Source organism: Trichosurus vulpecula, chromosome 5 (genome assembly GCF_011100635.1).
Source record: "Trichosurus vulpecula isolate mTriVul1 chromosome 5, mTriVul1.pri, whole genome shotgun sequence".
NCBI classification, from domain to species: Eukaryota; Metazoa; Chordata; class Mammalia; order Diprotodontia; family Phalangeridae; genus Trichosurus; species Trichosurus vulpecula.
The window spans coordinates 21,725,311-22,286,735 of NC_050577.1; the positions used below are offsets into that span (position 1 = coordinate 21,725,311).

Consider the following 561,425-nt stretch of genomic DNA (forward strand, 5'->3'; position numbering starts at 1 on the left):
GAGTCAGCCAGCAGACTCCTGTACATTATGCAGCAAGATCTAGGTTTTAAAAAAAAGTTTTTAGATCATTTTCCAGCTGTCTACTGTTTGGGGTTTAGTGGATTCTGTCTTGATTTGACTCTTTTGTGAAACAAACTACGCCACTCAACGGTATGAGATGACAAGGGGGTAAAAAGGTTAATTGAGAGAAGCAAAGCATCAGGTGTTGAGGAGAGGCTAATCCTACCTTGTCAGACCGCACCTGGACATCCTTTTCGGTGTTTGCTTCGGAGTGTCAAATTTTAAGAAGGGCGTGGGTTAGTTTCCTTACCCAATAAATGAAGGGAAGGGATTCAGTCACTTCTAAGGCCCCTTCCAGCTTCCTATGATCCCAAAAAGCTAGAGAGCATTTACGGAAGAACCGCTGAGATGGCAAAGGGCTTTGAGGATGAGCTGAAGGAATTCAGGATGTTTGGTCTGGAGAAGAGGAAATTCAAGAGGGAATATGATAGTTAATCTTGAATTATTCCATCATGCTGTCGTTGTTCAGGTATTTCAGTCATGTCTGATTCTTTGTGAATCCGTTTGGTTTTCTTGACAAAGATACTGGCATGATTTGCCATTTCCTTCTCCAGCTCATTTTACAGATGAAGAAACTGAGGCAAACAGAGTTAAGTGACTTGCCGAGGGTCACAGATAGCTAAGTATCTGAGGCCAGATTTCATCTCATAAAGATGGGTCTTCCTGACTTCAGGCCTGGCATTCTATCCACTGCATCTCCTAGCTGCCCCCTGTATGAATCTGTACGATTCCATAATACAGAAGAGGAATTGGACTTATTCTTTGAGCCCCAAAGGATAGAATTAGAGGCAGAAACCTTCCTAATGATCAGAGCTGTCCAAAGGCAGCTGCTTCAGGAGAGGGTGGACTGCCCTCACGGGAGATTTCCAAGCAAAGGCTGGATGGCTCCTTGGCAGAGATGTTGGGGGGGTCATTCTTGGTCAGGTATGGGTTGGATTAGATGGCCTTTGAGGTCCCTTCCAACTGGGATTCTGGGATTACGCGAAGGTTAGATCCCAGGCCTGAGAGTCTTCCAGCTGGAAAAGCCAGTGCAAGTTCATGAGTCTGAATGCATTTTGTGTATTGAATTTTTCATCAACTTACTAATGCATTCAGATTGGAAAGGAATAATGATTGGGTGCCACAAGGTGACTGAAGTTCTCCTTAATCACTTCCAGGGCTATTTTTGCTCTTTGTCCCTGAAGCAAGCCCACCAGGAGAGGGTTGATGAAGGGCGGGCCTAGGGGGCTGGGGCCGCTTCCCCAGGCCAGCCTTTTTCTTCCCACTGTTATCTGGGACAGTCATTTCGAGCCTGCAGTAGGGCCCTCCCCCTTTGGACAGAAGCTGAGAAAATGATGCTCAGTGATTTGCAAAATCCATTGACAACAGGCTTAAGATGAGCTGCGACATGAATTTACGGACCTGGCTTGGTAGTCCTCCATCTATTTAAAGCCATCATCGACCCTGGCATTTGCTACTTCTGCCTGTTCCTGACTCGAATTTGTAGCAGAGTCTTGGAACGGCCTTGCTTTGGGCCGGCTTGGCGTCTAACAGGAAAAGGATGGGAGAAGACACGGAGCTCACAAGAGGCGTATGAGTCATGGGGCGTCCTGGGGGAGAAGGCTCCAAGCCCCTTTGCCCTGAAGTATGTAGACCTGGGTGGAGCTAGGGGGCTCCGGTGGGAGTGGAAATTTCCCGATGTTCCTATTCTACCTGTCCCCTCACAGGAAAAGGAAGAACCCTCCCCTCCTACATTTCTTCTCATGACCATGGGATATAGAGTGGCCCTAATAACCCTCATAGGGTTTCTCCTTTGGGAACACCCACTACTAACGGGCATTTACAGGGCACTTCAAGGTTTACAAAGCACTTCACAAATATAATCTCATTTGATTCTCACAACCACCTTGGGAGGTAGGTGCTGTTATTATGCCCCTTTTACGGATGGGGAAACTGAGGCAGGCAGCGGTTAAATGACATGGCCAAAATCACACAGTTGCTTAGGGGTCTGAAACAGGATTTGAACTCAGGTCTCACTGAGTCCAAGTAAAGAACTCTATCCTCTGCATACATATATATATGCACATATATAATATATAATAATAACTAGTATTTACTAGTAATGACTAGTATTTACATGGAGATTTAAGGTTTGCTGAGTGTGTTACACACGTCGTCTCATTTGATTTCCACGATTCTAAGAGGTAGGTGTTATTAGCCATTTCACACAGAAAGGAACCGAAGCAAAGCGACATTAAGTGACTTGCCCAGGGTCACACGACTAGTAAGCATCTAAGGTGTGATTTGAACTCAGGTCTTCCTGACCTTAAATCCAGTGTTCTAACCACAGATATACGGATTCTGTGAGGACTAACCCTGATAGACTTTGCTCTTCTCAGCAGCACAAGGTGCAAAGACAACTCCAAGGTTCTCACGATGGAGAATGCTATCTACATCCAGAGAAAGAACTATGAAGTATGAATGCAGATTGAGGCACACTTTACGCTTGCCTTTTTCCCCCTTTTTTTCTCTCTTTTGTTTTTGTTTTTGGGGTTTTTTTGGTTCTGTTCCTTCTTTCTCCTGATTCACTCCATTGGTCACAATTCTTCTCTACAACTTGACTAGTGTGTAAATTAATTCATCGCAAAGTTATACGTGGAAGATATATGGTCTTGAGGGGCAGAGGGGAGAGGGGGGGAGAAAATCTGGAACTCGAAACTCTGTAGAACTGAGTGTTATAAACTAAAACTAAAAAATTTTTTTTAAAAAATCCAGTGTTATATCTACAATGCCCCTTATCTGCAATGTGATTTGATTTAAATAACAGACACAGACCCTTTACATTTACCAAGGGAGCTCGGAGACCTTCAGGAGCTTGTTTTACGTGAAGCTTTTGATAGAAGAGGGTGCGGTCTGGAGCTGCATGATGACTGTCTTCGTGGTCTTGGGCAAGTCACTTCTCGCTGGTCTTCAATTCCTCATCTATAAAAGGAAGCAGCCGCTAGTTAAGCTAAAGCCCCTTCCAGCTCTAAATTCTATGGACTCCTCCCTTCCAGTCTTCCTCCTCCCCCCAGTCCATCATCCCTGCAGCTGCCAAACTGGTGTTCCTAAAGCCTGGCTCTAAGCACATCACCTCTCTTCTCAAGAAAAAGTTTCAGTGGCTCCCTATGGCTTCTCAGATGAAATCCCAGCTTCTCTGTCGGACATTGAAATTCTTTCACAGTCTGGTTCCGGCTTATCTTTCTAGACTTATTAGACATTCTCTTTCACATGATCTGTGCAAACAGACCTGGCTCACAACTTTTCATCTCCTGTGTCCGTGTTTTTGCACATTCCATCAGGAATGCATTCCCTCCTCTCCTGCCTCTTAAAACCCAGCTTCCTTCAAAGTTGCTGTATTACTTCAGACATATTTTATATTTATTTAGATGTGTACATACCATTCCTGCCTGTAATATCAATTAAGTTGGGCCTTTTTTTACTGTTTTAGAATGATAAATTAAGTGTCTTTGATTGAGCCTTACTAGGTGCAAAGCCCCAGGCCCAAACCCCTATCTGCTAGGTGCTTAGGCTACCTGGATGTGAAGCCCTCAGGGTCCTAAGGGGAGTTGCTAAGACCAGAGCCAATAATAGGAGCCTAAGTTCTGGTCGCTCAGATGACATTTGATGTTGGCTAAAGACTGTATAAAAAGAGAGAACAGAGCTATTTGCAGGGGCTGGGGGGGCGGGGGTGGAGCGTCTCACTCTAAGAGGAGTGTTGATGTGCAGACTCTGGGCAGCTGTAGTTAAGAACCCTCCAGCTTGTGAAAACCCAGATGTTGGTTTCTTGGTACCTATGAATTGTATTTGGTCTGTTTATAATGTATCTCTGTAATTTGTTTGTATTTGCTCTGAACTTCAGGGGGCTGGCTTTTTCCCCTGAACTAAGTGAATGATATATGTATATGTTGGATTAAAGTAGGATTGTTAACCCCCTAACACTACTTTCCTTAGTAAAGTAAAAGAACCTGTGCTGGCAGCGTTCTTGTTGTTGGGCTTGTGTTGGTCTTTCACCTCCACAGCAGCTGCTAGCCGAATTGTTGCAATACTGCCCATCACTCCAAAAACATATAAGCCCTTTGAGGGCAGGGAATGTTTCATTTCTTATCTTTCATGCCTAGAACCAAGCATTGTGCCTGGCACACAGTAAGCATTGAATCGATGTTTGTTAAATGAACTAATAAATGGATGGATAGATGGATGGATGGATGGATGGATAGATAAGTGGATGGACAGATGAGTGAATCACACTTGGGGACATCTTTGTTGAGGGGATTTGTTTTCTGTGGGGTTATTTCTCCACTAGCAAAGATCACATCACAATTAGCCCTTGATTAACCACATTAATGGAAGGCAGAATTATGGAAGTAGGTAGAGGCTAGGCACCATTGTGGGGTAAATCTCAAACAGCAGATAGAAGCAAATATCATTCATATTGAGCTTTGGAGTGTATTATATTATGTAATTTGACATCTAGTAATCTTTCTTAGTTACATTTACTTAAATTTAATTTCAATCTAGTTTGAAATCTCTGAGCACAAACCACTGGGCTTTGGGGGTGGGGGGAGAGGAGTCCCCAAACATTCTACACGATCAGAACTCAGAATGGGGTCAGAGATTATCCACAAGTAATGTGTGCGAATGATGCACAAGTGTCTAAGGAGTTTACTGTATTGTCATAAATTCTGACAAATATGATGCTTTCTTCACAGGCAGAGTGAACTGTTTGCCAGAAAGTTTGGGAACATACTTTGGAGCAACAAATGATCTAACTGTTGGGCATAAAACTCCCATTCAAGTTTTCATAGGGGATACTGATAAAAGAAACTCCTGGATGAGAAAACTCCCTCTGCAAATGCAGACTGGCACCCCCTCTGCAGCTTGGAGACCTGGGGACAATGAGAGGTTAAATGGCTACCCAAGGTCACTAGTCACAGGCAAGACTCAGTTCAGGTCTTCTTGGCTCTCTAACCATCATGCCACACTGCTTCTCAATTTTGAGCTTAAATTTTTTAAAATAATATTTTATTTTTAGAGCACTGGGCCTGGAGTCAGGAGGACCTGAGTTCAAATCTTGCCTCAGATACTTGACACACTTACTAGCTGTGTGACCTTGGGCAAGTCACTTAACCCCAATTGCCCTGCCTCCCCCCCTCCAAAATGATAATAATAATAATAATAATAATAATAATATTTTATTTTTTCCAAATCACAAGTAAAGACAATTTGTGACATTCATTTTTTAAAAATTTGAGTTCCAAATTTTCTCTCCCCACCCCCCCTTCCCTAAGACAGTAAGCAATTTGATATGGGTTATGTATGTCCAATCATGTAGAACATGTTTCCATATTTGTCACGTTGTGAAAGAAGAAATAGGCCAAAAGAAAAGAACCACAAAAAAATTAAAGAAATCTGCATTTAGGCTCCATCAATTCTTTCTGTGGAGGTGGATAGCATTTTCTATTATGAATCCTTTGGACTTGTCTTGAGTCACTGTATTGCTGAGAAGAGCTAAGCTGATCACTGCACAATGCTACTGATGCTGTGAACAGTCTTCTTTGAGCTTAAATTCTGACACTTTAAGGATCTAGGGAAGCTGTATACCTCCACTGATGTGTAGGGTCTCTGAGAGCTGTTATAGCCAAAAAATTCCTCACCCTGTGGCCAGCCTTAGAATTAATCTTTCTAAGCCTCAGGGAGGTAGGCCCTTCGACAATAGATGCACCTTTCCTTTCCAGTTTGGTGGGAGCTTCCAGTGAAAGCCAGGTCCCTTGGCACAAAACCCATCCATACCCTCCCAAACACACACCATGATGGACCATCAGAGAAGAATTTTCATGAAAAGCTTCCTGAATGATAAGGAGTCAAGCATTAACTGGGTAAATCTGCCATATTGGCCCTAGGGTGATGACGGAGCAGAAGTCCCCCAAAACATCCTGGAACTAAAACCCAGGAGGTCCATCTGTATCAGAACTCAGAACAGGCAAAAAGTCAGGAAGGCTGCAGGGAGAGATGAGGTCTAAGTAATAGGCCACTAGGTGGTGCCATAGTGCGCAAAGCACCAGGGCTGGAGTCAGGAAGGTCTGAGCTCAAATCCAGCCTCAAATACTTACTGTGTGACCCTGGGCAAGTCGCTTCACCTCTGTTTGTCTCAGTTTCCTCATCTGTAAAATGGGGGTAATAGTACACCTACCTTTCAGGGTTGTTGTGAGGACCAAATGAGATGATAATTGTGCTGTGCTCCATAAAGGCAAGTTATTGGCTGTTTTGATAAGAAATATGTAGTTTTGGCAAAGAGAGAGTCAGGGAAGGCCCAGAATGGGTCAGGAGTCCAGGTAGCCACCAAATGCACAAACAAAAGAAACCTCTTAAGAATGACTTAGATAATTAAATGGTTACAATTCACTGAGAAGAGGGTTGAGAAAATGGTCAGAAATTTAAAACCAGAAGGGACTAGAGAAACCATTTAACCCAAATGTGTCATTTTTCAGAGGAGGGAACTGAAGCCCAGGGAGGTTACTTTTCCAAGGTCACATAAGTAGTAAGTGGCAGACTTAGGATTCAAACACGGGTCCTCGGAATCCAAAATAGGCATTCTTCCATTACAGCATACTGTCTCATAGAGGGATTTCATGCTATTATGATCATGATTCTTGATAAATGTATATTTATAAATATACAAATTCTTGTATTATTTATAGAGATGCACAAGAGTCTGTGATCCGGTCAATGGGAAACTTCCAGTGTGAGGATTCCCCTTAACCAAAATAAGTCCTAAAAAAGTTGCTAGAAGTGACAAAGTGGGATTTATACCAGGAATGCTGGGATGGTTTAATGTAAGGAAAACTAGACATAATTGATTATATCAATAACAAAATTAATAAAAATCAGAAATTTAAAACCAGAAGGGACTAGATGCAGAAAAAGCTTTTGATAAATACAACTCTCATTCCTATTAAAAATACTTGAAAGTGTAGGGATAAATGGACTTTTTCCTTAAAATGATAAGAAGGAACTATTAAAAATCATCAGCAAGCACTATCTGTAATGGGGATAAACTGGAAGTCTTCCCAGTAAGATCAAGAGTCAAACAAGGATGCTAATTATCACAAATTTTATTCAATACTGTATTAGAAATGCTAACAATTGCAATAAGAGAAGAAAAAGAAATGGAAAGAATGGGCAATGAGGTAATAAAAGTATCCCTTTTTGCAGACAATATGATGATATACTTGGAAAATCCTAAAGATTCAACTAAAAAGCTAGCTGAAACAATAATTTTAGCAAAGTAGCATGGTGTGAAATAAACCCACATCAGTTATCAGCATTTATATATATTACCAACAAAGTCCAGCAGCAAGAGATAGTAAGAGATACCCCATTTAAAATAATTATAGACAGTATAAAATACTGGGAATATATCTATCAAAACAAACCCAGGAACTACATGAACATAATTATAAAACTTTTTATACAAATAAAGTCAGACTTAAATAATTGAATAAATATTAATTGTCTTGGTTGGGCAGAGCCAATATAATAAAAGTAATAATTCTACCAAAACTAATCTACCTATTCAATACCATCCCAATTAAATTACCAAAAATTTATTTTATTGAACTAGAAAAAAATAATAACAAAATTCATTTGGAAGAACAAAAGACCAAGAACATAAAAGGAATTAATGGAAAAAAATGTAAAGAAAGGAGGTCTAGCAGTACCAGGTCTTAAACTGTATTAAAAGGCTGTAATTATCAAAATTATTTGGCTATAAATAGAAAAATGAATCAGTGGAATGACATACTGTATGCAGTAGTAAGTTATTATAGTAACCTTGTAGTTGACAAATGTAAAGATTTAAGTTTTGGGGGTAAGAATATATTGCTAGCTAAACATTGCTGGGAAAACTGAAAAGCAATTTGGTAGAAACTAGGTATAGGCCAATATCTTACATCATTTATCAAGATAAGGTCAAAGTGGCTACTTGACCTATATATGTAAAGGCAGATAGATATCATAAGTAAATTAGAAGAACATGGAACACATTACCTATCAGGTTCATGGATGGGAGAATTTTTGAATAAATAAGAGAGAAAGCATTGTAAAATGGATAATTTTTGAATGTATTAAATTAAAAAGGGTTCGTGCAAATAAAATCAATGTAGATAAGATCAGAAGGAAAGCAGAAAATTGAGGAAAAGGTTTTATAGACAGTTTTTCAGATAAAGGTCTCTATCTCAAATATATAGAGAACATTGTCAAATTTGTAAGAACATGAGTCATTCCCCTGTTGAGAAATAGTCAAAGGCTATGAAGTTTTTGGATAAAGAAATCAAAGTTATATATAGTCATATAAAAATGCTCTAAATCATTGGTTAGAGAAATGCAAATTAAAACAACTTTGAGATATCAGCTCATACCTATCAGATTAGCTAAAATGATAGAAGGGAAAAATGACAAATGCTGGGGGGAGGTGAAAAAATCAGGACACTAATTCACTGTTGGTGAACTGATCCAACCATTTTGGAGAGCAGTCTGGAATTATGCCCAAAGAGTTATAAAACTGTGTATACCCTTTGGCCCAGCAATACCACCATTAGGTCTGTTTCTGAATGTGATCAGAGGAAAAAGAAAACGACATAAGTTCTAAAATATTTATAGCAGCTCTCTTTGTGGTTCGAAAGAACTGAAAATTGAGGGGACGCCTGTCAATTGAGGAATGGCTGAACAAGTTGTAGTATATTGGAATGATGGAATATTACTGTGCTATAAGAAATGAGGACCTCAGTGGTTTCAGAAAAACATGGAAAAACTTGCATGAAATAATGAAGAGTGAAATGAGCAGAACCAAGAAAACATCTTATAAAGTAACAACAATATGGTTCATAGAGTAACTGAATAACTAAGCTATTCTGAGCATTATAAATATTCAAATAAACTACGAAGGAAGATAGAGGAAGACGTTATCCACCTCCAGAGGAAGAAGTATGCATAGCATGGTTTTACGTGTGTGTGTGTATGTGTGTGTGTGTGTATGAAATGATGGCCTTCTCTAGAGCAGAGTGACGAAGGAAGGAGGAAAAGAGACATTTTGGAACTTAAAATATAACAAAAATATTAAATTAAGAAAAAAGAAAAAAGAGAGTTGCTAGAGAAACAGAATTAAGTGGTTGCTGAGGGTCACACAGCCAGTAAGGGTCATTTGCTGGCTCCCAGCCCAGCATACTATCCACTCACTATGCTGTCTCTGTTTACAAAGAGTTAGAAAGATATTTTCTAACTTTTGGAAAAACTGTCACTTGTGGTTTTTCTATCATCGTCACAAACGTCTTAGACCCCCAACTGTAGCTAGAGCCTCCAGGGAAGATTTAAAAGTCCAATAATCAGGCATCTACCCAACTAGGTCAAGCCATCCCTTCAGCAACCAGGCCAACCCCTGGTTCCTCCAGTTCCAAGAAAGTCAGGATGAGGACAGATCATTTCCCAGAGAACACACTGTTCTGACGCTCTTCAAGTAATGGGGAAAATGCCCTGAAGCCGGAGAGCTTCTAAGCTTGTTCTGACCTGGAGGGGACACAAAGCTCTTAGGTAGGGGACATAAAATCCACCTCCTGCATTGGAAATGCAGCCCCAGCCTGGGAGCCTGACCTTCTGTAGTCAGCACGGAGCCTGCTGTTCAGGACAAATGAAATGCTTATAGTCTAGGATATCTCATCCTTATTCCAGCTCGCACTGTTCTCTTGTAAATTTCCAGGCACTGGAACCCTGTCAGCCCTGGTGCTAAAGAAAACAAGCCTTTCCCCAAAAAGGGCAAAATATGATGTGGCAACATCATGTGGCCGTGTGATGTGTGCAGGTTGTATTCATCCGCAGTTCCCTAGCCTTGCTTCCATCTTACATTTATGTCTCAAAAATCCAGGTTGGTTAGTGAATTTTCTGCGCATCCACCCAGTCTTTACAGATAACTGCCCTTTCTTCTCTTCTATGGAATTGTTTTTCATTGTATTTTCAGAATTTCATTATAAAGCTATGAGTTGGAGTCTATGGCCACCAAAGTCTTGTTTGATATTTTGTGATTATATGATCCTTACCGGGTGGAAATAAGGAAGAGAAAGAGGCAGGACAGGAGGAAGGGAGAAAGTGAGGGAGGAAAGAAGGAAGGAAGGGAGGGAGGGAGGAAGGCAGAGAAAGAGAGAAAGAAGGAAGGGTGGAAGGAAGGAAGGAAGAAAAGAAGGTAGGAAGGAAGGAAGGAAGGAAGGAAAAAAGGAAGGAAGGAAGGAAAGAAGGAAGGAAGGAAGGAAGGAAGGAAGGAAGGAAGGAAGGAAGGAAGGAAGGAAGGAAGGGAGAGAGAGGGAAGGGGAGGGAGAGAAAAGAGGGGAAGGGAGGAAGAGAGAGAGAGAGAGAGAGAGAGAGAGAGAGAGAGAGAGAGAGAGAGATGATTTATGATTTGGGAGGCTTATTGTTAAAGCAGAAAGAGGTCATTTGGGAAAGAAAGTAGCTGCCTTAAAATGTAGATGTGCGGTAGATCCTAGGTACTTTATTTTATTTTAAAATGTAGATGTTTATGGAAAGAAAACATCAGCAGCAGGATGTGTATGTGCCAGTAGTACTAAAGGGAGTGTGTGTGTGTGTGGTGTGTGCGTGATGTTGCAGTAAAAAGAACAAAAGCAGGAAAGGGGGTGGTGCAATGATAACCTTGCGCCCCCCGCCCCCCCCCCCAGAGGAGGCTGAGGGAGGGAGCAGAGACAGCAGCATGGCGGACCCAAGGTGGGGAGTCTGATGTGCAGGAGCGCACTCAGAAGCGAGGAGCTCTAACCGGGAATCAATGGCAGGCGGGTCCTAGAACCCCCCCCCCCCCCCCGACGCTGCCAGGCTCTGAGACTGATCTGGAAGATGCTGGAGCCTGGAGCCCCCCAACACACCCGGAGCTGGGGGCATTGCAGAATGCTTGGCTGAATACCCTCCATTTTGTGTGGGAGAATAATATAGATGTCAGGTGCGCATTTGGCATCTGTGCACGTGACATTTCTGCAGCACAAGGTACCGAGCCTGATGACGTGAACTGTTTATTTCCCTGGACAAAAGCTTTAGTGCAAACCCATCCTTCAGCTTGGAATTGTGCCTTTAGCAATGTGGGACACCCCCTGGTGGCCGCGATGTGCTACTGCATAACCCCAGAGTCAAGAAATCTGTGACAGAGCGGATGGATGGATCAATCGTGCTCATGTTTCTAGTGGGTCCGCCTTTCTCTCTGCTTCATCAGTCATTTTGATGAACTTTCCGTGGTAAGTGTGTGAGAGCCTTCTCGACATGGAGTCCAAAAAATACGGTTAGTGAGCCGGACTAACCCAGGCTTTAAGGGCTTTGTAACCCTAAAAATGCTCTAGAAATGGCATCTCGGTCTCTGTCTCTCCCGCCTCCTCTTCTCTCGCTCTCTGTTTTTGTCTCTCTTACTCTCTCTTTCACTCTGTTTCATTGTCTCTCATCTCTTTGTCTCTCTCTGGTCTCTGTCTCTCTGTCTGTTTCTCTGCCTCTCCTTCCCTCCCCACCCTTCTCTTTCTCACAGCAGGAGACAGGACTAGATCAGCTCTTAGGTGGCCCGTGGCTGACTCGGAGCCCGGGCAGCCCACACCCGGACCACAGCATGAAACAGCCAGTCTATTGGCCAGGCAGACCAAGGCCAGAACCTTGCAGGAAAGTGAGACAAAACCCATCAATTCCTGTGGAGGCCGGGGCCTGGGCTTAGCCGCGTCATCTAAAACCAAGCAGAACTGGTCCACGTTATCCAAGAGCATGGGAGGGAGCAGCCTATGACCTAAGCACAAAGTCCCGGCATAGGTGGAGATATAAGTGAATAGAAGAAAATGCTGAACACAGTGGAGATAGACCATGGACTAAGAGGCTCAAGAGTTAAACCCAGAAGAAGAAAACAACAAACCTGAGTAAAGCCTCAGTGAACAAATGTCTTTGCTCCAAGCACTACCAGAGTACTTGGAAGAATCGAAGAGATATATATAAAATACGATGTCAAATGAAATGAGAGCTGGTGAGGAATGAATAGGAAGGAGAGTTAATAACTTAGAGCAGAAAGTGGTCCGCTTTACCTAAGAATTGTATTCCCTGAAAATTAGAATGGGCCACAAAGAGTGCGATGACTCCATGAGACAACAAGAAACTTTCAGACAAAATCAAAAGATTAAAACACACAGAGAGAGAGAGAGAGAGAGAGAGAGAGAGAGAGAGAGAGAGAGAGAGAGAGAGAGAGAGAAGAAAATGTAAGATTTATACTAACAAAAACAACTGACCTGGAAAACAGACCATAGAGAGAGGTGATCTAAGAATCTTTGGACTACCTGAAAATTGTAATTAATAAAAACATGGATGCTTTATTTCAAGAAATTCCAAAGAAAAACTTCCCAGATCCACCAGAACCATAGGGGAAAATGAAAATAGAAAGAATTTACAGGCTACCTCCTGAAAGAAATTCTGAAATGAAAATTCCCAAGAGTATCATAGCCAGATTCCAGAGAGTCTAGGTCAAATAAAAAAATACTGCAAGCAGCTAGAAAGAGTTCATGTATCAAGGAACCATAGTAAAAATCACAAAAGACTTGGCAGCTACAATCATAAAGAAAAGGAGATCTTGAAATATGATATTCTAAAAAGCAGAAGATAAAGGTTTACATTCAAAGATAACTTCTCCTACAAAACTAATTATTAATCTTACAGAAGAGAAAAATGGACCTTTAATAGAAAAGAGGATTTTCAGCCTTTCCTAATGGAAAGACTAGAACTGAGTAGAAGCTTTGCAATATAAACAAAGGAGTCAAATAGTAAATACATTTGAGCATTTGTAAAGGGTTATACAATGGTAAAGTGCTTACATTCTAAAAGAGGGAAAAGAAATAGGTGTCCCTTCACAACTTTAAGGTCTTCAAGAGTCATTGAGAGATTTAAATAAAACAGAAGGCCTGGAAGGGGGTGGGGAGGGCACTCTGTTTTCATGGTTTTAAGAGGAAAAAGAAAAGGGAATATATTATAGAAAAGAAAGGAGACAGCTTACTATTTCACATTATAGAGGTGAATGAGATGAAGAATATGCAAACATGGAGGAAGGGGTGGGGCAACAGGCATCAAACAGACCTCACTTTCATCTGAATCAGACAGAGGAAGTTTGAATGCACAGAGTTTAGTAGAGAAATACTTTAAATAGGAAAATAGACAGAGTGGGGTTGGTGGAAAGCTAAGAGGGGGCATGGGATTGGGACAAGATTATTATAAACAAAATAACTCCAACATAGGGAGGTGGGGTATGAAAGCAGTACTAAAAGGGAAAAAAAAAAAGAAAGAGTGAAAACCCTTGATGCAGGCAGGACAAGGGGAAGGGAAGAGGGGAAGTAGAGCAGAAACAGACCAATTCAATTATAGATCAGCCCACTCCTCTTTCACCACCATCTTTGTAAAGAGGGGAATGGGGCGGGGGATGGGGGGTGGGAGGGAAGAGTACCAGAAGATGGGAGGAGGAAAACAACATAATAAATCATCATAACCATTAACATGAGTAGGATGAATTCACAGAAGAGAATAACAAACTAGCTTAGTAAATAGAATCCAATTATGTTGTTTATAAGAAATACAATTAAAACAAAGTCTCAGAGTTAAAATGAGGGGCTAAAGCAAAATCAATTATGCTTCAGGTGAACTCAGAAAAGCACAGTCATCAATCTTGATCTCTAACAAGAGGATGTTAAAGATAGACATAACTAAAAGATAAACAGGTAATCATATTATGACTAAAGATACTATAGATAAGAACTTAATATCAATACTTAATATATGTGCATTGAATGGTATAGCAAGTAAAAGAAAAGTTATACAAATTTCAGGAAAGAAGAGATGGTAAAACTATAATTATTGGGACATCAATGTACTCCTTTCAGACCTAATCTAGCAAAAAGATATATATGAAAAGAATATAAGGAAGTTAAGAGAATTGTAGAAGAGTCGTATATGATCAATCTCTGGCAATTGCTGAACAGGAACAGAAAGGAATATGTATATTTTCCAACTCTACATGGCACTTCTCCAAAAAACTGACCATGTATTAAGATATAAAAACCTCAAACAAATGCAGAAGAGGACAGATCCCCGTGGTACTATACTCCACTGTAGAGCTCTTTCCAAGTTTATATCACATGATTATTGTCCACTCTTTAGGTTTGGCAATTCGACCTGTTTTGAATCTAATGATATTATCATCTGGCTTACATGGAAAAGACACAAACAAGAAGAACACAAGAGATTTTATCTAATTATTTTCTGAGCCATAAGTGAAGTATGTCAATAGAATTTGTTGACTTGATTTAGCAATGGATTCAAATTAGTCTGGCATGGTTTGCTGCTGATGAAGCCACGCTGGATTTTAGCAGTTATTGTTCCATCTTCTAGATGTTCATAAAGAGTCCTTTCAATAATTATTTATAATTATGATATATAATTTCCCAGGAATAATTTAATGTATATATATATATCTATATCTATATGATATTGTAGTTTGCAGGCTCTCCTCTCTTCTGTTTTTGAAATAGGGACATTTGCCTTTCTCTAAGCCTGTGGTCCTTCTCCCATTCTCCATATCTTTCAAAATTCACTGACAGTGTTTGAAGTCATCCCCCACCCCCACGAGTGAGACCTATAATTTATTCAGACTATAGAGCACATATCTATTGATTTAGGTATTCCCAGATCCCTCGCAGTATCAATAAATATTTATTAAGCCCCTACACGTGCCTGGCACTTTATGTACTAAGTGCTAGAGATACAAAAAGAAGCAAAAGACAGTCCCTGCCCTCAAGGAGCTCACAATCAAACAGAGGAGATAATGCTTTCTCCAAGTTGGGAACCAATATTTAAAAGCACTTCCTAAGATTCCATTCCCTTAATAAGCCCCCTTGAACCAACCCCTGTTCTAATTATTAACTCCCTCCATTGACCCTTCGGCATTTTTTACAATTGCTTGTACTGTGGCAGGAAGACCCCTGAAGAGGGCATCAGAAGATTTAGGCCCATGTCCAGGCTCAGCTACTTGGTAGCCACATGACATTGGGCAGGTTACCATCTTTACCTCATTCAAAAAAATCAAGATAATATTATTGACTCTGTCTCTACCTCACAGGGATGATGTCCTGCAAGCATCTCCAACTCAACCAGTCCCAAATGAACTCAATATCTCCCCCTCCTCACCAAACCCCTTTCTCTTTCCATCTCCCCTGTTACCTCGAGGGCACCACCAGTCACCCAGACTCAGAACCTTGGTGTCATCCTCAGTTCCTCACATTCACTCCTCATGTCCAATCTGTTGTCAAGTCACATCATTTCTACTTAGACATCCTCTCCTGTATGTGCCCCCTTCTCTCTTCTGACACTGCTACCACCCCAGTGCAAGCTGTCATGGCCTTACATCTGGATTATTTTGATAAACAAGCCTACTTACATATTGGGAAGTATATCGGGCCCTAGAGACACAAAGAAATAAAAACAGTCCCCGTCCTCAGGGAGATTCTATTCTACTGGGGGAGACAACCTGTACATAATAAATACAACATAATCTCCAGGGGGTGAGGGGCGTCACCAAGTAGCTGGGAGGAGTCAAGATGGGCTTCATGTCAGAGGTGGCTCTTGAGATGAGCTTTGAATGAAACCAGGTGTTCTACAGAGAAGAAATAAGGAAGCGTGGCATTCTAGACATGGGGAACAGCTTGGGGAAAGGTGTGGTGTTGGGAGTGAAATGTCAGGTGTGGATAATAGTAAGAAGACCAGTCTGGCTGGACCATAGATTTCATAAAGGGGAAAATGGGATAGGGCTGGGAAGGTAGGTTGAAGCCAGGTGGTGAGGGGCCCTAAATACCCCACCCCCAACTTGCCTCTGGTGACTAAGCTATTTCACCTTAATGCTCTGGGGTCCCTCTAGACCATTGCTGCCCGGTTTGATGATCTGTGTCTGTGGGGGGTATTTCTATGCGGGATTCTTAAACTGATGAAATCACAGATCTAGACTATAACTGATCTGCCCTAATGCGCTCTCTCTCATTACCTGGAAAGCCTCTCTCTTCACTCCCTTCTCTCACACCTCAACCTGGATGAAAGGGGTCCTGTCCCAGACACCTGCCTCTCAGTAAATGCTGTTGACCAATTGGAGCTTTCACCTCTGCTTAGTCCAAACAAAGCCTCCAGGGAGCAGATTCCTAGCCAGAGCTGGAGGGGAAGGGGTGGGAGGGAATAAAGTTCCTTCTCCCCTCCCCCACATCTCCCATGGATTTCTGGAACTGGAACAAAACCAGTGCCTTACAAGGAAGGTGGGAGATCTCCTGGCTTTCCTAAGCCCAGATAGTTCTACTTTCTTTCCGACAGAGGGCAGTATTTAGTCTCCTATCACAGCCAGAAGGATTTCTGAGCTTGCCTCATGTTCAAATAAAAATTTTTTTAATTTTCTTTTTAAAATTGCAATGAGGATTTTAATCACTGTGAAAGGCCTGAAAGGCTGTGTCAGCGTTTCCATGGTAAGCTCCGTTTCTCAGAGGTTTATTATAACTCAGCTACAAAAATATGCCTTATGCTAAGACTTGGCACGCGCCATATGAGATACTGGTCATTTGTTGTCATTATTATTTTAATTTTTATTACTAAAGATCCTACTTTCAAACCAAGTCAGAAGAGTAATGTGGTAAAAATGGCACGTTGTGGGAAGGTTACCTGTCTGGCTGCCAACCCCTTTTGGCTGAGCTGAGCCAGACTGCCCGGGCACAGAATGGAACTGATGCCCTAGTTGGTCAGTTACCACCTCGAGCCGCAGGGCACTCTGGGAAGGCCCCAGAGGACAGTCGTCGGCTTCATTGTTAGAGCCAAGCTTTAGCCCTCCCAGTTTGGGTGCTGCTGAACAGCTCCCCTTCCATGGGCAGGGCAGTCCTGTCCAGGCTACGCAGGCACCAGAGAATGAGAGGCGCGTTCATTCAACAAGCATTGATGAGTAACTTACTATATGCCAGTCCCTACCCTCAAGAAGGTTGGGGGGAGGGGATATAGGGCCATCAGTGGACTGTGGACTGCAGGTCAGGCAGTCCCCAGCTCTGACAGGGAGAGGAAGCCTAGGTCTCACCTGGGTGTTAGCTACTACCTACACCCTAAGGGAAGAAGGAAAGTCCATTTGCTCTCCCCTAGTTCTGGCTTTGGAGGCAGCTAAGTGGCTTAATGAATAGAGTGCCCGGGTCTGGAGTCAGGAAGACCTAAGTTCAAATCTGTCCTCAGAGGCTTACTAGGCTGTGTGACCCTGAGCAAGTCACTCAACCCTATTTGCCTCAGTTTCCTCATTTGTAAAATGAGCTAGAGAAGGAAATGGCAAACCACTCCAGTGTCTCTGCCCAGAAGACCCCATAGGCAGTATTGGCATGCCACAGTCCACCGGGTCACAAAAAATCAGACATGACTGCCCAACAACAGCTTTTGGCTCTGCTTATCAGCAGACGACTAGGGAAAAGCAGTTTGGGCAAATAGGTAAATAAATGAACTGACCTAGATGGCTACCCCCAATCAAACCAAAACCAAGGCCCATCTACAGAAATGATCATGTTTCAGGTTTTTTGGAGGCTTTAAAAAAAGAGACAAGAAAAGAAAAACAACTTTCAGCAGATTCTCCATAGAGTACTTTGAAAACTCAAACATGCTATATAATTTACCTTCCTCCTCTTCAGCATCAACATTATATCCACCCGGTGATGACATCACTTTATTTCCTTTAATCTTTATAACATATATAATATGTAAAACATATGCATGTGATGTATTTATATATATGTTATAAAGATCAAAGAGAATAAAGTGATATAATCAATATATATCGTTTATGTGTGTGGCATGTTTTATATATGATACATGTTATAAAGATTGAGGAAATAAAGTGATAGAATCAATATCATATACATCGTGTGTGTGTGTGTGTGTGTGTGTGTGTGTGTGTGTGTGTGTTCTTGGTGTCACAAGTCTGGAAGGTTCAGTAGTGAGTGGGAGGGGGAGGACGTGTTGCTGAGAGTTTGTGACTTTCCCAGAGTTGGGGCTAGTGTGTGTTACCACAGGACTTGAACACAGTTCTTTTTTTTAAAGTCTAGACAATCAACCAAACAGTCAGCCACGCCAAGGCTTACTGTAGGCTGTGCCAGTTTCTGAAAATTTAACAATGAGTTCTCCCAAGCCGGTTTGGGCTGACTCCACCACACCACGGCAGGATTATCCCATTTTACAGACCAACAAGGTTAAGAGAATTTCAATGTCTTGGCTCACAGGGAGAGACAGCCAGCAGGTGGGGAAGGAGGGCTGCCAGCCCAGATCTTTCTTCTCTCAAGCTCAGAGTTGTCTCCATTAGAGCAGGCTGCCTCTCCCTAACCACCACCTTTCCTGCCAAAAACTTTCACTTTACTCTCTACCTCAGGGGACTCTTGTGAAGGGTAAATGAGATAATGCATGTAAAGTGTTTTGCAAACCCTGAGACACTACATAAATACAAATTATTATTTCTCCTGGTAAAAAACAGAGAGAGTTTTCACCTGATCTATCTCCACCCTCGCAGAATATTAATTGAAAATATCAAGGATTCTGCACCCAAGAGTAGAGGGCTGCCGGTGTTCCTGCCCATGACAGGGTGAGCCACATGCGCTCCGGTTACAAAGATGGAACCATGAAAGATGACCAGACATTTCAGACTGAAGGGCTTCTTCTGACCCTGTGAATTTCACTAAAATTGACTTTGCTCTTTGATCCCTGCACCTAGAGCAGCATCTTGGGTATATCTGGGGGGCAAATTGGTACAATCGTTTCAAACATGTATGTAACTCCTAGTCAAGAAATTCCATCTACTGGGACAGCTAGGTAGTGTAGTAGCTAGAGCACCGGCTCTGGAGTCAGGAGGACCTGAGTTCAAATCCAGCCTCAGGTGCTTACCACCTGTGTAATCCTAGGTAAGTCACTTAACTCCATTGCCTCAAAAAAAAAAGGAGAAAGAAAGAAAGAAAAAGGAAGGAAGGAAGGAAAGAATGAGAGAGAGAGAGAGAAAGAAAGACAAAGAAAAAAAGAAAGAGAAAGAAAGAAAAAGAAAGAAAGGAAGGAAGGAAGAAATTCCCTCTCCCCATATGGCTCAGCACTCACTCCATGACTTGCCAGGGTCACATGGATAATGTGTGTTAGAAGGAGGTCTTGAACCCAGATCTTTCTGACCCCAAAGCCTATCTCCATTGCCAATCTGCTTCTCACACTGCAACAATAAGTGTGGAGGTGAATTGAATTGGGTGGGGGGCAGGATGTGGGATTCTGTTCATCCATAGGAGGGGTGAGGTTCTGGGGGGACCCTTTTGGCTTTGGACCCTCACAGACCTTTAAGACTAGGAGGACCCCAGGGATTGGCTCCTTTTTCTACTCTCCCCAAACCTATTGGTGGACCTGGTTGTGCTTCTGTGAATATCTACATAAAGAGTCAAGCAGGTCAAGGGCTTATTGTAGGTGATGATGCTGGTGGCCTGTTGTCATTGGGGGCAGCAGATCCAGGACAGATACCCAGGATCCCAGAACCTTGGTGGGGGGTAGGGCATAGGGATGGTCTTCTCTGAGTGAAGGATGGAGGCTCAGAGAACATGAGGAAGGCCCCAAGGACATTGGCTGGACCCTCTAATGGCATGAACTTGGAAGCCAGGGACAAATTTGTTTAGGATGGACAGGCATGGATGGGTTGCAATCTGCATTGTTGGAGGGATGATTACTGTCTTCAGATACTTGGAAGGGAAGTGGGAAGGATAAGAGGTTCATAGAGCTAGGTCTAGAAGGGACCTTAGAGGCCCATCTCTAGTCTGAGCAAGTGTTGCTTTTGTCCTTGAAGAAACAGAGGTGGTTAAGTGATTTTCCCAAGATCCCACGGGTAGTCAATGATGGGAAATTCAAGTGTAAAAGGCAGAATAGACGTGTCCTGTGCTATCCCAGATGGTAGAACAAGGTATAAATGACAAGATAGCAAATTTTGTCTCAGTATAAGAAAGTGATGAGGTAGCTGGGTGGCTCAGTGGAAAGAGCTCTGGGCTTGCAGTCAGGAAGACCTGAATTCAAATCCGACCTCAAACACTAGCTGTGTGAACCTGGGCAAGGCACTTAACCTCTGATTGCATTCATCCACCGGAGAAAGAAATGGCAAACCATTCCAGTATCTTCACCAGGAAAACCCCAAATGGGGATCACAAAGGATTAGACACAACTGAAGAACAACAAATAAGAAAGTATTTTCTAATGATCGGTGCCATAGGAAATTAAAGGAGCTCCCTCCTGAAGCATTCAAACAGAAGGTCAGTGAAGGTGTTCAAGGTGTCTTGTATATAAAAAGCACATTAAACAATTTTGTTGAATCGACTTGCAGTGGTGGAAGCAATTCCTGCTAAGAGTTGGGAGGAGGGTTGGACCGAGTGACCTCTAAGTCACCTTCCTACCCCAAGAGCCTACAAGGCTGGAGGAGCCTCTGGTAGACAAGAGCACTCAGTTTCCTCATCTCTAAACTTTGTGAGGTCCTTGAGGGCAGGGCTCTTGGTTTTGTTTATTTGTTTGATTAGCTGCTGGGTGTTTTTAGTTTTGGTCTTGACATCCCTAGTACCCAGTACCCAGTACCCAGTACCCAGTACTGAGTTGTTAATTGAATGGTGAAATAAAAATCAAGCCAGAGCGGTGCTTAGTTTCTTGCTCAAACAAAGGTCAATGGCTGCTCTCAGGTTCTACCTCTGAGGCTTGGAAGCCCAGAATCTTTAGAAAATCCCAAAGTCTTTTTTTTTCTCTTTTCCATTTACCAGTATGTACAAGGGCAGGGCAAACACATTGCTCTGGGGTGTGATGGCTTAATTGATGCCTCAAAAGTGCTTTGGAAAGCTGGAAAATTGCCTCCTGTTAAGTTAATGGCATCACACAAGCTTCACTGAGAATCTGGGGTTAGAAGAAATGGACTGCCTAAAAATGTGACTCTCCTGGGAGGGTGACTCCTGTTTGTTTTGGTCACACCCTTTCCTGGGTTGGAGCCTCGATCATCCATCCTATAACACACATCCTCAAAGCTTCTGGCAAATGTGTCTACTCTGCCAAGTTAGACAGGGAAACAGTGGGATGCAGTCAGTGCACGATCAGCCAGTCGACAAGCATTAATTAAGCATCTACAGTGTGCTAAGAGCTGGAGACACAAAACCAGATAAAAACCCATTCCCTGCCCCAAAGTGCTCACATTCTGATGGGGGGCGAGGCAGCAGGCAAATGCTCAGGTCCATACCTGATGGTCACCTCACAAGGAAAGCCCTAGGGATGTCTCGAGACTGGAGCTTCTTGAAGGAAGCCAAGAGATGGGGATGAGGAGGGACAGCATTCCAGGCAGGGGGGACAGACAGAGGAAAGGGACATAACATAGCAGGCAGATGGAATGTCCTATGTTCAAATAACAGCAGGAAGTCCATTTCCACTTGAACATCCCTAGAGAATAGTGAGGGGAGTGAATGTGAAACCAGAATGGAGAGAGTGGGATAGGAGGTGGAGGATCTTCGTGGGAATCCCTCACTCCATCTCACTAGACCTTCTTTTCCTCATCGATAAAATGAAGAAATTGCACTAGAACATCTCTAAGGTCCCTTTCTGAAAGTGACTCCAAATCCCAGGAATATCTAGAAGTTATTTTTGTCATCTTCCAGTCTCTAGTGTGGCCCCACCTGTCAGTCACCGCCAGGCATCACTCAAACACTTACTCTGAAGTCAGAGGCAAAAGGGAAAGTCCCTGCCCTTAAGAAACTTACTGTCTATTGAAAGAGACAACATGGACATCTATCACCACATAGACCTCCCCCTCCCCAGACAAAAAATAAAGGTCATTTGGGGAGGGAGGACTCTAGGTGCTGCGGGGCTGAGAAAAGACTTCTCACGGAAGGTGGCATTTGAGTTGAGTCTTGTACGGATTCTAAGAGGAATGTAAGAGAATTCTAGACACGGGGGACAGGAGCTAGAGTGTCCTGTGTAAGCTGGTGAGAAGACCAGTCAGGCTGGACCATCCAGTCTGAGAACAGGAGCCATGTATAGTAAGACTGAGAAGGTAGGTTGAGATCTGGTGGCCAAGAGCATTAAATGCCCAACAAATGCTCCTCCCATCCCCACCTCTTCATTAGCAGAGGTTTGGGTTGCCAGATGCGGTACCTTGCATACGCCATCAATTTTTTTTTCTGTGTTAAGTAATTTTGCTGACTTTTTTAAAAAAAGAATTCTCTGTTCTAAGGGATGGCTCACTGGGAGTGGGGAAAAGGAGGGTTCGAGGGGGAAGCTTAGGCAATATAGGAACAAGGTATATCAATAGTTTGGTTTTTTTAAATGCAAAAGCGAGGAGTTTACATTTCATTTCAGAAGCAATAGAGTTATTGAGCAGAAGAGAAACCTGGTCTCATCCACATTTTAGGAAAATCACTTTGACAGCTGTACTTGGGATAGATTAGAATAGGGAGAGACTTGAGACAAATCAGGAGATTAGTGTAAGCGACAAAGGCCTAAACTAGGCTGGTGGCAGTGTGAGATGCCGAGAAGGGAGAAGTGGTGCCTGCTTGGATGGGGTGGGAGAGGGGAGAACGAGCTCAACTTTAGATCTGAGTGTGAGATAAAATGTCCAATAAGCAACTGGTGATGTGGGAATGAAGTTCAGGAGAGAAACTTGGGTTGGATGGAGAGATCTGAGAGCCATCTCCATGGAGACGACAATTAAACCCATAGGGACTGATGATGGAGTCAGGAGAGCGCTCTAGGCAGAGCCTTGGGGGGGCACCCACAGTTGGGGGAGCCGTATATGGATGATGAATCAACCCTGGAAATTCAGGAGCAGTCAGATCAGCAAGAGGGGAACCAAGAGAAAGCAGTCGCCAAAAACCTAGAGAATAGACGATGTCTAGGTAGAGAAGCTGATCGAGAGGGTCAAAAGCTGCAGAGAAGTGAGCGAGCGTGCCATCAGATTTGGCAAGAAGAGATCACTGGTTACTGTGGAGAGAACAGTCTGTCAATAAACATTTATGAAGCACCTACTATGTGCTGAGCACTGGGTAAAAGACAGTCCCTGCTCTCAATGAAATGTAATGGTATAGAAAACTATGTGTAAAGAAGCTATGGAGAGGGTAAATGGGAAGTAATCACCAGAGGGAAGGCACTAGCTTTGGGGCACAATTGGGAAAGCCTTCTTAAGAGAACAGGGGATTTTAGCTGCGACTTGAAGGAAGCCAGGAGACCAGTTTGAATTGAGTGAAGAGGCCATTTTGGATCACAGGGCATCTCCTTTGAAAAGTCTTTAGATAAAGAGATTTCTTTCTGTCCTTGGCCCAAACAAATCATTAATCTTGTCTTTTGTCCTACATAAGGTGGAAAGTAGAAAGGGGAAAAAACCCTAAGTGGAAAGGGAGAGGAAAGAAAAGATGTTGGATTTGGAATCAGGGGACCTGGGTGTGAATTCTGCCTCTGGCACTTACTTGCAACCTCTCTTGACTTCTCTGTTCCTCAGTGTCCTCATCTGTAAGAGGAGGTGGCTGCACTAGAAAGGCCCTTCCAGCTCTAGGTCTATAATGCCATGTCTGTTTTATGACAGTGGTGATCGTATTTGGTGGGAAGGAATACAGTGGAATGGGATATTTCATAAGGTTCAGACCAGGGGAAGGTAGCAGAAAGAGGGCAGTTCAGTATCAGTTGGAAACACAAGGAGATCTGCACCCTATGAAAAGATGAAGACACTGTGTGGGTGATGAGCGTCCTCAAATCACTGAGAAGGGACTGTGAAGGCGACTGGAATCTGGAAGTCCAGATGCCTCAGGCTGTGAGAGACCTTCTTTCAGCACTATTAATCTCCCCCAAGTTGAGTTTATTGTCAGACTCTCTCAGCAGAGAGGATTTCGGTTTGGCCCACGACAATGGGGCTGGGAATAGTTTTCTGAGAGCTGTTCCTGGCTGACTCTCCCTCTTCCTTCTTGAATGTGGGCAAGTCACCAATTCATTTAACCTTCACGCAGCTCAGTTTCTGATTCCTCTTTAATCCTGCACATAACTGGGGGCGGGGCAGGGAGAGGCAGTAACCAGAGCCCTCTCCTGGGCCTTGTGAACAATGCACTAAAATCCTCAGTGACCCGCTGATGAAAGAAAGAGCCACCTAAGAATACGCTATTCTATTTTTCTACTTTTCTGTGGTTTCTTTTTTTGGCCATTTTGTTTGCAGTAGTAAGGGTAAAGGGAAAATAACAGGTTTAATGCCTGTAACTGGAAGGCAAGCCGTCTTGGGGTAAAAAGAAGTGGGGTGAGGTGGTCAGCATCTTGATGGAATGGTCCCTGTGCCCAGATGCTGGGTTATCGTCTGCCCTCTCTGACAACATCTGGCATTACAATAGCTTGTCTTCATATAGTGCTTTAAGGTTCCGGTTGATCCTCACAGCCACCCTGGAGGCAGGTGCTATTATTATCCCCGTTTCACAGATTGGAAGACTGAGGTAGACAGAAGTTACTGACTTGCCCAGAGTCACATAGCTCATAAGTGTTTAAGGCTGGATTTGAACTCTGTCCTTCCTGACTCCAAGGCCAGCTCTGTATCCCCTAAGCTACCCTTTTCCCTCAAAGTCTTCCCCTTCTCTTATCCCTTGGAGGCTGATTTCCTGTCTTTTCTCAGTAGGCAGTCAGAAGTGTGACGGCTCCTGGTTAGCCCTGGTGGATGTGACTTTTCTGAAGGGTTTGAGAATTAAAGAAATTTCCTCCTGTCTTTCTCTCTCCTCACCACTCACTCCTTTGGTCTAGCCTCTCTCTTAGAAATTATTATCTTCAAAATCCTGTGCTAGTTTTCAGTTTCTTCCCTTTGTGCTCCTGTGTGACTTCTCTGCCCTATTTTTCATAGCACTGTCCTTCAGCCGACCTGGAGGATCCAGAGTCATTTGAAGGTAGCCATTGGGGGTCCCTCGTTGGCCGGAAAGGAGAATGGTGAAGAATCCTCAATTCCAGACATTCCTAGGACAGCGATGGCCAGAGATCTGGAAGCACATTGTCAGCCCAGACTCTCTGGAGCTCCTGTGTTTGGGCTTTCCAGGCAGACATCCGGGGGTGTTTGATTATAGGAAGACTGAGAAAGAACCAATGTCCTAGTTGAAGAAGACATTAAGATGCTGGAATTTTGCCCAGAATAAGAACCAGGAGGCCAAACAACCCTGTTCCCTGAAGGAATTTCTACTTTTCAGGATGCAAACTCCAAAGGAGGAATTTGTCTTCTCTAGACTTAGGCATCAGGCTTTGTATTTGGAGAACCAGGGCAACTGGGAATGAAAGGTCCTTGACATGTTTCTAGGAAAAACACTTTGTCCTCGGCTCCTCTGAGAGAATCTTAAAGTGCTTTATAAATCCTGATGAACTCTTCCCTGAAACCCCAGGATGATGCATTTCCTCTTTTTAAAAAAAGTTAACATTTTACTCCTGTCTTTTGTTTTTACTTCGCAGTAACTTCCTAATATGGTTTACTTCCTGCTCCCTTCCCCCCACACACTTTGAACCTTCGCTTGTAACAAAGAAAGACAGTTAAGCAAAACTAGCCAACATATTGCCCATTATCTTATTATATATGCAGCATTCAGCAACCATTGTCTCCCACTTCTCAAAGGAAAGGAGGGAGGTTGCATTTCTTCCCTACAAACAGAAGGAGAGCAAACCTCCTACCACTTGTAGTATTTGCATCCCTAGAGATTGGCATGGTTCCTCACACATTTCAGCTGCTCCATAGGCATTTCTTGGTTTAAATCAAACTGGAAGCAGAAATGAGATTTTTCCATGGTCATGGAAAGTCAGTGGCCACTCAGGGCCAGCTGCATTCTGAGGACATCACTTTCAGTCACATTTCTTTCTCATCAATAAATTTCTTACTGGTTAGAATATTTCACAGCAAAACCCCCTTCCCTAAAGTCCCTCAGTACTGTAGCAGACGTGGTCAAGGAAATAGGTCCCAGAATTTAATGCTCTCTGGTGCTTGGGGTTGGGAGTGTTGCTCAATGGATGAAAATGCCCGGACTCCATTTCTGAGGAGGCTGTACATCTGGAGAGGTGGCATCCCAAGGTAAGGGCTTGGAATGGTGAAGAGATTTTGAGAGGTGTGAGGTTTCAACAGGAAGTAACAGGGCCTGAAGGAGTGAGGGACAGAGCTAGGGAGGACCCAAGTCCCAAACAACTGCATCCAAGAGGGGCCCTCCTTGCTGATTGTTAGGGCTGAGCTGAGAGGAGACAGAAAATGATTGACTCTTCCCTCCTCTGTCTGCCGCGTCAAGACAGTAGTTTTCTCAATACCCCCATGCGTTTTCTGGGGGTTGCAATGTAATAGAAGTTATTAGGGAAGCACATCTCCTCCCTACCCCCCTTTAGACCCTGGAGGGATATCAGCTAGGGTTCAGTGCTGAAGGACCATTCAGTGATCCAGCAAACCCTTGTTGGTCCCTGTGGATTTGTACTTTGGGATGACAAAGTGCCCTCTGATGGTGGGGATGGGGAGTGGCGGGACAGTGATGAACTGCATCCAGTAGGCTTGGCCACTGATCAGGAGGAGATGCCCACTTTCAAAGAGGTAAAGGTTTCTGAGATCACTGTCTTCTGTCCCTAAATATGTCAGAACTTCTCAAGCATCTTCCTTCTTGCTTCAGGATGGGGGTGGGTTGGGAAGAGAAGCATGAGGAGAGGAGATATTTCTCCCTGCTACCCCCATCACCTATGGTGGCCACTCACACATGGCAGTGACAGCATGTTCTGCTTAGGTGAACCTGAGACGGGGCCTCAGTTCTCTGGCTGCTGCTTCTGATTTATGTTTCTTTCCCTGAACATAGGTGCAGTCCTAAAAAATGGATGTTCCTACCCTTTGTGGGGTAGTTAGGTGGACCTGGAGTCAGGAAGATTCATCTTTCTGAGTTCAAATCTGGCCTTAGACACTCACCAGCCATGTGACCCTGGACAAGTCACTTAACTTGATTTGCCTCAGTTTCCTCAACTGTAAAATGAGCTAGAGAAGGAAATGGCAAACCACTCTCCCAAATGGGGTCACAAAGAGTCAGACGTGGCTGAAAAAATGACTGAACAAAAGCTTCTGTGGATACCTCATGAATTTGAAGGTCAAGAGCTTCTGCACTCAAGGTCTAGCTGCCCAGCAAGTGGGGATCTCCATAACAAATTCTTGGAAGAGAGGATGATCAGAAACAGGAGGATGAGCCAAAGCCATGCCCTGGTTTGCCAGAAGAAATGGACCTTGAGTGAGCTGCTCAGACAGAAGAGATCCAAGGGGGGAGTGACACCTGGGTCAGCTGTCCAACCAAGTGGTTCAGGTGTTGATCCTATAAGCCTCAACCTCCCTGGAGAGTAGATTAGACGATATAAGCTACAGTTTCAGATTTAAGTCACTGTCAATGAACTTTTGCGAGACTTTTCTTTGCGGTAGGGAAAATAGGCAGCCTTTGCCTGATGCCTACAGATCTATACGCTGAGGTCCCACATGATGTAGGGCTCCTAAATAAATAGTGCCTAAACATATATTTGTATTCATTCTGCATGTGACTTTTATAAGTACTTACTGTCTCTCTTGTCCGAATGTGAGTTGACCAAGATTAGAAATGGTTTAATTTTTTGTACTTTCGTCTTCAGCTCTGAGAAAAGGAAATAAATCTTACTTCTTCATTGATTAACTTTGGAGAATCCATTTCATTTCTATGGTCTACAGTTGTTTTATATGTTAAAATAAAAGAGGGTGGGGGCAATGTAGTAAGTGGTCTCTCAAGTCCATTCTGTGAGCCTCTCTGGCCCTTGCAGAAGCAGCCTCAACTGGGGGGCCATTAAGGAACAGACAGCTGTTGCTAATTGCCGGTGGATAATTAGCCGGGTCACGTTCTGATTACCTTCAGGCAGTTCTGGCTGTTTGTGGATTCAAGGTCAGAGCAGGGGCTCAGGAAGGAGATGGATGCATCATGTGGGCTCCCCTGGAAGTTTCCCTGACGTGAGCATGTCTCTGTGTATTTTCCCGGGTGTTCTGACTGGTGGGAAGACAGCCAGAAGGTCAGGGAGTTAGACGCATTTTCCTGCTTTTGTGAGGGTATTGTCCTTGGTAGCGTCCTGCTGAGAGGGGCTCAGAGGCTCAATCTGGGGGCAGGACGCTCAGATGCGACCTAGGGGGCATTTCTGCTTGTGAAAATCGTTCTGAGGCCCTTCCCCTCAACCCTATTTGAGATGCCCAGAAGGAGCAAAAACGTGGCCCTGTTTTGAATGAACATTTGGTTTATTTCAGTAATAACACCCAGTATCCATATAACACCCTAAGGTTTGCAAAGAACTTGACGAACAGCATTTCATTTGTTTCTCGTGACAACCCTGTGATCTAGATGTGGGTTATTGTCCCCATCTTACCGGTGAGAAAATTAAGTTTAAGAGACGTTGTGACTTCTCACATAATTATTAAGTGTCTGAAACAGGATTTGAACTCACTTCTTCCTGGATCCCAGTACAGTCCTCTATTCATTATTCTGTCTAAACAAGAAGACTTAGATTCGAATCCTGCCTCTGAAGCCTAATGGCTGCATGACCCTGGATGGGTCACTTAACTTTTCAGGGTCTCACTTTCCTCATCTGTAAAGTGGAGGTAATAATGCGTGTAGTCCCTTTCTCCCAGGATCACTCTTAGGCTCAAATGAGACAGTGTATGTGAACGAGTTTTCCGGTTATTATGATTTATATGGTTTGGCATGTGTTGACTCCATGACCCTGGACAAGTCTCACTGCCCTGAGCAACCCTAACGTTAAAAGTTATGGACCATTAATGGAGGAAGTATCCACACTGGGAGCTCCTGACACCTGTGAAATCACCGTTCCAAACATCGTGATCTGTCACGGGATTTCCGATCATACTACCTTTAGTACTGCAACCCCGCGTTTCCATAGTGATTACAAAGTGCTATGTCTAACACTGGCCCTTTGGTGTAAGTGGTACAGGTATAATTAAACCCATTACATAGACTGGGAAACCGAGGCTCAGAGGGGGTAGTAATTTATCCACAGTCACACAATACACCTCAGAGGTAGGGCAGCGACCCAGGTCTCTCCTGACTCTCCCTGTCTCAGTCTCTTCCTCTTCTCCCCCCTCCCCCCACTATGCCACGTTGCCTTCCTTTAAATAGAGCTGTATTTGCCACGGGCTCTGGTTAAACATCAAGGAAACCATTTATCAGAGCAGGTGACATTGAACAGGTCCATTGTGTGTGTGTGTGTGTGTGTGTGTGTGTGTGTGTGTGTGTGTGTATGTGTGTGTGAGTATACAGATAATGGCTGGGGTAGAATTTGGTCAGGCTCTGTACCCATAAACTGGCACTTGATTGCATGTGGGTGACCTGGGTCATATCTGAACAGGACAAAGGTTGGACCACACCAGGACCGAGTCAGAGCACAGCATTCCTTCTCTACCCTGGATGGTGAAGATGGATTACTGATTTTTTTTTTGTCTCAAATATGTGTCAGTGGAAAGACAAAACCCTTTAAGACTGGCAACACAGAAAAATACCATGCTCATTTGTTTTTTTGTTTTAGGGCACACACCAGCATGAGGAATCCAAATGAGATCAGAGCTCAGGAAAGCCACACACACACACACACACACACACACACACACACACCCTTGTGCTTCAGCCAGCCTGGAATGTTCACTCTTCCTCAAACACACCCTGTGTTTCCTCACTTGCACACCTGTGGATCACACTGCTCCCTTCACGTGGGGACTCTGCCTATCAGAGTCCAACCCAGCCATAGTGTCTCAGACCTCCTCCTCCTTGAAGCCGTCCTGATCCCTGTCAGCCAGCCCTACACTGTCCCTCCTCCCCATTCCCACAGCTTCCTTGGCTGATGTGTTGCACTGTTGTCTCATACTGAGCTAGTAGGACTAAAACCCACAGGTGGTTTGTTTATTTTTAAATTTTCACAAAATTACCATCTAGCCAAGTCTCTCCATATCTTATATTTAAACAGCTGATTTATTTGACCTGAGTTCAGAACTTTACATTTCCTCTATCTAGGTTGACTTCAATCCATCGATGACTACTTTTTGGGGTTCAGTCATTCAACCAGCTTTGATTCTACCTAACTGTACTGCAATCTAGCCTACTTCCCACCATTTTGTCCACAGGCTACCATTAGAAACATTGGCAAACACTCTGCTAAAATCCACCATGTGTGTGAAATTGTCCCCAATTTACCAGCTTAGTAACACTGCAAAAGGATGAGGTTATCTTGATATTGCTAGTTTTTAATAAACCTATGCTGACTCTTAATGAACTTAGTTTACCTTTTCCAGGTGTTCATGAAGTATATCTCTAACAATACATTCTAAAGATTTTTCAGGAATCAAATTCAAAGTTCATGATCATAGGAGAATCTGCCGTCTTTCCCGTTTTGAAATTAGGGGCCTTTGCCTTTCTCTAGTCCCTCGGTACATCTTGTCTTCTCCATGACTCAACATTCACCAACAATGGTTCACCAATCACATCTACGAGGTCTTCCCATTTTCTTGGATGCCTCATCTGGACTAGATGACTTGAACTCCCGCAGGGCAGCTAAATGCTTCCTTGTCATTTCCTCATTCCCTCTGAGTTTCAATTCTCTCTCCACCATTTTTGTTCTAACCTTCGCACTCTGGAGAACATTCTTCTTAGTAAATAAATGCTTCGGTGCTTTGTCAAGGCCCCATGACTCCTGTCCCAGAAGTGCCCAAGAGACCAGGGAAGGACAGAGGAATGATGTTACGGACACAGGTGTCACCGGCCTTGGGATGGAGTTATTACGGCAAGTTCTTGGCGTACTCTGAATTGAAGACCTCAATCAAGCCTGAACACCCAAGACTTTGCCTAGGGACACACAAAATGCAGGGAATGCAAACATCGGCAGGCCAAAGTCACCTGGTTAGCCAGACTAAGAGGCTTCTTCTGGCTGCCTTGCACTCTCTTCTTCCAAAAGTTACAGTGACTCCATTACACAAGATGAACCGACCTTATCGCAGCCCTGAACCCCAACATTGCTGCGCTTTTATCTACTGCCTCAGAGCAGAAGTGAGCCTGCTCCTTTGTTTGGACTTCTTGGCCATGGCTCCTGACTTCCTCTCCTACAGATAAACAGATCGGCCTATCTGATTGTATAATATATTTTAAGGATCTGTGATCTCATCCACAAGAGAAATGGGGGCGGGGAGCTGTACTTCCTTCCCTTGGGTAGGGCACTACCCCTTGACGCTTTATAGAGCCTTTCTGGCTGAATTCACCAATCTCCTAGTGGTGAAATTTCTGAGGAGGAACCATTCCAAATTTAGCTGGTCTGGTCCTTATTGATGGAAACAGAATTCATCACCAGGCCCCTATCAGACCTGCCAGAGCATGTTCTTTCCCGGTTTAGCCTTAGAGAACTACAGAATTTCTTCCCCATAAAGAGGCATCAGAGGAGGACTTCAGTGGACACTAGCCGAAGAAACAGAAGCAACCCGGTTGTTGAGGGGTTCTGCTGCCTCCAGGCTGCGTCACCTCCAAGCAGAAGTCCAGCCCTCTGTCCCCAACTTGGCAGCAGCAGTGAGGCGGAGCTAGCATTTTAATTTAGCACCTACTATGTGCCAGGCACTGTGCTAAGCATATTACAAATAGTATTTCATTTGATGATATCTTTTTTAAAGAGCCCTTTGTGCTGTCTTCAGCTTAGTCAGGCTTTTAGCTCTTCTAACACCCTTTGTCTTTATCCTCGCTATCCTTTGCTTGCTCCTACTTTTTATTTAGACTTTAGATGGGCTAGATGGCCTTTGAAATCCCTTCTGATCCTATGAGTCTATGAACTGGTCAAGGAATCATCAAAGATGTTTTTTAATCAAGCGTTTTAGTGACAAAACATATCACCCACTGTTTCTGCTTGGTGCCACACTCCACTCAGGTTTTCCTGTATTGCATTCACCTGGGAGGAGCTTATAGATCACTGAAGTAATTTGATCAAGTTGACTTCATGTCTTGGTTTCAGAGGAAGGAAGGAAGGAAGGAAAGGAAAGGAAAGGAAAGGAAGAGGGAGGAAAGAATGGAGGGAAGGAAGGAGGGAGGAAGGAAGCAAGAAAGGAAGGAAGGAAGCATTTATTAAGCACCTACTACATGCCAGGCACTGTGCTAAACAGTTTACAATTATTTTCTCATTTAATCCTCACAACAACCCTGGGAGGTAGGCGCTATTATGATCTCTACATTATAGGTGAAAAAACTGAGGCAGAGGTTAAATGACTTGGCCAAGGTCACAGCTAATTAGCATCTGCAGGCAAATTTGAACTCAGATCTTCTTGACTCCAGGCCTAGGGTTCTATCCTCTGCACGGCTGCCTCCGTGGACAGACCAGTCTCATTAATAACAACGAAGGTGAGGAGGTGGACAAGGAAGAGGAGGAAAGCCAGCATCTACAAAGCACTTTCTTTACATATCTCACTTTGTCTACACTGTGGGCAGGTGGGTACTATTACTAACTGCATTATACAGATAAGGAGACTGAGAATAAGTGAGATTAAGTCACTTGCCCAGGACCACACCTGCAGTAATTACGGTCTTCCCAATCCTGAATTCAAATCTTCCTGAATCCAACTCCAATACTCTACCAGAGGTTATCTAGATGCAAAGATTTGAATGTAAGCTCCCTTAGGCTACAGTCTGCTTTCTTTTTATCTTTAAACACCCTGAACATTATAGGTCCTTAATAACTGTTTGTGGGCTAATGACAGAACATTCACCAGTCCACCAATCTTCTTTTGTTTTGCTTTCCAGTTCTTCCTCAAACTTTCTCTAAGAGGCGCCCAGACATCAGAGCCAAGACCAAACATTTGTTTTGGCCAGGTCTAAGCATTTTGTCCTCTGTGTGACACCAGAGGCTTTGAGCTGTCACGGTAACACACACAACTTGACCTCTTATTAAATAAATACCTGTATGCCATGAAGGACAATGTTTCTGTCGGTAAAAACATCGATGCTCAAAAAATCAAACAATCAATGTTGGAGGGGCTCTTGGTAGATATTTGCACTGATACACTGTTGGTGGACCTGTGAATTTAGTTAATTGTCCCGGAAATCGGCTAGAACTATGTAAGAACCATTGATACCCTTTGAGCCAGTCTCACGACTGAATATATAACCCAAAGGGGTCAGTTTCCATGAGTTTAACTGTCATCTCTATGTAGATAAATTCCCAGATCTTTATATCTGGCCCTGTCTCTCCTCCAAGGTCCAATCCCAGATCACCAACTACCCATGGGATATTTCAAACTGGATGTCTAGAGTCATCTTAAACTCCACGTCTAAAATTGAACTCGTTCTCTTTCCTCCTAAAGCCTTCCCCTCCTAAACTTCTCTATTTCTGTCAAAGGCACAACCATCCTTCTGGCGTCTTAGGTTCAGAGTCTTATGTTATCCTGGCCCCATCACTCTCTTCTACCCCTCAGATCCCATTGGTTGACATATCTACCTGTACAACACCCCTTGATTCCAATACCTTCTCTCCGCTCACACAGCTAGGACCTTAGCTCAGACTTGTGGCAGACTCATAATTAGTCTCCCTGTCTCAAATCTTACCCCCCACAGTCCATTCTAGACATTCTCTCCAAAGTAGGGAGAAATCTATGTGACTCCTCTACTCAACCATCTACCTTGCCTTCCTATTGTCGCTAGGAAGAAATAGCAATGTTTCTGTCCAGAAACCCTGAGGGTCTTCCCTTCCCAGATTGATTTTTTTAACTAGATAAAAGAGGCCATTCTTTGCCTCATTTCTTAACTAGTCTTTAATCACTGAATGGGTGTTGCCTCAGACAAACTGAGACCTGGGAAACACCTTAGTTTAAAAAGGCCAAGGTCTCCCACTGCATCCAGGCCATCTCCAGTCATCCCGATCTATATCTTGCCACTGGATGCAGATAGCTCTGAAGGAAAGAGTGAGTCTGGTGACTTTGCACAGCCCTGCCTCACTTAAATCCAATTCACCTTTGAGTCACGGCATCACCTCCCTGATGTCATCGTCTTCTTTGAGAACGAAGGACAAACAACAAACAAGGAAAAAAGTATAAACTCTTCTCTTTGGTTCTTAAAGCCCTTCACAACCTTGTTCCAATCTCTCTTTTAGCCTCAGTAGAAACTACTCACTCTCCCACATCTGAGATCCAACCAAACCAGCATTCTCTCTGGTCTGTCTTACTTGGAACATTCCATTTCCCACCTGCATTTCCACTGCCCATCCCCCACGCCAGGAATGCATTGGCTGCCTCCCTCTGACTCCTAGAGTCCTCTTCCTTTAAGACTCAATTCATGAACCTACCATCTTCTGTGTGAAGCATCTCATGATCCCCACTGACCTCTCATGCCTTCCTTCCCAAACTAACCAATATTTAACTACTTTGTATGTATGTCTTAACCCTATATCTGTGCCATGTATATTTTCATATGTACTTGTTTCCTTTATTAGAATATATGGTCACTGAAAGCAGCATACTTTGTATTTGTAACTACAGTGCCTGGCACAAAGTAGATGCTTTATAGATACTTGCTGATTGATTGGCTAATTAAAGGGCAAAAAGAAAGGCCTGCTATATATTAAACTATTCATGATAGCACTTTTGGTTAGCAGAGAAGTGCAAATAAAGTGAGTGCCCATCAATTGGGGAATGGTTAAATGAACTGTGGTATATGAATATGATAGAATATTATCGTTCAGTATGAAATGACAAATATGCAGAGTTCAGAGAAACTTAGGAAGACTTGCATGAACTGATGCAGAATGAAATAGACAGAACCAAGAGAATAGTACTCGCAATGACTATAAAAATGCCTACACAACCTTCATGGGCAAATATATTTATGGCAGCCCTTTTCTTGGTGGCAAAATATTGGAAATTGAGGAGATGGCCATTAGTTGGGAAATGGCTGAACAAGTTGTGGTATATGAATGCAATGGAATATTGTTGTGCCATAAAGGAAGATTCCAGAAAAAGCTTGAACTTATACGAACTAATGCTAAGTGAAATGAGCAGAACCAGGAAAACATTATACACAGTATCAGCAACATTGTATGATGATCAACCATAAATGACTCGGCTCTTCTCAGCAACATAATGTTCCAAGACAAATACAAAGGATTCACAAAGGAAAATGCTATCCACATCCAGATAAAGAACCAACGGATTCTGACTGCAGATCAAAGCAGATTTTTTCACTTATTTTATTATTTTCTGTGATTTTTTTGTCTTTGATCTGCTTCTTTCACAACTGTGACTAATATAGAAATATTTTTACATGATAGCACCTGTATCAAATTGCCTGCCATTTTAGGAAGAGGGAAAGGAGGGAGGGAGGGAAAAAATGTGGAACACAAAATCTTGTAAGAATGAATGCTAAAAATTGTCTTGACAAGTAATTGGGAAAAGAAAAGAAAACACTATTTTAAAAATGCCCACACAAAGAACATTCAGAGGAAGGCAAACTCAGAGAGATTGTGATGACCCTTCTCAGTCCTAGAGAACAGACATACCTCCATTCCTTCAATAGGGCAGTAGACAGGAGACTATTGGTGTAGGATGCTGCATGTGCTGTCAGATGCAGTCACTGTATTAACTGGTTTTATTTAATTCTTTTTCTTTGTTATAATAGAGGGCTCAACTTGGAATTGGCAGATTCAATATCTAGTGATGACTGGGATATAAAAATAAAAGATATTGATAAGAAGAGAAAAAAGAAATCTTGGTTTTAAAAAATTGAGGTGTGGGGCTAGAATAGTGAAGCTGCCTGTAATCCCGGCTCTTGGTCAGGGTGAGGCTGGTGGATTTCTTGAACTCAGGAGTTCTGAATTGCATAGGTAAAGTGATTGGGTATCTTCCCCAAATTTGACATTAATATGGTGAGCTCCCAGGAGTGGGGGGACTAGCAGGCTAAGTAGGGGCGAACCGGAGCAGGTGAAAGCTTCCATGATGATCAGTAGTGGGATCCTGCCATGAACAGTCCCGGCACTCCCAGTTAGGGTGAGATGTGGACATCAGTCTTTAAAAGGTAATTTTTAAAGTGTGTGTGTGAAAGAGGGGAGAAGGGAGAAAAAGAGGAGGGGGAGAGAGGGAGATGGAGAGGGAGGGAGGAAGGGAGGGAGGGAGGGAGAGAGAGAGAGAGAGAGAGAGAGGGAGAGAGGTGTACCTTGTGGTACCCTCTAGTGTTAGACTGTAGACAGCTGATCATTTTGCCTATTTTTAGTCCTGATCTGCCTGAGAGAAATGCAGATGAAATGAGCATTCTTCACCAATCACCAGGCATAAACCATGAGTCCTCCTGGATGAATGGCTACTTACAAGAAACCATTTTTCAACAATCACTTCTACACTTTCACAACCCCCGATTTCCTCTCTGTATCAATGCAGACTGCAATCCCTCTGTGACTCAGTAGGTCTTTGAGAGTTGCTGTGGCCAGACAATTTGTCCCCCAAGGCCAGTGTGGTGATGAGTATCCCTAGCCTCAGCTGCCCAGCTGGTCACTAGGCCTGTTTCTGGGGTTGTTTTGGCTGGGCAGAGCTTGCGCCCCATTGGCACAATCTTGGAGGAGTCTGGATCACCCTCATATCTTGATCAGCCTCTGGTGATGGCTTCAGGAAACTATGTCACAAAACAAATGGCATTTGATTCTGCTTGCCAGCTTTTGAAAAGCCCGGAGTGGAAGGGAATGTGGATTGAAAATAGGCTTGTTGGGGCAGAGATTGGCAGTCCTCAGGGTGAAGAGCTCAGCTCCCATCTTTGTTCCAGTGACTAAACATCGACATGGGGTAAGAGGATGGCAGACAGAAGCACCAAGGGTCAACAGAAAGGTGATTTAGAGGAAGAGGATCTGGCTTCGAATCCTGCCCCCGTCACTTGCTACTTGTGTGACCACAGGCAACCCACCCCACCTTCCTAAGCTTCAGTCTTCTCGGCAAAGTGAAACGGAGGGGTGTCCCTCCCAGGTCTATGTCGATGATCCTTTGGGTGGCTGGTGTCTTACTCGGGCAGAAGTCTTTCCCAGCCCTCACTCTGCAGTCTGGCCAAAAACTGACCTTCTCTCTTCCTCATTAAACCCAGTCCCGCTCTGGTCTCTGTGGGAGTGCTCTTCCTCCTCACAGGCACTTCAAAGGCCCTGCCCGATTTGGGGATACAGGCACTCCTGACCCCCCCCACGTGCCGCTGTTCTCCCCAGCCTTTTATGGAATGCTTTTTATACTTGTCCTGTGTTCATTTATTCTATCTACACTTATATGTGCATATGTTGTCTTTCCCATTAGACTGTAAACTCCTTGAGAGTAGAGATGGTTTCATCCAGTGCTTGGCACATAGTAGGTGCTTAATAAATGCTTGTTGATTGATTGTCTGACCTCTTCATAATTATAATAGCCCATTGTGGAGAAGTAGTGTGAGCCAGAAAGAGAAAGGAAGAGGGTCAATCCCTACCATCTGTGTTTTTACAGAGGCCTATGGAAAAACGGGGGCTTTGGAAAAATCAGTCTAATGCCCTAAGGAGGAGTATGTATGCACACACATGCTGCTCCTGCCAGGATGCCCGCTTGCCTTGTATGTGCCAACCTTCAAAATGGGACTGAAGACAAGGAGAAAGAAGGGAAGATGCTGGCTGACTGCGAGGGGCACCAGTGGGTGCAGAGGCCTGCTCAGCCGGGGGCTCCAGAGCCTGCAGCTCTCCCGGGATTTGGCAGCCGGGCAGGGAAGCCCAGCACAATAACCCGAGGGGTGACGTTGCTTGTAGAGGGTGGCTTTGCTTCCAGGAACTCGAAACACTCTCCGAGGACAACCACCCTTGTCACGTAACTGACATTTCTACCGTACTTTAAGGCACATGGATTTAGAGCTGAAAGGAAAGGACCTCAGAGGCCATCTAGTCCAACACCTTCCTTTTACAGATGAGTTTCGGACACACAGTGACTTGCCCAAGGTCACACAGCTCCTAAGTACCAGAGTTTGAACCAAGGCTTTCCTGACTCCAAGTCTACCACTCTATCCACATTTTGGTTAAGCATTCATCAATCAATCAATCAAGCATTTATTAAGTGCCTGCTGTATACCAGGCACTAAGCAAAGACCCTGTCCTCAAGGAGTTTACATTTCACTGGAAGTAGGAGGGGAAGGATAAGTACATTCATATGTAAATAATACAAGAAATATACAAAAGGAAACCAAAGTTATGGGGGTGGGGTAGGGAGTGCCTAACCACTAGGAAATCTGAAAAGGCTCTGAGCTGAATTTGGAGGTTCTAGAGCAGGGGTGCAGAACCTGCAGCCTTGAGGCTTGTTCTAGAGATTCCCTGAAGTGGAATAGAGGAAGGAGAACATGCCAAGAGTGGGGGAAAACCTGCTCTAAGCCACATAGGCGGGAGATGGAATGGTGAGGGTCAGAATGGCTCTAGAACATCCTCTTGGGTTGGTGAGCAGACCCCTCCCCTCTCTCCTAGCTCCTCCTCATCGGTTCTAGGTTTCTCCCCCACCTGAAAAACAAACTGAACGACACTTGACTTTCCCCACCAACCTCCTCAAGGAATCCTGCCCTCTCCCCTTCCCTCCCCTCTCCTCCCCAGCGTGTTACCCAGAGCAAGAGTCATCCATCTACACTGGCTGATCCCATTGTCTTCCTGTCCACGCACACGACGCCCACCTTAGGGCCAGGAATCCTCTCCTGGAATCCTTTCTCCAGAGTTACTAGTGACCCACTTGGCACCACTCCCAAAGTCCCTCTTCATTTTATTCACCAATCGGCTATGTCCAGGAACGGCGAATGCCATCCTCCATGGAGAGCTGATAGCAACACCCACCTCACTGCATTACTGTGAGAATTAAATGAGAAAGCTTACTTAGAGTACTCAGCAGACCTGAAAGTGCTACGTAAATGCGGGTGTCTGTCCTTGTCATTACTATGCACTGGCTTGGGGGACCTCGGCTCTAATGCCAGCTCTTCTGTGTCCTGCGTGACCGTGACCTGGGGTAGATCACCTAATGGCTCCAGGCTTTGGCTCCTTTGTCCGTTTAAAATGACAAAGTGGCCGGGGTGGGGGGGGAATGCTGCCAGCCAGCCTTTATACTGAGGCAGCGGGGCTTGGGAGAGCCAGGTTCGAGTCCCACCTTTGGCTCTTGCCACCTGTGTGTCTGAGGGCGAGCCACAAACTCATCCTTGCCTCAGTGTTCTCATTTGTAAGATGACGGGGTTCGATCAGACAGCCCTTCCTAGCTCTAGAACTTGAATGATTCCCAGCATCTCATGTTCATAAATTTATACAAAAATTATGCAAATTTATACAAATGATGTATTTCTGTATTATATATTACATTATATATATCATATTAATATATAATTATTGTATAATAATATATAGTATTATATATTATTTGTATATATACTTATACAAATACACTTTATACAAAATCGGCGTAGAATAGACGCAAGGCCCCTTTGATGGGATACATTAGCGGCCGGGCGGGGTGGGTGGTAGGGAATCAGGGGCTGAGCCTTGGAGGAAGTCTAGGATTCTAAAGCTCAGAGATGAGGAGGAAGAACATTCCAGGCATGGGCCACATCCATGGCAAAGGCATAGGGAAGATAGTGCCTGGTACCTAGTAGGCACTTCATAAATGTCTATTGACTGACTGGCGAAGAGATGGGAAAGGGAGAATCATGTGCAAGGAACAGTAAGTTGACCAGTACCCCTCAGATATCAGAACACAGCCAAGCCAAACATGTAGGGAATATAAGAAGGCCCAGAGGAAGGCCTCTAGGCATGGAGCAGAGCCTTTCTGTAGGACACTGTAAAAAGACCTGGGCCAAAACCTCCTAGGAGGAGAAAGGGTAAATGGTGTGCAATCTGCCCCAGGGGAGGTCACGCTCACACTGGAGAAATCATGGAGCCCCCAAGCGAGAAATGGTAATAGTAACTGATGTTTATACGGCATCTAAAGGTTGGCCAAGTCCTTTACAGACTCATCTGAGTCTCCGAACAAGCCTGTCATTGAAAGCCCTTCCCAGCGCGGCCCCTTCCTGCTTTCCCAGTCTCATTCTCCTATATTCCTTGGCCTCCCCAGCTGCTAGTGCTGACCCCTTTGAGACTGCCTTTCATCCACTCTGTGTGCATCTCGTAAATGCCTCTTACCGCCATGCTGCCCGCCCCATTAGAATGGGGGTTCCTGGAGGGCAGGGGCTGCAGTTGCCTCTCTTTGCGGCCCTAGCACTTAGCACCCAGCCTGACACATAGTCAGGGATTAATAAGAACTTGTTGATTGCCTGACAACAAGTATTCTGGGTATTACTAGCCCTAATAATAATTGGTAATAGCTAGTGGATAGAGATCCAGGTCTGGAGTCAGGAGGACCTAAGTTCAAATCCGGCCTCAGACTCTCACTAGCTGGGTGACCCTGGGCGAGTCACTTCACCCTGCTTGCCTCAGTTTCCTCACCTGTCAAATGAGCTGGAGAAGGAAATGGCCAACCCCTCCAGGATCTCTGCCAAGAAAACCCCAAATGGGGCCACGGAGAGTCAGACATGACTGAACAGCAGCAACATATAGCACTGTTATTATGAAGAATAATCATGGTGACTAATTTACAGTTAAGAAAAACTGAAGCCTTTAGGGGCAGGTTCAGCGATTTGTCCAGCCAATGGGACACAATTAATAAATGTCAAGAGGTGGGGTTTGAACCCATGTCTCTCTCTTGGCACCATGCCCTGCACTCTTTCCATTGTCTAGAGGTGTTGCGCTGTAACTGTAGGAATGTCGGCCCTAGAATTCTGTAGACCCAAGTGCAAATTCTGCCCTTGAGGTTTAACATCTGTGGGACCTCGGCCGAGTCATTTCAACCCCCTGACCCTTAGTTTCCCCATCTGTAAAATGAGGAAATAGTAACAATAAAAGTACTAATAAAATAGTAACAGTTGGTAAAAATAGAATGCGGAGCGGGGTCTGGAGTCAGAGAATCTGGGTTCAGATTCGGCCTACTTGTGTGACCTTGGACAAGTCACTTGGCCTCTGTCTCCTCCTCCGTACCACGTCAGGGCTGCAGTAAGCGGCCTCTGATCTCCCTCGGTCTCCTGGCTCTATGACCTGACGACCTCCCGGGGGTGTCACGACCATCCGTGCAGACCAAGCTCACAGACCCAAGGAGCCTTTATAACAAGGGGCTGCTATCATGATCCCGACACCTCTGGCACCACTACTAACTCAAAGCCTGATTGCTTTTAGACTCAGCCTGATCAGTCTTTTAGGCCTTGGACCTGTGGCTTCAGACTGATTGGTAAATGGGAAAGTGGGGGCCTCGATTGGGTTAAAAGAGTCCTCCCCACAGTTACTTACAGTGAAAAAACACACCACCACCACCACCCCCCACCCCCACCGCGCCGGGCTCTCTCATCTTCTCTCCCTCCCACTTTTTTGGAGTGATTTCTGCCTGAGATGCCGCAGGCTAAGGTAGGCAGCAGGACCAAAGTCAAGACTCCCAAAGAAGAGGCTGCAGGCTTGTGTCTCGGGATGGTCCAACCACCGACTCCCTCCCACAGCGTCGGAACAGCTGTCGTTGGCATTCTCCAGAAGCTTCCTTGACTGGACGCATTCCTTTCGGCTGAGTTTATTTGGAGGAGGAAAAAAAAAACCTGGGCACGTAGACCAGGCAGACCATGACGCAGAGCCAGGTGTGAGGCCAGAGGGGCATGAGGGGCGGGGGAGATGGAATAATCCAACTACCTCACGTGGGCAGTGGAGATGTTGGGAGGCAGTGACCCATGAGGGGAGCCTCGCCACACTGAGAGATGCTCTCTCTGTTCAGAACAATCTCAGAGAGGAGTTCTCCGGTGTTTGCTATTTCCTTTCTGTTCCTACCATCAGCAGGGAGTCAAGACAACATGCATTTATTAAGCACCTACTGTGTACCAGTCATCATGCTAATGCAAAGAGGCAAAAAGAAAGGATACAAAAGAAAGGGGAAAAAACAATTTTTGTGCTCCTGGCGGAGACAATGCGCTAACAACTACGCACAAACATCACATATAATATATAAGATAAATTGAGGATAGTCTCAGAGGGAAGAGACTAATATTAAGGAGGACTGGGAAAGGCCTTTTCTTTTCTTGCAGAAGATGTGACTTTAGCTGACATGTGAAGGAAAACACCTCTTTGGCTAAAGATTGCCTCACTCAAAAAGCTCAGAGCTCATTCTCCTAAAAATTGGGAGACAGTGAAAATGTCCAGTCAAAAGACAATGGCTTTGGTTTGGTTCCCAATCCTTCCTCAGACATCTACGGCCTCTGTGACTCTGAGCTAGTCATTCATCTCCCTGGTCCTCAGTTTCCCCATCTGTAAAATGAGGACTAAATGACCTCTGGGGTCCCTTTAAACTTAAAATTTAGGATCCTAGGGTATCACCAAGGAAATGTATGATAAACAAAAAAAGCCATGCCTAAAGAGTGAGAGGTACTGCTCGATACCCAGGAAAAATTAAAAATGGGTGGGTCTTTGTGAAAGGTCTATGGCCCAGAGGCATTCTGGATGAGAAGTTTGCAAGAACACTGATGTGCCCCCTCGGAGGGGACATCCACCAAAATAAGTTCACGGATTTGTTAAAATGCACGAAGATTAGCTTGGACAACAACATGAAGCATTTATTAAGCTCCTACTATTACCAGGTGCTGAGTTCAGTGCTAGGAATGCCAAGGCAAAAACCCCAGCAATCCCTCCCTGCTTCCTGCTGGAATGGATTCATTACCTTGCAGACAGCAAGGATGTAGGGGATGAGACACAGGATGGTCAAGTATCACCAGGTGGAGGAGTTTGGGAAAGGCTAGCACTCAGCAGTCCTATGCTGCGCCCACCCTGGAATGGGAAGGCTTAATACTCAGGGCAAGAGCAGGAAGATAGGGAGCCTCCAAAGGGAGAAAGAGCCGCAAGCTCCTCTCCATGCCAGCCCCTCACTTAAGCCCTGCCTGCTTTGTTCTTTTAACTAGGACTCAGTCTGTCTACCTGACTCGCTAACCCCAAAGCACCACACAGTGGACTAGACAGAGATCTTGGGGTCAGGAGAACTGATTCTAAGCTTTGCTTCTGACACTTCCTTCATTCTACAAGCATTTCCTGAGACCTGTTATCTGCCTGATATCATCCTAGGAATTGAGAATTCAAGGGCAAAATGAAATCATCCCTGCCCTGGAGGAATTGTGAGACAAAGTTACTTCATCCCCTTTTAAAATAAGCATGATAATATTTGCTGTACCCACATGCGTCACGGGGTTATTTTGAGAAGAGTGCCTTATAGGTCTAAAGAAATATCATTGGTGGAGGGGCCACAGCTCTTCAGAAAATTCATGATTTACGCCACATATAGATTCACTGAATATCCCAGAACCTCAGTGCCTCTTCTGTGAGATGAGGGGATTGATCTAGTTACATAAGAAGGGGACCTACCCAATTGGCTTCTAGTTACACATTGGGCAGAGCTACCGGCAGAAGAGAAGACAAACTTAAGCTGGAGAAAAGCCTGGTGATTTGGGAGGGACGTATGGTTCTGACGGTGGGGACCCAAACCTTCAAAGCATGGGGGCGAAAACTATTTGAATGACAGCACCAGCATGTCTAGCAATAGCCTTGCAAAGGTGGGAAAAAAAATCTGTTTTTCTCTGACTAATCTTTAGAAAAATGTTTTTTTCCTAGACCTCCAGGGCCCTCCTGAAGGTTGGGCCCTCTTAAATCAGGCCTTTGACATTTGAAAAATCCTTTGTAAGTGAACAAATATAGTTAATGTTTTGTGGTCAGCAGCCTCCCCTGCCTGAGAATGGTCACATTCCCTGGGCTCCTGACTTGAGTAAGTCCCAGGAAGGAGCTCCAGATAAGAGAAAATCGCACAGATAGTGTATCATAATGCAAATAAAGCATTTTTCCCTGGCTGGAGGAGTGTAGGTTGGGAGGTTGTGGGTGTCAAAGCTAGAGACACTAGAGATTAAAAACCCAGCCACCATCCTGACCAAAGGGCCTTTGGGAGCTGGAGGTGGAAAGGGGATGAAAGGCATCATGCTTCCTGATGCCCTCTGGCTTCTCACAGAAAATAGCAGTGGGTCACATGTGCACATGCCTATCTGGACAGACCAGACATCCTGAGATTCTGCGAGCCCAAGGAGACAGAGGAGCAAAGGAGAAATAAGTAGGGGAAGAAAACTAGGAGCTTCTTGCCCATGTCACTTCTCAGCTACTCTGCAAAGAAGGGGAAGGGATAGTGTTGTCCAGCCCCAACTCAGGGTCAAGCAGAAAGAGCACAGGAGAAGCTCGGGTGGTCCTGTCCAATGACTGGGTCACTTCTGGTGCCTACTTTCTACATGACAGAATTCTCACGTGTTCTCAGAAAACATATAGATGCACTTCAGGGATCAGATGGATGTTTCATCTGATGTTGCCAGTTAGCACGGTTTCATGTAAAATCATTTTTTTATGTTATGTTATGGAAATGTTTGTTTTATCCTATAAATCGAAAATGAAATAAATAAAAAAGTAAGTGCACTGTATTTTTTTAAGCAAGCAAATATAGCTTTGAATAAGTCTGGCTTATATGTAAGTATAGGTCAGAAGATATCTTCATATGCATCCTCAGACAGTCCACCAATTAGAGCGATGGGCCCTCTTTAGCCTAAACTACCCAGCAGTGCACACAGGAGGGGCTTTGCATTTACCACACATTCTTCTAACCCTTTTAGGGCATGTGAAGTGACTTGTTTTGTGGTTAAAATACAAGCCTGAGAAGTAGAAGGCATGGACTTTACCTCCCACCTCTGGCCTATGACCTTCAGGTTGGAGGCAGAACCTCCTGGGGCATCCTTCATTCCTAATTGCTAGGAATCACTTTGTTCCCAGAAATGCAGCTGTTCCAGAGGGGCCAGGTCGTCTACACTGGTTCAGTCTCTGCTGCAGCACGAAAAAGGAAGGCTGCATCTGAGCTTAGTGTCAGGAGGAGAGGAAAAGGGATGAAAGGCTCAAGCAGAGGGTTAGGTCCTGACATATAACTCATTCCTCCTGCAGCAAGAATTCAAGGAAGGCCCAGCAGGGGAGGAAAGCAGCAGGCAGCATCCTTGCAAGGAGAGAAACAGAAGTGTGAAGAAAACTTTGGGCTGAACATTTGAATGCAAATTTTAACAGCAAGGAAAGGAAGGAACAAAGGAAGAGAAGGAGGGAAGAAGAAAGGAAAGGAGGGAGGAAGGGAGAGAGGGAAGGAAGGAAGGGAAGAAGTTGAAAAAAGGAGGGAGAAGAAAGAAAAGGTAGTAGGGAGATAAATGAGGAAGGAGAGGAAGATGGAAGAAAGGGAAGGGGTGGAAGAGGAAGGGGGGATAGGTGAAAAAAGAGGCTCTAAGGCGAATCAGGACAGAATGAGAGGGAAAGAAAAGGCTTGTGTATTTGTGAAGCCTTGTTTTGCAGGCTTGACTTTAGAGGAGACAGCTGGAGCATGTAATGAATTAGGGTTGGCGTGTTTATACCTACCACCAGCTCTAATGCAACAAGACAGACCTGTTTACGCTGCACACGTCTTGCTCCTTCCTCTGTGGAGTTTCCGGAGCCAGAGGCCCTTCCCCAGAGTGAATGTGGTTTCCAGCCCTGGGAGGCTGGCTGGCTAACTACAGGAGAGCTCTGGAATATAAACAGCCCCAGGTGGGCACAGACATTTGACCCACAGCTCTGGGAGCAAGTGACTCGCAAACAGTCAGCAACTGGGACTCAGAAAACCTGCTTGTGACTAGCAGGAATGACCAGCTCCCCGCCAGAGTGGAAGAGGAAAGGCTGCAAGAGCCCCAGAAGCCCAGCCCCTGAGCCCTGTGCCGCCTGTTCCTCTGTCTGGTGTCCCGGTGTCACAGGACGTTTCCATCTGAGGTCTGGGTCAGTGTGAGAGGCCTAAGGCCTGCAAACTCAAAAGTGGCTCCATTCTCCCTAAGTGCCACCAGTCACTGGGGTCAGGAGGGGGTGGGGAATCTTGCTTCCTGGACTACCTATGGGAGCTATCCAGGAGTCAGAACACCTGGATTCTAGCCCTAGTGCTGGCCTTTTTTTTTTTTTTTTTTTTTTTTTGCTATAAAACCATAGATGTCTGCTAAGGTCTTTGTAGAATAATAGAAAGATCACTGGATGGGGAATAAAGGACCCAGCTCTCAATCCTGGCCCTGCAATTTACTTCTTAACCTAGGTGACCTTGGGGAGTCAGCATGATACGGTCAGACCAGCTTCGGGCTTTCGAGGCAATACATCATTGTTTGCTGTGAGCTTCCTGAGGGCAGGGACTGCCTTTCCTTTATCTCTGGGGCTTAGCACAGTGCTTATCGAGGGCAGCACAGTCATGAGCAGCATCCTCAGAAGGAAAGAAACCAAAGCACGAAGAGAAGTTTTGGTTCTTTTAGTGGCTGAACATTCAAGTGCAAATTTTAACCAGAAAGAAGGAAGGAAGGAAGGAAGGAGGGAAGGAAATAAGCAATGATTAAGTAATAGGGGAGTTATAGAAATGGTAAGATTTTCTGGGAAAGATAAAGTTCAGTTTGGGATATGTTTATTTTTGGACATCTATGAGTCATACCGTTTAAGATGTCCGATTTGCAATCAGGGAAGTGAGACCAGAGGGCAGGGGAGACGTGCTGCAGTTGGACAAATAGATGCGAGAATCATTGACAAGATGATAACTGAAGATGAGGAAGCAGCTAAGATCACCAAGTGAATCATATACAGGCAGCAGAGAAGGGGGCCCAGAACCTGGGGAATGCCCAGGATGACTTTGACTTGATGGGCTTCAGTGAATCATGAGGCTGGAAGACAAAATGCAGAGTTAAGAAGAGACAGAGAGGAGAGGAAGTGGAGGCACCCGTTGTAGACTTTCTTCTCCGGGAATTTAGCCACAAAAGGGAGGAGAGATACGGGACAAGCATTTGGGGGGCGGATGGACAGATCAAGTGAGGGTTTTTGGAGGGTGGAGGAGATGTGGGTATGTCTGTAAGCAATAGAGAAGCAGCCAGCAGACAGGAAGAGATAAGAGGTAAGTGAGAGTTGAGACCATCCTTGTGGGGGTAATTGGCTGAAGAATATGGGATGGAACGGGACCACTTGTTCACGTAGAGGGGTTTGCCTTGGCAAAGAGAAGGGCCGTCTCTTCTTGTGAGACAGGTGGAGGAGGAGAAAGTGGCAGGGGTGTGGGTCATGTGAGATGAGGAGGAGGAGAGAAGAAAGCCAAATGGCCTCATTTTTTTAGTAAAATATGAGGCCAGGTTCTCATTTGAGAGGGTTTGGGGAGAGGGAGCCATGGGAGATTTGAGGAGGGATGAAAAGGTTTGGGAAAAGCAGCTATGGCGAGTGGGGTGGTGTCACCCACTAGAGAGTGAGAGCTCCTTGAGAGAAGAGACTGTCTTTTGCCTCTTTTTGTATCCCCAGTACTTAGTACAGTGCCTGGCACACAGTAGGTGCTTAATAAATGTTAATAAATGGTTGCTTGTTTGCTTGATAAAACTCACTGTGCAGGGATCATGCAGGTATGGTATGGTTCCCCTTCTCACCTACCCTTTTTCCTTCCTGCCTCTCTTGTCCCAGGCATGGCTGGGCCTCCAGCCAAGCTCCGGGCAGGCTCTCTGTTCTCTCCTGTGTTCCTCTCTGGCTCTGATTTCTAAGGTTTGCCTTGGATTGAGATGAGGGGAACATGGGAAACACCTGTGACTGCCCCTCCCCAGGCCTGGAGGGAAGTCATGGGGGAGGGCTGGGGAGGTCGCTGTGAGCCAGCCAGGCATTCAGTCCTGCCCTTTGGACAGGATCTCTGTTTAGCTTCTGCCCACTGACCCTGTAATGATCACTGCCCTGCCTCCCTGCAGGTCCTCCCTGTGTCCTCCCCTGCACCCCTGCTCTAGAGACAGCATCTTTTCAGAGGGTGCCTAGAAGCAGGGCTTCTTAAACTTTATATGTATCATCGACCCTTTTGAAATCTATGGTTTCCTTCTCAGAATGCTTTTAAATGCACAAAATAAAATACATAAGATTACAAAGGAAAACAATTATGTTGAAATACAGTTATCAATTTTTTTTAAGTTCACAGATCCCAGGTTAAGAACCCCTCCCCTGAAGAGATCCTTGGGGATAATCCCTTGCTTACTAGGCGGCCACATAGCATGGATGGGACCAGGGCAGTCCAGCTATCTTCCTGGGGTGAGCTGGGGGACCAACCGTTGTGGCCTGGTGCGACCCACCATAACTCAGAGCAATCGAGACAGCTCAGAAGGCATCATCTGAGTAGCTGCCCACTGTCCAAGGGAAACCTCCAAAGCTGTGTGATTGGGGAGTCAGGTTTAACCAGGAGAAACTTGCTTTTTTAAATTTCTTAACAATTCAAATGGAGCCAGTACCCCCGGATTAACAGAAGAGGAAAAAGAATACTTAAATAACACTATCTTAGAAAAAGAAATTGAACAAGGCATCAATGAGCTCCCTAAGAAAAAAGCCCCAGAACCAGATGGATTCACAAGGGAATTCTACCAAACATTTAAAGGACAATTCCAATACTACATAAAGTATTTTTAAAAAAAAAATAGATGAAAAAGGGGTTCTACCAAATTCCTTTTATGACACAAACATGGTGCTGATACCTAAACCAGGAAGAGCAAAAACAGAGAAAGAAAACTATAAACCAATTTCCCTAATGAAAATTGATGCAAAGGGTTTAAATACAATGCTAGCAAGGAGATTACAGCAATATATCACAAAGGTCATATCCTATGGCTGGGTGGAATTTATACAGGGAATGCAAGGCTAGTTCAATGTTAGGAAAACTATCAGAAACTGACCCTATCAATAACAAAACCAGCAAAAATCATATGATTAGCTCAATAGATGCAGAAAAAAACTTTTGACAAAATACTAATTCCTATTAAAACACTAGAAAGCTAAGGAATAAATGCAGCTTTCCTTAAAATGATAAGTAATATCTATCTAAAGCCATCAGCAAGTATTATCTGTAATGGGGATAAGCTAGGCAGCTTCCCAACAAGATCAGGGATGAAGCAAGGATGCTCACTGTCACCACTATTATTCAATATTGTAATAGAAATCTTAGCTTTAGCAATAAGACAAGAAAAATAAACTGAAGGAATTAGAATAGGCAATGAGGAACCAAAACTATCACCCTTTGCAGGTGGTATACCTGGAGAGCTCTAGATATTCAACTAAAATAGTAGTTGAAATAGTCAACAACTTTAGCAAAGTTTCAGGATATAAAATAAACTCACACAAATCACTGGCATTTCTATATATTACCAACAAAGTCTAGCAGCAAGTGAGAGAACGATAAATTCCACTTACAGTAACTATGAACAATATAAAATACGTGGGAATCTACCTGCCAAGAGGAACCCAGGAACTATATGAACACAATCACAAAACACTTTTGACACAAATAAAGTCAGATCTAAACAATTGGAAAAATATTCATTGCTGATGGGCAGGCTGATCCAATATAATACAAATGACAATTCTACCTAAATAAATCTACTTATTCAGTGCCATACCAATTAAACTACCAAAAAATTATTTTATAGAGCTAGAAAAAATAATAAAATTCATCTGAAAGAACAAAAGGTCAAGAATATAAAGGGAATTAATTTTTTTAAATGTGAAGGAAAGTGGCCTAGCTATACCAGATCTCAAACTATATTACAAAGCAGTAATCATCAAAACAATCTGGTACTGGTGGATTGGTGGAATAGATTAGGTACACAATACACTGTAGTAAATGACTCTAGTAATCTAGAGCCAAGCTTTTGGGACAAGAACTCACAATTTGACCAAAAATGCTGGGAAAACTGGAAAGTGGTTTGGCAGAAATTAGGTATAGACCAACTTCTTACACCATATTCCCAAATAAGGTCAAAATGGGTACATGATTTAGACATAAAGGGTGGTACCATAAGCAAATTAGGGAAACATGAGATAGTTTACCTGTCAGATCTATAGATAAGGGAAGCATTTAGGACCAAATAAGAGATCAAGAGCATCACAGGATGCAAAATTGATCATTTTGATTATATGAAATAAAAAAGGTTTTGCACAACAAAACCAATGCAGCCAAGATTAGAAGGAAAGCAGGAAACTGGGGCAGGGGGGAACTCATAGCAAGTCTCTTTGGTAAAAGTTTCATTTCTCAAATATATAGAGAACTGAGTCAAATTTATGAGAATATGAGTCATTCCGCAATTGATAAATGGTCAAAGAATATGAAAAGGCAGTTTTCAAATGAAGAAATAAAGGTAATCTATAGTCATATGAAAAAATGTTCTAAATCACTATTGATTAGAGAATGCAAATTAAAACAATTCTGAGCTGCCACCTTATATCTATCAGATTGGCTAATGTGACCGAAAAGGAAAATGGCAAATTTTGGAGGGGATGTTGGAAAAAATGGGGTGCTAATGCACTGTTGGTGGAGTTGTAAACTGATCTAACTCTTCTGGAGAGCAGTTTGGAACTATGGCCAAAGGGCTATAAAACTGCACATACCCTTTGACCCAGCAATACCACTATTAAGTCTGTATCCCAAAGAGATCTAAGAAAAAGGAAAAGGACTTCTATGTACAAAAATATTTATAGCAGTTTTATTTTGTAGTGGCAAGAATTGGAAATTGAGGAGGTACCCATCAATTACAAAATGGTTGAACAAGTTGTGGTATGTGATTGTGATGGAATACCATTGTGCTGTAAGAAATTATGAACAGCATGATTTTGGAAAGACTTATATGAACTGATGCATAGTGGAGTAATCAAAACCAGGGGAACATTGTATACAGTAACAGCAGCATTGTGTCATGATCAACTGTGAGTGATTTAGGTGTTCTCAGCAATACAATGATCCAAGACAATTCCAAAGGACTTATGATAAAAGGACTCTCCACCTGCAGAGAAAGAACTGATGGAGTCTGAATGCAGATTGAAGCACACTTTTTAAAAACTTCCTTCATTTTTCTTGGGGATTTTTTAGTCTACATTTTTCCACAACATGACTAATATGGAAATATGTTTTGCATGACTATACATGTATAATCTTTATCAAATTGCTTACCTTCTCATTGAAAGGGGAGGGGAGTGAAAGAATTTCAAACTCAAAAAAATTTTTAAATAAATGTTAAAAATAGTTTTTACATGTAATTGAAAAAATAAAATATTTAGAGACAAAAACAAAACAAAATCTATAAGCTCCTTGAAGGAATGGATTATGTGGCTTTTGTCTGTGTATCCTCAACACCAAGCACATAATAGGTGTTTAACAATTGATTGATTGAAGTGGTTAGGTGGAGTGAAGAAATGAGAAGGAAACCAGTAGCTCGACTGTAAAATTAAAGGTTCAGAAGATTTAGATAAGGGGCTATTAATCTGGGCTTCACAGACCCCCAACGTGGTCCATGACAGATTTCAGGAGGTCCGTAAACTTTAATAGGAGAAAAATATCTTTATTTTTACTAACTGCTCACTGAAATGTAGCATTTCTTCCCATTATTCAAAAACACTACTCAAATAAGAGGTCCATGGGCTTCACCAGCCTGCCACAGGGGTTGACCTCCTCCCCCCAAAAAAGATTGAGAACCCCTGATCTAGAGCCTTAGAAATCATCTAATACTTGGAATTTCCTCTGTATATATGTATTAGCAGGAGAGAAGTTGATCAGAAGATTCCTGATCAATTAATTCCCCTGATCTGTAATGAAATAACAAGACACAAGGGGTAGGTAACCAAGACAATGAGAAAAAAGATGCCCCCTGCACACTCTGAGGGGTCAAATTTGCAGAGTGTATCCTTTTCAGATTTAGAGTAGTCCATTTGTACCTGATACAAGTGGACCTTGAATAGTCCAGTTGCATAGGAAAATAGGTAAAGGCCTGAGGATTAGCAAAGAAAATAGGCCTGCTCCAGGGCCCTTTTCTCTGTCCACAAAAAGGATTGAAGGTTTAAACATGAAAAACAAGAATGTGCAGGAATTTGTGCTGTGGAATCAGTCCAGAAATGAGCCAGTTATAGAGGAAGAATCCAACTCTTTAGGGCACCATTTTCCTTGTACTTTTTTGAGGTTTGGTAGAGATGCTATGGACTCACTAGAGATTGTTGCAATGCTGTGCTCATTTATTAAGTACCTACCATGTGCAGAGTCCTGTGTTAGATGTTAAAAGATTTAATATGATCTTAGGCTAAATTAAGAAAGGTATAGTACCCAGTCCTTCAGTGCCCAGAAGATAGGTGATAATCTTACTGTTCACCTACTCGATCCATATCTGAAAATATTGGGTTTAGTTCTGGGAACTCTCAATTTAGGAGGGAGATCAACAAACTGGACATTTTGCTTTCCTACCTGGGGGCTCTGAACTATTGCGATAGTATGAATAACTTTTCATCTGCTATAAACTCCAGAAAAGCGCAGAAGGCGGCATGGAAGTGAGATGCATTATATTGTCCCTAGGCTAAAAATCAGTGAGCTTTTGTAATGGGATGTGGCTGATTATATCTCTGGCTTCCAACCTGAGAAAGAAAAGGAGGCAGGGTGGAGCAGGGAAGAAGCAGGTGAGGTTCCTCTGTGTCCCTTCCAAAAGGGAGGAGGGAACAGAAATGACAGAGTACTTTATACGGTGCCACCCACTAGTGTTACCCAAGGTCACTTTAAGGGGAAAAGAGGCAAGTGGCTGGGGGGACAAAAATGGTTGACTGTAGAAGGTGGCCCTTGAGCTCAGTTTTGAAGGAAGCCAGGCCTTTCAAGAAGAGGGGAAACATCAGGCTTGAAGAGCAAAGGGACAGAGTAATTCATAAGGTCATGTCCTAATTCCTTCAGCAAATCCTCAGATGGCAGCACCCCAAGGCCCTTCATTATCTTACCTGCTTTCCTCCAGAGTCTTAAAGGGTCTTTGAAGGGGCCTTAGAGGCATCTAGTCCAGCCCCACCCCTCCCCCATTTTATAGACAAACCGAGGCTAGGGTTAAGTGACTTGCCCAGGGTCACACAGTTAGTAAGCATCTCAGTCAAGATTTGAAGGCAAGTGTTCCTGGTTCTAAGTCTAGTGCCCAGTCATAAGAAGGCCAGTTTGGCCGAAACACAAAATACATGAAGGGGAATGATGTAAGGTAAGACTAGAAAGGTAGGTTTGTGGGCAGATGGTAATGGGATTTAAATGTCAAACTGAGGTATTTATATTGGCCTCTGGTGGAAAGAGGGAGCCCTTGGTTTTTACTGAGTGAGGGAGTTATAGGATCAGACTTCTGCTTTAGGAAAATCAGTTTGGCATCTGGAAGGTGGATGACACTGGGAAGGGGATGAAGGGAAAGGCTATTGCTGCCTGGGGGAACATGAGGATGCTCCTTCAAAGGGATAACATTTGAATTGGTCCTTAATCTTTCTGCCCATTTGCCTCTCTGTACTGCCACCCCCACCTACACCCCCATGGACCATGTCCTATGTAGGCAGAATGATCTGACTCAGCTCTTTTCATCCTGTATACATGGGGCTGGAGGGGACAGTTTTTTCTACTCCAGCTTATAGAAGACTTTCCAATATGATCTTCCTCTTGTGGTCAGGGTGCATGAGTGACTTAATTTAATTTATTGTCTAATTCTCATAGAGTAATCACATCAGATCAGGAGCTCTGCAATCACTACCAATGCAGTCCCAGGTTTGAGAGCTCACCTCAGAAGGGGGCACACACATTATCATCATCAGGGCTGGCCACCAGACCACCAGAGCTTTAAAGTCTGTCTTCAAGGCCGCCTCCAATTGCCCATTTTGCCCCCTTCCCGGCATCAAGGGTATTTCAGAGTCAGAAGGCACCTTGGAGGTCAGCTAGCCTGAGCCAAACGTGAACAAGAATCAGTTTCCTCTAAGTCATATCCAGCCAGGGGGCCCCAGCCCATGTTTCTAGACGGACAGCAAAGGAGAGACCACTGCCTCCACAGGCCACTACCTGCCCCACTTTTGGACCAGTCTAACTATCAGGAAGATTTTCTTTATATCAAGATGAAGCCTGGCTCTTCAGCTGCCCATTTCTTCCACTTCAGCCCTGCGGGGGGGAGGGGAGGGGGTGCCATGGGACAAGTGGACTGAGTCTGATCATTCTTCCACATGACCCCCTTTCAAGTGCTTGAGGGCAGCTGGAACAGTCCTCCCTACCCGATCCTCACCCTCAACAAGTCTTATCTTTCTAGGATTAAACAATCCCACTGCCTTCAACCCTCCTCAAACCCTCCACACTCCTGTCTGACATCCTCTGGGAATTCTCAGAAGAAACGCTGTCTACTAAGGCAGGTTGACACCTCCTCTAATAGTTTATAGTCTGAGAGGGTTGCTGCAGTGCTGAGAAGTCAGGTGACTTGCCTAGGATCACATCCTTGTAAGGAGGCAACACTTGAAGTCAGGTCTTCCAGACTCCAAGGCCCTTTCTACCCACTATGCCATACTGTCTCTAATAATGTATACAAACATATATATATATATATATATATATATATATATATATATATGTGTGTGTGTGTGTGTGTGTGTGTGCATATCTATGGAATATAGATTATTCCCATGTTACAGATGAGTAAAGCTGGGCTCAGAGATGGTGATTTACCCATTATCATATAGCTAGTAAGGCTCAGATAGAGATAGAAATATAGAGATGTGGATAGAAATAGATGGATAAAGATATAGGCTTAAATATAGACACAGACACAGACATAGACATAGACGTAGATATAGACAAAGACATAGATATAAAAGTAGATAGGCACAGTATAGATAGAAATATAGATAGGCATATAGATATGTAGTATAAGTATATACGCAGACATAGACAAAGACGTAGATATAGAAATAGGTACAAGTATAGATATAAATATAGACATAGATATAGGCATACATATAGGTATAAAGATATAAATATACAACACGTAATTATTATACAGATATTTTAGTGATTTTTTTAAGTCACACGATTTTCCCATGACCCACCAGCCCCCAAGAGAACCTTCCCAGTAACAAAGAAGTAGAATTAAGAAAAATAAACCGACTCCACTCACAGTTCCCGACTGTAAAGGCCCTTTCCTGCTCCTCAGCCCACTGACTCTCCGTTGAAGGGACAGAAAAATTTTCCCTATTTCTCTCTCACAATTTTTGGGAGGAAAGTGGCTTGTAAACCTTAAAGTCAGCTGCTGTGGTCGTCGTCCTATCACCCAGCTAAGCTTGGTCCCACCTACTGCCATCACTCGGTACTCACTGGACACTAGCAAAGTTGGGCCCCATCTGGCTTTGCTCAGTTTTAACTGGAGATCTCAGAGCTGGCCAAGGTTATTGGATCATCCATCCAGCCAGCACACACAGCTGTGTTACAGCCACAGAATTCTTTAATGTTGGATGTGGAAGGGACCCTAAAGATCCTCCTCCCCCATACAAACTAGTCATTTTACTGATGAGAAAATGGAGCCCTCGAGAGAGAAGTGACTTTCTTACTGAATTTTCACTCTTGTCCCCAGGTGGCTGTATGGGGATGGAATGGAATGGAATAACGGCTGTGTGGAATAACGTCTCACAGAATCGCTCCCCAGATTCTCCAGGGTCACTTTCTTCCGGGTCATTTTTCCTCCAAAGTTCATTCTGCTGAGATCCCTGGCCTTGCCCCTAGTGTTATCTTCCGAGATGCTCTTCTCCTGCCTGGTAAAACAGATACACACACACACACACACACACACACACACACACATACCCCACAAACACATACACGCACACCACATATACACCACAAACACACACACCACATACACATATACATATACCACATACACACCATACATGCATACATACAACATACACGCATGCCACACACATACAAACATAACATATATATACCACACACTCATACATACCACACAAACACACACACACAGAGTTCAGATTCCAACTGATTTTTACAACATGTCAAGAAAATCTTGGGGGACGGCTGACAGAAATTCCCGGGTTTCTTGTTGTCTGTCGTGACTCAGGCCAGCGTGGATCTTGAGGATTCAGCAGCCTCTTCCAGCCACTGGTTCCTATCCCAGTCCTTCCATTGTTCACAGGCTCATAGTTTTAGAGCTGGGAAGGGCTCTGGAAGAATCTTATCCACCCCCTCATTTTAAGAATGAGGAGAATGAGGCCCTGAGGTAAATAAATTTATTATTATTAATAACAGTCTTAGAAAGCCAGCATGACCTAGCAGCCCCAAACAAATGAACCCCTGTGACTTCTTAGACCACACTGGTGCAAGACCCCAGCCTACTTAGATACAATTCCATCACCCGTCAATCCCCTGCTTCTAACCAGGCTGCATATGTGTCCCAAGCCACAGCGGATGGGTAGAGGGTTGCTTTTTCTTTTGGTTTTGCTTTCCTTGACACAGGCTGTCATTCTCCTTCAGAGCAGTAACCAAGGAATTAGTCCCAGCTACCCCCATCATATTCTTCCCCCAGAGTCAAGCATGCCTTCCTCCTCCCACGTGTGCAGGGTGACCCTATCCTCTCCCAGGCACGTCTTTGGTCCACAAGCTGGGGACCGGTATCACCTGGCCAGACCTGGTGTTCTCCTATAACAGGTTTGTTCAGATACACGCTCACACTCCATTCCCAAGGATATGATTGAAGTGGCTTCCAAAATGGAAACTGTGGAGGGAAGGAAAACCTTCTTGTCAAGCAGCTGCTGAGTTTCATTTACCGGTTTGTTTTGTTCTCTGTTTAAAGCTGCTTAGCACAGTACCTGGTACACAGTAGGTACTTAATAAATGCTTGTTAACTGACTAGTAGGACTGATATGGATGTTAAACTAGAAATTTGGAATCTCTAGCTCTGGGGCAAGTATTGAACCTCCTGGGCCTCAGTTTCTCTAACTATGCAATGGGGAGCAGGACTAGGCGGGCTCCCTGGTGCCTCTCAGCTCTCTCTATATGATTGTGGGATCCTTCAGGGCTCAGCTCAAGTGCTGCTTCCTACAAAAGGTCTTTCCCAATTCCTCCAATTGTGGGTATCCCCTTCTCCCTCCCCCTCCCCCTCCCCCAAGTTACTTTGAGCTCCCTCCTCATTAGGTTATAACCTCTAGGTCTTCTTCCAAATGAAGCACAAACAACAACAACCTCCTGGAGGACAGGGATTTTGGCACTTAGCAAGCGCTTAACGCCTCTTTATTTTTTTAATTGATAGATGATGACTATTTTACTGAGGCAGCTCAGGGCTCAGTGGATAGAGCCCTAGGCCTGGAGTCAGGAAGACCTGAGTTCAAATCCAACCTGGGACACTTACTAGCTGTGTGACCCTGGGCAAGTCACTGAACCTCTGTTCGCCTTAGTCCACTGGAGAAGGAAATGGCAAACCACACCAGTATCTTTGCCAAGAAAACTCCACAGACAATGTGGTCCACAGGGTCACGAAGAGTCAGACATGGCTGAACAACAGGACTATTTGAAACGTAAGCCTCCTAAGCAGAGTGGGAACCTCCTTTCAGTTCTAGATTCAGCCCCACCAGGAAATCCAAAGTTCTCTGGGTCATAGGACCACAGTTCGAGAACTGGACGGAACCTCAGGGAGTCTAACATTTTACAGATAGGGAACCCGAGGTAAAGAGGCTTGCCCAGGGTTACTCAGATAAGAAGTATCAGGGTATATTTTGAACCTATGTCTTCCTGACTCCAGATCTCCGCCATGGAGGAGGTTTGCTCTGGCCAGGACAGTGAGCAGCAAGCTCTTTGGTGAGTGAATGCATGTGAGCAGAGGGGAAGGGCGGCTCTGTTTTCTTTGGAGAGTCTTCATGGAAAATATTAGCCCATGTACAAAGCAAGTATTCCAAGGATGGGATCCAGAGAAGTCCCAGCATTCCAGGAGTTGTTGATAGAGAGACTTGCTTATGAGAACTTGTTCAGTGAGTGATGCATTTATGGAGCTGTGTGTCCTTGCCCGAGTCCACAAATAGCTGTCCTGGGATGATGTCGTCAGAGATGACTTCATTTAAAAAAAAAAGCCAGAAAAAAAAGCAGTTTGGGGCCAAGATTAGCTGGAGGACTGAGGAAGAGGAGGCCAGGCTTAGAGGAAGCAGAATGATTGCTTCAATTCCATTCAACAAGCATATATTAGGCACCCGCTGTGTGTATTCAGAAGTTTCCCAGAGTAAACTCTGGGTGGGGATTCACTGAACCCAAGAGATATTGATCTTTTTGGGTCACCATGGAGGTGGCTGATGGGAATCTGGAACGCCAAGGCAAAACTTATTTCACTGCTGCCTTGGAACCTCTAGCTTGGTTTCTGGAAAATCATACTGAGCATGTACGTATATGTTCGCCGATTTTTTTCTTGTTCCAACACCCTGTGAGAAGAAGCCGAGGTGTAGTGAGTGGGTGGAGATCTGGCTTCAGCTGGAAAGATCTGGGTTCAAGATCCGCTTCTGACACACCCTAGCTGAATGCCTCTTCTTACATCACTTAACTTCTCTGTTTTTCCTGATAATTCTCTCTAAGATGACAAGCTGCCCAGTGAGAGTCAATCTTCACTGGAGGAGAGAATTTCCTCCCTGGGAGTTCCTTATATATAGATAAAATCACATATTTGGTTAAAAAAAAAGCTACTGTAAAAGTCCTACCTGGTACCTCCAACACACATATAGAATATAGATATTTAATCCTGTCTTTCTGTGTATTTCATCAGACACTGGTCAGTAATAGCTGACAGTTACATAGCACTTTCCATCCATTACCTCATTTGAGCCTCACAAGGCTGTAAGGCAGGGGCTCTAAACTGGTTTTGTGTCATAGAATCCTTTGGCAGTGACCCCTTCTCAGAATAATTGTTTTTTTTTTCAATTAGTCTGTAATTTTTAAGTTTGTAAACTATGTATTTTAATTATTCTGTGATTAATAAATTATATATTTCAATTGTCTATAGTTTTTAAATTTATAAATTATATATTTCAATTATTTTATAATTTTATAAAATCTATATATAATTTATATATATAGTCTATAAAATACATAAGATTGCAAAAGAAAGCAATTATATTGAAATACAGATACAGAAATATTTTTTCAAACAAGTTCATGGATGCCAAGTTAAGAACCTCTGCTTTGGCAAATTATTATGGTCATTTTGCACATGAGGAAGCTGAAGGAATTTGCTCATGGTCACAGGTTTGCTAAGTGTCAGAGTTGGGATTTGAACTCTGGACATCTAGATGCTAAATTCATCACTCCAGCTACTGTAGTCACTAGCTTGTCATCAACATATGTTTATTGTGTACCTGCCATGTACCCAGAGGTAGGCAAGTAGACAAAAGAGGTATAGACATGTGGTCCCTGTCCTCAAGAAGCTTATAATCCAGATTGGAAGATAGATTTATTTATTTTAGTCACCTTTGTCTGCTCCCTGTGGTGCCGCCTGAGACTCCTCTGCCCATGATAATTGAAGTGGGCTTGAAAAGCAGACAGCCCCCAGCCATCCTTGGACCACTCGGGGGCTTCTCTGCTCCAGTTCCACAAGATACCACCCAACTGTGCCGCATCTCCTGGGCTTCCTTAGCAAATCACTAAATGCGCCCAGTCTGTTCCTCTGTGTTCTCCCTCCCGAGCAGCCGAGGCTAAGATTCCACTTTCGACTTGGTGATGCTCCAACCCTTTCCTTGGTATCTTGATATTTTTTGGTATCATTGACCAAGTGTCCGCCTGTATCTTGCTGGATAGAAACAAGGAGGAAAGAAACAGAAAGGTTCAGAGTCAGAAGAGGCCTTAGGGTTCATCTGGCAAAACTTCCTCAGTTTACATGCACAGAGGGATTGAGTGAATGATATAAGGTCACACAGGTGACAGTGGCAAAGCTGAGCTTTGAACCTTGATTCTCTTGTCAAATGCAGCATACCAAACCCAGGAAGTAAGTACTGCCATTCTCCCCATTCTGGAGGTGGGGCTGCAGTTTCAGAGACACTGGGTGACTTGGCCATGGTCACACAGATAGTAATCATCAGAACCATGGCTTGAACCCTGTGTTGGCAGTGGGCGGAGGAGGGCCTTAGGGACCATCTGATCCAACTCCTTTATTCACCAGATGTTTAAATGCCCTGCTCCTATCCCTCCAAACCCCCAGCCTGAGTCTAAGCAGCCGGTGGGGCTGGGAAGGGAGGTCTGGCCCAGATTTTCATTTCCTACGAAGTAGGGGCTGTGAACTTGCTTTGGATAATGTCTAGCATGGTCCAGTGCACAAAGCGATGAAGGATAGAGATGCCCTCCCTCTCCTGGGTGGAGTAGCTCATGGGCAAGGAGAGCCCACCATGCATGACCAGTTAGTCATTCAAGGGCTGGAGCAAACAGACAGGAAATCCAGCGGAAGCTGTGTCACCTGGTTGACTGGGGAGATTAGGTTTCCTCCATGTGTCACCAAGCCAATAGCTTTGAGGTGGTGACAGGTGGCCAGGTCAGAATAGGACCAACTGTCCCCACCTAAATAGAGGCTTCGACTGGGCCCCATCACCTTCAGGGAAAACGCTCACAGTTAGAGATAATGTAGCCCAGAGCATTGGACCTGGAATTCATCTTCATGAGTTCAAATCCAGCTGCAGACACTTCCTAGTTGTGTGACCCTGGGCAAGTCACTTAACCCTGTTTGCCTCAGTTTCCTCATCTGTCAAATGAGCTGGAGAAGGAAACGGCAAACCACTGCAGGATCTCTGCCAAGAAAACCCCAAATGGGTCACAGACAGTCAGACACAACTGAAACCAATGAACAATAAAAAATTGCATAGGATCAGAAATATAGGGTAGAAGTGACTTCATTGACCTTCTACTCTGACTCCATCATTTTACAGGAGAGGAAACTGAGTCCTAGAGAGTTTTGGTGCCCATGCTGCTTCTCTGGGGGTAGACCGCCCTTCACTGACACATCTCCACCTCTTACCATTGTGTGACCTTGAACAAATGCCTTAACCTCTCCAGGCTTCTGTCTGCTCCCCTGTAAAATGAGGGAGTGAGATTAAATGACCTTCGAGGTCCCTTTCCATGATCTAATCCAATGCCCTCATTTTACAAATGGCTCTGAAGATAAATGGCAGAGTGAGGATTTGAACCCAGCTCCTTTTTCTCCAGAGCTATCACATTTTCCACTGACCTCTGAAGACACTTCTGGTTCCAAATCTATGATCCCATGATCACCCCCCCCTGCCCCCCGCCATCTCCCAATGGTCTTTGAAAATGTCATTGGCTAAAATAACTCATCCCCCTGTGGCTAACCTGGTGATGAACTTCACTGTCCCTGGCTGGGCTGGTCCACCATCGGCCCTGCACTTGAAGCCTTCTCCCACTGGTAAGACCTGTCAAAGCTGGCATTGTACTGGCCTGTCTGTTTTGAAACCAAGGTCACTTCTGTATCATGATTAGGCAACAGATGAGAGTGATATCAATAATAGCCCACATTTCTGTAGTGATTGAAGCTCTTCCAGCACCTGATCTCGTTCGATCCTGGCAGATGGATACTCCTGGTATCACCACCCCCATTCCAAAGACGAGGAAACCTAGTCTGGAGAGGGTAAGTGACTTGCCCTTGGTCTTACTGCTAGGGAGGGTCAAAAGCAGGATTCAAATCCACACCTCTCCTGAGTCAATCCCAGCACACTTCTACTTGATGAAGAGTCTATCCAGCAACGTCAAAGAGAAAAACTACAGTCAGAACCAAGAATCACATCAGATCTTTCCCGGGAGAGGGGAGGACAGTAAAAATGTCGATTGCTGCCATGACAACAGTAATCACTTTAGCCACCGTGTCCAGGGAATCACAGCAATATATCGACTTCACATCTATTTCTCCAGAACAGCCAAAGTCTCCGAGGACAAAGGTGCCAGCGAAGAAATGCCTTCACGCCCCCACTTTCCCTTTGCTGGGGAATGTGGTGGCTTCTGTCTGCCTGCAACCTACCAGCCCACACACGGGTGGCCTTCACATGCTGATTTTTAACTATTTAACTGCAGGGGCTTCTCAGGAATCTAATCAACCACCACGCAGGCAGTGTGGCTGAGTATCTAGATCCCTGGCTTCCAAACCCAGGTCTGTCCCACTAGCTGTGTGGCCCTGGGCAAATCTGTCTAATGAGGAAGGCGGACCATATGCCGTGCAAACGTCTCTTCCTGATCTAAGGCTATAATCCTACGGTCTTTAACAAGCTGATGGCATTTGGTAACAGTGCCGAGTATCTGGAGGAGTAGTTGTCTCGCCACATGGGGCAAAAGCACAAGAGATACGCCTTCGATGGTTTGCTGTGACCAGATGGGGAAACTGAGGCCCAGAGACAGGTAGCTTTCCTAGGTTCACCTAGGAAGAAGAGTCGGGTCGACTGACTCCAAATCCAATATTCTTTCGTGCCAGGCTACCAGCTAGGTATCTAACAGCCTGGGCTTGGAGAAATCCTAATTCCTTCCTCTGCTAGGAGAGAGATAATAAGCTGGAACACTTGGTTAATGGGCAGAGAAGCTTCAATGTTCTGTAGAATGAGATCCTCCATCCCCATTAGATTGTAAGTGCCTCGAGGGCAGGGACGGTCCATGTCCTGGGCCTCTGTGGTTATCCCCAGCACTTAGGACAGAGCCTGGTACACAGTAGGTGCCTAATAAATGTTTACTGATCGATTGATCCAATAGACACTCTGAGCTCCCCATAGGGTATTTTCCAAATGTTATTTCCAGAGCCACATTGGAAGAGGCACAGCGTCCAGAATGAGCACAGTGAGGGAGGGAGCAAGGCCACTTCTGGAGCGTTGTGCTCGGTGACAGAACCTTGCATTTATTTAGCGCCTTCCACACGCTGTTTAGTCTGATCGTCACCACAGACCGGGGAGGCAGGTGTTATTATTACCCCATTTTATGTGAGGAAACTGAGGCTGAGGAGAAGTTAAGTGACTTGTCCAGGGCCACACAGCTAAGCGTCTGAAGTAGGATTTGAACTCAGATCTTCCAGAGTCCAAGTCCAACACTCCACCCACTGGGCCACATAGTTACCTTGTCTTTAGCTCTGTATGCCACAGAAGCTAAGTCAGAGATAGCCCAGGAGGCCAAGCAGGAAGGTGGGAGGGCTGGAGATCAAGGCAAATGGCAAAGGAGAAGGAAATGGGAATGCTTCTGCTGCAGAAGAAGAGCTTTGCTGGGGCCATCGTGGCGTTCTTTTTTTTTTTTTTTTTTTTTTTTTGCAGGGGGAAGGCAGGGCAATTGGGCTTAAGTGACTTGCCCAAGGTCACACAGCTAGTAAGTGTGTCAAGTGTCTGAGGCTGGATTTGAACTCAGGTCCTCCTGACTCCAAGGCCAGTGCTCTATTCACTGCACCACCTAGCTGCCCCAATGGTTATCTTTAAGTGTAGGAACGGATGTTACGGGGAAAGAGAGATCCCATTTATTTTGCTTGACCCCCAAGGACAGAATGGAGAGTAAGCTTCAGAGAGACAGACTTGGGGTTGGTACAAGGGGAAAAAGCAAAACCATCCTAATTACTGGAGCTGGATCATTGGCTGCCTTGGGCAGTAGGGTTGGATGTCCTCTGAGGTCCTTCCCCTTCTGGATTCTATCAAATGAGCCATCCTTAAAGGACTGAAGCATTCTTCTGAGTGGGGCCCCCCTCACCGGAGGGGCTTCCGATAAAGGCTGAATTGAATCATAATTTCGTTGCTGGTGTGTGTGGGGGGGGGGTGCGCTAAGATGGGTTTAGATGGGACTAGGCAAGCTGGGAGGGCACTTGGAACTCTGAGATTCTGTGATCCTAGAATGCTATTGGTGATAATGAGGAGGAGGAGGGGGAGGAAGAGAAGAAGGAGGAGGAGGGGGAGGAGGAGGGGGGGGGAGGAGGAGGATAGTAACCTCTCTGGGCCTCAGTTTCATCTGCCATGAGAGGGTTGAATTAGATCCCCATTGTTGTTTGTCCTTCGCACTCAAAGAGGACCAAAAAGACATCCCGATGTCAAGGTCAATGCGCAGTCTGTCAGGCTGTGGCTGATCTGACCAGTACGAGCTTGGAAGGCTCCATCATATATGCCCATATTGTACAGTGCAAAGGATGCTGAATTTGAAATCAGGGGACTGTGTTTGAATTCTGACTCTGCCACTTAACTATCTGTGTGACTTTGGCCAAGTCACTGACCTCTCTGGGCCTCAGTTTCCTCATCTGTAAAATTGGAAGCTTGCTCTAGATCCTTCTAAATCCCTCCCAAGTCCGAGGCTGAGTTCCTTCTGAGCTAAAGCTCCATCCAACTCCTAACGTGTTGTCCTTTGATCCCAGGGATCTTAAGAACTGGTGGTGACTTGGAGATGGTGCAAAGCCCCACCGGACATCTGACTGCTTCTTCGAGTTGAAGATCCCTGGGGGCTTCATTACTGTAATTGGCTTATTTTGCATTACTGGAGTCCTTCCAGAGGGAGTGATTACACCCCGCCCCTGGGAGGCTGTTTCAGTCGAAGCCGCCGAGGAAGTCAGGCTGGTGGGGCCCTTTATCAGGTCATGGTGGAGGGTGTCCTGAAGCCACACTGGCAGGTAGTCTGATGTCCAGTTTATACCAAATCATGATGACAGTAATTTAAACTGGAAAAGAAAAAAAAATCAGTTTTTTCTTTCACAACGAAGTTCTCTCCCCAACCCCCCGCCCCAGGGGCTTCTGTCATTTTTAAGGATTCCATGAATTTAAATAACTCTTGCCCAGTGCTGAGGATGTAGATCTGTATGAGCTCTTACTGATAAGTGCAGAAGATGTGTGGCCTGGGCTTTGTGGCTGTTACTACTGTTGTCTCTAGAATTGAATCCACTGATACCAGAGCATCTCTGAGGGGCCTTGGGGGATGGGGGATGGGTGTGTGTGTGTGCAGAGCATTATTAGAAATGGATTCTGCCGCCACCATCCATGCTATTAAATCAGGTCCCCAGCTCAGAGCCAGATGGAAGCCACAAATTCCACTTTCCTGTGGGCCAAACTTGCCGAGATCTGAAAGGGGGATCAAAGTTAAGCTGCTCTTCTCCCCGAGATGCTCCTTTTTAATGAGCTGTCACTACCCACCAGGTAAAGGGGAAACAAAAGACGGGTTTATTCATGGGCAGGAACATCAAAGCCCCATAGAGCAGACAAACCTTGGGCAAATTTCAAAAGGGCTTATTATCACTGCTTCAGCCAAAATCCTGAGATGAGAATTCCAGCTCACAACACCATTTTACTTTAAAAAAAATGGGGGATAGGGACTGGTCTCCTGGATCTGGGATTTCATTCCTATAGAAAACACACAAATGAGGAAGCTACCCCATCCCATGCAGGTCAGTCCCTTCTCTGCAATTTACAGTCTTAGAGAGCTGCCTAGACCTTGGAGATATTAAGTGACTTGTCCAGGGTCACACAGCCAGGCCATGTGAGAGTTGAGACCTGCACTGCTATGTTTCCCGTTGGACATTGGCTCACAGCCACAGTGGCATGCAGCCTCTCTCAGAGAAAATGATCGAATATCCGAAAATGCAAATCCACTCCTTCCTAGCCAAATGTCTCAAAATGGAAAGGCAAGACATTAATTTTTTAAAATCACCATTTAAAAGAGAATGATAGAGAGGTAGGCCTAGGATAGGGAGAAAGTGAAGGAATGGTCAGAGAATGAGCATCTTCATGATTCTCCCCAGGAAATTGTATGCATTTGTCTCGTGACTTAGAGCCATAATACACAAGGCAAATCCCACAAAGTGTGCTAGCGGCAGGAAGTCTTCCCTTAGTCAAGGAGGGGGGTGAAAGACCACCCAGTGCAGAGAAGATGGAGACCAATTGTGCAAAGTCACTGATCAGGAGGGAGAGGAGGGGAGGCACTCCCCCAGCCCTCAATATGGAAGCCTCCAATTTTAACTCATTTATCTTGCTAGTTAGGCACTAACCTCTGTGATTTCTAAGCTGCTGGTGGCCTGCAAGCTCTGTCCAAGCCCCGGACCAAGCCCTGGCAGCCTCTTCTGAGTCACAGCTCTGCTCCTGACCCCAGAAGAGCAACAGCCAACTACTCCTAGGTTATGGTTTGCAAAATACTTCCTGAAATGTTATCTCTTTGGACCCTCCCAACAACCTGGTGCAGGAATTATGATTCCCATTTTACAGACACATAAACTGAAGTCCTGAGAAGTTGAACGGTTTGTCCAGGGCCCCACAGCTAGTGTTGGAAGTGGGAGTTGGATCTGTCCAAGCCTAATGTGGTTGAAGCTACGCGGGGCTTCCTTGTTCAGAAGAGCCTGGCCTCTACGGCTTCCCGATAATGTAGAATGGCCCTTCCTTTTGTACTCTGGATCAAACACATTGGTCCTCTCTGTGTTCCCAGGTTTGTTCTCAGCACATCAGGAAGGCTCCTGATTGTATGAGGGGATTGTGGGGGCTCCTCAAGCCAGCCCTCCAACCTAATCACTAACCATCCACCTTCCTCCCCAGCATGAAGAAATAGGCAATAGGTAATGACAGGTTTCCTAGAACCTCAAAATTTAAAAAAAGAAAAAAGGGACCCTTCTAAAAGTACCTAAAGCTGAATGCGTCCATCACGATTAGTAAGGAAAAGAAATAAATGCTCCTTACACCAATGAGCATAGATGGATCCAAGTGCAGATATGCAGTGGCTAGGGCACTTGAGCTGGAGTCGGGAATATCTGGAGTCAAATCCTGTCCAACATGCTTAGCTGTGTGACCCTGGGCAAGTCACTTAACTTTTGTCTGCCTCGGTTTGATCTGGCTGTGATGGCAGCCCCCCCTTCTCATACTGCAGCCCAGTGAACCGTTAAGGCTTCTCCCTTCCTTAGAAGCAGGGTCAGCCTGATGCTCCTTCACCAGTCTAGCTCAGGCCGTTCCAGGGAGCTGGGCCACAGCTTTCCATAGAGAAGCACAAATTTTTCCATGACAAGCTATTCCCACTGGACTTGCTTCTGGGAGGACTTTTCAACTAAATATAAATGTTATGCAAACATGTACACACACACACACACACATCACACGCACACACATACAGTACACACACAACATAGTTGTCTGTATTCTTATCTTCTTGAGGTCAGTTTTTATTATTTGTACATACTTCATATTTATCTGGGTTTCTTCTTTGCCTGCCCCCTCCCATTCCCTTCCAGGAGAACATAAACCAAGACTTGGGGGCAGTAACTGCTTAATTTTTGCCCTTGTAACCCCAATACCAAGCAGAGGGTCTGGCACATAGTAGGTGTTTAATAAATGCTTTTGATTTGATTTGCTTCCATTTTCCTCTTGAAAAGAACAATGGGTTCCTCTGTTTTCAGATCTTCCCTTCTCCTGTTCCTCTGCCCTTCCCACTGCCTTATGGGGAAATCTCATAAGCCAGGCTAGGGATTGGTGTTAGGGAACAGGGGTCCTTGAGAAAGCCAACACTGGAGTTCACCTTTACTTTGGATGCGTTTATAGAATGCTGAGCCAGAGATGATCTAGTCAACCTTTCACTTCAGAGATGTGGAAACTGAGGCCCAGAGAAATGAGTGGTGAATCCAAGGTCACACAGGTGATAGAAGGCTCAGGTTCTCTGACTCTAAACCTGCCTCTGCCTCTTGTCCAGGCTTCCTCTGGAGGCTCCCAATATCCTGTAATGACCCCCTTTCAACTGCCTCCCACCTCACCTCCCTATCAAGACAGCCAACTCAGCAAAAATCTCACTCATTTAAAAGAATGTCATAAATCGATCCTTATCCCCTCCATTTTGCCCCCGCATCCATCCTCAAGTCCCCACCCAGCTACCTCCAATCCCACTGTGGCTTGTTATCAGCCCGACGCTGTCTCTTTACATTAAATTGACAGGAGCGACGCCAGGCTGACAACAGCCAACCAGAACTATAATTTGTGCCTGCTTTTGGTGCCATTATCCACTTATTGCCTGGTAAACCAAAGGTACCATTTATCTGATTTTTATCTAGGGGAGGAAAATGACATCTCTTCCATTCCCCAGGATCAAAACAAAAGACAAAGAAGGCCTGCAGATGCTTGGTCTGGTCTTTCTCATGCTGGCCACGTTGCCGGGGCTGGTACATCTGACCCCCAGCCCAGAGAAGGCACGGAGTGCTGGGGCTCAGGCTCAAAAAGCATTCTCCCGTTCTTGCAAGCCTGAGTCCTGGTGAATCAGCATTCATTTTGGTGAGCAGCCATCACAGTCAGCATCAGAAATAGAACTGGGAGAGTGGGAAGAGAGGTGGTCCTTGAGAGGGGAAGACCTGGGCTTCAATCCTACCTCTGACACTCATTAGCTCAGTGACTCTGGACTCCGTCTTGAAAAGTGGTAATAGGGATTCACGTAACATCTATCAGATTGTATGAGGACGGGGGGGCTGTCTTTGCCTCTTCTTGTATCCCCAATGCTTAGCCCAGTGCTTGGCATATAGTAGGTGCTTAATAAATGTTTACTGATTGATTTTTTGACAGAACTAATATAACAAAAATTCACATTTAGATAGTACAAGTGAAAGGAGGGAGTGGCCAATGAGAGTCCAGTCCTGGGAACACGCACAATGGCCTCTACCTGCTGCTCACCCACTGGGGGTTTGGTGAGGCTGTTTCTGGAAGCGTGTGATGAAATGCAATGGAGGGTCCCTGCACGTGAGTCAGTCCCCTGTTATGTAAGGTTTTCAAAGCTCTCTCCTCTTGTGACATGGGGTCTAAGGAGATAGAATGTAAATGAATATATGGAGTGTTTTGTAAATATTTATGAAGGTTTCTTCAATCACTCTCTGACATATGGCAGCTATTATTATTAGTACAGAATCACAGGATTTCAGCATTAACAGAGTCCTCAGTGTCCATCTAGTCCAAGCCACACCTTAAAAGGAAAGTAACCCCCCTGTTCTTGAAGACCTCCTCCGGTGAGAGGGGACCCGATCCCCACCTGGAGCAGCTCAATCCACTTTCAGACAGATCTGATTTTAGGACATTTTTGCCAATGTCATTCCTGGTTTTACCCATTTTTCCTGCTTTTGTCCTTGATGGGATCTGTGCATTCTAGGTCAAAGAAAAGGTAAAGAGAGAAAAAAGAAGTGGAGTGGGGGGAGAAGGACAGACCTACTGGTCATTCTTTCTCCATAGTCAGACCAAAAGGGATCCATCTGGTTTAAGGTGATTGGGGGACCTCAAATTTTTTCTTGGATTCATTAGCATTCCAATCTGGGAAGTATCTTGAGAACAAAGTAGTCTCCTCTGGGGCCTCATACCTGAAACACATATACCCTAGATATATGTTTTCTCTTCATATATGCCCTCCACACATGTTCTGAAGTCATAAATGTTCCTTATGTACCTCCCTACCACCACCACTCTTACTGTTTTTATCCTCTGCATGTGTGTCCTTTCCCACTTTTGCTGTGTTAATCAGTGGGAGATAAAACCCTCCGTGTTCATGAGGCAGATCTCCTCTTGACACTTTATTTGCTGTGCTGTTTGATTAAATGTCTTCTGTTTGAACTGCTGTGTGTCCTATACCTGACTGGAAAAAAATAAACATATCAGTGGGGGCTCAAGAGCTATATTTTTGAATGTATTGACTCACAGAATGCCTTGAATGTAGGTGGGGTTTTTTGGGGAGTGGGGCTCATTGTGAAAGAGAGTAGCTCAGGGGCTTCACAAAAAGCAGCAGAAATGTTAAAGCATGTACAACAGTACCACTCTTCTTTTCTTCCCTCTTTTTCCTACATTTGTAATAACTGGCACATGCCCAGCGTGTCTGGTCTTTCCCTTAGAATATAAATTCAGAGCTATGTGTCTTTAAAAATTAAACGCCACACAGCACTGGTCCAGAGGCTCCTGGGCACCAAGCAGACATGAGGTGACAGTGATGTTAATGGGGTCCCAGCTCTAACTGAGGATGAATAGGCAGCGGGTACAAGTGTCTCTCCTCCTTGGGTATTTTGAGTCAAGGCAGCCAAAGAGACAAGGGAGGAGGGAGGGGGCTGTCAGTATGAAGTCACTGAGTGCCTGGGAGGGGCAGCTTGGGGACATGGAGAGGCAAGGGGAGTCAACAGCAGGAAGCTTGGACCCAGCTCTCTAAGCCCCTGCTTGGTTTATCCAGTTCTACCACAAATTTGTGTGTGTGTGTGTTTGTGAGGACACATTCTTAGAAACTGAGCATGCTTCTTCCTGCTACATCACAGCTGTCGTTCTCTATGTGACTCAAAAGCATTCCAGGTCTGCCTGTCTGGAGAGGTACTACCAATCTGCTTTGTCATCCTGGGGCCAAAGGGTTTCTCTCTCTCTCTCTCTCTCTCTCTCTCTCTCCCTCTCTCTCTCTCTCTCTTTCTCCTCTCTCTCTCTCTCTCTCTCTCTCTCTCTTCCGTCTTCTTTCTCTTCCCTCTTCTGTATTTCTTTCAATCTCTTTATCTCTCAATCTCTCTGTCTCCCCCTCAATTTCTCTCTCTGTCTCTTTCCCTCCCTCCTTCTCTGTGTTTGTTTGTATGTGTGTTTCTCTCTGTCTCTATTTCTTTCTGTCTCATGAATGCCTGCCTTTATACCTACATCCTAAAGAATGAGTCTGGTGACATTCCGATGAGGGAAGTAAAGGATGTTGTCTGATTTGGTGATGGGGTATGGTGAGTAAGCCTGCCTATGTGTGGTATTGGAGGAGGGTAGAAAGGAATAGAGGGAATGGGGTGAGCTAGTTTGCCGAAGGTCGCAGAAATAAACAATACCCTCGTCCATGGGACTGATAGAACCACTTCCTCTTCCCCCTTAGTCGTAATGGTCCAACCCCAGGCCAATTGTGAAACAATCTATCCAACCCAGTCATCTTTTTTTTTAACTTTTCTTTTTTGGCAGGGTTAGGGCAGGGCAATGGGGGAGAAGTGACTTGCCCTAGGTCACACAGCTAGTAAGTGTGTCAAGTGTCTGAGGCTGGATTTGAACTCCTGAGCCAGTGCTCTATTCACTGTGCCACCTAGCTGCCCCTAACCCAGTCATCTTAACCAAAACATATGACTTTGGCAGCTCAGCCCTAGGACGGTGTGAAGTCAATCCAACTGGCCATATAGACACAGCTCATGTTAGAACTGGGGCTCCAATTTCAACTCAGATTTATGAACTCTTCTCTTGGGTTCAAAGTTCTTAAAAGAGGTGATCCAGGCACTTCCCACCACAGCATGGTCTGTGCTTCAGTGCATTCCTCTTGTAGGTTTAAGTTCATGTATAACTGGGACTAGGGGTCATAGTTGCTGAGGTTAGCAGGAAAGCTGACTACTCCTCTTGGATGGCCGTACCCTCATAGGGGCAGAGACATCCTTTCCCAGTCTCTCCTTTCAGGTGCTGCCATAGGCATGCATGTCCTCTAATCAAGGCCTTCACCCCCATTGTCACAAAGGCAGGAATAATGGGACCCCAGAATATCAAACTTGTCTTGGGGTGTATTCACCCAGCAAGGGCAGCCCCACCTGCAGACTCCCCAAGGAACAAAAGGAGAAAGCTTAGATATGCTTAAACCACAAAGAAAGGGAAAGACTTCAGGCAAAACAGATTCAGAAGGGATGTTGTAAGAGCTGGCTGATTAAATAAAATACCATAAGCTGAATGACCACGCTGATTTCTGAAATCCGGGAACCTATGAAGTCCCCCTGAACAGGTGTTATCATGCAAGATGTTCCTTTGGAGGGGTCATTGGGGTGGGGAAAATGGCAAGGAGATCCTTTCATTGGTGAGCTAATGTTTAGCACGAGATGGAGGGACTGGTGCTCAATTGTTCATCCACAGAGCCCTTTGAATCTTTGCTTGAAGAAAACTTAGGAGAGGAAGGGTCTGGGGCCAACAGCCCTCCAGGGCCTGGAGACAAAGCTTCTCCTCCCCTACCCCCAGATTTAGTTCAGTTGGGCCCAGAGGAGTCTAGGAATGGTCTGGACTTATTCTGATCTTTGCTTTTAGACAGTTTGATGATATGCTTTTAATAGAAATCTCCTTTGGCTTATGTTGAACCCCAAGTTTAACACCCTAGCAATTTAGAAAAAGAATTTGCTTCTCTCTCTCTCTCTCTCTCTCTCTCTCTCTCTCTCTCTCTCTTTCTCTCTCTCTCTCTCCCCCCTCTCTCTGTCTCTCTCTCTCTTCTGTCTCTCTCTGTGTCTCTCTCTGTCTCTCTCTCTCTCTCTCTCTCTCTCTGTTCCCCAGTGACCATAGCCCCATTCTTTCATTCTCTTTGCTGTTTTAATTCCCATAAGGACACACACACATGCACATGCCCGCATTCACAAAGAACAATATCTTAGAGAAACCAGTTTTATTCAGAGAATACTTGGCCAATACAGAAAGCAAATGGATTGTTAATCAGAAACAGGGAATAGGAACAGGCTCAGTGAAAGCGCCCCCATCCCCAAGTCCCATCCTATTCCCAAATGCTTGACACATAGTAGATGCTCAATAAATATTTGCTGAGTTACATCCAGTTGAATTGGTTAATTTTAGCACCTTCCCTCTGAAATTCCCTTCTGCCTACTCTGTACATACTATACTTTGTACATACCTAGATATCCACCTGTTCTCCCTCCACTAGAATGAGAACTCCTTGGCAGCAGGGAATGGTTTTTATTTACCTATTTTTTGTATCTCCAGCCCTTAGCATAGTGCCTGGCACATGCCAAGTGTTTAATAAATACTTGATGACCTTCTGAGGTCAAAATACAGCTGACTTCTGATGAAATGTTCTTTTTTAAAAAACTCAGCTTCTATTAAGATTTGGTTCACGAAGGAGTAACCATATTAAGTGTCTTCTAAAGGAGGGATTTCCCAGCAGTCAATGTTGGCACCACAGGCACCACCACACCCCTCACTACCGCTTGCCCCCAACCTTGTGAGCCCTGTCCTTGTGAGCTTGGGGTATGGAGAAGATCAAATTAGCTCCACCCTACAAAAAGACTAGGACACCTCTTAGGATTTTAGGAGGAATACTGGAGTTCATCCAGTCCACCCTCATCACCTGCACTAGCCTGGTGATCCAGCCTCAGGAGACTTAGCTAAGTCAATCCTGTGATGGCAGGAAGAGTATACCCCATGGCTATACTAGTTGGAACTTTCTCAACTTGGTGGGACCTGCTGGAGATTATGTTCTGAAAAGCCTCATTTTAGAGACAAGTGCTTCTAACTTGGGATCCATGGAACCCTGAGAGGTCTGTGGATAGATTTCAAGGGAACCATGAACTTGGCTGGGGGTGGGAGGGGGAAATTACATTTTTTATTTCAAAATAATTGGTTTCCTTTGTACTCTGTATTTTATTTTTTGCATTTAAAAACATAATTCTGAGAAACGGTCCATAGGTTTCACCAGACTAACTGCCCAAGGGGTCTATGCTACCTAAAAGGTTAAGAATTCTTCTTTTAGAGACAGGGAAACTAATACTCTGTTTCAAGGTCACACCAGAAGCCAGTGGCAGTCAGGATTCAAACCCAGGTGTTCTGATCCCATAACCAGGGTTCCTCCTGCTCTGACCTACTGGATAATGAGGTACAGAGGAGGCAGGTGGTTCAGTGCAAAGGACTTTTCAATGTAGAGCACCTGGATTCAAATTCCAGCTCTTACTTACCTCTCTGAGCCCCAGTTCCCTATCTATAAAATGGGGGTGTTGGATTATATGATTTCTGCGGTCCCTTCCATAGATCGATGACCCTATGATTCTGAGACCTAGTTTCCTCTTCTGTAAAATTGAGGGTATTGTATTTGATGGCCTCTACGGTCCCTTCCATCTCTAAATCAGTGATCCATAAACGACTCATAATACTAACCAGGGAGAAGGACATAGTGGTTGGGAGGAGAATGGGAAGAGAGTAGACCTAATATGCCAGTAAGCCTTGAGCAGACCTTCTCAGCATTGTTCCAGACCAACAAGTCACATGGCAGTGTGCTGGGAATGTCCTACATGAACCAGGTGGATGCATGTGCCTGATCGGCTATCAAGTCTATAAACTGGGCTGATCTGTCTTCTTAAGCATGTTACGTGGCCTAGATTGAGGATGGCACACTCTGTGTCTGCCAAAAAACAGACCGTCACTTTCTCCCTGGCCTTCTGGTGACTGGCATGTGGCAAAGAGGAAAATGAATATATGATTAAGGCAAAGTGATGAGATGGTAATAATTACTTCTTTATAGAAAAGTACCAGCCACCATCTCTTCCCCCTTCCCCCTACAGAAGTCATTAGCCATGAGTGAAGGCTGAAATGCCCCAGCTCAGCTCAAACCCCTCCTTCCACAGGAAGACTGTACTAGCTCCACCCAGCTGATAGTGCCTAAGATTAGCTTCTGAGATGAGCTCTTCTCTGCTCAGTATATATGTTGTGTGTGTGTGTGTGTGTGTGTGTGTGTGTGTGTGTACATATCGCTGTATATATACCCCGGAGCCAGCTCAAAAAGTTACACTTCAGAGCCTGGCAAACCCTGCAGATCAGGGCCTGATTTTTTATTTGTTGATTGTCTAGACTTAAGAAAGTGATGAAAAAAATGTTAAAAGTGTGTTGAGCATAGTTTTTTTTTTTTATTAGAGCTAGTTGTTAAACTTTTGCTAGCATCCTGCTTTAATGCACCCGTTTGGCTAGGTGTGGTCTCTCCCCTTAGAATATAGCCTCCTTGAGGGCAGGAACCTTGAGGCCTTTCTTTGTCTCTTCACAGTCCTAAAAGGTGCCTGGCACAGTGTAAAAGTTTAATAAGTGTTTGTTGATTGACTGAAATGCAATAAAGTAGAAATACTTTTCTTCATTTATTAGCAGGTATTTTCCCTCTGCTTCTTCTATGAACCTTGGGCACAAATCACTCCAAAATGATGAGCAATATTATGTTTATAAAAGCCCAACAATTCGATTTGCTTCCAGCTTGCTGGTTTCTCTGATTTATTTAGGATTTAGTCTAGCAGGAAAAGGGGGCTCTAACAATGAGCAGCCTCACTCATCCCACTCGCTGCTCATCCCCGCTGGCCGTAGGTCATCCAAACAGCCATGGTAGGTGGGCACCAAGGACCATTCCTTCTTACATGTTGTCTGTTGTCAGGGAAACGAGAGAAGCAGGCTGACCAGAATCATTTGATTCTTAATGAAAACTGTCCATCTTTAAAGGAAAAATCCAGCAGCTTCTTCTTCTCTCTATTTTTTCTTTTCTTGCCTAAAGGTCTTAATTTTGATGATCTATGAGGTGTCAGCTGGAAGGTCTTCCATTCTGCTGCAGAGCACAACTATAAAAAGGCAGATGTATGACTTTGTCATCTATAAATACCTTAGAAAGTTGAGTGTTAAACCAACGTTAATAATGAATGTTTCCCTCCTAAGTAGGTTATAGCAGCAGCACCCTTACAAAGACAATAAATACCAGCTCCTTATCTTGGCATTTAAGGCCCCCCATGGTCGGGCTCCAACTTGCCTTTCCTGCCTTATTCACATCATTCCCTTCATACTTCTGGTCTCAATTGCACAACTGGGCTCCTAGCCTAACCTAGCCTTGGAACCTCAACATTCCACCTCTAAGCTCTGAGCATTAGGAAGGCTGGACACTATGCTGGAATCCCTTCCCTCCTCACCTCTGCCCTTCAGATTTCTTCCCTTCCCTTCTTGGCTTAGCCAAGCTGATACTTCTTCCATAAGTCTTCCTTAATTGCCTCAGTCTACCTTCAAATCTCTCTAGAGTCCATTGCTCTGAAGGTCGAAAGGACCCCGAGAGAGTTTGAGGTGATGGTGATGAGAGTGGGAGGACGGTCCTCCTCAGAGAGGGTAAAAAGACTTGTCCAGGGTCATAGGATCCTATCTCTAGACCTAAATCTCAAAGGCTTGCTGGGCCAACCCTCTCATTTTACAAATGAGGAAACTGAGACCCAGGAGGGGGGGACACTTGTTCGAGGTCACAGAGGGGATTTGAGTCCTTATCCTCTGATTTCCAAGTCCGTGACCTCTCCCCCATTCCTCCATACTGCCTCCTGTTGTCTGGGCTTCTCTTGACCCATTCCCTCTCTCTCCTTGACCTCTTTCCCCTCAAGGAGTGGATGCTTAGAGTCAGGGCTAATTTCAGGCTTAGCACAGTGCCTTGTAGATAGTACCTACTTTATCTAAGTTTGTTGAATTGAATACAATGGGGTTAAAATACAAACATTCCTACTTCAACCAAACACAATACAACTTCATAAATGCCATTCATTTTATTGGCTTAGCCACACTCAGGGGACTCCCTAAACACCTGCCCTTTGTCCTCTTCATAGAAGTCTTAGAGCCTAAAAAATCAAGGAAGTTCTCAGAGACAGTGTTCAAAAATCTCTCTGGGACCTAGCTAGCAAAAGACCCATTCCTTCAGACCGAAGGCTCCCAGGCTGCTGAGCTGATTCCTTGGTCTGGGTGCCTGTCAAGAGCCTGATAGCCCAGGCTGGGAGAAGACAAGAATTTTACCATCGTATCCCATTTCTTTACTGAGGGGCTGGAGGTCAGCTGATATTTCAGGCCAGGAAACATCACTTGACAAGGGCCCTGGCCTAAGTCTGTATCAGATCTCCAGACTAGGACCACAGGCCTATAAGGGGAAGAAACCATTAAGATCATCTAGTCCAATCCCTTTGTTTTACAGATGTGGAAACTAAGGCTCAGGAAGGTAAAGTCCTGGGCTCATCAGAGTTAGATCTGGAAGGTACCTCAAAGGCTTTCCAATTTAACACTCTCATTTTACAGGTGAGAAAACTGAGGCCCAGAGTGGTTTAGTGACCCAGGTTCTGTGACCTCAGAACCAGAACTCTTACTACTGAGGTCATACAAGTAGATAGTAGGTAGGTGGCAGATCCGGGATTCTAACTGATCGCAAGCCCAGTTTTTTTTCCCCAATCAATCAACAACATTTATTAAACTCCTACTGTGTGTGTGTAGTAGGCCAGGCACCACACTGTAGAAGTGGTTCGTGATAAGTTTTTCTCAAGGATTTTTTGGTGTGAGGTTACCTCAAGACAGACACATGTCTGTTTGTAGTATAATCTGGAATGCAATTGTCAGAGATCAATATGGACTGTGCAGTCTTTTCTCGTTCAATTTTCAAATTAAGACGCTGCTACTGCTCCTCCAATGTCTGCCTTGTCCTGATTCTTCTTTTTCTTCCTAGCCACTGATTGTCTTTGACTGGGATGTCTGCCACCTAAAAGCTGGTGGGGCAGGGCAAAGAAGGGGCTGAGAAAATTAACCCAGAGCTAAGAGAAAGAAGGGAGAATCACAAAGGTCTGTAGAGACTCTGGTGGTCTATGTGGGCCACACACCAGAGGATGCTGGACAAATCTCATTGGCCATGTGACCTGGGACTGCCTCCTCTGGGCAATTCATCCTCTTTAGCCCTGTGGTAAAGCAAAAGAAGGAGGCTATTGTTTCAATCCCTATGTAGGAAGCCGCTTGATACACTAGAAAGAGCTTTAGATTTGGAGTCCTAGAACTGGGGTTCCTTTCCTGCCCGTGTGATTTTTGAGCAATTCAATTAATCTTCACTGAGTCTCAGTTTTCTCATCTGTAAAATGAGAGGGTCAAGCTAAGTGAAGTCAAAGGTCCCATTCTAAATTTGCAGTCTTGTGATGCTCAAATGGCATCTGTCATCTCCACTACAACCAATATTCCAACATGTTGTCCCTGGCTCTGCCAATCACTCCTGGTCCACTTTTCTCTCACTGGGTTATATAATCAGAGCTTTATGAAGCTGGGTTACTTAAGATTGTAAAGCACTTAGATATCCTTAGATAGAAAGCACAGCATGAGAACAAGGTATGATTAATAATACAAGCGGTGTTTAGCGATCCCAAAATAAATATGCTGACAAAGGGCCCCACTCTGCATTTAGGGGAACATTTGGTGACTTCTCTTCCCTTTATCTAAAAGTCAAATGCTCATACCAACCATAAAACATTCATCTGTTCATCTGGACCTGGTACTTAAGCTTTTTCTAGCATCTGCTCATTACTAAGTATCTCTGTGTTATATATTCATAGTGTGGGCTGTTTCAATATGGCGGCCAATCTTCTTCCAGATTACTTGAGGTCATTCTTATCCATTGTCCCCAACTCCTAGGCACTGGAGGGTAAGCTAATTTTTTTTTTAAATCCTTATTTGAGAAAATTGGGTTGGGGGAAAGTCCACTCCACCTCCTTCCAACTCTAAGACCAACCTCCCCTGGGAATTTTATCATCTAGAGGCCATTATTTTAGCATGCTATTTTCCAAGGCCAGAGCATACCCTAGAGGGCTTCTGGAGAAAGCTGCTCTCTTTAATCCCTTGCCATGAGCAGAAATGGAAGCTGAGCTATCCTCATAAGACTCCATCCCCAGGCCAGTTCTGCCCACTTGGGAGCTTCAGGTTGCTCCAATCAGGCCATTTATCTGAAGGCGACTAAAATGACCTTTTGAGGTTCACTCATAGTTCTTTCTAGCCTCAGGATGAGCTGCCAAAAATGTTCTTTAAAATCACGTTTATAGAAGGATGACCACTAGCCCTCCTTTCCCTAATGATGCCCAGGGAATCAGACCTCCACCTTGGAAGCCCAGAAACAATATGTGAGTCTATCACCAATTGCCAGATGGGCAAACTAAGGCAGAGATAGCCCCTGTCTTTATTAGAATCGCTAAAGGGATTGGTCTTTGAGCTGGCCTAATCGATTGGGTCTTTCACTGCCACATTCATTTTTCTTTAACTTCTCAATAATGAGGCTAATTGAGATAGAAAAAAAAATCCATAGGGAGCTTTTTTTTCTCCCCATAGGGAGCTTTTGAGGTCATTAAAAAGAGGACCAATGACTACAGCGAAATATCTATCTAAAATTTTAACATGCGGATCCCTATAGAGGATTAATGCAGACGCTAAGACTCAGACTTTAGATTTTTTCCTTTCCATAGTCAGTCAAAAAACATTTATGAAACACCTATTGTGTACCAAGTACTGTACTAAGGAGACAGACCAGGCTGTTAGAATTTTCAGGTGGAGTCTAAGGATGAGAACCTAGCACCGGGATTTGGTACCGATGGCCCAAAGATCCTGGACCTTAATTTCTATCTTCTTTCCCAGAACATGGGCAATAGCAAAGGTAGCTAGCAATGATCTCTCAATTGCCAAGTCCAATGGCCTTTCCTCAATCCTCATCCTTCTTGGTCTCCCTGCTGCATTTGATGCCACTGTCCACACTCCCTTCCTGGATACTCTCACCTCTCTGGGATTTCATGACCTGGCTCACTCTTGGTTTTCTTTCTGTCTCTGACCACTCCTTCTCATTGTCCTTTAATGCATCTGGCTCCATATCTCATCACTTCTGTGGCTCTGCCCTGGGCTTCCTCCTCTCTTTCCACACCTTCTCTTGGAGGCCTCATCCACTCCTTGAGTTTAATTATCATCTCCATGTAGATGGCCCCAGTATCTTTCCAGAGCTACTGTCCTGCATCACCAACTGCATGATGGAACTTAAGCACAGTATGTCAAAAACAGGACTCATTATCTTTGCCCCCAAACCTACTACATTTCCAAATTTACCTTCCCCCAAAGGTTGGTTTATGGCCAATTTTTCTAGGAGGCATTTCCTGCTCTCCCCAATGGTTAATATGCCTATCATTCATTTCTCACCAGCTTCATTCTTTACATTTGAATTCCACCATCATGGCACTCTCAGGGAACCTCTTCACCACTAAACTCCTCATTTTGTGAGATTGCTTTCTCTTTGGTCCTCACATCTCTTCAGAACCCTCAGAACCTTCTGCCCCTCTGATTGGAAGGCTGGGGTGGGGAGCCAAGAGCTCCATTTAAAGCCTCCATTTAGGGGACCTCACAAACAAGCCAACTCTTCATTTCCCACCAGCTACACTCTGTGGACTGAACTCTACCATGCACCCATACTGGGTATTTTCTCCTCCCTCCCCTTTTTCAGCTTTCTTTCGTGGTTTGTTTTCTCTTATTAGAGTGTATGTTCCTTGAGGGCAGGGACTGTCTTTCTTTTTCTTATTTGTATCTTCATGGCTGAGCGCACTGTAGGTGCTTAATAAATGTTTATTGACTCTTGGTTGTCCCTCCACCCCACCTTAATTACTCTGTGTATTTTTTGCATTCACTTACCTGTATGTGACATATCCCATAGTAGAAAGTAAGTTCCTTGGGGCAGGGATGGTTCCCAAGCAAGACCCTTCCACCCCAATTATTCTGGGATTCTGGGATTTGGAGTCATTTATGTCTCAGTATCTTCCCCTCTCCCTTCTCTCCCTCCCTTTGCCCTAGTGCCTGGAGCACAGTAGGTCTACATAAATGCTTGTTGAAATCAGCAGAATTCAAAATTACAGAATGAGCTGTAAGGAATGAAGACTGAATCATTCAAAGATATATGAAAAGATTTATTTATAGAGATAGGATAAAGAAAGTAGAGCTAAAAGTCACACTCAGACTGTTTTCTTTTTGGTCTAGATCTGCGACTTCATTTTTGAGGGGAATTCCCAATGCAGAAATTCTCTCTTCTGAGATGACTTATAGTCATAGAGAGTTGTCTGGGGAGCATTGAAAGGTTAAGCGATTTGTCCAAGGTCATCTAGGTAGCCGGTCAGACAGGCCTGACAACCAGGCTTTCCTCACTCTGAGGTCTGCCCTCTGCCCATGTCTATCACCACTGTATACGTAATGGCCTCTCCAAACCATGCTGCCTATGCTCTAGCTCCCCTCAGACTCCTGGAACCCTGGGACCTTGGAATTCTGGGACCTTAGAATTCTGGGTCTCTGGCCTCTGACAAATGAGCTTTGATCTGATCTTACTAGAAACCAGGCATCCACGCCACTCCCAGGAACCTCCAAACCATGCTGCCTACACTCCAGCTCCCCTCAGACTCCTGGAACCCTGGGACCCTGGAACCCTGGGACCTTGGAATTCTGGGACCTTAGAATTCTGGGTCCCTGGCCTCTGACAAATGAGCTTTGATATGATCTTACTAGAAACCAGACATCCACACCACTCCCAGGAACTTCCAAACCAGGCTGCCTGTAGATCTTCTCACAAGTGTCTATCTTGCCTCCTATCATTTCCATCTCTAGTTTCCTTATGTTGAGGTTTAGAGGTGCTGGGACCCTGAAATAGTGATGCGAGGGTCCTGCCCAAATGAATTTGACCCAAGCCTTCTTTCAGCCAAAGAAAAACAAGGTTTATTAAAACATCGTCCAAGGTGGATGTGATTCTAAAAGTCCACCATATTAGCCAGACTCTTAAGGAATATAAGCCTTGGCTAAATTGTTAAGGAATCTGAGCACTTCCATGGAAACAAGATGGATCTTATCTACAGAAAGACTGTGGGAGGGATCTAGGAGTGGCCACGTAGTCTGGGGTGACTGGAAGAGAGGTCTAGTGAGGATCTTGATAGGAATGGCCAATAGGCTGGGGGGACTGTGAGGTAACAGAGAAGGGCGGGGAACACGAGGGACCTGGACCATGTGGCCAAGGGAGACGGGGGTCTAGATAGGATCCAGGAGTGAAGGTCTAGGGTGGGGCCAGGTACAGACAATGAAAGGTCAGGTGACTGGAATGAATAGATGCCAGGATGCCTCAGGCTAAGGCCAGATCAAGGGGGAAGATTCAAGGAGAATTCAAGGGAGTTTCCAGAGCCTGTACCCATCACTTATATATATTGTCATTCCCTATTAGAACATACCCTCCCTGAGGGCAGGGGCTATCGTGCGTTTGTATCCCCACTGCTTAGTGCAATGCCCAGCACGTAGGAAGTCGTTACTAAATACTTTTCATTTATTAACTAAATAACCAGAGAAGTCAGATCCAAAACAGCAGACCACCATTGGTGCTGGTTTATTAAAGGGAAAACATGCCCCTTTCCTCCTTTTAACAAATATCAAGGTACAAATGTAGGAGATCACACGGACAAATGGTCCCAATGGCTCTTTCATCCTGTTTTATTGAGCCGTTTCAGCTAATGAGCTTTGCAGGTGTTCTGCTGGTGAATCTGTGTGTTTGTCTCCTTGGCCAAAGCAAAATTAATCTGTTGTTGGGTTTGGTTTTGTTTTTCAGGAAAAGAGAAATAAGGAATGTTATGTTTTCTCCCCAGCCAGGTTGCCTGGACGTGCGGTCATCTCAGCCGCAGCCAGCCACACTGACACTTGACTCCGGCGTAGTGATATCATTTTGGTCCTCTTCAAGAACGAAAGACAACAACCAACCAGGCTTCCTGGAAGTCCTTGTGATGGGGTACAGGCTCTGAAAACCCCCTTGAACTCTCCTTGAATCTTCCCTCTTGATCCAGCATTCGCCTGAGGCTACAATCCCCTCAACTGGCCTTTCATTATCCCTAGGCCCAATTCTCTGTTACCTTGAACCTACCCCAAGCCTTCCGGTCTGCAACCTCTGGATTGCCTCCAGCTACCCGCCCCCCCCATCCTATCTAAACTCCATTCTCTTGATTCCTGGCCTCCGACCTCTAGTCACCCCAGCTTACTGGCCACTCCCATCAGGATCCTTCCCTGGACCCCACCTCAGTCACCCCAGACCATGTGGCCACTCCTAGATCCCTGCCAGTCTTTCTGTATATAAGATCCATCTTGTTTCCAGGAAGGCCTCAGATCCTATCTGGTCCACTTGCACATTCTTAGATGCCTTAGGAGTCTGGCCAATATGGCAGATCTTTAACAAATCTTGTTTTTCTTTGGCAAAAAGAAGGCTTGGTTCGAATTCATTTGGGCAGGAACCATGTGTCACTATTTCAGGGTCCCAGCACCCCTAAACCTCAACACTTGTACCTCTCACTTAAAACAAATTTGGACTGTTTCGTCTTCTGAATAAGCAAAGAGTTGCTCAAAATCCCCAATCCCTAATAGAGTTCATAGTCTTTTTTTTTTCTTTTGGGAGTTTGGAGGGGTCACAGTGACCGCAGGTGGGTTTCAGAGAAGAAAGGTGTCATAGAATTGAGAAAAGGGAGGTTGGATGGGCTTTGAGATCCTGAGTTATATCCTGACAAAGAGTCAGTTGATAGAAGAGAGATCAGAAGGAGGGGGAGAGGTGAAAGAATCTTCCTGCTGCTGACCCAGAAGCTGCTCCTGGAGCACAACCTCATCACCTCTGACCCCAGGCATGCCCAGCAATGTCCACAGGTGAGAATGGAGCCCTAAGCCTCTCAGGGAACTTGGTCCCCACCTCCATCCTTAGGACTAGAGCCTAGTCCTTAGGCCCCACTGGAGAAGCTGGGGAGCACTTTTAGATCAGCAGAGAAAGGCTTAGATTATACCTCTGCCTACGCTTTGAGGCCTCATCCACCAGTCATTTGAGAAGCATTTATTAAGCGCTGACTACATGCTGGGCTCTCTGCTAAGCTCCACAAACTCAGGTGAACCATTGATCCACATTTATTGGTAGCCAGGCCCATAGTGAGCCACACCAAAAATACAGGCCTTTGTGTCTGATGCTGAACGACTGGAGAATTACTCAGAATTTGACCTTTGGGCTTCGTGTTGTCAAGCCTGGTGGTCTGTCCAGCAGGCCGTGCATGTAGTCAGACTGGTCTTCCCTCAGTGGATTTGGGCTCAGATCTCAGATCTCCTGCTTAGAAATCTCTTTACATTTCTCAGTCTGTTTCCTGACCTATAAAATGAGAGAAGGCAGACTGAATGACTTCTAAGGTCCCTCCCAGATCTAAATCCACAATCTCGAGATCCTAGGTTTGATCAAAAAGCTCTTTGGGCACCAGGGACCTGGAATCCCCGTCCTGTTCAACCATGAGCTGGACTAGTGACCTTGGTGAGTCACTCCCCTTGTCGGGCCTTGATTCTACTCACTGCAAAAATGGACCCGATAATTCCAGTTTACTTACCTCCCAAGGCTATTGTAGTCTTCGGCTGACTAATGGCTGTAAAACACGAGGTGACTGCTAACTATCGTTATTAGTAATGCTTTTCCAGGGGTAGAGAGTTTGTCATGGCAATGGTGACGTTGCTGGCATGTCAAAGGCAAGGATGGCCTCATGGGGGATGATCTCATGGGAGACTTCCTCTTTCCAAACGCCTTTGACTGTTGAGGGATACAAAGGTGGGGGTGGGAGGAAGGGGGAGGCAGAGCTGAACAATGGGCACGTCCCCCCACTGTTGGCTAACTGCCTCAGTCAGCCCCTGGTCAAAGGAAGGAGGGAAGGGCGTGGGCAGCGTCGGGACCCGTGCAGTGCAAGAAGCTGGACTGAGAGACAAGGAGAAGGTCATCCACCAGCCCTGCAACATGTCCCGAGCTGGGAGGGGACAGGAGTGAGGATGTGGGGGGTTGGTAATCCAATCAGTAACCTTGGCTCTGTGGCCAAACCCCTTCAAAGGCTGCTGCTTCTGTGATCAGGTTGTGTGGTTATGTCGTTTAAAAGATTTAATATATATGTAACTAATATCAAGACCAGGACTGATGAGCAATAGCTCCTTCTAAACTATCCTAAACTATCCATTTTTAAGAATATCCCAGGAGAAGAGAACATACACGTGCACACACATACACACACACACACACACACACACAATGTGTGTGCATTTCTGTGTGTATATGTGTGTGTGAGAGAGAGACAGAGACAGAGATAGAGACAGGGGAAAGGGAAAGGGAAGGGGGAGAGAAAGACAGAGAGAGAGAGGGAGAAAGTGAGCTAGAGAGAAAGGGGGGGAGAGAGAGAGAGAGGAGAGGGTGAGAAAGAGAGAGCGAGAGTGAGAGAGAGAGAGAGAGAGAGAGAGAGAGAGAGAGAGAGAGAGAGAGAGAGGGAGAAAGAGAGCTAGAGAGAGAGAGACAGAGAGAGACAGGGAGAGAAAGAGAACCTCAGCCCAAGATCCAGGCCCCAATACATCTAGAATGGATAGTAAAGAGGCATTCAAAGACATTGACAAATTCCTTCCCCCTAAATTAAGGTCTGTGATTTTGATCAGTGTAAGGAACTCCCTCCCCCAAGGATAGGCTGTCTATGAGCAAATCCAAATGTCCCAGGGAATTGCCTGAGACACACGGCAAATTGAGTGACTTGCCCAGGGTCCTTCCGTGGGATAAATGTCAGAGGCAAGATTGGATCCCAGGTTTCATTGACTCCGAGCCCAGAGTTGTAGCCATAAGGCTGCTGCGTTGCCTTTTCCCACTAAAACACTGATAAAAAATAAAAACAAAGAGACACCTTCCCTTGCCGAGGTCCCAGGGAAAGGCAGTAGGTCTCCCAGCGGCTTGATAAAACACCTCAAGGTTTGAAAGTGCTTTCCGTGTGTTACCTCATTTGAACTTGATAACAATCCTCTGTGCTTGTTGCTAGGGGTATTATTAATCTCGAATGAGCAAACTGAGGTTCAGAGAAACTACATCGTTCAAGTCTCAGAAAGCACATTTAGAGAAAAGAGGCTTTAGGCCTAAGCCGGGAAAGCTTCCTGAGTAGAGAAATGTTATCTCCTTCCATCCATCCATCCCCTCCTATCACTATCCACTCATCTGTTCATCAGTCACAAACCCTTCCTGTCCTTAGCACAGTGCCTGACACATAGTAGGTGCTTCATAAATGTTTGTTGACTGACTCCTCGTATTCATTTATGATTTTGTTGCGATCTTCAGACACAACCCCCCTTCTGATCAGTCCCAGCTTTCTCAGTACCTACATCTCAGGCTGAAGGCTGTAACACATCCATATATGCACATACACGTGTGCAAGTACATACACACAACCAGCAAGTAATTTTTCAGTACCTGCCATTTGCTAGGCACCATACTAAGCAGTAGGAGGAGTGAAAACCGTTCCTTCCCTCCTGGAGGTTACTTGCTAAGGTGGGGGATAATACGGATATAGAAACATACAAGAGATGTGGTGTACATACAGAAGAGATGGAAAATAACTTTAGCGGCAAAGGCTCTAGTATCTGGAAGGACTTCTGGGGAAGGTGGCATTTGAGCTGAGTTTGGAAGGAAGTCAGGGATTTTAAGAGGAAGAGGTTATGAGAGAGGGCATTCCAGGCATGGGAGCCAGCCTGGGACAAAGGTGTGTAGAGGAGAGGTGGAATGTCAAGTTCAAATGACAGCAAGCCAGCTAATAGAGTTGGAATGTAAAGTTCCTGGAGGGAAGTAAAGTGTAGGGAGGGAGGTAGTCACCTGGAAAGGCAAGAATGGTCAGATTGTGAAATGTTTTAAATACCAAAGGACTTTATATTTGATCCTGGAGAAAATAAATTCATCCAGATATCTATTATCTACCTATCCATCCATCCATCTTTATCTGTCTATTCTCTCTCTCTCTCTCTCTCTCTCTCTCTCTCTCTCTCTCTCTCTCTCTCTCTCTCTCTCTCTCTCTCCCCCTCCCCTCCCCCTCTCCCCTCCCCTCCCCTCCTCTCCCCTCCCTTCTCCATTCTGGGCAGTCAGAGAGGACCAACAGTAAGTGGACATAGTATGCTACAGGAGAAAGCCAGAGAGAAATATCCCTGGTCAATTGGAGTAAGATTAAGGCTCAGGAAACACATTTAGAGCCAGGAAAAAAAAATCTTGGTAATGAAGAGTGATATTAATTATGAAACTATATACTGGAAAGTCCTAATTACAGTTGCTCAATTGAGTAACTTTTTTAAGGAGGGAGAATGATATTTTAAATATTTTAACATAATTCACTTAGTTTCTACAAACACAAAAACCCAGTGGCTCCTGCAGCCTGTATTTAGGAGTCTCCTCAGTACCTGTCATTTGGCTTTTCCTTTCCTTAGCTTCCAGTGCATCCTTAAGTTGTCACAGGACATGGGACCAAAATCACTGCCAGAAGAGAACGCTAGGAAAACAAATCCCTTACAGAGGTCACTGAAAAAAGCAATCCACAAGAGAGCTGCATCCCTCGGGTAGAATGCTGACCTCTTTCAGAATAGCTAATGGGTTTGACAGAGATCGTTTTTCCCGTGTGCTTCTGCACAATGTGGTGACAACAGCTGCTCTCAGAGTCAAACCAGGGTTCAATCACATACTTGACTTCCTGCAGCTGTTTCTCCTTCCGATCCTTCCTTCTTCAAGGGCATTACACCAAAAAGGATGACTGAACAACAACCACAAAAGAATGTGGGAGCTGCCGAGAGATGCTATTGTTTAAATTCCTCCCACTCCGTTAAAATCTTTCCCATTGATAGAACACGACAAAGCAACATATCTGGTCTTTCTCCCAAAGAGCCAAAGATATTTCATGGACCTCATGTTCTTGACTTTCTGAAGAGTCACATGAGACAGACGAAGGCATTCACTAGCATTATGCCCCTTTTACCAGTGAGGAAACTGAGCTCCGGCATGGAGGATTTGATTCTGTTAAATTCAAGGCAGGTCTTTCTTCACAGTCTCATTATCTCATGGGGTTAGTGCAATGTCTTTGGTTTTCATCATGACACTTGAAACTAACTAATGACCCTCTCGGCCCACATGCATAATAATAACTTAAGTTTTATTAGAGCCCAGAACTCAAAGGCCTTTGGCAATTTGGCCAAAAGAAAGGGGTACTTACAAAATTGTCTGCCTGTTCCAAACAAACCTCAAAACCCCTGGAGCTGAATATAATGGAAACAAGATACCAAGCTCATTTTTTTTTTTTTTTTGCTTATAGGTGGAGTTATCTTCTCAATATGTAATCTTAATATGAACACACATATGTTTCTTCAATCCGTCAGTACTTCAATTACTCCAAGTCTCATTGATTTATTCCTTCCTTGCATTCCCAGACCTTTGCACAGTAATAGCACATGGTAAACCTTTAATAAAGGCAACAACAGGTGGACTTGGAGTCACAAAGACCTGAGTTCAAATCCTGCCTCAGATACTTACTAGCCATGTGACCCTGGATAATCCATTTAACCTTCCTCAGCTTCAGTTTTCTCATCTATAAAAAATGGGTGATGATAACACCTACGTCCTGGGGTTGTTGTGAGGATCAAATGGGATAATGTTTTTAAAAAGTTCTCTAAGGGATAGGAATAGGGTGAGAAGGATAGTGAGGAAAAATAGGAAGGAGGAAAATATACAACAAGTGATTATAGCTTAGAATGTGAATGGGATAAATTTACCCATAAAATGGAAACATAACAGATTAAAAATTTGAATTCAACAATAAATTGCTTTCAGGAAATGCTATAAAAATGAGAGGTACAAACAAACATAAAATGAAGATTAGGAGTAGAATTTATTACATAAAAAGAAGGGGTAGTAATCATGATTTCAGACAAAATTAAAGCTAAAATAGATTTAATCAAAAGAGAAAAAATAGGGATACTACACCATGTGTCAGCCATATTATTCAATATTGTTTTAGACCATTTAAAATAACTAGACAGTATAAAATACTTGAGAGTATGCCTGCCAAAATAGACATAGGAATTATACAAATATAAACATAAAACACTTTTTATACAAATAAAGTTAGATTGAAATAACTGAAGTGATAACTAGGTAAAGCCAACATAATGAAAAAAAAATGACAATTTTACCTGACTAGTATGTTTGTGTAATTCTATCCCAATTACATTACTAAAAAAATTATCTTACTGAGTTAGAAAAAATGACAAAGTTTGTTTAGAAGAACAAAAGGTCAAGAACTTCAAAGATACCAGGGGGGAAAAGATGTAATCTTTTATGGAATGTAATAGAAGTAAATCCATTAGTATCAGACCTTAAACTATATTATAAGGTGAGAGCATTGTTGAAATGTAAAATGGATAATTTTGATTATTTTAAATTAAAATGTTCTCGTATAAATAAAATCTATGTAGCCAAGAATAAAAGGAATGCAGAGAATTGGGGGGAAATTTCATAGACAATCTCTCAGGTAGAATGGAATTCGGTTGGAATATTGCTGTGGCAGAGGAAATATTGAGCTGGTTGATTTAGAAAAACATGGAAAGACTTGGACTTATGAAGGAAGATGCCATCCACCTTCAGAGAAACAGAGGACAGGTAGAAAATAAGCATAGTATGACCTTACATGTATATGTATGAGTGTATATGTGTATGTTTATAGATATCTATCTATATAATCTATCTATCCATCCTATCTATCTATCTATCTCTCTGTCTATCCATCTATCTATCTATCTATCTATCCATCTAATCTGCCTATTTATCTCTATCATCTATCTATCCTGTCTATCCTGTCTATCTATCTATCTATCTATCTATCTATCTATCTAATCTGCCTATCTATCTATTTATCTCTATCTATTTATCTCTATCTATCTATCTATCTATCTATCTACCTATCTATCTCCATGCTTAATTGTAGCCTTGTTGGGGTAGGGGGTGGAGGAGGGAAAAAAATTAATTAAAAACTGTACAGCAGAGAACAAAGGAAAACCTACAAGGAAGCAAAGAAAAGCTGGACAACTTTGAAAATAATGTGTACTATTTATTATAAAGGTTTTCTTGAAGTGGAAATGTATTGCTTTATATTAAATCTTCTCTTATGTTCTGCCATGTACATGCCAATGTTTTTTTCTTTTCTCATTTTGTACTTAAGTTTAAAATGAATTTAAAAACAAAACAAAAAAAAAGCTCTCTAAGTGCTAGCTATTATTAAATCACCATCTCTCTGAGCCACAGTTTTCTCATCTGTGAAATAGGAATATACCCTATTTCACAGGGTAGTCATGAGGAACTCTTTGGAAGCCATGATGTGATACATAAATGTGAGTTGCTCTCTACAGCAATGACCATCTTCTCTCTGTGTGATAGAGAGGGCAAGGCTGGCCATACAAGAAATTGCAAGACACACAAACATTGCCTTTTCTCCTGCCCTCCTTCTGCTACTCTCCTGCTCCTCTAGGCCCTCCTACCACCCAGGGTGTGGCCCTCTTTCATCCTACCCATGTCTACTCTTCCTGGGAGTGCTCTGGACCTCCCTACCCCTCACTCCCTCAGAACTCCTCTGTCTTAGGTCCCACCATCACAGTGCCATGGTTTGCAAAGGGACAGCCTTCAGATTTCTTTAAATTGATTCTTGCTGATGTGTACATAGAGTTTAATGAGTGAACAGATTACTCCCTCTGCTACAAGACTAAAAATAGGAATTGACATTTACATGGTGATTTTCAGTTGACTTCTGAGGTCATACTAATAAAAATGGCATTTCCATTGTGTTTTGAAGTTTAGTTCTGAGGAAGTAAAATAATAATAATGTCAATATTATTATTGATGTTTATCTCATACTCTAAAGGTAATATGTATTTCAACCAAGATTGTCAGTATTAGTAGTGCCTTAAGTAAAAGTCATGATTTTAGTGGCAGGTCTATTCATCTTTATCCAAAGCTTTCTCTGCATCTAATAACATAATCTTATAGTCTTTTTCTCTTCTTGAAATAATTTATTATTGGTTTATTGGTGATTATTTTCCTGATATTAAACAACCCTTACATTCTATTCTTATATCTCACTTGGCCATCATAAATATTTTAGTGTACTTGGGCATATTCTGTTTATATTTTATTTAACATTCTTAACCTTGACACCTCTTAATGCAAGTGGCCTAACGATTTTCTTTCTCAGACTTACATTTGTCTGGTTTCGGGATCAAAAGTCTATTTGTTGTATAGAAGGAATTGGGTAGCCTGTGATCTTTGTGTTTAGAAATATAGAATCGAGGAATTCTTTGGTCTTTGAAGGTTGGGTAGGATTTGCCTGTGAACCATCGGGACTTGGAATCTCCTTACAGGGTGTTCTCTACAGGCCTTCAGATTTCTCCTAAAGTTGGGCCTCTTTAGAACGTCTATTTCTTGTTTCGCTAATTCTCATTTTTATTTTGCCCAGTGTTTTTGATGATCCACAAGCTTCTTCCTGGGATGATCAAGGACAATGACATCACCATCAACAGCAGCAACAACCATAATAATGGTCAGGAAGAGGAAAGGCAGAAGGAAAATCTGTTTACATTCTAGGAAGTTGTGGGGGTGGGGTGGAAGAACCAACAGCAGTCACCTGCTTGCTATGGTCAAAAGATCAGGCGCAAAGCAAGAATATCCATTGCTACCAATATTATACACTATTACTGTGCTAGAAATACTAGTTACAACAATAAGTTTAGAAAGTAAAATCAAAGGAATAAGCATAGGCAATGGGGGGGGGGGAAACTATCACTTTTTTGTGGATGATATGAAGGTTTACTTAGAAAACCCTAAAGAGTCAACTAAAAAATTAATCAAAATGACAACTTCAGTAAAGTAGCAGGATATAAAATAAACCCACACGAATCATGAGCATTTCTGCATATCACCAACAAAACCCAGCAGGAAGAAATAGAAAGAGAAATTCCACTTAAAATAACTACAGACAGCCTAAAATACTTGAGAGTCTACCTGCCAAGACACACACAAGAACTATATAAACACAATTACAAAACATTTTTTATACCAATAAAGACAGATCTAAATAATTGGAAAAATATTAATTGCTCATGGGTGGGCTGAGCCAATATAATAAAAATGACATCATTATCTAAATTAATTTATTTATTCAGGGCCATACCTGTCAAACTACCAAGGAATTACTTCATAGAGCTAGAAAAAAATAACAACGAAATTCATTTGGAGGAACAACAGGTCAAGAATATCAAGGGAATCAATTTTTTTAAAAAAAATGAAGGATACAGTCTAGCAGTATCAGATCTCAAACTATGCTACAAAACTGTAATCATGATGAATAACCTGGTACTGGATAAGAAGGTAGTTGATCAATGGAACAGACAAAGTACACAGTATACAGAAGCAAATGAACACAGTAACCTAACACTTGATGAACCCAAAGATCCCAGCTAGTAAAGTAAGAACTTACTATTTGAGAAAAACTTCTGGGAAAACAAGAAAGTAGTCTAGGAGAAATTGGACATAGACCAACATCTCACACCCTATATCAAGGTAAGCTCAGAATGGGTACATGCTTTAGACATAAAATGTGATGTAAACATGTTAGTGGAACATGGAAGAAATTACCTGTCAGATCTATGGATTGGGGAAGAGTTCATGACCAAACAAGAGACAGAGAGGTTGGTGGGAGATGGAAAGGGATAATTTTGACTACACAAAATTTAAAAGTTTTTGTGCAAACAAAACAAAAGCAGCTAAAATTAGGAAAAAAGCAGGAAACTGGTGGGGGCGGGGGAGATCTTTATAGCAAATTTTCCTAAGGTCTAGGTTCTCAAATATACAGGGAAATGAGCCGAATTTATCAGAATAAGAGCCATTCCTCAATAGATAATGATCAGGTATATGAACAGGCAGTTTTCAGATGAAGAAATCCAAAGTACCAATGTTGTTGTTATTATTCAGTCATTTCAGTTGTTTCTTCATCTTCATGACCACGTTTGATGTTTTTTTTTTTTGGCAAAGATACTGGAGTGGTTTGCCCTTTCCTTCTCCAGCTCATTTTACAGATGAGGAAACTGAAGCAAATACCATTAAGTGACTTGCCCAGGGTCACACAGTCAATAAGTATCTGAGGCTAGACTTGAACTGAGGAAGAGCAGTCTCTCTGACTTCAGGACTGGTAGTCTATCCACTGTGCCACCTAGCTACCCCAAGCTGTTAATAGTCACATGAAATAATGCTCTAAATTGCTAATAATTAGAAAAATGCAAATTAAATCAACTCTGAGTTGCCATCTCTCCCCCATGAGATTGGCAAAGATGATAAAAAATTAAAATAACAGATGCAGGAGGGGATGTGGGAAAATAGGTACACTAGTGCACTGTTGGACTTTTGGAACATTTTTTTTAAAAAGCTATAAAACCATACATACCCTTTGACCCAGGATTATTGTGACTAGGTCTGTACCTCATACAGATCAAAGAGAAAGGAAAAAGACCCATATGTACATAGACCCTTATGTATAGCAGCTCTTTTGTGGTGGGATAAAGTTGGAAATTGAGGGGATGTCCATCAATTGGGGAATAGCTGAACAAATTGTGGTATATGATTGTGATGGAATACTACCATGCCACAAGAAATGATAAAGGGCATGCTTTCAGAAAAACCTGGGAAGATTTATATGAACTGATGCAAAGTGAAGTGAGCAGAACCAGGAGAACATTATACACAGTCATAGAAATATTATAAAGATAATCAACCTTGAAAGACTAGCTACTCTGGTCAACACAATGCTCCGCAACAATTCAAAACAGATCCACAATAGAAACTGCTATCCACATCCAGACAGAGAACTGATGGACTCGGAATACAGATGGAAACATAATTTTTTTTCTCTTTCCTTTTTTCCCTTGTTTGTTCCCCCAGCACATGGTTAATGTGGAATTTTGTTTTGCATGACTTCATATGTATTTTATATTTCTTGCCTTCTCAATGGGTAGGAAAGCAGGTGCGGGGTGGGGGGGAGGGGGGAATATGGAATTGAAAATAATATAAGATTGAATGGAAAAAAATAAAACCTGCTCTTTCTTCATTCCCTTATTTCTGGCTCTCTCCAAGCTGCCTACATGTTATGATAAAATCCATAGGGCATCAAAGCTTTAAAAACAAACCCCTTATAATTTCATTGTTAAAAATGCAAAAAAAAATCCTTAAGGGTTTTATTAGGTTTGAGATGCAAAGGGGAAATGATTTTTTTATTAGGAAAATATCACTCAGAGCTGGTTGCCTGATGGACGCTGCCACTGTGTGGGTACCCTGTTTAGCTAGGGACCAGATGGCTCAGAGGATTGGTAATAGGATAAAAAGCATTTCATATCTAGGTCATGGATGGCATCTGGCCTGGGTCAATAGAGACTGAGAGTGTCTCTGCCTGATGTGGGTGTGTGTGTGTGCGCGCCTGGAAGGCAGAAAATGAGTCGGCGCTCTGATACCAGGCCTTCCATCTGAACTAGTGTGAATAGGCTTCCTTGTTGATGGTCTCTGTGGACCAAAAGACAGAAAGAGAGAACTTTCTTTTATGCTGGGGCAGGTTGATGAAGGCTGATTTCTCCCAAGAGATTCCTGAATTCCACGATCACTGCTGAGCTTTCCAAAGCGTGGTGCTTAGCCCAAGTGATTAAGTATCAGGGATTGGGAGGGATATGTCGTATCTTGTCAGAAGCCAACTGACAGGTGCCTTGTATGTAGACAAACTCCCAGGCAGGTGGTTGGTGTTTGAGGAGGGAAGAGCAAGGCACAGCCCCCCACCTGGCTAGAAGACTATAGCGAACCTGCCTTCTTCGATCGCTGCTCTATAGTCAGGCGGCTCCATCCCTACTCAGTGCTTTAGGGTAACCTGGGGTTGAGCGTAAGTTAAAAGCTAGGGAGTCAATATTACCAAAACAGAAATTATATGAAGGTCAATAACAGGAGAAAAAAGACCGGATAGGTAGGTGGGAGTCAGAAATTCCAGGCTGAGGCCTTTGTATTTTATTATAGAGGAAATACGGGGTCACTGAAGATTTTTTCAGTAGGAAACTGACATGGTCATATCTGTGTTTTCCTAATAAATATATTTTTCCCTAGGAAAATTTTTTTCCTAATTAAAAAAAAATCGTTTCCCCTCGGCATCTCAAACCTAATAAGACCCTTGAGGATTTTTTTTTGCATTCTTAAAAATGATATCACAGGGCCTAGGACATTGAGGGACTTTGCCTAAGGTCACCCAGGTAGTAAGTGGCACGGTTAGTGCTTGGATCCCAGGTTCTCTGCCTGCAGATATGAACATCATAATAATGACGATGATAAATATCAGTAGTAGCTACCATTTATATCGCACTTTACAAATACGATCTCACAACAACCTTGGGAGGGGAGGGAGGTGCTCAATATCCAATGCTGGGATTAGGCACCGAGGCTTCTTGTCGATCATAGGCTTCGGGGTCACCTGCCCCTGTTAAGAGATGCTTCTCAGCCTCTTTCCCATCCTTGGAGATTTACTCGTCGAGCTTCCTAACACATCGTCACAGCTCTTTGAAAAACACAAAGGGAGAATATAGCTGGTCCTATAAGCAACCAAGTGATAATTGGGTGAAGAAAAAAAATCCCTCTGTCGGCCTCCACTGTTGAGGATGCTGTCTCTTAACAGCCAACAGCTCAGTTTTTTTTAGGAAAGCATAATCGCTATATTTGGAATGTGATTTTCTTTCTGACCTTTCTCTGTCTCTCCTGATTCCCTTCTGAAACAGTTAGTGTGATATCAAGGAGAGACTAGGAACAGCGAGGGTGAGTAAGACACTGTCCCAGCTTGCCTATGCCAGCTCCAGAAGCAAGCCAGCAACCCAACCCTGCATTTTACAAGCCTCCTGGACGATTGCAGGACTGGAGTTATGCAACGATGGCCTCCTATTAAATTCTCCAAGGTATCATAGGATCGCCAAGCTAGGACTGGAAGGCACCTCAGAGGCCTTCTCGTCCAATCTCTTTATTTGACAGATAAAAAAGCTGAGACCTGGGAAGAGAGAAGGGACTCGCTTAAGGTCATACGGGGAGCATAGGGCAGAAATGAGATTCAAGCCCAGGACTTCTGGCTCCAGGTCCTAGGCGCTCTCTGTGACGCTATCATGAGAAGTCTGTATTAAAGAAGCCAACGTTACCTTTTCTGGCTCCACTGAGAAGGGTGCTCACCATCTCTGTAATAAGCCTTTGTGTTTCCGGAGACTCTCAATAACCACCACCGCCGCCATCCTTAGTCATGGCGTCCACGGGGCCCCATGAGCTGGGCTGGATTAATTCCACCTGTAGCCCGCCACCATGCCACCCCAGATTACTAGCTGCTTCAAAGAGCACTGCTCCTTTGTGCCCCGTGGGCCCCCAGGATGTTCTAAAGTGGCTTGATCTAATGATTGAAAATTGCCACATTCCTTGTGGTTTGAAAGGCAGTCAAGAAGAGATAATAAATGATAATGATAAAGCTGGTGTTTATGTAGCACTTTAGATCTGGCTGAGTACTTTATAGATATTATTTCATTTGATCCTCAAAACAACCCTGGGAGGGAAGGTACTATCATTAAACCCATTTTTAACAGTTAAGGAAACTGAGGCAGACAGAGGTTAAGTGACTCACCCCAGCTCACTCAGCTAGTATCTGAGGCAGGATTTGAACTCAGGCCTTCCTGACTCCAAGTCCAGCAAGCCCGCTTTAAGAACAACATTTCCAGAGCACTTTATAAATATGACCACCTTTTGCTTGGACCCTTGCGTTAGCATTAAAGGAAGCTTTATTTGTGCCTCTGAGCTGCCCCTAAAAGGGAAAACAAATGGAAAGATGTTGTGGTGGTGGGAAGACCTGCCACCTGCAGCCATCCTGAGGACTGTGGGCTTTGTTTTTGTTTTTGTTTTTGAATTCTCATCAGAACCTCATGGGACATTTTTGGAAACAAGTCTTCTCTGAAGCTCCCATTTCCGGTCTGACTTCCCCGGGGGCCCTGGTGTAATGAAGAGGAGTCTTGTTTGTGCCTTTGGAGGCTCCTGTTTCCAGCAGCATTTGAGGCTGGCTGGGGAGCCTGTCTTCGTTCTGCCTCCCTCTAGGCAGTTCCCCAAGGGACCTTCATAAGATCATCGCCTATTGAGAGCGTAGAAAAGGATGGCACAGGCCATTTTACAGATGGGTAAACTGAGGCACAGGGAGCTGAATGAGTTCATCCTAAGTTCCACATGTCTAGCACTGGAAGGGACCTCACCTGCCAGCCAGTACAGGCACCTCATTCTGCAGAGGAGGAAGCAGGCTCAGGGCAGGTCCAAGGTCACACAGATCACAAGCAGCAGAGCTGGGCATTCAACCTGGATCTTCAGACTCCAAATTTAGTTCTCTCTTTATTGTACTTCACATCTTCTCATCTTTTAAATTTTTTAAAGAACAAATTCGTTTCTCCGTCACCTACGGCTGAGCCTTTGTGACTCTCGGACCACCTGAGTGAGGCTGTTGGCTTCCTAGCCCAGTGGGGAGCTGAGTGATTGGCCTCCCCATGAAGAACCCATCCCAGGGCTGGGGGATTGAGGTGGGTGGAGCAGGGAAGCCTCCACACTGCTCCACGCTCCTCTAGCAGAAGGCTCCTCATAGGTGTGACCTCGAGCATTGTTCCATAAAGGGGGTGGACTTGGTGGCCTCTGAGTCCTCTTCCTCTCTACTCCTGTGTTCCTCCAGGCATCGCGCTAATACCCCGACCCCACATCAGAAAGAAAGCTGTGCTTGTGTGTGTGTGTGTGTGTGCGCGCGCGCGTGCCTGTGACAGGAGATCCAGCCTCCTCTTCCAGGACAGTTTAGATGAGACAGCGCCCCAGGTCCTTCCCAGCTCTAGATCTGTGTTCCTTTGGGGTAAGAATCCATTGAGAACATATGTGCAAAATGTTCCATCAACTTTAAGGCATCCTGTTGTCTCTGATAGAAAATGCTGTAACAGGGAGGCGCTGACCTTCATTCATCCAGAAAGAGTCTGCTAAGCTCCTTCTCCTTCATCAGGGTCTCAGGACACAAAGAGACAAAACAGAAACAGGTCCTAGCCTCAAGGTGTTTACGTTCTACTTTGGGGCTGGAGAAAGGCAATAAGTTCCCAGAGAAATTTATGTAAAATAAATATCAAGGTGTTTTAGGAAGGGGAAGTGCCAGAAACCAAGGGGATTAAGAGAAGTACTTGATCTGAGTTTTGAAGGGAGGTATGGAGTCCAATAGTTAGAGGTGACAAGAGAGAACATTCCAGGCCTTCGGGACAACCTGGGCAAAGATGTGGAGACAGGAGGTGGAATGGAATGTTTAGGAACATCAAGTGGAGCCAGTTTGGCTGAATCATTGAGTGTATGAGGAGGAGGGGCATGAAGAAGCTAGATCTTGGCAGGGATGGACTTTACCTGACCAAAAAGCAACTCATCTCCAACAGTTGTGATGGCCTCCAAAATTCATCACCCTATGGCCAAGCTGGCGATGAGCCCTTCAACTTATTTCCACTGGCTCTTGGGTAAACAGTCCATCACAGCTCAGAGCCTGTTACAGCTTGGTAGGAGATTCGAGGGATTGTCCCTCTGCTGGCACAACCTTCAGGAAGCCAGGGCCACCCGGAGGCCGAGTACAGCACCATGGGAAGCACCCAGGCTCTGCAGTCAGAGCAGCCAGTTCAAAACTGGAACCTTCACTGTATTGCATTTCATCCTTGGGTTGCCCTCCATGTTAGGTGCTGGCCTTCTACAGGCTGAGTAAGAGGGAAAGAAAGAAGTATACAAATTTCACGCGCAATCATCTTTTTATTTATTATATTATGTTATAGAAATACTTTATTCAATAAATTAAAAATAAAATAAATTTTAAAAAATAAAGATTAAGGCAAGAGAAAAAAATTTTTAATGGTGCTTGATTGGCCACATAGGGAGACACATGAAAAGGATGCCAATGACAAAGACCGTGGCTCTGGGAGCCATCATGCTGTGGTAGGATGGGTGTACGATGGGAGCTGCCTGCATGACCTTGGCCAAGTCCCTTTACCTCTGTAGAAATGTTTCCTCCTCTCTAAAAAGAGGCAGATGGCCTCTGAGGAGCCTTCCAGCTCTAGATCTAAGACTGGATTCTCTAGACAAATGGCTCTTCTACATCGGCAAAGAGTTTCCACTCTGGGGATTCCCTACGCAGATGAAATCATAGGAATAGAAGAAAAAAATGCCAAGAATAGAACCAGAGAAGAAAGCATGGACTGGTTGAGATCTAAACCACTGGGCAGGGACACCTACCCTTGGAGAGGTCATGGAGCCATCGAAATTTGCCAGATGCTGACGCTCAAAACAGATTAGAATCATCCTTCTGAAATGGATAGACCTGTTTTTCCTCCTGACCTCTATCAGGTAAAAAAGATGTGCAGTTTCCCATGGAGCGAACCCAACTGATCAAAAGCTGTCTCCGTACAAAGCCGAAGCAGGCCATCAATTAGGCCAGTTCTGTCAAACCACCAGTTAATCAATGAGAAAAGAACATCAGCCTGAGGGGTCATTTCCCATGCTTTACCTTCCACCTTCTTCCCTACCTTCTAGCCTCCCCTTTCCCTCACTACAGGGACTAGGTATCTGACTTTTCAGCTTTTATGCTGACATTAGATAGACCCAATCACAGGCGAAGCCAGAAACAGAACACTAGACTTAGAATCAGGAAGACCTATGTTCGAGCCTGGCTTCAGACTAACTCTGTGAGCCCTGGGCAAGTCATTTAAACAGAGCCGGGCCTCAGTTTCCCTATCTGTAAAAAGGGGATAATTGAACCTGGCCTTGGGGTCCAACTAGCCGAGAGACCCTGGATGAGTCACTTAACCTTCCTAAGTCTCAGTTTACCCACTTGTAAAAGGGGGTTAATAATAGTACCTCCCTCATGGGGTTGTCATGAGGATAAAGGAAACTAATGCAACTACTTGCCTGGCAAACCTTGAAGTGCTGTGTGCATGTGAGCTATGATTATAAAACTGTGATTTCAGTTTGTACAACACTTGGAAGGTGGCATCTGGCATCGGAGCTGCCCACTGGGTTCTTCTGCCCGTGATCATCACGGGCCTCTCAGAAGTCCAGGTCTTGTGCTCCGGAGCAACGGTAGGCTCAGTGTCACCAAGAGCCTCCCACAAGGACACCCTGAGGAGTTTCCTTCAGGCTGACTCCTCCTGGAGGAGGGCCAGCTCAGAGACCATCCAGAGAAAGATGGTAACCGCTTGACATGCACATGTTCTTCTTTCCAGGGACCAGAAATAGTTTTCCCTGGCTGTGGAATTCTGTGGCACTCACACCTGGGCCCACTGTATTTGGAGTTATTGTGTGCTAACCAATGAGACACATCCCTGTTCCAGCTCCTTCTGCTGGTGCCAAAAGACACCTCCATAAATCCTGTGGCTTTGACTGCAAGCTTGCCTCCAGGACCGCGAGTCAGGGTGTGCACGCCTCAGCTTGCATCTCCCTGGGTGCACCAATCCGTCTGTCCCAGCCAAGTCCATTATTATCATTGGGCAACAGACTATTGGCACCGCCATTTCCAGAGGTTTCTGTGTTTTGGCCATCTCTGAGAAGCTGTGTGGATTGCAGAAAGGGGACCTTAGCGGCATCCAAGACTCCACCTACAGAACATATGGATGACAAGTTCTTCTGGCTGATGGAGCTATGCCAGCCTATGTTCACTGTATCCAAGTGCCTTATTTTTAAGCTCTTTGTTCGCCTGCCCATCTTACCATGACCATCCCCAGTTCTGGGGAGCAGCATCACACCTCGCCTACCCTCCCTCCAAAAAGGAGCAAACACCTGTTTCACCTGGCCCTCCTTTAAAAAAAAATAGAGGAAATTAAAATCCATTTTGTTTGGAAGATTTTCTGGTGCCCCAAGAAATAGCTGAACACAGAGCTAGTCCTGGGCAAAATTTTGAAATGGGTGAAAGTTGTTTACAGGCTTACTGTCCTTCCTCATCCTTTCTTTGGCATTCTCTCTGCTCTTTTCTCTTTTTGTATATTTCTCTCCAAGTTCCTCTACCATGGGAGCTCCCCAAAGGACGTCTTCCCGTGCTCAGAAGTCTTTATGACCTCTCTCCTGCCTCAGTAAGGAATAATGAAAAGAATGCTCCTTTTGGAGGTGGGAGGGTCCTCGGGCAAATTTCTTCATCCTTTTGGACCATATTTTTCCCATCTGCAAAATGAAGGGGTCAGACCTGATGAGGTCTAAGGTTCATGCCAGCTCTAAGTTGGTGGTCTTATGAAGCCCTCTGTGCGCCATTTTCCCTGTTTGGAAACAGAGATGCTTACCCCAATAGGGCTGCAGTGAATATCAAATGAGATTATCATAGAAGACCAGAGATTGAGAGCTGGAAGGGGCCTCAGAGACTGGGGACCCCCCTCATTTTATAGAATAGCTGAGCCATGAAGGGCAAGTGGCTTGCCCACAGTCATTCATAGGGTCATAAATCTAGACCTGAAAGGGCCTCGGAAATGCTCCAGTCCAAGCACCACATGTTACAAATGAGGCAATTAAAGTCCATAGAATCTAAGCAACCTGTGTAAGGTCACTCAGATGATAAATATCAGAGGCAGGATTAGAACCCAGGACCTCTGACTCTAGAACTAGGGCTCTTTCCACTGTAAAGTGCTACAATACAGATGGAGTAATCTGCACCACTAAGAGCATTATGCAGAAGTGATTATCATTGTCAAATTCCTTCCAATTCATAATCTGAAAGCCCGTGTTACTGACCTCCTTTAAGCATCAGCGGACATGGAGCTGGAATATTTCCATTCAACCTCACTCTGCCTCTTGCTGGTTGTGTGACTGTGGTTAAGTCGTGTGGATTCTCTGAGGCTCAGTTTCCTCACCTGCAGTCAGGGACTAATTATACTCAAAGTACCCATTTCACCAGGTTGTTGTGAGGATCAAGTAAGACAGTGTATGCAAAGTACTTTGTAAACCCGAAAGTGCTAAATGAATATAATTCATGGGTTGTATTATGTTTGAGGCCTTAAGAGAGGACTAGAAAGACTCAGAGGCAGCTAGATGTCTCAGTGGAGCTGCTCAGGGGGCCTGGAGTTAGGAAGACCTGAGTTCAAATGTGGTCTCAGACACTTACTAGCTGTGTGACCCTGGATAAGTCACTTCACCCTGTTTGCCTCAGTTTCCTCATCTGTAAAATAGAAACACACTAGAGAAGGAAATAGCATACCATTCTAATATCTTTGCCAAGAAAACTCTACGGACAGCGCAGTCCATGGCGTCACAAAGGGTCAGACACTGTTGAACAGCAACAACAGAAAGACTCAGTGACTGAGCTGATTTCCTAATGTGGCTTCATGTTTTATTCTCTCTAGGTAAATTTTATTTACAGCGGTCTTCAGTACCCTAACCCAAAGGAGCCAGTAAAAGATAAGAATATCAGGTACCATCTTGGAACCAGACCCTCATTGGCAGGGGGTGTCTTTGAAGTCCAACCTTGTGGGGAAATGCCTACTCCACCGCCCGGTCAAGCTGGCCCTGGCTGGAGACACTCTGGTGCATCATCCAGCGAGTGCTGGGAATAACCTCCTTAGATGTTTTCATGCTGAGATATTTTCCACACAGCCTTGCTCGAGTCAAAGATGCTTCTAAAGAAAGAATCCTAAGTATGGATGGGTCCTGTCTGTACTAGTTATTATTAAACCTCAACAAGCATGTGAGACTGTTCCCAAAAGTCCCCTAAAGCTGCCATGTTTTCTTGGATGCTCTCAAGCCATTGGCGACCTTTCAGGACTTAGTTATAGGGCTGGGTTCTGGGCTTTGCTTCTAACTAGATCTGTGACCTTAAGGAAGTCACTTCTCTTGGAGCCTCACGTAAGATGAGGGCAAGGTTGGAAATTATCTCAGAAGTCCCTTCCAGCATTCATTCTTTCATCTTAATAGGAAAAAAGACTTGTCACTTATCGCAATACCTGCCATACAGTAAACACTTCATAAATACTTTTTGACTGATGGATCTGTTGGCCTCACCCACAAGAAACTTCGGTGTTGATCCTTCATGGGGAACATTTGCTGTTCTTTATCCCATTGTAGAATTGATCAATCAATCAAAAAGCATTTATTGTATGCCAGACACTGTTTCAGGATCTGGGGATACCAATGGGCAAATACAAAAGTGAAACAGACCCTGCCTTCCCGGAGCTTACACTTTACCAGGAGCAACAAGACTCTGCCTAATGGGCATAAATGCACCTAGTTACTGAGTCAGTTTGGAAAAGGATTTGGGCCCTATCCCACAGAATCTTCCCCAGAGTCCCCACCCCTCACTCCCTTAAGATAGGCTTGTTTGAACTAATTAGGACTAGTCATGCTCTGTACTGAGTTCTGTTCTCTAAACGTTGTTGTGCAATAAGATTTGGACTGGGAACTTCTTGCCAGCCAGTTAATTAGTCTTACTCATTCACAGATCTCCTCTGCTGCCTCCTGTACAAGACTCAAGCCCTCGAAGGTCATCTACACAGACTATCGTCTTTTTCCCTTCAGTTTTTTAGGCATCAGATGTCTCATACCCTCTTCTTGTCCAGGACAGTTGATAAATTATAGATTTAGAGTTGGAAAGAGCTTTAAAGGCCATCTAGTCAAGTCTACTAAATGTTCAGAGATAGAAGCTGGAATCTCTAAAGGGGAGATTCCAACCCCTGAGTCCATGCTTTGGTGCATGCATTCATCTCCGTGTCTGGAGTGCACTTTATCCTCAGAATCCCTAGCTCAGCTCAGATCCCAGCTCCTGTGGGAAACCTTTTGTGATCCCTGAGTTGTTAGAGCTTTTGCTCTCCTTAAATGATAATGTTTAAGAAGGCTTGTATAACCTGATGAAGCACTTAGCACAGCGCGTGGCACATAGCAAGCACCTAATAAATGTCAATTGATTGATGCAGAGTAGAACTCTAGGTGCAGTGGATAGAGCTCTGGGACCATAGTCAAGAAGACTCATCTCCCTGAGTTTAAATGTTGTCTCAGACACTTCCTAGCTGTGCGAACCTGGGCAAATCACTTAACCCTGTTTGTCTCAGTTTCCTCATCTGTAAAAATGAGCTGGTGAAGGAAACAGCAAACCACTCTAGGATCTTTGCCAAGAAAATTCCAAATGGGGTCACAAAGAGTCTGACACAACTGAGTAACAGATATGGGAGAATTGCCCTACAATGGTGGGAGCGAGGGGAAGAGTATAAGCAGACTGAAAACCATTTCAAAGGGAGGAAAGTAGGGAGGGTGAAAGATATCATTAATGACCCGCATCAGTGTACAGTAAGCAGGAGGGACAACCTGTTGGCTCCGTTAGCCTGTTCAAGATGTCAGAAGCACATTGTGCAGACTGTCAAAGTAATGGGAAGATACGGACAAGAGTCACACAGGATGAGCAGGCCAGGATAGGCTATGATGTGTACCATTGGAGAGAATGCCTGCAGGGACGAGCCCACTGACCCAGTGGGGTATTTGAGCACACTTGTTTACATGTTATCTCATCACCCTCCCAAGTGGCAGATCCTCCAGGGCAGGGATTGTTATTATTAATTTTTGGCTTTGGCCTGTACCCTTAGTGTCTACCATATATAAAGTGTCTTGGAGAGATTGGAAGAGGCTTGCCCACAGTCACACAGTGAGTGAGTTAAGGAACTGGGGTTTGAACCCAGGTGTTTCAACTACACATTCAGGAATCTTGCCACTACCCCAGGCTGCCCCTCCAATTCCTGGCCATACCACTTGATTTCTCATCCCTAACAAGTCTGCCCTGGCACACCAAACACACCATCTTTCTACAGAAAACATAAAAACGTTAGCTTGCTCCAGAATGGATCCATAAGGCTGCTGGGCTAAGCCTGGGGCTTTCCTTGTTCTTCGGGTCGTTGGTTTTAGGCTCTATACTTTCTGCTGCAAATGGCTGCAGTGTTGATTCCTGCTGGTCTCAAAACTGAGGACGTTTATTTTTCATTGGCTTTTCTTTTGCTGGCTTTCCTTCCTTCCTTCCCTTTTGTGATGGTTCAAACCTATGACGTGCAAGCCTAATAACACACCTCTTGAAAGGATACTTTTGTGTTCTACTTTTAGAAGAAAAATCCATTTTCTAAAAAAAAATGTATTTTAAAGGGCTCTGGAAAAGTCACAGGAACAATCTTTGTCTCCAGCATTCCCCTTCCTGCTTCCGCAGCACTTGGAGAGAGTCTATGTGTAGCCTTTCTGGCAACATTTCAGCCTTTGTCTTCCAAATAGATCCTGTGTGAGTGTTTAGATAAGGGCCAGTAAGGCCAGGGAACCTCTGGTTAAAATATTGGAGATAAGAGCAATATATTTTTATTTCCCCTCCAAAGTTTTGCACATAGAAAGTGCTTAATAATTGCTTGTTGAATGCAGTTGAAAGGACACCATAAGCCTCAGAGAGGAGTCAGTGGTGGCCTGAGGTCTATAGTATCTGAGCCAGTCAAGTCTTGTATTAGGGTCTGTTAAAGGCCCATCAAAGCTAGGTGCCATATTTAAGGAAATCTGGCAAAGTGCATTGAGCCTTCCTCGTGCCCATGTTCCCTGGGGGCATTCAACTAGTGTTTGTGGAGGACTGTGGCAATGAAATTTGGACTGGAATCTTGCAAACACAGGACAATTTTCTCCTGGCTCTGCCCCTTTGACCTCAAGGGAAGTCTTCTATTTGGCAAGTAACCCATCCACACCTCCACACCAGTGGGACTCTCATCCATAGGCTCTAGTAAATCTCCTGCAGGGGGTCCACCCAGTATTCTTAGGGCCTTCCTCTAGCCCCCTCAGTGTTGTCTCTATACCAATGGGGCATGTGGGCTGCCCATCAATGATTGCTTATGTTGGCTGCATGATTGGTCAGCCCACCTGTCTTTAGATCCTAGATCCCACTCCTTCCAGGTGATTCTGCCCCCATAATATGTTGCAAGCAGAATCAGTTGACGATTGACAATTACTAATAGTGAAATAATGGTGATGATGATGATGGCCAAGATGAGTAGCCGGGGTTTTGGAGGAGAGGGAGCTGGAGAAGCTTGGTGTGCATGAAAGAATGAGAGAAAAGAAGCAGGCTATAGCTTGTGTGTCTCACAATAAACAGCTAGTCAGGAAACATCTCTCTGGAATATTGTCAAAGAAAACAATTACTGGCTGGAAGACTCAAGTGCCAATGTCCTTTGAAAGGGAACAGCTCCTGAACAAAACTTTTCTGGTTCAGAAATGGAAAAGACTGAGTGGGAGGGAGTGACTGTGGTCAGGGAACAGGGATTAGAAATAAGATTGGTCCACAGCTGAATGGAGTGTGTGTGTGTGTGTGTGTGTGTGTGACAAAGACAGACGGCTAGAGAGATGGGGTGGTCAGGAAACACAAACAGAGAAGGGGAGAGGAGATTGCAATGAGGGAGAAAGAAAGAAGAGTGGGGAAAGAGAGAAAGGCAGAGAGATGCAGGAAGAGGAGAAGCAGAGGAGAGAAACTCAGAACAGAGAGAGAAATAGAGAGGGGGACACAGAAATAGGAACAGACAGAAAGGGGAGAAAAGAGAAGAGACAGAGAGAAACGAAAAGACAAATGGGGAGAAAAAAAGACAGAAAGAAGGAGAGAGAAGTGGGGAGAGAAAGAAGGGAGTGAGATTAAGATATACAGAGAGAAAGAGAGAGGGAGAGACAGAGAGAGAAAGACAGAACAAGAAAGAGATCCAAAGTTTTGAGGGAGAGTCGGCCAGGTCTTGAAAATGCACAGTTTAAAATTCAGACCACAATCCATCTCTACCCATTTCAATAGGATTTTGGCACTAGGAACAGGTCTTGGCCTCTCCTCTGGGACACTGAGAATACAATAGCACAGGAAGAAATACATGATCTGTTTTAGGATTCGTGAGTACTTCCTAATCAGGATTTTGCTATGGAAAGGAGTGGGGGGAAGGTCAAGCATCTAACTGGGCATTGCCATGGTTCATCCATTGCAAAATGATTGAAGCATTGTTGATACAATTAGGGTCAAGAATGAATCTGGCACCACTGAAGGCAATGCCCCTGAACATGAAGCTGGCTCCATTGGCATGGTTTCCAAAGCTATCCTTGAGGAGAACAGAAAGTCTGTCAGTAATTAAGCAGGCCAGAGAGAACAGCAATGCAAGAGACCACAACTTGGCCGGCCTCTCCAGGAGCACAGGGCATGGAATTCTGGGGGTGTAGCAACTGGAGAGAGAAGGGGCCAATTCAAGCCCAGGAATGCTGTTTTGAGTGGTGTATCCTGCTTCTATGGCTCAGAATGTTTTCCGAGCACGAGTTTGTTCATGCAATGTGTAAAAAAAAAAAATAAAAAATTTAAAAAAGGAAATAGTGCGAAGATCACAGATTTAGAGACAAAAGGGACCTTAGAGGCCATCTAATCCTCTCCCCCTCATCTTACAGATAAGGAAACTGAGCCCCGAGGAGATTAAGCATCATGCCCAAGTTCTCACAGGTAGTAACTATCAGAGGGGGGTCGTCTGATTCTGGGGCTGTTGTTCCTTCCAATGTGCCACAACACTTCCATCCTCATTTTCACAATAAGTAGGCACTGAACTGTGAGTAGTATGAAGCAAATGAGTCTTTGCCCAGGGTGGTGACATCCAGCGGGGAATGAGTTCTCTTCAGAGAGGAGCACACACCCACTGTGGTGGAACATTGTCTCCTTACTGCACTCGGTCCTCCTCTGACCACTGTCACCAACTTGTCACCACCTCACCGGCCCTGAGGCCACCACCACCACCACCACCAGCAGCCCCCGGGTCCTGTTGTTTTTGTGTATCTCTACTGGAGCCACTATAGCCTTCTCTCCTCTGCCGTCTAGGAAGTGAGGACAACGTGCTGGGAGACATCCCGCCTTGGTGCAACATCATCCACCATCTACCATATCAGAGCCCTAGCCCATCGAACCCTCCCCCGCTCGGTTGTACCTCACCCCATTGAAAGCATGCTCAGCTGCAGCTCTGACAAGGAGGAGGCAGCTCCCCAAAGGAGTGAGCGCTTACTTGAGGGCTAACCCGCTTTAGACCTGAATGTGGAGAGAGAGACGGAAACAAAATCTCACCCTTCCCATCCCAAAGCTTGATCAAAGAGACATGATTTTAAGCAGAGCCGAGTCTATTAGCCCAGATTCAGGAACTGGAAGAAACTGGGCGGCACAGAGACGTCAGATTTGAGTGAGGCCAAGTGGTCATGAAAACTAAAATACCTGTAAGATTATTTATATTTTTTTCAGTCTCTGCTGAGTCACCAACACTAAATGTACTTGCTACATTTCAAAACAAGGAGAGAGAAGGGAATAGATTTCACAAGTCAGATAAATTAGAATCACATGTTTAGAGCTGGAAGGGACCTCAGAGGTCATTTAGTCCACTCATTTTACAGATAGGGAAACTGAGGCTCAGAAGCTAAGTAATTTGGCACTTGAGTATTGACTCAAAGTCTATGGCCCTGAGGAAGTGTAGAAAATAGCAATAAGTGTTTAAGTTGGATTACAGCTGCTTTGAATCTGTGTCTGAAAGGCTATTTAGGGAGGTTGAGGTTAGATATAGATGGATTTTTTCCCCCCACTGACCCTCTAATTTCATTTATAGAGAGAACTTCCCAGAAGGAAATTCCTTCTACTGGAGCAAGTCAGCACCCGCTTTGCCACCCAGATCCTCGGAGAGTTGTCTGGGGCAGTGAGAAGTTAGGTGAAATATCCAAGGTCATGCAGGTAGCAGGTGTCAGAGGGCAAATTTAAACTCAGGTGCAATTCTCTTCCTGATTCCGAGGCTGGCCCTCTATCTAGGATCAGCAGGAAACAAGACCCGTCTGAGAGGTACCCTGGGATGAGAAATCTAAAGACCTTAGAGGTCACTTTGTCCAATTCCTTCATTTTAAAGATGTGGAAACTGAAGCCAAATCAGAGTGAATGATTTTTCCAAACACAAAAAGGTGACGAGAAGCCGAGAAAGGATTCAAACTCAGATTCTCTGAGTCCAAACCCAGCGCCCGTTACACGGGGCATCCATTCATGAGTTGGTCTGGGTACCGCAGACCAGAGCTCTGTAAACATGGAATAATTCAAGTAGAATGAATTGAGGACAGCCATTTCAGCAAATACTAATGCTATGGTGGACAGCAGCACCATTGTGTCCAATTAGGGCAAGAGATGATGTCTCTGTGATTTGTTAACTGTCACATAGAATGAAGGCTGAGTCTCTGCAGGTTAGCCTGGTTTATAAAATCATAGTTCTCTTAAAGGCCTGGAGGAGTTGGTGCCTAATAGGACAGAGAGCTAACAACAGGTGGCCTGTGTGAAAGTCAATATAAAGATTTAAAGCAGGGACAAGGCAGAAAGGGTCCATTGGAAATGAGGGATGGGAATTAAACAAGCTATTTGCAAATCCACAGGCTTTATTACATGACAAAGGAAGAGCAGCTTTTGACCTAGTTTGGGAAATTGCTAGGAAGCTCTGTGTCACAACCCAAAGGACAAGTGTTGGCTAAAATGATACAATCATCAATCTTGAATCGATTCAGAAATATTACTTTTCATCCACTGTGAACGTGAGTGCAGCAGATTTCCCCAGCATCTCTCCATGAGTGATTTTGATGTCTCCCTCTCTTCTGCTTCCCAGGGAACTGAAGCAAATGCTTCTGGGAGACACAGCAGGGTAGGAGTCCTTTGGGAATGGGCGCTAACAGCATTTAATAGGATTCAATTCCTTGTGACTGCCCCAGTCTGCCATTTCATTAAATGCCTTTTGCCCTGGAGTCATGTTTCATCTGGTCTGGTGTGGTATAACAGAAGATACATCAGTGGGGGCACAAACCAAAGAGCAATTGGTGGGTAGCCATCTCAAGATGAAACCCAATCTGAATAAACCCAGAGATTGGACTTCTGGGAACCAGGTAATACATCTATGTGTAAATATGTATGTGTATGCATGCATATACGAGAACCCAGGTAGGTAAGTCCTACCAACACTTTATGCACATTAATTCTTTTATTTATTTATTTGTTTTATTTTTAATTTACTGAATAAAACAAGCATTTCCATAACATAGTATAATAAAAAGATGGCTGCACATGAAACTGTACATCTCTTATGTACAATTTGCTATTCTTTTAAAATATATAATAAAGTTATCATGTAAAATTTATTTAAATATATAATAAAGTTGTCATGTAAATCATGTAAATGTAAAGCATTAATTCTCTTGACTCTTGAAAAAACTCAGGTAAATAAGCCCCTCTTTTACAGGTGAGGAAGCTCAGGCTGAGAGATGAAATCATTTACCTGCCACACCAGCAACGACAGCAATGGAAACAAAAATGGTGCGGAACAACAGCCAAACATTGATTTATTGAAATGACCATTCTAGGTCCCAGAGGACAGATGACGATGATGATAATTGAATTTATTTAATAATTTAAAATTTTAGAAAACACTTTCCATATTTCATGTCAACACACCTCCCTCCTCTTGGTTTTTCATAAGACAGGTGGTGGCCTATGGGTGCGTAATGAGACTCCTGCCATCAGACATGGCGTATGTGCTGGTTGTTTTCGCTGAGCTGTTTTGTCAAAAGGGAGGACTCTACATGTGCATGTGGACATGTGTGTGTCGGGGCATCAGAAAATTTTAACGCATCAATAAAATACTTCCAAAATGGCAGAGGATGCGATAGAGAAAATTTTGGACACAGATGTGATGAAGGTTTGTCGAGAAGGTGCGCAAACCACCAAGAGAATTAGTAACGATAGCAAGCCTCCCTATGTCCCTCACAGGAGCCAGCTTCTGCTAGAAGTGAGTCCCCCAGGGAGTCTGTTGCTTAGGAGGCTAAGTAATTTTCCTAGGCTCAGAAGGCTTTCGTTCTCCGAGCTGAGAAGCTGGTTTTCATTCAGGTCTTGAAAGGAAACGTCTCAACAAGCTGCCCTGGGGAAGCCCGTCTCCATCAGAGGTAACTAAGCTATCCACCTCTATCAAGGCTGCCCTGGGAAAGCTGCAAAGCTGGAGACATTGACCTCCAGGGCTGAGACTCCCAAATCATACTTCCTTCTGTGGATTCCTGGGACCGTTTTGTTTCTGTTGAGTATGTTATGAAGTTTACAGCATTGGGATAGAAAATCCACTGCTCATCATATATTAAAACATTTTAACCTAGCTGAAAGGACAGTAACAGGCCTGGGTCGTTCTGCAGTGGAGTCACTGTAGGAGAGATACAAAAAAATACTTTCCATGGGGACTGGGGTGGGAATTCCTGGAAGAGGAAGCAGGTGAGACAAGAACCCAGGACCAGGTCCATTAGGTGTGCTTTTTATAGGGAGGGAATGCTATTGCTCCTGTGGTATGCATGCACGCTGAGGGAAGTCAGGTTTTGCATATGGAGAGTTTGCCAAGAATACAAAGAATTCAGAGGAACTTGGAGGAAATTCTGTGAACCGATGAGAAGCAAAGCAAACAGAACTAGGAGAATACATTACACACAGATAACAGTATTGTAAAAGAAAACAACAATAAGAGACTTTGTAACTCTGATCTGGTGGTGGTCCATCATGAGTTCAGAGGACTGGTAACAAAACATGCTTCCCTCCTGGCAGAGATGCACAGGGGGTACCCTTAGGTGTGAAGTGAGGCACATGTTTTCTGACGTGGTCAAAGTGTTGATTTGTTTTGTTCAAATAAACTTTGTTACAAGGTTGGATTCTACTGGGGGGAGGTGGAGTTGTTGAGATGGGACAGTCATTTTAAAAAAAAGAACATCAATAAATTATTTTAGGAAGGGAGAAAGAGAAAGAAAGAGAGTGTATTTAGGGTTAGGGTTAGAAAGAGAGAGAAAGGAAAGAAAGAAAGAAAGAAAGAAAGAAAGAAAGAAAGAAAGAAAGAAAGAAAGAAAAAGAGAGAAAGAGAGAGAAAAAGAGAGAAAGAAAGAGAGAAAGGAAGGAAGGAAGAAAGAAAGAGAGAGAAAGAGAGGAAGGAAGGAAGGTAGGAAGGAAGGAAGGGAGGAAGGAAGGAAGGATGGAAGAAAGAAAGAGAGAAAGAGAGCAAGGAAGGAAGCCAAGCAGATTGTGCCTACTTGTTCACAAAAGGCAGTGTGGGAAAAGGGTTTCACAGGGCACAACATTTCCCAGCACTGGGCCCCACCTTGAGCAACTCATGAAACACGGTTGATAATGATGCCCTGGAGCTGAGGGCTGCTGGGAAGTAACTGCAGTGAACAAACCAGCCTGGCAGGCAGCATTCAACAGTCAGGGGTTCTCCAGAGCAAGGGCCCCAACACAGGGCCTGGGAGGCAGATTCCCAGGCAGCTGCAGGCCTTCCTGCATAGGCAGCTGTGGTCCCAACCCAAAGAAAGATCTTGACATGCGCCTGACTTGGAAAAGGCTTCCTGTTTCAGATCCATCATTCTAGCCTTCCTCGGGAGGTGTCCACGCAGAGAGGGATCACCATCAATGACATCATCTCAAATATAAAGGATAACATTAGGCTATATTTTTTAAAAAGTGAGTGGGGTTGGGTGGTCAAGCCCCTCCATAACTGGTTCAGGTTCAGGTTCAAATCCTCCCATTGACACCAAATGTGTACGTGTGAACTTCTGATATATCACTCAGCTTCCTTGGACTTCAGTTTCCTCATCTGTAGAATGAGGATGTTAGATGAGATGGCCTCTGAGGCCACTTCTAGTTCTAGACCTTCTGTAGGATCCGATGATGTCTTTTTTTTCATTGTCTTTTCCTGATAATAACCCTCTCCCCAATCCAGAAGAAAGAAAGAAAGAAAGAAAGAAAGAAAGAAAGAAAGAAAGAAAGAAAGAAAGAAAGAAAAAAGAAAGAAAGAGAGAGAGAGAGAAAGAAAGAGAGGAAGGAAGGAAGGGAGGAAGGGAGGAGGGGAAGAAGGGAGGAAGGGAGGGAAGGAAGGAAGGAAGAAAAGAAAAGAAATAGTTAAGCAAAATTAACCAACACATCAACTCTATTTCTTTTTTTTTATGCTTAATTTTCATTTTTAATTACAACTGTACAACAGACCATTTTATTCTTGCATCTTTTCAATGGTTTCTTCTTTATATTTGCCCTTCTCCTTTCCAACTTGTCAGGATTTGGCTTTAGTTCAAGAATCTTTTTGCGATCTTTGTCCAGTTTTAGTCTGGTGATAACTACCTTACTAGGGTGAATTCCCACATGGACGGTCGTGCCATTAGCTTTTTCTCGTTGCACGCATTCAATGTAGATGACATATTTCCTTCTGCAAACCTGGACTGCCTTGCCAATTTGTTGACCTTTGTAGTGTCCACGAACCACCTGGACCTCGTCGTCCTTCCGGATGGGCATTGAGCGGACATTGTATTTCTGCCTGAGCTCCTTGGACAGCGGGGACCACATGATCTTGCGCCGCATGTGCGAGGGCACATCGAAGTGCCTCTTGCGGTTCTTGCTTCGGTCTGAGGTCACGAACGAATTGAACTTCATTTTGGCAAGCTGGACCACCTGAAAAAGAGCACATCAACTCTATTTCAAAGCATATGTGATACTCTTCATACATAAACCACCACCCCTTTGTACAAAGGACTAAAATCTGTTTCACTATCAGTCTTATGGAAGCAAGATTTGCCATTACATTCATCTGAGTTCTCTGTCTGTTAGCGCCTTATTTTTCATTGTTGTGGGCCCGGGCAGTATTGTTTTCATGCTGCCTTCGCATTTACAGAGTAAGACTCTGTGGAGCAGAGAGGTAAATTTCCCAAGTTCATAGATTCAGAACAGAAAGGGATCTCAGAGGCTGAGTTCAACTCCTCTCATTTTAAAACTGAGAAAACTGAGACCTAGGCAAGGTCACAAAGGTGGTTGGCTGCAGAGCCTGGATTCAAATTCAGGCCCTTGAACTGGGATCCAGATCAGAACCTGCCTCTGCACCAAGGCAAATGGTGGGTGTTCAGGTAGCCTGTTGGAAATGCCCAGACTGGTCCTCTAACACAACTGTTCAGTTCCTGCTGATGCTGGGGGCCATGAAGAGGCAGAGAATTGCCATGGGAGTGACAAGACCACCCCTAGTATTTCTGGGGAGCACACCCAGCATCAGAGAACCCCATAAGTTACCCAGAAACTGATAAAAGCCCTCAAGCCAAGAAAGGGGAGGAAGAAGACCAAAGGCTCATGATGCTCTAGGTCTCAAGAGTGCTTTACCTGGGCAAATCACAAATGAGCGAGATGAACCAGCTGGTACAATAAATGAAAGCTGAAAGGAAGGTTAGGTGAATAAATAAAAAAAAAAAAACCTCCCCAAGATGATTAGACTTAGCCAAGGACTGCTTTGATAATCACCTTTTACACGAGAAGCTCGTCAGATAGAAACACTGGAGGTTTGTTACAACAGCCCAGCCCTTTGTGTGCAATGAAGTGTGGGGTGAGCTACATATTTAAAGGGGCTACGGCCCGGTACCACACTGCAAGAGGCCACAGCATACGTCCAGCTCCATGAAAAGTGCCCCAGGCCACCAGATCGGGGCATTCATACCTCTATGACATAAAGCTTGGTAATTAGACCATGAACTCCTCAAGGAGAGAGACTGGGTGGTTGGGATTTTTGTTTTTGCTTTTGCTTATAAACCTTGTATTCCTAACCCAGTGCCATCATGTAGTAGGTACTTAATGAGGTTGGTTAAATGGAATTCTGGTTTGGGCTGGAGTTGGAGCTGGGCTGGAGAACGTAGCTCCACATGGTGGCAAAGGATAATTTTATGAGGGCTGCTGATGCACGTGACTAGATCTTTGCTCACTAGGCATTTGTTAAAAGAGTTGTTTGCCCTCAAAGAAAGCAATCATCAGGCTTTGGACGATGCCTAGAAGGAAAGAGGATAGAGTACAACCCTAACAGTAATAACTACTTACGTTGATAGAATGCTTTCCTCTCAATAACCCTGTGAGGGAGATAGTAGAGAGGCATTACAGATTTTATACATGAGTAAAATGAGTCTCAGGGACGTTAAATGACTTGCCCAACATCGCACAACAAATTAAGGGTCAGAGTCAGGATTCTAAAGCGTGTTTCTGGACTGGAAGCCTGCTCTACTAATTTTCTGCTACATCTCGGGGTTTCTCATGGCAGAAGTTTTCTAATCACAGCCAATTTAAGGTATGAAGGAGCGAGTTGCACCCTCGACGTTTGTTTTGTGGGTTTTCTGTTGCCTCTGGGATTAAATGTAACCTCCTTCATTTGGCATTTAAAACCCTCCCTAATCGGAGCCCAGCCTCCCCTTACAGAATGAGTTGACGTGATGGGACTCACCTTCGGACATTCCACGTTGAAGCTAATCTGGTCTACTTAGCATTCCCGGGACAAAACATTCCAGCACAGACTGTCCCCCCACCCCTTCCCCCCTCACTTTCGCCTCTTGGCATTCCTAACCTTTGTCAAGGATCCCCTCAGCGTCACCTCCTTCAAGTGGCCTTTCAGGACTCAGACAGAGCTCTACCACAGCCCCTCGAAACGACTTTGTGGTATGGATGTATGTGAGTATAGATACAGACACGGTGTTGTTTATATGTAATTGAATGTGTACATACATTTTTAAAATCGCGTCTATATAATATACGTATATATACACACATGTACCCACCCACACATATGCATGCACATGTGTATGTCTTATATATGAGGGAAGCATGTGCAGATAAACAAATATAAAACAGGTGTGTGCCTATTGTAGTTAGAGATCTGTACAGGCTTCCCCTCCTCCTCTGGTAGAATATAAGCTTCTTGAGGGCAGGGACCGCTTCATTTTTCTAGTAGAACCTTAATAAATACTTATTGAATGGAATTCAGTCGAGTGTTTTTTCTGCTTTTAAAAAAGCACAAACCTGAGTGATCCGGATGGTGCAGTGGAGAGTCAGGAGGACTTGAGTTTGAATTTGACCTTAGGCACTTGACACTAGCTGTGTGACCCTGGGCAAGTCACTTAGCCCCATTGCCACCCCCCCCACCCCCCACACACAAAAAGTACAAACCCGGACTTGGGGCTTGGATTCCGTCTACGTGGTAATGACACTGTGCCCACAAGGTAATCCTTAACCCAAATGTCTCATTTATGAATGTGGAGATTCAATTATGAAGCTGCTTCTTACAAAAAGCAGTTACACTAAAGCTTTTTTGGGGGATGGGAATAGAGTCGTCAGCTAGGAACACCAAAAATCACCGGCAGTTATGCGCCGTTCCAAGGTTTGCAAACTGCCTCGTGTATATGAGCTCATTTCAGTCTCAATAACAAGGTGAGGGGGGGTGTTACAGACATTATTGTTCTCACTTTACAGATAGGGAGACCGAGGCACAGAAAGATTAGGTGATGCCCGAGGTCACCCAGCTGAGTATGTGTCTGAGGCTGGATTTGAATTCAGGACTTCCTGACTCCAAGTCCAGAATTCTATGCACTAACTGCCTACCCAGCCTCAATATATATAGAATATATATAACTGCTTTTTTGTTATAGGCAAATTTCAATTGAGCAAAGGCTTAGGCTTGCTGTCATTAATGATGGCGGAGCCAGGATATGCTGATGTTTCTGCATTCTGCTTACACAGCGGAACACCATGGGAAGATATGCACCGAAGCTTTCCGGTTGTGATTAGCCAAACCTTTTTAGCTGCCTGGCTTCTTAGGAGACTGAGAACAACGGATAAAAAGGAATGATGGATTCGGAATCTCTTTAGTGCAGGCGGCCCCTCTGTGTTCCCAAACCATCGGTGTTCTCACCTGGGGCAATTCCTGGCCACAAGTTCCGTGTATCCCATACCTTAGAGACTTTTCTCTAGATTTCTAACATTTTCAGACACTTCTTAGCTGTGTGTCCCTGGGTGAGTCACTTAACCTTCCTCAAACTCAGTTTCCTCATTTGTAAGAGGGGGATCATAATAGCACCTGCCTCCTAGGATTATTGTGAGGAGCAAATGAGACATGTACAATGCTTTGTAAATCTTAAAGCGCTATATAAAAGCTTTGTAGCATTATAGCTAAAGATAGCACTAGAGGGATAATAAACATTATTGCAACACACAAGTTACCTGTTCATTATCCCTCAGTTGTGCTATGTGACCACCGCTGAAAAATTCAATGTTTAGAAAGAATGCTCATTTTAGCAAAAGTGAATTATCTCTGGCCACTTAGTGAAAGTCCTCAAGCACCTTGTTTTCCAATTTTTTTATTGTGTAAGCCATCAGAAAAAAAATGAGCATGAACCGACAACATATGAATATTTACTTATTTACAAATTGTATACATGTATTACAGTACTAATAATTATGTGCATTATAAAACTTTCACAAAAACAGAAATTAAAAAGGATGAAATACACATGAAATAATATCCGATCGTAGAGTCGGCAGGGAGCCGCTAGAGATGAGTGAGTAAGGAAGTGGCATAGTCAGGTGTGGGCTTTAGAAAATGCCTCCGGCAGCTCTGTGGAGAACAGATTGGGAGGGAGAAGGCTTGTGGTGGGAGTTCAGTTAGGAAGCCATTGCATTAGTCCAAGCGAGAAGTGATAAGGGCCTGTATCAAGGTGGTGGCCGTGTGAATAGACAGAAGTGAGCAGATGCGAGAGATACTATGGAGGTAGATACAATAAGATTGGCCTTCGATTGCAAATGGTGCATGGGTCCGGGACAGTGACTATTTGAGGCTGACACGGAAGAACTCTCTTCTCTGTGATTGCAGGGAGGATTCCTCCCTAAACCTCCATTGTGGAGAGCTCCCCAGGTCAGCCCTCTCTTCATTCCCTACCAGGTTACACCTCCTTCCCCTTCCCATACCCACTCCCTTTCAGTTTATGCATTGCCTTTCCCCTTAGAATACAAGCTCCTTGAGGGCAAAGACTGTCTTTTTTGCTTGTATTTATATTCCCTTGTTAGGTGGTCCAGTGGATAGAGCTGGGCCTGGAGTCAGGAAGACTCCTCTTTCTGAGTTCAAATCTGGTCTCAGAAACGTATTAGCCATGTGACCCTGGACAAGTCACTTAACCTTGTTTGCCTCAGTTTTCTCATCTGTCAAATGAGCTAGAGAAGAAAATGGCAAACCACAACAGTATCTTTGCCAATAAAACCCCAAATGGGGTCACAAAAAGTAAGATGTAACTGAAAATTGACTAAACAACAACAGCATATTCCCAGCATATGTTAAGACATAGTGCCCAGAACAAAATAAATGGCTAATAAATGATTGTTGACTAACAAACTGCTTTATCCTAGGATTACAGGTGCAGAATTGGAAGACACCTCAGAGGCCATCCATTCCAACATTCTACTTTTACAAATGAGGAAACTAAGGTACATAGAGGTTAAGTGACTTGCCCAGGATGACCCAGCCAGTAAGTATCCGAGGTAGGATTTAAACATAGCTCTTCTTGACTCCACACCCAACATTCAAGTCACCACCTGTCTCTTATAGGAAAAAAACTGGCTGACCACTTGTCAGGTTCATTGGAGAGAAGATGTTTGTTCATGTGTTGTTGCCCACCGACAATTCTTTGAGATTCTGTGATTCGAAAAATGGAAAGCCTATCATTAATGATTTATCTAATTCTTAGGAAGAAATTCCTGAAGGAGATTGCATTTCAACATAAAATTTTCTGCTCTGTCAGTTCATGAAAAGAAAGCTATTAGTACAGGCCAGAAAAGTTTTAACATTTGTGACTCTTTCAGAGGGAAGAAGGACAGAACAGAAATCCTTGACTGACCCGTGTTCAGATAAAGCACTAAGATAACTATTTTTTTTTAAATCCAGAGATTTTGAATGAGTGGTGAGGAGCTGGAGCTGCTCCCACTTGGAGGAGCCTCACTTGTTCATTCGCCTATTTAACAAGTATTTTAGGTGCTTAACAGGTGAGGAGCACCGAGCTAGATGCTAGAGATAAAAAGATAAAAACAAGACCATCCGTGTCCTCAATAAGCTTACATTCTATTGCAAGGAAACAATGAGTATTTAGACAAGTAAATATGAAATAGATACAAAGTAATTTCTTGAGCCAGGGTAGGGTGAGGGACTCTGTACTCCCTCTCCTTCATTCTCTCACAAATAGCCTGAGGAGAGAATCCTGGCCAGCTTCTCTGCTTCTCTCCCAGCACCACATTTCCCAACAGAATTTCTACACTGTATAGACCTGGAACACCAGCACACAATGCCATGGTATCCAGAGGGGTAAAATTTTGCTCTACATTTTTTTTAAAACAATGTCATCTTCACAGGCACAAGAAAAGAACCAAGTTTGTCTTTCCTCTAGGAAGCTAGGGCAGTTATTTGTCAACCAATGCTGCTTCTGAAGACTAAGGGATGAGACACGCTACCCTCCTGTCAGAAGAGAGGTGGGATACTAGAGTTACAGGATGCTGTATATAATGCTAGATGTGCTCCCTACTTAGTTTGGCTCAATTGTTTTCCTCTGAAGTTCTGAGAGTACAGAGAGGAGGGAAGTATGTCAGGAAATAACTAATGTAAAAATACCGGGTATTAACAAAATCAGTGTGCAATGATGGAAGGAACACACAATTTGGAATCAGTGGCAAAAACTGGTTATAGACCAACATCTCTCACCACATACCAAGATAAGCTCAAAACCGGTACATAATTTAGACATAAAGGATGACATCATAAGCAAATTAATGGAGCATGGAAGAAATTATCTGTCAGACTTACAGCTAGGTGAAGAATTCATGAGCAAATAAGAGAGAGATTCACAGGAGGTGAAATGAATAATTTTTATTACATAAAATTTAAGTTTTTGCACAAAGAAAACCAATACAGCTAAAATTAAAAGAAAAGCAGAAAACTGGGGGAAAGGGGAATCTTAACAGCACATTTCTCTGATAAAGATCTGATTCCTAAGATACATAGGGAACTGAGTCAAATTTACAAGAATGAAAGCCATCACCCAATTGATAAATGGTCAAAGGATATGACTATGAAGCTTTTGGAAGAAGAAATCCAAGCTATAAATAGTTAAATGGAAAAAAAGAAAACCTTTAAATCACTAATAAAGAAATGCAATTAAAAGAACTCTAAGGGGGCGGAGCCAAGATGGCGGCAGGAAAGCAGGGACTTGCTTAAGCTCCCCCCCCCCCAAATCCCTCCAAATATCTGTAAAAATGGCTCTGAACAAATACCAGAGCTGCAGAACCCATGAAATAGCAGAGGGAAACAGATCTCCAGCCCAGGAGAGCCTGGATGGTCGCAGGGAAGAGTCTATCCCACAGTGCTGAGAGCGGAGGGCAGTGCAGCTTGTCCATGCTGGGACAGACCAGAACCGGAGTCAGCCAGCCGGAAGAGGCCTTAGGGCCATGAAACAGTGAACTGTGGCAGTTACCAGACTTCTCAACCCACAAACGCCAAAGAGTAGGTTAGGGGAAAACTGCGGGATCATGTTCAGGTTGGTCCTGCCACAGCTCTGGGGGTGGAGGAGGTCCTGCAGCAGTGGCAGTAGCAGCAGCAGGAAGCTCCTCAGGCTGCCTCCAGAGTGCCAGCATCAGTGGCTTCCCCAGTCCCTGGCTCACACAGTGAGAGGAATCTAGCAACAGATCAGAGTGGGAATGCAAGGAGCACTTTGTGGGCACAAAGACAGATTCTCTTGCTGTGCCCTGCTTGGATCTGAATTGTGGTCCTGGTTGGCGGTTCTTGGGGGAGGAGGAGTGCTGCTGTGACAGAGCCTGTGGAGACGGTGGAGTAGAAATAGCTCTGAAAACAGCAGTTCTTGGACCCTAAAGCTTGGGACAAAGTACTCTCTACTCTACAAGCAGTCATATCCTGACAAAAAGGTCAAGGGTCAAGGAGTTGGCAGGGAACATGAACAGGCAGTGAAAATGAACTCAGACTCAAATTCAAACTCTAGATTCCATTTTTGGCAACAAAGAAGATCAAATCATATAGCCAGAAGAAGTCAAAAAAGTCAAAGAGCCTACATCAAAAGCCTCCAAGAAAGATATGAATTGGGCTCAGGCCATGGAAGAGCTCAAAAAATGTTTGGAAAAGCAAGTAAGAGAAGTAGAGGAAAAACTGGGAAGAGAAATGAGAGTGGTGTGAGAAAACCATGAAAAACAAGCCAATGACTTGCTAAAGGAGACCCCAAAAAAATACTGAAGAAAATAACACCTTAAAGAATAGACTAACTCAAATGGCAAAAGAGCTCCAAAAAGCCAATGAGGAGAAGGATGCCTTGAAAGGCAGAATTAGCCAAATGGAAAAGGGGGTCCAAAAGACTGCTGAAGAAAATACCACCTTAAAAATTAGATTGGAGCAAGTGGAAGCTAGTGACTTGATGAGAAACCAAGATATTATAAAACAGAACCAAAGGAATGAAAAAATGGAAGACAATGTGAAATATCTCATTGGAAAAACCACTGACCTGGAAAATAGATCCAGGACAGATAATTTAAAAATTATTGGACTACCTGAAAGCCATGATCAAAAAAAGAGCCTACACATCATCTTTCAAAAGATTATCAAGGAAAACTGCCCTGATATTCTAGAACCAGAGGGTAAACTAGAAATTGAAGGAATCCACCAATAGCCTCTTGAAAAAGATCCCAAAAAGAAAACTCCTGGGAATATTGTCACCAAATTCCACAGTTCCCAGGTCAAGGAGAAAATACTGCAAGCAGCCAGAAAGAAACAATTTGAGTATTATGGAAACACAATCAGGATAACACAAGATCTAGCAGCTTCAAAGGGCTTATAATATGATATTCCAGAGGTCAATAGAGCTAGGATTAAAACCAAGAATCACCTACCCAGCAAAACTGAGTATAATGCTCAAAGGCAAAATATGGATTTTCAATAAAATAGAGGACTTTCAACCTTTCTCAATGAAAAGACCAGAGCTGAATAGAAAATTTGACTTTCAAATACAAGAATCAAGAGAAGCATGAAAAGGTAAACAAGAAAGAGATATCATAAGGGACTTACTAAAGTGGAACTGTTATGTTTACATTCATGTGTGTAATTCAGAAGACCTTTCTCAGTATTAGGGGAGTTGAAGGGAATATAGACAGAAGGCACAGGATGAGTTGAATATGAAGGGATGATATCTAAAAAAATGAAATAAATTTAAGGGGTGAGAGAGGAATATATTGAGAGAGGGAGAAAGGGAGAGATAGAATGGGGTAAATTATCTCACATAAAAGTGACAAGAAAACCCAGTTCTGTTGGAAGGGAAGAGGGGGCAGGTGAAGGGGAATGAGTGAATCTTACTCTTGTTGGATTCAACTTGAGTAGGGAATAACATACACACTCAATTGGGCATCTTACTCCACAGGAAAGTAAGAGGAAGGGGATAAAAAGGGGGGATGATAGAAGGGAGGGCAGATAGGGGGAGGAGATAATCAAAAGCAAACACATTTGAAAAGGGACAGGGTCAAGGGAGAGAATTGAATAAAGGGGGACAGGATAGGATGGAAGGAAATATAGTTAGCTTTTCACAACATGAGCATTGTGGAAGCATTTTGCTTAATGATACATGTGTGATCTATGTTGAATTGCTTGCCTTCCTAGGGAGGGTGGGTGGGAAGGGAAGAAGGGAGAAAATTTGGAACTCAAAGTTTTAAAACCAGATGTTTAAAAACATTTAAAAAAATTTTTTTTTGCATGCAGCTGGGAAACAAGATATATAGAGAATGGGGCATAGAAATCTATCCTGCCCTACAAGAAAGTAAGGGGAAAGGGGATGGGGTGGGGAATGGGGTGAAAGAGGGGAGGGCTGACTGGCGAACGAGGCAATCAGAATATATGCCATCTTGGAGTGGGGAGAGGGTAGAAATGGGGAGAAAATTTGCAACTCAAAATCTTGTGGAAATCAATGCTGAAAAGTAAAATATTAAATAAAATATATACAGAAAAAAGAACTCTAAAATACTACCTCACACCCATCAGATTGGCTAAAATGATGAAAAGAAAAATGACCCAGCAATACTAGGTTTATGCCCCCAAAGAGATAAAAGAAAATGGGAAAGAACACATATGGACAAAAAATATTTGTAGCAGCTCTTTTTGTGGTGGCAAAGAACTGGAACCTGAGATATCCACCAATTGGGAAATAGCTGAAGAAGGTGACAATATATGATTGTGATGGAATATATTATTGTGCTATAAGAAATGATAATGGGGATGGTTCCAGAAAAATCTGAGGCTTATATGAACCGATGTGAAGAGAAGTAAGCAGAATCAGGAGAACAATTTCTACAATAAAAGCAGCATTGCAAAAATAATCAGTATTGAAAGACCTAGTAACTGATCAATACAATGACCTACCACAATTCCAAAGGACTCAAAACATGCTATCTACCTCCAGATAAGAGAGCTGATAGATTCAAAATACAGATTGAAGCATATTTCCTTCTCTTCTCTTTTCTTTTACTTTCTTTTTCTTTTGGACATGGCCAATGTGGGAATTCATTTTTCATGACTATATATATATACGTATACATATATATGTGTATATATATATATATATATATGTATGTGTGTATGAATGTATGTAAGTATATATGTATGTATATACATATTTGTAATGGGCTTTATTTTTCTTGTCTTCTCAATGAATTAGAGAATGGAAGAGGGAAAGGAGGGAATTCAAAACTGAAAGTAAAATAAATTGAATTTAAATACACATACACAGAACCTGGAGTCAGGGGGCCTGCGGCTGAATCCTGCCTCAGATGCTCCCTAGCCATAAGGCTGTGGGCAGGCCACTTAAGCTTTCTGAGCCTCAGTTTACTCCACCGCTACTAAAATGAAGATAATAATGTCTGCATTATCTCCCTCACAGGGTCGCTGTGGGAAAAGAACTTTATAAACCTTAGTGATGTGTAGAAATGTGACTTCTCATTAGGCTGATAGGAAAAGTCAGGTGTTATGATGTGAAACATTGGGTGCTAAAGACTGGGGCTGTTATCTTTCAGTAATTATATGCATTCATATTTTAGAAAGAGGGTGCTATGTATTTTATGCCACATTTAGGATTGTTCCTTTTAAGAAATTCTGGAATTGTCTCCAAACTGTGTTTATTCATGCAGAGTGAAGAATTAAGATAGCTATCAAAATAATTCGGGCCAAACTATATCTCAAAAGAAATGATGGACTCAGCATCACCATAAACATTGCCTCATCACTATAGTTATTATTAATAATTATTATATCAAATAAATATAACAATAAATTAAAATAATGTTATTATTCACTAAAAATAATAATTATAGTGATGAGGTAATCTTCATAGTGATGAAGAGTCCATCATTTATTTTGAGAATATGTAAATGAAAGCTGAAAGCGTACCCAGATTAGAGAGAAGGGAATTATCATTTATGAAGTACCTACTACATGCCAGGCACTGTGCTAAACCCTTCCAAAAATTTATTCTCATTTGATCATGACAGCAGGGATGAATTGGAAATATGGACTATATAACTGAGGCCTTTGTCCTGGATCTTCTCTTTTCTTCCTGTGGTCTCTTACTTGATGACGTCCCAGTTCGCATTAGTTTAATTTTCATCTCTATTCAAATGATTCCCAGATTTGCATATCCTTCTCTGGTCTCTCTTCTGAGCTCTAGCCCTGCATCTCCAACAGCCTTTTGGATGTTTCAATTTGGGCACTGCACCAGCTTGGACATATGCACTCCATATATAATCATCTGGACTTCTGATCTTTCCACCCAAACCTACCTCTCTTCTGAACGTCCCTCCTTCTTCAAGTAACCCAGGTATCATTTGTGACTTCCAGCCCCATCTCATCTTTTCTGCCTCTGTGACATCACTCCCATCTGCCCCTTTCTCTGTTCCCACAGCCACACATGTAAATACACATGCACAGACATATACATACCTAATCCAGAGACTCTCGTCACTTTAATCCTGAACTATCACAATGGCTTCCTAATGGGTCTCTGGCTCTAGTCTCTCCCCATTCCAATCCATAGCCCACAAAGTGATTTCCCTAAATCATGGGTCTGACCATGTCACCCCCTACTCAGTGATCTCCAGTGGCTTCCTGTTTCCTCCAGGATCAAATATAAACTCCTCTATTTGTCCTTTAAAGCTCTTTCCAACCTTGTCTCACCCTACCTTCCCAGCCTCATTATACATAATATATAATGGAGGGGTGGGGAACCTGCAGTCTTGAGGCCACATGTTTCCTCGAGGCCAAAAGTTCCCCACCTCTGGATCAAACTAGTTTACTTCCTGTTTTTCACACGTGATGCTCCTTGTCCCACCTCCATGTGTTTGTAACAATTGTCCCCAATGTCTGAAGCATTCTTTATCTTCACCTTCTTCTTTATTTTCTCAGCTGAAATTCCTCCTTGCTCATGGGGCTCCTCCTGGTCCCCCCCACTGCTATGATCTTTCCCTCCATGATTACCTAACATCCTTTTGAATGTACTCGGTACATATCCACATATACGCATGGAGTCTCCCTCATTAGATTGTAAGCCCCTTGAGGGAAGGGGCTGTTTTGCTTCTGTCTTGGCAGCTCTGGTGCCTAGCAGAGCACACAAAACAGAGTAGGTGCTAAATAAATGCTTGTAGATTAAATTATTATCAACTTCAATATTTTTTATTAAATGGTCAATAGAATAGCTAGTATTAATCTAATGTTTTATGTTTAAGTATCTGGTGATTTTAAAATATACAAAAAAATAGATGGAGGAGGGGTGCTATCCTATTTAGTTCAATCCAGAAAGCCTAGCCTGTTCAAGGCACTGTACTGAGTGCTAGGAATATAAAGACAAGATCCTTTAAAAACTGTTTATACCCTAAAGATACTTGCACCAATGATATAATAATCATTACCAACATTTATAGAAGGCATTAAGACACAGATGTCAAACATGCAGCCAGCAAGTGTGGCCCCAACCAGATTAAAATGTTAGTGAGAAATATTCAACAAAATAAATAAAAAAGCAATACAACATAGATATTTTAATTTGTGGTTTTCTAATATGCAGCCCACATGGATCTCTTTCTATTTGAATTATGACACCATTGCTTTCAGGTTTATCAATTCACTTCACCTATCATCTCATGTGATCTTGACCCCATGAGGTGGGCAGTACAAGTATCACTTCACTTTTTTTTTAATCAACTAACATTTATTAAGCACCTTCCATGAAGCCTCTCCTAGCTTATGACTTATGCCTTAAGATTACTTGGTATAGTACACCCTCTGCTCCTCTCTGCAGCTCAGCTCCCAACTTCCTGGACAAATTCTCCCTTGAATTCTCTGCTGACTCTCTTCTCTTCTTCCAGAGACCAATGAAGCTACTTTCTACCTGGCCTGTGGCTCAGTATCTGTATCTGTGTCTCTCTTTGCTCAGTGCTCAGTGTCTCTCACGAGGTGAGAAGCTGTAAGACCCCACAGCTGATAAGGGGAGGCAAGAAAATCCCCTTCCTCCCAACCCCACTCTCCTAGACTCTCCACAAAGCTTCCCCTTGGTTTCAATGCTTTTGGACGGTAAGCTGAGATTTTTAAAGGCTATCAACAGGATGAACACCCCTCGGTGAGCTATTGCCAAACTCCCTTCCAACTGAGCTAGGGAAACTTTTCACACTTGTAAAGGGATGACACGTTTTTGCCTACTTTAACACATCAACACCTCTTAACTCTGTTATCTGCCCCTTAAGTAATCTGAGCTGGAGTGGAAACTAACACCCCCCCACATTTGTATCTAGCATGTGTATTCACACACACATATGTAAATATACACACATATACACACATGTAAATACACACGCACAGACATATACACACATAGACACACATAAACATACATACATATATACACAGAAACACACATACATATGCACATATGCACACACATCTATACAAATATGTACACACACATGTGGAAGGAGAACAAGGGTTATCCAGCCAAGGTGAAAGAAATGAAGGCTGTCTCCCAGACATCAGCCTTTTCAGAGTCTGGAAGACAGAGCCTGATACCCACCGGTCTAGCTCAGGAGACCAGCCTAGGAAAGCAACGGCTCTTTGTGTGAATTAGCCAGGCCCGTGGTAGGACGTCAGCAGGTTGGAGCAAAGAGAGAACACAGAAGTGGATGTGTTCTAGGTAGATGTGCCTCAGCATTTGAGTGTGCAACATCCAGGGTCTTCTCCATGGAGCCCACTTGGGAGCTCGGATGCCCATCAGGAAAGGCCAACATTCCAAGCCCAGGACTCTCACTATCGTACCAAAGCAGGTTTGGGGGTATTCATTTCTATTCGACAGACATTTATGAAGGGTAGGGGGGTGTTAGTGGATAGGAAACTGGTCTAAGTGATGGAGACCTGGGTTCTAGTGCCACTTCTGACACATTCTGGTTCTGTGACCTCAGACAAGTCAATTAAGCTCTGGATAGCCCCAGGAGAAACTTTAATATGACAAATGCAAAGCAGGTGATGTTTTGTGTTGGCAGAAAGATTTCCTCCCTGGGATCTCAAACTGATGAAATCACACTCTGGTAAAAAGAAAAATAAATTAAAATTTTTAAAGGGAGCTTACACATTTAATTAAGGGACACAGCATACGAACAGATAAGCCAATACAAGACGATCGACTATAGAGAAAGCATTTGTAATAATAAAATAATTAAAGCTAACAGCACCTACTATGTGCCAGGCACTGTTAAGTGCTTTAAAATATCATCTCATTTGATCCTGGGAGGTAGATGCCATCATTATCCCCATTTTACAGATGAGGAAACTGAGTCAGACAGCGGTCAAGTGGTTGATCCAGGGGTCACACAGTGCCGGAGGCTGGATTTGACCTTGGGTCTTCCGGACTCCAAGTCCACCTTCCCATAGGTGGTGGAACCTGAGGTTGAGCCTTGAAGGATCCTAAGAAATGAAGATGAAAAGAGACGGCACTTCGAGAATGGGAGCACAAGTGCTGGGGAGGGGGCGATGTAACAGCAAGCTCAGGAGAACAGTGAGAGCAGGTGAAGGGGAAGAAAGTACAAAAAGGAAGATAGTGCCGAATACATACCAGGTATTGTGTGCTGAGCAAGGGACCCGAAAACAAGTAAGTCCCTCCCCTCAAAGAGTTTACATTCTAACCACTGAAGATGAAACACAGGAAGGAGAGAGAGTAAGGGCTGGGGTCTGAGCCAGGGACTCAGAGGGCATGGAAAGGTGGACTAAAGGCACACTATGAAGGTGTGGAAAAGTTAGGGAAGATTTTGTACTTTATCCTTGGGGCAATACGAAGCCACTGAAAATTCTTGATCCAAGAAGAGACAAAGCCAGATTTGTGACTCTGTTTTATAACTGTGGTGGGGATGGGATGGGGAGGGAGAGACCAATGAGAAGCCTAGCCGGGCAGGGATGTTAGAAGAGGCCAAGTAGGTGAATGGAGGCTGGGATTCTGAAAAGGAGAACATGATGCTCCCCCTCTTGCCCTGGGATCAGGCCTGTCGGGTGGGGCTGGACCATATGCCACATGCAGGGACCAAAATTCAGTCATCTGATTTTCCCCCGAGGAGTGGGTGGGGCTGAAAAGGTCCACCCCAAAAGCTCCTGTGGGTTTGACACTTTAGGCAGCTCATTTTGGGAGCAGAGCTGAGGGCCTGCCGCCTGGGTGTGTAAAGAACATTAGAAAATTATTAATACAAAAATGCTCCAAAGGCAGGCAGAGAGCAGGGGCCGGGTCATTGGATAATTGGCACTTAAAAAAAAACCAACAGCCTCGAGAAAGGGTCCCTTTGCCATTGGCCAACTACAAACCAGACAGTTCTCTGGGCCCCCTGTCATTCAGGGCTCTCTGAGGGTGAGAGTTTTTGCCTGGGGAGAGAGAGAGAAAGGAGGCAGCTGTCAAGGGCTGTTTTCTTTGCTCTCACTAGCTGCTTCTTTTTAAATTGCTCTTGGATCCCCCAGACGTCATTCTCTCTGCCATCGCCCCTAGCCCAGCCGCCATCATCTCATGTTGATCTCCCTGGCTACAGTCACCCCTCACCAGGCACATCATCTTCAGTGGCTACTCTCCTTCCAAAATCTTTAGAGTCTTCTTACTGCCCTCAGGAGAGTTCCAACTCCTTAGCTTGGCATTTAAGGCCCGTAATCTGGCCCTAATCTACTTTTCCAAATTTATCTCCCACAAATTCCATAGACAAACTCTCCCTCTGGCCAGATTGGCGAACTCAGTGTGCCCTGAATATATCATGCACATTCTTGCTTCTGAATCTCTGGTTCTCCCCAGAGCTGTAACTAGAGCAGGTAGTCTGGGATTTGCTCCAGGGCAGTCAAGTTAGAGGGTGCTGACACTATCTTCCTGTGGGCCCTCTATTTCCCCTGCCTCTGGCAACACCAATACACTTCCCCCACCTCCACCCCCACCCCCTAACTGGCCATATTTTCTACCCATAGAAACTCAAATTTCCTAGGGTTCGCTAACTAAACTCCCCTCCCCCACGTCATGATCACCTTCTCTCCCCAGGGGAGATCAGTCCTTCAGCAGCATAGAAACTTTGCTGGGTCTACAGACTCACTCTTTCCCCACGAGACTGCATTCCAGATAATCCCCCACACCACATGCCCTCCATCAAAATATTGCTAGCAATGGCTCTGCTCATCCCATTCATACTCAAGAAATTATCTGTCTCCCTCCTCCTGTATAAGGCTTCATTCTCTTTCAAGGTCAGGCTTAAAGACTACCTCTTCCACAGTAATTTACTCTCTTACCTAGCGTACCAACTTTGTCCTGTTTCTTTGGTTTTAGCATATTGAGGCTATGTTCTATAACTGGGCTTTCATTAGCATGAATAATGAATCTCTTGAATTTGCACCACATATTTCCTTTGGGCTGGAACTAATCACCATACTTTACATAATTATAACTTTGAATAGTGCAAATCAGAATACATGTGACCACTTCAGGAGGGAATTCACTATTTGCACTAATTAGAACCTACCTGTATTTAGTTCTCCTGACCTCTTGTTTAGACTATAAGCTATCTAAGGAGGGGACCTATGCCTCATACTTCCTTGGGCAAAGGCAGAGGGTCCATGGAATCAATCAGTCACTCCATCCCACTTTAGTGTAACTATCTTGGTCAGCTGAGCACACTTCTCTAGTGTCAGTTCAACAATCAGAGGTACGAGCTAGGGGTAAAGAGGACTAATCATCCCTACTGAATCAATAGACCCATCCAATGGTATTATCCAGCTAGATGTGAGGGGTCATTGAAAACCATTGGGTGAGATGGAGTGATGCTATTGGAAGAGTATTTAGATCGGCTGAAGAAATCAGGTCGTGGGTATTGTGTAAAACCTCAGGCTAATTCAGCACCTGGATTATTTGGGTGTGGGGCAGTATAGAAGGGAGAGTTGTTCCAGCTGAAGGGAGGAGTGGAGCCTCAATCCTTCAATATCTGAACTTCCATAATACTTAATGCCTGCCAGACTTTTCCACTTTTCCATTTTTCCACTTACTTATTATACATTTTATATTTATATTATTTGTATATGTATTTGTATTATTATAACACACTTATACATTGTATTTTTAATTTTCTATTACACATTTTAACTGTATTTTGGAAATAAGATTCTGGCATCAGGACCTAGAACATGGAGACTAAAGATGCTAGATGTCATTTCCTACAGAATACCCAGACCAAGATTGGTAGAACCAGGCGGCTTCTTAATTACACCTAGAAACTGAAAGCTTGGATATTCTCACCCAGTAGGCAGCTGCTTAGACCTGGAAACCTTGCCCTGGGTGATCTGTAGGAAGCAGTAGTGGTCAGGCACCTAGGACCGAAGATGTCCACTTGGCATCCCTTTAAGAAGAGTTTAAAGTTGGTGCTGGGGTAGGATTATATGGTTCCCCCCTCCCCTTTATGTTCACATTTTTTATTTGTGTGACTCCTTCATAAAAGTCTTTTTAAAAGTTCTATTATTTATTTTTAATTTATGGAATAAAACAAGCATTTCCATAACAGTGTAATAAAAACAGATAATTGCACAAGAAACTACAAATCTGTTATGTACAACTTGCAATTCCTTTTAAATATATGATATAGTTATCATGTAAATTACTTTTTTTTCTTCCCCCCCCAAGATGGATACTGTTGGATACAAATAGGCATATATATGTATGTATATATGTAAAATTTTTCTATATATACTACTGTTTATCAATTCTCTCTCTGGATGAAAGTCTTATTACCCATCATAGTGTAGAAGTGACCTTGGCTTCTATGAGGCTATGCCATGAGGTTCTGGCAAGTTCTTCACATCAAGGGAGATGTTGAAGATGTTCTATACCCAAGCGCCAGCCTAGCGAAGTCAGATATGCTCATCATCAGGGAGACCAGAGGGTGCAGAATTTTCAGAGACAGCAGACCTTCTGCTAAGGTGAAGGGCTGTGTTCTCTGTCAGTGAAAGGAGGGCCCACCTTAATGATGCCACAGACCCTTGAGCTATTCACCAAGTTCTGTCTGCTGCTCCATAATCCTTCAGCTTCCAGAATTTTTATTAAGATTTCCAGATTCCAGCCTCATCCACTATAAATGCTGTACCCACTCTGTTCCACTTGTCACCTCTATGCCTACAGGTCCAAGTCAAATCCAGCAAACATTTATTAAGACCTCATTATTATTATTTTTAAAAGCATTTGAATCAGTAGAACAAAAATTCAGCCTTGAAGGCTCTCTTCCAACAAGGAGTTTCAATATTCCTTGATAAATGAAACCACAGAGATTGTCCTCTGTTCAATGGCCATTGAAGGAAGCATAAAACTGGAAGACATATACTCTTCCAAGGCGATATGCTACTGTCATGGAAGATATCCTGCATAAAGTCTACATTCCATTGGTACTCTAGCTTACAATTGATAATGGACAGATTGGATCAACTTTCAAGACATTATGGTGCACAATTTCCATAGGGACATTCATTATTACTCATGTGTATTTGGCCTACTTGAGGCTCATGGGACTGAAGCAGCATAGGTTATCTACTCCAACCCCCTCACCTTACAGATGAGGAAAGTGAGAGCCAGGAAAATGAAGTGATTGTCTAAGGCCAAACAGGCAGTCAGGATAGCATTCGAACCCAAGTCCTCAATCCTTTTAGGAAAAACTAAATGGCCAAGAAAGGACTACTCTCCAAATCATAGCAGGCAATGGAGTGGCTGATCCATTGGGTCAGTCTATCAGTCCATGTATCTGGGATTGGCAGGTCAAACGGACAACCAATTGGGTTCAGAATTGAATAGGAAAAAGAGAACAAGTCAGTGTTTTCAGTGGTTTGAACATGCTTCCTGACACAAAGGAACAATTTTTAACACAAACATTCTCCCAATGAGGCAGTATGGTCATGAATATTGGAATACCAGGATATCTGAAGAATTGATGCTTAAGGAGGCCCAAAGTGACATGGAAATATGGTTGGTGAGTACAAGCATTGTGTAGCGTTTTCCCAACAATGACCTACATGTAGGCAGTGACATCAGATAACATCGAGGGACTTCATGATCAAAAAGTGAGGAGAGCTGGCGATATAGAAAGAGAGAAAATAGATGGATGACCTGAGTGCTACACGGTTACCTACCAAATTTCAAAAGTCTAGAGGAATGCCATTAACACATTGGGTTGATCCATCATGACAGATTTATATGAGAACATGGCCAAGAATCACGCATGATAAATAGGCATGGATGGGTTGAGGTTCACACCACATCAATGGAGAGATTAACTACACAAATGAGTCAGAAGCTCTGGCTTCAAATCCTACCTCTGATTCTTAATACCTGTAGACCTTGAAGTCACTTGACTTGCTTGGTCCTTGGTTTCCCTACCTATAAAATGAAGAGGTTAGACTAGATTAGGCTGCTGAGGACATCCACCTCCACCCCTAGATCTACCATGATTAGCCAAGATCCATTGAAATGCTAAAAGCATTTGCAAAGTGGAACTGCCATGAAACCAAAAGATTATCCTAAGCATCTTCTCTGTAGGGAAGTTTCATTGTAGTCCTGAGTCTCTTTTGATCCCTTATCTATTATACTATGTATTTATTTCATTTAGAAACTCTTAAATAGGTTTTGCATTATTTGAGGGTTAGAGGTTTGGGTTTTTTTGGGGGGTGCACTTTTTGCAAAGAAAAATTTGTAGATTTTTTTTGACAAACTAACAACCAAAGGTGTCTGGAGAAGGTCTTCTGCTTTTCTCATGGCAACACACTAATCAACAAAACTCATTAACAATGCTCTATTAGGGAATTTTTTGCCAGCTTTAACTTGCTGTTACGTCTTTTAGTTATAGGAGAAAAGCATTGGTCATATGTCTCCCCAAAAGGAAGGCATCATGGTTATTGAATCATAGACTTAAAGCAGGATTGGACCTTCAAGGCCATTCAGTCCAATTCTCTTAATTTTACAGATAATGAAACCAAGGATCAGAGAAGTGGTTAATTGATTTGTCCAGGGTCACACTGCTAGTAAGAGTTGGAGGTGGAATTCAAATCAAGGTCTCCCTTTCTAAATCTGGTGCTCTTAACAGCTACTCTGCAATACCTCTCATCTAGGGGAAAGATCATAGAAATCTCTCACTTTAGAAATAACAAAAGTAGTACCCAGGTTTTCTGACTCTCAAGTCCATGTTTCTTTCCATTCTCTCACACTTTCTCCACTTATCCTAAGAAATGTCTTTTCCAAAAGAACTATAAATGGGGCTCAAAGTCAATGTGTCAATTGCTTTTCTGTCTTTATGGACATTAGTCCAAGTTTCATTTTTAGTTTCCATCCACTGTACATCATGTAATACTTCTTCTCTGCCTTCAATTCAATTTTATTCAACAAACATTTATTAAGAAATGTCTGAACAATCACAGTATATTAACGTAATAGATTACTATGAAAGGGACACTTTCAGAGAAACCTTGGAAGACTTTTATGAATGGATGCAGATTGAAGTCAACTGAACCAGGAACATTCTCAAGTCAAATCAGCAAGCATTATTAAGCACCTGGCATGTTCCAGACACTAAGTTATGTACTTTACACATAAGATCTCATTTGATTCTCAAAACCACGAGAGGTAGATTCAACTATTATCCCCATTTTATAGTTAAAGAAACTGAGCTAGACAGAGGTTAACTGACTTGCCCAGAGTCACACAGCTGGTAAGCATCTGAGGCTATGTGTGTTCCAGGGCTTTCTCTACTGCACAGCCTTCTCCTAAATTAATTGAGGACATATTTTGTGCTCATTCCCAAGGTATAAAAATTACTAGTTATAGCTCATATATGAAACCTTTATTGATCCCCCTAGTTCCTTGTTCTCTCTCCTTCCTCAAACATAAACATATGTAAAATGTGTATTACATACACATTGTATGTACAGATTTGCACATATTATATGCATGTATATATTCATCAGTAAGTAAGTAGGTTTCTAGCATCCATCTTGGCTACCCACTTATAGGTAGGCTACCACCCTTAAATTAAAGGTACTCAAAGGTACTGCATAGATGCTTAAGAAGTGTCTGCACTTTTAAAACAATAGCTGGTGAGCCCCTACCGGTGTTTTTACTTACCTTCATTAGTCAGTTAGTAGTTACAATCAGCTCAAAGCAAAGGCTTTTACTGATTTAATACAGTGAGAACATTAGTAACAACATTTCCTACCCCTTCTTCCCACCCGTTTCCCCTAGCCTGGACCTGGAGTGTGCTCTTCTACAAAGCGTCAGGGGAAAGAATGGGCATAAGAGAGTATACTAGTGGAAGGGCACAAATGGCAGCTAGGTGGTGCAGTGGGTGGAGTTCTGGGTTAGGAGGATCCGAGTTCAAATCAGGCCTCAGACACTTACCAGCTGTGTGACCCTGGGCAAGTCATTTAACCTGTTTGCCTCAGTTCTCTCAATCATAAAATGGGGTTTATAACAGTATTTACTGCACAGGATTGTTGTGAAGATCAAATGGGATAATATTTAGTGACCAGCACACAGTAGGGCCATATAAAATGCTTGTTTGTATTTGCCTTCTCTTTTCCCTCTCCACGTGTGGGCATCTTTTCCCTTCTGGTCATTTCCTCATATCGTTCCCCTTAGGCTCAGGGTCTCTACTGGACAAGTCACTCCGCTGGCCTCCTTGTCTTTTCACTCTCGATGGCCCAGCCTGACTCTCCTCTCTCCTCCTAGAATTTATACTTTCTGGAGATATTTCTAGCCTTGGCTACTTGGCCTACTCCCCGTGGGGACCTCCCTGTGAGTAGCTCTGCTATAAGTTGCTATGGCTAGTGAGGGGGTGGAGAAGGAAGTGGGGTGGAAGGGGAGAGAAATCCCCATCCTCTGCTTTAAGAGGCAAGCAACAGTTGGCTCTTAAGGGTCCAGTTTTCTTTTCCCATAGATGGCTCTCTTCTCTACTGACAGATGTCAGAATTGTCTCTTTCTTTTATTCACTCCTAAGAATAGAAGGTCTTCGTCTTTTCAATGTCCTGGACCCCTTTGGCCCTGTCTGGTGAAACCCTTGGACCCTTTTTCAAAATCATGTTTTTAAATGCATAAGCTAAAATACATAGTATTACAAAGTAAACCAACTATATTGAAATATGGTGATCAAAATATTAAGCAAGCAAGGTTACACACCCCAGATGAAGAGCCTCTGCTCTAGATTTTTGAAGGGCAAAGGGAGGGGAGAGGCATAGCTCTATGTCTACGATTCCTATAGGAGAAGAAAGAAAAATACTTTGCATATAATAGGGGTTTACTAAGTGCTCAATGAATCTGTTGAATTGAAATCAAGGAAACATATTACTCAGGTAGGTACTATGGAATCTCTTAGCTACAGAGGTGTAGGTACCAATTAGCCCCTAAATGTGGAATTGGGTTTGGTCAAGTAAACAAGCATTTATTGAGTACCTACTGTGCGCCAGGCACTATGCTAAGAGCTGGTTAAAGGCATATTCTCCAAACCCATTTTACAGCTCCATTTGATCAGTGTGGCTTCTTTGAAGCTTTGCTTTTGTTCTATTGAGATAAGACAGGGACTTTGAAAAAATACACCTCTCTATAGGTGAAATGAAACACGATTCTAATTGATTAAGTGTGTAAAAGGGAAACTGCGTTAAGAAAATACTGCCAGGTGCTGCCCAAGTTGATTTCCCATCCAATTTCTGAGCATACCATTTCCTTGAAGAACCCACGTTACAGCAGTAGTAGCAGCTAGCATTTAATGCTTCAAGGTTCCCAATGCACTTTACATATTATCTCATTTGAGCCTCTTTACAATCTTGGGAAGTAGGTGCCATTATCAGCCCATCTTACAGCTAAGAAAACAGAGACACACAGCAGAATGACTTATTCAGGCTTACCCAGTACTATATGACTTACGTTTTATGCCCCAGTATCTCAGGTAGGATTTGAACGCAGGTCTTTCAGATTCCAAATCTAATTGTCCTGCCTATTAGCTTATAACTCCTCAATGGACCTGGTTGCACTTTGGGTCTTGGTTGCATTTTACGATCTCCTGATTTCTTTCCAATAAACAGGCCTGCATGTTTCATCTTGTCACTTTGTTTAATGATGTATATCTAATTAAAGTTTCTTAAAGTTCCATAAAAGGAGCTGATTTTGATCCTGGAGAATGTCCTCCCCCTTTCCCCCTCCCCCTCACCTCCAGTCCCACCGGAGAAGGAGTTCTTCATTAACTAATGAATGTACTGGCTTGAATCAAACTTGAATAATAATATATGAATTTGTTACCAAGTATTTTAAAATATTACCTAGGCATAGGCCAATTACACTGCTACATTAATGGAGTGGGGCACATTCTGGCCCTTTATAAATATTAGGGTTGGGTAGTTGAGTAATGTTCTACTTTCTCTGTTGTTAGGAGAGACGGTGTGTCGAAACTTTTTTTTAGCCTAAACTATACACTTCTCCAAAGTCACCCATACACCCTTGATGCCTTTACTTTAACTTATGGAGAACTTTCATTCCACTGTAGAAACATCTGGATTTTGGAGGTTTTTTGTTCTACTTTCTTTAGGAGAGGAGAATGTTGAGCTCCCTGGCCATTGTCTTCTTCCGTTAAAGCTACCTTTCTCATTCAAGGACTACAGCCTTGCCCCAAGAAGGTCAAGGAGAGCTGGGCAGGGATTCTCTTGGGTGATTGTTAGGGTTGTGACTTCCCTCCCTCCCAGTTAACCAGAGGGCTAGTTCCTGGCTGACTCCCAGAACAAAGTTGGGGGCTCTTCCTTATTCATGCTGAGAGCTTGAGCATTTTGAATTTCTAGGATGGGAGGATTTCTTTGGTGACTTCCCATCAGCAAACTTGAATTAGCGGTGTGGCATGAATCCAGAGATGCAGCAGAGAGGGCCAGGCACAGGATCAACTCAGTCTTGACTGTGTTTAAAGAGTGCGTTGTCTCAAATGCCTTAAGGCATGCCCGAGGTTATAGTGAGTCTCTCTTTAATAGAAGGCTATATGTTGTAACCCCAGATTCAAAGGGTGTTCTCACGTCTTCATCATCCCTGCCCCACCCTAAGCTGGGGCCCACAAAGGTCCGTAGATTTATAGATGCTGATGGGATGTCTTCTGACCTTAACAAGCAGACTGGCCAATGGCTATTTGCTATATCCCTTAGTGGTGCCGGTGAGCTCATCCCTAGGACGATGTATGATGCAAGACAAGCTCCTGGGATTCTGTCTCTAGAGCTGGAAGGCCCTTGAAGGCCATCTGATCCAAACCCTCACTTGAAAGGTGAGGAAACTGAGGCCCAGAGAAACAAAGCCACACGGGGAGCATTAGCCCCCCCCCCCCCCCCCCCCCCCCCCCCCCCCGTTCCAAGGCTCAGAAGTAGGATTTTAACTCAGGACTTCAGAGTTAAGGCTCTTTTCACTGTCCTCCCGATTGATTCTAGTCTGCCTCCCCCACCCCTCTGCTCCAGGCAATGTACTCCACATGATGAGGCCCTAGATCTTTAACATTTCCTGGCTTCTGGTGCTGAACCCCAGGCTGGCCCCACAGAGCCTGCGAGTGCCTTCTTTCTGTCTTGACTCTTGCTTCCTGACCACACCACTTCCTTGCCCAATCCTATGTGCTCAGATCATAACTTTAAAAAAAGTTTTATTGTTGCTTTTTATTTCTCTCTCTCGACGTAAATACTGTTACACCCACCCCACCTCCCAAAGAAATAGTAGCCAATGACACTTGTGCAAAGTCAACACTCAGGCCCAGCCAGACTGGCCTAATGGTTCCCTCCTTGCCCGCCCCTCCCCCGCCATGCTATTTTATCTCCTGATTTTAGTGTCTCTGCATAGTCTGTCCCGGCCAGCGATGCTCTTCCTCATCTTGGCCGCTTAGAATCCGTATCTCCCTTCAAAGCTCTGCTCAGGTACCACAGCCCTATCCTGACCCTTGTGGCTACTAATCTTCTGGCACCCTCTAGTCCATACTCTCCCCCCACTGATTTTGTTTGTATCTGGTATTTACTTATCTATTTACAGGTTGTTTCCTTTCTATAGAATCTAATCTGCTTATATAGAAATAGCCAACATCCTGCACAGCACATAATAGGTGTTTTAAATTGTTTGCTCATTCTCCAATCATTGAAAACCTGTTATCAGTGATCCCTTTCCTTGGTTAGGTCAATCAGTTGACATTTACTAAGCATCAAGCACCAGGCTAAATTAGGATCCTTATCAGTCTGGACATATCTTTTATATATTCTCATTGATAATACACGATCAGCTACTGGATGGACACCCTCCCACCATATGTCTCTCCATTGCCACAGAGTAACCCACATTTTGATCCTTTGGGTCTTGGAATTGCTCCCAAGTCACAGAGCTATCAGAGAGATGGCTGTTTTAAAAAGGTGGGTCTTTGTATCAGAGAATATTTTGAGGGCCTTAAAACAGTGTTATTTCCTAAAGGCAATCCAATATCCTTCCTGCTTCTCTTCGGCTCTGGGCCCAGCTCATGGGCCCTCTGCCTTGCAGTTCTATCTAAGATAGGTGTATTGATGGAGTAAATGAAAAGACTGCCCATCCAAAGGCAAGTCTTCATCTGTCCACTTTAGACAATAAACAATCCACCCAGGAGGAGGGAAAAAAAAAAAACCACATGCCATAGCTGCTTAAATTTCTCAAGCTTATCTAGTTAGTCAAGGCTTACTTTTAACTGAGATCGTGAGTGGGTAACTAGGTGCCCTGGGCTTTGGGGGTGAGGAGAACAGGGAGACAGAGAGGGCTGTGAAGTAATCCGAGGCTCAGTTAGTTTGACCTCTTTCCCTGTGGACTTTGTAAAGCTCCTACATATAAATCTTTCCTAAGTGTCCTGCCAGCTGTGGGCACAACCTCGGTGATGGGAAGAGGAGCGTGCCAGGGACTGCCCTGAGAAGGGCTCATTCCTCCCAAGCCGTGCAACAGCCCCCAGGGACAGCGGCCAAGTCTGAACTGGGGACCCAGTGGTCCAAGATTCTGCGGCCCCAGCACCGGCGCAGAGGGTTGGAGAATCCCCGACTTGGGGTCACCTTGGTACTTTCCATCACCCCTCGACTTTTCCAAAGTAGGCATCACAGTCCTAATCTGCTTCACCTCCTGCCCTTTCAAAGTGTGGCACACAAACGTTTATAAACTGCCAGCATTTAACTATGTGTGTGTGTGTGCATGTATATATGTCTGTGTATATACATACATACAGACATATAGGTCTAGATACGTCTAAATATATGTCTACACACACACACGTTTTGGGTTTTTTGCTTAGAACAGAATCTAAGAGAAAGGTGCTGGGCTCCCGTGAGCAGCTTTGTAAACACAAGAGTTTCTGCCCAAAGTGAAATAAAGGGAGAGAAATGTTTATTTTCTTCCTCCATTGGGCTGAGTGTGAAAGGGCTGCTGCTCCTCGAGAAGGGCGGCGCTGTGGAGATGCCTTTGTTAGAGGGGGGTCCCCACGTTTGGGGGGGACCCCGGGTCTCTTCTCCAGCCATCACCCTCTACCCAGCTTTCCCCAGCTTCTTCTCCTGCTTCCTCCCGGCGGCCGCAGGTGAGCGAGGGGAAGGGGGGGGCCATGCAGCCCCCCCCCACCGCTCGGCCTCCTCCCTACCGGGCCCCTTCCCCTGGCCCCGCCCCCATCCTCTTCCTCCCCGCATCTCCCCTCCTGAACCCCGCCCTCTGGCTCCCCTCAACAGCCGGCCTTTTCCTCTTCCTCCTTTTCTCCCCCTCCGCGCCCTCTTTTTCTTTCTCCCTTCCCTTTCCCCTTCTCCTCTCTTCTCCTCCTCCCCTCCCCCGCCTATTCTCTCTGTCTCGGTCTCTTCACCTCCAGCAGCCCCTACCTCTCCGCTTTGAGAAGCCCCGCCCCCTCCCCTCCAGCAGCCCCGCCCCTCCTGTCCTCCTCCCCCCGCCCCTCCTGTCCTCCTCCCCCCTCCCCTCCTCAGCACCCAGCGCCCGGCCCCGCCTCGGCGTGGCGTCACAGTGACGCCCGCGCTCGGCGCAGGCGCAGCGGCGCCGGCCGGCCCTGCCCCCCAACCCCCGGTTCCCCCTCCCCCGCTCCCGACTCCCGCCCTCCTCCCGCCCTCCTCCCTCCTCCCCTGCCCCCTCCCTTGGGCGGCCCCTCCCGCGGCCGTCCGGCTGCCTGCTCAGTGCTATGCTCGGGGCGGGCGCGGGGCGCGCGGGCATCGGGGCGTCGGGGCCGTTGGAGGCGCTGGAGCCGCGGCCGCTGCGGGCGCCGGGACAGGTAAGGGCGGCCGGCGGGGCGGCGCGGGGCGGGCGCGGGGCTCGGGGGCCTCCTCCGGGCCGACCCCCCGGCCCGGCCCGCCCGGCCCGGCCCCGCCGCTCAAGTTGGCCCCGGCCGGGGCTGGGAGGAAGCAAGCGGGCCCGAGCCTCGAACCCCGAACCCAGAGCCCCGAGCGCGGCTCGCCCGGGGGGCCCTGCGCCGCGGCAGGGAGGGGCGGGCCGGGGCCCCCCAAACCGCGGCGACCTGCTCCCCTTGCCTTGGAGGGCCCTATACCCCCTCCCCAGGACTGGCCCCCCACTAGTAACCTGTACCCCAGCCCCAGGACTGACCCGGCCCCCAAAACCTCCCAGCGACCTGCACCCCCCTCCCCAGGACTGGCCCCCCCACTAGTAACCTGTACCCCAGCCCCAGGACTGACCCGGCCCCCAAAACCTCCCAGCGACCTGCACCCCCCTCCCCAGGACTGGCCCCCCCCACTGGTAACCTGTACCCCAGCACCAGGACTGACCCGGCCCCCCCAGCGACCTGCACCTCCCTCCCCAGGACTGACCCGACTCCCAAACCTCCCAATGACCTGCGCCCGCCTCCGCAGGACAAGCACCCTCCCCCTAGGACTGACCTTTCCCCCCAAACCTCCCAAGGACCTGCACCCCCTCCTCAGAACTGACCCGTCCCCCTAAACTTCCCTGTGACCCACACCCCCCTCCCCAGGACACGCACTCTCCTTTTTCCTAACACTGACCTGCCCCCTCCCCCCAGGACTGACCTGTCCACCCCAGCCCCTAGTGATGTGCAGCACCCCCCCCATCCTGGGGAGACCTGCGCCTCTCCTGGGACTGCCCTGCCCCCTCAAGCTTCACTGCACCCCCCCAGGACCTGCCCCCTGTCTGGGGGAAACTGTCTCCCTCCTCCCAGCACTGACCCGCACCCCCAAACTCCAGTGTCCTGCACCGTTCTCCTCCAAGACTGACCTGCTTGTCCTACACCGGCCCCCCCAGTGACCTGCGCCCCTTGCCTTGGGGTGCCCTGCCCCCCTCCGTGGAGTTTCCTTCCTGCCCCTCCTTTCCCAGCCCAAAGTGACCTACAAGTCCCCCCATCCCCCGCCAGCCCATCACTCCCTGTGATCTCTTACAAGGCCCCCGTTTCTTTGCCGGGGTCATCTGCTTGGCGGCCTCCTCACTTGCTGTCCTTGTGCCTCTGGGGCCCCCCTTTCCCACCTCCCACCAGACCAGACCAAGGGCTGAGGATGCCGAGGATGCCCAGGGATGCTGTGCCCTTGCGGGTTGGTCCCCCAACCCCTGCCGAGGTTTAGACTTGAGTGTGCTGCGGGATTGCGGTAGCCATCCCTCCTCCCCTCCATCCCTCCATCCCTCCATCCCTCCATTCCTCCATTCCTCCATTCCTTCTCCCCTCCATCCCTCCATCCCTCCATCCTTCCATCCCTCCATCCCTCCCCTCCTCCCCGGCGGTGTTTTCTGCGCGTGGCCCCCAGGGGGACGGCACTGCGCTGCGGGCCCTCTGGGGCTGTGCCTGCCAGCTGGCTGCACCCTCCTCCATGGGCCCATCCTGCTTTCCCTCCCCGAGTGAGCTGGGAAGCCCTCCAGGAGAGGCTGGTCCCTTCCCTGAGAGCAGAGTCAGCCTTAGGGGGTTTTCTCCAAATAGCCGAGGATGTTGTCCCCTGCAGAGAAACCAGCAGGGGCAGAGGAAGCAAGGGAGGGGCGTTTGGGTTCTTGGGGACCAAGAGTCCATTTCCCTTTTGGATGAGGGGCTGCAAGGCTGTTGTGGAAAGCATTCACCTGTTCCCTTGGGGGCTATATCAGAGCCCCCAGCCCCTCAGCCTCTGGCCCCTTGCCCTTGGGTGAGTGGCAGGGCCAGGCTTCAGGGAGCAGGGGCCGTCTTAGCACCATGGCTTGGGACTCACACATTTAACCAGTGGAAACAGTTTTAGCTCAATAACATTATAGGAGGAGACCATGGACTGATTTTTTTTTAAAGTCAATTTGGCAAATACTGTGAAATAAAATAAGCTATTTAAAAATCCTTAGATTCCAAGCTTTATTAGTGAAATGAAGTTTCTTTTCCCCCGAAATGTACCTTGTAAATTCCTAAAATGATTTCTGAGGAACTAGATTGTTAAGCTCTAATGTAACCAGTTGAATAATTTTTTTAAGATCATAAATCCTTGTACTTAACCTTTTGCCCAAAGGTTTCAAGGAGCACAGTTGGGTGAGTCTCCAGATTGCCCAGGCAAGAGCTGTCATTCCCATTTCACAGATGTGAAAACCAGAGAGAAATGCTATTCCCAAGGTCACACATAGGGAATAGAAACCCAGATTTCTGCCTGAGCCCAGTGATGAGCCTTCTTCATCTGGAGTTTTCAGATTTTCTTTGCCTAAAGACTTTTGGCCTTTGACTTCGAAACCCCCTTTATTTTTTTACCTACTCAGATTTCCTGTGCTCTGCTTTACTTCTCTGAAAATTCCTGTCCGCCCCTGTCTTTTACAAGTAAGTAACTCTAAACAAACCCCTTCTGAATTCTATTGCCAGAGTCATCGAGGAGAGTCTAATACAGGAACTGAAAGTTACACTGTTAGACCATTGTATTCTCTTATGCCTGTTTTTCTAGACCAAAGAAACAGGGGTCTCGATGGTTCAAATTTAATTTCATCATCTTAAGAGGCTTCCAAATGGACTTTAAAAATTGAAATGCCTTCTCATACCCGGTTTAAAAAATATTTCCCCTCAGAGAGAATTTATTGCAGGTGTTTATCATAGCTCTTCACCCAAACAAAGAAAAACTAAAAGTGAAACTAAATGATAAAAGGGGGTTATATATTGGCAGTATTATTGAATGCCCACAATTCTCTAGGCACTCGATGGTACAAGGAAGACATGATTTCTTCCATGTAAGAGCTTGTTGTAATCTTAAGAGCCCATTAAACAGCCTAAAGCTGAAAAAAGCATTCTTATTTGAATTATTTTCATGTTTTAGTATTTTAGGAATTAGAAACAGGTGAGGGCATGTAAAGCCTTTTCATCCGATTGCATTTTCTTAGTATTTTGGTTGTCATCCAGTAAGAAGCAGATTTAGCCAAGACATTATGAAAAGAAAAATATTAGGCCTCAGGTCCTTACAGATTTATATTAAGTTACAAGTACCTCCCCAGTACATGGGAAGAGCCCGGGAGGATGTGAAGTGAGGGAACCTAGATTTGAATGTCTGTTCCCATTAGTTTGCCCCATGGTCAACAAGCCTTCCCACTTGGATGAGCCTCAGTTTTTCTTATCTGTAAAATGGAGAGATACAATAACTACTCGGAGGTCTGTGTGGAAGGTGGTTTGTTCAACCTAAAGGCACTTTGAGTTACTGTAGCGGAGGGTACCTGGAAACTTCTGGGCTTTAGGGTAGCTGCTATTTTGAGCTAGTGAGACCTTGGTTCAAGTTGGGCCTCTGTGTGACTGGGCAAATCACTTGACCTCTCAGTTCTCTAGGCTCTGAGACTATAAAATGCAGTCAAAGTGCAGCCCTGCTTTAGAAGGGGAGTTTGCTCCTCTGGGAGTTCCCAGTAGCCGTGAAGTCCCAAGGGTGGCTGCTGAGTGTCTGTTTCCTGGATTGTTTGGAATGACTGATTGGGATTTATTGTCTTTCCAGTGTATGCAGTTATCAGGAGAAGAGGCACCTTTCTTTCGGGGCAGAGGGAAGTCTCTAACCTGGGAATCGGGAGGCTCTCATCTAAATAGTGGCCAGGTTTTACTTTCGAAATCACAGCCTTGGATATTGGCTGCTGCTGACGAGTTACACAACCGTGGCAGGCCTCAGTTTCCTCATCCATAGAGCAGGGTGATTGAACTGTCCATTTCCTTAATGTGTTTCTGGCCTATTTTAATTCTTCGTGATCGCATTCACTTCTTTTTTAAATCAGAATTTTGGAATTGTAGCGAATTGCTCTTGCTCAGGTGATGGGCCGGTGATTTGGACTCGGATTCCTGACAGAGTTCTCGAATGTCTTATTAAAGGAATGGTTTGGTTGGTGGGAGTTGAGAGAGGGAGGCTCAGATCGTGCCCAGCCGATGGATGGTCACCCAGAACCAATCGTCCCAGACTAACTTCAGCTCATTCTTTGATGGGATTTCTACACTGTTACAGTGGGGGATGCTCAAGGAGATTGGGATTCTAGAAAGGCCTTTGACAAAAGCACCACCATGCTCAAGTTGGTGGCAGACAAAGGAACCTGAGCTGGAAATTTGGAAATTTCTCTGTGGTCCTTTTTAATGGGACAAACAGCAACTAATTTTTCATAATTATAGGTAGGGGGACCAGAGAAAGTATAAGTCTAGCTCAAATTCAGGTTCTTAAAATTCCAGAAGATTCTATGCAATAGAAGACATAGAAGTTAAGGGTTAAAGTAGAAATAATATTGGATTGGCCTTTGGAGGGCCCATTTTTGAGTCCCAGCTGTATGGCCTCCACAGAGAGAAGTTTCCCTATCCCTGAAGTGGGAACAACGATACTTGTTCCATAACCTAACTTACAAGACCATTGTGAAGAAAATATGTTGAAATATGACTAGTTGTTGTTAAGCGATCCCATTAATTGATGAGGTGAATTGACCTGCAGTTTCATCGGTGCACACAGTAGGATTCTTCTCCATGTCTTTATGTACATCTCTCATAGAGGTTCCCCTCCCTCTCTCCCACAGCCTAATGGACTCCTCCATTCTTTAAATATTTCCATTGTCTGGTCTTTCCAGTGTTGGGTACACTTGGTTATTGGACAAAGAATGTAAATGCAGAGAGCTTCAGGAATCCTGCGACCTCCTTGATGTGAGTGTTTGGTGCAGTGGTCAGTGCTGACCTCAGCCTGTTTCTGCCTCCTTTGGCTGTGTCTCCTGAGTTACCTGCCAGGGATTCGCCTGGCATGCTGGGGGCTTGCTTTTTGGTCTCTGAAACTTCTGAGGGTACCAGTGCAGTGTGTAGACTGACCATTGTGTATCTCTGACTGGTCTTTTCCAATCACTCATTTCTGTGATGTTCTCTTTGGTACTTGTTGTGTTCAGTTTTCCATTGAGAAGATACTGCAATTTATGTCCCATGCATTTCTCTGCTGTTTTTTGGGTCACCCTTGTCTTGATTTTTCCAAAGGTCATGGGATTACAAGATCTGAAATCTCAGAGCTTCACTGGTCTTGAGAAGAGAGGTCTTGATTTCAGGGGGTAGCTTTCCTTCCAATAAGGCACAAGCCTTGTTGAAAAAGCCACAACTACAGAGATTCAGTGACCCTCTGTTAATATCAAGTGAGGTGAAAACAGGTAGCCTTATGCTTGCCAAAGGTGTTTGCCCCATCATGGAGCAGTGGTGTTTGCTCCCCTTTGTGAAGGATCAGTCAGAGGCAGCCTTGGAACAGCTCAGAGCCTCCTGAATTAGATCCATAACAATTAAGAGTTTGGCCTAACTGTCCACACAGGAAAAACCACATGGATGAAGATAGCAAAGTGAGCTCAGAGATGGTGTGTGCATGTTGAAATAAAGTTTTGTTGTCCTTAAAATTGTAAAAAACCATTCTTAATTTGTGGAAGTACAAAATCGGGCGGGGATGGGGGTGGGGGGCACACATTGGGCCCTTGGGCAGTAGTTTGTCCCACCCTGGTCTAACTGTGATCTGAATTTAGATGGAAAACTAGTTGAGTAGGTCCATCTATCCCTCTCCTGGGGGACACTGCATCTGAATGATAACCTGCACCCAGAATTGAATTGGACAAAGAGTGGTGTAGTTTGCATTTACTTCCTCTTGAAAAAACACATCTTTATTTTTTTTTAAGTGGTTTTACAGTTTAGAGAACAGGTATTTTTATAAGGTCTGAGAACTCAGTGACTTTCAGTGTCTTTACCACCCCGCATCATCATTAGACAGAAAATCATTAGATTCTCTAGAATCTAATAGAAACCATTAGAGAATCATTACCTGGAGGCCAAACTCCAGCCAGAAGTGACTGTCCCCAAACTCTTCCTCAAAGACTCAACCTCACTCTGTGATGAGTCTTTTACATACCAACCTGGGCCGATCCTCTGCCAGGACCAGGTCTATCAGTGGGCTTGGTTTCAGATCCTGCCTTGGATGAATAATTTCATCTCCCAGGTCCTCACTTCCCTCATTGGAATAGTGAGGGTGCTGGACTCTCTGCTCCCTTCACTGGCCAGATAGAGCAGTCAGTAGAGCATCAGGCCTGGAATCAGGAAGACCTGAGTTTAAACTTGGCCCCACACACTTCCTAGCTGTGTGACTTTGGGCAAGTCACTTCACTTGTTGCTTCTGTTTCCTCATCTGTAAAACGGGGGTGATAATGCACTTACCTTCCAAGGTTATTGTGAGGGTCAAATGAGATGATATTTGCAAAGTGCTTAGCACAGTGCCTGCCACATAGTAGGTGCTTAATAAATGCTTATTTCCTTCCTTTCAATTTAAAGTCTGATCCTATGAACCTACTCTTCTGCTTTTATGGGGAGAATCTAGGGAGCTCTCTGTGCTATAGGTGCTTTTGTGGAAACTTGTTAAGACATTGGAGTAAAGACTCCCTTCTCTGCATTGGCATTTGTGGGCTCCTAGGATTTAAAGTCCTTCATTTTATATTTGGGGGAATAGGCTCAGAGAGATTCAGCACCTTGCTTAGGTAGCCCAGCCTCAGGATTGGAACCGACACCATCTGACCCCAGATCTCATGTTCTTATGATAGTGACACCTTGGTGTGAGCTGTAGGGGAAAAGACTTTTTCATCACCAGAGGCAGGGGCATCAAGGGGGTCATGGAACTGGACAGAAGGGGCCCTGTGGGAAAAGCCCAGATTCACACCATCTAGCTTTCTAGTCTTTTTGTTCAACTTTTTCCAATTCCACTTATTCTGGAAGTTGCATAACAGGAAGGGTTGTGGGGAGAGATGAGGATTCCTGTTTGGGACATAATGAATTTGAGATGTCTCTGGGACGTCCAGTAGGCAGTTGGTAATGCCGAACTGAAGCCCAGATGAGAGTCTGGGGCTGGATGTAGAGATGTGTAAGACATCTGCGAAAGATAGTCATCAGATTCATGATGTTTGACTGGTGAGGGAGACAGAGACACACCGGCCCAGAGCTTGGGGAGCAGCTGGAGGGTTTGGAGCTGATGACAGGGGAAGCCAGTGTAAGAGTCATCTCCAAGAGGAGTAGGTGGCCAACAGGGTCCGGAGGTAGCAGATAGGTTGAGATGGATGAGGACAGAGAAAAGGTCACCATGTGTGGCTAACCATCAGACATTGTTGGTACCATGGGAGAGAGCAGTTTCAGTTGGAATCCAGACTGCAAAGGGCTGACAAAGGAGTGAGGGAAGAGGAAGTGGAGGTGACAGGTGTAGACAGCTTTTTCCCAGGAGTTGGGCTGAGAAGGGGAGGGAAGACAAAGGCTGTGACAGCGTAAATGGCCAAAGACTTAATAATGAGGCGTTACCAAAGCTGTGAGTGCTTAAAAACACTGATACTGGAGGCAAGGAGAAACTTCACTACTTTCCCTAAACATTCATTTTTCTTGTGTGGATAACTTCTTTGGCTTCTTATCTGATTTTTTTCCATAGGTTTGATCCCAAAGATCTGTACTTCCATGTGTGTCCAATTTATCATATTGAGTGAATGAAAAAGCATTTGAGTACTTCCGTGCAGAGGACTTTGCTAAGCTCTTCGTAGGCTGCACGTAGAAAGGCAGGATGCTGCTGCCATACTCTGCAGGAGCTCATAGTCTAATGGAGGGAGATGACAGATAGAGGAGGTTTGGTTTGGGTGAAATCCTGTATGTTTAATAGTGGGGAGATGCTGGCATCGTGGATTGAATTTTAAGGCAAGGCTTAGCAGCCCAAATTGCCGCCTCCTCTGTGGTAGGTTAAAATTCCCAAGTAGTTTCTGATTGACATGGTTTTTATTGCCATTCACTGTGATAAGGAGAGAAACTAGGATGTGGTGTAGATTCGTGACTTCGCTGATTTAGGTGAGGAAAATCCCTCTACCACTGCAAGTTAATGCCTCTGTCCCAGGTGACCTAAAAGACTCTTCCAAGAAAGAGGCCCAGGGGCATGGAGAAGGCTGGGGATCTGCCCAGGATCACCCAGCCAGTCTGGGCCAGAGAAAGCACCCGACCCTAGCTAGGTCTTCTTGGTTTAGAGGCCTGTTCTCTATTATTCATTGTATTAGAGATGAAACCAGACCCCTAGACTCAAGATTTTCAGACTGGATCCAAAATTGGCCATCTTCCTCAAGCACATCATCTTGGTTCGTTTTGTCCACACAGCCTTTGGGAAATTTCAAATACAGTTCATGTTAATACATCCTCACTTCATCCCTCAGCCTCCTCTCACTGATGTTAGCTGCTCTTACCATCATTGCTCCAAAAGGACATCTGCGCTGGCCTGGTTCCTGATGCGTATCTAGAGGCCCAGCCCAAAGAGGCGAATCTCATGAGCATGTGTGTATTCTCCTCTAAAATCCTTACCCTCGCTCATGTCCTTCAAGTTGGTCAAGGTGTCTCCCTCTGGCTTTGGAGTTGGAGCCTGTCTCCCCTTTTGTGGTGGCTGAATAGATGATCCCCACCTTTGCACCAGAGGCCCATCCAGGCATCCGGCCTTATGGTACTACCCAGAGAACATGGGCTTCTCCAGAAGGAAAACATGCTTGTGATTGTTACACCTTCTCATTAGACAAACTGTCCAAAAAACTCTGGGTAGTAGGGGAGAGCAAAGTCCAGGTTTTTTACTGTCCCCATTGTGATTTTAGGCCCTCAATAGGAGGATTGGTTATGATACCCAGGAGCTCCCCCTTCTTTCCCTAGAAGACTAGAGGCCTGAACTCTTGGACGTAGGGCTCTTAGAGAGGTAGACCTGAGGCTGTCGCTTAACAAACACCCTTTTTTCTCCAGAGGCCAAAATTCGGGAATTTAGGGGGCCCAAGAACTCTGCTCCCAGGTTGCACTGGGACTTGCATGCACAGGCTCCACCCTACCAGACTGGGAGGAGTGGAGCTGCCTTTAGCTTGCCCACTGCCATATCCATGCCAAAGCTCTGCCATTCCTGAACCTAGAATGGACTTTCCCTCTCTGTCCTGCTACTCCCATCTCTGCTTGCTTATTAACCCCCTTTCAAGACTTGTTAGGTAGTAGGTCTTCCATGAAACCTTCCTTAAAGCCTTACAGTGGGAGCTTGTCAGGCCTGGTAATAGTGGAAAGAGCAAGGGACTTGAAATTAGATGTCTGGATAGGTGTGCTGCTGCTGGTGCTACTGCTGGTGCTAGTGCTGCTGCTGTTGTTACTGTTACTGCTGCTGTTACTGTTACTGCTGCCCAGTTCCAGTTCCTAGATCCTTCCTTTTCTTCTGGACCTGGACCTTCCTTTACATTTCATGGGGCCTGCTTATTCTCTCAGTTATTTGTACAGAGGTCTTTGCTGCCTATACCCAGTCTCAGTCCCATTACACTCAGGCTTAGTGGTGTTTCCGTCTTTGTATACTGGGTGAACTTGTGAACTGAATTATCTTAATTGTTTTTAGCCCTTGCGTTTTATCATTATATTCGCTTATCCTGTGAAGTGTTTCTTTAAGAAAGAGATGGAGAAGAGAGATTATGATCTGTAAAGGCCAAGTAAATGCAGCTTTGGAAAGGGTAGAACTTGTATGGGTGAACTCCCATCCTGAGAAGTTCCATAGAGGGTCATGGTGAACCTGAGCTGTTTACTGGGCATTATCTATTCTGTAGTTATCTTGTGTATTATTAATATTTGTGCTGATAGGAGTTAATCTTGGAGTATCAGAGTTGTTTATGCACAGGAAGATTGGCTTTTTCATGATGACATTATAGTTTCAAGTAATTCTTAGAGAAATGTACACTACTGAAAAAATGAGAGGACGGATCATAATTCTGCCTTTCGAAACTCTTAATAGGACCATTTGGCTTTGGCTTCATTTCTCATTGGCAAGAGGCGTTTCTTCATTGGGGACTTTTCTTTTCCAATGAAGTCAAAGGTCTGGGCTCTGTCTGTGGCCTAAGAAATGTAGTTTTCTGTGTAAGTCCATTAAAGCAGTTTGGTACATTTTCCAGGTCTGCTCTTAATGCGAATGAGTTAGTGCTTGGACTTAATGCCTTAGTGCAGTGAAAGTTAGGCAGCCATCATCAGGAGGAGGAACAAGACGGTTTCTTCTGTTTAACTGATCACCATGGCAGGTAACTTCTTGTATGGGATTTCAGGGAGTAAAGCAGGATTAGATAAGTGTCAGAAATGACAAACTAGATTTATTTCAGCACCGTTATTGCTGTGAAGATTTAGTAGCACTGCAAAAACCACATTAGAGCCAAGGCTTAACATTTACAGAAAAAAATTCCTCAGCTTCTAAAATAGAACAACTCTGGAAATTTTAAGAGACAAGTTTTTTCCTGAAAAAGAAAAGAAAATAATACTCTCCAAATACTTTTTCTTATGTCATTTTCAGAAGATGCTCTCCTTGATTGTCTTGGGCATTGTCCTATCTGTATGTAGATCTGTTCAGGTGGGAGGAGGAGATTCCAGAAGCTCATGGTATCTGTATGGGAAAAAAGTGCCTGCTAATGGATGAGAAATGAAAAAGGCCAAACAGAATTGGGAAGAGACAAAACAAAATTGACTGATTGTGGAACTGTTGCCTGAAGGTTGAACTTTTCAGATTGTTTTGGGAAAACCTTGTAGAGCCCGAGTTCCTAGGTAGCCTCATGCCCATGTCCCCGTTGTGTTCTTGCCTAAAGGTTATACAGTTTATTAAATTAGGCCTCTGACTTTTGACAATAATATATCAGCTTTGAAAAAATAACCTGCTTCGCTTATGTGGTTTTTGACTGACATTTTATTATGAAATTGTCTAAAATTATTATAATAAAGTTTAGGCAGCATTTGAGGACAAAAGCATGATGAAGATTTGATTTTCACTTATTTTTTAGATTAAGGATAGAGACTGGACCTGTGATTTCCCTGGTACAGGGAGTCCCCCTGCAGTCTTGCAAATCTCTTTGCAAATCCAACCTTTCCCCCCACTTTGCACTAGTAACATGGACCTTGTGCCGGAGCCAGACAGGTCTGTGTATTTTCATGCCTTTCCCCTTGTCTGGGATCTTTTCCTTCTTACTTATTTCCCTTCAATATTTAACTCATTCAGTGTTACTGTGAAGACCTTAAATGTGAGTAGGGCTTGTTTTATTGAGTTTCTGTACAGAACCTTTGGTGTCCTCCCCACCCCCCACCCCCCACCCCCCAGGCCACCAGAAAAGACTGAAGGGGAAAAGGCAAAACTGAATCTTGTCAATGGGCTCTAACCCTTTGGGTGCCCTGCTGTGAGTTTGTGTCGATCTTTCTTAAGTTCTTTTGTATACTCTTCCTTCCATTGTTTTGGTCTCAGCCTTTTTAAAATCTGGACTTCTTGGAGAGTTTGTTCCCATTAGGTTTACTTTTCTTTTTAAAAAAAAAATTTAGCAGTCTCATCTCACTCTTCTCTAATATTGAATTTTCAGTCACCTTAAAGACCTAAATCTTTTATGTTTGCAATGCTAAGCCTTATTCTCTGTATAGTTGAGTGTGTCAGCAATAATTTTGTTCATGTTAGTACTCTCTGCACTGATGCAGATTATAACCCTTATTGAACTCAGTACAAGGTCTTTTGGAGTTACTATGGCCAAAAATTTCATCTCTTTGTAGCCATCTTGGTGATGAACCTCTCTGCTGGTCTGGTTCTTGGACAACAGACATACAGTCAATCACCAGGCACATGCAGGAAAACCATCCATCTTGTCCTCTGCTGGGCAGAGCCTTTCTGTACTCAGGGCCACCTCTGTACAAGATGTCATGAGTAAGAGGGCTTCAGACAGACCATATGAAATTAAGTGCATGATGAGACATGTCATCCTCCATTTCTTGTGATGTTTCATGGGTTCTTGAAAAATGTGTCAAAAGCACCAAAGCTCTGGCAGGTCCTGCCAAGCTGGAAATGCTAAAAACCCTACAAAGAATGGGCATTGAAGGATCTTTTTTTAATATGATATAGGGAAGCAAGCATATGCAATAGGGAAACATTAGAAGCTTTCCCAGTAAATACAGGTGTAAAGCAAGGATCCCTCTTTTTTCCATTGTTATTTGTCTTAGTTCTAGAAGTGTTAGCAGTAGGACAAGAGAAAGAAATTAAAGCTATAATGATAGTCAAAGAAGAGATAAAACTATCCTTTTCACTGATGACATGATGGTTTGCTTAGAAAATCCTATTGATTCAGGGAAAAAAGTATTGAGACAATAGCTTAAATAAAGTTGTAGACAATAAAACAAACAATAAAAACTAAGACAATAAACCCAGAAAAATCAACAATTTTTTTTATAGAAAAAACAAATCTAGGAGGCAATAACCAGGAAAAGTAGTCTCATAAAAATTATAAAATGCATAAATTATCTGGGAGTCAGTCTACCAAAGTACACTCAATACTTGAATAGATTAAATTATAAAACTCTCCTTAAAAAAATAAATAACACAAATAACTGGAGAGATAGTCAATGCTTATGGCACGGCTATGTCATTATAATAAAATAATGATAATGTTACTAAAGTTAACTTACAGATTTAGTGCTACACTAATCTTACTACCAAAGGGATACTTTACAGGACTAGACAACATAATAACAAGATTCATTTGGAGAAAGAAAGATCTAGAAGGCATACAAGAATGTATGCAAGTAATGAAAAAAGATAGATATGAAGAAGAAACAGCACTTCCAGACCTCCTACCATACTTTAGAGCACAGGTTCCCAAACTTATTTGGCCTACTGCCCCCTTTTAAAAAAAATTACTCAACAACCCCTGGAAAACTACTTTCTTTAACCCTTTAACAGCTTTTTAAAAAAATTTGTGTCATTTCAAAAAATATATAAAATATACTTTGTAAAAATGGTGCATCCATTTAATAATTTGTTGTAAATTTGTAAGTTTTTTTCTGCATTGAAGTTTTGATGACACATATTGCATCATGTATTATAATGTATTATAAACAAGTCATCACATGCACATATTCCAGCTGATGTATGCTGGACTTCCTGACAATGTACAACACTCTTGCCTGCCAACACTTGTTTGTTAAGACCTGTCGGTGGACTTTACCACTGATGGGTTATAACTTCCATTTTGTGTGTTTATTTGGAAAACAATGTAATCACTCTGACTTTAACTCTGTTACACAATGGATGAAATGGGTACAAATGGTTTTTCAAAATTTTCTTCTCTTCTTTTCTTATGTTTCCACTGCCCCCTTATTTTTATTCAACACTCCCCAGTTGCATGGGAGGTTACTACTGCCTCCCTGGATCATTCCAGTGCCCTAGGGGAGGGGAGGAGGAGTATTGCCCACTTTGAGAACTTATACTCTAGAGCGGGGCTGTCCAAAATACAGCCCACATGGCCTACAGTGTGATTTATGGGGCCAGCCTACAAGCATAGAAATTTACATAAGTGCTTTAGTAAACTAAGCGGAGCTACTGCAGAGCTCTCACTAAAATGGCAAATCAAAATATATTGTCTATTGTTTCAATAGAAACCTAAGGTTGGACAGCCCTGCTCTAGAGCAATAATCATCCAAGCCACTTGTATTAATTTTAAAAAGAGAAGTAGATCCGTGAAACAGACTGTAGACAAAGAAGAATCATAAGTAATTGGATTTAATAACCCAGCGTTCAGCAAAGCTGCAGACAAAAAGAACTCCCTACATGACAATTATTTCTGGGAAAATAGGAAGGCAGCTTGGCAGAGATTAGGTTCAGACCAGTATCTTAGGTATGTAAACTGAACAGTGACCAGATCATTAAAAAAAAGAAAAAAACAACCAAACAAACAGAAGAGAAGCAGTTCCTGTGTCTTTCACAGCTCTGAGTAAGGGACAAATTCTTATCCAAACAAGGGGTAGAGATGATTACAAAAGAGAAATGCCTTTGGTTCTATCAAATTGAAAAGCTTTCACATAAATAAAATGAAGGGTACCAGGATTAGACACCTATCAGAAGTGGCTAGGACCAAAAGCCATCCCAGACTAAGAGATGAATAAATAACAGCCATGTGAAAGAAGGCTCCGAATCACTAAGAAGAGAAATGCAAATCTAAACTACCTTGTGCTTTCACCTCACGCCCAGCCACAGAGTTGTCTGTGTGGAAAGGCAGGCACCCAAGGGCATTGCTGGCAAAGAAGTGAGTTGTTCCTGCCCTGCTGAATGCTGTTTGGAATTATGTGAAGAAAATCCTAAATGGATTTCTACCCTTTAACTGGATTCTACTGCTGGGTGAATCCCCAAGTGACAAAGACAGGCCCCATATTTGTATGGGGCCGTGGGTAGCAAAGAACTGGAAGTAAAGAGATGCTCCCCAATTGGAGAATGGTTAAATGTGTTGTACATGAATATAATAAGATATTAGTGTGCTTAGAAGATGAATGAAGAAGCGTTTCTTTGTGTTCCCTTTATACCAAGCAGTGTGCACACAAATAGATAAAGCCAAGCAGTCCCTGCTCTCAAGAAGCTCACCCTCTGCTTGGTGGGGAGAAAATATGTACAGTTCTTCTGTAGGGCAGAAGGAAAAGACCAGAAGTCCTAGGGATTCTGTGGTGGGGCAGATGATGCCAGTTTGGGAGCACTGCAGGGCACAGTCAAGGCAGAGGGTCAGGCCTGTTGGTCCTCCCTCTTGGGGGAAGAATGCCCCTCCCTTGGTTGGCTTGGAGGTCCCTGGGCCCAAGGGAGAACGTCACAGAATCACAGGATTAGAGATTTGGAAGGAGCATCAGCAGCCATTTGGTCCAACCTGGACACCAAAGACACCTCCACTGTAACAGGTAAGTGGTCATCGAGTCTCCGCCTGAAGGTTTCTTAGGAGGGCTGAGTCACTGAGACAACCCACGTAGACCAGTTGTCTTCTGTGTACCTTCTGCAGCTCTTGGTTCTATCTTCTGGGGCCAGGCAGAACAAAGCTGATCCCTCCCACACACACCTGAAGACAGATGCCCTCTCGCCCCAGTTCATTCACCTGATGCTTGGGCAGCACAAGTAATACCTTCTCTGTCCCAGTCGCTGCTCCCGACTCTCCAACTTGTCCGAGTCCTTCAGCCGTGGCTTAAGGACTTAGATGAACATGCCAAGGAGGGAAGGGGCCCCAGCCAGATGGTGTGCAGATGGGGAGGATGCCCCTGCCTTGGCAGACCCTAGAGGCCTGGGGTCTGGACCCAGCGTGGAACAGCAGCCATGGGCACCCTCTCGGTTGGTTTGTGGAGGCCTTCTTCTTCCTCTCTGTTAGACTTGTATTATGAGGGATGTCATAACAAAAACCAGCCCTGAACCTTTGTGTGAAAACAGTCTATCCCAGAATCTGCCTAAGGATCTGAGCCAGACTCACTTGCTCGTAGTTTGAGGAGTCTGCTTTCTTGCTTTTTGGAAACTGGATGACCTTTGGCCCGTCTCCATCTTTCAGAGCCTTTTCTGTTCTCCAGAATTCTTTACTGATCTCATCTCTGAGCTCCTTCAGTCCTTCAGAGGCAGCTGGAGGCTCAGTGGCTAAGAGCACTAGACTAGCTGTCAGGAAGACCTGAGTTTGAATCCTGTTTCACACACTTCCTAGCTGTGTGGCCCCAGGCAAGTCACTTGACCTCTGTCTGCCTCACCTCCCTCCCAGTCACTGTGTGTTTCAGAAATCAGACATGGAAGCAAAGCGCCCCAGAGATGCTGTCAGTTCTGGGTGCGGCTGTGATTCCATCCTAATGCTGTGTATCCTCTTTGCCATCTTGAGAATTGTTTTCCTTGAGAGACAAAAACGAAATAGGAGTTGAGTGATTTCACTTTTTGTGTTTGATCTTGTCACACTGAGTATTCCTTGAAAAGCTCTCCTTTTTGTCCTCGGCATTTTTTTTAAACAAGCTTTAGTTCATTTTTGGCTTTCGCGTTGCCGAGACCTTTCTTCTGGGGGTCACTCTTTGGTGTCCATCCTTGGGCCAGCTGGGCTGCCTTCATTTGCATTTGTGTTATGGGGCTGGTGCTCTTCCATGGAAGTCTGGGACTCTTTAAATGTCTCCCTCTTACTTCCTGGGCAGGGTTGATCATTTGCAAGGTTTTGTGTTTGGGAGCCTTTTCTCCCCTGGAGACTTCATCCCTGTTAGCTTTGGGACACGAGGGCCTCAGGTCTATCTTTTCTCTGAACTTTTTGAAATGTTCTTTTTCTAAATTCTGGAGTACACCTGCCTCAGTGATTAGGAATCCTGAAAGGACACAGCTACTTTTCCTCATGTTCTATTTCATCTCACCAGCTAGATTAGGAAACTGCTTTATGTTGACCCAAGTGCTTTCTGATGGTCCCCCCAAACCAAAGCCCACGTGTCTAATCTCACTATTCATCCTGTGAGACTTGGCGTAGCTCTGTTACTGAAGAACTAGAGTCACTCTAAAGACAGTGGGAAGGCACCCAATGGGCAGCTCTGACTGTGTCACCCCCTTCCCCTGTGACCTTCAGGGGCTCCCCAGAGCCTCCAGAATCAAATGCAAGCCTCCTGCTTGGCCTCTTCCTGGGTACTCTGTGTTCTAGCCTGCTTGCCCATCTCAAACACAGTACTTTTGTCTCCTCTCCCTGGGCCTTTTGCACTGGTGGTTCCCCCATCCTTGGGAACGAACACTCAGCTCCCTCACCTCTGTGTTCATTTCCCTGGCTTCCTTCGAGACTCAGTTACAATTCTACCTTCTCTAGAAGGACTTTCTTGGCCACCACCATCTGACCTTCTGCTAATGCTTTCTGTCAACAAGCATTTATTAAACTTATCCTTTAATATCATACATGTATGTATGTATGTGTGTCTATATATAGACAGACATACACACATTTATATAAATATATATGTATATGAACAGTTCTTCTTTATTTGCATCATGCGTAGATCAGGGAGGGATCCTGGGAAATGGCCATTTTGTAGAGTAGAGAAATTCATTAAGTGGGAGGGCAAAGTGTCCAAGTCAATGGAAAATTAGGAGCAAACCTAAAGAAAACCTCAGCAATACCCTAAAAGCCAATTGAAATGAACACTGGGGATGCCACTTTATAGAATGCATTTTTATAGTCGGGCATCTTCTTGGTTAAAGAATTGTTGACTCAGTCTTAGCTATAAGAACATTATTATAGGAATAAAAAACTAAAGGTGACTCAGTTTAGTTTTCCCATATTCTCCACTTTGCTTTTGTCCTATAGCATGATTATCACATGCAGTCACTTTTAATTTGGACCTTGGACAGTTTTGAATGAAGGAGCAAGTACTAATGAAAGGCTAATTGTGTGCTGGACCTGCCTGAATCCGGTGGTGCCTGCCCTCAGGGGGCATTCTAACTCTACATTCTAATGGAAGAAACCTGTGGTAGACGGGGTGCAGGGCCTTGGGAGGGTGTTCTGGAAAGTTGCAGGAATGTGAACCTTCATTTCTCTGCATTTTTCATCTTTGATTTACAGAGGTAACATTTGACGATGACTTTGAATTCTTTCTTTTTTTCTTTCTGGACGTGTGATTTTGTCTGTCTGTTGACTCTCTTTGCCAGTGTAGTTTGATGGCTCTTGAGCACTTTCTAGCTTTAGAGAAGGGGTTCTTAACTGAGGGTACATAGGCCAAGGGGTCCATGGCTAGATTTCAGGGAGTCTGGTAACTCCTATGGAAAAACAATTCCTTTTTTATTTTCACAAACGTCTAACTGAACCTTGCCCTTTCCTTCCACTATTTCAGCATTGGCTTCACCAGACTCTCAGAGGGGTCCATGACTTGTCCAGGCTCACACAGCTACGGCTTCAGTCAGGCAACAAGGGATTGGGTGCTTATGGGCACTGGGCCCTGTGCACAAAGGAAGGCCAGACCACGGGAGATGTCGAGGCCCCTTGGGTCACCTGTGACCAGAATGGTGATCCATCTGCTCCTCCTCCTTAGAGTGCTCACTGTCCTCCTGCTGCTGGGGGTGGGGGGGTGGTCCTGATTTGGCGGGGGGAAAGGGGAAGCGGAAGATCCTGTGACCTTCAGTTCCTCGGGAAACAGGAGTGGAGGCTGGGCTGCAGCCTCTACTCTTTTGAAATGCTCAGACTTGCATTAAATTTTGTTTTTAAAGGAAGTGGATTGTTCTAGTACTTAATGGATAGTTTTGCTAATGCATTATTATCGCTCTCAGCATTGTTTCTTCCTAATTTTAACAGCAAAATGAGGGTTAGTGTATTGAGTGAGAACACTAGTTCTTGCCCCTGAAATTTCTCCCCCCCGCAGATAGGCCTGACTACTGTGTTCTGTGGATAAAGCGAGCTCTTTTAATAAATGTGGTTTTAGGACAGATTTTTTTCAAATGTCAGCTCTTTGGTATGTGTGTCAGTGGAAAGAAAGCAATGCAGTACAGATAACAACTCTTGTTTGTTCGGAGAAACTGCAGTACTTGTGTTTGCATTTGGGTGTATGGGCAGTATTTCCAACAAAACTGGAAGTCGCACTGTGAGGACCTGACTTTGGAGCAGCTTGAAAGCAATTCAGTTTTGCATGTCTCTCCTCTTCCATGCTAAGGATGGGTATGAGGCACCGGCCTCTACTGAACTACCCTCTCAGTCCCCCGCCACCCTTCCTTAGGGATGGGCTGGGCTGGCTGCAGAGTAGGAGATAATGTTTCGTTTTAAAAAGATTGTCGCTTCCTTCTCATACCTCCCCCAGGTGGGGATAATAAAGATGAGCAGCTTAAAGTAAAGCTTGGCCTTTACAGTGAAAATCCCAAATTTCATGTAGGTTTCAAAGCATCTTTTTCTCTTTCTGACTTCCAAATTAGCCAGTATTGGGCCCTTCCTCCTCTGCTGCTTCCCTCTCCTCACCTCCCGTCCTTCCTTAGGTGAAGAGAACTCTGACATCTGTCAGGCCCAGGCCTAGGACTGCCCAAGGAACAGATTTCCTTGAAAAGTTAGAAAGTCGTGGATTGTTTGTTAAACTACTTTGATGCCTGATGCTCCATTTCCCTGGTTAGAGTTGACAAATGTGCGAGCTTGCCACTTTGCAGGACTGCCTTGGAATGGCTTCTCGCTGATTTTGATGGTGGAGTTTGTGACAGCCTCCTAGCATTGGTCTGCTCCCCGTTAGATAGATGATAGAAAAAAAATGGGCCGATGGGAGTGAATGGCTTGACCAGGGCCATACAGCCAAGGAGCAGCAGTCTCTTGCAAGGAGGGGTCTCTGACTCCACTTGTTTGTTTGTTTATTTGTTTACCATTTCCCAGCAATTTTTATCCTTGAAAAGTCTGATTCGAATAAAAAGATTTAATAGAAATTAATCTGAGTCACCTGAAGTCTCAAGTCTTAGAGGATACATTTAATTTGACTGTTCATTCAAGAAATTCATATTATGGGCAAGGCATAGTATATATTAATCTTGGGGGGATACAGGGAAAGAGCCAGCGATGACCCCCACTCTCAAGGAGCTTACATCCCCCTGTTCCAGTCATCACAAGTTTGTGGAGAACTCTTGAGTGACTTTAGAGGCTAATGTTTACATTGAGAGCTGACTGTAGATTTGTGTGAAGACAAAAGAGAAATGACTGGAAGGTACATTAAGTCTGGGATGGGGGGAAGGATACATCATTAGCAAATTCCATGGCTTTCAGTTCTTACAAATATTGATGCCTTGCTAGTTAAAAAAAAAACAAAACACTCTCCCAATTAGTTGTCTTCACCTAATTCTATAGGACTCCTTGAATTAGGTTCTTTATGGGCATTGTTAAATCATAATGCTCATGAACAGGCTGATCCACAGTTGATGGATGATTGTTTTGACCACAGGAATGAATGAAGTGGTCTAGTAAGGTGTGATCAGCACTGGGGAAGCTGTTACCTACACCAATTAAGTCTTTTGAAGTATTGAAATGTGTTTGATTTATGAATATAATAAGACCATGCCAATTGTAAAGTTCTCTTGACTAAATTAAGTGAATATAATAAAAGTCCTACAATGTTGCTTGTGCTTAGATTTCCAAACTATTTTGCCTTAACTCTTAAAAAAATACCTTGTTTTTGGTTGCTGGCCACATATGAATCATTTCACCAAACCTGGCTTAATTTATAGCAGAGGGTGGAATCTACTTTGTAAAAGCATTAGCTCTTAAAAGCTCATTGAAATTTGCTAATTTTCATATTGTTTTAATTATAGTAAAAAGTAATACTTAGTGAAAGTATAATTTTCCTATGGTTTTTGAATTTTCATCTGAGATAGTGCAGATGGGAGGTATGTCAAGGGTGTTCAGGGTATTATTGTGAAGCTGAGCAATCGATTCTTGTTACAAGCTCTTGTTACATGTCTTAAAGTGCTTTTATTCCTAGAGCATGAGAATGCATGGTTCTCATTAGGAACTAAAGCTCTGGTCACATATGGCCTAGTAAAGGCAGGGTTACCAGTAGTCATTTTTTTTTCCTTGTCTTGCAGATGTGTTTGGGGACGGAAAACATGGACGATTTCTTTTCATCAGAGAGTCTTCTATGAGAAGAGCCCAGCAGCGGCAGGTGGTTTGAGCGTCCTTCCCTCCCCTGGAACAGTATGGCAGGTTTCAAGAGAGGGTATGATGGGAAAATCGCTGGTTTGTATGACCTGGATAAGACCTTGGGCAGAGGCCACTTTGCTGTGGTCAAACTTGCCAGGCACGTTTTTACAGGGGAAAAAGTGGCGGTGAAGGTCATTGACAAGACCAAACTGGACACTCTGGCCACCGGTCACCTCTTCCAAGAAGTCCGCTGCATGAAGCTTGTGCAGCACCCCAACATCGTGCGCCTTTATGAGGTCATTGACACTCAGACCAAGCTTTACCTTATCCTCGAGCTTGGAGATGGAGGAGACATGTTTGACTACATCATGAAACACGAGGAGGGTCTCAACGAAGACCTCGCCAAGAAGTACTTTGCTCAGATAGTTCATGCTATATCTTACTGCCATAAACTCCATGTAGTCCACAGAGACTTGAAGCCTGAGAACGTGGTCTTTTTTGAAAAACAAGGACTTGTGAAGCTGACAGACTTTGGCTTTAGCAACAAATTTCAGCCTGGAAAGAAGCTCACCACAAGTTGTGGGTCTCTTGCATACTCTGCTCCTGAAATTCTGCTCGGGGATGAGTACGATGCTCCTGCTGTAGGTAGGTCCTTGTCTGTACACTGGCCCATCCCTCACACGAGCACCTCACGTGTGCAGGAGTGGGAGGGTGACCTGTGTGGGGGGGGCATGTTATGTGGGGAGGCCGGCGAGAAGACCAGGTAGGCTGGTCACCCAAGGGTAGACAAGGGAGGGGCTTTGTGTAGAAGAGGCCTCCCTCACCAAGTGGGATCCGGCTTATGACAGGAAACCTTGTGAGGGAGACTGACTATGCCAAGGATGCTTGGTGTTTCTACCAAAGAAGTCCACATACCCTGTTGTCATAATAGGTTTCCTAAGTCTTGAACAGCCATGTTTGGTGGCCATGGCTGCCTCGGTTCATGGTCAGTATCTGGAGGCTCATGCTCTTGGTAGACGGCTACTCCCCATTAGCCTCTTCCTGAGACGCACATTAGGGAGAGAATCCAGATATTCCAAGATGTCCTCCAAGGGCCTTCTTGGGTGGGGGGGAGCATCTGTCACACATATGTGAGGACCTGCCAAGGGACGGGGCATGTCTGCTCCACTCAGGCCCTGCTGCTCTTCTTGAGGGGAGGGCTGGCAAGTGTTCGGCTTCTTGGACGTTTCTCCTAAGGTAGAGGCACCAGGGGAATCGGGGCAGCTGGAAGGCAAATCTGGCCCTTGACATAGAGCTGCCAGGGGGGCTTTGGGTCCCTGTCCCACTCGTCAGATGAGGCTATAGGCTCTTCCATGATTGGAGGAAAACCACTGACTATTTTCAGTGGTCTGGACAAACAAAGTTTCTCGATTTGGGTTCTCCTCATTGGGAGTTCGGGAGGATTAGGTTGATGTTTGCTTTAATGCCATTTACCACAGTCTGCACAGGCCTGTGAAATGGGGCCAGTGGTGGCTTCCTTGTCTGGCCAGACCCCTCCCAATGAGCTGCCCTCCCTGGCCCCTTCCATAGAACACATCAGGTAAATCCAGTAGACCCAGTGATGGCTCTTGTGCCCGCGCTGAACGTTTCTTATGGAGAGGATGGCTGTCAGCAGCGAACGCTGGCTCTGGTCTTTGGGCCTTCCTCCCAGCGTCTGGGTCTTCAGCCCTGCTCCTCGTGGGCAGGCTCTCTCAGGGACTTGGCTCCCCCAGTTAGGATGTGGGACTGCCTGACTTTTCCTGTTTGTAGTACCTCCCCCCTGCCTCTTTCCGAGGGGCTTAGCACACAGTAGGCACTTAATCAATTCTTTTCATTCATTCAAAGAGTCTTGTGAGAGGCAGCCTAGCCTGGGGCTAAAGAGCTGGGCTCTGTCAGATCTACTAGACCCTGGGGGTTGTGTGACAAGTCTTAGGCAACCTTTAGAGGGAGCCAGGAGGGACCTCAAAAGGACTGCCTAGCCCAAGTCCTGCAGCTCATGGACATTAGCCCCAGGCCCCTGACTCTGCTCAGACCCTCCTTCAATTCCTGTACAGAGGTGGGTGGTCTCTGCTGGCAGCTCCCAGGGGTTCCTTCTCTGTGTCTTCCCCTAGAAGTGGTCCCTTACAGTTTGTTCAGCCAGTCTCCACTGGTCAGCAGCCAGTTCATTTCCACTTGTTCTGTGTTTTTCTGTTACACACAGCCTTTTTGCGACTGTTTTGGACACTGTTGAATAACTATTGATCCTCTCTGTCATTGGCCCGTGAGGATTCGAAGCCAATAGTGAGATCCCTAGATCCAAGGGTCCAGTTCAGGAATTTCTGGATGGGGAAGAACATGGCAACATGAGATCAATAACTGCCAGCCCCCATCAAGTGAGAATGTTATGGCCCACCCTTCCCACCAGTCACTCTGCCCCTAGCAATGTTGTGGGCCATTATTATTTTTAAAGTAAAAGTAAATTACTTTTGTTTAGGTTTCTGAGAATTTTGTAACCCCCCCCCTTGACAAAAGTACATCCTTTGGGGATTGATTATTATGACCTTATGTTGTTTTAATTAATAGTCTAGATGAACTGTTTAAACTCTTCATTCATGCAGCAAAATTTGCAGGAAGCTCAGTGCTGCGGGTGGAGGGACGCACAGGGCTGCTCCTGGGTGGATGCCATGTCTAGAGCAGGGAAGGAACAAGCCCTTCTCCCAAGCTCCTCATTTTACAGATGAGGAAACTGAGGCCCAGGGCAGTTAAGTGATCTGCCTGAGGTCACACAGGCCATGGGTGTCAGCCATTGGATTGGAAGCCACATCCTCAGACCCCAGAGCCAGGCTCTGCAGCATTCCACAGTGAGCATGTGAGATAGGGGAAGAGCTTCCAAAGACTGGAGGAAGCAAGAGGAGCCCCTTTGATCCACTTTGGGGAAGCTTCAGGGACGGAATGTGACCTGCTTGGCTGGAGTGAGTGTTCACATGATGGGGTCCGAGAGCCATGGGCTTATTTGGAACCTTGAAATTTGAAAATGCTTGTCAAAGAAAGCAGGTTTAAAAAAATAGAAAAATGTCTGTATGTCCTCATATACACATATGTATGCGTATATGTCTGAAATTGTCTGATTTCCTTAGTAGCCAAAACTGAGGTGACAGCTGCGTCAGTGAACAGAACTGTCTTTTGAAAGTAGATCTGGAGACCCCACAAAACTCCACACCACCTTGGGACAGGGGAGCAGGTGGGCGAAGTCCCACCTGAGTGCCCTCCCCTGGGCAGATGCCTAGGATGGGGTCATGAGGGGAAGTTCCTCAAGTTGGGGCCTTGCTCTGTGTTTGTGAGCAGGCCTCTGGCCCCCCCCAAATCTGTGAAAGAATGATGGTCCGCTGCATCACAGGACAGCTGTGGAAGGTGCCCGCTCGGCCTAGCCCGGGGACTTTAGAAATGACTAGTGAACATGCTCGCCTTTTTTGCTTCTCTTTTGTTTTTGTTTTTGGGTTGTTTTTTTTTTCTGGTTCTGTTTCTTCGTTCTCATGATTCATTCCATTGGTCATAATTCTTCTCAACCACTTGACTAGTGTATAAATTAATTCAATGCGAAGTTATACGTGATAGTTATATGAGATTCCATGCCGTCTGGGGAGGGAGGGGGGAGGGAGGGGAGAAAATCTGGATCTCAAAATTATGTAGAACTGTGTGTGGTAAAGTAAAAATAAATAAATAAATTAAAAAAAAAAAAAAGAAATGACTAGTGATCCTCTGTGCCTGCCTCAGGCTCCCCCTTTGCCTACCTCAAACTTGTTTAGAACGTGGTTCCACCTACTTGAAAGTTGTGACCGATGGGGCTTGGGAAGGAAGAAGGCTCCAAAGTTCTGACGTTTGTGAGAGGCTGTCTGTGATTCTTTCTGCTTTCTACATTAAATTTCTAATAAAGTGACCTAAGGATGCAGAATACTGGCACAGAGAGACACCCCCTCCCCACTTGCATTTCCTTCTCCATGGGAAGATCCGCTGAGTGTTCATTATCTGCTCATTCCAACCTTTCCTGTTTCTGTGGACACCTCTGGGTCCCCCTCCATTCTGGGCTCTTCTGCTCTCTGCCTACCCCCACCCTGTGCCCTCAGATCCCATCCTTAGTCAGTCTGGGATTCCTGTCTCCACACCATGTCTGTCATGCGCAGGGACCTTGTATTAGGAGGGCAGAGTTTATAATCTCAAAGAGGATCATAAACATGTCTGAAAGGTTCAGAACCGCCGGATATAAGAAACTCTCAAAGTAGAAGGTAGAAGAATCAAAACATATATTTAGGCTCCACAGTAACCAACCCATGAACCAGCAACCCCATTTTGATATATTGATCAAAAGCTTCCAGGCCCAATAAGTACGCCTTGAAAGAGTAACCAGGAGGCTACAGAGAAGCATGATTGCGTAAAGCAAAATCATGCTTCCCCCTCTATGGTAAAAAGATTACCCACTGGCCTGAAGTCTTTGTTCAGCTTTCCTCCCGTAGGTCAGCTCTGCTACTGGCAGCTCCTGCTTCAGCTGTGGCTGTGGCTGTAGCAGCCTCTGGCTCTAACAGGAGCTGCTTTTAACCATCCAGCTTCTGCGGGGTTGTAAGGTACGCCGGAGAAAGCACAGGTTCTTTCAATCTGCTTAAGCAAGGTGAAGGGGTTGACCGGGAAAGCACAGGTTCTTTCCATCAGCTTAAGCAAGGGAAGCAAGGTGAAGGGGCCGACAAGCTTACTCCAGTCCAACATACAAACAGCATTCAGTTCAGGGGAAAAAGCCAAACTAGTCAAGGCTACTTGTTGACTAAGTGCTAAGGAGCCCATTTTTGGTTGCCAACACAGACCTTGTCATGCTTTCTTCACAAGTAAAGGTTTATTTTTGACGGAACAAGGGCCTGGATAGAACTGGAGAATTTGCCTTGGTAACAAAACTATTTTATGGGGGTACTTATTCTAGTAACCTAAATGTAATCTAACTCACTTAGGGGGAGAGGGGTGGGGCCTGGAGCAGAACCTGGGTCTGTTGAAGATATCTAACAAGCCATTTTTGTATTTGAAACGTATGTGTGTACATGCGTGTGTATGTTGTTGTTCAGTTGGTTCAATCACATCTGACTCTTCATGACTCCATTGGGGTTTTTTTGGCAGAGGTACTGTAGTGTTTGCCATTTTCTTCTCCAGCTCATTTTATAGCTGAGGAAACCGAGACAAACAGGGTTAAGTGACTTGCCAAGGGTCACTCATCTAGTGTCTGAGGTAGGATTTGAACGCACGAAGATGAGTCTTCCTGATTCCAGGCCTAGTGCTCTGTGCACTGTGGCACCCACAGCTGCCTGTGTGTGTATTTGTTATAACAGATGGGCATTTTTGAAGTTGCTAGCCCTTGTTTGAGAATGGGACCATGAGGTCTCCATTCATCTGGGTTCATGGTAGGGAAGAGTAGAAATAATAGAATTTTATAATAAGGAAGTATATAAATTTTTCTTTCAAAAAGACTTCTAATATATACATATTAAATTGCACATAGGCTTTGTAGATGTTTATAATTGTATATATGAATAAAGATTAGTTTATGACATTATGTACTTGCTCAGTTTGCCTCGTTGGGCTTTTATGAGAATTGGACCAAGTGAAATAATGTGTGTGAAAGCATTTTGAAAAGTATAAATTGCCATTTAAGAAACTGCTTCTACCTTAAGAATTATTAAAATGTTGGTGTCAATTTTTCACAAATATCTGAAAGTTCAGTTAATTGAAATGGACTTAATGTTGTAAAGGTTTTATAATGTGTTTAAAATAGGTTTTAGGCTGAAAACTAGGGATTTAAAACATTTCATATATAGGTGTGTATTACATGTTAGGGTTTTATAATGTGCCTTTGAAGATCATCACGGTACCTACTGCTTGGGTTGTTTGATGCCCCTGTCTAGGTTGTATGTAGACTGCTCCTTGTGAGAGTGATCCAGCTAATTTCAGAGAGACTCACCCACCGGTTTGGCTGCATGGCGTTGAATGTTTAGAGATCTCCACTACAGGGGCTGTGTCCTGGACCCTTTGGGTAGTCACTTTGGGGAAGCTGATGGAGCCTTCTCAGAATCCTGTTGTTCAATGCCTGAGATCACAAAGGAAGTCAATTCTGTTGAAATACGAGAGACAAAACATTTTTACAAAAAGTTCCCAGGCCTTTCTCCATTGCACTGGGGCTGGAGCTGTGTCAGAGTAGGGAATGCTGACACTGATGAAATCCCAGCACCATGGGAAATGATGCCTTCCCCATGGGAGGCACCTCAGAGATGTAAAGGAAGGGCCTTGAAGCCGTTGACGCTGCCCATGTCCAAAGAGAAGTCAGTGGGATGCACTCTCAGCAGGTGAAGGGCCAGGCAAGACCAGAGCACTCAGTCTTCTGCCTATGTGACGACCCTGCAGAGGTGTGAGTGAACACGGTAGTCAGGCTCCTTCATGTTTTTAATTCACTTCCCTCATTTCTGGGGGATTGTGTTTGGCTCCTGATGTGCTCTGGTGATAGGAGGATAATCAGTCTTTCTCCCCTTTCTTGCAGAAGTCTCCCTCCACGTTTCCTTTCTTTATTTGAGGCTGGTCCCCAGGCCCCGTGTGTCCAAGCAGAGCATGAAAGTAAAAGTGACCCCAGCACATTTATCCTGTGTAGGACATAGACCGATGCAGCCTTTCCTTTGGAGACCTATCCTCAGAGGATTTCTATACTCTCTGCTAGGCTGGGAGAGCTGGGAGGGAGGGCTGCGGCTGGGGGCCTCTGCTCACACATGGGGTGCTGGCCTGAATGTCTCAGGGCATCAGGTCAGGTGTGTTCTATTGCCTGACCGTGAATGGAACATTTTCAGATTTCGTGTAATGTTATACAGAAAACAAAGGAAGGGGATTCACCAAATGAGGACTTTAATGACTTAGGGTCTATTTTACCTTATACAGCCAAGAAATGAAATCATTTTAGGGAGGGTTGTTTATTCCAGGATGGTTCTTGGTAAACTGACAGCAGGTAGGCACACCACATCAGCAATGGAACAGGAAAAGCCAAGACTTTCCTCAGTGGAGGTTGTTTGATGGTTATTCTTTCTTGGGTGGGAAATGTTTGACCCGCAGAATGAACATTCTAGAAGATTTTGCGTTCTCTGAGTAGCCCAGCGTTGATCGGCTCCTGAGGGGTGGGGGCGGGTACTATTACTGCCTCTTTCAGAAACATGAGTGTGAGGGCACAAGCCGTGCATCCGACTGGCTCAGGGCAGGGCACGTGGGGACCAAGCCTGGTTGTCAAGGAAACCAAACTGTGGTTATGTAAGAAGGTTGCATGTGTAGCTTCGGGGTTGTCATGGTTCCGGAAACATCTCCTCTAGCAGCCCTTTCACAACCTCATTTCTTTCTTTTTTTTTTTTAATTTATTTAGTATTTTAGTTTTCTCCATTTACATGTAAAAACAATTTTTAGCATACGTTTTTAAAACTTTGAGTTCCACACTCTCGCTCTTCCTCCCTCCCCACTACATCCCCACCCCCATTGAGAAGTCAAGCAGTCCGATATAGGTTATGTTAGTCATGTGAAAGAAAACTTAGACCAAAAAAAACCTCAAGAAAAGTAAAGAAAGTAAAACAGGCTGCTTCAGTCTGTGTTCAGACACCCATCCGTTCTTTCTCTGGGAATGGATAGCACTTGTCATCCCAAGTCCTGCAGAGTTGTCTTAGATCATTATAGTGCTGAGAAGAGCTAAGTCCTTCACAGCTGATCATCTGACAATATCGCTGTTACTTTGCACCCTGCACATTTCCCTTTGCATCAGCCCATGCAAGTCTTTTTAGGTTTCCAAGAGGATCCTGCTCATCATTTCTCATAGCACAGTAGTATTCCATCATAATCACGTAGCACAATTTGTTCAGCTATTCTCCAGTTGATGGGCATCCCCTCAGTTTCCAATTCTTTGCCATCAAAAAAGAGTTGATATAAATATTTTGAAACATATAGGTCCCTTTCCTTTTTGTTTTTTATCCCTTTTGGGATACAGACCTAGTAGTGGTATTGCTAGGTCAAAGGGTATACAAAGGTCATGGTTTTATAGCTCTTTGGGCATAGTTCCAAATTGCTCTACAGAATGGTTGAGTCAGTTTACAACTCCACCCACAGTGCATTAATTGCATTAATGTCTCATTTTCCTCACATTTTCCCCCTAACACTTGTCATTTTCCTTTTCTGTCCTATCAGCTAATCTAAGAGGTATGAGGCAGTACCTCAGAATTGTTTTAATTTGCATTTCTCTAATCAATAGTGAGAGTAATTTTTTCATATGGCGATAGATAGCTTTGATTACTTCATCTGAAAACTGCTGATATCCTTTGATCATTTATCAATTGGGGAATGGCTCTTGTTTTTGTAATTGACTCAGTTCTCTATATGTTTGAGAAATGAGGCCTTTATCAGAGAAACATCCTTCAAAATTTTTTTCACAGTTAATATTGCTAACTGAATTTCCCTTCATCCTATCTGCCTCCTCCCCCCGCCCCACCCATTTATTTTATTCTCTCTCTCTTTTCACCTTGTCCTTCCTCAAAAGCATTTTGCTTCTGACTACCCTGTCACCTAATCTGCCCTCCCTTATATCAGCACTCCTCCCCTCCTCTTATCCCCCTTCCCTCCTACTTTCCTGTAGGGTAAGATAGATTTTTATACCCAATTAAGCATGTATGTTATTCCCTCTTTGAACCAACTCTGATAAGAGTAAGGTTCACTCACTCCCCCTCACCTCCCTCCTCTTCCCCTCCACCGTAAAAGTTTTTTTATGTGAAATAACTTACCCCATTCTACTTTTCCCTTTCCCTTTCTTCCAGTACATTCCTCTCTCACCCCATAGTTTTTATCTTTTTATATAATATCCCTTCATATTCAACTTATACTTGTGCCCTCTGTCTATATCTACTCCTTCTAACTGTCCTGATAATGAGAAAGTTCTTATGAGTTACAAGGATCAACTTCCCATGTAGGAATGTAAAAAGCTTAACCTTATCAAGTTCCTTATGATTTCCCTTTCCTGTTTACCTTTTTATGCTTCTCTTGAATCTTATGTTTGAAAGTCAGATTTTCTATTCAACTCTGGTCTTTTCATCAAGAATGCTTGAAAGCCCTCTATTTCATTGAATATCCATTTTTTTCCTCTGAAGGATTATACTCAATTTTTCTGGGTTGGTGATTCTTGGTTTTAATCCTAGCTCTTTTGTCCTCTAGAATATCATATTCCAAGCCCTTCTGTCCCTTAATGTAGAACCTGCTAAATCTTGTGTTATCCTGACTCTGACTCCACAATACTTGAATTGTTTTTTTTCCTGGCTGCTTGTAGTATTTTTTCCTTGACCAAGCCCTGGAATTTGGGTATAATGTTCCTGAGAGTTTTCATTTTGGGATTTCTTTTAGGAGGTGATGGGTAGATTCTTTCAATTTCTATTTTACCCTCTAGTTCTAGACTATCAGGGCAGTTTTCCTTGATGATTTCTTAAAAAATGATATCTAGGCTCTTTTTTAAAAATCATGGCTTTCAGGTAGTACAATAATTTTTAAATTATCTCTCCTGGATCTGTTTTCCAGGTCAGTTGTTTTTCCAGTGAGATATCTCACATTGTCTTCTATTTTTAATTCTTGTGGGTTTATTCTGTTGTTTCTCGATTTCTCATGAAATCATTAGCTTTCATTTGCTTAATTCTAATTTTTAAGGAATTATTTTCTTCAGTGAGATTTTGTACTTCCTTTTCCATTTGGCCAATTCTACTTTTTAAGGAGTTTTTTTCTTCAGTGAATTTTTGTGCCTCTTTTTCCATTTGGCCAGTTCCACTTTTTAAGGCATTCTTCTCCTCATTGGCTTTTTTGCTTCAGTGTTTGCTTTAGTTTCCTCATCTGTAAAATTATCTGGAGAAGGAAATGGCAAACCGCTCCAAAGAAAACCCCAAATGGGGTCACGAAGAGTCGAATACGACTGAAAGATCTGAGTAACAACAAAAAGTCTTATGCTGGCTGTTATTCATTGAACCATTCCCTTATTATTGGACATTTAGATTGCCTCCAGTGTGTTTGACACATTATGCTGCTCTGAAAGTCTTTGGCTAGCTTTCAAAAATATAGGTCACCTTCAGGCTATAATGAGGCATCCTTATTATTTCAACTCATAATTGCAGTAAGTAATCAGTAGTTGGAACATTAGTTTAAACTGTATTTGGAAAATATTTGAATTTCATTTTAATCCATGCTTTTACCTTGCCCCTCTCAAATTGGGAGATAAAAAGTGCCCTCCTGGACAGGAGTCTATTTCTTGACAGGAGAGAACAAGGTCACTTATGTTGGGAGGGCACCAGCATTGTCAGTTAATAATCCCTTCACCTAACTTGGGAAGAGCCAGTCCAGCCTTGGACCAGGGCCCCTGTTTTAGCAGAATTGGCAGATTTTCTTTCTTTTCTTGGCCTCCTTGTGAAAGAGACCTTATGTAGAGGGGTGAAGCAGCCCAAGGGAAGTCCAAAGGCCTAGAAGATGGACAGCTCTCAAATAACAAAGATCAGGGGTCATTTGTCTGCCCTGGGTCAGGCACCGAAATTCACACACGGCCTTTCCCAAATTAATTGTAGAAGAATAAGATTTGTAATTCTTTCAAACCTTTCCGTTTTTCAGAAATTATTTGAATCTGCTGGAAACAGCAGGGGCTGAATGGACTGTGCTCAGGGCTGTTTTTCTTCCCCTCTTTCTTTTACAGTTCTCTCTTGATTTCTTATTACTAATTGGCGAACATATTGTGGACATTTCTAAACTGCCCTGTGAGAGCTTGAAGAAGACATATACAAACAAAACTAGTTATATGTGTGTGTGTGTGTGTGTGTGTGTGTGTGTGTGTGTGTGTGTGTATGTGTGTGTGTGTGTGCAAATTAATCCATGGCTTTTTTGGCTCCATAGGAGTTTTAGGGAGATGGTTATCATTCTTATTATAGATCATTACCACTTTTATTCATTTTGTGCAGTGACCTAGAAGGTGGCTTCTTTCCTTGGCATCCACAGGATGAGGGAGAAGCTGAACAGCGAAGATCTACGTGTCCTTCCTGTCTCGCCTTACACGAAGCCTCAGACTTAGGGGTTGTGCTGAGTGGGCGGTACATCGTTGGGGAAGTTCTCTTGTGTTTCTGGGGAAATGTGATGTTGTGGGATGTGGTCAGTATTTCCACAAATGAGAGAAACTCAGCTATCAGAGGTGGGTATCAAAGGGGAGGGGCGGGGTGGAGGTCCTTGGGCAGGTGAGAAATATTTGTAACTGGGGGAAGGTGTAGACTGGTCAGGATTAAGGAGGCAGGGGATAGCCCAGAAGAAAAGGAAAGGTTGAAAATGCTATTACCACATCCCTGTGCTTTACTCTGTGAGCTCTGGGGTTTGGTGATGGACTCAGCCCATTCCTAGTGCACAGCACACCCTATTTTACAGGTGAGGAAACTGAGGCTTATGGGAGTTAAGTGATATACCCAGGGTCATCCAGCTAGTAAGTATAGAGCCACGATTGGAATCTGTCTCCTGACTCCTGTGCCGTGCTTTGTCCACTCCACTGTGCCTTTGGTACATGGATAAGTGGAGGGGAGAGATGAGGGAAGCATCATGAATGAAAGGCTGGAAGCCTAAGTATGTGTGGTGTATTCATGAGACAGTGGGCTAAGTATTAGGTGGGTTACTCGCTTTATGTCAGCAAACATCTAGGCACCTACTGCGTCTGAGACATGGTGGGGGTAGAGGACTGGCCGCTGACTCACCCAGGACTGCAGACAGGTCACCTTAGGAAGGAGGGGTGGGGTTCTCTATCCTGCTAAATGTATAGGCTCAAATGGGTAAGATTACAAAGGTGCTGTCTTCAGGGAGCTTTCATTCCATTGGGGAACCACAGCTGGATGCTAGGTGAGTTGGCACCAACATGGTGGAGTCAGACAGCATGGCATCAGAAATAGTAGTCATCAGGGTGAGTTGGGAATGTTGGCTTCCCCATTAGATTCTAAGCTCCTTGAGGGCGAAGACCATCTTGACTCTTTTTACATCCCTAGTGCTTAGCACAGTGTCTGGCATATTGTAGGTCCTTGATAAATGCTTATTGACGGATTGACTGACTAATGGCTTGACCTAAGATGTGAGGGTGAGAGGAAGCTCTCCCCGAGGACACTTAGTGAATAACTGGAGATGGGGGAGAGTGGGGAAGGGCATCCAAGGTGACTTCTGGATTTGGGGCTGGCTTGACAAAGGCAGGAGGAGTAGAAAGGAGGGAAGGGATGGTGCTTGTGGTTCAGGGAGGGGCTGACAGCGACAGCCGAGCCCCAGGAAGGAGCTGTCCAGGCAGGATAGGGCTGCAGCTCCAGGTGGGCATAGACCTGGAGCAGCTGACTAGGGAGGCATCCGCAACATTGGAGACACGGAAGGTTAGTAGAGAGGGCAGTGGAGTCTTAGAGGATGCTCATAGGTGGAAGAGGAGAGGAGAGTCTTCAGGGCCAGGTGGGTGACCTCTGAAAAGCCACGATGAGTTCTGGGAAAGCCCAGCTGCAGTGAGGAAGCCAAGGCCCAAGGTCATGCAGGCAGTGAGTAGAAGAAATGTGGGCTTTCAAAACCAGAAAGTAAGACCTTATATCCTGCAACATTGGGGGGAATTTTCAGATATCAGGAAAAATGGAGTAAGTACACTTGCCTCTGTGGTCGTCCTGTGAACCTGGGAGCCACTGCTACAGCTGGAGCTGGTCCCTTTTTGTTTGCAGAGAATTAGAATAGGAGCACTCTGGTTTCTGTGGACATGTATAGGGTTTGGGTTTGGTTTGGGTTTTTTTTTTTTCCTGAGTTGGATCTTATGAAGCAGCAGCTAGAAATGGAAATTTGTTTTGGAATAAATTAGCCTTGCAGAGTTGTTGGCTTTTTTAAAAAAAACAATATTACTTTTCTCAGTCCCAGGGGGTAGGTTGTCATGATGCCTGGAAATTTTATCATGGCACCTAGTATTTTCAGCATATTCTTACTCTGAACTTCATAAGGAGCTTCATTCTTCTGTTTTAATGTCCTAACTTGAAATGAAGTCTGCAGCATTGGACTGAACCACTTAGTGGGGGCCACAGAGGGACCGTATCTGAGCAACCATTGGATAGAGGCGAGGTCAGAGAGCCAGGAGAGAGCAATGCACCCATGTCAAGAGAAACAGGAGGAGGCGGCCAGAGGGGGCGGTGGGTCATCAGTGCCAGAAGCTGCTGAGTAAGGACAAGGAAGAAGGCTAAGGAGAGACCTCCATGCTGGGCTATTACCAGGTCATTGGCAGCCCTCGAGAAGAGGGGAAAAGCCACTTTGCAGGAGCGGGGAGGATGTGAGAGCGAGAGGAAGCTGAGGCAGGAAGGGTGTGGCCACAGAAAGGATGGGAACCTGAGGGGAGGGGGCCGAGTGATGGAGGGGGAGGGGACGACTGGAGGGTTTGGAGGCTGCAGGGAAGGAAGGGGCCGGAGCAGACCCATGTCACCCGCTGCCATTGGAACATCTCCAATTGGATGTCATAGAGCATGTGCTCAATATTGAACTTAGTATCTTCCTCTTCAAGCCCTTCCCCTTTCCCCAGCTTCCCTATGGTGGTCAAGGGCCTCCGCATCCTCGCAGCAGCAGCTCAGTGGCTTGGAGGATGCTGGGCCTAGTTCGAATCCAGCCTCAGACACCTACTAGCAATCACTTTACTTATGTTTACCTCAGTTTCCTCATCTGTAAATTTGGGGTAACAGCACCTGCCTCCCAGAGTTGTGGTGAGGATCGGACGATATTTGTAGAGAGCTCAGCGCAGTGCCTGGCATGTTTTGTTGTTCAGTTGTTTAGCCGTGTCCGACTCTCCATGACCCCATCTGGGGTCTTCTTGTTACAGAAATGGCAGTGGTTTGCCATTTCCTTCTCCAGCTCATTTTACAGATGAGGAAACTGAGGCAAACAGGGTTAGGTGACTTGTCCAGGGTCACTCAGCTAGTGAGTGTCTGAGGCTGGATTTGAACTCAGGTCCTCCTGACTCCAGGCTTGGTGCTCTGTGCACTCTGGTATCACCTAGCTGCCCTTGGCACACACATAGTAGCACTTAATTAGTGCTTATTTCCTGTGTTCCCTTCCTCCCTTCTTTCCTTTCTTCCCAGTCACCCAGGCCTGAAACCTTAAGGTCATCCTCAGGTCCTCACAGATCTTCCTTTACACTGTCTCACCTATGGCCTCCTGTCTCAGCGAGTGCAGTCCCCATCCCCTAATTCCTGCTCCCATCGCCTGTCGCTTGGATCCTAATGCAGGTCTCTCTCCACTCAGCTGCCTGGGGGCTTCTCCTCCAACGTAAGGAGCCACCCCCGCTTCCTAATCAATAAACCCCAGTGGCTTCTTCCTGTTACTTCTGGGATCAAATACCAGTCCTCTGCTGGGTGTTTGAAGCCCCTTCTCAGCTCTCCAGTCCTCCCGCCCCATCCCTGGATGGCCTTCATTCCTTACTTTTCCCAGCTTCTTTCCTTCTGTCCCCACAGCTACCAGGGCCTTTCTCTCCATGAAATCTTGGGAATCGTCATAGTCACTTGCGTTAGATTGTAAAGTCCTTGATGAGAAGGGTTGTCTTTGCCTCTTTGGGGCATGCCTTAGCACTTATCACAATGCCGGGCACATAGTAGGTGCTTAATCTGTGCTTGTTCATGGAATAAAACTGTCACCTGACTCCCTGCCCTGCTGCCTTCTGCAGGTCAGCTATCAGCCAGCCTTTAGTGAGCACCTGCTGTGTGTCGGTCCCTGGGCTGGATGCTGTGAGTACAAAAGATAAAAAGGGAAGCATTCTCTGTTCTCAGGACACTTTGTGCGACCTCCTGGTAAAGCACATTTATCAGAATTCATTGAACGAGAATGAGGACCCGAGAATGGGAGTGTTTTTGGCTTATTGTGGAACAAGCATCAATTGTTAGGTGAGTGCTGAAGTAACTTGGAATTAAAAGAAAACATGCTCCCAAGAGCTGCTGTGGCTTCGTGTAAAGGAGGTGCCTGAGGATTCCTTCAGAAGGAGGGGCTCAGGAAAGCACAGCCGCCTCATCGTTATAGACTGTGAAGTTCATCAGTTTGGATGCACTGGGGTGGCCGTGTTTTCTGAGAGTACAGAGTAGAAATCATTAATTCTTAATACTTTGTACTTGACTGCTCACTTAGGGGTGTGTGTGTGTAAGAGACAGAGAGAAGAGGAAGAGGGGGAGAGGGAGAAGAGAGGAGGAAGAGGAGAGAGAAAGAAGGAAGGAGGGAGAACAGGTGGGAAGAAGACAGGAGGAAGGGGCAGAACACAGGATCCTAGAAGGTGACCAGGACTAGCATCAGAAAGGATACAGTTGGGCCCAGGAGAGGCCTGGTCCCTGGGAGAGGGGAGTAGGAACTGTGCTATGGTCCTGCCCCTATGGCTGACAGAGCAGCCCCTCCCCTTGCAAGCCATGCTGGAGAACCACCTCTGATTGCAACTAATAGTACCCCAGGTACCAGCAGAGGCTCGCACCCCAGCCCTGAATTCAAAGCCCGCTGAAGATTCCTCTTGTGGACAAATCATGATCAGAAGAGCTCACCTGATACTTTACACTGTAAGCTGGCGCTCCCTTTCACAGCCGCAAGCCCAGGCGCCTTCTCTGCCTCTGCTCGTCTGCAGAGGAATTGCCACAGTTCCATGAGCCCTCTAACCACCCTCTAGTCACTGAGACCCTCAGTGCTTTGGTTGGACCAAGAAGCCCTTCCTGCCCATCCTGCTGGCATGCTGTGCTTCTGTCCTCACTCTTAAGACCATCTGCTAAAATCCTCCACTTCAGGCAGGAACCAGCAGCTCTGGACTTGGCAGGAAAGGTAAAGGACCAAAAAGGCCAATGTCCTGCCAGGATGGCCCTTCCCCGGTCTCCCTGCTCTTACCAGGATCATTTCTCTTTGACCATACTGTCTTTGTTTTTGAACTTGCCCTCCTGACGGTGATCTCCCATACAGGCTCTGCCTTGGAAGTCGTCCCTTCTTTGCTCCAGGGGGTCCTTGGCAGCCTGGCGCAAGGTCGGCCTCAGAGCCCAGCTGGGGATATGTGTCCCTTATGTGGAATTTTAAAGGGCAGGAGGTAGCACCCACGTGGAAGTTTCAGCCCAAATGCTGTTAAGTACCTTATTCTCTGGAACAGATGTTCACTCTCCTTCCTTCTATAATTTTTTTTTTTGCCTTTTTTCTTTCTTCTTTCTTGTCTATAGGTCTACCCCCTTCCCTTTTCAGGGGCCTAGATGTTGTAGTGGCCACTCATAGGCCTGACACCACAACTAGCTGTCATGGAAGTTTTGATGTGCTCTGTTTCTTTTTTTTAAATTATTTTATTATTCATTTAATATTTTAGTTTTCAACACCGATTTCCGCAAGAGTCTGAATTACAAATTTTCTCCCCATTTCTACCCTCCCCCCCACTCCAAGATGGCATATATTCTGATTGCCCCATTCCCTAGTCAGCCCTCCCTTCTGTCACCCCACTCTCCACCCCCATCCCCTTTCCCCGTACTTTCTTGTAGGGCAGGATAGATTTCTATGCCCCATTCCCTATGTATCTTATTTCTTAGTTGCATGCAAAAACAACTTTTTCTTTTGAGCATCTGATTTTAAAACTTTGAGTTCCAAATTCTCTCCCTTCTTCCCTTCCCACCCACCCTCCCTAGGAAGGCAAGCAATTCAACATAGATCACACATCTATCATTAAGCAAAATGCTTCCACAATGCTCATGTTGTGAAAAGCTAACTATATTTCCTTCCATCCTATCCTGTCCCCCTTTATTCAGTTTTCTCCCTTGACCCTGTCCCTTTTCAAATGTGTTTGCTTTTGATTACCTCCTCCCCCTATCTGCCCTCCCTTCTATCATCCCCCCTTTTTTATCCCCTTCTCCTTACTTTCCTGTGGAGTAAGATGCCCAATTGAGTGTGTATGTTATTCCCTCCTCAAGTTGAATCCAACAAGAGTAAGATTCACTCATTCCCCTTCACCTGCCCCCTCTTCCCTTCCAACAGAACTGGGTTTTTTTGCCACTTTTATGTGAGATAATTTACCCCATTCTGTCTCTCCCTTTCTCCCTCTCTCAATATATTCCTCTCTCACCCCTTAAATTTATTTCATTTTTTTAGATATCATCCCTTCATATTTAACTCATCCTGTGCCCTCTGTCTATGTTCCCTTCAACTCCCCTAATACTGAGAAAGGTCTCCTGAATTACACACATGAATGTAAACATAACGGTTCCACTTTAGTAAGTCCCTTATGATATCTCTTTCTTGTTTACCTTTACATGCTTCTCTTGATTCTTGTGTTTGAAAGTCAGATTTTCTATTTAGCTCTGGTTTTTTCACTGAGAAACCTTGAAAATTCTCTATTTTATTGAAAATCCATATTTTGCCTTTGAGCATTATATTCAGTTTTGCTGGGTAGGTGATTCTTGATTTTAATCCTAGCTCTATTGACCTCTGGAATATCATATTCCAAGCCCTTTGAAGCTGCTAGATCTTGTGTTATCCTGATTGTGTTTCCATAATACTCAAATTGTTTCTTTCTGGTTGCTTGCAGTATTTTCTCCTTGACCTGGGAACTGTGGAATTTGGTGACAATATTCCCAGGAGTTTTCTTTTTGGGATCTTTTTCAAGAGGCTATTGGTGGATTCCTTCAATTTCTAGTTTACCCTCTGGCTCTAGAATATCAGGGCAGTTTTCCTTGATAATCTTTTGAAAGATGATGTGTTGGCTCTTTTTTTGATCATGGCTTTCAGGTAGTCCAATAATTTTTAAATTATCTGTCCTGGATCTATTTTCCAGGTCAGTGGTTTTTCCAATGAGATATTTTACATTGTCTTCCATTTTTTCATTCCTTTGGTTCTGTTTTATAATATCTTGGTTTCTCATCAAGTCACTAGCTTCCACTTGCTCCAATCTAATTTTTAAGGTGGTATTTTCTTCAGTGGTCTTTTGGACCTCCTTTTCCATTTGGCTAATTCTACCTTTCAAGGCATTCTTCTCCTCATTGGCTTTTTGGAGCTCTTTTGCCATTTGGGTTAGTCTATTTTTCAAAGTGTTATTTTCTTCAGTATTTTTTTGGGGTCTCCTTTAGCATGTCATTGGCTTGTTTTTCATGGTTTTCTCACACCACTCTCATTTCTCTTCCCAGTTTTTCCTCTACTTCTCTTACTTGCTTTTCCAAATCCTTTTTGAGCTCTTCCATGGCCTGAGACCAATTCGTATTTTTCTTGGAGGCTTTGGATGTAGGCTCTTTGACTTCATTGACTTCTTCTGGCTGTATGTTTTGATCTTCTTTGTAACCAAAAAAGGAATCTAGAGTTTGAGTCTGAGTTTGTTTTCACTGCCTGTTCATGTTCCCAGCCAACTACTTGACCCTTGACCTTTTTGTCAGGATATGACTGCTTGTAGAGTAGAGAGTACTTTGTCCCAGGCTTTAGGGTCCAAGCCCTGCTGTTTTCAGAGCTACTTCTGTTCCACTATCACTGCAAACTCTGCCACCCCAGCACTCCTCCTCCCCCCAGAACCGCCAAGTGGGATTGCGACCCAGATCCAAGCAGGGCAGTCTGGTCTGCCACTTAATTCCTCCCACCATGTGAGCCAGGGACTCCAGAAGCTGCTGCTGCCACCATTGCACCACCTCTGCCACCCCCAGGGCTGAGGCCGGACCATTTTCTAACCCAATCTAGCAGTTTTTCCCACTAACCTGTTCCATGGTTTTTGGCGTTTGTGGATTGAGAAGTCTGGTAACTGCCACAGACTCCCATCTGGTCTGTCCCGATGTGGCCCATGCTGGGCTGCACTCCGCTCCCTGCACCGTGCAATAGACCCTTCACAGTGACAATCCAGGCCATCCTGGGCTGGAGACCTGCTTCCTTCTGCTATTTTGTGGGTTCCACAGCTCTAGAATTTGTTTAGAGCCATTTTTTACAGTTGTTTGGAGGGATTTGGGGGAGAGTTTAAGCAAGTCCCTGCTTTCCAGCTGCCATCTTGGCTCTGCCCCCCGATGTGTTCTGTTTCTTACCTGGCTTGGTTGGCCCCTCCTTAGGCAGCCTGGTGGCCCCCTGTGCCCAGGGGCTCATGTTATGGACTCCAAACATCCAATGTCTGCCCTCCTCAGCCTCCCTCAGGAGGAGGGGTTACCCCCAGCTGGTCTGCCTCTTTGTGTTGAATGCCTTGTGTGCTTGATACTTTGCTAGGTACTGTGGGTCACAGAAGGAGAAATAGGCTGAAGCCCCCATGCTTGGGGAGCTTGGTGTAGTGGTATGGTCTGGGGAAAAGGGCACTAGATTTGGAGTCCAAGGACCTGAGATCAAATCCTGGCTTCATTCCTTCCTTCCTTCCTTGTGTGGCCCAGGAGAAATGGGAGAGCTAGACCAGAGGGCCTTCTGAAGGCCTGTCTGGCTTGAGAGCCTGTGACTTCACGGGCTAGTTGGGGACGAGGTGGGGAACATACAGATCTCATCCCGGGTTAATGCAGTAAAGTCCTAAATTGTAGGAAACAGAGAATTGGGCCAACGTGGGAACTTCAGCAGCCTTCATGTGCTTATCAAAGGGCTTAGCAGGAAAGGTGCCTTTAGGGGGCAGCCTTGGCAGGAGCAAGATGCCAGACCCTTGGCCGTGGGCAGCCCCAGAGCAGCTGCTCCCCCTCCATGATGGGGTCTCTACAGTAGGCGCTCCCCATGTAACCGCCTCTGCCAGGACCCCCTCCTTGCCTTGGCAGCCTCAGCACCACTCCTTCCTCACCTCCACTCCCAAAGCCAGAGCCGGCCTTCTCACTCCTATCCAATATTATGCCGCTGCCAGGGGCCACAAAGGATGAGACTGACCATTCCCCAACTTGAGAAACTCAGTGGCTTTCAGTTATTTGTGGTGTAAAATAGAAATCCCTCAGCTTGGGCCCCAGTGTCCTTGGCGGTGCAGCTCCAGCTGAACTTTCTCAGCCTTTCTAGGGATCTTCTACCTCCGTGCTCTTGCACAGGCTGGCCCTAGCGCCTGTGATGCCCTCCCTTCTCACTTTTGCCTTTGAAAATTCCCTGCTGCTTTTAGTGAGGTCGTGAAGAGCGTCCCTTCCCTGCTGCCACTCTCTCGTGCACCTGGGGCATGGAAGAAGCCCTTTGAGAGGACAGATGGTTTGGCTTCTGTCACTGTCTTCCAGGCCTTGCACAGTGCTTGGCACCTGTGGGTACTTAGTAAACAATTGATTGAGAGTAGAGTCTGGCAGAGGGAGAAAGGGTACTAAGAGGCCTTGGGGTTGGGCGTGGAGGACCCTGGATACCCTGGGCCAGGCTGAGAGAGGGCGGGGTCAGCCGGCCCACCTGCTGATTAGTCCTGAAGGGTCACCTGTATTCAGATTCACACTATTCAGGTCAGAATTGTGCAAAATAGGCTGATTAGTTCCATCTCTGTGGAAATCTGCCACTTGAATGTAAGCAATCCCACCGCTTCTGGGGATTCTTTATTCTCACTGCTTCAGGCCTGGCTTGATCATAATGTGGCTTTTGTTTTTAGCATTTGTTACTAAATTTCATGTTCTCCTCTCCTAATTTTTAAAGTCAATTAATATATTTGAAAAGCAACGTTAAATGTTTTCTACTTAAGTTCCCAAAATGAATTGCTTTCTCCTGTTTACGCCATTTAACATCTCTGTTATTTCCAGATATATGGAGCTTGGGAGTCATTCTTTTCATGTTGGTGTGTGGGCAGCCACCCTTTCAAGAAGCAAATGACAGTGAAACCTTGACAATGATCATGGACTGCAAATATACAGTACCCTCACACGTTTCCAAAGAATGTAAAGAGTAAGTATGAAAAAAGGAGTTGATCAGTAGGCCAGAAATCTCTTAGTTACAGACCGTTGGGCAGTGACGTGGCACATGTCGTCCGTGCTGTCCAGGGTTCCTGGGCACGACCCTGGGCCAGTGTTGGCAGTTGGGAGATGGAGCCCTCCGTGTGGCCAGAGCATCTGCTAGCAGTGACTGTTTCATTTTAAATTCGGGTCATAAACTTAGCTTTGCCCTTGGTACCTGCTGGACCAGCCCAGCAACTGAGTCATCAGGGCTTTATGGGGCATTTTTCTTTTCTTGGATGGTTCAACAGAGCTTTAGTTTTGGGACTTGCAGAGCCTAGTGCCTCATTTTAAAAGTCATTGGGTCATTATAAGCTAAATTTTCACCTAACAGGCCTTGCCTTTTCCCTCATCATATCTAAAGGCATGGATTCCAGTGCATGAAAGGTCATCACTTTTTAGCCCCTCCTTCTCCCAGGATCCTCTGTCCATTTGCCATCATCACTCCTGCATCGTGTCATCAGGGTCACTCTACATTGCTCCACATTCCTCCGGCTCGTCCACCTTGGTTGCATTATAACACTTGATGACAGCAATGCCCCACTTGGGCCATCAGACCTCCCCCTGCTGTCAGACACATTCAGCTCTCTCCATTTTTGGCATTTAAAGGAAGGCCGTCTGATAGGCAGGGGCCAGAGAGCCTTTTGTTTGGTTTAGATGCCATTTTTTGTGCTTATTCCCAACAAAGGAATTTATAGGTCCATGGTGTGATTATTTCTGTAGTTTTGATTGTTCGTTGCCAGATCATCATTTTATTCTCTTTTCCTTCAGTGCCTTCAGGAATCCTATTGGGGATGACAGGGAACCCCACCCCCCCTTGTCCCCACCCAACGTAGATATGGGTTGTATTCTAAAAGCTCATTTCAGTGGGCCTTCTGGAACTTGTACATTGGAAGGAAATAGAGTTGTATAAAACTGTGTCCTTGGAAGCAAAGTATCTCAGCACCAGATTTGAAATTTTGGTTTTAATCCTGACTCTGCTTCTTCCTGCCTGTGTGACCCAAGACAAGTTAGTGAGCCTCATAAGCCTCAGCTCCCTCATCTGTAAAAGCAGGGGAGTTGAACCATGGGATTTTTTAAACTGACATATTTTGCTTTGATGTGTCATACACATCCCCGAAAAACTGCCGATTAACTCCCTACTCTACTCCCAACTAAACAAAATAATTCATAAATCTGCTAAGCCCCCTTCTCTCTGACAGGCCCTGTGTGAAGTGCTGGGGCTACAAAAGGAGGCCAAGACAGTCCCTCAGAGAGCGCCCAGTCTACCATCCCTTCAAAGGGAAGCAGGTGTGCACTACCATCAGTGAGTCCCAGGCTACGGAGGTGTCTTCACTGTGCTAGTGGCTATGTTCTCTCTAGTCCTTTTGGCCCCCTCTGCCTGAGCTGGGAGTGTCTACAAGCTCTAGATCAGAGGTTCTCAAACTTCTTTGGCCTACTGCCCCTTTTTAAAAAAAAAAATTACTCAGCACCCCCCCTGGAAATCTCCTTTCTTTAACCTTTTAATGGTTTTTAAAATTTGCATCATGTCAAAAAAACAAATTTTTATGACTCATCTTGATTTTAATAATTTATTGTAAATTTGTGGGTTTTTTTCCTGCATTGAAATTTTGATGATGCAATTTTGCAATGCTGCCAACACTAGTTTGTTAACACCTTTCAGCGGACTTGACCGCTGATGGGTTATAACTTGCATTTTGTGGGTTTTTTTGGAAACTAATGTAGTCACTATGACTTTGACTGTTACACAACAGATAAAACATGTACGAATGGTTTTTCAAAATGTTACCTTCTCTTTCTTTGTGCTTCCACTGCCTCCTTATTTTATTCAACACCTTCCCCCCCCCCCCCAATTACACCTGAGGTTGTGACCATCCCCCTGGATCATTCCAGCACTCCCCCCAGGGGGCGGTATCACCCACTTTGGGAACCTATGCCAAAATACTGTCGTGTGGCCACTGTGGGCTGACTTGGGGCCTGGCTGCCATCAAGAGCACTGCTTCTGGGCTGAGCCACCGGGGAGAAGCCTCTCAGACATCTCTGATTTCACCCTACTGTCTGTCCAGAGGGTGGGGGGTGTGGAGCAGCACAGCTTCCCTGTGGCCATTTGTCCATCATGCATTGCAGGTTGGGTATTTACCACATCTGTGAGCATCTTAGGACAGGTTCCTCTTGGTATGAAATCATGGAAAGTTCACGGTGCTGCTTTTCTTCATGAATGTGTTACGCTCTAGAAAACTTTATTGTGGGCCCTCCTTATGGCTCAGGCAGGTTTGGACCATCATAAGGCTCGGATCTCAGGTGCAGGGAGGGACTCTGTGCCCTTTGTCCAAGGGCCAGCCTGGCCTAGGGGGCCACCACAGGAACTCATCTGGAGGCATGGTTGTCTGCTTTGGTGGAGAGGGGCATATGAAATCTCAGATCTTTGGCTCGGTGCATGGATTTAGCTTTGTACTTGATTCTGAAGTGAAACCAAAAATTAAAATGGGAGCTGCCCAAGTACCACATGCGTCCTTCCTCCTCAGCTGATGGCCCCAACTGGGTTTAATGAGCCACCATGGAACTGTAGCCAGAAAGAATTTTTTAAAAAAAACAGTCTAGTATTATTTTGATACGTTGAGTTAATTGCTGGTTTTCAGAGACTGTTGTGTGGGTGTGTTTGGGTGTGCCAGATAACTTCTGGCTTTCCATTTCTGCTTCCACTCACTCCCCCCCTTGCTCAATGTTGGGGATGAGGTAGAACTGATAGATGAGCCCCCCTCTACCTCACCCTGCCAGCATCTGGTCTAAGCGATCCTGTCCTTTTCCAGCCTGATTACTCGGATGCTACAGAGGGACCCAAAGCGGAGAGCCTCCTTGGAGGAGATCGAGACGCACCCCTGGCTCCAAGGGGTCGACCCGTCCCCGGCCACCAAGTACAACATCCCCCTGGTTTCGTACAAAAACCTTTCCGAGGAGGAGCACAACAGCATCATTCAGCGCATGGTTCTTGGCGACATAGCTGACCGAGAGAGCATTGTGGAGTGAGTGAGATGGGGCGGGGGCTCAGGCAGGGGACAGTGGGGGCAGGCACGGCGCTCTCTCTCGGGACCCCTGGCCAGTCCGCCTGCCCTTTAGTAATGCTGAGAAAATGATGGTCTTTGCATTGGTCTGGATGGGTTGTGGTTTTAGACTTGTCCACCTGAATCTGCCTTGTATTTTTAGATACCATAGTTTTCCTTATATAGAAAACAGTACTAGATAATTCTCTTTCTTACTTCACTGTACACATTCGCAGTGTAGCCATATTCTCTAATTATCATGTTTCAGACAGTTTAAATCTGCTGTAACTCTTTTTGATTACAGGTAGAAATTTGTCTGAGAATTTCTGATTCCTCTTGTGGGTAGGCAGGCCGGTGATTGGTGCCGGTCTTCTTGCGGCAGCTTTGGTGAATGCCTTGTGCCGACCCTCCTTGGAGAGCCGTGTCTGTCCCTGAAAAAGCAGATCGGGAGCAGCTTCTTGGGACCATAAAGTCTGTTTTCATTTGCAGCATGCATTGGTTTTGCAGGTCCAGGATTAGAATGAGGATGAGTGTTCATGTTGCTGCACCCCAGGCCGAAAGGCTCACCCCAGCATCGTGGTCCCTCCCCTGGTGCTGGGCAGCTGCTCTCTTGAGCACCCCCCATGTACTTAGCCTTACCTCTTTGGGAGGTCATCCTCCTAGGCGGCAGATCCCCCCCACCCCCCAGCCCATGTCCTCTGGCTCCTCAGCCTCCTCTTCAAAAGCCCAGCCTGACCCTCAGCCTTCTCTTTGATCCCTCCACTTGTAGGGCCCTGGAGACCAACAAGTACAATCACATCACGGCCACCTACTTCCTCCTGGCCGAGAGGATCCTGAGAGAAAAACAAGAGAAGGAGATACAGACGAGGTCGGCGAGCCCCAGTAACATCAAAGCCCAGTTCAGGTAATGGGGTGGGGAGGGAGGGGCCTGTGCCTGGTGCTGCTGGGGAGGGGCTGGGCGAGATGTCTGTGGGCTGGGGAGGACAGAGTGAGACCCCCGGGTGCTGGCCCTTGTGGCTCAGGCTCCTCCTGGTGCTGCTGGGCAGGGGCTGGGCGAGCCTGCCAAGGCGCCCCCGAAGGTGCTGCCCACCATCCCGACCCCAGCTCCCGGAGAGGCCCAGCAGCCTGCAAGGGAGTTGGTAATGATCACAGGTGTAGCACTGCTGAGAGCATTTACATGGTACTTCCTCAGTGCCAGGCTAAGCTGAACTAAGCACCTGACGTCTTCGATCCCTGGGAAGGAGGCATTTTTATCATCTCCATTCTGTAGATGGGGACACTGAGGCAGAGGGTGAAGTGACGCACTGAGGTCGCAGCTCTGCGGTGTGCACGGCCGGTCCGAATCTGCTTTTCCTGACTCAGGCCTCAGTTGTGTCTGTTGCGAAAGACTCTGACTTGGAAAGGTTTGCAGCTCAGGGCTCAGGTTGCTTTCACCTTGGTTTTTGCTGCAGTTTCTTGGTCATCCTAGCCCATGTGGGAGGTCAGCCCTCACTGGGGCTGCTTTCTCCAGCCACTCCCACCTTTCCTTCTGCCCATTCCTGTAACTCAGGAAAGTGACAACGCCATGGTGTCCTCAGCCAGGCAGGTGACATGGGAGCGCAGTGTTTGGGAGGCTGCGAACACCGGCTGCATTTTCCACATACTCTGTAACTCCAAGGGCTCAGTGGCAGAGCCCCTGAGGAGGCAGCCAGGACAGTGGGAGGCCAGAGGAAGAGGGGCCAAGGGACTGCCTCCGAGCAGAGGGCCTGCTTCAGGCAATGCTTTTTACACATGTATGCACTTTAAATGCCCCCAAATCATGCTTTCCATGGCACATAGCTATTGGTTTTGTGATTGGTCATGTTACATTCAGTACTATGGAAGCTTCAAGATTCTAGGGGGAGCATTTTCCACACCTTGCCTTGGGTACAGCAGGCCCTATTTCCATCTCTGCTAAGTGAGATTCATTAGTTCAGAGGACTCACTTTCTGGCTTCATATTTTATCAAGGCTTTGTGGGGTGGGGAGGGGAAAGTTGGGATAGTCCCCTTTCTCCCTCAGTGAGAAGGCCACACAAACAAGACAGTTTTGAAAGTTAGATGTTGGATGTAATATTTATACTTTAAAAGACAAGCAAGCTTTAAATAATATAGATTTCCAGTTTCATACATTTCCAGTTTTTCATTTCTTATGTTCCACAATGTAAATTAAATGCCCATTTCATCTGGTGTTTGTTTAGTTCAGAATGTTTTTTTTTAAATGGAAAAAAATCAAGGCTCTGTTCTGTGGAAGTGTGTAGTTTTTTAAGTTGTAACTATAGAGCATGTACTAAAGGAATGAAAAGCAACCTATTAAGAACATACTCTGCTAGATTGTGATCCAGAAATGAACGTGAAGAAGAAACAATATATTCTAGGAGTTGCTATTGAAATCAATCTAATCTATCAATATTTATTAAGCACCTACTATGTGCCAGGTGTTGAGGAGCTCACACTCTAATGAGAGAGACAGCATGCAAGCAAATATATACAAAGCAAGCTGTGTACAGAATAAATAGGAAATGATTGGAGAGGGAAGGCCCTGGAATTAAGAGGGGTTGGGGAAGGCTTCCTGTAGAAGGTGGGATTTTAGTCGTGACTTAAAGGAAGACAGGGAAATAAATCACTTTAGTGGCTGAATGGAGGATGGGCTGGAGCAGGGAGTGACTTTAGGCAGGTAGCCCCACCTGCAGACTATTGTAATAATGCAGGTGTGAAGTGATGAGGGCCTATACCAGAGGGGGGACCATGTCAGAGGAGAGAAGGGGGTGTGTTTGAGAAGTGCTGCAGAGGTGAACTTGAGAGAGGTGCTGCAGAGGTGAAATTGAGAGAGGTGCTGCAGAGGTGAAATTGACAGGCCTTGGCAGCAGCCTGGATATGGGGTGGGGATGAGAGAGAGAGGGAGGAATCCAGGTTGTGAACCTGCGGAACTGGGAAGGTGGTGGTACTCTCTACAGTAATAGGGAAAGTAGGAGCTGGGGCCGGTTTAGAGGTCTGTGTTGGATAAGAGAAAATGAATATTCCAGAGCTTTAAGCCTCGGTAGCCCATTTCTTGGGCAAGAATTGAGGAGGGTTTAAAGCAGCTTCTGCTGCCTCTTGAAGTCAGAAGTTATTTTTAGGTCAGGTGGAGAGGTGATTTCAGTAAATCTTATTCATATATTAGAGAAATTTTGTGGAATGAAAAATTAAGGCCCATTTCTCTTCTGTGTTCAGAAGAATACTTAGCATTCTTCTGAGTCAGGTAGTGGTCTGTCATGAGGATCTGTTGGAGAGGTCCGGGTCAAGCTTGTCTTTTTCAGAGCCTCATCATTTCACTGGCAAAAAAAGAACATTGAATCAAGTTATATGGTGAAGGTGCTTGGGTGGAATTTGGATGCACCAGAGACTTCTTTAGCAAAACAATTTAAATACAAATTCTTTGGGAGTTCTTCCCACTGACCAGAGAGGTAAATGAATCACAGTGTTTTTATCCATTCAGTCATAGCAGTGACTTTTGTGTCTTGCTTGGCAGCCCACAGTAGCTACAAACAGTAAATGGCAGCATGTGTGTGTTTAAATGTTCTCCTTGGAGGCGTCTTTCTCTTCTGGAGATCAGGACCCTGCAGTCATATACTTTGTCCTCTGGCTCGGGTGTGAGAACACAGATTTCTAATACAGTCACTGCTATTCTCTCTCCTTTTTTGGGTCAGGGTGGTCACTATCCCTAGACTGATGATCCTGTTAGGGAAGCTTCCCAGGGCCAGAACTCTTCCATATTAACAAGCAGAGGATGCTAGAGGGGGGCGCATCTGAGTCAGGACAGGAGCCTGTGGCTCCTCACGGATATTCTCCATCCACGCTGCCTATACTTACCTGCACATCTTTTCCTTAGCCTTGTCAGGGGCCATATTTGTGGTTTGGAATTACCCGTATTATAATTATGTAAAATTATTTCTGTCACAAGGTCTGTGATTTCATTGGAGTAGGTGCATTCTCCCTCGTTGCAGACCTAAAATGGCTTAAAGATGTTGCTTGTCTGTTGCTGTGCCCAAAGCCTTCCATTATCCAGTGGCCAGTGGCCGGCTGCCAGAGCCGGAAGTGGTAGAGTGCTTTAGGTAGGTGCTATTATAATCCCCGTTTTACACATGAGGAGATCAGCAGTGACTTGGTGAAAGTCATCCTTGTTCCAGCTGAGCTGGCCTGAGTGGGCACCATCTCGAGGGGCATCAGAACAAAGGCCCTTAGTAGAGGAGCAAGAAAGATGTTTGAAAATAAGATGATCTCACAATTATTAAAAAGTTACCGTTCATGGAACAGCAGAATCGAGTGCTTCAGACACTGCTTTCTGGAGTGTGTGTATGTGTATTGTGAGCATGTGTGCATTGTGATTATGAATGCACAAGTATGTGTGTGCGTGTGTATGTATATGTGTGTACACACATGTACATGTCTAATGAGGTCTTTGAGTTAGGTCTCCTAATTGATGGAGAATTAGATCGAACAGGCATTGATAGTGCTGACGAGGTGCAGGGCCCAGGGAGGGGAGGCCCTTTCTCTGATACCCCACCCCCAGATTCTGTGGTCTGGAGGTGGGATGAGCCATGACACACGAGTCACTGGGCACTTCCAGATGAGGTTGTTGGAGGCCTTCCTGGAGGAAGTACTTGCTGATGTTAGGAGGCCAAGCTGGTTGGTGGCACAGGCAGCACCCCAGGGCGGAGCCTTCTGCTACTCTAAGCGCCCGTTTTTGCAAAGATTCACTTATTTTCTTGCTACAAGTGCCCACGGTTTTGACATGTCCGAGACAGGCAGGGTCAGTGCGTCATCTGCCTAGAAGGGAAGGGCCGGCAGAGCCTGGGTTCCAGGAGGAGTTGATGCAGGTGCCTTCCATGCTCACTGGGGAATCTAAAACCCATTTTTGACACCGAGCCACCATAGCTTGCTATGTTTCTAATTGTTAGGAAAACGGGTTTTTCTGCATGCAAATAGAAGTGCATTTCTTTCTCTGGCTTGGTGGCTTTAAATGTGAGGTCAAGGATGCCATAAAAATGACCGTTAATCCTTGAGTGGTAGAGAGCCAAGGCTGCTGTTGGTGAGTCCGCTGCCCAGGGCTCTGCCCATGGCTGGTCCCTGCCAGACTCCAGGGCCTTATTTTATGCCTTTTGTGTCTGATGATTTCTTCCATCAGGTTGGTGCCCACCTCAAATCGAGCTTCCAAAACAAACTTTATTCTTTAGCCCTGGTGTCTACTGATAACGGTAATTAGCACTTATGTAGAGACTTAAGGCGACCCCCTGGCTCAGTGCCACTATCATTCCCGTTTTACCAGTGAGGAAAGGGAAGCTGAAAAAGGTTAGCCAGGGCCCCCTGGGTGTGAGCATGGAAGGTAGCATTTGACCTCAGCTCTTCTTTACTCTGAAATCTCATGCTTGCTGCCTCCCACTTGTCGTGCCCACCTTCCATGCCCCGGCCCTTCTCAGCCAGAGCTGATGGATTGATTAGCAGCACCCACCAAAGCCAGTGGGACCGGTCCAGCAAGCGTGGGGCCAGTCCTGTGGACAGTGTTTGAGGGCCACATGTGTGTAGATGAGCTCAGTTCCACAGGGAGTTCTGAGTCAGGCTGGAACCTTTGTCTTTCCCCATGTTCTGCCCGCAGCCTGCCCTCCTGGGGCAGCTGAAAGATCCCAGGAGCCTGTAGCCTCCAGGGCTCTGGAAATATCAGCTGCTCTCAGTGGTTCTGGTACTTTGTGGATGTCTTCACTTAACTAAATCATTTCTCTCTGTCTCATTTCTAACATAGGCAGTCATGGCCCACGAAAATTGATGTCCCCCAGGACCTTGAAGATGACCTCACAGCGTCTCCCCTGTCCCACGCCCCCGTCCCTCAGTCCCCAGCACGCACGGCCGAGAACGTCCTCAATGGCCACAGGAACAAAGCCCTTGGGGACGCGGTGGCAAAGAAGGACGACCTCCCGGAGCTGGCGGGGCCCACGCTGTCCGTGGTTCCGTCTGTGAGCCTCAAGCCCACCACGAGTGGGCGTAAGTGTCTGTTCCGTGTGGAAGAAGATGAGGAAGAGGATGAAGAGGACAAGAAGCCCCCATCCCTTTCCACTCAGGTGGTCCTGCGTCGGAAGCCGTCTGTCACCAACCGCCTCACGTCCCGCAAGAGCGCACCGGTGCTGAACCAGATCTTTGAGGAGGGTGAGTCAGATGATGAGTTTGACATGGATGAGAACCTGCCGCCCAAGCTGAGCAGGCTGAAGATGAACATAGCATCCCCGGGCACCGTGCACAAGCGCTACCACCGCCGGAAGAGCCAGGGCCGTGGCTCGAGCTGCAGCAGCTCAGAGACAAGCGACGATGACTCTGAGAGCCGCCGGCGGCTGGACAAGGACAGCGGCTTCACCTACTCATGGCACCGCCGGGACAGCAGCGAAGGGCCGCCGGGCAGCCAGGGTGACGGTGGTGGCCAGAGCAGGCCAGCCAACGGCAACCGCGGCCTGGACAAGGCCAGCCCCGATGGGGGCGGCCAGGGTGGGGGCAGCCCCTCGGGCAGCGCGGGGGGCGGTGGCACCAGCCCCTCAGGAACCACACGCAGGTGTGCAGGCCCCGGGGAGCTAGTGGAGAGCCTCAAGCTCATGAGCCTGTGCCTGGGCGCACAGATCCGTGGCAGTGCTGGCTGCATCCTTGACCCCCAGAGCGCCTGGGCCTTTTCCAGCGTGAGAGTCCAAGAGAAATCTGCCTGGAGAATGTGCGTGGGCACAGCCGGCCCAGCCCCCACCGGACCCCGCGTCAAATTGTTCTCTGATCGCATGGTGGGCCCAGCTGAGGGGCTGGACAGGGTTAAGAGCAAGAACTTAAAAAACAGTGTATTACAACTACCTCTGTGTGAAAAAACCATCTCAGTTAACATTCAGCGTGGCCCCAAGGAGGGCCTGCTGTGCGCCTCCAGCCCCGCCAGCTGCTGCCAGGTCATCTGAAGGGGGCTTCTCCCACTCTGCGCTGGCTCTGTGACCACTCCCTCTCTCCTTCCTTCTCTCCTTTCTTCCTTTCTCTTTCCCTCCTTTTTTCTTTTCTTTTTCTCTTTCCCTTCCTTTTTCTCTCCTTCCTTCTCTTCCCCTGTCCCTCCTCTCCTTTTCTCCTCCCCTCTTCCTTCCTTCCCTCCCTCCTTCCTTCCTTCCTTCCTTCCTTCTTCCTTCCCTCCCTCCCTCCCCCCTTGCTGTTCAGAGCTGTGAACGACCCCATCTTCTCTCACTGTACCCCTGTGGTTGTCTCAGTCCTTTGCCATGGGCTTCTGAGCAGTCATTTTCCCATTTCCGTTTGTGTGCTCGGTGAGATGACAATGCATGGTCTTTGTGCATGCTGCTAGCCGCGACACTTTTTTTTTTTCCCGCTGAATAGTCTTATTTCATGGTGTAATTTCTACATTTATAATTTTAATATGGAAGGTCCAGATTAAACTAAAATGTGTATCTGGAGCCTACCTGTAAATGGAGCACTTAGAAATTTCCTGTTCTGCACTTATAATCTAGAGAGAAAAATGCTTTTGTTTCTTCGTGAAAATGTTCCTTCCTGTTCTGACCTTCTGTGATATCAGAACTATGGGCTACGTGGCCTACGCTCCTTTGTGTCTGAACTAGAACCAAAGCAATAATGTTGGGATGCTGAGAACTTGGAGGGATAAGAGCTCCGGAGGCCTGGTGGTGGCCTTCCCAGTTGCAGAGGGAGACCCACCCACACCCGTTGTCTTAAGCTCCGGCCTGCATCCAGTCTGGACTCTGAAGCCGGAAAGATGACCTGGGCTTCCTGGGAGCTGAGACTGAGCTCTCCCCTAGTCGTGTGTTACTATTGTAGGCAGACAATCTTATTTTTTAATATGATGACAATAATCAATGACGTCTTAACTGCAGGTAGAGATTCATCCCTGGCAGAACAGAAATCCATAAACTGTGTGAATTCGAGCCTCTACCAGGGTTCCCTTAAGATGATGTAGATACTTGTGGTCACTAGGCCCATAGAATGCCGCTTCAACAAGAAATGACGGGTTTAAACAGGGGTACATGTTTATGTTGGAACATTAGGACAGAATTATATTTTTTTAAATCCCTCACTGGCTCTTTGCAGGAGTTTGAAAATAGTATTGTCTTCTCTTCCGTTTCTTCTGTTCCTCCATGTTCTTGACTTTAGTCCTCCACAAAAGTAGTCTGGTTGGAACAGCTAAACCAACATGGCGTGTGTGTGTGTGTGTGTGTGTGTGTGTGTGTGTATATACATACACACACATAGACACATATACATGTATACACACATACACATACACACTCACACACAGATATAGACACATACACCAAGATAAAGAGAGGGAAAAAAAATCCCTTTTCATATTTTTTCTTTGGGAAGCTTTCCTATTTCAATTCCATCTCCTTGCTATAATGATAGCAAAGTTCTTCTTGCTTTTGACTCTTCTCGTATGGAGACCACTTTTGGTCGCCTTTTTGTTCTGTAGGATGTGGCCTGTTTCAGGTTCTTCTCTTTGGAAAGGGCAGGAGTGTTCTCTTTGTGCGCTGTGCACTGGGTCTTGGAAGCAGAGATTGTGATGGGGGCAGGGCGGACAGAGAGTGAAGAAAAGTGATTTTGATCTTGGGTCCTGGTTGCTGTGGCCTCCCTGACTCTCCTAGGCATGGGTTCATGTATTTGACCCTGCTCCTTAACCCCCAGTCTCTTTACACAGCCAAGTAGACAGGGCTGAAAATACCTACTCTCCTTTCTAGATCTAGACTAGCTCTTAGAGCAGCAGTGCTCATTCAGTGTGTTTCTGCATTGAAAAGATGTGAGAATAGATGTATGGGTGAAGCCAGAGAACGTGTGTGTTTGAAACTTTTGAGCAGGGATCTTCTCAAGGGCCAGAAATAAAGCTGTGGGGCTCACCGAGGCGTGAGTACGAAAGACGCTTACTCATAAAGGGCATTGGCAATAAACTCTTTGTTGCAGCTGTCTTTTCCAAGTATTGTAAATACTTTTTTCCTGTGATTATGTACAGCCTTGGAATGGCACCTTTTAACTAACCCCTATGTATTTGGTTTCCAACGGTTTTTATATTCAGATGTATATATATAGATGTGTATATAAATATATATAAATATATATATATATATATATATATGGTGCTCACTTTAGAAACAGCAGTGTTGACCATTTATGCTGCAGAGCTGTGTGACAGCCTTCTTAGTTGTGGATGGTTGGTGGAACCTCTGGGCGTTCAGATGTCAGTCTGAGTGTTGTCTTTTATCCATTTGTTCATAAGTGAATGACTGTGCATGTGTCTGTCGTCTGTCCTGGTATGTTGTCCCATGAAAGGGAGGGAGAGAATAACCATTACATTAAGATAATATTGGACCAAACTATGTACTTGCTCTAAACAGTTTCTTGTACCCCTAAAGCCGTCTTTAAAAGTTGCATAAGAGTTACAGTAGTGTATAAATTAAATATTGTGTGAAAACAATTAGTCTTGTATTTTTCTGTATGTGTGTATATATAATTATGTACCTCTAACAATTCTATCTGTATTTAAAGATGTGACAATCTTGACACCGAATTTTAAGGATAGCCGTGAAAATGAACAGATTTAGCAAACAGAACCGAATTCAGAATATCTCCACCAAGTAAGAATTGCGATGTGTTAAGAGCGTACAGGAATACCAGCTGATCTGGTCAGTTGCTTCCAGCTGTCTGAATTTTTTCATTGTGTAAACATTCACAGATATGTGACAGAAATGGAAAAAAATCCAATTAATAAAGTAACATCTTGGTGTTCGGCACACACATGGTGTTCTCTGTCAGATTTCTGCAATTTGCAAACTGATCTTTGTGGAACGGTATTCCACACTGTGTTGGAACTGCCATCCTATCTTAGTCAAGTAGGTCTTTGCTCAGTAAACAGGCAGTGCCTGTCTATACCTTGATTTGGGTGGGGCAAAATTCCTTAAAGGGGAGGCTAATGTGGCTGACTGAACACTGGGCTGAGTGTCCATAGGCACTGGGGGTTCAGCAGAGTTGTGACTCATCATCTGAGGGGGTTTATCTCACTCCAAAATTCTAGGTTCTAGTATTTGTATAAAGAAGTCCTGCCTTTAGGGAGCACATGTTCTAACAAGGGAGACCTCATGTATGGTTATAGTACTGGGTAAGGAGGGTACAAGGTAGCCCTAGTGGGGAGGGACCCAAGCCGAGCTTCTGCTCCTGAAGGTGGAGCTTGAGCAGAATCCCAGGGCAAGGGTGCAGAGAGCGGAGGAAAAAGTCAAGAAGTGGCCAAGGTGTGGAGGCCTTGGGGGGGCAGGGGACAGATCTGAGCTGAAGGTGAGTCACTTCCGCAGCTCTAGAGAGGATGGAATGGAGGCAGGGGAACACATTGGCTGATGGAGTCCAGGTGAGAGGTGGTGAGGGCCCGAGTGTAGAGAAGTTTGTCATCTGCCTGGATATGTGGGGTGAGGAGATTTGAGGATGACACCGAGGTGGCAAACTTGGCCGAGCATTTATTAAGCACTTATTGTGTGGCAGGTACTGTGCTGAGTGTACAAAGAAGGGCAAAAACATTCCCCACCCTAAAGAAGCTCACATTGTAAAGGGGAAGATGACGTGCAGACAACCTTGTACGTACAGGATAGATGCAGGATCAGTTGGAGGTCATCTCAGAGGGAAAGCCTTGGGGAGAGTGGGGGACACCAGGAAAGGTCTCATGCAGAAGGTAGGATTTGAGCTGGGTCCTGAAGGAAGGAGATGGACAGGAGAAGAGAGAGTTCCAGGCAGAGGGAATGGCCAGTGAAAAGGACGGAGTCAGAAGGTGGAGCAGGACACTGGCCAGGAGGGTACCTGGAGGGGAGGAAAGTGCACCAAAACTGGAAAGGTAGGAAAGAGGGAGTGAATGACATTAACGGCCAAACCAAGGATTTTCTATTTGATCCCGGAGAGAACAGGGAGCCCCTGGAGTTTAATGAGGAGGAGGCTGAGAGGATCAGAACTTTGATACCATCAACAGCAATAGAGAAGTCAGATTTAGGAGGAAAGTCATGGATTCAGTGAATTTGAGATGCTCATGGGGCATCTAGTTTGAACAATCTGTTAGGCAGCTGGTGATGTGGGACTTTCAGCTCAGCAGAGAGGTCAAGACTGAATATGAAGACAATAAACGAACCCATGGGGGCTGAGAGTCACACACAGAGTGTATATAGGAAAAAGTAAAGAGCCTAGGACAGAATCTTCATGTCCACCCAATTAGGCTGGAGCTGAATGAAGGTCCTGCAAAGGAGACCTAGAAAGGAATTGTCAGATAGGGAGGAGAACTGAGAACAATGTCATGAAAGCCCAGAGAGGAGATGGTAAAAAGTCATCTGAAGAGGTAAAGCATGACAGTTGAGAAAAACCTATTGGATTTGACCATTAAGAAGTCATTGGTGGGTCTTCTGGGGGCAGAGCCAAGATGGCAGAGTAGAAGCACTCAGGTGAATTCTCCCAACATTCCCCTCCAAACAACTTTAAAACAATGCCTTAAATCAAATTCTGGAGCTGCAGAGCAAAAAAAAAAAAAAAAAAGTAACCGCAAAACATTCCCTCAGCCCAAGACAATGTAGGAGGTTGAGAGGAGAGATCTGTGATGGAGCTGTGGGCTGACAGGGAGCATACATGGGGGCCAACACCAGTGGTGGGACTAGGTGGTGGTAACAGAAGCATCAACAGCTTTGGGAGCTCTCAAGCCAGAGGTAGTAAGGGGACCTGGCAGCTAGTCAGAAAGAGATTACAGGGGACCCCTGTGCTAGCACTGGATGCAGGACCAGACACTGTTTGGTAACCTCATTGCCTATACCCACCTTTGGATCACAGTTCAAGGGCAGAGAAGAAAACTTTGTAGTCAAGAGGGAGTAGGAGCCCTGAGGAGCAACAGGGATCCTAAGGAGCAATATTGATTGCAGTCCCAAGGGATCAGGGGCCTTTCCTGGGTAAGGATCAGGGGCCTTTCCTGGGTAAGGATCAGAGCAAAGATCAGGAGGGCAGTGAACACACCTATCCCCAGATCACACCACCTTGGAAGAACCAAAACCTTCAAATCCCAGAACTTTCTCTGAAAACAATGCAAAAAAAGTAAGCTGGGGATGATGCCCCTCTCTACCCCATGTCAGGAACAGAGCTCAACTTTAATTTTAATTCAAAGTCAAGAAATAGACTGGAAAAATGAGCAAACAACAAAGAACCTGACCATAAAAACTACTATGGTGACAGTGATCAAGACACAAACTCAGAAGAAGACAATGAAGTAAAAAACAGCTACAAGCAACCTCAAAGGGAAAAAATGAATTGCATGGAAGCCCAACAAAATTCCTGAAAGAGCTAAAAAATAATTTTCAAAATCAAATAAGAGTGGTAGAGGAAAACCTAGGTAAAAAAATGAGGGTAAAGGAAGAAAATTATTAAAAGACAACACTGAAGAAAATAGCACCTCAAAAAATTTAATTGGCAAAATGGAAAACGAGGTATAAAAAGTTCACTGAAGAAAAAAGTCCTTAAAAATAAGAATTGGTCAAGTGGAAGCTGACGACTCCACGAAAAATCAAGAAACAACCAAAGTCAAAAGAACGGGGGAAGAGAAGAAAATATGAAATATCTTATTGGAAAAACAATTGACTTCAAAAATAGATCAAGGAGAGATAATTTAAGAATTATTGGACTACAGGGCAGCTATGTGGTGCAGTGAGTAGAGCACTGGCCCTGGAGTCAGGAGGACCTGAGTTCAAATCCGGCCTCAGACACTTGACACACTTACTAGCTGTGTGACCTTGGGCAGGTCACTTAACCCCAATTGCCCTGCCTCCCCCCCTTCTAAAAAAGAACAAGAATTACTGGACTACCTGAAAGCCATGATCAAAGAAAGAGCTTAGATGCCATATTACAAAAAAGTATAAAGGAAAGCTGCCTCAATATCCTAAAACCAGAGGGCAAAACAAAAATAGAATCCACAGACTACTGCCTGAAAGAGATCCCAACATGAAAACTCCCAGGAATATTACAGCTAACTTCCAGAGCTCCAAGATCAAGGGGAAAATACTTCAAATGGCCAGAAAAATCATTCAAATATCCTGGAGCCACAGTTAGGATCACACAAGGAGCAGAGTGCTTGGAATATGATATTCCAGAAGGCAGAAGAGCTAAGAGTACAACCAAGAATAGCCTAACCAAGGATAATCCTTCAAGGGGGAAAAAGTGGATATTCAGTGAAATAGAGGACTTTAAGGCATTTCTAAAGAAAAGACCAGAGATGAACAGAAAATTTTACTTTCAAATACAAGATTCAAGAAAAGCATGAAAAGGTAAACATGAAAGTAAAATCATAAGGGTCTCAACAAAGTTAAACTGTTTATACTCCTGTATAGGAAGATGATGCAGGTAACTCCTAAGAACTTTATCATTATTAGGGCATTTAGAAGGATTCTACATAGAATAGGAGTGAGTCTGTTATTTTGGGATGATGTAAAAACTAATGGATGGCTGAGAAAGAGGGATGCTGTAGGAGAAGGGGGAAGGGAGAGGGAGAGTGGGGAAAATTATCTCACATAAAAGAGGTATACAAAAAAGCTTTCTTAGTGGACAGGGCAATGGTGGAAGGGTAGGAAATGCTTGAACCTCAGTCTCGTCTAAATTGGTTCAAAGAGGGGAAAATACACATATACACACACTCAATTGGAAATAGAGACCTATTTTTACCCACCAGGGAAGGAAGAGGGGAAGGGGTTAAGAGAAAGGGGGGTGGTGATAAAAGAGAGGCCAGATAGAAGAGACCAAAGGATAAACAAGAGGAAAACAAAAAAACAAGATGGAGAGAAATGTACAGTTAGTAATAAGTGTGAATGTGAATGGGATGAACTCAGCCATAAAATGGAAGTGGATAGCAGAATTGATTAGAAACCAGAATACATCCACACTTAAGGTTCTTTTAGGTTGGTGGGGGAAGGGAGGGGAAAAAATAAAGTAAAAAGTGAATAGCAGAGAACAAAAGAAAACCAACAAGGAAATAAACAAACAAACAAAAAGCTGCAGCTTTGAAAGCAATGTGTAGTATTTATTATATAGGTTTTCTTGAAATGGAAATGTATTATTTTATATTGAATCCTTTCTTATAGTCTGCTGTGTACATGGAAATGTATTTTTTCTTTTCTCATTTTGTATTTAAGTTTAAAAATTTTTTTAAAATTTACTTAATAGCATTTTATTTTTTTCCAATTACATGTAAAGATAGTTTTCAACATTCATCTTTGTAAGATTTTGAGCTCCAAATTTTTCTCCCTCCCCTCCTTCCCTTCCCCCTCTCCAAGAATGCAAAAAATCTGATACAGGTTATACATGTACAACCATATTAAACATATTTCCACATTAGTTATGTTGTGAAAGAAGACTCAGAGCAAAAGGGAAAAACCACGAAAATGAAAAAACAATAAAAAGTGAGAAATAGTCTGCTGCAATCTGCATTCAGACTCTGTAGTTCTTTCTCTGGATGTGGTCAGCATTTTCCATCGTGAGTCTTCTGACATCTTGAATCATCGCTTTGCTGAGAAGAACTAAGTCTATCATAGTCGATCATTGCACAATGTTGCTGTTACTGTGTACTGTGTTCTCCTGGTTCTGCTCACTTTACTTAGCATCAGTTCATGTAAGTCTTTCCAAGTTTTTCTTAAGTCCACCTGTTCATCATTTCTTATAGAACAATAATTCCATTACGTTCATATACCACAATTTGTTCAGCCATTCCCCAATTGTTGGGCATCCCTTCAATTTCCAGTTCTTTACCACCACAAAATGAGCTACTATAAATATTTTTGCACATGTGGGTCTTTTTCCCTTTTCTATGATCTCTTTGGGATACAGACCTGGTAGTGGTATTGCTAGACCAAAGGGTATGCACAGTTTTATAGCCCTTTGGACATAGCTCCAAATTGCTCTCCAGAATGGCTGGATCAGTTCACAACTCCACCAACAATACATTAGTGTTCTAATTTTCCACATCACCAATATTTATCAATTTCCTTTTCTGTCATATTAGCCAATCTGATAGGTGTGAGGTGGTACCTCAGAGTTGTTTTAATTTGCATTTAATTTACCAAAAAAAAAAAAGAAAACATAATCCAACAATAGGCTATTTACAAGAAACACACTAGAAACACACACAAAGTTCAAATAAGGGGCTGGAGCAGAATCTATTATGCTTTGGCTGCAGCAAAAAAGGCAGGGTGGCAATCATGATCTCAAAGCAAAAGCAAAAACAGACCTAATTAAAAGACATAAGCAAGGAAATTGCATTTTGCTAAAAGGTACCATAGACAATGAATTAATATCAATACTAAACATATATACACCAAATGGCATGGCATCCAAATTCTTAAAGGAAAAGTTAATTACAGGAGGAAACAGACAGTAAAACTATCAATAGTGGGGGACCTCAACTTTTCCCTCTTAGAACTAGATAAATCTAATCATAAAATAAGAAAGAAGTTAAAGGGATGAATAGAATCTTAGGAAAGTTGGATATGATAAACCTGTAGAGAAAACTGAATAGGAATAGAAAGGAGTATGCCTTTTTTTCAGCTATACAAGGCAACTTCACAAAGACTGACCATGTATTAGGGCATAAAAACTTGACAACCAAATGCAGAAAAAAAAAAGTATTAAATGAACCCTTTCAGACCATAATGCAATAAAAATTACATTCAGTAAAAGTCCATGGAAGCACAGATTAAAAATTAATTGGAACCTAAATCCTATGCTAAAGAGTGGGTGGATCAAAGAACAAATCATGAAAACAAATAATTTTATTAAAGAGAATGACAAAAAGGAGACAACATACCACAATTTGTGAGATGAGGCCAAAGCAGTACTTAGGGGAAATTTTATATCTCTAAACACATACATCAATAAAATAGGGAAAGATTAGATCAGTTGTGGGAATGCAACTAAAAAACTGGGAAAAAAAATTAAAATCCCCAATTAAACACCAAAACGGAAATCCTGAAAAATCAAAGGAAATAATAATTTTAATAAAATTGAAAGTAAAAAAAACATTGAATTAATAAATAAAACTAGGGGCTGGCTTTATGGAAAAAACCCAAGAACATAGATAAACTATTGCTTAATTTGATTTTAAAAAGAAGAAAACCAAGTCACCAATATCAAAAATGAAAAAAATGAATGTACCACCAGTAAAGATGAAATTAAAGTAATTATTAGGAGTTATTTTTGCCCAATTATATGTCAGTAAAACTGACAACCTAGGTGAAATGAGTGAATATTTACAAAAAAATATAAACTGCTCAGATTAATAGAAAGGAAACAGAATACTTAAATAACCCTTAGAAGAAAGAAATTGAACACCCTATAAATGAGTTCCCTGAGGAAAATTCCCAGGCCTAGATAGATTTACAATTGAGTTCTACCAGAGATTTAAGAAATAATCCCAATATTATATAAACAATTTGAAAAAAAATAAGAGCCCTACCAAATTCCTTTTATAACAAACATATGGTTTTGATGCCAGGGTTTAGGTATCAAAAACAACAGGCCAATTTTCTTTTTCTTTTAATTGTTTTTTTTTTGGAGGGGGGAAGGCAGGGCAATTGGAGTTCAGTGACTTGCCCAAGGTCACACAGCTAGTAAGTGTGTCAAGTGTCTGAGGCCGGATTTGAACTCAGGTCCTCCTGACTCCAGGGCCGGTGCTCTACTCACTGCACCACCTAGCTGCCCAAGGCCAATTTTCTTAATGAATATTGATGCAAAAATTTTAAATAAAGTTCTACCAAAGACATTGCAATACAGAAATATATCTTGCAAAGATCACACCCTGTGACCAATTGGGGATTTATTCCAGGAATGTAAGGCTGGTTCTATATTAAGAAAACTACAGGCATAATTGACTGTATCAATAAAAAAACAACAACAATAAATTCTATGAATAGATGCAGAAAAAGCTTTTGATTAAATACAACACCCATTCCTATTAAAAACACTAGAAAGCATAAGCATCAATGGAGCCTTAAGATGATAAGTAGTATCTAAAACCAAGAGCAAGCATTGTCTATAAAAGGATAAACTTGAAGCCTTCCCAGTAAGATCAGGATGAATGTCCATCACTCACTAATTCAATATTTGTATTAGAAATGTTAGCATAACAGTAAGACAAGAAAAAGAAAATGAAGGAATAAAAATAGGCAGCAAGGAAACTGAAATCTCACTCTTTGCAGAAGATATGATGAAAATAAAGAATCCTAGAGAATCAACTAAAAAACTAGTTGAAACAATAACTTTGGCAAAGTTGCAGGATAAAAAAAATCATCAGCATTTCTATATATTACCAACAAAACCCAGCAGGAAGAGATAGAGAAATTCTACTTAAAATAACTGCCAAAAATATAAAATACTTGGGAGTCTATCTGCCAAGACAAACCCAGGGACTGTATGAACATAAATACAAAACAAATAAAAATAGATCTAAACAATTGGAGAAATATTAATTGCTCATGGGTAGGTTGAGCCAATATAAGAAAGAAAAATGACCATTCTAAGTTAATTTACTTATTCAATGTTATGCCAAACTTACCAAAGAATTATTTTATAGAGTGAGAAAAAATAATAACAAAATTCATCTGGAAGGACAAAAGATCAAGAATATCAAGAGAGCCAGTGAAAGAATTATGAAAGAAGATGGCCTAGCAGTACCAAATTTCAAACTGTATTACAAAATAGTGATCATTAAAACAACCTAGTGCTGGCTAAGAAACAGACTAATGGATCAGTGGAAAAGATTTGGTACAGAATTTTTGTTGTTTAGTCATTCAGTCATGGGTTTTCTTGGCAAAGACACTGGCGTGGTTTGCCATTTCCTTCTCCGGCTCATTTTACAGATGAAGAAACTGAGGCAAACAGGGTGAAGGGACTTGCCCAGGGTCACACAGCTAGGAAATGTCTGAGGCCAGATTCAAACTCAGGGAGATAAGTCTTCCCGACTCCACTCCCATCATTCTATCCACTGTGCCACCTAGCTGCCCATCTAATGTTTGATAAACCCAAAGATCCAAGTCTTTTGGATAAGAACTCACTATTTGACAAAAATTGCTGGGAAAACTGGAAAGCAGTTTGGCAGAAAGCAGGCATAGACCGATATCTCACACTATATACCGAAATAAGGGCAAAATGGGCAAATGATTTAGACATAAAGAGTGATATCATAAATAAATTAGGGGAGCATGGAAAAATGTGCTTGCCAGATCTATGGATAAGGGAAGAGTTCACGGCAAACAAGAGATAGAGAGAATCACAGGAAGTAAAACAGGTAATTTTGATTAGATGAAATAAATATGCACAAACAAATGCAGCCAAAATTAGAAGGAAAGGTTGAAGCAGGAAAAAATTTACATCAAGTCTCTCTCATAAAGTCCTCATTTCTCAAATATTGGGAACTGAGCCAAATTTATAAAAGTAAGAACCATTCTCCAATTAATAAATGGCCAAAGGATATGAATAGACAGGTTTCAGAAGAAAATACAAGCTATTGATAGTCATGAAAAAATGTTCTAAGTTACTATTAATTAGAGAAAGGGAAATTAAAACAACTCTGAGATACCACCTCATACCTGTCAGATTGGCTAACATGACAGAAAAAGAGAATGACAAATGCCGGAGGGGATATAGAAAAATTGGGACATGAATACACTGTTGGTGAAGATGTGAACTGGTCCAACCACTCCGGAGAGCAATTTGAAACTATGCCTAAAGGGCAATGAAACTGTGCATGTCCTTTGATCCAGCAATACCACTACTAGATCTGTATTCCAGAGATCATAAAAATGGGAAAAGGCCTTCTATGTACAAAATTATTTATAGCAGCTCTTTGTGGTGGCAAAAAATTGGAAATTGAGGGGATGCCCATCAACTGGGGAATGGCTGAACAAGTTGTAGTATCTGCTTGTGACGGAATGCTATTGTGCTATAAGAAATGACTAGCAGCATGCTTTCAGAAAAATCTGGAGAGACCTATATGAATTGATACACAGTGAAATGAGCAGAATCAGGAGATCATTGTTCGCAGTAAGAGCGATGTTGCGATGATGATCAACCATGAAAGGCTTAGTTACTCTAGTAAATACAATGAACCAAGACAATTCCAAAGGACTCATGATACTTTTTTTCACTTTATTGTTCTTGCTTTTTTTCTGATATGGCTAAAATGGAAATATATTTTGCATGATTTCTCAAGTATAACTGATATATTGCTTGACTTCTTAATGGATGGGGGAGGGGACAAAGGAGAGAGAATTTAGAACTCAAAAGTTTTTTTAAAAGGAATGTTAAAAATAAGTAATCATTTTTATTCCTTTGGGTTAATTCTCTACTTGTGGCTAAGCTACTGGTTTTTGGACATGTTCCCTGATGCTGACCTCATCTGAGACCTCTAGAAAGAACCTGATGGCATCATGTAGAGAAGGATGTGCAGCAGCATCACCAGGCTCATTTGAATGTCTGAGTTCCAGCATATGTTAAACTGGGATATTTCCCCAGCACGGAAGAAGGTCCAGTTGCTGGGGGCTGCAAAGTGTGCCTTGTAAGAAGCCATGGGGGCCAAAGCTGTGGAGGCCACCATGTTTGGCTTCAAAGTCCTTGGCATTAAAACTGGTGGACGGGTGTGGCTCCCTCCCCATCTGCTGAAGCAGCTGAGAAAAGAGTAGTTAAAGCAGCCATCAAAAGAGGAGAGGGCCAGGGCAGATGATGGGAACCACTCAGGGAGGAAGAAGAAAGCAACCTTGACGCTGATTAGATATTTAATTACAAATAGAACCAGAATCTGTTTTTTCTTTTTAAGTTATGTATGTAATGTAACAATGATTAGCTGTGAAAGACTTTTCTACTCTAATCAATACAGTAGGCCAAGAGAATTCCAAAGGACCCCTTTTTTAGCTTTATTTTTCTTGTGTTTTTTTTTGTCAGTTTTCTTTTACAACATGGCTAATACGGAAGTATGTTTTGCAAGAGTTCACCTGTACAATTGATATCTTATTCCTTGTCTCCTCAAGGTGCGGGGAAGGCTGGGAGGGAGAGAGAGATTTTAGAACTCAAAATTTTAAAAAATGATTGTTAAAATTTTTTGTACATGTAATTGGGAAAATTTTAACAAAATAATTTTTTTTTAAAGTTCATTGCTGACTTTCAGCAGGTGTAGTTGATCCAGACCAATGGAGGGTTTAGAAGAGAGTGAAAAGAAAGGTAGAGGTGCTGAGAAGAGAGAATTCTCAGGGAGAAATGCTTTTTTAGGGAGAATGCCGAGAAAGGGAGAGGCATAGGCTGGTATGTGGCAGGGATGGCAGGGGAGAGATTTTTAAGAATGGGGGAGACTTGGGTGTACAAGGAAGGCACCAGTAGATAGAAGAAATGATAGAGGGGGCAAACTGCCTCTCAAGATGACAGGGGAGGAGATCCAGGAGGGGAGAAGGGAACAAATGTTCATTAAGCATCCACTTTGGGCCAGGCACTTTACATGTCTTGTGACAGGGCACCGGAAGAGGGACTGGAAATGGTGAGAAGGGGCACTTTGTAATGAGACTAGAAGGAAGGAGGATGAAGGGAGGTGGTACGATGTCAAGGGGCTTTGAGAGGAAGAGAATGGGAGAAGAAGGAGGTCATCAGGAAAGGCTTCCATTTTTTGGGTAGCGTTGAGATTGCCAGACAAGAATAGGGCTTCATCCTTCTGGTGGTGGTGGAGTCTTGAGGAGAGAAGAGGATTTGGAACAGCCCTGGTGGTCAGCGAGACAGAGAATCAATTAGGAATGAGTCAAATGTCCTCGCTGCAAATGAGATTAGACCAGGGGTGGGGAACCTTCAGCCATGAGGCCGCAAGTGCAGCCCTTTGACTGAATACAAGTTTTACAGAACAAATTAGACAAATGGATGAGAAAGAGGTTGGGTGAATAATTGCATGCATTGAAGGGCTCTTAATTGGCAGAAGTGAGCATTTGCAGAATCTTTGAGCTGGTGAGAGGTTAGGAGGTAGCAGAAGTAAGATTGGACTAGATTTTAGCTCCTAAGGCCCCTGTAAAAGGAGAGCTCCCTGATCCCGATAAGAAATGTTGACATTTTAAGCACCTAAGCAAGTATTTGTTAAGCTGCTTACCTACGGTGGGTACAAGTCAAAAGACCAGAGAGGATGATGGGTGTGGGCCGTGAAGGACAGGTGAGGGCTGAATGGCTGGAGTGGGTGGACCAGAGGCTCCAGGATGTTCATCATAACACCCTGAGCAGTGAGAGGAGAGAGAGAGAGAGAGAGAGGGAGGGAGGGAGGGAGGGAGAGAGAGAGAGAGGGAGAGAGAGAAGGAGAGAGAGAGAGAGAGAGAGGGAGAGAGAGAGAGAGAGAGAGAGAAGGGGGGGAGAGAAGAGAGAGAGAGACAGAGAGAGAGAGAGAGAGGAAGAGAGAGAGACAGAGAGAGACAGAGAGTGAGAGTGTGTGGAGGACCTTGCTACATGGCATTTTCCTATCAGCTTTCCCATTGGATCCTCATAATAGTCCCAGTGAAGTGGCCTGGGCAGGTGCTGTTATCTCCATTTTATAGGTAAGAAAAAGGAGAATCCAAGTTTCCATAAGTGCTGGAGCCAGGAATCAAACCTAGAGAGTGTTGGACTCATAGAAGATCCAAGTTTGAACAGCTGCCTCAGCTGTGTGATCCTGGATAAGTCACTTATCCTCAGAGCCTTGGCTCCCTCATTTGTAAAATACAGATGTGAATGCCTATGTTACTTACCTCATAGAGTAAATGCTTCACCAGCCTCAAAGTGCTGTACAAATACCACGCTCTGACTCACACTTCATTGCCTATTCCACAATGCTGAGCTGGTTTTCTGAGTTTATTGCCCCCTATGTGCATCTGTCATCGTGCTCGAGCTATTGGGTTCAAAAGTTATTTAAGACACTTTTTGCTCCCTTCTCAATCCTCTGTGGTCTGGCTTCTGACCTAATCATTCAACTAAAACTGCCAGAATTTATCAGTGAACTCTTAATTGCCAAATCCAATAGGTTTTTCTCAATAGTCAAACTTGATGTCTTCAGCATTTGACACTGATGACCACCTTCCCCTCCTCTCTGGGTTTGCATGACACCAGTCTTTCTTGGTTCTCCTCCTATCTATCTAACTATTCCTTGTGGGTCTCCTCAAGACGGGAGGAGAAAGAAGAGGGAGATAACTCCAGGATTTGTAGCCTATGTGAGTGGAGCAATGGTGGTTCCAGCCATAGGATGGAGACATGCTGCTGTTTGGATGACTCTCAGCTGGCCAAGTTGAGCTTGAGTTGGTAGTTGGCATCCAAGTAGTGATGCCTAGTGGACAGTTAGAAATGAGACCATTGTGGCCATAGATTTAAAGATCCGTGTCTGTGTGTGTGTGTGTGTGTGTGTGTGTGTGTGTGTATACCACCCATAAGTTCTGCTGTAGGACTTAAAATCCAAATTCATCACTGATACTGCATAGCATTAAGCTGTGACTTCCCTATATAAAATATGTCCTTAATCATTTCTTGGTTCTCTCACCCCAATACTGTGTAAGAGACCTTCCATTTTAATACTGCAATGCCTGGAATCAGGGTTCAATTAAATTCTTGTTGATTGATTGTTTCTAGGGAAGACCAGGGCTTTGAATCTTTTGAACAAGCAATATGGGTCTTTGGTGAGTCATTGCCTGCTTAGTGCAAACAGTGCGATGCAACAGCTTTGGATTCAGAGGGCCTGCATTCGAGTCTTGTCTCCGCCATTTTGAAAGGTGTGTGGAAAACCTTGGAGTGCTAGATAAACACCAGCTGTACAGGAGTTAAATTACGTAGTCTCTCTGGTCCCCAGCTTCTCCATTTATAAAATAAAGGGATTAAGCTAGATAACCTTGAAGGTCCCTCTCAGCTTTACTCTGTGTCCTTATAGGACCTCACTACAAGGGCTCCCACTGGTGTGGCCATACCTTCAGCCACGAGTATTCCAAGAGTGCTTGATCTAGCCTTTGGCCCAGTGCCTGGCACGTAATAGGCATTTAATAAATATTTATGAATTGGTTGATGCCCATCTTGTAGGGCCCTCTCCTCTCCAGCTATGGCCTACTGTCATTGATATTTGGAAGCATGATTGCTCCTCAGAATTGCTGAGCTAGGCCACAACAAATGAGCATTCACGGATTTCAGTGATGGCTGGCCACACGTGCATGGCGCACAACACTTTCGTCCATAGGTTTGATTGGCCAGCCCATGATGTAGGAGATTCCTTTGTATGGGTTCATTGCTGCCCTCCCAGCCTTGACTCTGGGTGTCCACCTCACTAATGAGGCCACTTCTTCATTCTTTAGAATGACTGGAACATTAGAATGGCATTTGCTTTGTAGCATAGATGGCATAAATATGAATTGGATGAGTTAGAAGGGACCTGAGCAGTCATGCCTCATTTTGTAGAGGAGGAAACTGAGTCCCAAGAGGGCGAGTGACGTGTTGAGGGCCCCACAGGCAGGACTATGGCGGCAGCAAGGCTGTCTTCCTTTTCGTGGGATAATCTGAACTTGAGTTGGCTTTAAGCCATTGAGCTGATTTGGTGATGAATTCTTTCTGGCTTAAGACTTCTCAGCAAAGTCACATTTCTTCTGGGGCAGTAAGAATGTAGAGTAGGGGGTGGGAGTGGGTAGGACTCCTTCAACCCAATGAAATGTGAGCACCTTGAGGGTGTCTTTGTCACCCAGTGTCTAGCACTTCTGCTTGTGAATTATTTCGGGGGAGTGGAGGGTTTCCTTGGCAGAAGACAAGAAAGCATTGTGATTTTAGGAACTTGGTCAGAGACAGACTAAGGCTTCAGGACCAAGAGCAAAATGAGTTTTCTTCAATTCATTGTCAGTAATCGAGAGTGATGCATCAGCTGCATTGTAAGGAGTGGCGAGGCACCTCATAGGTTACGCCATTGTTATTCCCTCTCTGAGGGGACAGAGCATCCTGTGGGGAGAACCAGGTCTGTCCCTCCAAAGGGGGAAGAGCTTTTGCTATCTCTCATGGTACAAGCTGCACCCCTCCCCCCATGAAGCATGAAAAGCATTTAACACTTAGTGAGTGTTGAGCCAGGGAATCCAGACTGAAAAGGGCTCAGACAGTTCCTGTAGCAGGAGTCCTCAGTAGAGCATCGGGAAAGGCCATGATGGCAAGGCAGGTGGTGATGGATGTATCCTATTTCTAGCCATCAGACCTGATCTGTTTCCGACTCCGAACTTTTCATTGTGCCAAGGACTTCACCATAGATGTCACTCCAAAGAGCTGAGAAGTAGGGCTGGGCTTTGTGTCCTTCACCCTTCTCACCAGTGTGTGGATATCTGCTCCCCCCAGGCTCCCTCCTGCCTCGAAGCTTGCCCACTCCCACCTGCTTTCCCTGGTAAATGCCCCAAATTCTGAGTCTCTTTCTCCCCTACTTGCTAAGGGTTTGCAGCCCATAGGTTCTTGCCCTTGTCTCAAGCAGAGCAAAGGCGGAAGCAGGGACAGGTGGGCTTGCTCTTGTTCCAGAAGAACCTAGATGGAGGCTGGCCTAATGCAAGGGGCTACATGATCTCTTCTCACTGTGCCAAAACACCAACTTTGGTAGACTTGGGAAGAGGAGGGAACACCAGGTGTCAGCAGGTACAGTGAAGAAACCACAACAACTCAGGTAGCTGCCCCCTTCTCCTAAGCAGTAGTGAGCTGGGTCCTGGGGGAGAGTGCATGTGTTTGATGAAGAGTTGAGTTGGTAGTCATGGGAGCCAGGGCAGGACTGGGGTCACCTGTGACCACAGGGAATTGGGGAATGGGAAGCTCAGCCCTAGAATAAAACATTTAGAGCCTAGCTGCCCTTCCTGACTCCAGGATCCTCCAGTGTCCAGAGAGTGACTTCTGACCCACAGCCTATTTTTAGTTGTCACCAAACAGACATTAAGGTGAGAGGTCATTGGCAAGGCAGCCTGACAGAGAGCCCGGGGCCAATGGCCAACCATCTGGGAAATGCTTTGGCCTTCTAGAGAAGGGACTGACTTCTGGCCTCATCTTAGCTGCAAAAAACCAGCCCTGAGCTTAGGCTTGGTAAACGCTCACCCTCCAATTCTCCCTCCAACAGGCTGTAAGAGTGTGCTGGACAGCTGGATGGACTACGCCATCAGGAACCAAAGCAATGTTCCTGGGAGGAAGTTATAGTCGATCCTCCCTAACCTGTTTGTCTTGGGAAGCCCTTCCCAGCTTGGCCTCTGCCTACCCTCCCAATCTTCTCACACTTTAATTGCTTGTTACCCAATTGAGTAATCTGGGTCGGCCCAGAGCACTTGGGACCCAACAGTTTGTGTGTGTGAATGTGAGTGTGAGTGTGTGAATGTGTGTCTGGTCCCCAGCAAGCCCCCTCACCCTGCCCAGGCTGGAAGCTGCAGGGAAGCTTCTGGGCCGGGCGGTGGGTGGTGAAGAGGGTGTGGCTTTGTGACCCAAGGCCCTTCTTGGAGCTCAGTCTTCTCGGTGAAAGGTCAATAACCACCTCTGGGGCTGTTAAATACGAAGGCACTTCAGAAGCACTGAGGCATCATCATTCTCACATGGTCATGATATGGTTAGTGCTCCGCCCACCCTCCAATCACCCAGCATTTCTCACACACTGTTTACCTAGAACATTCCTGGTAGGGTGACTTCTGGAAAGGGCCTGGGTTCAAATGTGGATGTGATCGTCTCCCTCCCAGGTGGTCCCATGGTAAGGAGGCTTCGAGACCGAGAAGACTCGGAGGACTGGGTTCAAATCTCATCTCTGATGCTCACTCTGCCTGTGCACAAATCACTCCTTGGGCTTCAGTCCTTATCGTAAAGTGAAGGCCCTGGCTCCGAAGAGTGCTAAGTTCCTTTCTAAACTGTCCCTCCAGTAGTGGATGTGAAAGCCCGAATTCCTACATGAGGTTTTCCCTAGTCTCTTTTAACAGCTCCCTTCAAGCTGGCCCCCAGGTGTCACAACCCACAGTGGGCTCCCCAGAGACCCTGCTGCCATAGGCTTCAGCAGAAGGAAGCCTCGGCGGAGATGGGATGACCACAGTCAGATCCAGAGGAACTGCTGGGGGAGCCACTGCCGTTAGCCCAAAGCGCAGGTGCCATTTTGCACGCGCCTGTTCTGAGCTGATCTTCCTGCCGGTGCATTAGGGAGGGAAGGAGCCTGTCTACACCTGGGCAACCCCTGTTGGATTGGGTGTGGTTGAAGTTTCTTTCCTTCACTCCCTCCTCGCGCTGGCCCAGCCGGCTCCTGCTCAGAAGGAGCAGAAGTGGGAGCCTGAGAAGTCTCCCCAGGCAGTGGGCGCCTCCATGAGCTGCTGGGAGTCTTGGCTAGCTGGCAGCGGCCGGCTGCGGCTCAGCTCTCCACTTCGGCGGTGTTTCCATTTCTTTACTCTTTTCCCAGACTGAACCCTGGCTGGTTCTCAGGTCCAGAGCTCACTCAGCCCTCTTAGCTGGCAAATCACCGGCAGGTGTCTCGGAGTGGGTGGGCCCCATGAGCACGCCCCGGGTCTAGCTGCACATATTAGATACAACATGGGCTCTAGTCTGGCCTGGCCCCATCCCTTCACTGACTCAGAAAGGAGAAGAGATCAGCTCTAAGTCACTTCATTTGGGGGACTTAGCTCGGGGTGGGGGGTCCCTCTTTTCCCTTCTTCCCGAGGGTCTCTGGGATGACACGTGAGGGGGTGGGAGGGTCCTACATCAACACCAGAGGCCACAGAACCGTAGGGGAGGCCAAAGACCTGCCCGGGAACAGAACGCATCGGAGACACCTCAGCTCACACACGACAAGTTTTAGCCAGTCATGCATCTTTGTCTTTAATAGCTCTGTTACTATCATTTTAACAAGTAAAAGAATCCATGAACACACTGCAGTAGAGAACCAGTACGGTGTTGAAGAGGCACAGCCAGAATTCACCGCTGACCCCGGGGCCAGCGGGCTGGATGAGCAGCGGGGCAGGTGCACTCAAGAACCAAGCGACGTGCTGTTCTCATCGACCAGCCTGCTGCACTGCAGTGACTCCGGGGTGCCCAGACAGGCTCCCAGGAGCTCCTCTGGGCCAAAAGAGCACAAGTCATCGCGATGGACAGTGGGCAGAGCTGGTGGTTGACTCTGACAGGCTAAAGGTGAAATCGATAGACCTGGAGTAAGATAAACGAATGATCACAAACTACCAGGGAAAGAAGTCAGGCCAAACAGTAGAAGCCAGTGTGGGGCCCGGCCCACAGGCCAGGCCCTGATGCACAGTGACCCCTCCTCCAAAGCAGGGCAGAAGGGGTTGGGTGCAGGAAGACCTCAGTGAATTCTGAGGCTGGGGGTGGCTGCCGGGGAGGGCCCGGGGGCAGCCTGGGAGGTGGGAAGAGGAAGGCTGGCTGAAGCCCAATCTGCTGGTTAAACCCCAGCCCAATCTAGGGTGGGCTGGCAAGGGCAGAGCCTCGGACGCAGAGCCGAGGTGAGGCCTGGGGAGTTCCACTGCTCGGAGCCAATACTGCATGGATCAGCTAACCGGCCAACTCTAAGGAATGGATGCACCCAGGGGAGTCCGTGGGCAAACTCTCCTAAGCGGCATTCTTCTCTTCCTCCTTCAGCGACTCAGCGACAAGTTTAATGTGCTGCAGAGAAAACAGAGAAAAATGAAGCCCTGAGTAACTTGCACTCAGTCTGGCTCAGCTTCCCGGTATGGAGAGACCCCCGCGCCCCCACCCGAGGAGGCGCGGCAAAGCTTTTGTTCCAACAGGGCTAAACAACGCAGGAGACAACCCCTCTATTTTTAGGTGCATTCGTTAATGTGCTTTCAAATTTTTGTAAAAGGAAGAGCCCCCAAATTATAGCCTTCATGGCTCTCCATTCACCCCCTTGGGTGAATGGAGCAATGAGGAAGCTCTTTTATGGGTGTGTGTGTGTGTGTCTGTCTGTCTGTGTGAAAAGCTCTAGGGATGGCCTTTGCTTCCTCCACCAAGCATGGCTTCTCTCAGTCTACTAGAGCCTGGTCTGAGATCTGCCTGTGTTCCCCTGGCCTTGAACCTCCTCTCAGATAGACTGGCCTGAGCCAAATGACAGCAGTATCCACGGAATATCAAGGACCCACAAGGTCAATAAGCCAAGCCAAACCCCTCATTTTATAGATGAGAAAGTGATCTCCCGGTGGAATGACTTGTTCAAAGTCACAGAGGAAGTGACACAGGCAAGCTGTGAGCTCCCCGGCTCCAGATTCAATCCTCTTTTCCACTCTTCTGTGCTAGGCAGGCTTAACTCCCCCACGCCCTCCCCTTTCTGGATCCCACTCATCTGCAATGGCCTGATTCCATCTCGCCCCATCAGTTCTTAACTGACAAACACGTAACTCCTGAAGGGTGAGATTTGGGGGTGGGAGTCAGGAGAGACTTTATTGGCCACAAAAAGCCTTATAAATTAGGAGTTCTTTACCTGGGTTTACAAAAAGTATTTTGATAAATATATTTCAATATAACTGGTTTCCTTTTTAATTCTATGTATTTTATTTTGTGTATTTAAAAATATCACTGTGAGAAGTGGCCCATAGGCATCACTAGATGGCCAGAGGGATGGGTACAAGCACAGAGGAGAAGACACTGATGCAGATGGGGGAAAACATTCTGAAATCTGCCAAGTTTGTTGGATAGATGAGTAACAACTGTGGAAAATCCAGGAGGGTCAGATGTGACAATGCAGAGAATACTTTTGTAATCATAAGGAACAAGGTAAATACTCTTGTATGGTCACAGGGCTTCTTTTCTCATTAGGTTCCTGGGCTTAGACTCTCCTCTCCTGGCATATACCACCTACTAGCCATTCTTCCCAGGGGACCTTCTCCCTCCTGTCTGAAGTGGGGGCTCTGCTCAGAGGAGCCTCAGTGCCATCAGGCTCCCGACTAGATACATCACCAAGACAGTCTCTCAATCAGAGGTAATAAATCACAGGCAGACACTACTGTTCTCTGATTTTTCAGAATTTTCCTTTGCTTTCCTCTCCCTCAGAACCCCCATGGAGCCCCCAGGCAGAAACTTTAGTCTACCACCTTGGCTCTCAGCTGAGCTTACAGTCACTTAAGAGCCTGGGATGGTTCTGAGGGCCTGTGTCCATGTCAGTCGGATCTCCAGGAGCCCCCATGTTGACAAGCTCATCTTGACAAAGGATGGAGTAGATGGGTGACATTTCCGGACCAAGAGGGAGACTTCTGGGCAGAAGAACCTCCCTCCTGCTCCTGGCCTCCCCAGTAGCCCAAGGCTGAGCGTTTGGGGGATGTCAGCAGGCTTCACACCACAGGAGGCAGGAGTCCAGCTGTGCTGAGGAGCCGGGCAACCTGGCCTTCAGCACCTCCAGATTCCCTCAGTGCTGTGATAACCCTACTTCTATTAGCAGAAGCTGCTGGTATTTCCAGCCTGCCACTGAGATGGTTTGATATTTCCCCAACCTGTGGCAGCAGGTCTGTCAGAGAACACGATCATCTCTGGAGAAGTTATTTTTTGCATCTAACTTTTCCATTACAAATGCTTTCCATCGGCTCCCAAGCCAGCTTGCTCTGATAACTGCTGATGTGAAATTTTTTCTTTATAAGGAAACTGTGATATTCCAGCCCAGGTTAATTATGAACTTTGCGTGTCCTAGATAATGAGTGTTAACTATCACTTAATGCTTACAATCTCTTCTTAGGCTAGTTATCCTTCAAAAACAAACCAAAAAAGGATGAGAAGGGATGTGATTTCCTGAGCTACGGGGCCCTAAGTGACAACTCCATAAAACTTGCCAGTCCTTTCATAAAACAGCTTTGCAAGAAAGCACCCTCCAAAGCAGGGCTCCCCACAATCTGCAAGTAACCTGCTCTCCACCTAAGCATGGAGATAAAGACCAGCAGCATTCCTGATGACTCACCAGGTGTGGGAGTGTCTGGTCATTTGCCATAGCCAGAGGTGGGGAACCTTCAGGTCCTTAAGTTTGGCCCTTTGACTGAATCCAGACTTCACAGAACAAATCCCCAAAAGGCCACACTTGAGGATCTAGAGAACTACAAGTGGCCTTGAGGCTCCAGGTTCCCTGCCCCTGCCATAGACCATTGCCACAAAAAGTACAGTGAGGCCAAGCTTTAGTGCCAAGAAACAGAAGAGCTGGCCCTGCCTCAGGTTTCTAGTCTCTGAAAGGGATCCATGCACTTTGTCCTGCCCCTCTCACCAGGCTGTGGTGGTTGGTAAGCTTTGAAAAGCTGGCATCTTCTCCAGCTCCATCACTCAGCCTAGTGCTGGGCACACAGTAAGTACTTAATAAAAGTTCCCTGACCAAGGGATAACAATCTAAATATACAAATCAGAATCCCTAGGGTCCTTAAAACTCATCTCAAGTATCCCCCCCTACCTGAGGCCCCTCTTGAGCCCCCTGGTCATGACTGTTCCTCCTGAAATAGATTTGCTGTAAACTGAAAATAGTATTTTATTTTTTCTAATTATATGTAAAGATAGTTTTCAATATTCATTTTTCATAAGATTTGGAGTTCCAGATTTTTCTCCCTCCTCCCCTCCCCAAGACAGCAAGCAATCTGATGTAGCTTGTACGTGTGCGATCACGTTAAACACATCTCCAGATCTGGTATAAATCGAACTGCTTGAGGGCAGGGCTCAGCTCCGTACCTCGCACACAGCATATTCCTTCAGCATTTCAATCAATCAGCAGCATTTATTGAGCATCTACTGTGTGCCAGGCTGTGAGGGTGCATCTGCCTGTGCTGGGCATACAAAGGCAAAGAAGAAACAACCTCTGCCCTCAAGGAACCTACAGTCTACAGTGGGAGATAGTGGGACAGACAGAAGTCAATGGAGGAGAAGCAGCAAATAAGTAACAGGCAGTTGGAAATGAGGGAGGGAAGGAGGAAGAGCTGCTGACTGGCTGATGGGAGGGGGGAGGGCTGTGCCAGGTGTGGCCAGGTGGCTGTGTCAGGGTGAAGCAGAGGACTAGTCCCAAAGACACTTACAACCAGCATGGCAGTGGCTTCTTCGGCAGGTGGGGAGAGGGTGGCAATGGCTCATTAGTTTCCCTGCCTCTTCCCCCAAGAAAAGGAGCAATGACCTAATGGACTCTGGTCTTCTTTGAACGGGCGCCAGACATGGGCAATGAAGAGGAGGGCCATCGTGGGAACTGTTGTACAAGAAGGGATGGATGCATGGAGTGGATGGGAGGGGGTAGCAACCAGAAAGGAAATGGCCCATGGCTCTGATCTGGGAGGTGACATCACAAGGCAAGCTCAGAAGGGCAGTGCCTGCCACTCCTTGGCGCAGGGGCGGCGCTACCAGGGCCAGGGACACTGACACCTAAAGACAAAGCAGACCCCCAAGGAAGATCTCAAACCCACAACAATTTAGAGGAAAACAAGCCTTTCAGAATAAGCATGTGAAAGGGTGATGAATGAAATCTGTCTGAGGCAGAGTTCTAGCTTTGTGCAGCTCTGGACCATCCCGGTGGCAGGGCTGGGAAAGCAGAAGCTGCCCGCAGGGGAGCTGCTGGTCACAAGTGTTCCTTCAGTTTTCATACACAGAAGGACAACGCAAGTGTTGGCCCCACGTCCCAGCAGAGTTATCCTGAGTTCACCTTCCTGCTGGGGCTTGGCCAGAACACCCCCTGCATCCATGAAGAATCTAAGCTCACCTGATAATGTCCTGTACTTTATCCCCACCTCCACTGAGGTCCTCTTTAGCTAATTGCTTGTAGGATAGAAGCACCCAGGGGCTCTCAAAGGCTGCCCCCTCCACAGGCCTACATGTTGAGCTGGAGGGGCTGAGCATGGGCTCAGCCTTACTTGTCCAGGGCTGTTTCATGCTGTCACCTGAGGGTAGGCCTATCATGGAAGGCCTGTCTTCAGCCACAGAAGCTCCTGCACAGTCAGTTAAGGCACAAAGGGGATGTGATATGCCCCAATGAAGGCTGAGTCCATACCAATAAAACCCTGAGCCCTGAAGTCATGAAATAAGTGCAGATTGAGACAGAAAAACCATGCCCCGGGAATGCAAACAGAACTTGAATTCCAAGGGGAGGGGGGAACAAGGAAGGCCAGGTCATTTGGCCCATGGTTCCCTGGACAGCTTGCAGAAATGCCACCTCTACTAGGGACAATGGCCCTGCCAGCATCCTGCTGTTTTCCCCTTCAAAGGTCAGTAAGAGATGCATTGTGTGCATCGCTCTTGGGCTTCTCAGAGACACTGGAAGGGCAGAGAAGCTGAGCTGAGCCACTATATCCAAAAAGGATTAATTTGTTTCAATCATAAATATATCTATATATCGCTTTATGGAACGTGAGGCATGCTGAATGGACAACTTGACTTGGAATGGGAGGACCCGACTTCCAATCCCACTCAGATACCTACTAAAGTCCGAGGAGTTCCTTGGCTTCTCCTGGCCTCCATCTCCTAGTCTGTACAATGGAGCCGCCTCCACACGCCCTGTTTGCTTCTTGCTCTCTAACTAAATGAACAATAATCTCATTCCTCATCCTAGGACTTTGCTCATGGTCCCTGTGGCTGTCCTCCTCCCAGGCTACCCCTGCCCTGTTAGAAGGTAGGCTTGTGAGGGCAGGGGAAGCTTCCCTTTTGTGTTTGGATCCCCCAGGAAGCTCTTCACAAATGCTGGTATTTCGCTCATAAGGTCTGCAAAGGGCTTTTGGGCCTCTCAAGTACTAGGCAGATGGAACTCCAGAAAGGCCCTACTGTCCCAGCATGGGCACAGCCCACCCTGCTCTCTCCCCATCCTTGATGTGTTGAACTTCCCCTGTAATGTCTTACTTGGCCCCCGGGGTTCAGAGCCCAGGTCAGACTGTGCTCAGCCACTACTGTGGGCAAGTCCCTGGGCCTGGGCATTCTGGTCTGTAAAATAAGGAGTCTGGATTCAATGGCCTTTGAGGTTTATAGGCCCTGATGGGCACAGAAGCTTGGTATGGGGTGATCTGAGTGTCACACATGCTCAAGCTCAGAGGGAGGCAAGGCTGGGGAAGAAAAGAGGGGCTGACAATAATGGTGAATTTTAGAGGCAGGATGGGGGCAGGGGGTTCCCCAATGCACAGGTGATCAGCACGATGGCCTAAGAGGTGATAACCCGAGGCCTCACTACCCCTCTGAACACTTCTTGGAGGTTCCTCTGTGACCCCAGGCCCAGTTTTCAGACACAGACACAGTGGACACTCCAGGACTTTACCAGCTTCTCCTGAGGCTTCCTGGAAAGACTATTCAAGTCTACCAGGACAGGGGTGGATGAAATGCCAGAGTGGACAAGTTGAGGGATTCAGGCCTTTTCCTCGTTTCCCTGAAGGACTGGAACAAAAGGCATCTCTCTTCTGGTCAGCCGTGCAGGGAACTTGGACAGAATGACCAATGTCACTTTTCTTACACAGATGTGGGGGTGTGGGAGTAGGGGAAGGCCCAGACCAGATCAAAGGGAAAGGCAAGGGCATCGGAAAGTGGAGCTGGCCAAGACTGGTGAAAGACCAACACTGTGCGAAATAACTCATCAATATGCTCCCAAGTCCTGAGAGTCATTGCTTCAGAGGAGGTGGAAATCTGTGATTTCACAGACAGAACGGAGGATTCACAGACAAAATGAATCAGAAACAACTCGTGCCAGCTGCTGCAGAGAAAAGAATACAGACCATTCTTCTGGCCAATCTGTAAGGGAGAGGGGGAAAATCCTGCAAAATGTCACAAACATTAAATGTAAGGGACCAGAGGAAATGGACCATGAGTTCCTAAGATCATAAGTAGAGTCTGGTGCAGGTGCATAGATTTGAATCATGGAGGGACCTTGGTATCTTCTATTCTAACCCTATGAAACAGAAGCTTCTTGATCGCTGAGATCTTTTGGTTTTTAGCTTTGTGTCCCCAGAGCCTCGTGGGTGCTTTATACAGTGCAGGTGCATAAACTGAGGAATAGCAGTTCTTTTTTTTTTGAGGGGGGAGCAGGAAAGGCAAGGCAATTGGGGTTCAGTGACTTGCCCAAGGTCACACAGCTAGTAAGTGTGTCAAGTGTCTGAGGCTGGATTTGAACTCAGGTCCTCCTGACTCCAGGGCCAGTGCTCTATTCACTGTACCACCTAGCTGCCCCTATGAATAGCAGTTCTTTTAAAAAGAAATTATTTTATTTTCAAGTCCTTGTTTGCTCTCACCTCTGTCTCCCCCAAAGGAGAAAGCAAGAAAAACAAAACCCATTACAAACAGGTGTAGTTAAGCAAAACAAATTTCCAGTGTCCAACTCCTCTATTCCCACCATCCCCAAAATGTCTCAATCTGTGAGACCATCAACTCTCTCTCTCCCCGCTCTCTCCCTCCTTCTTTCTCTCTCTCTCTTTCTTCCTTTCTCTCTCTCTCTTCTTCCTTCTCTCTCTCTCTCTCTCTCTCTCCCTCCCTCCCCACCCCTTTCCTCCCCCCCTCCCTCCCTCTCTCTCTCTCTCTTTCCCCCCTCCCTCCTTCTCCCTCTGTCCTCTGGAACTGTGGTAGTCATTATGTTGATCAGAGTTCCTAAGTTTTTCAAAGTCGTTTGTCTTTATAATACTGTTGTTACTGCATCCATAGTTCTTCTGGTTCTACTCACTTGACTTTGCATAAGATCATACAAATCTTCTCAGGTTCTCTGAAACCATCCCCTTCATCATTTCTTACAGCCCAACAATATTCCATCACATTCTGATTCCTTGACTTGTTCAGCCATTCTCTAAATAAGAGGCCTCACTCAGCGCTTCCAATCTTTGTTTCACAAAAAACAAACCAAAACAAAACCCAAAACAAAACAAAAACAATTAATTCCAACAGAAGTTAAGACCAGCTATGTAAAATTGAGAATCATCAGCATAGAGATACATGACAAATGAGTCCATGATAGGATTCAGGATGGAGCCTTGGTGCTCACCCATGGTTAGTGGGAATGACTTGGAAGAAGATCCAGCAAAGGACGCTGAGACGGTGGCATCACAGATGGTAAGAGAACCAGCAGAAAGCAGTGTCCTGAAAACCTAGAGAGAAGATAGTACTAGGGAGAATAGGGTGACTAATAGTGTCAAAGGCTTCAGAGAGGCCAGGAGAACGAGGACTGAGAAAATACCATTGTATTTGGCAATGGGAGAGAGAAGTTTTGGTTGAATGATGATGGTGACAGCCAGATGTAGAGAGTGAGGAGTAGGGTGTGGGAGGAGAGGCAATGGAAGCACCTACTGAAGATGGTGGTCTCAAAGAATTTAGCCATAAAAGAGGAGAGATACAGGGTGACAGTTAGTGGAGTAGGATGGATTAAATGAGAGTTCTTCTGAGGATGGGAGAAGACATGGGCGTGTTTATAGGCAGTAAGGAAGTAGCCAGTAGACAGAGAGGGACTGAAGGTAAGTGAGTACAGGTGATAGAGGGGGCAAACCTTTTGGAGAAGATGGGATGGAATGGAATCACTTGTGCATGGAGAGGGGTTGGCCTTGGCAAGGAGAAAGGCCCTTCATCATGGGAGACAAAGGGGAAGGAGAAGACAATGGCAGAAGGCATCTGGGTGATGTGAGATGGGAAGACAGGGAGAAGAAGGAGCTCTGGGCAAATGGCCTCTGTTTTCTCTGATAAAATACGAGGCCAGGTGCTCAGCTGAAGGGGAGCCAGGGGAGGTTTGAAGAGCCATGGTGGTGAGTGGGATAGTTAATTAGGAAGATAGAAAAGGACAGTCTTGTAGCAGGGAGGGGTGGGAAGGGGGGGGGTCTGAAAGAGGCAAATTGAGGCCCCCATTATTACAGTCTTACTGTCTTTCCCTGTAACTCATTTAACTTTTTCTTTAAGAATTTAGATGCTATGCCATTTGGTACATATATGTACAATACTGATATGAATTCATTTGGCCTCTAGGACTTTTCAGCAAGTGTAGTTTCCCTGCTTATATCTTTTAATTAGGTCTATTTTTGTTGCTTTGTCTGAAATCATGACCACCATCCCTGGCTTTTTTACTTCAGTGGAAGAATAAAAGACTCCGCTCCAGCCCCTTATTTTAATTCTACATGTATCTTTCTGTTTCAAATGTGTTTCTTATAAACAACATATTCTTGGATTCTAGTTTTTCCTTCATCCTGCTATCTGCTTCCATTTTATGGATGAGTTCATCCCATTCACATTTATAATTACGATCCTTAGTTGTGTATTTGCCTCCATTTTATTTTCTTACACTTTTCCTTCTCTTTGTTTCTTGCTCCCTAGTTAAGAGCCTGTTTTGCTTCTGCCTGACCCCCTCCTTAATCTACCCTCCTTCCTCTTAACCCCTTTCCCTCCTGTTTCCCTTGGGTGAGATCTATTTCTGTACCCAGCTCTGTGTGTGTGTGTGTATGAGAAAGTGTGTGCGTATGTGTGTGTGACTGTGTCTATCTGTGTGTAAGAGAAGGTATGTGAGAAAGTATGCATGTATCTGTGTGTGAGAAAGTGTGTATATGTGTATGAGAGTGTGTGAGAAAGTGTGTATTCATACATGTGTGTGTGTGTGTGTGTGTGTGTGTGTGTGTGTTCTTCTCTCCTCTAATCAGTTCAGATGAGAGGGGTGAGGTCCAGGTGAGATGACTGTCCCCATTCTTCTTCCACCTTCTCTCCTTTCAGGATATTGCTCTTCTCCTATCTCCTTTACAATCTTCTTTTAAGATCATTAAAAGATAACAGAACCGATTGCAGGCCTCCTGTCTAATTGTTGTTGTTCAGCTGTGTCTGACTCTTTGTGACCCCATTTGAGGCTTTCTTGGCAAAGATACTGGAGTGATTTGCCACTTCCTTGTCCAGCTCATGTTACAGATCAGGAAACTGAGGCAAACAGGGCTAAGTGACTTGCCCAAGGTCACACAGCTAGTAGTATCTGAGGCTGGATTTTAACTCAGGTTTTCCTGACTAAAGGCCCATCATCTATCCACTGTGCCACTTAGCTGTCTCTCTATCTAATCAGACTCTCTCTATATAATTTTGACGAGATCAAAGAATGTAAACAATTTATCCTTGTTTAGTCCTTTATGATCGATCACTCATGTTTCCTTCTTTATGCTTCTCTTAATTCCTGTGTTTATATGTGAAGGTTTCTCTGTCTCTTGTTCTTTTCCAGCAGGAATGCTTGAAATTCCTTTAAAGAATCCTAAAGAAGGGCAATGTTCAAATCAACAAACAATTGCACTCATTTCACACCCCAGCAAGGTTGTCCTTAAGATTCTGCAAACTAGGCTTCAGCAACATGTGAACTGAGATTTACCAGAGCAGCAGGCTGGTTTTCAAAGAGGCAGAAGAACTAGAGACCAAATTGCCAACATTCACTGATTATGGAGAAAGCAAGGGAGTTCCAAAAAAAAAAAATCTGCTTCGCTGACTACACTAAAACCTTTGTGTGGATCATGATAAAATGCAGCAAGTCCCCAAAGAGATAGGAGTATCAGGTGCTCTTACTTGTCTCCTGAAGAACCTGTAGGTGGGTCAAGAAGCAACAGAACCAAATGTGGAACAACCAACTGCTTTAAGACTGGAAAGGAGCATGAGAAGGCTGTATGTTGTCACTTTATTTATTTAACTTATATCCAAGGTACATCATGTGAAATGCCAGGCTAGACAAATCAAAAGACAGAATTAAGGTTGCTGGGAAAAATAGCAACAACCTCAGATATGCAGATGATACCAGTCTGATGGCAGAAAGTGAAGGAGAATTAAGAAGTAAGCTTCTTGATGAGGGTGAAAGGGGAGAGTGTAAAAGCTGGCTTGAAATTTAACATTAAAAAAAAAAAAACTAAAATCATGGCAGCTGGTTCTACCACACCCTAGCAAATGGAGGGAGAAGAAATGGAAGCAATATCACATTTTATATTCTTGCGCTCAAAGATCGCTGCAGACAGCTACCGCAGCCATGAAATTAAAAGACGCTCCTTGGAAGGAAAGTGATGGCAAATCTGGACAGCAGACTGAAAAACAGAGACATCACCTTGCTGACACAGGTCTGGTTTTTCCAGTAGCAATGTGTGGCTACGAGAGTTGGATAGTAAAGAAAGTGCCACAGAATCGACACTTTGAATTGTGGTGCTGGAGAAGACTTTTCAGGGTCTCTTGGGCAGTAAGGAAATAAAATCAGTCAATACTTAAAGAAATTAATTCAGACTACTCAGTGGAAGGAAAAATTCTGAAGCTGAAGCTTAAATACTTTGGCTACATCATGAGAAGATGGGATTCATCAGAAAAGACCTTGATTTTGCAAAAGATGGAAGGCAAAAGGAGGAAGGGATGGCAGAGGGTGAGACGGAGAGATAGTGTTGTGGAAACAATGAACATAAGCTTGAACGTACTTTGGGAGATAGTGGAGAATGGAAGGGCCTGATATGCTATGATCCTTTGGAGCACAAAGAGTCAGACATGACTGAACGATTGAACAAGTTATTCAGCTGGGGGCGCCATATTGCATACAGTGCTAGGCCTGGAGTCAGGAAGACTCATCTCCATCAGTTCAAATCTGGCCTCAGACACTTCCTAGCTTTGTGGCCCTAGGCAAGTCACTTAACCCAGTTTGTCTCAGTTTCCTCATCTTTAAAATGAGCCGGAGAGAGAAATCACAAACCATTCCAGTATCTTGTCAAGAAAACCCCAAATGGAGTTGCAGAGAGCTGGATGTGTCTGAAAGATGACTAAACAACAACAAAGCCTAAATCTTCTGCCTTCTGGGATGTCATATTCTAAGCTCTCTGCTCCTTTACAGTGGTGGCTCCTACATCTTGTGTGATCCTGATTGTGGCTCCTCAGTACTTGAATTCTTCCTTTCTGGTAGATTGCGGTATTTCTTCTTTGATCTGGAAGCTCTGGATTTTGGTTATAATGTTCCTATTGAGTTTTTATTTGAGAGTTTCAGAAAGTGAGCAGTGGATTCTTTCTATTTTTACTTTGCCCTCTGTTTCAAAGAGGTCTAGGCAGTTTTCTTTTATGATTTATCCAAATACGATATCTAGGCTATTTTTTTGGGCATGGCTTTCAGGTAGTCTAGTGATTCTTAAATTATCTCTCATCTTGTTTTCTAGATCAGTTGTTTTTGCTATGAGATATATTGCATTTTCTTCAATTTTTTAAGTCTTTTGATTTTATTTTGATATTTCTTGATGTTTCATGGAATTATTAGGTTCTATTTGGTTCATTCTAATGTCCAGGGAGTTATTTCCTTGGGTTAGATTTTGTACCTCATGTTCCAAGCTGTCAATACTCTTTCATAGTTACCATTCCTTTTGCCATTTTTTTCTCTACTGCTCTCATCTGGTGCCTCAAATAATTTTTGAGCCCTTTAAAAAAAAAAACAAAACTCTTACTTTACAACTTCCAGGTATTCTGGTCAGATTTCTGCCCAAGCTCTGTTTCTCTTTGAGGTTTTCCTTGTAGATGTTTTGGAGTCATTCTCTCCTTCTGAGTTTGTGTTTTAAGCTTCCCTATCACTAGAATAGCCCTTTATGGTGGGGTTCTATTTTTTTGCCCACTTTTCCAGCCCTTTATTTTTACTTTGGACTTTATATCAAGGCTGGGCTCTGCACACTTCTCAGAGGAATGTCTGGGCTGAGCTGTCATCCTCTTGGGTCCTTCTGCTGCTTTCTTGGGGCACTGAGGGCTGTACTGTTCCACAATCTTAGATATGGCTCAGGCTAGGGGCCTAAAAGCTTTCAGTCCTTTGAAAGTGATGTGATCAGGGACAAAGTCTGCTCACTGATCTCCTGGTCTGAGATCTGCAAGTGGCTGACGAAGATTTAAGTCTGAAAAAGATGTCTATTGGCGTGCCCCTGGTTGGAAGTTCCCGTAGAGTGCTGTGGGCATCAGACTCTATCCACCCCCTGGGAAGCTCTGTAGGTTCTGAGCAGCCCACCTGAATGGGGCCCATTGGGTTTGGGAATTCTGTCCTGGCCTGGAGGCTGGGACTGAGTCTTTGCTCCGAGGGTCCTGTTTGCATCTGAACTTATTACTCACTCTGGACACAGCTGGGGCATGGAGCCAAGCCTTTCTGTCCATAGCCTCAGGAGACATAGGTCTCCTTCTCAGTCTTCCCTGGATCTGTGACTCCTGGGGAGCGAGCAACACAGCTTCCAGACAGCCCCCATACCCACACTCTGCACAAGTTCAGGGACCCAAGTTGTCTTCCTGCTCCATGCTTCCTGCCCTGGCTACCATCCTTGGCCCCTGGGATGCTGATGGGTACCAGAATATGCTACATGGCCCTGTGCGTGGCCAGACTTGGTCCCCAGTATCTGCAGACCTCTGACTCCCTATGTTGACTTGGTTTGGGAAAATGACTAGTTGTACCATGTTATGGAAATGCTTGTTTTATTCCATAAATTAAAAATAAAATAAAATAAAATTTAATCAAGCTTAAAAAAAAAGACTGTTTTTTTTTCCCCTTAGATTTCCTGATTAGGATTCGGTCTGGTGCATTTTCAAAATGTTTGCACGGAGGGGTAATGGGGGAGCTGGGGTGTATTCCTTCCTGCTATTCTACCATCTTGGGCTGCATTCATCAGTTCTTTTAATAACAAATATACTTTCTTACAGAGGTCAATTTCTGTTTAAAGTGGTTTCGCCATCACCAACTAGAATGCTTTAGGTAATATTGATACTTCATGGTCTATGCAGTTCTAGAGACCAGTCGGATGATCCCTTGACACAGGCTGCGGGTATCTAGATTTTTCTTGAAGAATCCCAGTAAGTTGTCTGGGGTCTTTGAAATGATCATTTATGGCCTGACGATTTGTGGACCTTGAGTGTCATGGGAAAACCAAACAAGAAAAGATTCTTACTTTGACATATTGCTCAGTGACTGACCACATTATCCTCCTTTCCTCAAAAGTTCTTGGTTCCTTCTGCTTTATTATTTCATTTTTTTTTTCACCCAGGCTACCAGGAACAGAGAAGGTAATAGCTCTTAAGATTATCTGTATCGGCCTATTTAAATAGGTTACATTAGGTAAATATTGGCAAAAGGCGTTAAGAGCCCCATCATCTGAGGTGCCATATTACAGAATCCATGGCCAAGTGGGCCTGATTTGAGGAAAACAGAATGAGCAAATGATATAATGTGTCCTGACTGGAAGATGATTAGCACTTAAAGTTGAATGCGGCACCAGGGATTTCTTTCCAACTTCTAGCTGAGAAGCACCAGGAACATAGCTCAAGAAAAAGTGACCTCAGTGAAAATAAAATCACTAAGTGCTGACCAGAGGTGAGGGCCATGTGACCAAGGCTTTAGAGCTGGAAGAGCCCTCCGAGGCCGCCCGGTTTTACCCCTCAATTTTACAAAAGTACCACTGAGGTCCAGGGAGGGGAAGTCCAACGTCACAAGGTTGGGGCAGAGCTGGCATTGGACTGTCCCACTTCTTGGACGGAAATCCATCATTCTTTCCTCAGCAACACTCGATTTTCTCGTAATTAAAGAGCCCATGGACAAGCAATCAGACGGTGTAGCGCCATTAAAAAGGGCCTGGGATGTGGGGGAAGGGTGCTGCCTTTGGAGTTAGGGGCTGAGGTCTGACTCACGGTTCTACCACTTATGTAATCCTGAATAAATAATTTCATCTCTTTGGGTCTCAGTTTCCTCATCAGTAAAGAGGGGAGACTGAGACAGATGATCTCTAAGGTCCCTTCCAGTACTAAATCCATGTTTCCTATGAGCTGCCTCTGTCTTTATTGCTAAATATTTTAGTTTCTTTTCTTTTAGGAGTCAGAAGTCACTCTAGGACTATACAGTGCACTTTGAATTCTATAGTAAGAGCTAATGGGTACTCAGAGTGGATGATTTTGAAGGGATCCTGACATCATGATGAGCTTTTAAAGGAAATACTTAAGTACTGATTTCTTTTCTACAGCAGGTAAATGAGTTGGATGGAATTTTCTTATGGAATATTGAATTTTTTCATCCTGAATATTCAATGGAATATGTTGACTGGAATTTTTGTAGATTACAAATCTTAAGCCAGATCAGAGAAATGAAAACACAAAATACTGATGTAAAAGAATGGGAGAGCCTCTGGCTTGTTGGTTGGGCACATTTTATCCTATGTACCTTCTTCCTTATTTTATAAGGCTCCTCGTCCCACCATGTCTTGAATGACAGGAATGGTAGTAGGTAACTGAGTGGCTGAGAGTGGGAGGGAGTCAGAGAGGGAGACTGGAGTTTTCCATGGTGTGGGGCCTTGGGCTGGGAGCGAGCAGTCTTTATGAGGAGAATGAAGCAGGCCCCAGGAAGCAGATGAAGGGAAGTATGAATGAGAACTGTATGCCCTTGGCCACCCCTACACCTGTGAAAACTTGCTTCTGTGGCTGACTTAAGGAATCTTTACTTTTGGGTTTCAGAGTCAATTTTCCCAGAGCAGATCTTAAAGGCCCTCTGAAATGAAACGTCACAGATATGCTAAGACCACAAATTAATTCCAGTTCAGAGTGGTGAGTCTCTAGGATCTGTTTACCATCATCCCACAGACACAAAATCAATCCTGATGCTCTCAGGCCAGGGAGCCCAGTCTATCTGATTAACTCCAGATGCCTCTGAAATTTGGGGCTTTAAAATGATCCCATGTCTTTTAATATTAGGAGCCACACAGTGCAGGAGGCTGCTCCGGGAGAACGAGGCCTGGGTGCAAAGGGAAGACAACAGAATGGACAAATGCTCCACGGGTAGGGGAAAGCTCTGGAAACAAGCAGGGAGGTTTCATCATGGGCTCCAATGGCAGCTGCCTGGCCTTTCTCATTCTCCCTTTGGATCACCTTTTTCTGTCCACATTCCTGCTGATGATACATTTCATGCACCAGGTATCCCACAGGGTCACTGTTCTCTTCTCTACAAGAACAAACTCTGTTCAGGTGACTTCTCATGGGGAGCACATGGCCACTGGAAGGCTCTGCCATTCTAATTCACCACTGGCTCTGATGCCGCCCCTCTGCCTTCACTCTATGGATAGCCCATGGTGCCATCTCCCCTTCCTGCTCAGTTTCTCTCTTTTCTGTGCTCTGTTCCTAACCAATGTTGAGTCTTTGATTGGAAACCTTTAAGGAAGGCTGTTTTTGAGGGTGGTGGAGACCATTCAGATAAATGAGTTGGCCAGGGGCCAGGCCAGTGGATGACAAGATGGGAGGCCAAGCTTAACTGTTCTGGTCACCTCTAAAGTCCTTGTTGACAAATGCTGTCTCACACGAGAAATGACCTAGATTTCTATAAGTAGGAGATGGAGGAGTCAATCCCCACCTCCATATTCAAAGTAGAAAGCCATGCCAAATTAATACTAGCAACAGCTTGGAATTCAATTTCATTTTAAGATTTACAAAACACGTTACCATCACCACGTAGGAAAGGTAGAATCCAATCCCCGCCCCCCTGAAGGAAACTGAGTGTCACTGAGGAGAAGTGACTTACATCCAGTCACTGGTAGCAAGGGTCAGGGCCAGCCCTCAAACCCTGGATCTGGTGCCCGGGAAAAGTCTGAGAATCACCTTCCTATTAGAAAACTATCCTCTCCTCCCTCCCTCGGCATTTGAAAGCTGAAGCCTTTACAGCGACAGATGTGACAACTTGTCACATAATGGGGGATAAGGTTTTCTGTATGTATTCTTATAAGCAGTAACATGGAAAGTGGTCCCTGATTCCCCTTCCCTCTGGCTACTCTGCCTGTCAAGCAGTGGTCCAGATTCTGCCCAGGACGACTGGCAATCTATATCCTGGAAGATGTTCTTGGTCACTGGGCTAGACAAAGAAAGGTAGTAGAAAGGAGCAGCAGCTCTCTCCTGGCTGGAATAGGGAAGGCAGAACACATTTTCGGGAGGAATCCAAGAACTTTTAGAGCTGGCCGAGCCCTTGGAGATCATCTAATTCATCCCCTTCATTTTAAAGACAAGAAAAAGAGAGGCCTGGACAGGGAAGTGACCCTTCCAGGCCAGCAGAGTCAGGATTTTTCTTGACTCCCAGGCCCAGGCCAGGGTGCTTTCCACGAGATAACACCCTGCTTGAGATAAGAAGAGAAGCAGGTCTCTGGGTCAAGGAGGGGCAGGGAGACCATGGCACAGAAAATGTATGGTCAGGAGGACGGGGGAAAGAGAAGAGCAGTGGAGGGTCTGGCTGTGGAGGAAGCTCAGGTTGGAGTTGCACCTTGGTTCCTCCTGGCCTGCTCTGCGTGAGACCTGGTCACAACCACCTCCCTGGGATGAGCTGAATGATGGCTCTTCTTGGGGACCATGAGATCACCTCGAAATGATTCCAGGATCTAAGGTCACTTCCACCTTGTTACAGCAACCTTTGCACAAAGAGCAATTAAGCTGGTCCAGTGAACCGGGGAGTGACCCATGGGGGCCATTTCCTGGTACAAAGAACTGAAGTGGGGGAGGGGGATTACTTATGATCTCAGGATTCATTATCCAACCTCCCAGGATACATTTTGTTTGGGTTTGGACCTGTGATTTCATTGGTACAGGAATTCCCCTCTGAGGAACACCCCTCTCCCTCCACCCCAATGCAGATGGCTACTATTCTATGACTCAGTCCTTCAAATCTGTTTGGGGCCCTGAGAGAAAGGGGACCTGTCTAGAGGTCACCTGAGTCTGGGGCAGTCAGGGGTGGGGCTTGGACCCAGGTCTGCCTGACTCCCAGAACAGCTCTGTACCAACTAGGCAACCCTGCTAACTTACGAGGCTGAACTAGCTATGCTTGCCCATTTACCTTTCACAAGCATGATCAGAAAGTCACTGTTGTGGAGAGGGAGAGAGGGAGGGAGGGAGGGAGAGAGGGAGGGAGGGAGGGAGGGGGAGGGGGAGGGAGAGGGAGAGAGAGAGACAGAGAGAGAGACAGAGAGACAGAGAGAGAAAGGGAGAGAAAGGTAGAGGAAGGAAGAGAGGGGAGAGGGAGAGGGAGAGGGGGAGAGAGAGAGAGAGAGGAAGAGAGAGAAGGAGAGGGAGAGGGAGAGAGAGAGAGAGGAAGAGAGAGAAGGAGAGGGAGAGGGAGAGAGAGAGAGAGCTTGCTATGCAGAGAGCATGCTGACATGGAGCGGGGAGGGAGTTATGGATGTCCAATGTGGTAGAAAAGATATGGTAACAAGCTAGCATTTTGTTTTGTCCAAAAAATTCTGGCCAAAATGTCAATGCCTGATTTATTCTTTGCTAGTTTTAAGAATTAGGGCAGAGTTATACTTTTAAGCTAAATTTTATTATTTTCATAATTTTTAGTTTAATTTTTCATGATAAAGTCCAAAAGCATGTCCCCACTATTTTCTATGAAATGTTGGTCTCTTTCATTTGTCTGGTACCAATTATCTCTGGATAACATAGCCTTTCTGTATTGACTAGGAAAGAAGCCAGGGCCAGGGCCTCCTCAAAGCTGCCATCAACTCTAAAATTCCCACTTGCTCAGTGTCCTTTGCCCCCGGGGCCCTTTCCTCCCTCTGGCTGGAGAGGATGGGAGTGGACAGCACAGAGCTCTTCCCAGGTGCCTCAGTGTTTCAGGTGGGAGCCCAGGTATTCACTGCATCATCTCCTGCCCCTGTACCAGGGGCCCACCCCCCTCCACTTGTCAGCTTCCTTTATGTGTTGTCCTCCCCCATTAGAGTGGAAGCTCCAGGAGGGCAGGGAGCCTCTTACTGGTGTGTGTGTGTGTGTGTGTGTGTGTGTGTGTGTGTGTGTGTGTGTTCACTCAGCACTTAGCACACAGTGATACATAACCAATATTTACTTGGACTCTGACAAGAAGAGATTATCTCTATACATCCAAAAAAGGGTGATACGTGTTGTGCCAAAAACAGCTTAAGCAGGTGAAATGGAAAAAGGGAACGTGACAAGAACCAAATTATCAAGAGACCAGAAACAAATAAAAGAAGAAGGTTTAAGCAAAGGGGTGTCAGGAAATGAGTTGGAGTTTTCAGACGCACCAGGAAACAACCACAACAACAACCCAAACCCCATTAGTTAATTTATGGAGAGAAAGCAAGGGCCGAGAGAAAATACTTCCTTTTAATAGATGCAGAGGAAAAGCTGATGAGAGATGACAAGTATAATGAACTATATTTAATGCTCTTAAAAACAACCAAAAACCTTCTGAGCTGGAACAACACCCAGATAAAGAAGGGGAGCAAGAGAAGGAGAATTAAGGAAATCCCCAGTGAGCTCACAGTCCCAGCCGCACAGAGTTCTGTGTCCCATTGCCACATGCTCCCTGACAGCCTGTAAATGTGGAAGGGCCACAAATCCACATGACTTCAAGTTCTCAACACCTTCAAGAGAACACGGTGTTATGTTATATAACCACTATGGCTTCAGGACAAAAGACTCTTGGACTAATCTAATAGTTTTATCATGTTGTGACCAGCCTCGTAAATCAAGCTGCTGTCTCTCTTGGCCTACTGACAGTCCTCTAACAGTGGGATGGGCTGTCCTGAGGGGTGGCCCGGTCCTCCTCCACGGAGGGAGAGGCAGGCAAGGTAGAGACGAGACTCAATTCAAATGTCATCTTTTCCATCACCTCCTTCTATGAGGGAAACCAAATCAATCAACCAGAGTTTATTAGGTATGACTTGGTGATAGGCCCTGGGGACACAAATATCAAGACATTAGACTCCAAATCAGAAGACCAGGATTCCAGTCCCAGCTCTAAAGTTACTGTGGGATACTGGGCAAATTATCTATGAAATGGGGGAAACACTGGTGCTGCCAGTGTCATGAGGCTGTCTTTCTACACACCCCTGGCCCCATCCCCCAACCATTCCCACTCTCTTTCCTTCAGTCTTTCCCCCTCTATTGGCTAGACACTGTGCTGCCTACAAACGTGTTCATACTTCCTCTATGCTTAATCTGACCATCTCCATTAACCATGATCCCATACCTTTTCTCTCCCTCTTGGCTAAACTCCTTGAGAAACTCTTCCATTCCTTTTCTTCCCTCTCAGTCTCTTCTAACTCCTCAGTAATCTGGCTCTGGCTTGATCACTTGACTCAAATTGCCCTCTCCAAAGGGGCAGCTGTGTGGCACAGGGGATAGAATGTTGGGGGCCTGGAGTCAGCACCACTCACCTTCCAGAGTTCAAATCTGACCTTAAGCATCTACTAGCTGTGTGATCCAACCCTGTTGGCCTCAGTTTCCTCATCTGTAAAGTGAGCTGGAGAAGGAAATAGCAAAGCACTCCAGTGTCTCTGCCAAGAAAATCCCCAAAATGGGGTCACGAAGAGTCAGACACAACTGAACAACAAGCCCTCTCCAAAGTAAACAGTGAAGTCTCTCAATTGCCAAGTCAAATGGCATTTTCTCAATCCTGACCCTCCTTGACCTCTCTGCAGCCTCTGGAGCTGTCCATTACCTTCTTGTGGACAGTCCCTCCTCTCGGGTTTTTTGTGATGCTGTTCTCCTTATGGTCTGAGCATTCACTCCTTGGTTACCTTGCTAGTTCTTTATCTGTGACATGCCCACTGTGGTCATCCTCCCAGGCACTGGCTGGGCCCTATTCTCTTTTCGGTCCATACTATTTTACCTGGTGATCTCATTAGCAGCTATGGGTTCAGTTACCATCTATATGTAGGTGAGTCCCAGATCTGTAAATCTAGTCCTAGTCCAGGGGAGGGGAACCTGCAGCCTTGAGGCCACCTGTGGCCTTGTAGGTCCTTGGGTGTGGCCTTTTGACTGAATCTGAGTTTTACAGAACAAATCCTTTTATTAAGGGGATTTGTTCAGTGAATTTTGGATTCAGTCAAAGGGCCACACTTGAGGTTCCCACTCCAGCCCGAATCACAAAGTGCCTTCTGAACATCTTAAACTGGATATCTCATAGGCATCTCAAACTCAACAAGTCCAAAACAGAACTGTCTCCCCTCCCCCCACTTCCCCCTACTGAACGTCCCTACTGCTCTTGAGGATGCCAACATCCTCCCGGTCATCCAGGCTTCCAACTTTGGATTCACTCTTGGCTCCTCATTCTCCCTCATCCTTCATATCCAATCTACTGCCAACCTCATCATCTCAATATCTCTACTCAAGTGGCCCCTCCCCCTGTCCAGGCCCTTGTCACCTCTTTCTTGGACTCCTGCAACAGCCTCCTAATTATTCTTTCTGCCCTAAGTCTCTCTCCACTACAGTCCATTGTCCATTCAGCTGCCAGAGTGGTCTTCCTAAGTACAGGCTTGACCGGGTCATCTCCCCAGTCAGTAAACTCCTCTGGCTCCCTGCTGGCATCTAAAACTCTTCAGAAGTCAGGTCTTTGCTTCCTTCCCCATCTTCTTATGCTTGACTCCCCTCCATGTACTCCATGTTCCAGGACACTGGTCTCCTTGAAGGCCCCTAGACCATAAACCTTAGCCACTCTCTGAGCACCTCCTTCCTCCACAAATGGGGGATACTCTCTCCTCACTTGACCTCCTTGGCTTCCTTCAGGATTCAGTCCCAATCCAACTTCCTTCCAGAGGTACTTCTCAGTGGCCTCCCCCCACCCACTTCCCCAAGAGTGCCTTCCATTCTCTGGTGACCTTCCTTTTCTGTTACTTATATATGAACTTGGTTACTTATATACTGTCGTCCCCATTCAAATGTGAGCTCCTGGAAGGCAGGGGCTGTTTCTGTCTTCCCTTGTACTTGTGGCATAGCAGGTGCTTAATAAATGCTTTGCATGATTGATTGTCTGGTATGAACAAGCTGTTCCTGCAGTAGTCTTACTCCCCCTTTGTGCTTTCTCAGGAGACAGTTGGTGTCCCTGACACCATTTACAGACCCTTCAACTGATAATTTTGTGGCTAGTACCAGGTCTGCTCCTGAATAGAATTTGGTCCCAAACCATAATCCATTGGGGGGAGGCCATTCCCTGAAGAGATAAAAGGTAATTTGGTCACTGAATTCTTGGTGAGAAATAGTTGGTCTATTGAAAATACCTGGGTTGGTTTTATGATGTGGTTTACCCGCACGCTGGGGACACATCTGTGGGTTACCAAACTTCCCCCTCTTCCTTACAACTTCAATGAGAGATGATCTTGTTTCCCCACAAATACATGTATACAAGGGCAGAAGAAGGCTTGTTCTGATCACAAAGCCATCTTTTTTCCTCTAAGCACATCTTTTCTGCTTAACACTCTTTGAAAGCAGGAGACTCATGGCTATTGCTGGGATCTAGAAACCATAGGGATAAATATGTTGGAATCTTAGGAATTTTTAAAAACCACCTACTATGTGCATGGCACTGTGCTAGAAGCAGGAACACCAAAGGGAAAAACAACGCTGTACCATCCTCAAGCTATTGGGTAAAGGGAGGAGAGGACATGTTCCCCCACTCACTGAATCCCAGATCCGAGAGTCAGGAGGGACAGGGTAGGTGAGTATGTATGGCCTGCTTGGGATGGCAGGCCAGGGCTGTGCGTGTTCTATGTCTATGCCTCTGCCCAAGCTCCAAACAGGACCTCCTTCCAGGCCCACCTGTTTTCACCTGGAGCATCTGGTCTAAGCTGAGTAGAAATGGACCCAGCCTGGCAAAACTCTGACAAGAACCAAACCTCTGATGATGCCCAATTGACATGCTTGACACCGTGATGCCTCCTAAAAGGTGGAGCAGTTGAATGCGATGAATCCGGAGAGTGTACTGTGTGTTCCCTCATATTTTAGGCTGACGGCCCAGAGACACAAGAGCCAAGATTGAAAAGTGAAATAAAAGAACAAAACCCAAGTAGTTACTCTGGCCATGCTCTCCCTGCTGTCCCGGGAGGAGAGTTCCTTCTGTAATGTGAGCACATCTACCCATTCACCCACTAAAGATGTGAAGACTCGCCCAGATTCATTCCTTTACTACTGTTCTTGTGTGCATGGCTGAGAAAAATAGAACAGACAAGCCCCTTTGTTAGGGAATCCCCGTGTAAAAGTCAGACAACCACGTCAGTGGCCATTAGAATATAAACCCCACAGGCTGTTTTATTAAGAGGACTCAATACTAAATCTCTGCAGCACAAAACTTTATTTCGGTGGAATGATTTTGTGCTAGGTATAGATAGGGGGCATCATGGTGCACAGAGCTCTGGGTCTGGTGGGCCTGGAGTCAGGAAGACCCAAGTTCAAATCCAGCCTCAGACACTTACTAGCTGGGTGATCCCGCTGGGCAAGCCAGTTAATCTGTTTGCCTCAGTTTCCTCATCTTAAGAGGGATGATAATAGCAACCACCTCCCAGGTGGTTGTGAGAATCCAATGAGAGAAGTGTAAAGTGCCTAGCCCACCGTAAGTGCTGCATAAATGCTGGCTACCACTGTCATCATTACTATGTTTGCTGTAGAATCACCTGATCTTAGATGTGGGAGCTCAAAGGGTTCAGCGCTGGAAGGGTCCCACATCACAGGACGATGGCCCCCACCCCTGGAGCCGGCTCTCCCCCCTCCCACTTTGACTGCACAAGATGTGGAGCTGGGGCCCAGGGTCACCCCGAGTCAGCCTCGGGGCCTGGGGGAACTCACTGAGTAGGGGATCCCCAGCAGGACCTCTTCCCCTGAGCCACATCAGCAACCTGCCTGTGGCTTGTAGGCCATCCTATGGCCGAGGCAGTCCTCCTGAATCCAAGGCCAGCTTTGTATCCGGTGTGCCAAGCTGCCCTAAATGAGTGCAGAACCACCACGAGAACCACGATGATAATAACAGCTCGCTTTTATACAGCACCTACCACGCACCAAGCGCTTTACAAGGATGATCTTTCTGATCCTCACAACAGTACTAGGAAGTAGGTGCCGTCATTACCCCCATTTTGCAGATGTGGGAAACTGAGGCAGACAGGTGAAATGACTTGTTCAGGGTCACCGTGTCTGAGGCTGGGTTTGAGTTCCGGTCTGACTCCAGGCTCTAATCACTGTGCCACCTACTCAGTCACCCATGAATGAATGAAGAGGCATAAGTGCTCAATGTGTCAAAAATGGGAAACAAATACTAAAAGCAAAGAAAGCCCCTGCCCTTGAGGATGTCTCATTCCAATGGTCAGAGACAGCACAAGGAGGAGTGGTGGTCATGTGAGATCTGGGGTCTGAAAGTTACAGATGATGAGTGGGGCCTCAAGCCCCGCAGGTAACAAGGGCAGAGTGGGTCAGCTGTCTGTGCCCCCCAAACGGATGGTGGGGCCAGGCCAGAGAAGAGAGCCCCCAAGGCTGGGAGTGAAATGCCGTGCACCTGGGCTGCTGCTACGGCGGCCGAGGGCTGCCTATCCTGCCCAAGGAACACGGGCCATCAGCCTGAGTGGGGTGGGGCGCGCTGGGGCACTGTGGCTCTCCACTGGGGCTCCCTCTACCAGCCCAAGCTGTTTCTGTGACAACCGCTTGCTCTCCTGTAACGCTTTAAGGTTTGCAGGGCCTGTCCTCACAATAGCTTCGAGAGGTCAATCATGAAAATACATGAAGAAATTCATTCAGCTTTTTCACTAGAAGGCAAAACATGAAGCTGAAACTTAAATACTTCAGCCATGTAATGAGAAGATGGGACTCATTGAAAAAGCCCCTGATGTTGGGAAAGACTGGAAGCCAAAGAAGGGGATGGCAGAGGGAGCGATGGAGAGATCGTGTCATGGCAACGATGAACATGAGCTTGGAGAGACTTCGGGAGATGGTGGAGAACAGAAGGGCCCGGCGCGCTGCGGCCATGAAGAGTCGGACACTAACAGACAACTGAGCAACAAAAAATGCAACAGTACTATCCTAGTTTTACAGATGTGGAAACTGAGGCCTAGAGGCACTGAAATGGCCAAAGTTGGAGTTGGGAAAATCAGGTTCTATGATCCCAACACGTAGTTGTGGCCCCCCTAATGAACATAGGCTGGCCTTGGTGCCAGCAACCCCTCAAGTACCTCATGGAAGGCTGGGTCTGCAGAACAGAAAACACTGGGAATTCATATACCGCACAATCAGCCATCTGAGCTGTAGGGGCTCATCCTGACTTAAACACTTGCCTCATACGCTCCTTCCCTGGTCACTCTCTGATGCCTTCTTCTGGTCTGGAGCTAACCTGGCCTCATGAAAGGAGAGCACCAGCTTTGGCAGCTGTATTTGTGACTACTGCCTTGCTAATACAGCAGCACTTCCTAGAAAGGTCCCAGTGACAGGCAGATTGTGTCTGTTGTCCTGCAATCAGCCTTGCTAAGTCTGGACTCTTATCACTGGATGAACTGCTGAGGGAGGGATGTTGTGGCCACAACAACTTCTGAAGACCATCCTAAGTCCCAGGGGCTTTATGAAAGGCATTGGTGGAGGGAATGGCCATGAGGTCCAAGCTGTCACCCACTTTCCCCCATCTATGGAAAAAGGATAAGAATCTACTGCCTGTCTCACACTACCCTTGGCAGAAAAGCACTCTGAAGACATCAGGGAAAGACGGAGATGGGAGGCCTCCTCACTACTTCTACTGTGCTCCAAAAGAAAGGGCATTTCCATCCATCTCGGTCACTGCCTGGAAGCCCATGGAGCCGGGCTCCCCACCGGGCTCCTCGCTGGGCGGCTGTGGCTTCTCCCTGAATGTCCCAAAGGCTCCCCGCCTGTGGAATCCTCATTGACTCCACTGTGTGGCCACACAACAGACTCTTTGTCTGGCCCTGAGAAGAACCATTGATCCCCTTTGAGAAAGCTCTTCAGCCAGTGAGGCTTTTCTAAGAACTGCCCAGTGGGCTGGCGGTCTTCTGCTTTGAGTTAAAACAAAAAATCACAATGTACTCCAAATGAAGAGAGACCATTCCTAACTCTTTCATTCTTGCGTCCCCAAAAGAGGCTGGCCAGAGGGCTGAGCTCTCAGGGGAAGGTCTGAAGATGGTCACCGTGCCTGCTAGGGAAGAAATGGAGGCTCTGACTTCTCTAGAGTCTGCCAGGCATGCCCCCCAGGGGTGCCTTATGATATACCATACACTGGACATGGGCTTGGTAGCACAAATGTGACTATTAGGTTTCTTTTGCAAAGAGAGAAGCTGAGGCTCAGAGTGGTTTTACTGCCTTGTTCACGGAGTGTTTTTCTAGTCACTGTATCACTGCCCCCCGGGCAGAAGGCTCGTGAAGAACACACAGCTTTGTCCTCTGCGCTGTAGGTGATGGAGGCGTTGAAGGATAATCTTTTTGCCATACAGACTCAATCAATTTAAGTCAATAACGAAAAACATCCTTTCCTACAGAATCCCTTCCTTCAATTCCAGGCAAAACTACGCTAATTCAACTGCACACAGATGGCCACTTGGCTTAGGCAATGCTCTCTGCCTGTGTTCTGTGAGTTCTGATAGATCATGAGCAAGGAATCAGAGGTGCAGCCAGGTCGTCTGATGGGTCACAGGGACATGGACTGTCCATCCTTGCCTTGTTCTAAGATAAACATGGGAGGTCAGAGAGGAGACTGCTAGCTTTTTTTCTGATAAGGTCTTGGTCACTGGGGGCAACAGTATCTCTACACAACTTTGGGAGCTTTAGAATTGCCCATGGTCACCTATCTATCCTTATTAGTGTCCATTTGAGCCACTGGCTCAACACTTCCCCTTGGTGCCTTTTACAGCAGAGGGCTAAGAAGTTCCCCCGGCCTCAACCCTCCCATCCCCATTTGCGTTCCCTTCACAGAACTGCAAGAGACAGTGGAAGATGAGCAGCCCCTCTCCTTGGTCCCCTCTATTCCCCAACCATTGGCCCAGACCATTCTGGTTCCATCTACTCTGCCTCATCCCTGATGTGCAGTCAGAAAGAAACAAGGAGGTGCAGAAAGGTTCAGACATGGGCAGCGGAGCCTCCCTTCAGGCCAGTCTGGTTGATTCTCTTTAATTTTGGGGAGGAAATGTCACAAGTTCCTTTAGTCGGCCATTTCAGTATTCAAGTTTTCCTTCTGTGACAGGTAGAAATAAACAGCAGCCCAAAGAATGCCGTGTGAGGGAGAAAGATTAGTAAATACTCCTAGATAAAGATGAGGGAGGGAGGGAAGCTCTGAGAACAAGGACTTCTCCCAATGCTCAATTTTTTCAACTTGAGAGAATTGGCAAAGGATGCTTTAGAGACATATGAAAGACGAGAGGATAGAACAGAGGTACAGGCAACTCTTTCTGGAAATAAGCCGTCTTATAGAAACCTTCTGATTCTCTTTTTTGTTTTTCCTTACTGTTTTCATATAGTATAAATTCAGTTTCTCTTTTTTTTTGCCAACATTGAAAAACATAAAGACCAAAATTGACTGAGCATAAAGAAACATGCCTGCAACAAAATAGTTATTAGAAATGTTCAATTAAACCATGAACACAAAAGTTAAGAGCAGCAGAACTAGAAACAGGGACAGAGACTGGACATGTGATGTCACTGGTACAGAATGAGCGAACTCCAATACAGCTCAGTATCTTCTCTTGTTTCAGTGACTCACTAAGGGTCTATAAGCCAGGACGTATCACCAGTGGGACTTGAACCCATGTCTGGCCTAGCTGCAAGGCTGGCTCTTTACCACACCACACTGCCTCTCTAAAAGCATAACTATGGCTCAAAATTCTTGAGAGAGAATAGGAAAGCCAGTGGGCTTGCTGAAGAAATGGTCTGAATTATCCAAGCCCCGCCTCTGTCACTGAAGAACTCAATCTCCTTTGAGGATGGAGGAAGGACAGATGCAATTTATAACCAAGAACAAGATTTTAAGAATGGTTCAGGAAAAAATAAACAAAAAACAACCTCACCCCCCATCCAATTATTGGATGCCCTAAGAGAAAAAAGGGTGATACATACATGGAAAGGGGGAAGAAAAAGAATGTAAATAACACCAAATACCCTCTTCCAATTTTTACTGTATCCTACAGTGACTTTCTTCTTCCCCCCATCCCTAACCTAATCCAAGCACCCAAGAGAAATCTCTGCCATGGTCAAAGGCATAAGCTAACTTGAGCAACCTAGAAACTTGTTTTTTAAAAAGGGTCAAATGGGGCTTAAAATATCCCATATTAACAATCCTTTATTTCTGTAGTGGTTGAGGATTTAAAGACCACTTTCTTCAAGAGAACTCTGAATATCATTGTTTTCATCTTAAAGTATTGTGTGATTTGCCCAGGGCCACAAAGTGAGAGAGTGTCAGAGGCAGGGTTTGAAGTCAGGTGTCCCAATCCGGGTCTCCCACACAGAGCCAATGTCTCCAGCCTTCACCTCTCCTCTGGGCTCACCTTTTCTTCATTAACAACTTGGAGGAGGTGGCATGTCCAGTTCACCTCCCTGCTTCTTGGAGGATGCCACCATCTTTGTAGTTTCTCAGGTTCGTGGATGCTGGTGACATTCCCCTCACACTCTCTTGCACCCAATTGGTGGCTGTGTTTCGTCTGTTCCCCTTCTCCAGAATCTATCCCCTGTTGACCTTTCTCAGCTCCCCCAGCCACCAGCTTCCCTGTGTTTCAGGCTCTCCTCCATCTCCTTCTTCTCTTGCTCTTGCTGTTCCTCCTCCTCCTCCTTTCACCCGGCCTGTTGCAGTAGACTCCTCCATCAACCATCCTCCCCCTGAGCTGCCCAGAGAATCTTCCTAAAGCCGGGCCAGGCCATTTCAGCCTTGGCCGAGAAGCTGCCCAGGCTCTCTGGCCTCTTTAGGACAAACCCTATTTCCTTTGCTCGGCACTCAGAGCCCTTCATGAGCTGGCTCTGACTTGCTTTTCCCCACTTACTTGATGTCACCTCCCTCTGTGCCCTTGCCATTCCAGCCCGGTGGGGGTGCTGGCTGTCCCCCACATACAGTGTTGCATCCTTCTTCGCTGTGCATTTGTGTAGGTCCCCTCCTGTTCTGGCCTGTTCTCCCTCTCACCTTCACCTGCTGGACTCCCTGGCTGCCTTCATGGTTCGGCTCAGGTGCCATCTCTCACCTGAGGCCTTTCCTGATCCCCTATCCTGTCCCGGCTCTTCCCAAGGCCTGGGGATATTTTGTGTTTCCTTTATGGTCTGCATTCACCATCAGTTTACATGCTGTCTGGCCTTAGCACAGCGTAAGCTTCTCTGGGCTCAGGGACTTATTTCCAGATTCTGGAACACAGCAGGTGTTTAATAAATGCTTGTTGAACTGAATTTCTTCTGCACTGAAATTCACTCCTTGGATTTCACTAAGGGATTTTTTTTTTGTTTTCTTGGCTTGGGTGAGAGTAAGACAATGCCATCTATGAGCAGGAGCATGTGGAAGACCTTGACTTATTCTCTGGGCAGCAGAGGACATCTGCCATGATGTTGGCAAACACCTTGGGTGAGCATATGTTTTCCTGTTTTACACCTCGCTTAATGTCAATGTTCTTCAGGTCAATGAACAGAGCTGCTGCCATGGCTGCACTTCCAAGAGTCTTATGTAACTTTGATATTAATACAGAAGCCACCTTGTTAAAAGAGAGCTTTGAAGGCCCTGGTCTGTTCTATTTAATCAAATGGTTTTTTTTTTAAATAAAGACAAAATAAATGTAATAGCATCTTAAAATCTCTACATATCTCAGTCAATAATATAATTATAAAGTGATAGTCTGCTCTAAAAAGTGATCTGTGAGAAGTTTCGTGTTTTTGTCTAATTTTTTCATCAAAGGTAGCTTTGAAGCATGGGAGCAATTGGCAGTTGCCTTTTAGGCCAATTTTTTGGTGAAAGTACCACCCATGATCTTTTCCATCCTTTTGGAAACTCTCTTTGAGATATCTTGAAAATTAATCCTAGAGCAGCCAAGATTAGAAGGAAAACAGGAAACTGGGAAAAAAAAATTTTATAGCAAGTATCTTGATAAAGGCTTACTTTTTTTTTAAATATACAGAAAACTGAGTTGAATGTATAAGAATATGAGTCATTCCTCAATTGATAAATGGTCAAGGGATGTGAGCAGGCAGTTTTCAGAAGAAGAAATCAAAACAATTTACAATCATATGAAAAAATGCTCTAAATTGCTATTGATCAGATAAATGCAAATTAAAACAACTCTAAGGTACTACTGCACACCGATCAGATTGGCTAACATGACAGAAAAGGAGAATGACAAATGCTGGAGAGGATGTGGAAAAATTGGGACACTGTGCATTGCTGATGGAGTTGTGAACTGATCCGACCATTCTGGAAAGCAATTTGGAACTATGCCCAAAGGGCTATAAAACTGTGTTTACTCTTTGTTTGACCCAGCAATACCACTTCTAGGATGGTATCCCAAAGAGATCAAAGGAAAAGGACCTATATGTACAAAAAATATTTATAGCACCTCTTTTTGTGGTGACAAAGAATCGGAAATTGAGGGGATGCCCATCAATTGCGGAATGACTGAACAAGTTGTGGTATATGAATGTAATGGAATACTAGTGTGAATAAGAAATGATGAACAGGACGGTTTCAGAAAAACCTGAGAAGACTTACACAAACTGATGCAAAGTGAAGTGGGCAGTACCAGGAGAACACTGTACACAGTAACAGTGTTGATCCACTGTGAATGATTTAGCAGCAATATAATGATCCAAGACAATTCTGGAGGACTTACAATGAAAAATGTTATCACCTCCAGAGAAAGAATTGACAGAGTCTAAATGTAGATTGAACTATACTTTAAAAAAATTGTGATTTGGGTTTTGTTTTGTTTTTTTGGTCTGGGTTTTTTTTTCAACAAGGATAATATGGAAATGTTTTGCATGACTGCCTATATTGAATATATCAAATTGTTTGCTTTCTCAAGGAAGAAGAGAATTTGGAAATCAAAATTTTACTTAAAAAAGTTAAAAATGTTTGTTTACATATAATCAAGAAAAAAAGAAAATTAATCCCAGTATACCTTCAAAATGGTGTTGCTCCAAGCACGAATCTTTTCCTTATGCATTCAAACATGTTCGGCCCTTCTTCCTGATTTGATTCTCTTACCTTCCACGTCCAGTCCCATATGTTATAATCAGAATCATACATTCCAAAAGCGTATGATCCATTATTGTTAAAGAAGCCCTACCTTACTATAAAAATGCAGATCTGTTCCATTTTGTGTCCATTTGTTGCCCTCCTTCCAGTTTTATCTACAAAAATTCTTGGGATGATCTGGCTTATATGGATTTTACACCAAGGTAATTTCTTTAATTCCTTTTAGTTTTAGGGTTTTTTTTTCTAATATTGTCAATGATCTTATAGCATTCTTTTCTATGATACTTCTATAAATGAGTTCACATGCTAACTCAATATTGTATTTTGATGCTGTGACTGTCCCCTTGGTAAAGGGATTGCATTTTTGCTAGTTGAAGCGGTTTCTAGACTGCTCTGGCCTCCTCACTGTGGTGATGGCTTTGCATCAGTTAAACTTTTCTAAGACAAAAGGAAAGAGTCAGTTCCTTCACTTTTGTCTGTCTTCCATTTTTCATGGTGAATTTCTCTCTACTTAGTCATTTTCTTCAAAGAATGTTGGTAATAAACTGCAATCCCTTTATGAGGTGCCACTCCCCTTAGCTATAATTTCTTCATCCCTTCCAGCCTTCATTAGGATGAGAATGTCAGTGCAGATACAACATCATTCCTCAGATTGTGAGTTATGGCACACAAGTCATGTGTTAAGAGCACCGCCAATTGGGTTAAGGTTTGTAGATGATGTGATTTTTAAAAACAGCCTCTTCTTCATCTTCTACTCTAACACCCCCAGGTTGGGAGGGAAGAGGAGCCCCACAGAAAAGCCCATTCTAGATTCCTGTTCATCCCATTGCAGTGGCTCCCCCAGAGCATTAACTTATGGTATGGGGTTAGGTCAAGCACTCCAACCTCCCAGACCTCAGTTTCCCCCTATGTCATAATGGGGGCCTAGACCAGATGGCTTCTGAGGCCCTTTCCACTTCCTGTGATTAGCTGAACGAGGCTGGTCTGCAGACATCAGAGACATGTGCACTTCCCCATCCTGGTAAGACCGACGATGAGTGATGTACCAGGGAGGAGCTCGCCTTGTTCGTCATCTTGTTTCACTACACGGCTCAGGGACTCCGCTTTTCAGCTATGAAATGACGGAATTTGTCTAGAAGATCTCTCAAGTGTCTCCTATAAAGAGTAATAAGTACTAAGGAGAAGAAGAATGGACACTAGGAGAATGAAACCTCTTGGAAGGCAGGAGATTTGCCTGGCAGTAGGAATAGCACCAACTCTGGAGCCACAGAGCCAGGGTTCAAATCCCACCTTTGATGCTTACTACCCATGTGACCGTGGTCAAGTATGGCACCTCCCTGGGACATAGTTTCCTCACCTGTAAAATGGGGAGGAGGGGTCTGGAGGCCTTTACTGTTCCTTCTGGCTCCAGAGCTGGGATTTTATGACTGAGCTTTGTGCTGGGAACAAAGCTTGTCGTGGTGGCTGTTTTTCAAAGATCCCCCATATGCTTCTCTCACTTGATTCTACATTGGTGAAGCCCTCACTCTGTGCCCAGCAATGTGCACTTCACATCAGGCTCTGATGGGTACAGGCTGTATCTCTATTTCACCCTAAGACTCACAAAATGAGGAACCCTGACATTTGCCCACATTAGAGCCCCTCAGGAGGCAGGGGAGGGAATGAAGGTCAAGGGTTGGGCAGTGTTAGAGATGGAATTCGAACCCAGGTCTGCTGATGGCTGGTGCTACGCTCCTTCTATGACAATGCACTCACCCAAAGAGACACATTTAATGCTTTGGGTTTAAAAAAAACAAAACAAAAACCTTCACAAATACACATACTTCAGGCCTCATTTCCTTTAGTTAATGTGATCCTATTTGTGCTTAGAGAGTTAGAAAGCATCCCATTATTTCTACTCAAGCCTGTTTACACTCATTGTTTTCTATCTAATCATTTCATAGATCAGTAGTTTCATGGCTCAGCTGTTGTTTCGGGCAAGATGGTGCATAACACCACACCTCACACTATTTTTGTCTTTGAAAAACCTCCAATTCTGAGTGGGAACAATTCTGCATTATTATTTTTTGTCCTAATTGCAAAATGAAACCCTGAGCACAAATTTTAAACAACTCAGTGATAGCTGGCAGCTTTCTGATGTTCCCTGGGCTTCCCCTACATTCATTCATTCTTCAGGAAGCCTTTATTAAGCTCCTACTACATGTACTAAGTTCTCTGCTGGGTTCCTGCCCTCAGAGAGCTTAGGATCTATTCTGGATTATGTTAGTTTTCAACGTTGCATCTGAAAAGGAGACACAAAACAACATCCCTCATAAAAATAAAGCACTCATGGGTGACAGGCAGGCGGCTTGGCTTCTGTACTCGTTTACAGATGGGAGAACTGAGGCCCGAGGAGGTTAAGTGATTTGTTCCTTGTTACAAACTCATCAGAGGAAGGTTTAAAACTAGAAGCCAGGTCATTAGCCTCTCAGCTGTGCCTCCTTCCTATGCTTCTCTGAAAGTACAACTCTCAATGGCCAGGCAATGACTTTAGAGGCTGAAGATGACTGACACCTAAAGTCTTATTGACGCTTGCTGCAGGTGACATAAACGAATGACTTCAACTCCCATGGGCGTAAAGTCCAGTCTAGTAAACAAAAGTCCTCCCATCTCTGGTCCTAACTCTCCTGTCCAGGAGGAGTCCTGGCCAAGCCACAAAAGGCCTGACTGAGCCAGAAATGGCTCATTCTCTCACTTTGGCCGGAAGAGCCCCTGGGCTCCAGCTGAAGCTCGACTACGTGATGGAGGAAGAAATCGCCCAAGGATTCTGGAGGCCAAAGTAAGGTCATACGCTTTTCTTGCAAAGTAAAGTTAGAACTTTCCCTGCTTGTTGATAAGAAGCAAGTCGCCATTTCTAAAGCTGATAAATGAGGTTAAATTCCAAACCCATCAGATGTTGATGCAGAGGCCACCCTTGCCTTACAAACACCAGGGCCTGGCACAGTTCCTGGCAAAGAGTAGCCAATTGCCATCTAGCTGTCCGGTGAATTCGGTCAGAGCCTGGAGTTTTTGGAGACCCTGCCTATTGTGCTGCAGCGGAGGAAGAAGAGATGTGAACATCAGGCCTGGTCTAATGCGGGGAGGGCTTTGAAGTGGGGTCAGACAGCCAGTGTGGAAACCCCTGTCAGTTCAATTCAACTCCCAAAGGGTCTACTAGGCACCAGGCTGGCTGCTGGCGCTGGGGTCACAAGCATAAAAACAAACCAGGCCCTGTCCGTAGGGAGCTTCTGTTCTGGGGTGGCAATGACAACTGGCAGATGCAAAGACTAAAACAGACTCTTTAGAAAATCAGTGCGAAGTAACACTAACATCTGGGGAGGAAGGAAAGGCCTCTCTCTTAGAGAAGTCTTGCAAACAGGTAGGGATTCCAAGGAGTACAGGGGCAGAGGTGGGGCGGATTCCGGCAGTGAGGCACAAATGCTAGGGGCCAGTGTGGCTGGAAAACAGAGGATGTGGAGGTCATCACGCAGGATCTCTGGAAAGAGTACTGGGAGCTAGACCGTGAGGCTTCGAATGCCAATCCCAGGAGTTTGTACTGGAACCAAGGGAAGTACTGAAGTTTCTGTAGGAGGGAGGGGATGAGGTCAGCCTTGAGTTTTGGTGGGTGCTTGGTGGAGGAGGGCCTGGAGCAGAGTGAGGAGGCAGAGACCAAAAAGGAGGCTCAGGCCTGTGTAGGTAGTGGCCAGGTATATGGAGAAGGGGCTGCAGGCAGAGGGGGCCTTGCAGGTGGAGTGGATAAGACACGGTGACCAATGGGTTGGTGGGGGGAGGGAGAGATGGGAAAGTGAAAGGCTGAGGAAACTGTCAAGATTGTGACCCCAAGGGGGGTGGAGCCAAGATGGCGGCTGGAAAGCAGGGACTTGCGTGAGCTCCCCACCACGTCCCTCCAAAAACCTATAAAAAATGGCTCTGAACAAATTCTAAAACTGCAGAACCCACAAAATAGCAGAGGGAAGCAGGGGTCCAGCCCAAGACAGCCTGGATGGTCTCTGGGTGAGGTCTATCCTGCATGGAGCTGGGAGCAGAGCCGAGCTGAACCTAGCCGAACCCAGTGTACCAACCAGACCAGGAGCTGGCGAAGTTTGCCCTAGCGCCCTGAATCAGTGAGCTGCAGCAGTTACCAGACTTCTCAACCCACAAACACCAAAGACAACAGAGAAGGTTAGTGGGAAAAGCTGCGGGGGACAGAGTTCCCGGTTCGGCTACCGCCCCAGGGGCAGTGGGGGAGGTGCAGCTACAGAACTACAGCTGCAGTTACTTCCGGCCCCAGGCCCATGTGGTGGGAGGAATTAAGTGGTGGATCATAGCAGGAGTGAAGAGCCTGCTGGAGATTTGTGTCAGGTCCGGGTTGGTGGTTCTTGAGGAAGGAGGAGTGCTGGGGTGGAAGAACTGGCTATATAGAAATAGCTCTGAAATCAACAGCGCATCCCCTCAAGCTTGGAACAAAGCACTCTTTGCTCTACAAGCAGTCATACCCCGATGAAAAACTCAAGGGTCAAGTAAGATGGCTGGGAACATGGCCAGGCAGCAAAAACGCACCCAGATTCAGTCTCAGACTTTGGAATCTTTCTTTGGTGACAAAGAAGACCAAAACATACAGCCTGAAGAAGTCAACAAAGTCAAAGAGCCTACAACAAAAACCTCCAAGAAAAACAGGAACTGGTCTCAGGCCATGGAAGAGCTCAAAAAGGAGTTGGAAAAGCAAGTAAGAGAAGTAGAGGAAAAACTGGGACGAGAAATGAGAATCATGCAAGAAAACCATGAAAAACAAGTCAATAACTTGCTAAAGGAGACTCAAAAAAATACTGAAAAAAATATTGAAGAAAACAACACTTTAAAAAATAGACTAACTCAAATGGCAAAAGAACTCCAAAAAGCCAATGAGGAGAAGAATGCCTTGAAAGGCAGAATTAGCCAAATGGAAAAGGAGGTCCAAAAGACCACTGGAGAAAACACTACCTTAAAAATGAGATTGGAGCAAGTGGAAGCTAATGACTTGATGAGAAATCAAGATATTATAAAACAGAACCAAAGGAATGAAAAAATGGAAGACAATGTCAAATATCTCATTGGAAAAACCACTGACCTAGAAAATAGATCCAGGAGAGATAATTTAAAAATTATTGGACTACCTGAAAGCCATGATCAAAAAAAGAGCCTAGATATCATCTTTCAAGAAATTATCAAGGAGAACTGCGCTGATATTCTAGAGGCAGAGGGTAAAATAGAAATTGAAAGAATCCAAAGATCGCCTCCTCAAATAGATCCCAAAAAGAAAACTCCTAGGAACATTATCGCCAAATTCCAGAGCTCCCAGATCAAGGAGAAAATACTGCAAGCAGCCAGAAAGAAACAATTTGAATATTGTGGAAAAACAATCAGGATAACACAGGATCTGGCAGCTTCCACATTAAGGGACCAAAGGGCTTGGAATATGATATTCCGGAGGTCAGTGGAGCTAGGATTAAAACCAAGAATCACCTACCCAGCAAAACTGAGTATCATGCTCCAAGGCAAAATATGAATTTTCAATAAAATAGAGGACTTTCAAGCTTTCTCAGTGAAAAGACCAGAGCTGAATAGAAAATTCAAACACAACAATCAAGAAAAGCATGAAAAGGTAAACAAGAAAATCATAAGGGACTTACTAAAGTTGAACTGTTTTGTTTACATTCCTACATAGAAAGATGATGTGTATGATTCATGAGACCTCAATATCACAGTAGCTGAAAGGAATATGCATATATATATATGTGTGTGTGTGTATACATATATATACATATGTGTGTGTCTATGTATGTATATATGTAAGTATATATATATATATGTGTGTGTGTGTATATATACACACACACACACACACACACACACACACACAAAGGGCACAGGGTGAGTTGAATATGAAGGGATGATATCAAAAAAAATAAAATAATTTAAGGGATAAGAGAGGAATATATTGAGAGAGGGAGAAAAGGAGAGATAGAATGGGGTAAATTATCTCTCATAAAAGTGGCAAGAAAAAGTGGTTCTGTAGGAAGGCAAGAGGGGGCAGGTGAGGGGGAATGAGTAAATCTTGCTCTCATTGGATTTGACCTGAGGAGGGAATACCATACACACTCAGTTGGGTATCTTACCCCACAGGAAAGAAGGAGGAAGAAGATAAAAAAGGGGGGATGATAGAAGGGAGGGCAGACGGGGGGAGGAGATAATCAAAAACAAACACTTTTGAAAAGGGACAGGGTCAAGGGAGAAAATTCAATAAAGGGGGCTAGGTTAGGAAGGAGCAAAACATAGTTAATCTTTCACAACATGAGTATTGTGGAAGGGTTTTACATAATGATACGCATGTGGCCTATGTTGAATTTCTTGTCTTCTTAGGGAGGGTTGGTGGGGAGGGAAGAGGGGAGAGAATTTGGAACTCAAAGTTTTAAAAACAGATATTCAAAAACAACAACAACACAAAAAAGTTTTTGCATGCAACTAGGAAATAAGATACACAGGCAATGCGGTATAGAAATTTATCTTGCCCTACAACAGAAGAAGGGAAAGGGGGATGGGAGGGCTGACTGGGGAATGGGGCAACCAGAATATACGCCATCTTGGAGTGGGGGGAGGGTAGAAATGGGGAAAAAATTTATAATTCAAACTTCTGTGAAAATCAATGCTGAAAACTAAATATATTTAAAAAAAAAAAAAGATTGTAACCCCAAGTGCCCTGGAAGGTGCTGGTGACTCCAGTGGGAGCCTGTGCGGTTTGGGGTGGGGGAAGGTGTCCTCCCTCAGGCTTTTATCTCCTCTACCACCCACAATCCACCAGACAGAGATTAATTTAGAGCAAAAAAACCAGCTCTGTCCAAAAAAGGATAAGAACATTTCTCCTTCCATGCTGCAGACCTCAGGCTAGATTAATCAACATTTTCTTTTGCGGAGGACTGGGCCTGTGATTTCCAAGGTACAGGAAACCCCTGGGGAAGAAACTCCCTCTACTAAGGTGGAGCACCACGTGCTAGGCCACTTCAGGTCTCAGAGAGCAGCTTGGGTGACAGAGGTGGGTCACCTCTGGGGCCCCTCGGCCATGTTGCCCTGACCAGTTCTGGGTGAAAGGGGACCTCGTGGACTGGTCCACTCAAGCATGAAGCACGACCTGGCTCCTTCTGACAAATGTCTTCTTAATTCAAAGACTTACTAACAGCCTTTAGACTTTTCCCCAACCTTAAGTTGGGGACTACCGAGATTTTCTTACTGAAAAGACACATGCACAGAACAATCGAACACGGAACATTTTATACTTTCCAGCTTTCTACTCTACATAAGCTCTGCATAAGTAAGAGCTGGGAGAAGATTCCAGATTTGAACAACAGTTTCCTTTTACAAACCGAGTTATATAAATGTCCTGCTGATACCTCTGGCTAGTCTAAATTCCCATGGGTTGCCTAGAGAACTATTATTGACCCTGCAGAATTATCTTACGGGTACTACACAGTTTAGACAATGGCCAGGACGATGAGCTAGGTGAAGCAGTGGTTAGAGCACTAGGCCTGGAATCAGGATGATCTAAGTTCAAATCCACTCTCAGACACTTGCTAGCTGTCCAACCCTGGGCAACTCACTTAACCTAATTTTCCTCAGTTCCTCATCTGTAAAATGGGGACACACTGGAGAAGGAAATGGCAAACCCCTCCAGTAAATCTGCCAAGAAACCCCAAGGACAACGTCCACAGGGGTCACATAGAGTCAGATGTGACTGAACAACAAATGACTTCAACAGGCGGCAGCCTCTCCCGAAGGGAACTATGGAAATTCACGGCAGATTCTGGAGAGCCCCGAGTGATGACCCCTACTGAACACGGGAGCAAACGTGGATACAGGCGGCAGCGCAGGTAGATGGGCCTTCTGGCTTTGTTTAAGAGCATCAGAAGCAGGGATCTGAATAGAGAGCGAGCCCAGCCTCCTCGGCAGAAGACAAGAAGCCACCGAATTCACAGGAGTGTTGCTCATTGTCTACTAACGGATGGATTTCTCTGATATCACCCCTATTTTCATCACTGCTTTGGTGGGTGGTATTTTTACCTATTCTTCAGTTTGGGCTTCAGATACTTTTTTTGTCCTTTGGGCCCTTGCATAAGAAAGCTTTTATAGTAATCTGCCTAAAGTGCAGCAGTTAAGGCGAGGAAATTATTTTAACCATTCTTGAAAGGGTATTATGAGAAGAAAAAGAAGGAAGGAAGGAAGGAAGAGAAAGAGAAAGAAAGAAAGAGAAAGAAAGAAAGAAAGAAAGAAAGAAAGAAAGAAAGAAAGAAAGAAAGAAAGAAAGAAAGAGAAAGAAAGAAAAAGAAAGAAAGGAAGAAAAAGAAATCATGGCAGAGAAGGAAAGTGTCAGCATAAAGAGCAGGCTAACCACAGCTTGCTGCTGTGATAAACTTGAAAACATCCACAGTTTATAGAAATGTCGCTCTCAGGGGAACAGGAAGAAAAATATCTACCATGGCAACCAGGCCCAGCCGCCTGCTGGCACTTTCTGAATGAGCGTTTAGGAGGAGATTAATTCAATGCACGGAAGGATGAAAGGGCTCTTGAGATCCGTAACTGTCTCCCACAAATTACACACATTGGGAGACGGGATGTTTAGAGCAGATTGCATATTCTCTGTATTAAACTGGAACGTTCCCAGAAAATTTATATGAAACAGATTAAACACATGTGACGTGTCACCCTTTCTGCCCACCACATTCAAGTCATTTACGAAAACATCAGGAGACTTTGTTCAAACTGATTTTGTGTGTGTGTGTGTGTGTGTGTGTGTGTGTGTGTGTTGGGGAAGGGTTGCTATTAAGAAACTTTTTTTATATTTAGAAAGACATGAAACATAACACTGACATTTCTAAGTCCAAAAGAAGGCTTCCAAAGTTCTGGGCCCTTTCGTTCTCACACAGCAGTAACTACAATAAATTATTAGCTCCACGGGAAAGTCTCTTGTCCACACATCATATTTGATGGACGTCATCAGAGCCGTGGGACACTGGTGTGGAAGCGTGATTAATGACACGCCATCGGACTGACAACAGTTGGGAGTCTTTTCAGCAAAGCCTGGGGGACGAGCCCCAGAGACTGCCTTGGGAGGGAGCTAGGAGCTCTTCATGTTCTCTGGATACCAGCTGCCAAATGGCAGTGGCTTCTTGGTGCCTACCCACCATCTACCTGAGAGTTGGAGTCTACCCAGTAGGCTGGATGGAAAGGTTAACTGTCACCCATTCATCCCTTCATTTACTTCTTTCTTATTTGTTTCTTATTTATTTCTTATCTATTCGTATATTCTTGTTTATTCTTCTCTTCACCTAAAGTAGTTTATACCTAATTAAAAACACAACATTGACCATTAGGTGGTAGAGACAAAGAACTGAAACATTCAAGATGGTATCCACTGGGGAAGAGACCATCTCCACAGACAGCAGAAATTCTATGAGGCCTAAGGAAGACCCCCCAAAAAACCTGAGATCCCCAACACATTCATCAATCTGAGCATAATCAGCTCAGCTTGCCTCCCTTATCACCCCCAAATATACATAGTATGTTTTTATCTTTGTTCATGAATTATAAAGCTTTTTAGGTGTGAGCAAAACACCTAAACCCTCCAATTAGGAAGCTGCCCTTGTGGACTGCAGAAGAGCCAGACATCAGGACTTTGTAGAAACAGGATCAAAGTTCATGGACTCTCCCTGCTGGAATGGACCTCAGGGCCCATCTAGTCCAATCCATGGCTAGCCAAAAATCCCCTTCCACAACATCCCAACAAGCGGGCATTTATCCTCTGCTGGAAGAGCTTAGCAAAGTGAGCCCTTTTCCTCCTGAGGCAGCCCATGTCACTGCTGGACCACGTTTGTCATGTGCCTCCTGAGCAGAAGGATGGTTCTCTTGACCTGGATCGCTTGATACTTCTAATTTTGGTTAAATTATTCTAACTAATGTGAATGAGTGAATAAAGCACTTATAAGTGCCTACTATGTACAGAACGCTGTGCTAAGGCCTGGGAATACAAACAGAAAAGCAAGCCCATCCTCATTTTTAGGGAGGCTACATTGTCATGGAGGAGAGGACGCAGAGGGAAGGGTTTAGCTGTGGCCAGATGGAAAGGTTCCACAGTCCTCAGGGGCAGCAGAAGAACAGAGAGTTAGGCCTCTTGTGGGTGTCCTTTCCACCAATAAAATCATTCCAGTTTCTGACACTGAACCACTGGATGGGGCTGAGGACATTGGTCCCCTTTTCCTGGGTTTTCAGCATCTGTAGCTGCAGCCCCTGCAGGAGCAGGTCCAGGCTGCATCCTCATGGGGGCTTCTTTCCAAGATGGTGGACAAGGGCTCTGGGCTGGAAGCCTGGCCATTCCCAAGGCTTCTGCACTGTCTGGCCTCTACCAGGGTCTCTGGGGAGAAGGTGGTAAAGCAGGTGTGACCTCCCTGGCCCACATTGCTGTCTCCTGGTCTGCCACCAGCCTTCTGCATTCATGTATCTTCTGTATTTGTTCTGTGCATTATGCTTTCACTAGTCCTCATTTATTTGATCTGTGGCATGTCTCATCCATTTTAGAGCCAGCAAGGATTTATCGAAACCAATCTTCTCACTCTGTCAGTGAGAAACTGAGGGACCAGAGAAGGGGACTGCAAGGTTCTAACCAGTTAGTGGCAGAGCCAAGCCTAAGACCCTGAGCACCGCTGGCTTAATGAGAGAAGCTTTGGCTTTTTCAGGAGCCTCTTTCCTGTGTCCATGCACATGCTATGTGTTTAGCCAGTGTTTTCAGAATGTCCTGTTCGAGGGTCAAGTTACCTAGCAGACCATTTATCCTCTTAAGGCAGGTAAACAATGAGGACATGTTGCTGATTGCCAGTTTTAATGAAATGAAGCTCCAGTGTCTCTCTGGCTTCCTAAGGGATCCGGCTCTGATTCCCCTGGGTCTCACAGTGTAGTATGGTCTGGCTGAAGGAGCACTTTGGGGGGGGTTTTGCTCCATATCTGAAGGCCATTTTAGGAATGAAATAAATTTTTTTTGTTTCTTTTTTTTTTTTTTTTTTTTTTTTTAGGAATGAAATAAATTTAACTACTTTAGTGAAATGACTGATTTATAGCAACCTCTTCAGGTCAAATTACTGTATAACACCTAAGACACAGGAAAGTACTTTCTGTAGCAAAGGTTACTGAACAGTAAAATGGATTCCCAAAGGAAGTTCTGGTCTAGTCTTTCTTAGAAATCAGTGTATACGGGGCAGGAATTCCTATGTCCAGATCTGTCTAGATATCATATTGGCATCTATAGACAGGGAGCAGGATTAGGCCAAATCTTCACAACCAAGCAATTAACATCAAAACATATAAAGCATAAATATGTATATATGTGTAAAATTAATAAATGCATATATGTCCACAAAATACTTCAATACAAGGCACTCTGGGAAGGAAGGCTCAGTACATGGGGAATGAGGAAAGGCTTCAAAGAGAAGACGATGTCTGAGCTGCATCTTCAAGATGGGCTTCCTATGAAGCAATGGTAAGGACAGGAACACATCCCAGGCAAGGGGGACTGCCAGTGCCAAGGCAGGGAGGTAGGCAGCAGTTCTGTGTGTGAGGACCAGGGAGAAGGGCCCTTTGGCTGGTCTGCAGGATGCAGGGAGGGGAATAATGTTAATGAAACTGACAGGTTGTGGTAAGGTTGTGTGGGGCTTTAAAAGCTAAACAAATGTCTCCGCATTTTACTCTAGAGGCCAAAGGAAGCCACCGGAGTTGGGTGAGTAGGGGAATCACAGGGTCAGATCTGCAGTCCAGCATGAACTAGAGGGGCAAGAGGCTCTAGTGAGGCAGGGAAGCCAAAGAGGAGGCTGTTGTAATGATGGAAGTCAGAGGTGAGGAGGGCCTGGCCCAAGTAGGCAGCTTGGGTGGAGTTGGATGCAAAAAGTGTAGAGGCAGAAACGGCAGGAACTGGTGACTCACTGGATGCATGAAGTGTCAGGGGAGCGAAGAGTCCAGGATAGCACTGCTGAGGTTAAGAACCCAGAGACTGGAAAGATGGTGGTGGGATGTTTGGAAGAGGGAGGGGGAGGGGAAAGCCCAGTGACTCTGTTTTAAACATGCTGAGCTTGAGATCTCCATGGGATACTCAGCTTCAAATACCAACAGGAAACGGGCGATGTGGATTTTGGGGCTGGATGTGCAGCTCTCAGAGTCCTCTGCACAGAGATGGGAGTTAAAATCATAGAGAGGCAAGGATGATGTCACCCAGAGAGGAAGAACAGAGGAGGCCCAGGAGAGAATCATGATTCTCATTCTCAGAGATAGTGTTTCAAGCAAGGAATTATAAGCATAGAGTAGGTGAAAATAAAAGCTCTGCCATATTGGTGAAATACACAGGTAACATTTCATACAACACCAGCCTCTCACTATATGTGGTGTGCCATAGAGTTGGAATTGGAATAAGAAAGATCCGGGTTCAAATCCTGCCTGGGATGTTTACTAGCCATGTTAGTCTCTGAGTCTTAGTTTCTTTATCTTTAAAATGGGGATAAAAATACCTGCTCTGCCTACCTCTCAGGCTTTCTGTGAGGCTTCAGTAAGATAACATGAAAAATGTTTCACAAACTTTAAACTGCTGTGTGTCAGCCGTTACTACTGCCCCTCACACTCAGGGTCTATGCTACGTGATCATGTCACACGAGAGAAGAAGCCTCCCTGCTATATAACTGCCTTTAGTCAGTGGCCCAGATGGACTCGGCTGATATCAAATTCCAAGTGATAGCAAAGTCACAGTGTGGCCACATCCCTTTCTTGGGAATCCTTGACCTATCCCTGCTTGCTCTTCCTTATTCAGCAATTTTTCCTCTTGCTGATAAAAAAGAAAATCCTATTCAGAAATCCAAAAAGGGTCAGAAATGGAATCTTATGTTTCTGGAAAACCAGAAACTTTACTTAACAAAGATCTGTGTTGGAGACTCGGGGTTGCTCAGCATCACCCCACTCGCCACGTTCTTCCCCTAAGCGTGAACGACTTCAGAAAATGCTTTTTCTCAATCCAGAACTCAAAGCACACAGTTCAATCTCAGACGATAAACATCAGCATTTTAACAGCCTCTATATCAACAACTCAGCTATCTATGAATCTAACAAGAAAATAAATGTGTAGACAATCTGCTTCACCTGCTTTCTGGTGGAGCCAAACTCTATGGGCTATGCTTGTTGGAACTTGGACGGCTGTTTTCTGGGAGCTGGTCTGAGATGCCCGCCTTCTTCCATTTCGCTTGGGTGGGTCATTAATTATGTGAGAAATGTAGGAAGATTAGGCGAAGTCTAGATCATTTATCACAGTATTCTGCCAGTCTCTTCTTGTGTTTCTGTAAATGATGCCTTTGGTCTGCTGACTCGTGCCATACAAGCCTTCAGCAGCTGATCCTGGGTTCCGAAAGTGCCCAATTTATTCTGAAAATTGGATTGTCATCCTACCTTGAACTCATTCAGCATTTTTTCTTTTACGCATTTTGAAATTTTAATAATGTATTTTTATCAACTGTATTTCCTTTTGTTGATTACTTTTGAGCTGGCTTTTATGTGATTAGCATTGATCTGAAGCTTGAAGGGCAGAGACAACCTCCTTACTTACCATTGAGAAAACTGAGGCCCAGAGGGGGTGAGGTCACGAAGCTAGTAAATGGCAGAGACAGGACTTGAACTCGTGCCCTCTGTCCCCTGCACCAAAGTGCTTCCCTGGCCTTCCTTCACAGGGTGGGTCCAGGGAGAATGCACTCAGGCAGATTCTTGGGATGCTGGATGGGCTTCCGGGATGGGCCTGACGACAGCATGGGCATCTGCTACCTGAGACCCGGAGATGTCTTTCACCAGAGGCTTGGGCAACTCACACGTATCATCTACTGTAGGGCCAGCATCAGTGGAGGGAGATGAATATTGGCAAAATCATGGATGCCCAAAGGAGAGGAAGCAAATACCCTCCCTGGGCAGGATCCAAAACGCTTTCTTCCTATTTAGGCCTAGATGAGAACTACTTATCGATGAGACCCATTGACATAAGTATATGTGTCAAAATTCCTTTTAAAAAGCTTTAAGATCTTTGTTAGTTCTCAAAAAGCTAATTTAAAGGAAGCATTATTTACTGCTGAGGTTTCAATTAGAAAGCTACATTATGTTTCTGTACTCATTAGAACAGAGAGAAATTCTCTGCTTTTTGAAATATCAAATAAAGAGATGCCAGCTTTCAAAATGTGTTCTGGTTGGAGAATATACCCATTCTCTGGAGATAAAAGAAAATTAAATGGGTTCTGATTTTCACGTTGGTGCATCTTCAAGGAATTAGTAGGTGTAATTTAAGATTTTGGCCACGGAGGATTTATAACAAGTATTTACATTCTTACAAAATGATCTCCCTTCTAAACCTCACCCTGTCATACTATAATAGCCAGGCTCTACTGCTCAGTTTAGTACTGGTCTCAGTAGCAGTGCAAGGTTCAGCCAGTCCAATCAAGCCCATGTAAATCTGCTGCTGTCAAGGGGGAAGTTAGAAGGTCTCATTAAAGAGATCCCAGAAAGACCTGCCTCCTCAGCATGAGGCTCCTCCTTGTATTTTCTGGACTGACAGCTCCCACCCCCAACAGCCCCTCACCAGCACCATGCAGCCTGGGCAGTGCCACTGAATGGCCTGGGACACCATATATAGTAACTATACTCATTCTTTTTGTTTTAATTCTTTCCCTGTCCTCAAGATGACAGCTGGTAGTTGCCTCAATAACAAAGACTGCTCATTGCTACCTGGTAAAATCAGTATTAACTTTCTATCAGTTAAACAATGAATATTTTTTTTAAAGCTACAAAGATTTGGCTGGAATGATCAATCCACTCTTCAACAAACATTTTTCAGAGGAATGGGAATGATGGTGCATATAACCCAGGAATTTTATAGCAACGGACCCCACAAAGTACCTGAAGGAGCTGTGATTTCCCTGGTATGTCTACTCCCTCCACCAGGGTAGATTACTACCCTTCATGACTTAGTAGAAAGTCTTCATGTGTTTGGCCCAAAACCCTGATCATGCATTCGAGGATAAGACTCTGGATTCACATGGGCTGGTCCTCAGAGACACATCTGTTACTGGGCCCATCTATACTCAAAGCCTTCCCTCCTTGGTAGGGGTTAACAGAGCTTGTGCTACACTGTCAGGCATGGGCCACCTTCATGTCATCGTGAATTGTGGAAGAAGTATACAGGGAGGAAGAAAAAGAGGGAGGAAAGGCAGGAGAGAGGAAGAAAGAGAGGGGATGGAGGGAGAGAAGACAAAAAGGAAAAAAAAATTTAGTGAGAGCTTCTATGCCTCAAACAAGCCCTGTGCTGTGTTGGAGATACAAATACAGAGAATGGAATATTACTGTTCCATAAGAAATGGTGAGTGGGCAGACTTCAGAAAAACCTGGAAAGACCTATATGAACTGATGCTGAGTGAAGTGAGCAGAACCAGGAGACCATCGCACACAGTAATAGCCACATTGTGCAATGACTGACTTTGATAGACTTAGCTCTTCTCAGTAATGCAATGATCTAAGATAATTCCAAAAGTCTCATGATGAAAATGCTGTCCACATTCAGAGAAAGAATTATGGAGTCTGAATGTGGATCGAAACATACTATTTTATCTTTTTTTGTTTCTTCTTTCTTAAGGTTTTTCCCTTTGGTTCTAGTTCTTTATAACATGACTAATATGGAAATATGTTTAATATGACTATACATGTATAGCCTATATTGTATTGCATGCCATCTTGGGGAGGGGAGAGAGAGAAAATTTAGAACTCAAAACCTTATATAAGTGAATGTTGAAAAATAAAAATAAAAAAATAAAAAATCAATAGGAGAGAGGGAGAGAGGGAGAGAGGGAGGGAGAGAGAGGGAGAGAGAGAGAGGGAGAGAGAGAGAGAGAGAGAGAGGGAGAGAGGGAGAGAGAGAGAGAGAGAGAGAGAGAGAGAGAGAGAGAGGGAGAGAGAGAGAGAGAGAGAAATACCCAAGCCAAGCCAAGCCTCCCTCCCCTCCCCTCCCCCAGGAGCTTGCATTCCAATGGGAGAGAGTGGTGGCAAGGGGGCAGCACTTGGGGAAAGTTATGGGGAGAAGTGGAGCCAAGAAGAGCAGACTGATAAAGCCCAGGCAGGCACAATGCCAGAGTTAATCTGATCAGGGTTCATGGTTAGTTCTAGAAGCTGAGGGGACCAGACGGAGGATAAGAAGGCAAGAGTCAGTGAGCAGGGAGTGAAGCGGTCCAGGACAGGCAATCACCACTGTGGACAGTGAAGCCCTGAAGTGGATGTTTCTCCAAGCTGGCAAGGCAGTTGAAAAAGAGATAGCCAAAGAGGAGGGAGTCTCATAATTTACCAGAGAGCTATTAACGGCTTGGCGCCTTGTGAGCACTTCATAAATGCTTCATCGGTATACTCAGGCACGCATGTGTACATTGGTTAGTCAGTCTTATTACTATCTCTGCCTCAGCTGTTGCTGCGTGACCCATCCGCCTGCTAGGAACAAGGGCCATTAAAGGACGTTAGCCATCGTCTCTTCTTACCCCTCTCCCTCTCCCCCAGCTGCTTTGGAAATGACAGATCAGCAGGGAATGCTACTGAGGATGAGTATTGGGATGGCTCCTTGGTATCTCCCCCTCCACCTGATGGTAACTTGGAGGTGGGCATCAGGGACAGATGGGAGAGAGATGACTTCCACCCGGGCGTCCCCAAATGCGGCGTTGTTCCTGAATGCCTCTGTGAGCTTCTGACATCTGTGTCTCCTCATGATCACAAGCAGAAGAAAATACTAAATGCTCTTCCCAGCTCTAACTTAGATGTCCTTCACACAAAGCCGGGTCCTTTGGTTTTCGGTTTTTGTTTTTTCACTTGGGAGCTTATCTTTGTGGCAATAAATAGGAATTCAATTTACTGAGTTTACCTGTCTCAGAAAGGACTGAGACACATGACCGAGTTACTATTTGTCAAACAGCAGAATCACCATTGTCACTGACGGTAAAGTGCAATGGCAATAAGTACTAAAAAGCACGTGATATTACGACGTGACAGGGTGGTAAATCCCATAAAAAAATCCCTACGTTTAGTCACCTGTAATTTCGAGCAATTTCACTGTTGTGTTTACTCTCCCTGCCCACAAAGTGCCCAGTTCACACCAATGTTTGCAGCTAACCGGCTAGTGGGACCTTTAGAAGCAGATAACATACCGACGAAGGTGAGAAAGGAACATTTTTGGGAAATGGAGAGGCCACCTCAAAGGTCTTTGGAAGACATTATACAACTGTGGGCTTCTCCCCCAAAGCTGAGATCACCATGAAATGGCCTTTCAGAGAGATAGTGGAGAGCAAAAGGGCAGGAGAATCTAGGAAACATTTCTTTTTACAATAAACTCGAAATAGGAGAAATTTGTTTTTCACTGAAAAGTGGGTTTGGCCAGCAGAGCTGCAGGAAAAGGAATGGTCCTTTTTCAGCAGATTCTCTGAGGGGGATCATATTATTCTAACAGACTAGAAAGGGAAAGTTAAAGCAGACCATAGGCACCGGTGGGGGATCAGGGAATGGCAGAGCTGCCCAGGGTTCACGGTCTGCTTGAGTGAGGGCAAGCCCACCAACACCCCGTGTGCTCTTCCCCATGCTCGTTCTTGGGGTTGACAGCCTTCCCCTGGATAACACCCAACGCTTCCCTCCTCCTTGCCCTGATTCTACATAGACTCCTGACTGACTGATGGGATCTCTTGGCTGGTAGGCCCTGCTCACATGTGCATGAACACAATCACCCGGGGCTGTTCCTGGGGAGGGTCTCAGAATCTCTACAAGAGGAGTGTTTGCTAGTTAGTTGTCTGAGCACCCCTGAATCGAGGTGCTCCTTCTTCAGAGTCAAGGACAGTCTGGCCCGATGACCACTCTCTGGCACACTGGTCCCCACCATGGTTCTGGGGCCTATTACTTCTTGGCTTCAGGTCCCTGCCAGGCACCTCCTGAGCCTTCTGACCCTCTCTGGACCAGGAGTCTGGCTGCAGTTTGTTACTCCTTTAAAAATAAAGTTGTCCTTGACTCTGACAGTTCCATGTGACTTTGCTAGGTGTGTGAGAAGGGAGGTAAACAAACCGTGGGGCACAAACGTCCTTTACAGAAGGGACAAGGTAGAGAGGCTGCCTAAATGCTGGGCCTGCCGTGGCTAACAGCCGGATGCCAGCTCATCGCACAGAGGAGCATGATCGAATGCGACTTTAAGTACAATGGTGTGATGTTTGTGAGACACGAGCTTTCTCCGGATGTTTGCAAGTGCCTGACATAGCTCTGGGAGAGCTGAGAATGACCCTTCTTTTTTAAAATCCCTACCAACTGAATGAATTACCACAGCTGGGGTGACCCAACAAATGACTGCTAACACCAGCCTCCCCAGTGCACCTGAAAGGAATTTTCCATCTCCCCAGCAAGGCCTCAGCTCCTCAGTGAAGGGCCAACATGCAAACACGCATGGCTATCTCTTGCACAGCTGTCTGGAGCCGTGAGCCTGCACTGAGGGGTGGGAGCCAACATTTCCCTTGTACTGACTGGGGCAGCAGGGGTTTTGTTGTGGAAAATATGATGTGCATCAATACAGCATGACCCAGATCCTGATCCAAATATGCTTGAAGCTGCCTGGGCAGAGCTGGCCTGAGGCCCACCCCACACTGGTGCTATAGGTATCGCTGCCATCTCCTCCGGGAACCTGTCCCTAGGAGAACCTCTGCTTCATGGCGGATCTGCACCTAGCTAGCCGCTCTGGTTTTTGCAAAGGTGTCATTTTGAGAGCAGTAGCCTACATGCGGCCATAATGAAGGTAGATTAAATGCCTTTTAATCCAGCTGGGGGCCTAGGAGATTCAAAAGGAGAAGATTATGAGCTGAGAAAGTTCAATTTGGAATCAACTCCAGAATTTTTCTTTCAGTCTTTGTCTGGGACCTAATCAAATCAACGTAAATGAACTGCCTGGTGAAACAAAGTTGGCAGGGGCACCTGGACGGTGCTCTTTCTAATGGTGCCTCTCTCTGGAGTGGGGCCATCATTATGATGTTTGGAGCATGGGAAAACTGACACTCTAGCTGCAAACAAACAGATGGTGTCAAATCTAACAGGGAACCATGCAAGAAAAATCAAGCCTCCCTATTTGTTTAGGGTTCAAGGGAAACTACAAGGTGAAGCCCTAGGCCTTCCTAAAATCCCTTCCAAAGGATGTGCGGGCTCTATCACTAACCATTTCTTCCCCGCAGCTCTAGGGATGTTCAGATTTAATTAACCAACAGGAATTCAGGTTTTGCTGTTCTCTCCAGCCAAGCTGTCTGATTCTGATACAGTCGATGTGAAGCCAAGCCAGGCCAGGGCATAAAGTCACAAGGAAGAGGAAGTGATTCCTCTTAATTTTTCTTCATTAGCCAGATGAAATAGTGCAGGAGAAATGACACCCACAGGCTCACAGGAAAATACCAGTCTCTTCACCCAGTGAGGCTGAGCAAGGGGGAATTAAAAACAGACCCATGCCTGATTCTTTTCACCTGTGTCTGCAACTGCCTCTCTTCAGCAACTACCAGGGAATGAGCCTGAGGAAGCTTGAGCTGATGATACAAGAGTCAGAGAACGCGGCCGGAACCCGGGCCAGCCTGGGGCAGAAGCACATGAAGAGAGAAGGCCCTCGGTCGTATCTGACAGACAGAGCTCACAGGCAGCTTGCTCTGGGCCTGCCTGCTCACCTGGCTGGGCCCACACCCCACCCTCTTGGGCAGTTCAGAATCCAGTTTATGATAGGGACGGTAACTTTCCCCACAGCTTCATTTTGGGGCATCCACTCAGTTCTTGTGGCCACAAAGACAAGCATAGTCACTGTGACCACAGACCCAAGCTTCACTGACCCTTCACTGGCAGGAGAACAGAATAATTCCAGGCCTATGGGAGCCCCACTTCTGACACTCAAAACCCTCTGGGTCATGCATTGTAATGGCCCACCCCGGGCTCTGCATCTTGCTCATTTTCTCCCTCTTCTCTTCTTAGGCCTCTAGGGAAAGGCCACCACAGGACTGTGTTCAAACCTTTGTCCTGGCCTCTGGGGAAGGTATCCCCTCCCCCACCAGCCAGGGCTGCAATATTAAAAAGTGTAAAATCCTATTGGGTTGGTTTGTGTCCACGAGCAGAGGGAGGCCGACTATTCATTTTGTAACCAAAGGTGGTGAGTGAAGTTGGCTGGAGGGCTGAATCACTCAGAAGCAGGATCTGAATTAACTCCATTTTCAGCTCACCTGCTGTGACCATAAAATTATCCCCAGTGGGATCAGACGCCCTGGGAAGGCCAGGAAGAGGAAAGACCACACAAGGGGTCTGGCACTGGCACCAAGGTGCTCCCTCATAAGAGCAGGAAGGAAAAGGAAATGGGAGGAGGCAGCGGGGGCCCAGACCAGTCCAGCTGTTCAGCTGAAACTATGGGCCTTTGAAGTAAGAGAGAAAAAGACAAAGACTATCAAGAAATTGTGGAGATTCTATATGTATGTATGAGGCAGCTGGGGCTCCACAGGGCACAGAGCACTGGGCCTGGAGTCAGGAAGACCCGAGTTCAAATCCAACCTCAGACACTTCCTCTGTGACCCTGGGCATAGCCCTTCACCTCGGTTTCTTCATCTGTAAAATGGGGCTCATAATAACCGCTGCCTCCCAGGGATGTTGTGAGGATCAAAGGAGATCCCATCTGTGAAGTGCTTAGCACAGTACCTGGCACACAGCAGGCATTTAATAAATGCTGTTATTATTAGTGGAGCAAGTGGGATGATTGCTGGCCAAGAAATGAAACCACAAATGGGGATGGTGCTAAAACATATGGAGCAGTGTAGGCCCAGGAAGGCATAAAACATTCTTCCTAGGACAGAAAAGACAGAGCAAAGGATAAGACAAAGAAAAAAAAAGGGAAAATGGGAAAAGGATGCACACAAATGAGGGGAAGCCACAGATGTCCAAATACAGTTACTCCATGGATCTTGTCAGTGGGGGGGAGGTGGGGGGCGCAGGGGACTCTGGGTAAGGCCTGGGGGCACAGGGATCTCCTGGGGCAGAGAGCTCCCATCTGCACTGCCCAGGCTTGCCCCACATCCATCTGAGCAATCATTCAGAATGCAGGTGGGCTTCAGATCAGGAACAGTAGAAGCAGCAGATGGGAGAGATGCCAGGCTGGGGCCCACAGATCTCTGCTCTATGTGCAGCACAAAGGTTGAGTTCGGGATCTGAGTGTGAGAAAGGCCTCCAGGAGAGCTAAGGGGTGGGTCGGTATAAACTGCCTGCAGAGAGAACTCCCCACCGTCCTGGTGGGACGCAGCCCCTCCAGCTGGGCTGGGCAGCTAGCCTCGGCTCTTTATTGCCCTGCCTGCCAAGAAATCCCTCCTTCAGCTCAACCAAAAGTTCAGCTGTTTCAACTTAGTGCTCTTTCCTTTCCTAGGTCACCTGAGAGCACTAGCAAACAGAGCGCCTTGAGATGGTTGGGGCACCCATCACACCCACCTCATTGTTACTACATGTAGACGGGAGGGCTCTGTGTGCTCTGCCCCAGGCCTCCCTGGCATGTCCAGCCCTGGCTCTGCCCGCTTCTGGTCATATTTCCCCAGTTTCTACCACATGCACGAAAGCTTTGGTCATATCATGACCAATCAATGTGTGCTGGCTTGGCCTATGTTTCACAGCCACGGTTCATGGATGCCTCCATTGTGAGCCCGTACAGCATTCTCCCTCCCACTCTCTCCATGCTGCTGCTTACGCTCTCTCCCCACCCTGTACGTGAGGCCCCCACCCCATAGGGTGAGGCTTTCCCCCATTTCTCCAGATCCTGGTGCCCCACTCCTTGCTTGTCTGTCTCCCAGCACCTCACAGCACACAGTGAGTGCTTAATGAATGCATGTTGAGTGAGCAAGAGCCAGGTCCGTCTAGATTCTGTCCCCACAACATATATGAAAAAAGGTCAAACCCACGTCCAAGAAGTCAGCTTAGCCAGGCCAGGCTGTCACATCTCTCATGGGCCAGAACTCAGCCTGGCTCTGGAGACAACGTCACCTTCCTAGCATAATTCCAATTTGCTCTCTAGAATGGCCAGACTAGTTCACAACTTCACTTTGCTGGTTTGTCCGTCTTTCTGCAATGCCTTCTGGAATGCAGTTTTAAAGGGATTAATAGAAAATGTCTAGAAAAGGAAGCAATGATCACAAAGATAACATGGCTTCCTCATAAGAGATGAGGGGCAGCTAGAGAGCACCACAGAGCACCAGCCCTGAAGTCGGGAGGACCTGAGTTCAAATCTAGTCTTGGATCCTTACTAGCAGTGTGACCCTGGGCAAGTCACAAAAACCTCAAACCTCAACTAACGATTTCCTTTTTTTTTTTCTTACAAAGTTACTAAGCTCATGTTGTCAATAAAGTTCAAAAAGATTTTTTTTTAAGCAGTGACATATCCAGGATTTATACATATTTTAGAGGAAGCAAACTCTTCATCTCCTTTCATCTATCTAGACAGGTCAGACTAATTGTTCTCACAAGTAAAATTTTAAAAAAAGAATCAAGCATGTCTCATGTAGCACCATCAACTCTTCTAAACAGCAGGGAGAAAGAGGAAGGCCTGGATTGTGACTGAGCTTTCAAAAAAGCTGTTTTGGTTTTCTTAGGGAAGGAAATAAGAATTAAAATAAGATACACTGTAATGAACTCTCAGACCCAACTGTTAATGGTCCAGAGTTTCTATTTCCAGGTATTTCACAATGAGAGAAAACAGTTTCCTTTATGTATAAAATGCTTTTTAAGATTCTCAGCGATCTTGTGATAATTGAGAAGGAGGTAAAGCACTAATATTTTACAAATCCAGATCATATTAACTAAGGGAAGTTTGTTCCTTCAGCAGAATTCCTAACTTGTGAAATGGATTAATTCCATGATGGATTCCCTATGCAGCACAGCTAAATGGGGGTGGGGGGGGGCATATGGATCCCAGATTCAGGGGCCTACGAGACCATCCCATCCGGCTTCTTCCTCATACAGCTGAAAAAGCTTAGCTTTGCAGATGGTGACCGCAGCAGGAAGCAGCAAAGCTGGAATTCACACTCAGTTCCTCAGGCTCCGCATTCAGAATGTTTCCTCCATACCCTGCCAGGTCCCTGCTCCTCTCCATGCTCCAAAAGACCCTCTAAGCTTAGACACTGCAAACAACGTAATGCCCTGCCCTGCCCTGGTATGGGGAATTCCTTCAACCAATGAAAACACAGGTTCAGCTTTTATCGCTAATGTGTACATAGAAGTCATCAATTCTGCCACTGAAGTCAAGTTGTCTGTAGTAGATTTATGACCACGTAGGCTGTCACAGACTCTCTGCCTGGGCTTGCCATGGAACATTCTTAGCTAGTCACTACACAACCAGGTCCTGAATGTGCTAGGGCAGGGCTGTCCAACTTTAGGTTATCTTAGAGCTGCATTAAAATAAAATAATTATTTGAGGGCCACACCCAGGATAAGAAATACAGTCACTACTAGAAAGTGGGGGAATGCACATCATCCATACAACAGAAGGTGCAAAGTGCAAAAGCAAACACAAAACAACAAAGTGACAACACAACAGTAGAAAGGTAAGGGCGTACCGACTAGTCTGCATCGTACAGACGGAACACATCCCACAGATCGATTGGAAATTCCACGCGATATGTTCCGTCCATAGTACTGCTTAAAAACACCAAAGAAAATTAACATCGAGATCATTTATTAGTGATGGAATTAAAAAATCTAATACGCATTCCATGGAAATTATTATTTTATTTTTTCACTTGTGAAAATTAAAACCCACAGGAAGGCCACATAAAATCGCACTGCCCTGTACTAGGACAATCTCCCGCCCCCACAATGGCCGCAGATCTCAGGACCGAGCTCCACAATGGCAGGAGTGTGAGCGGGTAGAGATGTCTAAAAAGTGACTAATGGGTTTAAGAAATGCAGCACATTCTCCTCTCCCCACAAAGGAAGAAAATAGGAACTTGGATGTCAAAAGTCCTCAACAAACATTTACACAGTACTTACTATGCCCAGTACGCTGGGCCAGAATCGCAAGAGTTAATACGATTTGAGAGTATAGCCAAATGGCCACATCTGTAAGGATTTTTGTCATCACAGGGGGAACAATAAATGGCCCGTTGGGAAGGAGGAGGTCTTCAGAGGTTCAACGGCTGGACCTGGAGTTTCCAATAATATGATACATCCTTGGGGCAATTAACAGTCAGTCCGGTCACTTACCATTTACATTCACACACTCCAATACCATACGACCAAAAATTAAATTCAAAATCCTGACTTTGGGGCATTGTAATATCCTCACTAAAAGAAACATTAAATTACATTTGTATATTCAATTTGCCATGGCAAGAAAAGAGACTAATAGAGTTTAGAAACATTTTTAACAAAATAGATTGAAACCCACAGGGGCTGACTGTGAAAGGCCCACAAGCCCACACCGCCCGTTTGAGGGCCGGAGGGCCTTGCTTTACTGACACTTCCAAGAAAGGCACGGTTTATTCTAGTCCAGAGTTTCAAGTGGCTTGTACTGTGCTAAGTCTTTTAAAAACTGCCTGCTGTGAATAAAAAGATGCTTTTACGTAAGCATATGAAAATGCACTGTAGTTATGAAACTAATGTAAAGCACCACACAGGGCCTCTGTTATTTTCCCAGAAGAAGCAGGGGCAGCCGGGCCTGCTCAGGGGCTGCTGAACTCAAACCATTTTAAAAGCTGGGGGAGGAGAAGGCAGTCAGAGTATCCCACATAGGGTTCTTCAGGAAACAAGCACTTGACCTTTCCACACCTACTACTTAGACAAATGTCATTGATTTGACAACATCAGGCATTAAGGAAGCTAAATGTATTTCATTTTAAATCTCAGTTTTGTGAGATCCCAGAACTCACTTTAGCCTCTTCTAAAGAGAGGGCCACAAATGCCAGGCTTTCCATTCTGTCTGAATCTATAGACATTTCTTCCTGAGTACATAATAAGCAGAACAGGAGACAGCCTATAGAAAAGGGAGTTGAGGAAATAATCCATCCTTAGAGTAATGACCTTTCACAGCTACAAAGTAATCAGGGCTGCTTTAAATCCAAAGTGTTGAAGGTTACATAAAAAACTTTGTAGGATTCAATTCGACAAATAGTTATGAAGCACTAGTGTGTGCTGGGCATTGAACTGGGTGCTCCAGAGGCACAGATCAGACAAGACCTAGTCCTTGCTCCCAGGGGGTGGGGGTGTTATGATTTCATAGTGAGAACTGTCAGCTTGACCAAAGATCCAAGGGAAGACGATGCCTTAAAGGGATAATGGCAAGACCTCAGCTTAGAAGTAGAACATCTTTGAGGGGCATATTAACAATGGGAAAGGATGTGCTGGTTATAGACAGGAAGCTTTTGGTGCCAGAAGTATGCCATGACCCATAGCAAACTGATGGTTAACTTCCACCACTAGCACAGGTAACCAATGAGAGCCAAATTTCAAATCCAGGGGGGAATCTGGGAGGGTTCACCGTAAAAACAGAGAGGTCAGGAGCCCCAGCCCGAGTTAGTGGAGGATGCCTTGAGGTCATGATTCCTTGAAGAAAAACATTCCAAGAGAGCTTGCTATCTGCCTGGCCCTGGCTCCTCACGCCAACCGGTCTGGGTCAGTGGCACACACCTGCCCCCACACCCGAAACTCAGATCCCTGCAGGCCTCTCGGTGGGCGCCTTCTCCTTTTGCACCCAATCAGTTTATCCAAAACTATTTATTTTTGGTAAGAGACCTGGGCCTCAGGGCCCATATCTGGAAAATCAGGAGACTGAACTACAAGATCTACAACTACCCAGCTCTGAACTCTTCTGCCACCTCCTTCCTCTTTATTCCTTCTGTCACCATGCTCACAACAAGGCTTACTCTACTGCAAAAAGTTCTTCAAAGCTCTTCTCTGCTCCCAGGCTCTCTCCCTTCAAATCCGTCCTGCACTCTTCCACTAAGAGAGCAAGACAACAAACATTTATTAAGCGCCTACTATGTTCCAGGCATTGTGCTAAGTGCAGCGGAAAACAAAAAAGGCCCAGAGTCCCTGTATTCTAGGAGCTCACAATCTAATGAATTTTCCTAAAGTCCCTTGAACGTGGTCCTTTGTGGGCCCCACTTCCACTCTGGAAAAGCAGCACCATGATAGCGCCCAAACCACCAGGAATCACAATTCTATTAAAGCTAAGAGTTGTTGTTAAAAAGGAAAAGCCGAATAAGAAATAAAATCCTAAGAAACCAATCGGCACGCAGGGAAAAAAGCCAGACCTTCCGTGCACAGTCCCAGCCCCAGGACCCCGATCTCTACAGAGCAGCACAGGGCGGCGCCTTCTCCGATCTCTCTCCTTTGGGGACGGCTCATGGATTCTGCTTTCACAATATTCAGATCTGACTGCCATGTTCTTCCTCTCAGTCCATCACCACTGGGACAGCCGTTGTTTGGACTGTTTTGCTGGCCCAGCACCCTTCCCCTTGCCTCCCCTGCTTTTCTGTCTCCATCCTGCTCATGATTCCTTGTAGCACAATAAGACATCTCATTACCTTCACATACCACTTGTCATGTGAAAGGCTCATCCACTTTGTTTCCAGTTCTTTGCTACTACAAAATGTGCTGCTATAAATACTCAGGCATAAGATGCCTTTTTTTTTTTTTTTTGGTCAATGATCTCCTTGGGGGATGTGTTTAGTCCTAGAATTTCTAATCAAAGCCTATATCCATGTTATCCACTTTATCTGGATAATTTGAAATCACTTTTCCGAAAAGTTGTACCAATTCACAGCTCTACCAATAATGCATTAGTTTGCTATCTCTTCATGACCCTTCCTACATCAATTATTCATTTCTTTTGTCATCTCTGCCAGTTGACTAGGTGTGAAGAGAAACCTTGGGGTTGTTTTACTTTGTATTTCTCTTCTTACAGTGACTTTTTGTGCAGCTATTAATAATTTGCAATTCTTCTTTTGAGTGTATCTTAATGTGAGAGCTCTGTCCAGAAACCAAGCAGCTGATGTGCCAGAGGCCCTGAGGATGTGGTCACGCTACTGACATTGTCATTATCAGGGAAACTAGATGCCATGATTGCCATAATAACCATCAGCTCCACGCAGGGCAACTCCCAGGTTTGCCTCAGAGGAGTGAGTAGATCCTACACGGAAAGGCAACCAGAAGTAGCATTTCATGGGATGCTCAGTCGCCTCACCTAACAGGGCTCCCTGAAAGTGAAACGAACAAACAATATGCAAGCAGCTGCTGTTCATTTGCTAATAAACTCTGTTCCAGGGGATGAAGTATAGACGTTCTATGAAGAACACGTCAAGTTCCTTTAATACAAGCTCAAATCTCCAGCTCAATGAACTGGAGTATTCTGATGCTTAGTGACCCATCTTGATAACTGGTGTTTTAAAGCCAAGGTCAAAAATCGATATCAGATAATAAGAAAAGATAAAGCTTGAGGCACTATGCATGTGATTAGAACTATTCCAGCATTCATTTGGATTCGGCATCAGAGGAGATATGGGTTCAAAACCGAGCTTGGCCTCATCCTACCATGTGACTCAGCCACGTTCCTAAACCTCTCTGGGCCTCAGTCTGCCTCTAAAATGAACAGGGGGACTGGGCGCCCTTTCAGGTCCCTTCAGGCTCTACATCTAAGATCCTATAAGCTGTAAGAGATAGGGACTGGGTCACTATTTCACAGTGTAAAACAGCTACCCCAAGTGAGAAGGCCAACAGACAAAGAATCGACCTCAGCCACTGAACGCTTCTCTTTTTGGCAGCTAAGTGCCAGGCTCAAAGGGCAAGGGCATTTGGGAAGTGACCACAGAGTGGGATGGACCACCTCACAGAAATGAAAGGCAAACCAGCAGCAAGCTTGGTGTTTGACCTAAGCCCCATCCTCTTAAAAAGACAGACAGACAGACAAAACTGGCCTGACCAACAAACGGATGTGAGATAGAACTGAGCTGCTGAGGCTGTAAGAATGACCTTTCCTTGTCTTCGGTCAAGGCAGACCCACCCAGCCGGACACTACTATCTCAGTATGGAGATCAAAGTAAAGACACGGAGATAATGCTTATGACCATCAAGTCAGAAGCATTAGCTGCAACTAACCAAAGTCATTCAGAAGAAGCTGGTGTTTGAGGCAACGCAAAAATTCATTGTTAACACGTCTCGACATGGGAAATATCCTATAAGAACAGAAGTGATCACAACGTAATTATCACTGCCCAAAAGGCAAAAGGCTTTGTAAGCAGTCATCTATCAGCTTCCTAACTCACGAAATCTCGATGAGAATGGTCTGTATGGGCCTGGACGGTAACCTTGACTAAAGCTTGAGAACAAGTACGTGGGCTTTTGAGGTGTTGTGGAAAGAATGCTGGATCTGAAGTCAGAGGACTGGGTGAGGAATCACAAAAGGACAGCCAGGGCTGCAACGGTCTCCACAAACCACTCAACACACATCAAACAAAGTACAATAAAAATTAAAAAAAAAAAGAAGTTGGAGCTCAGAGCAGGTAAGGGACTTGCCTAAGATTGTATAGCTATTAAGTGATAGAGGAAAGATTTGCACCCAGGTCTTTTGATTCTGAGTCTAAAGATTAATCTAGCTCTGTGTTTGTAGCTGAAAAATGTTTTTGGAATTATGATTGATTTATCAAGAAATTACAACATTTTTCTTCTAGATAGGTGATTTTTAAAAAAATTTGCTTTATTCCTTAGTGAGAGTTCTATTATATCCTGGGGAAAATGTTTTTGTGTAACCGTATGGCTGCATTTATGAAGCGGCTAAAGATGAGCCAGCCACAGTCACCTTCTGAAGTGTGGCTCTAGTGTGTGCTTTGCAGGGAGCTTTTCAGGTAGAATGGATTTGAGCAAGCATCAAAGGCCTTCACTGACGTTAGGCTGAATTCACACTCATCAACTGATCCTGGCCGACCCTTTTCAAACACTGACTTTCACGGGGTCTGCTAGCTGCTCACTGCAATAGCTTCCAACAGTCGTAATAAAGCTACTCCTTATTGTGACCATACTGCCATCATTTAAGGAATCATTTCTGGTCCTCCTGGGTAAGAGAGTGTAGGTGAGGCTAAACTTAGCAGGCTGGAGCTTCAGGGAGGCTAGGGGCAAGGGACCAGACCCAGCAGTGGAACAGGGTTTCTTAACACACTTACAATTCCTAAGGTCGGATTTATTTTTTGAAGTCCAAGAAAGGCATATGAGCCAACTGTTTATTTCTGCTTTTGCCAGAGTGACTGTCTTATGATCCTTCATTTTTGTCCAGGAACATCATTTGTCACCTAGTATGTGCCTAATATATTTGGAAAGTACTTTGCGTTCCTTGGATGAAAGGTGCAAACTATGGTAATGTAATTATTTACACATTTTTAAAAGCATTGGAAAAATCTACTAAGTGTATTGAGGTCACAAGAAGAAATTTAAGGTCTGCCCTAACAGCGGAATTCTGCTGTCATCTTAACCTACTTTCAGGCTACAATTTTATTGCAGAATCTTGCATAAGCATCTGGTTAATGAACTAGGGTATATACGCTAGAGGTCAGAAGCCACTCAGTCCCCCACAGAAACATGGAGTGTCAGAGCAGTAAGGAAGCTGGGGGGCCATCTGGTCCAGTGCTCTCATTCTAGAGATAAGGAAACAGGCCATTGAAGAACTCAGTTGTAGGTAATTTGTATTAGGTCATATGGTTAGTTGGGGGCAGGGGAACCATAACTAGAACCCGGGGGTCAGGTCATAGCTCCCAAAGAGATGGATTTCTGTATGGCTGGCTAGTTGCTATCAGAGGGTTGTCCTAAGACAAAGTATCTACAACCTTGCTAGAAGAAAGACATACAGCTTTTGCAATTTATAACATGGCATTATCGCCATCAAATAATTCATTTACCAATGCTAATTTTCTTTTCTTTTTTAAAAATAAGTTCGATGCTAATTTTCTAACACATCTAGCACATCTTCTAAGGGCCTCTTGTTCTAGACCTTGATGTATCCCCTCTTCATGGCTTCCTAATTCTATTGCACTTTCTGCTGTATGTTATTTGGGGGCTCCCTGGAAGGAGCTGCTGGTGCCCACATTCCCTGCATTAATTCCTGTCTGGGCTTCAGAGCAGACACTCATCTGTAACTTAGTGTCTTGGAGAGCTGCCTAAGTCATCGAGAAATTAAAGGATTTGTACTGGGTCACACAGCCAGGATGTACCAAAGGCAAGATTTGAACCCTGATCTGGAATTCTCTATTTATGACATCACACTGTACACTATTTACTAGAGGAAATTTAAAACAATGTAATATAAAAAAATAGAATCCTCCTGGTTTGTTATAGTGGGTTTTATTCTTTTAATTCCTCTTAGAGAGTAAGAATAAAACCAACTTTTCCCACCATTTTGAATGATTCACTTTGGAAGTCCTAGGATTATGAGACCAAAGACTTAGAGCTGGAAAAGATGTTAGAGGTCAACAACCCTTTCATTTTACAAAGGAGGAAACTGGGTCCTGGGGGAGGTGAATAACTTGCCTAAGGCCACACGAACAGTAAGTGGAAGCTGGAATTCAAACCTAGATCCTATGACTCCTAATTTTCAGTCTTTCCACCGTGCAATGACATTCCTAGTGTTGAGGGCAGCCTGGATTTTGGCAGGCTCAGATGGATAGGCTGAAGAGTCTCCGTGTTAGGTGTCTGATGACTGAGATGAGAGCAGATGATAAAACTAACTGCCCGCTTTTCCCATTTCTTTAAAGTTTCCAAGGAAGTGAGTGAAATCAAGGATCAGGCACAATGTCAAGGAGAAGAAAGCTTTCACTGAATTGACTCAAGTCATGTCCAAAGGAGAATTCAGAAGGCAAAGATACTGATCCGCCTCCCTCAAAGAATTAACATCCTCGAGATGAAAACAAAAGACAATGTCTACGTGTCTCTTACGAGACAGCTACAATTATGGCCATATGATTCTTATTTAAAGAAGAATAAAAATATGGTTTGGGATAACTTAAAAGGAACAAACTTACAAATTACTTTCCGATGCTTTGCTTTAAAATAATTCCAATGCAGATGAAAATGATTACGTCTTTTCTTAGGGTCACGTCATTCCCGAGTTTCTCCTCTAACTATATAATCATTGCTTTTCTCCATCAGGAAACCAGACATTTGGCAAGCCACTGCTGGGTCAACAAGACTCTTTGGAGCATCTCAGTAACTGCCCACAAGGAGTTTACCTGGTGTCTCTGAACACATTCCCTTACTTCAGTGTGGTCTGATTTTAACCTACGTCCATTGGCACACTCAAGTGGTAGTCCCATCTACAAACTACTTCAAATAGGACAATGTGCGTTTCCCCTTCTGGGAAAATCTGATTCTACAGACGCTGGATGTACAGAGCATAATGAGAAGACGCAATAGCCACTATCAGCAGTGCTACAAGACTCATGGCTTCTTCTCCCTCAGAGATGGGCCCCAGCGTCGCCCTGGGTCTTGCCACAATCGATTAGTCTTTTGCCCTTCAACATTTTTGTTTCCTTGGAAATATGCATTCTTTGCCTTGTCCTGGTTATCTGGAGCTCGTGACACTACCCTACACTATAACCAATTCAAGACAGTTCACAAACCTAATTTATACCCTTGGCCTTGGTCTTTTAAAATTTTTTTACTTTTTCCACAATGATCAGATTTTCTATTTTCTTTTCTACCCCCATGCTCACTGGGGAAAAAAAAGTAGAAGTGGCAAAACAAAACCTTTGTAACAAATCTGAATAGCCAATCAAAATAAATTCCCCCCACGGGTTACGTCCAAAAGGTATTCTGTCTCCATGTGCACTGTGAGTCCCCACCTCTGTGCTGGGTGGGGGTGGGAGGAGGGGCATTCTCACCACCAAGAATCATGGCTGGCCACTGCATGGATCAGAACTCTAAAGTCTTTCAAAACTGTTCATTTTCACAGTGTTGTTGTCATGGTCGGATCATTCTCCTCTTTATTCGGCATGTTTTCATTCATTCCTCTGAAACTGTCCCTTTCACCATTTCTTACAGCATAATATCTTTCCATTCCATTCACAGGCCACGATTCGCTCAGCTGTCCCCCCTCAAAGGTGCTCCTTAGTGTCTAACTCTTTGCCAGTCCTCAGAGAGCTGTCTGTAAGTATCTTTTACATATGGATCTCACTCTTTTACTTTCTTCTCTTTGAGGACCACATCTCCAGTAGTGGTATTGTTGGGTGAAAGGTTAACAAAGGGCATGCAACAGTTTTGATACCTCGGGGGCAGAGTTCCACAGTGATTTCCAGAATGTCTGGACCAATTGGCAGCTCCACCAACAGGGCATCAATGAACCAGTTGTTCCACAAAACCTCTAACATTTGGCATTTTCCATTTCTTCTTTTCGTCAATTTTACCAACCTGATGGTTATGAGGTGGAACCTCAGAATTGCTTTAATTTGCATTTCTCTAATTATCAGTGATTGATTTGGAGTATATTTTCATATGATAATTGATAAGGCCTTGGCTTTTAAATGGGGCAGAGAAGAAGAGGGACTAGAGAATTGGGGACACAGCAGACAGAGAGTTGAGAAGGTTAAACTCAACCCGAATTGGTTCTGCAGAGGGGGGCCTATATAGACATGTGTCTGTTCCAGGGAACCATACAGCCACAGAGAGATGGCAATGGGATGGACACAGGAAGGAATTCTGGATCAAACTGGGACAGAGAGGAGTTCCTGGATCAAATGAGGGCCGAGCCAGGTGCAGAGTCACAAGATGGGTGACCTAACCTGGACGCTGAGACCAGGGACTATCCTCTACCTTTCATTGTGTCTCTAGCCCTTCGCACAGTGCCTGGCACATAGCAGGCACTTAAGAAGTATTTACCGACTGACTGACTTGTGAATCACATGGACTGTGATTTCTGGAGACAAGAGTTAACTTTCTAATTCTTCCAAGTGCATTCCTTTTCTGTGCATGGGGCAGGAAGGCAAGCTGGAAGAGAAGTTATTGGGAAGTAGGGCTCCCCAAAAGGGGAGGGTTACTTGATTCTTCAGCCATCCTGAATTCTTTCCTCTATTTGTACGGGGTCTTGAGGCAGTACTTAAGTCTGGAGGACTCTGCAGGGAATATGATGAGGTTTCTAGGGAAGGCTGATACTCACCATAGGGGGAAATGGAGGTTTCTCGAAGGAATCTGGGCTCAGATGAAAGATGTATCTTTAATTGTATTTGTTATTGTTGGGTTAAGTAAAAGCTTGTCAAACCTCTGATGTTCTGATGGCTTGAGGGCTCCGTTGGGAGCTGAACATGTTTCCTTTTGGTGTGAGGCTAAGACCCAAGTCCAATGTGGATATTCCCAGGAGAAATCCTGGTGGCGCCAGGGACCAAAAAAGAATTTTGAAAGAAGGTCTCAAGATTGAACCCAATTTTGTATAAACCTAGTGCTTTAATTCTGGGCCATGAGTCCCCTATAAAATCTTAATATTTACCTCAAAACAAAGCCAGGTCAGTTTTATCAACTCCTTGAAAATGTCTCCACTAAAAAATCTTGAATGTAGTGACCTTTCCTTACTCTAAATAGCCAGCAGGTTGTGTAGTTTAACTGGAATCCGATTTCAACTGATTCAAATCATAAATCTTTAAAGGGGACTGAAGGACAAGCATTTATGAGGCGCCTACTATGTGCCAGGCACTATGCCAAGCATTTTACGAATATTTTCTCATTTATTAAATGAGACAATAATTTGATAACATATAAGTGAGTGGAAGGAAATAGTTTGATTGAGTAGAAGGATGCTGGATGTGGAGTTGGGGACCTGGATTTCAAGCCTAGTTCTCCTTTTCAAGGCCTGCGTGGTGACTCTGTGCAGGTCAATTCTTCCCCAGGACCCTGGGATTTTTAATCGATGAAATATATAGAACGGGTCACTAGGGCTCTTTCTGATCGCCAAACCTCACGACACGCTAAGTGCAGCCGCTGTGAAGTGGCTGCAATTCATTACCATGGATGGATCCTTTGTGAGGAAGAAGGGGAGAGGAATTCCAAATCCCCACTGGTATGGGGAACTCCCTCACACCTAACATTTTCCAACTTCGTGGGGTCCCAAGAAGTTCCATCAGGGTCACCCAGCCAGGACATGTTAGAGGTGGGCCTTGAATTCAGGCCTTGTCCCCTCTGAGGCCAGTTCTCAGTCGCTATGCCCACTGCTTCTCAGGGGCCCCTCATTTGCAAGGCGTATGTGACAGCTGTGTATTTTCATTGTCATGTTTAAGAAGTTCAAACTCATTGCTAAGGAAGAGAACAAGACTATTTTTCTTGAAACCAAACACAATGAAGATACAATGCCAAGGGAAATTCACAGTGGCCTTACTTCCTCAATAGTAGAACTTCCTCTTTGTCCTTTCTTATGCTATCTTTAAGTAGCATTAGAGCTAAGCAGGGTAGGAATGAGCCGTCTAGGGGTCTTTCTCTTAGCACCACTTCTCTGGTTACCATCCAAACAAATCCAAAGATCAGCCAGCAGAGGGTACTGAGGGAAGCTTAACCACCAGCTTAACTATCTTTAAACAAGCAAGGGAGCTCTAGGATGCATTCATGGCTGTGCTTCCTAAACCCTGAATCTTTACCTAGATCAAACCATTTTCTTTTAGGACATCAAGCAATCGTATTTTTATTACAGATGTCACTTGATAGCTTACTGCGGAGATTAAGTGTTAAGTCTGGCCTGTGGCACAACAGAGAGCCAGAAGGCCCACCTGGATTCCTCAGACTCGGCCTCCTCAACTCTGAGTGAGTGAACTGGCCAGCTGCAGACTATGGCTTAGAGTTTGCCCCAAACTGCCTAATGGTTGGGCTAGAATGACCGCTTAATAGGACTGTTAGAGTTTAGCTTTTAGAGGTTTTGAAGCTGGTCATCAAGCCTTCAGCTATGGTGTTAAGAAGGAAGCATGATGTAGTGTCCAGTTCATACCACTAGGAGCCAGGAGCCCCAGGGTCTATTTCCAGCTTTACCAGTGACCAACCGGGTGACCTTGGGCAAGTCTGAACTAATTCAGACTATAGTTCCCCCACTTGGAAAATGAAGGAGCTGCAGTCCAGCTCTAAGAGTCTATGGAGTCTATGAATCCACAATGGTCAAGCTTGGTCTCAGGGCAGAGTTTTTAAGATATACTTCTCTCCTTTTGTTTTAGACATTGCAGGGAGTGGTGGGGAGACCTCCAGTTATCCTGATCTATATCTGGCCACTGGACCCAGATGGCTCCAGAGGAGAAAGTAAGCCCGGTGCCTTTGCACAGCCCTGCCTCACTTAAATCCAATTCACTTGCATGTTATGGCATCACCTCCCTGATGTCATGGTCCTCTTTGTGAACGAAGGACAAACAACTTGAGAGATGGGGGGCACTACACATGCTGTCATAAAGGCTTGATGTCTGGGTTGAATTTGCTGTGTGTTTTTCTTTCTCTTTCTAAGGCAGGACTCACTGGATAAAGAGGATGGAGGGATGTATTTAGAATAAATGTGGCATAAAAACAAAAAGCAGCACCGAAAGGTCTATGAATCTAAACATTCTGAAGGACAGCCACAACAAATACAGGGTTTAAATTGTTTCCCAAGGCTTAAGCTAAACACAGTCAACTTACAGCAACAAAACTGCCTCAGGAGAGTAGCCGAGCATGGCAGAAAGAGAACCAGCCACAAAGTCTGGAGAAGCCTGAGTTCTAATTCTGGCTCCAATACTTTCTAAAAGAGTGACCTGGGATAAATGACTTCCCTTCTCTTAAGTCTTGGCTTCCTCATCTGTAAAATGGACACAATGTCTGTACTACTAACCTCCTAGGACTGCTGTGGGGAAACGCTGTGCAGGCTTTAAAGCACTGGCTGAAATACAAGCTACAACACACGGGAAAGTACAAAGTCCCCTAAATCTCACGGGGTGAAAGCAGCACATCTCAGAAACCCAAGACAAATACCAACCATCTCAAAGTAAAGGCTAGAGGAGAAATCCAAATGCCCTGGGCATTCAGAGGCCAGCGGCACAATTAGCTGTTCAGGGCTCTTGGCTTCGGAGAGTCAGGGGCTCTGGGGCTGTACAGGAGAGGGCGTGGGTGAGTAGGAAGAGCCTTGGCTCTGGGGGCTGAGGCTGTGGGTTCAAAACCCACCTCAGACACGCACTACCTACATGATTTTGGGCCAGAGACCCTCCCTGAGCCTCTGTTTCCTCCTCTACAAAGCGAGAGTCTTGGACTAGAGGTCTCCTAAGACCTTTCCACTCAAGCTTTGTGTTCCTGTGATCCCATGAGTGATGCCCGAGTCTCAGCTTCCTCATCGAGAATACAGGAATAGCAACATTTATACTGTACTACTTCGCTGAGTTCCAAAGACTGAAAGGAAAGGGTCTTCAAAATCCTTGGCATCACCGTGTCCAATCGCAGATGGTTTTACCAAGGGAAACGCCGTCAGAAGGGCTGCATCAACAAACCGCTTTGCTGCCGCCCGGTCAGGATGGTGTCCGGGCCTTTCTGCCTGCTCTGTGAGAACCTCGGGCTCCGGCTCTGCTGTTCCTCTCTCCAGAGCTGAGCTCGGTGCTCGGCACGCTGGGAGTACTTAATAAACGCTTCATTCACTTGTTCATTTGCTCGTTCGTTCTTCATTCAAATACAGACCTAGTAGGGGCGTGTATCTGCCCAGAGGACCAGGCCTGCTGAGATCAGAAAGGTTCATCGCCAGGCAGGCCACACAGGGACCGGCGTTTTGGTCCCAGCCTCACTAGGCTGTAAGGCTTTAGGATCTGAGCTGCTGTGGGGAGGCCTGGCCTGCATGAGCAGAGAGCCTTGAAATTGTTGGCCATGGGCACCTGCAGGGGGTCTGAAAAAAAGGGTTTTGTGAACTCCAAAGTGCTGTGCTTATGTGCACTATCATTTTTACATTTTGTGAATGTCATTCCATTTAAAGATACAGCGATAAAAACATCCACCTCAGGCTGCTACAGAAAAAACCTTGGCTAGAAGATGGTTTTTCTCTCAGTTCCAGACTTGGGCTCCTACAAGTCTGACAGCAAAGGAGGAGGAAAGAGCTTCCAACTGGTCTGTGGTATCCTCCCATGACCAAGCTTAGACTGGCTGCAGACACCAGCTTACTAGCCACTGCTTCCGCCACCATGATTTAAGGTCATTTCAAAGTGACTTCTGAAGCTTTGTAGATCTCGTCTGGTGGCTCAGACCAGAGGCTTTGGCAGGTCTCTGGGCACGATCTCTTTATGTATGATTGATTCACAGAATGGTAGAGCCCGAAGGGGCCTAACAGAGGGAGGGTCCCCTTGATTTCACAGCTGAAGGCACTGTACCCAGAGAGGACACAAGACTTCCCCAGGGTGACGTGATTTCTTAGACTGTCCTGGTCTTTGGACTCCTGGTCCAGGGTTCTTTCCATGACACTGTTCTTGTCTGTGGTAGTCAAGTTCACCCCAAGTCTGACTGGTAGAGATCAGTAAAATGGGGTCTTTCTGAGTTTGTGCTTCATGCCATCAGAAAAGATCTGGACAAGAAGACCATATCATGCCACAATGCCCCTTGTTAAATCACTGAGAGTGTTGAAATCAATTTAAAAAGAAGAAAAAGCATCATCAAGAAAGTATTTATTGTTCAGGGTTGAGCTCTAAAGGTCACCATGAGTGAATGCTTCAGGGCATTTGAAAATGCCCTTTAAAAAATAAACAATTCTCTTATCTGATGCTCTCTTCTTTGAAAATCTGCCTCATTTGCTGGCACATGCTGAAGAAACTGATATCATGGCCGATATGATATTTAAAAAGGAAAAGAGAAAAACAGAGCTGCATAAAACATCACTCTGTCCCGGGGGACTACTTGGAATAGAAAACACTGAAACTGAGAAAGACTTCGCAGGAATCACGGAGAAACCAAGAGGGAAAACAGGCTGGTGACAAACAGAGAGGCCTGGACTGGACTTTGCCCTCTTTTTGTTAAATGGCCAGTATTGGGCAGTAATGGAGACTCTAGGGGGTAGAGATGAAGAGACATTTCCACTTCAAAATTTGAGATGTCTAATTTTTGAAAGGACCTTAAAAATAAGGCAGGGCAGTCCCTAGGAGCCCCACTGACATCACTAAATGGCCCCAGGCAGCACCTGCATAGGGTGGGGCTTCGGTGTGACTCAGATGTGAATCAAGCAGAGAGGAAGCAGCTCCAGTAGGAGTAATGGGAGGACCTCTGGTGACACATCCTTTGAGGGGGTCAGCACACTTCAGGCATGACCTGCCCTGGTCTGACATGTCTCAGAGGGGCCCTTCCTCCAGGATCAGAGCTCTGAAATGCTGCTCTCTGACTATTCTTCTCCTTCTAAACCTAACACCGAGCTTCTCCCCAGTCTCAGCCAGGCTCTTGGTGGTATCTGTTGTCACCCTTTTGGAACATCAGCTCCTAGAAGGCAGGGAATATCTGCGTTGTAGAAGTACATCCTGGCAGTGCCTGGCCCATAGCAAATGCTTAATAAATGCTCTATTCTGCCTGCCTTCTTTCCTTCCTTCCTCCTCTTTTTTCCTTCTTTCCTTCCTTTTTCCCCTCCCTCCTTCCTTTCCTCCCTCCCTCCCTTCCTTCCTTCCTCATTTCGCCTTCCCTCTGGGCAGCCCTATTACTCACTACAGTTAACCCTTTACACCAACCCCACCTCCTTCTGACTCCTCCAGGGCCTTGCCACAGTGGCCATCCCCTCTTGTCCATCTTTTTCATCTGCCCATAATGTGCTCAGGCCTTCTTCCCCAACCCTCAAACCCCACTGGGCTCCACATGGCTCCCTTCGCTGATCAGTTTTATGTGTGGGAGCCTTTCTTTGGCCCCCATCCTTTCTGCTTCCCTGTGGATTCTGACCCTGCTGACTGAGCTCCAGGGCCCCTGAGCACTCTCTCCTGTCTTCATTTCAAGGACCCCACTCTCAGAACTCTCCTCTTACTTACTAAGACTGCCCCGATCCTCACCACCAGCTGTGGCCTCTTCCCTCTGACTGCACCCGGCACTTGCCTTGTGCCTCCCATAACAGTGAATATCACAGCTCCCTCCATCTCCTTCCCTGATAGACTGTATCTCTCCCAGTCCTTAGCCTAGTACTTGGCACAAAAGTCAGCACTCGATCATTCGCAGGATATGGAAGGTTGAGTTAACTATATCTGATCTCCACTTTGCTTTCAGTGCCTTTCTTCTGTCCTGGGGTCTGTGACTGGAGCACACAGTCAGCCCGCGGGTGCTGTGGCAGAGGTGGAAGCCTAGCAACTCAAAGCTCAGCTGGCCCATCATTCAGGATGTTCCACGTGAGATAGAAGACAAGGGGAGAGAATCTACTAGAGAATCTGGGGCTGCCTAGATTTGTTCCTGTTGCCACAAGCCAACTTTCAACGAAAGGGGAGCTGCCTTTAAACACCTGCCTGGAGCATAAATTAGTCAAGACAAGAATGATGTATCCTCTCCAGGAGGACGTCTGCACTCCCTGACAGGGCATCGTATGAAGACACTGCTTCCTGCCGCGGATGATGTTAGGGAAGATCGCAGTGCCCCTGGCCTGGGCCACTGGCACTGAACTACGCAGTGGCCAATCCCCTAGTTCTTCGGGGCAAGCAAAGGGGAAGGAGGAAGCGGGCATCAGAACTCACACTCTGTCCCTGAGAAGCTCTCCAAACCCACCACTGATGGATGATGCCCTGTCCTATTCCTTAACCTTGGGCCACCTCTGGGCTCTATGTGACTCTGCCTGGACCTCACACTTGGACTCTGGTGCTAAAAAAGCAGCTGTCCCGTTGAAGATAAGGAGGAGGGGATCCTCGTCCTGGGGCTGGAGGTAAGGCTCCAGGAACTTGGGTTTTTTTTTGTTTTGGTTTTTTTGCTTCTATACTAGAGATAGGCCTCCACTTATGAAATAGATGTGTTTCTGGAACGCTGAACAGGTGTCAGATTGAGTGACTAAACCAATCCACCATGTTCCCCCAGTGCATCCTCTTGAAGGCAACCTGGCACAAATCCCCCCTCAACTGTAGGCATAGCCCCAGAGCCAGAACTGGGCCAGTATCTGAACCCCGAGTGCATCAAACATGCTAAATAGATGATGACTACTGCTCTTTGGGAAACAAACACGCATTATCAAGTAAGAAAAGAATCATTAAGATTTCCTAGTCAAGTCTTCTTTTCTCAATGAAACACCTAAACAAGCATGTGGATGATGGCTGCTCTTGTAGCCAGGCCCCCCGGTACACCTGTACAACTAACCGAATCAGTGGCCTAGGATCAGCCATACTTCTGGCAAACCCCATACTTTTTGTCCCCCCGTTTTTGCCAGTCCTATTTCCTGAACTGGTCATAATTTTATAGAGTGCTATGGCTTTGTCAGACCAAATAAATACCACATATTTTTTAAAGAATGATAGAAATAAAGTAATATGAAAGTGAATATGAATTATAGAAACAGACATCGGGTTCAAACAAAGACTAGTGTTAACATATGCAGAATTTGGTTTACTTATTGTTGTCTGAGAGGGGAAACTGGTGTATATTGGGACTATTCGTGATTCTTAGGACCGGCACAAGACAGGACTGAAGTAAAGCCTGGGAGCGGGGGGGTGGCTGCCTCTCAGCAGTGTTTCTTTGCTTTCCCAGGAGAGTTTCTCTTACCTGCTGTTTGAGGGCTTCTAAAGACTCAAATTCCAACTTGGCCAGTTTCACCTGGATCTCTCGTGGCTTATCAGGGATGACAAAGGCCAGGACAAACTTCAATGCCAACAGGGCATGCTGGAAACAAGAAGAAAAACGCACATGTGAAGATGCCCCAATATAGCATAAACCCCAGGAAATGAAATGGGGCGCCAAAGGCCTCTGCAGATCTCCAGCGTTAATCCAGTCAGTCATTCCTCATTAATGCTCTGTGAAGCACCAAAGATCTATCAACTGGAGACTTGGGAACGCTCTCCAGATACCTGAAAGGCACCTGGATGAAAGATGGATTAGACATTTTCTGCCTGTATTTCAAAGGGGATAGGTAGTAGGGATGGATGGAAGAAACAGAGACAAAAGGTTAGGTTTGGTCAATGAATGGATGGATGAAAAAACAGTTATCAAGCAATTACTATGTGCCAAGCACTGTACTAGGTGCTAGGGATAAAAAGACACAATTGGGATAGCTCCTGCCTCCAAGGAGGTTACATTCTGGAGTGAAAGGAACTTCTAATCGAGCTGCCCCCAAGTGGAATGGACTGCCTTAGGAAGCAGTGGGTTCCTTTCAGTACATATTCACACAGAGCCTAGATGTCAGGGACGGCGTAGCAGGGATCACTGCGCAGGTACAGCTTGAACTATATGGCCTCAGAGGTCCCAGTCAGCGTGGCAGTCCTACAATCAGAATCCTTACTTAGACACAAGACACTTTGATTTGGCATATTGCACAATTACTTCTTCACTTGGTTCCTTTAAAACTGATTTTGGGTACGAATGATGCGATATGTTGCTTCTTATTATTTTATCTAAAGAGGAGTCTTATTCAGAGAAGGTCTCTGAGAGTTTTTCTTTCATCCTAACATTTGTTTATGCCTCTCTCAGGCTCTCTCTGCCTCCTCTTCCCCACTAGCATAGTCCTAGTCTTCCTCCAAAGCCTAGTGCAAAGCCTCTCTTCTCTGTAGACTTTCCCTCATCCCTGCCATCCTGAAGCACTGTCTTTTCTTTCTCTGGTGCCTTACAGGATTTTGCAGCTGTTGGTGTCCATTTCCTTAACAGATGCTTTGTAATCGTTGGTGCCTCATTGGATTCCCATCCCAGGGAGCTACATCATTGAGCTACGAGCTACATGTAAGTCATCAGGGCACCATGACAGCCACAAAATCTAAGACTGAAATTAAGAAACCTAGTGTCCAGAATTTAATTTAATTCAAAAATCACTCATTAATCGCCTACTATGTACCAGAAAGGGAGAAGTGCCAGTCTTGCCATGGTCAGACTATATTCGGAACACTGTATTTAGTACTGGGTGCCATATCTCCTTTTCATTAAAAAAAACCCCAAACTTGTCACTGATGGTTTTTGTTTTTTATACTAAATTCCAGATGTCGGCTCCCTCCTTAGCACTCACACCATTAAATTAGGGAAGCAAAGCTAACCGAGAAAATAAGGATGGCGGAAGCACCTGTAGGACCTTTCTTCTCCACTGACCCCCAAAGCAGTCCAGCATCATCGTCCTGATTCCCTGAGACAGCCAGCCTCTCAGTGCTGCTTTCATCTCCATGGCTTAGCTACAGTGTCTCTAGTTCTCTTGCATCTCTTTATTTCATTCTCCATCCATCAGCCCTTAAGCCTTCCAGAGTTTCTCTGAATTCCCAATACTCTTTGTTTCTGACACACGAGAATTCACTGCACCCAAATGTCACAGTTTGTTCAGGAATTACCTAAGTGGGCACTCGTTGTTATCTGGGTGGCCCTGTTTTAACGAGTGGTGACGCTAAGCAGCAGTGTATCCAAAAGGAGGTTGACCAGGATGGAAGGACCGATGACAGAGGATTATCTGAAAGCGCTAAGGATGCTCGGCCCAGAGAAATGAGGACTCAGTGGCAGGAGTGGACACAGCCACCGTCTTCAAGTCCGTGAGGGGCCGGCATGTGTTCTGCTTGGCTCCCAGAGGGGAGAACCAGGAGCAATGGGGCAGGGAGGGAGAGTTCAGCTCCAAGTGAGGAAGGGTTTTCTTTACCCCAAAGGTTAATGAGTAGCTTTAGGAGGTAGTGGGGTCCCTATCAATGAACAGACGATCACTTCTTGGAGATGCTATAGAGAGGACACCTATTTAGGTCTGGGTTGAATCAGGCGGCCTTTGATGTCCCATCCACCCCTTCAGCTATTCTGTGACACACACTTCCTTGAAATGTTCGTTTTTTCCATCTGCGTATGCATACCTTATAATTCTCATTGAGAGCAGGGACGTCTTTTATGTTTATATCCCCAAAGGCACCTACCACAATTTCTTATACATGCTGAATAAATGTGTGTTTATAGATTCTATACAGCATGACTGATTCCATTATACTTTAGGGCAAACCATGTCCCTAAGTACATAGAAACATGATGTCCCTTCTTCACCAACACACAGAAAACCTGCCAAAGGAGTCTTACTCCACAGCACTGGTATTCTCATCGTGGCTTACTCCATTCTAACATTTGAAAGGTCTAACAATCCTGAGTATTTCTCTCCATGTGTGAAACAAGACAAAGGGCTGCTTTTGCTATGGACTCAATTGTGCAGAAGCCCAGACAGACCCTTTCTAAGAGGCCCTTGTGATCCGGCACTGACACCCAGAAAAGTCTGAGAAGTAAAAGAACAAAGCTGTGTCTGATAACGTGGGAACTAAAAATAGTGAGAGGCTGGAACAGAAGGCTCTTTAAATCAGGAATTCTCACTGAAAGGCACATAAGAAGTGGGCAAGTCAGTGAAGGCATAAGGTCTTCTGCGAAGAGATGGAGCAGTTAAATAACCGACAGAAAAGAAAGGCCGGCTGAACGAAAATCAGATGAATCCTTCGCTGCAATATTTACAAAGAAGAATGAGGGGTAAAAGCCACATGGATTTCTCCTGGGACAAAGATGAAATATTGGAGGAAATCAGATTCATGACAGGACAAGTAATTACAAAATTAGAGTCCTTGAGAAAAGGCAGAAGCCCAGAGCAGAACAGGCATCTTCCTAGCTTGGGAAGCCAGGGGGAATCTGTCATGTGTATTAAATAAGGGATCTGGAGTGCACAGAGAGGAAAAACCAGAACTTATGTTTGACGACCATTACTGAAAAGGAACTGGAAAAATACAGATTTCAGTAACATAACAGGGAAACAACTGGAAGTAAAGTCATAATTGAATGAAGTCTAGTCAATGTGGATTTACAAGAACTCATATAAAGTAGATCTGATCTAAAAGTCCCAAAAGATTAAAAAAAAAAAAGACAAGGAGAACTTGATGTAATTTACAAGGAATATACAGGGCTTAATTCAGATAAGGCTATGTTCTTTCCATTAACATACTTAGAGTTTTATATGACATTCATTCCAATGGAGTCATCAGATAAAGAATGAGGAGAGACCAATGTTTAATTTGTCATGAATGCATGATTTTTTACATGGATAAATCTAAGTTGACAGTAGTGATGACCGAGATGGCTCCTGTTTAACCTTGTTCAGAGAATCTTACTCTGAGGTCTCATCAGAGTAGGAGTGACCCTGGGTTCTCAAGGCTCTGCCAAAGGACCTCAAGCCACAACAGGTCCTACTGCCTGAAATGGAAAGGGCCCAGTGATGAAGAGAGGGCCAGCCTGGCTAAACTCTGGAGAGATCATCACCAGAAGACTGGCTTTTTTAGGTGATAAAATACCTTTGATATGATCATTCATGAAACCATCTACTAGGTCATGAAAGAATTGTGACCTAGGCATGTAGGCGTACTCACCCTTATCTTTTGAAACAGCAAAGCAAATCCTACCTAAGAGAAGAACATTTTAAGGACTCTCTAACAGCATCTGTAAAACAGTCTACTGAGAGACCCACTGATTTTTCTGATAGCAAAAGTGCACACATTTGATAGAGCATTCTCTCAGCTTTACAAGGTGCAAATATAATGCTTGGTTTTTGTTTTTTTTTAAATAACACTAGTATGCATGAAACGCCCTTCAGGAATAGTATATGGTGAGAGAGAGACAGAGAGACAAAGAACTTAAGAAGGAAGGAAGGAAGGAAGCCCTAAAGGCCATAAAGAGGAGCATGTGAAATAAAGGATCAGCTGTTGCTGGGAAATTCTTTTTTTAATTTTTTTGCATTTTTAAAATTTAATATTTTTTAGTTTTCAGCATTGATTTCCACAAGATTTTGAATTACAAATTTTCTTCCCATTTCTACCCTCCCCCCCCCACTCCAAGATGGCATATATTCTGATTGCCCCATTCCCTAATCAGTCCTCCCTTCTGTTACCCCACTCCCCGCCCCCCATCCCCTTCTCCCTTACTTTCTTGTAGGGCAAGATAGATTTCTTTGCCCCATTGCCTGTATATCTTATTTCACTGGGAAACTCTTAAAGAGAATTTCTAGCAGCCCATGGTAGGACAGAGAATTTTTGAGAAAAAGATAAAGGATAATAGAGGGTGGGGTGCTTACTTAGTTTTCTTTTGTCAAGGAAACTTAAGATTAGCTTAATTCTGGTGGTATTTCCTTAAAAACAGTAAGATGGCCAGCAGTACTAAGTGTTGTATTTTTAGTTTAAGATGCTAGGGAAGTGGAGCTGTGAATTGGTCTAACATATACAAAAGAGTGGAATCATCCTAGAGATGTCACTTGGCATCAGACCTGTGACAGCCACTGCACTTGATCAAAATTGAGAGACATTTAGGAAGACTTGTATCAACTGATTCAGAGAGAAGTGAGGACACAATGGAGGGCCACATGTAAAGGAAAACAACACTCAGAGACCTCAGAACTTTGGTTCAGAAGACAGATGCTGGTGTATGTAGGTGCTGAATGAGGCATCCATTTCCAGGCAGTGTCAAGGCACTGACTCCATTTGCTCATCTGTATATACTTATGTCTATACAATCTTCCTCAGAACTCAAGCTTCCCCTCCGGATCCTGCCTACCTTCTGCTCAGTCAACATTCACCTTTTCTTGCTTGGACCCAGACTACTAAGCTACTTTCCAGGCATTATCACCTCCCATTCCAAATTCCAAACCTGTAATACAGAGCTGAAATTCTGGAATATAACCTATTTATAAGAAGTAGAAGGGAAAGAAGGGAGAAGTCAATCACCCCCAAAGTACTTAGTCAGTATTTACTACATGCCAGGCACGTGGGACACAAATACAAAGAAGAACCACCCAAACTCTATGTAGTGACCTGGGAAACAACACAGCACAAAGCATTTTTACTATTTTGACTACGGAGAAGTCTTACAAAGGGGAAGGGCGAATCTGCTCATATCTGAGGGGGAGAGCGGTCTATATAGAGAATCAATATTTTGTGGGCCATCATGGTACATTCCTATTATTTAGGTCAAACTCTCAGGCTTGTTGCTTGGCCTTCTCTTTTCCCAACCTTGAGGGAGAGGAAATTGGAGTTAAGAATTCTGAAACCAGAGAAAAAACATATAGTTCCTGTGATTGTTAAGTGACTTGGTGTGAGAGTAGGGAGGACAAGGGACCCAATTAGTGAAAATTAAAATGTATACATGGTATATTTCTTTTTATGACATAAAGCAGCCTTCTCTTCTGCCATCTGCTTAATGGGTAAGGACAGAACCGGCTCTGCCTCTCCTGGCTTTGCTAATCCCTGCTAACCTCAGAGCTATCAAACTATTGGTGGTCTCATACGGCACACTCCACCGGTGAGCAGAACAATTCTATTTGGACAAAGCCAGCTTGAGGGGTGCTATTGGTGGCAGTGGCGGCAGCTGTGTTTTACAACGATGTGTCCCCAACCCTATCTCTTCTAAAATAGAAAATGTAAATTAAGAGCTGAATTCTCAGAATTCTGAACAGCTAATTTGATTTCTGCAGTGGCAAGACAGCAGCAACGCCTCCTTCCATTCCCAGGCTAGCGCTCACTGAATAGAAAAACACATGCAAAAGCAGCCCCTGCTGATTAACAGGCCAATTACACGCCAAATGCCAATTAAGAATGAGTGATTAATGGAACGGCAGATAGGAAAAGCCAGTCGTCCAGACTGTCTATAGCACAGAACATAACAGGGTAGACAGGTAACGCAAGCTGTACCTTTGTCCGAATCACTAACATGTTAAACCTGAGCCCTCCCGGTGACTGGTGATTAGATGACATCCTGGGAGTATAGCCACAACCGGCTCAGTCCGTGGCCCAAACATATCCGGCTTGGGATTGGTCTGCCTGGAGCTGCTTTCTTTTTTCTTCTGTACTAGAAAGACCCAGGTCCGTCAGGCTAGGCCCAGGATGCCTTCTGCCTTGGCTTGAGAAGCAGACTCCTCCTGGCCCACATGGAGCCATACGAGGGCCCCATTCTCATTCCAAGAGGGCTGGACATCAGTGCCCCAAGTTCTTCTATGAACTCTAAAGGGGAGGCATCAGGGAAAATCTTAGGAAGTCCAATGAAAACAGCAGAACAGATGATTACAAAAAATGTTTTCCTTTCTTACCCTCAAATATACTAACTTTGGGAGATAGCAGAGCCAGATTAATAGGAAGAAATTCAACATTAAAAACATAAAGAAAGTGTGCCATTTCTTTGGTTCTCTTGTAACATATGCCTTCATTATTGAGTAATTTTATTTTTTCAATTAATTAGCATGTATTTATTAAGTACTCTGAGATACGACCTCACATCTATTAGATTGGCTAATATGAAAGAAAAGGAAAATTATGAATGTTAGAGAGGATGTGGGAAAACTGGGACACTAATGCAATGTTGGTGGAGTTGTGAACTGATTCAACCATTCTGGAGAGCAATTTGGAACTATGCCCAAAGGGCTACAAAACTGTGCATACCCTTTGACCCAGAAATACCACTACTAGGTCTATATCCCAGAGAGATCACAAAAAAGGGAAAAAGACCCGCATGTACAAAAATATTTATGGCAGCTCTTTTTGTGGTGGCCAAGAATCGGAAATTGAAGGGATGCCCATGAATTGGGAAATGGCTAAACAAGTTGTAGTATGTGAGTGTAATGGAATACTATTGTGCTATAAGAAATGACCAGCAAGATGGTTTCAGAAAAACCTGGGAAGACTTACATGAACTGATGCAAAGTGAAGGGAGCAGAACCAGAATGTTGTACACAGTAATAGCAGCACTGTCTGACAATCAATTACAACTGACTTAGCTCTTCTTGGCAATACAGTGATCCAAGACAATTCCAAAAGACTCATGATGGAAAATGCTATCTACGTCCAGAGAAAGAACTATGGAGTCTGAAAATAGATTGAAGCATACTATCTTTTACTTTCTGTGGTTTTTTCCCTTCTGTTCTATTTCTTCTTTGGCAATATGACTAATGTGGAAATATATTTTACATGACTGCACAGGTATAACCATATCAGATTGCTTGCCTTCTTGGAGAGGAGGGACGGGATGGGAGGAGAAAAATTTGGAACTCAAAATTTTATAAATTTTATTTAAAAAGAATGTTAAAAACTGTCTTTATGGGTAATTGGAAAAATACTATTAAAAAATAAAAAAGCTCCTACTACGTGACAGGGGACACAAGGTGAACAAAATATGACCCTTCCTGTCCAGGAATTTACAATCCAGATAAACACAGATAAATCCAACCTTAGTCTGAATTTGGCCAATGCAGGAGGCCTTGGGAGGAGTCTAAAGGAGGGAGATGCTGCCTGCAGCATGGGCAGGGGTACAGCACCCCAGGAGAAAGCCATACAGTGCTGCCAAAAATCAAAGTGCAGGCAGAGTTGGTCCCACAAACAGTCTGGCTCTGAAGGGAGTGGGAGGGCATAAAGGAGAAGGCAGAGATGAGGCAGGGAAAGTGGATAGGGCCACAAGACTGTGGAGAGAGGGTCCTGAGTGCCAGGTTCAAAGGTACACCTTTATTTGGGAGTCAATGGGAGCATGGGAATGTTCTGATCAAAACGAGAAGGGTCCTTGGGCAGATCAGTGGGAGGAAAGGCCCAAGGCTTGTGCCAGGAGACTCTGGTGGGAGCCCACCTCGTACCTAGGGAGTATTGGCTGGAAGGTAAGGGAAGGAGCAAGGAGGGTGATGGAGCCAGTGAGGCATCACAGATGTAGAATGGATAGGACTTGGCCACTGACAAGATGTGGCCGGAGAGGGTTGGGAGGAGCAGAAAATAACCCCTAAGAGAAGGAAGAGAATCAGTCACTACTGAGGAAGGGGCCAGCAGGGGGCTGCTTTCCAGGCTTTGATTATTGGCCTCTGGCCCCAGCAGGATCAGAAGCCACTCACCACTTTGGCTCAGCCAAGGCCTCTGGAGCACACTGCCTGAAGGAGGCCAGCCCTGGGCCAAACGTGACAACAAAGAAAGGGAGCAACCTCTGCAGCAGGCTCACATTTAAGTGGGGTTTGTTTTCTTTTTCTAACAATTATTTTTGATCGAGGTGACAAGTTGAAGACAAATAAAAAGCTTTATAGCCTGAAAACATTCCTGAGATGAAATCCTGGGGGGAGGGCGAGGGGGGGAAGGGGATGAGATTTTCTGGGAAGGCTATTTTCTTTTACTAGATGTTTACCTTACTGACTTTTTTTGTACCCCCAAGACCCACACTGCACTTACAGAAGCTCCCACGAGGAGATGCTATGGTTTCTGTTGTATTTGCTTTGCAGATGGAATCAAGTCCCTGGCTTTATATTGCACAGGGCACAGACAACAGCTCGGAAACACACCCTCCTTATTCAATCTACCACCAGCTCTCAGTAGTGCTCCCAACCACTGAGCCGTGATCCACTCCAGCAGAGTCCTGAAGCACCCCCCTTCCTAAAGATGAACACAGGTCAACAGGGCCTCAACCTGGGAACTCAAACTGCCTCCAGGATGGTCCCCAGGCTGGGCAGCCTGTCCTGCACTGAGCCCTGAAGCAGAGGAACAAACCTGGGGAGATACACAAACTTCCACAAATAAATACAGGGCAGCAAATTCCTTGTTTAACCAATGTACGGTCCTCATACAGCAGCGTTAACCCTGAGGAAGGAAGGAGGAAGGGACAGGAATTTATGTGAAACGTACTATACGCTAGCCAGGGGTGGGAGACCTGCGGCCTTGAGGCCACATATGGCCTTCTAGATCCTTAAGTGCTGCCTTTTGACCGAATCCAAATTTTACATAATTTAATAAAAGGGTATTTTCTGTAAAATTTGGATTTGGTCAAAAGGCAGCACTTAAGGTTCTAGAAGGCCACAGGTTCCCCACCCCAGACACTGTGCTAAATGCTTTACAAATATCAACTCATTTGATCCTCACAACAACCTTGGAAAGCAGGTGCTGTTATTATCCCCATTTTACAGAGGAGGAAACCGAGGCAGACTGCAGGAAAGTGACATGCCCAGAGTCACCCACCTAGTGCCCAAGACAGGATCAGAATTCAGGTCTTCCTGACTCCATGTTCAACCTTCTATCCTCTTAGGTCACCTGGCTGCCTCTAGCTGATAAGGGCCTGCTGTAGATGGACAATTGAGACCTGCCAACTCCTCAGCTGTGGAGAAGAAGGGCTGATGACTCTGGGGTGACCTGAAGGCTGGTCGTGGCCTCCAGAGAGACGGGAAGTCTGGAGGTACAGGGGAGCAGAAGCCTGGCCTTCCTGGACAGCCCTGCTGCCAGAAAGAACCTAATGGCCCATATCACGTTCTTCTCCCAGTCCCTTTGTCTGCCCAAGAGACATGAGAATGGAGCCTGTGGCTAGTTAGGCATGAGGGCAAGGGAGAGGAGCAGGGAGGAAGAAGGCGGGCAGGTGGATCGCACCTGCAGATGCTGCCCCTCTCCTGAGCATGAGTAGTAGCTCCTTTTGGGGGCTGGGCTTTCCAAGAGGCTGCCTTACTTTGGGCCTGTCCTCAGCAGTGGTATCTATTATGCTTCCAAAGAGGCAGAGACACAGGCTAGATGTACTGGGGCCACTTTAGCCCAACTGGCTGGACTCAAGTGGGACCAGGGTCCGTGTTCAAGTCCCAGCCTTTCTTGGGGGGATGTTGTTGTTCCTTGAATTCCTACTTTGTCTCTAGTTTCACTGGACTCCGCATGTTCCTCCAGCTCTGGCCCAGCCCTCTGCAGAGCCAATCCTCCACTTTCTCTTCTACAAGGTCTGTGGAACTTGCTGTTCTCTCATGAACACCCCACCTTCATCCCAGACCTCCTGCCCTCCCATTCTTTCTGTCCGCTCCTGGGCACAGAAGCCTGCAATTCTCTCCACGACCCCGGCTCCCCACTCCTTTGCTGGTTGCCCCTTCTCATCCTGGGCCTCCTTTTGCAATGGACATTCTCCCACCCCATGGATTCCGTGGCACCGCCTGTCCTGATTACCCTCTTTCCACCCGCGAGGTCTCCGTTCCTCATCGTCTCCCAGTCTCTGAGGAGGGCTCAGCACCAGGCAGGTTCTTGGCTCTTCTCTCTCTCGGGCTGCTCCCCTCTTCTCAGAGGACTCGAGAATTTCTGGACTTATCCCTGAGCTCGCCCTTGAGTTCCAGCTTCATCTCACCTTCTTTCTGCTGGATAGCGCCACCTACACAGCATTAGCCTGTCATCCAGACAGTCTCTGAAACGAAGCTCATCATCTTGACCCACAAACCTGGCCCTCTCCCAAATGGCCGGATTTCTTTTGAGAGCATCCTCCTCTTCCTCCTCCTCCTCACAGTCACTGAGGTTTGTATGTTTGGAGACATTCCCAACTTCCTCCCCTTACCTGTGCCCTCCCATGCAATCACCTGCCAATCCTGTTGACTTAATGCCTGCACTCCCAGGACCACCACCCAAACCCAGGCCCTTCTCACCTCTCACACAGGCCACTGTAATGATGCCAGATCAGCCGTGGCCTCTGGTCTTTCTCCCTTTTCAGTCCATTGCACAAGTTTGGCCAGGCTACTCCTCTACTCAAGAACCTTTGGTAGCTCTTTATTGCTTTTATGGGGGGCCACTAGGGGGCACTACAGTGGATCCATTTGTTGTTCTGTCTTTTTTCAGTTGTGACCCCATTTGGGGTCTTCTTGGCAAAGATACTGGAGTATTTGTCATTTCCTTCTCCAGATCATTTGACAGATGAGGAAACTGAGGCAAAAAGAATGAAGCGATTTGGGGCGGGGGGCGCGTGGGGGGAGTGAACATTCTGTTGACAGTTTAATTCAGCCATCTGAAGGTGCTTCAAATGGGCCAACAAGATGACGTGACTTGGGGCATTCCACCAAGATTCCGAACATTAGACTCACTGGTAGCCAGACGCCTCACCGGGAAGTCAGGCAGCTGCCACATAGTCGGAAACAAAAATGAACAAAGAAAAGCACCAGCGTAGCTCAAGTCTGGGGCTCATCATGATGGATTCCAAAAGGGTCCAGGTGCTTTATCAACTGCTACATAAATGGCTCCCCCCACAAATCACAGTATTTTATGGCTGAAAGGGGCTTTAGAAATTCTATAGTCCAGTTTAGTGCTATCAAACTCACATAGAAATGGGGGTCACATAATGATTTAAAAATTGTGTTTTTATTTACTTTGTTAAATATCTCCCAGTGATGTCTTCCCACTGCTTGGTGTGGCCCATGGGTGTGACAGCTCTGGTCTAGCCTATTCAATTTGTAGATGCAGTAACTAAGGCCATAGAGATAAAGTGGCTCATTCCTACCATAAAAGGGAATTTTATTATTTTGAGGGTGGGCAGGGGGAGTGAAGGATTGGAGCTATGATTTCATTGATGGAGACAGCTTCTGGTAAGGAGCTCTTTCCACCGAGAGATCAGTTGCATCTCTGCAATTTGTAGGTTGAAGGGGTGGCCTGGGACCCTGACCGGTTAGAGGACTTGGCCAGGATGTATTAGAGGCCAGGCCTGACATCAGGTCTCCCTAGCTCCAAGGCCATTTCTCTATCTGTCCATGACATCACACTGCCTCCAAAGGGACAGCTGCTCTTATGGGAAGAGAAAAGGGAAAGATTCTGAACCTTCTTCAGGGAGATCAGCCACACATATAATGAACCCTTAACAGAGTGAGGAAATGACCTTCAACCAACAGGCACCTCCTGCAGTGAGGCAGGGGATGAGTGAGGAGCCAGTGTGGGGTCACCGAAAGAGGATTTGGAGCCAGAGGCCCTCGGTTCAAATCCTAGCTCGGCTAAGACCCACCTGAGTGACCTGGGACAAATCATATGATTTTCTGCCACCCAGTCATTGGTAGAGCTGGGCATGAGCACGTCTCCTTCATCCCTGGCTCTGACCACCTCTCCCAGGGCACTCCGTAAATTGTCCTTTTCCAATTAACAGAACCTCAATTAGTCACTGTTATGAGCTTCTGCTTGTCCTTCAGACTGGGAGACCATGTGGGAAACAGCTCTTCCTTTGACGAAATGAACTAAAATCTCCAAGAGTCTTTAACAAGCCCGGCAGCAACTCTGATCCGCAGTTAAAGAGCACAGTACCTCCCCTTCCTTTGACATGGGCCAATTCTTCAACAATTTCTTTATTTTGGCTAATCCTGGCATTCTATCTAAATGAGATATTCTTCCAAAGATTGTCATTTCAACAGCTGTAGCTTTAAGGGAATTGCCTCTGGCTCCTCCTGCCTGACCTCCAGTAGCAAGACCCCATCAGCTTCCTGGATAGAGTCTTAGTTCCAGGAAACGAAAGCTTTCCTGTCATTTTCTGAAGCACATGAGTGACATCAGCTGATTCACCGGCTGATGGATGACCCAAAGGTCTGGCTTGCATTGGCCCTGGAATTCATCACCCTAGACAAAACGGATCTGCATAAAACCTTGGCCGGAAAGGCAGCCGCACAGGCATCGCTGCAGGCCTCACTGAAGCTCTTCACCCGTCTCCATCATCTTGGACCCAATAATACGGGAAGCTCAGCTCCAAGAACTGTGACCCGGACACCTGTCTTCTGAAGCAAAGCACCGCGGATATTTTCCATGAGCCGTGGCTTCACGGCAGGACATCGGTGAAGAATCAAATTTACATAGAACCAAATGTGTCCAGCCCCCAGAAAGAGGCCTGCTTGGTGTCACAGCTCACACACTCCCTGAAGAAGTCCTGAGCCTGGCAAGAAAGGATTAACTGTTCAGGTCCAAACAGACCGTGGGAGAATGTAGCTCAACTTTGCCGATGTGTGAACAGCTCCCAGGCAGACCAAGCAAGGACTCTCTGTTGCATGGGCCAGTTGTAGAGGCCTGGGAAGGGGAGTGAAGCTAAAAAAGGGTCAGGTTATAGGGCGAGATTGGAATCCAGCGCTCCAAGCTGATCTCTAAGCGCTCCATCCTTAGCCCCAGGCTGCCTCTCTTTCAAGCCTGTTCCCTCCTCTATAAAATGGAGGAGACAGATTAGATAATCTCTAACGCCCACATAAAGGAAAAGTTCACTTTCCTCATGCGTCAGTCAGGTGAGGGGGTCTGACCAGATGCCCCTGAGGCCATCTCTTCTGACCCTCCGCTGGCACCATCTTGCCTGGGGATTTCCCTCAGCAACTGGGCCTCCTGGCCCTGAAACACGTCCGCCATGCTGGTCCCTTCTCCCACTGGGAAGGAGGTGTCCCGGCTGACTGACCCGCTCCAGCATGGAGTTCCCTTTCATGTGCTTCTCTCCATTAGAATGGAAGCTCCGTGAGGGCAGGTACTGTCCTTTTGCTTCTATGTGTATTCTCAGGGCTTAGCACAGGGACTGGCACATTATAAAAGCTCAATACATGCTTGTGCCTTTGATCCTAGGATTTTAGGATGACTCTCATCCCAGACCCTGACTATGGCGACTTTCCCTGTAATAAAAATGAAATCATCATTTGTGCTCAGTAAATGTCAGCTGTCTGCTCTCTTCAGTCGTCCGTCATGTACCATTTCTACATCATGCCACTCTCGCTTGGTTCACAGGACCACAGAAAGCAATAGGCAGCCAAGAGCAGAGGGGAGGGCACTTGGTTCAAACAGGGGGAGGAGATGTGGGCAGGCTCAAGGTCAAGTGTACCTGGCGTTCTGGGGGCATCTCTAGTCGTCCTGATTCGTATCTGCCACTGGACCCAGATGGCCCCAGAGGAGAGAATGAGGTTGTTGATTTTGCACAGCCCTCCCTCACTTAAATCCAGTTCACTTGCATGTAACGGCATCACCTCCCTGATGTCATGGCCCTCTTCGAGAGTGAGGGACAAACAACAACAACCTGGCATTTAGGATTATTGGATCATTGGCTTAGGGCTGGAAGGACCTTCGAGGCCACTGAGTCCAAACCCCTTCAGATTAGAAGGAAAGAAACGAAAGCCCAGAGGGATTAAGCCACTTGTCCAGGTTCTCACAGAATCTGAACTCACAGTCTAGCAGCTCCCCCCTTCCCCCGTCCCACCAAGCCACCTTCCTGTAATGTCCCCCACTGCTGCTGCCTTGGGGCACCTGTGCCCTAAAGTATGCCAGTACCCTTTGCCCTCCAGAAGCACCCTGCCCTTCTCTGGCAGACCCTCGGGAGGGGGCCAGCCCTTGTCTGCATCCTTCCCTTCCCTGGCCTCTTGGAGGAAGGGAACCAAACAGCAGAGAGACAGTAAGCGTGCCAGGGGCATGTGTGGCCTGCAGAAAGACAGTCTAAAAGTCTAGATACCTCCTCTCACAAATGGTGAGCCTTCTGTCCTTGGAAATGACCCTTCCAAATGGCTGAGACTCATCATCAAACTCTAGGAGGGTCCACAGAGAGAATGGGATACCCCATCCTGTTCCCCCAGATCAGCTGAGCAAGGGCAGGGACTTTGTCCTAACTCATTAGGTCTATTACCCCCCCCCCCCCGCCCCGGCCTGGTTAAAAAAGCTGGAAATCCAAGGCCCTGGATTCAAGTTCTGGCTTGGCCACTGCTGCCTAAGTGACTTTGACAAGTCACCTGCCTCAGTGGGCCTCAGTTTCTTTATCTGTAACATAAAAGGGTTGGATGAGATGACCTCTTTCAACTCTGACATTTTCTCCAATTTTATCACATCCTATTTAGAATAATCATTTATAAAACAAAGCAAATGGAATCAGCATCAAGCAAACAGTCCAAACGGAATGCTGTGAAGTGATGATGACTGAGCCTGGCCCCGAGGAACAGACAGGAGGCGGCATCTTCCCCTACCTCTTTGTAGAGGTGGGAAGTATGGGTGTGGAAAGCTGCATGCACCGGGCAGACTTACAACAGGTTGGGCTGGTGGTTCTGAACTGAGCTTTCCCTTCTTTGTAAGTCTTTGTTCTAAGGATGGCACCTCGACCTGGGAAAGGCAGGGGAATACACTGGAACACAGGCCATGGGAAAACAAATAGCAATAGAATTTCTTTTCTCAAAAATAGTCTCTGTTCATGTAACTAAGAATGCACAATCAGTCCTGTGGAGAGGGGGTGGGCAAGAGGACGTACATTTTCACACAGAAACAGAAACCGGTTCTACGATGAGGGGAAATTGGATTTCAAAAATTACAAATTGGAAAATCAGAGGGCTTCGAGAAAGATGGCATGCACCTCAGTACTATATAAAAGACATCTGTGTTTTGGATTGCTAATTCTAACACTGTTCTGTCAGGTTTCCTATGGCGTTTTGATTTAAGAGGGACGGGAGGGGGAATGTCCCTTTCAATGCATGTCAATGGAGCTGAAAGCATAGAAAATCTGATCCCTGAAGTCATGGAAAGACGAGACGTGGGGCTCTTCATGCGTGTCTGCCTGGCACATCCTGGAACTGTTCCTCACCATGATGATCAGACCTTTTATCATCAGACCTTCATCTTCAAGGATTATTTGCAAGATATTAAAAAAATCAAATGGCAAAGTGAAATCAAAGGGGCTCGACATGCTATTCAAACATCCATGGACTGAGGCAATAATCAGGCTGCATCCCTCTGTGAGGAGATCTTGGCATACGTTTGTACGTACTTTCTGAGACGCTGTCTAAGGCTGGCTCTTACTAAATCTCCACCAGAAGCCACTGGCATCTCTCTAAAACCTGTCCTTTGGGCATCACTTTCTGATGCTTATTTTCCACTTACAGATGAATTTCTGTGGAAAGTGACAAATTCCATCATCCGTTTATGAAAAATGTGAGTGTTTGGCTTAGTCACTGCCTTTAGAGGCATCACCGTTGGGCCCTGGCACTGGTGAGGTGGGGGGGCTTACCTAGGGAAAGCTGGGACTCGTCACCAACTTGGACATGGAATCCTATTAAATTAATTCCATTCAGTAACATCATGTGCCCAGCACTGTGCATGGAACAGTGGGGGGCTCAAAGATGAGGGAGACCCTCATTTAGAGCGTCCATTTAGAGCTGGTCACCTTTAGAACTAGATTACCACTAGTCATCTCCTTTACGTCACACATGAGGACACTGAGACACAGGGAGAGGAATGACGAGGCCAAGGTTACAGTGGAGAGAAGGAAATGAAGGAATTTACAATGCCTTTGTCTGATCCTCACAACAAGGCCTGGGATTATCTCCATTCTACAGTTGAAGAAACTGAGGCAGACTTTGGAGGTGAAGGGATTGCCCAGGGTCACACAGCTATGACTGCTGGTTGGAGGCTCCATGGGAATCTGGGTCTTCCTGAGTCCAGGCCCAGGGCTCCATGCACTCTGGTGCATCCAGATTTAAAATGAAGTCACCGGACTAGAGATAAAAGTGCAGGTATGGGGGCGGGCCTGGCTGACTCCAGGCCCCTGGACACACACAGACCCACCTTGTGACCCCGCATCTCATCACGTCCTGGCTCACCACCAGACCTCTCCCAGCAGGGAGCAGGCGGGACTAGCAGTTGCTTTTAGTTCAGTTGTGTGACAGTTCACACAGTGTACATCCGGCATCGCCCCGGCTGCCGGCTACTTGTGATGTCATGGGTCCGGCCACTCCCTCCACTGGAGGGGATATCAATGTCAACTCCTACACACGCACACAGTGTGTGTATATGTACTGTGTACATGTGCATATATGTATCTATTCCTGAAGAGGCAGGATGTCTTCTACACACATGTACATGTGCACACACGTACGTGTAGATATACACCGGGCACGTGCCGGCATGTCGACGTGTTTAGGTGCATTGTGTGCATGCATGTGAGTGTGTGATATATGCGCACCTATGTGTTCAGTCCTGAAAGTGTATACACGTGTACATGTGTCTATGCAAATGTGTTTCTACTAGATACATATGGGTGTGGTGTGTGCTGTTGTGTCCGTGTATATGCATGCATGCAGTGTGGTGTGTATGCACATTCCTGGGTGTTCTGTGTATGCATGTGTGAATGTCTGCATGTATGTGCACATGTGTGTATGAGTACATGTGCAGAGGGCTAGCTCTGAGGAAGTCCATTCTGGGATAAGATACAGGCCAGAGTCCTGTTCTTACCCTTGGGCTGATAACTTGGCAGGTGGGCTCTCCACCCCGCCCTCCACATGCAGGTGCTGCTCAGGATGAAGGCTCTTCAAGCCTCCTCAGTACACAGGTGCTCTCTCCAAAACCCCCCACGGCACACCTACTAAATACCACCTGTGGGCTATTAACACAATATTGTTTACAGCAAAAGCGGGGAACAAAGGTACGAGGAAGTCATGCATTATGCAAATGCCTCACACCTGGATTTGTTGATTCTGCTTGCCTAAAAGGTATATAAGCCCTGTCCCTCAGTTAAATAAACAGAGCTGTCCTTTACTCTCCCACCCGCCCCATGTTTTGTGTTTTCTTTTCACTCTCCACGGCATTCGGCCATCTCCAGCCACAGAGGCACCACAGCCGCTGGTGGCATACATGTACATGTATGCATGTGTGTACATGTGCATGCAGTGAGCATGTGCTTATGTGTATATGCTTATGTGCACGTATAGGTGGGAGGGACATATATATATATACACACACATACATATATATATACATACACATATACACACATAGTCTTCGGTAACCAGTCAATCAGTCAATCATCACCAGGCACTGGCTATGTGCCTACTATGCGCTCAGCCTAACCCAAATCTTACAGACCATGCTTTGCTTTCCAGAATGCCATGACAAGCAGGGGGTGCAGGCCAAGCCACAACCCTGACTCCCAGGTCCCAGGGAGTCCAGAAGAGATGAGGGGGCCTGGGCTGGAGCAGTCCTAGAACCTCAGGCCAGAAGGGGCTGCAGAGACCATTAAGCTGAAGCCTCCCCTCCACAAGCCTCCCAGAAAGTGGTTCCCTGGCCTTTATAAGAATCTGCTACCTTCTGGGGCTACCCAATCCATTGGAGACAGCTCTAATGATTGGCATCTGCCATGCTGCGATGCCAGGATTCATCAGAATAATGGCAGACCAGGCCTTGAAGAAGGGCTGGGACAGGGACAGGTGGACAGGAGAAAGGAGAGAGAGGGAGGAGGATTCAGGACACAGAACGACAGGTAAGGTGTGAGCTTGGCTCAGGGCCCAGTGAGGAGAAAGACCCATGAGACAGGAGGGCATGCAGTAAGGAGTGGAGGGAAATCAGGTGGGGGAGGGAATGAAAGCGAGACAAGTATGTGTGAGTGTCATGAGGGCGGCAGCTGGTTGAGGCCCTCTCAGACTTTCTCCTTCCTCACTCCTTGGTCAGTCACCCACCTGTGTCTGCCCTAAGCCCACCCCTTTCTCTGACTCCTTTGGGACTCAGCTCCAGGAGGCCCTTCTCATTTCCTCCTCTGGCCCAGCTGCTAATGAAGGCCTGTGCTCTAAGGTTACCACCTTCCATTTCTGTTTACATCTTGTGTTACTAGCTAGTTACACATTCTCTTTTCCATTAGATAGTGAACTCCTAGAAGACCATGACTGTCTTGACCATTTTTTGTCCTAGAGCTCAGCACAATTCTGTGCCTAAGAAAAATTTAATACAGGCTTGTTTATTAACTGACTGTGCGCAGTCTGCCCTCAAATCAGACTCTCTTTTCCTTCCAAATGTCCATTGGGCTTTTGTAAACTCCTGTCCAACCCCGCCCTGGGGTGGGTCCCCAGCCTTTCCTCCCCAGGTTAAGGTCATGTCCTCAAGGCTGATCTGCCTGCCTTGATTTTTCCTTCCTACACCCTTGGGGCCATCCATCACTGCACTGAGTCAGGCTCTTTGAGGGTGAATGGACCTCAGAGACCATGTTGGCCAATACATCCTTCTTGCACATCTCCTTACTGGTCATCATCTGCTTCTTCAATATACACCCTCCTTTCTAAGAAGGTCTTTCTCCTCACTGGGCCCTGAACCAAGCTCATGCCTTCTTTTCCAGCCTGTCCTTTTTGCCATATTCTCCTGGAGTGGCCAGGTGATAAGTGCCGAACCAAGGAGCTTCTACTGGACCATAAGTCATAGGGGGCTGCTGAAACTCACCGAGCAGGAGAGTGAAATGGTCAGACCTGGGTTTTAAAGAAATGCCTTGACAGGTGAGCGGAGAATGGAAGGAGTGGAGGGAGATCTAGGGCTGGGAGACCCACAGTAAGAAGGCTGCCAGGTAGCCGTGGGGAGAGCTGATGAGAGCCTGGGAAAGGGTTGTGGCTGTGGGGGTGGAGACATGTTGTGAAGATAGAAATCGTAAGAGTGGGTAATGGAGGGGACGTGTGGGGTGAGTGAGAATGAGAAGTCAGGGAGGGCAGGGAGGCTGGGGACCTGTGAAGATGGCAGTAACCTCAAGAGCAATACAGAAGCTGGGAAGAAGGGGCAATTTGTGGGGAAAGATGAGTTCTGGTTTGGACATGGTAGGTTTGAATTGTCTCTGGGACATCCATTTCAACATGTCCAAAAGGCAGTTGGTGATGTGGGAATGGAGGTCGAGAGAGACACTAGGTCTGTGAATCACTGCAGAGATGACAAATGAACCAGAGAAGCTAATAAATCACCAAGTGGGAGGGTGTGCCCAGGACAGAGCTTTTGGGGATGCCCCCCTAGGCAGGAGATGGATGAAAAACCAGCAAAAGAGACTGAGCAAGAACAGCTAGAAGCAAAGAAGAAGAACCAGGAGAGCAGTGTCACAAAAACTGAGGAAAGAGACAGTATGGAGAAGGAGAAGGGGGTCGATCCACAGCGCTAAATGCTGCTGAGGTCAGGAAGGACCAGGATGGAGACAAGGGTGGTCAATTGGGAGATCCATGGAAAACTGTGAAGAGGGAGATTTCACTTGAATAATGAACGGTATTGGAAGAGGTCTTAGAGGAGGAAAGAGGAGAGGATGACGAATTCCTTGAAGGTAAGCAAAACTGGGGCACAATCACATGCTCTCCTGTAAAGGGGGCTTGCTTTCTTCATGGATTCAAATAACTAAATTTGGCTTTCTCACTAGGATCTAAACAGTCATTGAGGTGAAGCGTCACTAGTACAAAAAGAACATGCTGATATAGAAGTTTCAGCCAACAAAGCAACAAACATTTATTAAACATTTACTGTGTGCCAGGCACTGCGCTGGGTGATGGGGATGTAGACAAAAAGAAAGCCTGTCTCTGCCCTCAAGGAGCTTATATTCTAATGGGAGAAGACCACACACAACAAGGAGCTGAGGTGAAGGTACCCACTCGTCTGAGTGTCGAAGAGTCACAAGCGGAGAAGGGAGGGGAAGGAAGGCTGGCCAGCTTGAGGCCCACATGGCAAAGGCACGTTCTGAGGTGAGGGGGCCACAGGGGACAGTGGGTGTTCCAGGGTAAGACTGCGGATGAGGCAGAAAGTCAAGAGCAAGCCAGGAGAGGCAGGCAGGGATCCAGGGACGGGGGCTTCTAATTCAGAGCCTGACAATGGGGCCCCCTTGCCTGCTCTTGCCCTTGAGTTTTACACGTCCTACTTTGCATACAATGTTTGACTTCACAGCTCAGAATACACTTATGCTATAGTGGTAGATGGAGCTTCTGCTTAGAGATGAGAGAATTATGTAAAAGACAGGAATGAAATAGCCAGGCAAGCTTCAATGCACCATCTGCTCTAAAAGCCTACCTATGAACAAGGCCCTGTAGGTCTCTGGAGCTTTTTGCTCTTTGTAAATGGCCTCCAAGCCCAGAAGTCTGTGATAATAACGCACCTTCCTGTACATTACCATTCTATAATTTTGAGGTACTTTGGCACTATTGCTTTTCTCAACTTATGGATGGCATTTAATAGGACCCAGTATGACAGTTGCCAAAAGCCGAATTAGCTAATGCTGAATCAAATGAACACTAAAGCTTGGATCATGCTTTGAAATATATTCTCAGAGAGAAATGGATAGAAGGCCATCGATGGAATTGAATCAGATGCTGTGACGGATGCCTACCTTCCATTATGACATACTCTTGGCCAACTGCTCATGTTACAGAGCGGAGGAGACCCTGACAGGTGCGGCTCATTGCAAAACTGTCCTCACAGAGAGGTTCTCCAACCACACAGTACTTTGAGTCTTGATGGGCTGGAAGTTTGGAACTGTCCTTGGAAAACGGAGAATCAAGGACATCTATCAGCAACCCCCGCCCCAAAACAGGGTTGATTTTTATGCCCCAAATTGTCACATGTGAATCTGTTACATATTGAATATTTTAAAAGGTACAGTCTCACTACCATCAACATTTTTTTACACGACTCCATTCTCGATGCATAAAATACTAGGTTTCTATGGAAGAAAGTTTGGGAAATCCTGCCTTCAGGTTTTAATTAGGAAAAAAATCAATATGTAGGCTTTTAGTTCATTCTTCACTTCCAATCCTAGACCCACCTTATCAACCAACCAATCAATCAGCATTTATTAAGCACTTACACGTGCCAGACATTCTGCTATATACTAAACACAAAACAAAAACAACGGTCCCTGCTCCGAAGCCTCCTGCTTTAATGCCTCCTTGTAACATCTGGGTGACTGTGGGTTCTGGAAGGCGATGCCTTCCGTTAATGCCAGTGCCTTCCCTCTGCTGGTTGATCCTGTATACATCTTGTTGGCGCACAGTTGTTCCCAGGTTGTCTCCCCATCGTTAGACTGGGAGCTCCTTACAGCAGGAACTGGTTTTTGCCTTTCTTCGTGTCCCCAACAATGAGCACAGTGCAGGCTCTTAATAGATGCATGCTGACTTGACTTGACGATGCCAGCCGAATCCCATCTCTGGCTCTCTGGAAGGGCTCTGAGGATGGTCCCAGCACCAGCCTGGGTCTGCTCTCGAAGGATCGGCCCTATGCTCATCATCTGTAGACTGGAAAGCCAGGGAGGATTTTTTGGGCCATGACAATCCGTTAAACAAAAATAACAGAAAATGGTCCCTAACTCCTTCTGTTTCTACAATAACAGGGACAGAGAGTGCTAAGAATGACAGTGTGGGGACCATCTCTAACATTAACTTAACTCAGCATATACAAAGTTATGTAAAGTAATTTTAAGAGGGAGAAGTCACTACCTGTTGGGGGGACCAGGAAAGGCTGCATGGCTTTTCTGGCACCAGAAACTGGCAGCTAGGGATGCTAAGATGTGAAGGGGAGCAGGGGAGTATCTCAGGGGATCACCTGTGCAAAGGCCCACAGGTGGGAGAGAGAATTTCATTTACAAGAAACAGCAGCAGACATTTGATGGACATGAAGAGGAAGAAGAGGAAGTAAGACAGGAAAGGTAATAGTTATCAGTTTCATACAGCACTTTACCTTATGTACATCACATCGTAGTACTCCAGGTATTATCAGAGGGTGTGGAGGCACAAAGAAGGGGAGCGTCTTACTTAAAGTCACAGAGTCAGTAAGTCTGAGGGGTGAGCTTTGTATTCAGGTCTCCCTGACTTCAGTCCAACACTGTGTTGATTCGGCCACCATGGCAGGACACATGTTGTATAGGGGCTTTAATGCCAGGCTGGGGATTTTGTATTTCAGCCTAGAGACACAAGGGCACCAGTACAGAATTCTGAGCAGAGGCCCGTATTTCAGGAATGCCAGTTTGACGGCTAAGTGGGAGAGAAGAGAGGCTGACAGCAATGAGTGCAGTGAGAAAGAGTCCGACATGAGAGACGCTGATAGAGTCACTGGTGGATGAACTGTGTGGCCATGATGATCCCAGAACAAACGAGGCAGCCTGGGAATGACGAGATCAGAGATCATGGGCCGCAGGAAGCAACGTGAGGCAGCAGAGAAGTAGCTCTGGCTGAACGTGTAGGACAGCTTGACAGCAGGCCACAGAATGCTGAATGGGGCCACAGATTTCCACGAAAGTAAAGGACTTTTCAGGAGGGAATGGAGGAAGCCCACAGTAGCACGACCTTCCCACCTCCCCACCTCCCACTGTCTTCCATGAAGCATGCATGGCCCGACTTGGGTCCTGGCAAAGCTGCTCCCCCCACATTCTGCATAGTCACTTGGACAGAAGAACAGGTCGGGTTCAGTTCCTGACATTCATCCACAGGCTTTACAGGACATGCTCACTCCAGAGGGCACTTCTTTGGCTTCCACTGACACACACTGTGTGTCTCTAACTCAATCAGAGCACTCCGCTTTATTCCCCCTCGAAATCAGAGGCACTTGTCAGTGAGCCTGAGTAGGGACAAGGGAGGAGGAGATCCTGAGAATAGGAGGAGGGCTGGAACAACACACACAGGCCTGGAGTGGATCCCAGAAGACCTGGGTCAGTCCAAGGGCTATCAGAGACTTGATTGTCCTCCCTCACCTTTGGGTGCCTGTCACACAGGTGATGAGGGGCATACTGCATCATGGTATCAAACTACTGGACAGAGGAGAAAGAAGGACGGGGAAGAGTTCTGAGCATTTGCAGGCATCCTGGACACCGTACATCATATGGAGTCAATCTCCAAGGATGTTACCTCTTTTCAGATCTCAACTGCCTAGAATTTGAGTCATGGTGATATTAAAATCAGGTGCAGGAAATCTCAGATTGCAGATTACTCAGATACAACCAGATAGATTCTTTTCCATTTCACCCTCTTGACAATGATTTTCAAATGCCTGACAGACAGATTGCTTAGAGTTACACTGATTTAATCTCACCCAGTTCTAATCAATAGCATGAGAAGGCATGTATCTAGATAGGAACCTTTGGTGGATTTATTTCATGACAGTACCAAGACTCAGCAACATCTGTAAGCCTCCCAGCTCATTCCACTTTTGCTAAAGAGGATGCCTGAAAAGTATGTTACAAATCATGACTTCAATTCTGTAACTAGCACTCATAATAAAAGGCAGCATTATAGAATCCAGGGGTCCTCATTTTCAGATGAGGGCCCTGACATCCAGAGAGGGTAAGTGACTTATCACACAGGCACCAGCCAATGGGATCAGCATTGGAACCTGGGTCTTTTGGTTATAAATCCAGTGCTCCTCCCACAACAGATAATGTAGCACAGGAGAGAGAAGTCTGGCCTTGGAGTTGGGAAGATGTGGGCTTGAATATTGCCCCGCTGACTTACTAGCTGCCATCTCAGTCCCTGGGGCTGTGTCCTCATCTGTACAGTGGGGGCTATTACCTACTTCATCCAGCTGTTGTAAGGATCGGTGGAGACAATGCATAAAAGCTGCTCTTCAAACCTTAAAGGACTCTATCGATTTCAGCTTTGGGACCACGGAGGAAATTCAGTCCAACCTCTTAAAGACCTCTACCCTTCACGTGTCACAAGTATTCTTTCCCTCCGTGACCCTGGTCTCTGATGAAGAGGCGATGCCTCACTGGATAGTCAGGTTTCAAAAGCCTTTCGAGATAAGCGCACCTTGGCCCTTGTGGCCCCAACCACCAACAAATACCCAACCTCCTCCCAAACACTGAGAGTTCCCAGTTTCTCCAAACACTTAATACTATGGTAGAAAGTTGCCCTTAAAATAGGGTGTCCTGGGTTCAAATCCCACCTCTGACCCACACTGGCTGTGTGACCTTGGGCAAATCTCTTAATGGCTCAGTATCCTAGGGAAGTCTCAAAGACCACACGTTGAAGAAGAGGTGCCAGTCTGCAGTGGTAAAAGGGAGGTTCCTCTTCAAGAAGTTCCCTAGACTGTACCAACAAAATCTCAGATACTGTCCCTGTCCTTCCCATCCTATAAGACAATCACAAAAGATGAGGGAAATTTGGTACCAGTGATTTTTTGGATAAATTTTTATAAAGATCAGGTTTTAAAAAAAATTCTTTGAATTTTAACACAGCCATTTAGTAAAAATATCCACTTGTTCCTAACGGAATCTCATCATTTAGATATCCCCTAGGAATACCGCTGGCGGGAGCTCCAGTCTCACGTCTGCCACTGGCTGATGGACTGACTTTGTGACCATGACAAATGACTGAGCCGAGCAAACAGAGGGAATATCTGAGAGAGGTGCCAAGCAGTGCGGCCGCTTGGGAAGCTGCATCTTGGGTGGACTGGGTGCTGGCAAAGAAAAGTAAGCCGTGCAGAAGTGAGACAGCTGCTGTCTCCTGGAGGATCCTCGGGCCGACAAGCCGCAGCACTGCCTCCCTCAAATCCATCTCAGGCAGGGCAAGACATATCACCATGAGGTCATGGTCCTCTTTAGGAATGAAGGATGAACAACAACATGCACACGGGAATGCTCACTTCATTTGGTTTGCTTAGTTCAGAATAAAAATAGATATTTTTAGAAGTCACTCAACTATCCTGGGCCATAGCTTCCTCATCTATAAAAAAATGAAATTGTGAACTAGGATTTGTCCTCAGACAAAGCCGGAGGGAGACACAGGAGGGCTAGCTCAAAGTCAGGAAGACCTGGCATCAGGTCCTGCCTCTGACACACGCTGTGTGGCCCCGGGGCAAGTGTCAGTGTCACATCTCAGTATCCAAGGGAACTCTCTAGGAATATTAATTGCAGATGAGTTGCCAGTGTGTACGGGTAGAGTGTTTCCACACTGGGAGTACCCTATAAAGGCAGCTAGGAGGCCCGCTGGTCCTGGAGTCAGGAGGACCTGAGTTCAAATATGACCTTAAACACTTACTAGCTGTGTGACTCTGGGCAAGCAACTTAACCTCTTTTTGCCTCATTTTTTTCAACTGTGAAGTGGGATAATAACACTGCCTATCCCCAGGGTTGTTGTGAGGATCCAATATTTGTAAAGGACTTAGCACCATGTCTAGCACATACTAGGCGCTTAATAAATGCCTATTTCCTTCCTTCCTTCCTTTTTTCCTTCTGCTGGTAAAATCACAGGTCTTGGCTAAAAGGAAAAAGATTAACTCTATGTGACTAATGTTCACAAATGAGATTGCTTAGTTGGTTTGAGAAAGTCTCAGAAACACCTTCTGGGATCTGAAGTCTCAGCTACAACCCCACAATCTCAAATGAGACATATACGCACATACACAAATATACATATATATATATATATGTATACACACACACACATATATATACACACACAATATATACACACATATATACGTATATATATATATATATATATATATATATATACGTATGTATGTATGTATATCGACTCGCAAAAGGTGGACAAATTAGAAATTAAATTCAGCAAAAGGGATACGTTTGAATAAAAAATAAAACTTGTTTCTTTTCCTACTTTCTACAAGCTTAAATCTAGGAAGCAGTTTCAAATTAAGCTAAAACTAATAGCTCAGTTAGCTGGGATACTCCAGAGATTAGAATATTTATTTAGATCAAAAGCTAAGCAGAAAACTCTTTTTATTTCAATTCTTTATGAAACTTTCTGAAAGTATTAAGATATTTTCTTACCTTAGTCAGTATAGCATATTGAACTTAACAACATTGTTCTTTGATGATGGAAAATCTTTTTTTCCCCTTAAAGTGCTTGATTTTGCCCTACGAGCTCTGGTTTCAGACCCAGGCTCTGATCCTTAATCTCACTATGTCTTTAGGTTAAGTCCCTTCATTCTCTAGGGGTTTGACTAGATGATCTCTAACATTCTTTCCAGCTCTTAATACTTTTAAGATTCAGAAAACCAATTTAAGAAGGCCTTAAGTTGCAGGTCCTGGTTGATCAGAGTCCTTCTATTATTTGGGCTTCCGCTGTGCTAACCTCCCCCTCCAAAGAGAGTCATCCACTGGATGCCTGGAGCCCAGGATGGCCTGGGCACTGCCCCTTAGTCACAGCTGCCCAACATCACCATCATTGGTCCTAAACGTCTGTTTGTTTGTACAGCTTATGACCGCATCATAGCACTTCTATTTATCTCATCCGATTATCACAATATTCCTGGGAGATCCTTATTCTACAGATGATGAAATTGTGGCTCAGAGACGAAGGTCACAGGCTGGCAAAGAATATGCCGGAGAGCCTCTCCAAGCCTTTCCACAACAACATTCGTAAACATGGGACCTGCGGGTAAGGACAGCTCGGGATCCTGGGGTTGGCTGCTCAGCCCCAGGCTACCTCAAAGCCACTACAACACGGGTCATCCAATCTCTGCCCCTTAACACGAGGAGGATGAAGACAGGTACAGAAACAAATTAATGCCATTCAGCTCTACCAAAGGGGATTTCTTCTAGTCTTTTATCTTGGCCAAATCTGACTACCCTGCTGTAAGGCACAAGGCTAGGAACAGAAAGGTGTCAGAGTGTGGAACTTTTCTGGGGGGATGTAAAGTGATGAGGAGTCTTTTGTTTCCCACTTTAGATCCCAAGCAGAGGGAAGATGAAACCATTGATTTTTCTGGGAATATAAAGAGCCTAAATATGATTGATCAGGAGTTGTGATGTTTGCTCTAAGTTCAGCTCTAAGTTCTTTGTCTAATTTTCTTTCTTTTCTCATATTAGGAAGCTGCCTGGTCAATAGCTTAAGAGAATGTCTATGGCCTCAAAGGGATCCATCGAACTTCACCATCCAAAATCGAGAAGCCAAATCAATAAAGTCGAGGCTGCAATACTGTGCACTAGATAAGCTTTTTTCTCTTGGAGCAAATGGAAGCTTCCGGATGGGTAATTAGTCCAAATAATATCTCCTTCATTAAATTTAGTTGGCCAAACGAGAAGTTTTCATTAAGAGAAGTAGATGTTAAGTTATTTGGCTTTCTAGCATACATGCTAAAAAAAAAAAATGGATCCCTGATGACTAAGTTAAAGAAACTAATAAAAACGAACATTATTTCATTAAGGATATGGTGTTATTGTTTACCATCCAGATCCAACTATGATTTTAAAATCACTTTTAATATCCTCTTGGACGACGATGGAATTTTCTTGGCTCAAATACATGTTTGGGCCATTCTTCTTTACAGAAATGTGTATCTACACTAAAGATAAATCCAAGTTACTAAGTTATTAAGTGAGGTAATTATATTCATACAATAAGCCAGATTCAATCCCCAAATGTTTCTCACCTTATGGAGGAGGGAATTTGTTTAATTTAGTCTCAAGGGCTGTTTGCTTGATTACCTGGTGTAACTTCATGCTGACCAACTATTACTACTCCTGCTACTTAGTACATTACTAGGAGGCTCTGGGCCTGAGGAACAGCAGTTAACAAAGCTTCGGAGATGCTGTTGATAACAGGATAGCTTTTGTAAGGGGAATTCCTGAAGCATAAATATCTATTCTGGATGGCTGACTGACATCATTGGACCAGAAAGGGGAAATGCTTAGCCAAGGTCACACAGGGAGGGAGCACAGGGGCTAAGACTGGAACCGAACCCTGCTCCTCTGCCTCAGAATCCTGTGTTTTCTTCCCTTGCAGGGAGCTGCCTCTGAACTAGACATAACTTGGGAGCTTTCAGAGACTTCTGTGCTTGAAAAAATCTTACTTACTTCAATGGGTAACGGGGCCAATGCTTTCATCAGTCTGAGTACCTCAGCCACCTCCACCAACCCCCACTCTCTCTCCTCCTGTGTAATTCTTGGTCAGCTCTCCCCATAAGACGCTACTTGGGCTGCTGGATGCTGGTTGCCCTGCTTTCTCTGAAGGTCTATGGCTTGTTGCATGGATTCTCTGCTCACAGATTTTTGGAGACTTTCTAGTTAAATGCATAAAACTTTAAAAGAGTCCTGGGGGAAAAAATCTCTTGCCACCAGAAATGTTCAGAACCTCTACTGAGGAGTGGGATCCAATCCTCACCAAATTCCTTATCCCAAATTGACCCTACAGCAACCTTAATCTATCTCATGCCTTCACTTCACTTCATTTCATGGCCCCAAATGTGTTTCTCAAATTTGAAGGCCACAATATTTTTATTACTCTCAAACTAGAAATCAATCAGCCTGTTGGTCATTCTTCTGTGACAGATTTATGCTCAAGAAATTGGATTTTCCAAACTAGTATCTTGCATAAAAACTCAGATCAATTTAACACCATCGCTCTTTTTCACTGAGAAAACAATTTTAGAAAAACAAATCTCTCTATAGTTTTCATACATCTATCACCAACCTTTGGTTCACCAGACATAACATGTTTATGGGCTAAACCACACAGCCTAGGTATAGATCACAAATTATTAAGACTTCTCTAGAGTCTTGTTTGTGTTAAACTGCCCCTACTAGAATTGGAGCTGGTAGGAATGGTCTCATGACAGATGCAATCTCAAGTCTTTTAGAAAATTTAGGAAACTTCGATTTTATTTTTACTTTTTTATCATTAACAAGCATTTATTTTCTCTTCTTCCCGCCTCTCCCTCTTCTTACTGAAAAAAATTAAGAAAGGCAAAATACTTTGGACAGACATGCAGTCAAGCTAAACAAATTCTTGCAGGAGCCTTGTCCAGAATGTCTGATTCCTTCTGCATCTTGAACCCTTCACCTCTACGAGGATGGGCAGCACAGCTCACCACTGGTCTTCCAGAACCATGGACGCTCATTGTGTTTAGATGCAATCTCAGTCTTAAACAAGGGTCAAGACCACTGTATCCTCCCTGCCTTTTAAAAATTCTATTATCCAAACTCTTGGGTGAGCAGGCTTCCTAATTTTTGATGAGGCACCCCCATGCTTTAGGTGACTTGGGTTCTCAACCTGAGTTCAGTTGCCCTCAACTCTTCACACTGCTTGCTCCCCCCATGGACACGCAGGCAGCTGCCGAGTCTTTCTTGTCAATTCTGCGTCAACAACATGCTTCTCAGCTGCTTCCATCTCTCCACTCGCACAACCACAGCCCTGGTTTGGGCCCTCATCAGCTCTCACCTGCCTATTGCAAAAGGATCCAAATTTGTTCCTCCCACCCCACCCCCCAATCCATCCTTCATGGAGTGCAAGAACTTCCAGTGGTTCCATATTGCCTTTTGGATACTACACAGACTCTTCCATGTGACTTTTAAAAACTTTCACAATCTGGCGCCATCCAATCTTTCCAAACCAATTCTACATCATGCCCTACTACCTTCTGTACTCTGCATTACTCATTGATCCCCAAACATAACATTCTACCTTTTGCTTTCTTTCTGGGACATCTGCCCTCCTCAATCTACCTGTTGGAACCCTGCTTTTCCTTCAATGTTTCCTCCTACACAAAAGCCTTACTAATGATTCCCCAAGTTGGTAGCACACTCTCTGCCACCCCTCAAATCAATTTATATTTACCCTGCATAGCTTCGTGTTTACTTAGCTATTTACATGTTTATCCCCTGCCCCTAGAAAACTGTAAACACCTTGATGATAGCGCCTGGCTTTGTCTCTATGCCTAGAACATAATTCACACATAGCGGACATTTACATACTCGTGGAACTGAACCTAAATGAACTGGAAGCCTGGCCTGCTAAAAAAAAAAAACCCAAAAGGCAAATGTCATTCTCTATGGTGATGACATGGACTTACTTGCTTTTTGGTAGAAAGAAGCAGGTGCATGTACATGGTCAAAGGAAATAGAGGCAGGTTTCAAAAGCATAAATGCACACTTACTAAGAACCACCTGTAAGAATTCTCCAAATCACGATGTAGATGACAACACTGAGGTTTTATCTTACACCTAACCCCAAGACTGGCAAAGACCAGAATGGGAGAATGTGGAGGGGCTGGGACTGGGCACCTGAATGCATTCCTAAGCTGCAGACTGGTCCAGCTGTTCTAGAAAACACTCTGGAGCATTAATGACAGAACTATTGGACTTTATGTATCCTTTGACCTAACATTATTAATACTAGGTGGTACTAGGAAAAAGATAAGAGAGAAAGGCCTAATACATAGCGAAGAATTTATAGCAACATTCTTCGGAGTAGCAAGAAACAGAAGGGAACCCATCGATAGATGTCAATGGATAGATAGACCTCAACCCCCATACACCCATGGATACGTCCCTATTGATTAGGGAATGGTTAAATAAATTGTTAAATTGAATTTAATGGAATGTGGCTGCATGGCAAGAAATGGTCACTATGAAAAACTTGGGAAAATTTGCATGAAATGTAGTGCATAGAATGTGGGGTCTCGAGTCAGAAAGAGAGTCTGAATCTGGCCTCATACACTTACTGGCTGTGGGACCCTGGGAAAGTCACTTAACTCTGCCTCATTTTCCTCATTTGTAAGATGAGGGCATTAGACTCAATGGCCTCTAATATCCCTTCTGGCTCTCAATAAAATCTATGATGTAGGATTCTGAGTGACATAAGGAGAACCAAGACAAAAGTATACACACTGATCACAATAATGTATAAGAAAAAAATATTCTAAGACCTGAGAATTCTAATCCATGAACTGAGAATGAATCATGATTGTTGCCTCTTGGCTTGTGGGTAACTGAACAGAGGTGCAGCATAAAATATATAATTTCAAACCTGACCAAATGTTGACTGTTTTACTTAACTGTTTATTAAAATGGAGGGCATCTAGGTGGCACAGTGGATAGAGCACAGAGCCAGGTCAGAAGACCTTGGGCAAGTCACTTCACCCTGTTTGCCTCGGTTTCCTCATCTGTAAAATGAGCTGGAGAAGGAAATGGCAAACTATTCCAGTGTCTATGCAAAAAAAACCCCAAAAGGGGTCATGCAGAGCTGGACACGGCTGAAATGACTGAATAACAACAGAGGAAGGTGCTGTTGGGGAGAGGAGAAAGAGTAATTGGGAAGTAACAGGGATACAAAAAGATGTATTTTTTAAATGATGCAATTTCACATGTTGAAAACACCATATTCAGCACTGACTATGTGAAGGCCCAGAATGGCTTAGCAACAATTTGGTTGCCCGGAGGAGTTCATCAGGATTGGATGCCAGCTCCACGAAGGCATGCTTGCCCAGGTTCTGGATAATGGCTGATGCTCTCACACTTTCCCAGTCACCAATGGACTGAAGCAGGGCTGAGTGCTTGCTCCCGTGCATTTTAGCATGATGCTTTCAGCAAAGTTGTCAGATGCCTTCAACGAGGGTGAAAATGGTATCAAAGTCATCCACCCTCTACTGATGGTAAATTATTAACTTGAAAAGGCTACAAGCCAAGACTAAAATGGAGGGAGAGTTGGTGCGTGATTTTCTGTTTGCAGATGATTGTGCACTAAATGCAGCCTCTGAGGCTGAATTGCAACGGAGTATGGATCAATTCTCTGTCTGCTTGTGCTAATTTTGGCCTGATGATTAGCACCAAGAAAATAGAGGTTCTCCACCAGCCAGCACCACACCATCCATAAATGGGACCATCAATTATAGCAAATGGAGAAATTCTGAATGCTGTGGAGAAGTTCACTTATCTTGGCAGTATGTACACATAGATGAGAAAGTGGACATCTGCATTGCCAGAGCTAGCTTAGTGTCTGGGAAGCTCCAAAGGACAGCGTGGGAGAGAAGAGGTATCAGACTACCTACCAAACTGAAGGTCTAAAGAGCTGTTGTACTGACCTCATTGTTGTATTCCTGTGAAACCTGGGCAGCATACCAGAGCCATGCCAGGAAACTGAATCGCTTCCATTGAACTGTCTTAGGAAGATTCTGAAGATCACCTGGCAAGATAAGGTACTGGACACTGTGCTCTTTTCTTGAGCTGAACTGCCTAATATTCAAGCTTTACTGCAGAGACCACAAGTCCGATGGGCTGGCCACAATGTTTGAACGCTAAAAGTATGTTTACCTAAAAGACTATTTTATGGATAACTCACACAAGGCAAGTGCTCACATGGAGGCCAGAAGAAGCAATACAAGACACTCTCAAGGTCTCTCTGAAGAACTCTGGAATTGATTGTGAAGCATGGGAGACACTGGCATAGGACCAGCCATCATGCATGCCTGCATCAAAGAGACGTGTGCTCTGTGAACAAAGTCGAATTTCAGTAGCTCAAAAGAAATGTGTGATGCACAAATTTAGAGAAATCTCCACTCCAAGCATTCATACGGACTATTTGTGCCCAACCTGTGGTAAAGCATTCTAAATTCATACTGGTCTGATCAGCTACAGTCAGACACACTGTACCTTAACCCTGATGTAGTGATATAATTTTGGTCCTCTTTGAGTACAAAGGACAACAACCAGCAGCAATTATAACGGAATTAAAATATTTGGTTGACGTTCACCACCATCTAAATAATCAATCATAAATAACTCTTTCTAAGAGGTCAGTTTACCTAATGGAGGAGGCATTTTGTAGCTCATTCACCAAGGCTGACCCATTAGGATCTAATTCTTCTTACAATCAGACTTTCTGTAGTGACCATACTGTCATTTATGATACCTGCCCTAGACCTTTTCAGGCCAATCATCCATCTCTTCAATAGTAAATGACATGGGACTTGGCGATCTCAGCTGGCACGGGGCTTGGGAAGGGCCAAAGCTCTCTCACCGGCAAAACAGAAGAACCAAAGTCCAGCCTCCTTGTGGGTAGCTCTGCTGCCCAGAGCTGTGCTAGGATGGGCTGACCCATGGGAGGGACAAGGATCCATGATTGTCCCTTGAGTTTTCAGAGCAGAGAATTATCTCTGCTTCACTTGTGTCTGATGTCCAGGGTCCTCATTGTAACCAAGAACAGAGAATGGCTGAATGCCTGGACTTTGGACAGGTCTGCTATGACTTGCCTCTTGTGACAAGCTCACTTCAGAATCTGGACTTGGCAACGATAATGTAACAGATGCAGTAGCCGTTGCCTCCTATTCCACACCCACATTAAATTGGATCACCCAAGAGTAAGAGGCAGCATGTACCATGGATAAAGAGCTGGCCTCTGAGCCTGGACTCTGAACCACTCTGACGATGTGGCACTGGATGAGTCATGGAGCCTCTCAGGGTATTGGGTAACTCTCTAACACGATAAACTCCATAAAGTTGGAGAGCGGCACTGATCTGCATTGGCAGAGGGCATTTCCTCATCCGGGAGTTAGCCACATCAGTGAAATGACAGGTCCAGTCCCATCCCTGTGCCATCCAAGAGTAAAAACATCATGGCAGCCTATATTGGCAATCAAAATGGGCTCTTAGCACTTATTCAACCAAGTGCCCTTGAAGAGTTTGGCCTTTGTTTCCTTGATTAAATTAGGAGTTCTTGATGACCTTGCCTCAAGGGAAAGCCTAGTTTACATGGGTTTGAGTGACATGTTTGTGATATCAGAGGCTTTTAGACCATATGGGTTTAAGTCGCATTTTTGTGATGCTTTTAGGTCACATGGGTGAGTCGCATGTGTGACTTACCTTTGACCCTGAACAAGATATATAAACCCAAAGGTTGGCTTTCTACTTTGGAGCTCTGAGCCACAGCAGGAGTAGTGCGTGATTCTGGGCCAGCTGTTGTTATGAGCTCCCTGGCTTTGAAGAAAACCCAGATGTTGATGCTTCTCTGGTAACTGTATATTGTGATTTTGTCAGCCGGACATCTATCTGTTGCTTTGTGTTTATTTGCTCTGTTTGTATTTGCTCTGAAGCTCAGGGTGCTGGCTTTTCCCCTGAGCTGAGTGAATGATATTTGTATGTTGTATTAAAGTAAGATTGTTAACCCCTTAATGTTGCTTTCCTTAGTAAAGCAGATCCAAAGAACCTGGGCTTGCAGCATTCCTGTTGTTGGGCTTATGTTGGTTCCCCCCGCCCCCAACAGCAGCTGCTAGCTGAATTGTTACAACACGGCCCTCTCACAGAAATGACTTCCCTGAGTTTTAATGCTGTACCCTACTAGCCTTTTGGAAGAGCTGCTACAAGACTTAAGTCATTTGAAAAATATTTGTATGTCTTTTGCAAAACTACAGAAGACAATGTCTGTTATGGGACCCAATACCCTTTAAACAAATTTTTGTTGTTCAGTCATTTCAGTCATTTCTGACTCTCCGTGACCCCATTTGGGGTTGTCTTGGCAAAGACGCTGAAGGGCTTTGCTATTTCCTTCTCCAGCTCATTTTTCAGATGAGGAAATGGAGGCAAACAGGGTGAAATGACTTACACAGGGCCACACAGCTAGTAAGTGTCTGAGGCAGGATTTAAACTCAGGGAGAGGAGTCTTCCTGACTCCAGGCCCAGTGCTCTATCCACTGATCCACCTCAGCTGCCCCTTAAACAAGTTACCAACACAATAACTTCTTCCATGAATTTAGTTTTAGAAAAAAGTATGCTTCTTTTTCACAGAGGAATTTGAAGGCTTTCTTCTGACAGACAATTAAAATTACGTCATCCAATATGCTTCCCCTTTCGGCCCTGGCGCTGCTAGGGACTAACGCCAAATTCAGTCCCCAAGTCGAGTAATGACCTCATTTCAGGTGTCAGGTAACATCTCCTCCCTCTGTTCCCTTCTGAAGATCTCGCTTGTTTTTAACACTAACTGTCCTATTTTCCATCGCATTTAATTTTGTAAGCTAACATTCTTTTAGAAGTATTCTAAATTCTAAATAAACAAATTGATTCTGAAATTAGCAAATCCTTAACTGAATGCTATAGAACTAACTGCCAAATTAAGAAGCGCTAATAATTCCAAGTGAGTCACACGATTCACTGACTCATCCTGAAGCCACAAAGAGAACAGGCCTTGCAGTGACATCAGCAGAATGACCCGGCCCTTGGCATGGAGAGGTTGCAAAAGAATAAAGAAGGGAAGGATGGCTGACACGAATAGCTTTATAGCAAAGTTTAAAAACTTCTCAGGCGTCAGAACAATCTTCTGAAACATCATCTCCCCATGGCTCCCCATCACCTCCAGGATCAAACAGGAAACCTTCTGTTTAGCACTCGAAACCCTTTCCTAACCCTGACAGGCTCTCTCTGTCCCCCTCACTCTAGGATAGCGACACTGGCCTCCTAGCTCTTTCTTGAAAAGGACAGCCCCCTCTCTGACTCTGGGACCATTCTCTGGCCACCCCTCCTGCCTGAAATGTTCTCCTTTCTGCCTCCTGGACTCCTTCAGGCTCCAATTAAAACCCCAGCTTCTCCAAGAAGCCTTCTCCAAGCCGTTTCGATAGCAGGATCCTCCCCCTGTTGATCATCACCAATTTATCCTGCCTCTGTCTCTGTCCCTCCTTTGTACACAGTTGTTTCCCCTGTTAAACTTGTTGGTGGTTGTGTTTGTCCTTCGTTCTCTCAAAGGACCGCGACATCAGGAAAATGATGACAGGACTTGCAGTTGACTTGGATTTGAGTAAGGGAGAGCTGTGCAAGGTCACCAGCCTCACTTCGCCTCCAGAGCCATCCGGGTCCAGTGGCCTGATACTCACCAGGATGACTGGAGACGGCCCAGGATGCATTGGGAGACCCTGGCCCTTGCAGGCTAAGGCCTTTTCAGGTTCTCACTTTGAGAAAGGTAATGCCCATTCAATGAATAGGCCTCTTTAAGAAGTGAGTCAAGGGATGGCCCCTTTAATGAGAAAAAAGAGAAAGAAAATAAAAATTCAAACTGGGAGGGGAAGACCCTCAGGGTTGCTGGTCAAAAGAGAAACTGTTACTGTTGACATTCACTCTGTACCAGGAGGGCCCAAAATACAGCCATTAAGTGGAGTTTGAGCAGAGGTCTATGAGCTCCTGGAGAGCTGGGGCTGTCACCTACCTTTCAGGCAGCTAGCTAGGGCCTGTAATCAGGAAGACCTGAGTTCAAATCCAGCCTCAGACACTAGCTGCATATAACCTCTACCTGTCTCAGTGACCTCAACTATAAAATAGCACCTGCCTGCCAGGTCAAAGTGCTCAGCATGGTGCCTGGCACACAGCAGGCACTAAATAGATGTTTGCTGTAGCACTGGTATGACCTGCTTGGTCCAGGTCTCCAGTTATGTAAGCAGAAAGGCCACACAGCTGGCCAAAGTAGAAATATGTTAGTATTTTAATACTTTTTTTTAGTATTATAAAGAGATTTTTCATAGATCTGACCATATCACTCCCTATTCAACATCCAGTGGCTCCCTATGGCTGTATAAACACCTCTAGCTTTTAAAGGGACCCACAATCAGGACTCAGTTAATCCTCCTGGTACCATGATACATCACTCCCCTTTCTTGCCATCTGCACTCCAACTCAACTATCCTTCTCTTGGCTCAGCCCCCGTCCCACTCTGAATCCCATCTCCCATCTCTGGGCCTCTGCCCTGGCCAGCCTGTTTCTGAAATGTAGCTCTTCTCATTCCACAAGAGCCTTCTTCTCCCTTTCAGACACAGAAGCAGCACCTACCTGTTTCATAAAGCCTTTCCTCAAACATGCCCCGCCCCCCACTCCCCACCTGCTCAGGCCCTTTCTCATTCCTTAGCCTAGGTGTATTGAACTATGTGCTATTTATTTGGTATTTCTTCTTTATCAGAGGTATCAAAAACCCAACTAGAGTGTAGCCTGAATCAGATTAAAATATAATTAGGAAACATTTAACAAAATGAATTAAAATGTAATAAAACATAGATAATATTATGTATTACAATAACATTACACATCACTAAGTCAATATATGACTTTGAGGCATCCTTATGTCCAGACTAGTGGCCCCTGTTCTCCCAGTTTGATAACACTGCTTTATCTTTTATCTTTTATCTCCCCGGAAAGAATGGAAGTCTTGAGATAGGAAGGATTTTATCTTTTGTCTCTATATTCCCAGGACAGGGCTTGACACATAATAGGTAGTTAATAAATGCTAACTGACTGATTGACTGATAGTCACTATGGTGAATCATTCATTCATTCCTCAAACATTAATTCTGTCGGCGATTCCCTCCCCCCTCTCCCTTTGCTCCATAATTCTGCCCATCCATATCCCCAAGGCCACCTCAACATGGGCTGCTATTACTATACCTGGAGTTCATCTGAAATGACTCCTTTGAGTTTCTGCATTTTATTCTAAGATTAGGCAACCAAACAGAGGCTTTTTAGCATTCCTATATGCCCAGGTGAACACTTCAAAAAGTTTTCTTCCCTGGTCTGTAGACATCTTACAAGAGGGTCTGAATATGACTCAGCTGATCTGTGTTAGCTGGCTTTGGGCAGGCCTGGCTGTTCACTGGAGCCACAGGCCATTAAATCACCTGTTATCTTTGCTCTTTGAAATATGAATTGGCTCTCTAGGAGTTCGCTTCTTTAGAAACAGTCCAGCCCCAATTCAAAGCCATCTCAGACAAAGAGTGTGGTGATTTACATATCTCTCACTCTAGGCAAGAAAGTCTTTTTGACATACAAAAAAAGAACTGAGAAATAGCCCAGCTTCTCATCTTTCTAGTCCTAGATTGACAATAAATTTAAGGAAGAAGTTTATATGAAAATATGTGTGTACCTAGCTGATAACTGGTTTTAGTAATTAGCATTCCACAAATCCTAAGATTGCATTTAGGTCTAGCATTGATCTCATTATTCTGCTTTCTTAGTCTGATTGGATTCTAATATAATAACAAGGCCCAAACCTGCAGCCAAACCCTTCTAGAATAAATAGATTTAGCCATTTAAAACAAAGAGAAAGTCCCATCAGATTAGGACCATATATATGACTTCAGGGCCTCCTTTCTCTGAGCAAACAGAAATAAATACAACTGGCCCCATACACCAAGTTCAAGAGGAAGGATCTGCCTTAAAGAACCAACCACTTATGAAATTAGCATGCTTTGATGTTTCTGTAAGCAGCCAAGCCCGCAGAGCCCTGGCTCTCCCATCTTCCACTGGCTCAGTGAGCACAATCACTCTCCCTAATCTCCCAGCAGGTAAGAGCTCTCCTCTGCTCTCCCCTAGCCTGGAGGCCAGCTTCCTTTGAAAAGCCCTAGCACCAAAACCCATTCAGCAGCTTTAAACTGAAAACAGCACCACCCACTTTGCCTCCTTGCACCTCAGTTCTCTTTATTGGCTCATTTCAAAAGGAATCTGGCCCTAAACAATATTCTCTTTCACTTTCTAACATATTGCGCTTTCAATTAAATATGAGGCTCAAAGCACCCAGGCAGTTTGCATTGATAAAATAAAGCTCTGGGTGTATAAAACCGCAAGAATTTAAATTCGTTTCCCTCTTGAAGCTTCCCTGGTTTCCAATCTCATTGCTAGCATTCCAGTAAGAACTGGCCTGGGGGTGGAGCATATACGCTGAGACCTAGTTTAACTCTCCCAACATTAATACAACGACTCATCAAATTTTGGAGCAGTGGAGCTAACAAAAGGTCAGAGGGAGACATTTTTCCAGCTTAAAACAACTTAAGAGGTCTGCAGGAGAGGTCTCTAACACTGGGGTGGGCACAAGCCCAGAGGGTAGCAAGAGCACCGGCAGCGGGCTGCCTCAACAGCAGCAGCAGCAGCTTTGGAAGCTCTCAGCCTAGACGCCGTACGGCGGATGAACAACTGGTCAGAAAGAAATTATGGGGACCCTTTGCTGGCACTGGGTACAGCTGGTACTGATTGGCAAATATTATCTATCTATTATCTATTACCTACACGCACTTCTGGGTTATAGTTCCAGGGCAGAGAGGAACAGTTATACTTGTGGCTGCGGGGGAGCAAGGGTACTTTCCTGGGTAAAACACCAGAGCATAGACCAGGAAAGCAGGGACCATGCCTCTTCCTGGATCACACTACCTTGGAAGCACTGAAAATAAGCAGGCCCCCAGGACTACCTCTGAAAATAGCAGCACAAAAAAGCCTGAAGCTTGGCACAGTGCCTCCTCACCCACAAGTGAGAGGAGCCCAACTTTAACAAAAGTTCAAAGTCAAGAAATAGGCTAGAAAGATGAGCAAACAATGAAAAAAGAACCAACCATCAAAATACTAAGGTGGCAGGGAAGACTAAGCCTTAAATTTAGACAACAATATTGTGATACCTGAGTAGCCAGCTATTGCTAGAAAAACCCTGCCCCCAGCCACTAACTGTAAACCCCAGTCCTGCCGTTTGGCAGGTAATTGAGAGTGTCTTGGGCCCCTAAGACATTTCCAAGGAATGTAAGCTAATTACCAGGAAAGCTTAACGATCTTCCTTTAACTAACTGAGTGGGCTGAGAGACAACTCTATCTCTCGTCTCAACAAAGCCAGCTGGAGCATCCCTCGGTCTGCCTATGGCCTTGAAGGATGAAAGCCTCAGCCCCAGATATTCTTTTGAATTATGTGACTGTTCCTAGCTCTTATCTCATGAGTCATGTTGTGGGATGTATGGCAAACTGGACAGAGATCCTGGGTTGTAATTCCAATTGACACTTTGTCAACTATCTGATATGTTGTATTTACAATCTATTCAGGAGGTTCCTCTAACGTATCATGGTCATAAAAAGTGAAATAACACAGGCTTGCTGAGTCTGCAAAGTAACATATGTAAACTTTAAGAGATAATTAAGCACTGAATCCTGTATTGTCTATATAAACTACCCTCTCGGTTTAAACGTGGTCATTTGCATTGGGAATTTTCCCCGAATGACCGCCGGCTAATAAACTTCTCCATTCAAAACTTATACTCTGTGGTGTGTCTCACTCGCTTCTGGTATAACAATATGAAAATAGCTACAAGCAAAGCCTCAAAGAAAAATGCTAATTAGACCTAGACCCCAAAAGAATTCCTGGAAGTGTTAAAGAAAGCAGTAAGAGTTGTAGAGAAAAGGGGGAAAAGAAATGAGAGTGAAGCAAAAAAATTATGAAGACAATTAACAGCTTGGTAAAAGAAGCACAAAAAAAAAATCCCCCAAACCTGAAGAAAATACCTTAAAAAACAAAATTGGCCAAATGCTAAAAGAAGCACAAGAATTCACTGAAGAACTGTTAAAAAAGCATGACAGACCAAATGGAAAGAGAAGTTAAAAAAAATCTCACTGGAGAAAATATCTCCTTAAAAATTAGAACGGGGCAAGTCAAAACTAATGACTCCAGGAGACATCAAGAAACAATGAAACAAAGTGGAAAGAAGGAAACAGAAATAGAAGACAATGGGAAATATCTCACTAGAAAAACAACTGACCTGGCAATAGATCAAGGAGAGATAATTTAAGAATTATTGAACTACATAAAAGCCATGATCAAAGAAAGACCATAGACATCAAATTTCAAGAAATTATAAAGAAAAACTACCCTAATATCTTAGATACAAAGAGTAAAGAAGAAAATGAAAGAATCTACTGATCACCTCCTGAAAGAATCCCAACATGAAAACTCCCAGGAATATTATAGCTAAATTCCATGGCTCCTACGTCAAAGAGAAGATACTTCAAGCAACCAGAAGAAAACAATTCAAATACTATGGAGCCACAGTCAGGATCACACAAAATTTAGCAGCTTCCATGTTAAAGGAGTAGAGCGTTTGGAATTTGATATTCCAGAAGGCAAAGGAGCTGGGATTACAACCAAGAATCACCTACCTGGTAAAATTGAGTATAGTCCTTTGGGGGAAAAAAGAGACAATTTTTAATGAAATAGAGGCCTTTCAAGCATTCCTGATGAAAAGATCAGGGCTGAATAGAAAATTTAACATTCAAGCACAAGACTCAAGAGAAGCATAAAGAGGGAAATATGAGCAAAATCATAATAAGGTTAAACTTTTTATATTCCTATATGGGAAGATGATACATGTAACTCTTAAGAACTTTATCATTATTAGGGCAGTTAGAAGGAGTAGGACAGAGGGCACAGATATGATTTGATTATATTGGAATGATCTCCCCCAAAAAATGAAGGGGTGAGAGAGATGCATTGGGAGAAGGGAGAAAGAAAGGAAAAACAGAATGTGCAAAATTTTCTCATAAAAGAGCTTTTACAGTGGGGAAGGAAATGGGCAGGGTGGCAGGCAATGCTTGAACCTCACTCTGATTGGAACTGGTTCAAAGAGGGAAGAATACACACTCAGTTGTATATAAAAATATAACTTACCCAATAGGGAAATAGGAGGGCTAAGGGATAAGAGAAAGTGGGGAGGAAACGATAAAAGGGAAGGCAGATTAAAGGAAACAGCGGTTAGAAGCAAAATAGACTTTTGAGGAGGGGCAGGATAAAAAGAGAGAGAAGAAACAGAGGAAAATGGGATGGAGGGAGATACACACACACGCGCGTGCACACACACACACACACACACACACACACACACACACAGTAATCTTAAGTGTGAATGTGAATGTAATGAACTCATCCATAAAACAGAAGTGGATGTCAGAATGGATTAGAAACCAGAATCCAACAGTATGTTGTTTTTAAGAGATACATTTAAAACAGAAAGACACACACAGAATTAAGATGAGGGGCTGGAGCACAATCTAATATGTTTCAGCTAAACTAAAAAAAGGGAGGGGTAGCAATCATGGCCTCAGACGAAGCAAAGGCAAAAATAGACCTAATTAAAAGAGATAACACAGGGAAACTACATTATGCTAAAAAGTACCATAGATAATGAGGTAATATAAAAATTTTTATAGCAAGTATCTCTGATAAAGGTTTCAGTTCTCTAATATATACTGAGTATAGAACTGAGTCAAATTTATAAAAATAAGAGCTATTCCCCAATTGATAAATGGTCAAAGAAAATAAACAGGCAGTTTTCAGAAGAAATCAAAGCTATCTAAAGTCATATAAAAATGCTTTAACTTACTACTGATTAGACAAATGCAAATTAAAACAACTCTAATGAGGCCATGGTCATCCCATAAGATTGTATCAGTTAGATAAAAAACATTAAATTATTTCTTTTGGTTCTTTTACAGCCAAATGTTAACATTATCAATCTAAGTGAGAGAAAAGAGGAATAAAGTTATTTAGAAACAATTAAAATAGCAGTTCTCAACCTGTGAGGCCACAGACCTGTAAAGCTGGGGAGGGGGGGAGGGGTGGAATGAAGAGGAAGTGTGCCACCATGATAGTCCTACAAGGGGTCCTCGAATCCATAGATCTACCAAGCAGTGTTCACCTTGATCTTTATTTAGCTCTAGAAAAAATATGCTACAAGACTCAGAAAAATAAAGTCCGTATACCCAATGTAAACAGAATTTGTTCAACTGTATGAAGACGCTATTGCAATTATTAAAATAAAAATTCACTGAAAAATGTTAATGAAGCTACAGCTTTTTGTCATCATACATTTTCTCAATCAACAAATACTAAGAAAATAACTATGCTCAATCAGCAAGGTTGGCGGGGGGCAGGGTGACATAGTCAGGCCCAGACCTTAGAAAAATCACCTTGAAAGCAGAAAGCTGGGAAACAATTTTGACAGCCAGTGTCTCTGATAAAGACCTCATTTCTAAAATATATAGAGAACTGAGTCAAATCTATAAGAATAGAAACCATTCCCCAATTGATAAACGGTCAAAGAATATGAAGAGTCAGTTTTCAGAAAAAGAAATCAAAGCTCTATAGTTATATGAAAAAATGCTCCACGTCACTATCAATTAGAGAAAGGCAAATGAAAACAACTCACATCTCTCAGCAATGACAAATGCTGGCAGGGATGGGAGAAAACAGGCACACTATTGAACTGTTTGTGGAACTGTGAACTAGTTGACCATTCTGGAGAACAATTTGGAGCTGGACGCTACATTGACCCAGCAATACCACTACTAGGTCTGCATCCCAAAGAAATCAAAGAAAAAGAAAAAGGACCTATATGTACAAAAATATTCATAGCAGTTCTTTTTGCGGTAGCAAAAAACTGGAAGTTGAAGGGATGCTCTATAATTGGGGAATGACTAAGTAAGGTGTGGCATATGATTATGATGGTGTATTATGCTATGGGAAATGATGATGGGAGTGACTTCAGAAAAAAACATGGTAAGAACTATATGAACTGATGCAAAGTGAAGTGAGAACACTCAAAGGAGTATGGTGCACAGTTACGATAATGTTGTAATGATGATGGACTGTGAAAGACTTGGCTATTCTGATCCAAGACAATTCCAAAAGACTCATGATGAAAAAATGCTATCCGCCACCAAAGAGAGAACTGAGGAACTCAGTGCAAATTAAAGTATGATTTTCTCAATTTATTTTTTTTGGTTATTTTTCTGGCTACTATGGAAATATGTTTTGCATATTTCACATCTATAATTAATATCATATTGCTTTCTTCTTAGTGAGTGGAGGAGGATGTGGGAGGGAGAGAATTTAGAATCAAAAATTAAAAAGAAAATAATATCAATTAATAAATGAATAATTTAAAAAAAAAAGAATACCAAGCAAAACTGAGTGTAATCTTTCAGGTAAAAAAAATGACTATTAGTGAAATAGAAGACTTTCAAGCACTTTTGATGAAAGGATCAGAGGTGAATAAAAAATCTGACTTTCAAATGCAAGACTCAGTAGAAGCATAAAAAGGTAAACATGAAAGAGAAATCATAAGGGTCTCAATAAGGTTAAATGGTTTACATTCCAATGTGGAAAGATGATATATGTAACTCCTAAGAACTTTATCATTATTAGGAGTCTACATAGGGATATAAATCAGTTATATTGTGATGATCTCAAAAAAAATTAAGGGTTGAGAAAGAGGGATACACTAGAAAAAAGGGAAAAGGAAAGGAAGAATGGGAAAAATAATCTCAAATAAAAGAGGTGTGCAAGGAAGAGTTGTCACAGTGGAGGAAAAAATGGGGGGGGGGCCAGTAAGGCAACACTTGAGCCTCACTCTCCTCTGTACTCATTTAAAGAGGGAAGAATACACACACACACACACACACACACACACACACACACACACACACACGTTGGTTTCTACCTTACCCAACAAGGAAGTGGGAAGGGAATGGGATAAGAGAAGGGCATGGGTGATAAAAGACAGGGGGGGTTAAGGGAGGCAGCAGTCAGAAACAAAACAGACTCTTGAGGGACAGGGTGAAAAGAAGGAAATGGGACAGAGGGAAATAAATACACAGTAATCACAAGTACTCGGGAATTAAAACTTGTCCCTCTAAGAGCAAGATTCTTCTAGTGATGCTCTACAACGATTCACGGAGTGCCAAAATCTCATGAGAGAAATTATTGTTTTACTATTATATTAATATCCAATTATTAAATTGGGATCCAGGCTTTTCTCCTGGATTTTCTCATTAAGGCCCCAGTCTTGTTAAAGTCAGCTTCTGAAGGACATGACTGATTGAGGACCCTTAGCCCTCAAGGAACATGCTCTTCAATCTTGGGTGGGACCCCACCCAACTAGGAGACCTAACTTCTGTTCAGAGTATAAATAGAATCCAATCTAGGTGAATTCTTACCTTGGGGAAAAGAGGCCCTGTCCTTGTACCCCTCCATTAGAGTTTAGGGTGACCCAGCTCATGAAGGGGAAAACCCACCAAGAGTGATCTGGGCAGAGATGGATTCCCCTGCTGGAGGCAGCTGAGTCTCATGATGAAGCCACATTCTCAGCAAGAGGAGCTGAAGACTTTTAGCCCACCCGCCCACCAGGGTTAAGTTCTACTTGTCAGAGGAGTTCCCGGTCAGAAGGTAAAAACTTGATTTAAGGTGTTTCAGAGCCACCCTTGGGGTCTTTTGGTTATCTAAAGAAACCACTGACCATCAGTTTATTGATTGCCAGCTAGCCTAATTAAAATTTTGATTATCAATTACCAGAAACTCTGTCTCTTGGTGTTTTTCATTTTTCACTCAGAAAAACCAAAATTGCAGAGGAGACTTAAAAGGAGAGTGGAGCACAGGTGGATGGCAGTACATGGTGTTATCAAGGGCATCCTCCTTCCAGACATAGGCAATGAGAAAATGTGACAGGGACGGATAAGAGATGATGAGCCCAAGTGCTGACCTGGTGCACACAGAAGGATGGAGGCTTAGAAGAAGGCCTCTACAATGCCAGGTAGTCCTTCCATGGGGAATTCTTAGAAAGACATGGACAAGAAGTTCAGAGGATTCAAATTCAACAACAGACTGAAGTCTGAGCCATTGGAAGGACTTTCCACATAGGTACAGTTAGATACACCACAGACACTTGGTTGAGTCTTCAGAGGTCTTGGTGCCTGGCTCTGGGTTTAGCCAAATGCAATCTAGGATCAGCTTTGTCCTCACAGGAAGACTTCTCATTAGAACCCAAATCTTGGCCCTGCCAGGGGTCTGGGAGACAATTTGGAGAAGACTGGATCAGACAAGGAGGGACAAGCTACCTTCAGACCCAGAGAGCAGTGATGACCTTGAGAATTATCTGTGGTATAGAGGAAGAAAGGGCATTGACCCTGGACTTGGAAGACCTGGGTTCAGATCTTGCCTGTGAGACTTCTTTTCTGTATGACTTTGGCCAGGTCACTTGAGTTCCTTGGGCCTCTCCTCAACTACAAAATGAGGGAGGTAGATTAGATGGTCTCCTTCTGGCTCTAAGTCTATGAGCCAAGTTGAGATCTGTCTTCTATCTTAATACAAAACAAGGTAGCTATTTTAGTTACTAGCAAGGAGGTAAGAGAGAATAATGGGCAGCTGGGCGATGCCAGAGTGCACAGAGTGCCAGGCCTGGAGTCAGGAAGACTGCTCCCTCTTCCTGAGTTCAAACCCAGCCTCAGACACTTACTAGCTGGGTGACCCTGGGCAAGTCACTTAACCTTGTTTGCCTCAGTTTCCTCATCTGTAAAATGAGCCGGAGAAGGAAATGGCAAACCACTCCAGCATCTCTGCCAAGAAAACCCCAAAATGGGGTCACAAAGAGTTGGCCACAACTGAAAAACAACCAAGGAACAACAAAAAGAGAGACTACCAAGGAATGTGACTTAACTGAAACAGGTTGTATGTATGTAGAGAAATGTCATAATATATAACTTCGGAACTGTCTTTTGGTGGCTCTACATGAAACAGTTTGCTTAGGAGCAAGAAGGAATTTGACTAGCCCAGGAAAGAAGCCCAACAAAGTATTGGGAGGCAGCAGGGGAGATGGAATAGGCATCAGCTTAGGAGTGTGAAAACCAGGTTTCAATTCTAGGGGTGCAACCTGTGGGATGAGAGGAAGCTCAGCCTGAGGTAAAACTGCCAAAAAATGGGGGCCTCTGGAACATGGGCTGGGCCGGCTTGAGGGGCGGCGGGTTCTCCATCACCAGAGTGAGCACCTGGCAAGTGTGTGGGAGCCATGATTCTCAGGCAGGTGTGGCTTGGACTGGAGGCTTCTGAAACACCTTTCACCTCTAAGATGCTGCTATTCTAAGCTCATGTTACAATTACTTATGGGTCTACCTTACCTTCCAAAATCCATGGAATGAGCATTGGAAAAAAATCGGAAATTATTGTGCCTCTCTGTCATCTGGAATTCAGGGGCTGTTTTTATATGTTGTATCTCCTCCCATACCTGGGCCCCAAATGCTCATGGTGTTTTGCTGTTGAGTCATTTCAGTTGTGTCTGACTCTTTGTGACCCATTTGGGGTTTTCTTGGCACAGCTACTGGAGTGATTTGCCATTTCTTTCTCCAGCTCATTTTACAGATGAGGAAACTGAGGCAAACAAGGTTAAGTGACTTGCCAGGGTCCCACAGCTAGGAAGTGTCTGAGACCAGATTTGAACTCAAGTCTTGACTCCAGGCCTGATGTTCCACGCACTGTATTACCTAGCTGCCCCAAATGCTTGTACCGATACCTACTGCAATCTGCCTTTCATATTGAATCATTCTGATTCATTCTGACTTATTCAGCCTAAAAGGCATGTCGACATCCAAGGGGGAACCTCTACAAAACAAGCCTATTCGACATCAAGACAGAAAGAGAAAGAGCCCAAGAAGATGAAATAATTAAGAACTGGTTGCATTGAAAAGTGAAATCTTGAGCAGCCCCATTGAGAACAAAAAAAGAGAGGAACTGAGGTGTGCCCAGTCACCTGCAGCAAGGGGGAGGGCAGACAGACAGCTGAATCAATCAGTCTTTTAAAGACGTCTGAATCACTTTACTCTTTGAAGATGACAGGGGAGAAAATGCAACCTCCAAAGAAGCCAACCTAACCTTGAGCCACTCTTACCAGTGAAGCATCTACTGCTTTCCCAAGGCTGCTCAGCCGCTCCCAAGTGACAACTGAGAAAGAGGAGGAGGAGGATGACGATGATGATGCAAGTGATGTGCATGGGGAACATACCAACTGGTGAAAACCAAATGATTTCTGCAGACAGGAGTCCAAACACCAGATTTCAGAGAACTAGGTAGCTTTCCCTTAAGCATAGCAATTTCTAAACCAGAAAAATCTTTCACAAAATAGTATCGATTCCAAACTGTTGCATGAGCTATAACCCAAAGATTAAGGACTTAGTGTGTCTGTGGCCCAAATAATTATAAAATGTCTTATTAGTACCAATTATCTAGGTGTCGGTTCAAAGTTTTATGAATGGAGGATATGATCTCCAGTGACCATTCCACTCTGAATGTGCGTGTACACACACAAACATGCACATTGATGTACTTGTGTGATGACACAATTAATGAGGATTGTTGGTGTATGCTGTACACAGAGAGGATTAAAAGGAGACAGGAGCTTGTCCTGAGGGACCCTTTTCTGTTGGTGATCTCAGCGCCCAAGGAGCCAATGGTCATCTTGATGCCTGCCAATGACTCCAGCTTTATGTCCTAGTCCCTCTCCTCTGCCCCATCCACCCCCACATGTCACAAATTGGCACCTGGAGCCATCTCAAACTCAACATGTTCAAAATGGAACAGACTGTCTTTTCCTCCAAATGTTCCTAATTCAGTTGAGGTGATCACCATAATCACTTCAATTCTTCTCACTCTCTCATGTCTCAGTCTAATCAGCTGCCAGATGTTTCCAGTCCAACCCTCACAGCCTATCCCACAGCTGGCCCTTATTCTCCATTCACACAGCCCCTACAATAGTTCAAACACACGTCACCTCAGACCTGGATGACTGAAATCCATACTCCAAAAAGCTGCCACAGTGACCTTTTGAAAGCACAAATCTGATCACGTGCCTCCCTTGCAATAGCTCCCTACTGCTTAAAGAACAAGCTAGAGCCTCCTAAGCTTGGCAGCTGAAGATCTTCACGACGAGGGTCCAACTGATCTTTCCAGGCTTACTGCACGTTCTGTCCCTCTATTCATTCTCCAAGTGGGCCAAGGTGGCCTCCTTGTCTTGGCCATACTGTTGGACAGGAATCACTCCCACCTCGTGCTCTTCTAGAAATTCTAAGTCTCTTTTCTAAGCTTGGTTAATATGCCAGCTTATGGAAGGAGCCTTTTCTGCCCCTCCTACTTGGTGCTCTCTTCCTCTTCAAAATACTGACCTGCTAATCTGTTTACATGTGAAATCTCTCTTCACTGACCACCAGAATGAAAATTGCCTAAGGGAAAGGGGCTGTTTCTCATTGGTCTTTGTGTCTCCAATGGCTTGTACACAGCAGGCATTTAATAAGTACTTTTGGGTTGCACATTATTGCATGCTGCACACATTAAAAAGGTACCTTGGCCCCTTGTCTCTTTTTATTTAATAAAGATTTTTCCTTTTGAAGTAAGCCCTATTCAATCACTGTTACTACCATACAAATATGAAGAAATGTAATTTGGTCTAAGAAGGGTCTCTTTATGTTTCAATTGGGATACAATTCCCAAATCAGGCACAGTTGAAGATAAGTTCAGACCCACCATTAAAGAGAAAAACACTGTTGGAATTTAAACTGAAGCTCTTGCTTTTTAAAAAGTTCATAATTCAGCTGACAATGTTTGCTCCATACAGAGATCTGGCTCCCAAGGTCACACCAAAGGAACAGGCCTTTTTCTCCTTTATAAACCTGGCCTGTCTCCACATTTTCTATACATAAAGAACAAGATTTGAGAAGGTGGTCACAATAGTTTCTTTCTCACCCTAGTTATGAGGTTCAACAAAGGCACCATTAAAGACAACATAGCACATTGAAGCTTCAGAAAATTCTGGAGTCCAGCCTTTCCTTTAATGCTACCAAAAAGAACTTGGACACTCCAGCAGGAACACAACAGGAATGCGAAGAGACGCACTGAACACAACCACAAATCTCTACACCTCTCAGGAGAATCACTAGGACTGCATCCCCTCCGCCAGGGCTTGGGTAACTTGGCTTCCGATAACCATATCTGTTACCTTGGGCAAGTCATTCAAGGGGATAATTTCCTCAGGTTATTCCAAGCTCGCAGAGGGATGAAACAGAGAAAACTTGGAGAGGAAGGCATCAGAATACTCAATGCATGGCAGTACTTTCACAATGACAATTGAACAGATAGTCAATTCGTGGCAGAACAATGGGTGTGGCTCAGGCCTTCCTGGTGGATTCCCATCCTTAGGGGTGTTGGTGGAAGGCAGGGATGATTATGCTATTTTATAGATGAGGAAAGAAATCTAGAAAGGCCCCAAGCAGACAAAGGCTGTGACTAGTGCGGATCTTCCAATTCCCTTTTCATTGTTGTTTCCACTGGATCAGCTGCTCTTAAAATTTGTTATCCTGAATTCCCCCACACGTCCCTCTCCCCATAATTCCCTGTAATCAGAAGAGAAGAGGTGATCATAGGGCAGGAAAGATGGAGCGATGGTCTCCACGAAGCTCTATTTAGAATCCTAGTTTATGATTTCTTCCCTACTACCACCATCCAAAATCTGAGGAACACTGCACTAATTCACTCTTCCTACAATGAGGCCACACCAGCCTGTTTGGTTACATTAATCAATACATGAATCTGAGTTCTCAAAACCGGTATGCCCAATTCTCCTTTGCCTGCCTCTGCCATCCCCCCAAATGAATGTTTCTCATTATCTATATTTCTGTGGCCTTTTTTACACATCATGACAACATGTCCTTCCCAGCCTCCACACACTACCTTTGGAGAGTGTCTTTAAAGGTCACCACCTTGGGCTGGTGAGGAGAAACAGCCCCCATGACTGGTGTGTGGACCATGCCTCAAGCACCTGCTGGAAAAAGGAGCTAACGTTTCTGGCTTCTAGATTGTTCCTCACAAGGCAGGACAGCTGCAGGCAACGTCAGACCGCTGACTCGTTCTGACTCCCTAGGAAGGCCTCATGAAGACAAGAGATTGTTCCTAGACCAAACCACTTGAATAAAGAAGGAGTGAGGGAATGACTGCCCTTTCCAGAACCCCAGATTTATTAATAAAAACTTGGTAAAGTCCCTTGCTCTTCTGAGCCTCATTGCAGAGAGCAGACCACGCAAATGGAATTTACATTGTATCTATACCCAAGAACAGTATTTCATCTAGTGCTGCATTTAATATTGAGGAAAAGGATTTACTTCTTCTCAGGTAGTCTAAAGAGCTTGAATATAACTTTAGCAAACCTAAAAATGAATTTAAAAAACCCCAAAGTGAAACTCATGGCTGTCTTACTATACTCATATTTTGTGACATTATCTCTGGACCTTTTTTTTTCTTTTCTTTTTTTTGAGGGAGGAAGCCAGGGCAATTGGGGTTAAGCGATTTGCCCAAGGTCACACAGCTAGTAAGTGTGTCAAGTGTCTGAGGCTGGATTTGAACTCAGGTCCTCCTGACTCCAAGGCTGGTGCTCTACTTACTGCACCACCTAGCTGCCTCTGGACCTTTTCTTAAAGATGATTAGATGTCTTGAGCTAACAAAGAAAATCTCCTTTAATAAGCCAAGTCACTAATGACTAATGTAATTCTTTTAATGGATTTTAAAAGAGCATGAAATTTTCTATTCACGTGTTAAAAAACCCAACCTACTATTAAGTACCATATTCTAAGTCAAGTCTGTGAACTCAGTCATTACAAAATGTGCTTACTCATCTGTGAATGCAGTCATTATAAAATGTACTTACTCATCTATCGAAATACTTTGTGAAATGGGTCTTAGTTTGTGTGTGTGCGTGTGTGTGTGTGTGTGTGTGTGTGTGTGTGTGTGTGTGTGTGTGTGTGTGTGTGTGTGTGTGTGTGACAGAGAGAGACAGAGAGAGAGATTGGAGAGAGTGTGTGTGTGTATAAAAGGGGTCCCTGATCTTTGAAGGCTTTCTCGAGATTCCAGGTAGGCAGGAGGCATTCATTCTCAGACTGATTGCACTGTAAGAATCCCAGCAGATACTGCTTCTGTACACAAGCAGCAGCGCCAGGGACACCGTAAAGAAGATTCAATTGTTTAAGAGGAATTTAAAAAAGCTATCTTGTACCTCTGCTAATCATAGCCTCCCGTATCCTCCACAGTCCTGAGAGGGAGACAGAAAGCCTGGGAGGAAGGAAACTCAGGAAACTGGTCTCAACCGAAGGAAGTTGCCACTGTTGCTACGCCACCACCCGAACTGCGCCATGTACGTACAACTCTGTGGCTCAGATGCTCAAATTTTCCAGGACAAGGCCCATTTTCAGGAAAAGAAAACATACCTTTAAACTAGGCTAAACTGAGCATTACTTTGTTAATCAACACCTCTGTCCTTACGTAAGGTTGGCAAAGGTTGGTCACTTTAACTGGGGTGTACAGAGGAAGCAGGAGGGGCACTGGGAAGAACAATGGTACTTACTGACGTGTGCGAGTATGGGGAAATCACTTCACCACTCTGAGCCTCAGTTCACGCACCTGCAAAGTGGGAATAGTAGTGCCCAAAGCATCTATTTCAGGAAAATTGTGAAGATCATCGAGACCATGTACACAAAGGTTTCTGTAAATTTTAAGGCCAAACGCCGTTCTAAGCACTGTCGACATCAATACAGACGCCAGGACAGCTCCTGCCTCAGATGTGCTTACAATCTAATGCACCAGACTGAGGAATGATGGCCAGGGAGGAAGGTTTTTGGTCCAGGGGAAAAGTGTTAGAATACTAATATACTTGCGCTTATTTTTTCTATGAATGTACAAAATAAAACCATTTCACCAGATACAATTCTTATAAAATTATGCATATGTACATCACTGGCTGGAAGTACCCCAAACCTACATCTGAAATATTCATGTTTACAACCATTTACTTGTACCATAATCCTTAATCAACGTTCCTGTGAAATTAAATGAAAAAATATGGGCTCCCTCTGCTGGCTAAAATGACACCTTTAAATTCTACTCACATTCAATAAAAAAAACAAGGATTATTTTCTTCATTTTAAAAACTCTGTAGTCCCTTTCTTCTAAGGGAACCTACACACGTACAGGATAATGCCTCATTTGTTTGTGCCTGTGACGCGGGGATCTAGAAGACACCATTCCCCAAATGAGAAAACAGGAGCCCAGAGATTCTCCTCAGGTAATGCGGCAAGTAAACGGTAGGGTTAGAAACGGGGCTTTTAGCCCTCAAATCACGGAAGAATTCTCCTTAATTCTTCCAATACACTTAAAGACATATTATGACATCTAGATTCATAAGAAATATTCTAATGGGTTTCTTTTTTTCTTCTTTTTCATGGTAATCACATTTCAAGTGACTAAGGATTTTCCATGTGGAGTAAATGATCACTCACCAATGGACCAGAAACATTATTGGCAAATAATATCTTAGTTTGACCTTGTTCTGAATTCTTGATATCTTTTTCTTGTAAAATAATCCCACGAGGGGCAGCTAGGTGGCGCAGTGAGTAGAGCACTGGACCCGGAGTCAAGAGGACCTGAGTTCAAATCCAGCCTCAGACACTTGACGCAAGCTCCAGGTCCCACAAGGCCTTCAAGGCTTTTTCCCCTGAGGGAAATGCCTGCCTCCCCTACTGGGACAAGGAGATTGCATGTTCCATTCTCCATTTCAGATCTCATCCCAATTAAAGAAAAACTGGGGAGATACTCAGAAGATCCCACTAAGTTTACTGGGGGTTTTACAATTTACAAGTTACAAATCCCTACAATTTGAACTTTCTTGGTGTGATTTGCATATCCTTCTCTCTACCTGTTGTACCACTGAGGAGAAGAGGAGAATATGGGAACAAGCCCAAAAATTTGGGGATCGTTTGGCTAGCAATAACCCCATAAAATAGCCCCCAGGAACAGCTGCTGTTCCCACTAGTGACCCAGGATGGGATTACCAAAACAGTGAAGATAGGGGAAAGAGAGACCATATGGTAATTTGCCTGTTAGAAGGCCTAAGAACTGCATTTCAAAAGCAAATAAATTTTCAAAAAATTAGGGAAGTTACTCAGGGAGAAAAGGAAAACCCTGCTCTTTTCCAGGCCCGGCTAGTAGAAGCTATTAAGACGTATACAAATTTGGATCCTGATTCTATTGAAGGGGCGGCAATACTTAACATGTATTTCATTAATCAGTCTGCCCCAGATATTGGGAGGAAACTGCAGAAATTGGCAGTGGGACCCCAAACACCTCAGGCCCAGTTACTGGACATGGCCTTTGGCGTGTTTAATAATAGAGACCCGGTTGCAGCAGAGGAAAGAAAACGCAGGGAAAGAGCTAGAGACAGAGAACACGCTCAATTCTTGGCTGCTGCCATGGCCAGGAAGAGACCCAAGGAGCGCCCCTCTAGGGCGCCCCCCTGGAAGAAGCCTCCAGGATCCAGGCCTCCAGGACCGTGCCGAGCATGTAACCAGGAGGGACATTGGAGGAAGGATCGTCCCTGAGGTTGGAAAAGTGGTAGAGCCTCCTCCCAGTACCCTGTCCTCCAGTCTTCTCAAGAAGGAGGGGAAAGCTTGGGGCTTGGCAGTGCTTCCACTTTCTCCACCTCTCTCACCTAGCCCTGGGCAAAATTGAGGCAGAAGGTAAGGTTACCCATTTCATCACAGCTACGTTCTCTTGTTTTAACTAATTGCTCTGGCCCTACATGCCCCTTGACCCATTGGGTCTTGGGCATCAAGGATCTGTTGTTTGAACACTCCTTCTCTGGCCCTGCCCCCTTGTTGGGAAGGGACCTGATGGTGAAATTGGGAAGCCAATTTTCTCTAGCTAAACCTCATAACTCCCTTTTCCCTCTGTTTAGCAGACCTCCCCATGTTCCCTCAGAGGTGTGGGAGAGGGTTGAGCCAATTGTTTGGGATCAGGGAATTCCTGGGCAAGCTACTTCTGCCACCCCAGCCATAGTTCCCCTCCATTGCCTTCAATATCCAATTAAGCCCAAGGCTTGGGAGGGACTGCAACCATTAATTGCCACTCAAGGCCCTGACCCACTCCCTCTAGAGTGGGGTCCCTACCAAGCAAAAACTTTTAGGACTTTGAAAACTAAGTTGACCACCATTCCAGGATTAGCTTTACCTAATCTAGAAAAACCTTTCACTCTGTATGTTGATGAAAGGAGAGGACAGGCTTTGGGAGTTCTAACCCAGTCCTTAGGATTTGACCCCAAGCCACCCTGTTTTTCAAAACAATTAAATTCTCTGGCTGCTACAGCCACCCCAATTGAGGAAGCTCCTAAACCTCTAGCAGACCAGCCCCTAGAAGCTCTGACTCCCCAGAGCATCCTAGAAGCAGAGGGCCACCAGTGGCTAGCTAACCACAGGCTCACCAAATATCAAGCCTTGCTCTGTTAGATACCCCCTACCCAATTTGGATGTCCTACACACTCCTGAACCCTGAAGCAATGTGGTATACAGAACAAGTGATTAGGGGAGCTAGGTATGAAATAGTCACCTTTAATAACCTCCAGGGAAATTGTCCTTTATCTATACTCCTAACTGTCTGTTTGGTTGTTTGCTTAACCTCTTTGCCAGGTTTGTCTCCTCCAGGCTCCAAGCCACCAACTTCCAGACTATGTATGACTCAGACTGTGTACCCCCTGAACTGGACCCATCAAGGCAGGACAGCTCTACACTCCTTGCCAGCAGGAAGCAGTTTCAGAAGCTGAGACCTTCATCCCTGACCCCAAAAGAATTTGGGTCCTATTTGTTTGAGGGGGGGATGATGAGGGCACAGTCTCTGGGAACCCCCTTGAATCTGGAATACAGTCTCTGGGAGCCCCCTTGAACTGTCCTTGAATCTTCCAACTAGATCTGGCCTTTCCCTAAGGCCATAAGCCTCACATTATCATTAGGCCCAAATCTCTACCTAAACCTTGCCCTCTACTGTTACTATAGATATGCATGCCTTCAGTTACTTCCCAACCTTGATACTGTTGATATCCATGCCTTCAGCTGCATCTCATCCTTAATCCCATTCTCTTGGTTCCTGGACTCTGACCTCACCTGGTCCTCCTTAGACTCCTCCTCAAGACCCTCCCTAAACCCCTCCTCTAGTCACCCCAGACCACCCCTCAATCCCTCCTACAATCTTTGTGTATATAATCTCCATCTTGCCTCCATGAAGGTGCTCAGATTCAATCTAATTCAGTAGGTTGAATCTGGCCCGCTTGTGGAAAACAGGCGTCACAAAGGGTGGGATTTCTTAAGACAGCCCATTATGGTGAATCCCTAATAAACTTTCTCTTTTCCCTTGGCTGAGAAGGCTTGAGTCGAATTCTTTCGGCAGGACCCGGTGTGTTGGTATGTTGGGGTCTCGAGCACCACTAGACCCTATAGTTCCCCTAACAATCATCATTTTTACTATAACCTCTTCATAGCTACTATGTAGTGTAATATTATCGGCATGGTAGTACAGCTACTACTACAGTGTGATATCATGATACTATTGTGAGAGATAGGACATTGGATAGAGAGCTAGCCTCAGGGTCAGCATTCAAGTCCTGCCTCTGACATATAGTGTGACCATGCCACATGTTAATAGAGGTAAGAATTATTTCTGAATTGGCTGCATGTGTATAGTCAGGACACAAACTGTCAGAGCAAAGATCAAAATCATTACCAACCTAGAAAAATAAAGATGAGAAAACACGGTATGCAATTGAAACATCAACCTGACATATTTAAATAAACTTCTGACACAGAAAAAAAGAGAAATGGATAAAAGAATGGTCATTGACATAGACTAATATGTTCTTCTAAGGAAATTAATTTAATTGATGTGAATCAGTCACCATAATAAGGAGGTCAAAAGAACCTAGAAACCAATTCGATAAGGAAACACTTGATTTCTTCACCAAAGATTTTGGTAGCTAAGGACTACATCATTTTAGAATACAAACTCATTTTTCAAAGATCTTATAAAAGAGAATGACGGCAGATGATGAAAAGTATGATCTCATACAACAGTAAGAAACAGAGGTGGGAAAAAATAAGCTAACAAAAAGATTGGCAGGAGACCCAACTAAGAAAAGTCAACCTGAGGGTATTTAAGGATGAAACTGGAAGGAAGACCACAAATAAACCAAACAAAATGGTGATCAAGATTTTTTATAACAAACTCTTTTTTACTCTCAAAACAGTGGAATTTACACTAACACTGCAGTCCTAGATTGGCTTTATGAGAAAGTGGAAACAGCACTAAAGCAGACAGAGTTAGGAAAGCATCTGGACACTTAGAAGAAATAAAATTACAGGTGATAAAAGGTACAGTAGGAAGATATATCATGGGTGTACTCGAGCTACAGGATGTTGCTGACAATGACCTCCATGAAAGAACTGATGTCAAAGGCAACAATGGTGACCAAAACGCAGCCACAATACCATAGACATTGTAGGCACTTAACGAATGTTGAATTCAATGGAATATATGGCCTGTGGCCGTGCAAACATTTGCCTCTGTCTCGGTGCCTTTGCCCTGGCCATCCCCTAGGTCTATAATGCTCTACCTCCTCACCTTTGCCTCCCTTCAAGACCCAGTTCAAATGCTACCTTCCAGATGAAGACTTTTCTTGTACCTCCAACCACCTAAGCCTTCCTCTGTAAGGCTCCCTTCCATCTACTCTGTATGTCTCTTGTGTGTACCTCTTATTTATCTTCCCCACTGGAATATAAGTTCCTTGAGGGCAAGGACTATTTTTTTTTCTTTATCCCTAATGCTTAATCCAGTGGATGGCACATAACAAACGCTTGATTGGTTGATCCAGTAGAATACTGACATTAAAATGGTGAGCTTTTGTGGGAGGCAAGCATCACGGAGTAAATGATAATGGCTAAACAAGTTCTGCTGCATAGATATAACGGAATATCACAGCACTCTCAGAAATGATGAATGTAATGAATACAGAGAAACGCAGAAAATATTTCTATGGACTGATGCAAAGTGAAGTAAGTAAATTCAGAAAAGCAATGCTCACGATGACTACGAGATAAATGTAAAGAAAGATCACCGCAAGGCAAACAAACCTAAATGTTCTGAAATAATAAAGAACAAGCTTGGCCCCAAAGGAGGGACAGAAGACAGCTTCCACAAAGGTCTGTCAGCGGCCAAGCTCTGTCAATTCCACTTTTGCAATATTACCTCTGTAGGCCCCCTTCCCAGATGTGCCATTAACTACGGTTCATAACCTCATCACCTCATTCCTGGACTAAAGCAGTATCTGCTGGTTGACCTCCTATCTCAAATGACTCTCTGATCTAACCCATTCTCCACTCAGTTATCAGATTGATCTTCCTCAAGTGCAGGACTGACCATGTTGCTTCCTATTCCATAATCTCCAGGGATTCCTTATTGCCTCCAGGTTCAAGTATAAAATCCTCTATTTGGCTTTCCAAGTCCTTCAGAAGCTGGATCCTTTTTACCTTTCCAGTCTTCTGACGTTTTACTCATCCCCACATGCTCTGCAAGCCATTGGCATTGGCCTCCTTGCTTTTCTCCAAAAGAACACTGCATCTCCCAACTCTGGGCATTTTACCTGAGTGTCCCCTATGCCTCCCTCCCACCTCCTTCTACTGGGCTTCCCTAGCTTCCTTCAAACCTCAGCTAAAGTCCCATCTTCTACAAGAAGCCTCTTCCAGTCCTCCCTAATCGCAGTACCTTCCCTCTGAGATTATCTCCAGTTTAACTTGTATATATCTTATATGTACACACTTGTTTGCATGTTGTCTCCCCCATCAAACTGTGAGCAGAAATTTCTGTTGTTTTTTGTTTGTTTGCCCTTCTCTGTATCCCCAGTACTTAGCACCATGCGTAGCACATAGTAGGTGCTCAATAAATGCTTGTTGCCCTGACTTGACTACATTCCTTTGCAGAGGTGGGGGACCACAGCTGTAGAACAATGCCCAGAATGTTAGATTTTTTCAATGTGTTGAATAATTTTGCTGAATTTCTTTTTTCTTCTTTCTCTTTAAAATATTTCTTTGTTGTTTGGCATGGCTTTCTGAGAGGACAAAAGTGGAAAATGTAGGCAATACAATAACAAAAGTTGGGTCAATTTTTAGAAGCGCCGTATGATTTGGGAATGTAATCTAGCCTCCTCTCTTCTTATATTCAATTCTGGGTCCACTATTCATCTGCAATGTATTCCCAAGTTAATATCTATATCTAAGGATACAGCTACGGATATATCAACCAATTCAACAGGCTCCCTGCCCAGGGAACTGTTCCTCCACTTTTCGGAATATATTATTCAATTCACTTCAGTGATTTCCGGCGGGTGCAGGATTCGTTTCCTTTCCTTTGTACGTGAAGGTCTTTGTCCTCATCGCTTACAGAATTTGTCATTAGAATTATTCTGTTTAGCCACTGTAATGATGATGATGACAGCTGGCATTTATGCGATGCCTTAAGGTTTGCAAAGTGCTTTACAAATATGAGCTCATCTGATCCTCCCCATAACCCTGAGAGGTAGGTGCTCTGATTATCCCCATTTTACAGAGCAGGAAATTGAGGCAGAAGTGACTTGCCCAGGGTCATTCTATGTGATACTAGTATGTATCTGCAGCCAGACTGGAACTCAGATTTCCCTGACTTGAAGTGTAGCTCTCTATCCCCTGCACTACCTGGCTATCTTGGGGTTTAAAGCACAGGGTTTTCCTCTGGAAGAGATCGAAAGACTCTTTTGACTGGGGCTTTGTTTTCTACATTCAGAAGTTCTAGGCAGTTTTCTTGCACTACAGTGGTCAGGTTGTTTGATTTGCTGTGTTCACGTGGTAGATAGGGGAACTATGTTCAGTTTAGAGAGGAGGTTTAAGGGGGATGTGACAGCACTTTTAAAGTTTCTGAAGAGCTGTCATGTAGGAGGAGGACTGGGCTTGTTCTGCTTGGCCCCAGAGGGCAGGACCAGGAACAACGTATGGGAGTTAAAGATTTCAGTTCAATATTAAGAAAAATATCCTTACCAACCATCTGGAAGAAGACTAGGTGCTCCATCACTGGAGACGCACAGCTGCTTGAAAAGCTACTTGTCAAGAGGTTTTAGAGACGGCTACTCATCAGGTATGCAATGGACCAGACTTGGGTACCCCTTTGCTCTTAGATTCTGGGATATGGAAATCCCTCTTCTATCTGGACTCAGTACAGAACCCCTTCTCTGGCACTGGAAAAGTCCTTAGATGAATATAGATAGATAGATAGACAGAGAGACAGACAGACAGACAGATGACAGACAGACAGACAGACAGATAGATAGACAGACAGATAGACAGGCAGAGAGACAGAGAGGCAGATAGATAGACAGATAGATAAATTAGATAGGTAGACAGACAGACAGATAGATAGACAGACAGATATCTACATCTTCCTGCTGCTCAACAGATTACTGAATAAGTAATTCCTGTAATCATATCTATCAAAAATCACATCTGATTGTAAAATATGCATTGGAGACCTCTTAGTATTTACATTTTGTTCAACTAAGTCAAATGCTTTTTTGAACTCAAAAAAGAGACACACCCAAATGAAAGCTTCTCAATTTTTTTTTTTGCACCTCTTAGTCAACTGTGGGACTATAAAGATGTAGTCTGTTGTAGAAAACTTATCTGGGAAAGCATGCCTGAAGGCAGAGCTTGATAAACCCAAAGATCCAAGCTTCAGGGCAAGAACTCACTATTTGAGAAAAATTGCTAGGGAAACTGGAAAGGGGTTTGGCAGAAAGAAAGCTAGGCATAAGCCAACGTGTCACAGCATATAACCAAGATATAGTCAAAATGGGTACATGACTAAGACATAAAGGATGATACAATAAAATTAGGAGAGCACGGAAAAGTCTACCTGTTGGATCTATGGGTAATGGAAGAGTTTATGACCAAACGAGAGAGAGAGGATCTCAGGAAGTAAAATGAAAAATTTAGATTATATGAAACGAAAATGTCTTTGCAGAAACAAAACCAATAGTCAAAATTAGAAGGAAAGCAGAAAACAGGGAAAGAATTTTTAGAGCAAGTTTCTCTGATAAAGGCCTCATTTCTTAAACATGTAGGGAGCTGAGCCAAATTTATAAAAGAGGCGTCCCTCAATTGATAGACGGTCAAAGGCTATGAACAGGCAGTTTTCAGAAGAGGAAATCAAAGCTATGAAGTCACATTTTAAAAAATGCTCTAAATCACTATTGATTAGAGAAATGCAAATTAAAACCTGTCTCAGGTACCAGCTCACACCCATGAGATGGGCTAACATGTTGTTGTTTGTCCTTCATTCTTGAAGGGGACCATGACACCAGGGAGATGACATGACAGAAAAAGAGAATGACCTATCCTGGAGGGATGTGGAAAAGCTGGGACATTAATGCACTGTTGGTGGAATGGTCCAACTGTGTTGGAGTACAATTTGGAACTATGCCCAAAGGGCATACCTAGCAATACCAATACTGAAACTAAAATACTAAACTAAAACTAAACTAAAACCTAAACTACCAAAACTAAATACTAAAACCCAAACTAAAGCCAAAGAGATCAAAGGAAAAGGAAAAGGACTCATGTGCAACAATATTTATAGCAGTTCTTTCTGTCATAGCAAAGAACTGGAAATTGAGGGGATGCCAACAATTGGGGAATGGCTGATTGTTATGAAATATCTTGGTGCTCTAAGAAATTATGAGGGGGACAGATTCAGAAAAACCTGGGAAGACAAAAATGAACTGGTGCAAAGTGAAGTGAGCAGAACCAGGAGAACACTGCACAAAGTAACAGCAATATTGTAATGTTGATCAACTGTGAGAGACTTGGCTACTCTAATCAATACAATGAACCAAGACAATTCTAGACACATAATGAAAAACGCTGATGAACTCTGGATGCTTTAACTGATACCATATTGCTTGCCTTCTCAATGAGTGGGGGAGGGGCGAGAGGGGAGAGAATTTGGAACTCAAAATTTTAGAAAAAGAATGTTAAAGATAATTTTTTTAAAAATGAAGAAAAGAAATCCTTCCCAGTCACTTATAGTTTCGTCAAGAATACACTCAATGTGTTCTTATTGTGATTATTTATTATTTTCGTTTATTTTATTATTTATTTTATTTATCATGATTTTACAAAGATGACAAAGAAAATACACAGGTTAATAATAATCACTGTTGTCTTCTTTGGTGCCTTAAAAAACCTCTATCTTAGATCCTTCTCATTCTTTTCTCATCTTCTCTCTGAAATACCTTGAGATTGATCTCCGAATGCATTTAAAATTGCATCACCTCCAACACAGAATTCTTTTGTAGGGTGATGGCCAAGTCCATCTGCTCCCCCTGCTTCTTTGTTGCTTCTATTTTTTCACATAATATTTTCAGTACCAAAGTAGTGTACTCTAAATGTGGTGGTTCCACTATTGTCGAGGTGAGGACAGAATACTATAGAATAGCTGTTGTGGTTCATGTTACATCTGTTTGTTTCCCCCCTTTACTTTTATTTACAGATGCGCCCAAGGCAGATCTCGCACCAGGCTCACTGAAGCCTCGTTTTTCCTTCAAATGATTTTCGCCGCTTTATAGGACTACACTTCAATGAATGTGTGCTATCTCCTCAGTGTGGGGACTCCCTCCACTTCTACAGAAAGCCTTTCTATCCTGTGGGGTTCTTACCCTTATTCTTCCATCAGGCCTCCACTGAGGATTAAGCCTGCAAGCCTTCCCCTGGGTCCTTTGCTATCATGTGGCTACCAGTGCAGTGCTCAGGCTGGCCATCTGTTATGCCCAGCTCCGGCTGCATGACTGACCCATTTCCTTTTTTAGTCACACTTGTCATAAGTGAGAGAGCCAAAAGTAGTGCGATCTGGACCCATTTAGTTTTGGGGCAAACTATGACATTCCTCCATAGTCCTCGATAAGAGAAGTGTATGATAATATGGAACAATAACTGATGCTTGTAATGATTCTCCTTAGTCAGTGAGATGTTCAAGTGTGCGAGGTTAAAGAAAGCAGAGGAATATATTATATTCCAGCTAAATTTCCATAAAAAATTGTAAAGCTTCAACTTTTCATAATTAAGGGTAGACTTCAGTTTTCTAGAAGAATCACAGGCTCACGGACCAGGGATCTAGAGGCAGAAGGGATCTTGGATGCCATTAACTTCTCTCCCCACACCGCCCCCCCATTTTACTGATGAGGAAACTGAGGTGCCCTTGAAGCAATTGCTCCAAGTCTCACAGGTCCCCATCACACAGGTGGGATCTGAACCTGGGGCCTCTGACTCCAGAGGTTTTTCTCTTTCTACTGCAACCTCTGCTTCTTCAGACTCTTTATGTGGCACAACTACACATACGTGAGTTCTGTCTGCAATAAGGTATGCAGGCAGTGTGACTGATTCACAGAATCCAAAGATTTAGTTACCTTCTCATGCTTAAGACATCAATTCTTTCTGAAAATTCTATCTTCTGCCTGATACCACCTTGCAATGATCTCCAAAACCTTGATACCACAGAGATGTAATGCTCACCAACAGATGGCTTGCCCTATGCAAGGACAATGGTGCTGAAGGTGTTTGGAGGGTGAAGGTTACATAACAGACTTCTATGTGCTGTCTCACTACTTTGTCAAGTGGGGTTACTATTATCATCATGAAACTTTTATAGAGTTCCAAATATGTTCTAGAGGGTGGGATTTTTATGTTAAGAGTGTAATATTCTATTACTATTCAGTTTGTTTAAAAATAATATACTACATACTTGGTGATTAAAAATAAAATTTCTTAAAATGTGCCCTAATGAATCTCTCCCTATGACACCATGAGCTGTGTTAAAAATAAACTGCCATCTGCCCACAGATCTGGCTTTCAGAAGAAAGGGTAGGGTCCAGAGTCAGCACATACATGGCAAAGAGCAAAGATGATCATCGTGAAGAGGAAGCAAATGATGCTGGCAAATCTGAAGGCCATTTTCAAGACTCATATCAGAATCTCTGATGAGAAAAACATAAAGCTGCCAGAGAAAAAGAAGGTGTGGGAAATCAATTGCCTTTTGAAAGGTTGACATGACTGGTCACAATCTGGATGAAAATTCATATTCCTAAAAGTAGAAATTAGTTAAAAAAAAAAAAGGGCAAAAAGAGAGATGTTGCAACTGAAAAGAAGGGGTGCTTCAAAGTCTCTTGAAGGACAACAGACACATCTCGACTGCCTATTTTTAAAAACAGATCCAATCATTAAAAATTTATGAAGACCTTGTCACAGGCAGATTAGTCACCTTCTCCTAATGCACTGTGATCTCTTGGCAAATTACAGTATGAGAAGGAAGCAAGCAGAAAATGCACTTGATTCAATTGATTCCTTAGTTAAAACCAATCAAACTTCCACAAAAACTCCCAAGAAGTCCTCATACTCCATGTTCACAAGTTTGAATTACACTATTCAACTATTTCAACCAGAGCAGAAGACACAATATTAAAAAGGAAAAAAATAATCTTCTTAAAGGAGAATGCCATCATACTTTGTTAATATAACCAGAGTTTGTAAAGGTTAATTAACTAGTGTTCTGATGCTAAATCCATTTCATATTTTAATTACAGCCTTCTAAGCAATCACAGTGTAGTTTGGTTAAAGTTCAATTGGCCAGATTTATAAGCACTATCCAAAGATTTATGTTCACTGCAATTGTTTTAAAGGAATCCTGTTTGTTTAAATGATACAAGAGGCAGTTAACTTAAAGATGGCCTGTCTATAACATAATATAATAATAGCAAGAAATAAGAATCATTTTATGCCCTGAATAAAATTTAATTTCCCATTATAATCATTTAGCCCTCTTGTCATGTTTTGGTAAAACAAACTAAACAGAAAAATCCATGAATCCATTTAGTCATTAATTTGACAGAGTCTGCAATACTTCAAAGAAAGGTCTGAACAGTCCCCAGCTCTGGAGGGACATTGCCAGCTCTATTAAGCCAAAGCCTGGAGTCTGTCTGTATTGATCCATATTAAATTTGCGCCTCTTTAAAATACAGCTCAGATTTCTGTCTGGAAGGGATGGTAGAAAGCCCAAATATAAAAACCATCCGTTGCTGCTGTCCACATGTGTACTTTGAGGCAAAGAGGGGGAATTACACTAGGAGAGGGGAGAAACGTTCTTCTGTTTCTGTGTTTACATTCACATATTTTAGTGTCAACAGCCTACATTTCTGATAGCTCCTGTCTCAGCATCTCACTTTGAGTTTCAAGAGTGAGTGGCCTTAACTGACTCTGAAACCAGAGCTGCTCATGGATACAGTGAAAAAAATGATTTGAAATCTAGCCAGAGTAAAATAGAAATGTTGTCCTGAATCCTGAAAACTGCCACAAAGTCTTCACTGATTATCCTTACAGGAGGCCTGCCTCTTCAACAGCTCTCAATTAAATGCCCCATCACAAAGGTTGGCTCTTGGCAGCGAGCATGAAAATGGTAAAGTTGATCATACAAATGCCAGCCTACGGCTGCATCTATTAGGTGGAAGAATAAATCCTGGAGCCCTTGGGCTCTACTCGGCTGAGCCTGCAGGAGGGTACTTGCTCTGTGTGGAGGGGAGGCTGGCTCCCATGATGACTTCTACAAATCCCTCTTGTTCTTTTCCAGGGAAAGGCTTGGGCTATCCCACCCTTTATTAAGTCAAGATAGGATGTGGTTACATAAAATTCTGCCTCATCCAGACTTGTTTCATGTGTGTAGTTTCCCCCAAGTTCCTTATGGGCATGAACTGTGTTAAAATTTCTTATATAGCCCACAGTGCTTAGAGCAGTGCTTGGCAGAGAGTAGAAACTCAATTTTATTGAGCCCCTGAGCATGGATCAAAGGCAAACACAGCAGTGACTGCAGGCTCAGGGCTTTCCTATGATGTACAGAAACAGATAATGTTTACCACCCCTGGCAATGTGCACTCTGACAATCCCACCATTTACCAGAAAGCCAGCCATTTAAAAATACATTCCCTTCACCTTCCCTCCCTCCTCGAATGTACCAGAGGAGACTAGGCCTGAAAAGTCCTCAGCGATTAGGTGTAGCGTCCCTGCTGAGATCTGAAGCACAAGAGTCGTGGAAATCTAGGCCTTACAATCGTCACCATGGTAACTTTAATTGTACTTCTATATTTGTACTAATATACAATTGGTTTATTCAACTAACAGAGGCGTGGAATAAAAAAAATCATAAATATTATTGTAATAGGTTCCTCCGAATGTAATCACTATTTTTATCTGATGGTTTCTCAGGCTGACACATAAAAGGCCCTGGCTACCACCCAATATCCCCAGGCACAGTCAGATAGCGAAACTTTTGTCATGAAATGTTACTACATAAATAAGAAGTTACAATATGCTTATTTATTCTCGTTTTCCCCATGCATTTGCTCTGCCAAGACTAACTTCATTTGCGTTTATAGAAATGCTTTTTGTTTCCATCTTTCTATGAGGGGAGATGATGCAGGAAAAAAACAGGCACTATTTAAAATGTAAAATAATAAGGAAAGGGTAGAAAATTCATTTTTAAATGTTATTTGATAATTCAAACCTAGAGTTGGAAGAGGCTTATCTTTACTTTGTAGCCTGGCTTTTGAGTCCCATCCCAAGCATGCTCTAACTTCCCTTTCTAGTTCTCTTTAATACTATTCTCTCTGGTATAGTGATAGGAATACTGCATTTTGGGTTCAAGGACCTGGGTTCAAAGCATGGCTCTGATGCTATGTGGCCTTAGATAAGTCACTTAACTATCTGAGCCTCAATTTCCTCATCTCTAAAATGACTGGGGGCTGGAGGTTGCGACCAAATGATTGATTTTCATGTCTCTGCTCATCACACAAACCCTCCCATCCCAGGGAATTCCTCCCACCCTCCTCACCTGACATGACTTTGATGGACACATCTCAAGTCACTCTTCTTTGAAATCTCCCTTAATCTCTAGCTCGTCATCACCTTGGCTCCTCCTGGACTCACAGGGTTTACTGTCTATACCACCTGATGAATCACGGCTTGTAGCTGCCTATGTTAGTTAACTCTTAGTTTGTCAGGGCTGGAGCCAAGATGGCAGAAGAGGAGGAAGAAACACCGTAGTAAGCCTGCTCTCTCCCCAACTAAAAGTCCTCAAGAGATCTAGGAAACAGACCAGACAAAATCCTGATGGGGAAGTCCAAGAAAAGGTCACAGTGAGTCATTTTTCCAATCTACATCAGCACAGGGAGACAGACACTGGGAATGAAGGAGCATTTGCGGAGTGTGGGAACAAGTTCTAATTGGCAGCTTTGTAATCACTCCCTAATTATGGATCATTGATCCAGGCCTGACCCTGTCTGGTGAGGACTGGCATCCCAGAGAGAGAAGCTGTGGGGAGCCCCAGGCTGTGTGTGTAGCTAGGAGCAAGTTCAGAAGCCAGCAAAGAAGACCACAAAGGAGGGCTCCCCCATAACAGGGCCTCCCCCTGAGGTGTTGGGATCCCTCCATCCTTTCCTTCCCCCCCACTTTATTTCTCCAGACTCACATCTCCATGTCTGAAGCTATCATGACCTCCCCAAGCCCAAACCTTGGCAGCAAACTTACAGCTGTGGGTATGGACAGACTGGGGAACATGGAAGTCTTGGGGTCTGGGGGGGTTTATGGCACATCCTTTGAGAACAATGGGATCATCAGTCTTACTTGCTTAAAACAAACTTCTATTGTACACCATTTAGAAATACTACAAGTGGAGTTATTCAGAAGGATTTGCTTTTTAAGCACTATACCTGGAAGTGTATATACTGATAGGTCTACATTTATCAGGTCTGTGCTTATTATATTTTAATATGGTAAGGTTTTAAAATAAGATGTGGGTAGTTCAACAATTACCATATGGCATCCCATTGGGAGGTATTTATTGGTGGAGCACAATCTAGCAAGCTAAGCCACCACAGAAGAACACAGTTAAACATAACAGAGAAGCTAGCTCACAATATGGTTTCCACATTCTCCAGCCAAAGGCAAAAGACAGAATCTAAGAAAGTTTCATTAACCTTAAAAGAGAAAGGAGAGATTCGATATGCTTGGAAAAAAGCAAATAAAGATTCTGAATCAAGAGCAAGAAAAAAGGCTGAGAAGCTTGTCCTCCAGGAGCAAAGTAGGGTCTCAGTTCCAACCTCCAGCAGAAGAATAAGCAAGGCAGGGATCCCAGACCAAAGGGAAACCTAGAATTCTGTCATTCTGGAGAGCAGAGAATTTAGCTGGCCAAGAGGAGCTGAGTGTGGAAGCCTTCTGATGAAACTTCAAAGACGGTAAGCCCATGGGCCTGCTGCTCAGACCCAAACCCAAGTCAGGAACTTTAGAGCTCAGACAGGGAGGCAACAGTCAGGCTTGCCCTAGATCAGTCCATTTGGGGAGCAGTAAAATCTTGCAGATACCAGCTGTCCTGGAGAGCCTGGAAAAGCACAGAAGTCAACACCCAAGAAAACAGCAGCAGGAGGAGCCCAGCCCTAACATCAATGGTAACCGGGATACTCAAGACACAAACCCAAAAGGAGAAAGTGACTCCAAGACATCTACAAGCAGGGCCTCAAAGAAAAACACACATCCTTGGGGCAAATTTAACTAGAATTCCTGGAGGAGATAAAGTAAGAGTTTTAAAGAGAATTTACAAATGTTTCTCTAAATAAAATGAAATCACTAGATGAAAAAATCGAAAAGAACTGAGAGCAACAGAAGAGAGAACTGCAAAGGGAATCAACAGCTTGGCACAAAGAGGTTAAAAAAACCCCAACTGCCCAAGCAATGAACTCTCTGAAAATAAAACTAGACCCAAGAGGAATGAGATAAACATTATATAAAGTGATTTGCCAGCCTTAAAGAGCCATAGATATGTGAGCTATGAAATCCATCAAGACATATGGGTCTTATTTACTGGTGGTTAAAAAAAATAGCTGATCATACGCAAAACTGACTCAGAAATCACAGGGTTATCAGGCAAACATTATTGAGCAGGAAGCAAATGACCTAGAGAAGGGAAGAAAATGAAGGCGGAGACTGATAAAGGATCTGCCTCGTGTTTTGACTTAGTAAAGCCAAAATAAGAACTCCCTAAAGGGAATTTTCCTCTGGCCCCAACCGTTTCCCACAGTTTCTGCGCTAGTCAGTGGCAACGATTCTGTTTAAGACTCTGTGAGTTAAGCCAGGCCCCAAAATGAACAGTGAAAAGAGATGTTACAGGAAGAAGAGGGCAAGGAAGGTGGGCTGGCAAGGCCTGTCTGCCAGGCAGAGAAAGAGGAAAACACCCCGAGGGCCAGCAGAAGTAGGGACACATCCCAGCACTAGCCTCCTGCCAGGGATGAGCCAAACTCAGGGCCTGGCTCTGATGATCAGAGGACAGTCCACTGCCCACCAACACAGAAGATTTCCTTTCAGGAGACCAGGACCCTTCACTCTTGCCCCAGAAGGCTGTTTTTCCTGGAGCCTAGTGAATAGCAGAACAGTAAAGGGGCAGGCAGTTCACCTGCCAGGGAAATAGCTCATGCTGTCTCTCACCTGGGCCTCTTTCTGTCTCGTTCAGCCAAAGCCTGGAGATTTCTATACATGCTGATCTGCTGACATGTTATGTCTGTACTGAAGAATGTAAGCCCCTTGAGGGCAGATACTGTCTGAGTCCCCAGCACCCAGCACAGGGTCTCATGAAGAGGAAATTCTCACTAATCGATTCTGATACTGACCTCCCCACACTGGCAGTGGGGTACCCCAGGAAGGGCATTCACCCTGGAGTTGGAGGATCCAGCTTTCAACCTCACTTCTGCCATCCATCTATGAAACAAGTCGGTTGGGCTGAGGACTGTGCCGGCCCCACTGGTCACTGATTCCAAGCCTGTCCTGGCTCCAGCTTCAGGCTCCCACCCTGATGGACTGATTGGCTCCCTGCGCCACCCAACAGGATCAACACAGCCTCATCTTTTAGCAACATGGTAGGAGAGCCTAGCCCACAGTGGGCATTTAATCACATCTGACTAGGTGAAGCCATCAGGAGTGCATTCTAAGGACTTCTGGGCAAAAGGAGCTTTGCAAAGCTGCGCAGAAGAGGGACTGGTCCAGGACCCTGCTCTCTGACAGTAGGCGCAGTGTATGTCCTCCAGATCTCGGCAGGGAGCATTCCATACACCTGGAGCCTTCTGTTTGTCACTGAATGAATGAATCAACGATTTACCAGAGTGTTTCCTCTAGCACTGAGCACAGTGTAGGCCACATAGAAAGGATTTAAAAAAATAATTGTTAAATGAATAATGAATATTCTTCTGGATTCTGGTGCCTTGTCCTCCAAGGTAAAAGCTGAAGCAAATGATGATGTGGAAAAGAGAGAGATGCTGCTAAACAGTGACCAGATTAAACATGTGTATGTGCCATAAATCAGAACATTGTACAAATAAATGTAGTGTGTATGTATGCTATGTGTGTATTTAATAAATAAATGCAGCTTTATTCCCTAAGCTTGCCTGCATCTTTAGTAACCAAGGAACAAAAAACTGGAGCATAACTACATCAATGAAAAACCATATGAATCCAGTAACTGTGTGAAAAAGAAGGACCAGAAGCCATTACAATTTCAACAAATCCTAAGACTTGCTTGGAACACAAATTGTTTCCCAAAGACATCAGACCAACCTTCTGTGATAATACAGTATGTCTGCACCTAAGACTTTTGCCTACTGTTCTACCTGGTTTCTGGTCTCCCAAGAAGCCCAAATAGTGATAGAAGAATGGAAGAGCTGCTCTATGAAAAAAAAGATTATACAAGAGATATTTTTCTACATAGAAAAATGCAGGCAGGAAGGAAATATGGTTAAAGACTTTAAAGTGATAAAGGATCGAGACAAGAGCACTTGCCCCCCCCATGTCCTATCCTACCAGAATGGAGGGATTCCCCATAAATCTTGAAAGAGCACATTTGACAAAGCACAATTTGACACAGTAGGTAGTAAATTTATGGAATTCATTAATCTCAAGTGGTTGTAGAAGCTGAAAATAGGAAAAGCTTTCAAAAGACATTCTGATTGCTCTGAAAAAGTAGTGCAAATATTTAAATAAAGTGAGAGAAGTTACTGCAGCACCATGACGACTCCAGTCTCTCAGCTCGTAGCATTATGGCCTCCATCCACTCGCATCCAGGACTTCGTGAGCCCACCTGTGAGCCTTCAAGTCTGCTCTAGTCCCATTGATCAGAGTGATGACGGACTGTGTGCTGGCATTAGAGACAAGAAGACCTGAAGACCTCAAATTCTGCCTCTGGCAACCAAAACCATAGCTCAGGCCAACACCCTTCTAACTGGTCTCCCTGCTCAAGGCTCTTTCCACTCAGCTGGGAAGGTGGTTTTTCTAAAGCACAGGTTTGTTCATCCCCCCCTCACCCTCCCACCCCCAACACTCAATGAGATCCAAGGCCTCAGGGTACCTCCAGGGTCAAATACAAACACCTTGTTCGGCATTTACAACCCTTCACAACTTTAGCCCCAGTACCTTTTCAGAGCTCCTTACCTCATTCTCCATCATGTGCATTCCAGTAACACTGGCCTGTGTGCAATTTCTTCATCATGATCCTCTCCCTTGTTCCATAAAGAATTTCTTCCTTCAAGATGCAGCTCAGGTGCAGCCTTCCCCATGCAACCCCTCCTGAGCCCCTACAAATCCTAATGTCCTCCCTCTTGACCCACTTTATGCTTATTGGTCTGTCCCTTGTCTGTATTTATTTTCTAACTACTTATGTATTTCCTGCCTCTGGCTAGGATACAAGCTCTCTGAGAGCAGCCTTTGTTTCATTCTTTGCATTTGTGGCCCCACTGCCCTGCCCAGTGTCTTGTACCTAGTAGGCTCTTGATATATGCGTGTTGATTGCCTGATTTATTGCACCTGCTCTCTCCAAATTATGTCCAGCCCCAACTTTAAAAATTTCAGTCTTTCTCCTTTCAGAAGCATGTCTCCTGTCTCTGATCCAGCAGCCCCGGCCTCCCTTCTCCAATGATCAACCTCATTGTCAGAAGATGATGGGAGATAAAAGTGAAGATGATATAAAAGAAGAATGAATGAATGATAAAAATGAGTACAAATCCATAGAGACAAAGGATGGGAAGAATAGATGAGATGGAGAAAGTGCATAATACACAGAAAAAGAGAACTATGCCTCAGAAGGTTTAGCCCGTTTAAACAGAAGCGATTTGCCCCTGCAGAGAAGCTGGGGAGTGCTAACGTGTCCTTTTTGACTTGTTTGTGTATTTTAGAACAAACTTACTTTAAAATATTATGAATCTGATGAGTTGCATCATTTTTCATTGATACAAAAATTGTTTAAGAAGGGCAGAAAGTCCAAGATTCCAGAAAGAGCTATATTTTTCACTTAGGAAAAGGTCACTTTTTCCGCATGCCTGTTGCGGGGAAGGTCCCTATTCTACTACACATTTCGTTAAAGCTGGAATTTCCAGAGCCACACTGATGAATGAAAACTGAACAGGGACACTGGTCCTCCTCACTCCGCACAAAGCCAACTTAGACTTGTGTGCTCACAATTCTGACAAGAAGCCCTGGGCATAAACTAAGACTCTGAATGGCGGCGGGAAGAGAGAGAGTCATGCAAACAGGGAAGAGAGCTGTGACAGGGCAGAGGAAACAATGTTTAATGTTCTTTGGGATTCAGTCAGCTTTCATGGACTGCAGTGATCATGCTGGCTGACAATTTTCATTTGATATAAATATATATGTTGTTTCTTTGGGGAAAAGAAATGAAGACAGCAGTCAGCTAATGAATGTCTTTCAAAGGAAGTCTCAGGAGGATACACGAGAAGCAAAAAAAAAAAAAAAAGAGGTAAAACCCAGGAAGGAAAGCTGAAGAGAAGAGGAGGAAAAAAGGGGTTTTGCAAGGATGAAACACTAGGTAAAGGAATATTCCGATTATAGCAACACCTCATTTACACCACAAGGAATGAGATGTTTCACATGTGGGAAGTTTATCCCTGTAAATAATGACCCTCTGAACTCTTCAGTCTGTCATGGAGCTCGACCTAAAACACAGCACACACTTCTTTGTCTTAGTAAACGATCTACGCACATACCTTAGCCTTTTCCTAATGACAAGGGGTCATTGCCAGGATCCCCCGTTATTTTACTGCACCGTGGGTGTACTTCAATAGACATGTGGGAATGACATAGGGAAATCCTTGGACAGCAGGCTGCTTTTCGGTCAGATGTCCTTTGGCTCATCATCCGGAGGAAGAGGAGAACATCTTCCTTACTCTTTTGTGGTCATATGACATGGATGATTTTTCTACAAGATTAACCAGGCTTCTTTAGGAGTCAAGATTATGAATCCTGTAAAGCCCATTATCTTTCATGGGTATGAAATTGGAGGGGATGGAGGAGGAAGGTCTGTTTGGAGGTGATGCCAACAAGCTCAAGGTATGGAGTTTGATTTCTCTACACTCTGCAAGGTCTGCATCCCCAGACCAGAGCCTGAGCCAGAAGTGGGGAACCTGCGGCCTCGAGACTACACGTGGCCCTCTGGGTCCTCAGGTGTGGCCTTCTGACTGAATCCAAGTTTTCCAGAACAAATACTTTTATAAAGGTTCCCCAGGTTCCCCACTGTCCCCAAACCCTTGCCAAATGATCTGCAAATGTGTGAAATTGGTCATAATTATGTGGGGCAGTTCAGCCCATTCATCTCTACTGGTAGGAAAAGAATTCAAAGGATGTGCTCAATTGATAGGTGATCACAAGTGTTGTTTTCACACATGAAAGACTACTACAATGCAGTGAGGTGAGAAAAGAGGAAAGGCTGAACCCTTGTTCTGTAGACAGGGAAATAGATTTTCATATGGATTAAATAAAAAGTATAAAGCCCAGTCTTTGTCCTTGAGGAGCTTATGATTTAGCTAAGCAATGAGAAAACCATGCACGTGACAAAGGAAAGCAATTTCATTCATTCAGCAAGTGCCTGACAATTCCTGCTATAGGGTTTCAGAGGAAAACACTTCCAGCCAATTTGGGATGGTCAAATTATATCTGTACATCTGACACCTTTGAACCCACTTCTGGGGAAATACCCCAAGATGGACCAAGTGCGAAACAAATGTTCCATCTCCACCAAGACAATTCCAACTGCTCTTTTTGTCACACTCAAACCAAATGGAAACTGAGTAGAGAGCCACTGCACGGGAATGACTGCTCAGACTACGTAGATGATTGTATTAAAGTGTTATTGTGCCATCAGAAATGAAGAATGCAAGGAATTCATAGACTTAAATAAACTGATTCAGAGTAAAGGACGCAGAATCAAAAGAAAAAGACACACTGACTGAAATAATATAGATGGAGTGGATGGGCTCAAATCCGTAGAGTCGCCCATGTTGGATCCAGAGGATAGATGATGCTGTAATATCTCAATGCTCCAGGAATATCTTGGAAGTGCCCATCTAGAGAGGATGTCACTGTCTGTACTGGCAGAGGAAGATTCCTTATCAGGGTGCTTCCTCCACTGTGGAATTCTAGGTCTGGACCCCCAGAAAAGAGTGAACTAAGAAGGTATGTGTCTTTTTACGTAACTCACGGAGGGAGACCTGCTAATGAGAGCAGCAGAGGAAGCTGGACAAATCCTACTGGGTGGAATAAAGAATGTTCTGTCTACAAGCCTTTTCCCAAAGTAATGATGTGACTGGTGGTCTGAGATGTTAGAGCTTTAGGAATTCAAGGATTTTAGGAAAGATGAGGCTGAGATTAGTGAGTGAAGCATTTCTGGAGGAAGTAGGACTTGACCTGTTTCTTGCAGAAAATATAGAAATTGGACTTTGAGAAGAAGCAGGGGTCGGAGTGGGGTGAAGGAAGACCCTTCCATGTAAGGGGAGTAAGGAAAGAAAGAGGTGATGTTGGGAATGGGTGTGGCTTGAATAAAGAACCTGATAAATAGGATGGGAGTTCAGGTTGGGAAGTCATGGGCGATAAGGTCTAACTAAACAATGGAGGATCCTGTATATGGAGGGCTGGTCAGCCAGATTAAGAAGCTTGGACTTGATCTAAGGCTTAGTATAAGGTCACCACCCCATCTTGAATAGGGAAATGATCTGGTAAAATACCAGAAGGAGGGTGTTTACAGGAAAAAGACCTCAAGACTGATCTCTCCGGAAAAGCCTCAAAGTCTCCCGGGTTTCTCTGAACTCCAAGGCTGGATCTCCCTGCGTTACCAGCATGGTGCATCCTCAGTCAAACTCACTGGAATGACTTAGGCCTTGGGAAAACTGACCCTCGCCACCCAGGTTCACACAACTGGCTGTGATCACAAAGCTACATTAGCAGTTTATAACAGGAAGTCTCAGTTTGCAGCAAGTGCGTTTACATGGGAAGCCAAATTAAGATGAAGCTGAGTACAGGAGATGCAACTGACTGAGGTAGATACCTAGAGACAGACTGGACCAAACTGGCTCCTCTGTCACGTCAACACCCTAACATCTGGGTGTAAGCCAGATGGATGGTGGGGAAAACCTCTTTCTTTTACAATGCTCTAAATGTCTCAGTAGTCATTCTGAATTGGCTCAGGAGTTAACGCAGCCTCCAGAGTTTAGACTCAATTAGTTTTGTGGTGGATTTTTGTTTGTTCCAAGAGAAAAAATAGCTCTAAGGAAAATCAAAAGGAGGAACAAATGCTGATTTGTCTCCCTCTAATGATATGTCATAGGTATCAATAAATGATTCCATCAGAGGCAGTATGACATACTGGACAAAGCAAATTCAGAAGCGCCGGATTCAAATCCTACCTCAGACACTTGCTGACCTCACTTTCTTCATTTATAAAATGGCAGTAACGCTCCCCTTACCTCACAGCATTTACTGAGTGCCTACTCTGGTCCAGACACTGTACAAAGAAAGCCAAAAATACGGCCCCTGACCTCATGGAGCTTACGTTCAAGTGAAGGCGGCCACAGGCAAACACAGGGAGACACACACAGGGTAAACTGAAGGTCACCTGAGAGCGAGAGACGCCAGCATCGAGGGACTACAAAAGGTCCTCCTGGGGAAGGCAGGCACTGCGCCCATCTGAAAGCAGCATACGAATCTGGGATTCTATCTTCTGTTCGTTTTGTTTGGGTTTCTGAGTACTTTTTCTTGAGCCCCTTGAGACTTCTATGCCTGTGCTGGTTTAACAAGCTCCTCAGCTCCCCCACCGCCCCTCTCCCATGGCCAGCTGCCGTTGAGCTGATACGGTCCTGACTCACCGAACAGATGGCAGGATGGGCTGCATCCTCCTTGGGGGATTATATGACACAGCTCTATTAATCTTGGTCTACACTAGTCCTTTAAAACCACTGAAATATTTGGCTCCAAAACGTGTCCTGGGCTGTGTGGCTACCCAGTCACCTAATGACTATCTGACTCAGTTTCCTCATCTGTAAAGCAGAGATAACCATGGTAGCTACTTTCCAGGACAGCTGTGAGAATAAACTGAAATGATACGGAAAGAGACGCAGACACAGATATGAATGCATCGATAGCTCTGCAAACCTTGCAATGCTACAGAATTGTTCATTGTTAGTATAACATTTAACACGTTCAGCAGGAAAGCTATCGCCAGAAGGACAACTTCCTAGAAGATCCCTGGGGTCACTTCCCACGCACAGCTGCCCCAGTAAATTCCTGAAGAAAAGGAATCCTATCTTCCAGGGCTTCTGAGTCTCCCTGCACGTGTAACCCAGGCCTAGGCGCAGAACAGATAATTAACAAACATCTCCTGGCTTAGCTCGATGTTACCTACAAAGGAGAGATACCCAACTTGAAGGAAATACTATAAAAGGAGAGTTAAAGTTCTATGCTCCATATATGGAGGGCCAGGCCTGGAGTCAGGAAGACCTGGGTTCAAATGTGGCCTCAGACACTTAGTACCTGGGTGGTCCTGGGTAAGTTGCTTAACTTTAGTCTAAGTTTCTCCACTGGGGCAGCGAGGTGGCGCCATAGTGCACAGAGTGCAGGGCCTGCAGTCAGGAAGATGAGTCTTCTGAGTTCAAATCCAGCCTCAGACCCTTCCTAGCTGTGTGACCCTGGGAAAGTCAATTCACCCTGTCTGCCTCAGTTTCCTCATCTGTAAAACGAGCTGGAGAAGGCAATGGCAAACCAGTCCAGCATCTCTGCCAAGAAAACTCCAAATGGGATCACGGAGAGTCAGACACAACTGAAACAACTGAAAAACAAGTTTCCTGATCTGTGAGGAACAATAAAAAAATGGGACCATAACAGCGTCAACTCCCCAGGGTTGTCGTGAGGATGCGATGAGATAACGTCTGTAAGGCGCTCAGCACAGCTCCGCCTGGCGCACAGTAGGTGTCATAAATGTCAGCGGCGGTCTGTAAGTTGTTGGCAACGATGAAGAGGAGAAAGGGGGGAGGAGGAGGACGCCGTGTTGCCGTTCGATTTCTACACCTCCAGTTTTTCACTCTCCCCACTGGGACCTTTTCATTCTTAGGCCCAGAAGATGAGGGTCAATCAGCTGACTTTGGCATCAGTGAAGACATTTACCTACTGTGTGATTTGTGAAAGGTCTCTTAAACTTCTCTGGGCCCCAGGCACCTAATCCTTAAAATGAGGGGGCTGGACCTGGCCCATCTCTGTGCTGATACTCAAAATGGGCTCCTTAGCACTTAGTTCAACAAGTGCCCTTGAAGAGTTTGGCCTTTGTTTCCTTTGATTAATTCAGTATCTTTGATTGAGTCTTACTAGGTGCTAAGCCCCAGGCCCAAACCCCTATAAGGTGTAAAACCTTAGTGGGCATGGATTGGCAACTAAGGTGGGGCCCCAGGTGGGGCTAACTCCAGGGAGGGCCTAGTTTACATGTCTGGGAGAGCAGAGGCTTTTAGACCACGTGGGTTTAAGTCCGCCTCTTTGTGACAATTCTAGGTCACATGATCACATGCGTGACTCACCCCTGATGCTGAAAAAGATATAAAAACCAGGGGTTGACTGTCTGTTCTTTGGAGCTCTCTTACTCACAGCACTGGTGGCACATGGCTCTGGGCCAGCCCTTGTTCCAAGCTCCCGGGCTGAACCTAGATGTTGGTAACTATGAATTGTATTGGGTCTGTCTGTTGATGTTTGTAATTTGTTTGTATTTTGTTCTGTTCAGGATGCTGGCTTTTTCCCCTGAACTAAGTGAATGCTGTCTGTATGCTGAATTAAAGTAAGCTTGTCAACTCCTTCACCTTGCTTTCCTTATTAAAGCAGATCAAAAGAACCTGTGCTTTCCCAGCGTGCCGGCAGCTTTCTGGGTGCTGGCTGTGGGTGGATCTTACACCCCCACAGAAGCTGCTAGCCGGATTGTTGAAACAGTCTCCTTACACCATCTTCCTCGCTAAGTATCCTGTGACCCTGTGCCTCCTGGCTGGTCTGGCCACCCCCACTCTACCCCCCAGGCCTAGCCTGTTCCCCCTCCTCATCTCTGCCTTCTGGCTTCCCAGGATTCCTTCAAGTTGCAAACTCCAGGAAGCCTTTCCTGGTTCCCCCAATGCAAGTGCCTTCCCTCTGGGATTATATCCAAACATGCGCACATAGATAATATACATACACACACAGTCAGGGCCTGGGTTCAAATTCTGCCTGAGACATTTACTAGCTAGGTGATTCTAGGCAAGACACTCCACCTCTGTGAGGCTCAGTTTCACCATCTTTAAAGTAGGAATAATCCCACCTGTGAGAATCACCACCTCAAGGGAGGGTTAAAAAGATCAAATGAGAAAATGGCTGTAAAGGGATTCGAGAGCTCAAAGCACTCCATGCAGTCAGCTAGTATTATTATGTTGTTGTTGGGGCCAAAATCTAGTCTAAGACTTTGTTCTTGTGAATGAACTACTTTTTTTGCTTCAAATTCATTCGACATGTTTTATAACATAGTAATGACTTTTATCTTGAAACAACAACATTCACTGTACTGTGGGGTGCTTTTATCACATACTTAGAAAGTATTAAGTAAAAACCAGTAAATGAAATCAGCAAACTTGGAGAAATCAAACCGATTCAATGATGCAGCTTTACAAAAGCTGCCAGCATCTCTTCACCAGGGACATGACTAACATACGAGCTGCAAAATTCTCTTTCCTGTTTTAGATTCCACTTTCCTAATTAGCTCCCTACCACAAAAGGGCCTTGATCCCACAAGACGCACATCAATTTGGCGACCGAGGCTTTCAGCACCCAATATTCACATGTAATTAACCTTGTTAATTGGCCACTGGCATCACCGGACCTGCTCTGGCCTCACAGACATTTTGTTTGCGACGATCTGAATGATACCCGGCCCAGTCGGCCTCAGTGCAATGCTGTAGCTCCCAGAGCAGGGCTGCACTAGGCATGGCAGCCTTAAAGGATGAATTAGCAGACTGGGGGGAAATCTTCCATGCTACAGTTGGAAGACAATTTGGGGACCATCCTGATTTTTCTTTAATACTTCCAATCTACATGAAAAATTAAGACACGTTCACTGTTATGTTCCAACCCTACTAAGTTCTGGGACATCTTAAGTGTAGTCTTCCTCAAAGGCAATGGGACTGATTCAATCGGTGTCTCTCAACCTGAACCATAATGTCACTTCTGAGATATCTTAATGTCTCAATATCTTAATGGCCCTCCATTGTCTTCACCTCTAGGTGGCTCAGAGTAGAGGGCAGGGGCCAAGAGCTGGGAGAAGGAAGACAGGAAAATGCAGGGAGAGTAAAGGAGAGCTTTTCTAAGTTTCGAAGTACAGAGAAGTGGGACCTTTACTTGCCACCGATTAGTGCCAATGGATTGATGGCTGGGAGACACTGGACTAGAGGGATTCCTAAAGAGATCTTTTGTCCCACTATTCATTAACAGGGTTTAGAATCATTTTTAACTCATTGTTGACGGATAGCAGCTGAAAATAGTGCACGATTGTGAAATGTATGCAAGAGTAATATACATATTCATAGATCCTGAGCCAGAAGGGGCCTCAGAAATCCAAGGGATACAATCCATAAACATTTACTAAGTAGTTAATCTTTAACATTTTTCATAACTATTATAATATATTCAGACCCACAGATATGTATTCATGCATACACAATGGATCTCTAAGGAAGGCAATCAAATTTTTGTCCAAACTTTTATGTAAAGGGATCTCAAAGACAACTCTCTATAAAATTTGGATGCTGCCTGTAAGACCCGAAAGTAACACAGCTAATAAGGGCCAAAGGAAGGGTTCAAGCCCAGGTCTTCTGACCCCAAGCCCATTCCCTGATCCACTTGGCCTCCAGGTGTGGGCATTCCCTTTAACACCACAATGACCCACCACTGGGGACATTGCCTAGCTGGTGAAGGGCCATGACAGCATGACTGACTTGGGGATAACTGACTGGATCAGGGTTCCTGTAGATCTGGGACCCATGTTTGGATTCAGATCTAGCAGGAGAAGATCAGAGGACCAGAGGAGAGCTGAGTCCATACGCACATATACACAGTACAGGATCGGATCCTTGGTGGGGAGGGGAAGGGCCTATCCATTCATCCAGGGCCACAAAGAACTTCCAAGCCCCAGAAGGGGTGGATCCTCTCAGCCTGAGATAGAGCAGCCACCAGGGCAGTGAGAAAGTGGCAAGGGCTTCCAAACAAGGAGAGGAGGCCTCTACTCTAGTCCTTCAATCCAGCCTTCTGGAAAGGGGAGCCAACCTCCAGCTCCAGAGCTGGATAACAAAAAGGAATTGGGCTGGGCTATGGGGGATCCTAAGGTCATTGACTCAAGTGCTGAAGAGTACCTTGAAGGTAATCTCACTGAAGCCCTCACAGGCTCCAAAAAGGTCAGGGACCCGTCACACAGCCAGGAAATGGCAGAGCCCACAGGCCTCCCCTCCAGCCTGATGCCTCCCAGAAGGGCTGGGCCCTGCCCAGCATTGCTCCTGAAACAAGGAAGAGAGGCAGACTCCAGAGGAGCTCCCCCAGAGCAGAAGGTGACACTGGGAGCCCAGAGGACCACTGAGGTCCAGCTTGTACTGTCTGGGGGGGCAGCCCCTGAGGGAAGGTGTCCAAGGGCTCGGCAGCACAGGACGTCTGCCTTCTGCTCCACAGTGGCTTTCCTCTGCACCTGCCAGGAGCCAGACCTTCTGGTCCCCTGAGAGAAGGCTGCAAGGCTGGGGCCTTCCATCTGAGCCATCCACACCACAACCTCCTAGCCCCCAGCCCCTCCATTCTCTCCCTGGCCATCTCCTCTGCACTAGCCACTCTCTCCTCTTTTCTCCATCATGACCCCTTGGTGAACAAATGCAACCCTACACTGTCTTCCTCTTGAGTCCCTTGTCCCCATCATGTCATCAGTTGTGCCTTCCAAGCCTCAGTCTTGGACCACTGCCACCATTTTCTGCTTTCATTCTGATATGAGATGCTGAACAAAGAGGGGGAAAACCACAAAACCATTGAAATTGGGTTGTATGTACAACACAACCTCAAGTAGGCTCTCACGGCTGCCTGGCAATCCCTACTCTACCTCTCTCAACATTCTGCTCTCCACAGCAGCTCCTCCAACCCGTCTCATCCCTCCTCCAACCTTCCACCCTCTCGGTTGAGAACCCTACCTCATATTTTACAGAAAAAAAGGAGGCTGTTTGCTGTGAGTTCCTTCTTCTCCCCTCTTCCTCATCATCTATCACTCAGATGCCTTCTGTCACTACCTTCTCCTTCAATCCTGTCTCATGTGATGAGGTGGCCTTACATCCTTCCCTGCTCAAGTGATCCCATTCCCTCCTGTCTCCTCCAGCAGACTGCCCCAGCTGTCACCCCTCTCCATCACTTACTCTCCATTTCTCCCTGCCTACCAGCTCATTTCTATTGCCTACAAACATGCTCATGTCTCTTCTCCTTAAAAACACCTCACTTGATCCTTCCATCCCTGCTAATATGGTTCTATATTTCTTCTGTCCTCTGTAGCTGAACTCCTCAAAAAGCCACGTACAATAGGTATCTCCACTTTCTTCTTTTTCACTCTCTTCTTAACCCCTTGCAATCTGGCTTCCAATTTCATCAGTCCATCAAACTGCTCTCTGCAAAGGTACCAATGATCTCTTAGTTGCCAAATCCAATGACCTTTTCTTAATCCTGCTCCTCCCTGACCTCTCTGCATCCTTTGACACTGTGGATCACTCTCTCTTCCCTGATACTCTCTTTTCTCTAGGTTTTTGGGACACAACTCTATCCTGGTTCTCCTCCTACCCATCTGACCACTCCTCCTCTGTCTCCTTTGTCAGATTCTCCTTCAGATCACACCTTCTTAACATATGTGTCTCTCAGGGTTCTATTCTGGAATCTCTTCTCTTCTCCCTTTATATTACTTCCCCTGATGATCTCATCAGGTCCCATGGATTTAATTACTATCTCTATGCTGAGGCTTTTCAGATGTACCTTTCCTGCCCCAAACTCTCGATGACCTTCAATCTTGCCTCTCTAACTGCCTTCTAGACATCTCAAACTAGATGTCCAGTAGACATCTTAAACTCAACATGTGCAAAACTGGACTCACTATTTTTCTCCCTAAACCCTTCCCACCTCCTGTCTCCCCTGTCACTGTAGAGGGCATCATATCTTCCCAGTCACTCAGCCTTGCAATCTAGGAGTCATTCCAGATTCCTCACGATCTCTCACTGCCCATGTCCAAGCTGCTGCCAAGGCCTATGGATTTCACCTCTGCAGCATCTCTCAGATATGCCTCTTTCTTTCCTCTGACATTGCCACCCCCCTGGTGCAGACCCTCATCACCTCACACCTGGAGTCTAGCAACAGCCGTGGGTGGGTGTGCCTGCCTCAAGGCTCCGCCACTCCCACCCATACTCTATTTAGCCAATAAAGCCAAATCCCTAAACCAAAATCTAACCATGTTACCCCACCCCCCAGATTAGCAAGAACAGATTTTGTAGCAAATTGAGGGGGGGAAGTGAGTTCAATGGTAAGGAAATTAATACAAATTAAATACGATGTAAACTAAACAACAGATAGAGATCATGACTATATCCTCAGCAAAACCTAACAGATTGAGAAATCATCTGACAATGCAGAAATGCACTCAAAGGGTTTGTGAATCACACTCTTCAAAAGGGAGATTTTAAAGGGGACCCCATAACCCGATCACAGCCTCAGTGGAAGTGCTGGAACAAACGAGATGGCATCCACTGGGGATTTTAATGATTTTAAATTACATTTCCATTTACTTTGCTAACAGAGGAGACTCTAAGGAAAATTTGCTAGTGTGACAGATGACTAACTTGAAAAACAGATCAGCCAGGATGACATTTCATGATGTTTGTGTTTGTAGTTTTAAATATCTTTTCAGAGAATCACAGTTTTAAATTCCATGATTTTATTCTTTCTTACAAAAACTGAGATGTTTCCTTTAGTGATTCCCTTAAAAATGAACCGATGTCATTTCCATAAAGTTTACTTTTACCTTTTTAAATATAATAAAATGAAGCCAATATTTTTCAAGCAGTTTTAACCTACAGAACTCTAAGTCAATCTAATATAACCTATGTCATATGCTCTTAGGATATTAAATTATATATATGTATGTAAACATATATATGTATATATATATACATATATGTGCACACATGTATTTTTGTGATATTTCATTATTCCTTATAATATTATCTTAGGGAAAAGTGGATAGGAGCAGGTATATTCATTTCTACATACTCAATCATTGGGTAACAGAACAGGGGAAGCTGGACCTCAATTCTTCATCCAATGCATTTTTTCATCAGATAACACTGTTTTTTTATTAAATGTGAAACAAGAATGATGACAGCATTCCTAGCACTACATATGCTCCTCCCAAGCTGTGGGTCTAAGATTCCAAGAGCTTTTATGGAAAGAGACACAAAAATGCGTCCATGTTACTGTCCTCAACAAAGATAATCAGACATCTACAGAGGTCAGACAGAGACCATGCTAAATTCATGGAGGAGGCAAGTGAAGTTTTGTGCAAAATGGAGAGGATTAAGTCCATGCATGAGGAAGATTAATCTGGCAGCAAAGCCTAGGATGGATAGAGGGAGAGACTTGAGGGAGGGGCCTTCCAAAATAGGAAGGAAATACCATATTTTAATACTGGTCTATTTTTGACTAATATTTTGGTCACATTCCAATTGTCCCTCCCACTTTTTCCCTATCCAAAAATATTAATTCTCAACTCATCAAGTGATTATGAAGAATAGTGGGCCAGATTCTGAGGATCAGGTTAGCTGGACGAAGGGGGTCTTCTTGAAGTGGAGACCCCTTCTTTGGCTTGGGCATTCTCTAAACCTCAGTTAAAGAGGCCAGACTCTTCTCTACCCCTGACCTTCACAATCACCTCTAAATGAATGTTGCTTTTTCTATTCTTGTAGAATTGAAAGGATCTTAGTGTTGAGTTTATTTATGGGAAAAATGTTCTGTAAATAGCAAGTAGTATTGTGTCATTATCCTAAGTTTTTTTTTTTCTCCAAGCTTTCCCTTCAGTAACTCTAACAAGTTTGCTACTAATATTCCACAACAAGCCACATCACCCTACAACATGGCAACTCACCAGGAAACAAAAACATCACCCAGTGACAAGGTAATCAGCATCTTGGTTTACAATGTGTGAATCACAGAAGCGAGAAAACCAATCATTAGATAAAAATAGATCAACATTCAACCAGGATGGCTTCAAGCTCCCTCTTGGAACTGGCTCAATGAACAGAGATAAAAATAAAAGGCAGACGCAGAAAAGAAGGCTCTTTCCAACTGTTCAACTGCAAGATGTTGAGAACTACTAGTTTGAAACATTCCCCTCTCCCTAAGGGAAAAAAGGCCCCATAATAACTATAGTTATAGTAAATATCATAAAAATGTTTAATGATCCCTTTATGGTTCCAGCTATCAACTTTTGGAGACTATAAAAAGGAGAGCTTTAAACCCATCTCTTCTAGAACCTTGATCCATCTTCCTCTTTTTAAAAAAATTTTTATTCATATCTTTTGTTTTTACATCACCAAATTTTTTTCTAAGTCTCCTTGGCCCAAGTCAACCCAGATAATAAATCATATTTTTTAAAGAAAAAAAGGAAGAGAACAAAATCAGCACATAAAAACATATGAAAATATACTCATCTTACACCCTCCTCTACAAAGCACTGAGGTGGATGACGTCTTCTCCTATCTCTTCTTTGGGGCCACTCTTATCCTTTGTAATTTTGCAACATTCACATTTGATTGTTTAGAAGTCACTGCTCTTTCCACTCACATTATTGCAGTCATTACGTATACTGTTTTCCTGGTTCTGCTTACTTCACTCTGTATCAGTTCATGTAAATGTTTCCATGTTTCTCTGCAATCTTCATATTTGTTGTTTCTCATAACATGACACATTTCTTCTAATATAGCACAGTAATATTCCACCACATTCATACACCACCATTTGGTCAGTCATTTCTCAATTTCTGGGCAGGCATCTTCTTTGTTACCACAAAAAGTGCTGCTACAAATATTTTGGTGTCTGTAGGAGCTTTTTTCTTGTCAATGACCTCCTTGCGGAAGATGCTTAGGTACATCTTACTCTTTCTCCAGTCTCTTCCTCTCCACTGGCTCCTATCCTTTTGCCTACATGACTACTCAGGCCTCCCCCAGCCTCCAAAACAAACCACAAAACCTCTTTCCTTGACCCTAATTTTTTTGTCCACACTTTCACTGCCTGAACTTCTTCTCCATCATCATCTAGCCAGGAATGTCCAGACTACTCCTTGGCACTCAGCACATCCAGCCCCGTGGTGCGCTTTTTTTCCTAGCTGTGTGCTTTCCCTCCCTATTCTCTTGTAATATTGCTGTTTTTCATTTTACATTTCCAGCATCTTGCACACAGGAGACACTTAATATGTAGCTGCCTTTGGGGGAAGAAGGGAAGTCTTGTTTTAAGATTTGTTTTTCTATGAATATTTTTTTAAGATTTAATTTTGCAGTATCTTGAGATTCAAATGCCCTGGTAAAGACAGACATTCTCAGTGGCATTTATTATTCTCATCATGATTTTGGCTAACTATTCTATTCTCTTAGTTCAAAGAGATAATAAGTACTGCATATTAATTGATGTGATAGATTCTAGTTGTTCTTGGTAACTCCTGAGCAAATGGTGTGTGTGTAACGATAGCTGCAGACAAGCAGGAGTTAAGGGATCAGAACTGAGTTCCCCCCTGGGCAGACCTTTGTCCGACTGATTCCAGATAGGGCCACCTTCTCTGGCCACTGAGAAGATGAACAGGAACCAGATAAACGGCAGTCCAAGCCTTTCCTAGCTGCACTCTGGCTTATTTACCTCGCTCATTTCACCAAGCTACACTGGGAAGTCTCCATAGTGAGCAGGTCAAGGAGTAGGTATGGGCCCATGGGCCTGCACCTGATGGGGGGGAGGGGAGAGAGATTTCATTAAAATGTTTAACAAAGATTAGCAACTCTTTTGTGCTCCATTCTAATGCTTTATCATCCTTAAACAGGAACTATAGGATAAGCAATTTGATAAATGAGTTCAAAGGTTTCTTAATTCCCCTATAGTTTTTCTGTAAGGTCCTCACATCCATCTTAGGTGCAAAGCAAGCCAGTGGTGTTATTTCCTTTTGAACCTGTCACTGTGAGTTGCAGAGATGGCCCTGCATCAGCAGACATAATTTCCTCATCAGGGAGTTTCCTGTATCAATGACATCACAGGTCCAGGCCCTCCTCCCCTAATTTATACAGAAGAATGTCCTCCTTAGAATACCAGAGCCTAGGAGGCAGTAAAAAGACCGGGTAATTCACTACAGCAAATGCAGCTGAAGAAACATTACTTGGTCTAGGTACTGGGGGCAAACCTGAAGTTGAATGAAACTAGAAACCCTATTATCCTGGGCTTACTCCCGACCAAAGGACACAGCCAGAGAACTTCAGTACAAAATAACAGGTAGCAATTCAATTCAGTGAGCATTTATTAATCGCCTATTATGTGCCAGGCACTTGGAGAAGGCCTGGAGATACAAAGACAAAAACAAGTGGTTCCTTCTCTCCCAAGAACTTACCTTCTACATTAGAGTGGTACCATGTGAGGTACAAAGTAGGGAATGAGAGGGATTTAGGGGGGTTCAGGGAGAATGGGTCTCACAGCTCCAGAACTGGAAAGACCTCAGAGGCCACCCGGCCCAAGGCTCTCATTTTACTAAGGACATTGAGGCTCCTGGAAATGAAGCGCCTTGCCTAAGTCACACAGGCAGGATTAGAATCCTAGTGCTCAGACTCACGAGTCAATGCTTTTCTATTCTTCCTATGCTGCTTCCCTTTGGGCCATGAAAAATGGAAGGAATTCAGACAGTGAGGAGAGGAAGGGAGGATATCCGGAAAGAGCCAGCATGAACAAAGACATGGAGGAGTGAAAGCCCAGAGGACATCTGGAGGGCAGAGCAGTCCAGTTTGGCTGGAAGGTAGAGCTAAGGAGGGACTAAGAATGGTAAATGACACACCCTCCTCAGCTGGCATTTAAATCTCTCCAAAATCTGTGGCTAATATAACAAAACAGGAAAATGATAAATGCTGGAAAGGATGTGGGGAAATTGGAACATTGTTGCATTGCTGGTGGAGTTGTGAGCTGATCCAGCCATTTTGGAGAGCAGTTTGGAACTATGCCCAAAGGGCTACAGAAATGTTCATACCCTTTGACCCAGCAATACCACTTCTAGAGTTGTATCCCAAAGAAATCACACAAGCGGGGAAGGGACCCATATGTACAAAAATATTTATAGCAGCTCTTTTTGTGGTAGCTAAGAATTGGAGATCAAAGGGATGCCTATCAATTGGGGAATGGCTGAACAAGCTGTGGTATATGAAGGTGATGGAATACTATTGTGCCATAAGAAATGGGGATGATGCAGACTTCATAACAACCTGGAAAAACCTACACGACATAATGCTGAGTGAGCGGAGCAGAGCCAGGAGAACGTTGTGCACAGCCACAGATATATGGATTCCGTGAGGACCAACCCTGACATACTGCGCTTTTCTCAGCAACCTAAGGGGCAAGGACAACTCCAGGGGACTCATGATGGAGAATGCTACCTTCATCCAGAGAAAGAACTGTGAAGTTTGAATATAGATCGAGGCGCACTACATGCTCGCCTTTTTTGCTTCTTTTTTGTTTTTGTTTTTGGGTTTTTTTTTTGGTTCCGTTTCTTCTTTCTCATGATTCATTCTATTGGTCAAAATTCTTCTCCACGACTTGACTAGTGCATAAATTAATTCAATGCGAAGTTATGCATGACAGTTATATGAGATTCCAGGCCATCTTGGGGAGGGAGGGCGGAGGGAGGGGAGAAAAACTGGAACTCAAAACTATGTAGAACCGTGTGTGGTAAACTAAAAATAAATAAAGAAATTTAAAAAAAAAAATCTCTCCAAAATCTGGCTCCAACACACCCGCAACAAGGCTGGAGCCTACTCCCCACCAAGGAGAATCAACAAAAAGGATATGAACAAAGGAGTCAGGCTCTCAGCCATGTACCAAGGTCAAGGGAGAGCCAATGGACAGACCACACGCTGCCCTGGCTTAGACCCTCAAGGGGTATAAAAGGAGGTAGAGGATTCCTGTGGAAGGCTGATGGGAGGACATTTTCACAAAGTGAAAAGTTACGGCGCACCCCTCCTTGGCTTCTTGAGGCTGAATTCAATAACCATGCCATTCTCAATTCTTTCTATGACAACAAAAAAGGGACAGGGAGGTAAGAAAGCCAATCACCAAGAAGCTCTCTGCTTTGCCAACCATCACCAGACAACATGGTCCAGAAAGAAGGAAACAGTGGGAACGCAGGGTATTGACCTTTTCTGAGTTTCTGCCCTAAGGGAGTGGAGGGTGGAGGGTAGGGAAACAAGCTAACGCGTCCAAGGATCAGTGGTGACTCTGAGAGAAGAGAATGGACAAATGTTTTGATGAGAAACTCCAAGTTCTTGACACCAAAGTCCTTAGATAACATTTTGTCATTCAAGAGACGATAGTCAAGAAGAGGCCTGACCATGAGCTTTCCTGCTGCACCCCAAGGACTCTGGGACTTTACCATCTCCTGGACCATGAACCTTTCCTTTCTGTATCTTCACATTTAGCACAGCAAGTGCTTAATCAAGGCTATTTTCTTTCAATAGAAGCTCTATATGCAACAGCAGAAGAAGATATTGAAAAGAAACAGTGTTTGAGGCTGGGTTGGGGGGAAGCACACAGAGAAGGCGGCGGGGGGGGGGGGGGCAGGGGGCATTCTGCCCGAATTAGCGCTTACTCAATAAAGGATGTCCCAAAGGGAGAACCTTTCAGGAAGGACCCGAAAAAGGGGAAAGAGCCAAATCACATAACCTCAAATGGGAACAGTGACACCAAAAACTGATTAGAAATAAAAGAAAGCTATCATATTACCCTTGGCTGTAAAATGCTTCCAGATGGGTGGCTTGGGGAAGTGGTGATGGAATACAAAACCTTTCACCTCTCCATCACTCATTCAAATGTGAGTCATTAATATTTGACAGCTGCTTAGCTGTCAATCTTCTGGGAGCTGGGAGCTTCAGAAAATGTCCCACAAAAACAAAAAGAATAAATCCACAAGCTCCAAGTGGTGACCTCTGGAAAAGTCAGTCAAGGCATCAAGAAGTGAAGAATTCCTAAGAATGATCTGCTCTTTCCAGGAAAGCACCAGCATCAGGGAGAGAAAAAAAGGGACCTGACCCAAAGTACTGCAGACTCTGGGCTGCCTGGATGTCCGGCTCTGGAAACAAAGACTGAATGACTGACTAAACCAACCTCGGGAGGCATCTGCTTCTTCCCCATTGGGTCCATTGACACCCTCTCCCCTAACCCTCTGGATTAAAAGGCACGTCTTTATAAAACAGCTGGCTACACCCTTAGGAGTTACTTTACTCTGGTCATGTTTGCGTTAAGCAGAACTCATTAAAATGATTTCTGGTTCTTGTTGCTCTTCTTTCTATCATCTTTAAAGTAGCTACAATCTTTCTTTAAAGAAAGTTTTCCTGATCATTTCTAGTCTTGACATCATAGTCATCTCAGGGTATAAATCCCCACACGCCAGAATTGAGCCATCTCTTGAAACAGAAAACATTAAAGCTATAACAACTGATATACCAACTGTATGGACAACAGGTGCCACTTTCTGTCCCTATGGTCTCAGCTTCCCTTGCAGAAGCAGGATATTTGGTCTCTAGGCCAAGACTGGCTATTACAATTCCTTTTGGTCTTGTTTTTATTTGCATTATCGTAGTCACTGAGTATGTCATTCTTTCTATTCTGCTATCTTAACTTTGTATCAGTTCATACAAACCTCTCCATGCTTCTCTGAGTTCTTCATATTGGTCATTTCTTACTACACAATATATCAATACATTCCTAAGCCACAGTTTGTTCAATTATGTGTCAACTGATGGATGCCCGATCTATTCAGTCCTCAAGTGCTGCCGTGAGAGTGTGTGGTGTGATTGGAAGAGGGCGGGACATGAGTCAGGTTGAATCTGCCTGTGTCACTGCCTGTGTGGCTGTGGACAAATCTCTTCCCAGCCTGGAGCTCAGTGAGGAGGTTAAGTGGGATGCTCTCCAAGGTCCCCCCTCTAAGGTGTAAACTGAGGATGCTCTAAGTCTGTACACATGGGTCCTTCCTTTTTGTCTCTGACCTTGCACGTGTGGATATGCCCACGAACAGGATTTCTGGGTCAGGCGGCAGGAACAGCTTAGTCACTTTCCCTCATAATTCCAAATTATTCTCCAGAATAGCTGGACCAATTCATGGCTCCACCAACACCTAATACTAAAACCTGAAGGCTGTTCCTCGTCATAAAATAGGGGTGATATCGCCTTACAGAGTTGTTGTGAGGATCGAATGAGATTGTGTACGGTATGACATAGGTCTAAGAGAATTATTGGCACTGTTAGTTCAGAATCACAGAACCTGAGAATTGGAAAGGACTAAGAAGTCCCATAATCCTACTTGTACACAGCGAGAATTCTACCTCTAGGAACCCCCATATTCCTCTCAGACTTGTCACCAGGATTCAGGTAGAAATGGGACTGGGATAAGTCACCATCTTGTTATTATTCTTTTGTATTGAATAGTCTACAAACCATTGCTTTTCGTAGTTGAATAAAATGCTTAGGATGGAAGCTGACTCTCCACAGGCTCCGTGAAGGGATGTCCCGCAGGATTTAGAACCGTCCTACCCTGCTCTTATTTATTTCAAAAGTTTCTCATCTCACAGAGCTCAGAGATCAGGAGTATTTGGTACAGCACAGTTCAGTAGACCAATGTTGTAGCCAGGTGACTGTGTCTAACAGTCTTGCCCTGATGAGTTAGGTACTGAATTACTGCTGTTGTTTATTAGCTGGTGCTCTAACTAGGACAGCGACCCCTCATTCCCTCTAAGCTAACTGTAACAGCTACTTCACTGGTCTCCTTGCCTCCAGCTTTCCCTCTCCAGTACTATGCAGTACTCCACACTGCTGTCAAAGTGACAGTCTGGGACCACAGCACTTCCCTGCCCAAGAAACTCCAATGGCTTCCTCTTGCCTCTAGAATCAAACACAAACTCCTCTGTTGGCTGTTCCCTTCACAGGAGGGCACAGAAGCCCTGCCCCTCCCTTCACCTTCACATGCATTATTCCTTTTTGCTCACTCTACCATCCCCCCAAACGGGCTCTCCCTACTCAGACCTGACATTTCATTTCTGGTATCACCAGCCTTCTACAAGATGTCCCTCCTCCCATCCTCACTTCTGCCTTTTGCAATCCCTAGTTTTCTGCAAAACCCAATCCAAGCATCCCCTCCTACATGAGGCATTCCAGCTGCTACTGCCTCATTCACTGCCCAAGTTACCTGACACTGCGTGTGTATTTTGTATCTACTGATTAATGGGTAGTGTCTGCTGCTTAACAAAACACGGTCGGTTGACTGATGGTGATGATGTTTCTCACAATGGCATGGGAACCCCATGAAGGGAAGGATTGTTTCTTTTCTGTCTCTGTGTATCTATCACCTAGCATAGGGCCTGGTATACAGTAGGCACCTGATAATTGCTTACTGACTGGTGATGGGTAGGATGGTGTCTTCTCAGTGTGCTACCTAAATTCCCAGGATGCACTTCATTCTTACTGCTTCTGCTTATGATCCAAAGCATTTTAAGCCTTTTCAGACTCACTTTAAAAGAACATAACTACATAGCCCCAAAATCAATTTTACTCTCCCCAGTAAGTGAAAGCAGCACACTATCATTTTCTCAATCAAGTCGCAGTAACATGGACACCTTACAGACGATGCAACTGAATCTGATGCAAAAAGAACAAAACTCCCATAATTATGAGGTCTTAAACGAAACCCAGCAAGTTTAATGTCAAAAGTGCAGACATCTATCCAGCTGTTGTCCAGCTGCTAGAGTTCAGAACCAAAGCAAATCAAGAATCCATCTTTGTCTAAGAAAGACGACCCAGCACGACGATGGGAAAATTTCTCAGGAAATGGGGTAGGAAGGAAAGCAGGAGAAGTTCCAACCAAAAAGGAATGGCAGGCATGAACCGGAAGGGAAGAGGTTTCAACATTAAATATTTAAGAAAACACGTCTGATTGACCCGTCGGTGAAACAGAGGAAGTTTACCTGAGACACTAAGGGTGTGAACCAGCCCTTCATGAATGCTTCTTTAGAATCGAGGCTTTACAAACCAGCCTCACTGGCTGCTAGCTTTGGGCCTGGCTTCACTGGCCATGACTGACAAGCCCTTTCCTCCTTGGAGGGGGCGCTGGGTTTCTCAGCAGCTACATGCTGCTACTGGCCCCCATTCCAACAAACACAGCAAGACTAAATGTTACTGACTGTGCACTGTGTGCTCCAACCACCTCACACAGGACTGAAATCCCTCACCAATGATGTCCAAAGAATAATCCATAGCATGGTCAGCAGTGGTAGCAATCAGATCCTACCCAGAACTCAACCTCGGCCCAGTGATCCTGGGGAGATTCCACACAGCTGTCAAAAACAAATCCCTGGTTTTCACACTAAGGCCTCCTTGTGGATCTGCCCTTCTATGGGGTGTCAAGAAAGGAAGGTGTAGGAAGGCCGTAGTGCTGGCAGGACCAGTAGCAAAGGAGGCCCACCTCAGCAAAAAGCCAAAATGATGCTCTGAGGTGCCTAACTTGGTGTCATGATGATAGAAAGAAGGGCTTTTAGGAGGCAAATTACGGCCCATTTCTGATTTAATTTAGATCCCTAGGACATTATATGGAGGATCTAGTATGCCCACCTCAATCTGGGCTATGCCCAGAAGGGGCTAACATGTTTGGGAAGGACCCAAACCTGGTTTTCACACTCTCAATCCACTTCACACCAATCTAACGGCAAAAAGGCTTCCAAGGGAACATGCTTGCAGGGCTGTGAAAAAAACAGGCCTAGTCAGCAAACACTATTAACGGCATCGCACATTTGTGGAGAGCAATAAGGAGGTGCTCTTCTCAGAGATGTGTTTATTGGGGTGAATAAAGATGGCTTCTCAAAGTCTTCTCTACAGATAAGAAAGCAAAGAAAGCTGATGGACGGTATGACAGCAGCTCATCTGAACAGAAGTTTGAGAAAATCCCATTTCTTCTCATTTAAAAGAAGTTAGCCTAAGTCCGGAATATTTTCTTTAATTGGGTAAGGGAAAAATACTCTTCACACACAAAAATCAAGAGAATTCCACATATGAGCAGCAAAGCTTTTCCTGAGCAATCTGATTTTATTTTATTTCCTTTGGGTTTTCAAACATCTGCCAGAGTGACTGGCAATTGAGTCAGCCAAGAAGCCAGATGCAGAACCTCTGATCCAGAGAAGTTTGACTTTTTCATTCTGTAGCTATCAAACACTCAGAGGTGTCCCTGTTTTGCCCCAAATTCTAGCACAGATCACTTAAGTTTTGCAATCTGCAATGATTGCCATGGTAAAATTGAGAGGAGTGTGGCAGAGTGCAGAGAGCCAGTACCCAGGTCAGGAAGCCCTGGTTCAAGGTCTGCCTCTGGCTGGGTGACCCTAGGCCCTTTGCCAAGACTGGAGGTTACAGAGAAGGTGCCAACCTGCATCAGTAAAGGGAATATCCTCATCTGGGAGTTCCCAATGCCACTGTAGATGAAGTCTCTACCCCTGGCCTAAAATTGGCATAATCAATCACCTGGAATAATTCAGTAGTTAAAAGCAGCTAATAAATATGACTTCCTGTGTTTCAATGACATGTCAATCAGACATATTTTCTTAAATATTTAATTGAAACCTCCTCTATACAGTTCATACCCATTGTTATTGGGGCCTGGGGGTGGAGTGGTAATTTGTGAATAAGAATCTACAATTTCTCCTTCCTTCCTCCCTCCTCCATCTCCTGACAATTTTTCCCATCATCATGATGAGTTATCCATCTGACACAAAGATGGTATTTGAGATTTGCCTTGGTTAAAGTCCTCGTCCTGGTATGGAAGTGACCCTGAATTCTGGGCAGTTGTACCAACAGAGCCCAACCTCAGGCAAGTCAGGCCTTGGTTCAGATGTGTGGCATCCAGAGATCTGTCTAGCTTAAACCTGGTAAGGTTCAACCCTAGGGTGGTCACAAGATAAGGACCTTCTGAGCATGGCAGCTCTAGAAGGCTCTCTCTTAAGTCACAAAGGGGTTTGTGATCTGCACTGGTAAGAATACACACATGAAAAAAATAATTCTTGAAGTTAAAAAAAAATCTATGTAAGGTCATTTTGATCAGTAATAAGTCTAAAAACCGATAATCATAGGTTGCTGTCATTATTTTAGAGTTTTTCCTTTGTACTTGAAATAAGGAAAAGTAAATATCTCCACGGACTGGCAATGGCCATGCCACATCAGGATCAAGGCGCCACACGTTTGCTGCTGGAGCAGATAAACGCTTCATATCAATTATCCTGATGAGTTATGTGCATAAGTCAGTAGCAAGTAGTTCTTTATACTATGCTTAGAGGGAGCATTTCAGCTTTTGGAGGGAAAAGGCATCTGGTAGAGGGATAGTTAAAGGGAAGAATAATTCCAAAATCTTCTAATTTGGATTATTTTGTTAGAAAACCGAGCATGTCTTGGATATGCTCCTGTACATTTGTATAAGAACTGGCAAAGACTGGGAGAGAGGGTTGATTGGATACTGTAGTTATACAGAAGGGTCTAGGTAGGTTTTTTTAAGCTAAGAGAAAAATAGTAAAGAGAAACATGGTTGGGTCCTTTTAAGCATAGGCATTAAAAATGGTCAGTTATCTGATGTATTTAAGGTTAATTTATATCTCTCAGATACATAGTGAGGGACAATGTATCTCTCACGATAACAGGAGAATCCTAAAATATAGGTATTATCCCAACCCCAGGGAAGATTAGCTGCAAAAGGCTGTTATTATATTTGCAAATACCTGTGGATATGTTTAGGAGACAATTTTTATTACTGCTTTGTATAAGTTTAGCTGTATAAATGATAATCAATTTCGAACCACGGAATTCATCTAGAAAAGCATTCTCATTTCCTGTCAAATGAAAGGGCACCTCTTGACATTTTTATCCATCCACAGAAATGCCAACTTCAGCATTATCCTGCCAATGTCATCAGCATTTGCCTTTTGTTTCCTAGTCGTCTCTGGATTTCATACTTCAGTGTGGTAATTACCCTGATGCAACAGTACTCTGGAAGATGTAGGTCTGCTGTATCTCGTATCTTACTGCCCATTTATAGCTGAACATAAGACTGGAAATGAATTCTGGGACGCCACATTGTGTAGAAGGACGAGAGAAAAGCTAACTGTCATAACTCCGTTGGTTTAAAGAATAAACAAGATCAAACACACCCATTAAGATAGTGAAAAGAAACAACCCCAAAATCAATTTCCCAGCAGAGCATATTCTGTTGTGGACAATGGGAGTAAGGAAGGCTGTCTCCCGAGCATGCTGGGTGACACTGTCAGCCTGTACCTGGGCACACGTGCTCTGAGGTACTGAGTTCCACACTTCTAGGGTCCTAACAGCCCCCCAGATGCACAAAGTTTGCTCTGAGCCAGCTCCCATTCTGAAAAGCTGCCAAATGAGCCAACCCAGATGGTCCAGGATCCTAGGACTTCAGGGGCGGCCAGGCCCCTGGAATTTCGTAGTCTAGCCTCTTCATGTTTTAGATGACAAAACCAAGGCAGGCCCAGAGAGTCTAAATGACTTGCCCAAAGTCACACGGACAAGGTACAGCAGAGCTGGGAGTTAGACCTGGGTTTTCTGACTCCAGATGCAGGGCTCTGTGCCACGATGAGCCCTTTCCAGCAGCTCATAGCTGTAGAATGTGGTGGTCAGTAGGATAAGGGGCTGGAAAAAACCAGAACTAACTCAGTAAGAGCCCCCTGAGATCTGGGGCTGGCCTACACTTGGAGTGGATTTGGATGGTTCTAGATCAGTAAGGATAGCCATGTGCTCCTGGTTCAGCTCTAGAACCACCTACAACCAGGACACATTCCCAGGGCATGGGGTGGAGACACCTTTTAACAGGTCAGTACTTGGCCAGTTGCCAGGGCTACAGACAATGCTAACTAATTGGGGGGTCCACTGCTGGAACATCCAACATCTCACCGTTACAGTAACAAAATGGAATAACCTAATTTCTTCTTTAGGGAGAGTTAAACTTGGTACATTAAATGGGAACCTATCTCCAATGTCAATAAGTTTAATTAACATTTATTGAGTGCCTACTGTGTGCCAGGCACTGTGTTGCATGCTGGGGACACAAAGAAAGGCCAGAGACAGTCCCTGCCCTTCAGGAGCTCAGAGTGTAATGGACCAGGCCTTTATAAATATCCTATATATAAAGAAACTCCAAAAAACAGTTTACATGATAACCTATTAGGTGAAGGTACAAGTGGCTTAAAATTCATCCTCAGAGAGCAGCGATAAACCAGTGTCAGTTGCAGGGGACAAAAGGGTGGTGCTCCTGGGGTGCTGGCCTAGTGTCGAGGGCTGCCTATTCTCTTCACCATGGCCTGGATGACTGAAGAGAGAAGCAGGCTCCTAAGCCTTCAGTCCTCCCAGCTGAGGTCGGCATGGTCATCGTAGGCAAAAAAAAAAGGTTAAAATTCACATTGACTGCATTAACTGAAAGGCATCAGGCTGGTCAGAGGCAAAAGGCATAAGCTCGATGATGAAAAGTACAAGCTGACAGACAAATGGACAGAACGCCAAAGGAGAAGCACTGCCAGGAAGGCCTATGGGGCAGCGAGGGGTCACTAGAGTTTGGAGGAGGGCAGCCTGGACACCCACGCACCTATCCTGCTAGACCCGAGTGCGGAGCACAGCCTTAGCTCTTGGCCCTACACAAGATGTAGACACACTAAGTGCAGTTAGGGACATTATTAAAAAGTTAAAGAATTTAAAAACTGCCTAGGGAGGAGGCAAAGGGCGACTCAAAGCGTGTGCAGGGCTTTCCTAGGTGTGTGGGTATCACCATTTTGGCCAGGGTTATCATGCAGACTTTGGGAGATGTGAGAAAGCATTTCCTGATGGAAGACTGTGAAATGGCCTTCTCTGGTGGTCTCAATAATGTGACGTGATCTGGGGTGTGACTTACACCATGGAGCAGACCTAAAGCCAGAAGGAGGGCCCAACAAAGCAGCGGAGGCTCCATGTTTCAATTCCGAGATCTCACCCATCCTTTTCTCCACAATGTCCTCAGCACGACTCCCTTGGTCATGCCCACCATCTCGTACCCCTGTACTTCTCTAATGACAAAACTGGGCTTCCTTTTCCTGGATTTACCCAGTTTTTAATGTGATGTAATCCTTTGTTCATCATCCTCCCTTTTCCTTTGTGAACTTTCTAGTCTTATGGGCATTTTCTGGCCTAGGGCTTTACAGACCAGGAGGAATACGCACCAGGAGGAATACAATTCTATGAATGAACAGCTAATACTCCTGTGCCCTCTGGTGGTAGAGTAACCTCACTCTGAGGCAACGTACTTCACAGAAACAGACCACTGAGACCCCCAAGAAAAGGGTTCCCAGGAGCCAGCACCAGGAGGTAGCAAGAGAACATCTACCCCAGCTATTTCTGAACATGATTCTCAACCTCTTTTGACATTTATTATCAAAGACAAAAAATTTACAGTTTAATTTTTAACAAATTTTGTATGATTTATTTATTAAATTCAGGACAAAAATGAAATTATAGTTCCCATATTAAAAATCTAAGCAAGTGCATTTAATCTGTGGTGGAACCCAAACTCCAAATACTAATTTCAATTATGTTTTAAAGACAAAGAAAATGCCAGATTCCCCCAAGTACAACTTGGAAATTCCTGACACCAAAATCTCCTTTGTTGCCCTAGGTATCATGATAAACTACTTTTATTGTGGGGAGAAAAACACTTTTTTTTTAGCCAGGCCTGGGATCTCCCTGGTAGAGGGAACTTCTCATAAGGGAATATGCCCTACCAATGCAGGTTAGCCCCCCTCCTCTACAACTCATGATCTTAAAGGGTTGTGGAAAGCCCTGAGAGGCCAAGCTACTCCCACCCCAGACCCTGTCACCCTGACAGCATATGAGAAGCACAGACAGGTTTTGAATCCAGATCTTTCTGAGCCCTCTCAGAATTGTGGTCAGCAATCTCTCCCCTAGGGCAGGCTGCCTCTCTTAACACTTCTTGCAGTACATACTTCTTGGAGCTCCCTTTACCAAATTACTTCAACAAAGAACTACATTATTTCCATTTCAGAATTCTTGGTCAAATCTAAGACATTCAAAGCTATTTTTTCATTAAGCAAATTAAACAAAATTAAACCAAATTCTTTTCTCTAGGATGAATGGCATCATTTTTCTTGCAAATTAATACATTATTATCTTTCTTTTCAAATTAAGACTGGGTGCAGAGAAGAAAGAAAATCTCATTTATTCTCACTATCCTTTGTGAGTAGCTGCAGGAATTTACATACACAGCAGGCTCAGAATTAAGCCCACAGCGAAGGAGCTTTCTAGACCCTTGTTTACAAATCATTTTAAAGAAAACAACCCAGAACCCCGACGTCCAGTCATCACAAATCCTCCCCTTTGGTGGGCAGGATGCCCTTCTCACCCCAGTGACCCTTCTGTTCATCTGCCAGTCACATGGCTGACATCAATACAGGATGACCACAAAGAAAAGTGAAATGAGACGCAGTAGCACCAGGGCAATTTTAATCATGTAAAAGGGGCCTTTCAGATAGTTGCTCCTGCCAGCAAAGAAAACAGTACTCTGATTCTCTAAGTAAGAGTAAAAACCTTTCCAGTGATCAATACTGAAGTCATCTCCTCTTTATTTAAACAACATAGATTTAATTATCCCAAATCCCTTTCTAGGGCTCAAAACAACTATGACAACCATTATCCTTATGCCTTGTCCCTTTCGATTAGTTTATAATCGATGTTAAATTAGCTTAGAATAATGAAAATGGGCTACATTACAAATAGCTCTGACGAGAGTGGGCCTGGCTCACTGAACATTCCAATCTTATCATGGGAGGTAGGAAAGTATTGTTGTTTGTAGAAAACTCTCAGATTGCCTTTAAGGGGATAAATGAGTGATTCATTGCTGTTTAAGTTACTCCCCACCATGTAGAAACTGCCCAGGTTTTTGACCCTGGGTGTGTCAGCAAATATCTCAAGCGGTTTTCCAATCTACATGTGCAAGATTAATAGCGTCAAGTAACGAGATACAAAATAAGCCCGAAAAACAGAAACATTTTATAAATATAAATGGCAAAATCCAGAAGTGGGTAATAGAAAGGGAAGTCCCATTCAGATTACTGATAAAACATATATCTGGGGAGCCAATCTACCAAAGCCTATTTGATACCTGTATAGAATATAATTAAAAAATGTTCCTTAAAGAAAAAAAGAGAACAATTTAAATAACCAAAGGGTTCAGTGTTCATGGTTGGACCAAACCATGACTGGAGCTCTTAACTTGCAGGTTTAGTGGCATGTCAAATTACTAAGGGGATACTTTATAGAGAGAGGAGGCAAAATAATGCCAGAATTCATTTGGAAAAACAAAATATCAGAATATCGAAGGATGAAAAAACATAGGAATGAAGAGGGGAAGAGCATTTTTGAACGTGAAATTATGTTATTAAGCAGTAATCATCAAAACCCTGGTACTGATGAAAAAGTAGACGAGTAGAACAGGTCAGAAGTGACTAAACAACATAGTATATGATAAAGCCCCAAGTATATTGGGAAATGCTGATGTCATAAAACAAACAATATCAACAAACTTTATTTTCAAAGAAAAATCAAACTTAATTCCCATGACTGTTTTTTAAATACTGTTCTTTTGGGATGGGGAGGGGAAAGGCATCTGTGGTACAAAATTTTTTAAAATCCTGTCACAATAGCAAGAAAGCAGGGGATTACTGACTTAGAAAGTCAAATATACTTATTAATTTAATATATTCCATATGCTCCAGTAGATTTCCTTTAGTCTGAAAGGAGCACACACACAAACCAATATGTATTCAACTTGCAAATTCATCTGCATTCAGGTGGCTGCAGTTCCCAAGGAAAAGCAGGGCGTACAAGAAGAAAATCAAGCTTTACAAGACATTTCACAAAAACTGACTTAATTTAAAGGTTACTACGTTTTGTTAGCTTTGGGGGAAATTGTGTGTGGGGGAGACATTGGTATGCTATAGTCTTGTCCTTTGGCCTAATATTAAGGCTAAATGCAACTTGACAAGAAGATACAGACAAAAGCAGCAGCCCCAGTTTTCAGCTAATGTGTGTGAAAGGTTACTTTTTCTATGTCTCTCAGCATGGATCTCCATCTAGGAATTTCTGCAATTTTCATCTGTTCAAACTGGCCTTAGAACAATGTTCTGTGTACATGCCTGGTGCTCATGGGGGGCTGTTTTCATTCCCACTCCCCTGCCCATCCTTCAGCATACACCAGACTTACACCATGATGCCTATCTCCAGGTGCACCTTTGTGGGCTTGCCTTGTTCCTGGATGTCTTTTCTCCAGGTGAATTCTTGCTCAGCAATGAATAAGACTAAATGTTACTGACTGACTGGTCCTTCCCAGCCCCGATTTTCTGAGTTTCTTTTTGGGAGTCGGGGGGAGAGGAAGGACAGCGGGGCATGACTTATCCATCTTTGTCTCTCCCTGAGCACTGGACATGTGTGTTTCTCATTAGGAGGAGGTACTCGATAAATGGCTGTTGAATTGAATCCCATCAAACAGAAATCTACTCACAAACCCTAGGCTTGAAGGATCACAGAGGCAAAGAGTACATCCTCCTTGGTGTATTTTGAGCAAAAGATAGATGACTCTATTGGTTATATTGTAGAGTTTGTGAAGAAGGGGCATGGCATAAGAGAAGGCTAGAAGGTAAATCAGAGCCAAGATTCAGGAGATTTGAATGTCCAGGCTCTGGAATATCTAGAGTTCATTGGGGGACCACTGAAGATTTTTTAAAAGGGACATAATTTGATCAATGTTCTAAAGCCAAGAGATAAATCAGTCTGCCAGTAGCATATAGCATGGGCTGGAGAGAGGAATTTCTGGAAGTAAAGAGGCTAATTAGGAGTATATTTCAAGAATCCACATGGCCAGAGCTAAGAAGAACTACAAGGTTTCAAGACTGGGTGACTAGAAGGGTGAGGGCCCTAAAGAGAAATAGGGAAGCTGGCAAGAGGGGCAGATTTGGGAGAGATGAAGTGGTTTTGAAGTGTCCATGAGATGTCCTGGCATAGACTTCAAGCAGGCTATGGGAAACGGGTATCGGGAAATCCTAACAGAGATGAAAATGCAGGCTAACCCACCAGAATGAAAGCGAATGTCAAAGAGCAGTGCACAGAAAGAAAAGGATCATGGAACCTTATGAAAGCCAGATTGAGGGGCAGAAGCAAAGAAAGAGAACTAGAGATCAGATGAGGCAGAAGGAGAATCAGAAGGTCAGAATGGCATGGAAAAAAATAAGTGAATTAAAAGCATGTACTAGGCACCTTCTCCGTGCCAGCCACAGAAGGAGAGACTCTATCAAGAAGGCAAGGTCAGCAGCAGCAAATGCATTGCAGGATGCAGGTCAGGAAAACAGAACTAAGAAAAGGAGCTGGAATTATGGGGAAGAAGGGGCAGGTGCCCTCCTGGAAGGAACAGCTTCACTCAGCAGCATGGTGGGGCCAGGGGTGAGCCAGTAGGAAAAATGGGGACATGAGTATGGACAAATCCTTCTGTACACAAAGGGAAAAGAGGAGAAAAGGAGGCCGATGGCTCCACATGGGGTCAAGGAAAGGTCAGGGTTTGAGGATACAGGACACCTAACCACGTTTGTAGGAGTCAGGAAGGGAACCTTTGAGATGGAAAATATTGAAGGCTGAAGCTAGAAAAAGGAGATGATGAACCCAAGGAAGGAAAGGGGGGCAGAGAAAAGGGAGGTCCATGAAGGAGGGGGAACCTGGGAATGTAGGAAGGGCTACGGTGTCATCTGAGACGACGCAATGGGCAGGAAATGAGTAGAGGATCAAGGCAGCTCTTTGGTGTCCAAGAGAGGAATGAAGGGACTATAAAGCAGTGTGGAACACTGAATAGCATACTTGACTTTAAGTAGGAAAGACCTGGGTTCAAATCTCACCTCTGCCGCTTACTGGCTACGTGGCTGTGGACCTCAGTTTGCTCATCTGTAAAAAGAGACATTGTTCTCTAAGGTCCTTTCTGGCTCCAAATCTGCGATCTTCTCTAAGATTTCCCTTCTTAAGCTTAAAACTAGTTTTGTCTTTAAGAGGCTCACGACATTGAAAAAACTCATTATTTTTAGAAAATCTTGATAAAGCCATGAATGAAGCAGTCTTTGGTTTTTGTTTCCTTTCCCTGACCCAGCCACAGGGCTCAGTGATGTAAGTTATTATTAGGATGGGGAGACGCGCGCTTCCCCCAGTGAAAGCTATCATTATTACCACGCTTAGCAAAAAGCGAGACCGTCTGCTAAACAGTCATTACTCACAGGGAGCCTGCTTTTGCTAACTCTCCAAGGTAACGATGATCCCAAATGAAAACATGAGCAAACCAACTGCTTTCTCCTAGCCTGTCATTTACCCAAGGCTCGAGAATCTTTCTTCCCCTGAAAAGGTCAGGACTGGTTGGAGAAATAGCATAAATACCAGGCCATAAAGCTTAAATTCCAACAGCATTAAGTTTGCTTAATGATTTCTCTCCCCACACCCCAAAAGTAAAAACAGAAAGACATGACCGACAGACAGCTGGGTTGTCCCCAGGCTGACCTAGCCAAACATATAGGGAAACAAAATGAAATAAACTCTATTCCCAGGAAACTGTATTCCAGGTCCAGCTGTGGGGAGACAACTTCCTAATCTCTGCACACTGTGGGCAGGACACAGTAGGAAGCATTTGGGGCCCTCAGGGGCAAGGGCTGTCTGACTGTCCTCCTTGTATCCACAACGATGAGCACTGAGTCCATGCTCCCTCCAACCACCCTTCTGTCCATCTGTCCATCCATCCATCCTTCCCTCTATCCATCCACCAATTTTTCCATCCATCCATTGATCCATCCATCCATCAATCCTTCCATTTATCCATCCCTTCCTCTCTCCCTCCCTTCCTCCATCCATCCATCCTCCCATCCATCCATCCTTCCATTTATCCATCCCTCCATCCATCCATCCCTCAATCCCTTCATCCTTCCTTCCTCCCTCTCTCCTTTCCTTCCTTCCTCCCTCCCTCCCTTCCATCCATCCATCCTTCCTTCCTTCCTTCCATTGGAGAGCCCAAAGACAAGGCTTAGGATTCCAGCCCAGATAACAGCCAGCTGTGTGACCCTACACTAATCACTTGAACTCTCGTGCCTCCATTTTCTCACTTGTACCTGCATTCCCTACCTCATGAGGCTGCCAGGAGAAAATTACTTTGTCAGCCTGAGAAACACAGATCCCCTAAATCGCTCCTGGAGGCTTTACTAATGTCCAAAGGTCACCCTGGCCTCTGGCAGGCTATGCTAGCAGGGAGACACAAACTCAGACAGGTCCCACCAGAAAAAAAAAAGCTTAAGCCTCAGGCCCCCATGACAGTCACTCGAGGCCTGACCTATAAATCACACCTGAAGAGGCTCATCAGCAGAAGGGGTGGCTCAGTGGTGCAGCGCATGGAATCAGGAATACCTGAGTTCAGATCTGGCCTCTGACAGCCCTTAGCTCTGAGTGAGCCCCTTAACTTCTGCTTGCCTCAGTTTCCTCATCTGTAAATGAGGCTAATAACAGCATCTGTCTCCTGGGATCTGTAAATCACATAGCACGGTGCCTGGCACACAGCAGGAACTGCAGAAATGCGGGGTGTCATTACCATTACGTCTAGTGCAGCAGCAGTTTCCTCACAGGTCTCCTGGCCTCAGGCCTCTGCCCACTCCAGCCAGCCCGACCTTCCTTCAGCATAGATCTGACCCTGGGACTGGCCCATTCAAACACCTCCAGGGTTCCCCACCACTCAGGATAAAACAGGAACGCCTTGGCTTCACTCTTCAAGCCCTACACAGCCTGGCTCCTTCCTGTCCTTCTAGCGGCCCCACTGCACTCTATGACCCAGCCACCGAAATGGGCCTTCTCTCTGTTCCTCACTCACAATACACTGTCTCTCATCTCCAGGCATTTGCACTGGCCGCTTCCCACACCAAGAATGTGCTCTCTCCTTCCCTAGGCCTCAGAGAGGCCTTCTCTCCCATTCAGATGCAGCTTGGTCCATTCCTGGGTCCCAGACACTGAAACATCCGTAGCAGCAAAGAACTGGACAGGCACAAAGTGATGCCCTTGACATTGTGGGACAGGAATGTGGTGTGACCGTGCTACCATCCTCTAGGGACTGATGAACACGATGACTCTGGAGAAGCCTGGAAAGCCCAACACGAGCTGACGCAGAGCCAAGAAGACCACAGACGTGGCCGCCACAACCATATCAACGCAGACCTCCCAGCCCCAAAACAAACAAAGAGTAGAAATGCTGCAAGACCTCACAGAACAAGCTTGGCTCAAAAGGAAAGACATGGAAAGTGGCTTCCTCCTTCGGCCAGGGGGAGAGGAAATCCACAAGTTCTTCAGACCTTCCCCATGTACTGATCCATTGTGCTGATTGTTTTCCTCTTCTTTTCTTTAAAGAACCAGCGCTTGTTACATGAGCTGGCTCTCTGAGGAGAGGAGCAGGGGGCTACTAGGCAATGTGGAAAAGGGCAGTGACTTTGTATTTAAAGAAGCAGTTCAGGCACCATCTTCTACGTGAAGCCTTTCCTGATCCCTCCCAACTCAAGGTCCTGAAACGCCCTCCGTTTTTATCCAAAGGACCTGGTTAAACACCAGCTCTATCTCAAGTCCTTAAAAGGCTCTTTAGTACTAGGAATGCAGCCAGCAGGACGGGCTCCTAGGAGCTCCTGTTTGTCCATTAGAACATGGTTAAGAGGCTGGTCCAAGGGCATTCTGGACCTTGCAACACCCTGATACCTAATACCACAGCCCATTTAGTGTCATTAAAATGTCCCATCTCCAGTCCCAAGGACTGACGTGGCAGTCATTGAACTACTGTCATTGGCATCAGCCTCATCCATAAGGGCTTAGACACCAACCAGAAGAAAAAGTTGCAGAGATGAGGTGGAACTCTCCCAGCAGCCAAAGCTCCTGATTACAGCGTCAAACCTTTGGCCTTTAAAAAAAAATGTGTCAGAATTTGAAGGATCATGGGAATGTCAAGGTAAGAAGCTGACTCTAAAAAAAATGGGAAGTCTGTCCCCAGTGGCCTCCCACATCCTACATGATCTCCTTTCCCAGGACAGTAGGGGACCCCACCTGCCTCAGGACCCTCTCCCCAGACCCTGCTCTGGCTTGGTTCTCCTTCCACCTGTGTGATCATACCTTTTCAGTACCCTTTGCTGGATCATCATCCATGTTTACCCCTAACCACACATGTCTCCAAGGCTGCATCTTGGACTCAAATCCTAGCAAATGCATTTGACAACTGGTGTGACTGGAGACAAAAATAATAGCTCACTAGTATTTTTATGATGCTCTAAGCTTTAAAATGTGCCTTATTAACTCATGATCCTACAAGCACCACACCTTGCCAACATCATTGTCCTCATGGAAGAGTTAAGACGACTGACTCAGAGAGGAGAGGTGACAAAGGTCGTGTAGGAAGGAGTCCTGAATAGGATGGCCAAGGACCAGAACCTTGGTCTCTCCCAACTTCAGGTCCAGCGCTGTTTCTATGCCGTCACCCACTCACAGGCCCTGCTCACAGTGGTCATTTCACAGACGTTTGCTGAACTGAAGTGATGTTTAAAGACTACTTCTGTCCTCATGGGGAAGGAGTAAAAGAACTTTGGTTCTGAGCTGCTGCTACTCTCATCTTAAGGCACAAAAAATTCAAGGTGTGTGATCCTTAAGCGGCGATGGAATGATGCGACAGCTCTTACGTGGGCCACTCTCCAGGCACATCCCTAACAAGGTCCTCTCACCTCCCAACACTCACGACACTAATGCTTAACACCTATTGTTGACGAGCTTCCTGTTGTAGTATTTACAATACCGTTCATGTGTAGGGAGGCCTCCTTGAGAAAGTTTAAAATTGTGTTTTCACAATTTCAGCAAGAGACAGCTGCACTTCCCGGATCTTCTGGTCACTGCCATTGCTCATTCAAACAGTGGCTCAGCTCAGACTTTAAAGACCTTAAAAGAATTCCTAAGAAAGTCAGACTGAGGAGCCCATTTTGGTCATCTATGATTTCATGAAAACCATAGAATGTCAGAGCTAGACGACTAAGAGGTCACCTGGTTCCACCTCATCATCCTACAGATAAAGAAGGCCATTCTGTGAACCCAAGGCTTCTGACCTTGTAGGCCTAGGGCTCCTTCCAGCATGCTCTGGCCACCTACGGCTTCCTGTGGCTGGGGACCACAGCTCCGAAAACCCAAAACACCCTTACATTTTTGGTTTAGCATGAACCGCCTGATGGAAATGCACCTTGATCTCCTTTATTACAGCCCAAGAAGGTTCAAAAAGCATCACACTGTGCTTGCTTTGTACCAGTCACTCAACGAATTCTGTGAGCCCTCAAAGCGCATTAAAAATCTCCTGCGACTTCAAAAGGAGCGATCACTGCATCAGAACATAAAAGGGCTCTGTGCTTGGCTCCTCTCCGACTCCCGGCTTCTGTGAGATGTCTTTGAGAATTATACGACACCTCCGTAATTTCCTCTGATCAGTGACAGGACACTCACTGCAGACAGATGCTCCCCTCATATGCAGGAGAGCATGTGCCCAAGAAACAAAGGAAAATCGAGCTCAGCCTTTCTCTTCCAGCAATGCGGATTCTTTTGACGAGTTCTCATTTTCAGGAGCTCAAAACAAACCATGAAAATACCCAATGCTGAAATTCCTCATATTAAAGTCAAATGTGGAATTTAATTACAGTTTTGATTCAACCATATCAAGTGAGTATTTTACCCTTGATTAATTCAAATTTGAAAGACAAATGACTTTCATTTTTCTGATGTGTTCTAGCCCGTGAGCAATGGCTTTTCTCACATGTTTTAGCCTCTAGATTTAGACTGAATATATATGAGAGTAACTAACACAGTATCTACCTTAGGCAGCCAAGGAGAAGCCACTCTGGGGTTGTTTTCTTGAATAACCGATCTCACGACATAGGTCCTAGATAGTCAGTAGGATAACGTAACAAGCATGGTGTGGTATCAGAAAACCCAAGCTCCAATCAGCTGCTGGCTGTGTGATCCTGGACATGTGTTTAATCTCTCTAGGCCTCAGTGTCCTACGCAGCACACTAACGCTCAAGAAGGTCGAGCTGAAAGAAGGAACACAAGTGAAGGTCTTAGGCCATCTTATGTGGAACAGAAAGCATCCTGAGTTGGCCAAGTAGAGCAAAGGAGCCATGACACTGGAAGAAAGCAGAGAGGAGACTGGATGGGCACATGGGGCCGAGCCACAAAGGGCTCTAAGGGCTGGGAGGAGAAATGGGGGTTTGTTGTGACAGGTACTGGGAAAATGCTGGTGATTCATGAGCAGGGAAAGGGGAGATGTGATATAGACAGGCATTCCCTGTTCTCCTGGTGCCTGGACAGACAATGGTTAAAGTATGAAGAAATGAACCTTGAGGAGACCATGGCCATGACCTTAGCACAGTGTCTAGAGGGGCAGCCAAATGGTAAAAACATACCTTTGGGAAATGTGACAGAGAAAGAATCGGCAGAAGCTGAGGGATGAGGTAACAGGAGATACCTGTTCAGGAATGGGTTCGACCTGCAAAATCTCAGTTGGAAAGGTCTTTAGAAGCCAGCCCGCCAGTCTAAGCTACTCCTGAAAAAGAATTCCCCCCCCCCCAACATACCCATAGGTAGTCATGCAGCCTTTTCTCGAAGACCTCCAACGGTGGGGGACCCCACTTCATCCAATCCCACTTTGTTAGGAAGCTTCTTCCTAACATCAAACTAAAATCCACTTCCTCTGCAATTTCTGCCCTTGCTGATCTCTAGGGCAAAGCAGACGAGTCCAAACACTTGAAGAAATCTAGTCTGTCCCTTCTCTGTCTTCTTTTCTCCAGGCTAAATAAAACCTCCTTTTCCTTCAGTGAATCCTCCTATAGTATAATCTCCAAGCTTTCCACCTTCCTGGCTACCCTCTTTTGGACACTCTCCAGTTGATCAAGTCCTTCCCAAAAGGTAGCATCCAGACTTGGCACCAAAACCCCAGAAGGAATATGACCAGCGCAGGGGGCAGTGAGATGATCGTTCCCCTATGGCCTACGCACTATGCCTTTCTCAATGTAGCCTGAGACTACATTCAATTGGGGATCACCATCTAAGACTGCTGCCTCACACTGAGCTTGCGGTCCAGAAAACTCTCTAAATATTGTTTCGAGGAGCTACTGGCCACCATCTTGTACTTCTGAAAAATATTTCTGAGCTTTAGATGTAACATTTACAATGAAGCTTGGAAGGAGAGCTGGCAGAGCTGCAGAGAGAAGAGAAATGGTGGCCTGCTCAGTTTTCAACCTATTATGCCTCAAGTATCACTGGATCATCCAAGTAAAATTAGAATGGCCATTATAAGGAGTCTAAATTGGATTGGAAAGTTTTGGGTTGGGACTGAATCTCTTTTAGTCATTTCAGGGTCTTGCCTGTGAATATCAGTTGTTCTCTTGAGGGTAAATTTTACTTGGATGAATGCTTTAGAAACTGTCCTCCAACCATCTCACACACTTACATTCTACTCCCACCATAAACAAACGAATGAATGAATGAGGCCATCCCCATAGGCCTCTGAGCTTTCTTCACCCAGGACCTTTCCTTCCTCCTTGAGGAACAGCTGCCCCACAGAGCCCTTCCTCACTTATCCCATGAGAATCTGCTCACTAATCACTCCTGTCCAAGCTACTGGGAATAACTAATGCACAGAGAGGTTTATGCCCTCCCTCTACCATCTGCACAGATGATCACCTGGAGGAAATCGCACTTTCAGTCTTACGAAAGGTCTTTCGAAATGACCTACATCATTAGGGCCCCAGTGCCCTTGGAGAGCCAAGACTCAGAAAGTCACAGCAGCTGCCACTGTGAGATGGTGACTCAGATCTACAAAGTGCTCTCCTCACAACAACCCTCTGAGGTGTGTAGTCTGAGGTAGCATGAAGATAATGCCCCACATGCCAGGTAAGGAACCTGGGGCTTGGAGGGGTTAACAGCTTACCCATGACTGACTGATGTGAGAGCTTCCTCTCAATCTCTCCAGAATCCAAGCACCGTATTCTGTCAATCAGGCACCTGCTGCCTTTTGGTAGTCAGTAAGCCAGGTGAGAGAGCAGGTCCACTTAGGTAACTGTATTAGCCTAAGTAGTCACAATAAAAGCCTCCATTTATAGAAGCCAGGAGATTTAGAAACCTAAAGGGCTGTAAGGTTCATATTGTCCACCTCCTCTCTGAACAGATGAGGGAACTGGGCTCAGATTACTCAAGTGACTTGGCCATCACAATGACCCAGGTTGCAAATAGCCAAGATCCCAGCTGGGATGTGAACCCAAATCCTGTGGCTCTCAATCAAAAGCTCTTGACACCGCACCACAGCTGTCTCTGGAGCTTCATGGAGTGGGAGTGGGGCGGGGGAGAAATTTCACATCTTATAACAATAAGGTGAGAATAAATCCTGAGAGAGAAATGAGAAGGAGAATTGCTAACAAGAAAGCTGACTGAGAGAAGGGCCATGCAGCAGGAAGGAGGGATGCTTGCTAGAGGCGGTTAATTGATGCGGGCTCTGAAGGACTTTGGGATGGGGGCGACAATTTGATTCAATCCTACTCCCTGTCTACTTCTGGTTCTGTCTCCTAATGGAGAAGAGCAGCAGGATAGGGTCCTGCCAAAATCACTCCATTTGTGCTTTTTGACCTTGCATTTGAATATGGATGTATTTGACATTCTGGGAATTAACTTCCAACAAAATGATGAAGCGTCAGGACTCTGGAAGAGCTGGGGAACTGGTTTCCTTAACCTCAGACTCTTGCTTCACTTCTCTCTGCAAACAACTGCATTCTACCTGTGGTTTACTGTTCTCTCTCATATTAATTCCAGGTTTGCCTTCCCCCCAAACTTCCTGGCAGGAGACAGTTAAATGAAAAGTTTATGTTTCAAAAGTCTTCTCTGGAAGCAAAGTAAACAGGGAGATCAGACAAAGGTCGAGTAGGTAGCAATTTTCCATAGAAAACCACCTAAGACACCAACAAAATAAGTCCTTAAGATGACAAGAGGCTGTCAGTAAACGGAAAAGCCGGATTCCCTGTCATCGACTGTCAGGGCTGGAAAGATCATGAATGAATGGAAAGACCAAGTATTAAATGCTTGCCATGTACAGCACTGTGCTATGTGTGGGGGCCGGGGGTAGAAAATCGAGGCACTGCCTGCACTCCAGGCATGGGAGATGACACAAAGAAGGGGATCCAGGCCCAGGACATATGGGAAGGCCCAAGGGGCCTTAGGGGACAAGGACACGGGTAGGGAAGATGACAGTGCATCTTCTCCAGCACCATATCTATGGATAAAACCAAGCTTATTTCTGATACTGGGCCAGGTGACAGGGCCAAGAGCTTCCTTTTCTAGGATTTCAGGTCATGTCGGTCAGTCAACAAACATTTCCTAAGCATGTGCTGTGTGCCAGGCACTGTGCTAAGTATCTGAAGATACAAAGAAGGCAAGAACTTCAACCCTCCCTCAAAGAGCGCCCGCTCCAATGGTGGCCAACAAGCAATGACATATCTGTATGCGTCAGACACCCAGGGCAGATGGAAGGCAACCTCAGAGAGAAGGTGCTGGGGGAGAGAGGGGCAGAGGAGGAGAGAAAGGGCTTCTGCAGAAGGAGCCAAGAGACAGAAGGGAGGACAAAGTGCATTCCAGGCATAGGGGAAAGCCCAGAGCAGGAGGTGCAGCCGGTTGCTCCCCTCTGCCTTCATCTCATTTTCCCTTATGTCAGAAATATCTCTGTCCACACTTCTCCCTACCTCATTAGAATAAATTCTTTGAAAGCACAGTATACACGGCATATCTTTTGTACTTCTGCATCTAGAACAGTGCTTTGCATATAGGAGGTGCTAATAATAAGGAAAGGGAAAAAAAGGAGAGGAGGGAAAGGGAAAAGAGGTAGTGAGGCAATTTAATGTGAAGCATATAGCAATATCTTCAGCATTTGAGAATAAGGACTTTAGGTGATTACTTTACTAATAAGGCTTTTTTTAAGTAGATGCCCATTAATTAGGGAATAGCTAAACAAATCCTAGTACATGCGCAAATGGAATATTGTGCTCTAAGAAATGACTGTGAAGAATACAAGAGCAGCATGGGAAGACATACAGATGAATGCAAAGTGAAGTAAGCAGGACCAAGAAAACAACGCCTAGGATGCCTAAGACAAACATACAGTGACAACGAACACACAAGGACTACAATGAACACATGACTACAACAAACATACAATGACAACAAACACACAAGGACTACAACGAACACGCAACCATGACGATGTACACGGAAAGAACAACAAAATCCACACTGAAAGCTGTACGATCACAATGACCCAGTCTGACTCCCAGGAAGAAATCGAAGGCCACAGCTCCCTGTCTTCTTTGCAGAGCGGGTGACGGTGCATGTGAAACACTGCATCTAATGGCAGATTTCATTAACGCGTTTGTCAGTTTGGCTAAAAGGTGTTTTTTATTTTCCCCTGGTTTTGATTGTTGTAGGTGGCGGCTCTCTGGAGGAAGCAAGGCACAGATTTGGCAGCGAAGGTAACCTAACTTAACGATGAAAAGATATTAATAAAACAAATAAAAATTAGTAAGATGAAATGATTTTTGAAATTGGGATTTTCATCAGTTCCATATTTAAATCTACTTGAAGACGTATCAGAGGGGAAAAAAAGCGAGCTACTTCCCCAAAGCAAGACTCTAATGGCAGAGTGGGACTTGCTTAGAGGGCCCCATTCCTCTTGGGGAGAGTTTTCTGTTCACCAACGTGAACACGTGAGACCACAATCTGCACCCCATTCAAACGCCCTGCATTTTCACAACACAACACGAGATGGCAGTAGAGACACAAGAGTGATGCTTTGGTCTTCAGCCTACCATTGGACGGTCACTTTCGTCTCGATTAAGACTCTCCCAACTCATGTACAAAGACTCCATCAGGGGACACATTCACGTGACTCGATGGACCTGGACATACAATCCAAAGAGCCTCCGTGATCTACACAGGAATTCACTGAGAACTTCTGGACATGGTGAACGTGGGACCAGTCCTGGAGCAAGAGTAGAAAAGGGGAGCATCAGGGGACCTGGGTTCAAATTTTGAATCCACCACTTACTAGCCATGGGAATAGCAGTTTGGCGGTCCTGTGGAAGAAGGAATGGAAAGAAGAGAGACTAAAGCAATGGATAATAGCCTGGAGTGCATGGGCTTTAAAAGATATATATTTTGATAACTGTATTTCAATAGAATGTATTTCCTTTACACCTCACATATTTTGTTTTATGCATTTGAAAATATTATTCTGAGACGGGATCTATGATACAGGACAAGATTCAGATCCACTGGACTAGAGGAAGAGAAATGACCAAGTGAGAGACGATGAGGGCCTGAACTAAGGTAAAGGTTACGTGAGAGATTCAAGAGATACTGTAGAGGTAGAGGGGCAGCTGGGTGGTGCAGTGGACAGAGCGCTGGGTCTGGAGTCTGGAAGAGCTGAGTTCAAATCCAGCTGTGTGACCCTGGGGAAGTGATTTAATCCTGTTTGCCTCATCTGCAAAATGAGCTGGAGAAGGAAATGGCAACCACTCCAGTATCTTTGCCAAGAAAATCCCTACTGGGATCATGAAGAGTCGGACACGACTGAAACGGCTCAACGATGACAAAGCAGAGGTAGAATCAATAAGATGTGGCAACTGACTGCACATGGCAAAGTGAGGCCAAGGGAAGAATCAAGGAAGATCCCAAAGTTGCAAACCTAGGAAGGATGGAAATGTTTCTGGACTGACGGGAACAGAGGAAGGGTGGTTGTGGGGGAAACAGAATGAAGTCTATAGTCTGCTGATTCTACCACTTTGGACAGGTTGAGTTTGAGATGCCTACAGGACACATCAAGGTAGAGATGGCTAGCGATCACCTGGTAACAGAGCACTAGAATTCAAGAGAAAGATTAGAGCTGGATATGTATGGATTTGGGAGGCACCCACTTAGAGATGGCCATTGAACCCACGGAAGCTGATGAGACCACCAGGGACAGAATTATGGGGAATGCCCACATTTACTTAGACTATGATAGAGGGGTTAGATAGGCCAAAGACGAACCAAGAGAGCCATTTCCCAGAAGTCAAACCAAAAAGCAAGTGTCCAGGAGCAGGCGTGGTAGACAGTAGAGGTCAAGAAGCAGCAGAGGGCAAGAAAGAAGAGGCCCAAGAAGAGGTGCATTGGATTCGGCAGCTAAGAGATCATCAGTCACACTGGAGACAGCAGTTGCAATAAAGTGATAAGCTCCAAAATCAGACCCTAAAGGATTAAGAACAGCGTGAGCAGTGACAACATGGAAGCAACGAACAGAGACAACCCTATGGAAGAGTCTAGAAAGAGAGGAAAGTGGACAAGAGTTGGAGGAAATGTCAAGTACATTAAAAAAAAAAAACTAATGCTCTTTTAATGTTAAGAAAAAAGTCTTTAAATTAATTATTTTAGATATCAAATCTCTCCCAAATTTGCAATTATTCTGGAAACACAAAAAGTCAACAGCTTTCTTCCCCCATCATGATTAAACTCCTTAAACATTCTTTTATTTATTAATAGAAATTCGAAAGACAGAAATACATTTCTTCTACTTTTTCAACCTGCCTGGAGAAATCAAGCAAAAGGGTTTTAAAATCAAAGCTTAAACTAAAAGTGCTTTTCTCATCAAGATGCTCAAATGCCAGCATAAGAATTTACTTTTTTATATGGATTTATGGATTATTTTATATGGATTTATGGAATTAAGGAAATTTCTACTTTAATATTCTGCAAATTATCAGACTCAGAAGACTAACAGCAATACCTTTACATTTTTAATTTCTAGAGGCCATGATTGAATATGTAAGAACACAGAATGCTGGGGAGCATCGATTTTTTTAAAAAAATTCATGACATTATCATTTCTTACATAAGAAACAAATTGGGTTAAAGTATCATTTTTAATTTAAAAATATTAAGAGTCAGCTTCTTCATATGAAAAAAACCTATTTGTATGTGAAGCCGAGTCTCATAAATAGAAACAATATGGTAATTTAAATCACAGGGGCTTTGATTAACCTTCTTTAACATTCTGAATGACTAAAACAGCAGAACGACCTTACATACTTAGATGGGGCTGGGGCCCATAACTGCACTATTTACATAAACTGCATTTTTCTACTTTACTGAATAAATATTCCATTTTGGGTCACAATTATAAACACAGACGATGCCTCTCTTGGAGAGTCTGATATGGTGGAATAAAATAATTATTTATTTGCTGTAGTGGTGGACAAGAAGACAATTTTTTAATGCGTTCTGTGAGTTTCATTTTTGACACAAAAACTTCCAAGTTTGGGAGCAGTCACCGCAGACAGACAGACAGACAGACACACACACACACACACACACACACACACACTTTAAGGCTTACAAAGCACTCGTGTGCTCCTCATAACTCTGGGAGGTAGGTGCTATAGGTATTATAATTATTCCCATTTCACAGATGGGGAAACTTAGACTAAGAAGTTAGAAAAGAAAAGGCTTGTTCTGAAACAGCTAATAAATGGGGAAGCAGGATTTGAATCCAGGATTCACTAACTAAAACCCTGTTTGAAATAAAAGGTGAATGGCACATTTTTAAGGATGTGGCCATAGTGGAAAGGGGGAACATGCTGCCATTTGGAAGGACTTGGCTGGGGAGTAGGGATGGGAATGCAGGTGAGAGAGTAGAGATTTTAAGGCAAAGTGTGACAGTGGAGGATAAAGTCATCAACTCCAGGGGCAGATGGGTGGGTGGTCCCTCAGGCAGCTCTCACTGGGGATAAGGATAAGAAATTTTATGTTCAAGGCCCATGGCACTGGAACACAAAATGAAAGTCCATCTTAGTTGGTGCTAAAAAAAAAAAAGGTATCCAAATAAGTAATAATATGCTTAAATATTCCCTCAAGGAGAAGGATTCCTTTGATTCTAGGAAAGTCTAACCCAAACCTTGCCTCCCTGCTATAGCTTTAGTCGGGTCTGGAGCTGGAAGGGCCCTGAGAGGTCACCAAATTGGACTCCTTCATTTTATGCATGAGGAAACTGAGCTGCAGAGAAGTCGAATGACTTGATCCGGCAAGGCATCACCACTTGGCAGGCCCTTGTCTCCCACTGGACAGCACCCCTGCTCAATGGGATGGTTCCTTTCTGATCCTGTCCTAAGCCTAAGAAAAGGCCTTTGTTCTGGGACAGAGAACAAAATGTTCAGAAGGGGAACAAATGTTTAAAAAGAGAACATCTGATCACTCTTTATATAATTGTTTGCCACCCAAATCAAACTAAGATTAATACTTACAGCCTACAGGCACAATTTAAGGCAAGAATACCCACAATCAGTCTTATTCTTTTCCTGACATTTTTATTAAATTTCACTTCACACTAACAGGAGTCATGCACGAGTATCAAGCCGTGAAGAGAACTTTAAATGCAATTCATTTATTATTGAACTTTTTCACCAGAAAGACGACGGAGGAAAAAGCACCAGAGCTCTAATTCCACATATTCAAAGGGAACCAAACCTATTTGCAAGCAGCATTTAAAAGAATGTGGATGGATGTAGGTGCATGTATAACCATCCGGCCCCAAAAAGAAGGCTATTTCTACGAGGCATCAACGTGGCAGCCAAACCCTGAACAGCGCAGGGAAATCGGAAGACACACCTCCTTTCTGCAGGTAAACATGTGTATGGCTGTGGATTGGGAAGTATTCATTCAACCAAAACAAAATGTATCAATAATTTTTTTTAATTAAAAGAAAAATATACCTGGGACTGTCTCATTTCTCTTACAATATGTGTAACATTACAATATGTCTCATCTTGATGAGACCCACCTAAAGTCTAAATGCTAAGATATCATGCTGGCGGAGGGGGTGAAATCCAATTCCTGAATAGAGATAAGCAGGAAGTCCCATCTTCAGCCTCTCACACCCAGTCAGTTGGCATCCTGGTGGGTCCCCCACAGCAGTCTGGCCAGCGTCCCACGGCCCCTGCTTCCCCAACTCCCAGACTGCGTGCTCATCCCTCTCCCCTAGACTGAAGCTAAAGCTTTTCAGACAGATGCCTTGAGTGGTTCTTGCTCTTCCCATCAGTGTGTTACAGAGGAGAGGGGGGATCGGTGACACTGGCCCCTCCAGGTCCACTGTGCAGAGGCTAGCACAATGAGGGCACATGGGGATCTTTGGTGTCCAGCACGGACTAAAGAATTCTGCTCTTAGCTTGGTCAGATGGGTCCTATTTTGTGACCTTTTTAGTTACTTCCTTTGAGTTTTTTGATATTTAAGTTCCCAGTTTTGTTGAGGGTTAAAGGTACATTTTTAAAAGGACAGTATCTGAACCAATGAGATCCAACACACATGGATTAAGCACCTTTTCTGCAAGGCTTTCCACAGGCTCCTAGAGCACAAAGACAAACTGTCTCAGCTTGCCCACCTGCATTATGATTCTTGACCCAGTAAGCCCCTACTATGTGCCAGGCCCTGGGAATACAAAGACAGAAAGGGACAGAACCTTTGTTCGCAAGGAGCTCACATCTTAATGTATAAATATAAGTATGGACGGACTAAATCTGAGGCCGTGAGAAGAGAGGCATGGAGGGCATGGGCCCTGGGAAAGGGTAGTGCCCTGGCCTGCCAGGCGGGAGTGGGGTGGCACAGCCAGGGAAGAGGCCCAGAATGGACACGGAGAATCCTGGAGGAGGAGCAGCAAGCAGGACAGTCTGGCTGGAGAAGACAGGCCAGGTTAATGATGAGAAGGAAGGAAGGCTGGAGCAGCAGGAAGGGCCAGGTTAGGAAGGGTGCAAACACAGGAGTCTATACTTAATCAGACTGGCATCAGGAGCCACTGGGGTTTACGAAATAGGGGAGACACTGATGGAGAAGGAAGAATGAGAGAAGACTCGGAGATTTTGAGGCTGGGAAAATGATGATGACATCATCAGGAATATAAAAGTTAAGAGGTAGGTATGAAGTGAAGTTCAGTTTCACATAGGATGCATTTACATGTTATAGTGGTAACTAACAGTAATAGCTCACACTTCCATGGTGCTTTAAGGCTTGCCTCTGGGCTTCACAGCCACCTGGCAAATGGGGTACCATTTAATGATATTACTATCCTAACTTTACAGATGAGGAAACTGAGGACCAGGGTCATGCAGCTACTAAGTCTGGGGGGTGAGATTCAAACTTGGGTCTGTCCGACTCCAAGTTCAGCACTCTGTCCACTCTGGGATTCTGCCTCTCATTTGGAAAGGCAGAACCAGAGTTCATGGAAGGAGGTCACAAGGAGCTGGAGGTGCAGACTTGCCGGTGACCACGAGGAGGATGATACTACCTGTGGAGAAAGTGCAGAGAAAGACAAGAAATGGGCTCTGTCCCCATTTGAGGGGGGAAAGGAAGAACATGAACCACAAAGGAGACAGAAAAGATTCACTCCTGCAGATGAGCCGACCACACCCTCTGAGGCCACAGGGAAGTGGGGGGGGCAGGGAACGTGGAGGGGAAAATAGAATTCTGGAGGCAAAAGAAAACTTACTCTGCTGAGCTCCCGCAGACATCTATGCAGAAAAATGATGGTTCTGTTTACTCCATCCTCAAGCTTTACTGTGCTAATTTATGGAAAGCTTTATCTCTTGCTTAGACACAGAGCCTATATCCTTGACACGGATTATAGGACTGCAAAATTAAAATACAATGGCCCCAGTCAAAGCAGAACGCCTTATTTAAAGAATTAATAATAAATGTACAGGATGAAACCTTACACAAACATACTCCCCAGCTTCCAAAGGGGGTGACTCAAGGCACTTTTGACACAAATGAGGGGAGAGTGTGGATCCCTTCAACAGTTAGTACTTTCTTCTTCCTCAAATTACCCCATACCTAGCTGTGTTCAGGATGACCTATCTCCGTAGATAAGGGGCGCCACTGGGGGCCCAAGACTTGTTTTTTATTTTTATAATTGCATTTCGATACAATTGTTATCCTTTTTCTATAAATTTGATTTTTATGCACTTAAAAACATTATTCTGGGGAGGGATGCAGAGGCTTCACCAGACTGACCATCAAAAGGGTCTGAGGCAATGCTCATTTAAAGCGACTGAGGCTAGGTAAGATAAAATCAACCCAAAATAAAACCAAAAAGTTAAGGAATCTCAGATCTAGTCAAAGTTTAGTGTTTCCTTCAATGATGAATGCAGGCAATCAACCATTCTTCTGAGGAGAGGCCACAGGTTGGCTTCTCCACAATGGCAAGACGACCATAACATCCAGAAGCTAAGAAGTCCTGCCTGCCCTACAAGAAGGCAAGCCATGTTGGAGCAAAGACTGTCTATTACAGTGCCCTGTATACACCAGGTGCACCATAGATGTCTGTTGAATCGAAGAGTCAGTACTCAGGAAAAATACGTTGAATTGAATTCTTCTCACTCTGATATGTCTTTAGCTGGGGCTTGTAGATTTTATTTGTCTGGTCTTGCCCTAGGCTTTCATCAGTAGAGGGAGCTCTCCGATGTGGAAATCTCCTTCTCATGGCCCAGCTCGGCAAGTCTCAGAACCTGGCTGGTTAAGTGATCACGATCACAAGACAAGTAGGTGTCAGGAGCAGACCTTGAACTCAGGTCTTCTTGACTACGCGCGACATCGATCTGAGGCTTGAATAAGATACAACGTGTCCAGATACACTAAGATACCTGCCTGCACAGATGGAGAAATCGAGGTCTGAAGTCCTGGCCAGATCCACCACAGCATGAAGGGCAGCGGAGACCCAGGCTGGAGGGAAAGACCTCCCGAAGGGCACAGAAGCTGAGTCCCAGCCATGAACCTCAGGGGCGGGGGTGCGTTTCTACATACACAAGTATGTACATACATGTCAAGACAGAGGAAATGCCAAGTGACTCAATATTTTATAGAAATAGGACCTTTCCCTGATGCCCCCAAAGACCTGAAAGGCGACTTTTCTTGCCGAGTTTGTGTCTTTTTCTCTTTCCAGGTCACCACAGTATTGTTAGTTGCTCTAGAAGGACGGTGGGCAGAGGAATGTTTTCTCTCCTATTATCTAAGTAATGATGGGGCTGCAATCTATAGCTGGGTAGGCATCCCCCACTCCACTGGAATGGGAGGTCTTGTGAAGAAAGTATATCTTTAATAATTTTTTTCTAAGCATTGAAACTGATCATTTGAAATGACGTGGCCCATTTCTATTGATCCATCCCTCACTCGCTTCTATGGCAACAGGGTTGGAAATGCAGCACCACAGAACAATCAGAAACCTTGGCTCTCTGCGGTTCTGGATGACAGTGAAGTGATATGAATATCAGGGCTAATTTCAATGAAAAGATAAAATAAAATACTTGTGCCAGGTATTATCAATGAGTAGAATGCTGTGAAAGAGAATTTTGGACCATAATTATAATCACTGATATTTATCGATGGCATTACAGATATGTGTATATACATATGTGTGTATATACGCGCACACACACACACACACACACACACACACACACCATAGATACAGAAATCTCCTCTCACCTGAGCCTCAGGAGGACCCCTTGAGCTAGGCGCTCTACGTATAAGTAGCTCCATTTTACAGGTAAGCAAACTGAGTCTCTCAGAGGTGAAGTTCTGAGGGCTGGATGTCTAGGTGGGCCGGTCCTCTTCCCAGAGCACCACTTTTCCTTTCCTGAGTATAACACTCAACACCACCAGTTCCTCAGAATTGAAATTCAATTTATGGCCTTATGACTGTGCTATTCGCTGGGCATTTAATCCAGAAGAAGGCACTTCAGGCATCATCTAAACCATCCACTCCATTTTATAAAAGAGGAAAGTGATTGGCCCAGCCCAGTGGCTTCACTGGTGTCAGAGCCTGGGGCTGGGGGAGGTCAGGGAGCAGCCCCAGGAGGTGACACAGTCAGTTGGCGTGTCAGAGGAAGGCCCTGAACCCCAGCTTTCTGGTCTCCAATGGGGGCTCTTTTCACAAGGTCACCCACCTGGCCTCAGGGCTCTCTGTGTCACAGCACAAAAGACTAAAGGGCAGGAGCAGCAGACAGGGAAAGTGTGTGTTGGTTTGTTGTGGGGTTTGTTTTTTTGGAGGGGGATGGGCAGCTGACCCAGACCCAAGGTCCTCTATGGATGGCAGGACCCAAAGAATCATTTAGCTCTCACTGTACAAGAAGAAACTGAGGTCAATGAGCTCAAATGACTCCCTCCAGGATGTCCAGGTGAGGCGCTGACCCCCACAGCCACAATTGGAGCCCAGGCTCCCCATTCCCAGAAGCCCTGCTGCTTAATCTTGGAAACTGAAGGTCCCCTTTACACCCACAGTCCTGTCTAGTTGGCAGGTGTAGGATACAACTGACAAGGAGCAGACCTCACCAGTTCTCAGAACTATGAATTACCTGAGGGCAATGGAAACCAGGGAAAAGAGGTCTACTGAAACCATAGAAGCTCCCCCTCCTCCCCAGCCTTCTCTAGGGACTGGCAAGTTATTATGCAAAGAGACTTAAGTAACAGCTTTCCTGAGATGGTGCCAACCTAGAGACTCCTGCCCAGTGGAAATGTTACTTAAACTCTGCCCCCCTCAGGGATACTGTGTGGTGGCTGGATTGAAAGACCCTTTGTTGTGGCTACTTCAGTAATCCTCTTTAATTCAAGCATCTCATCTTAAGACAGGTCCAAACAAAAGGGACCCTCAGAACTCAGATATAAACCAGGTTCACTAAACTTCAGGAAGAGGTTGGAAGAAGGCACCCCAAAGGCCAAGCCAAAGATGCATCCATGAGTATAAATACAGTGGGATCATCGCTGGTGTTGTTTGTCCTTCATTATCAAGGGGGACTGATGACATAAGGATATCAGGACTCATGACATCTTGACTTGCAAGTAAATTGGATTTGAGTGAGGGAGGGCTGTGCAGTCACCAGCCTCACTTTCTCCTCCAGAGCTATCTAGGTCCAGAGGCCAGATATAGATCAGGATGACTGGAGATGGTCCCTGATGTTATGGAAGACCTTGGCCTTTTTAAGCTAAGGTCTTTTTCCAGGTCCCAGTCTGTCTGAGGCAACACTCATTTAAAGCGATTGAGGCTAGGTAAGATAAAATCAGCTATAAAGAAGAGAGAGTCATCTAGCCGAACCCCTGAGAAGGCCTCAGTTGGTGGGAGAAGGGGAAAGAAGATCATTACCAGGAGGAAAGATCCCCAAAGTTTGGCCCAGGCATGGGCGGAAATCCTCTGGTTCTTCACTTGTCAAATCTCTCTCCCATTTCTCCTAGTGCCCTTCTCCTTCAGAGCATCCCCAAGACCCCACCCACCCCCCTTTCTCTGCAGATGACCCTGTGTCCTACTTTAGGAAGAAGTATATGCTCTCATCTCTCCTCATCTTCACCCAGCCTCACTCTCTCTGAAACAACAAAGAGTTGGGCCTCCTCCTTGCCAGGACTGACCCTTCTATCTTTGCCCCCAACTCCATCCCATCCTGTGTCCTCTGAGAGTCACTCCTCTCTCTCATCTTCAACGTCTTCCTTTCCAGTGACCCATCCTCTGCAGTTCATCACATGCCCTTAAAAACCTCTCAGCTGACCCCGCCATTCCCATAAGCTGTCACCCTCTAGCTTTTGTCCTAAATAAGATAAGGTTTGTAAATTGCTTCACAAATCTTAACTGTCCACCTCCTCTGCTTCTCCTCACTTCCGGAAACTGGCAATCTGTCTTTGGATGGTTCCTCCCACCACTTTTGCCTGGAGCACAGTTCTAACAGCCTTCCAAGAGCAGCACACACCACTCCCAGCAAAGGGATGCTCCTGGAATCCTGCCTCAGGTACTCATCAGCTCTGTGACCATTCCTTGAACCTCCCCACCTGTGAAATGCCGTACACTTGTTACTCTTCACAGATGCCTGTCCCCTTCCCCTCTTCACTGTTCCTTTTTGCTGCCCCTCCACAAGGAGCCTCGACCACAACTACAGGTTCCCATGAGAAATAAACCAGAAGGGAATAGTAACAAGAGGCCCAACAAGGGTCTGGACAGCCCACTGCACGTTGGTTCTTCCATCCCACCAGCCCACTTTGCTTGGAGGCTGCAGGTGTACAGGGTGGGACCTTACTGGCCTGGCCAAGCTAAGCTCTGCTTGAACTGAATGGGCACCTTAATAAACAACTCTTCGACGACAGGGCCAAAATCACAAGGGAGATATGTACATGTATGAAACCCATGATGCTTACCAGGCAGGAAAGAGCAGACAAAGTGAATGCTGGGATCTGTGTGGTAATACAGACCTAGATATTTAAATCTGGGAATATGGAGGGGAAAAAGTGAAATCTGACCAGAAAGCCTTTTCAAAAATGAAGCTAGAATATTAACACGAGGCTAAAAACGTCACCAAGGCCCAGGACTGGCAGCTCAAAGGAATATGACCCAAAGGAAAAATGAATGTTTAAATACATTACTTGCATTAAATATAATACTGCTTTCATTTCATGTACATTGTATTACAGAGTTATAAAGCACAGAAGTAACAAAATCCCTATCTGTAACAACTGAGAACTGAAAAATAAATTACCAAAAAGTATTTATTCAGCACCAGAGAGAATAAAAATGATCAAATCAGACCATTAGGTATGTTTTGTTCCGAAATTAGAAATGCCTTAGCGCAGACTCTCACACTCACCTAAACATGCATTCATATGCACAGAGACTCACAAATACTCACACTGGCAACCAGGCCCACCTCTGCTTCTCCCTTTGACTTGGCAATTATTTTTTAAGGTACTGGGAGAGGGCCAGAGACCTACTTTCCCGTGTTTTAGTCAAGAAAGTGAAGCCAGACAACCAGGGACAGGCAGGCAGCTTCCATCATTGTCATCATCACCATCACCACCACTGTTTTACATAATCAATACCACTCACATAGTTAGAATTTTCACTTACCTCCACTGCTATCACAATCAAAATAAGGTCCGTTTTGGAATCTGGGAACATTGCATTTAATTGTGGAGACATTCCAATCAGTGCACAGTTGGTCACCACTGATATAACACTCATGGTCTCAAAAGCCAACTAAAAAGAAAACAAAAAAGGCCACGTGATTGACAAATGTTTGTTCCTGCCCCTCCTACTTCTTCCTCTTTTCTTGCTACAACATGGGGACAGCTGCAGAAAAATTCTTCCTTAGTTTCAAAGACTAAATTATTTTTTAAATGCTTTTTCCTATATCAGCGGTTCTTAAACTTTTCAGACTCAGGACCCCTTATACTCTTAAAAGTTAATGAGGACTCCATATTGCTTATGTGAGCTATGTCTACTAACACTTACTGTATTAGAACCTAAAACTGAAAATCGTTTAAATAGTTAAAATATTTATTTTAACATAACAATAAACCCATCACATATTAAAATGCAGGACATATAATATGAAAAATAACCACATTTTCTGAAGCAAAAAACATGGTGAGAAGAATGGTATTTTACATAATTTTGCAAATCTGTTTAGTGTCCAGATTAATACAAGATACCTGGTCCTCCTCTTGCCTCTGTATTTAATCTGTCGGGATGTATTGTTCTATTGATATGTATGAAGAAGATCTGGCTTCACACAGATAGGAAACTGGAAAAGAAGAAGGTTGAGCGACTTTGTCCGAAGTCACACAATAAGTTGGTGGGAAAAGCCAAGTCTAGACCTCAGACCTGTGGTGGCCTAGATAGTTCAGGATTTGAACAGGAAACTTCACCTTGGCATAATGTGTTGTTACTAGAATATTAATCCACACACATCTCAAAGGTCAATGCGCCACTGGAGAGCACCAGCATATGTACAGCTAATTAAGGTTTGTAAAGCATTTTACATGTTTTCTCATTTAATATGACATAGGAGGTTTTTCACTCAGTAGGAGGCAGATAAGACTATTTGGCAAAGAGTCCCCACTGAAGGAGTCAGTGTTGGTAAGGAGGAAGGTCACCTTTCTCTCTGAGATAGGAGAAGGAAAATGCAAAACGGGTGAAGGAAAGGTCTTGAGGCATAGAGGGAGGAAGGTGAGAGAGGTCACCTCCCCCAGTTTCTACGGTAACCTCCCCCGAGGGCACTTGGCATCTGGGAAGGGTGGAAAAGGCACTGGGGAACAGGGTTCCAGGTCTGGGGTCTCGTGGGTCAGAATGACTGGAGACAGTATCGAAGAGTGGAGATGAGCATACTGCTGAAATGTTGGGTGCCTATAAATGTCCCCGCCATCACTGCTTCACAGCCATAGGGAAGGAGCCTCTCATCATAAAAGGTGGCTTTGTTCCCAACAGCACAAAAGTCTGAAATACAGCCCAAGGACAGACGTTTCCCCACCTGCCTTCTGTCCTTCCCTCCACCACCGATACATCATGAGCTCTTTCACAGTTCACTCGCTGCATCTGGTTTAGTTCTTTCTCTATATAAGAGGGCGGTGAGACCTAAGGGCAACGATGCTGTGAGCACCAATCAGACCCTAAGGCCCTCCCACCCCAGCACTCCGTAGGTGCTCCCTGGAGAGCGCTGCTAAGTACCCAGGTACCCCGTCATCACCGTATCAAATATAACTTTTACAAGAGGAACAACAATGGGTGACTGAACTCAACAGTTACTCAAGGTTCTCCCACTGGCCAGCTTTGGACATTTTCTAAACTTTACAAAGCCTTTATGGAATGTGACCCGTTTATGGAATCTCTTAAGGTCAGAAGCCTCGGCTTCTGCCATATTAAGGAAGACCAGAACAGCCAAGCCACAAAGTAGATAGCGGTACAAAAAACAGCAGCTATGGAACAATGCTCCTGTACTGGAGGGAGGGAGGGAGCAAGGAGAAGAAAGAGGGAGAGGAAGAGAAAAAGAGAAACAGAAACAGAGAAATGGGCACACGCACGCTCACACACACATCCTTCTCTGGAATGGCGTAGTGTGGGGATCTCGGGATCCCGGCTGCCCTTCTCTCTGCGTTCCTGAGTAATGTGTGCCTGGAACTTAGAGTCCAAAGATCTGGATTTATCTTGGTCTGGAACACAGCAGGCAAGGTTTTAAAAATCCCCAAAGACATAAAGAGCCCTTCTTGGATCCAGCATTAGGGCTTCCAGGATGTCCCTGTAGCTTTATCCATTTCTTAGCTCGGTGGCCCTTGGCTCATCCCCCCACCTCCACCTGCTTCCACTCACTCCAGCTGGGAAGGTTATTGTGGGGGAAAGGGCTACACAAACCCAAGCTGCCTTACACCCACTGTCCAGGCCTAGGAGACAGTATTCTTATCATTAAAGTCCAAGAATAAAGCACACTGAAGACATGCCAGGAGTGAGCCCAGGGCTCAGAACTCTAGAACTAGGAGGGACGTAAGAAATCAATTATGTCAATACCCTCATTTGACCGATAGGAAAACTGAGGCCCAGACAAGTGAAGTGATTTAATGAAGGCCGTGCAACAAGCGAGAATAAAGCCAGGAGTAGAACCTAGATCCCTTATATCTTTGCTCTTTAAAAAACCAAACAGAAAATTCAAAAGAAAAAAAAAATTACCTGCCAGACACCAATATTTGAAGAAGGCTCTGCAAATGGACGCTTGAAGACCTTGCACATTTTTAAGGCATCTGAATTAATTTCAGAAAAGTTGTTAAGAACAGCAAAGGCAGCTGCTAACGGATAGACACATGAGAAAAGGCTCACGTATCCAAACTGTAAGAAGAGCTCCAAGTAATCATCGAAGGTGCCCTGAAAAAAAAAGGCACTGTAAAGAAAACAGTACATCATGCTGTCACGGACAACTCACGAAAAGCAGAAACATTAATGATATTCAGGGCATAAGTCTCCACTGACAGTCTATGGTAGAGTCTCCCAGTTCCTCCATCTCAAACAATTTGTTTGAATTGAGAAACAAATGCAAATTTAGGCCTCAAAAACTGTCACCTCCAGAACCAAAAATGAAAAGGTTTTTTTTTTCAGACTTTCATTTCAAAGAGAAAGTAAATAACCCAGAATTACTGCTAACAAGTAATGGTCTTCTGTGACATGCCCACAATCTTATTAACTCATTCAAAAAAATCTCTAAGTCTCATGTACCCCAGCCCCAATCACATCCTTTCTGTAAGATCAGGAAGCCAGAAAACAAAAGGAGGGAAACGATACGAAAACGAGGACAGCCAGGGTGAGGAGATGTTGGCAAGAGAAAAAGACAGAAGGAAGGTGAGCTGAAATAATTCCGTAACCGAGTTTACAATCTTTGGCTTGGTATGTTCTATCTTATTTATGGGCAAGGAACAGTGCTAGGTGCCATTCAAAACTATTTAAAATGGTTCAGAAGGGGGAGAAACATACACAATGCCCCCTTAAGAACTCAGGTTTGGGCATCACTGGAAGCTGCAAAGGCAGGTTAATCAGACAGGCTCACTGTGTGGGGGGTGGGAATGGAGGTGGGGGGGATAGTGGTAAAAAATGATTATAAGGTAAAAGCAAAAGAAAGTTCAGTTAATAATTAACCTTTAGCCTCCTAATAAAAGTTTCCACACAATGAACCTCAGAGAAGGATAAAGAGATGGCAGCTGTCCACTTTGGAGGAACCAGCCCCCAGGCCGGAGAGGGCAGGCACCTCCTGAGTGACTGCAAGGAGACCCCCGAGAGATTCTGCAGGGGCTGCTATGTCTTCTTCAATGTCGTTTTGAACAAGGAGACAAACTAGAAGACAGATGCTGTCAGCTCCCTGGGGGCAGCTACTGCTTTTAATTAGATTTCTTTAGGACCTAAGACAATGCCTCAGCCCCCAGAGGCCCTGGGCCAACACTCACCAAGAGACTGAAGTAGGCCCAATGGCAGGAGCATCAGCAGCAAGCTGAGAAGGTGCCCAGCACAGCCTTATCCTGCAGGCTCACTACCCCTGGGGAGAGCCAGTGGACGCTCCTGACTCCCAAGAGACCACCACCTGGCCGTGCTACATCCCTTATTTTATGGCCCCCAAGTGGATGGATGATGGCTAACCTTTAATAAAATGTTGTAGACTACAAAAGCTCTCTATATACATAGGAGTATATATACACATCTCTGTGGGTACAGAGTCTATGTATATGTGAACAGAGGTGGCCAGAGGGCTGTGTGTGTGTACACACACCTCTATACACACACTCTCTCTCTCTCTCTCTCTCTCTCTCTCTCTCTCTCTCTCTCGGGTGTCTCGAAAGTCCTAAAAGCTATTAAAGCTTTTAGGCCACTCTTTTATTATATGTACAGAGAGACAGACTTAGACCCATTTTTAAAATTTAAGCAGAATGTACATCACTAGAAATCATAGTGGCCCAGATGTGGCCTTAGCATGCATAGTAAAGTTAGCCTTGGGAAATTATTTTAGGGGAATGGTGAGAAACTGCCAACATAAGGCCCACGTGCAACAAAACACAAACAAAAAACGAGAAAAGGTCATTAGATGTGGTCATCAGGAAGCTGGTGATGACCTTTCGAGAGGATAAATAAGTCATCTGAATGGGAAAAGCGCATTGTACTTTCATTGGATAGCTTTTTCCCTAAACGTGGCAGACATGTCTTCATTTCCTACCCAGATGCCTTCCTCTGTACTTCGCCATCCTGCCTTCATCCTGGAAGAGAACTCCTACCTAGTCAGTACCCTCTGCCCTGCCTGGGGGGTAAGGTGGGGGTGGTGAAGAGGTCCTTCCAGAACGTCCATTGAAGGCAGGCACCCAGGCCACACTGTTTTTTATTTCCCACACAGACTGCCCTCCTTTGGACTTGTTCATCATTCCTTGCAAAGTGGGTCCCCTTAGTCCCGCCTCCACCCTCTTTGTGTTTTCTTCCCCTCTTAGACTACATGCTCCTTGAGGCCAGGGATTGCCTTTTTTCATATTATTATTAAAATTTTTGATTTTGTATTCCCTTTTATTAATTTTTATTATTACTTAGGGGAAGGGGAGTGAGAGCCTTTTTTCCTAGTTAGAAGGTTATTGAGCTGGCTGAAGCCTGTCCCATGGGATGTGAAAATTTACTTAAGGCCTCAAACGTTCCTGATGGGAAGCCAAAAAGGGAGTCCAAGCTGCACAAAGTAATCTGACTTGCCTTATTTGAGAAACGATCCCAACTGTCACTGACTTCTTGGTTGCACTGGTGACATATAAATCCCTTTCCTCTCCATCAGCACACTGTGAACCCTCTAAATAGGGTTTAATCTGTAACCTTAATTTATGTAGAAAGTCTATTTAACTAGGTTTGTTTCCTTTATGAGACCATGATTCTGTTTAACTAAGTTTGTTCAGCTTTTATGAGACTGAAGGAAGTATGGGATTATGAATTGTCTTTTAAACTTTTATAGCCTAAAAGAACGTATGAGACTATAATAGGTAAAAGAATTTATTTCTCTAATATAATTTTCTCTATGAAAGCTTGTCAGAAACTCCAATCCAGGTTGAGGGTTATTTTTTTTCACCTTCTGAACCTGTTCTTAAGCATAATAAAACCTATGCTTTTACCTCTGTAATTTCTACACAGCGGTAGATTTATCTTGGCATAAGTAACCTACCAAGTGAACTCAAAGAAGAGCTACTTTGCCTATAACAATATTTGCATTCTTGGCACACAGAAGGTAATTAATAAATGTTTATTGGCTGGCTGACAGTCACGTTCTCCATAAAGTCACCTTTATCACCAGTAACCTCAATATTACAGACTGATAATTTTGTAGTTAATTATTTCATTACAGAATAGAAATGAAGAAAGAATGAAAGGACAGTATCTGGCCTACAAGGCCTAGAAGACAGGAGGTGTTTTACAGTTGCATTAGTGTTAAGGTCTCTAAACTAAGAAGTAAGCTTTTCAAATAAATCCCAATTCTAAGGTGATATCTCTTAATCCATTACTTAAAGGGCTGTTTTATGGGGGCTGCATGTAAGTTGTCAAGAAAACTCCAAGATCCCCCTCCCAGCCTGTCCATCCGAGCTTTCTCTCACTTGCTGCTGCTTTTAAGTGCCATCATCCCTTCTCCCTCCTTTCGGGGGTGACAGACATAATTTCAAGATCTGCAAAGCCTTCAGAATTCTGGTATACGCTTTTGTTGTCATTCAGTCGTTTTCAGTTGTGTCTGACTCTGTGACCCCATTTGGGGTTTTCTTGGTAGAGATACCGGACTGGTTTGTTATTTCCTTCTCCAGATCATTTTACAGATGAGGGAATTGAGGCAAACAGGGTGAAGTCCCTTGCCCAGGGTCACACAGCTAGTAAGTGTCTGACACCACATCTGAACTCAGGAAGATGAGCCTTCCTGACTCCAGGCCTGGCGTTGTAACCACCATGTCACCTAGCTTTTAGCTACGAGCTTTTAGCTTTAAAGCGCTTCCTTTCAGGGAGAAGGGGGCAAGCTGGGGATCCCTGATAAGTGGTCATTTCACTGCTATTGCCTTTTACAATGTATTGGTTAAGGCACTTAATCAACATATTTCAGCTCCAGCAAAGCTCAGCCCTGACAGTAGATAACACACATTCAGACTTACCAGGTAAGTCCCTTTTTCTTTTTCCAGGATGATTTGTTCATACAGAGTAACATCCACATCTGCTTTTAAAGCCTGAACCTTTTTCTTCACCCGTAACCCATGCTTCCTTTGGAGCCAATACGGAAGAAGGGTTTCTACAATTTGGTTCAGAATCTGAGAAGTGATCAGCAGAGTAGCCAAGCTCTAAAGAAAAACAGACAACGAAAACTCAGCAAGGCCACAACAACATGGGAGATGAAAGCAGGTGTATGACTGTGGAAGAGGTAACAGCACATTGAGCTGGTGGTTGGATGGAGAGTGTTGGGCTGGGAGCCTTCGAGGTCAGGGTTCACACTGTCCTTTCACACTGCCTCGATGTGTGAGCCTGTGGCACCTCCCAGGACTTCCTTACCCAGCCCCTGCCTGGAAGGCTGGCCCTGCCGATGTGCAAGGGCAGAGACAGCTCCCTACGTGGGTACCTGCTCCTGTAATATGCAACATGACACGGTCCAGAACAAGGTATAATGTCATAAAATGAGCCTTGGCCAAGGCAAGTGATCATGGGATGGTTCCAGCTCATTAGTCCCTTCTTGGGGAGGGACAAAGATGACACCACTTTGGGGTATGTCCCTGAAATGGCTTAGAAAGTTCTCAATCTCAAGGAGAACAAAAGCAGGCTGGCTGAAACCATCTGCATGGGCAAGAAAGCCAGGGGACTCTTAAGAGGAAGTGCCCATGGCCACTTCATAACTGCTCATCCATAGAGGTCTCTCCTCAGTTAGAAAAAATGAAAATTGACAGACCCACAATAGGCTTCTGGAGTGGAACAGCAAGTGGTAAAGAGGGTAATATGATGCAATGGGCTTTACTGTTTTCAATTTCAATAGGGCTTCCAACTTGGACAACTTATTGTGGTGAAAATCGGATCATAGAATGTCATTTAGTGCTGCAGTGGACCTCAGAGATCATTTATCCAGGGGCTCCCAACCTGGACTATGAGAATATTCTAAAGACGTACGGGGAATATCTGGCCAACAATTATATTATGCTACGGAATGTAATTTGTTTTATTTCTTATGTGTATCAAGGGTGGGGTTCAACTGAGTCAATCAATCAATCACCCCGCCCTACTTAACCCAGATTTGGAGAGGCAGAGTGATTTGGGGTTGAGGAAGGTCTTTAAGCAAAAAGAGAAAATAAAGAGTTTCAGAGGTTAAAGATTTACATTCCCTTTGCTCAGAGCACCAGTAGTTATGGGTGTGATGCCAGCTCTCTATCCACGCTATTCAACCATCAGACTAATTTTTTAAACTAAATTTTTTAAAAATCGTACTGTTCTTCACACTCACCTGTCGCAGCAGTTTCATATCTTTCATCACAAAGGCAATGTAGAAGAGTGAGGCAAAACAATTGAGAAAGTTGAACTGCCAAAAAAAAAAATTAAAAATGACTGCAGGAGTGAGACGTATAAAGTGCTCTAAAAACCAAGGGACAAAGTCACTTACATCTTCAGAATACAAAGCACTTTTTTAAAAAAAGGAGTTTTAAGAAACAACCTGAGCTCTCCCACCTCCATTTCTATTCTTCCCTGCTTCCCCTCACTTCTGTCCCCTCTGACCCATCTCTCTGCCTTCTTCACTCCTCCCCCACTGAAGGACACGTCAGTGACTTAATGGATGTCTGAGCCACCTGGTAAGGGACCAGGGGGAGGCCTGGGGCTACTTCCTAAGGAGCCCCCTCTGCTCCCCAAACAAGCCAAGGGGAGCAGGACAACAGACGGCTGCCATCATGAGTGAGTTCCAAACAAATGAGGAGTAACTGCGCTGATGATTTTTTATTATCAAGGACAATGAAGGACAGAAAAAGGACAGATCACTGAAGCCCACGTACACCGACTTATGAACACCCTACACAAACACCAACAGCCAGTTACAAGTCCGGCCCTCTGCAGGCCCAGCTGTGGACAGCAACCAAAACAGCGAATCCACCAGCATTAAGTGCCTGCTCTGTGCCCAGCACTGTGTGTGCCAGGCTGAGGACACCACACAGTGGCCATGGCAGAAATCCTCTTCCCTATGACTTCCTTAGTTTTCCTGTAGGAGAACTGGAAGCGGCGCACCGTGTCCTTCACCAAATACAGCTTAGTTCATTCCACTTAAAGCTCCCTCTTCCTCACACAAACAGGTGCCTCCTCCTCCTTTCACCTGCTTCTTCCATGCCCTCTTTTTTGCTAACTCGGTCAGCTCAGGAAGCATCTCTACCTCTTTTTCTTAGTTTCTCTTCTCCACCTTCTCTTTGTCAGTCTAAAAATTTTTAACATACCCTTAATCATGACTTACAAGTGACAGCATAGCAACATTAATACATATGAATCATCCATAAAAAACCCAAGCTCTTTATTTTTTTGGTTTTGGGGGGGGGCAGGGCAATTGGGGTTAAGTGACTTGCACAAGGTCACACAGCTAGTACATGTGTCAAGTGTCTGAGGCCGGATTTGAACTCAGGTCCTCCTGACTCCAGGGCCGGTGCTCTACTCACTGCACCACCTAGCTGCCCCAAACACCCAAATTCTTAAGTGAAATCAGTTACCCTAACAAAAAGGAGACGATGTGGAAAGTGCCGAGAAGTCCCCTTAACAACTACCATGAAAATCTCTATCTACCTCCTCATCTTTTTAAACCAGATTTTCCTTAAATATTAACATTCCAGATAAATTGAAAAGGTTTTTTATTTAATTCTGTTGTCCTTCTGTTTAGTTAAATTGCTAGTAAGCACTGTAACAACATCGTCTTGTACTATTTTTCACTGTAAATACACAAAATGCAACCATGTAATGGATTAAATAGGCTTGTGTGGACTGTCCTGGGAACTAATCTTTTATAATGAGTTGTTTCTATGGGAAAATATGCTCTGAACTGCAGAAAGCAATCTTACCCATTTTTATAACAAAACCCACTCATAAGCTAAGGATTTAAAACTTTATGGGTAAACACATTAAAAAAAAAGCCAGCCAACAAAACTCTTCCCTTATCAAACTTTTCAGAAAAGCCTCTAGTAAGGAGTCGATGGCTCTGGGGTGACCAATGAGAAAACGAAGACTGGACTTCGCCATGACTGGACAAGCCATAAATACAGCAGGTTGCTTCTGGATAATGGAACATTAGCAGCAAAACTCATTCCTATTACCTGTGTTTTCTTATATTATTTTACTGCTCTGAATTAAGAACACAGCACCAGTATACTACACTGGAAACAAGGCTTTATGATTCATTTCAAAAGGTGTGCATTTTTATAATCATATTTACACAGAAAAAAACATACTTACCACCAACACCTTGAGAATGAGATGATTTTGATAGGCAGACTCCAGCCTGTGATTCTCTGAAATTAGCAATCAGAAATGGTCACACCTCTCCTTCAGACAAAAAGCAACATTCGGGTGGCAGTAACATCAGGCAGATGTCACCGCGGTGCTGACAGCATCGGGGTCAAACACCAGGGCCCTCCATCCATTCTTTCAAAAAATTATTTGCTGCTGATGGTGGCCTTCCCTCCCGTACCACTAAGATAAACAGTGCCCACTGCCACCACTCCCCAAAAAAACCGTGAAAAGGAAACATCTAGATAAAGAGGCGGAAAGGGAAAGGAGATAGGTATAACGCTAGCTTGGATGGAAGGGTAAGAAATGGCTATTTTAGGACCACATTGCATGCATTAGAGTGACCACAGGTATGAATCACGCGGCTCCAAAGGCAATGTAAGTGAGCTAGGGCAAAAAGCAGCTGGCGAGCGAATCACAGCATTAATGTGGTTCACCCGGGCACACCCAGAGTGCTCCTGCAACAAGCTGGCACTGAGCACCGTGAACCACAGGGCTCAAAGAGGCCAAGGCCCCCATGTTTGAACCTTCTTGTCCTCACTGGGAAAAGTGAGCAGCACAGAACCAAGCTCAAGATGCTTCTCAGCTAAGCGGCTGAAACCAGGGGATGTGAAGGAAGACAGAAAAGGTTTGCTGTTCTAGATTACACTCTAGACAAAAACATCTTCATTAGGTTTCTTGCTACTGAAGCTCCAGTGGTCTCCCAAAGGGTCTTTGGCCTGATCCGCAGTTCCTTTCTCACAATGGCACCTACTTTTCATCATCAAGACAATGGAGTCTCTGCCCCTCAGAGGTGGGACTCCTTTAGAATAACTAAAGAATCCCAAGGATGGGTGCTGGCCATACCACACCACACCAGTTTGAGCCGGAATAACCAGAAGGGTGTCCAGAGCTCACCAAGTCCATGGGCCTTGGTGGCGTTTTTCTTTACAATGGACATGGAAATGCCTGGCTGTTCTCTCAAATTTAGCACACCTCAACAAGCATTTATTAAGCATGTGCTGCCCGTACGGGAATGCAAAGACAAAACAGACCTGGCCCTCCAGGAGGCTGCATTCCACTGATGTCCCCATGCCAATACACATAAGAGAGTAGTTAGAAAGAGGAGACTTACCCCACGAGGTTAAAAACTCTGCAGCAAATCGATAGAGGCGGTTCATGATCTCAATGACGATGGCGTAGATGATACTGGGCACAAACAGCAGGATGTTGGTCAGTTCAGGAAAGTTACTTTCACGGTGCACATCCTGAGCCCACGTCTCCAAATCAAAGTAAATCATCATAACATAAAGGGAGAAGTAGAGGCAGAGGCAGACGAATGGCAAAGAGACCAGGTAGATGCGCAGCTGCCTCTTGAAGCTGGAGTACAGCGGCTCTTCCCGGCCGGTGATGGGGTTGATGCCCAGAACGCCGTGGAAGCCTGGCCGCGGCTCTTCAAACTGCCTCTTCATCAGCAGCGTCCCCCACCGGTAAGTCATCAGGGCACAGCCACGCTTCCAGACCTCCAAGATCACGGTTGACCAAATCAGGTTGAAGGAGGCAAAGATCACATACTTGTCGTAGTCCTCCCAGTCAAACGCATAGTAGGGCAGCCCAATGAGAGCCATTGGGATCAAGGCAAAAGTGAAATACTCCAAGAAACCAAAGTAAAGGGCAATGGTTTCTCCAAAGTACATGCGGATGCCATCTGCAGGGATGGGAGGAGAAGAAGAAAAGAGGGTTCTGAGCCCAGCATTCTGAAGGGCGGGAGGAGAACACACACATTCCATAGGACTGACTCTCGAGAGGCTGAGTGATGACTTGAGGACATGAGGAGGCCTTTTAATCCACTCAGAGCATCTCTGCTAACAGGTATGTTGGGGGCAGGAGAAAGAAGGGTTCAAGTTGCCCCTCAGAGATGCCCTGGCATCACATGCCCTCTCTGCCCCCTTCCCACTTCTCAGAGAAACCATGAGGAAGGCTGGCTGCTGAGCTCCAATGGTGGAAGGAGTTTCCTATGCAGGAAATCCCAAGTCCAGGCTAACAAAAGGGGGCATACCACTAACACCAGGGGCAGAGAGGCCTGACTCTTCCCTCTGTCCTCAGTCACCTGCCCCTTAGAGCATCAGCTGGTGATCAGGAAGGGACCTCAGGTACCACCCAGGCCAATAGCCTCATGTTCACCCTCCACTGTCAGGAGTCAGTGAACAAACATGGACAAGAATTGAGAGCCCACCCACACAAAGCCAGGCACTGTGTGTAACTCAGGTTGGGGCTGACCAAGGGGGAAAGAGCAGGGCTGGGAACCCAGAGAGCAGCCTCTCATTCTGGCTCCTCAGCTCACTGGCCATGAGAACGGGGGGAGCCATTTAAGATGGGGCCTTTGTCGCCTCTCTTCTAGCCTAGTACAGCAGTCTCCTAAATGGTCTCCTGGCTCAAGTGCCTTCCAAATTCAGCCCATCCCCCACACAGCTGCCACACCGATTTCCTCAAGTACAGGTCTGAACACACACACTCCACACTTTACTCAATAAACTCCAGTGGCTTCCTTTTATCCCACATGGGAGCTGTTTCCTGCTGTGCGATCTCTTGCCTCCCCCACCTGAGAGCCTGTTCTGTCACCCACCCAGAGGCCTTTCTGGAAGTGGCGATCCGCAGCGAGAAGTGACCCTCGGACATACCCAAAGGCTGATACTTCAACTTGAATCGATTGTACCAAGTGCTCTCGAGCTTCTTCAGAGCTTCGTTATCATGAAGTGGGAAGATCTGAGTCACGAGGCCGTAAGTGAGTAATCTCCGCACTGAGCAAGGAAGGAGAAACACATTGAAGGATGTGAGAATCGCTGCCAGATGTCTCCTGAAGGCCTTTAGGTTAGCACCCCCACGCTTGGCCCTAGCCTGGGCAACACAACTCTGCCTAATCCCAAGGCTGACACTCTAAATTGAACAACACCGCTATCAAAAAGAAAAGCCTCCAAATATGCATAGAACCAAGGGCTCCCCCGAGTACCTACAGATGGCTGTCCACAATGTTTCACCATCCAAAACTTAAAGCATGCTTCCCTTCCAGGCTGGTCCTATCCCTCACTGCCTCCAGAGCCAAGTGAGAATGAAGTCTCTTGTGCCAGAACTAGTGGTGACAAAATGAAGAAGGAAGGGAAAACTCCAAGAATCTCTGCCCCTAGTCACAGTCACTCCTGCTGGCCCAGGCCTCAGCCGTGGGACACCCCTGATGGCTCAGGCCTGGCTCTCAAGACTCTCTCTCCTCTTCACCTCGCACCAGAAGCAAGAGCAATATGGTGCTCATTTCTCTGGAGCCCCTGCCTTTGCCCCTTCTTTTTACCCAGGACCCTGGTCTAGTTTTTATCAGGCCATGGAATATAATAGATCCTCTCCGATGAGATCAACCTAGCCATCCATATGGGGAAAAACAAATGAAGACCGCACACACCCTGCCCCCTCCCCACCAACTATGGCATGCCCCTGAGTAGTCTACCACTGTATCTTAGACGGGCATTAGAGACGGGCCTCAGAACTGACTGAGGAAGAGGAGAGTAGGCTAGATTCTGCCTGGGATGCCCTTGCTCCTCTCTAGAGGATGCATGGAAGAAGCCAGACAAGAGTGAGCATGAGGAGGTGTGGGGTCAAGGGTGGCCTGGGCCAATTGAGGGAGTACCCACAATGGTGGATGGCTCACAGATCTGTCAAAGCCCACACGGAGGAGATACAATGTTGCGGTCCTTCCCAATGCCACCCTCTTGGTTCTTTGCTTTGCACTGATCTAGGATACCTTAGATGGTTATTTTGACTCTAAGGTTTGGACTCACAGCAGCACAGACCCAGCTGGGCTCATGGGATAACAGGACCATAGATTTAAAGCTGGAAGTTAGAAGCCACCAAGCCTAATCTCTTCATTTTACAGGTGAGGAAACTGAGGCACAGAGCTGTTAAGTGACTTGCTCAGTGAGCATCTCATACAGGATTCAAGCTCAAGTCTTCTTGACTCTAGGACCACACTATCTTCGAAGCCAAGAGGCCCCCTAATTCCCAGCTCTGCCACTTCCTAGTTGTGTGACTCAAAGAGGTCATTTCACCTAAGTCTTGGTTTCTTCATTTGTAAAGTGGGAATGACAATGCACGTGCTATCTATTAAACAGGGCTGACACACGGTATGGCTCGAAGCCACCCGGACATCTTCTAAAAGGCCTTTAACTGTAAAATGCCCTGAGTCTCAGTTATCCTTTGGTTGTCCGCTATCTGTCCTCAGACACTCTCTGACCAACAAAAGAGACATCTTTCTGTGCTAAGACTCCTGCCGTTTCTCCTTGTTCAGTGCCTACGGGTGGCAGACACGCTTCTGCCATGTTTTCCATGGTGTTGAAACCACAACAGGATGCTGTCTGAGGAGCCTCTGAGAGGCCTTTGCTTGCCTAGGACGGACCTATAAAGTCAAGACTTTTTATCACAGAGCAAACTCTGAATGAGTTATCAGAGTCAGGCTCTTAAACAGGATAAAAAGCTGAGTGGTTCAGAGAGAATACGAGGTAGCAGGCCCTAAGACAGAGCTCCTGGCTCAACCACCAATGCCAAAGGGTGGCAATGATTCCAGCTTTCCCCAAAATGCACCTTCTCTTCCCATGACAGGTAAGAGGTCGTTTACCAGGAAAGGGCCGAACCAATGCAATCCCATATGGATCTATCTATAGATAACCACAACTACAACTAGATGAATGCCTCTCCTCCCTTCAGAAGCAGTCAATGATCTGGCACCAGCTACCGGTGTTTCTACCATCTTTGTACAGTACTGGTCAACTCCATCCTAAGCAGTATGAAGAAAGGGCATAAGGAATCTAATGGATACCAGGCTCCTCTGAACTTAATGACATCCTGCACTAAAAACGGAGAGGCAGCTAGGTGGTGCGGTGGATAAAGTGCAGGGCCTGGGGTCAGGATGGACCTACATTCAAATGGGGCCTCAGTCACTTCCTAGCTGTGCGACCCTGAGCATGTCACTTAACCCTGTTTGCCTCAGTTTCCTCATCTGTGAAATGAGCTAGAGAAGGAAATGGCAAACCCCTCCAGTATCTCTGCCAAGAAAACCCCAAATGGGGTCACGGAGAGTCAGACGTGACTGAAACAACTCAACAACTAAAACTAACAACAGAGCGCATCACCGTTACCTTGAGTTTAAACATCTTTACTTCCAAATGATGTAAGTTCTCTCCCCCATCCTCAGGATGTCTCCGAGAGTCAGGCAAAGATCTGGGATGCTGACCCCATTGAGAGATGGGGTAACTGAAACGCGAGACCTGACCAGTATTAGCCAAATGAGGGAACTAACAGTAACGGCAAAGCTTCTGCATCATTTCCATTCATCACAACAATTCAGTGATCCCCGATGGGGTGGCTAAGGCACCCCGGTGAACCACAGCTTGACCCCAAGGGGGCTGTGACCTGACCCGATGTGAAATCAACCAATCAGAGAATGTGAAGCTAGCCTTAACCCTGAACATGCTCCCATTCCAGCCTCTCTGTTGGGGAAGCTGCCATTTCTCCCTTCTGAAAAGGGCACTGGCTTCTCAGGACCTTTATAACTTAACTACAACCCAGGCACCCACAGCAGCCTACCCAACTGACAACGGGAAGCTCTCCCTCTACCCCCAGCAACCCCATCTGTTCCCCTAGATCACTGGTGGCTGGGGGAAGCCCCCCTCAGACTCTGCAATTAGGAGTAGTGACTGGTAAGAGCCTCAGCCTCCTCTCTGTTTTGCTCTGGATGGGCCAGAGTGGGTCTCACTCCCAAGAGCAGGCCTGGATTCTTGGCATCTCAGATCTCATTAGTAAGTCAGCTAACCAACATTTATTCAGTGTTTACTAGGTGAGAGCTACTGTACTAAGTGCTGGGCACAGAACAAAAGGCAAAAAACATGATCTCTCTCCTCAAACTCACATTCTAAGGGAGAAACAACATGTAAATGACTGTACATATAAGACACAGACGGTGAAAACAGAAGGTCAGCTCAGAGGGAAGGCTCTAGCAACTGGGGGAACTGGGAAAGGCCTTTTGGAGAGAAGCTGCGATTTGAGATGAGCCTTAAAGGAAGCCAGGTGAGAAGGGAGGGTATGCCAGGCATGGCAGAGGGTCAAGGAAAAGGCACAGGCTCGGGAGATGTGTACAAGGAAAGAACTGTAAGAAGTCAATGCTGCTGGATCTCATAGTACCTGGAAGGGAGTAAAGTGTAAGAAGGCTAGAAAGGTAGGAGGGGGGTGGTTATGAAGGCCTTAAAAGGCAAAGAGGACCCTGGAGGATCCAAGTCAAGAGGGAGCCACTGGCGATCATGGAGTCCAAGAGTGACGTGGTCAGCCCCGCCCTTTAGGAAACCACTATGCCAGAGGATAGACTGGAGAGGGTCAAGGCCTGAGTCAGGGAGGCAAAGGAGAAGGCAAAGGGAGTCATTCTGATGGGAAGAGACAAGGGCCTGCACCAAGGTGGTGACTGTGAGAGGAGAACCCTTGGTCTAGGAGGAAACACCAAGACTTGACAGCAGACCGGAAGTGTGAGGGAGGAGAAGTGGGGAGGGAAGGGCAGCATGCAGATGGTGTACCTTCAGGCCTACCAGGGTGGCGGTGCCCCACGGTGCCAGGGGAGAGGCCAGGGATTGGGAGGAAAGATGGCAAGATCTGCTTTGGAAGGTGCCTCCATCTGGCCTCCTCAGACAAGCAATGGCTTTTAAGTAACTGTAACATGTAAAAGCTGGAATTCTAATGAACTCCTTTGACAGTATTTTAAACTTTGGAATTACATGTGTACCAGGCTCTTTTTTCACGTCTTAACCATTTCTTCTTCATCCACATGCTACTCTAATGATGCCACGGGACATGTGTATCCCATCCAAGGCCCGACCCTGCTTAGCTTCCATGATCAGACGAGATCAGGCGCATTCAGGGTAGCATGGCCATAGGCTGCCATGGGCCATATGAAGACTCATCTTTGTGAGAGGATGAAACAGAAGGGAGATAATGGAGTTTGACAACTTACACGCCATTTTCATCTGACATTATACGTGATTAGAAATAAATGAACCACAATGCTTTAAGGTAAATGCCCAGACATAATGACTCTCAATCGGCTTCCTGCTTCTTGAGAGAGATTTTCCCATTTAAGGCCACGAAAGAGAAAACTGGCATTTTCATTAAAAAGGTACTCTATAAAGGCACGCTCTTCATTAATCTTTGATGCTATTCTGTAAGCATTAAGTCTTTCTCCATGTCTATGTTTGTTCTAAATCTCCAACTAGACTGCAGACTCCTTGAGGGAAGGCCCATGCTTTATATAAAGGGCTTTGTCACCATACAGGCCTCACACAAATATGTTACTATTGTGATCTCTGATCATAACATTTTGAAAAGCCTTTGGGCACCAAATTCATGTGGCCGACTGACTGACCGGCTGGGGTGTTAGCCATCACCTGTGTCCATACTGAAATTTAAACTAGGTATATGCTACCTAGCCCACTACGAGAACTCAGGAAATTCTGAATTGAAAAGTAGGACAACATCCAAGCAAAGAAGCTGGTTTAAAAAGAGAATATTCAAAATAAAAACAGGAATCATAAAAGTCTAGGATAGTTCAGAGAAACTATGTTAAGAAAGAAGACTTTTTGGATGCACCAATGGGAAACTTTCCTTTCCTTTTGTTCTCAGAAAATATGACTCGTAAGTAACTACAAAGCCTTGAGTAACTTACAGATTGATTTTCCTGGATAGAGCTTGGCCTGGGGGTAGCCGGGAATCATTTTTTCATCTCTGGCTCTAAGATTTTCAAGCTCATGTTTGACAATAAATTGACACTCTGCCATTGTAAGGAAGTCATCATTACCATCTAAAACAGAGAAAAAAATGGTTTAAGTCTTGTTTAAAAACTGCAAAGTTCAAGAGAAAAACTCAGTGATCCTGTTCCAGTTACCCCAGGCCCCCAAAACAATGACCCCAACAACAAACGCAATTAGGACTCAAATTACAAGATCAAATCAGCAAGTAGAATATGCAGACATTACAGGAGAACAGGAAAAATTAAGTCATTAACAAGCAGTATGGCCCAACAACCGGAGCCCCACCTCAGGAGTCCAGGGACCTGGGTTCAAATCCCACCTCAGATGATTACTCCTTGGGTGACCCAGGGCCCATTTCCTTAGCAAAAAGAGACGGCTCCTGAGATCCCACCCGGGTCTAGATTTACCTTCCTGTGATGGGCCTGGATATTGGTACTTTTCATACCCTCAAAGTACAGCCCTTCCCCACCTTAAACGAGCTCTCCCCATTCGAGGCTCCTGTCTGTTGTCCTTCCCAGGTTACACCAGTCTGTTCCCCTAAACAAAGCAGGCCGAGGGGCACTCACCGCTGAAGCCCTTGAAGTTCTGCCTGGTCTCATAGGTGAAGACTCTCATGGTGCTGTCATTACATTCTTTCACTAGGCCCACAGACTCTGCTCCAAGCAACAATCTGATGGTGGAGGCACCGACCAGATACAGATTCTTACTTTCCAAGGTTTGTTCTTCACACTTCTCTATCAAGGGTCTAATTAGCAACTGGGCACCTGTAAATAAGAGGGGAGGGGGGGAGAGGCCAAATGTCGGTAAAAAAAAAAAAGGCATGCTTAAAAAGTCAGGTTTTTAAAAATACAAGATACGTTTATTTTTTTTTCTACTTACATCAGGCTTTCAAATAACTAAGTCTTTAGATAAAAGAAATCAGAGGAAAGGAAAATGAATAAAACTTAAAAAAAAAAAAGCAAACCAACCAGGCCCTAGCATATTAGCACTCATTTTATCGGGGAGGTCAAACCCAGGAATTAGTCATGAACACCTGCACCAAATCCCATTGCAGACACCTGGGCAAGGTGCTGGGCTCAGGAGCTGCAGAGCAGGCAAAAAACCAACCTTTCTTAGCCTCAGTTTTGCCATCTGTAAATGGGGGTAACAGCCCCTACCTCACAGAGGTGGTGATGAGTCGAGGTAGGGGAGCGCAATACAAACAGAAGCTATTTCTAACCATGATGCTGCTTCCTCGCCTACAAACAGTGAACTGTGGGGAGGCAGGGCAGTCCAACAGAGAGAGCAGCAGAGTGGGAATCAGGGGAAATCTGGCTCCATCCCTGGTCCCAGCTGGCTCTGGGTGAGTAAGTCATGCCTAGGGCAGGGCTGGAGTAAGCCTCAAACGAGGTCATCTAGGCAAAATGCCCCCCCACCTGCCTGAACACTCCATACAACTGAAAAGGCACATATTCTGTTAAGGGTTCAGCATACTAGTGGGGCTCATTAGAGTTTGGGGTTTACATTTCTAAGCTGGGCTTACAAGGCATTTGTTCTCATTGTATTCCCCTGGAGAGCCCACCCCCACATGGCTGCCAATCAGTGAACAAACATGTTAAAGTGCTTCCTGTGAGCCAGGCATTCTACTAAGGCTAGGGAACTAAGAAAGCCAAAACCAGAGTCTACAGGGGAGACTACATACAAACCACTAGGAGGCCATGATACAGGGAGGCCGCCATACAGGGAGGCCACGATACAGGGAGGCCGCCATACAGGGAGGCCACCATACAGGGAGGCCACCATACAGGGAGGCAATCTTTGAGAGAAGGTGCTGGCATTTAGGAAGCCTAGCAAAGACCTCCTGTAGAAGGCAGGGTCTGAGGTGAGACTGGAAGGAAACTAGCTGTAGCTGGTAGAGGGGAGGAGGGAGAACCTTTCAGGCAAGGAGGATAGACAGTGGGAGACAGGAGACAGCTGGGATGTGCCAGGAGCAGGAGGCTAGGATCACCAGGAGGGAATAAAAGGCAAGACTAGAAAGGTAGGAAAAAGGGGGCCAGGTGTGACCTCCTTGAGGACAGGAACTGTATCCCCAGAGCATAGCATAGCACCTGGGAAATAGCAGGTGCTTAACAAATGCTTACTGTTGCTGGTGGAGTTGTGAACAGCTCCAACCACTCTGGGGGACAATATGGAGCAATGCCCAAAGGGCCAGAAAACTAACAAAAGTCTATCCACATCCTCAGCACCCTTCAAGGTGCTGTTCAAATCTAACTTCTTCCTTCATGCTCTCCCTTAACAACTCCAACCTAAAGGGATTTTTCCTTCCTCTAAATTCTTCTACTGATCAGTGACTGAATAATTAAACTTACAATTCATCACATCCTGTCTCTACCTGATAATTTCATTGTCACTGTTCTGAAAGTCAGTAAGGAAATTTACTCCAAAATAGCTCAATTCATAAACATGAAGAAAAATGTTGCCAACATTAAATTACAAAAACCCTTTTGGGCATCATCTGGGCATCATCTGGGCATACTGCAACAATCATGATGATGTGCAAAAAAATGAGTATATTAAAGATAGAGAATATCTCAGAAAAAGACGGTTCGTCTGATATAAGGACTCCCCCTCATATTTCGTTTTTCCCACATGTCTTCTCGCCTCCTAGACCAAGAGCTGCTCCTTCCACATTTATGCTTCTTGGTAGTCTTTGTGAGATAAAAGCTCTGGGTTGCTTCAAGCCCATTATAAGTACTGCTCATTTTAAGTAGAGTTTAAAATGGTCATTAATAGTAACCAAAGAAAAGTGCAAAACATTTCTGAAAGTACTTTTAGCGATTCATATTGAACCTAAAACTTAGTAAAACCTAGCTTTGCTCACCTCCATTTCTCTTCTTATCATTAATTTTTTTCTCCAACCACTTCCTGGTCTCTTCTTTGACATCTTGGGCAAGTTCTAAGACTACTAAAGGCTTGAAAGAAGTCTCCGAAGTATCAAGTGCAGATAAGGTCACTCTCATCTTATGTCAGTTTGCTAAAAAAAAAAAAAAAAAAAGGTTGAAATGTGTTCATGCAGAACACACGGATATGGTGGTCCTTTGTAGCCTTGCTTCAACCTCATCATTTAAACTCCCAAGTTTTCTCCAACGTCACCAATGACGTCTCATGCGGCCAACCTGCTACCTTTCTCTCAGTCCTCTGCCTCTTGACCTCTCAGCCATGCCTGACGCTGCTGACTACCCTAGACTGCAGAATGTTCTCTCAAGGTTGGCCTTCCCAGCTCTTTCTCAGTCCCCTTTACTGAACATTCCTCCCTCCAGCAGCCCCTGTTGCTTGGGTCTCTGTCCTAGACTATTTTGTCTTCTCTCCCTACACTCATCAATTGCCAGGGATTTAATTAGTGTCTCCAGTCAGATATCTCTTTCTAGCCTGAGCCACAGTCACGCCCACAAAAGGGAGGGGAGGGGAGGACTTTCAAATTAAGTCAGTGAGCTTGACTTCAATTTCTGGGAAAATAATGGAACAGATCATCAGTGGATCATCAAACACACAGTTAATGAACATCAAGAAAAGGAGATGGAAATCAGCCAAATCCGGCCCAGCTCCGTCCAGAGCAGGTCGTGCTACACTAACCATTTTTGACCAGGTTACTGAACCAGTACATCAGGGGAATGTTATAGATACTGTTCGATTCGATTTTAACAGGCGTTTGACAGAGTATCTCCTGCTGTTGCTGTAAATGGACTCGGCAATGCCTGAAGGGCCCGAATGAAGGTTGGTTGGCCCAGATGAACTTGGCAGGGGCTCCCCGGTGCAGTGGCCCAGGGAAATCTGTGCTCGTGATTAAGATTCCTTATTAATCACTGTTGTCCAGTCATGTCAGATGCTCGGGGCAGACACCCCGCCTAACTCACCAACAGGTTTGAGGCCCTTCATGAGTGACCCTCAACCTGACTTAGCCTGTCTGCTGAGATGGTTTGGCTGCTGGGCGTGTTACAGCTTCTTGGAGCTACAGATGAGCATCGGGTGACAGGTGGGCACCTGAGAGGTAGAGGCTCGGCAGCCCTGCCACCAGTGGTGCCTGTCCTCCTTGAATACTCTGCATACCCCTGAACACCCGTGCACCCCACTCTCCATCTATACCATGTTTGATGCTTAATGACCAACCTCATCAGCTTTCATAGGTTCAGCTATCTCTATTCAGAAGACTTTAGGCCTATTTATTCAACACTAACCTCCACCCAGAGCTCCCTTTTGGACATTTCCAAGGATTTTCCAAACTCAGCATGCTCAAAGCTGAACCAAGATTCTCCTCCCCAAACTTCCTTATCCTGTCAAGGGCACCACCAACCTCTCGGTCAGTTACCCAGGGAATGCCAACTTCAGTTACCCCCCCCCATTGCCAATTCATTTACAAGAGCTGCCACTTCTACCCTGGCACCTCTCCTCTAGGGTCCCTCTGTTTCTTTGGGTCGGTCCTCATCCCCACACACCTATACTATTTCCCCAGCTTTCTCCTTGGTCTCCCTGTACCCCACCCCACTCCCCTCTTCATAAAGCCCAGGTCTGAGCTGCTCCCAGTGACGTCTAAGATTAAATATAAACGCCTCTGTTTGGTGGCACCTTCCTGCTTGCCAGTCTTGCTGCCCTTCCTCTCCTCCATGAACTCCACACTCCCTCTCCCACTTCTTGGCCTTTGGACCAAGTGTCTCTCAAGTCTGAAATACTCTCTCCCCTCCCCACCAACTCTAAGCTCCCTGAACTTTGCTCAAGATTCATCTCAAATCTCACCTAGGGTCAGAGGCCTTCCCATCCTGGCAACTAGTCAGGCCTCCGCCCCTCCCACATCCTCTACCTGAGGGGAGATGATCCGAAATCAACCTAGTTCTTTACACATGGTCTCCCCCACAAGAAAGTGAGCTCCCTGACGGGCAGAGATCTGGCTTTCACCCCTCTTTGTACCCGGGAGATTAGCACAGTTGCAGGACCCGAGTTAAGTGCTTAATGAATACTTGTTGACTGATTCAACCAGTGACTAGTATCCTCAGACACAAAATGGAAGTGTCCACATCCTCTCTTCTCTCTGTGATCCAGGAAGGTATTGTAGTTGCTCAGGCCTCTCAGTCGTGTCGGAGTCTTCAAGACTCCATTTGGGGTTTTCTTGGCAAAGGTACTGGAGCGGTTTGCCATTTCCTTCTCCGGCTCATTTTGCAGATGAGGAAACTGAGGCAGACAGGGTTCAGTGACTTGCCCAGAGTCACACGGCTAGTGTCTGAGACTGGATTTGAACTCAGGGAGATGAGTCGGCCTGACTGCAGGCCTGGCGCTCTGTGCACTATGGCTCTCCTCTTCCCCACCCCCACCCCCCCCAGCTGCCTAGGAATGCACTAGTGCTTACTAAATGCTTGTTGACTGACATTCCCCTCTTAGAAAGGAGAGCTAAAAGGAGGGGTCAGAGGGGCCGGGAACCTAAGACCCTCAGGTCAAAGGGGGTGCTCAGGCTGCTTTTCTATGGCAGGAGGCTCGTCCCCACTGCCCAGCACCAGGTGGGAGGCACTGGAAAGGACACTGGGCTCTGGGCTCCCCAAGTCCCACCTCTGCCTGTAATGAGCCAAGTGAGCACTTCACCCAAGCCTCAGTGAACTCCCCTGTAAAATGAATGGATGGATCAGGTGGCATCCAGCTCCAACTCCTCCCTGCCACATCACAAAGCCCTGGGACTTATGTGTTCTGCTGCTTTGCGGCCAACCAATCAGGTTCTGAGTTAGCAGAGCCTCACCTCCCCCCCATAGTGGGTTACCTGTCGGCACCTGCCCCCACCTCCTCCGGAAGAACAGCAGTCATCCAAATACCCAACTGGAAGGGGTGCAAACTCCAACTGACTGCAGATAAATTGCATATGCCCGCTGACCACTGGGGAGGGAGGGAAGGGGGGGTCCTCAGCCATCCAAAATTCCTTATTGTTCTGGAGGCTACAAATGAATACATCCCAAAACATTCTCTATATTGCATAAAGCACCATGCTAGGCACTGAAGAAGCTACTAAGATAAAGAGATGACCAAGACTTAGAGCCTGCCCTCAGTAGGTTTCCATTCTACTAGGAAAGATAAAACTATATACAAACAACTGAAGAGGAAAAAGCAAATGTGCCTGGGGTGATGGGTGGGGCTAGGATAGGGGAGGGGGAGAGGAGAGCTCCAAGTCCAGGACATCTTAGTTACTAATTCTTGCTCCTCACGTTAAGACTCGCCATCTCAGGCTGGGCTCAGGCTGCTGCCCCATCTGCCTCCGGGGTTTGCTGGCCTCCTTTCTGGTTCAGCTTAAAATCCCACCTTTGGCACAAAGCCTTCCCCAGTCCTGCTTAATCTTAGGGCACTACCTCCGAAAAGTTTCGAATTTATTCTGTCTGTATCTTGTTTGCATAGTTGTTGGCATGTGTCTCCCCCCAATGGACTGTGAACCCCCTGAGGGCATGGACCATTTTTGTTCGTGCTTAGCACAGCGCCTGGCACACAGCAGGCACTCAATCAATGCTAGCCGACTTGTAAAGATCCCAACAAGTAGTTTTCAGGGTCCACCCACAGGGAAAGGAATGGTGACTAGTAACTGAGATGGAGCAGCGATCAGAGGCCTCCTAGAGGCCAAGGACAGAGTATCTCCCCTCGATGACTCTTGGATTTGTCTGTCAGCAGAATTCAGCCAATAGCAGTTAAGCTAGGGTCTCCTCAGTGCCTCCCTCCATCAGAGGCAGAGGGCACTTCCCTGAGCTGTGCTGATAAATGGTTAACTGGCTCTCTGGGGGAAAATGTCTCCAGGATCACTTTTACATTTAATCTGCAATATTAACATGACTAACATTAGACTTCCTTGGGTCTAGACAATCAATAGAACCATTAATTCAAGCCATATTTGTAGCATTTGCCCATTTCCAAGGTGTGAAGCTTCATACTGAAAACCGAGGGTGACTCTTTAGTCTGAGCCCCAGCCAGTTTCAAACACTCTCTGTGCTCCGTCCTCTTGGGATGAAGACCTGTTCATCCTCCACACTGGGCAAGGCCTGGCCAATCTTCTCTCTCCTGTGTCTTCCTGCGGCTCTCTGCCATCTCCGGGCTCACAGACCTTGCTATTTCCCTCACCTTTACCTCCAGACTTCAGGGCCTTCTCTCTTTTGCTTAGTTCTTGAAACTGGATCTTTCAGCCCGATCACCCATCAGTGGAAAAGTCTCTCTTGCCTTTTGGTGGTAAGACGCTTCTCCCCTGAGCTTTGGTGCCATGTTGGATGTCTTGGAGACATCTTAAACTCCTATGGCCCACGAGAACTGGGGCTCTTTCTCTCCCACACCTGCCCCCCCCATCCCCTTCTTCCAAATTTCCCTGTTTCTGTCAAAGGCATCATCCTGCTTCTAGTCCCCTCAGCATTATCTTGGAACTCCTCACTCCCCTTCCATCAGCAGTCTCTTCCTTCCCACCAGCTCCCATCTTAGCCCAGGCCCTTATCACATCTCCCCTTCACCACTGCCACAGCTGGGTCTCCCAGCCTCCCAAGGCTCCCACAGCTCCCCAGCTATTTTCCTTAACAGCAAGTCTGACCACACTATGCCCATATTCAGCTAACTCAAAATACAAACTCTTCTGCTTTGCTTCCAATGCTGCCCGGCCCCACCTCTTTCCAGTCCCATCCTGTATTCAGAGGCCCCATGCAGGCTTTCTCTTTGTTCCTCACCTATGACCCTCCACATCTCAACTCCAGTCCTTGTCTAAGACCCGAGCACATGCCTCACAATGACATTTCTTGGGCTCACAAATCTTACAATTCCCCAAACTTTTTTTCTCCAGATCTCAATGCACTGGTTCTCGGAAGCTGCCTACCCTCTTCCCTTGACCTGTTTACCCGCCCTCCTGACCTTTGCCTTGAAGAGTACCTATTTTAAATCTAAGCTCAGGCACCATATTCTGTATGAAATCTTCCTTGGTCCTTCCCAACTCTTAATGCCTTCCTCCCAAACTACTTTGTATTAATAACTCTGTTTTTAGTGACTTAAAATTTATAGAATTCTATCATGGCCTTGTTATCTCCCCCCTTAGAGCATAAGCTCCTCAAAAGCAGGGGTGACTTCATTCTTTGCTCACGTTTCCCGGCAGTGGGACACTGTCTGATGCATAGTAGGTGCTTAATTAAGACTTAATGGACAATGCTTACGTCCTCACGCCCCAGATCCCGTGGCTGTTCTCAGTATGAACATCTTGGAAATGGGCAAACACCACAAATCAAGGCTGGGCTGAATGTTCTGATGCCTCTCTGGACTTGAGGGAGTGATGATGCAGATTAACCCTTAAAGTGTATCCTCCAAGCTCCCCTCCATGCCCCGCGACCCCCATGCCAGTTTTTAAACATCTACCATCCTAGCCTTCAGAGAAGGTGTCTCTGTCTCTGTCTCTCTCTGCCGATGCCTCCCATTCCTATGACAGAGAGAGCTGAAGAAGCATATTGGAAGATGTGGCTCAAACGAAGACCTGCCCCAGATGACAACAGGCTCACTGGCCGTGGCCCTCATCAACCCAAATCTGGAGCTCAGCGTTGGGGACCCCATTTTGGGAAGGACATTGATCTGCCACAGCACACAGAGAAGGGCCACCAGGGGGGCAAAAGGGCTCAAGATCAGGCCATAAGAGGATCGGCTGAAGGAACCAGGAATGTCTAGGCTGGGGGGGGGGGGGGAGGCGGAGGGAGGAGACATTTTAAAAAGCATTTTGCCACAAGTTTAATTTCACTGTTTTAATATTATGAAACAAAAGCATACAACCTTTACAGATGCACCATTTACTACTTGAAAGCAGAAGAATACATTTCTATTTCTAGCAGACTGCATCACTCAGCAGCAGAGGCACAGACTATTTGTTTCACTACAACTGTTTTATAATTCTATGTAAAGTTTCATCTTTTAATTCAGGACAGCTTCTACGCATCCTTCCTTTTAAAGAAATTAACATCGAAATTAGTTTCCCCTCTTAAGATGCTTGAGTGAATTGTTAGGCTATTCACCAGAGCTTAAGCCAGGAGATGTTCAGTGCATTACTTAATTACTACATAGGAGCAATAGCCATTCGGTTTTCTTTTTAATTAACAAGAAACTCTGGAAAGAAGATGGGCAAAGAATGTGCAGCCTCAACAGGCCTTGTTGCAGTTCCAATATATTCCACTTCTTAGTTATAAAGGCAGATAAATCACTTCATGAAAAAGAGCAAAACATTCAGGAGACTGACCAGTACTTAACCAAATTTACACGAGAGAAAAAAAGTCAACTTGTGAACCACCAAACTTACAATAGACTGGTTTAACAAAGAACAACAGGTTTGTAAAACAGGAACTGTACATTTCCCCCTCTCTCTAAATGTCAAAGGTAAACAATAATCGATACAGAAGAATAAGATCCCCTTCAGCATCCAGGCGCCAGTTTCACCCATGCAGCTTTGCTGGAGGCAAATTTCAGCTTTTATTTGGTCAAAGATCTGGAATGTCAGAGCTGGAGGTGTGGAGATAATCGAGTCCAAATCCTGCATGTCCTTGGTTGATCAATTATAATCAAATTTCATGACGTGTGAATGAGACTAAATTTTATCTTTATAAATAATATGTGTGCTCATCATTGCCTTCAACTTTACCATCCTTTTTGTTTAAAGAACAATTACTGCCAAGTCAAAATTCAGACCTCCAGAGGCCGAGCCCAGTGGGAAAGCTGAGCCCCAGGACTGCGGGTGGGCACACTATGCCACCACGGCTTTGGGGAGCTCATCCCTGTTTCTTCTCTTGACGTCCCAGTTGTACACGCGGGCCATATTGACTTCCGTGGTGGTGAACTGATCACGCAGGAAGTCCAGGTCTTCCTCCAGAGATTCCAGGTTGCTGGTGGCCATCGAGTGGTTCTTCTCCAGCAGCACCTGGGCTTCATCAATATCATACTCGAGCATCACGTTGGCGCCCAACCACAGACAGACTTTATCTGTAGGAGGAACGGAAGCTTTGCAGTAAAGGTTGTCGGCCAACAGGAATCTGGTCTCCAGGGGCTTTGGGGTTTCTTTTTTTTTCTGCATATATTTTAGAATGTGTAATGTCTGTCGGATTTCGGGAATTTGATTTTTTAGCCTCCTTTTCTTCTGGGCAAGGTTAAGTTCCATAAACTTATACTTCTGATACTGCTCGTCCAACTTCTTGAGTACGATATCCACAGACTCATTTCCAGGCTGTTTCATAAACGCATCGACATCTTCCACGAACACCGCTTCAGGGATGCCCAGGTGACTCCGGTGCCCATTTCCCGCTGCCGAATCGCCAGGGGTCACAAGTTCCCTTGCAGCCGCCATCTTAGAGGGAAGCCAATCCAAATTCAGTTGATGTCAGGCAAAACATGCTAACAATTAGAGCTGTCTAAAGTGGAACGGACTACCTTAGGAGACAGGGAATTCCCTCCTTACTATGGCGCTCTCCCCCTCCTCAGATTTCCCTAGAACACTTGGGAGATGTACTTTGCTCTATCTCCACAGCAGTATGGTATATAAAGCAGAGCGACAGACATGAAGTCAGGAGACACCAGATTTTAAATCCTGCCTCGGGAGCAAGCTAGCTTATGCGAGCCCTGAGTAAGTCACTTACCCACCCTGCCTCTGTTTCCTCTTCTGTAAAATGGGGATAATAAAAGCTACAGCATCAGCCCTACAGGACTTTTGTGAGGATCAAAAGAAACCATAGAAGGCAAAACACCTGACAAATCTTAAGGTGGGACATAAGAGCCATTATCTATATCCATGACCTTCTCCCTCTTTTCCCCCTGCCCCTAATAAAAGGCAAGCTCCTTGAGGATGAAGGTTTTCATATTTTCACTCTGTCTCACCCAAACAGCATAATGCTTTGAACACAAGATGAATCTGAGGTCATGGGGTTAAAGCTGGAAGGGGCATTAGGGGTCACTGAGTCAACTCCTCCCCCATTTTGCAGATGAGGCAACTGAGATAGACAGAGATTAAGTGACCTGCTCAAAGTCATACAGCTAGTAACTGTCTGAGGTAGCTGCCCTTTAATTAATACTTGCTTGTTATAGGTAGGAATAAAGTCCCAATTAAATGCTCCAATATCAATTACTGGAAGGGAAAAAAAAGGCCCTAGTATAGTGAAATCTATTTAGTGCTACTCAGGAAAATAGAGCAATTCCTCAAGAAACTATTTGCCATTACACATTTCAGGGCTATTTTTTTTTTAAAAGAAAAAAGTAGCATTTTATACATACAGCCATGGGACATTAGGATAACTTCACTCTGCATACTACTTACTCTCATAGGCCTTTATGTCCTGCTATGCAAAGTCACACTTCCTTTTATTTGACCTAATGCCACCTCCTTCCAGCCCCAAGGGCTGGACATTCTGGATTCGCAAGCTCCTCTCATCCGCACCCTTCAAGGTTGTACCCCACTTCCTTTGTGCCCCATCTCATACTTCTTTTCAGTCTGGGGAGACTCATTTTCTAGAACAAAAGGAAGGTGTCACCCTTCTTTTGTATTTTCCCCAAGTTCCTAGCACACACAGGAGATAGACATTCAATAAAGATCTGATGAATTAACTGAAGGAATGGCTGAATGTGAACCCCTGCTTTCTGCCCTTAGGCCTCCTCACTCTAGACTTACAATTCTAAGGCCATAGGGCCTTTCCTTCTCAGCTTTTCAAACACATCATACCCACTATGACAAATTCCCCAGGGCTCTGTCCTGGACCCTCTTGTCTATTTTTCTCTCCGTCTCAGTCTACCTCCCAGTCTCGGTCTCTCTTTCCCTCCCCCACCCCTTCTCGGTGACATCATCAGCTGCCAGGGATTTCATGACCATCTCCATGCAGATGACTCCCAGCATTTTGACCTGGATGTCCCACTGTGTCTCAAACAGAATTTATCTTTCCCCCCCAAATCCTCCTCACTTCTGACCTTCCCTATCACCGTCAGAAGCACCACCGTCTTCCCAGTCACTCCTCACCCCAGCTCGTCCTTTCTGCCTTCACAACGTACCTTATAAAGGTCTCCTCTCTACTCAGACAGGCCTTGTCACCCGAACTACATATAGCAACAACCCTCCATTAGGTTTCCCTGCCTCGGGTCTCTCCCAAACCATCCCGTCTACTCAGCTGCCAAGGAGATTTTTCCAAACTGCCCCGCTCAAGCGCCTCTAGCCGCTCCCTATACCTTCAAACAGAACCTCCTCTGCTTAGCCTCTAAAGCTCATCATCATCTGGTGCCTCCTTTCACCTTCTTCCCCAGAAGGATCCCAGGAGACTGGCCTATGTGCAGCTCCTGGAACACGATGCTCCATCTCCTGTCTCTAGGCCTAGGGGCAATGAGGTGGGGCCACAGTGACCCTGGGCAAGTCACAGAGCCTGTTCCGTTCCATGCCATCCCCCATACTTGGAATACTTTGCCCCTCACGTCCATTCCTGGCTTCCTTCAAGACTCAACTCACATCCCACCTTCTGCAGGCCTTTCTGGGTCTCCCCAGTCACGAATGTCATCCCCTTTCTGATTACCTTCACATACTCTGTACACATCACGTATGCACTTAGATAGGACACGTTTGCTTTCCCTATTAGAAGGACGGCCCCTTGAGGGCAGGGGCTGCTTCTCCCTTTAGTTTATTCCCAGAGTGTAGCACAGGCCCGGGAACAAAGTCAGCACTTGATAAATGCTTTTTGACTGACTGACCCACCAATGTAGCCAGAGGTGGGGAAGCTGAGGCCATGAGTGGCCCTCTAGGTCCTTGGGTGCAGTCTTTTGATTGAGTCCAAGTTTTACAGAACAAATCTTTTTCTTAAGGAGATTTTCTTCTGTGACCTTTGGATTCAGTCAAAGGGCCCCACTTGAGGACCTCGAGGGCCACTGTCATTAGAGGTGGCTAGGGAGAGCCACTATGTACAAAGCTGCTGGACCAGCAGTCAGGAAGATTTGAGTTCAAATTCCAACTCAGACACTTACAGCTGTGTGACCCTGGGTAAGTCACTGAGCCCTGTCTGCCTCTCTCTGCCTCAGCAGTTGTTGTGAGGACCAAGTGAGATAACACTTGGTGCCTTTGGCACAGTGCCTGGCACACCGTCAGCACAACATAAATGCTTATTCTCTCCCGCCCTCCCCTGCTAGACCTTGCGCTCCGGCTGCGGGCAGGTCCCCTGACCTGTTAGCCTTGGGTTCCCTCATCTATACAGTGCAGGCAAGCCTAGGTCAATCATCGCAATCCCTTCCAACTCTAGGACCCAAAGGCCTCGTAGGGAGTGGTGACTGACCTCTACAGAGAAGGGCAATGGAGCCAAAAATCCACAACAGGGGTAAACCTGAGCACCGACTAGAAATCAGGGACCCCACCCCCGGCCCGGGAGGCTGCGCGGACCCTGTCAAAGTTTCTTGAACTTCTCTGCGGCTCAGTGTCTCCATTTCTAAAACGACAAAATTAGACGAGGTACCACAAACCTCTTCCCCACCGGATCTGGGGTGAAAGGACCTGAGTTAACCTGGGCACTCTTGGACAAGGGCCCCTCCTTATAAAATAAGGGTGTTAGATGTGGTCACCTCTGAGGTCCCTTCTGAATCAAAATCACTGCACTTACAGGGCTCTCTAAAGTTTGCATAACATTACATATGTGTGTACGTCCCTTTGTGTGTTGTATTCCCCCATCAGACTGTAAGCTCCTTCAGGGCAGGGACACCCTTTTTCTTGTATTCCCCAATGTTTAGCACAGTACCTGGCACATAGTAGGCACTTAATAAATATTTGGTGAATTCAACAGAACTGAATGTGTATATATACACACATTAAATATATATAATTTACATATATTGTATATCATATAACCTATGTTCTAGGTTATATTTTACTTATACACATACACATATTAGCTCTTTAACCCTTACAACAACTCTGAGATAGCTAAGACAAGTATCACTAGCACCATGATTACCAAGAAAACAGACTGTAAGAGCTGAGGAGGATGCGCATGGTTACCCATCACAGGAGGGGGCAGGATTCCCAACTAAATCTGTCCAAATTCCACCGGCCAGACTAATGGTGGTGGTGGTGTATACCAGCTAAATGAGAGTGTGGCTTATAAGGAATTCCGGCTACACTGGCCAAGTGTCTGAATCACTCCTCTGGTCCCACATTTTAAGAAGTCCAGACTACAATAAAGCCACAAAATTTCCTGAGATCAGAAGTCTGGTAACCAAATAAGCCCAATGGGACAAAGAATGGAGAAGGAACAAGCCCTGTTAAACCTGTTCTGGAAAAAGCCAGCGCACTGGCCAGGACTCCTCAGGAGAGGCAACTTCCCTGGAACCAGTCATCAGCAAATATGGCCAAGGCTGCTGGAACAGGTGCCCAGGTTAAGCTTCCAAACCTTTGGTCACCTCAAAAAAGGACCTCTAAAACCTTAAGTCGGACAACTGCTCTTCCAGCCTCTGGAAAATCCTGAAGCTCTCTTCCCCTGACAAGCACACAGACTCAGTCATCCTTCCCCAACTCCATGGGCTAGCACATCCCCAAATCTCCCTCCAAACCTTACCCCAAAGGCCTCCAGACATTCCTATACTGTCTGTCACCCCATCTGACAGCCTTCTTCCCATCAGACCTCAACCCCCAGACTACTCTCTACTTTGTTCCTCTCCCATAATGACAGGTAACATTTAAGTAGCACTCTAAAGTTGGCAAAGTCCTTATATATCTTGGCTCATTGATCTTCACAAAACTCCTACCAGGCAGAGACTACCAGTATTATCATCCCGGTAGGGGTTGGGGGGGGGAGCATTTCCCATCATTTCAAAGGTGTGCCTGTGCGTGGTAAATTCCCTGCCGGGATACAGAGAGGTGACCCTACTTGACAACCTTAGAAGGTTGGTGAGGGCACCACCAAGTTAAGGCTAAGAATTGCCCTGGCTCGGTCCATGAGCAAGACTGACATGCCAGGCCCAGGCCCACCCACACCCACACACCCACTGGGGGCACAAAGTTCAAAAGCAAACACCGCTGTCCCTACTACGGGAGGAGAGCCCAGGGAGGGTAACGGACCCCTGGCTCTCCAGGCAACACCTTGCCTTCCATGCGTATGACCTGTCACTACTGGACCTTCCTTCTCCGTCAGACGGGGAAACTGAGGCCCCGAACGAGCAGGCATTTTGGACAGGTCCCAGCCCCGAGCTGCCCCTTGGCTGGGGGACCCTGAGGACCTCACTGAGCTCACGCCTGCGGGATCAGCAGCAGGGCCGGGGGTTCTAACCAAGCGTCCCTGAGACCCCCAACGCAATGCAGAAGCTGGGAGGGAGCCCTCCGCACCCAGCCCCGCTGCACTTCTAAAGCTGTGCTGGGCTTGGGGTCCTGGAGCTGGAGGAGACCTTGGGGGGTCCACGGAGGTCCGGGGAGCGGCCCAAGGTCACACCCAGCGAGCCAAAGGCCCAGCCGGGGTTTAACACCGGCTCCCAGGTGTTTCCTGGCCCCGAGGCCACACTGCAGGTACCTTCCTTCCCCGGTCTCACTCCAACCCAGCCCTGGCCCATCCTCTCCCATCCCATCTCATCCATCCTACGTCATCCCCCGCCATCCCATCCCATCCTATCTCCTTTTGCTCCATCCCAGCCCCTGCCATTCCCGCCTAGCCCAGCCCTGCCATCCCGATCCCCTCATCCTCCGCTATCCCACCCCAACCCCCCTGGTTTTCGAGCACCCACCTACCCCGGGCTCTAGCAGCCTCACAGGAAGGGGGCGAGGGGGCGGGGCCTGGAGGCTCTGCCTCATCTGCGCAGGCTCCGACGGGAGGGGCTCCGTGAGGAGCGAGGAAAGATGGGAAGGAGAAGCGGAGCCAGGGGCGGTGCCTGGAGGCTCCACCTCCTCTGCGCAGGCTCGGAAGGGAGGGGCCCCCGTGAGAAGCGAGCGGGAGGGGAGAGCGAACTAGGCGAGGGGGCGGGGTCGCCTCGGTCGCCGGGCCGCTCCCGGGGCGGGGCTGGCCTGATTCCCACTAACGGGGTCTCTGGGCCGAGGGGACTGTGGAGATCCGGGGCGATCCGAGCCGCCCTTCTTCTCCCCCAGGCTCGCTCTCTCACCTGTCGTCTCTTCGCTCCACGTCCGCGGGGTGGTCAGGGAAGACGGGCGCGGCTGCAGCGTCCAGAACCAGGAGGGGCCGTGACGGGCCGGGCCGGGGCGGGGCGGGGCAGGGAGAGGGAACGAGCCGGGCGGGGTGAGGAGCGCTGGTCGCGGCCCCGCCCACTACGGCTGCGTGGGCGCGGCTACGTGCTGACGTCACCACACCCTCGTTCTTCTTCACTCTCCCGGCGTCCTCCTACCTCGTCTCCAGGCAACGTCTTGCCTCTCATCCCTATGACCTGTAACTACAGGACCAGTTTGGGGATGGATAGGTAGAGAGTACGTTCAGGCACCCAGGGGACTTTGGTGAAGCACCTACTGTGTGCTGGGCATCGCACTCCGCCCGGGGGATGCCCCGCCCTCGGGGCGCACGGGGAGCCCATGTGGAAACAGCTCTGCGAAGACTAGATGGAGACAGGAACCGTGGGGAACGACAGGGGAGGCCAAGAAGCTGGAAAGGGAGGAGGGGGCCATGCTGGCAGGGCTCAGAGCTCGGAGCTGATGGAAGGCCTCAGAGGAGCACAGGCTGGCAGACCCTCCCCGCAGTTGTTGCAATGACCCGGGTGCGAGACGATGAGAGCCTGGACCAGAGGGCTGGGAGGAGGGAGGGGCAGATGCAAGAGGCGTTGCATTGATAATGGATTGATTATGGAGGGGCCAAGGAGAGCTGAGAGTTGTTGAATAGCTACTGAGGTCATTTGGTGAAATAGGATCGAGGGAGAAGAGAAACGATCCCCATCTGTTCAACAGGAGGCTCACAAGCCTCCCTTTTTCCCTCTGACTCCTTGCCCCAATCCAGCCAGAAATAATCACATGACATTGTTGTAAGAGAAAAAAAAAAACATTTACTTAAAAGGCAAGACTGGGTAAAGTGATCCAGAAGCCTTCCCAGCACCTAGGAGAGCTGCCGCCTCCCCAAAGCGAGCACATTCCCAGGTAAGAATTCCTTTCCTGGTGGGAGAGGCATCCCTCACACTGGCTCCTACGCTGACCTAATTGGTTAGCATCTTCACACCCTTTTTACTCAGCAGAGAGGCGTGGTTCAGTATCACCTTCCTCCCAATCTTGCTGCCTTAGGATTAGCACACAGAAGCCTGTAGTGCCTGAAGACACTCCTGCTGAAGCATTGTAGAAGCTTTGCTGTTTCCTCTGGAAATAGCCGGGAAATTCTTCCCGCCACAGCTTCTCCAAAGAGCTCAAATGCAGAAGGCTGTGGTGGGGGGCAGGAATGTACTTCTGCCGGTAGCTCTGAAATGAACCAGGCACAGCTTCTGGTGGTCTTCTCATCCTGTTCTCCCCTGCCTGACGTTTCTCACCTCACCCAGAAATACTGCGACTCCTCTCTCTCCCTCCATACATTCTTACCTCATCCAACTGGGGCCCAACACCCACTTCCATCCACCTCCCTCCCCAACACAGTTGCTATGTGCCAGTGCCAGCACATGGGGACAAGCTGAAGGTGAACTAGAAACATCGACCAATGGCCAGAGCAAGTTGCATGTGAAATAAGGTTGGAACAGATGTGTCCTCCAGGTGTGTGTGTCCTCCTGTATCTTATGATCCAAAAAAAGTAGCAGCTATTGAAGCTTCAGCAGTTTAGGTTTTTCTTCAGTTTTTAAATGCCTTAATACTATTAATTTTGACCCCTCCTTTTTTTTTACTCCTCCCATTGTTGAACTTCAGCAATCTTCCCCAAACATCTCAACCTGCTCACATCTGCATAGCTTTGTTATCCATGATGTGGTTGACTAGACCAGACCTCTAAGACCTTGCAGCTGTCCATGCTCCTCTGTTCCCATGATCCTTTTCTCCTCCTTGTGGGGTATTCATGCCATTCCTTTTAAGCCTGGGGAAACACCTTGATTTGCCTGCTGGGCTCCCCATGGAGTCATGAAACTGCTGTTCTTGAGTATGCTTAGCTTGGCCTTAGCTCCTAATACAGACACTACTGATGTCCTAGAACTGCTGGGACAACCGATGAAAAAGCCCCACAAAGTTCGAGAGGTCCTCCTCCGGACAGTGGGGTGAAGGAGACCAAGACAAAGCCTGCCATTCTCAGCCACAGGTGAGTCATCTTAGGAGCTCAGACCAGCCCTCTTTGGAGGCAGCTTGTTGCTACAGTGGGTAGAACTCTGGGCCTAGAGGCAAGACAGACCTGAGTCCAAATCCAGTCCTAGATACTCCTTGCTGCATCACCCTGGGCAAGTCACTTACATTCTGTTTGCCTCAGTTTCCCCAACTCTAAAAATGGGAATAACAGCACCTACCTTCCAGGATTGTTGTGACAAAATGCTATGTTTGTAAAGTGCTTAGCACGGTGCCTGGTGCATAGTAGGCGCTATATAAACGCTAGCTATTTAACCTTCCTCCTTGTTGCCCACACGGACACTCCAATGGGGTGTGATCAAGGTTCCTCAGCCAATACCAGTCATCTTCCTATGCAGCATTAGTCCCTTTAATCCAATGGCTTTCAAGGACTTTTTTCACTTGGTCCACATCCTGTGGTTACTTGGGTAAGCAGAACTGTCCAGGCTATGTTCATACTATGTTCACACTATGTTCACACCTTTGATGGGCTGGAAGACACCCACCAATAATCAAGCTCACCTGTTTCCTCATGTAATCGTTGTAACTCTGTGACATAGGTACCAGTATTGTCCTCCTTGTACAGATGAGACAACGGAGGCAGGGAGAGGTTAAGTGACTGGCCCAGGGTCACATAGCTGGTAAATATGTGAGGCAGGATGGAGCCCAGATCTACCTGACTCCAAGCCCAGCTCTCCAATAAAACATTTAAAAAAAAAAACACAAATTAGATGCATTTAAAAATGTATACACCATGATGTCAGAGGCCAAATTTTGCATTTTCTGACCGGAAGTCATAGAATCACAGACTCTCAGAGCTGGAAGGGACCCAAGAGATCATCTAGCCTGAGCCCGTCATTCTACGGAAGAAAAAAAACAGGGATACTGGGAGAAAATGTGCCTTCCCAAGTCTGAATTCATGCTCACAAATTGGCCAACTCCACTTCAAATTACCCACTTACCAGCGCAGTCACCCAAATTGTGTGGCAAAATTCAGTTATTATGCCTGCAATTTAGAGTAGATGAGTCATTTTGGCAGGCAAAAGCAAAAGTACATATTCTGAAAATAATACTTAAATATTAAAAATGTCTAGACATTGGTGCCCAAGTAATTGAAAAATTTCAAATGTTACTTGTTGAAATTACGTGGATGAAATTGGCTATCTAGAGACATGATATTACAACTAGGAAAGTATTTGCAAAATCTAGACATCTTTACAATGTGCTACTAAAATTAACATAAACTCATATTCATTTTGTAAATTAAAATAAAATTTATAAAACTAGAAATAATAGGATTATGTGACCCCCAGGTATCTAAGATAGCATTAATTTTAATGAAATCTTTCTCACTTTCACAACCCGAGCAATGAATTTGTATCATACCAGGTGTTCAGTTGGCTTGGTGGAATTTAGAAAAAGATTAACCATTCTACCTGACTCAGGGTTCTGAAAAAGCAAATTCTTTTAAAAATAGAAGTGTACCTCCTGCCACAGTTTAGCACTAAAGTATGCAGACATCAATTAGAGCATACGGACATTCAATCTAAACTCTTCATTCAACCTAGCCAGAGATCTGTGTTTTACAAAATAATAATCCATAACAACATAAAAACACCAGTACACAAACTATACAAACCAAAAACAGTTGTGGAACCGCCTGCCTTGTCCCAGAAGCAAATGAATTTTTATGAATGCATTGACAGATCCAGCACCTGTGTGTTCCAGTCACATTTGCATGGTACAGTATTCGTCCTGTTTGACCATACATTCCAATAATGTGATTATTCAAAACCCATTCATTCTTAAATATGTAAGCATCTTCTATTACATGTGGGGTCTTGGGAGTATGTTCATAGTTGGTCCAAGGAAATTTTTCCTTAGAAGCAGGCTTTAACCACCAAACGACTCCTGTTCTGATTAGGCTTTGAATGGTTCTAAGCCCCTTGAGTGTCTGACTCCAGACAAATGAGGCCTCCAGCTTCTCTCGGGGCATGAACATGTGTGATGGAATTTTAAAAACTGTGTGCAGCACTAGATTCCTTGTGATGATTATCAGTTTCTCTTTTTTCCTTAAATAAAGAGATAGTTTTTTATAGTTTAGAAATTCACAATTTCCTAGGACAAGTGGGAAAACCACAAGAAGCATTCCTGTGTAAGAGGGATTATAATGCCAGACAACCCTAGTTCTTTTGGGCAGGGTCCATCCTGCACCTTTGCAGTGTCATTTTTCTCTGTCTCTTCCACGTGGACTGCCTCATTAGTTTCGCTAGAATTCCTTTTAGCCTCAGGGCTCTGAGAACAACAAATTTCATTTGACCTTTCATTTTCAGTTTCTAAGGTCAAAATTTCAAGGTGCACTTTACTCCCCACAGAAGAATTCTTGCTGGTCTGATTATATTTGAGGAGAAGTACATGAGGATGCATCAGGTTTGAGAGCACATGCTTTTTGCTGGGTCAGAAGTATGCTCATCCCAGGCTATAAAGTATAACAGCAATAAATCCCAAGGCCACCACTGATGCTAACAGTCCATACATCAAATTGGGAGAGATATATTTTCCCAATTTCCCAAAAAGGCATTCTACAGAGAAAGGATTTTTGCTTGCCTTGTTTACAGTAGAATCAGTTGTCAGATTAGCAGAGTTATTTAAAAAAGAATTCACTGGTTGAGTTTTCACAGGCAAACTCATTAGGAGTCAGTTGTATAAGGCAAGTGAGTCAGACAAATTCCAAATCATAGTGAAGCATGAAATAGTGGTGGGAAGACTACTATCAGTATTATTGTTGAAGGTTGTATTATAACTAAGGGGTTACTTGTGCACATTCTTCAGTAAGGCAGTACTAATTTTGGCCGTTGCATGGACTGTGGCATGGATGTAACAAGCCTGTCTGTAGATGTCCATTCAGAGGAAAAAGAAAACTTAGTGCCTGAAAAAAGAAAACAGAGTGCCGCCTCCTTGAAAAAAACTTGCATCTCCACAAATAGGTTGCAGTAATACTAGTAACTGGGGTTCCCTTGTCAGGTGAGGAAGGCTTTCTGGGGTAACAAAAAAGACATCCATCATTTTGCTTCCAGTACATTATCTTAGAATCACAAATAAGCCTTCCATCCTTTTTCAGTCTTACAGGGAGTGGGGTAGATACCTGTACAGAACAGAGGCATTAAGGCTTCAATTAGCACTGGAATGTATGTCATGGGAGGCCTGTGTCTCTATGGAAAAACCATCAAAATGTTGGGACTGCTAAATAGTAGGCAGTTTCTATCCACTGAAAAGGAAATTTGGAAGCAGTCTTTACCTTCCCTCCAAGGGCAGGTGTAATTCAAAGGGAACATTTCTCAACTCTCCATCAGGGAGCAGCATTAAAAATACAACCAAAGTATGATAGGGTCTTAACCCATCTAGTGTCATTGCAAATATAAAAACACAAGACTAATAAATGTTAAAATAATGAAAATCAGCCATACCCACTGGGGCAATAGAGATTCTTTTACAAATAAAACAGTCTTATTAAGAAAGCTCTCAGAAGAATCTCCTAAGAGCATTGGCCTGAAAACAAGGCAGGTTTTATGTGTGTGCAATGGATCTACAAGTCCTTTTCTCCTATCTTTTAGGCTGTTGGGAGTTGTCAGCAGGACTTGAAATGGTCCCTTCCAGGCAAGGTTGATTCCACTGGTCCAGTGAAAATTCTTAATGTAGACCAGAGATTCGCAAACTTATTTGGCCTACCACCCCCTTTAAAAAAAATTAGTCAGTGGCCCCCTGGAAATCTTTCTTTAACCCCTTAATGTTTTGGGTTTTTTTGAAATTTGCATCACTTCAAAAATATAAATTTTTTAAAATGACTCATCTCTAATAATTTATTGTAAATTTGTGTTTTTTTCTTGCATTGAAATTTTGATGATGCAATATTGTGTTATATAACCATATAGTATTGCATGGTAAACAAATCATTACATGCACATATTCCTGCTGATGCATGCTGGACTTCCCAACAATGCACAACTAGCTCTCCTGCCAACACTTGCTTGTTAAAACCTGTCAGTGGACTTGACCACTGATGGGTTATAACTTTCATTTTGTGTCTTTATTTGGAAAATAATGTAATTACTATGATGTTAACTGTGGTACACAACAGATGAAATACGTTCGAACAGTTTTTCAAATTTTTCTTCCCTTCTTATGCTTCTACCGACCCCTTATTTTTATTCAGTGTGGTCCAATTGCACCAGAGACTACTACTACCCTCCCCCATTGGTCCAGCACCCCCTTTCCCAGGGGGCGGTGGAAACCTATGAAGACTTAGTCACCAGATTGAAAGTTGTGGTGGGAGAAGTCCAGTGGCCAAGTCTAGGCCACCGATCCAATTTGCTGAAGTTCCTTCAGTCTATACTGTAACTCCTGACTGTAAGAGGCAACAGAAGTATCCCCTCCAAGCAGAGAGGTATACATTAAAGAAAAAAGTCTTGATTTTATAGGAGAGTGTCCAAATAGCATTTTATAAGTAGAGATATGGCATTCTCTCCTTGTTCTAGTTCTGAGATGGAACAGATTAAAGGAACATCAGGCCATGAATTTCAGAGCACAGTTTTCCAGTTAGGGAATTCCTTATTCATACACTCAACCTGACCAGAACTCTGGGGATGATATGGAATGTGGAATTTAGGGACAATTCCAAGGTTTGAATACACTTAGGAGAGGATAGAGTCTGTAAAATGACTTCTTCTATCAGAATCAATATGGGCGGGTGAGTCATATCTGGGGACAATTTCCTTAAGCAACGTTTTAGTAACAAAAGCAACTGTGGCTTTTGAAGTAGGAAAAGCTTCTACCCAGCAAGTTAATTGATCAACTAGAACCAAACAGTGTTTTAGATGTCCTGCTTTAGGCATGTTCAAGAAGTCTATTTGTAAATGCTCAAAGGGAGTGTAAGCAATGGGATGGCCACCAAAAGCTATAGTTTTAAAAGCCAGAGAGGTGGGACAATTGGAAGTTGTAGAGTAGCAGCTGAGGCAATACCAGGAGCAACCCACCCATGCCTAATTGAACCAACTGTTCAACAGCAACCTTGTTGTGCCATCGTGACCACCTGAATGAATCAAAAGACATGTCTGATGATCCAAACTCCAGGGGAGGAGTGGTTTACCTTCAGGAGTAGGTAGGAGTAGTCTTACCTTCAGACCCCAGACCCCTGTTTTGCATTTACTGCTGCTGCTATTTCTCAACTTCAGCATCATTATAAGGAAGAGGATGCCAGCAAGAGGCTTCAGGGTTGTTCGCAGGCTTCTCTGAAGATGATGCAGAATCTTGAAGAGGGAGAACACAAGCAGGTCCTTCTATAGCAGCAGACTTGGCAGCGGCAAATGCTTGGGCATTTCCAAGGGAAACAGGATCAGTTCCATTAGTATTAGCAGAGCAATGTACCATGGCAAGTGCCTTGGGCAGTCTTAGGGCAGAAAGTGGAGGTCTGATTAAGTCTGAATTGGCCATGACTTTACTAGAGAAAGTCAAAAATCCTCATTGTAATTGCAACATCCCGATAGCATGACATAGTCCAAAGGCATAACAAGAGTCAGTGTATACGGTGTGCTTATGCTGGTAGCAAGGTGGCAGACCTGAGTGAGAGTGGTCTGAGCACTTAGGTGGGAAGGGAGGGAGGCTGCAGCTCCTGGAAAGTCAAAGCTCTCCTTCCTTCCTAAAGGAGGAGCCAATGGTACAGAGAACCAAATCTGTATTGTCCAAAGGGACATCAGCAAGGTCACCGTGAAGCTTCTTAATCAAGTCAACAACAGAGGGACGGTCATGTGAAGGCTCATCTGAGATTGGAAGGTTAGGGAGCAGCATTACAGGGTTAAGAACAGATCATCTCTCGATGGTAACATTTTCCCTTCCAAGTAAAGTCACTTCATATCTGGCAAGCCTTTGCTCGGAAAAGGCTTGCATGCGGTGACATAACGGCAAAGCCTCAACCTCTGAGGGCATTGAATGGTGTTAAATAATCCACAGGAGGCACTGGAGGTTTTGGACTCTAGCCTCTAGCCACTCTTGATCTGGTCAGAGAGGAAAGAGCTTCAAAGGGGTTAATATGTTTTATTCTCGTCTAGTCTTCTCTAACACAATATTGCTGATAACAGAAGCACTACAAACTCCTACAGTATTCACTAATCACCCTTCTCGCAGGGGCCGGCAAGAAGCGGGGGCAACTACCCCTATATCTCGATGGGGTCCATTGAAACAGGCACAACTTGTACATTCAACCCTAAAGGGTTCCCCTAAATCCCCTCAAGCCTCAATGGGGGCCAATTGAGGCACACAGATTCCCCCCTTCCAAGCCTTGATGGGGGCTGACGAAGGCGTACAGCATTCCAACTTGTGCATTCAACCATAAACTCACTGATCAACGGTCATCTGTTTTATAGGGCATCAGACAAAGAAGGCGTATAGCCAGCAATAGCCAGCCTCATCCCTGTATCTCACTGTGCAGTTGAAGTGGATGTTTACATCCTTATATAATGCTGCGCAAGTGTGGTAGAGATGTTTCGAACCATAAGCCTGGGAACTCATATCTAATACCTGGGAAACAGAGACTGTTATGGCCATGGATCCTGGGAAACTGAACTTTAAGAAATAATAACAAAAATCCACTTTACATACACTAAAATCTACCTTACTGACACTAAAATTGACCTTACTGACAAATGCTTAAAAGATTTCCCAATACCAGGTCAGAAGGCAAGCAGGGCAGGGGCTGCAACAGCTTGAAGGCAGGGTGGTGCACCAGAAGCCATACTGTCCAGTAATGCTGATAATAAGCTACCCAGTTTGTGGCGGATCCCAATGATTGAGTAAGGACACCCAAAGCTGCCCCTCCCTCCCCACCTTCGTTCATGCACAAAAAGAGTGAAGAGCTAGAGCAGACATCAGGGCCTTTTTCAGTTCCATGAAAGCAGTCAGATGCTCAGGATCAAGTTTCAGAGGCTCTGGAACTTGTTTTTTTAGCCAAAGCATGAAGAGGTTTAGTTGTTTCACCAAATGATGGAATCCATGATGACAGCATCCAGCAGGTCCTAAAATAGCATGTACATGCTTCTTCATCTTGGGCACTGACAGGTCTTGCATTGCTGGAAAATAGAACTTGCACTACTTATGACATCTGGAGACCTTGTGTCCTAGTTGGCAGAGCCGGAGGAGAAGAGGATACTGATCCCTCTGGCAGATATCAGCAATAGGTGAGGCTAGTAGAAGGTCATCAATATATGGAACTAAAATTGAGTCTGTGAAGAAAGTAGAGGCTAAATCCTGCTGTAAAATTTGAGAACAAAATATTAAATAAATTTTTAAAAATTTTAAAAAAATTGAGAATAGAGTAGGAGACTTTACATAGCCTTGGGGCAAATGAGTCCATGTTCATTGATGATCATTCCAAGTAAATACTAACAGATATCTGGATTTGGGGCCTATAGGAATAAATACAAAGGCAGCACACAGATCTATTACTGTAAAACAGGTGGCATTATGAGGAATAGAAAAAACAATTGTGGCAGGGTTAGGCACCATAGGATGTCTTGATGGCAAACAGGTTTGCCATCAGGGCCTGGTTTAGGTTTCTTAACAGGTAGTATAGGAGTGTTGCAGAAAGACCTGCATGGAACCACAATCCCTTGTTCTATTAAGGAATTAACAATAGGAACAATTTTTTCAATGGCTTCTTTAGGGGACACTGAGGCATTGATGGTGTTTGTCCCCCTTTGGTAGTAATAGTAACTGGGACTGCTGACTTCAAAAGGCCCACATCAGTGGAAGAGGTGGCCCACAAAGAACTCAGGATATCAGAAAGATAATATCCCTAATATGGGCTATTATTGCAAACACGTTGGATTAATACCACAGGAAAAAGAGAGAAGAGCCCATCACTACTAAAATCTGTAAGTACAACAGGAAATACTGAAAACAAAGAGACTGGACTATCTGGCACTTGCAGAGTCGAAGTATTGGGGGACATGATATAGTGGTGTTAAATGTGCACAAAAGATCTCTTCCACATAGATTAGCAGGTGCATTAGGTACCCATTAAAAAAGAATGCAATGCAGACAGGGAGCCCACTGTCACCTCCTGTGGGGATGAGAAGGGGACCTCCCATGGTGTTCCCTCTATTCCCACTATTGTGTAGATTGAATAACTACAGCCGAAACTTGGTTTCTTAATCAAAACTGAATGGGTGGTTCCAGTATCAACAAGGCAAAAGTGTGACACCCCTGCAATTGTCAGAACTATGCTTGGTCCAGTTAGGGGAGAGGTAAGGGCAGGGATAGCAGGGGCAAGGATATTAGAAGAACATCATTCCCTGCCTTTCCCCAGCACTTCATGCCCGAAGGGTTGTTGTTCATACCCTCTGTCACTTTGTGCCTGGACTCTTCCATGCCCATCAGTCACCTCAACTTGATTTAAAGGCTACCTAAACCTGTTTCCCCTTGGAACATAATCCTGCCTTTGAGGCCAAGACTACCCTTGAGTCTTTATCAGTGAGTCTAGGCAGCCTGGCGACCCCTCAAGCTCTGCCTTTTTATCATACATTCCCCAAAACAGTGCCTTCTCTGCCCGCAATAAAAGCAGTCCCCATTACTTCTATTAGGGGTCTGGGAAAAGGGTACTAGGTGGCTAGGAGTCTGAACGTTTACCAGGACAGACTTAAGTTAACCTCTCTGTTTGGACTTCTCCCCCACATCAGCATTGTCTTTGTCTTTAGCTGGCTCTTTCCTTTCATAAACATACTGCACAATTGCCTTAAGTTCCCCTAAGGGTTTTTCATGCCAGCCTGGGCAGTCCTTACTTTTAGGCAATGATTGATTAACAAAGACTGCAATAATAATCTTGGCATCCTGCTGGTTTAGGTGATCTAATCTAGCATAACACTTTCCACTTTTACACAACCTGTCATAAAATCTTGAGAGAGTCTCATCCCCTTCTTGGACAGTCTCTTGGAATTTACTAAAATTATCTGGTCTTTCTGCAAAAAGTTCCATAGCTTGTTGTAGCTGTGTAAACCGTGCGGGCTAATTAGGATCCCATTGGGGATCTTGTATTGGCCAGATTCTCTGACCTCCAGGACCCACAATTTGTCTTCAATAATACCTGCTCTTTCTCCTGGGGATAATAAGGTCTCCATAAGATCTGTCACATCACTCCAAGTTGGATTATAGCCCAAAAAGCTAGCCTTAAATTGATCAATAAACACAATAGGATCCTCATCAAATCTATCTTTCCTCCAATTAGAGAGGCCTGAAGGTCTAAAGGGATGGTGTTCTTTAGTATATACAAGATCTCCCCCTGCTGCTTGATGTACTCTTTCTATAAGCAGAAAAATAGCGGCAAGTTGTTCAGTTTCTTGAACCTTCATTATGGGAAGGGGAGCTTCAGAAGGGCCATAAGCAGGAGGGGCAGAAAAAGAAAGTGGCACACAGAGGTCTGAGAAAGCTCAATAAACAGATGAAGGCTGACTGTCTCTAGACAGTCCCTCCCAGCAAGACCAACAATTTGTCTGTTCCATACTAGTTACAGGAGACTGCTCAATGAAATTTTGTAATTAAGAGTAGGATAATCAAAAGTTCCATACTTTGGCCAGAACCATTCCTCTAAACCCTTTGTAGTTTCATACCAAACTCTACACAGCTCAATAGCTCTGTCTGTAGTCATCTCTCTTTACCCCCACACACACCCCAGGGTGGGAGTCCACCTTAATCCCAGGCTGTCAAAAGCCTGCCTAATGGGGATCCTGTAGGAATGCTCATGCTCAACCCCATCTCTCCTGCAGGTGTCCCTGACCAGGAGTGGTAATCTTCAGAGGAACTGCCCTTCAGAGAATTGGACTAGACTCCCGAGGTAAACCCCATATTGTCTTTTCCCTGAGTTCCCCAACTGAAAGTGCTAGAGAGTACCTTCTTTGAGAATGAGTCAAAGAGGATAATCTCCTACCTACCTGAGCCTTTATGAGAGGCTTCTGGAGACATGGTCACACACTGGTATCCAGGCTCATAAGACTATGAGATCCCCAAGAAGGTTGTACCTTCTATCATTTGTGGTTTTTTCATGGCTTCCAAATGGACCACCCTTACTTTCAAAACTGCCCTCACTACAAGCTGCTCAAAATGGCCTTGGTGTGGCTGAAATCAGCCCTAACACCATGAAAGTTACTAGGGACTTTTCTCCTACTAAAGGTTATAGAGCTTCACCACTCGCCCCCATTCTGCTACTGGAATTGCAGTACCCTGCTCTTCCAATCACAGTCGTGACTGACAATAGCATTGACCTTTCCCTGTCAAAACTGAGCAGAGTTTCTACCAAAGTGAAAAAGGAAAAATGGGGAAGAAAAACCAGTTTACATTTTAAAAGTAAAAAGCATGGCCATAAGATACTTTAAGTGCTCTGGAGCTGATGCACTTAGATAATTTGAACAGTCCCTTTTAGCTCAATTAGGGACTTTAAAATTTAGAAATAAAGGCAGACTTGGCAATCTGCACTTGGAGAGACTTACCTCAGGCTTGGAGAATCTAGGTGTGAGCAGCAAGGGGAGTCCACCCTCCCAGGGCTTGAATCCATGGGGGAGACAACAATGAAAAGATGCCCAGTGCGCGCTATCTCTTGGGTCTCTCGCAGGTGAGAAAGCCAAAGGAAATGGGGGTCCCTCTCCTACTCCTGGCTGGCTCACCAGAAATGTTGGGGGGGATCACCTCAGATGACCAAAAAGGGAAACTGAGGCAGATCTCTGAGCCAAAACACTTTATTAAAGGGACCTGGCCCCCTTCAGTGAAATGAACCCCAGACCTTCCTCACTATCTGAGGTGTTCCCTTCTTCCAGAGCCCTTATTTTTATCATCAATTTATTTTAAACTTAATTACTAAAACTTAAGTACAAATTAAGAAAAGAAAAAAAAATCATTGACATGTGTACAGTAGAACGTAAGAGAGGATTCAAAAAATACAGCAATAAATTTCCATTTCAAGAAAGCCTATACAATAAATACTACACCTTGTGTTCAGAGCTCTCCATCCTTCCTTTGCTTCCTTGTAAGTTCTCTTTTGTCCTCTGCTGTGTACTTTTTACTTTGTTCTTTTTCCCCCCTTCCTTTCCCCAAGAAGGATACAATTAAGCACAGGTACACACACATACATATATATACACATACCTACATATATACACACATACATATACTTAGATATCTATAATCGTACTCCTATATAGACACACTCATGTGCATTTGTGTAAGACCATACTTGTTTTCCTCTGTTTCTCCAAGGGTGGGTAACATCTTCCTTCCTAAGTCCCAGTTTTTCCCCAGGACCCTTATTTTTAAAGGTTAGATATCTAGATATTCAAGAGTGGCTATATCAAATACATAATAATTCCATTGGTTGGCATATGATGCATAGACTAAAATAAACAAAACAATATATCAGGAGGGTCACAGGTTGGGCAAGGCAGGAAATATTTCCGATGCCTAGGTGGTCACAAGATGATTGGGCTACTTCTAAGGTTGGGCAAGAGGAGATGGTACATACTCTATGGATGCCCCAAGAACATTTCAGGGGACCTGGGGGACTTTCTGTGCTGTGCCAAAACTCGTGCTTGGTTGAGTCGTAGAATCTGAGCCAAAAAAAGTTGGAGATGTCCGTGTCAGCATTCCTGCAGTCTTGTGGTTGCACAAGTAAGCTTTATTTTTTTCAAGGATATTTTTGTTTTGTTTTGTTTTCATCATAAAAGGGAAAAACTACAAAATCACGAATGTCAGCATTGTCAATTTCAATCTCATCACTAAAAGACAGTTAGGTAAGGGGACAGTTTGAGCATACGAGGGCATACATGCATGCAACTCTGAAAAACTGTACAACTTAGAAACTTTATAAAATTAGAATCTAAAATAGTTTTGGCTTTATAAAGATTTTTTAAAATATATATCAAAAAGCCTGCTTTAGTGACATGCTATTCCCACCAGAAAATAAATACCCATAAGCCTTCCCCTGCTTTGTCAGTAACGTGGTTAACTGGCCAACTCATACGTTTTACCAACCCTCACCCACCTCCACCCCCTCTCATATATGTGCACTTCAATCAATGTGTGCTTGTTAAAATCACAGCTACAAGGTGGTTTCTGTTGCCTTTAGCTGTGGTCACCTGTATATGGACAGGTGAAGAAGGTAAGCTGAAAAGATGGCCAGCCACCAAAGTGGGGCTTTTTTGTCCCAATTTCTTTCTAGCATAGTCCTTTCTTCTTATCAGGAGCTCCCTGTTTCTGACCATACCTTTCCACCTACTCTGCCTCTCCTCCTTGACCCTATACATACCCCATATATACATAAAAGGTTTGGGGTTTTTTTTGTTTCTTTTTAAATTTAAATATAAAAATACTATTCTGCTTTGGGTGAAGGGAGGACGAGCGAGTGGGCAAGGATCCTTTTTGGTTTTCTAAAGCTAAGCAGTCCCCATAGGTTCACACAGCCTATGGGCTATCTTCTGGCAAAGGATTTCCCTCTAGGCCAAGGAAAATATAGAGGCCTGTATAGCCAAAAGGGTTTGTTTTCCTGTAAGTTAAAACCATCACCCCTTACTAATTTTTATCTTTTAAGAAAAATAGATTATAGTCTCATATGAATTTAATACTCTTCTCCCTCCTTTCCAAAAAATTCAGTAAATTCCACCTTCCACTCTCCCCCAACTTGCCCAAATACTTATTCTCTTATTTTATTCCCCTGGAAACCACAAGTCTCTGTTGATATACAGACTTGATTAGGTAGAAGCAGTGGTTATGTTCCCTAACCTCTTTTCCCCACTAGTATGCTATTTCTCAGTCTTCAAAAAGTCATCAATGATGGGGGGAGGTCATTAAAAACATCCCCCAACCCTACTCATCTTCCCCCCACAAAAAATCAAGGAGTTATCTGTGGGCACAAAAAAACATGGTGTTTTGTGCCCTGAGTTGCATCTAGTAGGGAAAATTGGAAGAAGGGAGAGGTGACGTGGAAGAGGGCATGAGAAAAGGGTTATGGGGTGGGGATAGAAAAGGTATCCATAGGTCTAGTTCACTCAGTTTTTATACTAAAAGGATTCTCCTGTATCATTGAGAAGACAGGTACAGATAAGCACCTCTGTCACTGCATAAGGATCACTGTTGGCAGAGAGGTGGTGATCTTCAAAGTAGCCCTTCTTGTCCTTACCAACCATCCTGGGACTTTTGATTCTGGTGCCACAGTTGGCTACACCAGCAGAAAACTCACTGATGTTGGATGTCTCATCAAAATCCGTCAGGTGACTGGCATTGTCCTGACCCCCTTTGGGGTTATAGGCTCTGATGTGATACTTGTGTCTCCTACTTAGTCTTTCAATGGTTTCTTCAATAAACTTTAGACCATTCTCTTCTCTCATTGCCTTGGTACTGAAGTTAGTCTAGCCACCAGTTCTATTCCAGTTTCCAAGGATTGGCTTGGGATCACATGTTACAATCATTCCAAAATCTTCACACAATTGATGGAGGATGAAGCAGAAAATCCAGAGGTGATCTCTCATAGCAATCCCTTCACACAGTCCTATCTGGAACTCCCCCTGAGCTGGCATCACTTCAGCATTTGTCACCCCAGTTTTGTCTCCAGCATATAGGCAGGCACAGTAATGAGTTTCTGGTATATCTCTTCCATAGGCTTTGTTGGCTCCCACACCACAGTAATATGGACCCTGGAGCCCAGGGAATCCATTGGAATGCCAACCAAAAAGGTGTCCATCTGTTCCCATGAGAGTAGATTCTTGCTCCATACCAAACCAGGGTTTCTGGTTGGTCATGCATATCAATTATCCCTTTACAAATATGCCTCAAATTGGTCTCTGCCAGCTTGCAGTTATACTTGAAAACTTCACAGAAACCCAGTTTGTTAGGTTCCTCTCAGAAGGGATCTTGGAACAGAACAGAAGGAATAAAGTACATGTCACTGTTATAGCCTTCTAACTGAAAAGTGTTGGCACCAGCAAAATTCCATTCTGGTAGTTCATTGATGCTCTTCACTTCACTGTCTAGGGTCTGAGTTTTATAGTGCAGTCCCTCCTCAGTGCCATCAATCCAAAGGTACATGAGCAGGTCTTTCTTGAGGTGGGTTCATGTACATTTGCTTTGATATTTTGTTGGCCACGGTGACCATGTTGGAAGCAGTCCTGGATCTGAAAGAGTATGGAAACAAGTTGTCAAAGTCTAGGGCCCAGGATGATCATTCCACAGGCTTGCTGGCTGGCTGGGCTGGTTGAAGGCTTGTGACCATGGAGGTGGGGCTGGTGGTGGCAGTGGCTATCGCTGAGACAGCAACTTCCATTCTCTGCTCTCCTGAAGTAGGCTTTATAGCTAGTAAAAAAGTATTAACCATCATATTAAAGCTTGACACCTATTTTAGGACCTTCCTATTAGAATCTATATTCCTGTGTGACACATACAACATATGGATTAAGAAGAATTAGATGGCTGACTAAATATATATTACCTAGATGGATATGGTAAAATAATTTCTAACAATCATTACCCCTTATGAAATCATAATGAACTGACTAATACTGATTAGAGCTTGAGTAGGGGTCTTCAAGGAATCAACTTTCTCACCTAGAACAATAAAGCTATTAATCTTATCATTTACTTTGAAAATTAAAAATCTAATCGTGACTTCTCCAACAAATTGCCCCAAATATGCTATACATTTTCAAATTTCAATCACTCTTCATCTAGTCTAGATCTCTCCCTGCTGCCTAAAACATCCCCATTTCTCTCTCATCCTCAAAAAGCCCATACTTTTTCCTACCATCCCCACTATTATCCTGAAGCTCTCTTCCTCTGGCCTGGAGGTGGAGATGATGGCTGAGATGTACAACAGGATGACCAGCGCATATCATTGAAAGTCTGTCCCTCCCCGTTACAAGGAAGCTGAACTTTCCAAGGGTGAATCTTTCTGGATCTACGTGTCTCCTTGAACGAATGGGCAAAAAACTGACAGGGCTGTCTATATTAGATAAAGAGCTAATAAAGGGAATGAAGCAGGGCTCAGGGCCCATATAAGGACCCCAAGAGACAGTGAGCACCCAGCCCTACACTGCAGCCCTAAGCCTTCTGCACTTGTCAATAAAAATATTGATTATAAAAAATATTCTAAAGGACTTTGGAACTCATTGACAAAGGCAGTGTGGCAGAATGCTGGAGTGAGTAAGAAGATCTGTTTGAATCCTTATTCTACCATAACTGTCAGCAAGTCACCTGACCTCTCTGGGCCTTAGTTTCTTCATTTGTCAAATGAGTGGGTGGGTCTAGATGGTTTCTGAAGTCTCTTGTGGCTTTAAATTTGTGATTCTCCATTGCTGCTTCCTCTTTTGGTAAAGCTCACAATTCATCAAGGCCTTCTCAAATCACAGAAATCTTGTCCATAAACCCTCCACAAGGGATCAACTGAAAATGTTCAAGGTCCTCTGCTAGATACTTTAACAGTGATAAGTAGAAATCCTGAGGTTAGGCTTTAACAACAACCCACACATGTCCTAACCAGAAGGACAAAATATCTTTTTTCTGAGTAGTGTGTGGGAGATGTCCAGGCATGAAGATGTGCATACAACCTCACCAAAATTCCACAGGAACACAGGACACAATGGTAGTAAGAGAAACCAGGTGAAGTGGTTTTGATTTGACCCTGATTCTTAGATCTGGAACAGAACAATGACTTTGAGCTAAATTGGGAAACCCAGCCTGAAGAGAAGAGATTGAGAAACCCAGATGAGATCAGTGTCATACATCTGAAAGGGACAGTTCCAGCTGCTCATCTGATTGGTACTGAGCCCTGAATTTGAGAGCTCAGTGGACCCTATGTCCATCCGTAAGGGGGACTAGCTAAACATCTGGAAGCACCCCTGTACCAGGAATGTGGCTTGACAGCTGTGCCTGTACAAGAGACCTGGTGTTAATTCAATGATAAGGTCTACCAGAGCTGACACGGTATGATGCAGCTGCCCCAAAAGGCTCACAAAATCTGGTCAGAGGTTGGTGAACATCATGGCTTTGTCTGGTCAGGTCCCTTTGAATTCCTGAAGAAATTCCCAGAGCAGTCACCATTCTCCTGTTCCATAAAGATGTGATCAAGGTAACCCAACTCTGGCCTGCATCCATGCTCCTCTTGCTCCACTTGGCTATGCATTTGGGTTTCCTTGGTGACCCAGATATTTCACCTTGACGCATTATTTACCTTTCCTACATTGGGATTCTGCTCCCTTGCCACAATTTCCCTTTAAACAGTTCCCAAGAGCATCTATTACTCAGGGAATCCCATACATACCCCCCCATTACCCACCCCCACTCCTACCCCACAGGTTCTACCCCCATTAATATCTGGTACACTGTTCTACCTGAGGATAGATGGCAGGACCTCACCATCAAGTGAAAGTCTCAGTTGACCAGAAGTCCATTCCCAGGCCCCCAGGAGCCAGCACCTTGGGATCATAAGACTCTAGATGTAGGAGACCTCAGGGGTCATCTAGTTCAGCCCCTTCATTTTAGGGAGGAGGGAGATGATACCCAGAGAAAGGAAGCAATCAGCCCAAAGTCAAGTCAGAGGCAGAATTTGAATCCAGGTTCCCTGACTGGACGGCTCTTTCAACTGTTCGCTGCTGGCTCCTTCCTTTGATCATTCGCTATAGCCTCGGATTCCCCTAGAGTCGAAGACTCCCACAAAAGACAGAAATAGCCTACGCTTTCCCCCAATCCCCTTTGTAAAAGGCAGCAAGGTCTCCTAGATCTGGATTTGCAGTCCTTGGAGGTGGGCTTAAATTCCACCTCTCTGCCAAATGAGGAAAAAGAGGAAGGACAGGTGGGGGAGAAGGGAGGGGTGCGGGAGTAGGGGGAGAGGAAGGTTAAGAAAGCGGAAAGGGGAGAGAAGGGGGAGGAGTTGGGGAAGGGGAGGAGTGGGGTAAATGACAGAGAAGTTGCAACGTGTAATGCACTGTTATAAAAAGCCAGGAGCAGGGTTGCCGAGGACCACCCGCAGAACTTAACAGCGGCAGTGTCTGTGTGTGAGAGCCCCACTTCACCGCTAAGTTGTCGCGGGAGCAACAACCATAGCAGTCTCAGCTTCGTCCTCCCAGCACCTTCTCCCTCCGGGAACCTTTCCAGTGAGTGGTGGAAGCAGGCGCAGCAGCCGAGGCGGCCGAGACTGAGTGGACAGCTCCTCGCTAGCGGGAGGGGAGGTATCTGGGCAGAGTAGAGGGTCTTACAGTAGCTGCCTCCCGGGCGCTTTGAGGGGTTAGTTAGGGGAGCTGTCTCTGCTGATCCTGATCTGGGACGCGCTGTGCAAAAGCCCAGAGTTCCAGGAGATTACCATGAGCGCGCTCAGATTTCCCAAGATCTATGCCGTCGTCCTCTTGGTCTTTGGCTTGGTCTTTGTCTTCAGCGGACTGGTCATTAACTTCCTCCAGCTGTGCTCCCTCGCCCTCTGGCCTCTCAACAAGAATTTGTACCGAAAGGTCAACTGTCTCCTTACCTACTCCTTCTGGAGCCAGTTAATCGTGCTCCTGGAGTGGTGGTCGGGCTCCGAATGTAACTTATTCACCGATCAGAACTCAGTGGACAAGATAGGAAAAGAGCAAGCCATTGTCATCTTTAATCACACCTTTGAAATTGATGTCTTTTGTGTCTGGACCTTATGTGAACGCTATGGGATACTGGGGAGTTCCAAGGTCCTGGCGAAAAAGGAGCTGTTATACGTCCCTGTAATTGGCTGGGTGTGGTACTTTCAGGAAAGCATATTCTGCACAAGAAAATGGGAGGAGGACAAGCATGGCCTTGTGGAAGACTTGAGCCGTTTGGCTGATTACCCGGAGCCTTTGGGCTTTCTCCTCTCCTGCGAAGGGACTCGCTTTACCGAGGAAAAGCATCGCATCAGTATGGAGGTGGCTGAATCCAAAGGACTGCCCAAGCTCAAATACCACCTGCTGCCGAGAACCAAAGGCTTCACCACTGTTGTCCAGTGTCTCCGGGGGAAAGCCTCTGCTGTTTATGACGTCACGCTAAATTTCAGAGGACGCCAGAACCCATCTTTGCTTGGGCTCGTTCGGAGGGAAAAATATAAAGCAGATATGTGCTTTAGGAGAATTCCTTTGGAAGAGATCCCCCTGGATGACAATGAAATAGCCAAGTGGCTTCACGAGCTTTATCAGGAGAAGGACGCTTTGCAGGAATTCTACAATCAGACAGGGATATTTCCAGGGGAGCAGATTAAACCCAGAAGAAGACCATGGGCTCTCTTCAATTTCTTCTTTTGGGCAACTGCCATACTATTTTCTTTGTTCAAGTTGACATTTGTCATTTTTCTAAGTGGATCCCCCCTGCTGATACTAATATTCTTTGGATTTCTGGGGGGAGCCTTGTTTGGAATTCAGAGACTGGTAGGAGTAACTGAAATACAAAAAAGTTCTACTTATGGAAACCAAGAATTCAAGAAAAGGGGATAATTGAACACTTGTAATCAGATGGGAGTATCAAATTAACAATTCAAAACATCAGGAAAAAAAAAATCCCAGTTCTATTTCTTACTGTGTCCCCTTGAGCAAGTCACTCCACTTCTCTGGGGCTCAATTTCCCCATCTGTAAAGTGAGGGGAGAGGGGTTGGAGTAGATGACTTCTGGGGTGCCTTCCACTTCTAAATCTGTGATCCAATTCAATTGAATTCCACAAGCATTTTTAAGCATCTAATACTGACAAGGCACAATGATACAAAGACTGAACAAAAAAACTTAATTCAAAAAGCTTAAATTATGCAGGTATTTGTAGAAGTAACAATTTTTAAGCAGGCCAATGGAAGTGTAAAGAGGAGTTAAGGTACAGTGTCTGGTTCACCTGGGAAGGTAAGCTTCTGTTTTCAATCTTTGATTGTCCATACCTCTCTCCCCTTAGAGTCTCCAGCATGCCCTTGTTAAGAAGATAAAACTCCAGATCATACGTCAATGCAGCAAAATGAAGTGGCTGGTTTGGAGTCACCCTTTGGGGTTTCCTAGGGTGTTGTCATCCAATCAGTCAATAAACATTTGCTAACTATAATAAGCAAGCATAGTCTAAGTGTAGAACCTACAAAGAAGGGCACAAAACATTCCCTGCCCTTAAGGAGCAAACAAGCAAACAGTCTATTGGGGTGACAAAATGGAAATAGTTATGTACCAGCAAGATAAAGAGGACACACACACACACACACACACACACACACACACACACACACACATATTTTGGACAAAAGCACCAAAGTGGAGGTAATAGCTTTAAGTAAGATTGGGAAGGTCTTGTAGGTTAGATTTTCCCCCCAAACTTGGAGGAAGTCAGAGAATTCTAGCCTTGGGGGACAACCAGTGAAACTGCCCAAAGTCCAGGAGAAACCTGCACAAAGAGGTCAGTACCTCTAGATTGAAGAGCGGTGTGGTGAGTGTTAAGGTGTGTAAGAAGTCTAGAAAGGTAGGAGGGAGCCAGGTTATGATGGGTTTAGAACACCAAACACAGCATTTTATATTTGATCCTGGAAGTGATAGGTAGTCACTGGAGTTTTTGTGACTAGAGTTATCCTCAAGTAAAATATTTACATGGAACAACTTTTGTCCTGGTGGCTACTCCAAAAAAATCTTTCTTTTGCTCAGTATATCTTCCCCTCCCCTACCTCCCCACCCCAATTCTGGGAATACCTCTCTGAACAGATATATATCATAGGAGCCCAAAAATGATTACAAAAATCCCAAAAGTAATCAGCACAATTCTCCCTCTTTAGTAAATCCAACTTTTCCACTAGGGTCCCAAAGTCCTTTTGACTTACTATCATCCCATGGTTTAGACTCCCACTGGAAGGGAAGGGAACTTGGGGTCACCTACAGATAAACACCTTGGCATTCTAATGAAATCCTTCTCTCCCACAGAATCTTGCAGTCCTCGCCAAGACTTATAGTGACACCCCATAGTTTATGTTCCCCTAAAGGAAATAGGACCTGGAGTAATAGCAGGGCAAGTGACATTCTGGTGAAATTCCAAGTCTCTCACAAAGTCCTCCCAGACTCCTAGTGCCACACTGTGGTTCACAAACATTGTCCTGGTACTGACCAAATAAGGCACTGCAATGACTTCAGGCAATGGGAGAGTCCTTTTAGTCTCCCATATCATCTTTTAGTCCTTTATTGATTCTGTACCTTGGGCAGAGGGAAGGTGATTTTCCTTTTTTGAAGAAGAACTCTGTTCGGGGCTCACCTTCTTTATATTGCAGACAAATTGGCCCATTTGCAGTTTCCCAAACTTATCTTTCCATCTCTTGCCTCTATACCTTTGCCCAGTCTCACATCATGTATTCACTCATCTGATTATGTGTAATATCCCCCAATAAAATAGAAGTTTGGAGATTAAAGACTGATTCACCTTTTAATTAAAAAAAAAATTTTGCCATCTTGTTTTTATATTCTCATAATTCCTGACTACACCCTGCTTCTCCTCTACTTAGCAAGTCATCTCTTGTCACAAAGAGCAAAAAGAAAAAAAGGGGAAAGCAGTTCAAGCAACACTAACCCATCAGCCAAGTCTGAGAGTGCGCACAGCGTTCCACGCGCACAGTCCTCTAGCTCTTCAGAGAAAGTCAAGGGCATTTTCTCGTGTCTTCTTTGGGGCCAAGCTTAGTCGCTATCCTTAGGAACCACTTCTTGTCGTTTCTTGTTGTTCTTTCCATTCCCATCGATATACTCCTTCTGTATATTGTTTCTCTAGCTCTGCTAATTTGATTCTACAACCATTCCTTAGTCTTCCCACGCTCGTCTGAATTTCTCATTTACATCAGGTCTTGTACTATTCCTTTAGGAATGACACTTTTCTTAACCAAGTTAACTATTCCTTTATGTATGACAACTTGCTTAAGAAAAATGGTGTTAAGCCAACCAAGAGGAGAGACATTCCTCCTCTCTGTCATAGGGCCTCATGCTGAGAAATTTGGAGGAGGTAGAACATATTTTCATTTCCCCTGGGGGTGGCCACAGACCCTGAAGAATCATTCAGTTCTTGTCACTTCAGGGGCCAGGACAACAGGAAACAACAGCTGTTGAATTATCCTTTTTCTGATGGATTTTTGTTGTTGTTTAGTCATTTCGGGCTTGCCCAACTCTCCATGACCCCTTTTGGGGTTCTCTTGGCAAAGATACTGAAGTGGTTTGCCATTTCCTTCTCCAGCTCATTTTACAGATGAGGAAACTGAAGCAGACAGGGTTAAGTGACTAGCCCAGGGTCACACATTGAATAAGTGCCTGAGGCTGAATTTGAACTCAGGAAGATGAGTCTTCCTGTCTCCAGACCTGGTACTCTATCCACTGCACCACCACAGACATCTATTTTCTTTCTGTTTACATTGCTGAAGTGATCATGTGTATTGTTTTCCTGGTTCTACTCACTTCACTCTGTATCAGTTCATATGTCTTCCCATGCCTGTCTGAATTCTTTAAATCCAGCATTTCAAACACAACCATAATATCCATATATCACAAGCAACAATTTGTTTAGCCTTTTACCGTGTGATGAGCATCCACTTTCATTTCAATTCTTTGCTACCCAAAAAGCACTGCCCCAATTTGGGGTATGTGCCTAGCAGTGGCGTGTATGTGTCTAAGGCTATTGACATCTTAGTCTCTGTTTGGACATTATTGCAAGTTGCATTCCAGAGTGCTTAGATCAATTCATAACCAATCAGTTGGAAAGCATTTATTACATGCTTATTATGTTCTAGGTACTATACTAAGTTCTAGGATTGTCAACCAGATGGAGCCTGCCTCTAACCAAACAACAGACCAGAGACAGGAGAGTCAGGAATCAAACAGAAGTTTAATTTCAAAGTGAGGAAATGGCTTGCAAGCCATTGGAGGGGATCAAGACACATGTGCAGGGGCCCTGCCCCTGGTGGGGTTTCCAAGGCAGTGTAGGGAGATCTCCATGCTTATGCCAATGGTTGTGCAGTGAGCTGTATAGCCCTGACAATGAAGGGTAACAGCAACAACAGGACAAGTTTGATTCCTAGGAGGGCTTCATGACCAGAACTTGTCTGAGCTCAGAGAACAGCTGGTGCTGGTCAAAGCAGTATAATGCTTATGTGATTTTTGCCAGGGAGTGAGATCATTCAGAGGGTGAGCTCAAAGGATTGTTGTTATGCCAAACTCGGGGCACAGCTTGCTTGCTGGGCCTAACCTGTGGGAAACAGGGTGTCTCCTAATATTTGACTTTCCCTTTTGACAAAAGGGAGGGGGTCTGTAAGAACCCCTACCCTTCTAGCCAATAAAGGAGAGGCAGATATAAGTAAGACCCTATGAGGGGTCACTTAGGCTACGGTGAAGTGCTTTTGAGGGGAGCTTTCAGGGAAGTGTGTCCCATATATCATTAGTAGGCATTGTTTGCTTACCAGCAGAAAAGAGAGGGAGGCCAAGAATATAGAAGGAGAGAATGCTCACACACACTTGAATCAGAGCCTTGGTGGTTGGTCACATAACAAAAGGAATGAGGAGAAAAAAAATAGGACAGTATACTCAGCCTTCATCCAGAATCTTGGGACAGCTGTTTCATCTGAATGTTGGCTGCTTCTGGGTCTGTACTAGATAAACCTCGAGGTCCACAGAGGGTTCTGCTGTTCACTCAGGAGCAGGGGCTTTTTTCAGCTGATCCAGGATTCCACACTCACATGTTTGGCAGCTGTGGGAGTAGTCAGAAGGACCTGATAGGGACCCTTAGACACAATGATTGACTGATCAGTGTCAGACCAGTTTTCAGAGAACAAAACTCCTTTCGTTTGATTTGGATTTGAGTTTCTGGTCAGCATAACATAGGACCATAGAGATCCAGTTTCCCAGCCATACATGGCTTGGTTCAACCAATGCTATAAAGCTTTTCATAAATTCATAATCATAATTACATTAAGTCCAGTCACATTAATATCCCATTACAGATCAAATTCCTTTAGAGGGCTCACAACAGACTAGTTTTTGAGAAGGGAGATTTACATGTCACCAAGGTAACCAAGAAAACTTAAACATCTTAAAACAAAAGTCCAAAGTAATACAGTAGTTATCACCATTGCTAATTAACATTAAGTTTCCTAGTATTCTAGTAACCCATTCTCATTATCCATTTAATCAGCACATTTTGAGTCCTGGATGTCTCATGTAGTTATCTTATCCCTAGATAACTTTTCTTGGACAATAGGCTTTATTCTCAGGACAGCTCTAAAGGGGGCTTTGCTTCTCTGGTTCCAAATCTAAGGATTCCTAGATAATTCTGACTTAATAGAACCCTGAAGTTCTTCAATCTTGACTCTTCAGAGAATTTCAGTTTATATAACATTTGCCGTTTCTGTCCTTACATAAATCCTGTACCTGATATAAGAATCTTAAAAATTTATGAGAGTCCAACCATAAAATTAGCTCTTCTGCCTTTTGAAATTATCAGACAGATTTTTTAATAATGGGGAAATTATTTCACTTTCTTTATATTATTTATAAAATTTATATGTAAAATCTTAATCCAATTTTGAGAACTCATTAGTAAAGCACCCCTGAAGCCTGAATTTCCATGAGAGATAAATTTGGAAGCCAATCATATACATGGGTATATAGTTCTTGGAGAAAATAGTCTAATTCTGTTGCTTTCTCAAAACTTACTATTCCATTTATTTAGAAAACTTTTTACATTCCGTCTTTCTCTTATTACTTTGCCTAATCATTTCCCCCTTAGGGTGATATCATCCCTGTATTGTTGTTGTTGTTTGTCCTTCATTCTAGAAGAGGACCATGACATCAGGAAGGTGACACCATGACATGCAAATGAACTGGATTTAAGTGAGGGAGGGCTGTGCAAAGTCACCAGCCTCATTTTCCCCTCTAGAGCCATCTGGGTCCAGTGGCCAGATATAGATCAGCATGACTGGAGATGGCCCTGGATGCAGTGGGAGACCTTGGCCTTTTTAAGCTAAAGTCTTTTACCAGGTCTCAGTTTAACAGAGGCAACACCCATTCAGTGATTAAAGGCTAGGTATCTCAGTCAACACAATCAATTCACTCCCATGTCCTTTGTCTATGTAAAATCCTTCTAACTGACCCCTTAATTATAAAGTCATTACAAATTATATATACCATATTTCCATAGCAAATGTAAACACTTTAACCTTATTGAATCCTCTGAGATTTTGCTTCCATGTTTACCTTTTTATGCTTCTCTTGAGTCTTGTATTTGGAAATCAAATTTTCTACTTAGCTCTGGTCTTTCTATCAGAAATGCTTGGAAGTCTTCTGTGCCTTTAATATGGTAGCTGCTAAATTTTGTGTGATCCTGACTGTGGCTCCACAGTATTTGAATGATTTCTTTCTGGCTACTTGAAGTATTTTTTCCTTGACACGGGAGCTTGGAATTTAGCTCTAATATTCCTGGGAGTTTTTATTTTGGGATCTCTTTCAGGTGATGATCAGTGGATTCTTTCCATTTCTATTTTACCCTCTGGTTCTAGGATATTGAGGAATTTTTCCTTGATAATTCCTTGAAATAAGATGTCTAGGTTCTTTCTTTCTTTATGGCCTTCAGGTAATGCTTAACTGACCTCTCCACAATCTATTTTCTGGGAAAGTTCTTTTTCTAATTCAATAAGTATTTATTAAGCACTTACTAAGTTACAAAAGCAAGGAAAAGGCTAGTCCCTGCCCTCAAAGAACTTATATTCTAATGAAGACCACACACAGAAAGTAGCTGAAAAACAAGATGCAGGAGTGGAGTAAATGGTGGTTAAGTCCTTCAAAAAGAATGCCAGCAAAGGAATGCGGGGAGGTCAGCCTGGGCCCCTACTCCAAAACTGAGTTCCTATAAGGAATTCACCAAAGAGAGAAGAGGGATGTAGGTTGGAGGGATGTTCTGGGGTGAGAAGGCAGCTGAAGCATGATAGTGAAAACCTGAGATCAGAAGCAGAGCCATTAGTAGAGAAAAGGAAAGTTCACCTGGGGCTCTCTGAATCCAAAACCAGAAGAGATGGAGTAAATAGCGATGAAAGATATCTGAGTGAAGTGGGATGGCAAGGTGGGAAGAAGGGAATGTCTCAGCAAATGTTCACAATTTTTGGTAAAATACAAATTGAGGTCCTTTGCTGAGAATGTGGAGGAGAGTAGCTGTGAGAAGCATGGAGAGAGATAAAATGTTTAGGACCCCCATGTTAGAGAGTGACTCAATTAAGAATAGTTTGCAATTCTTTTGAGGATTATTTGTTCACATCCTTTGACCACTTAACAACTGGATAGGGATGCTTGGTTTCGTATATTTGTGTTTGTTGTTATTTAGTGTTTTGGTCTTGTCTGACTCTTTGTGACCCACTAGGGGTTTTCTTAGCCAAGTGATTAGAGTGAGTCTGTCATTTCCTTCTCCAGCTCTTTTTACAGATTAGGAAATGTAATGGCAAGCAGGGTGGGACTTTTTGCTGTTTTTTTGTTTTGGAGTGCTTCTCAGTACTACAGCAGGCAAGTACCTTTGAGTCTTGCCTTTGTTTCAATCAAGAGTCTTTGATTGAATTGGGAGTCTTTGATGACCTACTTAAGTCATGGGAAGGCCTAGGTCACATGGGTGTGATGCCCTCTGACCCTGAAGAAGTGTATATATATATATATATACTTTGAGGTTAGCATTTTGCTGGGGGCTTACTCATTGGAAGAGCATTCCTGTGATTTCTCCAGGCAAGACTCTGATTAGCCGTTAAGAAGCACCCCCCCCCAGCTTTGAAAACACAGATGTTGGTGCTTTTCCATCTGGTAACTATGTATGTATTGCTATGGACAGACAGTTAGAAGCCCCATCTGCTGATTTGTGTTATTTTCCCTGTTTATATAATTTCTGCTTGTAATTTCTGCTTGTGTTTTCTCTGAAGTTCAGGGTGCTGACTTTTTACCCTGAACTAAGTGAATGATACATGTATGTTTAATTAAAGTGAGATTGTAAACCCTTTAAAGTTGCTTTCCTTAGAGAAGCAGATCAAAGAACCTGTGCTAGCAGCCTTCCTGTGTGCTGGCATTGTTGATTTCACACAGCCACAGTAGCTGTAAGTAACATTGTTACAGGAAACTGAGGCAGATAAGGTTAAGGGACTTGCCCAGGATCACACAGCTAGTTCTCAGGTGTTCCTGCTTCCAGGTCTGGCACTCTATCCACTGTGCCACTCAGCTGCCCTTGCTACCTAGCTGCTATTTGTGTTAGCTGCCTCTATATCTTGGATATCAGGCCATTAATAAAAATATTTGATGCCAACATTTACCCCCAAACAATGGCTTCCCTTCCTATCCTAGTTATATTGATTTTGTTTAGGCAAAAGATTTTCAAATTCATGTTATTGAAATCATCTGTGAAGGACGGGACTATACCAGAAAGACCTGAGTTCAAATCACACTTCAGACACTTACTAGCTGTGTGATCCTGGGCAAGTCACTTAATTTCCGTTTATCTCAGTTTCTTCATCTGCAAAATGGGGATCATGATAATACCTACCTTTGGGTTCTGTTCTGAAGATAAAATGAGATAATATTTGTAAAATGTTTCACAAATCTCAAAGTACTGCCGACAAAAATCAGGGCTGTCCCAAACACGGGCCATGCGCCCCCATGCGGTCTACCTGTGTCCGCCACAAGCACAGAAATTGACACAAATGCTTTAACTAAAGCATTTGTGTCAATTTCCATGCCTTTAGTAAACACAGGTGGGCCACATAAAATCACACTGCGGGCTGGATGTGGCTTGGGGGCCGTACTTTGGACAGTCCTGGCAGAAATGAGAGCTGTATTGTTATCACCACCACCACCACCACCACCACCACCACTACTACTACTACTACTATTGTGGGGACACTGATGGCTGCACCTACTTACAGGAGAGCTGAGTTCTTTATTTTGGTTCCAGGCCAGAGGAGACAACTGAAGGTTACAGCCACTGGGGAGTCCTCAGGGGGCAAGAGCATTTCCAGCAGGAGGACAAAAGGACGACTAAGGTTGGACTGGGACAAAGGTCAGAAAATAACAGTAAAAAGGACCTAAAGCCAGAGGCACACTCTCCCACGCCCCAGAAGTAGAGGTGATTTTAATAAGAAGCTGCCAAGAATAAAAATAAAATAAAATCAGTAACCAAAGGAGAAAGAACCCAACTCTAGATAACTACTATGGGGATAGAGAAGACCTGGATTCATTTTTAGAGGAGGATACTGAGGCAAAAAAAAAAAAGCCTCTCCTACCCCAAAGGGTAACATCAAATTGTCATGTGCCCAAAAAGAGTTCTGGGAAGAGCTTACAAAGGACTTTAAAAATCAAATAAGAGAAATTGAGGAAAAATAAGAAAAAACCATAAGAACAATCTAAGAAAACTATGAAAAGAAAGTCAACCAACTGGAAAAAGGAATCTAGACTCTTAAGGAAGAAAACAACTCCTTGAAAACCAGAATTGGGCAAGGGGAGCTGATGATATTATAAGATACCAAGAAATAATGAAACAAAAGAAAAAGAATGAAAAAATAGAAGAGAATGTGAAATATCTCACAAGAAAAATTACTGATCTAGAGAGAGAAAACTTAAGAATTATTGGACTATCTGAAAGCTATGACCAAAAAAAGAATCTTGATACAATATTACAAGAAATAATGAAAGAAATTGCTCTGAAGTTTTAGAACAATAAATCCAGTGATCACCACCTGAAAGAGATCCCAGGATAAAAACCTACACGGATATTGTAGCTAAATTTCAAAAACCCCAGGTTAAGGAGAAAATGTTATGAGCAACAAGGTGAAACCAATTTAAATGCTCCAGAGCCACAGTTAGAATTACACAAGACCTAGCAGCTGCTACACTGAAAGACCACTGGTCTTGGAACACTATATATCAAAGAGTAAAGGAACTGGGGTTGTGGCCAAAAATAACTTATCCAGCAAAGTTAGGTATAATCCAGAACAACAACCAAAAAAGAAAGTGATAATTAATAAGGAACCATGGAAACATAGAAAAAATTAATTGGAGACTAAAAACCTTATATTAAAGAATGTATGGGTTAGTGAAGAAATAATAGAAATTATCAGTAATTTCATTAAAGAAAATGACAATAATGAAACAACAAATCAAAACCTATGGGATACAGCAAAACCAGTAGTCAGAGGAAATTGAGATCTCTAAACATTTATATCAATAAAACAGAAAGACCAGACTAATGAACTGGCTATTCAATTAAAAAAAAAAACAGAAAAAGAACAAATTAAAAATCCCCAATTAAATACCATATTGGAAATCCTAAAAATTAAAGGTGAAATTAATAAAATCGAATATAAGAAAAATAGTAAATTCATAAATAAAATACAATTTGGGTTTTTTTTAAATAATAAAAATGGATAAACCATTGGTTAACATGATTTTTAAAAAGAGTGAAGAAAACCAAATCACTAGTATCAAAAATGAAAAGAGTGAATATACCACTAATGAAAATAAAATTAAAGGAATTGTTAAGAGTTATTTTGCTCAATTATATGCTAATAAATCTAATAATTTAAATGAAGCAGAAGAATATTTATAAAATTGTAAACTGCCTAGATTAACAGAAGAGGGAAATTGAATATCTGAATAAACCCATTTTAGAAAAAGAAAGTGAACAGGCCATAAATGAGGTTCCTAAGGAAAAAGCATGAAGACCAGAAGGATTTAGAAGTGAATTCTATTTAGAAGTGAATTCTTAAATATCAACTAATTCTAATATTAAATAGATTATTTGGACAAAGAAGGAGTTCTACCAAATGTTTATAAAACAAGTATGGTGTTCATAACTTAACCAGGAAGAGCAAAAACAGAGAAAGAAAATTATGGACCAATTTCATTAATGAATATGGTTGCAAAAATCTTAAATAAAATACTAGCTAGAAGACTACAACAACATATCACAAAGAATATACATGGTGAGCAAGTGGATTCATACCAGGAATGCGGGCATGGCTTATTATAAGGAAAACTATTAATAGAACTGATTATACCAATAACACAGTTGCAAAAATTATATGATTTGTCAAAATTTTGATTCAGAAAAAGCTTTTGACAAAATATGACACTCATTCCTAATGAAAACATTTGGAAGCATTGAATTTTCCTTAAAATGACAAGAAGCATCTACTTAAAACCAACAGCAGGAATTATTCATGATGGGGATAAGCTAGAAGTCTTCCTAATGAGATCAGGAGTGAAACAAGGATACTTATTATCACAAATATTATTCAACATTGTATTAGAATGCTGGCGATAGCCATGAGAGAAGAAAAAGAAATGGAAGGAATCAGAATGGGCAACAAGGTAATAAAACTATCTCTTTTTGCAGATGATATGATGATATACTTGGAAAATCCTAGAGATTCTACTAAAAAGGTGGTTGAAACAATAATTTTAGCAAAGTAGCATGGCACAAAATAAACCACATAAATCATCAGCATTTCTATATATCACCAACAAAACCCTGCATGAAGAGATGGTAAGAGATATCCCATTTAAAATAACCATAGACAACCTAAAATACCTGGGAATATACCTATGAAGATAAACCTCAGAACTACATGAACATAATTATAAAATAAGTCAGATTTACATAATTGGATAAAGATTAATTGTTCATGCATGGGCAGTATCAATATAATAAAAAAATGACAATTCTACCTAAACTAATCTACTTATTCAAAGCTACCAATTAAACTACCAAAAAATTATCTTATTGAGCTAGAAAAAATAATAACAAAATTCATTTGGAAGAATAAAAGATCAAGAATATCAAAGGAATTAACAAAAAAAAAACTAAAGAAAGGAGGTCTAGCCTTTTGTTGTTGTTGTGGAATCATTTCTGAACTTTCATGGCCCCATTTGGCATTTTCTTGGCACAGATACTAGAGTGGTTTGCCTTTTCCTTCTCCAGCTCATTTTATAGATGAGGAAACTGAAGAAAACAGAGTTAAGTCACTTGCCCAGAGTCAAACAGTTAGTGTCTGAGGCCAGAATTGAACTCAGGTCTTCCTGATGCCAAGCTTAGCGCTCTACCCACTGTACCACCTAGCTGCCCCTGTCTAGCCTTGTCTAGCAGTACCAGATCTTAATTTGTATTATAAGGCAGCAATTAGCAAGAAATAGAAAGGTAGATCTGGCTAAGAAATAGAAAAGTGGATCAGTGGAACAGAGTACACATACAATACACTGTAGTAAATTACAGTTACCTTCTGTTTGACAAATATAAAGATTTAAGCATTTGGGATAGGAATTTACTGCTTGGTAAAAATTGCTGGGAATACTAGAAAGCAGTCTGACAGAAACTATGTATAGAGCAATATCTTAAATGATTTACCAAGAGAAGGTCACAATGGATACATGACCTAGACATAAAGGGAGGTATCATAAGGAAATTAGGAGAGCATGGAACATTTCTTATCAACTTATGGATAGAATTCATGAATAAACAAGAGATAGTATTGTGATATGTAAAATGGATAATTTTGATTACACTAAGTTTAAAAGGTTCTATACAAATGAAACCAATCAAGATTAGAAGGAAAACAGAAAATTGGCAGCTAAATTTTATGATTTCTTGGATAAAGATCTCATATCTCAAATATATGGAGAAGATTATCAAATTTATAAGAATATGGGTCATTCCCCAATTGATAAATGGTCAAGGGATATGAACAGGCAGTTTGTGGATGAAGAAATCAAAACTATACATAGTCCTATGAAAAAATGTTCTAAATCATTATTGATTAGAAAAATGCAAATTAAAACAACTTTGAGATATCATCTCATACCTATCAGATTGGTTGAAATGATAGAAGGGGAAAATGACAAATGTTGGAGGGCATGTGGAAAATCTGGGTCACTAAAACACTGTTGCAGGAACTTTGAACTGATCCAAACATTCTGAAGAGCAAACAGGTATGCCCAAAGAGTTATGTATGTACCCTCTGACCCAGCAATATTACTACTAGGTCTGTTTCCCAAGATGATCAGGGAAAAAGGAAAAGAATCTATATGTTCTAAAATATTTACAGCAGCTCTCTTTGCAGTAGCAAAGAACAAGAAATTGAGGGGATGGCTATCAGCTGGGAAATGGCTAAACAACTCATGGTATATGATTGTGATGGGTTATGACTGTGCTGTAAGAGATGATAAGCAGGCTGATTTCAGAAAAACAAAAAGGCTTGCATGAAATAATGGAGACCAAAATGAGCAAAAAAAGAGTGTTGAATAGGATAAATAGCAATGTGGTTCAAAGAAAAACTGTCAACAACTAAGCTCTTCTGAGTATTATAAATATTTAAATCAACTATAAAGGACCTGTGAAAATGCTAACTATCTCCAGAGAAAGAACTGATAAATAGAAGTATGTATAATATGGTTTTTCCCCAGTGCAGGGTAGGGAGGAAAGAAGGGGGACAGTATGAAACTCAAAATGTAACTAAAAAATTAATTTAAAAATATTCAAATGGGACCCTCATTCTTTCTCTACCCTGACCAACTGACTGGTCAGCACCTTATGGACCAAGGAAGCCAGGAACTACTATGGGTATGAGGGACCGTGATGGATCCAGTTAGGGCTCAATAGCAGGCAGCTGACCTGGAGGTGGAGATGATGGCCAGCACGTACAAGAAGATGACTAGTGCATGTCACCAGAAGTGTGGCCTTCCCCATTACAAGGAAGCTGAATTTTCCAAGGGTGAATCTGTGTGTCTGGATTGATGAGTCTGCAAGTATTAGTACATCTATGAATGAACAGGCAAAAAACTGATCCAGCTGTCTATGCAGGATGAAAAGCTAAAGAAGAGAATGAAGCAGGGCTCAGGGCTAGTATGAAGACCCCAAGAGACAGTGAGCACTCAGCCCTGGACTGCAACCCTAACCCTTTTGCATTTGTCAATAAAAATATTGATGATTATTTAAAAAAATATTCTAAATGACTTTGGAATTCATTGACAAAGGCAGTGTGGCAGAATGCTAGAGTAAGTTAGAAGATCTAGGTTTGAATCTTCACTCTGCCCTAACTGTCAGCAAGTTACATGACCTCTCTGAACCATAGTTTCTTCATTTGTCAAATGATTGAGTGGATCTAAATGGTTATGATTCTCCATTGTTGCTTCCTCTTTTGGTAAAGATCACAATTCATCCAGGCCTTCTCAACCTACATAACTTTTGTTCATAGGACCCTCCAGAAGGGATCAACCCAAAATAGATCCTTTAACAGTGATAAGTATAAATTCTGAGATAAGGTTTAAAAAAACAACCCACAACTGTGCCAACCACCAGGACAAAATGACTACCAATTGTCTTTTTTTGAGTAGTGTGAGGGAGGTGTCTATACGTGGAGATGTCCATACAGCCTAACCAAAAATTCCTTTGTAAAGAGGAATCTGTTACATGTGGTCCAGGAATAGAGGATTACAATCATAGTAAGAGAAACCAGGTCAAATGGTTTTGACCCTGATCCTTAGATCTAGAAGAGAAACAATGCCCTTGAACTAGATTGGGAAACCCAGGTTAAGAAACCCAGATAATATCAGTGTCATGCACTCGAAAGGGGCAGTTTGAGCTGCTCATCTGATTGGTATTGAGCCCTGAATTTGAGAGCTCAGTGGACCCTATGTCCACCCGTAAGGGGGACTAGCTAAACATCTGGAAGCACCCCTGTACCAGGAATGTGGCTTGACAGCTGTGCCTGTACAAGAGACCTGGTGTTAATTCAATGACAAGGTCTACCAGAGCTGACAGGGTGTGATGCAGCTTCCACAACAGGCTCATAAAATCTGGTCAGAGGCTGGTGAACATCATGGCTTTGCCTGGTCAGGTCCCTTTGAATTCCTGAAGGTTTAAGAATTCCTGAAGAAATTCCCAGATCAGTCAGCATTCTGCTGCTCCATAAACATGGCATCAAGGTAATCCAACTCTGGCCTGCATCCTTGCTCCTCTTGCTCCATTTGGCTATGTATTTGGGGTTCCTTGGTGACCCAGATATTTCTTCTTGATGCGTCACTCACCTTTGCCACGTTGGGATTCTGCTCCCTTGCCACACTTTGCCTTTAAACAGTTCCCAAGAGTATCTATAACTCAGGGAATCACATGCAGAACCCCCCCCCCATTACCCACCCCCACTCCTACCCCACAGGTTCTACCCCCATTAGCATCTGGTACAGTCTTCCTACCTGAGGATAGATGGCAGGACCTCACCATCAAGTGAAGATCTCAGTTGACCAGTTTCTTCTGTCCATTCCCAGGCCCCCAGGAGCCAACACCTTGGGATCATAGGACCCTAGATGTAGAGGAGACAGACCTCAGAGGTCATCTAGTCCAGCCCCTTCATTTTAGGGAGGAGGAAAATGATGCCCAGAGAAAGGAAGCGATCGGCCTAAAGTCAAGTCTGAGGCAGAATTTGAATCCAGGTCCCCTGACTCGACAGCCAGTGCTCTTTCAATTGTTCCATGCTGGCTCCTTCTTTTGATCATTCGCTATTGCTTCAGATTCCCATGGAGTCAAAGACTCCCATCACAAAAATCAGAAATAGCCTGCCCACAGTCCCCTTTGTAGAACGCAGCAAGGTCTCCTAGAACGTGGATTTGGAATCCTTGGAGGTGGGCTTAAACTCCAATTCTCTGTCGGGAGAAGGTAATGTGAGGGAGGAGGGAGTGGTGCGGCGGTAGCGGGAGAGGAAAAGTACGAAGGGGGAAAGGGGAGGGGCAGAGGGAGAAGTAGGAGGAGGGGAGGAGTGGGGCAAAGGGTAGAGGAGAGAAGCTGTGTGTGGCTGTCTTCAAAAGAACCAGGGGACACAGTGACTTGCTTGTGAGAGCCTCGCTCCACCACCAAGGTTGTCGCCGGAGAAACGACGGTAGCAGCCTCAGCCTCGCCCTCCCAGCACCTTCTAGTTCCGGGCACCTCTAGGTAGTGCAGTGAAAGCAGCCGCGGCAGCCGCAGCAGCCGGCACTGAGTGGACAGCACCTGGATAGCAGGACGGGAGGCGTCTAGGCAGAGCAGAGGATCCTGAAGCAGCTGCCTCCTGCGCCCTTTGAGTGTTTAGGTGGAGGAGCTGTCCCAGCTGACCCTGGTCTGAGACTCGCTGTGCAAAAGCCCAGAGTTCCGGATGACTACCATGAGGGCGCTCAGACTCCTCAAGATCTATGACATCGTCCTCTTCGGCTTTGGCTTGATCTTTGTCTTCAGCGGACTGGTTATTAACTTCCTCCAGCTGTGCTCCTCGCCCTCTGGCCCTTCAACAAGAATTTGTACCGAAAGGTCAACTGTCGCCTTGGCTATTCCCTCTGGAGTCAGTTAGTCGTGCTCCTGGAGTGGTGGTCGGGCTCGAAATGTACCTTATTCACGGATCCTGACATAATGAAAAACGCAGGAAAAGAGAATGTCATTATCATCTTTAATCACACTTTTGAAATTGATTTTCTCTGTGGCTGGGCCTTATTGGAACGCTATGGGGTTCTGGGGAACTCCAAGTTCCTGATTAACAAGGATCTGTTCTACGTCCCTGTGATAGGCTGGGTGTTGTACTTTCTGGAAAATATATTCTGCGAAAGAAAATGGGAGAAGGACAAGCAGGCTCTCGCTAAAAGCTTGAGCAGTTTGGCTGATTACTCAGAGCCTTTGTGCTTTATCGTGTTATGTGAAGGGACCCACTTTATGGAGGAAAAGCATCGCATCAGTATGGAGGTGGCCAAATCCAAGGGACTGCCCAAGCTCAAATACCACCTGCTGCCGAGAACCAAAGGCTTCACCACTCTTGTCCAGTGTCTCCGGGGAAAAGTCACTGCTGTTTGTGATGCCACACTAAATTTTAGAGGATGTCGGAATCCATCTTTGCGAGAGCTCATTCAGAGGGAGAAATATGAAGCAGATATATACTTCAAGAGGATTCCTTTGGAAGAGATTCCCCCTGGATGACAATGAAATAGCCAAGTGGCTTCACAAACTTTATCAGGAGAAGGATGCTTTAGAGGAATTCTACAATCAGACAGGGATATTTCCAGGGGAGCAGATCAAACCCAGAAGAAGACCATGGGCTCTCTTGAATTTCTTCTTTTGGGTAACTGCCATACTATTTTCTTTCTTCAAGTTGGCATTTGGCATTTTGCTAGGTGGATCTCCCTTGTCAATACTAATATTCTTTGGAATTTTGGGGGGAGCTTTTTTAGGAATTCAGAAATTGCTGGGAATAATTAAGATTAAAAATTCTACCTATGGAAACCAAGAATTCGAGAAAAAGGAATAATTATTTGTAGATTGAACACTTGTAATCAGATGGGAGTATCAAATTAACAATTCAAAGAAAGCAGCAAGGAAAAAAAAAATCCAGTTCTACCTCTTCTGTCCCCTTGAGCAAGTCACTCTACTTCTCTGGGGCTCAACTTCCCCATTTGCAAAACAGGGGGAGGGGAGGGGGTGATCCAATTTGATTGATATCCACAAGTATTTTTAAGTATCTAATACTAACAAGCCACAATGATAGAAAGACTGAACCCAAAAAACAATTCTTACCTCAAAAAACTAATATTATACAGGTATTTGTAGAAGTACAATTTTTTTAAAAGGCCAATGGAAGTGTAGAAAGGAGTTAAGACACAATGCTTGGTTTAACTGGAAGGTTTTTTTTCAACCTTGATTTTCCATACACCTCTCTCTTTCCTTAGAGAGTCCAGTATGCCCATTGACACTTTGTTAAGAAGATAAAACTCCACATTAAATATTCTTTTTTGGATGAAGAGAAATGTACAGTTGGCAATCATAACTTTAAATATGAATGGGATGAATTTACTCATAAAATGGAAGGTATAAAACTGTGTAGACCCTTTAACCCATCAATATACTACTGGTTCTTTATCCCAAAGAAATCAAAGAAAAGGGAAAAGAACAGATAATTCTTCTGTTTATCCTTATCTCTCTTTTTGTTCTGTTCTGCTCTAGAGACTATTTTGGTTCTGACCACTGACTCTCTTAATCTGCCCTCCCCCTTTATCACCCACCCCCCTTTTCTTATGCCTTGCCCCACTCACTTCCCAGTTGGGTGAGAAAGGTTTCTATATGCAATTGATTGTATGTACATATTTTTCTCTATTTGAAACAATTTACATTTGAGTGAGGTTCAAACATCACCCAATGATCCTCTCCCTATCATTTTTCCCTCCACTGGAAAAGCACTTATTGCATGCCTTTTCTATGGGAGATAAATTTCCTTACTCCTCCCTCCCTTCCTCCTTTTCCCAGGGAATCCCTCTCAATTGCCCATCCATTTTTAAAAATCATCCTAACCTAATCAATTCAGTCCCATGCCTTTTGCCTGTGTAGAATCTAACTCCCCTCTTAATGTTAAAGTCCTTAGAAATTATATGTCATCTTTCCATAGAGAAATGTAAACATTTTAAACGTATTGAGGCCCCTATGATTTTGCTTTCATGTTTACCTTTTTATGCTTCTCTTGAGTCTTGTATTTGGAAGTCAAATTTTCTACTTAGCTCTGGTTTTTCCATCAGGAATGCTTGGAAGTCTTCAGTTCCTTTAATATGGTAGCTGCTAAATCTTGTGTGATCCTGACTGTGGCTCCACAGTATCTGAATGATTTCTTTCTGGCTACTTGAAGTATTTTTTCCTTGACATGGGAGCTTGGAATTTAGCTCTAATATTCCTGGGAGTTTTCATTCTGGGATCTCTTTCAGGTGGTGATCAGTGGATTCTTTCCATTTCTATTTTGCCCTCTGGTTCTAGGATATTGAGGAATTTTTCCTTGATAATTCCTTGAAATAAGATGTCTAGGCTCTTTCTTTCATTATGGCCTTCAGGTAATTCTTAAATGACCTCTCCACAATCTATTTTCTGGGACAATTGTTTTTCTAATTCAATAAGTATTTATTAAGCACTTACTGAGTTACTATGCAATGGGGATAGAAAAGCAAGGAAAAGAAAGGCTAGTCCCTGCCCTCAAAGAACTTATATTCTAATCAATACAAGTACACTGAAGAGAGGTGGAAAAACTAGGTGGAGGAGTAGAGTAAATGGTGGTGAAGTTCTTCAGAAGGAAAGCCAGCAAAAGAAATGCGGGGAGGTCAGCCTGGGCCCCTACTCCAAAACTGAGTTCCTAGAAGTAATTCACCAAAGAGATAAGAGGGATGTAGGTTGGAGGGATGTTCTGAGGTGAGAAGGCAGCTGAAGCATGATGGTGAAAACCTGATGTAAGAAATGGGAGGAGGAGTTTTGTTTCCACAGAACTAAAGGTGTACTCCCCCCTCCCCAACCCCAGCTTTAGCAGAAACCAGGCCTAAAGGTCGGTCAGGTGAGAGGTCAGAGGCTTGTATGCATTCCCATGCTTTTTGAGAAGGCAGTCAGGGGAATTAGAGAGGCCAAACAGCTTGAACCAGTTCAAGCTTATCTTGGGTCTGGTCTTAGTCAAGAATCCAGGCCTACTGATTTGCATAATTTGCATAAGTTAAAGAGGGAAAGTAGGGGAAGTAAAAGAATGTAGTTTAATCCTAAACTAAGACCAGGAAAATCCAATTAACTTCACTTTTGCTTCTGTATCATTATCCTATCTATAGAAACTGTATAACCTAGGAAAACTATGCAACAAATAAAGATTGTAAACTAACCATAACTCTAGCAGGAGTGGAGGGAATGGTTACCCCTGCTCCTGCAGCTGTATTAGTGTGAGTGCTCCTGTGAGCACTACACCTGCTCTCTCAAGGAGCATAATAAAATGCCTTCCTCTGCCCACTCTGGTCCTGAGTTTTTTGGGTGAGAATGGGCAACTCATGTGGATCTTCCTAAGGTCAAGTAAAGGGAAGTAATGAGCAGTGGAAGCTTGTGTTGGGCTTACTCCTGGATCTTGCCTTGGGGTGTCCTGTGATTCTCTACTGTGGTGTTAAGATGGCTACCACTCTGGGTTTCCCTGGGGAACCCTGTGGTCTGCACAGCCTTCTTAAGGGGATATCACTTGGGTCTTCTAGCCCTGTGTTGGGAACCTTGTGATCTTACTGCCATTCTAAGGGGCCATCACTTGGGTCCTCCTAGGGTCTGACCCTAGGAAACCCTGTGATCCCCACAGATTAAGGGGGGGGGGGGCTACCACTTGGCCTTCCCCTGGGAGTCCTGTGGTCTGTATAGCCTTCCCTAGGGATTATCACAGGGTTCTTCCTCAGGACTTTGGCCCTGCCTAGGAAGTCCAGTGATCCCTCACACCTGAGATCAGAAGCAAGCTTTCTGAATCCAAAACCAGAAGAGACGGAGTAAATAGTGAGGAAAGATGTCTGAGTGAAGTGGGATGGCAAGGTGGGGAGAAGGTCGCTGTTTTTCCATCATTGTTCGAGAGGACCATGACATCAGGGAGATGATGCCATGACACATAAGTGAATTGGATTTAAGTGAGGGAGGGCTGTGCAAAGATACCAGCCTCACTTTCACTTCTGGTGCCATGTAGGTCCATGGCCAGATATAGATCAGGATAGCTGGAGATGGCCCAGGATGCAGTGGGGAATCTTGGCTTTTTTGAGCTAAGGTCTTTAACAGGTCTCAGTTGACTGAGGCAATGCCTGTTCAGTGATTAAGGCTCAATAAGAAATGAGACAAAGAATGGCCTCTTAAAAAAAATCTTTGAGGAGAAGATCCTCAGAGTTTCTGGCCAAAACAGAAACAATTGCTATTTAAATTCATTCTTTTTTTTTTGTTAGGGGGGAAGGCAGGGCAATTGGGGTTAAGTGACTTGCCCAAGGTCACACAGCTAGGAAGTGTGTCAAGTGTCTGAGGCCAGATTGGGACTCAGGTCCTCCTGACTCCAGGGCTGGTACTCTACTCAGTGCACCACCTAGCTGCCCCCTATTTACATTCATTCCAAGCCAATCAGGGCCCAAAGAATGACCAAGTAGGGCTGGGTGTGGGACCTATTATTGGCCAATCAATGAAAGCTAGAGTGATTTTGAGAGCCAGAGTGATTTGGGGGTTAAGGCTGGTCTTGAAGAGAAAAAGGGGAAAAATTTTCAGAGATTAAAAATGTATATTCCCTGGAGGGGTAGGGTTGATACCCTATATGGACAGAGGCAAAGAGGACAGACAGTCAGAAAGAGGGAAAGGAGAGAAAGAAAGAGAACAAAAGAAGGAATGAAAGACAGAAAGTAAGGAAGGAAGGCAGGAAGGAAGGAAGAAAAGAAGGAAGGAAGGAAGAGAGAAAGAAAAAAGAAAGAAAAAAAGATGGATGTGATATCTAGCTGGCCAGTTCCACTTTGGGCCCCAGTGGGCAGGTCCTTTTCTACTCACAGAGGTTGTTGTTTGTCCTTTCTTCTTGAAGAGGACCATGACATCAAGGAGGTGATGCCATGACATGCAAGTGAAATGTCTCAGCAAACGTTCCCAATTTCTGGTAAAATATGAATTGAAGTCCTCCGCTGAGAGGGTGGAGGAGAGTAGATATGAGAGGCTTGGAGAGAGATCAAAAGATTAGGATCCCTACCTAGGAGAGTGAATCAGTTAAGAAGAGTTCTTTTGAGGATTATTTATTCAAATCCTTTCACCATTTAACCACTGGCAAATCATGCTTGGTTTCATTTATTTGTGTTTGTCATTCATTGTTTCAGTCTTGTCTGACTCTTTGTGACCCCATTTCGGGTTTTCTTGGCAAAGATACTAGAATAACTTACCATTTCCTTTTCTAATTCCTTTTACAGAAGAGGAAACTGAGGCAAACAGGGTTAAGTGACTTGCCCAGGGTCCCACAGCTAATAAGTGTCTGAGGCTGGATTTGACTTCAAGTGTTCCTGAATCCAGGCCTGGCACGCTATCCACCGTGCCAACCAGCTGACTCTGCTACCTAGATGCTATTTGTGTTAGTTCCCTCTCTATCTTGGATATCAGACCATTAGCAAAAAATTTTGATGCCAACATTTTCTCCCAATCAGTTGCTTCCCTCCTTATCCTAGTTATATTGATTTTGCTTAGGCAAAAGCTTTTCAAATTCATGTTAATGAAATCATCTCTGAAGGACTAGACTTAGTCAGAAAGACCTGAGTTCAAATCCAGCCTCAGACACTTACTAACTCTATGACCCTAGCCAAGTCACATAATTTCTATTTCCTCTCTATTCCTCTATTCCACGCCCCCGTGCTCTTGCAAAGATAATATGAGATAATGTTTGTAAAGTGCTTTGCAAACCTTAAAGTACTACATAAATGATAGCTATATTGCTATTACTACCACTACCACAACTACCACTACTACTACCACCACAACCACCATCACCTTCTCCTATAACAATGACAACTACAATAACCACTACTATCACCACCTGCATCTTAAGGTTAAAAACTCTTTTCCTACATATACCTATGACAGACATCTGGTCTGGCTCTTTTCTAACTTTTTTCCGTCACATTACCTGTAAGATACAGGCTGTGTATCCATTTTCAACCAAATGTGGTCAGTAGTGTCAGATGCTTTCCCCTTCCAATTGCTTCCGGGAGGGAACGCTTCATTTAATCTTTTTTATCCCCAGTGTCTAATTCAGTACGTGTTTAATAACTGTTCGCAGAATTGAACTGTTTCTAGTCAGCCACTAAACCTGGGAGATTAGGTTAGTAGATGGGGATTTTGCTCCAAGATCCTGGCTGAATGCTGATCCTAGAAGAAGCTTCAGGCAAAGGTTGAATCCTATCCCTTGTCGATAAATGACATCCTGAATGACTCACTCTCCAAAGCAGGCCGAGCCAAAGTCCATAGCAATTAGGTAATGGTTTTAAAAAGGAGCTGACTTCTCCTGATCTCTCTCCCACACCTGAAAAAACAGTGAAGGTTGTTGTAGAGAACATTAGGTAATGTCCTAATTGCCCTCTTGGGGGTAGTTACAGTCTAATGATTCTAAAAAATAGAAGCAAAGGGTTGATTCTTTTTCTTTGTTTTCCCCCTGGTTCTTACAATTTCAAATGAGTAGAGAATGTGTATTTGTGTAGCCTTAGTAGTAGAATGAGACCTGAGATAGGGATGACCTTGGCTCCTCAGAAGGGAGGGGGATTGACAGCTTCATCTAGTACAGGGCTGTCCAAAACATGGGCCGTGCACCCGCATGCAGCCGGCCTGTGTCCACCACAAGCACAGAAATTGACACAAATGCTTTAGTTAAAGCATTTATGTCAATGTCCACACCTGTAGTAAACACAGCCGGGTCACATAAAATCGCATTGTGGGTCACATGCAGCCTGCGGGCCGCTCTTTGGACAGCCCTGATCCAGTACATCAATCAAGAAAGGTGTTTGCTCTGATTTAGAGCCTACTGATGGTAGCTAGAGTGTGAAGGCTAGAAAGGAGCTTGTTCAGTTGTCGTAGATGGAAGAATTCATATCTTATGGAAAGGAAAGCAGGAAATAGACTGGAAAAATGAGCAAACAACAAAAAAGAAGCTGACTATACAAAGTTACTACAATGACAGGGAAGAGCAAAATACAAAATCAAAAGAAGACAACAATGTCAAATTAGCTACGTGCAAAGCCTCAAAGACAAATGTGAATTCTTCACAGGCTCAAAAAGAATTCCTGGAAGAGCTGAAAAGTAGATTTTAAAAAATCAAATAAGAGAAGCAGAGGAAAAATTGGGAAAATGAATGACAGTGATGGGAAACAGTCATGAAAAATAAATCAACAGCTTGAAGGTATAAAAAATACTAAAGAAAATAATACCTTAAAAAACAGAATAGATCAAATGGTAAAACAGGCACAAAAATCCATTAATGAGAACTACTTAAAAAACAGAATTGGCTGAATGGAAAAGGAGGTATGAAAACTCACTGGAGAAAATAATTCCTTAAAAATTAGACTTGGGCAAAAAGAAGCTAATGACTCCAAGAAACATCAAGAAACAATAAAACAAAATCAATAGAATGGAAAAAAAAATAGAAAATGTGAACTATCTCTTTCAGAGAGAGAAACAACTGATCTGGAAAACTAATCAAGAGGACACAATTAAAGAATTATTTGACTACCTCAAAGCCAGGATCCAAAAAAAGCTTGTACATCATTTCAAGAAATTATCAAGGAAAACCTGATATTCTAGAACCAGAAGATAAAGTAGAAATGGAAAGAATGCATCAATCACCTCCTGACACAGAATCCAAAATGAAAATTCTAAGGAATATTATAGCCAACTTCCAGAGCTCCCAGGTAAAAGAGAAAATATTGCAAGCAGCCAGGAAAGAAAATTCTAATATCAAGGCACCACAGTCAGGATAACACAATATTTAGCAGCTACTACATTAAAGGATTGGAGGGCTTAGAATATGATATTCCACAGGGCAAAGAAGCTAGGATGATCACCAAAAATAAGCTATCCAGCAAAATTCAGTATAATTCTTCAAGGAAAAAAAAATGGATATTTAAGGAAATAGAGGACTTTCAAACATTCCTTATGAAAAGACCAGAGCTATATAGAAAATTTGACATAAGAGATTCAATAAGGTTAAACTGTTCACATTCCAACATGGGAAGATGATGCTTGCAATTCTTAAGAACTTTATCATTATTAAGGCAGTTAGAAGGGGTTTACAAAGCCAGAAAGAATTGATATAAGTTGACTATGATGGGATGATATCCAGAGTAAGTAAATAAATAAAAATTAAGGAATGAGAAAGAGGCTTGCCCTAGGAGAAGAGAGAAGGGAGAGGGAGAATGGGATAAATGATCTCACATAAAGAGGTATGAAAGAGCTTTTACAGTGGAGGGGGAAGATGGGAGTGGGGGTGGGCAATGCTTGAACCTTACTCCCATTGGAACTGGCTCAAAGAGGGAATAGTACACACTCTCAATTGGGTATAGAAATCTATCTTACCCTTCAGGGAAGTGGAAAGGAAGAGGGATTAGAGAAGGTGAGGGCAGACAGAAAGAAAGGGAGACAGTGGGCAGAAGCAAAATACTTTTGAGGAGGAACAGAGTGAAAAGAGAGAGAAGGATAAACAGAGGGAAAAGTAGGATGGAGGGAAATACACAGATAGTGATCATAACTATGAATGTGAATGAGATAAGCTAACCTGAGGAAGTGGGTCATCATTCCCCTTACAGAGGTAAAGTAATTTACTAAAGGTCACATAGCTAACAAATTTCTGAGACTGGATTTTGACTCAGGTTTTTCTGAGCTATGATTATCGTCATGCCAAAAAGTAAACATAGTGTGCATTAGGTTGTAATTTCCCATAATTTTCCTATTTAATTACAGAACAAAATTTTATAAAAATCAAATTTGGATATTGATTACTAACGGTAACATTTAAAATCTCAAAAAAAAAATTCCCCCCAAAGACTGTTAATTGGCAGTACTTCAGAATTTAGAGCCCATTGTTTTCAATTAGCTCAATTTCAAAGATTCATGATGACTCTCCCAGTTCACTGTAACTTTCTCTTTATTTCCTTTTAAGCCACCCAAAGAGCCAAATCTATTATTTCTGTTTTCTCAATCTAACTATACCAAAATCCTTTGAGTGGGCTCACCTTTCCCAGAGGCATCTGTTCTCTGTAATTTGTTTTTGGTTTTTGTTTTTTGTTTTTATGAGAGGGATTTTACTTGACACCTTCACATTCTCATCCCCTGCTTTTAGGTTCCTGAGGGTTTTGTATTCCTCACATAAGAACTAAAATATGCTCTTCTAATGGTTTTTCAAGGATGGAATTTTAGTATACTATTTTCCAGTAATTCCATGTGGCCAAAAGAATAACCACATAATGTTTCTCATATCTTAATCACAAGAGATCAAAAACCTCCTTCAGACCTCTTTCTAAAATTCCTAACCACTTTTACTTTCAAGCCCTACTTGCTTAAACTTTTTTCTCTTACTTTCTCTATATATCCCTCCACTGGACCTTGATCAAAGCTCTTTAAAACTGGACCTTTCTTGACTTCCTTTCATATTCTGGTTTGACAGCTCTCCCACTTTCTCAATTCCTCCAGTCTTCATTTCTCCATCCTATCACAGACTATCTATAGAATCCATCTTCACTCCTCTGAATTTCTCCTTTACAATTTGGCACAAAATATTTTCTAATGCAACCCTGGTTAATTACAACACTGTTGCCTTTGGCTTTCTTAAGAGTTTACAAATGCATGGTCTTATCCAATGTCTATTTGGTGATCTTGCTTCTAGTTTACCTAAACAATTAATTCTGTTCTATTATTCACAGAAGAAAATACAGGGATAGCACTGAAACGCTTTTCCAAATTAAATTTTACTTACTCTTTAGTTGCTCTCTGGTGTAAACAAGCTTTTTTTATTTTTGTCACATAGCTAACAAATTTCTGAAACTGGATTTTGACTCAGGTTTTTCTGAGCCCTGATTGTCTTCATGCCAAATAGTAAATGCAGTGTGCATTAGGTTGTAATTTCCCATAATTTTCCTATTTAATTACAGAATAAAATTTTATAAAAATCAAATTTGGATATTGATCACTAATGGCAACATTTAAAATCTCAAAAAAAAATCGACCTTGTTGTCTTCTTCTGAGTGTGTTTTGATCTTCCTTGTCACCAGGAAGTTTCTATAGTCAGAGTTTTTTCCACGGTTTGCTCATTTTCCCATCCTATTTCTTGACTTTTTAACTCTTTGTTAAGGTAGGGCTCTTCTTCCAGGGCAGAGGGCAAACTGTCCCAAGCTTCAGCGATTTTGTGCAGCTGTTTTCATAAATGCTTCTAGGGACCAGTAAGTTTTTAGTTCTTCCAAGGTGGCATGATCTAAGGAGAGATGATTACCATTCTCCTGACCTGTGCTCTGGTCTGTGAGTGACCGCAAGCACTCTTTTCTGCCCTGGAACTGTGAGGAGGGTCTCCCCTCCACTGTGGTCACAAGCTTTGCTGTGCTAGTGCTCCTCCTTGCCCTGGGACTGTAACCCCAGACCCAAGTATGGGCGAAGCAACAGAGTCCTGCCTCAGTGCTAGCAAAGAAACCCCTGTGATCTCCTTCTGACCCGTTGTTCGACCCCCTTACCAGCTGTGGGTTGAGAGCTCTGGAAGAAGCCACTACCATTACTGATGCAGTCATTCCCAAGGCCTGCTCTTCTTTACTGGGGCTGTGCTCCACTCTCACCTAGGTGCAGCAGACTTTTTCTGCTGACCTTCAAAGTTGTCTTTGGCATCTTTGGGCTGAGAGGTCTGGAAACCACCACTGTTGCCAGTGATTCAGTCACCCAGAGGCCTGCTCTGGGTTTGCTGGGGACTGGTCTATTCTGGCCTGGCCTATGCTCAACTACCCTTCTCTCTCTCCCTGGTGCAACAGACCTTTCTTGCCAATCTTCCAAGTTGTCTTGGGCTGAGAATTTGTTTCACTCTGTCTTTTTGTGGGTTCTGCTACTGTAGAATTTGTTTAGAAAAACTTTTAAAGGTATTTGGAGCAGTTTAGGGGACAGCTCAGGCTAGTCCCTGCCTTTATTCTGCCATCTTGGCCCTGCATTCCCCCTCCCCAATTTTTCTTCTTTAACCAATGCTATAGAGAAGTAACCCAAAACACACTAAGATATTTCTGCACTTATAAAAACAATCAAAGTAGAGAAATTACATTTCAGTCACAAAGTTAAGTCTCTATTTAGTTTCTGATGCCATAAATTTTGCAAACTGCAAATAAAGATTCCCTCATATCTGTGTCCCTTGTTTGCCTTCTAACTTGGCTAGATTTTAGAAAGGCAGAGAGAAAGACTCTTCCTAAGGAAAAAAAAAAAGTTCTCACTCTGTCTCCCTAGGCTGACTGGGCCCTAGGAAAAAGCTAGTTTCACTAAAAGCATAGATAATATGACAAGATAGACACATGAACACTTAAAAATTGATGTGTGCAAGGCCTTCTTGTTCTCCCTGGTTCATGACACTATGGTGTTGAGGGCTCCAGGGTATTTCACAATCTCTGTAGTTTGGGGAATTTTCATCTATAATGTTTATGGAAGACTGCATGCTTCTGATGCTCCTAGCCACTGGGACATATCTTGCTAGGCATTCACTAGGTGCTGGATTTCTGTAATGTGCAATGATATGCAGTCTCTACCATTTTCTTGCACAATCTGCATTAATCAACAAGTCCAGGCTCCTTTAGGATGACAATTTGGACATCCCAACACACAGTTTTTATTGCCTACGATTTAAGACCAAAGGTTACCTTAACTTCCCAACAACTCTGGTACATTTTTTACTCATTTTAACTTGCCAGTCCATTACTTTTTTTCTTTCTCTAGTATAAGTTGAATAAAATCAAACACACTCATTTATCCCACTGTAGCTTCATGCACCTGGAATTAATTAGAAGAGACACCCATCCTATACGTACTCCAAGAAGGTCAAAGACAAAGAGAAAGGTGCCAAAATAGTCTTAGCTTTATTTCCAAAGGTACTAAAGAATTGGAAAGAAAGTGTCCATTGACTGTGGAAAACATTAGCAAATGTATGAATGCCATAAAATATTAGTATATCATAGGAAATGAGCAATAGGAAGAATTCAGGGAAACAAAGGTTGACTTACATGAACTAATGCAGAGTACAGTAAATAGAACCAGGAAAGCAATGTATAAAATGATGATAGCAACATAAATGAAAGATCAATAAAGCAGAGCTGAACACTAGGCAATTAAAATGACCAAGCCTGGGCCCAGAGAAAAGATGAAGAAATGCACCTCCCCTTCATTAAAGAGATGGGGCATGTGGGCCCTGACAGATGTGAGTGTGCTGGTTGCTTTTGCTTTTATCTTGGTTATCTTGGTCTTTATCTTTGTTTTATCTCGGTTACCAAGGAAGGCTACAGTGGGAGGGAGGAATATCTGGAATTAACTGTAAAATAAAAATGAAAAATACCAATAAAACTTTAAAAAACACACACAAATTAGATGCATTTAAAAATGTATGCACTATAATGCCAGAGGCCAAATTTTGCATTTTCTGACCTGAAATCATAGAATCACAGACTCTCAGAGCTGGAAGGGACCCAAGAGAAGCCTGAGCCCTTCATTCTACAGAAGAGAAAACAGAGGGATACTGGGAGAAAATGTGCCTTCCCAAGTCTGAATTAGTGCTCACAAACTGGCCAACTCCACTTCAAATTACCCACTTACCAGCGTAGTCACCCAAATTTTGTGACAAAATTCAGTTATTATGCCTGCAATTTAGAGTAGATGAGTAATTTTGGCAGGCAAAAGCAAAAGTACATATTCTGAAAATAATACCTAAATGTTAAAATTGTCTAGACATTGGTGCCCAAATACTTGAAAATTTTCAAATATTACTTGTTGAAATTACATGGATAAAATTGGTTATCTAGAAACATGATATTACAAGTAGGAAAGACTTTTTTAAAATTTAGACTTCTTTACTGCTACTAAAAATAATACGAATTCATATTAATTTTATCAATTAACACAATTTATAAAACTAGAATAATAGGATTATGTGAACCCCAGGTATTTAGAGTAGTGTTAATTTTAAGGAATATTTTTTACTTTCACAACCCAAGCTATGAATTTATGTCATGCCAGGTATTCAGTCTGCCTGATGGAATTTAGAAAGATTAACCATTCTACCAGATTCAGAGTTCTGAAAAATCAAATATTTTTCAAATGAATGTGTATGTTTTAAGGGTGACACTACCTGCCTTCTGCCACAGTTTAGCACTATAGTACAGCAACATCCATTAAGGCATATGGACATTCAATCTAAACTCTTCATTCAACTTAGCCAGAGATCTGTATTTTACAATAATAATAATCCATAACAACATAAAAACAACAATTTCATAGCTGTTGCCATGCCAAATCTTCCTAATCTTCAAGCTACATGAAGGAAAAAGCTTTCAAAATATAGAGACCTACCAAAGGAGATCAAGTCATGTGGGAATAGACCAAGGTGTCCGTTACTGGAGATGCACTGAGGATGCTTTCCGGAGACATACAGATGAGCTTAGAATTTACATTCTAAAATTTATATTCAACTACAACAAGCAGTTATTTTATCTATCTTTGCAATAGTCCATAAAACACTCGATGAAAACAAAAATAGCAATATGGCAGCCTATCCTAGGATTCTCTCTAATCCCTATTGAGAAAGATGAGGATGAAACCCTAGTAATAAACAAAAAATCACTTCAAGCTATATAACTCCCCTGGAAACATATTAAACTGCCCCACCCTCCTCTAGAAAATCCCTCTACGAAGTCCATCTTCAGCCACACCCAACCACTAGAGCGGCCCTTTGTTCAAACCTGTCTTTTGAATTGCTTCTCTTCCCTTTTGGCTCTGCAGACCCACATGATATTTAGGTTGTATTGAGCACATTCCTCTGAGGCGCCATCATGTCCCTGGACATTAAACTCAGAGCCCTAAAGATAACAGTGGGGCTTCACTTAGCAGGCCTAGAAGGGGCAGGGAGAGCTGGTAGCCTTTGTCCTATGTTCCTTGAGTTGTACCTGTGTGTGGCACAGATTTACAAATTAAAGGATTAAAGCAGAGGCATCTCAAGGTGTAAGTAGAAAGGAAATTTTATTATGATCCCGCGGGAAAGGGCAACTCAGGCACCAAAGAGGACCCCAGGGGTCCTCTCAGTGTCAGAGCATGCAGAACACAGAAAATCTGGGTGTTTATATAGGTCCCTAACTGCAATTCCCCCTGCCAACCTCCTTCCTCTCGGCTTGAAGACATAAGCTATGAGGGTACAATCTGGACGTGATAAATCTCCCCGGTGACAATGGCAAAGAACAAATGGTATAGTTATTTTTGACAAGCAGGTGATGCACAATTCTTACATCTTTTTTTTTTAATTTAATTTATTTAATGTATTTAGTTTTCAGCATTGATTTTCACAAGAGTTTGAATTACAAATTTTCTCCCCATTTCTACCCTCCTGCCCAGTCCAAGATGGTGTATATTCTAGTTGCACCATTCCCCAGTCAGCCCTCCCTTCTGTCATCCCACTCCCCTCCCATCCCCCTTTCCCTTCTTCTCTTGTAGGGCAAGATAAATTTCTATGCCCCATTTCCTGTGTATCTTATTTCCTAGTTGCATGCAAAAACTTTTTCCTTTGTTGTTGTTTTTGAACGTCTGTTTTTAAAACTTTGAGTTCCAAATTCTCTCCCCTCTTCCCTCCGCACCCACCCTCCCTAAGAAGGCAAGCAATTCAACATAGGCCACATGCGTATCATTATGTAAAACCCTTCCACTATACTCATGTCGTGAAAGATTAACTATGTTTTGCTCCTTCCTAACCTAGCCCCCTTTATTGAATTTTCTCCCTTGACCCTGTCCCTTTTGGAAAATGTTTGTTTTTGATTACCTCCTCCCCCCATCTGCCCTCCCTTTTATTGTCCCCCCTTTTTTATCTTCTTCCTCCTTCTTTCCTGTGGGGTAAGATACCCAATTGAGTATGTATGGTATTCCCTCCTCAGGTCAAATCCAATGAGAGCAAGATTTACTCATTCCTCCTCACCTGCCCCCTCTTCCCTCCCTAGAGAACCACTTTTTCTTGCCACTTTTATGCGAGATAATTTACCCCATTCTATCTCTCCCTTTCTCCCTCTCTCAATATATTCCTCTCTTATCCCTTAATTTTATTTTATTTTTTTAGATATCATCCCTTCATATTCAACTCACACTGTGCCCTCTGTGTGTGTGTGTATACATACATACACATATATAAATATATACACACACCTACATATGTACATACATAGACACACACATGTATATTATATATATATGTATACACATATATACATATGCATATTCCTTTCAGCTACTATGATATTGAGGTCTCATGAATCATACAGATCATCTTTCCATGTAGGAATGTAAACAAAACTTTAGTAAGTCCCTTATGATTTCTCTTTCTTGTTTACCTTTTCATGCTTCTCTTGATTCTTGTGTTTGAAAGTCAAATTTTCTATACAGCTCTGATCTTTTCACTGAGAAAGCTTGAAAGTCCTCTATTTTATTGAAAATTCATATTTTGCCTTGGAGCATGATACTCAGTTTTGCTGGGTAGGTGATTCTTGGTTTTAATCCTAGCTCCATTGACCTCCAGAACATTGTATTCCAAGCCCTTTGGTCCCTTGATGTGGAAGCTGCCAGATCCTGTGTCATCCTGATTGTTTTTTCACAATACTCAAATTGTTTCTTTCTGGCTGCTTGCAGTATTTTCTCCTTGACCTGGAAGCTCTGGAATTTGGCAACAATGTTCCTAGGAGTTTTCTTTTGGGGATCTATTTGAGGAGGCGATCAGTGGATTCTTTCAATTTCTATTTTATCCTCTGCCTCTAGAATATCAGGGCAGTTCTCCTTGATAATTTCTTGAAAGATCATATCTAGGCTCTTTTTTTGATCATGGCTTTCAGATAGTCCAATAATTTTTAAATTATCTCTCCTGGATCTATTTTCTAGGTCAGTGGTTTTTCCAATGAGATATTTCACATTGTCTTCCACTTTTTCATTCCTTTGGTTCTGTTTTATAGTATCTTGATTTCTCATAAAGTCACTAGCTTCCACTTGCTCCAATCTAATTTTTAAAGCAGTATTTTCTTCTGTGGTCTTTTGGACCTCCTTTTCCATTTGGCTAATTCTGCCTTTCAAGGCATTCTTCTCCTCATTGGCTTTTTGGAGCTCTTTTGCCATTTGAGTTAGTCTATTTTTTAAAGTGTTGTTTTCTTCAATATTTTTTTTCAGTATTTTTTTGAGTCTACTTTAGCAAGTTATTGACTTGTTTTTCATGGTTTTCTTGCATCATTCTCATTTCTCTTCCCAATTTTTCCTCCACTTCTCTAACTTGCTTTTCCAAATCCTTTTTGAGCTCTTCTATGGCCTGAGACCAGTTCATGTTTTTCTTGGAGGCTTTTGGTGTGGGCTCTTGCACTTTGTTGACTTCTTTAGGCTGTATGTTTTGGTCTTCTTTGTCACCAAAGAAAGATTCCAAAGTCTGAGACTGAATCTGGGTGCATTTTCACTGCCTGGCCATGTTCCCAGCCAACTTACTTGACCCTTGAGTTTTTTGTAGGGGTATGACTGCTTGTAGAGCAAAGAGTACTTTGTTCCTAGCTTGAGGGGATGCACTGTTGATTTCAGAGCTATTTCTATACGGCCAGCTCTGCCACACCAGCAGTCCTCCTTCTTCAAGAACCACCAACCCGGACCTGACACAAATCTTCAGCAGGCTCTGCACTCCGATCTGCCACTTAATTCCTCCCACCATGTGGGCCTGGGGCTGGAAGTAACTGCAGCTGTAGTTCTGTAGCTGCACCTCCCCCGCTGCCCTTGGGGCAGTGGCCAAACCGTGAACTCTGTCCCCCACAGCTTTTCCCACTAACCTTCTCTGCTGTCTTTGGTGTTTGTGGGTTAAGAAGTCTGGTAACTGCCACAGCTCACTGATTCTGGGTGCTAGGGCCTGTTCCAGCCTGCTGCTGGTCTGGTTGGTCCTGCCGCAGCCCACGCTGAGCTCCACTCCCCTCTGCTCCATGTGCGACAGACCTCATCCAGTGACCATCCAGGCTGTCCTGGGCTAGATCCCTGCTTCCCTCTGCTATTTTGTGGGTTCTGCAGTGCTAGAATTTTTTCAGAGCCATTTTTTATAGTTTTTTGGAGGGACCTGGCAGGGAGCTCAAGAAAGTCCCTCCTTTTCAGCCGCCATCTTGGCTCTGCCCCCCACCATTCTTACCTCTTAAGTGATAAATCTACCTCAGTGACAACGACAATGAACAGATGGTTTGGTTATCTGTGACAAGCAGAAGCCAGTTGTTGGTTACCTCATCTTCACATCTGTGGCAAACTAGCCCTTCCTACCACCCGTGCTTCTCCAACAGTGGCCTCCCATCACCCTTACATCTGTGACGGATATCCCCCAGCACCCTTACTTTTTGTCTCCCATCAATCTTATACCTAACTGGTCTTGCATGTCTACATTGCACCTGGCTTTCCAGCTTTTCATCCATTCTTCTTCTGAGCCAGGAGTCCCTTATCCTGGGGTCAATACACAGGAGGTGAGCATCCTGTGTCCTATTCTTATTCTCAGAGGATTTCATGGTTGCTGACTTATTCACCTCTAGCCTTCTTTCTTTCAGGCCTCTCACCCTTAGGTAAATACACAGGATGTGAGCATCCTGTGTCTCGTTTTTATTCTCGAGGGATCCTACGGTCACTAACTTGTCTTACAGAAAAACATAAGTAGAAAGCTGAAGTTTAGATTTCATGAGAGGCCTTTTAACAGTGATAAGTGTAAATCCTGAGGTTAAGTTTAAAAGAACAACAACCCACAACTATCCTGACAACCAGGACAAAATGACTACAATTATAAGTCTTTTTTTCTGAGTAGTGTGTGTGAGATGTCCATGCAGTCTAACCAAAAATTGCTTTTGAAGAGGAATCTGTCAGATGTGGTACAGGAGCAGAGGATACAATGGTGGTGAGAGCAACCAGGTGAAATGGTTTTGACTCTGATTCTTAGATCTGGAAGACAAACAATGCCCTTGAGCTAGGTTAGGAAATTCAACCTGAACAGAACAGATTAAGAATCCCAATTGAGATCTGTGTTGTGCATCTCAAAGGTATACTTTGAGCTGCTAATCTGACTAGTAATCAGCCCTGCGTTTGAGAGCTCAGTCAACCTGACCCATCCCCCAGTAGCTGAACATCTGGAAGCACCCCTGTACCAGGAATGTGGCTTGACATCTGTGCCTGTACAAGAGACCTGGGTGTTAATTCAATGACAAGGTCTACCAGAGCTGACAAGGTGTGATGCAGCTGCCCCAAAAGGCTCATAAAATCTGGTCAGAGGCTGGTGAACATCATGGCTTTGCCTGGTCAGGTCCCTTTGAATTCCTGAAGGTTTAAGAATTCCTGAAGAAATTCCCAGATCAGTCAGCATTCTGCTGCTCCATAAACATGGCATCAAGGTAATCCAACTCTGGCCTGCATCCTTGCTCCTCTTGCTCCATTTGGCTATGCATTTGGGGTTCCTTGGTGACCCAGATATTTCTCCTTGATGCATCACTCACCTTTGCCACATTGGGATTCTGCTCCCTTGCCACACTTTCCCTTTAAACAGTTCCTAAGAGCATCTATTACTCAGGAAATCCCATACAGACCTCCCATTACCCACCCCCACTCCTATCCCACAGGTTCTACCCCCATTAGCATCTGGTACAGTCTTCCTACCTGAGGATAGACGGCAGGACCTCACCATCAAGTGAAGGTCTCAGTTGACCAGTTTCTTCTGTCCATTCCCAGGCCCCCAGGAGCCAACACCTTGGGATCATAGGAGCCTAGATGAGGAGACCTCAGGGGTCATCTAGTCCAGCCCTTTCATTTTAGGGAGGAGGGAAATGATACCCAAAGAAAGGAAGCAATCAGCCCAAGTCAAGTCAGAGGCAGGATTTGAATCCAGGTCTCTGACTTTACAGACAACTCTTTCCATTATTCCATGCTGGCTCCTTCCTTTGATCATTCGCTATTGCCTCAGATTCCCCCAGAGTCAAAGACTCCCACAAAAGACAAAAATAGTCTGCCCTTTCCCACGGTCTCCTTTGTAGAAGGCAGCAAGGTCTCCTAGAATTTGGATTTGGAGTCCTTGGAGGTAGGCTTAAATTCCACTTCTCTGTTGGAAGAAAGAGAAAGGAAGTGGTGTGGGAATAGGGCAAGAGGCAAGGTGGGAAGGTGGAAAAGGGAGGGGGTGGGTGGGGGAGGAGTGGGGCAAAGGGTAGTAGAGAGAAGCTGCCTGGTGTGCTGCAATCTTCAAAAGAGCCAAGAACAGTGGTGGCGGGGGCCACCCTCAGGGCTTAACGGCAGCCCAGAAGTTATCTCGGGACGCTTTGAGGGATTAGCTAGGGGAGCTGTCCTCGCTGCCCGGAGCTTGGGACGGGCTGTGCAAAAGCCCAGAGTTCCGGGTGATTACCATGAGCGCGCTCAGACTTCCCAAGATCTATGCCGTAGTCTTCTTGGTCTTTGGCTTGGTCTTTGTCTTCAGCGGACTGGTCATTAACTTCTTCCAGCTGTGCTCTCTCGCCCTCTGGCCTCTCAACAAGAATTTGTACCGAAAGGTCAACTGTCGCCTTACCCACTCCTTCTGGAGCCAGTTAGTCGTGCTCCTGGAGTGGTGGTCGGGCTCGGAATTTAACTTATTCACCGATCAGGACTCAGTGGACAAGATAGGAAAAAAGCAAGCCATTGTCATCTTTAATCACACCTTTGAAATTGACTTGCTCTGTTTCTTGACCTTATGTGAACGTTATGGGATGTTGGGGAGCTCCAGGGTCCTAGTGAAAAAGGAGCTGTTATACGTCCCTGTGATTGGCTGGATTACGTACTTTAATGGAAACATATTCTGCAAAAGAAAATGGGAGGAGGACAAGCACGACCTCGTTGAAGGCTTGAGCGGTTTGGCTCATTACCCAGAGCCTTGGGGCTTTCTCCTCTGCTGCGAAGGGACTCGCTTTACCAAGGAAAAGCATCGCATCAGTATGCAGGTGGCTGAATCCAAGGGACTGCCCAAGCTCAAATACCACCTGCTGCCGAGAAGCAAAGGCTTCACCACTGTTGTCCAGTGTCTCCGGGAGAAAGCCTCTGCTATTTATGATGTCACGCTAAATTTCGGAGGACGCCAGAATCCAACTTTGCTTGGGCTCATTCGGAGGGAAAAATATAAAGCCGATATGTACTTTAGGAGAATTCCTTTGGAAGAGATCCCCCTGGATGACAATGAAATAGCCAAGTGGCTTCACGAACTTTATCAGGAGAAAGATGTTTTGCAGGAATTCTACAATCAGACAGGAATATTTCCAGGGAAGCAGATTATATGCAGCAGAAGACCATGGGATCTCCTGAATGTCTCCTTTTGGGCAACTATCACACTATTTGCTCTCTTCAAGTTGGCATTGGGTGTTTTTCTAAGTGGATCCCTCCTGCTGACACTAACATTCTTTGGATTTTCGGGGGGAGCTTTTTTTGGAATTCAGAGACTGGTAGGAGTAACTGAAATAGAGAAAGGTTCTAGCTATGGAAACCAAAAATTCCAGAAAAAGGAATAATTAGTTGCTACAGATTGAACACATATAACCTAATGGGAATTTCATATTAGCTTAATTAAAAACAAAGCATCAGAAAAAATAAATTCTGGTTCTACTTCTTACTGTGTCCCCTTGAGCAAGTCACTCTACTTCTCTGGGGCTCAATTTCCCATCTGTAAATGAGGAAGGAGGGGTTGGAGTAGATGACTTCTGGGATGCCTTCCGGCTCTAAAATTATGAATCTAATTCAACTGAATTCCACAAGCATTTTTAACCATCTACTACTGGTAAGGCACAATGATACAAAGACTGAACCAAAAAACAATTTTTACCCTTAAAGGACCTACATTACAGAGGTATTTGCAAAAGTAAAACAGATTTCATGAAAAGCTAATGGAAGTGTAGAGAGGAACTGAGATACAATGCTTTGATCAACTGGGAGGTAAGCCTTTATTTTCAACCTGATTGTTTATAACTCTCTCTCTAGAGAGTCCAGTATGACAATCTGTTAAGAAGATAAAACTCCACATTAAATATCTATTCCCCAAGATGAACTGGTTGGCTTAAAGTCACCCTTTGGTGTTTCCTAGGGTGTTTCTATCCAATCAATCAATAAGCATTTGCTGACTACAATGAGCAGGAGTTGTCCAAGTGAAGAAGCAACAAAGAAAAGCAAAAGCCATTCTCTGCCCTCAAGGAGCTGACATTCTGATGGGGGGGGGGGGGGACGACGACACAACATGGGAACAGCTATGAACAAGCAACATAAACACAGGATATATTAGGGGAGACAATATTTTTACTGAGATTGGGAAGGTCTTTTTGTAGAAGGAATAGAAAGAAACTGAAAATAGTATGCTTCATCATCAGTTCTTTCTCTGTAGGCAGATAGCATTTTTTATCATGAGTCCCTTGAGATTGTATGGGATCATCATATTGCAAGAATACTTAAATCATTCACAGTTCTTCCTCTTACAATATTACCTTTCCTGTGCACAATGTTCTTCTGGTGCTGCTCACCTCAGTCTGCATCAGTTCACATTAGTCTTTCCAGGTTTTTTTTTTTTAAATCATTCTGCTCATGATTTCTTATAGCCCAATAGTATTCAGTTACAATCATGTACCACAACTTGTTCAGCCATTCCCTAATTGATAAGCATCTCTTCAATTTCCAATTATTTGCCACCACAAAAAGAGCTGCTATAAATTTTTTTGTACAAATAGGTCCTTTTCCCTTTTCTTTCATTTCTTTGGGATAAAGACATAATAGTGATACTGGTGGATTAAAAGGCATGCCTAGTTTATAGCCCTTTGGGCATAGTTCCTAATTGGATTACTTCACAACTCCACCAACTGTGCATTTGGGTCCCAATTTTCACATAGCCCCTCCAACATTTATCCTTTTCCTTTTCTGTCACATTAACTGATCTCACAGGTGTGAGGTCATACCTCAGAGTTGTTTTAATCTGCCTTTCTCTGGTTAATACTAATTTAGAGCATTTTTCAGATGACTATTGATACCTTGATTATTTCATCTGAAAAATGCCTGTTCGTATCCTTTCACTATTTATTATTTGGGGAATGACTTATATTCTTATAAATTTGACACCATTCTCTATATATTTGAGAAATGAGGCCTTTATTAAAAACACTAGCTATAAAAATTTTCCCCATTTGCTGATTTCCTTCTAATCTTGGTTGCATTTGTTTTGTTTGTGCAAAACCTTTTTAACTTAATGTAATCAAAATTATCCATTTTTCATTTTATAATGTTCTCTATTTCTTGGTTGGTCATAAATTCTTCCCTTCTCCATAGATCTGACAGGTAAACTATTCCTTGATCTTCTAAGCCAGTTTCTATCAGCATTTATATTTTTACTTGGGAAATCTCTGAATATAGAGTTCACATTTAGGTTTCCACAGATGTAAATTAAAGGCTCTCCAGATCAAAAAGAGTGCCCATGGTAACAATGCTTATTGTGGGTAGTGATAAAAGCAAAAAGGAGTAGCCGGTATAGATAGATATGTAATCTTTAAAGTTGGCAAAATACTTTTACAAATGTTATTTCATTTCATCCTCACAACCCTGGGAGATAGGTGCTATGATTATCCTCATTTTATAGACCAGGACACTGAGGAAGGTAAAGGTCAAATGGCTGAGGGTGAATTTGAACTCATCTTCCTGACTCTAGGTTCAGTGCTCCATCCACTGCAACACCTAGCTGCCTCCTAATAAATATTCCAGTAGCACACAATAACCACAATTCTTCCTCTCAGGTGAGTCCCACTTTCCACAGGGTCCTACAATCCTCAAGACTCATAGCCTTCCCTTTGGTTTGGCAACTTGAGCACAAGCTCAAGAAACATTAGGAGGGAAATGAACCTGGTGGAGTTAGCACAAAAACCAATCTTTGTTGCCTTCACAGGTTTCTTTTTCTTATGACTGAGCCTATGACTTCTATTACTCAGAATTTCAGATTGCAAAATACATGTTCTTTGCTCCCTCATATTATACCTCTAGTCCCCTACTGCTCTTCCAGTTCCTGAGGCCATGTATTTGATGTTCTTCTCTCTCCAACAGGCTTGCTTTACTTCAGAATTCTCCTTCTCTTGGCTACAGTCAAGATCAGGGGTGGGGAACCTTCAGTCTTGAGGCCACATGTGGCCTTCTAGGTCCCTGGGTGCAGCCTTTTGACTGAGTCCAAGTTTTACAGAACAAATCTTTTTATTAAGGGGATTTGTTCTGTGAAGTTTGGATTCAGTCAAAGGAACACAAGTGAGGACCTAGTGGGCCACATGTGGCCTTGAGACCATAGGTTTCCCACCCCTGGTCAAGATTCTAGAACTCTCAAACTTGGGACAGGTAGAGAGACAACCCCTAAGGAATAACTCCTTTCCTCCAGAAACTAGGATTCAAAAACTCTTACCACTTGACCCCTATGGTTCCCTTCTTCATAGGTGTCATGCGGTGGAGATACAGTCTCTGCCACGTTGTCTCCAAAAGTTGGTCTGGTTCCTCTTTGTATTTCAACATGCCCTGGAGGCAGCCATCTCTGTCTGGATCCAATAGGTGAGCTTTGGCTGTCTCTTGATCAGAAGCAGGCATCCATACCACACCACTCCCCTGTCATCTCCTCATCATGACACCTAAACTCCAGCCACATCCTTATCCCCCCTACCCATTCCCACAAAAATTTTGTATATAGCTTATTTGTCACTTATTTACAGGATCCTTGAGAGCATGGACTATCTTTTGCCTTTCTTTATATCCCCTATGCCTGGCCTATTGTAGGTAACTTCCTAAATGCTCACTGACAGACTGCTTGTCCACCTGCCTGTTGCACTATAGGCCCTTAATAATGCTTTCTGATTGATTGATATGCATAGTATGCTAAACATGAGGTTATAGGAATATCATTCAAACTATTCTTTAGCTAAAGTTCATGAGTTGCTGTAGCCAAAGACATCTGTGTTCTTCATAGGATATGTACAGTGTAGTGCTAAATCTTATTCACTGTCTTTAGTGAGATAGGTTGGTTCATTTAGTGTATGATATTCACAATGAAATTAACTTTATTTCCATTTCTTATTTGTTTTAATGATAAAAGAGAAGGTATTGGACACCCTATCTCTTGTGTCACTCAGAGGTGCAGAGATAAAGAAAAAGAGCAAGGTGGAAAGGGAAGAGAAGAAAAAGGTAGGAGGGAGAGAGAGGAAGAGGGAGAGGAGGAGGGGGGGAGAAATGAGAGAGAAGGAGGGAGGAGAAGGAGAGACAGAGAAACAGAGAAGAAGAGGGAAGGAGAGAAAGAGAGAGAGAGAGAACAACCTCTCTAAACATCTTCTTCTTTTTCTGTAAAATATGGACGTGGAGCTCTCTAAGGTTCCTTCCATCTCAAACTCTTTATGAATCTGTAAGAGAGTGAGGTGGTGAGGACAAAACAATCACTTTACCATAGAACTTGGGACCAATTCCGATCTTGTTTGTTCTATTGTCTAGCAGCAGGTGGCGCTATGCTCCTGATGTTCTCTTAGGGCTAGGCAATTCTTTGCCCATTGACCTCCATCCTAGGCTATTTTTACAGTTGGAAGGAATGTTAGAGATCATAGGAGCTAACGCTGACATCTTTCAGTTAAAGAAACTGTGGCCCACAGAGGATTTCATTCAACTAGGAATTATCAAAAGCTGGGCTTTATTGCTTCCTCCACCTTTTTTTCTTCTATTTTTAATTAATATGTTCAAAAGTAGTAAAAATTTATCCTTCGAGGTAGAACAGGGAGAAGGCTCTGAGCCTTGTTCTCAGTTCTCCCCTTCTCTCTGCAAAATGGAGAACCTACTCCTGGGTGGAGCAGCTGATGTGATTAAAAGAAAGGAAAGAACCTTATAGCCCAAGGCCCCTATTTTCCTACCGGTGAAAGTCTATAAATCGGCACTTTATTTCTTTCAAATAAAAACCTGCCCTCTTAAAAAAAAAAAACCAAAAAACCAAGCAGACTTAGCTCAGTTTGGAAGGCTTCCAATCTGCCCCAAGAAACCTCTTCACCAGCAGACTGTTCTCTTCATTGTCCCCAAACTCATCCTGTTCATTTTTCTTTTTATGCTTTTTCTCACATTTTTCCTCCCTGCCCTCTTTGTCTTCCATTTCTCCAAATCCTGTCCTTCAAGGCCCAACCTAAGCCCAACCTTGCCTATGCAGCCTTCTCAGATCATTTCAACCCACAACAACCTCTCCTTCTGAATACCTAGAGCACTTAGGATGGAATCATTCTTTGGGGCTTCTAATCCTAGGACTCTTTAAGGCTTAAAATGCACTTTATACACCATGTTCCATTTGATCCTCACTTCCAGCAGGTATTATTTCCATTCTGCCAACTGAGGAAGCTAGGGTACCTAAAGGTTAACTGAATTACCCAGGGCAACAAAGCTAGCTTACTAGCTAGACAGGTATTCTAACCCAGAGCTCTCCTGCTTCCAAGTCCACTACACCACATTGTTTCATGTTGATACCAATGTTTATAAGCAAATCTTGTGTCTTTCCAACCCAATTGTAAACTCAATGAATGCTGGGCTTGTGGCATATTTCTTTTAGTAGTGCTGTGAACATGGCAGACCTCACTCAGAGCTGAATGAATGAGCAGAAGAGAAGCATGACATTGTAGTACTGGAAAATCAGTTACTGTTAGGAACCCCTGAGAAACCCCTAGCTACTGACAAGCCCCCCCAGAAAGAATGGACTCATATCTTTGGCATTTAGCAAACCCCCTGGGACTCCCTGGCTCCTCCAAGGAATGTCAATAGATAGGACCATCCCACTGAGAGATAACTTGACAGACCCTTCCTGGGAGATATCCCTGGGACTCCGTGACTCCACCAAGGAATGTAAATGAGATTATCCCACTAGTACGATAACCTGACTGAATCTTTTGATCAGCCAGGACCTTTGTTCCTCTTCCCTCTTACTCTGTACCCCCATATCCTATATAAGCCAAGCCATCACCCCAACACATTTGCCATTGATTTGTGGTGCCGTACCCCGATGGCCGCCGGCTAATAAATTCTCCACTTAAAACTTATACTCTGTGGTGTGTCTCGCTCGCTTCTGGTACAGCAACATCATGGCAAGAACACTAAATACGGAGTCAGAAGATCTGGATTTGAATTGTGTTTCTGACACTTCCTACCTGTTTGACCTTCCACAAATTATTTGCTTCTCTGTGCCTCAGTGTCTTCTCCAGAAAAATAAAGTTGTTTTCCCATTGTTATTTCTAAGCACAGCCCTTTGACTGAATCCAAACTCCCCAGAACAATTCCCCTTAATAAAAGAATTTGTTCGTCAAACTTGGACTCAGTCAAGGGGCCACACCCAAGGACCTAGAAGGCCACGTGTGGCCTCAAGGCCACAGATTCCCCACTCCTGAACAAGCTGACCTCTAAATTCCTTGTCAGTTCTAGATACTATTTGAATCTTAAGGATAGGAGGGAGACCTGTGATTTCAGTGGAACAGAGAACTCTCAGATGAGGAAAGGTCTTCTAGCAATGTAGGTCAGCACCTACTCTGCAATTTAGTCTTAAGGAACTGCCTGGGGCAGGGAGGAGGGAGTTTCTCTCTTCACTCTTCCACCTCATCTCTGAACAAATCTTATCTATTGCCTCTTATTTCAGTTGCAGGGATCTGTGATTTCATCACTCTGGATACTTCCTTTTCTCTAGGAGGTCACTTCTTAGCCTCTATGACAGCACACAGACCATCTCCTTGAACTACTGAGCCTAAAACCTTTCCTCCGTCAGTGACCTAGGGTCTGACCTTATCTAGCCTAGTCCTCAGGTGACAGACACAGCCTTCTGCTTGGCTAGACTCAAAGCCTTTCCAGCTTGGTAATATCTATGGGCAGCTAGGTGGCGCTGCAGTGGATAGATGGCTGGGCCTGGAATCAGGAAGACTCACCTTCCTGAGTTCAAATCTGACCTCAGAGTCTTACTAGCTGTGGGAATCTGTGCAAGTCACTTCACCCTGCTTTTCCTCATCTATAAAATGAGGTGGAGGGTGAAATGACAAACCACTGCAGTATCTCTGTCAAGATAATCCCATACAAGGTTATGAAGAGTCAGACACAACTGAACAACAATATCTGTCAAGTCACAGTAATCTGTTGTGTGCATGAAGAGGTTAAAGGTTGAGAGGTGCTCGACACCCCAAAATATTGACGCACCGGGTCCTGCCGAAAGAATTCGACTCAAGCCTTCTCAGCCAAGGGAAAAGACAAAGTTTATTAGGGATTCACCATAATGGGCTGTCTTAAGAAATCCCCCCCCCTTACTGACGCCTGTTTCCACAAGCGGGCCAGATTCAACCTACTGAATTAGATTGAATCTGAGCACCTTCATGGAGGCAAGATGGAGATTATATACACAAAGATTGTAGGAGGAATTGAGGGGTGGTCTGGGGTGACTAGAGGAGGGGTTTAGGGAGGGTCTTGAGGGGATGTCCAAGGAGGGCAAGGTGAAGTAATGGGATTAAGGGTGGGAAGTAGCTGAACAACAAAGGGCGAGGCTAGGTAGAGATTTGGGCCTAATGATAATGTGAGGCTTGTGGCCTTAGGGGAAGGCCAAATCCAGTTGGAAGATTCAAGGACAGTTCAAGGGGGCTCCCAGAGACTGTGCCCTCATCATGCACATGATAGTGATGGGGAAGAGGAGGAACACAGCAATATTATTAGCAATAGCAAGAACACTATAGTGTTGTACCAGAAGCGAGCGAGACACACCACAGAGTATAAGTTTTAAGTGGAGAATTTATTAGCCGGTGGCCATCGGGGTACGGCACCACAAATCAATGGCAAATGTGTTGGGGTGATGGCTTGGCTTATATAGGATATGGGGGTACAGAGTAGGGGGGAAGAGGAACAAAGGTCCTGGCTGATCAAAAGATTCAGTCAGGTTATCGTACTAGTGGGATAATCTCATTTACATTCCTTGGTGGAGTCACGGAGTCCCAGGGATATCTCCCAGGAAGGGTCTATCAAGTTATCTCTCAGTGGGATGGTCCTATCTATTGACATTCCAGGAAGGAACCAAGGAGTCTCAGGGATATCTGCTAGACAGGATCTGCCAGGTTATCTCTCAGTGGGATGGTCCTATCTATTGACATTCCAGGAAGGAGTCACCGGATGCTAGGGGGCTTGCTAAATGCCAAAGATATCTAAGTCCATTCTTTCTGGGGGTACTTGTCAATAGTAGGGGTTTCTCAGGGGTTCCTAATTTTCCTTGTATTACAATAGTTATTATTCATATAATGCTTCCAAGTTTGTGGAGCTCTTTACACAGGTTCATTAGCCAGTAGATAAAGGACTAGACTTGGAATCAGGAATATGTGAGTTCAAATCCTTTCTCAGACGCTTAAAAGCTGTGGGACGCTGGGCAAGTCATTTAGCTCCTCTCAGCTTCAATTTCTCCATGTAAAAAATAGGGATAATAAAGGCATCTTGCTCCTAGTTGTGAGGATAAAATAAGACACTATAGGTCAAGTACTATGCAAACCTGAAAGCCCTTTACAAATGTTAGTTATTATTACTAATAAACCATTCATTCACCAGCCTTCCCCTATGTGTATTAAGCTCCCATTGTGTGCAATTTGCTCTACTAGGAGGTAGGGGGAATAAAAAGATCTTGGGTCCTGCCCTCAAGCAGCTTACAACCAAGACAGAATGAAGAGATCCACAGAAATAAACACAAGTTAGAATACAGTCAGTATATAAGAAGAATATAAAGTTCTGTGAGATCATGTTCAGCAGAGATCAGGGAAGGCTTTATAGAGGAGGTGACTTGAACTGGGTTTTGAATAATGAGTATAAACAGGAAGAAATTCACAGGGAGAATATTTTTAGGCATAACAAATAGCACCATCAAAGGTATGGAAGCGAGATACCATTTGGCTAACAAACAATTTGAAAGAGAATGGGATGTGATAAGACTGGAGTAGGAAAAAGGAGCCAGATGGTGGAGAACCTCAAGTATGAGAGTGAGTCTGGTCTATATTTAGGACAATGGGGAGTTTTGGGAGTAGGGGAATGATAGGATCAGACCTGGGCATTAGGAAATTTTCCTTGGCAGTGGCATCTAGTACAAACTGGAAACGGAAGAAACTAGAGGCAGGGTGTTCTGTTAGGAGACAATTACAATAGTCCAGGTGAAAGGCAATGAGGACTCGAAGTAGGTGGAGTGGACGTGATGAGGGCACAGTCTCTGGGAACCCCTTGAACCCTTGAACTCTCCTTGAATCTTCCCACTTGATCCGGCCTTGACCTGAGGCTATAACCATTAAGCCCAAATGCCTACCTTGCCCAGTCCTCTATTGTCCAGCTGTTTCCCATCCTTAATCCTGTTTCCCATCCTTAATCCTGATCAAAATATCTATACCCTAGCTCTGTTACCCCAGCCCTTTATGGTCTGTCATTTCCATATAGCCATCAGCTATTTCCCCCACCCTGGAGTCTGACCTCATCCCAGTCCTTTCAGGCTCCTCCTTAGACTCCTCCTTAAGTCCCTCCCTAGACCCCTCCTGGCCACCCCAGACCACCCCTCAATCCCTCCCACAACCTTTGTGTATATAATCTCCATCTTGCCTCCATGAAGGTGGTCAGATCCAATCTAGCTCAGGTTGATCTGGCCCTCTTTCCTTACAGGTGTCGCAAGGGGTGGGATCTCTCGGGGCAGGCCCAATGTGGCTAACTCTTAATAAACTTTATCTTTTCCCTTGGCTGAGAAAGCTTGAGTCGAATTCTTTCGGCAGGACCCGGTGCGTCGGTACTTCGGGGTGTCGAGCACCTCTCACCCCAAACCCTCATCAGACAGATGTGTCATTTTACAGATGCAGTCAATAAGGTCTGGTGATTGTTTTAATATATGGCCTTGGGCAGAGGAAGGAGCCAAAGATGAGTCAAAAGTCCAGAGTCATGGACAGAATTAAGGTCAGAAAGAGGAACAGGCTGGGGGCGGGGGAAGTGGGGAGAGGAGGAGGTCAGATCTGTGATCTCTTTGATGTACCAGTGGAACGCTGGGGTGGAGGTGTCCATCAGGCAGTTAGAAATGTGAGTATGAAGCTGAAGTGAGATTAGGGCTGAAGATGGGGATTATAACTAGACCAACACTACCTACCACTTATATAGTGCTTTAAGGTTTGCAAAGTACTTTACTAATTATATCTTATTTTATTCTCCCAACAATCTTGGGTGATAGGTGTTATAAGTGAAAAAACTGAGGCAAACAAATGGTAAGTGACTTGCCCAAGGTCACACAACTAGTAAGTGTCTGAGGCCAGATTTTAACTCAGGTTTTCCTGACACCAGGTCCCTTGTTCTAGGTCCCACTGAGTCACCTTGGTGATCATCATCTTCATAGAGCTCATAGGATCAAAGATTTAGAGCTAGAAGAGACCTTAGGGGACATCTGGTCCAATCCTTATATTTTTCAGGTGGGGAAACTGAAGCCAGAAAGCTCCAGGGACCTGTCCAGGCAATAAGTGGCATAGGTGGGCTATGAACCCACATCCTCCAACTCTAAATCTACATCCTTTCCCCTACAAGAGAGGTTCTTAATGGGGAGTACATGGATAGATTTTAAGGAAAGGGGTTCTATGACTTCAGATGGCAAATGACATTTTTACTTTCACAAACCTTAAACTGAAACTTAGCATTTCCTTTGATTATGAACATAGACAACAAACTTTTTTTGAGAGAGGGGGTCAATAGTCTTCACCAGATGTAATGGCAAGCAAAGTGAGACTTTTTGCTGTTTTTTCTTTTGGAGTGCTTCTTAGCACTAAGGCAACCAAGTGCCTTTGATTGAGCCTTGCCTTTGTTTGAAGGCCCACACTTTTTTGCTAATTAGGTCATAAGAGGTGTGAAGCCCTAGAAAGGTGCGAAGCCCTCAGAGCCTGGAAAAGGGTATATATACTCTGAGATTGGCATTTTGCTTGGGGCTCACTCATTGGAAGAGTGTTGGTGTGGAGACTCTGGGTAGCTGTTAAGGAGCCCCCAGGCTTTGAAAAACCCAGATATTAGTGCTTCTCTCTCTGGTAACTATGTATGTATGGCTTTGGTCAGACAGGTAGAAGCCTGTCTGTTGATTTGTATTATTTTGCTCTGTTTATAATTTCTGCTTGTAATTTCTGTTTGTATTTGCTCTGAAGTTCAGGGTGCTGACTTTTTCCCCTGAATTAAGTGAATGATATATGTTAACTTAATTAAAGTGAGATTGTAAACCCCTTAAAGTTGCTTTCCTTAGAAAAGCAGATCAAAAAACCCATGCTAGCAGCCCTCCTGTGTGCTGGTGTTATTGGCCTTCACACAGTCACAGTAGCAGCAAGTAGCATTGTTGTTACACCAGACTACCTGCCAAAGGTCCCTGACATACCAAAAGATGAGGAATCCTGCGCTACACCCTTCTAGTTCTGGGCATGGGTGACAACCCCAAGGAAGAAGGGGCAGAGAAAGAAGAGAAGGGGCCTTCTGACTGGGCCTTTGAGAGTGGCTACAGGAAGGGAAGGGAGAGAAAGGGGATATTTCAGGAGACCCAGAAAAATGGGCTAGAGAGCTAGGAGAACCAGAAGGACATTAAAGAAGCCACCAGCAACAAAAACTAGGAAGCAAAAATCATAGAGTGAGAGTTGGACAGGACCTTAGAGGTCACTGAGTCACTGTATAGCTGAGAAAACTAAGGCCGACACAGGACATATGACTTACTCAGGGTCACACAGCCAGTAAATGTGTGGGACAGGATTTGATCTCAGATCTTCATAGCTCCAAGTCCTATGTTCTCTTCACTTAACCAAAACCTCACCAGTGGTGTCAAACTCAAATAGAAATGAGGGCCACAAAATGGTACATAAGGGTCCCTGTGGGCCACATATTAACATTTTAAAAGATAATATAATCTGTGCTTTGTTGAATTTTAGTTTATGTTGTTAAATAGTTCCCAATTACAAGCGTTGTGGGCTGTAGGCCTCATATATACCAGTACCACTGTATGCTACCCAGGAAAATGAAGGCTGGGAAAAAATTATTAGGAGGTTGTTGTCTGTGACTTCTAAGAAAATTGCTTTAGTATCTCTGTGGGAGAAGCATCAGCCCTATGTGGCAGCAATGTCCTTTCCCCCACCATCCAGTTCACTCATCTTTCCCTATCCCACCATGGCAAGCTATGTGACCACCTGTGAATTTGTTCCTTTCTGGGCTCACAACGCAGCATTTCTCTAGCCATGAGACTTCACTGCAGATCTGGAGGATTTGACTTCAGCACTGATCAAAAAAATAACTCCAAAGGCCCTGCTTATTTTATTCCTGAAAGGAAGAGTTACTGAGGTTGGGATGGCAGTGCCATGGTACTCCCAGGAGACATTGGTTTTATCTACTACAGTGCAGTCTAGAATCCCAAGCTAGTGAAGTGTGCCAAGGATAGAAATGTGAGCAGTACTTTCTTACCAACTTTGTGATCCTGAGCCCCAGAGAAAGAATCAAAGATGTGTTGGAAACCAAGGGAAAACATAGTTCCTGTGGGATTCCCATTACAGAAAATGACAAGACAGGCAGTTATCGAGTAGAAATCATCTTCCCTTAGGACATAGACTTTCTCAAAGTGGAGAAGACATTTTCTCTTCAGGCATTGACTTCTTAGGAAGGAGGAAGATGACCATTTTTTTTTGTGAGATCATGACTCTAGCAGTGGCTACTCCAAGGGTCCCAGTAAATGAAGTAAATGAAATTCCACAGCTAAGAACAAAAGCAAACTGCCTGTTGTGAATAAGAATGAGCTAGTGGCCATTGTGGTCTGCCCGGACCTGAAAGAGAATCGGCTACTTCTTGACACTGAAGGACACCAAGAAGTAGCTGCTACATGGGGCAGCCATTGGAACCCATGAGGATGCCAAGCTTGACCTAGGTTGATACCAATGTGGTTGTCCTGGACTCTTCCTAAGCACACCCTATCTTCCAAATGAACATTATCTGCAAGGACATCAAAGAGAAATTCCCCCACATGTAGGTTATTCATAGCAGCTATACAAGAGAAAGGCCTAATAATGGAAGAATCAACCCTGTAGGTTGGCATGGACAAAAAACAGTTCCTGCCTCACTCAGGAAGTATTGGCACATGGGAAGCCCCAAGTGACAGTTGTATGTACAGTCAGAATACATATGGTATTTTGGTGTTTAAATCATTGCCAATGTCCACACTGAAAAAGCCCTCAATCCTGTAGTGATGATGGGCTCTCTACTGGTGGCCACTACTGAGGCCCTAGATGAGATCCAACTAAAGAGAAAGCATTCAGATAGTTTTTGCTGGAACTTCAGTGAAGAGGTCAAGATCAGAGTGACTCAAACTATGCCTGATACTTTGAAAGACAAAGGATCCACCCACAAGTTGATTCCCAGTTTGACCGCTAGCATCCAATGCTCCAGCTGAAATATGGATGCCAACAGTTTAACACAAGTCAGACTTATATCTACTCAGCAAATCTGAAACATGGGAAGATGACGTCTTTTGCCACGTGGAAGGCAGTGTCCATGGACACCCCTTGTATGAGCAGTTCCTCTGAGAAGTGGCCCTGGTTTTTTCCCCTCTAATACAAAGCTGTACAGTTTTTTTTAAAGTAATTTTTGTAGAATGGTAGAGGGGGAATGACAGAATCCAGACTGCAAAGGTCTAAGGAGAGTGGGTATGAAGAAATGGTGACACCTGGTGAGGACGTAGCCTGTTCAAGAAACGTGATAAATATAAGAAAGAAAAGAGATGGTTTGGAATTCAAGGAAAGAGTAAGGTTGAAGAAAAACTTGTTATTTCTTAAGAAGAAGAGAGACATTCGCCTACATTTGCAGGCAACCAAGAAAGCATCATTGGAGAGGGAAAGTTTGAAGATGTGAGAGAGTAAAGGGACTTTGTATGGGGTTTTTCAGTTTACAAAACCCTTTCTTAAAAATTATCACCTTTGAACTTCACATAACCCTATGAGGTAGGGACTGTTAGTCCCTAAGAAAAATCCCCCAGGACCAGACAGATTCACAAGCAAATTTTTCCAAACATTTAAAGAACAATTAGTCCTAATACTATATAAACTATTTGGAAAAATAGGCAAAGAAGGAGTCCTACCAAATATGACACAAATATGGTATTGATACCCAAACCAGGAGGAGCCAAAACAGAGAAAGAAAATTGTAGACCAATTTCCCTAATGAACGTTGATGCAAAAATTTTAAATAAATAAATTAAATATTAAATATTAATATTTAAAATTTAATTTAAAAATTTAGTAAATTAAAAAATTTTTAAATGAAATACTAGCAAAGAGATTACAGCATCATACACTATGACCAGGTGGGATTTATACCAGGAATATAGAGCTGGTTCAATATTAGGAAAACTATGAGCATAACTGACCATATCAATAACAAATCAACAACAGAGATCATATGATTATCTCAATAGATGCAGAAAAAGCCTTTGACAAAATACAGCATCCATTCCTTTTGAAAACATGAGAGAGCATAGGAACAAATGGAGCTTACCTTAAAATGATAATATTTATCTAAAACCATCAGCAAGCATTATATTTAATGGTGATAAACTAGAAGCCTTCCAAATACAATCGAGGTGAAGCAAGGATGCTCATTATCACCTCTATTATTTAATATTGTACTAGAAATGTTAGCTATAGCAATAAAAGAAAAGAAAATTAAAGAATTAGAATAGATAGTGAAGAAACAAAACTATCACTCTTTGCAGATGATATGATATTATGTTGATAAAATCCTAGGGAATCAACTAGAAAACTACTTGAAATTATTAACAACTTCAGAAAAGTTGCAGGATACAAAATAAACCCACATAAATCATCAGCATTTCTATATATTACCAACAAAGTCCAGCAGCAAGAAATAGAGAAATTCCATTTAAAATAAGTGTAGACAATGTAAAATACTTGGGAGTCTATCTGCCAAGACAAACCCAAGAACTATATAAACACAACTATAAAACACTTTTTATACAAATAAAGTCAGATTTAAACAACTGGAAAAATGTTAATTGCTTGCGGGTAGGCTAAGCCAATAAAATAAAAATGACAATTCTACCTAAATTAATCTATTTATTCAGTTCCTCACCAAGCTATCAAAAAGTTATTTTATAAAGTTAGAAAAAAATCACAACAAAATTCATCTGGAAGAACAAAAGTTCAAGGATATCAAGGGAATCAGTGAAAAAAAAATGTAAAAGAAGGTGGTCTAACCATACCAGATCTCAAAGTGGTAATTGTCAAAACAATATGATACTGCTAAGAAATAGATTGGTGGATCAGTGGAATAGGTTAGGTACAAATTACATTATAGTAAATGACCATGGTAATCTAGTATACGATTAATCCAAAGATCCAAGGTTTTGCAACAAAAACTCATTATTTGACAAAAACCACTGGGAAAACTGGAAAACAATATGGCAGAAGCTAGGTATAGACCAACATCTTATACCACACATCAAGATAAGGTCAAAATGGGTGTATGATTTGTACATAAAGGGTGATACCATAAGCAAATTAAGAGAGTATGGAATAGTTTATCTGTATATGATTTATACATAAAGGGTGATACCATAAACAAATTAAGAGAGTATGGAATAGTTAATCTGTTAGATTTATGGATAAGAGGAGAATTTGGGACCAAAGAAGATATAGAGAGCATTACAAAATGTAAAACAGATAATTTTGATTATATAAAATTTAAATTTTTGCACAAACAAAAGCACTGCAACCAAAATTATAAGGAAAGCAGAAAACTGGGGGAAATTTTCACAAGTATCTCTGATAAAGACCTCATTTCTCAAATATATAGAGAACTGAGTCAAACTTATAAAAAATAAAAATCATTCCCCAATTGATAAATAGTCAAAGGATATGAACAAGCAGTTTTCAGACAAAGAAATCAAAGCTATCTATAGTCATATGAAAAAATGCTCTCAATCACTATTGATCACAGAAATGCAAACTAAAACAACTCTGAGGTACCACCTCATACCTATCAGAGTGGCTAATATGACAAAAAGGGAAAATGTTGGATTTTGTAGGAGATGTGGGAAAACTGTGACATTAATGCACTGTTGGTGGAGTTGTGAACTGATCCAACCATTCCGGAGAGCACTTGGGAACTCTGCCCAAATGGCTATAAAATTGTGCATACCCTTTGATCCACCATTGCTAGGTCTACAACCCAAAGACATCCAAAAAGGTTGGGGGGAGGGGAAGACCTATTTGTATAAAAATATTTATAGCAGCTCTTTTTGTGGTGGCTAAGAATTGGAAACCAAAGGGATGCCCATCAATTGGGGAATGGCTAAACAAGCTGTGGTATATGATTGCAATGGAATATTATTGTGCTATAAGAAATGACAAGCAGGATGATTTCAGAAAAACATGGAAAGACTTGAACTGATGCATAGCGAAATGAACAGAACCAGGCGAACATTGTACACAGTAACAACAATGTTGTTCAATGAAGACCTGTGGATGACTTAGCTATTCTCAGCAGTACAATGATCCAAGACAATCCCAAGGACTAATGATGAAACATACTATCCACCTCCAGAGAAAAAAATGACATTGACTGAATACAGACTGAAGCATGCCATTTTTCACTTTCTTTCTTTTATTTTTCATTTGAGTATTCTTGTACCAAATGACTAATATGCAAAAGTTTTACATAATTGCACCTATAAAACCTACATCTGCTTACTTACCATCTCAGGGAGGTGGGAGGGGAAGGAAAGGGAGATAGAATTTGGAACTCAAGACTTTAAATAAAAATGTTTAACAGCTGGGGGAAAAAAAGAAATGATGAAAGGGATGGATTCAGAGATACCTGGGAAGACTTGCATAAACAGAGGGAAGCAATTAGAACCAGGAGAGCAGTTTATTCAATAACAACAGGATTTTAAAGGCAAAAAAAAAAAAAACCTTTGAAAGATTTAATTCTAATTAATTAAGTGACCAGCTACAAATCCAGAAGTTACCTGGCAGAAAGGTGATAGATTCAAGATACAGAATGACATGTACATTTTTGGATATGGCCAATGAGGGAATTGTTTTGATTGATTATGCATATTTTTACAATGATCTTTTTCTTTTTTCAATTTGTGAGAAGGAAAGAGAGGAGAGACAAGTAAATGCTTATTAAATGAAATAAAATGAAAAATTAAAAAAAAACCTGCAGCTGAAAGAGGTTAAGTCATTTGCCCAGGGGTACGTAGTTAGTGTCTAAGAAATAATTTAAACTCAGGTCATCCTGCCTCCAAATCTAGGACTCTGTGTACTTTGCCACTTAGCATCTGTTTAATGTTGGAAAGAGTCTTAGAGATTGCCTAGTCCAACTCCTTTAATTTACAGATGAAGAAACAGGTCTAGAGAAGGAAAGCAACATGTCCAAGGTATTTATGAAGTAATTACATGAGCTGAGATTTGAGCCTAAGTCCTCTGACTCCCTATCCAGGGCCTCCCTAGCTACAATGTGGCTGTGATTAAGTAGCTAAATGGAAAAGGGATCTTAGCCACAGAATGGTGGCTTTCTCAGCCAACTGTTCCAGAGGAGAATCAGCCCTTTGGTCTTGGAGGAGGGGACAGTCCCCCCCGCCTCACACACACACACACACACACACACACACCTGATAAAATGCCAGGTGCTTGAAATACTGAAGCGCATATCGCAACTGTTGATGACGAAAGCCAGCGCCTACTCAATGTAACTGACACATGGTCAAAAAATTTTGGTCCTGCAAGATCTAATCACATACCACTGTGCAATATAAATATAAATACATGCAATATAAACACACTCTTTCACACTTATGCCTTCCTCTATAGATATGCATCATTCAATGACCTACAAACACCCATTGCTCTCAAAAGTATAGACAGGTTTTTAGGTGAGAAGGTTGGAGATTGGGTAGAAGACTGAAATAATAACGAGGTGCTGGAGCCAGCTAACTTTCTCATAGAGCTGATTGTTAAATTTTCAGTGTAAGCATATACACCACAGAGATCAGCAAACATCACAAAACGAGGTTTGATTTATTGTTTTGTTGATTGTTTAGACTTAAGAAAGCAATGGAGAAAATAATAACGTAGATTAAATTTATAAGTGGACCCTAAGTATATTTATTTTTCTCAGAGAGCCAGTTGTTAAACATTTACCAGCATAAAAGACGAAATGAATGAGATAATGTGGTCTAAGTAGGTGTGTAAGCTAGCATGGGTGAATAAATACATACATACACAGAGTAGTTAAATACAGCGCACTATGGGAGAAAGGGCACTAGCAGTTGGTGGATCAGGAATGATACTTTCAAGACTCTTCAACAAAGCATCTCTCAGGCATAAGTCAAGGATTACACATGATTTCTTAAGAGGCGGAACAACAGAGATAACTTTGTTTGATGGCCCTTTGGTTACTAATAAAATTGAGACAATAGACAGGAGACATACTTGCCAGAGGCATTTATTCATGGTCTTAGGGAAGGATCTAACATAGAGTACAAGGTAAAAGGGACTCCCTAAAATGGAAGGCTTCTGTTGGTGGATGGTATTGTGGTGGTCAATTATACCAAGTGTTGGAATATGGCAGGGACTCCTAAATAAAATACATAACACACAAAAGATCTTGGCCTATCTCTCCAGGAAAACAAGGGAAAGGATGAAGAACATCTATGTTAGATGGCAGGTATGCTATAGACTTCGACAGACAACCCAGGGAGCATGATGAGAAGGAGGTGGACTAATCATGAAGTGAGAACAATGGGCAGCTTGTGTATGTAGCTACTTCCTGGGTAACTGTGTAATGTCAAGAGAACTAGAGAAAGAGCCCTAGGATGCTCAGTGGACTTCCTGAGGAAGACACTGACAAGAATCACAGAAAGGAACAAGCCAAAGATGGGCCCCTATCCACACTACAGAAGGGGGTACCCACTGTGTGTCTAGCTTAGTCAAGAAAGGGAGACTGGGAAGGGAAAAGAAGGAAAGAAAAGGAAGAGGAGAGGAGCAGAGAAGAGAAGAATAGTTTGTTATACACATACCAGATAGTGCTGAACCACCCCTTCTATTCATAGCTACTCTCTTCACCCTTCTCCTCCTGATGCCGGTGAAGAGGTAAAAGGTTGAGGGGTGCTCGGCACCCTGAAATATTGACGCACCGGGTCCTGCCGAAAGAATTCGACTCAAGCCTTCTCAGCCAAGGGAAAAGACAAAGTTTATTAGGGATTCACCACAACAGGCTGTATTAAGAAATACCCCCCTTTGTGACGCCTGTTTCCACAAGCGGGCCAGATTCAACCTACTGAATTAGATTGAATCTGAGCACCTTCATGGAGGCAAGATGGAGATTATATACACAAAGACTGTAGAAGGGATTGAGGGGTGGTCTGGGGTGACTAGAGGAGGGGTTTAGGGAGGGTCTTGAGGGGAAGTCCAAGGAGGGCAAGGTGAGGTAATGGGATTAAGGGTGGGAAGTAGCTGAACAACAAAGGGCGAGGCTAGGTAGAGATTTGGGCCTAATGATAATGTGAGGCTTGTGGCCTTACGGGAAGGCCGGATCCAGTTGGAAGATTCAAGGACAGTTCAAGGGGGCTCCCAGAGACTGTATTCCAGATTCAAGTGGGTTCCCAGAGACTGTGCCCTCATCATTCCCCCCTCAAACAAATAGGACCCAAATTCTTTTGGGGTCAGGGACGAAGATCTCAGCTTCTGAAACTGCTTCCTGCTGGCAAGGGGTGTAGATCTCTTCCCGGCTCGATGGGTCCAGTTCAAGGGGTACACAGTGATCTGGAAGTTGATGGCTTGGAGTCTGGAGGACACAAACCTGGCAAGGAGGTTAAGCAAACAAAACAGACAGCACAGGAGTACAGAGAAAGGGCAATATCCCTGGTGGGAATTAAAGATGACTATTTCATACCTAGCTCCCCTAATCACTTGTTCTGTGTACCACACTGTTTCAGGGTTCAGGAGTGTGTAGCACATCCAAATTAGGTCGGGGGTATCTAAGAACAAGGTTTGATATGTGGTGAGCCTGTGGTTAGCCAGCCACTGGTGGCCATCTGCTTCCAGCATGCTCTGAACTCTATGTGGAGTCAGAACTTCCAGGGGCTGGCCAAGTGTAAGTTTAGAGGCTTCCTCAATTAGAGTGGCTGTAGCAGCTACAGCCCTGAGGCATGCAGACCATCCAGTAGCCACAGAGTCTAACTGCTTTGAAAAATAGGCAACAGGTCTGGGGTCAGGTCCTAAAGCCTGGGTTAGGACTCCCAAGGCCAGTCCTCTCCTTTCATCAACATAGAGAGTGAAAGGTTTTTCTAGATTGGGTAGAGCTAATGCTGGAGTGGTGGTCAGCTTAGTTTTCAAAGTCCCAAAAGCTTGTGCTGGGTAGGGGCCCCACTCTAGAGGGAGTGAGTCAGGGCCTTGAGTGCCAATTAATGGTTGCAGTCCCTCCCAAACCTTGGGCTTAATTGGATATTGAAGGCTATGGAGGGGAACTATGGCTGGGGTGGCAGAAGTAGCTTGCCCAGGAATTCCCTGATCCCAAACAATTGGCTCAACCCTCTCCCACACCTGGGGGGGAACATGGGGAGGTCTGGTAAATGGAGGGAAAAGGGAGTTATGAGGTTTAACTAGAGAAAATTGGCTTCCCAATTTCACCATCAGGTCCCTTCCCCAAAAGGGGGCAGGGCCAGAGAAGGAGTGTTCAAACAACAGATCCTTGATGCCCACGGCCTGATGGGTCGAGGGGCATGTGGGGCCAGAGCCACTAGTTAAAGCAAGAGAACATAGCCGTGATAAAGTGGGTAACCTTACCTTCTGCCTCGATTTTGCCCAGGGCTCCTTGAGAGAGGTGGAGAAAGTGGGAGCACAGCCAAGCCCCAGGCTTTCCCCTCCTTCCAAGTCTTGAGAAGACTGGAGGACAGGGTACTGGGAGGAGGCTCTACCACTTTTCCAGCCTCGGGGACAGCTCCAATGTCCCTCCTGGTTACACAGTCCTAGAGGTCTGGATCCTGGAGGCTTCTTCCAGGGGGGCGCCCTAGAGGGGCACTCCTTAGACCAGTGACCCTCCTTGTGGCATTGAAAGCAGGTTTCCCCACTGCCCAAGCCAATGGGCTTCCAAGGGGACTCCCTGGAGGGGTGCTCCTTGGGTCTTTTCCTGGCCATGGCAACAGCCAAGAATTGAGCATGTTCTCTGTCTCTAGCTCTTTGCCTGCGTTTCCTTTCCTCTGCTGCAACCAGGTCTCTATTGTTGAAAACTCCAAAGGCCAAGCCCAGTAATTGGACCTGAGGTGTTTGGGGTCCCATTGCCAATTTCTGCAGTTTCTTCCTAATATCTGGGGCAGACTGATTAATGAAATACATGTTAAGTATTGCTGCCCCTTCAACAGAATCAGGATCCAAATTTGTATACTTCTTAATAGTTTCTACTAGCCGGGCCTGGAAAAGAGCAGGGTTTTCCTTTTCTCCCTGAGTAACTTCCCTGATTTTTTGAAAATTTATTTGCTTTTGAAATGCAGTTCTTAGGCCTTCTAACAGGCAAATTACCATATGGTCTCTCTTTTCTCTATCCTCACTCCTTTGATAATTCCATCCTGGGTCACTAGTGGGAACAGCAGCTGTTCCTGGGGGGTATTTTATGGGGTTATTGCTAGCCAAACGATCCCCAAAGTTTTGGGCTTGTTCCCATATTCTCCTCTTCTCCTCAGTGGTACAACAGGTAGAGAAAAGGATATGCAAATCACACCAAGAAAGTTCAAATTGCAGGGACAGATCCCTAAAACCCTCAGTAAACTTAGTGGGATCTTCTGAGTATCTCCCCAGTTTTTCTTTAATTTGAAGGAGATCTGAAATGGAGAATGGAACATGCACTCTCCTTGTCCCAACAGGGGAGGCAGGCATTTCCCTCAGGGGAAAAAGCCTTGAAGGCGCTGTGGGACCTGGAGCTTGGAGAGGGATATAATAGGAAGTCCCGCTTCTGGTGAGGGAGGCTGCCGACTGAGGTAGATTAGACTGCAAGGCCAGGGCATCTGGCTGGCAAGGGAGAAGATCAGCTAGTACCTGAGGAGGGGTAGGGGTCAGAGAGGGAGATACCAAAGAGACCTGAGTGGGAGCCACCTCAGAGAGAGAGGGAGGAGGTACTGCCATGCGGGCAGGGCCTGAGGCTGGAACCTGAGTAGGGGTTGCCAAGGGGACAGGGGTCATGGGAGGAGACACAGGGCAGGAGACTTGGACCATGAAGGAGGCAGGATAAGAGGATGGTTGCACTACAGGAAACCAAGAGAAAGAGGGGATGGCCACGGAAGGGGGAGCACAGGAAACAAGGGTGCTCTGGGGAGGTTGGGGAACAGGAGGAGGGGTTGGGGCTGAAGTCCTGGGGACCATAAGGAAGGGGTTATCCAAAATGTCCTGTTGACCCTCATTGCCCCTTTGTGGGGGGGCTCTAGCTATGAGCATCTTACAATCTTTTCTGAGAACAGGGTTCCGAGAGAGCTCCACGAAGGTCATTATGTAAGGAATTTCTGTCCATTTTCTTTCTCGGTGACAATATAATTCTAACTGTAAAAGAGTATTATATTGTAAAGTCCCAAAATAAGGCCACTCTTCATGGCCTTCTAGGCGATATTGTGGCCAAGCAGTATTGCAAAGGTATATCAGCTTTTTCTTTTTAAGTTCTTTAGAGAACTTAAATTTTTTCCAATTTTGTAAAAGACAACCTAAGGGTGAATTTTTGGGGATTGAGGAGGTTTGACCCATTGTAAGCCCAGGGGGCTGGAAGTCCCTTCCTCTGCAAGGAGGATCTGGGAGTAAGCCTCAAAAAGGAACAAAGCAAGACAGGAAAAAAACAAACATAAAAAGGTACCTGAGACTCTCCCATTCCCCAGCACTGAGAGAATTGGGAAAATTGGGGCGCACTTCCAGAGAGGGCGACCGTCCTTGTCCTCTATGCTTCAGAAGGTGTGCCCAGGTCCATGGCCTTGAACATAAACCACTGGACCGAGTACCTGATAGCGTCAGGCTGAGTCCAAGACAGCGAGCAGCTGTGTGTCCTACTGGGACCTGGGAAGTCAGGCCCGAAAAGCACTTCCAAAATGCTTGGAGAGCGAGAAGGGGTTTGGGTTAGGGAGAGGCTTACCTTCCAGTCTTGGCTGGAGAAAAACTTGAGATTAGCAGTTGTTCCCGGCCAACGCACCATAAATGAAGAGGTAAAAGGTTGAGGGGTGCTCGGCACCCCGAAATATTGACACACCGGGTCCTGCCGAAAGAATTCGACTCAAGCCTTCTCAGCCAAGGGAAAAGACAAAGTTTATTAGGGATTCACCACAATGGGCTGTCTTAGGAAATCCCCTCACCTTGTGACGCCTGTTTCCACAAGCCGGCTAGATTCAACCTACTGAATTAGATTGAATCTGAGCACCTTCATGGAGGCAAGATGGAGATTATATACACAAAGACTGTAGAAGGGATTGAGGGGTGGTCTGGGGTGACTAGAGGAGGGGTTTAGGGAGGGTCTTGAGGGGAAGTTCAAGGAGGGCAAGGTGAGGTAATGGGATTAAGGGTGGAAAGTAGCTGAACAACAGGGGCTAGGCAGAGATTTGGGCCTAATGATAATGTGAGGCTTGTGGCCTTAGGGGAAGGCCAGATCCAGTTGGTAGATTCAAGGACAGTTCAAGGGGGCTCCCAGAGACTGTATTCCAGATTCAAGGGGGTTCCCAGAGACTGTGCCCTCATCATCGGTATCACTACCCAGAAGATCTAAGAGCATAGCTATCTGTATCACATGCTCACCTACAAAAACAGATTCCCAGAAAGAGCAAACTACCAGGGAGTTGACAGTCTAGGAAGATAAATATTTATCTTACTTTAGTCTTACTGATGGATTTCTATTAAGCCCACACAGATTTCTTTGGGGCCTCAGAACAGGGACAGGCCACTGAAACTAACAATGGTGTCTCCACCCTTCGGACTTCAGCACTGAGGTTCTTTCCCTCCCATCTATAGATTGACAAATTCCAGGGCTAGAGGGAACAAAAGGCTGAGTGTACAACAGTGGGGGCACTGCTAAAGGGGGCTGCTCCTTTGGTCCATGTTTCATTCTTACAGCCTTTGACATCTTTTTCAGGAAGCAAAAAGTATGTTTCTGTTTCTTACATCTCAGTTCATGAGTCACAGCGTTTGGAAAAGTTGACTTAAACAAGAAAAGGATCCCTGTAATCATTGCTCTGTTGAGTAAGAGAAACCTATGAGCAGTGAGACCTAATGGGAAATGGGAATACAATGAGGAGTTTTGCTGTTGATGCTTTTAACCCTAACCCTATCTGGAATCCAAGTACCTCCCTATGCTTGAAAACAAGGATTGTTCACTGAGACCAGTCAAGTAAAGTAATTCACATTTCCACAGAACTCCATGCATTACGAAGTGCTTTTTTCATCACAGTCCTCTGAGGGACAGGTGCTACAGGTGGTACTCTGATTTTACGAATAAGGAAAATGAGACTTATGCAGGTATAGTGACATTCAGGGTCTCACAAGTAGTAAGGAAGCAGAACCAAGACTAAAAAACCATGTCAGATGACCCTTAGATCTATATATCCAGTCCTAACTTCTCTCCTGAGCAACCTTCTCTCAACACCCATCCATTGGATGTTCTGGAGGTATCTCAGACTCAACAGAGCCAAAAAGAACTCATCTTTCCCTAAAACTCATCCTCTTCCAAAGTTCCATCTTTCTTTCTTTCTTCCTCTTTCTCTTTCTTTCTTTTTTTTACCTCAGGCCTAATTGTAAATTTTTTTTTACATTTATTTAATTTTTAATTTATGGAATAAAACAAGCATTTCCATAATTTAGCATGATAAAAAAGATGATTGCACATGAAATGGCAAATCTATTATGTACAACTTGCTATTCCTTTTAAATATATGATCAAGTTATCATGTAAATTTCTATGTCTAAGTACACAACCATCCTTCAAGTTAGTCAGGTTAGCGACCTCAGAGCTGCCCCTGCTGCCTCACACACCCTTGGTTCTACAGCTTTTTGCATCCAAACCCTTCTCTCTCTGCTCACATAGCTGTTCCCCTGTTTCAGGCTCTTATCACTTCTCACCTGCAGTATTGTCTTAGCCTTCTTTTTTTGAGGGGTGAAGGCAGGGCAATTGGGGTTAAGTGGCTTGCCCAGGGTCACACAGCTAATACATGTGTCAAGTGTCTGAGGCTGGATTTGAACTCAGGTCCTCCTGACTCCAGTTCCAGTGCTCTACTCACTGCGTCATCTAGTTGCCCCTTGTCTTAGCCTTCTAATTGGTCTCCCTGCCTCCATACTTCCCTCCCTCCTTACTTTAATCCAAACTCCATGTAGCTGTCAAAGCGATTTTTATAAAGCACTATGTATTTATATGTATACATGCTGCCTCCCCAGACAGAATATAGGCTCCATGAAGGCAGAGACTGTTTCATTTTTTTTCTCTGTATCCCCAAGGCATAGCACAGTTCTTGATATATAACAATAAATTGTTAATAAATTAATAAATGCTTGGTGATTGATTGATATTGCTCCTGACTCCAAGTCTCAGGATCTTTCATAATAGCCTCTTCTCTGCTGCTTAGCTTCTGGGGCTGTGTCCAATTAGAGGTACATACTCTCTTCATCTAAGTCAGATGGCTTCTTTGGATGGAGCTCTCCTCATGAAAGGAACAGTCATTTATCAGTGGGAGCCTCCTTTATCCTTCCTTTTCTAAGAAGTGCATTGCCATCTGCATGATTCTTACAGCCCTGATTCTGGTTTTTATCTGACCTGCAGGGTTCAGGGGCAAAAATGATTCGAGCCCAGAGGGTAGGGCTCAGAACACTGCAGAACCAAAAGAACAGAAATTCAAAGAATATGGGGGCCATAACAGCAGAAGTTGTCACCATGACCACATTTCCATTAGATGAGATTTCCCATTGGTGTCACCAAGACCACATTCCCATACTGGAAGGAGATTTCTCTGTTTATGTCCCAGACCCTTTAATTCCAAACCACCTGTGCTGGCCCATATCAAAATAGTGGTAATATCACTATTCAATCTTGATAGATTAGGGTATCCTAGGTCATGAACCTAATAGTTCTATGGAAAAAGTAGAAGCAAAGGCCTTGACCTATTGCACAAAACTTAACTCTTTTTTTCTAGGATCTTTGCTCAGTTAGGAAAGTCAGATGTTTGTTTCCAAGCTTGTAAATGATTCCTCTGTGTATCTGTGAGCTTGTGTAATCTTCTTTATTTCTCCTCCCTCCATAAGCCCAGAGCCAAGGCCTGTCATGACAGCACCCAATTGTCGGAATGCTGAGCATTTTTTTCCTATGAATTGGCCCTTAATGTGTAAACAGTTCTTGGAAAGAACATGAAATGCCTATTACAAATCCAAACCACATTGGAACTGTTAGGTAAAGAAAGGCCTTTTTAATAGCCCTTGGAAAAACAAAATTACAAAATTTTTTATAAAGAAATTTCTATCAGAAGTGTACACTTTTTTCTTCTAAACAATCATGGGCAGGGATAGAAAGACGCAGCAAGTCATGCATTGTCTAAGGTCACTTAGGAAGTCATGGACTCCTAGGATATTAAGGGATGGAAGGGAGCCTCCATCTAGGGGAGCCCTTTCATTTTCCAGATAAGGAAATCAAGGACTCCAAAGTGGAAGAGACCTTTCACTCTGTCACTCGGCTGTACATTGACCCAGCCAGGTCTCTACTTGCTCACTACTTATCTCAGTTTGCACACTGTGCAAGGCAAAGATTTTCCCTGTGCTGACAGCATGAAATGCTGCTTACAGTTATTATTCCAAGCAGGTATTAGGAAAGAACAATCCATGGCGTGATGGGAGATGAGATGATACCTTCTCATTCTACCGTCTCATTCCTCCAACTTTAAACTGCCACCATGCTCTTATGCAAGTCTTTTCCTCCAACCAAACTGGCTTAATTCCACATCCCATCTCAGACTCTTACAACTTATGGCTGTGTGACACTGAACAAATCACTCTGACTCAGTTTCCTCCTCTGTAAAATGAGGGGTTGGATTTGATGATCTCTAGAGTGATCATTCTATGAAACTGTGCTAATATAAAACCAAGATTTCTCAGCTTCTAAGAAATTACTTGATTTACCAGTAAGTGATTCTTTCTTCATTTCTTCCTTTCTTTTTCTTTCTCTTTCTTTCTTTCTTCCTTCCTTTCTTTCTTTCCTCCTTCCTTACCATGAGAGGCAAGAGTGAAGAAACCAACTATAGGAGAAGTTTGTACCTGGGTGAAAAGATCCTGGGATAATATCAAGATTGAGATCACTGTCAAGTCATTTAAGAAGTGTGGCATTTCAAATGCCACAGATGGAACTGAGGACAAGGTGATATATGAAGACAGTGATTCGTCATCAAACACATTTGAGGACGAGCTAATGGATGAGAGTTTTGATAGTGATGAGGAGCTGTATGAATTTTATGATGAATAAAACTTGAGTTCAATAACTTTATGTAATACATTTTTTTTCAAATTTCAGGCCCCAAAATTAAGGTGCATCTTATACGTGGGGAAATACAATATTAAAGTGGTCCACTTCTTGGTTGGAGTGGTGCATTAATGTCTTAAATAGTTTCCCTGGTCCTAGTCTCTCCACATTTCAAAGCCATAATTTCAAAAAGCCTCCAGCGCTCCTCATTATCTCCCCAGTGAAAGAAAAGCCTGATCCAGCCTAGTTTTCCAGCCTTCTTTCATCGTATCCCCTCCTACCTACTCTATACTCTGAGCAAACTGAACTGCTTTCCCGGGGATAGAAAAAGAGGCAAAAGACAGACCCTTCCCTCCAGGAGCTTACAGTCTAACAGGGGAGACAACAAGCAAACAAATCTATACAAAGCAAGCTATGTGCAGGATAAATAGGAAATAATGGAGAAGGAAGACATTGGAATTAAGAGGGGCCAGGGGAAGGCTGGGATCTTAGTTGGTGGGAAGCCAGAGAGGTTAGCGGGCAGCTAGATGGTGCAGTAGATAGAGTGCCAGGCCTGGAGTCAGAAAAATTTAAGTTAAAACCTGGCCTCAGATACCTACTAGCTGTGGGACCCTGGGCAGGTCATTTAACCCAGTTGGCCTCAGTTTCATCATTTGTAAAGTGAGCTGAAGTAGGAAATGGCAAACCACTCCAGCATCTTTGCCAAGAAAACCCCAAATGGAGTCACAGAGTCAGATAGGACTGAAACAACTAAACAACAGGGAGGTCAGGAGGCTGTGAGCAGACCCCAGCTTCTATCTGAAGAATTGTTTTAACAGACCAAGTATGTCATAGGTTCTCGTATTATTTAAGCACCACAGGTTATAAATAAATAAAATTGTATGTACATGTTCTTATATAATTTTATAATTGCATGTTACAAATCAACCAACAAGCTTTTGTTGAATACCTACTGTGTGTCAGGTAATATGCTAGGCTCTTGGGATGCAAAGACAAATGTGAAATGATCCATGCCCTTAAGGAGCTTATATTCCAGTAAGGGGTGATGTCCGGTACATGAAAAATAGATACTAGATAATATGGGCAGAGAATCTTTAAAGGTTTTATGTAAAAGGTGTCAATGTAAAGGAGTGGGTGGAGGTCTGTCCTTAGAATTGGGAACAGTTGGGTTCAAGTTTTGCCTCCAACTTGTACAAGCTGTGACCCTGGACAAGTCACTGAGCCTCTCAAAACTCCCAGTCAACTCTCTTAAGACCCATATGCAATCAGCACTGGTAGAGAGAGTTTCTATAAGAGGAATCCCCATGGAGATAAAATCACAAATCTGGACAAAGACTGTTTTTGTCCTTAGGATACAACAGAGGGTATGGCTGATGCTTTCAAAATCTTTACTTTTGCATTCTGCAACTTTGGAGTGTTTAAGTATGCAGTTACAATGAAACACTGCTGAAGCTTTTGGTTATAATGTGCTTTTGTCACTGTTTTTAAAATATTCTTTACATAATGCTTACAAAGGATTAGAACAGGGAAGAAACAGAAGCCAAACAGAATATTAGGGCAATTTAAAGTAATTTACATTATAGAAAACACTTTTATTTCAAATAATATTAAATTTCTTACATAGATTTAGGATTCTTAATTTGACTACCAATTTGTAAAGACATTCCCAAGTTCAAAGACTGTTTTGAAATTAAAGTCTTATTTCAAATGCTCCACTTAGTACTGAGGAAATATCTAATGTTCCTTTGTGTTCTTTTTGCATCCCTCAGAATAAAAAGTCTCTGAGCTAAACAATGGTCAGATAGCAATAATGATCCAAAGCATTATGCAAATAATTCTAAAACTGAGAGCAGAAGAGACTGAAAATTGTAGTTATTTGGAAAGAAAAACCTTCTTGGACTTTCCTGGTAATTAGACTGGCAACAAGCAATAATCACTGGCAATGACCTTCCCCAAATGATTACTGATCCAGGCAGCAAGCTAAGAATCTCTCTAGATTTGGGATCTCAGGGACCTTTCCCAGATGCTTTCATTAATGGGACATTGCGGATCTAGATGAATGACACTGTAAACTCTGATAGTTTTGATTTTATACTTAACCAGATCAGAATAATTCCAATGTGATGACAAAGCACTAAGGGATGGAAGGAAATGTGGGTGTTCTTTTTTCATCATTAATACAGCTTTGATATCTTCCTTTTATTTTAAACAAAAAATCATGGATTCCAACTGGAGACCGTTCCTTATCATTTCAGGTGGCAGGATGGCAAACAGAGATTTGTACCTGTAGCAGATGGTTCCTAGAAAAAGTTCTAGCTGGTTTGCAGACAGAGTAGGCTTGTATTTTATGTGTACCCTTTGATCTATTATCTGATTCTTGTAGTCCCTCCCTCCAGTCATGGAGATGAGAGCCCATCTTTGGTTTCTCATCCTGTGTGATTGTTGTCTTTGTTTTCAGGCAGATCAATCCCAGGGAGTTCAGCCAAGACACTGTGGACCTTTACTCTAGATCTCTGGACATTGCATAGAGACTATCCAGTGGGGCCTGTGGGCCATGCTTCAGTTATCTTTGCTCTTGCTAGACGATTGACACATATTTTTATACCCAGCATATGTTTCTTCAATGACATCCTATCTGGTCCTTTTCCTTGAGTAGGTTGTCCTTTGTAATATGTTGTGACCTATTCCTGCCCAACCATGGATGGCCTCTCCATTGCTGTTGGAACGACTCACCAATTTTAATTCTTCAGAGATTGTGCTAATCCATGACTTGTAGCCACATGGTGCCAATGGGAGAATGATGGGATTTAAAAGATGGAATTGTGTTTCAGGGAGAAGCTTGGGGTCATTCAAAGCACAGTGTAATTAATTTCCCAAAGGCAATCCAAACTGGTTTCCTCCTCTTAGTAAATTCTGGAACCAGTCCCAACATATTCACTTTGATTTGGCAATATTTACAAGGTTATTGTCAAGCTGTTCATTCATTTCTGTTCAACAGAGGTTACTGAGTATTTCCTACGTGTAAATCAGTATTTAGCCATGGACTTTGGGCCATGTAAAGAACAAGGATGAGTCTCTGCTCTTTTTTCTTTAAACTTTTTTTTTGTTTTTTGGCAGGGCAATTGGGGTTAAGTGACTTGCCCAAGGTCACACAGCTAGTACATGCATCAAGTGTCTGAAAGCAGATTTGAACTCAGGTCCTTCTGACTCCAGAGCCGGTGCTCTATTCACTGTGCCGCCTAGCTGCCCCAAGTCTCTGCTTTTGAAGACTCTATGATCTATTAATGGGGATAAAGAGTAGCACACAACTCAACTAGAGGGCAAGACAGGGTGTGACAAATATAAGAAAGCTACAAAGAAAGTTCCAAGGTAATTCAGAGAAGAGAGAGATAACATCTAATTGGGGGAATGGCAGAAGAAATCATTAGTCAGTCAACAAGCATTTTTTAAGTGCTTTATATGTGTTAGGTATTGGCGATACAAAGGCCAAAAAAAGGTGGGGGGCTTATGTTGTTATGGAGGGCCAGTATTTTTTTTTTGATGCATACAAAAAAGGAAGGCACTATTATCTTTAGGGACTATGGGGTTAGAACAGAGTTGAAGGAAGCCAGACAAGCCTAGTGAGAGGTGAGGTAGAAGACAATTTTAGGTATGGGTAGTACGGTAACAAATGCAGATGGTAGAACAAGAATGTGTTGCAGATGTTGGTGAAAGCATGAACATCTGTGTAGAGATGAGAAAGCATGGAGCCAAAGGGGCACTGCCTATGGGAGGCAAGAGGGAGACTGGCTTTCCAGGTGGCTTAATACCATCTTGTGGAGGTCCCACTCTTTTCAGTAGGCATTGGGAGGCTGTGCAATGTGGGGAATGGTACTGGCCTTGAAGGCAGGAAGAGCTACATTCAGGTCCTACTTCTGACAAATAATGGCCATGTGACCTTGGGCATCTTGGCACTCTAGGCAACTCTCTGTCAGAGAAAATGTATAGACCTACATTGGCAGAGAATATGTCCTCGCCCTCTATCAATGAATTCACAGGTTGGAAGAAGACAGCACATTCACCTCCTTGGAGCCCAGGAATTAGGGTTCACCTGCATGAATAGAAGCAGCCCGAGCACTGGGAGATTTGGTTCTCTTCTTAGACCTTACCATTACCCACTTGTTTGGAAACAAGTGGTTAAGTAATTTAACCTCTGTCCTTGTTTTCCCATTTACATGATGAGCATAACAATATGACTTCCTCACATTTTTCCTAACACACTATTTCCTTTGATCTGATTCCACTCTACTTTGCATTTTATTTACCTGTGTACATGCAAATCCCTCCTCAACTATTTAATAAACATTTATTAAGAACCTACTATGTGCCAGGAACTGTGCTAAGTGTTGGGGATACAGAAAGAGGCAAAAGACAGACCCTGCCCTCAAGGAAGCTACGGTCTAATAGGGAAAACAAATATGTACAAAACAAGCTATAGACAGGATAAGCAGGAAATAAGCAACAGAGACAAGGCACTAGAACTAAGAGGGGCTGGGAAGGCTTCCCAGAGAAGGTGGGATTTTAGTTGGGACTTGAAGCCAGGGAGGTCAGCAGGCCTAGTAGACTAAAAGCCCTTTGAAGATAGGGGCTACTGTGTTTTTCATCTTGTCTCTAATGCATAACATCCTGTCTTGTACATATAGTAGACATGTATCAAATGTTTATTATTGGAATGAATTGTAAAGATGAACTGGCAACATCTATCAAGTGTTTTAAACTTTTTATGCAAAGATGCTATTCAAATAGCCAGTGTTGGAATGGATTACATATAGGCCAAAGGTTCAAAGGATCCATTTGATGCATATATATATATATATCTATATATCCATAGATATATATATATCCATATATATATATATGGATACATAGATATATTGAAATACCTCCAGGTATGTGAAATGTAGTCTGCAAAGTACTGAAAAAGCAGGTCAGAAAAATAAATGCAAGAGGTTCAAGGAGTCAGTAAGGAAGAGCCCCAGGTGATGAACCTTCCCTCCACTTAACCTGGCTCAGAGAGCTTCCAACTGGGTCCCAGATCACTCCCCCTTGAGGCAAAGTTAAATCCAACTCCCCAGCTTGGTCTGAGCCATAACTTGTTGGCTATTCTTCACCTTCTCAGGCCCACATTGTTAAACAAGTCTCTTCCCCTCCAGTCCTTTGCCTTCACAGTGAATCTCCAGTGCACACAAGTTGATTGATAGAGAGAAGAGGGAAGCATCTCTAGGGCTTTGGGGAGCTTTATCAGGGTCCGGCCTAAATAGCTCAACATCACCAGCGTCTCAGGGATGACTGGCATTCCATGTTCTGAGTTCTGCATGGGTGGTTTTGTATAGGACTCCTTTGTGTTACAAAGCTTCCCAAAAGGAGTGGGTGGAGGGATGGTTGAGGAATAGTTTCCAGTGCGAAGGAAGGGGGATGAGGAAGAAATAGTTACTAGGAATTTCCCAAAGCTCCTTGTGTGTTTAGGATCTCCAAACACAAGGTCTATAATCCAAAGGCCCTAGAAGCATTGCCTCCATGTCATAGAAGAGGAAACTTGGGCACATAAGTAGCATGTCAGAGGAGGTAGAACAACCTGGATTGGATTTTCTCCTTCAGGCTTGCTGCAATTGGCAACTCAAATCATTGAGCCTGAAGTGGGGCTATGGGTTTGAGAATTAGGCACACAAATAAAGGTGTAGTGTCCTAGCTGTCAATTTTAGAAAAATGAGGACCCACATATACCAAAATATTTATAGCACCTCTCTTTGTGGTGGCAAAGAATTGGAAATTGGCAGGATGCCCATCAACTGTGGAATGGCTGAACAAGTTGTAGTATATGATTGTGATGGAATACTATCGTTTTATAAGAAATGATGAGCAGGCCGATTTCAGAAAAACCTGAAAAGACTTACATGAACTGATGCTGAGTGAAGTGAGCAGAACCAGGAGAACACTGTACACAGTAACAGCCACACTGTGCAATGATCAACTTTGATAGACTTAGCTCTTCTTAGCAATGCAATGACCTAAGACAATTCCAAGGGACTCATGATGGAAAATTCCCTATTCCCTAGTCTCCTTGAAGATGTGACTCACTTGGATACAAGGGCTCAAGATCTGTAGGATTTGTAGGGGCAGTTCTTACTTCTCTATTCTGTTTGCTATTAGGCTCCTTATCTTGGTACATTTTGTATAGCTTATTAGTTGGAATACCATCTATTCTTCTAAAATCTACCTCTGCTTTCAATAGAGTAGTTAACATTTCTTTCCTTGTCACTCTATTCCAACATTGAATTTGCTGGGTTTTTACCCTTATCTCCTGAGGAAATTTATCATTCCCCCAGTCTCCTAAGTCATTTAACTGTGAAATCTTATCCAGCACCTCTGAAAGAGAGTTCCCTACTTCTGCAATCACATGTTTATAAATGGGGGGTGCCATATTAATGATCAAATTCCTATGAGAGACTCCCAAGGGAGTTTCATAATAAACTTCAGTGTTCCCCAACATAATAGCAGTCTTCATTACTTCCTCCTTTAACTTTGTCATACAGTCCCTAATTGAATACCAGGGTCTATCTGCAGTAGGCCACATAGTATCAGCAGGATATTGCTCTTTACAGACTGTTGCAGCCAAAGCCAACAAATTGGTCGTTTGGTTACCTCTTTGCAAATGATAACCCCTAAAAGCTTGCTGTACAAAGGAATTCTGACATACTTATGAATCTCATACATCTACAGACATGCCTGCGGACCCTTCATTACTGATTCTCACTGTCCAAGATATCAATGATTCTCCTGTTCTCTGGGTGAACCTACTCAAGATATCTGTGATTTTCTGCTGTGTAAAATCTTCCAAAATCTCCCTGAACTCGGTATCATGATCCTGTGTTTCCTGCTTCCTTCACTGTATGAAGCGCATTTCTCTTTGAGAAGTCTGGTGTGATACTGAAATACTCAATGGTGGCTCAGAAGTAGCATTATGCCACAAAGTATCACCTCCTGCCTGAGGTTCTGACATTGTCTAGATTCTCTGCTCCTGTTACCATGGTAATCAGACTGACAGCTAGGCTCGACCTCGGCTGAACTGAGGTGCACTCTTCACCTCCTTGGCTCCCTCTGCCTTCTAGTTCAATTTACAAAGTAGGTTCCTGTTTTTCTACCACCTGAGGTTCTCCATCTTGCTGTGGTATAGGAGAAATCCTTTCGCTTGAATTATCAAACCTTTCAGCAAATGTCTGAGTTCTCTCTTATAATAGTCTGTCCCTGTCTTCACATATGATATGATGGGCTGTGACTAAAATCCAGCCTCATCTAGAGATCTCTGTCAGCACTTCTGTTCCTGGCTCAACAGTAACTTCTCTGAGGCATAACTCCAAGTCTTTTAGGTCCTCCACTGTTTCTAGTCTTCACAGAGAGCAGTGCCTTTAGACCATTCCCTTGCTAAGGAGCAATAAGTTACGTCCTCCCCTCCTGGGACAACCATTTCTTCCTCTAAAGCCCTTCTACCTCTAAACAGACATCTTATACCTTGCAGTGCCATCCTTACCGCCAAATAATGTATCAGTAAAACAATTAACACAACATCAATGATAATTGTGAATATGCCTATGTAGTTCTGTATTGCAAAGTATGAGAGACTCTCCACAAAGAAGGTAGAAGTATAACATTTATTTAGACATCAGAGAACCATATCCCATAACCAAATGTTCAGCTCCTGCAGCCAGTTAGCCCACTTTATCATAACAGCAAGGAACTTAAAACACCATATCACAGCCTGGATGGAGCTTTGCCATCCCAAAACCTCTCTGACCCTCTGCTGGGGTCTTCCCAAAAACAAACTCACAGTACAGCTAAGTCACAGCCTATTCAGTTCTAACCATCACAAGGGCAGGCATTAGCAGCCATAACTACTTGCTCTCCCAGCATTTCCAGTGACATAACTTCTTTTCCTCTCAGGAAGCTCCTCCCACTACATATATCTTAGGCTTCCTGTGACATAAGCAAGTCACATGGCCTATTACTGGGTGAGAAAGATCTTCAAATCTAAATTGCTACTACAGCTGGTCATAGGGAGGGCAAGGGATGAACTGCTTGTGTGCCACATTACCGTCCACATGATGGCAAAAGATTTCAAGAAAGAGGCCTTGTGGTATATTTATGGGAAGACAGAGGCAAGTAGTATGCAAAATGGGAGGTAGGTGTGAATGAGACTTAATCATTGAGGAGGAACCTACATCGTCAGAGAGATCGCAGATCCATCAAAATCTCAAAGTATAACTGCAAAGCTTCTATATGTTATTTCATAATATGGAATTATTATTTCACATCTGGGTAGCTTTTTTGTATATATTCTGATAACAGTTTTTATCAATAACTTTTGTTTTTATACCTCTTCATTGACAAACACATCCCTCCTTTGTTTCTGGATCACCACCTTTATAACAAAAAACAAACAATTACTATACAAATTATCCATTGCTTAGTCTCATTAGATTATGCTAGGACCATTTGATTTGCCCAGCTTAGTTTTCCTCCTTGAGCAATTAGCCTGGCCAGAGACTGATCACTCCCATTTGTTTCAGAAATAAGATGGTAATTGTGTATTGCTATAATTAGTTCTATGTTTTTATTACTTGGCTACTTGTATATTTTCATTTGTATAGTTTCCATTTCTCCAATCAGATGATATGTCCTTCCCAGTAGGAGTGGCTTCCTGTACTTTATTTGCAATTTCATGAGTGAATGAATGAATGAAAAAGCATTTATTAAGTGCCAAGCACTGTGCTAAGAATTGAGAAGAGAAATTTGCTCTGGACTTGTTCTCCCAACTCACAGCCCACTGACAGGTTGGGTTCGTAGAGGGACAGGACTACCATTATTACTCAAGGTCTGAGGGATAAACCTAAGGGGCTCTAGCCTTAGTCCTGTTGCTCTAGAGCCCCAGCCATCAAAAACCAACCAGCTGACTACACTAGCTTTTAGGAAAGGGATTTACTGAGAAAGAAGAGTAAGAACAGTTGGTACTAAACATACTCCTAAAATCTGGGGTGTATTCTCTCACAAATATGCTCAAAGTCTATGGGTAAAGTTAGCACTAACTTAAAGTACAATTGTTCTCAATCAAGTTAGTCAACAACTATTTATTAAGCACCTACTATATGCCAGGCACTGTGCTAAGTCCTGGAGTTAAAAAAAAAAAAAAGGTATGAAACAATTTTTCATCTTGTTGTCTCTAATGCACAGCATCCTGCCTTGTATGTATATATGCGTATACATATATGGTAGATACTTATCAAATGTTTATTATTGGATTGAATATCAAGAATATTGTAAAGATGAATTGTCTACATCTTTCAAGTGTTTTAAACTTTTTATACAAAGATGCTATTTAAATAGCCAATGGTGCAATGGATTATATATAGGCCCAAGTTCAAAGGATCCATTTGATGCATATGTACTGAAATGCCTCCGAGTGTTTGAAAAGTAGTCTGCAAGGTGCTGAAAAAGCAAGTCAGAAAAATAAAAGAAAGAGCTTCAAGGAGTCAGTAAGGAAGTGCCCTGAGTCCCTCAGCTTACTTGGCTCAAAAAGCTCCCAACTGGGAACCAGGTCACTCTCCCTTGAGGCAGTTAAATCCAACTCCCCATCCTGGTCTGAGCCATAACATCTGAGCTATTCTTCACCTCTTCAGGCCCATGCTATTGTGCACGTGTGAGCTTATATACACGTCCCCTCATATAAGGGCAGGAGTTAGAGAGGAGAAAAAGACTGTGTGAGGTACTGAAGTCACTGAGAAAAGGAATGTCCTGGATGGCATTAGCTGACAACTCCCAGGATTTTGATTGGGTGGTAAATATGGATTCAGTGAACCTCAAAGGAAAAGAGGTTGCCAGTAACGGTGATGGAGGGAAAGCACTGGGGAGCGAAGAATATTCTAACTCTTCCCCTTGCCCCCACAACTAATGAGTGAATGTGCGGCTAGTGCTGGGGAAGGGAGGCCAAGAGAGCTGAGAAGATGGGAAGGAGAACATAGCAGGTCCCTGGCACCTTCCACATGGACGCCTCCATCTTGGGTGATCTGGGCATGCGCATGTCATGTCCCATGACAGAAATACGTTCATCATTGAAGTTCATTCAGCCAGAGAGGGGGAACTTTCTCCTTTGTCCTCTACCTCCATGACACCCCTATCCCCAGGGTCTTTGGTCCTAGAACTGGCATTGCTCCCTCTGGTGTCCCAAGTTTTCATTTTCCTTTCATGTCCCTGGGAAGGACCTGGTATCCTAGATCACTAACCCACTGACTGGCAGATGGAGGAATGGGGGAATTGTGGGTGCCAGAAGGAGGCCTTTTGTGACCTAGGAACAAATCCTAGGACTAGAATGCAGAGTTGATCCTACACCTGCAGCCAGAGAAAACTGAGTCAGAAAGGATAAGACCAGGGATACTGGGGCTTTTATCTTACTTTCTTCTCTTGTCCTCATCTTCCTCACCCTGCCCCCCACTTAATAGTACTTTATTTTTTTTCCAATTACATGGAAAGATAGATTTCTTTTTTTTTTTGAAGGGGGAAGGCAAGGCAATTGGGGTTAAGTGACTTGCTCAAAGTCACACAGCTAGTCAGTGTGTCAGGTGTCTGAGGCTGGATTTGAACTCAGGTCCTCCTGACTCCATGGCCGGTGCTCTATTTTTTCTCCCTCCCTCCCCTCCCCCCTCCCCAAGATGGCAAGCAGTCTGATATAGACTATGCACGTACAATCATATTAAATATATTTCCACATTAGTCATGTTGTGAAAGAAGAATCAGAACAAAAGGAGGAAACCATAAGAAAGAAAAAAAGAGAAAATAGTTTGCTTCAATCTGCATTCAGACTCCATAGTCCTTTCTTTGCATGTGGACAGCTCAGATTAAAGAAACACACAGACAGGATTACAGACCCCATACTAATCTGACTATATATTAGAAGAATGGATCAAATACTGTAACTAAGGCATTGACACACACTGGGGCAGAAGCCAGCTTGATTTATGGAAACCCTGACAAATTTAAGCATGGAACTTCTATTACCATCACAGGACTAGGAGGGGCTGAAATATCAACCAAACAAGTGAAACTGATGAGGAAAATTGGACAATTGCCTAAGAAAGAATATACCGTGGTCATTGTACCTATTCCTGAATACATCATTGGAACTGATATATTGAAAGGCGTGATTCTGAATTTGTCTGAGGGGAGACATCAATTTGCAGTAAGGAAGACAGGAATTAATACAGTTTTGGGGGGAAAAGTAAAGATGGACCCAATTACTTTACCTGAACTTTCTAAAGTAATTACTTTGAAGCAGTATCGTGTGCCAGGTGGGCAAGATGAAATTGCCAATGCTATAAAGGTATATGTTGAAGCAGGCATGTTAGTCCCCACAACCACTCAATGGAATGATCCTGTATGGCCAGTAGGAAAGTCAGATGGAATGTGGAGAATGACAGTGGATTATAGACAACTGAATAAAGTGACTTCTCCCTTGTATGCTGCTGTTCCAGATACTGTTACCTTAATAGAAAGGATCCAGAAATACGGCGGACTTGGTATGCAGTTATTGATTTGGCCAATGCTTTCTTTACAATCCCAATAGACTCAAAACAATGGGACCAGTTTGCTTTCACATAGCAGGGATGACAATACACTTTTACATGCTTGCCACAAGGATATCTGCACAGCCCAACTATCTGTCATAGGATTGTGGCTGAACATTTGGATGAGTTGAAGTTACCTGGCATATAGCTTACCCACTACATAGATGATATTTTGATACAGGGAGAAAATGTAAAAGAAGTGGAGAAGAGTCTGATACTTTTAATTGAGCATACGAAGTGCAAAATATGGGAAATTAACCCTGCAAACATTCAAGGGCCAGATCAAACCAGGAAATTTTGGGGTATACCATGGAATAAAGGACTGAGAGAAATTCTCCCACAAGCTCAACAGAAGATTCAAGATTTTCCTGTCCCCACCAATAAGAAGAAGGCACAAAAGTTCATAGGACTGTTTGGATATTGGAGGCATCATGGACAAATTTTGAAACCCTTATACAAAATTACCAGGAAAAAATATTAATTTGATTGGGGACTTGAAAGCTTTTGAAGAAGCTAAAGCTGCTATACAATTGGCTCTGGATTTATGGCCTATGCAAAGTGGACCAGTGGATTTACAAGTGACTGTACAAGATGACTATGTGAATTGGAGTTTATGGCAGAAACAACAAAGCTGAAATGTACCCTTAGGATTTTGGTCAAGGAAACTACCTTTATCTGGATTACAATATATACCTTTTGAAATCAGTTGTTAGCTGCATATTGGGCTTTGGTAGAGACTGAACAACTGACTCTGGGCCATGAAGTGATATTAAGGCCGGGAATCCCAATTATGACTTGGGTAATGAGTACCCCAGCATCTCAAAGAATTGGGCAAGTGCAAGAGGCTAGCATAATTAAATGGAAATAGTATATTCAGGATAGATCAAAAACAGGCAAAAGTGGAGTTTCTCCTCTACATGAGTCTATAGCAAGCATTGACACTGATGGAAATGACAAGTACTCTGAACCAAGGCAAGAGTTGTTACAATCCTTGGTAAAATGGAATGATGGATATGATGGACTAACTGAAGAACAGAAGAAACATGCATGGTTTGCTGATGGGATAGCAAAATATTTGGGCCATAAAAGACATTGGAAAGCAGTAACCTATAACTCATATACTAAGAGAACTTTGAAAAGTACTGGGATAGGTGGAAGTAGTCAGTATGCTGAACTTATGGCAGTACATCAAGCTATTAAAACAGAAAAAGAAGGACAGTGTCATATATTTACTGATTTGTGGGCAGTAGCTCATGGGTTAGCTGCATGGATGCCAATGTGGAAAAATCAAAATTGGGAAATTCATGGTAAACAAGTTTGGTGCAAAGAACTATGGGAAGATATATGGGACATGTCTCTGTATACTAATCTGTCAGTTTTTCATGTAGATGCTCACGTGCCCCTCACTACGCCAGAACTTGAGTACAATGCACATGCTGATAGACTAGCAAAGATTGCTACTGAACATATTGTCCCTACTTTGATAGCAACTGATGATCCAGTACTAGCAAAATGGGTCCACCAAGTGGCCGGCCATTTAGGGGTCCAGGCCACACACCAGTGGGCATAAGATCGAGGTGTTAGTATCTCTTATTCATTGTTAAAGAAAGTAACAGAGGAATGTCATATATGTCAATTGGAAAAGGAATGAACTGTTCCTTGGCTAGTAACTAGAGAAATAGCAAGAGGAAAAGTTCCGGCTCAGATCTGGCAGATAGATTATATTGGACCACTACCCCAAGATAAAGGATGAACATTTATATGTACTTGTGTTGACACCTATTCAGGTGTACTAGTGGCTTGTCATTATAAGAATGCAACCCAGAAAAACATCTGTAAAACTCTAGATAGTATAAGTCTATATTGTGGAACCCCAGTGCAGATTCAAAGTGACAATGGGTCACATTTCAAAGGTAATGAGATGAAGAGATATTGTGTATTGAACAATATAGAGTGGATATGTCATATTCCATGTTATCCACAAGCATCTGGGTTGATAGAAAGAATGAATGGATTGTCAAAAGAATAGTTAAGAAAGTTAAGTTCTAACATTTCGTAAACATTGGAAAGATAATTTGTTCACTGCTTTACGTAATTTGTATAGTAGACCATTAGGAGGAAGTACACCTCTAGCCAGAATGATGACCCTGAATCTGCATATCAGAAAACAGCAAACACATAAGATCCAAAATATTGAGTATTGGACTGTGAGGGAAGATGTCCCACCACCGTATCCAGGAATACTTGGTTCAGCAGGATATAATTTACATTGTTTAGAGAACTTTTCATTGGCTAGAAAAGAGATAAGAAAAATCTCTACTGGGATATGTATGAGAATCCCTAAGAATCATTTTGGATGGATAACACCTAAACCAGAATTAGCAGCTCAAGGAATACATGTATTGGCTGGAGTGATAGATTCTAATTATCAAGGAGAAATGATTGTGACACTCCAGAATTTAGGTGAAGAACCTATACAGCTGTGTAAAAATGGTAGAATAGTTCAATTGATTATTTTTCCTTGTGAAATAATACCCCTTGTGAAAACTGACCCTCCTTCCAAAGTAACTATCAGAGAAAAGAAAGATTTTGGTTTTACTGATAGAATAAAATTGGGAGCTAAAGTATGGGTAAAACACAAGTTGGATGATGTTCCAAAGGCTGCAGAAATTATAGTACATGGCAAAGACAACACTGTAACAGTAGTTTACCCAGGAGAAAATGGTTATGAAATTGTACCCTTGACCCATATATTCTATTGTGAATGAGGCTATGATAGTCTCTTTGTTTCTTTTTGGGATTTTTGTCTATTAAATTTGCTTGTGACATTTGTTTCCTGCAGGCTTAGTACCATCCACCTGCAGATGCCTGATTGCTTGAGCCAGATATCACCCTCTGATATGTTCAGATGTAACCTCTGGACCTGTCCATGACTGTGATGTGTCATCCCTGGACCTGGTATCAACTGATTTTCAGACGCCAGCTTGCTAAAGAACTTACCTCTTGAATAGGACTCTGAATCTTTTGGGGCAGGGACAGCTCTACATCCAATTTCATCAAGAAGCAGCTATGGAGGATGAGACCTTCACCCCTTGCCCCAAGATTTTGAGCCCCATTCATTCAAGGAGGGAATGTGACATCGTTTTATATGCTTGTCCTGCCTTATCCCTATTATATTGTTGTGTAAAGTTCTGTTGACACCAGTTATCCCAGAATTCCCATTACCCTATGTAATGGATATGAAAGATCTTGGAGTCGCAGTAGCAGCAATTTAGATTTGAAGATCTTTCTCACCCATTAATAGGCCGTGTGATCTGCTTCCATCACAGGAAGCCTAAGTCAACTGTGGTGAGGAGCTTCCTGACAGGAAAAGGAAGTTATGTCACAGGAAATGCTGAGAGAGAGAGAGAGAGAGCAGTTGTGGCTGCTAATGGCTGCCCTCGTGATGGTTAGAACTGAACAGGCTGTGACTTAGCCATACTGTGAGTTTGTTTTTGGGAAGACCCCAGTGGGAGGCTGGGGAGGTTTTGGGATGGCAAGGCTCCAGGCTGTGATATGATGTTTTAAGTTCCTTGCTGTTATGATAAAATGGGCTAACTGGCTGTGGGAGCTGAGCATTTGGTTATGGGATATGGTTCTCTGGAGTCTGAATAAATATTATACTTCTCCTTCTTTATGGAGATTCTCTCATTCTTTGCGATACAAAATTACATAGGCATACTCATAGTTATTGTTGATGTTGTGTTTATTGCCTTACTGATAACACCATCCCATTCTTTTTTTTTAATTCACACATAAATTGAAGAATCTCTGAGATCATTTAGTGCAATCCCCTCACTTTATATTTAAGAGTATTTATGATGAGATAAGCAAAGGGGCTTGTCCATGCTTACAAGGTGGGTTAATAGTTACCATGAGCATTTGTTATTTGAGAGGGATCCTGACATAATGGACTGAACCTTGGAGTTAGAGTCAGGATGACCTAGATTTAAATCCTGCCTCAGATGAGTTGTGTGATCCCAGACAAGCCACTTAACTTCTCTCTACTCAAAGCAAATCTGTAAGACTCAGTTACAGAGAAGATGCTTGTCTCGTTCACTATCCAATACGCCACACGCTCATTACTCTTTGGAGTTAACCTGCACCTTTCCCTCAGGGTTGTTGCCTACTCATGTAAAAGTGAAATACTAGTTCAAATACCCAGCAGAAGACAGAGAAGTTAATATGCCAAAGGTGAGAGACAACAGCATACTGTCCATACTAAGAAACCTGAAGACAATGGATTTAATAACAGTCCATATCTCTTACCTGCAGCAGAAAGAGGAAACGTGATTAAATCAAAGGCATCACCAAGATGAGGTGAGTGTATCTAAGCAACAATTTCAAACCTCCAAGGAGAAGTGTTATGAGAAGAGAAGACCTAAACTTAGCTATTAAACATATATTCAGCAGCAAAGCTAAAGCAGGCCCCAAGGAATGGTTTACAGCATCTAACAAAACAAAATAAAATGTGTTATAAGTTACAAAAGAATATTGTGTAGCTGAGGTTCCTGGAGGAGCCATCTTCTCCCTCCCAGGTGTCTTCCCAGACATATCTCAGGTCACCATCTCTACTTGGGATGCCCTTTGCACCCCTCTCCATCTCCAGGATGCCCTTCTCCATGAAGCATTCTCCTCCAGGAGCTTGAGGGAGTGAAAACATGCTGCCCGCCTGCCCTTTCCCTATGCCTAAACATTTCTGCTTATAGCTATGCCCTTCCAAGTGACAATTAGTAGGAGAGGGGTTTATTTATTTGCCATCCACTTCCAGTTATGCTGTCTAACCCACTGGGGTTTATTCTCCTTCCCATGATGCTCTAAGACCCTCATCTCTGGCCTCCTCTGTAACACCTTGTAATGATCCCAGTACAGCAGGTGTTCCATCACCTTGCCGCTGCTTGTACACAGACTTAGAGCACTATTGTGATGACCTGCTCTCCACAGAATTCTACAGGCTGTGGCAAAAATCAGAAGATATTTCACTGCAGAGTCAATGACGGGTGAAAATGGTCCCTTCAGCGCATCCCTGCAGTGCGAAAGCTAAACAGGCCAATTTGCTGAATTACTCAAAACAAAATATTTATTGCATCACAAACATATTTCCTGCTTGTCAGGAAATGTAATAGAGCCAAGGCACCAATTGTTTGTTTTCTGCCGCAAGTGCAGACTAAACTGAATGATTATTCAATAAGTTGTATTGGACAGAAGGAAAAGTTTTCAAAATGGTAAGAAGGTGCATAATCAGGAGACATTAATGTCAGTGGGAATTATGGGGAGAAGACATTGTCACTTTGCTACTGTAAAAAACAAAAAAACACTGCTCCAAATGTATGATCTCAGTAACAATCCTATAGATGTTTCCCTTCGTCTTTTTAAGATCAAACATAGAGAAGTTGTTACTTCTAATATCAACATTGGTCTCACCCCAGAAGAGGTCCTGTTATTCCAGCCAATGATAAAACACAGAAAAAAAAGAAGAATCTAAAAGTTCAGAACAATAGTTTCATTGTGGTCGTCAAATTTGGAGATGACTGGCTGGGATACACAGGATCACAGAGTCAAGATCTCAAAAAATCTCAATAGGCTAGCATGATGGGTCAAGTCTAATCAAATTGACACTAACAGGGATAACAGGAACGACCTTGTGGTAGTTCCATATCGCTAAGAGGAGCAGAGGAAAGCCTTTAGGGTGTCAGCTGATTGGATTCCTTGAGGAGTATTTATGGGAAGACATGAACAAGTGTTGCGCCAGAGAGTAAGACATGAATGGGCTATGATTTGCATTGTTGGAGGGTGTAGCCATGTCAGTAAGATCACAGATCCATCTAAGTATTCCTGTAAAAGTAAAATCTTAGAGTTGGGTTCAAAAAATTGATGGCATGAGTACCAAAATGTTTCATGTTATCCAGCCTCTACCGGAAGACTTTCAGTGATAGAAAACTCACTCTCTTCCAAAACAGCTCATTCTACTGGTTGGCTCTAATTGTTCCCTTATCTTGAGCGAAAGTCTGCCTCCATGAAACTTCCACCTTTATTCCTAATTCTGCCCTTGGAACCTGTCTAAACCCTTTCCTGTAACAGCTTTTCAGATACTTGGGGACAACAATCATGTTTCCTCTAAGTCTTCTCTTCTTGAGGCTATCATACCCGGTTCCTCTGATGGATCCTCATATGTCACGGTTTCTAAGCCTCCCACTGTCCTGGTCTGATTCCTCAAGATGTTAAGTGGTTTATCTATTTCCTTCCTTTAAAATATTATGAAGGACTGGCATAGTATCACTGATTTAGTCTGGCCAAGGTAGAATTCAGCATGACTGTCACTTTCCTAGTCCTGACTATCACCTCCTTAGTCCTAGCTTCTCAAATGTACCTCCAAGATTCTATTAGCTTCTTTCCGGCCCCCGTGCCACGCTGTTGACTTGTATTGAACTTGTAGTCCATTAAAGTGCTTCACTCTTTTTTTCACACGAACTGACGTTATTCCCATTTGTTAGGGAAGTCACGAAGGGAATTACTATTCAGATATAGTTTGGAATAAAGGACCTCTGAGTTTCCATGATTCCTAGAATTCTAGCGCTGTGGACAGGGAAATTAATGTTGCATTTATATAGCGGGTCTTTCCGATTTGAAAAGGGATTTACATATACTGCATCATTTGAGTCAACAACACTGTGAAGTAGGTACTAAGGGTTTTGTTATCCTCAATTTAAAGATGAGGAAACTGAGGCTAATTGAAGTATTTTTGCTGATGTTACTCAAACCCAGTCTTTGTTATTATTGTTGAGTCGTTTCAGTTGTGTCCGATTCTCTGCGACCCCATTTGGGTTTTCTTGGCAAAGATACTGGACTGGTTTGCCAGGTCCTTCTCCGGCTCATTTTACAGATGAGGAAACTGAGGCAAACAGGGCGAAGTGACTTGTCCAGGGTCACACAGCTAATATCCTCCCGATGCCAGGGCTGGAACTTTGTCCACCGCACCGCCTCACTGCCCCTGTTGCCCGAGTCTAGCCCGACCGAAAATTCAGTACTCGATGCCTATCGTGTGTTTCCTCCAATAATCAAGGTAGTTTTCCTCTTTTTCTCTTTCTTTCCCTTTCTCTCCCTCCTCTCCCCACTGAGCGCACCATTCAGATTTCTTTCTTTCCATCTTTTTTTCTTTCTCTGTCTCCCTTCCTCACTTCTTTTCTCCTCTTTCCTTCTTTTGTTCTCTCTCCCTGACCTCCTCTTTCTCCCCTTCTCTTTCTCTCTTTTCCTCGTCTTTCCTTGTGTTCACTGTATGTACTCGTAGTATTCTATTTTGTGTTATAGTTATTGACACAGAGGTCTTATCACATCTCTTAAATTAAAAAATTCCTTGAAGGCACAAGCCGTGTCTTTTTCATCTTCACATTTCCCCCCGTGCCTAGCATACATTGTACGCAATATTAGGTGTCTGATAAAATGTCTGTTGTTGAATGGCCGGGTGGCTACACGGAATCTCCTTATCTCATTAGAAGTCTCCTGTGACTTTTCATCGACCTATAGATAAGAGAGAAGCTTCTCTTGTGTTCATTGAGGAGCTCTACCAGGCTGTCTCGGAGTCCGGTGGGCGCGGGGGCTGCAGCCCCGAACAGGACCTGGCTTGGGATGCCTATTCTGCAGCTCGGGACGGCGCGCTCTTTGTCTGAACCTTTTGCTTTTTCATTCCCTTCCAGCTTCACCCACTGGACGACTGCTTTAAGGTTTCCAGATTTATTAATATATACTATAAATTAACATGAATAATTCATGTTACTAACTCATTGGGAAGCAGCATCCGAAGCACTTTGAGCAGGTGCCAATCTCTCTCTTTATTTGAAGGGTAACAAAATACTTCTCTCACTACAATTCTAGGAAAGAAATATTAGTATACCCAGTTTCCAGATGAAAAAACGGACTATAATTCCATGAGAGAGGCATTATTATCCTCATTTGGAGGCTCAGAGAGGTTTCAGACTTGCCCAGCGTCACAGAGTTGAGACGCACAGCACTCTCCTCTCTCTTCAGGAGGTACTTTCTACCTCCCCTTTTCCTCACCAGATCTATTTCTTTATTCAAAAGATTCTTTGGTTTTGCTTCCTACACAAAGTCTTTTGGGACTCTTTGGGAATGAGGGGAGATTCATTTCTATTTCCTGCTGGTTACTTCTCATTCTCCACCATAAAATACTCCCCAGGACCTACGCCTGACAAAGCTCCAGATTCGAATTTCCAGGTGCTGACAGGACAACTCTTCTTGAACGATGGTCTCCAAGGGGGCGGGCACTCGGTCCATAGGGGGAGAAAGATGATCCATGGGGGCACATGAAACAAATAGGAGAAGTGAGGAGAAGCACACCTTGCCAGCATGCTTGCCACTGACATTTGTTTCAGCTGTTCTCCTCCTGCCCCCTTCTATCCCCCGTGCTAGTGCAGCTGTGTTGGACAATCAGTTAAACATGTCCTTCCCCTGGCAGGCGAGCAGGAGGTCAGCCTCAGCCTGTTCCTCCTGCCTACACCCAGTGTGTGCTGTGCTGTGGAGCCAGCCGCAGGGTGTTCCTCTCCTGGAGGCAGGCAGGTGGCCAGGCAGTCCTTTCCTATTTAGCCCTCGCCACCCCCTTCTCTCCTCACCTCTCCTGTATACCTTGGGTCACCTGACCTGGACTCTACTTCATGCCTGCTCTCCCCAGAGGGCCTAGGCTACAAGGAAGACAGGCCAACTGCTTCCCTGAAAGCAAGGACTCTACCAGGGTCTCTCCCTGGGGGGTCAGGGAGTATACTGCATATATGCTCCACAATGGGTGGGGAGGGGCCAAAGATACACCACATGGATGTTGGATCACAGAGTGGGGGTGAGGAAGAAGGCCTTCCATGGGCTCAGGAGGCTAGGCTGACCCAGGACAGAGGAGGTGCTTCCCAAAGACATGAGCTCCATGCTGTCTACCTGGCCTCCTCCCTCCTACCCCCAAGGAATCGGAAAGAATCACATTAGACCCAAGAACTATAGCCAGGAAGGCCCCAAAATAACATGTAAGGCTGAGCTGAGGGTCTACGGATCTTAGAAGGTCAAAGAACTGCTAAATCAGGGTGCCTGAAGGGTCACCTGGAACAAGAACAAGAACCAGAACCCTCAAGCTTTTTGTGTTGTGGACCCCTTGGGCTGTCAGGTGAAGCCTCGGAATGTTTTTGGATGCATAAAATGAAATATACAGGATCACACACACACACAAAAACCCCATTATATTGAAATAGTTATCCATCTATCTATCTATCTATTTTAAAAGTTCATAGACCTCAAGTTAAGACCATCTGGACTAGATGAATATTGAATCCATTGAGGATGAGAGAGGAAGAAAAGAGAGAAAGAATGTGGTTTGAGTGTTAGCTGCCATCCTTGCTACCATCAGCACCAACCATCTGTGACCAGCAAGCTGGAGAAGCTCAACAGTATCAGGGAAGGATGGCATTTCTGTCCGTAGCAGTGGCTTTGCTTCCAGTCTGGCACCCCTCCCCCAGCCACCATCTGGGGGAGCAGGCCTTGAGAAGTGACCGAGTACCTCACTCTTCATTTGCTCCCACCTTCTCAGCATACATAGCTAGTGAAGACCCAGAAGAAAAAAAGGTCTTGCCAGCAAAGTCTTTGGCATGGCCAAATGGCTCAACATTGGAAACAGATCATATTTTATCAATGGAAAGGCTATGATAGAAGATGCCTTGTCACCTTGCCCTAAGGACCACTGGACCCTGCAGCTGAACCATTCTGTGTGTATCCTCTCCTTCATTAGAATGTAAGTTCCTGGTGAATAGGGGCTCTTTTTTTGTCTATATCCTCAGCATTTAGTATAGTATTTGCCCACAGTAGATGTTTAATAAATGCTTTTTTCCTTTCTTCCTTCCTTCTTTCCTTCCTTCCTTCCTTCTTTCCTTCCTTCCTTCCTTCTTTCCTTCTTGCCTTTTTAAATAGTTTTTTTTATGATCATGGTAGAAGAAATTTTCAATTAGGCATTTGAAAATTTGCCTGCAAAGTGTTTTTATTTCCTGTTCACTGCCTACATTTTCAAAATAACTTTTGTAGTACTAAATTTTGGAGTATTATTTAACACGGTAGCTTCACAAAGCCAAGAAAAACTCTGCCAGAGCATAGCTTGGCTGTGTGTGCCCAGTACTTGGCCCTTCCAGTCACCCAGAAGAAATTCCCTCTGAATCACACAAGTAGCTTTGGGACTGTGTTTAACAAAACAGTGTATTTATGGGTGCACTAAAAGGGTACAAGCTGTTTGTTCTGTCACATGAGATGTAAGTTAACGCAGACACCAATATTCAAGGTCAGATAATCAGAAATTGGGAAGTAGCTTATTTTTCCATGAAATCAAGAATATTGACTTGAGAAATGGGCTTTCAACAAAACAATATGTTGATATGTTCTTATACCAGAGCCTTTTTTAAGAGCCAGATTCCTATAAAGCTGCCTTGTTATGAAATACAAGAAATAAGTTACTTCCCCCAGAATATTATAACAAATTGCCTTGCAGTTGACCTGCATCCCAAAGTGAGAGTTAACACTAGTTAATCTATTCTATGATCATGTGACTTTGGTCAGTTTAGTCCTAGTGCCATGCTACTTGTATTTATAACTACCCAAATACCCAGAGTAACCTCAGTTGAATAGTAGAAAATATCTATCTGTATGTCCTGTAAAATTTCATTCCCAGTGGCAGTGAATAATTAGTCAATGAGCATCTGTTGAGTACCTACTGTGTGATGAGCAGAGTAATAATAAGCGCTGATAGCATTTCACTTCATTCATGAAGTATTTGTTAATTATATGACACATCATTTTTGCCTGTTTTTTTTAAAGAAAGGGACAGACTTGTTGCAGCTCTGTGAGAAGGCTGGTATGAGTTAATTCAAGGTGTCTATCAATAAGGAAACTGATGTGAAGTAGCTGAAGCATCATATCAAGAGTCCATTAAAAAAGGTGAGCTTTTGGCCCAGAGTCCTGTGCTCTACCAACTCACGGCCCATCACTCCAAGGAGTCAAATCCTTGCCTGATCTATGCAAATCCTTCATAGGTCCCTTATAACAGGATGACTTTTCCAAGTTCTCTATAAACTGCATGACTTGGTTCACTTAGATTACAGCTAAAAGGAGATTTAGAGATTATCTGACCCAAACCTTTGGTTTTATAGGTGAAGAAACGAAGGGCAAGAGACCTCAAGTGACTGGCACAGGGCCAAAGAGCAAAGTTGGGATTTTGGTACAAATATCACTATCTTGCTTTCATCGACTCAGAAAGATACGCCCATGCACACAGTCAGTCAATGTCAGGAGTGGGCTCTGAAGCCCAGTCCAGTATTACAAATGTTACCACCTCATACTGCCTCAGCTGACCTTGCAGACTTTCTTACATCACAGAACCTTAGAAGGACCATCTGTGGCTGTCCAGCCCAAGCCACGCCCTTTGCCATCTGTGAGACAAGTGGTTGTGCATCCTTTTCCAGGAGACCTCCGCTGAAGGTGGAGGAAATCCTGACCTTTCAAAGATGCCTGTTCCAGTACTAGACAGCACTAAGTGCTAGGAAGCTTTTCCTTACAACGAGACTCTCTTAAGGAGTTTGGCAATAAAAGAGAAGGAAAATGTAAAATGATGGTGTGAGAAATGGCAAGATCAAAGGGAAATGAACATGTTTTTGGCAACAGAGATGTTAGACAAGGAGAGATTAAAGATTAGAGGGAGGAACAGAGAGATAAAGGAAGGGAGAGAGAGGAAAAGAGAGGGGAGAGATAGAAAAACTAAGAAAAGAGAGGGGAGAAACAGGAAAGAGAAGAGGGGAAGAGAATCTCAACATAGATTCAGAGTGAAGTCAAGAGCTATTTGTTCAGAGGATCCTTCTTTGTCCTCCCATGGGGTGGCCCACTCATGTATAGCAGACACTCAGAATGCAGCAAAAATCAGCTTATCTTTATCTGGAGACAAAACCCATTATAAAAGTACAGACAGCAAATAAGAAAGCTATATTGAGGGTGGAGGGTAAGACATGCCAGTTTGCTGGGCATTATTGGGGCAGGAAAAGAGGAATTGCAGAGGAGATATATTCACCAGGTCCCAGTAGCAAATTCTGCCCATGAAGATCACTCCTTGGGTAGATCAGTATAGCAGACAAGACTGCTTATGATTATATTTAGTGTGCGGTACCATCACCCTACCGAATCCACCAATGGTTCTATGCATGGTACTGACATCAAGTCATGTGATCTATGCACATTAAAACCCCTAGGGCCCCAGAGTTCCTGGGTTTTCCCTATGCCCACTTGCCTCTCATAATCCTTCAATCACCATTTCCGGATGGGGAAAAATATATTTCCCATAAGTCGCCTTGTGAATCAAGGCTACCCAAAAATAGAATTAATAATGCTCGGAACACCCTGTCTCATGCAGTCTTTTGTAATGATAATTTTTTGATAAACTTTGTAAAGTATATAAATGTGTCAGGTCATCATTATACAAAGATGTCTTCCTGTTAAGCTACAGTACTCAACCTTTCAAAGAGAAATAGCAGCGTAAAAGAAACCTTAATATACAATAGGCCTGGCTCTCTTTCATACGAGGCTGCAAATCAACTATCATATACTTATAAACATAAAGAGAAAGGTTTCTGGGATGGAGGGCAGGCATAGGAATAAGAGAAAATGTAACTCTTCCCAGCATAGATGTACTATAGCACATTGTGTTTCTTGTATATGCCCACATAAATGTGAAGCCTAGTTTGGGGGAGATGACCTCAGGGAGGAGAATACTGGGGAGAGGACAATTGAAAGGTGTCTGTGTGGCTTCCCTTCCCCTGACCTCTTCCCCAGTCAGCACTAAACAAAAGCTTGTCTGGCTGTCAGACAATTAGGTGAGTAGGTCCCAACTAATTCAAGTACATCCTCTCTGCTGATTATTTACAATTTATCCTGTGTATAGCCTGTTTGTACATAGTTGTTTGCATATTGTGGCCACCTTTGGACCATGACAGGGCAGGGACTGTCTTTTACCTTTCTTTGTATCCCCAGAGCTCAGCAGAGTGCCTGGCACATAAGTGCTATTTCAAAGTTTAAACTTATTATTATGGTTGTCATGAGTAGTAACAGTATAACCTTAGTCACATATCTCTGGTCTCAATGTATTCGTCCTGAAAATGGGGCAGGGGTTTAGAAGAGATATCCTTTAAGGTTCCTTCCAGCTATGGATTCTGTCATCCCATAGTGCCATTTGCCTGTGCAGCGCTCCCCACCAGGAACTTTGCACTAAGCAACAATTGGGGCAAAAACACTTCTAAATCTTAGACTATATTATCAGACAGGATTCATCAAAACTCTTTGGTACCAGTTTAAAAAAGAGAAAAGGCAATCAGTGGAACAGAGTAGATAAGGAAGGATCAGAAACAATAGAATTCAATAACCCTGTGTTAGATAAACTTCCCAAACCTAAATGTGGGAAAGAACTCCTTATTTGACAAAACTGCTGGGCAATCTGGGGTGGTAGCAATTAGGTTTAGATCACCATGTTACATCACATACCATAATAACCTCAAAATGCTCTTGTTGCAAATTTAACATAAAATTTCACACCATTAAAAACCAAACAGCACAAAAGAGCTTCATCACTATGGGCAGGGAGAGAATTTTTAAGTATCCAAGGACAGGGGCAATGACTGGATAAAAGACGAGGAAGTGTGATTTCACCGGCTGGTGTGGCTCCTCTTTCTACCAAGGTAGACTTCTGTAGTTTGGTAGAATCTCCAGAGCCTCTGTGATAAGAAAATTAATCCCCAGGCAGTCGAGTGAGGCTGATGAAATCCTGGTGCAGTGTGTGAGACTCCATCTCAAGGCTGGGTCTCCTAGGTAAGAGACCTCATCCTAACTTTATCAAGTATATTTGCTAAATCTTCATCTCTACAGGTTAGGACATAACCAAGCAATGATCACTTGCCCAATAATCATAACTCACCAGTTCTGGGTTCCTCAGTTTTTAAAACGCGAAGACTTCTTCAACTCTGTGCAAATGTGTGGCCAGAGAAAAAGTACAGAGGCAATTATGCCTGGAGACAAATTTGATGGATCCTCAGCTACTCAAAGGCTCTCCCTACACCTTCTCAAATGTAAATGAGTTACTCAGAGTTTTCACTTTCTTCATGAAACGTAAAGGAGCCGAACCAAGTTGTTTATCTTTTATGGGTGAAAGGTGATCTCAAAACTGAAAGGAGAATATTCTTTACCAAAGGACATCATTTCATTGTTTTCATTACTTGCCACTTCATCCTACAAATTTGCCTTAGCCTGAAAGGGACACTTATATCCAACCTCCCCTCAGGGAAAAATGAAGTTCCTGTAAATCCCCTGGAGAAACCAGGATGTCCGAATGGGCACTGAAGAATACAGACATTATCGTTCCATGTCATTAACATGGACAGCAGAGTTAGGGTGAGTACAAGGTACAAGGTATTTTATCTTTTCTGATCCATCTCCCTGCCAAATGCTTTGCTTCCCAGACCAAAGCAGATATCCTGGAAGACTTAACCCTTTCAGCACTGGAACTTCTGCCCTGGGACCTAGTAGGCTTAACTCGTTGCTTTTGTATATGGTCAACGATATCAGGCCAGGCCAGTGCCAGCAATGCTTTACTGGCCTGGACATCTCAAGAGCCACCTTGCAAGCACCATGCGTGTACCCTCCATTTTCAGTTCTAGAATCATAACTAAATCAATATCTCCATTGTTCCTGGAAAGGATGAGTCAACCTATTCCCCTTGTAAGAAATGGGAGGAGGTGTGCTAAAGGTGTGCTTCCCCGCCCTTCCCCACCCCAGCTTTAGCAGAAACCAGGCTTCAAGGTCGGTCAGGTGAGAGGTCAGAGGCTTGTACACATTCCCATGCTTTTTGAGAAGGCAGTCTGGGGAATTAGAGAGGCCAAACCACTTGAACCGGTTCAAGCTTATCTAGGGTCTGGTCTTGGTCAAGAATCCAGGCCTACTGATTTGCATAAGTTAAAGAGGGAAAGTAGGGGAAGTAAAAGAATATAGTTTAATCCTAAACTAAGACAAAGAAAATCTAACTTCACTTTTGCTTCTGTATCCTTATTATCCTATTTATATAAACTGTATAACCTAGGAAAACTATGTAAAAAAACAAAGACTGTAAACCAACCATAACTCTAGCAGGAGTGGAGGGAATGGTTACCCTTGCTCCTGCAGCTGTATCAATATGAGTGTTCCTGTGAGCACTACACCCGCTCTCTTGAGGAGCATAATAAAATGCCTTCTTCTGCCCACTCTGGTCTTGAGTTCTTTGGGTGAGAATGGGCAAATCACATGGATCTTCCTAAGGTCAAACAAAGGGAAGTGATAGGCAGTGGAAGCTTGCTGGGCTTATTCCTGGATCTTGTCTTGGGGTGTCCTGTGATCCCCACTGCAGTGTTAAGAGGGCTACCACTCTGGATTCCCTTGGGGAACCCTGTGGTCTGCACAGCCTTGTTAAGGGGCCATCACTTGGGTCCTCCTTAGGGTCTGACCCCTAGGAGGCCCTGTGATCCCCACAGATTAAGGGGTGGCTACCACTTGGTCTTCCTCTGGGAGTCCTGTGGTCTGTACAGCCTTCCCTAGGGATTATCACAGGGTTCTTCCTCAGGACTTTGGCCCTGCCTAGGAAGTCCAATGATCCCCAAAGCCACGTGTTCTCACAATTTGGGGAAGTCCAGTGATCCCCCAAACCACGTTTCTCACACCCTAAGGCTCTACCCACCAGCCCTCTGACTTTGCAAATCAAAATGCCCCTCCCTAGCCACCACTCCCCTTCCTATGTTGGCTTCTCTGACTATGTGCAAGCTCTTTGAAAATAGGAACAATCTTTGATTGTGTACAACTAGGTTCCAATCAGTGTGAATAGTGAATCCCCTGAAGTGGTTACATGTATCTTAATTTTCACTATTTAAAAGTATAATTATGGTTCCAGCTCATTGGAAATATGCAATATGAATTCAAATAATACTGTGACCATTTTAGGGGATTCATTGCTGGAACTAATAAAGATCCAGATGACTTATTTCTGGTATACTTATCACAGTGTTTATCACATGGTAAACTCTTAATAAATTATAAATATATATTTATTTTATTATATTTATCACTTGTTTATTATTTTTATTTTATATTTAAATTGTAAATTATAAAGATAGTTTTGATTACATAAAATAGAAAAGTTTTGTGTAAGCAAATGAAGAGAAAGCTTGGGGGAGGGGCAGGAAATCTTTGTACCAACTATCTCTAATAAGGGTCTAATATCAAGGAACTAACACAAATATGTAAAACCACAAAACATTCCCCAATAGACAAGTGATCAAAGTTTATGAAAAAAAAGTCTCACAATAGGAATCACAAACTATTAACTATATGAAAAACTACTTCAAATCTCTAATAATAAGAGAAATGCAAATCAAAACAACTCTGAGCATTCACTTTCCACCCAGAAACTTGGTTAAGATGACAAGGATGAAAATGATGTTATAGGAGGGGTGGTACAAAGACAAGCACACTAGTACCTTGTTGGTTGAGTCATGAATTATTCTATCAAGTATGGGGATTATAGTTGTCCAACCTACAATAAAAGAGACTGAGGCAGAGCCCTGAGCCTATGGCACACTATTAAAAGGTCCATGGTCCCCTCTGATGAAGTGGACCTCATATCTTCCTCATGATCTGAGATGCCTCTTTCTTCCAGGGCCTTATTTGTATAAGGTTTGATACCAGATTTGATAATCTGAACATCCTAAAGAAGATACAAAGTACAGAAACCCATTGGTTGATAGATCTCGTATTGTGGGTCAAAAAATGATGCATCGGCTAGAAATGGTACATCAGCAGGAGGGTCTCAGGTTGACGAAGCATGGTGCATCTCCACTGACTAAGTGATCCTAAGATGGTCACTTGTTCATGTTGGACAAGAGGACTTTTCATGTCATTGAGTCACCTCCGCCACGCAGGGCTTGGTCACCATGACAAGGAAAAATGAGGGTGGAGGGCTCCTAGTTAACTTCCTATGATTAAGCAAGTGAACTTACAATCTGCCGGCAGCTCTGGGGCCTAATAGACAGAACTTATAATCACTACGCCATGGAATTATATCAAATTGATTAATACTTGATTGGAACAGAGTAGAGGTCCAAATGAATTATTTCTCACACAATTCTGGAAAGCAATTTAGAATTAAAAATTTTAAAAGAGACTAAAATGTCTATATATTTTGACCCAGAGATCTCATTGCTAGACACATAACCCAAGGAGCTATAAAGGTAACAAGGGATTTTCCTATTGTCACATTTTCGGAGTGAACTGACAGCTCAAAGCTGGGGTGGCTAAGTGGGCTTGTACATGTCTGACTGGGTGAGCTGCTGCATCTCAGGCAGTGGGTGGCATTATGGATAGAGCCTTGGATAGAACCAGCAAGGCCTGAGTACAAATCCAGCCTCAGCACTTACTAGCTATGTGACCCTGCACAAGTCACTCAACCTCTGTCTCAGTTATCTATCTCCCAGGGCTGTTGTGAAGAAACAATGAGGTAATATTTGTAAAGCACTTAGCACAGTGCCTGGCACATAGCAGGCACTTAATACTTGAGCTTAGTGTGCTGTCTGTTAGATTGCCCAGATAGAGCACCCATTAGCATCCACTCCAGCCGCACACCCCTAGTGCTAGGTGAAAAAGTATCTCATGGGTGGAGACGGAGGAGATGTTTCATATAGATGAAGACACTGAGAATTCAGAAGGAACTTTCATCTATACACTTACCCAGGTTTCCTTTCACTAAGTCAAACTATCCCCAGTCAAAATGCCCTTCTTAAAGCACTGAGTACAACCCCTGAAGTGTGATGTAACCAGCAGAGGGTAGCCCAGGGCTTGGGTGGCCACACTACATTTCTTTTAATACAGCCTATGACTGAATTACCTTTTTTGAGCAGCCTCATCCACACTACTAACTCAGTGAAGATTTTGATCAATTAAAACTTCCAGGTTCTTTCACAGGGGCTGTTATGAAGCCAAAGCTCCCCTCACTTGTACAGTGGACATTTTTTAAAAACATAAAAGCAGAAATATATAGAGTTAGAGAATATCAGAGTTGGAAAGGATTTCAGAGGTCATTTAGTCCAACCCTTATCTGAAAAAGAATCTCCTGGATCTTCATCCATTTCACACCCACTAGTAACCCAGAGTGTCCCGTAGGTCAGGGGTGAGGATAGCTTTGGCTTCTTCTTCTGAAAACTACCTGTATATATCTTTTGACCATTTATCAATTAGAGAATGGCTCTATTTTATAAATTTAACTCAGTTCTATACTCAGCATATATTTGAGAAGTGGGGCCTATTATCAGGAAAACTTGCTGTAAAAACTTTTGACATTACTTCATTGTCTATGGCACCTTTTAGCAAAATATGACTTCCCTTATTATCCTTTTAATTAGATCTATTTTTGCTTTTACTTTTTTTGAGATTGATTGCTATCCCTGCCTTTTTTTTAGTTCAATTGAAGCATATTCAATTCTGCTCCAGCCTTTTGACTCTCTGTGTATCTTTCTGTTTTAAGTGTGTCTCTTATAAACAACGTATTGTTGGATTCTGGTTTCTAATCCATTCTGCTATCTGCTTCCCTTTTATGGGTGAGTTCATCCAATTCACATTCATAGTTCATCCCATTTTCTTATGTTTCTTCCTTTCTATTTTTCTCTTTATCCTGTCCTTCCTCAAAAGTCCACTTCATTTCTAAACACTGCCTACCTTAATTTGTCCTCCCTTTTATCATTCCCTCCCCTCCTTTCTTCAGTCTCCTTCCCCTCCTACTTCCCCATTGGGTAAGTTGCATTTTTATGCACAACTGAGTATGTATATATATATATTCTTTCCTCTTTGAACCAATTCCAATGAGAGTGAGATTCAAGTTGCCCACCCCCACATTTCCTCCTCCATTGTAAAAGCTCTTCTTTGTGCTCCTCTTTTATGTGAGAAATGTTTTTCCCATTCTGCCTTTCCATTCTCCCTTCTCCCAGTGCAACCCTCTTTCTCATGCCTTCATTTTTTTTTTCTTCAGATCATTCCTATATAATCAACTCTCACCCATGTCCTGTCTATATAAACTCCTTTATGGACCTAATAAAAATAAAATTCTTAGAAGTTGCATGTATCATCTTCCCATGTAGAATGTAAAGTTTAACCTTATAGAGTCCTTTTGATTAGTATTTCATGTCTACCTTTTAATGCTTCTCTTGAGTCTTCTGTTTAAATGTCATATTCTCTATTCAGCTCTGGTCTTTTCATCAGGAATGCTTGAAAATCCTTTATTTCACTAAACATCCATTTTCCCCCTGAAAGATTATACTCAGTTTTGCTGGGTAAGTTATCCTTGGTTGTAATCCTATGTCCTTTGCCTTCTGAAATATCACATTCCAAGCCTACTCCTTTAACATGAAAGCCACTAAACCTTGGGTGATCCTGACTGTGGCTCCATCATATTTGAATTCTTTTTCCTAGCTATTTAGGAGCTCTGGAATTTGGCTATAATATTCTTGGGGGTTTTCATTTTGGGATCTCTTTTAGGAGGTGATTGGTGGATTCCTTTAATTTCTCTTTTACTCTCTGGATCTAAAATATCAGACCAGTTTTCCTTGATAATTTTTAAAAATATGATGTCTAGGCCCTGTCTTTGATTATGGCTTTTAGGTAGTTCAATAATTTTTAAGTTATCTGTGCTTTTCTGATGGGATATTTCATATTTTCTTCTATTTTTTTATTCTTTTGTTTCTTGACGTCTCATGGAGTCATTAGCTTCTATTCGCCCAATTCTAATTTTTAAGGAATTATTTTCTTCAGTGAGATTTTGTGCCTCCTTTTCCATTTGGCCAAATCTGCTTTTTAAGGAGCTCTTCTCTTCAGTGGATTTTTGTGCCTCTTTTACCACTTGGCCAATTCTGTTTTTTAAGGTGTTATTTTTGTCAGTATTTTACTGTTTGCCTCTTTTACTGTTAATTTTCTTTTCATAATTTTAATGCATCATTTTCATTTCTTTCCCCAATTTTTCTTCTACCACTCTGTTTTTTCTTTAATTTTTCAAGGAATTCTTGTTGGATGTGTCTGATTAGCATTTTTCTTCGAGGATTTTTTTATACTTGTTTTCACATTGTTGTCTCCTGAGTGTGTATCTTGGTCTTCGTTGCCACATGGTAGCTTTTTATTGTCAAATTCATTTTTTGTTGTTTGCTAATTTTTCTAGCCTTTTTCTTGACTTTCAACTTTATGTCAAAGTTGGGTTCTGCAGGAGAACATTGTACATACACAGTAACAGCAACATTGTGTGATGATCAACTATGACAGACTTAGTTCTCCTCAGCAATACAATGATCCAAGACAATTCCAAAAGACTTGTGATAGAAAATACTATCCACATCCAGAGAAAGAACTATGGGATCTGAATGTAGATTGAAGCATACTATTTTTAATTATTTTGTTGTTTCTGCTTTCTCATGGTTTTTGCTTTTGTTATGATTCTTCTTTCACAACATGACTAATGTAGAAATATGTTTTATATGATTCATGATTGTACATGTATAACCTATATCAGATTGCTTGCTGTCTTGGGGAGGAGGTGGGGGAAGGGAGGGAGGAAGAAAAATTTAGAGCTCAAAATATTACAAAAATGCATGTTAAAAACTATCTTTACAGGTAATTGGGGAAAAAAATAGTATTAAGAGAGAGAAAAAAAAATCAAAGTTGGGTTCTGCTCACCTGGGAGCATGGAGGCACTGCCCCCAACTTCAGACTTTTTTGTGCTGCTGTTTCAGAGCTAGTTCTGGGAATCTGCAAGGTTTTAGTGCTTTCAAGGTGGTGTGATCCTGGCAGAGGTATGGTCACTGCCTTCCTGGTTGGCGCTCTGGTCTTTACCAGGAAGGGTCCCTGCTCCCCTGCAGCCACAAGCGTTAACCCTCCTCTCAGCTTTGGCCACTGGCCCCTTGTGACTGACCCCAAATACTCCTCTCTCTCCTGCATCTGTGACCCATAACTGCATATGGGCAATGGAGTTGCCAATCAGCACCAGCTGTCCCCAGTGCCAGCAAAGGGTCCCTTGTAATCCCTTTCTGACCAGTTGTCCGACCCCCTTACCACCTTTGGGCTGAGAGCTCCTGAGGCTGCTGCTGCAGCCACTGTTGCCACCACCACTTATGTGAGCTCTGGACAGGCCTCAACCGCAGTGTCACAGACTTTTCATACCGACTTCGTTAAGTTTTCTTAGGCCAGAAAAAATGTCTCACCCCAACCTTTTGTTGGCTCTGTGGTCCAAAATTTTATTGGAGCCATTATTTTCAAGTTGTTTGGAGGGGAATGATGAGAGAGTTCAGCTGGGTGACTGTCCCTAATCTGTCACCTTTGCTCCACCCACTCTGGCCTTTCTTTGCATTGGCACTGTACTTGGCACCGAGTAAGCACTTCATAAATGAGGTTGTTGATTGTCTCATACCTATGGCAAGTAGTCATCTAGTTACTGTTTGACAACTTCCAGAGACAGAAAACTTACTACCTATTAAAGAGGCCCATTTTACTTTTGGACAGCTCTTACTGTTAATAGAAGTTTCCTACATTGAGTCAAAATACAGTCTTACATTTATTTAATTGCATTTTATCATCTTAGTTTTGCCCCCATCTTTACAACCCGGCAGGATTTGGGATCATTTTATTAAAGGTGGTTGCCCTATGGGCCATTTGAAATTCTTTTGATTAGCAAGCTGTCTAGGTGTACAGCAGGACTAGGTGTACAGAGTGAGACACATTTCTGGACATGGTCAATGTGGGAACTTGTTTTGCTTGACTAAGCATACGTTACAAAGGTTTTGGGGTTTTTTTGTCTTTGCTAGTTTCCCAGTGACGAGGGGGTTGCCAGGAGGTGGGAAGAAGGAAATGCTTGATAATTGGGGGGAAAAATGGCCTAGAGGAGTGATTGCTTTTTAGGTCCTTGGCTCCTGTCCAGACTCTCCCCACTTCCTAACTGCCCTATACCTGCGGAAGGTACCACCATCCTTCCAGTCACTTCGACTGAAATAGGGGTGTCCTCCTTGACTACTCTCTCTCAAGCCCATATCCAATCATCTGCCAAGTCCTGCCATTTCTACCTTCAGAATATCTCATAGATGCCCCCTCCTGTCTGGTGCTGGCCCTTGTCCCCTCATGCCTGGACTGCTGCACAGACGCTAGTGGGTCTCCATGCCCCAAGTCTTTTCCCTACTCCAGTTGATCCTGCACGCAACTGCAAAACTGACCTTCCTAAATCACAGGTCTGACCGTGTCATCCCCATCTATATTCAATCAACTACACTGGCTTCCTATTATCTATAGTACTAAATATAAAACCCTCTTTTTCACTTCAAAAACCCTCTGTAACCTGACTCATTTTCACCTTTCCCATCTTCTAAGACCTTACCTACCCCATGTCCTTTGCCATCCAGTGACAATGGCCTCCTTGCTGGTGCTCCCATTAGACACACCAGTCCGATTCCAGGCACTTTCACTCCATATCCCCCATGCCCAGAATCCTGTCCCTCTTCCTTATGCCTCCCAGCTTCCCTCAAGTCCCTTTCCTCATCCCCCTTCATGCTAAGACCTTTTCTCTGTTGATTTTCTCTGGTTTATCCCGTATATATCTTGTCAGTACAGTTGTCTTTGGCCTTTCTCTGTATCTCTAGCACTCAGCAGTGGTGCCTGCCCCACACACGGTAGCTGCTTAGCAAAGGATTGCCGACTGCCTGAATTAGAGGAGGCGGCGCAGGGCTGGAGAAAGGACGTGCCGGATTTGGAGTCAGGATGCGGCTTCCCTTCCTGCCTTTGTACAGTGCGACACAGTATAAGTCACTTCTCTACCCTGGGACTCAATTTTTCATCTTTAAGATGAGAAAAGTGACATCAAAGGTCTCTAAATATATTAAGCTAACTTTACTTAGAAAACCATGGGGTGTCTGTGTGGTTGTGCCACATTCCTCCCAAGTTAGCACTTAGTGTGATGTTTTATTAGTGCCAAGTGTTTGCTTGGGGCTGTTCTGTGATCAAGGATGTAGGAACGGACAGCCACAAGTTGGTTCCTTCTCGGTTTAGTCTCATTCCTCAGGAACCAACCTGCGTGACAAGATTTAAGAGTTTGGTGTCATCTTGGGAGATAGAAATTGTAATCATCATGATAATGTGCCAGTCACTCACTACCAAGGATGCACAGATCAGCGACCTCATCATCACAGACACTGCCTCACCTCTGGCTTCTCCATTACAGAGGAACGCCAGTTAAACCACAGCCTCTCCTCCATACCCACAAGCCTTCAGGCTGTCTTCCTCGCTTCACTCAGACTATGGGCTGCTCTCTCACCACAAAATGTCCATGTCTAATGCTGCCCTGTACTCCATGCTCTCATGTCTTTTTAAAGAATGTTTGCCTTTGTAACCGGCAAAATTCTAGTCACCGCTTACCCGAACTTGGGACAGGGAAGCTGGGGAGATTTCATAGGTTCACAAATTTAGAAGTGAAAAGCAGAGGTCATGCGGTCCAACCTCTTTGTTTTACAGGTAGTGAAGCCGAGACCCAGGGAAGTTGTGCGACTTACTTACCCAGCCTCTGACATGTGGCAAGTAAACGGGCCAGGATGTGAACCCCTCACAGGGCAGCACTGACATCACAAAGATACAAATTTAGATTTGATATAAAGAAGAAATTCTTGCCACTCACTGAACACAAGTGGGAATGAGGTGCCCCAGGAGGTTATGCTCCTCCCCTAACTGAACATCTTGTGACTCTGGGGCCCCGAACGCAGCTCTCTCTCTCTGTCTCTCTCTGCCCAGAACTCATTCCGCATCCTTAAATCGTTCTTGACTCTGGCAAGCAGGCTTTGAGTCATCTTTCCGGCTTCCTTCCTCTCTTTGTCCCTGGCTGTGTCTTGTGGACTCCGCCCTCCCTTTGTGTTTTGATAGCCAGCAAGCACCCTACTCCAGCTTTCATGACTCCCACCCACATGGGTCCCCTCAAACTCATCTCCAACCTGGTCGTCTTCCTTCCCTCCCCAAACCTCCACCCAACGTGCGCATTTCTAATGACAGCGCTGACCCTCCTCTCCCTGCCCCAAGCCTTGCGCCAAGCCTCTACTGCATCCCAGCCGCTGCTCCTGCCTTAGCCCTCTCTTCTTCAGCCAGGCTTCCCTGGGTCCGAGCCCCGGACAGTCCTGGCTGGGGTCTGGGCTTTCTACAGCCTCCACGTGCTCTTTGCTGAGCACCCGGCCCAGACACT

At 44.3% G+C, this 561,425-nt stretch overlaps 5 protein-coding genes and 4 pseudogenes across 7 annotated transcripts; 5 read left to right on the plus strand and 4 right to left on the minus strand.

The window, feature by feature from the left end:
• Positions 1–112,584: 112,584 nt before the first annotated feature.
• Positions 112,585–113,021, minus strand: LOC118849556 (annotated as a pseudogene).
• Positions 113,022–140,187: 27,166 nt separating this feature from the next.
• SNRK (SNF related kinase) lies at positions 140,188–192,995 on the plus strand. Its single transcript, XM_036762090.1, has 6 exons — positions 140,188–140,252; positions 160,759–161,458; positions 181,531–181,672; positions 184,530–184,742; positions 185,530–185,664; positions 190,556–192,995. The coding sequence occupies exons 2-6, from the start codon at positions 160,870–160,872 to the stop codon at positions 191,733–191,735; spliced, it is 2,259 nt and encodes a 752-aa protein (XP_036617985.1). The 5' UTR covers positions 140,188–140,252; positions 160,759–160,869; the 3' UTR covers positions 191,736–192,995.
• Positions 192,996–211,628: 18,633 nt separating this feature from the next.
• On the minus strand, positions 211,629–441,318 carry ANO10 (anoctamin 10). Its single transcript, XM_036761366.1, has 13 exons — positions 441,157–441,318; positions 427,922–428,074; positions 425,628–425,825; positions 424,977–425,111; positions 419,911–420,030; positions 418,365–418,937; positions 417,197–417,252; positions 415,221–415,295; positions 413,893–414,075; positions 409,928–410,119; positions 407,336–407,464; positions 283,415–283,531; positions 211,629–212,445 (listed from the first exon to the last, which is right to left on the minus strand). The coding sequence occupies exons 2-13, from the start codon at positions 428,058–428,060 to the stop codon at positions 212,392–212,394; spliced, it is 1,971 nt and encodes a 656-aa protein (XP_036617261.1). The 5' UTR covers positions 428,061–428,074; positions 441,157–441,318; the 3' UTR covers positions 211,629–212,391.
• LOC118851815 (prefoldin subunit 3-like) lies at positions 433,779–441,321 on the minus strand. Of its 3 annotated transcripts, none has more exons than XM_036761369.1 (2): positions 441,157–441,321; positions 433,779–435,403 (listed from the first exon to the last, which is right to left on the minus strand). In XM_036761369.1, the coding sequence occupies exon 2, from the start codon at positions 435,401–435,403 to the stop codon at positions 434,807–434,809; it is 597 nt and encodes a 198-aa protein (XP_036617264.1). In that variant the 5' UTR covers positions 441,157–441,321; the 3' UTR covers positions 433,779–434,806. The 3 variants fall into 3 exon arrangements, with proteins under 3 accessions (XP_036617264.1, XP_036617262.1, XP_036617263.1); XM_036761367.1 differs by lacking the exon at positions 441,157–441,321 and adding an exon at positions 440,789–440,942; XM_036761368.1 differs by lacking the exon at positions 441,157–441,321 and adding an exon at positions 440,785–440,829.
• A 15,039-nt stretch (positions 441,322–456,360) lies between these two features.
• Positions 456,361–457,463, minus strand: LOC118850822 (annotated as a pseudogene).
• A 3,199-nt stretch (positions 457,464–460,662) lies between these two features.
• On the plus strand, positions 460,663–461,793 carry LOC118850823 (1-acyl-sn-glycerol-3-phosphate acyltransferase gamma-like). Its single transcript, XM_036760477.1, has one exon. It carries the CDS (start codon positions 460,663–460,665, stop codon positions 461,791–461,793), a length of 1,131 nt encoding a protein of 376 aa, XP_036616372.1.
• Positions 461,794–474,929: 13,136 nt separating this feature from the next.
• Positions 474,930–475,202, plus strand: LOC118849957 (annotated as a pseudogene).
• Positions 475,203–477,486: 2,284 nt separating this feature from the next.
• Positions 477,487–478,614, plus strand: LOC118850824 (annotated as a pseudogene).
• Positions 478,615–497,251: 18,637 nt separating this feature from the next.
• Positions 497,252–498,382, plus strand: LOC118850825 (1-acyl-sn-glycerol-3-phosphate acyltransferase gamma-like). Its single transcript, XM_036760478.1, has one exon. It carries the CDS (start codon positions 497,252–497,254, stop codon positions 498,380–498,382), a length of 1,131 nt encoding a protein of 376 aa, XP_036616373.1.
• Positions 498,383–561,425: the final 63,043 nt, after the last annotated feature.

Excerpts from the sequence above, each read along its gene's own strand:
- SNRK (XM_036762090.1), top strand. The coding sequence starts at position 160,870 with ATGGCAGGTTTCAAGAGAGGGTATGATGGGAAAATCGCTGGTTTGTAT. Across the intron at positions 161,459-181,530 it reads GTACGATGCTCCTGCTGTAG|ATATATGGAGCTTGGGAGTC; the intron begins GTAGGTCCTTGT and ends TGTTATTTCCAG. Across the intron at positions 185,665-190,555 it reads AACATCAAAGCCCAGTTCAG|GCAGTCATGGCCCACGAAAA; the intron begins GTAATGGGGTGG and ends TTTCTAACATAG.
- ANO10 (XM_036761366.1), bottom strand. The coding sequence starts at position 428,060 with ATGAGAGTGACCTTATCTGCACTTGATACTTCGGAGACTTCTTTCAAG. Across the intron at positions 425,112-425,627 it reads GAACTTCAAGGGCTTCAGCG|ATGGTAATGATGACTTCCTT; the intron begins GTGAGTGCCCCT and ends TCTCTGTTTTAG. Across the intron at positions 415,296-417,196 it reads TCATTCTCAAGGTGTTGGTG|TTCAACTTTCTCAATTGTTT; the intron begins GTAAGTATGTTT and ends TTTTTTTGGCAG.
- LOC118851815 (XM_036761367.1), bottom strand. The coding sequence starts at position 440,851 with ATGAGGCAGAGCCTCCAGGCCCCGCCCCCTCGCCCCCTTCCTGTGAGG. Across the intron at positions 435,404-440,788 it reads TGAGGCTGCTAGAGCCCGGG|ATGGCGGCTGCAAGGGAACT; the intron begins GTAGGTGGGTGC and ends CTTCCCTCTAAG.
- LOC118850823 (XM_036760477.1), top strand. The coding sequence starts at position 460,663 with ATGAGCGCGCTCAGATTTCCCAAGATCTATGCCGTCGTCCTCTTGGTC.
- LOC118850825 (XM_036760478.1), top strand. The coding sequence starts at position 497,252 with ATGAGCGCGCTCAGACTTCCCAAGATCTATGCCGTAGTCTTCTTGGTC.